This window comes from Sus scrofa, chromosome 13 (assembly GCF_054392235.1).
Source record: "Sus scrofa isolate SSC_HxYL_T2T_F1_AM1 chromosome 13, Sscrofa_HxYL_maternal_Yorkshire_Landrace_v2.0, whole genome shotgun sequence".
NCBI classification, from domain to species: domain Eukaryota; kingdom Metazoa; phylum Chordata; class Mammalia; order Artiodactyla; family Suidae; genus Sus; species Sus scrofa.
The window spans coordinates 70,327,909-70,877,001 of NC_139395.1; the positions used below are offsets into that span (position 1 = coordinate 70,327,909).

The window sequence follows — 549,093 nt, forward strand, 5'->3', positions numbered from 1 at the left end:
CAAGGAGAGAAATATTTGCTACCGTGTCTGAGACACTGTATTATTGAGCTTAGGGCACCCCGTACTATATCTCAGGGCACATGCGCAGTAGTTAAAACAAACTAATACACATATCATACTCATTTTTGTGCCACATAGACGCTACCTAAGTATGTGTTGAGTTGAATGTTTAATAGAAACTTTTCCATAAAGTTTGATGGTGAGAATATTATAGACGTGACAGCAGCATAATAGGCTAGGCAACGATCATGAATGTGTCTTTTATTCATAAGTAAGGGAAATTTTAGAAAGAATTTCAGAAAGAATTCTAACTACATGCTCCTTGGAATGTGCAAATATTAAATGCAAACTGGAGTCAGGAAAAGATGGATTCAAATCCAAACTCTGTCCTTACTAGCTATGTGTTTTGCATAATCATATAGATCATCATTATCAATATTTATGGATTATTGTGGGGATAAATGAGATAAAGTACCTAGCAAAAAGTAGGAGCTTCTTCAGAAATCATTAGAAATAACATTGTGTTTGGATTAAAGTTTGGCTGCTCTATCCAAAACAACTTGATAGTGAATTAATCAAATACCATATCAGAGGTAATCTGGGGTGGCAGGGGTGGTCCTCCAATGTTAGGGATCCAATCAGCTTCTTTGTGTGCTGTCAGCTTCAATGGATGGTTTCTAGTTCAGGGTCTGAAACAGCTGCCCAGATCCTACTGCCATATTCCCTTTTCCTGTACGTAGAGAAGCAGCCATGTTCCTATGCTTTAAGGCCACGAAATTGCACATATGGCTTTCTTTTGTAGAAGCCATTTGGGCGGCTATAATAAAATTCCATAGAATGGGATCTTATAAACAACAGAAATTTATCTCACAGTTCTAGAGGCTGGGAAGTCCAAGATCAAGGTGATCAAGGTGATCAATTTCTGGTAAGGTCAAGTTCTGGTGAGGGCCTTCTTCCTGGCTCATGGTTGGCATCTTCTCACTGTGCCCTCCCACTGTGGCCCCCATGAGGCCTCTCTTTTATAAGAACACTAATTCTAATTATGAAGTTTTCATCCTCATGATCTAAGCACCTCTCAAAGGCCCCACCTCCAATAATACCATTATCCTTGGGTGTTAGGATTTCAACATATAAATTTCAGGACACAAACATTCTGACTACTGCCTTTGCAAGCCAGTACCAGCATTTCTTTGTATGGCCATGGATGTTTGAAAGAGCAGCTGATCAGGGAGTTCCTGTCCTGGCTCAGAAGTAACGAACCCGACTAGTATCCATGAGGATGTGAGTTAGATCCCTGGCCCCTCTCAGTAGGTTAAGGATCCAGTGTTGCCATTAGCTGTGGTATAGTTTGCAGATATGCCTCAGATCTTGCATTGCTGCGACCATGGCGTAGGCTGGCAGCCGTAGCTCTGATTTGACCCCTAGCCTGGAAACTATAGGTTCAGAACTAAAAAAAAAAAAAAAAAAAAAAATCGTTCTTGTGCTCAAGAACGATTTGGGAGCCCTCTTGCTCAAGAAGGATAGAATGGATATGTGAGGGACCAGCATTTTCTGCCACAAACATTAATGTGGGTGAACATGTGAATTTTGTATCAATTGACTGTTTGATATTTCTCCATTATCTTCCTTTCTGGATCACTGAGCCATAAAATTACATGCATATGCTGAGAACTGCATCGCATATGAGATAGTTAAGATGTAAAATCCCTATGAGCACAGCCAAAGGCAGATGAACTCACTTCCAGCGTAGATGGCAAGGATGTGATCAAAAATTAACTATTGAATTGCCCCAACAGAAACTCATCAGGAAACAGCTAAGCACACAATTGTTGACTCAAGGAAGAGGGGCAGAAGGAAAGAAACCTGGTAAGAGGATATAGGATAGTGAATGCGGACTCTTACAATTAGGCTTGAGTGTGGGGCTCTAAACAGTAAACTGGTTGGGGGAGGGCAGAGGAGGGAGGGTCCACAAAGAATGCCTTGAGCTGTGGGAACACAGTGTGACCCAGGAAAACAGAAAATACTATTAGGAATTTGGTAGACGTCTCAGAAACAGTGAAGAACCATAAGTTGTCTGTGCTTTAAAAAACATATATTCTCACTGGGGTTCACAGAGTGAACACAGGTAAAAGAATTACACACCACTGTGAGGGTGTGGGGAGTCATGATTATGCACTAAAATCAACAGTTTGTAAAATATAGGATATTTCTGAAGAAATTCTCTAGCTGATCGATTTGTCAAAAAGTGAGTCAGATCAGTCATCAAATATACGGTGTCCCATGCACTTGTTTTAGTGCTGCTATTTTAAAAATTCATCCTCCAAATCACAGAGCCTGGGTATCCGGCACAAAACTTTTTATTATAAAATTTTCATGAAAATCGATTGATGAAACATGGATTGAATACCAAGTAATACACTCTGAAGTGTAGAGTGACCAAGATATACTGAGGCATTTGAGATGCTTAGGCAATAGAGCAGGAGGAGGGGTGGGTTCTTCCACAGGTGGCAAGGCCACACTGTAACAACATGCTAATCCTGAGAGCCAGCAAGAAGTAGAGCATCCTGAACTGAGCTCCACCTACGAGAGGGCAGATTTCATGGGGAAGGTAGCATTTGAAGAATCTCTTCAAGGAAGCAACGATTTAAGAATCATTATTGGTGGAACAGAAAGGCAAAACCATGTGATGGTAACTACATATCAAAGAAGGAAGAGAAGGAAATGTAGAGAGAAACAGACACACTTTTTGAGTTCCACACAGTAGTCTGTCATACATTTATTCCACCAAAAATAGCTGTCTCTTTTCTGCCTCCTGTTTCATCTCCAGTGTCAGCACCTCAAGCTAAGTATCCAAGACTCTGTTATCTTTTATCCGGCAACTGTCATGGCCTACTGTTGGTGTCCACTCTGACCTCTGCAATTCCTTCTCCACAAGACAGCCAGACTGCTTTTTAAAAAGCCAACCCTAGTCAATCTCTTTCCAGCTTAAAACCTGGCAACAGGGGAATTCCTGTCGTGGTGCCAGTGAAATGAATCTGACTAGGATCCATGAGGGTGTAGGTTCGATTCCTGGCCTTGATCAGTGGATCAAGGATCTGGTGTTGCAGTGAGCTGTGGTATAGGTCGAAGATGTGGCTTGGATCCCAAGTTGCTGTGGCTGTGGTGTAGGCCAGCAGCTGTAGCTCTGATTCCACCCCTAGCCTGGGAACATCCACATGCCGAGGGTGCGGCCCTAAAAAGCGAAAAACAAACAATCAATCAAACAAAACTTGGCAACAGCTTCCTCATGTGAATAGAGGAAAATCTTGTGTTTTTAACTCAACTATGAAGGCTCCAAACTTGGCCTTGCTTAGGCTCCCAACAAATCCATCCTAAACTCACCTCGGCTCATAATGCTCTACTCACTTTGCTCCATGTTGATTTCCTGCCTCACACCTTCTGAGCCTCCCACCTCTAGAAACAATTTTATTGGGCAAATTCACACTCATTCTTTAGATTTCACTTGGATATCACTTCCACAGAAAAATGTCCCCTCCAATCTCAGTTGTGTTTCTTTGTTACAACCTCTCACTAGTCCTTCAGGCTTCTGTAGAATGTTGCCCATTTTGCAACATGTGTGATCCTTGTCTAATGTTTGTCTCCATTATGGCTATTAAAACTCCACAAGTAGAAACTATTCTGATCTTAACAAATGCCTTGTCCTCAGTGACTGCCATTCCAAAGGTACTCATTGAATCAATGAATGAATGCATGTATGAATGAGCAAACAATTAAGGACTTTCATCAAAGATGTAACCTAACATTATTTTTAAATCCTCCTGATGTTTTTTGTATTTAAATATACCAAGACACACTGAGACAGCTGCATTTCTGTTCCAGGATTTCTGGGGACAAAAGAAAATAAAATTCAGACAAGTATGATGATGGAAGTGGGATGGACAGGGATTTTGGGGTTGGTAGATGCAAACTATTGCATTTACAATGGATAAGCAATGAGGTCCTGCTGTACAGCACAGAGAATTATATCCTGTCTCTTAGGTTAGAATAGGGTGGAAAAGAATATGAGAAAAAGAATATATGTATATATATAATATATAACTATACAGCAGAAATTTACACCACACTGTAAATCAGCTATACTTTTATAAAAATAAAAATACAAATTACATAATTTATCATGAGTCCCTTTAAAAGTTTTCTTTAAGTCAAACTTCAAAAAAATAAAATAAAATTCAGACAAATGAATGAATACATGGAATTTTTTAAGATTGTACTTCTGATAAAAAAATAATAATAATTATAGGTAACAGTCATTACACACTCTCTAATTTATGCCCCATACAATGGTGCATACATTTGGTAGATAGGGAGAGTGGGGCACAGAGCTGTGAGGTGGTTGCATCTAGACTGCCCAGCTGTGAGGATGGCAAAGCCTAGAAACCACAGAAAGGAACTCTTGATAAGACACAATATAAGGTCCACCAAGTATAATTCATATGTATAAATATATCCCTTATCACATGAATTCTTTGAGATCATGAACAAGCCCATTGTTTTGGTTTTTTTTTTTTTTAACTCTGTTAGTGAATTTCTTTTTTATTTTTCATGTCTAGATTTTTTTTAAAAAAATTTAATTTTTTTTTAAAGTACAGTTGATTTATAATGTTCCTTCAGTTTCTGTTGTAGAGCAAAGTAACTGGGTCATACATATACGTATATTCTTTTTTTTTTTTTATATACTATCATTCAGCATGTTCTAACCCAAGAGACTAGACATGGTTCCCTGTGTTGTAGGGTGGGACCCCATTGCATATCCATTCCAAATGTAACAGTTTGCATCTCATAACACCAAACTCCCCATCCAGCCCACTCCCCCCTCTACCCGGGCAACCACAAGTCTACTCTCCATGTCTGTGATCTGCTTCCATTCTAAGTTTTGAAGGCATTAATGTTTCCTGTAAAATTATATCATATCTTACCCTGCATCACAAGATTGAAGACCCCAAATAATGGTATCAATTTAGAAAGAAAAATATCTGTCAGTAGTTTAGTTATTACACCAGATGGGTCTTGTTAAATAGAACTACTTGAAGAAGATTTAACTTTTTAGTAAAGAACATTATGGTAAGACACAATCTTATTTTTAATACAGTAACTTGGGATAACTTTTACATTCTAAACCATGTGGTTTTTTGCCCAATGTAAATGGACCTGTGTTATATAGACAGAATTATTCTCTACTCAATCATATTTTTACTTGGGGCAACTTCCCCAAGTTCATTTATTTATTTATTAAAGAATGAAGGCAAACATGTTTTAGATTATATTTGTGTTAAAAAATCCTAATCAGTATCATTTCAGTCTCTACATATTAATTTTTTAAAAATGCATCAATTTGTCTCTTCTGAATGACATAATTTATACACTGGTTTAGGTGACCTAAATTTTAAACCTTTCTCTTATAATTAATAATGATTCCTAATAGACTCTAAGAAACGTGTTCCTGAGTTTGTTATACAGACACACACATACAAACCCTTACATATGTAGATATGCACATGTGTATTTCAATTAACACAATGTGTATTACACTGAATACATATAGCCCAATGGTTAAGATCATGAGTTTTAAATAAAGCTTACCTTGGAGTTCCCATTGTGGCTCAGGGGAAACAAATATGACTAGCATCCATCAGGATGCAGGTTTGATCCCTGGCCTTGCTCAGTGGGTTAAGGATTCAGTGTAGCTGTGAGATGTGGTGTAGGTTGCAGACACACGGGGCTTGGATCCTGCCTTGCTGAGGCTGTGGCATAGGCTAGCAGCTACAGCTCTGATTTGACCCCTAGCCTGGGAACTTACATATGCCAGAGGTTCAGTTCTTAAAAGACAAATAAATAAATAAATAAATAAAAATAATAATAAAGCTTATCTGCAATCCAATCCTGGATCCACCCTCTATTAACTGATTCTATGGCTTAGCAAATTCACTTATAAAATGGGGGTAATGAATCTTCAGATCTTAGAGTTTTATAAAGATTACATGTGATAAGACAAATTTTTAACAGAGGGCTTACTCTAAGTGCTTGTTCAATAAATGTTAGTCATTGCAATATCATTATAAAATATTTGACTGTTATAACAGAACTTTAGAAACAATTTCATAAAAAGTGAAAAGATTTTCAATGCTGTTATTCTATAGGATTTGAAAATAACCTCTGATGTATTTATAAAAAGATTTTCTGATTTGTACCGAGAGGTTCATTTAAAGTAGCACTATTTTTCATGTTCTACTATATCTCTCATTTTGATTCATTTTTATCTTGTGATGTAGAAGGAAAACAGTGGTAAACAACATTTCAACACTCAGTGAATCTGTCTCACTATCTAATCTCAATCCATCACTCAGCACTCTTAGTTAGAAATCAAAACCATTCTAAGAAAACAATACTTACTATGAAGAGTGATACTTTAAGCCTTCAAGTAGGAAAGATTTAAGCAAAAATACAAATCAGTATGCAGTGCAAGCTCTGAGTTGGGTTTTACCAATTGGCACCCTTGCGCTGAGATTTTGGCATGTGGAATTTCATTTAAGCAACAAAATGCATCTAATTGTGTGATCTGCATTCCCTAACGAATGCATGTAGAAAGCAAGAGTAAATAAACAACGTTTTAAATTTTGAGGTGAAAAATATGATTGGCTCTTTTAAGGCAATGCCTTCCAAGAATCTTCTTGCCTTAGAGTATATTAATGAAATTATGGGGGTAACGGGAAATTAGGGTAAGCTGGTAAAAGATTGTATCAGTCAAAGAATTCAGAGATACATAAGCCTTTGATGTTTGATTCCATTATATGAGGTATACAGAACAGGCAAATTAACAGAGACATAAGAGTGGAATGGGCTGAGGGTAGAGAGAATGGTGGAATTGTTTAAAAATAAAGTTTATGTTTGGTATAATGAAAACATTCTGGAAATGGACAGTAGTGATGATGGCACACCATGGTGAATATACTTAAAGCCACTAAGTTGTACGCTTAAAATGTTTGAAATGGTGGATCCAGTTGGTTATGGATCCACCAGCGACCTGAGTGCTGAGGCACAGGTTAAGGATCCAGTGTTGCTACAGCTGTAGAGTAAGTCACAGCTGCAACTAGGATTCCATCCTTGGCCCAGAAACTTCCACAAGACATAGGTGTAGCCAAAAAAAGAAAAAATGTTTGCAATGGCAAGATATGTTATGTATATTTTATCACAATTTTTTAAATGTACTGCAAGAATTCCATATACTACTTTTCAGTGTATAATTCATTAAAATATTTAAAATAAATTTTTTATTTTTGCTTTTTTTTTTTTTTTTTTTTTTTTTAAGGGCCGCACTTGTGGCATATGGAAGTTCCCAGGCTAGGGGTTGAATCAGAGCTACAGCCGCCAACCTACACCACAGCCACAGCCACATGGGATCACAGCCACATCTGCAAACTACACCACAGCTCACTCAAAGCTGGATCCCCAACCCACTGAGCAAGGCCTGGGATCGAACCCAATACTAGTCAGATTTATTTCTACTGCACCACAACAGGAACTCTTAAAATGTAAATATATATTTATTATACTCATCTAGGAAAACAATCCAAAATATTATAAAAATAATAGCTCAATTTGTTACCTAGAATTTTTAGAAAGATTGTCATGAAAAAAATATCATTTTAATCTTATCATGGCATCTATCTTTATGCATTTTAATATTAAATAAAGAACCCAAATCCATAGAGATTCTAAAGTTAAAACTAGCTTGAGCAAATCTAACACTAGCAGATGAGGGATTTCAACCTAAAGTAAATACTTCTCCAACAACTCTTGCCATTTGCCAAAATTTAGAGCATACAAGCATAAGATGAAAATCTTAGATAATAATCCATATACCCATTATAATGTCTAGACTTGGATTGTGAGCCAAAATAAAAGTTATTTTGAAAATAAAATAACCCGTAGTGGATTCTTCCCCAATCTTAAAAGATTTGCCTGTTTTTTTCTTCTGAGTTTGACATTACAAGAGAGAAAAAGCAAAGCAGCTTTATGCTTAAAACACAAGCTTTAACCACATTATCAAGAATTCTAAAGTGTGTTCTTTTTAATTCACTTTTTCTAATATGTGTAGGAGGACTATTAGTTATAGCTTTTCCAGTATAAAGAACCAAAAATGTAGAATGTGGCCAATTCTATGATGTGCATTTAAAATAATTCTTTAAAGATCGGGAATATGGTCACTGTGTTCTGGTGCTTTTGAATGTTAAGCTTCTTTTCTTTGATGGAAATCATGCAGTTTATCTCTGAATATCAAAGTACACCTTGCTTGGGGAGAAAATGAATGGAAAATGTTTTTCACAGTAAGACAGGATGGGGCAGAAAATAAAACAAGAATCTTCAATCACAAAATTCAGGGGGGAAAGTGAATATCTTTAAAATATTACTTTCCCCAAAGTCAAAATCCTCTTTATAATCAACATCAATTCTGCCAATCTAACTCAAAGCTTCCAAATATTAAAAGAAATTCCTAGAAGATGTATACAATGTTCTTTTTCCCACACTGCCTGGTAAGAACTGTAGTAATAATCCAAGGCCATCTGTTCCTAAGCAGCTTCACTCTCAGCTCTTAGAAGACAAGTTAAAAGTGAAAGTAAAACTTTTCATTTTACAATCTTGTGAACAATAAAACATGTCTGCTTTTTGGATTAGAGCCAAACAGGTATCATTTACTTTTTGAAGAATATGAGACCAGTGGCTTTGGCTATGATCAATATTTAGCAGGAATTGTTTAGAATGTTCTGATAAAAATACATGGCATTCACTGTAGCTCTTGATTTCTACAAAAAAAGAAAAAAGAAAAAGAAAAAAAAAAACTGGCAAAAAAAATACTGCAACATTTTGGCTTGTCTTATATTCTTTCAGTGGATGGGTAGTTACAGATTATACAATAATAGATGGTAGACTCCCAAACTGTGACTGTACCCACCAAATGCCTTAAAAAGTTAAAAATGAATTCCCTGCACTAAGGCAATTATGTTAGACTCATAACTATGATAGTTCACACCAAATTTAACAGCAAAGCAATTTCTTGTTTTTTTGGGGTTTTTTTGTTTTTTGTCTTTTTAGGGCCACACCCACAGCATATGGAGGTTCCCAGGCTAGGGGTCTAATCGGAGCTGTAGCTGCTAGCCTATGCCACAGCCATAGCCACACAAGATCGGAGCCGCATCTGCGACCAATACCACAGAAATGCCCGATCCTTAACCCACTGAGTAAGGCCAGGGATCAGACCTGCATTCTCATGGATACTAGTCAGATTCATTCCATTTCCACTGAGCCACAATTGGGAACTCCAACAAAGCAATTTCTTGGATAATAACTAAGAGTCTGAAACTAAAAATTTTCCTAATTGCTCATTCATAAATGTCACCTTCAGAATCCCATCACTTAATTAAAGGTGAACCATGGCCTTACGAGTAGGGTATTAGCATATTAGATGCTATATAACTTCTTGATTAACAACAAATGTTTCATTGTTTTGGCTTGAAATATTTATCTTATTTATGTGAAAAACCAATACCAATTGGAGATCCTGGGCTGATAATTCATTTGTGGCTGCTGAATCATCTAGAGTAATGAAGCCCTAATTGTTACGGCATGAGCTTTAACTTTGCCAACCTTGGAACAGTTAGGCATTATTAGTAATACCCACTGACTCACTGAGCTATAAAGTAAGATTGAGCATTATATTCTCAACAACCTTTAAGTATCCAAGAAGAAAACATGACTTATGAGTATCGTATCTTCTAGAAAAATTAATGAGTCATTGAAAAATAAAAATTCAAATGGCTTTTCAACTAAGTAAAGCAATGCTCTAAATGTGAATTCTAAATAACATGTATTAAGATTACATATTGAAGCATAAGTTTTCATAGGAAGACAATTGCTGTCAAAATTAAGACATTTTTTTTATCCAAATTAAGTAGCAGAAATAAGATACACTGTAGACTAGTCATGTCCACTGAAAAGTAGAATGGAACCATTGTCAGGAGATCAGAGCTCCCACCCAAAACAATTAGACGCAGTGATGTAGGTGATTTGAAAACGTTTTACCTAACTTGACATTCATAGAACACGGCATCAGACAATGAAGGAAGAGACACACTTTTTGAGTCCACAGAGAATAAAGTAGGTCAAAAGCCATCAAAAAAACCTAAACAAATGGCACAACTTAATTCATTCGAATTATGTTTTTGGAACATATTGTAATTAATTAGTCCAATTTTTAAAAATAACTAGAATAGTTCCCAAATTATTGGAAATTAAGCCATTCATTTTAAAATAAAATGTAGGTCAAGAAATAAATTGCAGAGACAATCGGGAATTCTTTGGATCTAAATGCTAGTGAAGTGTAATATATCAAATCTGATCGAATCCAACAATACAGTAAAAGGATTGTACATCATGATCAAGTGGGATTTATCCCAGGGATGCAAGGGTTCTTCAATATCCGCAAATCAATCAGTGTGATACACCACATTAACAAACTGAAGAATAAAAACTATATGATCCTCTCAAGAGACACAGAAAAAGTCTTTGACCAAATTCAACACCCATTTCTGATGAAAGCCCTTCAGAAAGTGGGCAAAACGGGAACCTACCTCAACATAATAAAGGCCATATATGACAAACCCACAGCGAACATCATTCTCAATGGTGAAAAGCTGAAAGAATTCCTGCTGAGATCAGGAACAAGACAAGGATGTCTGCTCTCGCCACTATGCTTCAACATAGTTTTGGAAGCCCTCGCCACAGCAAGCAGAGAAGTAAAAGAGATAAAAGGAATCCAAATTGGAAAGGAAGAAGTAAAACTATCACTATTTGCAGATGACATGTTACTATACCTAGAGAATCCTAAAGACTCTACCAGAAAGCTGTTACAGTTCATCCATGAATTTGGCAAAGTCGCAGGATACAAAATTAATACACAGAAATCGATGGCATTTCTATACACTAACAATGAAAGATCAGAAAAAGAAATTAGGGAGGCAATCTTGTGTACCATTGCATCCAAAAGAATAAAATACCTAGGAGTAAACCTACCTAAAGAGACAAAAGACCTGTACTCTGAAAACTATAAGACACTGATGAAAGAAATCAAAGATGACACAAACAGATGGAAAGATATACCATACTCTTGGTTTGGAAGAGTCAATATTATTAAAATGACTATACTACCTAAGGCAATCTACAGATTCAATGCAATCCCTATGAAACTACCAAGGACATTTTTCACAGAACTCGAACAAAATATTTTAAAGTTTGTTTGGAAGTACAAAAGACCCAGAAGAGCCAAGGACATCCTGAAAAAGAAAAATGGAGCTGGAGGAATCAGGCTCTGGGACTTCAGACTATACTACAAAGCAACAGTCATCAAAACCATATGGTACTGGCACAAAGACAGAAATATAGATCAGTGGAACAGGATAGAAAGCCCAGAATTCAACCCACACACCTACAGCCAACTAATATACGGCAAAGGAGGCAAGAATATACAATGGAGAAAGGCCAGCTGGTTCAATAAGTGGTGCTGGGAAAACTGGACAGCCACATGGAAAAGAATGAAATTAGAACACTCCCTAACACCATACACAAAAGGAAACTCAAAATGGATTAAAGACCTAGATATAAGACCAGACACTATCAAACTCTTAGAGGAAAACATAGGCCAAACACTCTGACATAAACGACAGCAACGTCTTCTCAGATCTACCTCTTAGAGTACTGACAATAAAAACAAAAATAAACAAATGGTACCTAATCAAACTTAAAAGTTAATGCACAACAAAGGAAACCCTAAACAACACGAAAAGACAACCCACAGAAGGGGAAAGAATCTTTGCAAATGAATCAATAGACAAGGGATTAATCTCCAAAATTTATAAACACCATCTGCAGCTCCATACCAAACAAACAAACAAACAAATAAACAAACAAACAAAAAAAATCAAAAAATGGGCAGAAGATCTAAACAGACACTTCTCCAAAGAAGACATGCAGATGGCCAAAAAACACATGAAAAGACGTTCAACATCACTCATTATTAGAGAGATGCAAATCAAAACCACAATGAGGTACCACCTTACACCAGCCAGAATGGCCATCATCAAAAAGGCTACAAACAATAAGTGCTGGAGAGGGTGTGCAGAAAAAGGAACTCTAGTACACTGTTGCTGGGATTGTAAATTGGTGCAACCACTGTGGAAAACAGTATGGAGATTCCTCAGAAAACTGAAAATAGAACAACCATTTGATCCAGTAATTCCACTCCTGGGCATCTATCCAGAGAAAACCACAACTCACAAAGACACATGTACTCTGATGTTCATTGCAGCACTATTTGCAATAGCCAAGATGTGGAAACAACCTACATGTCCATTGACAGAGGAGTGGATCAAGAAGAGGTGGTACATATACACAATGGAATATTACTCAGTCATTAAAAGGAATGAAATATCAGCATTTTTAGCAACATGGATGGACCTGAAATAATCGTGCTAAGTGATGTCAGTCATACAATGAGACACCAACATCAAATGCTTTCACTGACATGTGGAATCTGAAAAAAGGACAGACTGAACTTCTTTGCAGAACAGATACTGACTCACAGACCTTGAAAAACTTATGGTTTCCAAAGGAGACAGTTTGGGGGGTGGGGGGGATGCGCTGGGGTTGTGGGATGGAAATCCTATGCAATTGGATTGTGATGATCATTTCATGACTATAAATGTAGTAAATTCATTGAGTAATAAAAAGAAAAAGAAAAAAAAATCTTAGATACATCTGACACAGTATTTAGAGTCTATTGCTTTAAAATGCATATATCAGAAAATAACAAAGATTGAAAATAAACTAAGTATCCATCTAGAGAAACTAGAAAATTCTGGTGAAAATTAATTCCAAGAAGGTAAAAAAATAATAAAGAATAAAAGATCAATTTGGTAATTTAGATGAAAAGTATATATTTCTTGAAAACTATGAAACTCAACACAAGAAACACTAAGTGTAGATGATTCCAGCAGTAAACATTTTCAAACATTTAAGGAAGAAAAGGTGAATTTCAAAAAAGAAGGGAAACTTCTCCCTTATTTAATGAGACCAGCATAACTTTGATACAAAACCTGATAAGGGCATTACAAGAAAAAAATTATAGGCAAATCTTTCTCATCAGTGTAGATGCAAAATTCTCATTAAGGTATTATGTCAATTTCATATACATATATACAAATATAAAGGATAATATACCACGATTAAGTGAGCTTTATTCTGTGAATGCAAAATTGGTTAGCATTTGGGGAAAAATGTAATTTGAGACATTAACCACAAAAAGAGAGGCAAATCATAAGTGCAAATATAGCATGTGCTAATATTGCACTCTTCACTAAAAACAAAACAAAAATACACACACTCTTAGCCAAAGTGGGATAGACAAGAATTTGCTTAATATAAACATATCTTCTTAAAAATGTAGCAAAGACCATACACAATCATGAATTATTAAGTGCTTTTTGCTTGAGATAGAAACAAAGATGACTGCTATTAACAGTTCTGGTCAACACTGTATGGCAATTCCTATCCAATGCAATGAAGAAAGGGAAAAAGATAAGTTAGCTAAGAAGAATAGATCTTTATTCACAGGCAATTGTAGAGTACATGTGAGAAATCTGAAAGAATCAAGAGTTCAAAAATAAGCAAAAATCATTATGATGAAAAAAGTCAGGTTACCAAATACTCCTGGGTAGTGGTGGAAAGTAGTTTCTGGAAAAACCATAAAATAATGTCCCATTTCTTGATCTTAGTGCTGTCTATGCTGATGTGCTCATTTTTTGAAAATTTACTGAGCTATATACAATGAGGCTTTGTATACTTTTCTTTGTTTATGTCAAACTACAAAAATGTACATTATATATCATAGGTAATACTTACTGAGGTACTGTGATAATCATATTTCAAGCATTAGGCAATTTAATTTTGAAAAAAAATTAATAGGCGATCTTGTTTTTAGCTTCGTTTTACAAAATAAAGAAGTAAGTTAAAGGTTGATGAACTTACCCAGGTATATAAGACAAGATTTAAGAATCCACAAGTTTGAACCCAGATCTCTCTGATGACAGATGCATGTTTCTTTATCACTAAATTCAATGTTTTCAATGCTTCCTAGTTCAATGTTTTCTTTTGAATTCTCTCAACAGTTCTTGATGTTCAAGACAGTGGGCAGCAAATACAAGTTAAACTCTAATTTAAAATGATTGTGAATTCACAACAGCCATGACCTCAAATGATTACACGCCTGAAAAACCGATGCTTAGGGAGATAATGTTGAGTGCACACCACATTTTACTTACATTCACGCAAGATTGACTCAACCTGTCAAATGTTTAAAAAAATCAAAGCCAGACTTACGGTCCAAACATATATTAAATCACGTGCACAAATGATTCATAACAAAAGCCAATCCACCCGCCGTGGGCTGGCAGCCATGAACAAATCATGGTTACACATAAATCTGGAGAACTACTCTTCTCATATATTGTTAATGATGAGATTACAAAGGCAGCAAGCACAGGAGATGAATGGGCGTTCATAACATATAAGACATATTCTCCAGTAAGACTGAAAGTAATTGAAAGAAATTAGGGTACTTTTTTCTATCCCATCTAGTTTTTTTCTCCTAGCAGAAGTTGATATAAGAAGAGAAAATATTTGCTGGTCGGTATACAAGGCTGTGCAACCTTCCCACTTTTGTGCAGATGGGAGCGAGCTTAATCTGGTTCATATGTTCTAAGCACATCTTAAAATAAAAACTGGAGGCTGATTTGCACCAAGAAAAGCTGTGTATAAAGCTGCAGAAGTAGGCAAGCAATTTACATTTCCAATATGTCACTGCAATTTTTTTAATTTCCAAAGGTAATAATGCTACCATTTTCACTTCATCATCTGATTCCTTTTGAAACCCACACTTAAATTTCAAATATTACATCTGACCTAATTATTTCAAGGATACTGAAGTTGCTTTTTAAAAAAATCAATTACAATACCTAGTATTTTTGTTTCCACTTACAAATTCATTATTTGAACTTGCTGTCAGAATTCATAGCAGTAGAGTTTCCAGCTATAATATATGTACAACATCTGCTATTTCCTTTTGCAAGGGAAGTCCTTGAAGTTCTTTGCAAACTCTAAGAAAATATACAGTAACCATTTTAGCATTATCCTACATAGCTCAACAATGCTTATCTAACAATCCCCTTTAAATCTTTTTTGCATTTTAAAGTCATATGCTACTCTTAACATCATAATCAATTTTTTTTCTTTTTTTTGCTATTTCTTTGGGCCGCTCCCGCAGCATATGGAAGTTCCCAGGCTAGGGGTCGAATCGGAGCTGTAGCCACTGGCCTACGCCAGAGCCACAGCAACGCGGGATCTGAGCCGCGTCTGTTACCTACACCACAGCTCATGGCAACGCCAGATCGTTAACCCACTGAGCAAGGGCAGGGACCTAACCCGCAACTTCATGGTTCCTAGTCGGATTCGTTAACCACTGCGCCACGACGGGAACTCCATAATCAATTTTTACCCAGGGAAACCAGAAAAAAAGCTAAGCACTAAATTTTAGTGAAGTGTTCTATCAAAGGATTGGGTCCTTCACTTACAGCTAGTTAGCATGTTTTCCATGTTAGAAAAAAAAAATTAAAGAATATGCTGAAAATAATTTAATCTTTGTCTTAGTCTATTATTTTAATCTCTATTGAATCCAAGCTCCATGAAGGTAGGTGTAATGTAGGTCTTATTCACAAAGTTATTCTCAGATTCTATCTAGCACATTACCTATTGTATAGTAAGTGCTCAGTAAATACCATGGAAAGGATGAGTGACTTTGCCATACAAGGTTACATTTGAAACCTAGGAACAAAGAAACACAAGACTGTACTTGGGTCAAGGGTCCCAAGACCAAGTTTCAATGTTGTGCTAAGAGGACTCACAGGACTCAGCAAACAACTGTACTCACAGCTACAGTTTATTACAGCAAAAGTATACAGAGCACAATTCATGGGGTGAAGTCCTTGGGAAAGTACACAAGCTTTTAAGAGCCCCCTCCCAATGGAATCAGACTGACATGTTTAACTACCCAGCAGCTATGACAGCATATATGAAACATTGTCTTCCAGGAAAGCTCATCAGATCCACAGTCCAGGGTTTTACTAAGGAAGGGCTTGTCCCCAAAGGCACCCACCTCCTAGCTCATACCAAAATTCCAGACTCCCTGAAGGAAATGAGATATTCAGCATCAATCATATTGTTTGCATAAAGAGTCTGGACACAGTGACACATTGTAATGGTGGGAACCCTTTCAAAACCCCAGTTCCCAGATGCTAGCCAAGGGCTAACATCACAAGCAGCCCTTGAATGGTGGGCTCTAGGCTGCTGTGTTACTTTTCCCACAAAAGGCTAATTTCAACTCATCGTGCAAAACAGTGCTGCTCAGCTTTTCTATGTGATATCTTTCTTCCATTTTAACAGAACCCTGTGGTAAATTCCATTTATCCAATATCATTGATTTTCCACTAATTAGCATAACCCATAATAGGCACCTTCTTCAGTGGAAGTTGTGATGAGACCCATATTAGCTAGCACAAAACAAATCCAAAAAGTCAACTTCCCTATTGGACTTCTGTACTGTTGTAATTTTGATGGGTTCCAGGAAGGGTCATTTTTCTAATTTTAACTCATTTGAAAAGGCAGATACATCATCTTATTAGCATTTTGTTCCTTAAAGCACTTAGGCTTTCTGCAAGTTATCAGTGCCACAAATATTTGTTGAATGAATGAATTTATGAACATACATATTTACATATGTTCTTTGAAAGATAAATGTTGCTATTGGCTGAAATTTTCATACTCAAAATTCCTTTAAAAAAGCTTGCTTTGATGCCTCCTAGGTAATTTGTTCTTTATTACCTCCTAGGTAATAAAGCCACTGTCTTCAGCAGTGTAGGTGGGGTGGAGGATTAGGGAGCAGGACGCCCCCCACCCCAGAGATCCTCCCTTCTGGCCTATTTTCAAGTACAGTTGGGCACCGAAGCTAAGTGAAGCCCAAGGATGCTCCCAGGTAGCAAACAAATTGTTGTTGTTGTTTTTCTTAATGAGTTAATACAAGTAACTCTTGGCTTCAAGTGGAAAATGAATGTATTTAAGAAGGGAGTGTGAATTGGGAATTATTGTCTACTGATGTGAAGAGAGGATAATTATGGTAAGCTGCCTTAAAGACACCCATACTTCATTTTCCACAGACATGCCTTTGCCAGGTAACTATGCAGGTGTTCCCCACAAAAGGATGAGTAGATTTTTCAACCCCTTGAATCTGGATTTGTTCATACAACTTGCTTTGATGAACACTTTGTCATCAGTCATGATGTAAGCAGAAGCTTGAAAATTATTTGTGAGACTGAGTTTATGCTCTTGTGCTTCTATCACTGCCAAGAGAAGGGTGTGCCGGGGCAGACACACTGCTCCCAGGGCAGACACACTGCTCCCAGGGCAAGGGTAAGAGGCATGGAACAGAGATGACTGTATCCATCCAAGACCAGTCTGGAGCAGGTGATCCCCTGCCATTTCCCCCATTTCTAAGTGAACCAAGCTAAGGTTAGCACTGACAGAGGAGAAATCAATGTTTATTTCTGTATGCCACCTGAGTGTTAATAAAAAGTCATGTAAATGTCATGGAGGCAAATTATAGGATATATGTTGCCAAGTCACCATGAGGAGATTTTGTAATGATACTAAGGACTTATAGGTGACCAGAGGCAGATGCCAAGCAGTTCCTGGAAATGGTATTTACAGTTTCAAAGAATTTGTTTTGGATCAATTCAAACCAAAACATCAGAAACAGATGCAATGGGCCACTTTAAGATAGGGCGTGAGTCATTCAATGTCAAGCATTAAAAGTTAATTTGATGTCATTTTATATTCATAGTCTACAAAAATCTAGGCCCCTGGTTATATACTACTCTTTAAATTTTTATTTAAACTTTGAACCATTTCCATTGTAAAATACAATCACATGGTAGAGTGAACAGAAACAGAAAGACTTGTAAACAGTTCTCAAACTATTCTTGAATTGCCCTTGAGTTTCACCAATAGGGGGGCAAACAGCAGAAAAAGAAACAAAAGTCAAACACAAGAATCCATACCTCATCTCATTTCATGTATCTACAATCAAGGGGGATATAAAGGCAGGACATAGGGAAAAGGAAGTAAGAGCTGTCCTATTCTTTCTATGGGTTTTCAAATTCCCAAAGGGCTTGACCTACCAGTTCACGTGGATATGGCAACCTGCTGCAAGAGGCATTTTCTTACAGACACTAAAGTCCTTTAGGACCAAGTCCGATCTGATTAGATGAATTAAGATTAGTACTATCTACTATAACAAATTAATCCCAAAATGCCAATGGCTTAAAACAGTGAATGTTGATTTACTGTTTTTATAATAGTCCAATGTGGGGAGTTCTTGTCCTTGTCATTATCAAAGGACCCTGTCCTTGTCCAGCTTGTGATTCTACCCTTGCCTAGGGCCTAGGGAGTCTTCTGCAGCCAGCCAACATACAGGAAAGAAACAATGGAAAAAAGCAGACTTTCTCCTTTAGAGAACAAGTCACACTTTCCCTGATTTTTCATTGACAAGAACTAGTCACGTGGACACAGAGAGGAGGGAAAAGGAGGCTAAGAAGTGTAGTTCTGGGCTACACAGTAGCCTAGCAAAAACATCATGCAATGCAAGTGGGAACACTAGTTTTAATTTTTAAGTAGTTACATAGCCATCCATGCCTTGTTGATAGAACTGTGCTTTGCCCAGACAAACAAGCAAAGGCCTTCAACTTAGCAAGTTCTTGGTACATGTTGGTAAAATAATTGAACGAATGAACTACTAGACTCATGTACACATTATCTTTGTGTTGATGTAGCTATTTTTAGTACCTTTATTAGCTTTCACTGAGTAATTGCTCCAGGCCCAGGGATAAGGTCATTAATTCACTATTTGAGGTAAGTATTAGCAGAATCTCTGTTTTGCTAGGTGTTGAAATCAGAATTCTAGTCTAAGTTTGACTCTACAACTGAAGGTTTTAAGGCATTTAATGAGTCTTAGCTCAATAACATGAAGATTTTTAATGTCACATTGTCCATGTGCAGACATCTCTTTGCTAGTTATTGCAAGATCTTGAAGGAGACAATCTTCATCTTTAATGATTTTTTTTCCTTACCATCTAATTGCTCAGAGCTAGCATAAATTTAATCTTTTAACAATCTATACTGAAACAGAAAGATAAAAAGTTGAATCATTTGTTCCATGTTGCAAATTCAGCCTATTTTAGTGTATCTGAAGTAAATAGAACAATGTATGTCTGTGTTGATTTAATAGTATTTGCTTAGTGTCTGTGTGTATATATGTGCATAGTGTTTATATACACACACACAAACACACACACACATATATACAAAACCATAAGTAAAAAGTAAATACTGATAAACCAAATCAGATTCTCAGATTCTCATTCTTTCTCCTGCCCTATACTCTGGTCTCAAATTAAGATTTTTAAAAAATGAATGGAAAATATAAATATAAGATATAAATTGAGATAAAATTCCTGTTCCTTTTTCTGTTTGTTTGTTTGTTTTGGAAGAAGCAGATTCAAGTGTTCTGGAGCTACAAGCTGAAAATGAACCATTAATACAGAGCACACTTAATTATGACCTGAACATATACCTTAAACATCAAAACCATAGGCACAGATTACATCCATCACCAATAAATTATGTGCTTACTGCTCAGCTCCAGCAGTTAGGAGAGCAAACAGTGAAAGTTTTGAGACACATAATGTCTCTATATAGTTACTTTGATAAAAATAAAAGTAGTACTAAATTATTATTTTTATTGAGTTAAAAGTATTATTTCAAGCATCTAAAGGTTTTTTTATGTTGAAATTAGTGAATAGATTTTCCCACATTTTACCAAATGCTGGATAAATTGTGGAGGCCTTAAATTGTGGCTAGAGAAATCCAGGGTAAATAATGAAACAGTCATGAAAACACACTATTAAATTCCGTGTGGTCACATTTGAGCAGATGTACTCCTTTACCTAACTTATTCCAAAGTCCTTGGGTGGGCAATTTACCAACATTCAGTTTTCCAAATATAATTACATGAATAATTTCATTTTTTAAAACAGGCAAGGGGCTCATATAAAAATTGTATACAAATAGAATCCATGATTGATGTTCTTTGTATCCACGACTAATTAATATTAGCTACACATCAGGCAAACCTACAAAACTACAATGGCTTCTAGATCCCTAGGCTTCTAGCCTAGTGAGGGTTGCGTGGCCTTCTTCCACCTTGCACCTATGCTTTCTATAGCTTCTAAAGCTACAAAGCAAGGAAGAAGAGTGGTAGGCAGGAGGAACATCCCTTTAACTGTCTTGACCCTTAATTGACAGTTTCTTCTGATCATAGTCCATTGGCAAGAACTAGTCATGTGACCTCAACCTAACTACAAAGAAGACTGGAAAATGTAGGGAAACACAGGACTATTTGTTGAGCACTGTTTCTTCATTCACAGCAAAAACAGGCATCCAACTTTCCCAAGAGCTAAGCCAGAGATTTTTCCATGGATCTTAATGCCCCAGCAAACTGTACTCATTGATCTATATTTAGCAGTCTTCATCACAGCTATGAATTAAAAGGGATTTCTGATAGAATTGTGGTGGCAGACATTATCATAACATTCTCAGTCTTGCAACTCTGAGCCTAAATTTCTTGATGTTGACTTGAAAATTTTATTTTATAAGCCACAAATGATGCACAGCAGAAACTAGGTTACTTGAAACTTGATGATTTAGTAGGCATGCATAGAAGTAGGCATATATAGCAGTAGAACAATGTAAGATTAATAGATTCTTTCTCAGAAAGAATTTTTTTTTTCTCATTGGATACAAATTCTGATTCTCAGATTCTTTAACAAAAAACAAAGTAACTTTGTACCAAAACTTTCTATATGTATACACTGCAGTGTTTCTGGTTTTTTTTTTTTTTTTTTTTTTTTTTTTTGTTAATACTAACTGAAAACTCAACACAGAGTAAAAATGATAACATAGCCAGGTATTTTTCTTTGCTTTGATAACATGGATCATGCAGAAAGAAAGCATTATAATAAAATAAGGTAGCTTTTTTTACAGCTTTAAAAGTTAAAATTAATGACATGCAGGGTAGAATGGTATTGGTATCTTGTCTTGTTCCTAAGAAAATTGTGACGGTACTATATTTCATAATAATTTGAATTTATTTATAACTGATATCCCAAGTATTTTATAAGAAAATTATTATTTTAAAGCAAACACATTTCCTCAAACTCTACTCACATTGATAACTAAAGAAATGCCTAAGTAAGTTTTGAAACTCTTCCAAATGTCCTTATATGTTAACTCCTTTTCATTTCAATGAAATACAGCCTATTACTCATATATTAGTGGACAAGAGAATTATTTTAACTTAGTCCTCAATCATGAGCTCTGTAGAAAATATTGTAACCATTCACCTATACCAGAGTATTGCAAGCATTCCTTATTGTGAAATAGTTTTATCAGTAATTTCATTAGAATGATATTACATTGTGTCTTATTTAGTGCTTTTTTTCCTGGACGTTGAAATACCAGATAATATCATTAACAGAGAATGACCTCAAAAATAATTCCATTTATACATTATTTGAAGTCTGTATTTATGCCTAAAAGGGGGTTTTATCTGGTTTGAGCAAGCTAGAAAATGAGCAGAATCCCAGTATTAAAAAAAGAGAAATGAAAAGAAAGAAAGACCATTTGAAGCAGTCCATGGCAAGTGGCATTCAGCATGGAAAATCCTCCCTTCTTTGAAGTCCTAAATATTAGTAGGTAAATTTTAGTATTCATTGGCTGCAAAAAAAATGTACAATGGTGAATTTTTCGAATATGAAAGAATTATAAAAGAAAGTTGCCAGTAAAGCTGAACTACACACAACATTTACTTGGACAAATTGAACAATTAAAAGCATGAGAAAGGAGTTCTCACTGTGGCACAATGGGATCTACAGAATTTCTGGTTCGATCCCTGGCCTGGCACAGTAGGTTGTGGATCTGGCATTGCCGCAGCTGCGTAAGTTGCAACTGTAGCTTGAATCTGAACCCTGGCCCCTGGCCTGGGAACTCCATGCTGTGGGATGGCCAAAAAAAAAAAAAAAAAAAAGCACGTAAGCAAGTAAAAGAGAAAAAACTTTTAGTTAGAATTGGCAGTCCTACTGCCACTCTTCCCACTCAGTAAACTCCACTTTAAAATTATCATAAAACTGAAGAAATAAAGATGCTTGTTCCTTAGAATCAGTTCTCAATGGCTTCTGGGACTGTAAGCATCTTCTCCCTCTAGCCATGACTCTAGCGAAGAAGGTTTAGCATTAGTGTATAATATAACACTTCTCCTAAATACCCACCAACATCATCTATTTCTCAACCAGCAAAACAGAGCTACAGGAAAAAAAATCACCCTGTTGGACCTACTGAAGAATAATATGCCTGGACACTGCACTTTATGGGCAATCTAATGGATTTTCTAATGGATTTTGAAAGGTCATTTTAACAATGCATTCTTTTCATGTTACCATCTAATTTAAGTATTTGAGCACTTGAAAAGTTTTATTTAAGAGAGCAGGTACTTATCATAACAGGATCCATATCATTATTACCTTCTGGGGGCAGAAGTTTTTGGAAACACCTTGTAGACATTCTGATGGTTTCTCCAGAAAATGATGACCAGTAGGGTGAAAAGAGGGATCTAGAGGTTAACACCAAAAAGGTCAAAATTAACTGACTGAGCATGCTTAATACCCATAGTGGCTGAGATTCAGCCACCTTCCTAGCAAAGCAAGTCAATAACCAGCTTTCAAGACAGTTCACCTCTACATGGATGGGGGTACATATACCAAAACCAACCTGAGTCTCTGATTCAATGTTTAACAAATAGCATACAAACTACTCACCACCAGTGTGGAAGCCTTGGAGTAAGTAAGGCAGGCATGGGAGTTCAAACCCCTTACCTGACACTACCTGAAAGTTAAGATTGGCAAAGCTTTTCTGAAAAGGGACAGAAATATTTGGGGTTCTGTGGGGCAGATAGTTTCGGTTGTAACTCCTCAACTCTGCTGTAGCCCAAAAGCAGCCATAAACAAGGCATAAATGGGTGTGTGTCTGGTTGTACTCCAGTAAAGCTGTATTACAAAACTAGGCAGCAGGCCAGATTTGGCCTGAGGGCTGCAGCTTTCCAACCCATGGTAAAGGCAGGGTCTGGAAGGCATCTTCCACAGCTTTGGAAGGCTATACAACATCATCCTGCCTCTGGGGAAAAGAAATAGATGTTTGAAAGACAAGAAACAGAGATTTACTTTGTATCATGTTATTTTTTATAATCTTGAGTTCTGTACAACATACCCCATTTAAACAATAAATGAATTTACCTTTGGATAGAATCATTATTCCCATGTAGCAATCAACTTTCCAAGACACCCACTTTATCTTCTTTGTAAAGAGGATGTATTATTGTCTGTTTCTTCTACAGGGCCAGTGAGGAAATTAAATCAAGCACCGGATGTAAATGTGCTTTATATGAACTTCAAGCACCACCTAAATGTAGAGTGCTATTTTCTTTCCTCTATAACTGGGGCTTTGGGGAAGGCAGTACAGTTTAGAAGCCAAGATCCCAAGTATCAGAGCCAAACTGGTGAAGACTAATCAGAGTATTTTCAGTTACTTTTCCTCTCCCCATATGTGTGTTCAAATAGAAGCCAATGCCAAAACAGTACTAGGCTCCAAATAATTTAGATAGCTAATATGGTATATTCAAACTATTACATAGAAATAAAAGCTCTGACTGGGACTCATACTTTTAATAATTCATAGTTACTGTTTTCTTAAATCTATATAATTTACTAGAAAAAAATGAAACAGAACACAACTTCCTTTTTTTTTTTTTTTTTTTTCACTTTCCCATCAATTCTGGAGTCAATCAACTGTGGACCCTGTCTTGTTGACATTTACAGTCTCTGTAAATGCTGTATGATAGGAATTTGATTGGGATCAGAAAAATGAACTTGGACACAATAAAATCCTCAAACACTAAGTAAGATTTAATTAGATCATGTAAACATAGTATGATAAAGCCAGGAAATAGAAAATTGTATTTTAAAATCACCTTCAACAATAAATCTTAAAACTAAAAAAACTTCAGGTGAAGCAAGTATAATAAACAACCTCTTTTCATTAAATATGGATTTACTTAGATTTATTTGGGGGGCAAACATAAAAGATTTTTGGATTATCTCCTCTCTAGCAATTGTTTAAAATTGCTTAAGAAATAGATGGAAACATTTTAAGAGACAAGAAGAAAGAAAATGAATCAACGTAATGAAATAAAGCACTCACTATTTATAAAAAATAATAGCTGGGTCACTATGCTGTACAACGGAAACAGACACAACACTGCAAATCAACTATACTTTAATAAAATTATATTTAAAATATAAAATTACATTAAAAATAATAGTATAACATTTTGACAATGTGAAATCTGAACAGTGATTAGTAATAGGTAAAATATAGCCTTATAATTGCATTTGAACCATTTAGAAAGTTTGAAAAATTCTTCACTTCTTAAAAGATACTATAGTTACAGAATCCACTAAGTAATGAAAGCTAGAGATGAAATGTGGAGTCTTTGGGGTATTTTTTCCAACAATGAATCCAATATTGAAGTGGAAGTTGCCATATATGTCATTGGATCTTAGACCCTGAGGTAAGGTAGCTCAGAGCAAAAATAGAGGTATGCATAATTCTGAACTCAAGAAGTAATAAACTGGATGGGAAAATGGATTTTGAGTAGCAAATTCTCTAGGCAGCCAAAGATGAAAGACTTTCCTGTTTACAAACAAAGGCACCAGAGCAAAGAACTGCTTCACCGATGAGAGAGCTAATTAAATCTTTGAGAAATTGTTCCAAGGCATGGAAGATAGAGAGAGAATATCAAAGGGACTAGTTTAAGAACAACATCCTAAGGATGAAGGAAATAAACCAAAATGAAAACTTCCTGGGGGAAAAAAGTGGAAAACAAATAGCCATCACTGTAGGCCACATCTTTACTGAGGTAGGTAGTGGTAGAAGTTGTGAATAAAACTGGACATTTCTGCTAATAATTACCAATACCAGAAACCATACATTTACGAAATTTATCTCATGAGGGGCAGAGTCAGCTGAAGTGGTCTCGCTAGTTCCATTGGAAGAAAAATTATATCTAGTGCCCAAAGGTAGAATTGCAAGGCATGAAGCATATGCAAATTAGGGTTTCTTAATAAGAGATTTTTTAAATTACTAAGAAAAACTTACTATGCTTATTTTTTAGTGACAAAACAAGCCACACCTGGACAGTTCTCCAAAGAAGACATCAAGATGCCCAAAAGGCACATGAAAAGATGCTCAACATCATTAATTATCAGAGAAATTGAAATCAAAAAAATTGTATTGGATAAATAACAATTTTTTAAAAATCCTAAAAACAAGAAAAAAAACCTACAATGAGGTATCACCTCATACCAGTCAGAATGGCCAACATCAAAAAGTCCATAAACTATAAATGCTGGAAAGGGTGTGGAAAAGAAAGAACACTTCTACACTGTTGGTGGGAATGTAAATTGGTACAGCCACTATGGACAATTGTCTGGAGGTTTCCTCAAAAAAAAACTGAAAAGAGAGTTACCATATGATCCTGCAATTCCATTCCTGGGCGTATAGCCAGAGAAAAACATAATTCAAAAAATGCATGCACTCCAGCACTATGTACAATAGCCAGGACATAGAAGCAAACTAAGCGTCCATTGACAGATGAATGGAAAAAGAAGATGTGATATGTATGTATACAAACATATGCACAGTGGAATATTACTCAGTCATTTTTTTAAAAGAATGAAATAATGTCATTTGCAGCAACATGAATGGACCTAGAAATTATCTTACTAAATTAAATCAGAGAAAGACAAATGCCATATGATATGACAATATATGGTCTCTAAAAAATGATACAAATGAACTTATTTATTAAAACAGAAATAGACTCCAAGACATACAAAGAAAACTTGGGTTACCAAAGAGGAGTGTGGGGGAAGGATAAATTAGGAATTTGGGATTAAAATTTACACACTGTGATACATGCAATAGATAACCAACAAAGACCTACGGTATAAGCCAGGAAACTGTACTCAACATCTTATGACCTATAATGGAAGAGAATATAAAAACAAATATATACATTTATATATGTGTGTATAACTGAATCACTTGGCTGGACACCTGAAACTAACAAAACACTGTAAATTAACTCTATTTCAATAAAATTTTAAAAAGAAACTACAACTAAGAATGTTAAAAAGCTAACAAAAGACAAACATCACAAAATCCAGGGGAGGGAAAAAAAACTCAATATTTAATTAAGGTTTCGATGTAAATCCAACCCTGCCTCTTTTTGTCAAGAGGTCAGGCGAATCCACAGTAGGAATACCAATACTGTAGAGCCATTCTTAAGCCAGGATGGCTAGCCATAATTTCATAACATAGATACATGGAAGTGACTTTGAGCCACATATTTAGTGTGCCCCTCCAGTGAAGTTAAGTGTGCCCCTCAACTCCACCTCCTTTAGCAGTCCTATATACAATCATTGCCAAAGCTGAGTGGCTATTTCTATTGGATGCTTTCATTTTGAATTTTATTTATTTTAATGTGGTAAAGAAAAATATGTGTATATATATATATATATATATCGACCCAGTAACTTTGCAGAAATGTTAAAATCATCACATAATAAGAAAAAGAGGATCAATTTAAAATAAATAGTATTATTTTGATTACATGATATTTGCTGTGACAAGAATAATAAAGGTGGGATGGAAATAATGAAGCCTGGAAAGTAGTCCTATATAAACCTCTTTTTTCTAAGGAGGCTAGAGAAGAGGCTATTTCACAAAAGACTAAAAGGGAAAGAACACATTTTGTATTAAGGAGGCACGTATCTCAAATTTCTAATAGTCTATCAAATAGAAATGGATATAGTTAGAAAACTCAAAATACAGCTAAGCTCTTTAAGTTTTAAATTTGAGTGGGGATCGTGCACACTTTTTCCTTATGAAAAGATTGTAAAGTGTAGAGTTAGTAAAGAGCCTAATCCCAAAGGTACCAAGAGCTGAGTTAAGGTTGAACACAGATCTGCTACCTCTAATTCCATGGTAAATCTAACTTTAGCACTAATTCAAGATGAAATTTTTTGGGAAAAAAATGATAAGTCATGGAATCAGTATGGGTAGGAAACTGATAAATCTCAGTTACAAACTAAAGTATTTACTTCATTAGCTATTCCTGGCTAAAATTTTACTGATTCCTGGAAGAAAACAGTTAACACCAAATCCACAGTCAGGATGTTAAACCATAAAAAAATTATAAGGATGATGCATGCAAAAAATTATTTATGTATAGATATGCATATGTTTGCATAAATACTATACTTCCATTGTATGCATGTGTGACATGGGAGATTATTGATAAAAATCAACATTATATCACACCATAGTGGTTAAGAATGAGAGATTTAAGGCCTGATCTTCTAGACCCAAATCCCTTACCAGCCTGGTGATCCAGGGCAAGATTTTCAACTTCTCTAAGCTTCAATTTCCTCAAAGCAGGGCTAATAATAGTAGTTGTCTCCTAGAGCTGCTGTGAAGATTAAACAAACTAATATTCAAATGTGCTGAAAACTGTCCTGGAACATCATTGATGATAAATAACTATAAAGCACTATTATCATCCACTTGATGGTGCACTTGGAAATACGTAAACACAAATATATAGAAGTTTCACTCTTACTTGACACCATCTCTAATCTTTTTCAATCGCAGATTTATATATTAGAAGACTAAAATTAGCTTCATACTAACATTTGACATAAAAATGGAAAAAATTTGAAATAATTTCAATAATATGGGAACTTACTATTTAGAGGAGATCCCTGGCCTGAAAACTTGTGATAGCTAAGGGTGAATAGGGGGTAAATGTTCTACGTGCCTAGGATCATTTCTGCTCTTTATGCATATTGATCCTCTGGTTTATTGGCTTCTTATGGTAATGTAATGGGGTGAGTGGGGGCAGTGGAAACCCATGGGAGAGGCAGCTAGCTCAGTGTAGGATGGAAGTAAGTCAGAATCCTCAAGAATGCTGAGGGGTCTGCTAGGCAAAAGGGCAGAGGGCAAGAGTTTGCAGTGGCAGGTGTCCACTGCGTGAAAATGCCCAGAGGAAAGTAAACAATGCTCGCCCAAGGAATTGCTTGTTGTCCAGTATGATCTGAGTTTTAAATATGCGACAGGGGAGCTGGAGAAAACCATGTTGCTCAGGTTATACTAGGGTGTGTGTGGCATGCTCAGGACTTCTGTGTTACACCTGAAGTTGGGAGCAAGAAGAGGGCTTCAAACAGGGGGATTACATGGTAATTTTGCTAACAGTCTGCCAGCATCTATGCGATAGGATTTCTTAATCTACAGTCTAAGGACATCTCTTGAAATTCAGTGGGTCTGTTACCAGTGATACTAAAAGTAAAAAGGAAAAAAAATGACACATATTTTCATTGAACAGTGCAATGCGTTATTAAAGAAGCCCATAATTCTATACCACAGATTTATTTATAGCTTATTGAAACTTTTAATATAAAGAGTTTTCTCTGTAGTCCTATGTATTTACCTTTATGCTTTTAGAAACTATTCTGAAGGGATTCACATGTTTCCTCAGACTATGAAAGGGGTCTATAGCACACACACACACACAAAAAAAAAATTAAGAAGCTCCAAGAAAGGGTTACATACATATATACAGAGATGCTGACAGGTAATTCCTGGCATAGGCAGGGGAGTAGCCAAGAGTTCAAGTACAAACCACAGATCCCAACAAGATAACAATTAAACTGGCTTAATTAGAAACCATAAATACTGACAGCCCTAGTGCTTTTCTTTACTGTCTTTTTTTATTCTAGCAAGAAGGTTCAAAATACTAGATTGTCTTTTTCAATTCTAGTCATCTGACAACCTTATGTGCACTAGCCCTGCATTTTTCTTCTGGATTCTTCTATACATACACAGTGTCATTGCGGATGTTTACTGGCGATTTCTCCCCAAATCCATTCCCTTCCTTCTGGCAACAGCAACCATTTAGTGGGTACCATCCTTATGCTCTCTCCCTGAGTATAGTCTTGGGGGTTTTCACCCTACTAACATATACACCAGGGCTAAGCCAATCACCTTCCACCAACCACCTGACCCACATTTGTCCAATCACAGTAACTCTCAAGATTTTGTAGGAACCATCTGATAAGATTCTAGCTGTTTTCAATGGATTTGAACCCAAGGATCTTAGAGAATGAAGTGCCTGAAACCTACTGTCCATCAAAGTAGAGAGGCTGGCATAAGACGAAAAGGCCAATAGCAGAGGAAAGAGCTAGAGAGAAACAGCTCTTGTGACACCATTTGATGTCCAAAGACAGAGGAACCCTGGACTTTTAAAATTTGTAAGCCAAGCGGTTTTATCTTTTATTAATAAAAATAAACTCACAGAGATTTAAATTAAAATTAAAATTATTAAAGGATCCTAACAGAAATACCCAGTTCCAATGGACTTTGTGAGAAAATTTTGTGGCATTCATAGAGTCTTGTAGATTCATTTCCTCTCAATTAATTTGTAACTGTATAAATTTACAGACATAGAGAACAGACTTGTGGATACCAAGGGAGAGAGCCAAGGGCAGTGAGACGGACTGGGAGTTTGGGCTTAGTAGATGAAAACTATTACATTTAGAATGCATAAACAGTAAGTCCTACTATACAGCACAGGGGACTCTATCCAATCTCCTGGGATAGACCATGATGGAAAATAATATGAAAAAGAACATATAGGAGTTCCTGCTGTGGTGCAACAGGATTGGCAGTGTCTCTGCAGCACTAGGACACAGGTTTTTTTTTTTTTTTTTTTTTTTTTTTGTCTTTTTACCATTTCTTGGGCTGCTCCCACGGCATATGGAGGTTCCCAGGCTAGGGGTCCAATTGGAGCTGCGGCTGCCAGCCTACACCAGAGCCACAGCAACGCAGGATCCGAGCCGCGTCTGCAACCTACACCACAGCTCACGGCAACACCGGATCGCTAACCCACTGAGCAAGGGCAGGGATCGAACCCGCAACCTTATGGTTCCTAGTGGGATTCGTTAACCGCTGCGCCACGACGGATTCTTAACCCTCTGAGCCATGCCAGGAATCGAACCTGTATCCTCATGGACACTACGTCAGGTTCTTAACCCTCTGAGCCACAACAGGAACTCCCCAGGACACAGGTTTGATCCCCAGCTTGGCACAGTGTTTTAAGTATTCAGCATTGATGCAGCTGCGGTGTAGGTTGCAGCTGAAGCTTGGATCTGATCCCGAGTCTGGGAAGTCCATATGCCATGGGGTGGCCAGAAAAAGAAGGGGTCACACACACACACGATTGAATCAGCAGATAATGGCTCATTATAAATCAACTATAACTTTAAAAATTACAAAATAAAGCTATAGCTACAGCAGTTAGAATCATGTCTTTGATGCCCATATTGTGTTGACAGCATTCCTTAAGGACAATTTTTAGTTGTTATCATTGTTATTTTATTTTTTTTTTGAAGTATAATTGACTTACAATGTTGTATCAGTTTAGGTGTACAGAAACGTAGACATATCTTTTTTCCCATATAGACTATTACAAACTACAGAGTAGATTTCCCTGTCCTATACAGTATGTTCTTGTTAATTATCTATTTTATACAGCAGTATGTATATTTATTCCCATCCCCCTAATTTCTCCCCTCCCCCATGGTTTCTCCTATAGTAACCATAATATTGGTTCTGAAATCTCTAAGTGAAATTTGTCAAGTGTACTCAGAGAACCACATGAAGCAGGGCCACAGGGAGTGTATGTTAACAAGGGCAAATGTATTCAATGTCTGGGGAAATGGTGAGGCCAGAGAATCCACGTTTTGCTCAGACACCTAGTAGTGGTGACACCGGAAATGTTGGAGAAACTTCTTCCCCATGGTCTCAAAGGCTGCAAAATGTACAGAGAGTTATGCCATGAGAGTTCTAATTCTTCACCAGAAGTTTTCTGGATTTTTCACTTTAAAGTTTCATGTTACTGATTTGAATGTTTTACAGTGTGATTTGTTGTTGTCAAATGGTACCATGTGCCATAATTTATGAAGACCTTGGTATAAAAGTAGATTCCCAGGACTTATTCTGGATTCAATTAAGAGTGAAAGGAGAGGAGTTCCCACTGTGGCTCAGTGGTAATGAACCTTACTAGTATCCATGAGGACACTGGTTCAATCCCTGGCCTTGCTCAGTGTATTAAGGATCCATCATTTCCATGAGCTGCAGTATAGGTCTCAGACATTGCTTGGATCTGGTGATGCTGTGGCTGTCATAGGCCAGCAGCTGCAGCTCTGATTCAACTCCTAGCCTGGGAACATACATATGCCATGGGTATGGCCTTAAAAAGACAAAAAATAAAAATAATATATAATAAAAATAAAAGAATGAGGGAGGGAACCCTGAAAAATCCATACTTTTTTAAACCACATTTCCCAGGTAGTTCTGGTCCATCCTGATGTTTAAAAACCACTGAACCAGAAAGATCAAGAAACAATTGAATTCCAAGCAGAATAAAAGAATATTAAATCTGAAATCTTTGAAATTCCCTTTTTACCTGATCAATCCAGGAGACATATTCACTTTTCTCTGTTTGCTGTAGGTTTTTCCTTTTTCAGCATACCACATCTTCACCTCTAGAGAGGTTTGAAATTCATGGTGATCTCTATATAAAATAATTCAAGCCACTTGCAGGCACCAGCCAGTTTTTAATTAGGAACATCCCTAAGGAAAAGACTCAAGCACTGCTGTGCCCACATCTTGTCACTACCCAGCAGGGCTTAATGCTTGATGAATTTTAGGATATTTTTAAAGTAGGAAATTGAGCATACAATTGAAAATGTGAAAATGCTGCAGCATTCATCAAATAAACTCACTATGAGCTCTGAGTTCTCTTTTTGTCTCTCAGTCAAAATTGAGTTTGGGTGATGCACACCTTTCAGGAATAGGAAAACCATTATTTATCTCTTTTCAGATATGGGTTTTGGCATCTTCTTCAAACTAGCTGGAGAAATTGAGCTGCATAGAGGTGAGCAGAAATGTTGTAGTTTCTTATGAAATTTTTTCACAAGGGCTTTAGGTAGAAATGAGAATGTTCCTACATTGTAAAATCCACTCTTCAGAAGAGGAGGAGGAAATGCATTTATAAAACTTTTTCATTCTACCCAGAGTTGCCTTAACTTATTAATTCAAGGGATTTCCCCTATTTTTTTTCTGTGTAGAGGTACAGATTAGTTACTGTGAAAGAGAGCAAGAGATAGAGTTTGGCTTAATCATTTGCCTCTAACTACTGGGAAGCCATAAGAAAAACACACATTATTTATTATTATAGGTCTATCTATTACTTCTTTAATGAGTAAATCTGAAGAGAAAATATCCTTCAATGTAACATTTTCATTTATTTTCATGGAAGTTTCAAAAAGTTAATGCACGCACATTTTAATTAATGTTTCTCACATGGCACAATAAGACAAAAGGATATGATCACTTTTCCCCTCAAAGAAAGGCAATTTTGAAAGAAAGGCATTTTTAACACTGTACAGGGCACATGCATTATCCTTACAATGAAATTCCCAATCAATCCTTGGAAATAAAGCCACACAGGGTATTTCATTTCCACTTAATCCAAGAAACAAGCAACTTAGAACACAAGAAGTGCAGTGTCAGTATTTCCTATTCCTAGGCATACAGCCATCACATTTGTTAAGTTTTGATCCAACATTTGACTGAACCAAGAGCCTTTGCATTGTATTAATGGCTAATTTGATACACAGAACAATTAAGTGTTAGTTCTTTTATTTTTTTTAATTAATTTATTTATTTATTTATTTATTTATTTATTTATTTATTTATTTATTGTTTTTTAGGGCTGCACCCTTGGCCCTAATAAGCAAAAATAAAAAATTAAAAATAAATAAAAGGGCATGTGGAGGTTCCCAGACTAGGGGTCAAATCAGAGCTACATCCACTAGCCTATTCCATAGCCACAGCAACGCAGAATCCAAGCTGAGTCAGCTACCTACACCACAAGGCAACACTGAATCCTTAACCCTGAGGATTAACTTAATCCTTAATCCTTAACTGAGCAAGGTCAGGGAGTGAACCAGAAACCTCATCCCATAACCTCATGGTTACTAGTTGGATTCATTTCAGCTGCACCACAATGGGAACTTCAAGTGTTTGTTCTTATTAGAGACTATCAGTCTTCAGAAAATACTGCACACTTGGTTCAACTTTCCACATCTGTTCCCATTTCGTGCATATTAATCAAGTGTATCAGGAAAGGTTTGATCAGAGTAGGACCACTGTGAGAGACTTGTAAGGATAGGACTTTATGCAAATGTGGGAGTTGGGATTGAGTTTGGGACCTCACTTGCTACAGATCAGACAGGCCAGTCTTTGGTAGGGAACGTGAGATATGAAGTGGAGCATCACGAACAAACTGAAACCAGAAAAGATGAACTGTATCAAGCCAAATGACTCTTAATTTCATGCTATTTGATTTGTACAACAAGATACAGGTTCTCTGCAAACAACGGATGATGATTATCATGATACTTTTCCCTAGTGAATAAAGATTCTGCTTTGGAATCCTTCTAAACACAGGTATCTTGGTAGTCATTTCCAATTAAGTGGAGTTGGTTGAAGAAGATATCTATTGGCCACCTTTAATATCAACACGGCATTCAAGAAAGCCCTTTTATAAGTTTCCCTTAATCTCTTGATCTCAGTCTTCATTGATTTTATGATTTAAAGAGGCTGTGGGGATAATTAATCATGATTTAAAACATTACTTTTTTAAGGGAAAAATGAATTTCAAGGTTCACCGACCACCTTATGAATGTTATGCTTGGTAGATTCCCAAGAGAAAGCATTTTATTAGCAGCAGCAATAATAAAACCTGCTCTCATGAAAATTATCTATGCCTATTTTTGTTTGTTCTAAACTTAACATTCTTTGAGTCTATGTAAATTTGCTTAAAAAAAAAATCAGCCATGTGATATTAACAAAGGTAAAGGGTCAAAAGGGGACATGCTTTCAAAGAAAAAGAAAAAAATTCTGTCCAAATTCCTTTTGTCCATGTGATCTTTCAGCTCTTTTTTCCCTTCAAATCTCTGCATCTCAGATCTGGTGTTTCCTTAAGAAGTCCTCTTTTACCATATACCACTATTCTTCACCCATTCATATACTGATTATTCTTTGCTAGAAGCATTCTGGTTTATTCATACTTCTTTCAGAGTTGTAAGAGTCATACTATATTTAGCAGAGAATTGAGCCAGGGTATTGCAGAACTTGTTCTGGAAGATACACTTTTATGACAGCCTTGGTTTTAAAAAGGAATTCTTTTTTTTCCTATCCATAACATACAACTTCCTCATATTGATCTTGTGGTCAGCTAAAATCCTTACAGCTTCCTACGTAAGGTGTTTTAAACCACAGTGCCATTCGTGTAATTGTATGGCTGGAATATTTAGACCCAAGAGCAGGTCTTTGTAGTTGTCACTTTTATAGTTTACTGGTCTCAAAAATACAATGGGAATGAATTGAGTCCCCTGTGAAACTTTTTTTATTGAATCTGCAATCACTCCTGCCTTGATGTGTGTTCACAAGTCAATCTTACACAACAGTATTTTGGATTTTATCTGGCCTAGTGGCAAGTTCATGGGTATACCTAGGACAATGTATTCATATTGGTAAGAGACTCTCTCATGGGGGTGGGGATTTTTTTAGCTGCTTTGTTCACTGATGTATCTCCAGCAGTTGGCCTTCACTCAAATCTGTAGAATGAGTGAGCATAACAGACACTTTCCATATAATTAATTATTTAATCCATTTAATAGCCCTATGGGGTACATACTATTTTTATTCCATTTTATGAATGAGGAAGTGATGCACTTACTTTAAAATTCAGAGAGGATATTGACTGGTTATTGGAATTTAGCTCTAACACATACATGGAAAATAAACTATATAGTCAAGAAAAAAAGAGCCCAATGTCCTAAAACTATGTTTTTGTTATATACAGCCTAGCTATTCATTCACTTAGGCAAATTGTGAGTACACGTTTTGCACCAAAAACTGTACTGGGTGCTAGGATGAATTAAGAGATAAAAGACAGGAGTTTCCCTCATGGCACAGTGGTTAATGAATCTGACTAGGAACCATGAGGTTGCAGGTTTGATCTCTGGCCTCACTTAGTGGGTTAAGGATCCGGTGTTGCCGTGAGCTGTGGTGTAGGTCGTAGATGCGGCTTGGATCCCGAGTTGCTGTGGTTGTGGTGTAGGCTGGCAGCTACAGTTCCGATTTGACCGCTGCCTGGGAACCTCCATCTGCCATGAGGTGTGGCTCTTAAAAAAAAAAAAAAAAGAGAGAGAGATAAAAGACAGCCCCTGGCTTCAAATTGCTGTCCATCACGGTCAAAAACGTGTACTAAGATGAGAAGAAACAGGATAAAGATGAAGGATGAATCATAAGTCCAAGTGAGTGTCTGAGTGGATATGATCCAAAATTGCAAACAGGCAATTTTTTTTAAATGAGCAAAGACCTAAATGGGAATCACAATAAGGGAATTAGATTTTCAAATGAAATGTGAGAGGAAGCCTTTCTGAACTGCATAAAAGCTGAGAAGACGAGTGCCATTATGAGACCCAGACCAGGAATTATAAAAACTTTTCATACTGATAATATAACCATTGATGCTTTATTTGCTCATAAATAAGAGTGTAGCTGATCATATGTGTACAAAGTTATTCCTCATTCATGGAGGTGGAATTAAGTCAGGCAAGGTTTTCAATTGACTTAGTTTGACTTGTTATGGTTTATTCTCCATTCTTGATTTCAGAAAAGATCTTTTGTCACAGGACTTTCAAGTTATAAGAACTTTCCTAGATTTTTTTTTTCAGGGTAGGGGAAGAGGGGATCCAGGCTATCAATTTTCTTTTGTCAAACAAATGATCAGTTTTAAAAGTTTGGATCCTGGCAGTTCTATGCATAAAACTCATAAGTTGTAGTAACATATAAAGCTTGTTCCAAATGCTTAATACACATAGATTCCAACATAGTCGGCATCTCACATTATCTACTTGTAAGCTATCTGCCTTAATTTGACTTGTTCTGGTATGAGTATGTATGGGATATTAGAGATTAGGCTTAACTTCAGTCAAAAGAGACATGGGGTGGGGGTGATTTATGAAATAATAAAAGCCAGAAATGAAATCCTTTTTTTTTTTTTTCCTTTGTAGGGACACTCCTGCAGCATATGGAGTTTCCCAGGCTAGGGGTCGAATCAGAGTTATACCTGCCAGCCTACGCCACAGCAATGCCAGATCAGAGCTGCGTCTGCAACCTACAACACAGCTCATGGCATCCTTATCCCGGATCATTAGCCCACTGAGAAGGCCAGGGATCAAACCTGCAACCTCATGGTTACCAGTCGGTTTTGTTTCCGCTGCACCAAAATGGGAATTTTGAAATACTCTTTTAGATGGTTCTTTTCTTTAGACAGCATATTAACCTCAGTCTCACCACTACATGCAATGCCAATCAGTAAGGTCATGGTCAAAACCAATCTTTCTTCTCTTAATTTCAGCCAGAAAGCTGACATTTATTCCATTTTTTATTTCTACATTTTCTAATGCTATAAGACACAAGTCTGGCTTCCACAGTTTCTGATGAGAAGCCCACTATGAAACTTACTGAGAATCCCTGTAATACATGAGTCACTCCTCCTTGCTGCTTTTATTTGTTTCATTTTGTCTTTTTTTAAAACTTTATTTTTTCAGAGCAGTTTTAGATACCCAGTAAAACTAAGAGGGATGTATAGAGATTTCCCATATATATCTACATAGTCATAGGCTCCCCCATTAAATTCTCAGATGGTACATTTTTTAAAACTGATGAAAATACACTGACACAAAAGAATTACTCAAAGCCCAAAGTTTACCTTTGCTTTCATTCATTGGTGTTGTACACACTTGGGTTTAGAAAAAGATATGATGACACAACCATTGTTAAAGTATCATATGGAATATTTTCACTGTCCTGTGCTTTTCCCATTCCATCCTCCTCCCACCCCAACCCCTGGCAACCAGTAACTTTTTACTATCTCCATACTTGTGCCTTTTTCAGAATGTCATAGAGCTGGAGCCATATAGTATGTAGCCTTTTCAGATAGGCTTCTTTCTTTTTATTTTTAAATGGTTTTTATTTTTTCCATTATGGTTGGTTTACAAGGTTCTGTCAATTTCTATTGTTCAGCAAAGTGACCCAGTCACATGTGTGTGTGTATATATTTTTTCATATTATCCTCCATCTAAGCTACTAGATATAGTTCCCAGGTCTCATATTTTTCTCATATTATCCTCCATCTAAGCTACTAGATATAGTTCCCAGTGCTATACATCAGGACTCATTGCCTATCCATTCCAAATATAACAGTTTGAATCTATTAACCCCATACTCCCAGTACATCCCACTCTATCCCACTCGCCCTTGGCAACCACAAGTCTGTTCTCCATATCCATGATTTTCTTTTCTGTGGCAAGGTTCATTTGTGCCATATATTAGATTCCAGATATGTGATATCATATGGTATTTGTCTTTCTCTTTCTGACTTAACTTCATTTAGTATGAGTCTCTAGTTCCACACATGTCGCAGCAAATGGCATCATTTTGTTCTTTTTTATGGCTGAGTAGTATTCCATTGTGTATATATACCACATCTTAATCCATTCAACTGTTGATGGACATTTAGGTTGTTTCCATGTCTTGGCTATTGTGAATAGCACTGCAATGAAAATATCTGTGCATGTATCTTTTTCAAGAAAAGTTTTATCTGGATATATGCCCAAGAGTGGGATTTCTGGATCATATAGTGAGTCCAATATTTAGATTTCTGAAGTACCTCCATGCTGTTTTCCACAGTGGTTACACAAATTTACATTCCCACCAACAGTGCAGGAGGGTTCCCTTTTCTTTACACCCTTTCCAGCATTTACTATTTGTTGACTTGTTAATGATGGCCATTTTGACTGGTGTAAGGTGGAATCTCACAGGAGTTTTCATTTTCATTTCTCTAATAATTAGTGATGTTGAGCATTTTTTCATGTGCTTGTTGGCCAACTGTATATCGTATTTGGAGAAATGTCTATTCAAGTGTTTTGCCCATTTTTCAGTTGTGTTGTTGGTTTTCTTGCTGTTTAGTTCTATTTTTTTAATATATATTTTAGAGATTAAGCCCTTGTTAGTTGCATCATTTGAAACTATTTTCTCCCATTCCATAGGTTGGCATATTTTTGTTTATGATTTCCTTTGCTATGCAAAATTTTGTCAGTTTGACTAGGTCCTATTGGTTTATTTTTGCTTTTATTTCTGTTGCCTTGGGACTCTGACTTAAGAAAACATTTCTAAGGTTGATGTCATCATGTTTTGCTTCTTTCACTTAGTTATATTCACTGATGTTTCCTCCATTTTTTTAATGGCTTGATAACTCATTTCTTTTTAGTTCTGAATAATAGAGCATTATCTGAATGCACTACTGTTCATTTATCTGATCATCCAGTGAAGTGTAATTTGGTTGCTTCCAAGTTTGGGTAATTATGAATAAAGCTGCTATATACCTCTATGTGCAAAATTTTCTTCTGTGTGTGAATTTTGTTTTTGACTTTAGACAGTTTGTATAATATATCTAGGTGTGGTTCTCTTTGAATTTATTCTACTTGGAGTTTGTTGATCTTCTTCTGTGAGTAAATAATGCTTTTCATCAAATTTAGGATTTTTGAGCAATTATTTCTTCAAATATTTTTTATGCCTCTTTCTTTCTCTCATCTACTTCTGGAGCTCCAATTATGCATATGTTAGAGCACAGGTCTCTGAGACATTGTGCAATTTTGTTTTCATTTTTATTTTCTTTGTTTTAAAACTGGATAATCTTGACCTATCTTCAAGTTTGCTTATTCAAAACTTGCCAACTCAGATCTGCTGTTGATGCTCTGTTGTAAATTTTTCACTTCAGTTATTATAATTTTCAACTCCAGGTATCCTTATTTGCTGAGGTACTTGCTTGTAATTCTTTAGACATGGATTCCTTTGGTTCTTTGAACATGTTTATAAAAGCAGATTAATGTCTCTGATTCCAATGTCTGAACTTCCCCAGGGATATTTTCTATTGACTGCTTTTCTTCTTGTTTATGGGGAAGATTTTCCTATTTGTGTGTTTTATAATCTTTTGTTAAATAATGGATAATTTAAATAATTTACTGGGATAGCTCTAAAAAATTGTAAAAACTCTCCCTACCAGGGTTTGTTGTTGTTATTGTTGCTGTAGCATACTTATGTAAAGTTTGTATTTTTTATCATATGCCACTGAAGTCTCAGCTCAATTAATTTTGTGGTCAGCTAGTCATTAGACAGAGATTTTCTTAACTGCTTTAGATAGTAAGTCTTTCATCCTTTGCCAAAGGAGTTTGTGTGTGCTGGAAAAAAATCTTTAAAAGTTTGGTAGTTTACAATTCTGTCTAGAATTAACTTCCCCCTTATACAGAGCTTCAATGTCAGATAGAGGTGAGAGATCAAGGCTTTCTCAGATGTTTCCTGGGCATGTGAAAAACCTGCATATGTGCAAGGTCTTTGAGATCACTGAGAATATGTTAGAGCCTTTCAAAGCCTCCTATGACATCTAATTTCTCACTTTTTCTTTTTAAGTTTCCTTGGCCATCTTCTTACTTGCCCTAACTGTCTCAGGAAAGTTTAAACAGTTGCTCCTAATTATTTTTAACAATCACCCTGAGTACAATGCCTTTTCTGTAGGATAAGCTCTGAGTAAATCAAATTAAGACAAATACTAAAAATGGAGCTTTTCCAGGAAGCTCTCAGATAAATCAACATTCTGTGGGTGTATGATCTGGGAGGAAGCTCCAAATCTATTCTGCCTGTTCAATTACTGCTAGGCCACTGCTTTCCATGTGTATATACATACACTTATACACATATATATAATGTTTGTAAGGTTGCTGATTTTCAAGGCTACCAAAGATCTGGGTAATTTGGGGTATAAATAAAGCAAATTTAAAAGTTTGCAGTTTTTATCAAGATTCAGCTATTTTTCTTGAATAGACATTCATCTTATTATTGGAAGCCTTTGATTAATTTCCTGAAGTCTGGAAAAGTTGGTTTTCATTATTTTTTCAAGCATTCTTATTACCATTATGGAGAAGTGAATTTTCAGAGGGCTCTACTGGGCTATTCCATAAATGCCTATTCTGGTTTGATTTTTCACTTCCTTAAGCACCTTATTCAACTAATATTTTCACCATAACTTGATGTAGAAGTTAATAAATTCAAACTGTTAAAAAAACTTGCATGTATATGAATATGAGATTTTATATAATTTCGATTGAGCTTATATTTTTAAAAAGTTTTACAATGATAATGGTAAATACTCAAAAATGAAATTTATAAGAGAATATTGATAGATAGCAGAGTTAAGATTTTGAAATGTGCCAAATAAAGGTTTGAACACGCTGATATATCTAAAATAGAAATACTCATTTTAATAGAATCATGTAGGTGCAGAGGAAAAATGACCAAAAAGTAAAATAATTACAATGATTCATCATTTTTTCTTGTGGGAATACACTCAAATGTCATTTTTGTTAAATGGAATTAACCATGCACCAAAGAGAGTGAGAGAAAAGAACTGTGTGGGCAATTCTGCTCAACATGCTTGAGTTGGGTTTGTTAATAGGGGTTGGTTCAGGTCTTATAGCTACTAATTACTTAAGTGTCCCATTATGCTACATCTGCTTCTAGTGTTTAAAGATGCAATGCTGGAAAACTCCATTCTGCAAGGTCATTTTCTTAGGGGTAGACATTATATGTGTACATATTCCGATTCTCAGGTATTGCAGGTTGAATAGGGTCCCCTCAAAAGTGATGTCTTTCAAGAGTTCCCGTCGTGGCGCAGTGGTTAATGAATCTGACAAGGAACCATGAGGTTGCGGGTTCGATCCCTGGCTTTGCTCAGTGGGTTAAGGATCCGGCATTGCTGTGAGCTCTGGTGTAGGTTGCAGGCGCGGCTCGGATCCTGCGTTAGGACAGTGGCTATGGCTCTGATTGGACCCCTGGCCTGGGAATCTCCATATGCCACGGGAGCGGCCCTAGAAAAGGCAAAAAGACAGGAAAAAAAAAAAAGTGATGTCTTTCAGAAACCTTAGACGTTTATCTTATTTGGAAATAGAGCCTTTGCCAATGTAATTAGTTAAGATGATGTCATACAGTATAAGGATGGCCTAGATCCAATGACTGGTGTCCTCTTAAGAAGAGGAGGGACTCACAGAGATACACAGAAAAGACATACACACATAAAATACAAAGAGATACAGAGAGAAAGTAGAGACTGGAATGAGGCAGCTACAAGCTAAGAAACACCACAGATGCTTTCGAACCACAAGAAACAGGGAGAAAGCAAGAAAATATTCTTCCTTAGAACATTAAGAGGGAAGGTTGGTATTGCTTCATGGTCTAGTAAAACCTTTATTTTGGACCTCTACCCTCTGGGACTGTGAAAGAATAAATTTCTGCTGTTTTAAGCCACCCAGTCTGTGACATTTAGCCTTAGAAAGCTATTATACCAAGGATCCCATATTTGGAGAAAAATGTAAGAAAATCAAAGTAAACTGAACTAGACACAATTTGACATTATTTTTACCTTCAGCACTGACTTAAAACTGTCCCTTCAGTCATATGACTCCACAATACAAAGAATTTCATAATTGTAAATACACAATTTATTTCTTTTGAAACTCTTTAAAATATAAGCACTATATTACTAGTCATATCATTCAAATGCCCAAAATCTTGAATATTTTCATTGGGAAAATAGGACCTTATATCTTAATTAATTGTAGCTATTTTTTTCTATGTGCACAGAAATTGGTGTAAACTCCTCTGGTGAAATTTAGACCATTATTGGGGACATACAATCTTTGAGTCTAGGAACTTTATGTTATTATCTTATTTCACATAGAATAATATCCTTCCTGTGTTTTCTAAGCATGCAGAAATTGCCTGTGTCATACTAGGCATCCAAAAAAATGTGTTGAAAGAATATTATCTACTTAATACTGGAGTAATACAATTTTGAAGCTGAAGAAGAACTTTAAAAGGATAGCACAATTGGCAAAATATGAATCTTTCCTTTAGGTAAATGTAGCTCAGAGAGATTATAACCACAGTCAAACTGAACCTTAGATTCTCAAACTTATCCTCCGATAAACATTGTTATTTTTATTAGGACAAGTGCCAACAAGCTTTGCAGAATTGCTATAATAGTTAAGATCATAGATTTTTAAGGCTGACTTCCCAGGTTCAAATTCTGGCTTTACCACATGCTAACTTTGTGACTTCAGCAATTAATGCAGTCTCCCTGGAACTCACTTTTCTCATTTGTGGAATGAATTTAATATTCATATCCTCACATCATAGGGTCCTGAAGCAGATTAAGTGGGTAAAGACATAGAGGCAGATAGTAGGGACTCTGAGAGTGTGAGTGGCTACTATGATTATAGCCAAATGTTCTTTGTGCCTTTGTAAATAACTGCTATGTAATGCACTGTGGGCCTAATTCTGTAGGTGTTTGCTTTACTGCTTCATGTAGTCCAGGGCTTCCTTACATAGGCACCCTTAACATTTTGGGATGGATAACTTTTGGTTGTTGGTGACTGTCCTGTACATTGTAGAATGTTTACTGGCATTCCAATTAACTATATGCCAGTAGCACACATTTTCTCCCATGGTGTGATAATCAAAAATGTCACCAAACACAGCTAAATCTCCCTGGAGGAACATTACTTCTGATTAAGAATGACTACTCTAGTCGTCAGTTCTTTGAAGACTGGGAGTAGGTCTTATGTCACTTTTTTAAACTTCCAACTATCTAGGCCTCATGTCCTTCTATAAATACTACATTTTGTAATTTTTTATATGATGTGATACAACATACTGATGTACAGCCTATTTAGAATTAAAATATTAGAATCTATAATAAAGGGGTTTTTACTATCCCATCAAGACCTATCTGATAGCTAGCTCCGTGCTTAGCATATGAGATACATTTCATGAATGTCAGTGGGAGAAATTGTTTCATCAATGAGAAGGGCGAAATGTCTCCACTATGCATCAAATTTTTATCATGCATGAGGCACTGAACTTGATGTCTTACACACATTACAAAAAGTGACGCTTAATTACCATATGGTGGCGGACTCCCATTTTATAGATAATCAAACCAAGACTGAATTCAAAGTCATACAACTAGTAAGAGACAGAAGCAAGGTTTCAGTGCACATCATCCTGAATCTTGTACACTTTTTACCCTTTTTTAAACCAGAGAATTAAAATTAATAGTCCTAGAATGAATAGAATCATCTATTTATAGTATCAACCCTTTGAATTTGTTCCCTATAATTATACAGACACAGTAGAAAGTTTTATATCCAAATAAATGCCATAGAGACTAATGAAAGCATTCAAGGACAGCTGTAAGAGACATTTTTACAGGGTGAGGTTGAGGAAAAGGGAGCAGGTAACTTCCCCAAAGCATTTATTCATCAGTCATGAGCCCAGACCAACTTATCTTATTCGACATACATGTCAACACTTCTACTCATGCTTGTAGCTCTCATTTCAGGATGGTATGTTCACAGTGGAAAGTTATTCTCCAAGATGTATTATGTCATTAATCAATACGCAGTGCCACAGAGCAAATAAACCACAAACACGCTGAATCTGCTAGTTTGATGATTGTCTTTATGTCAACCCAAAGGGACTAATATCTGAGTGTGCTGATCCTAGGGCTGAGTGTGTGTACAAATGGACATGTGCCAGCACAGTCTCATCTCAAAAAAATAAAAACATAAAAACTGCTTAATAATGACTTGACCACATTTCTTAGACATATCACACCATACCTTCATAAACTATAGCCGGTCCTATTATTTTTAAATGGAGTAAAAAAATCACATCTAACCTTCCATTTTATTTTAGGAATATGGAGACTGATAAATGCATCTCTCTCTCTCTCTCTCCTTTTTTTTTTTTTTTCTTTTTTTTTTTTTAGGGCTGCACCTGCGGCATAGGGAGGTTCCCAAGCTAGGAGTCCGATTGGAGCTACAGCTGCCAGCTTATGCTGCAGCCACAGCAACACCAGATCCAAGGTGCTGCGTCTGCAACCTACACCACAGCTCACAGCAATGCCAGATCCCTAACCCACTGAGCGAGGACAGGGATTGAACCCACAACCTCATGGTTCCTAGTCAGATTTGTTTCCACTGTGCCATGACAGGAACTCCTGATAAATTCTTCTTTATGGATAGTGTTCCCTTCAAACTTGTGACCTCTTCCACAAAAATGAAACAAACTAGGAGGCTGGCATTTCTGTGTAATGACTGATGGCCATTACATAGATTGTGTTGTTTGGGGATAGTGAGGGGGCTTTGGTGAGCTTTGGACATTACACTAAAGGAAATGGACTAATGACTGCATACACTCAAATTTGATTATTTTAAATTTGATTTGCAGCTGTCCAGTTAATAGGGAACTGCACTGTAGTCTCCACATGTGTGTATGGCATTTTCAGTAACATTTAAGAATAGCTTAACCAACACAATGCTGTAAATTAACCATACTTCCATAAAAAATAAAAATATAAGCATTTTTTTAAGAGAATTGCTGAAAATTATACAAAGTTTACAGTTACTAAAACAGCTTATTTTTCCTTCTCTTCCCTTTGAAAGGAAGGGGATTCCACTGTCCCTATAATAGCTAGAACCATAATAAAAAATGCACCAGTTATTCATAAAGTATTGCAATATGTTAGTGATAACTTTGCAGGCTTATTCTTCAAAGTTCATTTTTTTAAAAATTTTTATTGGAGTATAGCTGACTTACAATGTTGTATTAATGTCAGGAGTACAGCAAAATTAATGTCATACATATAAATATATCCATTTTTTCCCATAGAGGCTATTACAAATATTGAATAGATTTTCCAACACTCATTTTAGTTTGATCAGTTTGGTATAGTGCATTAATTGCTTTAGGTATTTTCATTATATGAAATTTACCATGTGTCAGAAATGATTTAATATATTTAATGTGTTGAACTTCTAGCAGAACTTGTACATTTACAATTATTCTAGATTTGTATTTAGGTGCTCAGGTTGAAATAAAGTGATATAAAAAGAAAAACCAACCAAAAAGCAAAAACACTAAAGTACTTAATTTTATTCCCCAAATTCTGTTCAATTTAGGATTATTTTCTGTCATATACAGTTAATCAGAACATGGTGATAAATAAATTACATCCTAGATATTAAACTTAAAGCAACTGTTTCTATTTTGGAACACATTTTTCATTTTATAAAGATTATTTCCATAATCAATTGACACAATTTTTTAACTCATAAATATGTGTGTGTATATATATAGAGAGAGATTATATAGAGAGAATATAGATTTACATAAATTATTTTTATATTATAAACAACCACTAAAAGCGTAAATTTTTTTGGCCATGCCCGCTGCATACAGAAGTTCCTGGGCCAGGGATCGAACCCATATCATAACAGTGACCCAAGCCACAGCAGTGACAATGCCGGATCTCTAACCCACGAGGCTATTAGGGAACTCCCTAAAATTATAATTTTTTTTTTAAAAAATGTAGTTAAAATTTTTGGAAAAGAGACTTCAGTTCCTTCATGGTGATGACTTGTTGGCAATAACACAGTCAAAATTCCATCAATAACATAATGTAAAGAAAGATAATTCTACTGGATATTGAAAAGTTCTGCTATCATTTAACTCATTCCAAATTCATGAAATAACGTGTTCAATTTTGAACACCCAGATCTTGCATTCTGTATGATCATAGCTTAAAACAGGAAGAAAACCTCCATAAATAACTGCACTAAAGTGAGATAAGAATTAACAGTAGATGGAATGCAAGTTAGAGATCACACAGAGGAAGTGAAGAAGGTGGTGTGGGATTGAACAGGGGCTTCACTGAGGACTGGATTTCCCAGATGCATGTATGAGGTTACATATGTAGGGCATATTTACGAGATTTAATCTAGAAACAAGAAACATGATTTTATTCCATCATATGAAATTTGATTGACTCATTTGTAACTCTAGCATTTCTTACAGAAACTGGTAATTAGATTATATCACACCATAAGTAAGAGTTATAATATTATGACTAAATTTCTTTTAGTTTTTTGTTTTGTTTGAGTCTTAAGCTCTGGGAAATAATTTTTTGGAATTCATATTTATGATAAGAATAGTGGCCAACATTTGAGCACTGACTACAAGATGAGAATTATTCTAAGCACTTTATATGCGTCACTTATTTAACCCCACAATATGCTTATGAGGTAAACTCCAAACGCTTCCGTTTGTAAATAAGAAAAATGAAGCACAAAACCATCAATAACTTTCTGGAACTCACACAGCCAAGATGTGAACCCAGTCAAATTCTTGACTTAGTTTTTACCAAAATTTTACTGTTTCCCAGTAATTAAAAGAATGTAATTAACATCTACTTCAATGGTTTCCCAGTTGCCATCTTATTTCAGTTCACACATCACATTGCCATTAAGGGATTAAGGGCTCTTAGCCCAGAGGCTCCTGTTAAAATTCTCTGCTTTTGTACCTACTATATAGCCCATGACCCAGCAACCTCACTTTTAGAATTGCACTCATTATATCCACATGTTAATATTTTTAACATAAGGATACTCAAAGGTCCACAGTAGCATCATTCATAATACTGCCATACTGAAAAATAGCAAAATGTCTTTCAATACTAAAATGGATACATAATTTGTGGTAGACACACATAAATGAATGCTATACACCAAAAATAAATAAATAAATAAATAGTCCACAAGTACACAAATGGGAATGAATTTCCCACACAATGTTCGTAAAATAAATGAGACACAAAAGAGTATGTGCCATATGAATCCAAGTATATAAAGTAGAAAAAGAGGCAAACCAATTTAAGCTGTCCAAAGGCAGGTCTTTTAAGGACACTAGCAAGGGTTTTTGTTTGTTTGTTTGTTTTTGTCTTTTTTAGGGCTGTTCCCGCGGCATATGGAGGTTCCCAGGCTAGGGGTCTAATTCAAGCTGTAGCTGCCAGCCTAAGCCAGTGCCGCAGCAACGCGGGATCTGAGCCGCGTCTGCAACCTATACAACAGCTCACGGCAACGCCAGATCCCCAACCCACTGAGCAGGGCCATGGATCGAACCCACAACCTCATGGTTCCTAGTCAGATTCGTTAACCACAGAGCCATGACGGGAACTCCGCAAGGTTCTTTTTAAAAAATTACGGGTATTGATTACATGGATGTTTTTACTTTGAGAAAACTCACTGTGTTTCTCATTTACGATATGTATACTTTTCTGCATGTATACTATACTTTGAAAAAAATTGTCAAATAATATAATGCATTGACCACTGAACAGAGAAGCTATTCAACAAACATATATTGCATGGAGAAAACACTAACAATTAAACATTGTCTTATTTCATCAAAAACATGGATTTAGATACCCAGCTTCATATATTTACCCTTCTAATTGTAAGATTACTTAAGGAGACATTGTATAACCTTTATGCAAAATGAGCTAAGAATTTCACTTTTCTGGTTTAGATCTGGAAAGAGTATAGAGAGTACACATGAGCCAAACAGTCTTATCAGTAAAACAAGGAAAATGTTTGGGGTATGGTGGCAGGGAGTTATGCAGTAAACAGGGTCAGCAAATCAAAGTCTTTAAGAAAATTTTGGACCTCACTTACTAATCAGGTTGTGGCACAGGGTGTCTCCAGAAAGAGTAGAAATAGCTAACCTGGCATGAGTCCACAAAGAAGGAAGCTTTCTTGGGCTATGACTTCAGGGTCAAATTCAAGTGTGGAGGGCAGCAATAAAAAGCAACAGTTACAGTAAACCATGGTTCCAGGCACAAATCCATGGTAACCATCTTATATTGTGTTCCATTCCCTTGTTGGTCTTTTCAACAGCACAAACTATAAGTGCCTTTAAAGCCACTGCAAAATCTCCCAATATTAAAAATTAGATATATGACTATACCTAGTGCCAAGCAGTCGTAGGGGTGTTTACTCTGTTATTTTTCCCCACTAAAGCCTAATAACTGAGCGAGAAAGCATATTAGTCCTTCTGTAGAATGGTAATATAAAATATTTAGAGAGGTCAAATATGTGTAGCTGTTAAGTATGAAAATGTGAATGGTTGTACTGTAATGCATAAAACACTGTGTGTGTTAGGAAATATTAATAAATTATCAGACACTTAAATTGTGAGCTTGTGGCTCCCCTAGATGATGAAAGTTGAATAGTTTTCAGATTGAGCTGGCCAGTCATCTACTCACTGGTAGAAAGTAAATAAACAGACTAATTTCCTTTGTGTTTGTGCTCTTATCTCCTTGTTAATCTGTAATTAATTTAGGAGCAGCATATATGATTTGGGACTATAATCAGTTTTATCTCCCACATTAGAATGGTAAATCCCTTAATTAACAGAAACAGGACAGGGAATAGTTATTAAACTTAGTCTTATTAAGTTATATTGGATATTTGTTTCAGATTGTAGCTATGCATGAATGGATATCATATGATGCTTTGATGACCTTTAGAAATTCTTCTGATTAAATGCTGTTGTACTTCATTATGACATTTCTCTCCTTGTACTACCAGATTTGATGTGTATGGCTTAATAATGCAAGTAGGCACGAATGTTAATAACTTCACAATTCATTGCTCTGCTATTTTTTAATGCACATGAAATTTAGTACAAGTTTCACTGGCTGGAGGCTTACATGAATCATATAAATTAGAGGGTAACAAAAGAACATATTAGCATTTGTTAGCCTAGATGCACGAATTTTGTACTAACCATTTTAATATGTACTACAACTTTTCTACCCTCAAGGTAAAAAGCATTTCAATTTTTCAACCAACATCATAATTGAATTGGTTCTCTTTCTGCCTAAGGATGACAATTTTACAATGATGGAATCTTTATTAGATTCTAAGGATTATACTGATGGTACTAGTTTTTCAAGTCTAACAACTCCACCCAGGAAAGGGGGTATTTTAACAATACCATGAGCAAAAAAAAAAAAAAAAAAGTTAAATTTTTCATTTAGAGAAAAAATGCTTATTTAATTATTATTTCAAAATAAGCTGAATAGGCATTTGATAATTGATTCTCAGGAGAAATGGACACACACTGAGAAGGCTATAAAACCAAAACTTCATAAAGAAAATTGGCCCCAAGCCGTGCTGTATTTCACACTAGGTGGTGTTTTGTTATTTTCTAGCAAATACATTTTTAAGTTAGTGTTTGAAACATATTTTTAGAAATCATAATATAAAGCTTTTCCCTTTATAACTGAGAATTTTAATGTATGTAACCTTAATTATTATTTTATTTGAAATAAGATGTAAATCAACAATTCATACTAAATATTAAACATCGCACTTGATTTTCAAATTCTGAACAGTGTCTAAACAGTAGCCTGAAATAAACCTTCAGATGCTCCAAAATTAAAAACTCTAAAGTTACCGAGGACATTAAAGATAAGCTAGATAGGCCCTGGGTATTTTTGAACAATGAATCTGAAATTTTTTTTTTTTTAATGTAGTAAAACCAGGTCATTTTGATGCATTCTTGTATATCTTGTCAGCTCTTTCTGCAGCTTTTGGTTTCTGACTGAAATGTAGGAAAAGAGAAAACAAACGTTGCTGATCACAAGGAAGAATTGAAGAACAAAGAGAATTACTAGAAAGAAAACAAATTCATGTGATTTTCTTGAATGCAAGGCAGAGAAAGAAACACTAGCTAACAAGTCAGGTGGAAGAAAATAGGATAATTCACATAATTGAAAGAGTATCAGGAGATCCCGTGGTGACTCAGTGGTTAATGAATCTGACTAGGAACCATGAGGTTTCGGGTTCGATCCCTGGCCTTGCTCAGTGGGTTAAAGATCCAGCGATGCCCATGAGCTGTGGTGTAGGTTGCAGACACAGCTCGGATCCCGCGTTGCTGTGGCTGTGGAGTAGGCTGGCGGCTTGGACTCCTATCTTGGGAACCTCCATATGCCGCAGGAGCGGCCCAAGAAATGGCAAAAAGACCAAAAAGAAAGAAAGAAAGAGTATCTTCTCTTCTTAAAAAAAAAAAAAAAAAGATGATTCTGGGCAATTCTGGGTTTCCCAGTAATGCTAACAAATGGGCATATGCTTTTCCATTCCAGCATCATGTCAATGTTCCTCTGGTAAAAGTATCCAGTTTTTTTATCTCAGTAACAAACTCTATTCTCATTTAGCACAAGGATGGACCATGTGAGAGCCTGGTCTGAGACAATCAGAAAATCCTATTTTCTCAACCTTGGCAATTATTTAAGCATGCATATGTAACCAATAAATAACATCTTTTTGAGACTTCTGAAAAACTGCTTTTATTCTTCTACATCAAATTTAAACCCTAGAGGTTATAACAATTTATTACCACTGATAACAAATCACTGGAAGTTAGCAAAAATTTGGGGGGGGGGAATATACACATATGGGCAACAAAACCATTATGTAATGAAGTAACTAATGTAGCAAAACCAAGCCAGACACTTGCTCATAAGCCTCATAACTAATACAATTTTAATAGAGTGAACACTCAGTAAATGATGCCTGACACTGCTCAGAGATTAAATACACAAAAGGTCTTCACTTAAGAAAATCCTCACCAGCTCACTAAAGACCTGCACTTCCACTAAGATCTTGGTGATTCTCAGGAGAGGGGCCCTATTAAGCCACTTAACACTTTATCTTTGGCAAAATTGTTCTGTTTAATTACATGTAGGGGGGATGAAATGAAAATAGAATTTACTTAATCAGTTGAGTTCTAAAACACAGGAATTATTAAATATTTACATTCCCTCATAAAATATCTATCAGTAATATATCCAAAAGTAGGTTCTTCAAAAATTCAACTTTGACAGTGGGCCCATCTCTATATACTCAGTGTACTGCATAATTTTCTCATTAAATCTCCACAGTGACTTTTTCAGGTAGGCACAATTAACCCTACTCTGAAGTCAAGAGGCAGAGGTACAACATGAACTTAATGAGCTGGGACTCAATCTGAGTCTGAAATAAACCAACATCTTTTTTTCCCACTGCTAGCCCTTGCCCTATCTATGATATCTTTTGATTATATTCATACAGCATTGTTTTCAAAAGTGTTTTTTTTTAATCTCTAAGCTCAAACTGAATCTCCTTCACATACTTTTCCACATACAGTTTATTACTGACCTCTCTCATAACAGGTGCTCTCACCAACAAAAACAGTGCTGTTGGGATTGTATAACTTTTCTAAAGCAGGTGACAGCATGTTGCAAAAGTGTAAAATTTCTTGTGCTGTTTGAAACAGCAACATTAATTTTAGGGATGTTTCCTAAATGGTTGAATGTGATCAGAGTGCCACATTTCAACATAATTTAGAACAGTAAAAAATTGTAGTGCAACTGAAGGTCTAAAAGAGAATTGGGCGGATCAATTATTACTTAATTATACAATAGAATATTCTGAACCCATTAAAATGTTTTCATAGCCTAATATATACCAATAGGAAAAAATGTCCATAATATAGAAAACAAACCAGGACACTAAATACTATGCATAAAATGACTCCATTATTCTGTTTTAATATATACATGGAGAAATTGTAGGTTATCACTGGATAAAAGGATTCTGGGAACTTCTTTGCAAAGGCTGTTGCAATTGCAAGGAGTGGAAGCCTACCGGATCTAGATTAAGTATAAAAGGTGAAATTATCATAAGGACCCAGGGGGTATCTAAATGAAGTCAAGGATAGAGTACAGTTGGACTTCAAGAGGAATCGGAATTCGTCTGGAGAGCTGTTAAGAGACAAGGCCAAAACATCTTGGAATCTTTCTTTTTCCCCAAAACTTTCTGGTCAATCTCTTCTTCCCCTTCAAACACTTGTTTTATTCTCCTCTCTAGACTGGCTTTCTTTGCTTTGTGCACATGGCAGAAGTTGAACATCCCACTTTACCCAGGTTCACATATTCTCACTTCAAGTACTAAGGGAAGGCTCACCAGTGTCTCTGAATTCAAACCTAACAGCACTGTAGGTAGACCATAATTGATCTACCATGGGTCACAGTATTGGTTTGATAAATGGTGATCAAGGGCACCAGATCACAGATTAGGAACCTGAGTGTTAGTACCGGCTCTGGGAATTGGTAATGCCAAGACAAGGTCTGAGATGTTACCCTAAATTTTTACTATAAAAGGAAAATTACATTCTTGTTTTTACATTATTAAGCTTTTCTGGGTTTTGAATATGAAAGCATGCACCTTTGCGCTAATAAAAAAAAAAAAAAGGGAAGAAAAAGGAAAGAAGGAAAAAGAAGTCTACTAGGTTGAAAGAAGCAATCAACATACCAGGTGAGTCTTCCCACATGCACAGCAGAGTCATGGGTTATTCATACCATCTTAAAATTCTCATTAAAGGTAGGGGACTCTCTGGCTAAGAACTCAATACAAATTTTCCTTTTTCAGTACACTCTCTGCACCTTCAGGTGTCATCAAAGATCCTAAAGGCAAAATATCTAATGGCAGAGGGAAAGCTCAGTGTGGAATACAAGGATCCAAGAGTATTGAAGACCCCAAATTCATTTGATAACTAGGAGAAGATGGGTAAGGAAAAGAGAAGCATCATGTTACCCTGTAAAATTCACTATTCCCCAGGAGAAAGGTGTTTAGGGGTGGGGCATCTGTCCCACCTTCAGAAAGTCACTCGCATGCAACTGATTTTTACTTTTGTAAAATGAACGGGCTTGAACCAGATCATCTACAGTTCTGAAAATATGCAACTTTAAATATTTGGTAGATAAGAGTAACTCATAAAAGTATGAGCTTCAGATATTAATTTGGTTGTTTATGACAGCTAAAGTATATCTCCAAGCTATCTTGCATACTGGAAAGAATTTTCAATTATTTGGGGTCTTGGTCATTTATTACAGAATAAGCCTTGTCATTCAGGAATAATCAGGTATGCAATGCAACGCTACTTTAATGGGTTTTTAAACCCTCTTCATGGTTCATTCACTTGGATGGACATAACTTCAGAGGTCATAAAGAACAATAGCTTCCCTACACTTAGTTGATAAATAGGTCAATCAGCTTACTTACAGAGTCAACAACATTCCAGATAAGCACAAGCTGAAACTCTCACACAACTAATTGTATATGGGATGACCAAAATGTCAACTCACAAATAATGTCCAGGCATTTGACTATTATCAACTATGGGAGAATACCTTTCCTTTTTAGTTTACTGTCCATACACCACAATAATCCCATTAAGAATGTTTTGACACTTCTGTCATTTTGAGATATAGAGAGGGTAAGAAGTCATACTTTTGCATATCCAACAAGCTAACACTTCCTCTCAAATACATTTCTTATGGTTGTTAATTCTCAAATGCCACTCTCATTATTCTTTACTGTTTTCCTACTGTCCACTGCACAGTATTATGTTAGTTTCAAGTCAATATGACCCTTTTTTTAAAAAAAAGATATGCTACACACCATAAATGTATTTGAATTCCTTCCCTGATAATCAAAATTCTGTCAAGAGGTTTGCTGGCATTCGACTCTGATATTATACTGTTTGACATCATTCAATAACATGTTGCACACTGAACAAAAAAGTGTTACTCTTTAGTGCCTAACATATGTCAAAATAAATGGCTATTTCAGTTCTAGTTTTCACTGAGTGACATTTCTATGTGGTGTCATGCTTTTACTTACCGACCTTAGCTTCCTAGCATGATGAGCCTCAAGACCAAATATTAGCTCTATTGTTCCCCAGCCTATTTTTAACAAGTCATCAAACCCAGAGATCCATTCCAAATAATTTCACAAAACAGATTGTCATGCCTCATCTACTAAATTGCTTTATTATCTTCCGCACCATTGGTACTCAGACTAGACCTTGTCTTCAGGGTTCTGATTTCAGGAACTTCAGTTTCTATCTCTATGTAATTTTTTTTTCACCATAGCTACAGGTTTCTGAACCGTTAATGCACCCTGACAAGATTATGTCTAGGAATAATCTGAAATAATTGAGATTATTTAAAAGTTATCTTTGTAAATTGCTTTATAGATAATGTGGAGGCTTGTAAATGAAAAGATTTAAAAACTGAATTAGATGGGTCTTTGCCAGGCACTCAACTACAATGCCAAAAGTCTTACAGAGGATATTTCAAAACTGCTTTACTGATTTAACCTGAATTTCTATGTTCATTTATTCTCTCTTCCAGTGCATTTTGTAAAGGTTGATATGACAGGTATTTGGCTACATCAAAATTTTCCTTCAACTTCATGTATTGTGAATAGAGACATACAATGTCATCACCCACCATGTCTCAGGCCAGGGCTCCTCCAGCACAGACTATGTACAGGATAGGTACCCCAAGACTCTTCTATTAGAATATAATACTATTCTTCTATAGACTATAACACTATTCTTAATGACATTATGGAAAACATACCAAAGTAGGGACAGAGCTACAGTAAAAATTGAAGACAATGAACTTGTGTACATCTGTGTAAGGTGGAAAAAAAAAAACCTTGAATAAAGGCAGTGATATTAGGTACAGAGAACAGTGGACAGACTTGAAAGAAATTTCCTAAAAGAAATTGGTGGCTATTTAAATGTAAAGTTTAAAGGAATGATAAGACAGAGACTGATTCCAAAATATCTATCTTAGGCAATAAAGAGGTGCAGTTGGAGAATTCAAAAGAGGAGGCACGTTTGCTGAGGTTAAAAAAAAAAGCTTACTATTTAATAATTTTGGTTTTCTGGTACATGTTGGGTATTTGTCTTTACAGCTACAATGTGAACAGCATCATTTTAGGGAGATGTTTTTAAAATTCTCCTTCAGAATTGAGTGTGTACTATTATTTGTTGGTTGAATTATACTTACTTGGTTTTCTTGAATTGAAACTGAGTTTTGCATTTTGAAAAGGTGATAAGCTTAAAGCCAGATGTTACACATCAGCAAGCTGATAGAAATTCTGGTCATTAAATGCAAATCAAAACCACTATGAAGTACCACCTTACACCAGCCAGAATGGCCATCATCAAAAAGGCTACAAACAATAAGTGCTGGAGAGGGTGTGCAGAAAAAGGAACCCTAGTACACTGTTGCTGGGATTGTAAATGGGTGCAACCACTGTGGAAAACAGTATGGAGATTCCTCAGAAAACTGAAAATAGAACTACCATTTGATCCAGCAATCCCACTCCTGGACATCTATCCAGAGAAAACCATGACTTACAAAGACACATGTACTCTGATGTTCATTGCAGCACTATTTGCAATAGCCAAGACATGGAAACAACCTACATGTCCATTGACAGAGGAGTGGATCAAGAAGAGGTGGTACATATATACAATGGAATATTACTCAGCCATTAAAAGGAACGAAATATCAGCATTTTTAGCAACATGGATGGACCTAGAAATTATCATGCTAAGTGAAGTTAGCCATACAATGAGATACAACAAACAAGAATTTAGTTTGAGTATATGAAATGAAAACTTACTGCTATCCAAGACTTGAACAGGTGATCAATGGATATATAATCTAGACAGAAAATCAACAAGAAAACACAGGCCATAAATGACACCCTAGACCAGATAGACTTGATATTTATAGAACATTTCACCTCAAAGCAGAATATAGAATGAGTAAAGAATATACATTCTTCTCTAGGGCACATGAAATGTTCTCCATGATAGATCACATCTTGGGCCACAGAACAAGCCTTGGTAAATTTTAAAAAGTTGATATTATTTCAAGCACTTTCTCTGACCACAATGCTATGATACTAGAAATCAACTACAAGAAAAAAAAATGGCAAAAAACACAAACTCCTGGAAGCTAAATGATATGCTACTAAACAACCAATGGATCATTGAAGAAATCAAAGAGGAAATCGAAAGATACTTAGAGACAAATGATAACAAAGATACAAAAATCCAAAACCTATGGGACACAGAAAAGTAGTTCTGAGAAGGAAGTTTATAGAAATACAACCTTAACTCATGAAACAAGAAAAATCTCAAATAAACAAAGAGGAATGAAGACAGGTTACCTACTTTTACAATAAGACTCAACTTCATTTGTCTTCAGGCTAATGCAAATTAAAATCACAATGAGAGGAGTTCCCATCATGGCTCACTGGTAACAACACTATTGGCATCCATAAGGACACGGGTTAGATCCCTGGCCTCACTCAATGTGTTATGGATCTGGCATTGCTGTGGTGTGGGTTGCAGATAGCACTCAAATGTTGCTGTGGCTGTGGCCAGCAGCTACAGCTGTGATTCGACCCCTAGCTGGGGACTTCCATATGCCTACGGTGCAGCAAAAAAAAAAAAAAACAATGAAGGACTAATGGCTAGAATTATAGAATCAAAAGCTTTGACAATACCAAGTGTTGATGAGGACACAGAGCCCCTGAATGTCTTACGGAAATTATTTCTATCATAAAATGGTTCAACCATTCAGGAAAACTGCTTGACAGTATCTATGAGAGATAAAGATCCACATTCCTTTCTATCCAGCAATGCATGCCTAGGGTTAGACCTAAGCAAAATGTGTCCATATGTTCCCCAAAAGATATGTACAAGAATATTCATAGCAGCACTTTTAAAAGCAGTCAAAAGACTGAAACAACCTACTACTCCCCACCATTAAATAAATAACATTTTTATATTTTAATGCACTACATTTTTTATTTTTATATTTTGTATTTAACTATACAAAAATGAGAACAAACTACGTTATGTGCAGTATGGATGAAACTCATAAACATAATATTAAACCAAAGAAGCCAGAGACCAAGGAGTGTATGATATAAAATTTTGCTTAGGCAAAAGTTCAAAACACAAATAAAGATAATCTATGGTATTAGAAGTTGCGATGGTGATTTCCACTGTGACTAATAAAGGTAACAGGGCACTAGGAGCTGATGATATTCTAGGTGCTGGCTATATGGGTGGGCTTATTGTGTAGAAAATGTATTACCCTGCAGGTGACAATCTGAATACTTTATCTTATGTATGATAATACATAAAAATTTTTAAAAAATTAAAACTTTTGGCTATCCTTGAAATGCTAACAATTTTAGAACTTCTACTATTTCCAATTTGAAAATCTAATAATTTCGGAAATTTCCCCTCACATAAAGAGGTATGTTTCTATTAAAAGACTTAGTTAAAATCAGTTGCAAGGAAGTTTAAAAATAAAATTTCAGCTCCAGAACAATAACCCCAGGTTTCCAATAAAACTTTCATTTTTTTCCCCTCCAAATGGGCCGTTTATGCTTTTGTTTGACTTGATTTTATCTTTATGTCAAAATACTATTGAAAATTTTTTTTCAAAATAAGTTAAGTAAAATTTTGGAATAAAATACTTCAAAAGAGAATAATATATCAAATTCTTAACACTATGAGTCTGAACATTTATTCAAGCACTTCCTTTCATGAATTAGGAAAAGTACAAACTGAAAAATAAGATATATAGGATTCCGGTGCTTTTTATTCTCATTACTTTACTATAAAGTTTCTTTTCTTATACGTTCCCTATGAATCATCTAAAGCATTTGGTCTTTTTATTGATCATTATTTCTTGGATGATAAATATAAACCATGTATTGCAGAATTTATTTGGTAAATTCTCAAATATTTTTCCCTCTATAACTTTTTTTATGTAAATCTGTCAATTCAACTCACTAGGTTTACAAGCACAAAGTTAAAAGCTATTAAAAACAGGGCATAACCAAGATGATTTCATTTAATTTTGGAAACTTCATTATCTTTGCTGATGAATGATGTAGAGGAAGATGCATAATCCCATTCCCAATTTAGGTAACGTGAGGGGAGAGTAATGATAGGTTTGGGGGAAATGTTTTTTCCTCCTAAGAAACAGTCACTAGGAAACAAGCAGGTTTCTTCTCTCTACTACTATATCTGGGCAGCAGCAGCCAATATGAGATCAATGAATGAAAGCCAAAAGTCACACACTTCACTTAACTATGATAAGTAAACTTGTGCCTATTCATGTTTTTAAAACTGACTTAATCTGTATTTCAGAAGGGAATTTATAGAACTGGAATAATAAGCCATAATGAAAGAAGAAAAAGATGAAACAATCTAGTATTTTTTTTGTTTTTTTATTTTTTTATGTTTTAGGGCTACACCTACAGCATATGGAAGTTCCCTGGCTAGGAGTCGATTCAGAGCTGCAGCTGAAGCCTAAGCCACAGCCACAGCAACATCAGATTCAAGCCACATCCATGACCCACACTGCAAGTTGCAGCAATGCCGGATCCTTAACCCACTGAGTGAGGCCAGGGATCGAACATGCATCCTCGTGGATAATAGGTTCTTAACACGCTGAACCACAATGGAACTTTATGACACTGCTGATCTATTGAAATTGCCTCACCTGGAGCTGACATATCACTGGACTTCTACAAGGAGATGTGACAGTAAATGTGCTTACTTTTAACCAATTTTTCATTGAAATTATATAAGGAAAATCAAAGTATCCTAAGCAATTTAGAGAGACAAGTCTATTCTCTTTAAAACTTCCCAAGTTCTCAACACAGTGCCCCAAACCTGACAGATACCTAACAAATATTTCCTGAATTTGTAATTTGAAATTTGAATGTGCAATTTTAGCTCTTTAAATCTATGTATGCTATAGCAGGGTTTCTAAATTGTTTTTTCAAGTTCCTGTTGTGGCTCAGTAGGTTAAGAACCTGACATAGTGTCTGTGAAGATGTGGGTTCTATCCCTGGCCTTGCTCAGTGGGTTGAGGATATGGCAATGCCACAAGCTGCAGTGTAGTTCACAGATGCAGCTTGAATCTAGCGTTGCTGTGGCTGAGGCGTAGGCCGGCAGCTGGAGCTCCAATTCGACCATTGGCCTGGGAACTTCCATGTGCTGCAGGTGAAGGAAGGAAGGGAGGAAAGAAGAAAATTTTTTTTCACTATCAACTCCTCCCCTCCACCTCAGGAGACAAATTATATTACCTTTAAATCTATTTAAATTAATTATTGATTAATTTAATTGATTTAAACTTAAGGAGAGATTGTCTTTTTGAGTACAATATTTCCCTCATCTTAGCTAAAAATACATGTGCTTGATAGCCCCCATGTTCACTGCAATACTATTCACAATAGTCAAGTCATGGAAGCAACATAAAATGTCCACTGATGGAAGGATAAAGAAAACAGGGTTTATATAGGCAAAAGAATATTACTGAGCCAAAAAAAGAATGAAATCTTGTTATTTGTGACAAAATATATGGAACTTGAAGGCCTTACGCTAAGTGCAATAAGTCAGCCAAACACTAATATTCTATGATCTCACTTATATGTGGAATCTGAAAAAACAAATTCATAGAATCAAAAGAATGGAACTTGCCAGGGACTGGGGATAGGATGAAATGGGGAGTGTTGGTTAGAGAATGAATTTCAAGTCATAATAGAAAGAAGCTCTAGGGATCTATGATAGAACATGATGACAGTAGTTAAAAATACAGTATTATCCACCTGAAAATTGCTAAGAGAATAAACATTCTCGCCACACACACAATCATGCAAGGTGATGGAGGTTATTCACTAAATTTATTGTGATCATTTTGCAATGAGTATCAAATCATCACACTGTAATGTGAACTTATACAATGTTGCATGTAAATGATATCTCAATTAAAAAATGAATACATGTGTTAGAGTGTATTTTTTTATGTATGATTTTTTACCCAGCACTGGTGTGGTGGTGGTGTGATACATGTGTGTATGTGTGAGTGTTTGTGTGTGTGTGGCAGGATGGGGAAAAGTGTAATGCCTCATTTAACTGCTAAAGATTTTCTGACATAAAAATGGCAGTGACTATGGCTCATTCTTCAAACTATATGAACTACTCTTCTGCAATACAGAGTAAATAGTATTGTACAAGTATAAATATTTACAAGTTCATTTTATCATATACAAATAAATATTAAGCCTACATGCAAGCCGTTTGTTTGTTTGTTTGTTCTGTGTGTGTGTGTTTAAAGGAACACACATTTGTAGCATTTCTAACTTGGGTGTATTCATTTTTTCTGAAAATTGTTTGAAACATTTTCATAAGATGCATTATACAATATATCAGCAACTAATGAAGAAGAAATAATGATGACTGTGCACTGTAAAATGTATTAGAACACTAATTAGACTATTGCAGAAATGCTTACTGATGTCTTTTAAACACCTGCTTGGTAATTTCTAAGCCTGGGTGTTACTTAATTTAACAATACACGCTTAATTAGGAGACCGAGTAAGATTAAATAATGAACCCAAGACAGCCCAGCATGCTCCTTGCTTTTCACTTTCTACCTCATCCACAAAATGTAAGGAGTGATAATTCCATTTACAGGGGAAGCAATAGAAAAGATTTATTGGTTCCCTCAAGGCAGAGTCTAAATGGCTATTATGAACTTCATCTCATAGAATGGCAGAGCAGATTTCAGGATGAAGGTGTGTACAGGGGCATTGGAAAGATGTTACATGGAGCCAGGAAGGAAAGGCTGATCATTTTCAGGTGTTATTTCTCCAGAGATCTGTTAGCCTATTTATTTCCTGGTGATCAACAAAAACCAAATACCTTTGTGTTCTCCATCTCGGCATCCTGCAGTAACTGTTGTTTTATGCACTTGCCAACTGACTTACACATATACTTTATTTCCCTCTACTTTGATACCTGAGTACAGTATGAGCTTCCATAGTAATAAGCAAGGTAACACCCCGCTGACCACACTTGGCGAGTGGTCTCTTGCTCCTGGACCAGGAGTATTGACCTCCCCTGAGAGGTATTTGGAAGTACACAGTTTCTCACCCTGTTGTAAACCTATCATATCAAAATCTGAATTTTCAAAAAATCCTCAGATGCACATTAATTTTGACACACTGCTCTAGAGTATGTTATTACTGATGGCCTTTCAGTCAAAGATTTTGATTCCCTGCAATACTTTTGGGTCATAGTAACCCATACCCTTCGTCCTTTAGCCGACTTCAGTGGGCTTTGGCGGCTAACTACTAGCAGACCCTGGAAAGCCCCACTTTACCTACTCAATCAATTTTATTTCTTAGAACACAACAAACTTTAAATTTTACCTCCAGCCAATTTCCCTCACTGAAGCCACATGGAAATAAACCTTGAGGAACATTCACATTAAGAGATCCTAAAGAATCGTTTGTTGAGGTCTAAATGGAGATTCAGCATCCTGGAACCAAGGATAACTACTTGTGTTCAATGGCTGAATTTATTCACAGGAAAAGCCTGTCACCACCTCTAAAGAAAGGTATTAAAAGTAATATTGTGCTGATAAGTTATAAGGAAAAAAAAGGATGGAGCGGGAACCCATAGATTAAGACAGACTTCAAGGATTAAAATAAAGAGGCAGGCCTAAACAGAAATGTCTAGGCTGCGCATTTGGGTAATAAAAAACCCATTAAAATGTTTACTATAAAATCAAGATAATGCCTACTTATGGGGGAGGGAAAGGGTGGTGATTGAGAAGGATACGTGGAAGGCACTGGGTAGACAGCAAAGTTCTATTTCTTAGCCTGGTGGTAGTTGCCATGAAAGAATTTATTAAGGGATACTTTGGCTCTGTGTGGTTTTTTGGGGGGGTTTGTCTTTTTTTCTTTTTCTAGGGCTGCACTGGTATCATGTGGAGGTTCCCAGGCTAGGGGTCTAATCAGAGCTATAGCCGCTGGCCTACGCCAGAGCCACAGCACCTCGGGATCCAAGCCACGTCTGCGACTTACACCACAACTCAGGGCAATGCCAGATCCTTAACCCACTGAGCAAGGCCAGAGATCGAACCCACAACCTCATGATTCCTAGTCCGATTCATTAACCACTGAGCCACAACGGGAACTCCCTGTGTGGGTTTTTTGTTGGTATATTTTATTATAAAAATATGTAAATAACAAAAACAAGGCAAAGTCTGGTAAAAGAGTTTGGTTCTACCCAAGAGCTAAAATCGCATCTTTATTACACATAAGGATCTTTGCAAATATGTCTAAGGCATCCGCTTTAGTAGAACAACATCAAAGTCAAATTAAATAGAAAAATAAATACCCTTAAAAAAAAGGTGAAATAAGTATTGGACATGTTTTAGGACTCATCATTCTGGATTCATCTGTTGTTGACTGATTTTTTTTAAAGTGATTTCATTTTCTTATTTTGCACAGCAGTAAATATCTAGTGCTTTAACACAGAAGCTCTGGATCCTAGATGCCCAGATGCTGACAGTACTTTGATGTGTTAACACTAGGCCATTTACTCATCCTCGTCTGGAAAGAAGGAGTAACCATAGTATCAACCTCAGAGCTTTCATAAGGGTGAAAGTATACATATTAAATCATTGAGCGCAGTGCCTGATCCATCTATGAGGTTAAGATCTGCTAGTTTCTAGGAAAAATTGTGAAAAGAGCAGGGCTTATGGAGTGTAATAATTTGCACTGAGTCTAAATCATTTAAGCAGAGAAACTATTTTCTGCCTCATGTCATAAATCATATAAAGGCTCTTTTAGGAAAAGCAAATGTGTAAGCCATTTTATTTCATTCTTAACATCCGAAAAATAAGTCATATTCAAATCCTAGATAATTATTTTAGAATAATATCCTATAGGTTGAAGTTTAGGTTCAAAGTTTTGTACTGTATAAGTCTTTTGATACATACCTTACGCTGGTGTCATAGCTAAGGTTAGGCCATAAAACAAAAAAAGTTTTTGATCAAAATCACCTTTGAATCTTGATAAATGCTGAATCTAGTTAATGGGTACATGGATATTTGCTATATTCTTCTCTATATTGTTTATGGTTGGAAACCTTTCCTAAAACATCTGCAAAAAAGGACCCTCCTACACTACAGATGGGTATAAAAACTGGTACAATGACTACGGAAAACAGTATGGAGATTCCTCAAAAAACTGAAAATAGAATTACTGTATGATCTAGCAACTTTACTTCTGTGCATATTCCCAGAGAAAACTATAATTCAAAAAGATTCATGTACCACAAGCTTCATAAGCAGCACTATTTACAAGAGCCAAGACATGGAAGCATCATAAATGTTCATCAATAGATAAACGGATCAAGAAGATGTGATACATATATACAATGGAATTCTGCTCAGCCATAAAAAATAATGAAATATGCTATTTGCAGCAACATGGATGGACCTAGAGATTATCATACTAAGTGAAGTAAATCAAAGACAAATGTAATACAATATCAATTACATGCAGAAACTAAAATGTGATACAAATAAACTTATTTACAAAACAAAAACAGACTTACAGAGAAAAAACAAACTTATAGTTACCAAAGGGGAAAGCAGGGAAAAGAGGGATATATTAGGCGTTTGATATCAGCAGGTTAAAACTACTGTATATAAAATAGATAAACAGCAAGGATCTTACTCCATAGCACAAGGAACTATATTCAACATCCTGTAGTAAACCATAATGGAAAAGAATATATATATATATCTGAATCACTTTGCTGTACACCAGAAACTGTAATTCAATTTAAAAAAATCTTAGCTCAACAAATATATATAGCTTTTTGTATACCAATAATATTATAATTGAGGAGTTTAAAAACAATAGGTTGAAAAAAGGAATGAAATGTAAAAAAAATATGCTTTTTATACCCTTTCTTTGGGGGGTACCACTTGGCATATGGAGTTCCCAGGCCAGGGATCAGATATGAGCAGCTGTTGTGACCTATGCTGCAGCTGCGGCAATGCCAGATCCTTAATCCATTGTGCCTGGCCAGGAATCGAACCTGCATCCCAGCACTGTGGTGATACCATCAATCCTGGTGGACCACAGTAGGAACTCCAATGTGGTTACTCTTAAAAATATCTTTAGGGGGAGATCCTGTTGTGGTCCTGCAGGTTAACGGTCCAGCGTTTCTCTGCAGGTGTTCACTCCCAGGCCAGGGAACTTCCATATATGCTGCAAGTGTGGCCAAAAAATAAACAAACAAAACAAAACAAAAACAGAAATAAATATTTTCTGGAAGGAAGAACGTCGAAGAAAGTCTAACATGTCATATTTCTAGAAGTCCAAACCCAGTTAGATTTTCATCATTTTTTTTCTTTTTTTTTTTTTTTGATTAAGCACAAGGTAATAATAGATAGGGCTTGCCAAATCACATTTCTCTCTTTTAGTTTGTACTTCTAACTTCAGTTTTATTTGTATTTCTAACTTCACACTAGTGAGGTTGGCATTGTTGCTTTTTATATTTATTAGTCCTATCTTTGGCTCATATCTCAAAAGAGTCATTCATCCTGTTATTATTACTCTCTAAGAAGTCTTTATACATTACAAATATTACCTTTTTTTTTTTTTTTTTTTTTTTTTTTTTGTCTTTTTAGGGCCGCACTCCCAGCACATGGAGGATGACAGGCCAGGGGTCGAATTGGAGCTGTAGCCTCCAGCCTACACCAGAGCCACAGCAACGCCAGATCCGAGACTCATCTGTGACCTACATCACAGCTCACAGCAACACTGGATCCTTAACCCACTGAGCGAGGCCAGGGATAGAACCCTCAACCTCATGGTTCCTAGTCAGTTTCATTTTCGCTGTGTCACATTGGGAGCTCTGCAAATATTAACTTTATTGTGTAAGACACATGCCAAAGTTTTTCTATCTTTGTCTAATATTTATTCTATATAGAAGATGTTAACCTTTATTCATATATATATATTTCATATATTTAGATATAGAATTTTTCCTTTATGTTTTATTTCCTTGCCTTTCTACTTAGGATAAACTCCTACTTTACATATATCTATTACCCATTTACATATATTTTTCTCCTTACTCATTTATTATTAAACACTATGTATATTTAATATAGTATATATTTCATGATCTAGCATTTTTCATTATTTAGAAAAAGACACGTGCACCCATATGTTCACTGCAGCTCTATTCACAATAGCCAAGACGTGGAAACAACCCAAATGTCCATCGACAGACAATTGGATTAGAAAGATGTGGTATATATACACAATGGAATACTACTCAGCCATAAAAAAGAACAAAATTTAATGCCATGTGCAGCAACATGGATGGAACTAGAGACTCTCATACTGAGTGAAGTAAGTCAGAAAGAAAAAGACAAATATCATATGATATCACTTAGATCTGGAAGCTAATATAAGGCACAAATGAACCTTTCCTCAGAAAAGAAAATCATGGACTTGGAGTACAGATTTGTGGTTGCCAAGGGGAAAGGGGAAGGAGTGGGGTGGTTGGGGAGCTTGGGGTTAATAGGTACAAACTATTGCCTTTGGAATGGATTAGCAATGAGATCCTGCTGTGCAGCACTGGGAACTATGTCTAGTCACTTATGATGCAGCATGATAATGTGCAAAAATAGAATGTGTGCGCGTATGTGTAACTGGGTCACCATGCTGTACGGTAGAAAAAAAATGTATTAGGGAAATAACTATTAAAAAATAATAGCACAAAATAATAATAAATAATAGATAAATAAAAAGAAATACATATTTGGATGTATTTTGTGAAACAGAAATCTCAACTTTTTCTTCCTTAAGTAGTCAAGTATTGTTTATTCTAAAAACAAATCCCTCTGTACTAATATATTTGAATTGCCTCCATCATAATATAGTAATTACAAAAACAAGATGCTTTGTGTACATGGAATCTCTTCATTATAGTTGGCCATTCAAAAATTGACAATAGGCAGCTTTAAATCTTTATAGCTGAAAAATATTCATTTACAGAAATAGATGGGCTTTGAGAAAATCAAAAAAGGAAACTTTAAGTTCCCCCCCCCTTTACCTTAACAGGATGGCTAGGAAGGAGAGAATTTAAGCTGTTTTATAGGCAGTTCTGTGGCCCTTCTCTGGTGCCTGAAACATAAGTTTGTGACACTATCAAGAAGCCAAAATTCGGAGTTCCTGTCTTGGCTAAGTGGTTAACAAACCCAACTAGTATCCATGAGGATGTGGTTTAGATGACAGAAACATATAGCTAAGAGGTTACCTTCAGTGCAACAAACTTAGTATTTTACTGGAAGAGATACATTAGCATATATTTATACCTAAGGAACAGAATCGCCAAGGGAAGATATTAAAGAGACAAATTGTACTTTTCAATTCAACTTTTTTTTAGGGCCGCACCAGGCTAGGGTGTGGAATATGGAAGTTCCCAGGCTAGGGGTCAAACCTGAGCTGTAGCTACCGGCCTATGCCACAGCCACAACCATGCAGGATCTGGCCACATCTGCGACCTACACCACAGTGCACAGCAACACTGATCCTTGACCCACTGAGCAAGGCCAGGGATTGAATAGGTATCCTTATGGATCCTTGTTAGTTTTGTTACCATTGAGCCACAACGGGAACTCCTTCAATTCAATTTTTGCCCTCTTAACTCAAAAAACTCTAAGCATTCCCTGATGCAAAATATACTTTTATAAGAAAGTGAAACACTGCTCTTCTGGAAAATAACTTCTTACCTTTACCCCTCTCTACCTGATTGTGTTTACTTTCAAATAAGATATGTTTTCTCACTTCTATTGTCCTTCCCTGGAAACTGACTCCTCTTTAGTGTATAATACCAAGTCAAAATTTTTACACGACTCAAAGCCAGACAGAGAATCTTATTTCTGATTTTTAAGAGTACTGCTTTTCAGGCTAAGTATTAGGTTGGAATTCTGATGAAATTGCATCTCTATGATATTCTTCATTATTATTAAATGATATATTCTTTTATATGGAGGTTAAATTAGACCATATAGATATTTCCCCCTAGCAATATTTTTTAAGTTTAAACTGTGGATAAGCAATGAGATCCTGCTATATAGCACAGGGCACTACATCTAGTCACTTGTGATGGAACATGAATGATGATAATGTGAGAAAAAGAATGTATACATATGTATATGACTGAGTCACTTTGCTGTACAGCAGAAATTGACAGAACATTGTAAATAAACTATAATTTTAAAAAAGAATAAAAAAAAAGTTCTACTGAAGTATAGTTGATTCACAAGGCCATGATAATTTCTGCTGTACAGCAAAGTGATTCAATTATACACATACACACATCCATTCTTTTTCAGAGTCTTTTCACACATAGTATTACAGAATATTAGATAGGGTTCCCTGTGCTATACAGCAGGTCCCTGTTGACCCTCCAGTGATTAAATCTGTGATATGTGTGTGTTTCCTGATTTAATGGTACTCATTATATGGATGATCATCCAAGTCAACATCTCTGAACTCTCTTCTTAATGTGAACACACCTCACACTGCCTGCTGGATACATCCACTACGTACCACTTCTACCTAAAAATCTAGCATGTGAATGACAATACCCTGATCTCTATCTCCAGTGCACAAATTCCTTCATTTGCTGGGTTCTTTTTGGGCCCCTGTTACAGCAATGATCAAGAGTAGAGTCAGAGTTCTTACAGAATCAACATCTTCTACTTAAGGTGAGATTTGAAACCCTTCATCATCTTTGCCTTTACATCCAACTATCTACTTAAGGTGGTTTTCTTTCTGTCACTTCCCTCTTCACAACAAAAGAAAGCAGGGCCAATGGAATACTACTCAGCCATATAAAAGAACAAAATAATGCCATTCGCAGCAACATGGATGCAACTAGAGATGATCATACTGAGTGAAGTAAGTCAGAGAAGAATAAATACCACACGACATCACTTATATGTGGAACCTAGAGTATGGCACAAATGAATCCATTTACAAAACAGAAACAGAGTCACAGACATAGAGAACAGACTTGTGATTGTCAAGGGGGAGGTAGGACAGAGTGGGATGAACTGGGACTTTGGGGCTAGTGGATGCAAACTATTATGTTTAGAATGGATCAACAATAAAGTCCTACTATATAGCACAGGGAATTATATCCAATTTCCAGGGATAGACTGTGATGGAAAAGAATATTTTTTTAAAAAATGTATGTATATGTATGATCAAATCACTTTGCTGTATAGCAAAAATTGGCACATTGTAAATCAACTATGCTTTAGTAAAAAAAAAAAAAGTAAGAAATAAAGCAGGGCTACTGGACAATGAAAACTAAGCAGCATCACTTCCTCACTGCCAACATTGTAAGGAGTTTCACACCCCAGGTCTTGAGGACGTTCTGGTTTCTTTTCTGGATTCCTAATTTATAGCACTTTTCTGTATAGCTTAGTATTTCATATAGCTTTCTTTTACTCCACTCTGAAGTATCAGCTCTTTTCTTTTAAAGGAATCACTTTTATTTAAGTTAACACTTACTTTTGAAGCATATAATACATGCCCACCTTGATAACAGAAAGAGGAGTTTACCTCCAACTAAGGAGATTGTACAGGCCCTATATCTTAGAAAAAACAAGGGCAGGCAGGTTTCTGTGTTCAACACTGCAACATGCCAAGTTTATGCTTAGTTTGTTCTTAAAAAAATATCAGTGGCAGAGACCAGGAGCATAACTAACCATCAAGATCAAAAAAGGAGGTGAAGTTTTGGTGGTAACTGACAAAAAGACCAGCCTCCTTCCCTTCAGTGAATGATAAATTTCCCTAAAGAACACATACAATGAGGTAAAAAGTAATTCACATGAAAATTCAAGATGCTGTACATTTTACTGAGGCCTTCAGTACATATGACTGAGTGTAAGAAGAGGTCAGGGTTAGTGAGGAGTCTGGCTAGAATCCTGAGTAGATTTTTCAGGCCAACTCTAGGAGATTGCAAGGGCTTTAGCTGGCAGGCCCAAGCAGCAAATCTAGGCCTAGCTATGCAAGGCAATCTTTCAAAGGGGGTGCAGTCAAGGACTCAAGCCACATGCCCTTCAAATGGTCAAATTTCCAGCCCCAGAGTGCTCACTGCTGGGTCTTCACTGAGGTTGCAGACAGAAGTCTCCTTCAGATACCTTGGCCAAGGCCCTTTTACAGAGAAGTTAGCTCCCTGGGAGCTGCACCCGGCACTTTTCAACTCCTAGACTTTTCCTCTCCCACTTCCCTCAACTTCAGGGTCACTAAAGCTGCCTGAGCCATTGGTCCCAGGCTCCCTCAGCATGGAGAGGACCCCACCCTCCTTGGTTCTGATCCCCAACCCTGTAAGTTGTCCAGCTCTGTGGGAAGAAATGGAAGAGGGAAATAGGCTTCTTCTCCATGCTACCGCTGTATCACAGAAAGTAACTAAAGGCGTAATGTTTTCACATTATTTTTATTTTCTCTTTTGGCTGCCCTGCAGAATATGGAGTTCCCAGACAAGGAATCAGATCCAAGCAGCAGTGGCGACCTATGCCACAGCTCAGGCAACACAGGATCCTTTAACCCACTATGCCTATGCCAGGATCGATCCTGGGTCCTGGCCCTGCAGAGAGCTGACAGTTGCACTGCACCATAGCAGGAACTCCTTAAATTTTTTTTTTTTTTCATTTCTGTCTTGGTGCTTCCCTAGGGAGGAAGGCCCTGCCAATTCCTTGCATAAATAATAACAAAAATAAAAGGTCCTCTCTATGGGACAGAGAGTACAAGGAAGCACCTTTTCTGGGCAAATACATTCAAAAGGCTGTTCATCCTCCGGGCTGTGGGACCAGGGGCTCAGGCTATATTTCACCCCTGCCTAATCTGCTCAACTACTAGGGCAGGTCAGGCCCTAGAGTCTAAGTACTAGCTAAACACAGGGAAGGAGTGTGGGGTGATTTTCTATAGAGAGTAAGCTTCCAGGCAGACAATATGGAGAGCTCACATCAAATGTCACAGGCTGAATGCAGCAATGGCTCCAGTCAGGACTGGCATCTGGCCTTTAGTTACAGGCAGTGATGGAAGCCACCCAAAAGTGGAGAAGGCAGAATCCTTTGCTCCCCTTCAGAGAGCCTTGTGTGGACACAGGTGTGGAGCTGGAAATTCACCCAACCACAATACAGTGGAGACATCCATATCTGTAATTGAAAAGAAAATCACATAAAGGAACAAAGGCTCTTTAAATAAACACACAGGAGTCTTCACACCCATTGTGTAATTGGAACTGCGATTAATACCTTGAGATGAGAATATTTATCCAGGGCTTTGTCAATGTTTGTTTTTTGTGAACCATTAAAGGCTTGGATCTCGAGCCTTGAACTTTCTATTTCTATTGCTAAACTCTAATTTCTATGCACAAACTAAAGAGCGGATGAAATATAATTAGAATATACCTTTCAAGAAGAGAAATGAATATGTAATAAGAGCATTTCAAAACAAAGTTTGAGCTATAGCAAGGATTCACTACCAAATATTCAACATTTCTCTCTTGCATGCTGTGATGTTTGAATCAGGGCCCCCTGATTGGAAAGTGAAGTGATAGAACTCTCAATGAATTCAGAAGTGACCTGAAAAACTCTATTTATCTTTTTTTTCTTTGGCAAGGATTTGGAATCTAATCTTTTCTTGCTAGTTTTTCAAGTTAGCACTTCTTGAGGACAATATCATGACCCTGGATTTGATTTTTATGGCTATGTCCTTCCCAGGTAGAACAATCGTCTGATTTCTAAAGTGCCTTTAAACAGCAGTACCATTTGATAGGCTTTAAGAGATTCACTATGAATGTAATCCCACATCTTATTAATTATTACACTTGTAAAAATTCAGTTTCACCATCCTAAATTTAACACTTTTGTAGTGAATACAGTAGAATCCTGACATTCAGAGGTTTGTATTTTATGATTTTTGACAATCAGCAAGGACTGCAAATGTCTATAACATGTAGTGATTTGTCATTGTATGGTGGCATGTATTTGAATCACTTACTTGAAGGTAGATGCTCAAGAATGAGTTCTTAGCTGGTGGCCATGCACTTGTCCAGGAGCTGAGTACCTCACAAACACCTATGTGCATCAACATAGGTCCTCCACCAAGATGCTTAAAACTGCCACAAGAAACCATATGCTGACATGTGTGGAGGTGGGTTGGTGACCTAACACAATGCCTCTCAAATCTAAGGATACTTTAGACTCATCCAGAGGACTTTGTTAAAACATGAATTGCTGGGCCCCAAACCCGGTACAGCTTAGTTGGAAACTGCAAATTTGCATTTATAATACCTTCTAGAGTTCCAAGGGGATGCTTTAAGAACCAATGAACTAAAGGATATTATCCCTGTTATTGTTAGAAAAAACTTTTTTTTACCTAAAATTTTCCAAGCAGGCATTTACCAATAACAAGCAAGTTTTATCAATATCATTTGCTATTTCAATTAATAACAAAGGATAGCCTGGGTCAGAAGTGGTATTTTTCTGGTAACACTACCATACTTGTTGTCAAAATATAAAAGCACTTTTGTACAGAGAGTCACTCCATTGAAACAAGCAAGTCCTCCTCTTCTCTATCCACACTATGCCTTTCAACCCATTCAGGAACTCAGCAATCAGACGTTAACACCTGGCTTAGGAGGGGACCTCCCAAACCTTTCCAGTTGTTATCACCCTTGGTTTCAGAAGGCAAAACATAAAAGGAAGCAGGACTTCTCCTTTGTCCAAGACTAATGAGACCCCACCATATCAAGAGATAGGTGGGGAAACAGGAGACATAGTCAGGATTCATTTTGATTAAAGAAAATTGTTGGCAAGTTTTTTATGGTCATTCCAGTAATGGCGGCTTTTAATCATGGGATAATTTCAAGTTTCTGTGAATTCTTGAGGCTCTAAAATCACCCAGACTTACAAAACTGTGTAAGAGATCAGAGAGGAATCTAAGTGGGAAGCTCCACTGTTATAGGAGTGCACTTAATTCCAGGGTGCTCTCTGCACCTTTAAGAGAGTTGGAGCGTTGACAGCCAGGTTAGGATTCTTATCGGTGAGGTGCATCCATCTCAACAATTCAACTACATGAAAATGTCAAGCATAATTTGAAAGTTCTCTCATACATAAGCATATGACATAATAATGAATGCATAAAGATTTATCATCACCATATGTTTTCACATAATCATTGGATTTCAAGATGTTCTTAAGCAGCCCTAATACAGATATCTGGGGGAATGTCTTAGTCAAATCTTTGACAGATTTTCCTCCTGTCCCTGTTGGCTAAGTTCTTCATGGGTAAATTACTCTAGTTTAAATTTAATTACTTTTCTCCATTAGATCCTTAGAGAAACAATTGGTGTGCCTCATAAAATGTTCCCTAAACTTGAAGCAAATGGGCTAAAATTCACTATCATCTTATCTTTTCTTTATCATTTGGTCACATGGTTAAGCACCCGCACCAGGTGCTAGGCTATACACTAGGGCTAGAGATGAAAAGAATATAATTCCTGTCCTCATGATTCATGTAATACATGGAAAATTCCAGTCTTCCAGGAGAGGGCATATGAGTGGGTCAGATTTGAACTGCAGAATGATATGGAAAGAAGAAAAGCACAAGAAGACCTTAACTTGGGAAACTACTTAGTGAAGCAAAGAAAGGGACTACATGACTGGAGGAGAGTGAACAAGGTGGGGGAAGGGCAAAGAGGGGACTCCATTCATGACGTTGTTGAAGATTTAAGAGCAATAGAAAAGATCTGAAAACTTACGGATTAGATGTGTCATGAGCAGATCCCATTTTTCAAAAGATCTCTTTGGCCACAATGTGGAGATTGCTTTGGAGGAGACTAACATGAGGAAACAACCAACTCTAGTAGTTACTTCATGCCAGACATAAAATGATGATAGTAAACATGAAAAATGTGTGGGCGGATTTGATATATATTCAGAACATAAAATAATCAAGATAATTTGGTGGTGAAGCGAATATGAAGGATTGAGCTAGAGGGAATTATAATGATATGAGTGGGGGTGTCATTTCCTCCATTCTCAAGGACAGGAAAGATCAAGGGTTCATTTTCAAAGGCCTATCAATATTCACAAGGAGCACTCACATGTATGCAGGTCTTGCTATATAAGTCTGGAGTTTGAAAAAATTAAACAATTATATTGGTCGTAAGTCGGTAGAAACAGTACTGCATAGAGGAGAGTATAGGTTTGGGATTCAAAGGTTTGGGAAGCCGAACCAGAGATCATGAATTCCCAGAGAATGACTTTGAGTTAGCCTAGGAACTGCTTTATTATTTTTTTTATTTTATAATTAGTTTTCCAGTTCCAATGCATGAGTATCCACACAATAGTAAACTTGATCTTACGGTTGATTCTCTAAACCAAAATAAATAAACATAATGGATTTCCATTTGGCTGCACTGGGATGATGAACTAACCTAAGGCTAGATAAGGAAGCTAAACTCAAAGGGATCAATAATCAAAACAAAGAGTAACTCTCTCTTGCTCTGGAGACTCCTTTATATATTTTGCCTTTTTACTCTAATTGCTTGGCACCTTAGCTAATGATTTCTATGGAATTAAACCCTATGACAAATAGTACTGATTCTACCAAGAGTCAGCTCTTTAATAATTCCCACACCAACCAGTTTGATCAGATGGCATCAACAGAGCCAGTCAGTCCTATCTGTGAAATCTATCTTTCATTTCAGTTTGAAGCAATATGCAAAAGTCCCAGAATATTAACTCAGCTCTAGAAAGTCTGTTTCATGCAAAGAAAATCATTACATTTCTCATTTTGTATATACACCTTGCTTTTCCCTCTACCAGCCTGAAAGATATTCTCTCCCTCCACTAAAGCAGAGTATAGTGTCATAGCAAAACTGCAGTTGCGAAAAAGTGTCTTAATATAAACTGTTGAATTGGCCATGATTTCTCTAACACCGAGAATCATTTTCCTTCTACTTTAATCCCCGATGGAACAAACTCACTGACTTCTGCTTCATCACTTATAAAACCTCCACTTTATTGAGAAATTGCTTTATATGTATTACCCATTATGGTTAAGTTTTTGTAGTGCATTGCAACTTAATCCTCAATCACTTTAAGAGGGAAGATATATCTGTATTTATAAATACATATCTATGTCTAGGCTATATTTATCTACCTATATATCTACAACTGTCTATAAATAGATATATATATTACTTTTAGATCATATACATTACAAATACTTATTATATTCATTTATATTTATTTTTATATTATTTCTATATTTTTATTATTTCTATATCATTTATATTATTTATATTATATATTTATATTTATTTATTATATTATATTTTTATTATAGTCAAACAAGTTGAAGAGTAGTTTATGCTCAAGTGAAATGCCTAAGGGTCATCCAGCTGGTAAGTGATATTTCAAAGACTTGAACCTCAGAGTGTGTGATCCACAACCTGAGTTCTTGATCACTAAAAAGGTGATACTTTCACCTTCATTCTTATCTGTGTAATGGCCTGTAAACTTTGCATATCTATGTAGTTCGATATGCATTGTCACATCTGAAAATCTTGTGTAAAATCTTGTGAAAACCTAGTTTTATACAAAATGTTGAATAGTGGAAATTGTATAATTATAATCATGTCATTAAAAATATTAACCAAGAGAGTTCCTGTCATGGCTCAGTTGTAACGAACATGACCAGGATCCATAAGGATGCGGGTTCATCCCTGACCTCACTCAGTGGGTTAAGGATCCAGCATTGCTGTGAGCTGTGGTGTAGGTCACAGATGTGGCTCAGATCCTGTGTTGCTGTGGCGGTAGTGTAGGCCAGCAGTTGGAGCTCCGATTCAACCTCTAGCCTGGGAAATTCCATATGTCACAGGCCTGGCCCCAAAAAGCAAAACAAACAAAGATTTCACAATACTCATGGCATCCTAGATCTGAGAGAAATTAAAGGTTTGAATTAAATACCAAAATCTGAAAGAGCCTTCAAAAAGAGCTTTCATGTATGATCTTTGGACAATTATCAATGAGTGGTCAAAGAGAGAACCGTTTTCTTAGACTAAATGGAATGATGGTGAATTACAGCCACTTGTGCTGCAACAGCATCTACCTGCAGGGAAAGGTCCCTAAAAATGAGAAGTGCTCCAAGATACTCAGTTCATTTTCCAACTGTAAATTATTTAGAAAAGGCATTACCTATGCAGTTCAAATAAATCCAATGGACTGTTTCTCATGGTATGATATTTATACGAGAATGTGAAAAATTTCCATCTTCTCCTTTTGAGCCAAAATAAAATACAGCAAAGCTGCTGAAAACTTACACTAAAGCACTGGAAATGTGTTTCCAAAAATAGTCAGGAAATATTCAAATAGAATTTTTTCCTGTGAGTGAAACTGATTAGGAACCCAACTTATATTGCGAGCCAATGAGGATGTCAAACTGATAGTGTAAAAAATTTCAAGTAGGCCTCTACTTATTTTAACATGAAAATCCTAGCACTCAGTCTACTCATGGTGTTTTAATGCACGTGTCCTCCTTAATGAGCTCTGAGTAATAAAAAGAGAATTACACTAGAAATTTCATGTGGAATTATGTAATGTAATGAACAGGGTTTGCATTAGGTTTCTCTTCTATCCAGGAGATGTAGTGTGTAATTCACTAAAACCCTGGATATTAACAGCTCCTATATCTGGCTGGAGCAGCCTTAGCCACAAATGAAAATTTCAAAGAAATACAGTCTAGTTTAAAATGCTATTCTCAGAAGAAGTTGGGAGAGGGAGTAGATAATATTTTCACTTAGATTTGTTTCTTATCATGTGAGGACATGTTTAGGATGGTTTGACTTTCTCTTTTTTTATGCAAAATAACAGAAATATGCCTAAAGGGCATCATTTATTTTACCTGCTACACAGTGATGTCAGCTTCTTCTTGGAAGTTAGCTTCCTTCACTTAATCAGGATTCTTCTGTCCCAAAGAAAGCATGTTAAAATGACTTAAAAGCTCTTCCTTACACCATTCAGGTGAATATTGCCCTGTGAAATTCTAAAGAACATTATCATTAAAAGCTTATTCTAGGGACATAGTTTGGCAAGGTCTTTATTATTTACATAATCTTTAGGTCTTAGGGTGTTTGACAAAGTGAAAAGTGTTATGAGGTAAACCATCTCCTGGGTAAATCAGCCAGCAAATTTCAAATTATCAGCTCCTGTTAAGTGAACCCTGTAATTCTATCCTGCAGTTCTTTCTAATAAGAAATTGCATACATCATTGAAATGGAAATTAACTTTGAAAAATCTGGCATTCTTTGAGAGTGGTATATACATGCTTTTGTGGAAATGAACTGTGTTTTATACTGTACTCACTTTTGTAAGTTCTGTCTTATACTAATATCCTCAGAGACAAAGGAGGCTTCAATACTTGGACAAAACTCAAAGATTCAAACAAGCGGATGATGGTATACTCTAGGCAAGACACAAAGGCCCTTTTGTCTCCAAGATAAGCCAATTGGCCTCACTGTTCTCATGAACTTAGCACAGTATTCCTTCCACAAACGATTCAGGCCTACAGTCATTAGGTGCCAGGGAACAAAGTTAAGTGTCCAGGTAGGGTTCATGGGACAGGAAATACAAGGGTGACCAGAGATCAGAGGATTAGCGATGAAGAGGGCTCATCATGAGTGAGATCAGGATGGGATGGAGAAGGCAGCCTGGCAGGAGTCTAACCAGGGGATGAAAGGCTACCTAGTGTTGTGAGGGTTAGAGCCCAGGAGGAGGGCAGAGGACATCCATGTGGAAGGCGGTCTAGCCCGGGAGTAACTGAACCCAAGCAGAATGAAGTTGTTATCCACCTGGGAAAGCAGCTTGGCTCAGGGTGTCAGGGCCTTTTCCAGGTGACAGAGGCATCTGTGCAGACAAAGATGATGTATGGAATTGCAGTGCTCAGTACAAGGAACAGGGACAGAGACAGGGGAAGGAGATGTGGTGGGGGCTTTAGCAGGTGATAGTAGTAACCCTACCATGTTTATACCCAAGGAGAGTGATCAAATAAGTCAATAATTTAAAGGATATGGAAATGGAAGCTGGGGTTCTCATTCAGAGAATACAGAAAACAAAATGCCACGTAGACTCAGTGGGTGTCCACTGAACTCTTTTTATGAGAGGGCAATGAGGAAGCACTTGAAAAGTTCTAACATCTGATTACTTCATCAGTGAAACTACACCGTTAGCTGACAGATGAGTCTCAGATGGGTCCTTAGGAGGAGTGCATGATTATGCATCATAGACTTAAAGGCATGAATTAAGCACCCAATTCACCCACTTGGAGACTGAGGAGCCTTAAACCTGATAATGGTGTGGACTGGTGATCCTTCTCCTCAGTAAGACATAGAAAAGTTATTCTGTCTCGTGGAACTAGCCCAGGAAAAGAAATAATGGGTAACAGAGATAAGATGAACAAAGAGCTTGTTATAACCCGAACTACAATACCTGCTTCATGTGTTTTGTCTCAATTCTCACAATATCTCATTATGGGTAATGGGAAAATGGATATTCTAAGACTATTTTGCAAATGAAGAGTGCAAAGATTCAAATTTAAATACACTGCTAGTTTGGACCTGGCACAATTTATTACAGGGTAGAAGATCTTAGTATGATTTTGAGCCCATAATTTTAGCTTTTTTCTTCCTCCCTAAAAGAAAAAGTAATTTTCCCGGATATGATAGCCTCTTTGACGTTGCACCCTACCCAAACTTCAGTAAGTATATTACAATAAATACCCATTAGCATTGTATATTCTGAGGGAAAAAATAGTGATGAAAGGTTTATAGCTCAAAGATAATCAAGTGTTTTTTGAGTTATTACTTTTATCCCAATGATGACAATTTATACATTTTATATGAAAGTGAGCTTCGTTGTTGTTTCTCCTGTCTACAGGCTCACTGTTGTTTCTCCTGTCTACAGGCTTTCATTCACGGTGTCTTATTTTCTTAGGTGTTTGTTGGTTTTTAATCTCTTTGCTGCACATTTTGTTTGTAAAGTTACATATGAAACTACCTTCAGCCATGGGATGTAGGTGAGTATCGCCTGGGAGCATCTGCATTCTGGACCCAGCACAGGTCTTAAGGGTACTATTCATGGGAAATGCTTATAACCAAATTTGTGGCTTGAAGTGTTTTTGGACTGACTCACATAGGATAAATTCATGTTGCAGACCTGTTCAGATATAAGCTTCTGGTTATGTATTTTCAGGGAAGATACTTTATTTCTTCAGTGAGTACCGAGTCTGCAAATATGTAATTTTCCTATTTTTATGTAGGTACACAGTTACTTCTAATTCACCTTTAAATGGAGGGTATAGCACTTTTTGATCCTAGCTATCAGAAAAGAATATCCCTGCTTTGACTTTCCCATTCTGGCTCAGCTCCAGGATTTTTTCCTTCTGCACCAGCACCTCTGCCAGTCCTGAGAAATACCAAAAAATTATACTCAGTAAAACTACGATTTGCATATGCCCTCAAGGTGAAAGCTGGCTGCAATATTCCAATTATTCCCAGGTACTTGCCTTCATTTAGCTTTGTCTCTAATTTTACTTTCTTGCTAGACCACATATGCATTTCTTTTCCTTTCCATTTTCTTTCTTGTTTTCAGAAGAACGATTGGTCCTAGGTCCTGCTACATTGCTAAGAATTGAATCTGGAGGGGAAGTTTATTTTATTATTTATTCAGTTATTTAAACTTCAGATTTCTATGATATGCATTACTAAAATGCATTTGGGGGAAAATGCATTCATAACTTTAAATTCAAGAAGAAATTTAATGTATTTTGATCTTTCCCTGTTAATGGATTTCCTTTCTTTTTATTGAAGATAAATAATTTTGTCTCAGTGCTTTAAGTGATAATGAATTTTTGACAGGACCACCTAAGACTTGCATTCTCTACTAGGTTCAGTACCAAAAAAGATATATCACTAGGTAAGGAACATAATCTCTCTGGATGAAAATTGCAAGAAGCAATATCCTCAAAAGGAAAGTTTTGTCTTTCCTATACTACTTAATCATGGATAAGAATAATAGATGGATATAAATAGTAAGTTGCAAAGAGACTATTCTGAGACTGAAATCTCATTTGTAACCATAAGGTCCTTGAGTGTGTTGATTTTAAATCAATGCGTAATTTTAAACAGACACTCTCTACTTATAATTCTGGTGTCATTTGGTCTCACAAGATATGATTTAAAGTTACTAATGCTTATTTCATTAAAATTTATCAATGCCACTTGGAAAAATTAAACTATGTTGGTTAATTAAAATATGCAGTATTTAATATGGTGCTTCAAATTATTACAGATTCTTGACAGGTATACAAGGGTTTCAGTGACTTGTCTTACTTGTCTTTTGGAATTCAGTGAGTGAAGCTACTATTTTTCATGTTATGTATAATCTTGCACTTCTATGTCTTCTTTTTTTTTTCACTTTTTAAGGCTGTACCCACAGCATATGAAAGTTCCCAGGCTAGGGATCAAATTGGAGCTGCAGCTGCTGGCCTATACCACGGCCACAGCCACAGCAACATGGGATCCAAGCCATATCTGCAACCTACACCACAGCTTATGGCAATGCCAGATCCTTAACTCACTGACCAAGCCAGGGCTTGAACCCACATCCTCATGGATACTGGTCAGTTTCATTACTGCTAAGCCATGATAGGAACTCCATTTACTTCTACTTATTTTATATGAAATATAAGTTTTTAATAATTACAAAGTCAAATCTTGTTTCATTGTTGATTAAAAGAAACAAATTCTCTCTTGTTTAGTTTAGTCCTGATAAAAACTAGGAGTGATGCTTACTAAAGACAAAAATGTTTGCTTATGAATTTTACATAAGAGTTGGTTCAGTCAAGCTATTCCATTGACTAGTATTACCACAAAACCTACATGTTAAGTAATTATATTTAAGAAAAAAAAACTTTTTTTGTCTTCTATCTTTTTAGGGCTGAACCCATGGCATATGCAGGTTCCCAGGCCAGGGGTCAAATCAGAGCTGTTGCTGCCGGCCTACAACAGAGCCACAGCAATGCCAGATCCGAGCCACATCTTTGACCTACACCACAGTTCATGGCAACACTGGATCCTTAACCCACTGAGCGAGGCCAGGAATCGAACTCAGAACCTCATGGTTCCTAGTCAGATTTGTTTCTGCTACGTCAAGATGGGAACTCCAAGAAAATGTTTTTATAATAGTTTTGCTTGGCATTAGTATTTAGAAAAAATATGTATGGAATAAGTCAATCACTGAATGAACAAACTAGTAGATTTATACATTTAAGATAGCTCAATAAATATGTAAAAGTACATTATCCTTAATCCTATTAAATCATCAAATAGCTGGTATAGGTCAGAGCTTTTAGCTCTGTGGATGGACACAAGAGGGTCCTCACGCTCTAGGAAATTATATGCACAATTATGAGTTAAAAGCCTAAATGTACTGTTTCCTCCTGGGGAAAATATCGCTGCTTCCAGAAGACCCTTAAAGTGTCTAAGAAGAATAAAGGTTAATATCATTATCTTCAAAAAAAGTGGATTCACTACTTTGCATTAAGATATTTTTCTAATCAGCATGGTGTTCTTTTTCTAGAACAACAAGAAAAAAATGCTTTGACATAGTCAAGTCTCCGTTAAAGAACAAAAGCAGGAATTCCCATCGTGGTGGAGTGGTTAACGAATCCGACTAGGAACCATGAGGTTGTGGGTTCGATCCCTGGCCTTGCTCATTGGGTTAAGGATCTGGCGTTGCCGTGAGCTAGGGTGTAGATTGCAGACACAGCTCAGATCCTTTGTTGCTATGGCTTTGGCATAGGCCGGCGGCTATAGCTCCGATTAGATCCCTAGCCTGGGAACCTCCATATGCCGCAGGAAGTGACCCCAGAAAAGGCAAAACAACAACGACAACAACAAAAAACAACAACAAAAAAGTCATTATTAGGTTCAACCTTTGCACTTCCTGACATAACAAAACACAACAAATGTAAACTCCACTAGGGCAGGAATTTTTTTTGCTTTGTTCATCGATGCGTTTCCTACGACCAAAAATGGTACCTAGATTATAAAAAAAGTTAAATTTTGTTGCATAAATGCTTTAAAATTTAAATGATGGTATTCCCACTGTGACAACAAGGACCCAGCTTTGTTGCAGCTGAGGCATAGGCCACAGCTATGGCGTGGATTCAGTCCCTGGCCTGGGAACTTCTATATGCCATAGGTGTGACCAAAAAAAGATAAATCAAAATCAAATGAAAACTCAAATGCTTTCTTTAAAAGAAATAATTAGAGACAGATGTATGGGTTATATTTCAACCATTCACTGATCTGTCGTTATAATACTAATAAACTCAAAGTAGAGATTATATCCACAAAAATACAAAGTTACATAAATTTTAAATTTTAGGTAAGAGTTATTTTATGGGCTTGGATTTTTGGAAAACTTTTAGAAATTAATTTCAGAAATATGAGAAGCAGGAGTCCTCATCGTGGCTCAGTGGTTAATGAATCCGACTAGGAACCATGAGGTTGCCAGTTTGATCCCTGGCCTTGCTCATTGGGTTAAGGATCTGGTGTTGCCGTGAGTTGTGGTGTAGGTTGCAGACACAGTTCGGATCCTGCATTGCTGTGGCTCTGGCGTAGGCCAGCAGCTATAGCTCCGATTAGACCCCTGGCCTGGGAACCTCCATATGCCGCAGGAGCAGCCCAAGAAATGGCAAAAAGCCAAAAAAAAAAAAAAAAAAAAAAAGAAAGAAAAAGAAATATGAGAAGCTATTTTTTTAAGTGATCCACAATATTTTTGAAAACCTTCCTGGTGTATAGTTAAAAAAAAAAAAAAAAAAAAAAAAAAGAAAAAAAAAGAAGAAGAAGAATGTAGCCAAGTGCATCCCTACTTACAATGTCTGCGATGATATATTCAGGTTCGAAATCATAACTGAAATTATCTTCTGAGAATTCTCACTGTGGCTCAGTGGGTTAAGGACCTAACATTGTCTCTGTGAGGATTCAGGTTCAATCCCTGGCCTTGCTTAATGGGTAAAGGATCCAGCACTGTCACGAGTTGTGGTGTAGGTAGCAGCTGCAGTTCTGATTCAAGCCCTGGCCCAGGAACTTTCAAATGCCACAGGTGTGGCTATAAAAACAAACAAACAAACAAACAAAAACTGAAATAATCTTCTGGTTCCTACATGAATGGTTTCTCATGTGTGAGCTAAGCTAAAAGAGACATAATTCATTTCACTCATTCATCAAAACCCCAGTGTACACCATGAGCCCAACCTGTTAAGGAACCAGCTAGATGCTGACAGAGCTTTCCCACAGGCAGGGGAAAATTGAGAGAGGCAAGCCCTTGATTTGTGTTTCTTTCTAACACGATTACATCACAAATTTTTACATGATTAAACAAAATAAAACAAAGCAAAGAAATATCAAGAACTACCAGTGATTAATACATTATTCATTATATCCACATTTATATGTTAATGAAAATTTAAACCTAGAAGAGCACTTAGGGATGATCTAATCCAACATTCATTGGACAGATAGGACATCTAAGACCAAAGAGGTGAAGTAGCTTGTCTAGAATTAAGAGAGATTAGGCAAGAAGTCGGAAATCAGTGTAGATACCCAGGTTTTCTGACCACCTGGGTCAGATACTTCATATACAGGAAGTGACTTGTCTTCTGCTAGTTACTAAATGAGTGTTAGTTGAATTTATCCATTAACTCCACTTTTTTTACATATAAAAAGACATACTATACTATGGTAAAAAACTCAGCATAGTTAAGAACAAAGATACAGGACTTGTACATATTGATGGATGAATATTTATTACCTGGCATGCTAGTGGGTCCAGATTAGGGGCTCCCTTGATAAAAAGTAAACTGTAGGTAAATGGCTACCCTGGCAAAATGTCGATGGCACATTTTGATACACCATTTGGGGGTTCATTTGGCAATTATCTAGTAATGTTACATATGTCTATTTTTTGACCTTACAATCTTAGGTCTACAAGATAAACCAACAGACGTGCATACACATTGGTGAGGATAGTCATAAAAGTAATACTTGGAAAAGGAAGAGAAAAACACAAATGGCTAGCTTTGCTTAATTTCTAAAATGACAGTGAAGTAACAATTTTAAAACTCTCCATGAAGAACTTAGTCCCAGCATCTAGAATGGGTGTGATATACAATTGACCCTTGTACAACATGAGGGTTAGGGCACCCACCCTCTGCACAGTCAAATATCCATGTATAGTCAGCCATGCATATCCTGAAGGTGCTTCTGTTTCCTGTGTATCCTCTGATTTAGCCAACTGTAGTATTTACTACTGAAAAATATCTGTGTGTAAGTGGATCCCCACTGTTCTAACTTACTTGTTTGAGGGTCTGCTATATAGTAGGAGCACAATAAAATTTAACTAACTCTTCAAAAGCACAGAACCTGACACAACCCCTTGTACAGAGAAATTCAGTAAATGTTCTTGATCAATTCATTCTATCCTAAATGTACTTTGTCAGCCTACTGGGAGGGACCATAAAGTAATGGTTGAGGGCAAGCACTGGTAATTGGTATCAAATACCTAGATACTCACCTGGGTTCTTTTTTTTTTTTTTTTTTTTTTTTGGTAAAGCAGAGGTAATAGTACTAATTTCATTAAGCTGTTTTGAGCAATTATTCTAACATTGGAGGCATGGTGAGTAGCCATCACCAACATCATCTGCATAAACACACAGGTATTAAGTACCCTAAGTGTCATTTTTATTGTCTAAGAAGTGATTAAAATACTGGCCCATTTTATTAAGTTGAAATTGAGCTCAAGAGAAATGTTGACTACAATATCCTTTGCATTTCACATAATTTTAAAGATTATTACTTAATAGTTGTATTTTAACAGAAATCCTGAAATTTTGTTTGTTTGCCTTTTGTCTTTTTAGGACCGCACCTGCGGCATATGGATGTTCCCAGGCTAGGGGTCTAATCAGAGCTGTTGCTGTGGGCCTATGCCAGAGCCACAGCAACGCCAGATCTGAGCGGTGTCTGCAACCTACACCACAGCTCACGGCAACACCGGATCATTAACACACTGAGTTAAGCCAGGGATCGAACCTGCAACCTCATCGTTCCTAGCCGGATTCATTTCCACTGCACCACAATGGGAACTCCAGATTCCCGAAAATTTTCATTGGAAATATACGTCTAATACAATAATGACAGTAGATTGTGACAAGGCTATGGAACGATACAGTCTCTAGTAATAATAAATCTATTTTAAATAAAAATATACTAATATATCACTGTGCCTACTATAGAGAAATTCTGAAATTATAATAGCATATAGGGTAAAAAAAGTCAAAATTCCTTCCTTTCCTCCCCAAGTATACCATTTTTTAAGTTTGGTGTATTTTTAAAACAATGTATAATCACTGACAAATATTGGGCTTCATATTTTAAAAAGGGCCAATAGTCAATGTTTTGCTTCACAAGTTATATTTTCTATAGCCCCTCAAATGTGACAAACATCTCAAATTTGACAATCTATATAATGTCAACTAATGTATATTCTTGTGATTGCATAGCTTTGAGAAGAAACAGGCTTAATTTTATTTAGATCAGGAATCAGTAATCATTTTTCTGTAAAGGGCCAGATGATATTTTCAACTTTGAGGGCGATATGGTCTTTGCTGCAATGACTCAACTCTGCTGTTGGAACATGAGAGCAGCTGGAGGGAATATGTAAACAAATAGAAATGAATATATTCTAATAAAACTTTATTGACAAAAAGAGCCTGTGGGCAAGACTTCACCTAAGGTTCTTGTTTGCTGAGGCTGGTTTTAGATCCTTTTTTAGTATCCAGTGCTAGTTCCTAGTCTGCTAAAAGCCAGACAGCATTTACATGAATGTTATAGCCTTGCTCAAACCCATGCAACTTGGAGATTTCACACAGACTTCTAATTTTTAAAGGCATGCAGTTGTCAAATGATGAGTTAAACACTCAAAGGGCAAGTGAAAGGCATCTTCTCTATAACTGGTCCCCATGGATAGAATCCCATCAGACAGAGTGTTACTTTATAAAGAGGAAAAAAAAGCACATTAGTTACTGTTCATTAAATAAAAAAACAAAAGCTACTCAGGAAATATTAAAAGCATGTGGAGATTGAGTGGAAAGAGAAATAGATGAGGTACAGCAGCAAAAAGAAACATTCCAGTGCATTTTATTGATCATTAACCTTTTGCTTGAGGAGGCATTTGAAAACAACAGAGAAGTGTGTTATTGGTTTGGCATGAGACCTCTAATGATGCATGAGAATATATGCTCAAAAATGTCAAAGGTCACTGGAATCAAATATTGGCAGATAAAATGTCTTAGATCTTGTGTTATACAGAAGTAAAAGGGCAGCAAGCCAACTTCTATTGTAATGACGACTTGGGAAACTTTTGGTGGAATTTAGTAAAGTTATAACTGAATGTGGTGCTTGTAATATTGGCCTTCTTTCTAGACACCATCAGATAAAACAGATAGCTAAAATATCACGGAGATATTTCTTATCAAGTATGCATTAAAAATGTCAAAGGTTGACCAAAACGGTTATGTTAAAGGTAATTCAACAATTCATCAGTGTAGGTTTTTTGTCAAGACTTAAAGAATTGATTCCTCTATAGACAGATAGACTCTTAAATATATAACGCTTTTTCCTTCATTTTACTCTGTGATTGCAAATGTCTAAGATATTTCCATGAGAAGTATCTTATCTCAACAATTAAGGTATTAGTATAAATTCAATTGAATTTTTTACTCTATAAGCTATTATAATTTGAGAATTTCTCTATAGTAGGCACATGATATATTACTATATTTTTATTTAAAATAGATTTATTATTACTAGAGACTGTATCTTTCCATAGCCTTGTCACAATCTATATATTTTTCTAGAATAAATAATAGTTAAAAGAGAACAGGAATTTGAAAAATCTACAAGGTTTTATAGGATTACTTTTTTTGCACATCGCTAAATAAATATTGGTATGCAAAAAAAAAAATCCTATCATACTCAGAGCATTATGCATGTAGGACCTCATGTATTTTTTAAGCTGCTTTATTTGGAAAATAATTCAACAATATCATTTAAAAATTAAAATGAATTTGCAAAATTAATCTTTGCAGATGTATTAACTTGATAAAGATAATGAACTTTAGACGAAAAATATTAACTTGGCATAAAGGGCGGGATGGATTTCTTGATGTTAACAATGATCTACAATCTACTGAAGAGAAGACAACAAGACCGAGTACACATTAAAATAAAAATATCTTCAAGTATTCTCCTACACAGATTGTTTTAAACAATTTAACAATCCAACTATGAATTTTAGTTTAGGTGATCAAGCAAAAACAAAAGTAAAAATCAAAGGAAGAAATCGTCTTTTATTTCTCATATCCTGTGTCCTGCCATATTGAATTCACCAACACTAATATTGATGTTGCCACCAGAATCTCACAAGTGTTCCCATTGCCCTTCATCCATCACCCTTTCTTCCTCTGTTCCAGCCACACCCCACCAAAGATTCTCTTTGTCCCAATAACACTAACTTCCTAAGTGGTTGCCCCACTTCAACCCATTCAACAAACAGTGGCCAGGTTGTTTTTGTTTTTTTTAAAAAAAAACTCTTTAGATCATACTACTCTTCTGCTTAAACATTACATTGATTCCTATTTTACTACCTATAAAATCCAAGTTTCTTATAATGACCTAAGTCAAAAAGATGTTGTCTACTTCAACTGAAACCAATTTCTCTTGTCCAGACTGTCTTCTTGCCTTGAAGTCTTTGACTTAATGATTAGTTTGGAAAGATAATCGCCTTGAAACCAAGTCCCCTAAAATTGAGTTTCTCTGCCCAGTTTATGACTAACCTTTCTATCCAAAATATTACTGCCTTTCTTGCCCAACACCCATTCCCCTCGAGATGCAGGAGAATCAAGGAAAAGGAGGAGACTGAAACTGAGCAGCATCCTGTGGGGTTCTCCTGGATACAAATGCTTTTCCGTGGCCCCAGTTTCTTCTTCTTTGTAGAAAAAAGGTTTCAGCCTCCTCCTCAACCATCCCTAAGTTTCAAATGGCAGATTGAAACAGTTAAAAATTAGGTAGAGAGGGAATGCAGAAACAAAGGAGCTATAGTCAAGAAATAATAGTGCAGTGATAAAGCAGGATCCTGGTTCCTCCTCAAGGGTTTTACATAACCACCTGACACATGTCTTTGAATTTTTCCACAGAAAATAGGGCCCCGCCCAGGTGGAGAATTGTAACCTCAGGCTGAGCCCAAGCACTGGACCCCAGACTGGTACCAGAAGACTGATGACTGAGATTCCTGGACCATCACCCTATGATCTTACCACCAACCAGTGAGAAGAAAGTCACACATTCTGCAGCCCCTACCCCGCCCTTCTTTTTTTTTTTTTTTTTTTTTTTTTTTTTTGTCTATAAAAACTCCTCCCGCTAAACCATAGGGGAGTTTGGACTTCTTGAGCATGAACTGTACTCCTAGCTTGGCCCTTATATAAACCTTTCTTCACTCCAAACATTGACTTTTCAGTTTGTTTGGCCTCACTGTAATTTGGGCACATGAACTGGGTTCCACAATAGTCTTAACTTCTCTTATGCTTAGAAATATCCTTCTGCTTTTGGCTGAAATCTAACTTCTTACCCTAACTTCTCACTCTGTAAGTCCTCCTTTCATCCCACTGTCATTATTAGGCCACTCACTCTATTTCCCTCACAGTGTGTAGTTGTTCGGTTAATTTTTGATTACTTGCCTAATGCCTATTACTTCTGATGGACTGGAAGCTTCATGAGAACAGAGGTGTTGTTTTTCTTACTAACTACTATATTCCAGTGCCCAGAATAGCACTCTAAGCCCACTCAAAATAAAAAAAATCAGACATTAATTAATGAATGAGATGTATATGAAGGACAAAAATTCTGCAGATCCAATAATAAAATAATGACAGTAAGAGTTCCTGTTGTGGCACAGCAGAAATGAACCTGACTAGGAACCATGAGGATTCGGGTTCAATCCCTGGTCTCACTCAGTGGGTTAAGGATGCGGCATTGCTGTGAGCTGTGGTGTAGGTTGCAAACACGGCTGGGATCTGGTGTTGTTGTGGCTGTGGTATAGGTTGGCAGCTGTAGCTCCAATTCAACCCCTGGCCTGGAAACCTCCATTTGCTATGGGTACAGCCCTAAAATGAAAAAAAAAAAAAAGGCAATATAAGGAAAGCACATAGACACTACTAGATGTTTTATAATTAAAGCCTCAAGTTCTTATTAGGCATTTCTTGAAAAATGTCAGAATCATAATTACAGATTAAATGTAGATAGACAAGGTAAGAACATATTATAGTAATAAAATTTCAAAAGCCCTTTTGTTTATGCCGAAAAAATACAAAGAAATCTTAAAAACAGTGGGTTTTTTTTGTTTATGTAGCTGATTTTATGTTCCCAAATTAGACATGACACTGATCTGAAGTATTCCTTTATCCAAATTTCAAATCTCAGTAAATGATAACTATGCATTGCACTCTAACTATACCAGGCATTATGCTTTACACATTTTCTATGTTAATCCTTGCAACATTTTTTTTGAGATTATATGACCATTGTCCTTACTTTGCAGATTAGGGAATCTTGACTCTCTTATCTCAAAAGGCCAAAGAAATAAGAGTATTTCACCAAGTCATCTGCTAGGCTTGTAGGAAAAAAGACACTGCAAATTTTACTGCTGTGCTTAATCATTTATGAGTCTTAGTTTAACTTCTGCCTCTAGCTGGAGAGTGGAGAGCCCGTGGAATTTTCAGTTAATTAAGAGAAAAGACATTTCATGTGTTTCCCCATGATTCATGCAAAAATGTCAGTTATTAGAGATTGGCATAGGAAGCACCAGGAATGAGAAGATTTCATCAGACTTCAAGATGGGGGAGAATGTTCCAAAACTCTCATTTATTAATTCATGATTAATTATTAATTGCCCACCAATTACCAAGCAGAGTGCTATATGCCAGAGATACGAAGATGAATAAAATGCATTCCCTGCCCTAGACTCAGTTACTGTCATTTTAGTAAAGAACCAAGCAAACCATAATAAAAATATCCTGTGTTAACTTCTATAATAGATGGTATTCATTGAACATTTTCAAAAGTTAAATATATACCTAACTTCTGAGTAAATGAAACAGTGCAAAACAAATCAGCACTGGATAATTTTATGAGACAGTAAAGAAAAATGAAAGCAAAATTCATTAAATAAATAACTGACTATATATATCTTAGAATATAGATACATAACAGAAAAAATTTCAGAAGTAAATAGCAAAACCCATAAGATTGTAAAACAAGAAAACATACTATATTAACATTTGACTGTTTACAAACCTATCCCACTCCCCCAAATCATATCATGTTGTTATTTTAGACAGAAAGCTGTCACATTAATGCATGCTCTCATGCAAAACTTCATCCTTGATTGCCTGCAGTTAATTCCTAAGTGCCACTGCTTGGCAGATGGTTTCAACTTATCCATTCTCATAATAGGCAAGTTTATTCTTTTCAGGAAAACTATCTAAATATGGTTTCCAATAATTCTTAGGGATAAAATTAGTGTCTAGATGAGATGGCTATAAAATGTTCAGCATGTCTATGCAATATGTTTGACAGTCAATTGTCTTGCAAACCAAGTGACAGTTTTAAACTGCCCAGTCAAATTTAAAGCATCTTTTCAAATTAACATTGCTGGAAGTATAAATACATTATTGCAACCGCAAATACTTCACAAAGCCACAACCATTCCTGAAATATTTATTTTTATTTAAGATTTTTTAGTTTATTTCCTTTCTTACTCATTATTCAAATATATTTATCTTCTTTGATATTTGTATAACCCTAATTATTACACACTCCTGTACTTTAATACTTTACTTAAAATGGCTCAGGATTAAGATGGCAGAGTAGAAGGACTGGAGCTCACCTTCTTTCATAAAAGTAACAAAATTACAACAAGCTGCTGAACAACTTTCAACCAAATAGACTGCAAACTATCAAAAAAGATATCCTACTCCAGAAGACAAAGAGGAGGCGACATCAAATTGAGGTGGCCATTTTGAAAAAATCTGGCCCCACCCATCAGTGCTCAGAAGATACAGGCCAAACAATAATCCAGGTGGGGTCACAGCCCCACCCATCAGCAAACAAGCTGCCTAAAGATCCCCCAGGCACACAGCAACCTCTAATGTCATCCAGAGACAAAGCCCCACCTGCCAGACAGATAAGAATCAGCTCCACCCACTAGTGGGCAGGTACCAGTCCCTCATATCAGGAAGCCCACAGCAAGACCCCCCCATACCAACTTCAGTCACAAGCAGGTGGACATCAGAAGCAAGAGAGGATACAAATCTATTTTCTGAAAAAAGGAGACCACACCAAAAATCTATACAAAATGAAAAGGCAGAAAATTATGACTCAGAGAAGGGAGCAAGAAAAAACCCCAGAAAAACAGATAAGTGATCTGGAGATTATCAATCTCAATGAAAAAGACTTTACACTGATGATAATGAAGATGATTCAAGACACTGAAAATAAATTGGAGGCAAAGATTGATAAATTAAAAGAAATACTAAATTTAAGGATTAAGCAAGCAGAGATGCAAAATACAATAACTGAAATTTAAAAAATCATTAGAAACCACCACCAGCAGAATACAGGAGGAAGAAGAACAAATAAGCAAGGTGGAGGACAGACTAGTGGAAATTAATGATGTGGAACAGAAAAGAGAAAACAGATTTAAAATAAATGAAGACAGTCTAAGAGAAATCTGGGACAATGTTAAACACGCCAACATCTATATTATAGGGGTGCAAGAAGGAGAAGAGAGAAAGGGCCAGAAAAAAATATTCAAATATACAATAGCTGAAAGCTTTCCTAACATGGGAAAGGAATCACTCACTCAAATCCAGGAAGCAAAATGAGTGCCATATAAAATTAACCCAAGGGGGAACACCCTGAGATACCTATTAATTGAACTGACCAAAATTAAAGACAAAGAGAAAATACTGAAAGCATTTAGGGAAAAGAAACAAATAACATACAAGGGAACCCCGATAAGGTTACTGGCAGATTTTTCAGCAGAAACTTTGCAGGCCAGAAGGTAGTGGCACAATATACTTAAAGTGATGAAAGAAAAAAAACCTTCAACCAAGATTACTCTCTCAGTAAGGCTCTCATTCAGATTTGAAGGAGAAATCAAAAGTTTTACAGACAAGCAAAATCTAAGAGAATTCAGCACCACTAAACCAGCTTTACAACAAATACTAAAGCAACTTCTCTAAGAGGAAAAGAAAAGGCCACAACTAGAAACAAAAATGTTACAAATGACTCTCCAGTAAAGCCATACACACAGTAAAGACAGGAGATGACTCACATGCGGATATGCTACCAAAATCAGAAATCATGAGAAGAGGAGGGTACAAATTCAGGACACTGGAGCATCTTTTACAATTAAGAGACCAACAACTTAAAACAATCTTGTATGTATATATAGACTCCTATATCAAAACTTCAATGTAACTGCAAACCAAAAATCTACAATAGATACATACGCAAATAAGAAAAAGCAACTCTAATATAACACTAAAGATAGCCATCAAACCACAAAAGAAGAGAACTAGAGAAGAAGGGAAGAAAAAACACTAACAAAAACAATCCAGGAGTTCCCATCATGGTACATTAGAAATGAATCGAACTAGGAACCATGAGGGTGGGGGTCCTTTCCCTGGGCCTGCTCAGTGGGTTAAGGATTTGGCATTGCCATGAGCTGTGGTATAGGTTGCAGATGCGGCTCAGACCTGAAGTTGCTGTGGTGCAGTCTGACAGCTGTAGCTCCAATTCAACCCCTAGCCTGGGAACCTCCATATGATATGGGTATGGCCCTAAAAAGCAAAAGAAAAAAGAAAAAAATCCAAAACAGTTTATAAAATGGCAATGAGAACATACATATCAATAACTATCTTAAATGTTCATGGACTAAATGCCCCAACCAAAAGACATAGCCTGGCTGAATGGATACAAAAAAAAAACCCATATATATGCTGTCTTCAAGAGACCCACTTCACTTCTAGGGACACATACAAATTGAGAGTGAGAAGATGGAAGAAAATATACCATGCAAATGAGAATCAAAAGTAAGCTGGAGTAGCAATATTCATATCAGACAAAACAGACCTTAAAGAATATTGTAAGCAACAAAGAAGGACATTATATAATGATCAAAGGATCAATCCAAGAAGAAGATATAACACTTGTAAATATATACGCACCCAACACAGGATCACCTCAGTATATAAGGCAACTGCTAACAACCTTAAAAGGAGAAATTGACAATAACACAATAATAGTAGGGGACTTTAACACCCCTCTTACAGCAATGGACAGATCATCCATACAGAAAATCAACAAGGAAACACAGGTCCTAAATGAAGCGTTAGATCAGAAGGACTTAAAAGATATTTATAGGATATTCCATCCAAAAGCAGCAAAAAACACATTTTTCTCATGTGCACGTGGATCATTCTCTAGGATTGATCACATTCTGTGCTACATATCAAGTCTCAGTAACTTTAAGAAAATTGAAATCACATCAAGCATCTTTTCTGACCACAACAATATATGACTGGAAATCAACAACAAGAAAAATACTGCAAAAAACACAAACATGTGGAGACTAAACGACATGCTATTAAACAACCAATAGATCATTGAAGAAATCAAAGAGGAGATTAAAAAAATTTCTAAGAAGGAAATGACAACAAAGACACAACACTGCAAAACCTATAGGATGTGGCAAAAGCAGTTCTAAGAGGGAAGTTTATAAAAATACAAGCCTACCTCAGGAAATGATAAAAATCCCAAATAAACAACCTAACTTTACATCTAAAGCAACTAGAGAGAGAACAATGGACAAGACCTAAAGTTAGCAGAATGAAAGAAATCATAAAGATCAGAGCAGAAATGAAACAAATGGAGAAAACCATAGAAAAGATCAATGAAACTAAAAGCTTGTTCTTTGAAAAGATCAACAAAATTGAGAAAACTCTTAGCCAGACTTATCAAGAAAAAAAGATAAATCATTACAAATAGAAATGAAAAAAGAACAATGGATATCACAGAAATACAAAGGATCATAAGAGACTACTGCATGCAACTATATGCCAAAAAAATGGACAACTTAGAAGAAATGGACAAATTCTTAGAAAAGAGCAATCTTCCAAGACTAAACCAAGATGAAATAGAAGAGATGAACAGACTAGTCACAAGTCCTGAAATTGAAAGTGTGATTAAAAAACTGCCAATAAACAAAAGTCCAGGATCAGATGGCTTCACAGGCAAATTCTATCAAACATTTAGAGAAGAACTACATCTATCAGTCTGCAACTATTCAAAAAAATAGCAGAAGAAGGAACACTCCAAAACTCATTCTATGAGGCCGCCATCACCTGATACCAAAACCAGACAATGCCACAAAAAAGAAAATTACAGGCCAATATCACTGATGAACATAGATGCAAAAATCCTCAACAAAATACTAGCAAACCAAATCCATTAAAAGGCTTGTACGTCATGATGAAGTGGGATTTATCCCAGGGATACAATTCTTCAACATCTGTAAATCACAAGTTCCCATCATGGCTCAGTGGTAGACAAACCTGACTAATATCCATGAGGATATGGGTTTGACCCCTGGCCTTTCTCGGTGAGTTAAGGATCCAGCATTGCTGTGAGCTGTGGTGTAGGTCACAGATACAGCTTGGATCCTGTGGTTGCTGTAGCTGTGGGAAGGGCTGGCAGCTACAGCTCCGATTAGACCCCTAGCCTGGGAACCTTCATATGCCGCGGGAGCAGCCCTAGAAAAGGCAAAAAGACAATAAGTAAGTAAGTAAGTAAATAAATAAATAAATAAAGGGACACATTGAGCTTCTTTGCAGAACAGATACTGACTCATAGAATTGAAAAAATTATGGTTTCTAAAGGAGACAGTTTGGGGGGTGGGGAGATGGACTGTGGGTTTGGGATGGAAATGTTATACAATTGGGTTGTGATGATTGTTGTACAACTATAACTGTAATAAAATTCATTGAGTTACTTGAATTTCATTATCATCTCTGTTCAGTTTTCAATATTCTCTTCTCTTTTTCAGTTATGCTGGTTTTATGTTATTCCAGATTTTTGGAGCTTAAACTTCTAAAAGTTAAAGTATAAATATAAAGACTATCTATTATATAATGTGCACTTGATATAGTTATACATTATATTAAATTACTATTATATAATATGTAATATACAATTTATATAATACAGTGTATATTATATAATATATAATGTTTTAAAGTTAAATATAAAATATATTATGTAATGTACACATGGTATACATATACCATATATACATAATGATATAAGATATATATATATTCTTTAGAAAAAAGAAAAGTAAAACAGAAAGATATATATACGACACTGAGATTTTGCATTATACAGCTTTTCCTTAGGCTCTATCTAGTAACATTAGTTTGATTTCAGGGCCTCCTCCCAAGCAGGCATTTCAGAAAACCCTTTGACCACTTCTGATTAGTCACCTAATCTCTCCTTAAGGAACTCTGCCATTCACCCCCACCTTCTTTGCCTACATATGCAAATTTGGCCTGTGCTTTATGGTATTAACTGGATTCTGAGCCATCATTTGTACCTCCCAGGTACAACCACTTTCAGTACCCCTCTTTCTTATTTGTAAGAAAAAGGCTTCGGTCTCCTAGACCTTCCCTGAGCTCCAAAGGTCAGGGTCCAGCAGTTGCTAACCAGGGAAGGAAGAGGATGCAGAGACAAATGAGGAGCAATTAAGAAAGAATACTGTGTGGAGTTCCCCCGTGGCACAGTGGGTTAAGAAGCAGAAGCTTGGGTTCAATCTCTGGCCCAGGAACTTCCATAGGTTGTAGGTGCAGCCATTAAAAGAAAAAAGAAAAAAAAAATAGTGTAGCTTGGGGCAGAATCCTGGTTCCTCTTCAAGGAATAGAGAGAATAGCATTTTCCAGTTCTTCTGAGCTACTAAGGCCCCCACCCAGGTGGAGCATGGCAACTTCAGGCTGAGCAAGAGATTCCTGGAGCACCGCCTCATTACCTCACCACCAACCAATCAGAAGCTCTGCACCCCTCACAGCAAATTTTTCCTATAAAAACTTCTTTCCCCAAATTATTGAGGAGCTAGGGCTGTCTTAGCACAAGCTACCTGTTGCGTTCACTTTGCTTGGCAGTAAACCTTTCTCTGTTCAGAACTCTGATGGTTAGTTTGTTCGACCTCACTGTGTGTCAGGCATAGCAACATTTGTTCTGTAACACTGTTTCATTTGACTCCAAGAGTGATTTAAGATTAGAAAAGGAAAACTTTCTGTTTATATTTTCAGGCATTTGTCTGTCTAAACCAATGAGGAAAACCTGTATTTTCAATCTTAGCTGAGCCCACCTTGCTGGCTCTAAGGACTGGGAAGGACAAAGTATTTTCTCTCCTAAAGTTCTTGTATAGATTAACATCCTTGCACCCACTGTGATGCCTGTGCGCCCATAATAGAAAATGTGATCTAGCCACCCCTGAAAAGACTGTGCTATGGTAACCAAATCTGAAACAAATCTGAGATGAGACCTGAGGACAACACAATCCACGTTTTAAGAGTGTGGAGCTCAACCACCACATGAAATTTGCAAAGCAGAATGGGGCAAAACAAGACTTTATAATTAAAACTTCTGACTCCTGCTAAAGAAGCATAAGAAGTTTAAGGGTCAGAAAAAAGAGAAAGATTTTTAAAAAAATAACTAGTTTTATTGAAGCACAGTTGACCTACAGCCTGATCTAAGTTTGGGGTGTACAATATAGTAATTCAATATTTTTATAGAGTATACGATATACAAATGTATAAGATTTTTGAAGAGGATTTGGGTTTTACCATCACAGTGTTTTATTCCACTGAACTGGGAAGAAAATGGTTTCTTCCTCTTTATCTAAGTTTAAAAGAGGGGCTTCAAGGAGACCACTTTATGTATCACCCATATTTTGAGGACAAGCTAGATTGGTATGTTTGTAACCATGCAGGACCCCCCACAGACTCCTCCCCCTAAATCATCTGCCTGCTTTCTGTTTGTAGAAAAGCTGTAGTTTCCCAGGCTTATCCTGAGTCAGAAAAACCTGGCTCAAGAAATAATGATTGAAAGGCTATGACTACATGTAGAGGCAAAAATAGCCAATGAGCCAGGAAAAGCAGTAAGAATTTAAATAGCATATCAGCCATATGGTAGTCACAGAATCTTTAGTTCCTCCCTGAAGTACAGAGATAACAGTATCTGATGCACATTACCGATTTATTTTACAGATACTAAAACTGCCACCAAACAAAACTACTTGATGACCATGGAAACATAGCCGCCAGACGCGGTGGAGCCTGAGGATTGATAGTGTTAACCCCTGTGACACCACCCTTTTACCTCACCATCAACTAATCATAGAATTGTGGACCAGTTGATCACACACCCTGTGACTCCTCTCCCTCAACTTGCCTTTAAAAATGCTTCCCTGAAACCCATTGAGGAGCACCAGTTTTCAGGGCATGAGCTGCCTGGGCTCCTTGTAGGGTGCCTACAGTAAACGGTGTACTTGCCTTCACCACAACCAGATATTTGTTTTGCTGCGTGTTGGTGAGCGGATCAAGTTTGATTCAGTAACATGTTTCCCTCACAGAACTATGTCAAGGACAAATTGTCTAGCCATTCTGAGTTGGAGTTGCATAAAAGATTTTGCCGCTACCTTGGCATAGTTCATAAATTTGAAGTTTGTGGGGACAATGAGTGCCTAAGTGTTCACATTTACTTGAATAATACATACACCATGTGAGAGGGAACTTTTTTCGCCACTGCCACCTGAGGAGCCAACTAAGCTTAGCAAAAATTAGCTTTGAACAGATCCACAAGGTTTAACATGAGGACAAGTGTGGGCCAGTAAATTTCCTTAGTCAAAGTAGTTAGTAAGAATTCCTGAGGATGGGGAGGTGGACGGGCATAATGCCTCCAAAGAACCCAGGAAAGGGACCTCAGTAAACTCTCCTTGGACTTTGGGATTCTCCTGAGCGTGGTGCTTCTGAGGACAGTCATTTCTTACATGGCAATTTAAAGGTCCAAGAAGTCATGTGGAAGGTGCCAGTCCTTTTATAGGACAGGCCCAGAGCTGGCCTAGTATCATGTCCATCACATTCCACTGGTTAAAGCAGCTGTTGGCCCATTCAGATGCGAGAGAAAGGGAAACAGACTCCATCTCATGATTGGGTGTGTCAGAAGTTTGCGGCCATCCTGGAGTTCCCCTTGTGCCTCAGTGGTAACAAATCTGACTACTATCCATGAGGAAGTGGTTCCATTCCTGGCCTCACTTAGTGGGTTAAAGGATCTGGCAGTGCCGTAAGTTGTGCTGTAGGTCGCACGCGCAGCTCGGATCCTGCGTTGCTATGGCTGTTGCTGTGGCATTGGCCAGCAGCTGCAGCTTCAATTCAACCCCTAGCCTGGGAACTGCCAAATGCCACGGGTGCGGCCCTAAAGAAAAGAAGGAAGGAAGGAAGGAAGGAGGGAGGAAAGAAAGAGAAATTTGCAACCAGCTTTAGTCCGCTCCCTTTCGAAAACCAAGGAAATAGATACACCAAGTCTCTTCCCACTTCCTTAGGTTTTTCTCTTATCAAAGGCCATGGTTAATGAGAAGGCAAAGAAACGGAAGTTTCAGATGAAGAAAACAGAGGCACTATGTCCAGTTCTCCCACTGAGACTGCTAAACCACAGCAGATGTGATTTTGTATTGTTTTATTTGTATTAATTTTAGCAGAAGAGGTTAATTATCAAACATTAAGAACATATACACACACAAACATGAAAATGATCTGACATGTTATTAGACTTACCCTAAATTATATCCAAGAGTAGAGAAATAGTGGCATCATAAGATACATTCAACAGGGTAATGCACTTGTCAGAATGGCTGTAGTCAAAAGTTAAAGAGATAATAAATGCTGGTGAGGATCTGCAGAAAAGTGAACCTCTGTGCACTGTTGATGGGTTTGTAAACTGGTACAGCTGCTATGAAAAATAGTAGAGAGCTTCCTCAAGAAATTAGAATTAGACATAACATACGATGTGGCAATTTAAATTCTGGGAATTATCTTCAGGAAACCAAAGCACTATGTTGAAGAGATGTTCACAGCAGCATTATTTACAATAGGCAAGGTATGGAAACAACCTAAGGGTCCATCAAGAGATGACTGAATAAAGATGATATATATATAACATTACTGAGTCATAACAAATGAGGAAATCTTGCCATCTGCAACAACAGGGATGGATTTTGAGGGCATTATCCTATATGAAATAAGTCCGAGAAAGACACGTGCTTTATGATCTCACTTATGTATAGAACCGAAGGGGAAAAAAATAAACAAAGAGACCAGATTTTTGGTTACCAGAGGCAAAAGAGGAGGGAAGAGAAATTGGATGAAGGTGGTAAAAAGGTACAAACTTCAGTTAGGATAATGAGCATTAGGGATGTAACGTACATCGTAATGTCTACAGTTAACACTGCCATATGATATGTATGCAAGGTGTAAAGAGAAAATCCTAGGAGTTCTCATCATAGGAAAAAATTGTCTTTTTGGTTTTGTATATCTATATGAGATAATGAAGGTTAACTTGTGGTAATCATTTCATATTTGTAAGTCAAATTGGTTTGCTGTACACCTTAAATTGACACAGTGCTATATGTCAATTACAGCTCACTAAAACTGTGAAAAAGATAATTAAAAAGTGGTAAGACAAAAACAGAATGCTTTATAATTATATCCCATGAGACTGCTTATTTTCCATAACTTTACTACAGAAATTTTACTACTTTGTTTTTTATATATACCTGAGCAATTAATAAAGTATGCAGTACATTATTTTAATTGAGATGAATTTTTTTAACAGAAATAGCACTGGATAAGGCTAAATATACACCTAATTCCGGAAAGGCCATGTCATTCCAGAAGTAACTGCTATTACTGATTTCATCCATTTTCTTCCAGACCTATGCTTTTATAAATAAATGTATACCCATGCTTTTGTAAATAAATGTTCAGCTCTATATAAACATTTAACATTTGACTGATGAGTATGGAGATCTATTGGTCTTGCAGCTGCCCAAGAGAAGATTCCTTCTAAATAAGTTCTCTTGCTTATTAAACTGCTATCTAGCAATCTGGATTAGTCTGCCTTTTCCTCAGTTGCTCCTGTCTTCCACCTGTTTCTGATTACACACAGGAAGCTCCTGAGGATGTTTGGAAGCAACAGCTTGTCTTGCCTATATCTTTACTTGCAGATTTCTTTTTAAGCACCACATGCTAATCCACAGCATCTATTTATCATATCGTATTTAATCACTTTCCTTCTGGGGGATATTTAAATTTTTCTTAATTTTTTTTCTTCCCCAGACAACAATGAATATCCTTCTTACACTACTAAGGAAGTATTCTGATGTAAATCTCAGTTTATAAATTCCTAAGTCTAACAGGCAGTGTTTTAATTAGATTCATTCTTTCAAAGACCTTAATCATGATGTCTGATTTGACTTTACGCATTATTTGTCTTATTAAGAAATGTTTTTGTCCTGTCTTGGATATTTTTCACTAGTTTGTACTTTAGAACATGGGATGGCAAATCAGCTTGTTCGTTTTAATCAGCTCATTAGACAATGATCTATAGATTCCTTGCCTTATCCCGAGAGAGAGATTTTTTGGGGGCTTTTTGTTTGTTTTTCAGCATATGGAGTTCCAGGGCCAGGGATCAGATCTGAGCTACCCCACAGCTGTAGGCTTTTCGGATCCTTTAACCCACTGTGCCCCGCCAGGGATCTAACCTGTGTCTTGGTGCTGCAGAGAAGCTGCCAATCCTGTTGCACCACAGCAGGAACTCCATAGCCTAAGGGACTTTGATTCAAGACAGCTGAGAAGAAGCCTGATTCTGATGCTGAAGCTCTCTAATACAGAAAAAAGACCTGAAAACAAACTCCTCCTTTTTAAAATTTTCTTAGAGATCATTCTGAGAATAGTTACTTCCATGTATACTCCATGCTCTGCCATGGCACCAGTATCTAGGTAATAACTTCTGATGTCTTAATACAGAAAATTGTGGGACAGGCGGGTACTTTTAAATACTCTGTGACATCAAGATGATCCAGACATCAAAAACAGCTGGGCACAGGGTCTAACTCGGCTGAGGAAACAGGAAATTTTCAAGAGCCAAGAATCAGGAGTAGATGCTGGTGGGGAGGCCCTCAAAGACGTTCAATCCCAAGTTTAGTGGCTGAAAAGCTTCCTGGGATTTTCCAGCAGTGGGGAAAGTGACCTGAAGTTTGTCCATGAAAAAAAAAAATTATCCCGATCACTACATTTAATTAGGACGCCTAAAAATCCACGATGTCATGATTAAACTCCGTTTTCACTTTAGAGCCTTATTCACATTCTCTAAAACATCTCATAAATAAGAATGAGGCTGAAGACATTCCAGGATGTCATGCATGTTTTACTCAGAAAACTGTGAAGGTATCTAAGAGTCAAGTTTATGTTTTATCTGTATGGAAAGGTTTTAAAATAACTAAAACACTGAGATCAGAATGTTCTCTTAGAAATGAGGGAGAAAATTGTCAATATTTTTGATGCAATTTTTTCCCCTTAAAATACCATTTACTTTCAAGGAAAATTAATTGGAATCGAACAACAATGGATGCAGGGCCTTAATGTTATTTATGCATGGCCATTTGGGGAAATTGTTCTGAGCCAGTCAAAGAAAGAAGACTTTCCCCTTTTCATCTCCATTTTGTCTTTTTGCCTTTTCTAGGGCCGCTCCTGTGGCATATGGAGGTTCCCAGGCTAGGGATTGAATCGGAGCTGTACCCGCCAGCCTACGCCAGAGCCACAGCAATGCCAGATCCGAGCCGTGTCTGTGACCTACACCACAGCTCACAGCAACACCGGATCCTTAACCCACTGAGCAAGGCCAGGGATCGAACCTACAACCTCATGGTTCCTAGTCGGATTCGTTAACCACTGAGCCACGATGGGAACTCATCTCCATTTTGAATCTGAGAAAAAGCTGTATGAAAGGAGTAATAGGGTGTTTTTTCTATCAGTTTTTACTTTGAGTAGCCAGCCACTCTATAAGTGGGACCAATGAAAATGATACACTCTGGAAGACAAATTCATGTACTAAGAAATTAGCACTAACCTTCTCACTCCTGCAATATTTGGGACTGGAGAGAAGCAGAAATCGGCTCTCAGTTCAGAATGTTGAGGGCTTTCTTCCTCAGGAAGAGCTAGAAGCACATTCTGCGTGTTATTCCATGTAATTATCACAAGAGGCACCTCCCACCTCCTTTTTACAGGTGAGGAAAGGAGTTTAGAGATGTAACCACTTTGTTTGAAAGCCCCAAGCAAGCGAAAAGCAGATTCAGGCATTAACAATCTTTCCGATTGCAAAGCACATCATCACCTTTCACAATTGCCAAACCCTCCTCTCCCATCCCTTCTAAGACACGCCTACTGAAGCGGCTGGCTCAGCTCACAACTCTGCATCTTTTTTTTTTCCCACCAGTGTGTAGCTCAGATTTGGAAGCTCGTCCCACAGACACTCTGCAGCCAGTGCTTTCCAGTGGCCCAGCAGCCTTCTAAGTCTCCTCTTCTCTCCTGAGCAGCTGGGGCTCATCAACCTTCACAAACACCCATAGCCACTAGCTGCCTTTTGAACAGGGACAGGGCTGTTAGCAGAATGCCCTCCTCAGGGCTTCACAAGTCTCTGGGTAGAAGCATGGGTTCATGTCACTTTAAAGAAAATTCTCTTTGAAGGTATTGAATGACCTTTCAGGAAAAGGTGAATGTCCATGAAACTAAGTGAAAAGTTTGCAATTCCTCTTAGATTGGAAAATATGCCTAGCACTTACTTTCCCCTTTGCCTTTTCTTTAGACTCAAGTTTTGACCTACATCTATTGTGATATCTATTGTTTTCTCTCTTCAAGGTCATTTCATTAACTCCCCTGAGCTAAGACAGGAGGCAGCTAGAACTTTTTCCTCTCATTCTGCATTTCTTAGCATCTTCTTTTACTGAAGAGGGGAAACCCAAGGAGAGAGTGGCTTTCCTTCCTACAAAAAGGGCCTAGTCAGGTGCTGCAAATTAGGACACAGGTGATTAATTTCTGAGGTGAGAAGGCTCTTCTTCACATGGTAGCACTAACCAAAGAACTCTGGCACTTCTGGTTGTGGCAGGACTTGGTCTGTCACTTGCGGGAAGTGGTCCTGGCAGTGAGGGGTGACCTGCTCTAGGTAAGAACACTAAACTAAGCACTGTTCTCAACATGGGGCAGTTCTTGGACACTGAACATGATTTCCTTTTACTCAACACATTCCTCTGTGCCAAGGCTCTCTAGAATTTCTCAGCCCTTCGTGTTCTTCAGACTAACATCTAGAACCTTCTCTGTAGCTTAGATCAGCTTTACCAGGTCAAGGAACTTGGTTTCAGTTAAATTACTGTAATTTGTAAAGGACAAGTATGAAGTCAAAAATGAGCCTCATTTAGAAGCAGTGAAGATTTTAGTCCAAGATGTAAGATCTTTCTGCATAACATCCTCTGAGTAGTATTACTAGCTTTCATTGTGGCAACGTCTGAGCTATTTTCCATTTGGATCTTGCTTTGAGAGAATAAGGACTGCCACCAGCAGAGGCTGAATACCTTATGAGTGCCCCGTGTTGTGCTATAAGATCTATAAACATTACCTTAGTTCTTGCTACTTGAGCATATATTCTAAAATATCTTTCTCATCCTCAAATTACTCTCTAGTCTCTTCCTCTGCTTTATTACTTGCATGTAGGCTTCTTGAGAGGGTACATTTTTCTTCTATCTCTTGTCCCAAGACCAGTGTCTGAAATTCTGGATGAATTGATGAACTAACCCCTCCCCCCTTTTTTTGCCATGCTCATGGCATGTGGAATTTCCTGGGTCAGGGATCGAAGTCACACCACATGGCATGTAGAATTTCCTGGGTCAGGGACCTAAGCTGTCACAGTGACAGTGCTGGATCCTTAACCCACTGAGCCACAGGAGAACTCCTGAACTACCCTTTGAGGTAAATACTGTTATGGGTATTTGACAAGTAACCCTTGAAGAATAACTCAGCAGTAAAAACCCAATAATTATATTATTAAATTATTAGACTTTTGTTGTTGAGTACTCATTAACCAACTATGATAAAAGATTTCTGTGATTAGATTATGCCCTCCATCCTCCACTGGTGCCTTTTTAGAGATAAGCATTGCGTCTTACAAAGATTAACCCGCTTGTCCGAGGTAGCACTGTTACTTAGGAACATGGCTAGGATTCCAACCCAGGTGTATGCCTGGAAACAAATGCTCTTAACCACGATGCGTTACAGCCTTCTTCCCAATTTGGCCAACTTTCCTGGTTCAGATGATCTACTGCTTATCATCATTTTAAACACAGTTTTAAATACCTCTTATTCTCCTAATCATCATATCTTAACATCTCCTGGGGCAGCAGAGGAGGAAAAATTAAGCAAGCAAAATAGCAGAAGATAAGACAAAATAGTGACTAATTCACTGAGTTCATTCAATAAGTAGGTACTGCACGGATAAATGAGACACAAATGAGTGTAGTCACTGTGCCACAGTTTATATCCCAATGAGCATTTCTATATGTGATCTTGCACTTTTGCTTTGGAAGGGCAGCCATTTTTGCCTGGATGATTTAGAAAGGCCAGTTCACCAGTCATAGTGAATGGACCCTTCCTTCCTCATTAGCCAGTCTAGATACATACTTTACATTAGCGTTGTCATTCACATTCATCTGCCCCATTCTACTGTCTAATGACAAAATAATTCTGCTAATTTGCCATTCTTATTATTTGCCTCTTTTTTTTTTTTTTTTTTCCTGAGTTTTCTCAGGTAACATCCAATTATACAGGATCTAATTCTTTCTCTTCTCCACAGTATTAATGATCAAGGCAGAATCATCAGGCTCTAAGATAATTTCAGCAGGCAGAGTAAGAATAAAGAACAGGAATGAACGTTGACCAGTAATAGAAGCACCCTTTCTTATCAATTTAATTCTGTATCAGTGCATTTATTACATGTGTGGGGTCAAGAGGTAATTATCGCCTACATGTAAAGCAAGACATGGTAAATTAAGGCACGGGGTTCAAATAAAAACATCAGAAAAATGTAACCATTTAAACGAATCATATTCCTGTCTGTTTACATAGTTTCTTTCAAAGGAATGGTACAATTTACTACTTGCTAAATTTGTAATTGCTGCTGGGGTGATTTTCCCTCCAATATTTACTGAAGTGTATCCAAATGATAATGAATATTGGCACACTTTTCATTTTTTAAAAGGGTAAAATACTTCAGAAAAAAGTGAACCCAATTAAGATTAATTTTAAATTTAAAAAGAGATGGCATTATAAGAACATGAAACGGCAGGGGTGATTTTAATTGCAACTAAGAACTTGTAACATTCTAATCATTTTTTTTAATTAAATTATATTTTTAGGTTTTCATTGAAAATGGTAACATTACTGAAAATCAGAAACTGTCAATTTTTTTAATATACAGTGAAAATTAAACATACCCCCAAATGTTTTTAAAACAGACAAATATTTTTATAATTTTTACTTAAAAAATTCTGAAGTGGGGTTAGTTTTAGCTTTGAAAGCTTTCCATGTTAGGATTAGAGAATATCAAAATTTATAGTAAGCAAAAGAAGTCTTCCCAGGTGTTTGGTTCTCAGGTTTGAATTATGATCAATAATAAAGGCAGAACAAATTATATTACAGATTTTCATCAGAGATGCTTATTCAGAATCTATGAATCTAGTAGATCTGATTTTGAGAGATACTAAAAAACCTAATCACACCTCAGATTCAGGGGTTGTAGCCAGATTGCCTAGGTTAGAGTTCCTTTTAACTATGCCCTTGCTAGGATGACCTTTACAGTGTCTTCGTTTTTCTGAGCTTTGGTTGCCTCATGTATAGAATGGGTTTGATAACAGTACCTAACTAGGAGGATTGCTGTAAAAATTGATTTAGCAAAAGGAAAGTACTTAACTCAGAAGCTGGCACATGTAGGGTGAAGATGTGTTTAACAGGATCAAGGTTACATTCCCATGGAAAAATAATCTGATACCAGAATCAAATATTCTCTCTTCTAGGAACTCCTGGAATCACATAGCTTTCTTCTCAGTAGAAGAGGGAACTATATCCAATTTCTTGGGATAGAACATGACGGAAGATAGTATGAGAAAAAGAATGTGTGTGTGTGTGTACATATACATATGACTGGGTCACTATGCTGTACAGCAGAAATTGATACAATAGTGTAAATCAACTATACTCTAATAAAAATAAAATAAAATAATAAATAAAATTTTAAAATTATGAATGACATTTTAAAAAGAAAGAGCTCAAAAAAAAAAAAAAAAACGCTAAACATACTAAAACAAAGTCACCTTCAAAGGTTGTTTTTTTCTTTCAGTGTCACCTGCTGATGGGACGAATAATGCTAAGACATGGTTCTAAGCACTCACACACATCATCTTATTTAGTAACTCCCAGACCCTTTAAGAAGGTAGCACCACCAACCTCAATTTTCATAAAAGAAGAAACTTCAGCACAAAGGAGTTTAGTAGTCACTGAAGATCTGACAATGCTATGAGGATAATGACACCATGGTCCCATTCTGCAGACAGGGAGATGGCAGCTTATAGAAATCATGGAACTTGAGCAAGATCACATGGCTACTAATTGGTGATGGCCACCTTCAGATCAAGGTACTATGACTTTTTAGGGCCCCACTTGTATCATATAGAAGTTCCCAGGCTAGGAGTCAAATTGGAGCTGCAGGAGTTCCCTGAGCAGCGGAAACAAATCTGACTAGGAACCATGAGGTTGCAGGTTTGATCCCTGGCCTTGCTCCTTGGGTTAAGGATGCAGCGTTGCCATGAGCTGTGGTGTAGGTCGAAGACGAGGCTCGGATCCTGCATTGCTGTGGCTGTGGCATAGGCTGGCAGCTGTCGCTCTGATTCACAACCATAATATTTAACACTCTTTGCTAATTAAAAACTAATATTTTCCTAGCCTGGGACCCTCCATATGCCGTGGGTGCAGCCCTAAAATGACAAAAGACAAAAAAAAAAAAAAAAAAAAAAAAAATTGGAGCTGCAGTCCCAGGCCTACACCACAGGCACAGCAACTCACGGTCCAAGCTGCATCTGCAACCCACACCACAGCTCAGGGTAATGCCAGATATTTAACCCACTGAGTGGGGCCAGGGAATGAACTTGCATCCTTTGGATAACAGTTGGGTTCTTAACCTGCTGAGCCACAATGGGAATTCCAACACTGGCCTCTGATTCTCCCTGTCAAATGCCCCTGGGAGAGGACATTGTGGCCCCCCCATTTTGGTGGTATAATCTGCGTCTGCATATTCCCCAGGTCTCTGCCTCTCATTAGGGTGCACTAATGCACGAAGCATAACTAGACTTACATGTAAAGTCACAAACACACACACATGCACACACACACTCATGCATGCTCTCACACCCTGCCACAACCCCTACACATACTCTCCCCATTTAATTCTCCTGCTTCTAAATATATCTTTGAATTTTCATGTAGAGAAAATGACTGAATTATTATTTTAGCTCTGATTTTCCTTTCACAACCATAACATTTAGCACTCTTTGCTAATTAAAAACTAATATTTTCCTAGTATGTGTTTGCAAACATTTAGAATCTATTATACCACAAAGATTGTTCAGAACCAAGTCTCTAATACTGACACCAAGGAGAAAGTCAAAAAAAGAGATGATAGGGTGATACTAATCTTAAGAAAAAGTGGGATTAGCAGCCATGACAAAGAACAAAATACTGCCATTGTTAGCAACATGGATGGCCCTAGAAATTACCATACTAAGTGAAGTAAGTCAGAGAGAGAAAGACAAATATTGCATGAAATCACTAATATGTATAATCTAATAAAAAATAGTACATAGTAACTTATAAAACAGAAACAGACAAAGATTTTGAAACCAAACTTATGGGTTACCAAAGGGGTAATAGGAAAGGGGAGGGATAAATTAGGGGGTTGGGATTAACATACACACACTACTATATAAATAGATAGGTAACAAGGACCTACTCCATACTACAGGGAAATCTACTCAAAACCATGTAATAACCTATATGGGAAGAGAATCTAAAAAGGAATGGATATATGTATATGCATAACTAATTTACTTTGCTGTACGCCTGAAACTAACACAACATTGTAAGTCAACTATACTCCAATAAATTTTTTTTTTTAAGTGGGAGTAGCCACATCAACCAAATAAAGTCAGAAGAAACCAGATACCATAATTCTCTAAAGTGAATTTTCTGCTTTCCTTTACTCCCCCATCCCCAGAGCTAAAATACCTTGAATAGATGGGCATTGTCTCAAAGTGCTGATTCTACTCAGTCAATAGGGTCTAAAAAAAAAAAGGTTAAAAGATGGAAACATTAAAAGTAGGCTGAAAAACACAAAAAATGGTAACATTACTATTACGGTGAATATAAAACAACTAATAATGCATAGGCATTTGATTTTATAAATTTTATTAGAATAATAAAAAATAATACATACAGATAACCATAGGATACACACACAGGAATTGAAAGATAAACTTTATACTTTTCAGTATGAAAAAAGTGCTTATCTCATAGAGATATATTTTTAGAAATGCCATGAAACAATAAAGCAATCATCTTGAAAGTGAAAAGTATAGGAACATATTATAGGAATTACCAAATAATAAAAAGGTACAACTCCATTACATGTAGCATAAAATACAGGTATTGGAGAAAGTGTTTCCTCAATTTTTGACCCAAAATAACAATGGTCATATGAAATCTACCTGTCATTCAGATTTGTTCTAGATATATACAATATTTACAGACCTTGCAGAGAAAGTTATAAATATTTTTTTCCTTCGTGTATAATGATGTTATCTTAATGTAATATTTAAATGTAAAGTAACACTTCATCGTAATATCAGAATTTTGCTAATGTGTATTCTCTGTTGATATCTGTTGGTTTCAAATTTAGGTATCTTTGCAAAGAAGAACAAGTTCCTGCAAAATGTGAAATTGTTAGGAAAGAGGTAAAAAATTTGATTTTGCAATGTCTAACCCTCAATCTGCTGATTTTCATATATTCTTTACATATTGCTATGAAGTCATGTCTTCGACAATCCTTTGAACACCAAAGACTGAGAGAGACTGAGTCATACATATCAAAGTCAGCAGTGCTGCCATGATCCTATTACGAATATAACTCAGGAACTAAAAAGCCTGCCAGACTCACTCTGATAAGAAGGCTGGATTTCATTAAAAAACCATCTCCACCATCCCCAAAAAGAGAGGGTCCCTTAATGGAATCAGAAATTGGAAATGAAGGACCATGTGAGTTTTGTTTAATATTTGGGTTAAGATTCAGGTCATTCCTTATTTTCTCCATCATGTTTTAATAAAACCTGAAAGCTTATTCACAGGTGTGAAGGAAAACGATTGCTTTTTATTTTATTTCACTTTTTAAAACTTTGGAGAAAGGATAAAATGTGATCATTTCAATTGTATAGTATCACTAAATAAAAAAGAAAGCATTACCTAGAATGGGAGGCAAACTTTAAAAAATGTGGCTGATTCTCATGACTTTAACATGATTAAATAAATTCATACTAATATTTTGCACAGGCCTAGTGTATTAGGGGTAAAAAAAAAACACTATCACATTTCCTTCTTTATCTTTCAGCAAGTAATTCATGGGACAGAGGGAGATAAGAAGAATATTATTGTCTCCATATTTTATGGATGAGTAACTGAGAAGCAGAGTGAGCCAAGTGATTTGTAGAGTCTTCCAACCATTCAGCAAGATACCTGAACAAAAACAATGCTCTCCCAAAGCCTAGGGTACATCTCCCAATAACATTCTTTTGAATTACATGCACCTTCTTCTAAATTTTATTTTTTTGGTCTTTTTAGGATTGCACCCATGGCATACGAAGTTCTCAGGCTAGGGGTTGAATTGGAGCTGCAGCTGTGGCCTACACAACAGCCACAGCAATGAGGGATCTGAGCCATGTCTGTGACCTACACCACAGCTTATGGCAATGCCAGATCTTTAACCCACAGAGTGAGGCCAGGGATTGAACCTACATCCTCATGGATACATACTAGTCAGGTCTGTTACTGCTGAACCATGATGGGAACTCCCAAACAGGGTAATTTTTAATGAACTTTTCACCTTTGCATATTTCAAACGAGCATTTTAAAATAATACAAATTATGTCTTCCAAACAATGCTGTTAAAATGGGAACAGATCATCTGAATTAAATGAGTTTTTCTACATGAAAAAAACACAACAAAAGTATGTCTGGGTGTGTCCACATTGGAGCACTTGAGTGAATCTTTTTCCGCAGGCAGTGCTTAAACTCATAGCTTAAGGATGCCTCCATCAAAAATCTTAAGTATGTAATATGTAAATTCCTTTGGTTTATCAAGTAAATATTAAGGCATTTCAGATTTCCCTCAAAGGATTTACTGGTTTTTTTTATTATATTCATATTTTACTTATGTATAAAGTTAAAAATACAGACTTGGAAAAAAACATGCATAACCATTGCATTTCATGAAAGCACTTTTTTTTTTTTTGTAACCAATTAACTTTCTCGTCAAGAAAAAGAAAAAAAAAAGGAATATCACCACAGAGCGTTCACAATAAAGAAGAGTACTAAGGAGATAGAGCTTGATACAGGGTGGACAATGCAGATGGCTGAAGTGCAACCTCTTGCATCCATATCTGTCAAAGATGATAAATAACTCGTTAATAAGAATTGTACCAATTTAAATAACCAAGACAAAACCAAGGTCTCTCCTATCATAATCAAACCTAACCTACTACCAAAAGTTATCATTAGCCCTCATTGTCTCTATCAATGTAGCAAGCATTATTTGCCAAGCGGATATGTAAACACCCTGATGTACTTAAATTTTCTTAAACAATTCTGGGCTTTGTTCATCGAGTATTATTTCACTTTAATTGAAATTGGAAAAACAACTTCATCATTTTGAAAACAATTAGACGCCATTACAGACAATTTTGAGATAATTCAATGATTTAATTAAAGAAAGCGTTGTTGGAGAAGGGTTGAGAAAATCTGTGTTGGTTTCTCTTTTGTGCATTTCTCAGAATTATTATGAAGAATATAAAACATCATTTTAAAAAAGCAATCAATAAAAGCTCTCTTTTCTTAGAGATGGCCTTGTCTGCACCAATCTATGCAAGCTCCGCAAAACAGCAGATGTCAGAGGAAAAGGCTATTCATGACTCAGCAGCCCTCAAATGCTAAAATCCTGTCTGTTCCTGTAAAAGCATAGAACCTATTTCTTTTAACAGTTCCACTTTGGCCATATTGTAATGTTAGCTCAGTACCTTGAGCTATCCTAGGAACAAGATGGAACATCTTAATTAAAAAACCTAAATAATAATAATAACGTTTAAATGAATCCCTGGTTTTGCTTTATTGAAATGCACAGTTTTTAAAACTGTCCATAGTCTGAAACGGTTTTCACAGATTTTTATGTTGTAGAAGTGGGTTCTGAGATAAATATTTCCCATTTTATCCACCTACTTACTTGTTTGTTTGGGTAGATGTTGCAGTCTATAATTCCAAAAAAAGAAAAAATTCTTTCAAGTTTCCACATCTCCCTTTCTCTTTGTTTACTAATGACATCCCTCATTTTGTTTTCCAAGATTACGGATAAAGGTGTTAATCTTGAACATCCAAGATTATAGGTTAGGGAGGGATGGACTGGGGCTTTGGGACTGGTATATGCACACTGAGGTATGTGGAGTGATTGGCTAACAGGGACTTGCTGTATACAACAGGGAACTCTACCAAATATTCTGTGATCATTTATGTGGAATAAGAATCTGAAAGAGAATGAATGTGTATACGTATAACTATATCACTTTGTTGTACAGCAGAAATGATCACAACCTTGTGAATCAACTTTACCTCATAAAACTTAAAAAAAAAAAAGATTATAGATTAGGTCAAACTCAATGATAGGACATAGAACAAAGTAATTTAGGTTACTAAGAACCAGATACCAGAGTATGAAGGGAAGATGGTTTCCACGGTACTTACATTGAGGTCCCAAAACTCCAGACTTCATATTTAAAAGAAAATATAAAATTCTTCTACCACTGTCACTGTTAAAATAGGTATGAAAGTGGGGTTCCCTGGTGGTGGAGTGAGTTAAAGATCTGGCATTGTCACTGCTGTGGCTCAGGTCACTGCTGTGGTGCAGATTTGATCCCTGGCCTGGGAACTTGCACATGCCACAAGTGCGGCCAAAATGATTTTAAAAATAAAATAACAAAATAAATATCCTTCTTTAAAAAAAGTACGAAAATCTGTTTCCCTTAATTCTAAAAGTGTAATTTCTATATCAAAAGAAGCTTCATTTGGATTTTGAAAGGAAAAGAAAATATAAACCTCCTTTGAAATCAAAAACTAAGGTTTTTTTTTTTTTTTAAGTGTCCTTTGGTTTGGCCAAGTAGGTTATGACCTTAACAATACTAAATTTTCTCCTTGGTAAAGACTTGGTAAGATTCACCTATGATTTCTAGAAGGCAAACAACTGGAATATTAAAGATCTTAAAAGTAGTTGGTGGGTCCAACAGTACCTTTCAGGAATGTGTAAGGAATTCTGTTTTTACGGCAATCCAAAGGCATATTTATGTGCAGCTCAGAATGAGGGGAAAAAATAAAATGAATAAAGTCTGCTAATTATTTCTCAACGTCTTTTCTGTCATTATGCTCTTATCATTCTCTTTATTTTGCACATCTTGTGAGGAATTTCTTCTGCCCTCATCCCCAAATTCTAAAAGCTTCTCAGGATTCAGATGAAAGATACAGTGGGGCAAAGAGTGGAGAGGGAGGGCAGTGAATGGCTCCCTCTTGGAGGCTCATAACATTGATGCTGGGAATTAAGATATTGATTTTGACCAACTTACTGGTTATTCTTGGAATCCTGATCTGTTCGCTACTGGTTCCATCCCCACCATCCGTTGTGGCCTTAACTTCAATAATGTAGTCCTCTTTAATGGGCAGCAAAAGTTCAGCTGAAGTTTTGTTTGTGTTCAGCACTTGCACGTTATTTTGACTGCTAGTCCTATAGAAAACCTAAAATCCATGAACAAAGATGTTATTTTTTTTATATTGCCTGCTTTGATTTTTTTCATCAAATTTATTACTCTGATGTTACTTGATTTAGATTGTTTGTTTTTCTATACCTACTGGAGTTTAGGCTGCCTTCATAGCTCTGACATAGCTCTTGAACTAGCGATCAGTGAATAGTGTAATCATCAGGTTCTCAAAATCGAGGAGGTGGGGAAGAGTGAATTTCTTCCATGAAGAGTTCGGCTGGCTGGGTATTTGTAAGGCTACAGAAATGGGGCAAGGTCGTACTGTATTGATTTTGAACACCAGACCACGGAATCAGAGCCACTACTATTAGCTGTTTTTAAGTAGTACATGGGTGAGCATCAGAAATGGGAAAATAACACAGTGAACAATCTACAATGGAGTTCCCATCGTGGCACAGCAGAAACGAATCCAACTAGGAACCATGAGGTTTCAGGTTCGATCCCTGGCCTCGCTCAGTGGGTAAAGAATCCAGCATTGCCATGAGCTGTGGTGTAGGCTGCAGACACGGTTCGAATCTGATGTTGCTGCACCTGTGGCGTAGGCTGGGAGCTACAGGTCCGACTGGACCCTTAGACCAGGAATCTCCATATGCCATGGGTGTGGCCCTAAACAGCGAAAAAAAAAAAAAAAAAAAAGAAAAAAAATCTACAAACATTTGGGTCTAGAATCCCAACGTGATCAGAATTTCACCTAAACATACTTAAAAAATCATGGAGTTCTCATTGTGGCTCAGTGGTAACGAACCCAACTAGTAACCACGAGGATGCGGGTTTGATCTCTAGCCTCTCTCAGTGGGTTAAGGATCCGGAGTTGCCGTGCGGTCACAGATACGGCTTGGATTTGGCTTTGCTGTGGCTGTGATGCAGGCTGGCAGGTGGGAACTTCCATACACCATGGGTGAGGCCTTAAAAATACATTGGAAAAAAAAAAGAAATCAGACATTTTCACAAAAAGTAAGTTTCTATAAACAGCCTGATATTTCTATGTCAAAAGGAGTTTATAGAAATCACACCATCAACATTTAGAAAAATTGTTCACATCTAGCTTCCCTTGAAAAACACTGCCAGAAGTGGGAAAAGCACTGCAGTTGATACAACTTACTTTATATCCTGTTACTTCTGATTCATTCTCCATGGCTCTCACTTGCTCCCAGTTAAGTAACACTTTTGTGTCTGTAGCATTCCAGACAACATTTCCTGGTGGCTGACTGGGAGCTTGAAATGCAAAATGAGAAATAAAAATAGATTTTAATGTGGGGTGATATTTTACATAGAACAGATAAATGAGGATTGAGGAAGCAGCAGAAATTCAGAAGAATCTCTTTCCTAAAACATGGTGTACAGTGAGAATGAGAAAAAAATAACATATCTAAATTCCCTTTTAAAAAGGCTTTTCTATTACAACGTGAGACAGTTCATTTGATCATAGGCATCATCTACCTTAGGGCGTTTCTCAGTTGTTACAAAGGTCTCCTGGAAAACAGGTTGAAAGTGGAGATGAAGACTTTCTCCACCACTAGAGGGATACTTGCTGATGGGCTAGGAAAGACAGGCAGTGTGCCCTGTTTGACACATAACAGAGGCTGAGAGAAATTGCCAACGGAGCAGATTAAAGTTGCAGGAAATGAAGTGTGGATGATTTTTAAGCCGGCCATGTATGATGAGATGAGCAAAATGGGAGGCAATCAAAAATAAGGATTACTTAGATTTATTCCCATGAAGTAATAGCGACACACATGAAAAACTGCAGAGCATGTCCATATTTCAGTCTTCGTTTTCCAAGTTTAAATCAATTTTTGAGAAAAATAAGGCAAGGCACTAAAACGTTAATGAGAATTCCATTAGATAATTAATGAAACTCTCTGAGGTTTAAAAACTTGGATTCATAATTTAGTTCCCTCTCGTGAACACTCTGTTAATGTTGGGGGAAGGGGATTCCATACCGTTTGTCAAGAGCAACACAGGATGTCAAAAATTCAGTTTGTTGTCAATCACAAAACCACAATCACAGTATCATTCATTTGTCAACAGCATCACAATGGTGCAAAACCATGCTGAAATATGTCATACTTGTGGATCTAGCCACAGAATGTGACTTGGTTAACCGAATTTGTAATGGGAGAATGATATAAAAGATTGGTTATGCTGAGAAATTTCTAAACATCATTGACTGATGTCTTGAGGGAGAGATGGCTGGAGTACAGATGGGAAAGAGCTCTCTGATACATTTATGTGACTAATGACACCAAACAAGAATGTATTCCCTGCAGATTCTTTTGCTTATTGTCTGCTCTTTAACACGATTCTACATTGCCTTGGAAATCTGGTATTAACAATGAGTTTAGGTCAGCTCAGAGCATTTAAACTGCAATGCTCTGATAACAAAAAGTACACAATGGCAGTTGCTTAGGATTGAAATACTAATGACTGGTGGCTCAATCCAAATGCTATGAATGCACAATTGTTAGGACATTTTCCCCAAAGTCTATGATTTCCTGTGGCCTGGCAGCATCGCAAAAGGACATGTTCCATTGGATACAGTGCAGATAAGATACCTCAGCATGGTCTGTCCTGCCAAAAGATGTTTGCTTGTGAATTATAGAAAACTTGAGTGATTTCAATTGAATCATTCAGTCCAACCCTCGTCTTGTAGAATAAGTAACTGCAGGTTTGCACTGGGGTTTATTTTGTATGAATCCCCAAATAGATGGGTTGAACAAGTTCAGCCTGAATTGAATGCTTTTTTGAGTGGACAAAAAGCAAAAAAAAAAAAAAAAAAAAAAAAAGGGAAAAGGGAAAGGAGGGAAAAATAAAAGCTTTGTTCTGGGTTGGACTACTCATTTTACACATTGCGTCTGCAAGCATGAAGCAATCACATCCTATTTTGCATCATTTTTGCCATTTTTGTTTTGTTTTGTCTTTTTTTTTTGCCTTTTCTAGGGCCACTTCCCATGGCATATGGAGGTTCCCAGGCTAGGGGTCTAATCTGAGCTGTAGCCGCCGGCCTATGCCAGAGCCACAGCAACGCGGGATCCCAGCCACGTCTGCGACCTACACCAGAGCTCACTGCAACACCGCATCCTTAACCCACTGAGCAAGGCCAGGGATCGAACCCGCAACCTCATGGTTCTTAGTCGGAGTCTTTAACCACTGAGCCATGACAGGAACTCCCATTTTTGCTGTTTTTTAAAAAATGGACTTAATTCCAAAAAATACATATATAAACATGGAACGTAGGCTTATGCTAAATAGTAATATTCACACAACCATGAGCTTGGTATGCTAGTTATATTCCTATGGTACTCGCTATAATAAATGAAGCATTATTAAATGTTTTAAAATCTTTGTGGACTATTCTAAAATCATCTCTTACTGCTGGTAAGACTAACATCTGGAAAACCCTAGTTCAGATAAACTTTCCTTATACAATTTAAAAACCCTATTACTGGAGTTCTTGCTATGGCATAGCAGATGAAGAATTCTAATGCAGCGGTTTGGGGTGCTGTGGAGGTGGGTGTTTGATCGCTGGCCTGGAGTAGTAGGTTAAAGAATCCAGCATTGCTGCAGCTGTGGCATTAGGTTGTGACTGTGGCTCAGATTCATTCCCTGGCCTAAGAACCATTTAAAAAAAAAAAAGAAAAAAAAATCCTACTATTGTAAGCAACTAATGCTTATTAAAATCTATAATATTCGAGGAGTAGAATGAGTTTTATATAATATTATTTACTTGATCTTTGTTATACTGCATTATAATAACACTCATTTTGCTACATGGCTAATCTGTACCCAGAGAATTTTTTTAAAAAGATTGTACTTTCATGTTCATAGCAGCATCATTCAGGTCTCCATCAACAGATGAAGAGGTGATCAAGATGTGGTCTATCCATACAACGAAATACTATTCAGCCTTATAAATGAAGGAAATTTTGACACATGGTATGACTTGGATGAGTCTTGAGGAAATTATGCAAAGTGAAATAAGTCAGTTACAAAGGACAAATTCTATAAGATGCCACATATATGAGGTAGCCAGAGCAGTCAATCCATAGAGAAAGAGTGTAGAACGGTAGTTGCCAGGAGTGGAGCAAAGGAGAATGGGAGATGATGTTTAATGGGTACAGAGGTTCCATTTTGTAAGGCAAATAGAGTTCTGGAGACTGGCTGCACAATAACCAAATTCAATGATACTGAACTTCATATTTAAAAATGGGTAAGATGGAAATTTTATGTCACATGGATTTTTATCACAACTGAAAATTAAATTCAAAGAACTTGCTAAGATGTACAACTGGTAAGTGGTATCATGTGGATTTAAACCAGCTCTGGTTCTTTCCAAAGTCTATGCTTCTCCTATTACATTGTGCTAACTACCTGTGACTTTAACTCTTGAATACTTGACAAATAATTTATAAATGACATAAGAAATGAATATTAAACATATTCATCTAAAAATACACTCAACTTTCAGTTTCTTAGGAATGTTTTTCTGATGAAAGTACATTAAAGCCTTTTTTCATATGCCAGGTTCCCTTTCTTCATAATCTTCATCAAATGTACATTTTATATTTAATTGTGATTTTATGTTTATAATCATCCAGTTTTCCTACTAATCCATAAGTTTCTTGAAGAGACAATGTCTAGGACAGTCTCTAAAATTATAGGCCCATGAGCTAGTTTTCATTCCCTAGCCCAATGCCTAGCTAAATGAAGATATCAAATTAGATTTTGTAATTTAAATTATAATAATTAGATTATGTAACTGACCACTATTTTAATGCCAGAAGCCCAAGGATTAAGAAAACACTTTTGCAGTGTTCTCAAAAAATAAGTATGATCTGTTTCCTTTGTGTCCCTAAGGAATGACCCAAACAACGACCAAGTAAGATGCTGAATGGGAAAAGATTCATAACAACTATCAGTGACAGTTCACCATGGTGTCAGCAGGAGAACATCTGGCTGGTCACATTTCTCAAATGCGGCAAATCAGAACTGGGAATGCATTTTTTTTTTTTTTTTGTCTTTTTGCTATTTCTTTGGGTGGCTTCTGCGGCATATGGAGGTTCCCAGGCTAGGGGTCCAATCGGAGCTGCAGCCGCCGACCTACGCCAGAGCCACAGCAAGGAGGGATCCGAGCCGCGTCTGCAACCTACACCACAGCTCAGGGCAACACCGGATCGTTAACCCACTGAGCAAGGGCAGGGACCAAACCCGCAACCTCATGGTTCTCAGTCGGATTCGTTAACCACTGCGCCACGACGGGAACTCCGAGAATGCATTTCTTAGATCCTTGGTTTTTCAAGTCCTCCAAGACATATCCCAAGAGATGCTATAAATTCCACAAAGACAAAACCAGAACATTAACACTGACCATCAGCTTTAGAGCTTGAATATGACTGATTATATTAAGGGTAAGATGATAAGGAACATTATACAAAGAAAGAACGGAAAAAGAAAAAGAGAAAAACAAGCAGCATATTAATTAAATACTTGAATGGTTTCTTCAATAAATAGCTATGATTTAAGTGTTAAAGGAACAAATAAGTAGGTGACATCTTGATGAGTGGATTTGGAAAGATGAATGTAAGTTTCACCCTTCAAAGTAGAGGTATGAGAAGAGGGGTATCTTGCCAGAGGGATGACACACACCAAGGCACAGAGGTAGGAACTAATGTGGTGCAGTGGGGAGCTCAGACATCTGACTGCTTACAGGTAGGGAAGGGATCAGAGCAAAGGCAGCCAGAAAAGTAGGAAGGAGCCATATGTTAAAGGTCTAGATGCCCAAAGGAAATAGAAAAGGAATGATTTTGGTAGGCAACTGGCAGGTCCCTGAAGAAAGGTCAGCTCTGTGAAGCCATCAGGTCTATGCTTTCATAGATCTTTGTGGGGATGGAGGGAGGAGAATCCTCCTATAAGGAGTGCATGGTAGTCCTTTGTGTAAAAGATAACAAAGTTCCATGTGCAAGTGATGGCAGTGGAGTCAGAGGAGGGATGGAACAGACTTGCAATCTGAGTAAAGATTAAAAGGTCATGATGACTGAGGTCCTATGGTTGGTGGTAATGACAAGGAAGGCTATTTCCAGCTTGGCAGACCAGGCAAATGACACAGACCTTGGGGAACAATGTCTCTCTCTTGAATTTTCTTTAAAGTCACTGCATACTTAGTAAGAATTTCATATGTTTGAGGGATTCTCCAGAATGCAGTGAGCACAGAGAAAAAGATGCTTTTTGGCCCACATTAGTGGTTCCCAAAGATTATATACTAGGATGATTTCAGGTAGATAACATTTTTTTTCTTTTTTAAAAAATTTGTGTTTCTAGGTGAGTAACATTTTTTATTGTAAATATTTACACATATGCATGTCAGGAAAAGACAAAATATCACATCCAATTCTTAATTCACAGACAATTCTTTCAGATGAGGCTAATATTTCCATATCAGCTGTGATCTAATTTACATAAAACACATAGATCATTAAAACTAGGTTCTAAATAATGACTCAACACAAAGGGCATTACACAAATGTCAATAACTCATATGTCAGAGTTGCCCACAGATGTCTGTAAACACTCCAAAATATACAGTCATCATTAAAATTAACTTAGAACTATGGGTATATTTATGACAAATAATTCATCTTAAACTAAGTGATCAAGAACAGAGTATCACTCTACTAATAACAATCATTAACATTGATTAGCTCATCGCAAAACATTTTCAGGTATGCATTTTTTTGGTGAATTGATTACTTTTTTTTGCTATTCATTGTGTTTTTAAGTTTTAAAATTTTTCCTATTTAAGAAATTGTGTTGCTTTCACTTTTATAGAAAAAAATGGGCTACTTTCTCATAATAGATAAAGTATTAATCATATTCTGTTTATAACAATGCTATAAAGCCTTTGGATTAGATTGAGCCAGGAATATAAGATATGTCTATCAATAGGAAAATGGCTAAATTTGGTGCATCACAGTGGAATGTTACACATACACTAACATATTTAAGAAAGTTATTGATGACCTGGGGGAATTTTGATGTTAGGTAACTCATTATATGGCATAACCTCCACTTCCCATGAGATATATTTTAGAGAACATGAATCTGGAAAGAAGGACCAACAATTTGAATGATGTCATTTCTGAATGACAGGATTATGGGTACTTTTTATTTTCTTCTATTTTTTTTTACCCAAATTCTCAACAATAAATATTTTTTTCTTTATATATAAAAAGTAGACATTATTAAAAGAAATTTACTGTCCAGAATTTTCAGTGGTGATATCTTTGTTAGTGAAGCTAGCCTTTACTTCCAAAATACAGAATTTTAAGAACATATGCTTGCTCTGAGTAATTACACAAAACTCACTAGATTTCTTGACTACTGGAGGGTAATGAGATGCCTTACACGATAAGTGGTAGCTTGAAGGTATGTATACTTTCCACTTGGACTTCGCTTGAGTTAAATATTAGCCTTTTGTAGTTAAAGTGCTTAAACATGTGACACTGCAGAAAGCAAGTCACCAAAAACCACTTTCTCCCAAATAATGATATACTTGTCTTAGAATCACTGAAATTATTGTAAATAACTTATCATAGGACACTGGCTCAATTTTTAAATGTACAACAAAATCATCTACCTTTAATTCATCTGAAACTCAGAAAAAACTTTACTTGGGGTATAATCTAAGATATCAGGGAAGAAAATCTTTCCTCATTTAAATCACTGCAAATTTCCTTGGCCCAAATCCCTCCTACATTAGATAATACAAATGTGAAAAATTGTCAACTATAATCAGAACATTTACAAGTTTCTAGACAACTTATGTGCAAGAGGACAGATTTTCAAAAAAATACCAAAGCTCCTACAAAGTAAAGTTCATAAGATTTATACATTTGGCCAGAGGAATTACTTGATTCTAGATTAGCTGAAACTTCCTGATTATATTCTGGTCCAGTTTCATATTATAATATTGCTGTCTTGCTTCAGCACTTACAGAATCAGGAATTACTTTGTTGAAGCCCACAGGCAGAACAAAGAATACCCGAAATCTAAGGGATGCACATTACTAATAAACAGAGTACTCTAGTGTTGAATGTGTGATTTGTAGCCTATCATACACTAACAGGAGCAGGTGACATCCATATGTGGTATGTGATACACAGAATAGTCAACAAATAACATGCAGTAACCTAGGGAGGAAGCACTTTTAGTCTTCCCATTAATTTGAAAGGAAAGCTGGATTTGGGAGCTACTATGTCTTTAATACTACTTCAATGCTAACATCACGTAGAGGGAGCAGAGGTTCCTCTGGAGCAGGAGAAATGAATCCGACTAGGAACCACAAAGTTACGGGTTCGATTCCTGGCCTCGCTCAGTGAGTTAAGGATCTGGTGTTGCCGTGAGCTATGGTGTAGGCTGCAGATGCGGGTCAGATCTGGTGTTCCTGTGGCTCTGGCATAGGCCAGCAGCTACAGCTCTGATTAGACCCTTAGTCTGGGAACCTCCACATGCCATGGGACAAACGACAAAACGACAAAAAAAAAAAAAAAAAAAAAAAGCACACATAGAGGGAGCAGGTTCAGACGTTTGAACGGGCAAGACTATGTTGCTAGTATTTAAAAACAGAGAATGGGAATACCCACTGTGGCACAGTGGGTTAAGAATCTGACTGCAGTGGCTTGGGTCACTGCAAAGGGGCAGGTTTGATCCCTGGCCTTATGTAGCGGTTTAAAGGATCTGGTGTTGCTGCAGCTGTGGCAGAGGTCACAATTGTGGCTCAGATTCAAGCCCTGGCCAGGAATTTCCATATGGTGTGAGTGCAGCCATTTAAAAAAAAAATAATAAACAATATAAAACAGAAAATGGTTTATTTTTCATTGTATTTATTATTGATGTCATTGTCAATCATTTTTTGTATAATATAGAGAAGGCCCACAGAAAAAGCAAAAATTGAGAAGATGTAAAATTTGGGAAATCTTACATTGATACGTATCATGAATCTTAGAGTAGATGATTATAAAATTAAATTGCATATGTGAACACTCTAGAACTTCCAAATTATGTGTTTGAGGCAGGAATACTCATTTTATCGAAAACCTCTGAAATATTATGATTCCTATTCTTTCAGTGCTTGTCTTGTTCACATTTCCTTAGGACACACTAAATTGGTGTCCTTAAATTCAGGCAATTAATTTTGGTTCAACTTCCAAGGATGAGCATTCCATTGGGGAAAGCAAACACTCCAGTGAAAAACTGATTTTTGTCATTTAATGTTACTGTTTTCTCAATAGAAACACTTAGAATCACTGGCGAAGGCATACAGGTAACAGAATCCCTTGTTCTAGGTAAGAGTCTAGTCATGTGATTCAGGCCAAGCCAATCAAGATTTTCCACCTACTGGTCACCACGACTGGTTCCAGAAAAGCCAAGAACTCTGAGTAGAGGAATCAGGGAGGAGATGCCCAATTTTTCCAGCATGTTTAGTTGACAAAAATAGGCTCTGAGGCGCTGTGTGGGAATACTGTTTCTCTGAAGAGGGGACCTGGTGAGAAACATGCCACCATGGAACAGAGCCCAGAAGAAATCACTTATAGGGCACTAATTATGATGACTTAGACACTGGAGATAGAGCTCTGGGAATAGAGTAGTGATCAAAAGAGGCAGAATCTCTGCCCTGAAGGAGTCTGCACTCCAGTCAAGGCAGGCTGGTGAGAAAACAATCAAATAAATAAGACCTTGCTATAGCATGAGTGGTGGCTCTTTGTGCAAAGGGGACAGGGGGTGCCCGGAGATGAGGTGTTGTACTCTTAAATATGGCGGCCAGCTGGCACTGAGGTTTTATTTGAGCATGTGGGAGTGTGCCACATAGACATCTGGAGGAAGAGCCTTCTGGACAGAGGGAACAGCAAGTGCAAAGGCCCTAAAAGGAAAGTGGAATGAGCTAGGTGGAAAACGGTAGAAAATGAATCAAAGCAGGATGTGGAAAATGGATTGGATGCGCCATGTCAGGCATTTTCAGGACTTAGCATTTATCTGGAGTGGGCTGGAAGTGACTGGAAGGTCCTGAGCGGAGAAGTGACATCATCCATACCACTGTCGCTTAGGGGAGGCAAAGGCAGATAGATGGGATGAATGGTACAGGGCAAAGGCCCTGATCCATCAGAGGGTTGTACCTGGGTGTACCAGAGCACCTGCAGTGCTCGCCTTAAGAAGTGGTAGACTCTTGCAGAAGTCATATCCTCCTGGATTAGGTGTAGGGTGTAGGAGAAACAGAAGAGTTGAGGGTGACCCCAAAAGTTTTGGCCCCAAACGACTGAAATAATGGAATTTAATTTTCCAAGATGGGGAATATTGCAGAAGGGACAGGTTTTCTATGGGGTGGAGGAGGCAATCAAGAACTTAGTTTTATTTATTTATTTATTTATTGTCTTTTTCCATTTCTTGGGCCACTCCTGCAGCACATGGAGGTTCCCAGGCCTAGGGGTCTAATCAGAGCTATAGCTGCTGGCCTACGCCAGAGCCACAGCAATGAGGGATCTGAGCCGTGTCTGCAACCTACACCACAGCTCACAGCAATGCCGGATCCTTAATCCACTGAGCAAGGTCAGGGATCGAACCCACAACCTCATGGTTCCTAGTTGGATTCGCTAACCACTGAGCCAGGACAGGAACTCCAAGAACTTAGTTTTAGAAATAGTTAATTTGAGATTTTAGAGGATTCCTGAGGTATTGAGTGCTTAATGTAACTGTGCTGAAAGGGAGAATTACCACTTGACTTTTCAGTTATACAAAGCATAATATTTGCCCTCCACATTCTTTCTTGCACTCTCTGAACATAAACTTCTCACTGTATCCTTTTAGAATCCATCACGTTTCATCATCTACAGGCCATCTGCAATTTTTCCTCATCAGTGCCTTTAGATAAAAGATATTCTTAAGCATTAGTTCTCTTTGGTTTGCAAGTAACAAAATTCATCTTAGATTATTTAAAGAGGTTAATTACTGTTTAACTTATAAATGCTTTTAGAAAATACAAGTATTTGGATATCAAAAATTAAGTGTTTAATGGAAGCCACAGTACTTAACTTGAGAGTCCTTGTAATATTTATATTAATGTAAAATAATCACCCAAGATCTGTATGGATGTAAAGCCTTCCTTACAGAATTCCATGATTACAAGTACATGAAACTTGCACATTTTAAGCAAGATAGTGAAGGCCTACAGTAAGTGTTTTGAATTCACCAAGTTCAGTCAAGAGAAGTACATCTGATTAGCAACAGTACTTCAGGCTGGCTTCTTTAGATTTCATTCATCCATTTAGCTGCCCACTCAAGATTTAATAAGTGGCTCCCAGTGCCTTGCTTTAGCACTGGGGCTGGGTGAACAAGAGATAGGCCTCTTTCTCCCCCAAAGTTTACAATCCAGAGGGGAAGACAAATAGCGAGCAAGGGCTCAAAGATGTTACTTTGGTTCTTGATCCTCGAGGCATGACAACAGACAACAATTCTTTTCACAGCAATAATTGTAAAAGCCTTATCAAAATTTGCAACCAGGATTTGAAGTTAATGCCATGTCAAAGGTGAGGATGACTATTAAGAGTGACCAGTAACAATATCAGAAGTAGTTTTAAAAGACTGTCTTACTTGTACTTTGGTACATTTGACAAATTTTTTAAATAAAATTTTAAAATTCACAGCATTCTTTATAAACCACCTGAGGAATATCAGGGATTTTAATTATCTCTAGCAATTGCCCACTCAATGCAGGAAAGCTTTTTTTTTTAATAACACCCATAGCCTCACATGCAGACTCCAGTTAAATTGTGGCAAGAGGAATGTATCATTTTCAGGGGGATTTTATTCATGAGCTCAGAAGTCCTGCCCATCTTAGATCACCTTACCTGGTTCCTAAGCACAGAGCAAAATCCCAACAAATACTGGTGTTAAATAAGACATGAATATTCTAATTACATGGTTGAAAGAAAGGCTAGCATAGTGGTTAAGACTAGATTTGTACAGCTCTCCTGCTATTTATTCTACGATCTCAGGAAAGTTCTATAACCTTTATATGCCTCAGCATCCTCATCTCTAAAGTTGGAACACTAATAGCTTCCAAGTCATGGTGCTGCTGTGAGACTTAAGAATCAATACATGAAACATACTTAGAACAGTGACTGGAAATTGCTCCATAAGTGTTAACCACTGAAATCATAATCATCATCATTATTGTAACCTGCAAATTTCTACTTTCGATTGGGTATTTATATTCTGTCTCTAAATTATGAAGGGCTTTTGCTTCTTTTTAAAATTTTATTTCACTCACAATACATTACCACGATAATCCTATCGATTTAAAATCAATCTTCTCCTCTGTCTAACCAATTCACTAAGTTCACTCCTTCCATGATGATATCACACTGTCTTTTACAATCAATCTCCTAGTGAGTAATCACATCAATTATGAAGTCAGAGGAAAGATCCAAATAAACTTGTCTGCATGTATTTTTGCAATCAGAATTTATGATTTATGGTGTGATTTGAATATATAAATAATTATGTATATTAAAATACTTCTAATTCAGAAATGTTACTGGGAATATCAAACATATTGAATGAGAAATTCTATATGCAGAATATTTTCAGTTTATTGCCAAACCTACATGCTCCTTTGTCTAATTCTAACTATGTGTTATAAATAGGAGGCTGCGTCAGGCTTCCCCTAATAATTAAAGATGATATTTAATTACCACATGAGTTGGCTGCTTGTAAATGTATGCTACCTAAAGGGATTGAAATGGTTTGTTGCTAAACTTTTGCTTTGCCACCTTATACCAGCAAGCTGATAATCAAACTCTCTTTTCTATAGATGATACAAAAATTAACATATGGACTTTCCTGATCAAATTAACACTGGTTAATTAAAACCCAAAGTAATATAATTATATTCTATATATATTTTAACTTACCCACAACTTTAGTTAATGATATTAGATTTGATATTATTGTTGTTTTTAGAAATTTTAACTAGACAATATGTTCTCATGAAAATTAGGGGATTAAACATGGAAGTAGAAATTCATTAATAAAATTGGCAATTAAGCAAATAAATGTCTCATTCCCATAAACAGCCAGTTAAGAAAACACTTTTATGTAGTTAATTCTGAAAATGAAGAAAATTTGTTTTTTGCAAGTCAAGGTGATGTATCATTACGTTAATTTTAAATTTTTTTTTTTTTTTTTTTTTTTTTTTAGGGCTGCTCCTATGGCATGTGGAAGTCCCCAGGCCAGGGGTCAAATCAGAGTGGCAGCTATGGCCTACACCACAGCCACAGCAATCCCAGATCCAAGTCATGTCTGCGACCTACAGCACAGCTCACGGGGCAACGCCAGATCCTTAACGTTCTGAGTGAGGCAAGGGATTGAACCCGTATCCTCATGGATGCCAGTCAGAGGTTTCATTACCTGCTGAGCCACAATGGGAACTCCAAAGTTAATGTTAATCCCTTTATGCCCACCCCCATTCCTCACCTTTAAAAAAGAAATAAAAATGGTACCTACCTCATAAACAAGTTATTAAGTTTAAATGTGAGAATATATGCAAAGCATGTGGACAGAGAAAGTTCTCAGTTGCTATTAGTTATGACAACGATGACAACGGCAATTCAAATGGTTGCATGTGAGAAATTAGCAGTATAATACAATGACTAAATATATACCGCTGCTATCAGTTTCGTGGAAATATATGTGAAAGACTACAAGACTGCAAGTCATTAATTTTCTTTTAGCCTAATTTAAAGCCAGGTTAATGTACAGCTCATAAATGGAGCTTGTGAATTTACCTGTGAATATAAAGACTAAGTTTTGAAGGCAACAATGATTGATATCTCTGTCAGATTTTTTAAAGTATCCATATATTTGAGTGGACCAACCATTTTGGATGATAAGCTTTTATTGTATATTACCCTCTTTTGAGTAAGTAGGAAAGAAAAGAAGTAAAAAAAAAAATCACTTGATTGTTTGAACTTGAACTTACTCATGCTTATCAAAAATTCTCAAGATTTGAGGAACTAAAAATACATGAAATAAACCAATTACGTTGACTGCATTTTAAAAAAGTGGATAGACTTGACTAAACACCTCATACTAAGATTTTTCAAGAGGTGCATAGTCATTTTCACAAGGGGTTTCTACCGAACAGTTTAGGGATGTCAGGAAGGCACACATGTGGGGCTCTGAGCTAACAAGTGTTTGGAGCTGAATTGACATCATTCAGTGACTTGGGATGTCCTTTCAAAGTGATAAAGAAGGCACTCATGGAGTTCCCATTGTGGTACAGCGGAAATGAATCTGAACTCATGAAGATACGGGTTTGGCCCCTGCCTTGCTCAAAAGGTTGGGGAATTTGCCGTTGCAGTGAGCTATGGTACATAGGTTGCAGACAAGGCTTAGATCACGTATGGCTGTGGCTGTGGTGTAGGACGGCAGGTACAGCTCCAATTCAACCCCTAGCCTGGGAACTTCCATATGCCAAGGGTGTGGCCCTAAAAAGAAAAATAAATAAATAAAAATAAAATGGTAAAGATGGCACTCACTTCAGCAGCATATATGGTAAAATTGGACCTATACAGAGCAGATTAGCATGGCCCCTATGCAAGGATGACATGCAAATTCTTTAACTGTTCCATATTTTTGTGTCTGGTCTCCTGGGATAGAACAGGATGGACAGAAATATTAAAAAAAAAATAATGTGTATATGTATATGACTGAGTCCTTTTGCTGTATAGCAAAAATTGGTACAACATTGTGAATCAATTATACTTTAATTAAAACAAGGAAAAAAGAAAAAAATAGATGAAATTATAAAGAAGGCTACCATTTTAAATGTAAAGTATTTTTTGCCATTCAACCAATCAGAGTATACATACGGGTTTTCTTGGTGGTTGCATTCACCGTGGCACTAAAGGGACCAGTACCAGCACTGTTGAAAGCCCGGACAGCAGTGTAATAGGCCAAGTTGCTTTTCAAACCACGGAGTCTGGCTGATGTCACATTTCCTGCCACTTTCAGTTTGCTTGATGATTCCTCTTCTCCTCCATTATTCCAGTACCGAAGCTGGCAGACCAAAAACATTATAAACAATACAAAGGATTGACAAAACAGCATCTTTTACATTAAGGGATCTTCATTTAAATTGACACTGTAAATTACTGATCTTATCATTTATTCGACAAGCTCTTATTATTAACCCTACTATGTGTTAGGTGCTGCATTATAGGCTCTGTGCAACAGAGGTGAACGAAAAGGGATTCTAGGAGAGAGGTCATAAGAGAGTATGCAAAAAAAACAGATAAATTCCAAGAATAATTGCTACATGCTACTAGACCTCAGTCTCATAAATGGGAAAATAAAGGAGAAATCTGTGTATCTAACACAGTAAGCTGTTCCCCCTTCTCAGACTCTAATCAACCAGGCCCAAGCTCAATCTAGAAGGCTGGCACTGATGGATGGAGAAGCTTCCTTCTGTGAAGAAAGTGACCTCTCAGAGCCAAGACCACTGAAAAGCCAGCTGGTCAATGGATTGTCCTACAGTGACGGCCAAATGTCACCAAGAACCCCTGGGTACGCAGAGCAGCTGCAGAGAACAGGAAGTTAGGTAATAAAGGTAAATATCTGGATATGTTGGAATGTTGGAAATTTTTTTTTTTTTTTGGCTGCACCAGAGACATGTGCAAGTCCTTGGTCTGTGGATCAAATGTGCAGCCTGTGCCTGAGCTGCAGCAATGCCAGATCTTAACCCATGGGAACTTCTGAAATGTTTTATTTGAATCTCATTTGTCTGAATTGTGCTAAATGATAATTAGCATAATGAGCCTAATGTGTTTCTTATAAAGATGTATACATTTACAGTATAAGAATATAAAAATAAGTTATGAGAATTTAATAAAATAAAGAAATAAGGGTAGAAAAAAACAGTAATAAGACATGTTCCTCAATGAACAATCTCATGTTATCAGATTCTGCTATGCTCTGCTAGGAAGTTTAGAACCTTCAGAGAGTAAAAACAGAAATAAAATAACCACCACCAGCATAATAACAAAACAAATGGCTCATGAAAAGTTCAAACATTCTTTGTGTTGAGACCAGATATCACCATGTGACCATCTAAAGCAGGAGCTCTGAGTTCCCGTTGTGCCTCAGCAGTTAACAAGTCTGACCAGTATCCATGAGGATGAAGGTTCAACCTATGGCCTGGCTCAGTGGGTTAAGGATCCAGCGTTTCCGTGAGCTGTGGTGTAGGTCGAAGATGCGGCTTGGATCCCGCGTTGCTATGGCTGTGCTGCAGGTTGGCAGCTACAGCTCCAATTCGACCCTTAGCCTGGGAATCTCCATACGCTGTGAGTGTGGCCCTAAAAAGACAATAAATAAATAAGTAAAGCAGGGGCTGGATATTTAACACAAATATGTAAATCAGACAGTTCATATTTTCCACTTGCATGCATTCTTCTATTTTTCTTGCAACTATGTGCCCTTTTGATTTGACTTCCATTTTTCTACTTCGATGGCAAAACATGAAATCAGGAAAATACTTCTATAATAACCATGAGAGTCATGAAGGTAATAGAGACTTGTGGGGATTGTGGCAACGTTGACAGCCAAGGTCCATCATAGTAACAGCCCCTCTTCAGCTATGGTTGATAGGGGGAAGGTGGGCCCAATGTCTAAAGGTCTTTGTTTAGGAGAAAGTAGAAACTTTAATTTTAATGTGAAATGCCCCAAATTTAGAGCTGGCTCCATTTTTTAAAGACATTGTGTGGGCCAACAAAATGAGCTCATGGGCTGCATACGGTAAATCTGTTTCAGTTCTCTGAGAAAAATACACTGGAAGTTACTGTTGTCTTTTTTTTTTAAATGAGCAGGTATAAAATTATTTAAAAAAAATTAGTTGCAAAATATAAAATCGCATATTTTCCAATAATGATCCCAAAGTAGCATACTCATATTACACGAGATCAATATTTTCCCTATGTGAATATATGTGTATGTATTATGTATGCATGTATATACATATATATTTATATTTATAAATAGGCTTCCTTAAATTCATGCAAAATACTGGGTTCATGCATGCATATATATGCATTTTCCTTGGAAGGGTTATTAGTTTACATAAGAACCCTGAAAGGAGGATATAAACCAAAATGATGAGGACTAAATTGAATATGTAGGTCCTACACCTTTAAAGCATCAAATATACTAAAAATTGATGATAATATTTTAGCCAAAAAAATCCACAAATATGTCAGATCCCATTTACCACTATCAAAGAAAACCCATAGAGGAGTTCCCGTTGTGGCTCTGTGGTTAATGAATCCGACTAGAAACCATGAGGTTGCGGATTGGATCCCTGGCCTTGCTCAGTGGGTTAACGATCCGGCGTTGCCGTGAGCTGTGGTGTAGGTCGCAGACACGGCTTGGATCCTGTGTTGCTGTGGCCCTGGTGTAGGCCAGCAGCTACAGCTCCGATTTGACCCCTAGCCTGCGAACCTCCATATGCCACGGGAGCAGCCCAAGAAATGGCAAAAAGACAAAAAAAAAAAAAAAGAAAACCCATAGATGTCATTCATTAATTAAAGATAACATAGCAAACTATCCTGTATAAATCCACAGGCAAGCAAATTATTAATGGATACTGAAAACTCTTATAAATTCTAGATTCATCAATTTTAAACATTGGAATATTGCTAGGTTTAGATGAATCCACGATGATAAGACACTCTCTGTGCCCTTGAAAACACTGTCTAGTTATTAACTCAGAATGGCACATAATCAATAATTATAATAAAATGTTACAGACAGCCTAGAAACTTGTGGCCTGGGATATATCATAGATTGAGAAAAAGATTCCAAAATTATAGCTGTAATAATTGTCACTCAACAAATGGAACGGCAGAAGCAAGGAATAGCAACTCAACTGGGATCATCCTGGGATACATGTGGGTCTCTCAATTAGGTTCTAATCCACGCACTGTTGTTCTTGTATTCAAATTTCCTGACCATATGTTACCTAAGAAATCATTCCTCAGGAGATGATTTAAAGAAAAAATAAAAATAACTGTCAACTGGCATATGGATTATCTTTTATAAATCAATTCATAGAAGGTGCTTGAAGGTTCTTGATAGCAGTTTGTTTTTGAAGTTCCTTAACCATCCTTCATGTATCAGAGTGACAGATTTCTTTTTAGTTGTTGTCAGTTGCTGACAGTTATTAGACATATTTAATCATAGATAAAATTTGTGCCAAAATTGAGCATGATATTGATTTGAATTGATTATAGAATCTTCTTAAACAGCTTTACTTAAAAATTTGAATAAATATGCATATAACTAAAACATGAAGAAACAAAGTAGTGACATAAATATTTCCAATTTTTATTAAGTAATATATCAGTTCTACTCTAACATTTCACTCAAAAATATTTTTATGAGAATAGATTTATTTTTTTTTAAGGAAAAGAGGGAAAAGCCAAGAATGAAAAGACACATTTTTTTTTTTCCCCCTCTCAGTTGTGTTCTGGGTCTAAATGGTAAAAGTTCTACACATGAAAGAAAAGAATATTACTCCACACTAATTTGGATTTTATAGGTACAACCACAGTGCAGAGATAAAGAATGGAAACATGTCCAGGCTGAAGAAATATACTCTGAAAATATAATTGTGCAGAAAGAGTTAGTATAACATTGGCAGAGCATGAAGGCAGCAGCTATAAAAGATGAGCAGAGAAAGAAATATTACAAAGCACATGAAGAACCCTGCTAACAAGAAAGAAAGTCCAAAGACCAGACCACAGGAGACCAGCTCTAATACACTCATTTGAAATGTATCTTAAAATAAGTATATTTAAAACAGCCACATTTACTAAAGAAGGGACTAAATTTACAATTCAAGAATAGGAGACAAAGAAAAAAAGATGAGGTGAATCTGAAAAATATCACATAGAATTCCAATACCTGAAAAGAACAATAATTAAAAAAAATCAGGACATTCTTATTGGGGCTCAGCAGGTTAAGGACCCGACATTGTCTCTGTGAGGATGTGGGTTTTACCCCTGGCCTGGCTCAGTGGGTTAAGGATCTGGTGTTCCCACAAGCTGCCACATAGGTTACAAATGCAGGTCAGATCTGGTGTTGCTGTGGCTATGGCATTGCTGTAGCTGCAGCTCTGATTTGACCCTGCCCTGGGAACTCTGGGAACTTCCATATGTCTCAGGAGCGGGTGTTAATTAAAAAAAAAAAAAAAAATCAGTGATAGGAATGAAGACGAAGACTGGAAGGTAGAAGAGAGAATAAACAAATACAGAACATGAAGAAAGAAATAAAAATTATGAAAACCACATTAAGAAACACTGAGGATGAAGTGAAATGTTCCAACCAGAGTTCCAGAAGGAGAAAGAAAAGGCAACAATAAGATAAAATGTCTGAGAAGAGACAGAGATTATCATGTTGGAGATTTATTCTGAATTGAGTGGGAGGAAAAATAAAAGGCAAATCCACTTCAAAGGTGAGTGTGATCAAGCCTGAATTGTGGCCAATTTCTCTTGTGGGTACAGTGGGTTAAGGATCTGATGTTGTAGCTTCTGTGGCTTGGGTGTGATCCCTGATCTGGGAACTTCCACATGCATGGGTGTGGCAAAAAAAAAAAAAAAAAAAAAAAAAAAAAGACAATTACGGCTCTCAACAATTTGTCATCACCTGAGAGATACAGGCCACTCTCTCCATCAGTAGTGGGTCACTGGACCCTCGTTTGCTGGCTCAAGTGTGTACTAGTAAAATCAACTGCATTTTAGCAGGAGGGCAGAGCCTGAAGTGGAATCATGTACTGGAGGCAGGTCTGTTTTGGTCATCATCATCATCCTAACTCTGCCACTCAGGACAAAGCTTGTACACACTAAGCACTGAATATTGGTGAATTCTTTTTTTTCTTTTTTGGCTGTGCCTGAGGCGTGCAGATATTCTTGGGCCAGGGATCAAACCCGAGCCATAGTGGTGACAACCCTGAGTCCTTAACTGCTAGGGAACTCCTGGTGAATTTTCCTGTGACTTAAATACATGCAGTTTTTTTTTTTTTTTTTTTTTTTGAAGTGGGGTGTGCATATAGAGGTTCCCAGGCTAGGGGTCAAATTAGAGCTGCAGCTGCTGGCCTAGGCCACAACCACAGCAATGCCAGATCCAAATCGAGTCTCCCACCTATACCACAGCTCATCGCAATGCTGGATCCTTAGCCCACTGAGCAAGGCCAGGAATTGAGGGCGTCCTCATGGATAGTAGTTAGGTTCTTAATCCCCTGAGCCATGACGGAAACTCCCGAAAACATGCAGTTTAAAAATACCCACTTCCTTCCCACCACAGAGATTCACTGTGACATAATAAGAAATATGTATTTGGTCTCTGCCAGGGTTGCTCACCACACAGCTCCCCCCAAACCCTTGGAATCTCAGAAGTGACAAGTATCTTTTATGTGCTAACGAGATATCTCATAGTCAAGGGTTCCTGGTTACCTTCAGGAGGGGGACGGGAGCTGGTTTCCAGGGTGACCAACCATACAAGTAGAGTAAAATTGGAACTTTTAAGTCCATCTCTTGACATAAAGCTTGAGAATGACTTAATTTGGTTAGGAAATGGACAATGATGTAATCAATCCTAACTGAAGAGGTTCCAAGGGCTTCCAAGCAGACGAACATATTGAAGCTCTGGGAGAGTGGAGGGCATGGAGAAGGCATGAAAACTCTGTGCTCCTTCCCAGGTACCTTGTCCTATGTGTCTCTTCCATTTAGCTGTTCCTGAGTTGCATCCTTTACAATAAATAGATAATGGTAAGTGAAGCACTTTCCTGAGTTTTATGAGCCATTCTTGCAAGTTATCAAACACAAGGAGGAGGTTGTGGGAGCCCCCCCAGAGGATGCCTGGACTTGTGATTGGCATCTGATGGTTGTGTGCAGTGAGAACACTCTTGTGGGACTGAAACCTTAATGTGTGGGATCTGAAGCTAAGAGAACAGAATGGCAGCAATGAATTGAATTTAAGGACACCCAGCTGGTATCAGAGAATTGGTTGGTATAGAGAAAACTCCCACATATTTGGTTTCAAAAGTATTTTGTGAATAGAGAAGAGAGGAAGAGTTTTTTTCCCTTTAATTCCTCAAGCTAGTTACTCAAGTCCTAATATTCTAAGCATCTATAAAACACTGAAAAACTAATTTCTTGATTAGAAAGAATAACTTTTTCTTCAGAACCATTACACATTTCACAAGCCAATATATTGTTACCTGTGTAAGTAAACAGAAACAAACTTGAGGAATGTTAGGACTTAAAATATGATCTCTTTTTCTGCAAGTAATTTGGTTATTCACAAAATGAATGTCCCTGCCTGTGAGGAGTCCTTAATATCACGGTATCACAGATTTCACTTAACCTTAAAATGAAACACAGTCTATAAAAATAATGTATTAAAAGTGGCACCTTTTGTAGCCATTAGAGTACAGGTATTAAGTCAGAAATGCTATTTTAATAGACTAAAATAATTTTATTTATACTTACAGATTTTCAGAGAGACAAATATTTCATCTTAGCGGCAAGATGAAACATATCTCAATAAACAGCAGGCAGGTAAATGCATTTGACAGTGTTTTAAATGACAAGTCCAGATTTATATTCTACTCTTCTTTACTTGGCTCTCAATTCTGGGAAGGTCTCATTTCTGGGAAGGCTGACCTGTGTGAACTAAGCACCAGGCTCCCTGAGCCTCTGGACTCTCACTGGATGGAGATGAAACAGAGCAGGATAAAAATCCTTTTCATGTCCACCCTGCCTTCTTTAAAAAATTTTTTTATTGAAGTACAGTTGACTTACAATATTGTATTAGTTTCAGGTGTATAGCAAAGTGAATCAATCATACACATAAACAGAGCCATTCTCCCCCCCCACACACACACATAGGTTATTACAAACTATTGAGTAGATTTTCCTGTGCTATACAGTAGGGTTCCCCTTTCTTCTTTGTAGGAGAAGAGGCTTCATTCAGCCTCCTTGACCCTTCCTGAGCCCAAAAGGACATATTCAAATAGTTGCTTATCAAGGAAGGCAGGGGATGCAGAGATAAGAGAGGAACAGTTAAGAAATAATGGTGAAATGGTAAATGTTTCCCTGATCTTAATTTCTCTTTCTAATCTTCAATTGTTACCATCATATAAAGAAGAATAAAATAACTGGGAATAAACCTAGCTGGAGAGAAAAAACAAATGTACTCAGAAAACCATAAGATGCCAATGGAAGAAATCAAAGACAACAAACAGATGAAAAGATATACCATGCTCGTGGATTGGAAGAATTAATATTGTCAAAATGACTATACTACCCAAGGCAATCTACAGATTCAAAGCAATCCCTATCAAATTGCCAATGACATTCTGCACAGAACTAGAACAAAATATTTTAAAATTTGTATGGAAACGCAAAAGACCTCATATAGCCAAAGTAATATTGAAAAGGAAAAATGGAACTGGAGGAATTCAGAGAAGTCAGTCTCCCTGGTTTCAGTCTATTCTACAAAGCTACAATCATCAAAACAGTATGGTACTAGCACAAAAACAAAAATATTAGTGGAAGAAGATATAAAGTCCAGAAATAAACTCAAGCACATATGGTCAACTGATCTATTGACAAAGGCAACAAGAACACACAGTGGAGAAAAGACAATCTCTCCAATAAGTGGTGCTGGGAAAACTGGACAGCTACATGTAAAATAATGAAATTAGAATATTCTCTAACACCATAAACAAAAGTAGACTACAGATAGATAACAGACCTAAATGTAAGGCCAGATGCTATAAAACTCCTAGAGGGAAACTTAGGCAGAACACTCTTTGACATGAATTGCAGAAATATCTTGCTTGATCCACCTCCTAGAATAATGATAATTAAAACAAAAATAAACCAATGGGACCTAATTAAACTTAAAAACTATTGCAAAGCAAAAGAAATCATAAAAAATGAAAAATAAAAAAAAATCCACAGAATGGTATAAAAATCTTTGCAAATGAAGCAATAGACAAGTGATTAATTTCCAAAAGATACAAAGATCTCATGGAGCATTATATTAAAAAATAATAAATAAATAAATAAATAAATAAATGGGCTGAAGATCTAAGTAGATACTGCTTCAAAGAAGATAGCCAAAAAAACACATGAAAAAATGTGCAATATCACTAATTATTAGAGAAATGCAAGTCAAAGTTGCAATGAAGTATCACCCCACACCAGCCTAAATGGCCATCATTAAAAACTGTGCAAATAATAAGTGCTGGAAAAGGAGTGGAGCAAAGGGATGTATTGGTAGGAATGTAGGTTGGTGCAACCACTGTGGAGGTTGTAAGGAACCTCCTTACAAAACTACATAGAATTACCATATGATCCAGCAATCCTACTCCTGGGTATATATTCAGAAAAAAACTAATTCAATAAGATACATGCACCCCCATCTTCACTGCAGCATTGTTTACAATAGCCAAGACACAGAAGCAACCTAAATGTCCATCAAAAGAGGAATAGATAAAGAAGATGTGGTACATATATACAATGGAACATTATCTAGCCATAACAAAGAATGAAATAATGCCATTTACAGCAACACGGATGGACCTAGAGATTATTATACTGAGTGAGGTAAATAAGACAGAGAAAGACAAGTAACATAGGATAGCACTTACATGTGGAATCTAATAAAAATGATACAAAAGAACTTATTCATAAAACAGAAACGAACTTACAGATTTCAATACCAATCTTACAGTTATCAGAGGTGAAACTTTTGCGGGAAGGATGAATTAGGAAGGTAGAATAACATATATACACTACTGTATAAAATAGATGATTAACAAGAACCTACTGTGTGGCACAGGAAAATCTATTCAATAGTTTGTAATAACCTATGAGGGGAAAAAGAATGGATATATTTATGTGTATAACTAATTCACTTTGCTATATATCTGAAACTAATACAACATTGTAAGTCAACTCTACACCAATATAGTTAAAAACAAAAAACAAAACAAAACAAACAAACAAATAAAAACAGTAAAGCCCTGTGGCAGGGTCCTGTTTCCTTCTCAAGGAATATACCTTTGAGCTCTTCTGCAGCAACTAAAGCCCCCATCCAGGTGGAGGATGGTAACTTTAGGCTGAGCACAAGATTCCTGGAGCACAGCTCTGCTTCCTCTCCACCAGCCAATTAGAAGAAAGTGTACACATAGCAGAAGATAAAGAAGACTCTGACCACCACTTCCTGCCCAAACCCCCACAATGATTCCCCCTTTAAACACTTTTATGATCTAGCAGAATCTTTGGAGTTGGTTTTGGATAAGTCCATCATCTCCCCAGGTTGCTGGCCTCCTGAATAAAGCAATCTTTCTGTTCCTAGCAGCACTTGTGTCCTGAGTATTGTCTTTCTAGAGGCGAGCAGCTGAACCTGAGTCCAGTACCAGAGAAGCCTGGAGATGGGCCAGGAGGAAGAGAGGCTGGGACATTCATTCCTTTGGATCTCTCTTTGCTGAGCCCCAGTTTGGTAGGGACTATTTGCCTGATAACAAACATAGCTTTGCTTGGGCAACTCTCACTCACACACATACTTATTTTTCCCTCCAGCATAACAAAGCCCTCTACCAGCTTCAAAAGTCTACATTTTATTCACTCAATTCATTTTTTCCTGATTTCTACTTATTTTGAAAGGCTTGAATTTGTAACCAAGCAGGGCCTTGTGAGGCCCCTGGGCACACAAGCCTTTCTGTGTCCTCCATTTCTTGTTTTTAGGGAAGAAACTTCAGCCTCCATTACCTTCCCTGAGTTCCAAAGAGCAACTATTAATCAGGGAAGGGAGAGGATTTAGAGAACAGGGAGGAGCAGTCAAGAGAGCATAGCGCAGCTTTGGGGCAGGTCCTGGTTTCTCCATGGGAATATATCTAGCAATACCTTTGAGCCTTTCTGCAGAACTAAAATGCCCAACAAATAGAAGAAGTACTTGATGAAGCATTTTTCATTCCAGTTAGAAGGAGGACCACCAGAACAAATCCTGGGGCCACTAAACACCATCTTTGAAAGAAAATGCAAGCTTGCCTCTACCCTGATCCTTATCTGTAGCCCTATTTTTCATCCCCCTAAGGATAAAACCACCTCTTAATCTCTCTAAAGGGAGCACAGTCTTTAAGGCATTAGCCTGCTGTGGCCCCCTTTACTTGGCAAAGCAATAAAACTATCTTTTTTGACACCCAAAACTACGTCTCTGCATTGCTCTTCAGCAAAGGACAGAAGCTGAATTTCAGTAACAAATGGTCTCTATCCAATTTTCCTATGGGCATGTGATTTGATCTAGTTTGAAGTTAATTCTCTACTTGATAGTAAGGAATTATACTCTTTCTTTGTTTTTGCCAGTAGGATTTTCATATTCTCAAGAAAGTATTAACATATTTGACATCTTTTCCCACTCTAATTAAAATATTAGGTATTAAACCTGTTCTGTATAGCTGTTTAAAATAGGAGGCTGGATGAAGGTTATCAGTGAAGTTTTAGTTTGGCCTTCTGTACACATTTTCAGTTATGTTCCCCTGTCAAACCTTAAAAACAAATCTACTAGGTCCCCTTCCTACCCACCCCCCAATATGCATATCTGTAATATTTCACAAGTATAAAGTTTTGTTTCCATCACATATCAAGGTTATTCTTGAAACTGAGCAAGATCCTGGGCACACAAGCCTTTTTGTGTTCCTTATTTCTTGTTTTTAGGGAATAAGCTGCAGCCTCCATGACTGACCTTCCCTAAGTTCCAAAGGGCAGATTCAAACTGTTGCTAACCAAGGAAGAGAGGGGATGCAGAGACAGGGGAGGAGCAGTCAAACACCAGAGCAGCCTCCAGCAGGGTCCTGGTTCCTTTTTGAGGATTATACATAATGATATCTTGAGTTCTTCAGCAGAAGGAAACCCCCCAACAAATGAAAACCAAAGAGGAGGACCCCTAGAACCAGTCCTGGAGCCACTAAACACCAACTTTGAAGGAGAATGAAAGCTTGCACCTATCCTGATCCTTATCTGTGGCCCTATTCTCCACTCCCACACTAGAAAACCACATCCTATTCTCTCCCAAAGGAGGGCACAGTCTTTAAGGCATTAGCCTGCTGTGGCCTCCTTTACCTGGCAAAACAATAAAGCTATTTTTTTCTCCTAGACGCGGAACTCTTGTCTCCGTGTTTCCACTCGGCACCAATGGACAGAGGCCAAGTTTTGGCCACATTCTCCCAAGATTTAGTTTTATTTTCTCAAAAGACAAAAGTAACTAAAGAAACGGACTGTATATACCGTGCTAGAACTTTGTAGATTTTGTTCCTCTGGCAGCCAACTACCCATGAACTTAAATCATCTGCATCCTCTTTATCTTGTCTGTATCTTTTGTTCCTGTGCAAAGGGCACAAGAAAAGATCTAAGCCTGAGTGTTACGGCTTAGAAGATGAAATAAATTGGAGCCCAGGGAAATGAGCTCCTCAACGACTACTTGGTCAAATCAGAAGGAAAATTAGTCTCGATGCTAATGATGATGTGCGCCCAGCACGCCCCATGGCACATGACCAACCCTCACTGAGATGAGAGAAAAGCAGGAGCTATTAACAATTTTAAAGCCATATTTGGGATGCTACAACCCAGAAAGTTAGCCACATAACTATTAATTAAATACTCTGCTAAGTCATTTATTCTTCCAGGTTACTGTTGAAATCATTACTGAGACTAGGAAAAATACATATTTTTATCTGAGCATATTTATATAAATTATTTCTTAAGTTCCCCAATTAATACCTCTTTCTCTTAGCTTATTTCTTGCTTTTCGTACATAGCAAGCACTCAGGAAGGACACTTTGAGGAGCTGTTTCCTTTTCATATAGTATTCAGCCTCCATTAGGATGTGCAGTTTTGCTACTCTTTACACAGATAGGCAAGACGCCATAATTAATTTTAAGGCAAGTCCCATCTGCTCATCGCCTCCCTCATCTTTGCCTCCCACTTGATGGCAACACCAGCAACAACACAAACAACAGTGTTGAGTCTCATACTCAGATTATGCTCAGCATTTCTTTCTTACTTCACTGATTTTCAAATTTTTCCTTCCCATGAAATCTTATCCCAATGCCCAATATTCAAAACAGAGAAAAGCAGAAGCTCCCCAAGTCTCCCTGGGCCATTTTCAGCATGGCTGCTTCATCTCATTTAAATCTCCAACAATACTGTGAGTAATTTACTATTATCATCTTTATTTTAAGTGGGCCTTGGAGAGCATTTATAATGTGCTCAAGGCCACACTGCAGTAAGACATTGGAACCAGAAGTGCATTTATTCAAGCAACACAGATTTTTTTGCATGGCTCCTGTGTGTCTGATACAACTCTCAGCACTTGGGACATGTCAATGAACAGAGTTTCCTGTCCCTTGTGGAGCTTATATTTTATCCTGGTGCATTTGAAGGCAAGACTGTCTAATTTGAAAACGGTGTGGATTTAACCAGACATTACGTTGGCACTACTTGGATTCTTTTGTTTTATCTCCTGTGCAATCTTTCCTGACATGACCCACAGGGGTCCACTTCCACTTTTGTAGAGTGTGCTTATCCTCTTGATTCCTGATCAGCTTAAATCGAGACATTCTAAAATCAACATCAATATGCCCCCGTGCTATTAAAGAAATCACCAGTGACTAGGAACATTCCTATGGTGCTTGTAAGCCCACAAAGTCCATTTATCTATAGTCTCCAGTTTACTTCTCTTAACTATTTTGTAACCTACAACCAGGTCAGGAATTGTAATCCTGTCCTATGGTTTTTTTTAAAGGACAAAGTTTTGAGTGGGGTTGTGTGCCTCAGTTGGCTGTTTGAGGAATGCAAAATGTGCCCATTTATTTTAAGCAAACTTGATTTCCAAATACTGCTTAACTAATGGAAAATTCAACTTCAGTCACTCCCATGGCTCCCTTCCCAGAGTCCTGCCAAGATAACTCAATATTACACTGATCTGACTCTTTTAATTCCAGCAGTTTGGCCATGCTTGCAAATCAAAAAGTCATAGCTAAATGTAGGAAGCATAGCTTTTCCCTTCTGCGGTCTGGGCACCAACCTGGGCACAGCTAGGGAGAAAACTAGGGGACCTATGAGATTTAGGTAAGTCTTAGATCTTTGTTTCCTCTAAAGTCACCTGAAATTTCTCTTATATCTTTTCCTTAATGGCATTTTCTCTTTCTTCACCCTCTTGGAATATATGGAATAATCTCCTTAAAGACTTGAGCTTTGGAAACAAAGTAAGGAAGGAAGGAATCTCACAGGTGAGCCCATCTTTACAGCTGTCACCAACTCTTCTGACACAAAAAAGCCTGTAGTCAAAGAACTGGTTGAGAATATTTACAGGGGAGAAAGCTATACCTTAACATCAAAACAATTCTTCGGAGACATAGCTCACACTTATTCGCTGCTTATTATTTTGAGCCAGAAACTGTGAGAAATACGTTAAGTGTTTGATCTCATTCAATCTTCTCAAAATCTGAATTCAGTTAGGCCCACTGTTTCCATTCAGCAGAGGAGGAAAATGAAGCTCAAAAACTTTACCTAACTTTTCCAGCACCCTGAGTGGCAGAGTTGGGATCCAGCATGAGTCTGACCTCAGAACTATGATCCTTTATATTTGAGTTCCTTCCAACCCACTTACCTTTCCCATCAATGCCATTTATCCGATCACTGGGGAACCACTACTGGTTGCCCACCATCTTTCACTGCTTCCATTCACTGCCATGGAATCAAAGGAATTTTCCATCCAAATATTCTTGGCTTCCTTTAGGATGCTGATTAGGTGGCTCTTCTAAATTTATGTGGTGTTTTTCTTCTTCAATACTCCTCAGCTTTCCTTAGATCTGGACAGCTGTCTCTGATCAAGTGTCTCTGTGTCAAGGCCAGTGCTTCTTGTACATAAGACGTTTCCTTATGAGTACGTACTAAAAATGCACATTCCCAACACCCATCCCTCGATGTTTGGGCACAGTGGATCCAGGGAGGATTGTGGGTGCTCATCTTTAGCAAAATTCAGGTAACTGTGGTGAAAGTGGCTCATGGTGTATTCTTTGAACATCACTGCTGTCATCTATACTTTTTCTATCATTAACATTCATTCAAGTCACTGCTTGTTTGGTTACAATGACCAGAAGCTCTTTCAAATTCAAATGTAAGGGGAGCTGACTGAAAAGGAGGACCAGATGACATTATGAGAAAGAATACAGCCAGGCCACTTGAGAAGTGGACAGTGGTCCAAGAGCTATTCTACTTTGCTCTTTAAGGCACTGTGGGTCCTTGTCGCCTCCATTCTTTAGGGTTGCCTATAAGTATGTTTGCTCCATCTTATCTCTACAGGCCAGCTGCGTCCTATATGCCCATGGCCTTTGCTTGGGAAGTCTGCAATTGGGTCCCAAATAAGACCTATCACTGCATTACTCAACACTAAACTCCTTAAACACAACCTCTATACCGCTTGCTCCAACACAAGAATAGGAGGAGTTCCTGTCATGGCTCAGCAGTTAACGAACCTGACTAGTATCCATGAGGATGTGGGTTTGATCCCTGGCCTTGCTCAGTGGGTTATGGATTTGGCATTGCCATGAGCTGTGGTGTGTGCATTGTAGATGTGGCTTGGATCCTGAGTTGCTGTGGCTGTGGCCAGCAGCTATAACTCTGATTCAACCCCTAGAGTGGGAACCTCCATGTGCCTCAGGTGCAGCCCTAAAAAGACCAAAAAAAAAAAAAAAAAAAGAATCTGACCTGACTAGCTCAGCTCAACTGTCCATGAGTCAGCTGCTTTTAATTGAGTGGCCACTCTGGTACAATCATTTCAGGTTATGTTGGCAAGTGCCAGGGTATATGGTCCTGTATTGCAAACATGTGCATGTAAAGTAAACCTGTCATTGAATCAGGAGTTAGAAGCATGAGGGACATTTCCTAAGAAGATGGTTGTGAGTAGTGGTAGTGGTGTGGGGAGGCGGATATCACAACTCTGGTTACTGCAATATCACTGTCAGAGAAAATGTCCTTTTTTTTTTAAAATTACATTTACATTTTTATTAATTTCATTCACTAAAGCCAATAAATAGATTTTGCTTTGAATAACATTTGTGAAATATGTTTCAATGATTATACCTACTCAAATATTTATCAGATTAGAAATCTATCTATCTATAAACATGTATAAGAAAATATCTCAAGACTTCAATTTTTATCTTGTCAGCTCTCAGCTCAACTGTTCCCAGTTTTCTCTAACTGTTCCCCACCAAACATGGGGCCTAGTCAGAATGGTTCTTCTTAACATCCATCCAAAACTGGCTGTGACCACTGTCCCCTTATGCAGCCACCCCTCCTACAGGAACCACCTTCTGCACGTGGACCTCCACTCCATCTACTCCTCCAGTGGGCTCTGCTCAGGATGGAATATTTTCTATTTTCTCTACATTTCCTTACTTTTTGGTTTCTTTAGGCACACCAGAGGCATGCAGAAGTTCCTGGGCCAGGGATTGAACCCAAGCCACAACAGCAACCAGAACTAGAGTGGTGATAATGCAAATCCTTAACCTGCTAGACCACCAGGGAATTCCAACTTACTTTTTCTTTAAAGTCCTGGTAAGCCTTGCTATCCTTAAACTTTCAAAAATCACTCGGCCCACTTAATCATCTTCTGTGTGAACTTTTCTGACCTTCATTACATTTAGTCTTGTGTTATTCTGTTTCAGATCTTTCATGTTATTGCTATGAAGGTAAGAATTTGAAGGCTTAGAAGTAACAAGGCCACCAAGAAAATAAGACAAAGAGCTGGAGGAAAGTGATTTACTACTGGCAGAAATATCTTATGAACTTAAATACTATAATTTGATCTCTTATTTTTTAGTCAATCCTGCTACAAGATTAGGCCCACAGGGTACATGATTTCCTTTCATTTTATTTTTTTTTTTCTTTTCTACTCCAACTCAAATTATTTTCATTCAACTGGCTGAGTTAAATCAATATCTACTGATGGTCACACAGAGTAATATGCTGGTAAAATTTAACAAAAGTCAGACTTGAGTGAGCTAAGATGTCATTTGCCCCCTTCTTTTCCAGTCCTGTGAGCCAAAGATTGAATTTGAGCTGCAACTGTAACCTACACCACCGCTGCGGCAATGCCAAATCCTTAATCTATGGTGCCACGGCAAGAACGCTAAGATGTCACTGTTAAAAAGGCTTTTAAGTGGAAGCAGACAAGGCTGCATGGAAACATACACACACGAGCTAATTCGCCATAAAAGAAATTACCTCATAGCCAAGTAAGTGTCCATTGCTCAATTTCCAAGGAACGGCGTTCCATGAAACTTCAATTTCTGAGGAAGATAGGCTATTTGCTGAGACTTGAGATGGAGCTATTGTAGGCTCTGTTTGGGAATGGAATGTGAAATACAATTATCATTTTGATGGTTAATTAAAACATCTATTGAAGTTCTTAATTTTAAAAAACCATGTTAACATATTTCAAAATATCATAAAATATTCTGTGAAAATATTTACAGACATGAACCATGTCTTGGTCCCTTGTCCACTTCCTAGGAAGAGATGGTACCACAGCTATGGGCTTTTCCTTGCACAACAGCCAGAGCAACTGCACCCTACCTCTTGCACTAGCTTCTTGGTTTCCTACTTTCCTTCCCTCTTTCCCTTTGTTCTTTCTACCCTATCATTATTAATCTCCTCTTTCAGCCCCCAAGGGAACTCCTACGCCCACAAATGCTACTTATTTTATTTCTGTCTTGCCAAATAAAGGTCACGGTCCAGAGAGTTCATTTACTCAAGAAACATTTAGTAAGTGTCTTGCCCAGCCGGGCCCACAAGAGAGGCAAAGTTAAATGAGATCTTGTGCTCTTCTGAAGGAGGAGATAAAACATGCATATTGCTTATTACACAGTAAAAAGACCTCCTTTGTAAGGGAGGACTTTTGGGGTTTGATGGCCTCCCAGTGATTCTCTCCTCTCAGGGCCCAGAAATCTCTCTGACCAGAGATTTCTTTTCAACTAACACCCATTTTTATGTTACAGGATCCTGCTCCCTGGCCATGGCTGATGGATAATGAGATAGACTCATGGTCTAATGATGGGCCCATGAGATTTTTAATTTCTCTTGAGAATCTGAAATGTGGTTTGGAGAGGAAAACCTGGGGCCAATCATTCCAGCCTAGTACTCTAGAGGGGCCCTAGGTTTCTGACAGCCCAGAGCTACTGAGATTCAGGCTCTTCATGGGGTGTGCTATTTACCATTCCCTTGGATTCAATGGAAGTTCTGAGTCTATGTCCAAGAAATCTTTGCTTTTTTTCAAAGGCAAGTCGAAACAGTTTCTGATAATTGGAACAAAAGGCCTTTAACCGACCTGTCAGTGGTGGCAAAAATGCTAACTGGAGAAGGAAGGTGCAGGGGGCAAGAAGGGTAAAGGCTCTGCCTGTCCCTCCCTCCAACTGCCAGCCCTCCTGGGCCAGGACACACAGGGTGGGCAGTGCCCCAAACTCCCTGGTCAATAGCCATCACTCCTCAGACCCCCCATCTACCTTTGTAATGAAAACCCTCCTGGGCATCTCTTGGAAATGGGGTCTGGCCATGAATAGAAAAGCTCTTTCATTTGCAAAAATTTTATAATGGCTTTTCCTTTTTCTTTGGGATCTCAGCGATAAAAGAGAGAACAAAAATAGAGGTGACAGTACTACAAAAACATTGAGTCGCATTGTTTTTAGGGGTGACAACTGTGAACCAACTTTTACAATTTACTGTAAGCCTTGGAGGGTAGAGGAGATACTGTGAAATCATATTTCATGAGCTCAGAATGGTCAAGGGCAAAGAGCATGGGTTAAAATACCAGCAACAATATATCTGTATGGATTTTGGTATGTTTATTAATTTCTTTGATCAAGCTTCCATTTTCTTATGTGTATATGAGAAGTAATAACAGTACTTCCTTAGAAAATTCAAATTAGGTAATGTCTGGCAGATAGCAAGCATTCAATATGTGTTAACTCTGCCCTTCTAACTCTGTAGAACCCCACAAGATAGATGATATTCAGCTGCCTTTAACCTATAAAATGGCAATTTCATAGGATTTGATTAACATTACTATTATTTTATTCTTATTTCTGTTCTTTCTTTTTCTTTTCTTTTCTTTTTTTTTTTTTTTTTAAATTTTGGCTGTGCCTGATGCATGCCTAAGTTCCCAGGCCAGGGCCTGAACCTGTGTCACAGCAGTGACTGAGTCAAGGCAGTGACAAAGCTGGATCCTTAATTGTTAGGCCACCAGGGAAGTCTACTTTACTATTATTTTTTTCTAGAGGTGCAATAACTTGGGCAGATGTAAAACAAAGGCAGAGAAATGGAGTGAGTCCAGTGGAGTATGCATAAATCTCCATCAATTGGAACAGGTGAAACACATGCTCAAACCTGTACATTTCACATCTCTTTAATGTCATACTTCTGGTTCTCCCTTCTCCATCCTGCTAAAACCCTTTCCTCAGGTTTAGGAAGCATGATAAAACTTGAGACAAGGGCACTTCAAAGAGAATATCTTAATTTTACCCTCCAAAGAAGAAAGCTGTGGAAAGCTGTGCTGTCCCCTGCTTCACAGGCTGGAACTCAATGTATTCCTCATAAACAGATTTATAATCAATTGCTACCCCCTTGAACTGTCCACTGAGTCTCACACTTCAAGTATGCATAGTTGACCTTTACTACCTGGATGAGGAATCTATGACTTCACTCATTCTTCTTTTGAAGACATATAACTGAAGTTACCAAGAATTTTCACACAGCTTTTTGCAGTACAATTGGATTATTAATTTGGAACTCATATACAGTTCTTCCTTGACCTATGATGGGGCTGTACCTTTTTTTTTTCTTTTCCTTTTTTGTTTGCACTGGAGGCATATGGAAGTTCCTGGGTCAGGGACTGAATCCGAGCCAGAGTTGTGACCTATATCACAGCTGCAGCAACACTGGTTCCTTAACCCGCTGTGCTGAGCCAGGGATTGAACTGGTGCCACCACAGAGGCAAGCCAGATCATTAACCCACTGCACTTCTGAGGGAAGTGTTACATCTTGATAAACACATCGTAAGTCGAAAACATTAAGTCAAAACTGCATTTAATATATCTAATATACCAAACAGTACAGCCTAGCCTTACCTTAAATTTACATGCTCTGAATATGTATACTGACTTATCGTTGGGCAAAATCATCTGGCATAGAGCCTACGTGATGATAAAAGTGTTGACTATCTATCATTATCCATCTATCTATTTATTAATTTATTTATTTATGGCCACGGCCACAGCATGAAGATGTTCCGGGGCCAGGGATCAAACCTCTGCCACAGCAGTGACCCCAGCCATAGCGGTGACAAGACTGGATCCTTAACCACCAGGGAATTCTCCTGTAACATACTGAAAACTCTATTGAAAGTGAAAAGCAGTATGGTTGTAGGTACAGAATGGTCCTAAGTGTATCTGTCATTTTCCCTTGTGGTTGCTTGGTTGACCAGGAGCTGTGGCTGGTGCCACCCAGCAACCAAAGAGATTATTTCACTCCCTATCACTAGCTAAAGAAAAGACTACAATTTGAAACTCTAAGTAAGAGTTTCTGACTACGTGTATCACTGTAAAGTCGAAAAATCGTTAAGTTGAAGACCATTTGTATAAACATAAGCTTTCCATACCTTCTTCCGCAGAAAACACTGCTGTCACTGGGCTAAAGGGTCCTTCACCTTTGTTATTATAAACACCCACTTTAACTTCATACAGTGAAAATGGCAGGATGCTGTCATTCCTAAAGACATATCTTGGGGTATCAGGAGATGTGACCACTGTCTGGATCCAGTTGGTAACTCCAAGAGGGCGAAAAGCAACAACATACCCAAAACCCTCACCATTCTGTAGTTCTTCGGGGACTGGCTATAAGGGAAAGACAAATTAAATCACGCTTTCACATGAACGCAAGGCAAAAATAAATGTAGCTATAATTTGGAGTCTTTTTTGTAATAGCCATATCAAATAATAATTTACATTGTAATAAATGGCTGGATAAAAAAAGGGGAAAAAGTTCAAGGGGATAGTCAGTGGCTTTTATAATGGCATATGGCATTCTTTCACAGCCATCAGATAACTAGCTGGAATTTTTCAAAATTATTCAGATTTTTGAGCATCTTGTTCTTGCAGCCCCAATTTGAGTTTTGAATGCTAAAAATATACTTTCAACTGAAATATTACATCTCTCTATCAAATAAAAATCATCTTATCTCTGATGTTGACTTCACGGGAGAAATTATATACTGATATAAGGATTAAGTGAAAGAGAGTAAAACTTTAATAAAGGAAATAAAAACAATGTATTAAAAACAAAGCTGTATTTGCATCGTGTCAAAAATTCCTATTGATACCCCACGACCTCTTTCTTGGCTTTTCATTTTTTCATCAACATCTTCAAATAATATAGGTAATTCTAGTGCCTTCTGACTTTGTTAATGAACATTTTTCCTAATTATGACATCAAGCAAGGGTGGGAGAGAATGGCCAGGAAGCGGTAGCTCCTGGAAAAACAGGGTGGGCATCAACAGTGGGCGAGTAGCTGCAGGGAAAACAGTGAGGGCGGCCCCAGAGTAAATAGCCAGGACTTGACTCTCACCCCTAGAAGCCCGAAGACCTTGAACACATTATTTAATATCTTTATGCCTTAGTGCTTTTATCTAAAAAATGTTGTGAGGATAAAATGAAAAAAGTATGCAAAATGTTAGGCACAGTGTCTAAATGCAGGAGCTACTGGTTCTACCGCCACCAGCACCATCACCACCCACGAGGCCATGACTGTGGGAAGAGCACCACCCTGAAGGGGAAGATGCTGTCCAGACACTTACATCCCAGGTGATCACCAGTTCAGAGCGGCTCCCACCTCCTCCACTGACTTCTGAAGGAGGCACTTCTGGAACTGTAGTGATGAGAGAAAAGAGAAGAAACCCTGTGTGCATTTGATAATATTTATCTGAAAAGACAGTCAATGTTGTTTACTTTTAATAAACTAATTTGATCATTGGCACATTACACACATATGTGTGTGTGCACATGTGGGTGTATATATGCAATATATGTGTGTGTGTTTGTGTGTGTATATGTATCATTGGGAGAGATCACATGACTTAACATTTGCATAAAATTATTAAAGATGCAAATTATCTTAAACAGTAGGAGAAAAATGACTTAGTATGAAGGTTAATAAAATAAGAAAAAGTGACTCTCCAGGGATGATGGTAAATCAATCTAACATGAACATTTTTTCCAGTTTCAAAAGCTATTATTTTTTTTGAAGTATAGTTGATTTATAATGTTTCAGGTATAAATCAAAGGAATTCAGTTATACATATATATGTGTGTATATATGTGTGTGTGTGTGTGTGTGTGTGTGTGTGTGTGTGTGTATATACTTTTTCAGATTCTTTTACAGTGCAGGTTATTACAAGACACTGACTTCCCTGTGCTATATAGTAGGTCTTTACTGGTTATCTCTTTTACATATAGTAATCTATATATGTTAATCCCAAATTCCTAATTTATCCCTCCCTTGCCCTTTCCCCTTTGGTGATCATAAGTTTGTTTTCTCTGTGAGTCTATTTCTGTTTCATAAATAAGTTCATTTGTATTTCTTTAGAGTCCACATATAAGTGATATCATATGATATTTGTCTTTATCTGTCATATTTACATCATTTAATATGATCCTCTCTATGTCCATCCATGTCAGCATGAACATTCAATTTGTGACCATACCAAATAGAGATATAATTCTCAGTAAAACACAAGCTATATATAAAAATGACCTTGACTTGAATTCTGTTATGAGATATCCTTTAGGAACCTCATACAGGAATCAGACTTCTCACACTGCGAAGTATATGCTTAGTAAATCCCATGACACAACCAGAATATGTTCCCTGAAGGCAGGTCTTTGTTGGGTTCTCAGCTGTACCACTGTACCCAGAAAGTGCTCAGTGCACAGCAGATACTCCCTAAATGTGTTGTGTGAAGAGATGAACAGAGCATGGGACAGACATGGTTCCCTGACTTATTGTAATACCTGGTATAAATGTTACATGCATTGTCCTGAGTCAAGCACCATTAAAATTATTGAAATGTATTCCATGACTTCTATCTTGGCTTCATTCCAATGTGTAATATTGGCTGTATTTCAAACATAATTTTAGTTAATATTAATTAATACTCCAGATTCTGAAAGGTCTTCAACCCTTTCCGATGCCTTGATAATATAATACCATGTATACTTTCTACTTTTCAGTTTTAATGTTTGGATATTTTTAGCATTATAAAAAGAGTCTTATGGTTAATATTAATAGTTGCCCCACATGGAAAATTTTAATGATTCTCTCTTAATTTAATACTCAAGGGGCCAAAATATACCTATTCATCAATTCCTTAGGCTCATTCACTGAGCTTGCTGGCAGAATGAGACTTCCTAGCAGCAGAACTCCCAAATGTCATTTTCCTACCAATTTGTCAATGCTTGTTATAAATGAAAACAGCACTTCCCCTGTTAACAGGGTGACTATGTCAGATAGTAATTATAACCTTAAGTGACAAAAACATATTCACTCTACACACACTAATGAATGCTGATGAGGGACTGAACTCTTGCAAATGTCACACTACATCAGAATCACTTACATATGTGTCTTTTGACAAACGCCATATGGTCAGTCTGCCATCCAACAGGTCAGATAATTGTGACAACGGATTATTGAGGCCGAACCCCTGCCGGCCTGGAGACCGAGGCCAAGGGAAGTGGAAATACACACCCAGGAAAACCTATTAAACCATTACTCAGAAAACAAAAACACTAACCTGCCTCTTCAGTTCTTACTTTTTCTGAGGGTAAACTGGGTTCTCCACCTCCGATTTTGTTACTGGCTACAACCCGAAATTCGTATTCCACCCATGGATTTAACTCCACTACTGTAGCTGTGTGTGTTTTCCCATCAATGACCTCAGGCACTACAAAGGAATATTTCAGAGAGGTGAAAGTCTGCACGTCTTGGCGCTGACCTGAAATCCATTTATACTGCCAGCGGCGTTTGCCTCTCTCCATTTACCTGTTGTGGCTGTTTGCCATCCCACGGAGAAAGGTGTCCGTGCCTGGACAGAATAGGAAATAACTGGGCTATGGTTGTCTGTACCTTCCTTCCAAGAGAGTTGAGCTGTTGTATCTGTAATTTCATCTACCTTTACATTTTCTGGTGGTCCAGGTGAACCTAAGGGAGATAAAAATGCAAAAAATAGGTAGCAATTCCATAAATGTCAGCTATTTCCACCAAAGTGAAAAAAAAGTCACATGACACTTTTAAACCTCCAATGGACCCCAATTGCAAAAGCACTGAGGGAAAAAGGATATTTACCTGCCAATAAAATTACTATTTTTTCTTTCACATTCCTGTTGTTAGATACTAAATATGGATTTTGAGTCATGAATTCAAAAGTCATAATACTCCACAACTACAAATGACATTTGCTTTTTGAGGCCTCTGTTTAGCACCTTTCTAGATTCAGTGTCCTTTACTTTGGCAGGAAGCCTTTTCCTTTAATCTCCTGATGTATTTCTGCAGTTCTCAGTCTGTTATTGAGAGCTGTTTTATTCTACGATGCACTCTGGTCATTTTTTAGCCCAGAAGCAAATCGGTGCTTTGGACAGTAGCTCACGCTGGCAAATTTTCTCAGGCATTCTGTACGATCCTGGTTTTTTCAGAAGTACAGAGACACATACTTGCACTGCACACTATCACTATTCTCTTTCATATTTTTTTTTCTTTTTTGTCTTTTTAGGGCTCTACCCACAGCATATGGAAGTTCCCAGGCTAGGGTAGAATCAGATCGAAGTTGTAGCTGCTGGCCTAACCGCAGCCACAGCAAGGCAGGATCCAAGTCTCGTCTGTGACCTACACCACAGCTCAAGGCAAGGCTGGATCCTTATCCCTCTGAGCAGGGCCAGGGATCGAACCTGAGTCCGCATGGATACTAGTCGGGTTCATTACTGCTGAGCTACAATGGAAACTCCTATTCTCTTCATATTAAACACTACTGCTGAATTAATAAGATGCACAAAACTACATCAGCTTGGCAGCAGTTGTGGAATACTTATTACAGTGAGAGCTACTGGAATGACAGTGTTGAGATTTTTATTTCTTTGAATTAGCACCCATTATTACTACTACATCTTCTGGTCTATTTGAAGAGGGGGGGCGAATCCAGTAAACATTATAATTTGCATGCTCATATGCTATCTCAGCATGGTTTTTCCTTTAGTAATAAATGCTCAGTTAAGATGAGACATTAAAAAACACATGAAGCCATTAATGTTTACCTCTTACTATGAGATCAGCGGCAGATGAAACACTATCCACTTCTGTCTGCACCATACAAACATATCTTCCACTGTGTTTTAATTGAATGTTTCTGATCATTAAATCACCTGAGGAACTCTGGTGGAAAAGACAGTTAATGAACATATTATTATTTTGAAAACACAAAGAATCTTGAAGGCTATGGCCAGCAACACCGCTGGGAGAAAATTCATACTTAGGGAGAAGACCAAGGTGGTGACAGGATGGAAGATGGCTACTATGGAAAGTATGGAAATAAAAATAAGTTCAAAACCATCCATCACTGCAGACAGAGATTTCTAGAGCTAAATAAACAACAAACTTTCCCCTGGGCATTTATGGTTTCAAAAATAAATAAGAGCAGAGATTACAGTCTCAGAGTCTATTTACTTTCACGAGGGTGACACTTCTTTTTATATCTACTGCTCAGCACCAGCTCAACACTTTTCTCTGGTTCCAACCTCTCTGCAATTATCTGCCTGAGAAGAAGAGGGAAGCATTTAGGTATCTGGTGGGAGATAAATGCAGCACGACAAGGGGATTACCACAGTTGAAACAATTTTCTGAACACACTGGCGCTTAACAAGCCTAATGCCATTTAATTCCTTTGCTATAGAATTTAGGGACAGTCAGTATGAATCCCTCAGTAGAAGAAATTAAAACATCTGAAACCCCAAAATAACAGTCGCCCATAAAGACACTGACTGGTGTTCCCCAGTGCCAATTAATGAAGCAAATGTGCTTTTGACAGCTCAAACTTCAAATAGTCCTCTTTTTAAAATAATGCAAAATCATGTTTTTAAAATGACTAACTGCAGTTAGTAAAAATGTGGGTTGACATAAAATGATTTGGAAAGCAAAACCCTTTGAAAAGGATCACTTACTGGAAAATCTCTAAACTGGTACAGAAGAGGAAACAGTAAGTGGTTTGTGTCATTAATTAAAAGGATAGTATTACCCTTGGGTTTTGACAGGATTTGTTGAAAGATGGATTCTACCATCCTGCTTTTACATAATTTCCTAAGATCTCCTATAGGGTAATTTCTTAAATATTACTTTCCATCGTTAAGATCCTTAATGGGCTATCTACTCTCTGTTGGTTGGATTGAATGGTTTTAGCCTGAATTTCCTGCATACTGGGAAAAGGCAGATGTGAGGTGATTGATAGCTGTAATTAAATGATAATCCAAAAACTGTTCAGTTTGCACATTTTGCTTTCATCAAGTTAAACTTTTTCCTTGTCTTCCCTCTCTGTCTTTCTCCTCAGGGTTATTTAGGAATTTATCCCCTGGGCAAAACCTTCAATGCTTGCTGACCTTTAGAAACTTCAGATTTTATGAATTCCATGTATTCATAGGAGGTTGATTATAATTTCTATAGAAATCTCTTATTTTCAGCGAAGTAAGAGCTGTTACTATTAAACTCAATCAAGGCATGGGGTGAATTATTATTCTTCCCTGCATTTATTTGCTTATTTTGAAAGCAGGTGGGTAAAAAAAAAACAGAATTGGAACCAGGACTTTCTTTATGTCATTAGGCACATGAATACAGCTTTTAGGGACATAAGCTGGTTTTGTTTCTTGAAGGAATAAAGAAGAGATTGCTGTTGGGCTTGTAGCTTCTCTTCACTCTGGTATTAAGAGGTGAAAAGAGACATAATTTAACTTGCTTGTATAATAACCAAACCATCTTCCTGAAGAATTGTACTTAGGCCCACCATCAAGGGAAATTGAATTATTTTTAATTATTTTTTTACAGTATAGAGTGGCAAATGGAAGCAATGAACATTTAGACAATATAAGCCACTGATTCCTTTTCTAATACTGACATGAAGTTGGGTGGATGGATGAATAAATGAAAAATAGAATTCAACAAAAATTGAGAAGAATCTTGTCCTTAAATTTTATCTTTCTCAATAGAATATATCTGTACTTGTCCTCTTGGAGCACTTTTTCTCTCTCACCCTATCTATTGTCTTTTAGTGGAGCAATATATAGTCAAGATTCATCTTAACGAAAGGTCACTGAACACTTGCCATATGAGATTTACTCGAGGGTAGATAAGTATCTTATACATGGCCTCTGTTCTCTAGGATGTAAACCCAAGTCCGGGTAATAGATATGTACATGAGAAACAATTTATTTTCATACATTCATAAACATTTATTTAATACAGATTCAATGAAATCACATGGCACATACCATGTGTACACAATCTCAGAATGAAAGAGGCAGGAAACTTCCAATCCTGCTGGAGGATGTGGAGCAGCTGGAACTCTTATTCTTGCTAACAGAAGTGTAGACTGAGGTAATCACATTAGAGACCTGTTTGGAAATCTCTACTAAGGCAGGATGTATGCAGGGTCTATGACCCAGCAACTCCACTCGTAAGGACAGACCTTAACAGGGAGGTGTGCTTGTGTTCACCAGACATTTACAAGAGCGTTCGTGGCAGTATCATCCATAAGAGCTCAAAATGTAAACAATCTAATGTCCATCACAATAAAACAGCTTGGTATGTAGTAAAACACTCATTTAGGGAAATACTACTAGGCTATGAAAGTCAATGAACTATATCTACATAGATCAACATGGCTAAGTCTCAATGTAAAAGCTGTAAATCAGACAGAAGAGAGTACAATGATACTAACCTATTCAATCACAAATCTAGAGCATGACTATCTTGGGAGGGATGTTTAACATAGTCATGAGGCACCATGGGAACTTCTGGAATACGGGTCAGGCTGTTTCCTGATTTCACTGTTGGCTACTTGAGTCTTGAGTATGTTCATTTTTTTTTTTTTTGACGGAAATTCATTGGGCTACATGACTCTCAAGATGTGGTTATTATAATGTACGATTATAGGTCTAATTGTTCCACTTTAAATAGGACCATAAGTTGAAGTGGTTAAACAACATAGCTGTAAATCTAAACTCCAGTCTCCTTTCTAAGAATTGAGCATTTAATAATAACAAAAGTGTGACTAATTAGAACATTCTATAATTTCTTACTAAGATACAATTGATTATTCCAAGACATTAAAAAAAAAGATAAAAAAAGAAAAGGAAATTCCAGAGGGAGGTTTCACTTACAGCAAACCAATTCTTGTCTCTATCAATTTTTCAAGGTAATGTTTAGAGTTAATTACCGATTAACTATGAGAAAGGAGATAAGAGTGGAATACCCAAAAAAACTAAGTAAAATTAGTCCAAATGTGGTAAAATCATTCTTGATAGATTATTTTTCAATATATTTATCAGCAAGATTGCATCTAGTATTTAGATACATTTAGAAACACACTTGTTATTCTTCAGAGTATTAGCATAATTCATATAAAACAACTTACAAACATAATAAACATTAATAACCTTTGAATAAAGGCTTAGGATTACTAACGACCATTTGAAAAAAAAATAGCTTCTAGTTCATTAAAATAATTTTTAGTCTCGGGAACCTTCACATGCTGCAGATGTGGCCCTTAAAAAGACAAAAAAATAAAAATAAATAAAATATTTTTTTATTCTTTCTTTTTACTGTTTTACTAAAATTTCCTTTTGCTCCCTTCCCTCACATAGAATGGGCTGGAAATGGGACAATGAAAAATCAGAGCTCCATTTTCTTCACTGCCTATCCCTAGTTACCTAAAAATGTCCCCATCAAGTGCAGTAGTGTAATTCCCAGTCTTTCCAGAAAGCAAGTCTTTTTCTATGCTCCTGATCAAAGAATGATTTGAAAATGGAGCGTGGGAGAGACCCATTTCTAAGGCTTAAACAGGGGTTTAAGAAGAAAGAGAAGATAATGCTCTTTATTAAAAGCACTATTTTTTTTAAAAAAAAGTTATAGTTGATTTACAATGTTCTATCAATTTCTGCTGTACACAAAATGACCCAGTTATACATACATACATATATGTGTGTGTGTGTGTGTATGTGTATATACATATTCTTTGTCTCACATTATCCTCCATCATGTTCCATCACACTGATAGGACATAGCTCCCCGCACTATACAGCAGGATCTTATTGCTTATCCACTCCAAATGCAATAGTGTGCATCTGCTAACCCCAAACTCCTAGTCCATCTCACTCCCTTCCTCTCCCTTGGCAATCACATCTGTTCTCTATGTCCATGAGTATGTTTCTTTTCTGCAGATAGGTTCATTTGTGCCATAATTAAATTCCACATATAAGTGATAACAAAGTATTTATTTGTCTTTCTCTTTCTCACTTACTTCACTTAGTATGAGAGTCTCTAGTTCCATCCATGTTGCTGTAAATGGTATTATTTTGTTCTTTTTATGGCTGAGTAGTATTCCATTGTGTATATGCACCACATCTTAATTCTTACATCTTTTTAAATAGGGCCATTCATTCAAAAACTATTCATTAAGAAATGACTATACTCATTGAGGATGCAATGGTGAAGGAAAAAAAAAAAACAGTTCTTATGTTCATGGAGCATACAGTTGAAAGACAACCATTAATCAAATGGCTACAACAAATCAATGTAAAATTACAGTGTAAGGCAAGTTCAAAGTACACAGATGAACCTATGAATTTCTGGAATCTCAATATACTGACAGTTAAGCTAAGATTTGCAATATGAGTGCAAGCTATCTATCATATGAAGGTAAGGGGAAAAAAATGGTCTACACTGGAGCACTTAGGCATATGACTCTAAGGCAGGTGACAACACAGTCTTTTTTGGGAGTGGAAGGGCTAGGGAAGGTCAGGGGTATAGCTAATCCACAAATCCATAGACACAGGCCTCTCCTGCTTCAAAAAGCTCCATTTTTGTCTCCAGAAAACTAAAAGTTCATTGTAGCTGATTTCAGATTCATGTTCATGTCTTACTTACAGTAAACTCTTTTCATATTTGAAAATACCTTTTTTTTTGCCCTCACTGACCACAGCAAGCAGAAGTTCCTAGGCTAGAAAATGAACCCATGCCACAACAGTAACCAGAGGTACAGCAGTGATAACACCAGATCCTTAATCCACTGAACCACAGGGGAACTCCAATTTGAAAATACTTTTAAGCTTTGCTAGAATCACTTATCAAATTATTTGTTCACCTATTTATATATATTTTTCCTAGAAAAGATGCTATTTCCAGAACATGTTAAAGGTGTAAACAGTATATAGATTTCTAAGCCAAATCTCCCTGTCAATAAATGCTAAGAAAAAAAATCCAGTGTGCATGAAATCACACAGAAGAGGAGCTTATTAACTTCTCCCCTATATTTTCTTAGGTGATGATGCTAACGGAATTTTTTTTTTTTGTTTTTTTGTCTTTGGTTGTTGTTGTTGCTATTTCTTGGGCCACTCCCGCGGCATATGGAGGTTCCCAGGCTAGGGGTTGAATCGGAGCTGTAGCCACCGGCCTACGCCAGAGCCACAGCAACGCGGAATCCGAGCTGCGTCTGCAACCTACACCACAGCTCACGGCAACGCCAGATCATTAACCCACTGAGCAAGGGCAGGGATTGAACCCGCAACCTCATGGTTCCTAGTCGGATTCGTTAACCACTGCGCCACGACGGGAACTCCCGGAATTTTTGATGTACTTTAAAAACCACTCTGCACTGAAAGAAAAAAACGCTATGTGAGGTGATAATTCAGGTGAAGTGTAAATAAGAAGACAGATTATTACTATAATTACAGGTAAGGAGAAAGTACATTGGGATATCTTCCCTATGCTAAAAATCAAGGTATAAACTAAACCCTGCAACTCAGGAAACTTCTTGAAACCTACAAATGTAGCATGAACTTTCAGTAAAACCAATTATCAGCAAAAACTGATTTCCCAGTAAGCACTCCTGATGTAAATGCTGCTGCTGGGCTGCCAAGAAGCATAATTTTCCTGTTGAAGGAAAAAAAATTGACAACTATTTGGAAGGCAAGGTAGAATAAAAGGTCCTCCTTTTAAAAAAATAACTTTACATAGCCTGTTATTGCACACATTCCAATACTGATCATTCATCCCATCACTGGGTTGCCTTTCAAGCTCTGATACCGCATGTAAATCAGACATGGGTGTCTTGCCAGCTGTCAAACATACAGGTTACTTCTGGAACCTCGGTGATGTTTTTTCGCTGTGAAGGTCCCTGAGGGAATTGGTGAGGGACATGACTCATCTCTGTACTTCTGACCAGCCAAGTTAAATCTTGCCCCTCACCCACCTCAAACGGCTGAATCAAGGCCACCTTTGTTACAGATGTAAACTGTTCACCCAAGGATCAGAAATAAGTGGCAACCACTGAAACATGAAAATGGGCTCTAACACTGTAAGCAGGTTTAATTTTTCTGATTCATAAATTCATCTGAAACTGATGCCCGGCTCTCTGAACAGGTTCATGCTAAAAATTTTGACTTTTTTGGGGGTACCAATGAACTGGAAACATTGTTCCACTACAGGATATAGAGCCCCAGGTTGGCCCATCATAACTGTTTCATTTCAAAAAGAATGACACATGAACGATAAAAACTTGGTCAAAGACTCTGCATGCACATTTTAAGTTGTATCAAATGCCCAAGTTACCTTAAGGGTATCAGCTTTTCTTTTTCAACATCAAATTCATATTAATAGCTCAGGATTTTTTTCCCTCCTGGCCAGTGCAGTGTTTATGTATGGAGTATCTTACTGGAAGCTAGTAATACTTAGTGCCTGTACCCACAGTGACTGTACCTCAGTGTTTTCTAAACTTCATTTGATTAAGTCATACCCCCCCATTTTTTTCTGCCACATTCCTATACTAAATGCTCTATTATTTACTTATTTTTTTCTGAAGCTGATTAAATTTATCAAACTGAAGTTCTATGTAAGTCTATACTGAAAACATCTATTTTTATTTTACGTGGAAAAGTGCTGACCAAAATAATAGTTAACTGCCCAAATGCACACAGGGGATAGAAAATAATGTGAATGGACACTAGCTCAACATTCTCAAAGTCTCTAAGACTGCAACTTTTGCTCACTTAATTAAAAAAGGAGATTAATAAGAATTAAAGAATCATTAGTAACAAACTTAATACCATGTTGCATTATTCTCTGTGATTTAACCTAAATGACTGAAACAAAATTGAAAGGAGCTCTCATTTTGCCTTATTTAATATTACCTATCGGGTACATAGTCTGTGCTTGGAGAAACACTGTGCTGCACAGGTCAATAAGCCCAGCATTCTCAGTGTTGGCTTAGGGATGGGATGAATGAATAATTCAGCTGGAGAGTCGTTTTTTTTTAAAAATTAAAAATGCAGAGGCTACATCCCAGAACAATTAAATCAGAATAGACCGGAAAGAGGAGATACTTTACTTGATTCAAATGATCAGTTAGGATAAAAAATGGTTAACCCCCCTGGATTTATACTCTTCATCTTCACTCCTCTTGGAAATAAAAGGTTCAAGATAATCACTCAGATCATCCCTAACTCTAAACTCTGCAATTAAAAGCACATAAAATAATCATTAAGTTATGCTGTTTAGTGTTTGATTTATATCCTGAGAACAATACTCTTGTAAATATTTTCATTCTGGAAGTTGGGTTTGTGAAACAGGTACTATATGTCAGTCATGAGGCTCACTTCCTTGACATGACATTGCCTTGGCATACTTGCTATTTTAAAAACAATTCTGGGAGTTCCCATCTTGGCGCAGTGGTTAACGAATCCGACTAGGAACCATGAGGTTGCGGGTTCAATCCCTGCCCTTGCTCAGTGGGTTAATGATCTGGCGTTGCCGTGAGCTGTGGTGTAGGTTGCAGACGCGGCTTGGATCCCGCGTTGCTGTGGCTCTGGCGTAGGCTGGCGGCTACAGCTCCGATTAGACCCCTAGCCTTGGAACCTCCATATGCTGCCGCAGCGGCCCAAGAAATGGCAAAAAGACAAACAAAAACAAAAACAAAACAAAACAAAAAACCAATTCTCATTGAAATAATTCAACGCAGTGATAGATTTCTATAGATTAACACAGAAAATTACTGTTAGTCAATGTGAATCACCCTCGGATTACTCTTAATTGAAGTGTCATTTCTGACTATAGTGAAAGTATGTCAAGTCACAAGAGCCCACACTGAGTTACAACTGAACTCAAGGGTCAAATATCTTTTTCAGTTTTCAGTGTTGTTTTTACCCTCATATTACAGACTAACATATATACTGAGAGTAGATTTGTCCCTTGTAGAATGATAAGTCTAGTATATCAAAAAGGTGATCTGTTGATACAAAGGAATATTGTTTCATGGACGCGATCAAGTTGTGTTAAATGTCTTATGTTCATTTCTAGTTTTAATTACTCTTGATAATAAATCCCCCCACCCCCAAACACACACTCCAACTAATGGGTTAGAAAAATGATAGTCGTGTATTCTGCTCAGGGATGTGTAATGTGAGCAGAATTCAGTGGGGAGATAGGTAATTTCTGCTGTAAACCTCATCAGCTGAGGCAGCTTGAATGCAGAAAGGCAAGCCAATTTACATGACTCGCAAGTGGTGCTAGCTGTTGGCTGGGAGTTCTGCCATTCTCTTGAGGTAGACCTCTCCACTGTGCCTGGGCTTCTGCATATTGTGGTGACTGGATTCCAACAGAAATTGCTCCAGTTGAACAAGGTGGAAGGGCATGCATTTTTATGAGTTAGCCCTAGCACCCACAGAGCATAACTCCTGTTTTTCTTTATTGGTCAAGGTAGTCATAAAGGTCTGCCTGCGTTCAAGAGGGGAAGCATGCATTTTACCACTTGATGGAGAATGTCACAGTCATACTGAAACAAGAGCATGTTAAGTAGAGAGTGCAACATAGACATCTCTAGAAAACACCATCAACCACAACCCTCCAGATCCATGTTGTACCTGCCATACAGCCTCTTTTGGGGGAAGCTGACAGAAACTGACTGTATAAAATGGTTCCCTTATTTTCTGTCTTTTCTTTGGGTTATTCCTATTAGGCGATCTGAGATAGGGAGAAGAGTGAATTTGTGGTATATGTTATCAAGATTCATTCCTGCAAGGTTGCTTTAAGCTGACTGTGCCAAGAATCCAAAATAGAGTTAAGAAAACCCCAATAATCCTGGTTTAGACACCCTTCATATCAGTAGCCTTTCTGTGAGCCAGAGAAAGGATATCCAAGTAGTCAGAGAGAAACAAAATTATACTCTCCCCCAAAGAGATCACACTAATTTTAATACAACTTCAGACCAATGTATTCCATCAGTTTTCCTCATATTCCAGAAGTGCAGACTTTTACTCTAAAAGTCTTTTTTTTTTTTTTTTTGGTCTTTTTGCCTTTTCTTGAGCCACTCCCATGGCATATGGAGGTTCCCACACTAGGAGTCAAATTGGAGCTGTAGCCATCGGCCTACACCACAGCCACAGCAATGTGGGATCCAAGCAGCATCTGCGACCCACACCACAGCTCATGGCAATGCCAGATCCTTAACCCATCAAGCAAGGCCAGGGATCGAACCTGCAACCTCATGGTTCCTAGTTGGATTCATTAACCACTGCGCCATGACAGGAAATCCTAAAAGTCTTATTTTAAAAGATTAAAAAAAAATTTGGTTGGATATGAAATATCATTATCATTAGACATTTTCCTGGTAAAGAGTGTGATCTAAAAATCCTAAAGTCAGTATTAAAAAATAGTTTCCAAATTCAGAGTGTTTATCATAATAAAAAACAGCTAAACTTTCTGGGTTTTGTGGCTAAAATTTTAAATTGTCCCAAATGAGCCATTTATTCTTCACTTTCTTATTCATGTCCAGGTCAATTAAATGGTATAATTAAATGTTATATCTTGTAAAGTAGAATAATTTTCTTTCTGAAATTGCAGCATAAAAATCTAAGCCACCATGGACAATTAGAATTTAATAATAAAAAGGCCAATACCCCAATTATAAAATGGGCCAGTCACCCTGGCTTCTGATTTTTGGTTGACATATAAGCAGTTTAGCAGCCATCACACTCTTCTGACAGCAAATAAAAAGTCAAACAACTCCTCTTAGATCTGACAGAGAAGTGAAGTCACAGGGAAAACCCGTGCCTTCAAAAGTAGAGAGACAAACAGCAAATACAGAGAATCGCAACTCACTAGAGCAGAAACCCATGAACAGAAATTTCTCTGGGAGCCAGCACTAGGATAGAGAAGCCTGAACTGTGATGGATAAACTGCTGGAGCATCAATGTGGACAAACCTGAGAGCTAACACTCCAAGGAACCCAGACATAGATGGTTCCCCACACTATTCTGAGTTTTACCTCCAGGATCTCTACTGGATCCTCACACTGAATAGTGAAGACATAACCTCTCATGTTTCTGGCAGAGGGAGGGAAAAGGAACAATTCTGAAATAAGCCAGAGCAATCTGTTCTTCTTAACAAAGGTTGCCTTCAGGAGAAATTATTTTACCAGAGCCTAACCTTCTGGGGTTTCATAAGAGCCTAATACCTCTTCCTAAGAAAATACTCAAATAATCAAATCAAGATCCTTCTAGCATCCTAGATGGGGGAAGGGATATCTACAGCTCCAGGACCTCTAGCCATCCTGTTTCACCAAATGGGTAAGGGGGAAACTATGAGGCACTGGTACAGCTCACCGTCCAGGGGTACAGGCTCAATCATCAAAAAAAAAAAAAAAAAAAAAAAAAAAAAAAAAAAGGCACCTAGTCTCAGAAAAAGAGACGTCTTCCTTTCCCCATACCTTATCATTATATTTATAAAGGCTTATCTACTTAGTTCCTTCAGCCAGTACATCATGAATGCCCTTCAACAGAAAAATTATAGGGCATATGAAAAGGAAAAAACACAATGTTAAGAGGCTAAATGCATATCAGGACAGGCATCAGAGAAGGCATGAATTACCAGACCAGAAATTTGAGACAAGTATGATTAATATGCTCAGGGATTTAATGGGAAAAGTAGACAATGTGCAAAAATCAATGGATAATGTAAGCAGATGGATGAAAGTCCTAACAAAATAATAAAAAAGAAATGCTATAGATCAGAAACACCTTAAAGATATAAATAATAGCTTTGATGGGCTTATTAGTAGACTAGATAATGGCTGAGAACAAAATCTTCAAGTGTGAGGGTATGACAATCAAATATTCCAAAATTTAAAATAAAATATGAAGACTGAAAATAAAGAACATAATCCTAAAGAACTGTGTAATGATGATATCAGCTGGAGAAGAAAGAGAAAAAGGAAACAGAAATAATATGTGAAACAGTAGTGACCAAGAATTTTCCCAAATTTATATCAGAAATGAAACCACAGGTTTAATGAGCTCACAAAATCCAAGTAGGATAAATGCCATAAAAACCACACTCAATCATATTATACTCAAACTTCAAAAATTCAAATGTTAAGAAAACTTCTTGAAAAAAGCCAGAGGTGGAAGAAAAAACATCTTTATGATAAAGGAACAAAGATGTGAATTACATCCAAACTCTCCTCAGAAACCATTCAAGCAAGAAGAGAGTATTTAAGATACAGTATTTAAGTGATGAGAGGGAAAGAAAAAAAAAACAAAAAAACCAAAAAAAAAAACCTCTAATCTAGAATCCTGTCCCCTGAGAAACTGTCCTTCAAAAATGAAGGAGAAATATACACATTCTCAGACAAAAAATATTATTAAAGGAATTTGGTTACAGTAGACATGCCTTGCAACACATTAGAAGTTCTCCAGAGAGAATGAAAATGACATAGGTCAGAAACATTGCCCTACATAAAGAAAGGAAGAACATTAGAAAATAAGTGAGTGAAAGTAAAGAAAAAAGTGTAATTTTTATTTTATTGACCTAATAGAAGTTTTTTCAACATAATATATAAAATATTTTATTATGTATATGTGTATGTATATGCATACATACAAGTGGAATGAAAGCAGTGATAGAAAAACATTAGCAATATTTTGTTATTATGATGTATTGACACTACCTGTGAAACAGTAGATATATTTGAAAGTGGACTTAAATGTATAATGTGAACTTTAGGGTAACTACTAAAAAAATTCTTAAAAAATTGACATGCCAAGAAAGGAAAAAATGAAATAATAAAAACACCCAATTAAAACCACAACAGTCAGGGAGTTCCTATTGTGCCTCCATGGGTTAAGGACTTGTCATTGACTCTGTGAGGACTGGGGTTCAATTCCTGGCCTTGCTCAGTAGGTTAAGGATCTGTAAGCTGTGGCATAAGTCACAAATGAAGCTCCAATTCAACCCCTGGCCCAGGAACTACCATATGCTACAGATGGGGTTGTAAAAAAACAAAACAAAACAAAACAAAACAACCTCCAAACCCCCACAAAGGGAAAAAAAAAGTGTTGAAGACAAAATAGAAACAAAGAAGAAAAGCAACAAACAAAAAGAGAAGAAATAATGCTAGATGTTAATCTAACTATACCAGTAATTACCTTAAATTTCAATGGTCTAAATACACCAATTAAAAACAGATGATAATTGTGGATCAAAAAATGAAAATCAAATATGGATAATTTACAAGCAAACCACATAAATATAAAGACGTATCCTATACTCCAAGAAGACATAAATCCTTAATGTATACATGCACCTGACACAAAGTGTCAAAATACACAAAAAGAAACAAAATCAATAATAAACAAGTAAAACCAAACCAAAGTAAAAAGCTTCTACACAGTGAAGGAAATCATCAGCAAAATGAAAATGTAATCTAAAAATGGGAAAAAATATCTGCAAATCAGATATCTGACAAGGAGTTGATATCCAAAATAAAACTCAATAGCAAAAAAACAAGACATCCGTTTAAAAATTGGGCAGAAAATCTGAAAAGATGACACAAAAATGGGAAACAGGTACATGAAAAGATGCTCAAAATCAACAGTTACCAGGAAAATACAAATAAAAACCACGATGAGATACTACTTCACACCTGTTTGAATGGCTATTATCAAGAGAGTCTAAAAAACAAGTGATGGTGAGGATGTGGAAAGAAGAGAAGCTTCTATACACTGTTGTAGGAATTTAAATTGCTGCAGCTACTATGTGAAAATTAAAAAAGGAATTATCATATGATCCAGCAATTCCACTTCCAGGTGTTTTTCCAAAGAAAAGAATAAAACAAATTAAAAAAGATATTGGCACCCCTATGTTTACTGCAGCATTATTTACAATGGTCAAGATATGAAAAAGACTTAAGAGTTCCCTGATGGGTAAATGGATAAAAAGATGTCCATTTATCCTCCCAATAAAACACACACACACACACACACACACACTCAAAGACAATGGAATATTACTCATCCATAAAAAAGAATGAATTCTTGCTGTTTGTGACAACAGATAGGGACCTAAAAGTTATTACGCTAAGTGAAGGAACTAAGAAAAAGATAAATGCTGTGTGACTTCATGAGATCTAAAAAACAATACAAATAAACATATGTAACAGCAACACTTATAAATACAGAGAACAAATAAGTGATCGACAGAGGAGAGGAGGGGAGTGAAGTGAGTAAAACAGGTGAGAGAGATTAAGAGGTACAAACTTTTGGTTATTAAATAAATGAGTCATATCAATGAAATATACAGCATGAGGAATATATTCAATAAAATTAGAATAAGTTTATATGTCAGCAGATGGTAATAAGCTTACAGTGATTGTATTGTAACATACAGGAATTATCAAATGACAATGTTGTATATCTGAAACTAACATAGTGTTGTAGGTCAACTATAGTTCAATGAAAAAAAAGAACAAAAATAAATATAAAACTAAAATAGAACTACCATATGATCCAGAAATCCCAATCCTGGATGTATATCCAGGAAAAAACTGTAATTCAAAATACCTCAGGACAAATGATTATGAAGACACAACCTCTCAAAATCTATGGGACGCCACAAAAGCAGTGCTCAGATGGAAGTTCATAGCAATACAGGCCTTCCTCAAAAAAGAAGAAATATCTCAAACTGACAACTTAACACACCACCTAAATGAATTAGAAAAAAGAAGAAAAAAAAAAAACCCTAAAGTCAGCAGAAGGAAGGAAATCATAAAGATCAAAGAGGAAATCAATAAAATAGAGATTCAAAAAACAGTAGAAAAAAAATCAATAAAACCAAGAGCTGGTTCTTTGAAAAGGTAAACAAAATTGGCAAATCTCTGGCTAAGCTCACTAAGAAGAGGAGAGAAAGAACCCAAATAAACAAAGTAAGAAATGAAAAAGGAGCAGTCATAATGGATAGTGCAGAAATAATAATAATGATAAAGCCAGAATACTATGAACAATTATATGCCAACAATTTGACAATCTGGAAGAAATGGACAGCTTTCTAGAGTCTTACAGCCTGCCAAAACTGAATCAAGAAGAAACAGACCAACTGAACAGACCGATCACTAGAAATGAAATTGAAGAGGTCATAAAAACACTCCCTACAAATAAAAGTCCAGGACCAGATGGCTTCACAGATGAATTCTACCAAACATACAAAGAGGAACTGCTGCCCATCCTCCTTAAACTTTTTAAAAAGGTTTAAGAAGAAGAAATACTCCCAAAGACATTCTATGATGCCACCATCACCCTAATTCCAAAACCAGACAAAGATACGACCAAAAAAGAAAACTATTGGCCAATATCTTTGATGAATATAGATGCAAAAATTCTCAACAAAATTTTAGCTAACTGAATCCAATAACATATCAAAAAGATTGTACACCATGACCAGGTAGGGTTCATCCCAGGTTCACAAGGATGGTTCAACATATGCAAATCAATTAATGTCATACACCACGTTAACAAAAAAAAGGTCAAAAATCATATGATCATCTCAATAGATGCAGAAAAAGCATTTGACAAAGTTCAACATCCATTTATGATAAAAACTCTCACCAAAGTGGGTACAGAAGGAGCATTCCTTAATATAATCAAGGCAATTTATGACAAACCCACAGCAAATATAATACTTAATGGAAAAAACTGAAAGCCTTCCCACTAAAATCTGGAACAAGATAAGGATGCCCACTCTCACCTCTGTTATTCAAGATAGTACTGGAGTACTAAGTCCTAGCCTCAGCAATTAGACAAATGAAAGAAATAAAAGGCATCCAAATAGGAAGAGAAGAGATAAAACTGTCACTGTATGCAGATGACATGATACTATACATAGCAAACCCTAAGGACTCAACCAAAAAACTACTTCAACTGATCAACAAATTCAGCAAAGTAGCAGGATATAAGATTAACATTCAGAAATCAGTCACATTTCTGTGTACTAACAATGAAACCTTAGAAAAGGACTACAAAAACACAGTATCTTTTAAAATGTACCCCAAAAAGTCAAATACCTGGGAATACACCTGACCTATATGCTGAGAACTATAAAACTTTAATCAAAGAAATTAAAGAAGATGTAAAGAAATGGAAAGATATTCCATGTTCATGGATTGGAAAAATTAATATTGTAAAAATGGCCATACTACCCAAAGAAATCTAGAGATTCAATGCAATCCCTGTCAAATTACCCAGGACATTTTTCACAGAACTAGAACAAACAATCCAAAAATTTATATGGAACAACAAAAAACCCAGAATTGCCAAAGGAATTCTGAGAAACAAAAACCAAGCAGGAGGCATAACTCTTCCAGACCTCAAGCAATATTACAAAGCCACAGTCACTAAGACAGTGTGGTACTGGTACCAAAACAGACCAAGTGAGAAGAATAGAGAACCTGGAAATAAACCCTGACACCTATGGTCAATTAATCTTTGACAAAGGAGGCAAGAACATAAAATGGGAAAAAGATAGTCTTTTCAGCAAGTATTGCTGGGAAACCTGGACAGCTGCATGCAAAGCAATGAAATTAGAACACACCCTCACACTAGGCACAAAAATAAACTCAAAATGGCTTAAAGACTTAAATATAAGACAAGACACCATCAAACTCCCAGAAGAGAACACAGGCAAAACATTCTCTGAACATCAACCTTACAAATGTTTTTTTTGGGTCAGTCTCCCAAAGCAACAGAAATAAAAGCAAAAATAAACTAATGGGACCTAATCAAACTGACAAGCTTTTGCACAGCAAAGGAAACCAAAAAGACAACTTACAGAATGGGAGAAAATAGTTTCAAACGATGCAACGGACAAGGGCTTAATCTCTAGAATATACAAGCAACATATACAACTCAACAGCAAAAGAGCCAACAACCCAATAGAAAAATGGGCAAAAGACCTGAATAGACTGTTCTCCAAGGAAGATATACAGATGGCCAACAAGCACATGAAACAGTGCTCAACATCCCTGATTATAAGAGAAATGCAAATCAAAACTACCATGAGATACCACCTCACACCAGTCAGAATGGCCATCATTAATAAGTCCACAAATAACAAATGCTGGAGGGGTTTGTGGAGGAAAGGGAACCCTCCTGCACTGCTGGTGGGAATGTAAACTGGTACAGCCACTATGGAGAACAGTTTGGAGATACCTTAGAAATCTATACATTGAACTACAATATGACCCAGCAATCCCACTCTTGGGCATATATCTGGAGAAACTTTCCTTAAAAAAGACACATACAGCCACATGTTCATTGCAGCTCTATTCACAATGGCCAAGACATGGAAATACCACAAATGTCTATTAACAGACAATTGGATTAGGAAGATGTGGTATATATACACAGTGGAATACTACTCAGCCATAAAAAAGAAGGAAATAATGCCATTTGCAGCAACACGTATGAAACTACAGACTCTTATCCTGAGATAAGTAAGTCAGAAAGAGAAAGACAAATACCATATGATATCACTTATATCTGGAATCTACTATACGGCACAAAGGAACCTTTCCACAGAAAAGAAAATCATGGACTTGGAGAATAGACTTGTGGTTGCCCATGGGAAGGGGGAGGGAATAGGAGGGATTGGGAGTTTGGGGTTAACGGATGCAAACTATTGCTTTCGGAATGGATTAACAATGAGATCCTGCTGTGTAGCACTGAGAACTATGTCTAGATACTTACAATGTAGCACAACAATGGGAGAAAAAATTTATGTATACATATATGTGTAACTAGGTTCCCATGCTGTACAGTGGAAGAAAAAAAAAGTGTGTTGGGGGAAATAACAATAATAAATAAATAAATAGAAAGGAAAAAAAACCCTAAAACAAAAAGATGCATGCACCCCTATGTTCACAGCAGTAGTATTCATAATAATCAAGAAATGGAAACAACCTAAATGTCCATTGACAGAAGAAAGGATTAAGAAAATATGGTGCATATAGACAATGGATACTACTCAATCATGAAAAGAATGAAATAATGCTATTCGTAGCAACATGGATGCAACTAGAGATTCTCATACTAAATGTAGTTAGAAAGAGAATGACAAATACTATAGCGTATCATTTATACGTCGAATCTAAAATATGGCACAAACGAACCTATCTGCAAAACAGAAAAAGACTCAGAGACGTAGAAAACAGATTTTTGCTTGCCAAGGGGGAAGGTGCTTAGTAGATATAAACTATTACATTTAGAATGGATAAACAATAAGGTCCAATTTTTAGCACAGGGACCTATATCCAAACTCCCAGGATAGTCTACGATGGAAAATAATATAAAAAAGAATGTGTGTGTATAATATTTTTTGTATATATTATAGAAATAATACTCCCCTTTTCCCCTCAGAAATGATCTATTTAGAAAATCTGAAATATTTAACAAAATAATTCTAATAAGTGATGAGAACAAAGTTGTAGAATACAGGTTTATACATAAAAGTCAATGGCTTTCCTATTTCCTATTTGTTTCCTATATCCATAAACAAATGGAATTTGAAATTCAAACCACAATGCTACTTACATTAACATTCATCCAAAATGAAATACTTAGGAATAAATCTTACAAAATACATATAAGAATTATATGAGGAACACTATAAAATTCTGATGTAAGTTAATAAAGAAGTACAAAATAAATGGACTGATAGTCCATGTTCATGAATAGGAAGATTCAATATTGTCAAGATATCAGTTTTGCACAACCTGATCTATAGAGTGAATGCACTTTCAATCAAAATCTCAGTAATATGGACAAATTAAATGTAAAATTTACATAGAGAGGCATCAGACCCAGAATATCTACCTCAGTATTGAAGTAGAGGATCCTATTGTACAGCACAAGGAACTATTTCCAATCTCTTGTGATAGAACATGATGGAAGATAGCACAAGAAAAAGAATATATATATATGTGTATATATATATATATATATGTAATACTGGGTCACTTTGCTGTATAGCAGAAGTTGACATAACGTTATAAAATCAACTATATTTAATACAAAATTCTTAAAATAAATACTGAAGAAGAACAAAGTTGGATTGACATTGTCTGACTCAAGATTTGCTCTTGGAGTTCCCATCGTGGCTCAGTAGCTAACGAATCCGACTAGGAACCATGAGGTTGCAGGTTCAATCCCTGGCCTTGGTCAGTGGGTTAAGGATCTGGCATTGCCATGAGCTGTGGTGTATGTTGCAGACGTAGCTTGGACCCTGCGTTGCTGTGGCTGTGGCGTAGGCTTGTGGCTACAGCTCCGATTAGACCCCCAGCCTGGGAACCTCCATATTGCCGCAGGAGCAGCCCTAGAAAAGGTTAAAAAAAAAAAAAAAGATTTACTCTAGAGGTACAGTAATCAAAACAGTGTGCTATTGGTGAAAGAACAGGCAAAGAGGTCCGAACAGAGAACCCAGAAACAGACCCAAATAAATATAGTCAACTGACAATGGAATAAAAATGATACAATGGAACAAAGACGGTTTTTTCTACAAATTGTTCTGAAACAAGTAGACATTAACATGCAAAAAAGAATCTAGACGCAAACTTATACCCTTCACAAATGTCACCTCACAATGGATCACAAACCAAAACATAAACTGCAAAATATAAAACTCCTAGAAGATAACATAAGAGAAAATCTAAATGATCTTGGCTTTTTAGATTACAACATCAAAGGCACAATCCATGGAAGAAACAATTGATGTGTTGGACTTCACTAAAATTAAAAACTTCTGCTCTGTGAAAGATAAAATCAAGAGAATGAGAAGTCAAGCCATGGGGTAGGAGAAAATATCTGCAAAAGATGTATCTGCTATAGGATTATTATTATTCAAATTATACAAAGAACACTTTAAAATTCAAAAACAAGAATATTAATAACGTTTAAAAAGACAGGTAAAAGATCTGAACAGATACATCATGGAAGATATGCATATCATAAGATAAGTATATGAAAGCATGTTTAACACTGTACGTCATTAGAACATTGCAAATTCATATGATACTGAAATAACATCATGTCTGTTAAATTGGCCAAAATCCAAAATATTGACACCGTTTCTCATAAGGATGTGGAGCCCTAGGTTCACTGCTATTACAAAAGTAACATGGTACAGTCACATTGTAAGTCACTTTGGTGGCTTCTTACAAGACTAAACATATTCTTACTATATGTCCCAGAAATCTCACTCCTTAATATTTACCCAAATTAATTAAAAACTTAAATCCACTCAAACCTGGTCACAGATGTTTATAATAGCTTTATTTATAACTGCAAAGACTTGGAAGTGACCAAGGTGGCCTTCAGTAGGTAAGTGGATAAACAACTCAATGGGATAATATCCTGGTTAAAATAAAATAAAATAAAGCCTATCAAGCCATTAAGAGATGGAGGAAATGTAAATATACAGCACTAAGTGAAAGAAGCCAGTCTGAAAAGGGTATAGACTACACAATTCTAACTACAAGACATTTTGGAAAAAGGCAAAGCTATAGAGATAGTAAAGTTTATTGGTTTCCCAGGGTTGGGGGTAAGGAAGAAGGAACAGAAGGAGTACAGAATAATTTTAGGGCAGTGAAATTATTATATAAGATATTCTAATGATGGATATATGTCATGATACATTTGAACAATGAGTGTACATTGTGCAATGAATTGTACAATGAATGCACAGCACCTAGAAGGAATGCTGATGTAAACTATGGAAAGTGGGTGATAATGATGTGTCAACATAGGTTCATGAATTGTAACAAATGGACCACTGTGATGCAGAATGTTGATAGTGAGGTAGATTGTGCATGCATGAGGACAGGAGTTGTATGGGAACAAATCTTTGTTTTTTCCATTTAGTTTTGCTGTGAGCTTAAAACTGCTCTAAAACTAAATTTATTAATAAAATAAGTTAATATGATACTGATCATTAATAATTAATAATAAAAATAAATTAATAAAAATTCAAAAGTCACAAAGGACCACATATTGCATGATTCTATTATATGAAATGTCCAGAATAGGTAAATACATAGAGATAGAAAGTGGATTAGTGGTTGTCTAGGGCTGGGAGTGGGGAAAGTGGAGGAATGGGAGATATTAGTGAGTGAGTGTGAGATCTCTTTTTGAAGTCATTCAAATATTCTAAAGTTGATGATGGTGATGGGTGTATATCTCTTTGAATTTACTAAAAACTATTTAATTGTACAGTTTAAATAGGTAAATAATGTGAACTGTTTCTCAACAAGGCTGTTAAAAATAAGCCATCACGAGTCAAAGATAAATCTATAGTTAGCAGATACCATTTATCTCCTCATTTAGCTTGAATGATTTGTTCATTTATTGGATTTATTAGATTTAAGCCTATTTTTGACAAGTCTTCTTTTGCAAAATGTATTCACGAAACTTAGCCCTACCCCCCTTTGCCAAATCAAACAAAATCAAAATTATAAACTGCTAGTTCCTTCCTCCTACTCCAGAAATAAGATATTTCACATTTGAGAATCATAGATGCAAGTAAATGTCTGTCATTTACAATTTGGAGCATCTGAAGGAATTATAAACAATACTGAATAAATTATCACTGACTCTTTCAGAACTTGCTTTAGATATTTTTAAAGCATCTGTACATAACTGGGTTTGGATTTTCATCTGCTGGTACATACACAAACATATTTACAGGTATACAAACATACACATTAATATCTCTTTGGTGGTAGGTTACAGTTTTCAGCAGCTACCAGGATTGGAATCCACTATTGGGGATTCCAGTGGTGGAATCCTAGTATGTCCTGAGATAAACACTGAACAACTAACATCCTTACCCTGGAAAAAAGAGCCAACTTCTTTCATCTGAAGCATATGGAAGTTCCCAAGCCAGGGACTGAATCTGAGCCACGACTGTGACCTACCCTGCAGCTGTGGCAACAATGGATAACCCACTGTGCCCAGGAGGGGATTGAACCTGTCCCTCTGCAGTGATGTGAGTTGCTACAGTTGGATTAACTCACTGTGCCATGGTGGGAACTCCAAAAAGCCAAGAATTGGAGTGACATAAATGCATGGAATGTTTTAGGCAAAGAAAATAAAATTCACAGCAAAATCTCCCCAAAATATTTAAGTATCTCCATCTCTCCCAAAGTTTCTCTCCCAGTAGCACTAATCTAACTTGCCCCAATTTTCTCAGGTAACCCTCCTTGAACACTGGTTCTAAGATTTTTTTCATATCCCTTTTCAAGTTACTACAGTTTGAATATACCATATCATACAAGAAAAGTTATGAAAACTTGTAGGAAAAGAAGAATACAGATTTTCTTTTGACTACATGAAAATGAAAACTTTTATTCTATGAATGATATCACAGACAAAGGTAACATGAAGTGACATATATTAAAAGAACATATTTCCAATGAATCAAACTGAGATGTAATTAATAGCTTGACTATGCATAAGGACCTAAAATAAATCTGTGAAACAAAAGTCCTAACTTCTAATGGAAGAAATGAGCAGAGGAAACAAATCTTTATGGTATGGAGGAGGAACAAGAAATGGCACAGTACACACTGTAACTTTGTGTGTAAGTGAAGGATTTCCTGCTGTGACGTAAGGAAAACACTGTCCAGGGGACACAAAAAATAGATGAGATGAAATTCTTATTTTACGCAAGTATGTTTCATTATTTTGTTTCTAACAAAAATAAAATAGGTCTTTTCTGGCTGATATTTGTCTTGAAGCAGTGTACATTTTGCTTTTACAACTTTTGAAAGTCATTTTCTATTGCCAGATTTAAAATGATTTTTTGAACATTCTTCTATATAATTATCCAGGCAGGTGGGCTTTTGTGAATTTCTCTAGGTACATATTAGGTAATTGTTTTCTTCTTTTTTTTAAACAGAAGTAATCTTGCATTTCATAAGACAGTATTAAGCTCTCAATTTTCTTTCTTTCTTTCTTTCTTTTTTTTAGACCAACAGCTGTATTGAAAAGTCAGAACAGAGCCCCTCTCCCCTCACAGTCCTGGAGGTGTTGGCTTCAGGCTCAGCATCCAGGTATCCTGTAGGCCAAGAGGGCCTAAGCTCCCAATTTTCTTGATTTGGAGTCAGTTGTAATTCTAAAACTTTCTTAAGTATTCAAATTACTAACAAGCCAAATGGAGAGATTCTCAAGCTTACTATTAAATTAGAAATGAGGAACTGGTGATAATGAGATATCATTTCTCAACCATCTGTTTAGAAAAATTTTTATTTGAAAAATCAGAGGAAGAGTTATTTTGTGGCACAGTGGGTTAAGGTACTGGTATTGTCACTGCAGTGGCTTGGGTCACTGCTGTGGTGCAGGTCCAATTCCTGGAACTTCCATATGCCATGGGTGCAGGAAAAAAAAAATAAGGAAGAAAATCATGTGTGGAAAAGAATTTGGAAAAACAGGTACCCTTCTGCTCTGATGATGGGGACGTAAAATGTTGTGGCTTTTCTGAAGAACACTTTAGAAACAACCCTATCATCCTTTCACTTGGGCAAGGAGTAATCACAGTAACAACAACAGCTAGAGCTAACATACGTTGTTCTAAGTATTTCACACATACCTCAGAATAAAATACTAGTATCATATCAGTTTTACAGATGAGGAAACCGAGGCAAAGAAATGTCAAAAAGAGTTCACACAAAAAATGAAATGTTACAAAAGTTGGAATTCTGAGTTCAGAAGTTTTAATGACGCAACTCTATGTATAATTTCATTCCCATCCAGCAATTACATACCTGGAACAAATATCTCCAGAAAACTCCCTGGAAATCATTGACAAGGGGTCATTACTCTTCTTTCAAAATACTTTTAACTATCATTAATAAGTCAACAGATAACAAATGTTGGAAAGGGTGTTGAGAAAAGGGTACCCACCCTCCTTCAGTGTTGGTAGGAATGTAAATTGTACCTCAGAAAACTGAATGTAGGACTACCATATGACCCAGCAATCCCACTCCTGGGCATATATCCAGACAAAGCTTTCATTGAAAAAGATACATGCACCTGTATGCTCACTGAAGCACTATTCACAATAGCCAAGACATGGAAACAACTTAAATGTCCATGGACAGACGAATGGATTCAGAAAATGTGGTATATATACACAATGGAGTACCATTCAACCATAAAAAGAGTTAAATAATACCATTTGCAGCAACATGGATGGAACTAGAAACTCTCATACTAAGTGAAGAAAGTCAGAAAGAGAAAGACAAATACCATATGATATGACTTATATTTGGAATCTAATAATGGCACAAATGAACCTATCTACAGAAAAGAAACGAACTCTTGGACTTGGAGAACAGATTTGTGATTGTCAAGGGGGAGGGGGGGGCATGGTATGGACTGGGAGTTTGGGGTTAGTAGATGCACACTATTGCATTTACAGTGGATAAGCAATGAGATCCTGCGGTATAGCACAGGCAACTGTATCTAGTCACTTGGAATGGAACATGATGGAGGGTAATGTGAGAAAAAGAATGTATACAATTTCTGTACAGCAGAAATGGACAGAACACTGTTAATCAATTATAATAGAAAAAAATGAAAATCTTAAAAGACAGAAAAAGAAAAAAAACCCTATCCTTTTCCTTACCTGGTTTCTTACATTAAGTACTCTCAGAATTGTCTAAAGATGAATCTGATTGTCAGTTATTTTAAAACTACAGAAAAAATCTAAGAAAAATTAAAAGCCTGAAAATATATTATTGTTTTATTTCATTTAGGAGCACTGATTTTTTTTTAATGATTCTTTCCCTGGCTCTCTCTACATCCATTCATCCATCCTAAGAGAGTACTGTAGTTGTCTTTTATTTAGGCCTTGTGTACTTGTGCAAATAATCAATATATTTTGTCTCTCTTTTGGGGACCATTCTCTCCCATTATACCTTTTTATCGGTTACTGTTGGATACATAAACTATTACTTTTTGTGAATTTATCTTGTATCCAAGTAATTGACTGAACTCTGATTATTTTTAAAACAAATTGGAGTTGATACTATTTGATTTTGAATACCCCCTACTATCATTTTGTCATCAAATAATGGTAATTTTGTTTCCTTATTTTCTAAAATTAGACTTTTTGTTCTTCTTGATACCTTACTGAATTGGCCCAAATACCTCCAAATGGTTATAAGGTAATGGTACTTGTATGTATTCTGTATTATTGATGACTTAAATAAATGTATTCCTGATATTCCCTTAAAAACTTTTTTTTAGACATGGAAGAAGTATTTTTCTGTTCCTACAATTGGTCATTAATTTTACTGAATGTCTTATAAAATGCCCATTGAGAACACAGTGGTCTGTTTTATAATATTTAATTGATATGAGGCAGGCATATTTCCCAGAACATCACCTAGTGCTTACAAAGGTTTATCCTTTTTTAAAAAATTATTTTATAGCTGCACCCAGTTCCTGTGCCACGGATTGAATCTGAGCCATAGCTGTGACCTATGCCACAGCTATTACAATGCTGAATCTTTTAACCCACTGCTCTGGGTGGGGGATTGAACCTGCACCTCCAAAGTGACTCAAGAAGCTGCAGGTGGATTCTAAACCCAATGTGCCACAGCAGGAAACCTGAAAGTTTATTCTTTTAGTATGATGTTCAGTCATTTTTTGCTAAAATTTTATTAGGTTTTCATGCTATATTCATGAAATTGAGTTATATTTGCTAATTATTTATCTTGCCAGGTTTTGTTCTCAGGACTATGCTGGCCTTACAAAATAAAAAGATTTTAAACTTCTTTTACATTGTCAAATAGTTTATATAACAATTTATCTATTTCCTAAAAACTTAAGAAAAAATGACCAGCAACATTCTAATCCTAGATTACCTTTCTTTGTGGGGGGAGGGGTAGTGATTTACAGTTTTTTGTAATTATGGATCTACTTCGCCTTTCTTTCTTTTTTTTTTTTTTTTTTTGCCATTTCTTGGGCCGCTCCCATGGCATATGGAGGTTCCCAGACTAGGGGTCGAATCAGAGCCACATTTGCGACCTATACCACAGCTCATGGCAATGATGGATCCTTAACCCACTGAGCAAAGCCAGGGATCGAACCTGTAACCTCATGGTTCCTAGTCAGATTCATTAACCACTGAGCCACGATGGGAACTCCTACTTAGTTTCTATAATTGTTGTTAACTGTGATCATTTATATTACCCCCAGTTTTCTGTTTAATTGGGTTTTTCATATATATGACTTGAACAAGGAATGCTCTATTTTTAATTCTTTATTACCTGGTATGTTACAAGCTCTTTCTTATTTCTAATTTTAGTTGTTTTAACCTTTATTCTTCATTAATATTTTCCAGAGCTTGTCTATTGCTTTTGGACATTCCTCCATCCATCCATTTCTCCTTCCTTCACTTTTCTATATAATTGCTTTATTTTTCCCCCCCCTGAAATTTACAAGTATGTGGAAGGATGAAAAGGAATACATATTTCTATTTTTAGAGTGATTTTATCCATATCTGTTACTTCCATTATTACATATATATATATACACACACACACACAGACACACACACACACACACACATATACATGTACATATATGTATTTTAAATGTCCACACCTGCACCATAAGGAAGTTTCTGGACCAGGTACTGAATTCGAGCCACAACTGCGACCTACGCCACAGTTGCAGCAATGCTGGATCCTTTAACTCATTGCACTGGGCTGGGTATTGAAGGCACACCTCCACAGCAACCTGAGCCACTGCAGCTGGATTCTTAACCCACTGCACCAAAGTTGGAACTACTGACTCTGTATTTTTTTTGTTGTTGTTGTTGTCTTTTGAGGGCCGCACATGCGGCATATGGAAGTTCCCAGGCTAGGGGTCTAATCAGAGCTGTAGCTTCTGGCCTACACCACAGCCACAGCAACATAGGATCCAAGCCGCGTCTGCGACCTATACCACAGCTCACAGCAACGCTGTATCCTTAACCCACTGAGTGAGGCCAGGGATCGAACCCACAACCTCATGGTTCCTAGTTGGATTTGTTAACCACTGCGCCACGACGGGAACTCCTGACTCGGTATTTTTTAATGGTACAGTAAATGGAGTATTATGCTTTATAATTATTATACCTTCATGGTAGAGCAAACTTTTTCTAAAATAAATTTACCTTTTTTACTCTTAAGGTTTGCCTTGAATTATTATTATATTTTTCAAATGAACACTTGTTATCCTCTTTCCTTTCACTGAATTTGACTGACAAATACTTGTACATATTTTCATTACAGCCTTGGTTTGTATTGTAACTGCTGTTTTTAGAGGTTTTAGTTCAAGTAACATGTTACTTGGTCTGACTTCTGCGAGTCTTCTTATAAATTTAAATCTCACAGCGTTTCTATGAGGGGTATATTTGGACCATTCATCTTAATAAACATTGTGCTTGATAAACACAGGCCTGGTACACAAATCACATTTTAAGTAGGAACTGAGCCTCTATATGCCTGGCTGAGCAAATAATGAGTTAGTGAAATAAACTCAACTTCAACTATTTTGTGCATTTCCCTTCTTCCAACAGGCATTTGAGAATCCATTTTTTTTTTTTGTCTTTTGTCTTTTTAGGGCTGCACCTGCGGTATATGGAGGTTCCCGGGTAGGGGTCAAATCAAAGCTGTTGCTGCCAGAGTATACCAGAGCCACAGCAACACAGAATCAGAGCTGTGTCTGCAACCTACACCACAGCTCCCGGCAACGCTGGATCCTTAACCCACTGAGCAAGGCCAGGGATTGAACCTGCAACCTCATCGTTCCTAGTCGGATTCTTTTCCGTTATGCCACAATGGGAACTCCAGAATCCATGTTTTTTTTTTTTTTTTTTTTTTTTTTTTTTTTTTTTTTTTTTCATCTCCAAATAGCCTTGTAGGAATAGCTGTGCTTCAGGGATGTATGCTCAAGATGAATAATAATAATTCCTCTGGTCTAATCCCCAACTTTTATGAGCTCGTTATTGGATATATGCTCTTAATGATCCTTCCAAATTAGTTGATATTTTGAATTTGGACAAAATATAAAATCTATCAGACACTCTCAGTGGGAGATGGTTAAAAAAGCAGTATATCACCACAGGTAGTGTTTGGAATGAGTGTTTTTACCTCAGATCTGTGTTTAAAGCACACATAAAACCTTTTACAGAATTGTGTATTATAAAATAACTTACTTTCAAACATTTAGGCCTCCTCCCCAAATAACTCTATGAAATAAATCAGGTCAAAGTGACCATATTGTATTATTCCACCCAAAGGATTTCTTTCAAAGATACTCTTTCCTACCACTGAGCACTGGGAAATACATCAAGTCTCAAGCTCACAAGGAGCTGCTGTAACCAGAGTGAGCATGTAGCCTGTGGGAAATAAATCACACAGAAGCCAGCCAGCTCAATGAATGCAGATTGGTTGTCACTGCTAAACCTCTTATAGCTTCCAGGGACTTTTATCCACACACATTCTAATTCATCACAGATCCAATTCCATAAAAGGCATGCAAAGCTGTGGAGCTTGGTTCTACACATTCTTCATTTCTAAAGTATCTGCCCCACATCAGGTTTATCAAAGCACATCCATTGAAACATCCTTACAAGTTGAAGGGAACTACTGGGTTGTTTAGGGTCAAAAGTTTCTATCTACAGTGATACTCCATAATATAATAGGTCTAAGTCCAAAAGTTAGTTTATCCAGGCAAGTCAAATTATTCTAGAATGTTCTTAAATTTTATTTATATTGTCAGGTCCTTAAATTTTTAGGTGTCAATAATATTCTTTCATGTCTCCTGAATTGGGGGCTATTATCTCCTTTTTCCTGTCAGTGGAAGCTTGGATATTTTAAAAGTAGAGAAAGAAAGCTGTTGTACAGGGCACTGTGTGAATGATGCAAGCAGTCTTTTCTCTCTCTCTCTTTTTGGGTGAAATACATGGAGTGGAATTCTATTTGATTAAAAATTGCTATGACAAAATACTGCTGCATACATATTGTTAGTACTGTCCCTCCCCATTACTGTGCATTTATGAAATAAAAATGTGTACAGGAAACTACATGCATTGTTACCAAAACACGCACAACTACAGATGAAGCTATCTAGATACAGGTCTAAAGGAGAGAGAACAATGTTCCTGAAAAGGGGGACCAATGTGTGCAAAAGGAACATAGCAAACACTAAAAGCTGATGCAAAAAGAAAACAGAAAATGGGGAACAAAAAGTTAAGTTACTCATGTGGTAAGCAGCAGAATCTAGATTTCAAGTGTGTCTGAACATAAAACCCCCTGCTTCTCTAGTTACACCTCATCAAGATTTGCTTGGCAAATAGTGGGCATAAGTGAAAGCCCTTTACTGCTGCCTTATTTATCCAACTTTGACTTGTCTCATGGAATAAAGCCTGGAGTTGACCCATATTTCTCCTTGGTGATGTGTCAATTTGCTTCAGTCAGTTCGTCTAACAAGCTTTTCTGAATGTTCTAATTCTGACTGTGCAGAAACCTATCACTGCTGTTGAGATAGGAGGGAAAGGGGCAGGACACAACCGCTGGATAAATAAAGGGGCACAGCCATTAGGAATTGGCTGAGACCAAGGTGGCATTAAGAACAGTCTGGTCATTGAACTTTAGCACATTATACCTTCATTATAATATTAAAAATCACTCCCACTTATGCCATGAGAGTTCCAAGGTAGACTACCAAAGTCCCATAAGTGGGCAAATGGCTCATTTCCTGGAGATCTCCATCTTTTCCTGGAATAGCAAGAAGATTTCTCCCATTCCTTAGCATAGAACGTTATTCAGTCCATCAAAACCTACAGCCTCCGCTCTGGGGCCTCTCTCACTATCTGAGCAGGTTGTATTCTGCCTATGAATCGCATATCTCTCCATAAACTTGCTTTCACTTTATTTTGGCTGCTCTTGAATTCTTTCCTGCAAGAAGCCAAGGAACCTCACTTGGTGGTCTGTCCCCAGGACTCCGGTGGGTCCCAGAAGTGACAATTTCTCCTCCTGCAACACTGTCATCACACTCCTTTGGCAGAGTGTGCAAAGCTGTACAATTGATCAGATCTAAATTGCTGGAGCTTTTTGAGTTTTGGATTTCCCCCCAAAGGTGGGTGTTATTTTACAACAAATGAATGAATACTGAATACTGAGAGAGTAGTTTCAATGACCAGTGGCTGAAACAATTGAAAGCTGTTAAGTCAGATTTTTCATTTTCTAAACTACCCCTTCCAGTTTTAAAATGTAGCTCTTAAGCTATCCAGCTTTCTAGGAAACTTTCCCCCTTACCAGCTCCTCCCTAACATTTTGCTGCTGTTGAAAACAGGAGCTGTATCTCTGAATGCAGGGGGATAAAAGGCAAGTGGACTTTGTAGGTATTAATGTGAACTCTGCAATGAATATACAATCAGAGGATAAGAGCTATCATATGATTCCCTTCTCATACAACAGAAAACCAATTTGCTTAATTGCCTGTGCTTAAGGGTAATGTCATCTTGCAGGGCTTACTATTTTATAGTGATGAGAGAATATTAAGTTAGTAATGTCATAAGTCAATAAAAAAATTCATAGGCCACGAATAAGCATGTTAGAAAAAGAACAGAAATGGCAAGTGATAGGGTTAATTCATGAAATTTTCTGTTTTAGATACCTGACTCCTGAGGAGAGATGACTGACAATAACTTATGGAGAACCTATTAGTAGCATAGGAGCAGTTAAGTTACCTTATAATTTCAAATATTCTTAATCCTAAGATCCCCTTACAGAAAGGAGCCATCTAGCTCAGTCTTATTGAATGTTTCTTTGAGAATATTTGAGGTATATTAAAATCAAACTATATTTTTTTTAGTCTTTCAACATATATTTCTTTAGCATTAGCTCAGACAGAGGGCATATCTTGGTCTTTTTTTTTTTTTTTTTTGGAGGGCCCTACCTGTGGTATATGGAGGTTCCCAGGCTAGGGGTCTAATCAGAGCTGTAGCTGCCAGCCTACACCAGAGCCATAGCAAAACAGGATCCAAGCAGTGTCTGCGACCTACACCACAGCTCACAGCAAAGCCGGATCCTTAGCCCACTGAGCGAGGCCAGGGATCGAACTCACATCCTCCTGAATGCTAGTCTGGTCCACTAGTGCTGAGCCAAGACAGGAACTCCTCATTTTGGATAAAATATTATCAGTGGTTTACAATCCAGGAGATAGATCACAAAAACTGTTATCTACATTGTACAGCAAAGGTACTTATGATTCAAATAAAATTCTTTATGAATTAAAGTTAGGACAAGGTTAGAGTAGAAGCATTTTCCAAACTGGACAAAGATTATTTTTGGTTTGCTTTTTGTTTTTTTCTGCTTTTTAGGGCTGCACCCGCAGCATATGGAGGTTCCCAGGCTAGGGGTCAAACTGGAGCTCCAGCTGCCAACCTATGCCGCAGCTACAGCCACAGCAAATCCAAGCTGTGTCTGCGACCTACACCACTGCTCATGGAAACGCTTGATCTTTAACCCACTGAGTAGGGCCAGGGATCAAACCTGTGCCCTCATGGACACTAGTTGAGTTCATTACTGCTGAGCCATTACAGGAACTCCTGGACAAGGAGTCCTTATGAAGATAACATTCTAGCCTTTTCTATTTTCCCTTGACTCTTCTCCAAGGAAGGGAAATTATAAACCCTGAGTACGGAGTAAAGATTTGGCAGAAAATACTGGCATATGTCTTTTCCTGTCATACTAGAAGAAATTAGTGACTTTAAAAAGAGCACTTAAAGTAATAATGAAAAAAATTGTTAATGGCTTGTAGCAATTGGTGAAGTACTTGAGAGCCTTGAATCAGTCAGAAAAATTTGGAAAACTAGAGCTTACAAAACTGAATAAGCCAGATGATAAAAAATAGCAATGGCACTGAAACTGTACTTAATTGTGGCTAGCTATCTAACCATCTCCATGTTTTTTTTTTTTTTTTTTTGATGTATCAAATGAATGGAGCTGATCTGACCATCATGTTACTTTGTCTGAAAATCTAGACACTACTATGATGCATGGCTGATATCTTAGCCTAAATGAATGGAGCTAAACCTGTGTCAATGCAAAGAGGCCTGCTAGGGAAACTGGCCTTGTGATTCTGGATTCACAGACACGTGGCCAGTTGTGGGGCCTATCAGTCTGTGTGGTTCATGACATTGAGTCACTTCTTAACAGTTCTGCTCAAGGTTCCCATTTTTCCTTGAAATCTGTAGTTCTTCCTCATGTAACATGATCATGAAGAATTTGTGTTTTGGGAACTTACAGATCTAAGTTTGAATCTAGGTTCCATCACTAACAGTGACCTTGGGCAAGTTAATAACTTTAGAAATCCTTAGTTTATGCACTTGTACAATTATAATTCACACCACTAACATGCAGTGCCAATGCAAGGATTAACTGGGATGAAGCGCCTCGCCTGGCACATGAGAGGCACTTACCAAATGGGACTTTTCATGATATATCATGTGGCAAATAAACATGAGAAAGTAACAACACTTACCTTTCTATGGAATACTAATGATAAAAGTATTGTGCAAAATAATATTTAATATAAACACAACAAACATCACCATTAATAAAAATTATAACTTAAAGGTTGAAGTAAATGTGCTCACTTTCTGGTAATTATAATTATAAAATTAGATCACTCTAGAAGTGAAAACCCTAATTTACTCATAGAACAAACATTACTAGAGCATCACATATGTGCCAGAGGTTTCTTTAAGGACAATATGTCGGAGACACGTGTAAAAAGCACGAGGAAAGTGTCACAACTTACCCCACCGACTTTCTCAAAGTGAGATCCATCTTTCTTAAAATCTGTGAGGGCCCCATTGAAATACCAGGTAAATGTGATGTCTAATAGCGGGTCGTGTTGCACCTGGCAAGGCAAAATGATGCTTTCACCCACGGAGACATCCATGTTGGATGGTGCCAAAATTATTCTTGTTGGCTCTATGGGGGAAATAATAAAGTCTTAAGTGAAACTTCAGCATCTTTTATTTTGATGAAAGTAATTTTCATAGGCAGCTTAGTAGTCTAACTTATAGTGTGCATATTTGTATAGACACATGTGTATGTATATATACCTCTATATAATTAGAGGTCTTTAAGATTAAAACAGACATTTTGATGCAGATCCAGAACATATTTCATTGGATCCACTGATTCTTATTAAAATAATTAGAATATCTAAATTTATCAGGTATAGAAATTTAAAAATTGAAGTAACCAGTAAATAAGAGTTATACTACTACTACAAAATCAATTTCATTTCCGTTTTATTGCTTAATGAAATACAGAGGTAGAAATAGAAACAGAAAACAAAGTATTTTCAATGACTGCAAAGTGCATTACCACCAAAATTTACTTAGACTTGAACTTCAGAAAGACTACAAAAAGATGTTTAGAATAGGTAAAATACTAAGTTAAAATGTTAATTAATTACTGTTTCTTTCCCAAATGCAAATGTCCACATGTGCACTGCTTTTTGGTGTCACCACACCCCTTCCATCTGCTGTGAATTAAATGTCTTGACTCCACTCTTCCATTGCTCCTCTCCATTTCTTTGCTCCATGTTGCAGCAAAAGTCTTCAAAAGAGTCATTTAGTATATCATCTACAATTTCTCTGCAAAATTCCCTCTTTTACCCATTCTAGGCAGGCTTTAGTAAACCTCAATCCGTTTGCTTTCATCAAGGTCCTCAGAAATCACTCCATTGCAAAATCCAGTGGTACTTGTTTCAATCTCACTTTACTTAATTGACCTTTTGCTGTGTCTGCTACACTAGATCACTGCCTTCTCCTTGGTACACTATCTTTGCTTGGTCTCTGGGACACTACGCTATCTTAGTTTTCTCCTATTGTGCTTGTCATTCCTTTTTTGTCCCCTTTTACAGTTCCTCATCTTTTTCTAAATCTCTCAACAGAGGATTATCTCAAGCTCAGTCCTTGGTTTTTCTTACTCTCTATCTTCATGCACTTAGTGATTTTATGGAGTCTCTTCAAATACCTAACGACACACTAACAACTCCAGAGTGCATTTCTCCATCCTCCATCTTTTTCCCTAAATTCAGACTCATTCATCCAAATGCCTGCTTGGCATCTCCACTTAGGTGTTATGACAGACTGTTCATTACTCCTTTCAGAGCACATAGTAGGATTCGATGGTGAATGCTTCTGATTTCAGGCATAGCCAAATGCTTTGCTTTGGCAAATGAAATGTAAGTAGTTATGTGTGGCACTGACAGGGAGAAGCTTGGAAGAACTAATGGGCAATGTGACTTGTCTTTTTTCTTCTTCCATGATGATGGGAAATGTAACAGATTGTGGAGGCACTGGGATACTTTTTTTTTCCTGAATAAAGACAGCAGAGCTGAGCTACTACCATAGACTTTCGGCATGAACAAAAAGTAAGTCTTTGCTATGTTAATGCACAGAGATCTTGATTTTATTTGCCATTGCAGAATACTGTGGTCTGATTTACAGATAGAATCTAATAAACACCTCAGACTCAACACATGCAAACTAAGGTCCTGATCCTCCTCCTCAAACCTGGGCAAACTCAGCCTTTCCACTTAAGTTGTTCTGACTGTTATTCTTCTTGTAGTTCACCAAACACCCTGCAGGCATCCTTCTCTTTTTTCTCTCAGACCCCATGTCCAATTTGTCAACAATGCCTAGTGATTTCACATGCAGAACACATGCGGAATTGGATCCCCTCACATTACCTCCTCTGTTGCAACCCTTATCTGGGTCATATCACTCCGTCTAGATTACAGTGGTCTTCTGAGACTGCATCTACTTCTACCATTAACTCCTCAGAGTCTTTTCTCAACATAGCAGGTAGAGCAGTCTTTTAAACATGTCTTTCCCATCATTTCATTCCTCTGCTTAATAATCTGCACCAGTCTCTCCTTTTCACTCCAAGTAAAAGCTGAAGTCCTAACAAAGTCTATGAAACTTTCACACAATTGTCCCCATGGAATCCATTGAACTCTTTCTCCAAGAAATCTTCACTCACATCTCTCCTTTCAGTGAGGCCTACACTGAATCATTCAGTTTCACGTTCTAACTTACGTCTCCCATTCCTCTGTTTTCTAATTGGTTTCTATTTTTTTTTCCCTTCTAAGAATTTCCTTGCTTTTTATTTGTACTCCTTTTTTCTTTCTACATGTAGTAGAATGTAAGCTTCACGAGGGCAGCATTTCTGTTAGTTTATTTACTGAGCAACCCAAGTACCTGGCACATGGTAAGTACCGAATGTTGTTGCATGATTAAATGAACAAAATATATCCAGAACACTAAATAACTTGTGTTGATAGGAAGGATTATGGACTGAAACATCTCCAGAGAATATCAAAAATACTGATAAAGGAAAAAGTCTGCCCAAAAGATTTGACATGATAAAATAGCATAAAATAATTTTTTTTTCTTTTTATGGCTGTACCTGCAGCATATGGAAGTTCCCTGTTTAGGGATTAAATTAGAGCTGCAGCTGAGGCCTATGCCATGGTCACAACAGTGCAAGATCCGAGCTGCACTGCTTGGGGCAATGTTGGATCCTTAACCCACTGAGTGAGGCCAGGATCGAACCTGTATCATCATGGATACTAGTTAGGTTCTTAATTCTCTGAGCTACAATGGGAACTCATAAAAGTTAATAGCACATGCTTTTTGTAATTCTACTGCTCATTATGCCAGCATAGTAACTAGTGTGTGCCCCAGTGGGCATGGTGATATACAAAGAAATATTAAGAACTGTTCTCTTGACTTTTTGACCTGTTAAAGTTAACAGAAGTACAAACACAACATCTACCTGAATATTGCACTGCATACTATGAGAAGCATTTTTTTTCCCTTTTATCATAATAAAATACCAAATATTGTACTCCTACATAAAGTTATCTTTAAGAAAGGCACCTACCTGTAACAACCAAGTGTGTTGAGCCATTGGCTTTCCCAAACTGGTTTTCTGCTATACAGGTATAAATCCCAACATCAGCTTTAGTCACATTGGCAACTTTGAGTCCTCCATCTTTTAAAAAAGAAATTCTACAGCAAATACAAATGAGAGAAAATTTTTTTTTCAAAATAAATAGAATTTTTAACATAGAAGTATTTCCTTAAGCTACTATTTTTAAGGCAAGATAAACCAGTCCTTAGCTTTCTTGGGTATAAAGAAAATTAAAAGAAAATGTACTCGCACATGCACACAGCTGACTAAAAAAGTTGCTTTGCCAATTCAAATGTTCCTTGATATTTTTATACAGTTTTACTTAACAGCAAGAGTTAACATTACATCTGATTTGGGGGACACCTTTATCAAATAAGTGTGAAATGTTTTCCAAAAATATATGATGAATTAGATACTCGTGGGTTAGCCTTATCAATTTGGAGAAAACAAAATATAGACATGACACCATTTCCCCTAAATCTGAAACAGTATGTGAGAAATAAGAAATTCCCTGGCCTTCATTCTAAATTTGGGAGAGTCACATTTCACCCAGTATAAATCCAAACTCTGCAAAGAACATTTGCATGGTCACCCACGAACTACTGTAAAAATCTGGGCAGTAAATGAATATCACATTAGAGTTTCTGAGCATATGTTTAAAGTCCTTGGGGACAGTGGAAAACAAACCTGACTAGTAACCAGGAGAACCGCAGATTAGATCCCTGGACTCCCTCAACGGGTTAAGGATCCAGCGTTGCTGTGAGCTGTGGTGTAGGTGGCAGACTCAGCTTGAATCTGGCTTGCTGTGGCTGTAGCATAGGCCAGAGGCTACAGCTCTGATTCAACCCCTGGCCTGGGAACCTACATATGCTGTGGGTGTGGCCCTAAAAAGAAAAAATAAATTAATTAATTAATGACAAAAATTAAGCACTTGGAATTTTGCATTTAACTAATTAACTACAGAAATATAAATGAGTATCTTACATGTGCCAGATGCTATGAGAATCTCTGAGATTACATTGTGATCAAGATAGAAAGTCCTTACATTCATGGAGAGTATAATCTAGTGAGTGGCACAGATAGTAAATTCTTAAATAAGTAAATGGGGTAAGTTCCAATATTTGAGAAGTAATCAGAAACAATCAGGGTGATAAAATAAAAGCAATGGCTATAGGGGATGTTTCCATGAGAGGTACTTCAGAAAATCCTCTTAGAAAAAGGTATGTTTGAAACTGAAAAAGAGGAATGAGAAAGAGCTGACCTGTCATTAGTCTGATCCATGAATCTTTATTGCCCATTTTGTCTACCCAGAATTATTTTCCTTTTCTTTGAATCTCTACAATCTTTACTATCCATACCATGCCTTTAATGCTTAGAATGCTTTTTATCTTCTATGATTCATATCTTTGATATGTGAGTTGGTATCTATCTAAACAGACAGTCAACTTTTGTTCTTTGTTTTGTTTTGAATGGCTGTACCTGAGGCACATGGAAGTTCTGGGGCCAGATACTGAATCCAAGCCACAGCAATGACCTACACCACAGCTGTGCTAATCCCTGATCTTTTAACCCACTGCACTGGGCTCTGGATTGAACTCAGTATCTCCACAGTGACCTGAGCCCCTGCAGTCAGATTCTTAACCCACTACACCAGAGCATAAACTTCAATGGTAAACTTCTTAAAAGGATCACAACTCCAGCCTCAGCATGGCCATGGTATGCGTAAACATGGTCAATAAATGCCTCTAAGCTTGGGGTGATATAGTAGGCAGAAAGATGCTCAGGGTGTTAAGACTAGTGTTGCAGGATCTCAGCTCAGTTTCTCAATTTTATTCTATCTGTTGTAAGACTTTAGGTACGTGTCAAAAATGTGATTTATTAGTACAAGTTTAGGTATCACAAAATACACAAGACACAGATTTTAAGTTGCAGGTATATACGTGTGGGTGTGTATTTTCCCTAGCTTGTGATTCACTTTCACTTGTACCCTGGCTTATTTCTCTTGAGTGAGAAAGTTACAGTGGAACCAGAGCTATCAAACAGGGTCCTGTCCATGATCCCAGGTAGAGCCATCTATGAAGGTTAATTGCTCATGTGATTTTTTTTTTTTTAACATATCAAGCTATATTTAAAACACGGTGGTTTGAGAATAATAGCTGAGACAGCTAATTAGGGAACACATAGCACTGTATTTCAATTTGAACAATGACAATGAAGGATTAAAAATTCCAAGAACTTTCCTAGGAAGCTGTAAAAAAAGGTGCTATGTCTGATTTCCCTTGTGGACTCCTGACCACGCTGTTGGGTGTGAATGCAATCTGATGAGGTTTTGTAATGATATAATTTAAAAAAATCTCTTTATATCTTATTAGAGAACAGAGTTGCTTTTTGTCATTGTTGTTGTTGTTTTTTAGCATATTGTGAACAGCCAAAAAAGGAAAGCTTGCAGGGAGGTGCACATGAATGAAAACTTAGGATTCAAAGACTCTTTTGTTGAGTTCCCGTCTTGGCGCAGCAGAAGCAAATCCGACTAGGAACCATGAGGCTGTGGGTTTGATCCATGGCCTCACTCAGTGGGTTAAGGATCCAGGGTCATCGCAGACATGGCTCAGATCTGGCATTGCTGTGGCTCTGGCATAGGCCAGCAGCAACAGCTCTGATTAGACCTCCAGCCTGGGGACCTCCATATACCGTGGTTACGGCCCTAAAAAAAGAAAAGAAAAAAACACAAAAAACACAAAACAAAACAAAACAAACAAACAAAAAAAGACTTTTTCGAGAAATGGGAGTAAGCTTAAAGAAGCAGAAAAATGATCCTAATCTTGCTTTTCTATGGCAAAGAACACATCCTAAGTCTTAGCCATATTCTCCCATTAGGACCTCACCTCACTAACTAGATAAGGGTGAGGGCCTTTACAAAATGTATTCTCCTATGTCTGATGGATGTCTACTCCACTTGCAGATTTTGGTCAACTCCCCAAACGCATAGGTTGGATTACATCTTTCTTTACTGCATATAAGTCATCTGTGCTTTTGTCCTAGCATTTGGCAAATGGCCTATTATATACCAGTGAGCTTTTGTGAGTAATATTTTTCAAGTAGTATTTCTCAATATTGAGTAATATTTTTCTCAAGAACACAGCAGTTGACCCATAGCATTGCTCAGTAAATTTTACCTGCCACTGCTTTAAAAAGGAAGTGTAGATTTGCTGGGGATTTTCATATGTAAAGAAAGTAAGCCGATATCATAAAGATGGTATCAGAAGGTCTTGAAGACATTGAAATGGTGAGGCAAGCTTATCTGTTCTGAATGAGAGGGTGGAAATAGAAGTGAAGCTCCAGGAGGCTGCATGATCAACCAGGTCTGAGATTAGAAAGCAATAAAACAAAGGAAAGATGTCTCTGGTTGACTGAACAAGTATTCAACTTAAGCTTAGAGCTTCTGATTTGGGTGCCACAGAAGAGATAGGCAATTTCAGATATCTCCCCAAGCTATGGATGAGTGTTAACATCCAACCTTTCACTACAAATACAGAACTATTAGGAATGATGGAAGAACTAGAAATCCTTTAGTGCATGAGGTTTAATATCTCTAAATGAGCATGCCTAGCCTCATGACTACGATGAGATAAAGAACAGTTTAGAAGGCAAGGCTAACACCTCAGGAATTGCACAAAGACTCCAAAACAAATATATTGACTCTCAAAGAATGTAAACTCTGTACATTGTAAAATTTTGAGCTAATTGGATATTTTCTTCCTAAATTGGTTCTTCCAGGAAGTTCTAAGAGGCCCACAGGGCATTTCACATAACATAAAAATAAACAATATTCAGTAAATGGATGGAGTAATTGTTTCTCAACAGAAAACCTTCAATAACCGATGCTTCCCCACAGAGATCCGAAGTGAAAATTTTATGCCACTTCACTCTAAATGAAATTGCTTTCTGTGCTTTCTGGGAACACGCGTTTCTGCAAATGGGTAGAGCTGAAAATGCAGATAACAATGAGTGACTATAGTCTTGGTGTAAAAAAATTAGATGAAGATTTATGAGATTAACTCAGAAATGTGGAGCTCCAGTTCACACTGGGAAATGTGCAATTTTAATCATCATGGCATTTTAACTCCTGGATAAGTTTTATAATATACCTCTGTATGTACCCTATATGTATGTTGGTTTCCTTTTGAAGTAAAAGAGGTTAATTATTTCACTTAACTTGGTTCAGTCTATGGTTAGTTTGGGATAAGTAAACTTAATTGCTCTAAGCTGCTCTAATGGTCCATGCTATTATTTAGTGATGGCATTGAATTTAACAACTGTTAAGAAACCCTTTTTGCTCTGAAAGTAGACTGCTGTCTAGGCAACACTGACCAGTAAGGTATGATGACATTTAAGCATCCATAACAACACACTATGTTTTAGAATGAGAAAGGTGTGGAGTATTATGCATGCAAGGTAAGGTTTCTGAAAACATTGTTTTTCCCCTGCCTATGTTCTGAATATTACGGTAATTTATTCAACTTGAATTTTAGCAATCGCACGGCAACTCTACATTTTCTCAGGAAGCTCATCTCAGTGGAGATGAGATCACATGAGATTGTAATGATTAAACTGCTCTATAGAAAATAACAAGGCTATTTTGGACTTCACTTTCTGAGAACATATTGGAAGAGATGGATGCTTACAATTAGCTAAAAGGGAAAAGTACTCACAATGCATATATTACAGGATAAATAGTGACAGTTAAGAAAAGCAAATATAAATTGATGAAAATGCATGAGAAAATAAATGTCAGAGACAAAGAGCATATAATGTATGTTTTCATTTACAGCCAATCTCACTCCCATACGCTTGGTGAAATAACTTCTCCCCCTTGAGTTCAACGATAACCTACAAATGGTATTTTGGAAAATAATATTAGAATTTTCATTCTTTTAGCTATACCATTTTGAGCTTTCATCTTATAAATTGAACAGTGTTAGCTTAGTGATTTATTGGTTAGAAAATCTCCAAGGAAAAGAGAGGCAGAGTAGAGAAGATTTAACAGTTAATTATCCCATCTTTGAGTAAGCACCAGCCTAACAATTCATGCCTCTGTTGTTTTGTTGGACATATATGTTACATGGAGCCAGCACCTGAGGTCCTAGAGAAACAGGGTGTGGCTCCACTCAATAGCCAAGACAATATTTCCTCATAGTCACAAGAAGAGAAGCAATGATAAAGGAACATTTTCATTATGTTTATAAAAGCTTTCCAAATACATATCCATTACAGCAAGTATATCTGGAGCTAAATTTACTGTTATGACAGAGACTCAACACTTTTTCTTTCCAAAGTGCGCTCAAATCTATAGAACAAAAGAAGATTTCCCATTTGAATCCATTTAAATGATTATATAAAACTATTTATCTAAGTAATTCATGAGGCCCAGGCAATAATCCATTTGAACATCTAAATCCTCATACAAATAGAACATTGGCAAAAATTATAAATGCCTGGATGAATGAGTTGGTAAAATAAACAAACAAACATGACAAATCAAAAATTCTCCAGTGGCTCATGAATTCAAAGGAATCCTTGGAAGGAATACATAATAAGATTCAAAGGGGCTTAGTACTTGACTCTATTCTTTTCTGCCTGAGAGACAGATTCATGAGTGAAATCAATGAAAATCAAGATGTCAGCTGTATTACTTATATTACAGAGAGAGGGGATACAAAATTGCTTCATCAAGTAATGATTGTTGCCTGACACTTAATCCCAGAATTAAGCAAGCCCAACCTTCATGGCACAGGTAGACAAGCTCAGGCCCTCCTTCCAAGGGCAAGCCCTCTTACTGTAGAATAAGGAGAACAGCCAAATATATTCAGTCTCTACAGCAGGCAGACACTGAAGAGAAAGAAAGGGGTGGAGCGTTAGCTACAATGTCAAGGTCTTCTACTCCGGGGAAGGGCTGAAGAGAGACACAGTGTTACCCAAATGGCTGTCCTCCTTCCTAGAGACTAGCAGTCCTGGAATGGAGCTCCCCTCCAACAAGAAAGCTAAAGAGCAAGGTACTTATCCTGAAATGGAAATGGAAATTTCATTGGCTCAAGTGATACCGAGAAGCTGGATAGTTCTTGGCTGCCCAGCATTTACTCCCCTTTCTTTGGTAACCAACATTGATCCTCTTTTGGAGAATTCTCTTCTACTATTGTATGGAGTCGTGGTAAGCATATGAGTAAGGTCCCCATCCTGTCCTAGCCGAAGGGGAAATATGGGACACTGGGCAGCGTTTCTCAAACTTGACTGGGCACCAGTCACCTGGAGGACTCAGTCCTTCAAATACTCATTGCTGGGCCACCATCAGATTAGGTGTGGGGCAGAGCCCAAGGACTTACATTTCTAACAAATGCCCAGATGATTCTGGTGCTGCTCAGATGGGGACCACACTTGGAAAAACAGTAATCTTATCTATGTCCTTTAGATTCTGCCTTTTCAGATTTTGATTTGTGGCATGAGGGCAAAAATAATGGTTGGTTTGTTCATTCTCCCTCTTGCTCCAACAAGATGGTACAATATAGGATTCCTGGAGCCATCCAGTTTCTGTTCAATCTTAAGACAGTTACTACAGTTTATCTAACAATTTTGTTCGATATCCTTGAATTACTTCTCAGCTCGAGTGTCCAAATCCCTAAAGAATAAGAATTATTAAAATATGGTATCATGTACACAGTATTTGTTCAATAAAAATTTGGTGTCTTGGGAGTTCCTGTCGTGACTCAGTGGTTAGTGAATCTGACTAGGAACCATGAGGCTTCGGGTTCGATCCCTAGACTTGCTCAGTGGGTTAAGGATCCAGCATTGCCGTGAGCTGTGGTGTAGGTCGCAGATGTGGCTCAGATCCCGCGGTTGCTGTGGCTCTGGCGTAGGCCAGCGGCTACAGCTCCGATTAGACCCCTAGCCTGGGAACCTCCATATGCCGTGGGAGCGGCCCTGGAAAAGGCAAAAAAGAAAATAATAATAATAATAATAATAATAATAATAATAATAATACGAAGGATTCAGAGACAACTTTCTTTTTTTTTCTTTTTATGGTTGCACCAGCAGCATATGGAACTTCTCAGGCCAGGGGATGAATTGGAGCTGCAGCTGCAGGCCTATGCCACAGGCACAACAACACCGGATCCTAAACCCACCCAGCAAGGCCAGGGATCAAATCCGCATCCTCATAGAGACAAAGTTGGGTCCTTAACCTGTTGTGCCACAACTGCAACTCCTAGAGACAATTTTCTATATGGAGAGGACAAGGTTTCATCTCAAGAGTGGCCCCTAAATGCCTGCAAATGGTTTTGGCCCTACCATTCTAACTCCAAGGTCATCTTCTTTTATAGATGCCTATTAATATTTAAGTGGCTCATTTATAATCTTATGCAGTGTTTCTAACTTTTGTGGGACTCAAAGTTATTTGAATATTTGAGAAGTTTGAAGACTCTCTCTGCAGGACAAATACATACATATACAACCATAACAATTACCAAAGATCTAAGAGGATTCAGGACAAATTGTCTAAGTTTCTGTGGACAGCAGGTTAGGTGCTCCTGATAGCAATTCAACTCATCCAGTGACACAGTAGTGCGTTTGGAATATCTTTGTCTTGGATGCTTCAGTGTCAACATTTTCAAGATGCACCTGATTGAGATTTTCTTCTTATGATGACTGTGTACATTTGATGACTGACTCTTTAAAAATTATCTGGCACAAAAAGTGAGTGGTAATACTGCACAGCTTAATATTGTACAGCCTTTTTTTAATGAGTGAATTTAATTTCATTTGTGATGATTTGTTACAACAATATTGATAAAAAGTAACAAAGGTAGATTGTAAATATTGAACACTTCTGATCATACAGTTTTGAATGCTTTTTTTTGTGTGTTTGGCCACAGTTGCAGCATGCAGAAGTTTCTGGGCCAGGGATCGAACCTGAGCCACAGAAGTCACCAGAGCCATAGCAGTGACAACAGTGGATCCTTAACCCACGAACCACCAGGGAAATCCTTGAATACCTTTTTAAACAAGTAAAATATGTCACAATTTCTTTGTGGTTAACGCATCTGCCCTGTTTCTGCTCCTTGATCTTCTCACTGCCCCTGCTTTCATTAGTTCTCACTGGATCTACCAAAAATAACCTCAGGAATGTAGGGTCTCTGTTCACACATTTATCCACACACTGGAGTGAGTGGCAAGGTTTTCTAAGAAGAACCTCAGCCCCGAGAACCTGAACTTTCTTGTCCCTCCTCCCTGCAGAGGTGTGGACCATCATCTATTTCAGACACAGGGTTGGTGATCCATCACATCTGTCCTAAGATGAAATACTCTTTAATGCTCATTCAATGGACTCTTTAAGCATCTGACTGCATTTTCACAGCAGCACCTTCTCTTTACCCCAGACTCTTGATACTGAACAAAACCTTGAAATAATTTCTATTTCCAAGATTATTAAAAAATACAAGTCAGAAGTAATATTCATGGAAGATTAGCTAAAAACAATATCTATTCCTCAAAATCTTAAGTCTTACAATTCAAAGTTACCTTTGGATTACAGGAATGAAAAAAAAAAGTTAAACTCATTTTATTTTAAGGACATTGACTGTTAGCACTATATTATGCAATGTTCTCTCCATCATCATCCATTGAATTTGGACATATCCACTTGCATATTTTTGCCTAGGAAAAGCTGTATATCTTCTTACCAAATGGTTTCATTTAATCTTATAGACAGTGTGGATTGTGTAAAGAGCAGTATTTTTCCCTGCTCATATGTTAAAAGTTTTGAGTCAAAATTGAACTAAGTGAATGGATCTATTGGTGTATGTTTTCTAAACTAAGCTCAGATATTCATTCTACAAGTATTTATTGAACATGTACTGTGGACTGTGCTCTATAATAAGCAAAAAAGGATGTATTGGTAAGAATTTACTCTGTCCTAAGGAGACTTACATTCTAGGCAATTGCAACTCTGGCATATTTTGTTTCTCCTCAATGAGTGTTTAGTTTGATAAACTATCCTCAATTTCCTTTTGGAATGAGGCATGATGTAAGTAAATGAGATAAACAAGATGACATAAAGTTATTAAAGTAAGGTTAGAATAATAAGAAAATAATAAATAATAAACCTGGTGAGGTATAAGGTGTTTTCAAGAACCTAAACTAGAAAAATATAGTTTATGTCAAGCTTTAAAAACTATGATTTTTCCCAATTACATAAATTAATAAATACTACAGAAAATTATGTGACTAATGCAATCTTTAAGGTGCTTCTTTCTTTAGCATTTGAATGTAAAAGGTCAGAAAGTCATTTTTCTTTCCCCAAACAAGATAGTTTTTATATACATTCAACCTCAGTGACAGATTTTTTTTTTTTCAGAATTCCAAGAGTCAAACACTCTCATCCCCCAACAGAAACTGCCCTACCACGAAATCTACATGAAGATAGACTATAAAATATTACAAGTAAGATCAGGAAGTGGAAAAGAGGTGAAAGTAGAAAACAATATTTTTGAAATTTGTTAGGCAGTAAGAAATTTACCTCAGCATGCCAACTTATTAGAACTTATATAACAGATCATAAATAGTGAATAACTCCTTTCCAGCTTCAGCATGGGGGTAGCGGCCATCCCCAAAGATCCCAGTGTTTATTCCTTTTTCACACAAATGCACTGGCACCTCACCTAATCATTCATTCAACCATTCCCCACCACCCCCCACCCCATCTTTGTGATGGGCTTCAGGGATGGGGAAGAACAAACTAAAATACGGCACTCTTCATATTTTAATAGGAAGCCTCAAGTAGAAATCTATAAAAAAATCAATTTTATGCATTTCTAAGAAATTGTTGCAATAAATCAGATAAGAAAATTATAGGCACTTTTAAGACACGGGAAGCTAATCAAAAAACAATGAAATTCACTTTAACAAATACTTGCGGAGTACTTACAATACACTAAGTGTTTTGAAAACTACAAGTATGATTAAGAAGTAGCCCTCTCCTTTAGAGACTTACAATCTCATGGCCAATGAGGATGCACAGAGTTCATGCAGGGCTACCAAAATGTGATGGCTCCGGATGAAAAATTGGACCTGAAGGACAAATTCATCCAGCTCTCCCTCAAAAATACACAGTACCCTTTTCTCCATTTCCTAACCACTGTTACCCTAAATCAAGCCTCCAGTGAATCTAACCCTGACACATCCAAGTTGCTTCCTGACCAGATGCATTGCTTTCCTCCTTTCTCTCAACCCACTTTCCACACTACAGCCAGAGTTACTCTTTAACCAAATCATGTCACAACCTTGCGTTAAAATCTTCATGGACTTTCTTATTCTATTTAAAATTAAAACCTAACAATTTTATCACTGCCCTCAAGAACCCCATTTCTGGGTTCTGCCCATCTCTGGGACCTCATATATCATCACTCTCCCTTTTAACATACTGACAACTTCAGTCACACTGGCTTTGCTCCTGATTCTCAAGTAAGTCCATTTCATCCTCATTGCTAAGCTTTTGATCTTGTTGGGGCCCTTGCCTGGAAGGCACATCTTCCACTTCCTGGCATGACCCACTGCTTCTTATTGAGTTCTCTGTCTAAAAGTTATTTCCTTAATGAGCCTCTCCTAAAATACCCTATATAACTATATACATGTCCCCTTTATGACGGAAGAAATTATCCTTTTAACCTATTTGTATTCTTCTCTCCCTTCTACAAGTTCCACCAAGAAGGGACTCTTTCTGTCTCATTCACTATAGTTTCCTCTAAGCCCTATGCAATTCCTGGCACATGGTGGATGTGTTGGACTGCATTTCCCCAAGGTGGCCACATCCATTTCCCATCCCAAATGTTCTCCAAAAATCTTGCCACTCTCTCACTAAGAGGCAGAGTCAAATCCTCTCCTCCTGAGTCTGGTTAGCTCCATGATTCATTGGTAACCAATGGAATTCGAGGGAAGGAAGGTTTTGTGTCTTCCATGCCGAGGCGATTCAACTTCCACATTGCTTGTGTAAACAGTCATTCTGGAAGCCTTTAGCTGCCATATAAGAATTTTAACTCTCCCTGAGGCTACCATGTTTTGAGGGAACCCAAATTAGCCCAGGTGGAGAGACATGGAGAGGCTATGGGATTGCCAGATGAGACAGTGGTGCATAGGCAGCCCCCAGCTTTTCAGCTCCAGCACAAGTCTGACTGTAATCATGTGAGATGCTCTGAGCAAACACTGCCAAGCCAGCCTTTCCCCAGCTCCTGACTCATGGAAACAATGAGAGATAATAAAGTGATTGCTATTTTACACCATTAAGTTTTAGGGTGATTTGTTATGCAGCAACAGTGCATGGGAACAGTAGGTGCTGCATATACACTGGATGAGTAAATGAAGGTGGAAGTGGACAAACATATATGGAAGAAAGTTCAGGCTACAAAGGTAGAGGAGGAGAGGATCCAGATGAGATGACTTTCTGCACAAAGAGCCATAATGCACTCTGTTAAAGGATACACTTGGACCAGAAGAAACCACAAGGGTAAAAGGAGAAGAAAGAGCAGAAAAAGCAGAAGACCTGCCTATTGGGCTTGGGGAAAGCTTCCCATCGTGACTAACAATAAGCTGGGCTTGAGTGATAAGTAGGGGTTTGCTAGGTTGAGAAGAAAAGACATTCCAGCCAGAGGAAATCACAATAGAATAAATGCGGAGCACAAAAGAATTCTGTCCTGTTCTCCTTTCTTTTAAGGGTTATTCAGAAGGCAATGGTATGCACTCTTGATAATGTTAAAGGAGCCAAAATTCCTACTTTCAGAGCAAGCTCCTATCTTTTCCTATCTTACACATTACTACCAGAAAAAGTGCAAAGGTAGCATGTAATGATTTTGTAGGATTCCACAATAGAATATTTTTTTCTTTGAATTTTCAGTGAGAGAGGGTACATAGAATATTGATTGGGCTGCAGGAAAACGCACATGGGATTAGGGGGATTGAGTGAGAAATTTCTATATGACCAAATGAACGTGATGTGGGGATACACACCTAGAAAAAACAAAACAACAACACAAAAAAATCTATGCTAAGCATGGTTATGAATATAATGGATCCAATTCTAACACAATACTGGCTAGAAGTGGATGCCACTGTCCAGTAAATTCAAATTCATGAACCCTCTTTCCCCTACCAAAATCCTAACACCAAAAAAAAATATATTTTTAAAGGGGTCTTAACTTTTATAATCCATAAAAATCAAATTTAAAATATGGATTTATGAACATGGTCATCTGCAAAATGTAGTTGACACAATTTTTGAAACCATTTGAAAGCTGTAATTTCTCTAATGATATTCAGATGGAATTGAAGAAAGGTTTAAATAACATAAAATTCAATTGGCTGTCATAAAAAAGAAATATCTAATGGGGGAGGGAGTGGGATGGATGGGAAGTCTGTGGTTAGTAGACGCAAACTATTACATTTAGAATGGATAAGCAATGAGGTCCTACTGTACAACAAAGGGAACTATATACAGACTCTTGGGACAGACCATGATGGAAGATAAGAAAGGGAATATATATAAATATATATGTGGGTGGGTGTGTGGGGGGAACTGGGTCACTTTGCTGTACAGCAGAACTTGGCACAACATTGTAAATTAATTATACTTTAATAAAAAATTTTTAAAAAGAAAGGTCTTGACTCATCTTTTTCACCCAGTCTTGTTGCTCAAGTATGTTGATTACATTGAGCAACATGATGAAAAAAATTAATATTACAAACAGTATGGACAGCAGCAGGTCCTCTGTTCTGAGAGTCTATGTGAAGCCACCATAGTAGAGGCTTCACACCTTATTACTTTTATCTTTGCCACTAGAGTCTACTGAGATAAAGAAGGAATCATTCCAGAATGTGTGAGAAATTGGGCAGGACAGGGTTGGAAATAATTTGTTCAAAAAAAGCTCTGTCCTTTCTCTATCACTCAAGGAAGACTAGATTTTTTTGCCCACCTTTTGCTAAGAGTTGGCTATGTCAGCAAGTGGATGACTCCTAATCCTGCAAGCTAAGATTTTCTCGTTCTGTTGCCCAAAAAAAGAAACCAAGACTCAGGGGTTAAGTAACTTGCCTGACATCAGAACCAGGTGTTATGTGGCAAGCCAGGATTTGATCTAACTCACATCTTTCTGAATTTGATGCTCTGCTCTTTCTGCATACTAAAATTAAATCAGGAAGCAAATAAAACTTGCATTCAACTTTATCTGACACAGTGAATAATGTGCATAGTAACTAGTATACTACACGTCAATCAGGCATAAATACTGCATGCCAATAATGATACAAATAGGCAGAAACTTAAGCTGTCTGTGGTTAAGAGGGAAAGATCTGCAGGTCTGTGCTGGTGGCTGGAGAATGAGGTTTCAAACAGAGGAAGTGATTCTGATGCCTTCCTCCGGGTGTCATTTCAAATCCAAAGTCTTAGGTTGCATTGACTTCTATCTTGATTACCCTCACTCTTCTCTTAAATAATGGCTTCACCTCTTCAGAGGGGGTGGGAGTCATGGAGAAAATGCACTCTTCCCTCCCCCTTTTCCAGCTGGAAGCATGGGAGCGATGCAGGTGCAGCTTGGGGAATGCAGATGGAGAAGGCAACTGTTCTCTCTTCTCTGAGACTCTGGAATATTTATCAAGGATCTCAATCTCTCCCCTTAAGAAAAAGGATATTTTGATGTTCGCCTCCTCTAAAGGGGAGAGACAGTTCTCTATCTGTGAAAGACTCAGCTTAGTCTTATTTTCCTCATCTATGTGAACTTTACCATGGACACAACTGGAACACATACCCAGTTTAATTTCCTGTTTCTGTAATCATTTTGTTCAGATAGTGCTTTCCTTACTTTTCTGCTTTGCTTGGTTTCACAGATGCTTTAAATTGTGGCTCCAGCATCACTACCTTTAAGATACCTGTCTGTATGGAGCAGCTCTTCCCCTCCCCAAGGCTGAGATGGCATCTCTTCTTTGTGTTTCTTACTGGCTTATAAACACTTCTGTGACAGACAGGGTGGCAAGACCTCTGGCCAGTCTTGGCTCATACATGTCATCTTGGTGGGAATTATAACCCTGTTCGCCTCCTCTTTCAAAACATCCCAGACTGGAGAATAAATTAGATGGTCACTTTAATCTTACAGTCTATCCCAGAATAACAGATAGCTAAGTTTTCTACACTCATTACAGAATGTAAGCAGTCTCTTTGAGGGCTTTCACTGTTGCATATTTATGTGTATATATTTTCAGTACTGAGCTCAGTCCCCAGTGCTAAATAAAGACAAAACAAACGAGCGGAGAGTTTGAGTACCTTCTCTGCAGACTGGAAGGAAGGACATTTGTCTGGATACAACTAATATCCCGGTCCTGGACATTGGCAACATCACATGTATTAAATAAAATTCTCCTTTGTTCGTGTGAATTTACCAATGAGACATGAATTTGGAGCAAAGGGTGTAGGAGTAAAGCATTAGCTTAGATCTTGGCTGTGTGTCCAAGGAGAGATTAACTGAAACACTTGGAGCTTCCATCCCTATCTAGTCATTGTGAGGCACAGCTGTTGAGATGAGGAGACCAAGGATGATGGGAAAGATAATCTAGTCTGGCTTTTTTTGGTGAAAGGAGCAATAGCAAAGCAGAAGGAGAGCAGCATTTCGAACAGTATGAAGAAAAATCAACTCCACTGTTATAAGAGAGAGAGAGGCGCCAAGAAATGTGAGGAAATGGGCAAGATATGGAAGCAGAGACTATTTGGCGAAGAATTCTCCTTCTTCCTCTAAGAGCTTGAGCCAAGGGAAATACCACGTAACAGATTTGCTGGATGATAGCAGAGTTCCCAGCTGCATCTTTGCAAAGCAAGCCTGTGGTGACTGGTAGTAGCAGTGGCAGAAATGCCAAGTGGTTCTTGCTTTGATGAAATTATTCTGTTTACTGGTAAAAAGTTTTGATCTGCTTCTAAGTAACGTCATCCAACTACATAGTGTTCCGCGCAAGGCAAAAGTAACCTGTTGGGGGCATTTCTTGAACTTTTAAAACTCCTATATGAAGCCACTCATGAAACCCAGAGGAGATGAAGAATATGAATGTAAAATTTCATGTGAACTTTTGTTGAAAAAATTAAGGTATAATTTAGAGACAGAATAATTCACCTTTTCCAGTGTACTGTTCTAGTAGTTTTTTTTTTTTTAGGGCCACACCCACAGCATATGGAAGTTCCCAGGTTAGGGATCAAATCAGAGCTGCAGCTGCTGGCCTACACCACAGCAAAATGGGATCCGAACCGCGTCTGCAACCTACACCACAGCTCTTGACAATGCTGGATCCTTAACCGACTGATCGAGGCCACGTATGGAACCTGCATCCCCATGGATACCAGTCAGACTCGTTTCTGCTGCGCCACAACAGGAACTCCTGTTCTGTGAGTTTTAATAAAGGAATGCAGTCATGTAATCACTGTCATAATGATTTAGAACAATCCCTTACCACCACCATTCTCCCACGCCTGTAAAGAGTCAGTATCTGCACTCATTCCCAACCCCGGACAAGCACTCTTTATGTTTATAAAGAGTGACTTTTCCAGGAATGTTGTATAAATGGAATCATACAGTAGATAATGCTTACCGCATTTTAAAGCCAGCTTCAAAGTATACACACAAAATACTTTTAAAAATGGGTTAACACATCTTAAAAACATTCTCTGGATTATGGCTCTTCATATTTGGGAAAAATCTTAATCTTTCTTTAAAAAGCATTTAAATTTTGATAGTATTAAATGCTGCATGGCACCTTTGAAACAATTTTAATGTATTTAATTAGAAGTAATGGGCCATTCTTTGACTTTTCTGAACTGAGGTTATTGTAATAAAATATTTACTGTTATAAGCAATAGCATTCAAGGGAAAGCCCCATTTTTAAACATAATTGGCTAATGTGTTTTAAGTACCATTAAGTGATACAGAAAAGCTAAACATTCTTTAAAATATGCCAAATGGCTATTTCTTCTTGCACGTCATGCTTGTTCATATTTGCTTGGATCCTTTTGAATTTTCCTTGGCTTCAAGGGGACAAAACACCCTATTTTACTTCAGGTCTTCTGAAAACATGTGATTTAAGTGAATGCATACAACAGCACTAAAATGTTGACACTTAGGGAAACACCGTCGGATGCTTGAAAGTGTTGAACATTTCTGTTCATAAAGAAAACCTCCTTTTTACACGGGTAAAAGCACAATAGCTTTCCTTGAAACAAATACAAAACAAATATAAATATACAAATATAAAAAGAAACAAAAACATTATTCAGTGTTAAGGCTAGCAATTTAAAAGTTGAGAATATCTGGGAGTTCCCGTCGTGGCACAGTGGAAACGAATCCGACTAGGGACCATGAGGTTGACGGTTTGATCCTTGGCCTCACTCAGTGTGTTAAGGATTCAGTGTTTCCGTGAGCCGTGGTGTAGGTCACAAATGTGGCTCAGATATGGCATTGCTGTGGTGTAGGCTGGCAGCTATAGCTCTGATTCAACCCCTAGCCTGGGAACCTCCATGTGCTGTGGGTGCAGCCCTGAAAAGACCAAAAAAAAAAAAAAAAAAAGTAAATGAAAAATAAATAAATAAAAAAGTCGAGAATATGTTCATTCCAGGTGACTTAAGTTGATTGTGACTTAATCATGTAAGCCACTTACATGATACTATAAAAACAGGCATCCTCTACTTATGTTCAAGTGTCTGTGAGCTTCAGTGGTAAGATACAGATCATTTTTCAATTTAATAATTTACCATTTAAAGATGTGTACCTTCCTAGAGACTTTTATCCACTGCCATGGTTTCAGCCACCTTGTTTATGTGCATAACACCTCAATTTCTATATGTAGCTCAGGCCTTTCTCCCGAGTTTCAGATTCATACACTCTACCTTTACATGCACACATCCAGTTGGTTTGTCAACAGGCACTACAAGTTGAAACAATTCCAGGTTGAACCTACCATATTGGCTCTCATCTCTGCTCCTTTTGTAATGTTCCCTGTGTCACTAAACATTCTACTATGCTCCTGATGCCTGAACTGGAAATTTAGGATGTATACTTGACTTGCATCTTCTCTTCAATAATAATTTAATAATTTTATTAAATCTTGCATCTTCTCTTCAATAATAATTTAATAATTTTATTAAATCTTCTGTCCTTCTGATTTAAATTTTTCACAAACCCTATCCATTCTCATTGCATTTCTATCGTTCGGGCTAAGACTCCTGAATTGCTGCTAATTTGGATCTTTGCCTCAAGTCCTGACCACTTCAATTTATGCTGTCTACTGCCACCACTGTGATTTTTCTTCCTAAATATAAATTTGATTTTTTAACTCTGCCCTCTTATTTTGTGGCTATCCAGTGCCTGTGGAATTAAGCCTACATTCTTTACATTGGCTTACCGTGGTATTCACAATAAGATACTTGTTTACCTCTATGGCTGGATTCTCTTTGAAGCCCTCTCTCCTAAGGCACTTTACACTCCAGATACACTGAATATCAAATGCCTATGCTGTCCTTGTCTTCGTGCCTTTGCACATGCTGTTCCTCCTGCCCAAAGCGCTGTTCTCCAGTGAAACCTAGTCATTGTTCAAGGCTTTTTTTTTTTTTTTCCTGGCTGCACCCTTGGCATATGAAGTTCCTGTGGCCAGGGATCAAATCCAAGCTGCATCTGCAACTTACACCACAGCTGCAGCAATGCCAGATCCTTAACCCACTGCGCTGGGCTAGCGCCTGAACCAGCAACGCCACAGAAACAAGCTGGATCATTAACCCACTGTGCCACATTGTTCAAGTTTTGCTCTAGATATTACAACTACAGAAAGCTTACCCTGTACTCTAACTTGGAGGTAGGGCTTGAACATGTTATACTTTGCCAATTGAGTTTTATTATAACTGTCCTGTTACCCTTCTGCACACCCTGAAAAACTACATTTGGGGGATGGGCTTCTCTGATGAAAATTAAATACCTATTGCCAAGTACACAGTAGGCATTCAAAATATTTTCAAATGAATGAATGACCACTTAATTTTAATAGTTCAGAAATCACCATTTGCATTTATAAGCCTTGTGAGCTCTCCAGAGAAGTTTTACTAAGACCTCTGTTGGGAAGTAATTCCTTTATTCTCTTAACTTGAAATGGTCCTCTCAATTTGAAAACAGTAACAGTGTTCAAAACTCACTGACTTAGCTCCACATTACTATGATTGAAGCAAGATTACAAAGGCATTATTATGTTGACATAAAAGCCTACAAATCAGGTAGATTATAACCATTCAAATGTATTGGTAGCTCCCATTGTGGCTCAGTAGGTAAAGCACCTAACGTTGTCTCTGAGGATGCAGGTTCGATTCCTGGCCTTGCTCAGTGGGTGAAGGATCTGGCATTGCCTCATGCTGCAGTTCAGGTCGCAAATGCGGCTCAGATCTGGTGTTGCTATGGCTGTGGCATAGCCCTCAGCAGCAGCTCTGGTTTGAGCCCTAGCCCAGGAATTCCCATATGCCTCAGGTGCAGCTGTGAAAAAAAATAATGTATGGTTTACAAAAGTAGATAAATTTATCTATTTAAATAATTTTTATTTTTATTTTATCTTTTGCTTTTTAGGGCTGCACCTGAGGCATATGGAGGTTCCCAGGCTAGGGATTGAATCAAAGCTATAGATGCCAGCCTACACCACAGCCACAGCAACGTAGGATCCTTAACCACTGAATGAGGCCAGGGATTGAACCTGCAACCTCATGATTCCTAGTCAGATTCGTTTCCGTTGCACCACGATGGAAACTCCAATTTAAGTACTTTTTAAAAGACATATTTAATCCTTGTTTGTTTTTTGATTTAGGCTTTGTATGCTACTATATATCTATATAAATATAGACACCTATGTTTATATCTCTATCATTATATGTATATAGGCTTAACATATATGTATTGGCTTAATCAAAAGTCTATTTGTCAACAGGTCCAATACTAAGCTAGAGAAAGCTTTCCTATTTATCTTAAGTTTCTTATTCACCTAAAAGTCCATGTTGATCAACCAAAAATAAACAAACAAAACACAAAACAAAAAAATAAACAAGTAAAAAATGTGGATTTTAAAACTGGCCATAAATACCCCATCAAAATTTTTCCTTCTTTTATATTTTCAAATGAATCAATGGATTCATTTGTCCCAAAATGAGATTTGAATCTGCATGTTTTAAGCTAGAACAGTCCATGATTGAACAACAACAATAAATCTATCATTGAAAGTGCTTCCCCAATTTGGTTTAAGGCTACAGACCAAGAGGGACAGACACAGGGCTTTTGTTGCCAAGTGATGGCTGAGGCCTACTCTCATTCCACATGAACTTGGAGAAGATTCAGCTCTGTAACTTGTTCCATAATTGCTTCTAGCAGCTTTTCCCCTAAGCATCAAGGCCCTGGCTCATCTCTGCTTTTGTCATCCAAAGAGATAAAAGCAAAATCCAAACCACCAGACCTGATGCTGTATTCTGAATATAGAGTCCTCCCCAGATTTATATATTAAATCCTAATCTCCAGTATGATGGTATTTGGAGTCAGGGCCTGTAGGAGGTGATTAGGTTACGAGAGTAGAACCTTCATGAATGGAATCAGGTGGTATAGATGAGACCCTGGAGAGCTGTCTGGCTCTCTTTTCCGCCATGTTCAGGATGTAACAAGAAGGCAGCTATCTGCAAGCCAGAGGAGAGTCCTTAGCAGAATTCAACCATGCCTGCACCCTGATTCTGGGCTTCCAGCCTACAGAACAGTGAGAAATAAATTTTTGTTGTTTAATCATCTGGTTTATGTTATTAAGTTATAAAAGACTGAGCTAAGATAGTTGAGAAAGACAGCAGCACTATGGACCTTCTCCTTAAACATGTTTCCTCTTTTTAACCCTATTTTTATACCTGAAAGTTTTCTTGCTCAAAGGGGAGATACTAGAAATAGTTAATACAAAGGTAAAGGGTTATTAGGCTTGAAAGGATCAGAGAAATAACAATTATGAACAAGAGACATAGCTGGAGTAACCACCATTCTTTCTCTTTTCTTCTTAAATCCCAATTTCTCACTGGGTGTTGTCCAACCCAGGAAAAAAAAAAAAGTTTATGTTTCCCACCATCCCTTGTAGCTAAGTCTGGCCAGAGAATGAATTTCTGATCATTAAGACATAAGGGAAATTACTGGATGGAACTTCTGGGAAGTTTCTTAAAAGGGAAGAAATGTACCCTGATTTCTCCCTTTCTCCTTCCTGTTATTGGGGGATGACAATGGGGTGACATTGGGAAGGATGTTTTTGGGGGGCTAATGCCCTAGCAGCCATCCAGGATCATGATGTGAGGATGGCGGAGCAGCAGGATAAGAGGGGTCTGTATCCCTGGGCACCATGGACTCCAAGTAGACTTAACTACCTACCTTCAGAGACCAACCAGCCAAGGACCCACTCAACCAACAAACAAAAAGCTTCTACCTTTTTCAGCCACTGCTACTTCCAGCATTTTATTTGTAACATACCCTCATTCTTACTGAATAGTGTATCTATAAATATCAGACATCATGGTAAATGCTTACCTTATAGAAAGAGTATAAAGAAGGAATTATTATATCTATTATTATATCTCTTTTATAGATGAGGAACTTACAGTTTAGAGTTGCCACACCACTGACCTAATGAGACCAAGGTAGCAAAATGGTCAAGTCAGAAATTCCAGAACTTAAACTTTTTTCCACTGCTCTCTAATGTGGGAGTAAATCTCTCCCTATGCCTTTAGCTAAATCGCTTAATCTTTTAGCCCCTTTTAAAATTAAGATTAAAAACCTCTGCCTACTATAGGCACTACTGTGAAGACAAGAGGGTTTGTTATTGTGTCAAGCACTGAAAGTCCTTGGAACTTAATCACTATTTAATTTACACATCCAGTTAGAACTATTTAAAATGTTATTGACAACAAAAAAGTCAGCAGTTATATACGAAGACGTAACTTCCAACAGAGCTAAAATTAACTAGTTTGTGCCTATACTTGTTTAAACTGGCTTCCACAATTAAACTCCAAATCACTAAATAATTTCTTGTTCCAAAAACCTGTTCTATACGGCCTAGCATTTGACTAGACTGTGTTTTGTAACCACTTGGTTCACGACTTTGCCTTGTCATCCTGCTGTGGCTGCCTTTCAATGGCGGTGTCACCCATAAAATACCAGAAAAATAGCAGATTGTCTTAAAACTTTGGTACCACAATCTAAAGGCATTTTAATGTGATTGTCTGCAATAAGACCATGGCAATTTTGAAAAAGCAGATCCACATTTCTTGGTCTAAGGTTTTACTCTTTCTTTTCCCCTCATCTCCAAAAAGAGGAATCTGGATTCCATGACTTCAAAGGCTGAGCCCACCAGAGTTCCCATTGTGGCTCAGGGGAAATGAACCTGACTAGGACCCATGAGGATGCAGATTCGATCCTTGTTCTTGCAGTGGGTTAAGGATCCAGTGTTGCCATGAGCTGTGGGATAGGATGCAGATGTGGCTTGGTTCCCGTGTTGCTGTGGCTGTGGTGTAGGCTGGCAGCTGAAGCTCTGATTCAACCTCTAGCCTGGGAACTTCCATATGCTGCAGGTGTGGCTCTTAAAAAAACAAAAAACAAACAAACAAACAAAAAGGCTGAGACCACCCACAGATTCTGAGCTTCCTATACAAAACAGGGCTTTGAAAAAGCTTACTGGTTGGGCCCTAGAGTCAAACAGACATAGATTCAAATCCTGGCTATGTGACATTAGGTAAGTTACATTATTCCTCTAAGCTTTAGTTTTCTCATTAGTAACTTAGACATAATAACAGAACAGAGCTGTGGAGATATTTAAAGAAGATTCCATGTACAGAGCTCTGTATTTGTTTTCCTTTTCTCTTGATTACAAATTATTATACACTTAGTGGCCTAAAAGAACACAAATATATTATCTCACAGTTCTGGAGTTCAGAAGTCCAAGATGGGTCTCAGTGGGCTCAAATCAGGTGTTGTCAGGGTTGGGTTACTTTGGAAGGTTCTAGAATCATTTCCTACTCCTTCAGGTAGCTGGAAAAATTCAGGTCACTGAAGGGATGGGACTGAGATCCCTATTTCCTGGCTGACTGACAGCTGAGGATTTTCGAATTTTCTAGAGTCGTCTGGAAATTCCTTTGCTCACTGAGCAGTTACACCATCTTCAAAGCCAGCAATCCTAGTCAGGGTCATTCTCATGCTTGAAATTTCTCCTGCCTCTTCTTTTATTATCATCCATCTCTTTCAAACACTTCTGCTTTCCTCTTCCAAGTAGTCAGGTGAAGATAACCCACTAAGATAATCCAGGATCATCTCCCTTTCTGAAGGTCAACTGGTTAGCAATCTTAATTCCATCTTTAACTTTCATTATCTTACATCATGTAATATAACACATTCATACAGCTTCAGAATAAAGACATGAACATCTTTGGGGCCATTTTTCTGCTTATGAAGAGCTCTCAGCATAATGTCTGAACAGGTAGTAAGTACTCAATAAATAATAATGATAGCCAATACTTATGTATACTCTCTGCCAGGTACTGACCTAAGTGCTATATGGATACCAACCCTCTAATGTGAAGGATGTGCTAACATTATCACTCCCATTAACAAACAAGGATATGAAACATACGAAGAGTTAGACACTTCTTGAGCTGATAAAAGAATCAAGATTTGAATCCAGGCAGTTTGGCTCCAGAATCTGCTTTTAACTGGGTCCCATTCTGCCTTTTCATTTTAAATATTATTATAATACAAAGAAATCAAGAAAGCCTTTGCTTAAAACTAATATCAGTGATGATAAGTTATTTCAATCCAGGGCAATAGCAGTATTGTTATTCATCTGATCTAAGCTGCCATCATATCTTCTCTTTGCCCTGTGATGCTGGGTCACCAGAAGCTGAGAGAGGGCTTGGATCCAGGGCTGACTTGCCTCTATCATTCCAGTTTGAGTTTTACCACACAACCTGGGAAGAAACTCTTTTCTAAAATAAAGTACTCTATGTTGGAAGAGGTGAGATCTATCTCTATTTAGATTTCAAAAATTAATTAGTTATCATCTCTAGAGTATTACAGAACAAAACTACTGTGATTCTGGAATACCTTACTCACAATGCATTGAACTGCTACCACTGCATTTTATTTCACAATGAAAATCTAGCTTCGGTGCCACTATGGAAAGTGAGAAATGAGTAAATCACCACCTTTCTGGACAACAGAATACCTGTCAGTCTCCTGTACCAGCACATCTCCTTTCTTCCAGGAAGAGAGTGCCCTGGGGGAGGCTCTGGGTTTACAGTCCAAGCTGACCTCACTGCCCACCTGCACCTGAATCAACTTTTTCATTGGAGTCTTTGAAAAATCTGGAGCAGAAGCTGAAAAGGAGGAAAGAAGAAAGGATGAAAACTCGATGTTCGATTTCACCTCTTTAAATTCCCATAAACTTCAAAAGCTGACTTTATCATGATTTTTTCAAGTTTTTTGACAAATACACGATATCAATGCTTAATTTACTTGACTGACCGGTCATCACAATAGGAGATTTCAATGCCTGACAAGTAATTTGTATGACTGTGTTTTCTGGCAAGTTCTAATTCTTGACAATCACTTTATATGGGGAGTTAAAAAGTTTATTGTGAAGCTCAATCATGAGTTCATGAAAACTAAAAACATCTGTCATAGAATGTTCTTGAAAGGTGGATCCATGAAGATAACAACAGGGTCAGTTTCTCTTGCAACTTCTAGGACAAAGTATGTGGCACACTGCTTGGCACTCGGTAGCTGCTCAGTAATATTTTTACTTTATTTTATTTTGGCGGCACTCCCAGCATGTGGAAATTCCCAGGCCAGGGACTGAACCCATGCTGCAGCAGCAACGCAAGGTACTGCAGTGAAAATGCTAGATCCTTAATCCACTGTGCTACACAGGAACTCCTCAGTAATGTTTTTAGAATGAAGGCTGAGTATTGAATTGTTATTCTCCCGTATAAAAATTATCAGATCTATTATAAAATTTTCAGATGATTAGGTTTAACTTCCAAGTTGGAGAAACGTAGTATGCATTATTATATTAACTTATAATATTCCATTAAATACCATCACATGTAGAAAACATTATCTTTGTTTATAATGCATGGAATGTTGATCCTGAACCAACACTTGAACATTCAAGAGAACTAATAATGAATAATTTGAATGAAAATATATGTTAATCAGAAAATCATCCTTCTTTTTACTGCAACGTGAAAAAAAGTTAAGAACACAGTGCAGGGAGTTCCTGTGGTGGCTCAGCAGTAACGAACCCAACTAGGATTCATGGGGATGTGGGTTTGATCCCTGGCTTTGCTCAGGGGGTTAAGGTTAAGGATCTGGCATTGCCATGAGCTGTGATGTAGGTCACAGATGTGGCTGGGATTCCCCGTTGCTGTGGCTATGGTGTAGGCTGGCAGCTGTAGCTTCGACTGGACCCCTAGCCTGCGAACTTCCATATGGTGCACCTTCGGCCCCAAAAAGCAAAAAAAAGAACCTGGTGCATTTCCCCAAATATCTAATCCTCTGTCTTCTGGCATGTCCCATGGAAAATAATTTATTTTTTATAAGTGGAGATCATTCAATGTATTATACTATAATTAACTATATATGTGTGTGTATATATATATATATACATATACATATGGCATATAAAACAGATATAGTATATACAGTATATATGCATATATAGTGTGTGTGTGTGTATATATATATATATATATATATATATATATATATATGAGATTGCAAATAAAGAAGACATGTTATCCAGAGGTTACTGGATTTAAGTATTAAGATCGTGAGAGAATAATTTTAAGAGAAACAAGACAAAAATACCTTCATATTTCAATAAAGTCTTTTTTAAAAAATATAGCTTCATATTTTCACCATACAAAACCCCCATGCAACACTGAGTAGGGAACTATCTATTTTAAAGATGAATGAACTATGGCTCACAGGTTAATTTAATACAAGAGTATGTTAGTTCTTCAATTTAAGATGTGCAAATTCCGCTTTCTTTTTGTAATAATAACTTCCTTCTCTGTCATGGATAGCACTAGCCAGATTTTCATTTGATGATCTACCCCTCCAAACCTTTAGTTGTCCTGGTACAGATGATGTATTTCTAACTTCCAGGCATCAAGAGAGACCTGTTTTCTTTAACCAGTGTTTTTGAATGAGACACTTAACAAGATGCCTAACAAGAACACTGGGTTAGATCAATCACAACTTTCCAACCTTCTAGTCATTAGGTTGGACCAGCCATGGGTATGTGACCCAAATCAGGTACATGGGGACAATGACATGTAGGGCTCTGACTTCTATTTGAGCAATTAGGAAAGCCGTCCTTCTTCCATTAGATTGACTGTGGTAATGAAAATGGAACCATCATATGGAGCCTGATAATGGTGATGAAGTTTGAACTCTGGGTCAGGTCAAGCTGAAATCCAAATTCTCCATTTTAATTACATTGAACAATAAATCCCTTCCTCCCTCTTTTCCTCTCCTCCCCTTCCTTCTTTCCTTTCTCTCTCTCTCTTTCTTATTTATATATACTATGCTATGCTCTGTCAGTTTTGGTTGGATTTTCAGTCATTTGCACCTCTAAATGTTATTTTGGACAACTGCCCTAAGCATGATATAATATTTCCTTTCTTCTCTATACCTAAAGTACAAGAAGAAGAAAATAATCCATAATTTCAAGTAGTTGAGCCTCAGTTACTTAAAGGTTCAGTGTGCCTGATGCTTGATGCTTCCATCAAGGTTATTAAAGACAAAGATAATTCATTTTGGATCAATACACTATTGATATGAATTCTGATATTTACTTTTATAGATCAGCAACAGAGAACACCAGAGTCACTTATCGTCTTAAAAAGTATCACTTAGTTTGTACTAGTGGATAAGGATGTTTCAGATCAACGCATTGTCCCTATGATTTCTCTACTTCAACCTTTGGGCCTTAATTCTGGCCATAACTGCTGCTCTTCCTTAGAAATCATTGCTATGTATGCCTTGATTAGAAACCTTGCATGATTCTGCTGTTAATACAGAAGGTGTTATTAGATTTAGAAATCTAATGTGAAAAGTAATTATTTCTCCTTCGGCCAAAAATGGAGGATTTACAAAAAAAAAAAAAAAAAATTAAGATGAAAAAATTAGTCTTACCCACAACCTTGAGCTCAGCACTGGAATAGATGAGACCATGCTTGTTTTCTGCTATGCACTGGAACATGCCAGAATCGGTCACATTTAGGTTTGATATTGTAAGTGCACCATTTTCTATCTGTATTCTCTCCTAGATGAAAACAAAAATGTTTTGCGTATAAACATATATACCATTTAAGAAGAAATATAATAACCATGGAATATATTTCAATCATATATAAATCTCCTTCATTTTCCTCACAGTATTAGCAATCTGACATGAAATTTAAACCTTTCCTTTATTTGAAATGGTGAGACTGATTTTAGCATAACAGGAAGGCCTTGGAAATACTCATAAACATCACTCAGTCAAAAAGCATAACAGTAAAATAAATAAAACAAGATATAAAATACTGCAACCATTTCATTTTTTCCTGTGGATAAGTCTGCAGACTTTAAAAAATGTACCAAGTTTTCAACACCATCAACTAGAAAGGTTATTTTTTCATCGTTTTTAAAATCATGCAAATTAAAGACATTATAAATTCTGTGTATCAGAAAGAGTTCTGGGAAACACATTTATTAAGGGTTTTTAGGTAGTAGTAAAGGTTTTGGGTAGAAATTTGAAGGGACATAAATTGAATTAGTAGACAATTTTTTAAAGATCAAAAATTATATAGCTTGGGAAGAGAAGTGACTGAGAAAATAAGTACTCATGGAGCACGGTAAACAAGTAATCGATACATTTATTCTCCAGAGGCCATCCACATTAGCAAACAGGAAAAAGGAAATTACATTCTACATTTCATTTAAGTGAAGCCTTCTCTAGTTTTGAAACCAAAACAATAGTGCAGTGGATCCTTGAACAACATGGTTTGAACTTCAGGGGTCCAATTATTTGCATATATATTCTCAATAGCAACAGGCTCTGGCTGGTTGCATCCATGGATGTCGAAAAACCAAGGACATGGAGGATAAAATGTAAATTATATGAGGATAACCCATTGCTCATGGGTTGACTGTATCTCATTTTATGGACTAAAGTCACAAAATCTCCTTTTCCTAATGAAATTCAATATTGAAAATGTTTCCTCCTTGAAAGACTGAGTATTTGATTTTATCTTTTTTTTCCTTCGTACCACTTCTGAGATGAACGTGGTATGAACTGTTCAGATGAATGTGTGCAAACTCAACAGTCTACTTGGGCACTGGGTACCAGGGAAAACATTTATTTACCAAAAAGTGGGGAGTGGGAGGATTAACCAGGTAAGCTACCTTACCTCAAGGACAAGGGCTTCTCCATTTTTCAACCACCGGTACGAGGGTTTGGGCTTACCACTTGCCCGGCATTCCCAGTAAAGACTGTCCTCCACTGCTATTTCCACATCTCTTATGAGTTGAACCCAGTGAGGCTTTGCTGCAATGGAAAAAAAAAAAAATTCAAACCACTCCACAAATAAAAATACTTTATATATAGTAGTTCCCATTGTGACTCAATAGGTTAAGAACCAAACTAGTATCCGTGAAGATGTGGTTTGATCCCTGGCCTCACTCAGTGGGTCAAGGATCCAGCATTGCCACAAGCTGTGACACAGGTCACAGCTGTGGTTCAGATCCTGCATAGCTGTGGCTGTGGTGTAGGCTGGCAGCTGCAGCTCCAATATGACCCTTAGCCTGGGAACTTCCATATGCCACAAGTGTGGGCCTAATTTAAAAAAAACAAAACAAAAAACTTTATCCACATGAATATAAATGGATATGACTAATAAGCAATAGATTAATGCAAGCATAGTAGCTAAAATTATACTTGATTCCCAAAATTTTTATTAAGGGGATATATGCAACATTTTGAGATTTGAGGATAGATGTTACAATCTGCCCTTTCCTAAGCCAAACTCATTATGCTTTCTCTGCAAAATTTGGGGCACTGTAATACACTCTTCAGATGTCTGTTAGTAGAAAGTAGTGCAGGTACACAAAATAGATCTGTTTTTCCAAGTGCATTTTTGAATTATGAGATCACAATTGATGACAGTATGTGAATGGGAGCAGATACTAGTCTTAATTATGCACTAAAGACAAACATCCATTGAAGAGAAACTTCTATAGCGGAGGAATAACATATTTCTTTCAAGGAAGAAACGGCTCTTAATTAAATACAAACCAGCAGCATCTTATGGACCTCCATGTGAATTAAAATGAAAGCAGGGAATGATGGATAAATTGGTTCAGTTTGAATCACATGCTTGTTTTATGAAAAAGAAGGAACTCGTTCAACCTTAAATTATGTATGCAAATTAGTGATCTCAAGTGGATTTATCATTTTTCCTTACATTTTCAAAGATACATAGAAAACCATTTTATAGATGAAAGCAACATACCACTTACAAGGAAAGTCACTCAGTACTCACAGTATATTTAATCACGTCTCAGCCTGGGTCTTACATCCAGGTTTAGGAGGTGGGATGTCTTCCTGAATTCACAGTGCATTATGCATGTGCTGTGTACTGCAGGACTCACATCTGCATCCCCAATACGGAGAAACAGCTCATCTATTTCTATTTAATTTCAACCATGGGAAGATCTGCCTTTCCAATTCTATCTTATAAAATTATTCTTTTTTAATAAATGAAATGGAAATGAAAATATAGCTATTTAGCTTTGAAAGAAAATGTACCTAGGTTTTACTTTATTTTGTTTATTTAAAAATATAAATGACTTGCCTAGTTGGAAGAGGAGTTTGGTTCAAAATCATTCCTCTCTACACTATATAAAAACACATTTTATTTTTTCAGGAATTATTAGCCTAGGTGGAATGAGACGGCAAATAGGCAAATAAATTAACGCATGATCCCTTGACTGAGTTTGTAGCAAAAATTTCCAGCAGCTTCTCATGCTACTCTTCTTTTGCACATGGGAAGATAATTTACTGGATTAAGCCAATCCTGAGATTACAACTGCCACGTTAATTGTAATTCCTTCTTTATTCTATCATGTGGTATGGAGTTAGTATATTCCACTTATTGAATGTTCTAGTCTTAAGTCAGAATTGTAGAGTAACTTTCATGAAACTATCTCATTAATATCTAATTTATTTCTTAGGTACATATCATATTATCTACATAATGGACTGGAGCAACAGTCTACCTCTTTTACTAAGACCTCCTTTACTAAGTATAGTAGACGATGGTTGTGTACTGTGCATCCATTTCCTTTCTCGCTCCCTCTTTTTAATTTGCCACATCAGTGCCATGTGGAAGCTCCTGGGCCAGGGACTGAACCTGCACCACAGCAAGGACCTGAGCCACTGCAGGGACAATGCCAGATTCTTAATCCACTGACCCACCAGGGAACTCTATTACCTCTCTTCTTTATTCCTAAGATACCCTAATTTTTCATTGAATTATCCTCTCTTCCATCACCTCATATTGTCCACAAAATCTAGGGAAATCTGACATTTCCTCTTCCAAAAAGAGGCTCTTAAGTTATTTAAACCAATTCTCCCTGCTAGTGATTGGTTTAGGAATGAATGTGCATCCAATGGATTTGAGAATTCAACTCCAAGATGTTTAAAGAAAAGAGGAATGGATAAGAAATAATGTGTTGGACACTGCTGGTAGCCATGCTGTGACCTTAAGGAAAGCCAATATATAGAGAAAGGGAAAACACAGATGAGGGTAGAAAAAGAAAACATCACTGAGAAACTCAGCCAGGGCCTGATGATAAGGCACTTGAACACCAATTTAGCTTTGGATTTCCTGCCATAAAAGTGTTTATTATTTGTGCAGGTCTGTTGTTCTGCACAGCTAAAAGATAGTTATCCTATGTTTTCCTGCTATGGTCACTTCCTACCCTGGTGAGGTACTGGTTGCCCAGAAAGGAGAAAATAAGGTAGGACTTGTTTGGAGTGGACTTAGAGCCATACAAAGACATGAAATAAGTGCCCTCGACTCAGTTTCATGCTATCCCACCAATATGTAGAACTTGACATCTGGGAAACTTCAACTCGGGGCTTCCCGTTCTAACCTAATCATGTAAGAGATGGGAAAGGTACAACACAGGATGACTCATGCTATTAAACCACGTCTCCATTTTGTTCTGGACAGATCTTATAATCTTCCAATAAAATAAGTGCCAATTTAATCAGACATAATGTGCTTGCAAACTTCACATTCTTTTGTGGGGGGTCATAATAACATCTATAATTTTAATATTTGTTTCTTGGCAAACATTTTCCTCCCAGCAACATTTGTGTATGCTATACAAGTTTGCATTAAAACGATATCAATTTCCAGTTTCTAAAATCAATAGAAGACATTGCAATTTGCCTTTCACAAAAGTGGTCAACTTGCATTAGTTTTACAATGTCTCAAATGATTGAACTGAAAATACATATTCACTGAGCTTAACCTCTTCACATATTTCATTGTACATTTTGTAAAATCACTTATACTTTCTAAATCATGCTTTCATCAAACAACCTAGTATGTTTTTTTAATAAAATGGTTTGAAAAAAGATTTTTGAAAAAAGATAATCAAATTTTCCTACAAATAGACTCTAAATATAGGTAACATTATGAAGCTTTCCTTACCCAAACTGAGCAGTAGATCAAATAAATGTGATTACAAATTAAAGGCAGTGAACATAGTACACTTACGTTATTGGAAAGGACAGAATAACACTGAAGCAGAAGGTAAACCTGAGTTTATGTGCTTTGTCGAATGCAGTAATTGCAATTTTTCCCAGCACAGTTTCTTTCTGCCTAGTAAAGATCTTAAAGAAAGATACAAAATCCCATTTTCTAGAGGTGAGTGGAGACAGTAAGGAGATCTCTTCTTGATATGGTTAAGTTAGTAAAAGGTTATTCTTAGAAGAAAAAAAGTGGAATATTTCATTATCAATGAATCAGTTAAAAGTACAGAAAGAATATATTATGTTTCCAAATTCACTGCAAAACTTTAATTCCTTCTGTGATAAATATTTATACCCATTTAACAAAATGTATAAGAGAACAAGTTGGACATTGGGATTCTGCTAAAATCACCTACACACCCCCTCCAACCCCTATAACAATCTATAGAAAGAGCAAAAGCTAAAAATCCAATACACTCAAGTGAAGGCTCACCATAATAAGTGAGACGCCCCCGGGCAACATTTTTTCCTCGTGAATTCTCAGCAATGCATTCATAGGAACCTGCATCTTCCTGTTGGAAGTTGGGGATTTCGAGCACACCACTGAACTTCCTCAATTTAATTTTATTGGAGAAAGGCAGCCCATCACTTCTTCTCCAATTAATCTGAGGTACAGGGCTAAGAAAAAAAAATTATCTAGTTATTTGCTGTGTTAAACAGATGTCTGGAAGCCTTTTAGGCTTGATAAAATAAAACTTTTGTTAAGACAGAGCAAAAAAGGAATAGGTTTTCAAAAGCAGAGTGAGGCATCAGGCTGTCAATTACATAAAACTGATGCAAAGGTTTATCTCTTTAAGTTGATATTTTAATAAAATCAACTGTGCATTTACTCAAGTTAATTCACAGTCTAGAGAAAAAGGTCTAATGCATACCCACTGTATTATGGCACAACAAATGAACAAACAAAAAGAAAAATAACACCAATTTAGTTTATGAAATTAGGCAGGCATAGTCATTTTCTGCAAATTGCCTTTAAAGTTTCAAACTAAATTATATATGTGCATTTCCTTTGTACTTTATTTTTCCTTTGCTTCTAAATGAAGGAAAATTTTAGAAAACAAGGAAACGAAGAGTCTGTCAAAAACTATCTTGATCTCTTACAAAAACCTAATTTTCAGCATATTGGAGTAAATGTTATAAAACTTACTTTCCAAGGGCAAAACATTCCAATTTCACAGTTGAACCTTTAGCTGCTGGAAGAGTTTCTGGAAACTGAACTTCTATTTTTGGTTCATATTCACCCATCACACCTGTAAATCCAGAATACAAAGTTAATAGTTTCTATGTTTTCTTTGGAATTGTTCCATTTTTCTTAAATAAATCTTTTTTAACTTTTTTTTTTTTTGGCTCCATTTTGAACTAATTCCTCCTAATAATTTAAATTTCTCACTAGCCATCTGGTAGGTACTTCTAGAAGCAGCACAGCCTTGGGCCAAACATGTAACATTAACAAACATCTGGGAACTTTGGATTCTGGTAATTCATAAGTTACCACTTAAAGAGTAGTTCTGAGAAAACCACTAGGCTTTTTACGTTATATAAACAGGAGGCTTTTTTATTCTGTATTCAATTTGGATATTTCTGGTCAAAGTGAAATATACAACGTATTATGATTTCTTAAAATATTCTGAAGATCAAAAATTATGGGAGGCAATTTACTTAATGGTACCTTGGTAGCATAGACACCAATCTTAAACTTATTAAATGGATCTCTGGAGACAAGAATGGTAACTAAATAAATGGGAAAGGTCAAATTCAATTACAACTGCCTGGAAAGAAGTGTTTCAATACTTTGTGTTCATTGCACTGTGCTGTATGAGATGGAGATTTGTGTACCTGGGACAGTTACCTATGCTTACAAATCTGCTTCCTCTGCTACTGACAGGCTCCCTAGAAACAGTCAAGGGGCTGAAGAAACACATATTTTTCCTTTTCTTCACCTCCAGCTTTATTGAGGTATAACTGACAAATAAAAATTATATATATTTAGGTTGTACCATATGATTTTTTAGGGTGTACAGTGTGATGACTTCATATACATTGTAAAATTATTACATCAGTCAGCTAACATATTTAACACCTCACATAGTTATCATTTTCAATTTTAAAAATTTAAAACAATTTTTGTAGAAAGAACACTTAATATTTACTCTCTAAGCAAATTTCAAGTATGTGATACAGCATCACTGTAATCACTATGCTGGAGGGGGTAGAGGAAAAGGGGAGCTGTTGGTCAAAGTATAAACTTTAGTAAGATGAATAAATTTCTGGGATCTAATGTACACATTTTTCCTTTAATTTTATTTACAGGAAATATTTTTCCTCTAGTTTTATTTAGAGGAATATTTTGTTTAGCCTATTACAAAACATTAAGAGCTTTAAAAACCTCAAGTTTGCAAAAGTTAGGACAGGTGACTTCATGGGAATACAATGTGAGACCTAGGCTACCATCTTGAAATTCTTTATAATTTTTGAACAAGTGGCTTCTTATTTTCATTCTGCACTGTTTCCTGGAAATTATGAAGATGGTCTTGAATAAGAATTATGTACAGGGACCCATGGTTGGTGGAATCATTTTAGCCATTTGCTTATAAATATATTTTGTTCTGGAAAAAACAAAATGATTAATTCATCAGGATATACTTTTCACTTTTCCCAATTTATTTCTTCTTGTATTCATAACAATATTTCCACTTAGAATTGCCCACTGAAATATTTCCTACCATCAGACCGTAGCACCAAAGGAGTTGGGGAGCCCAGCACTCTGGCATTTGTCACTGTACTAGTCACAACACACGTGTAATTTCCCACATCAGATGTCTCCACTTTGGCTATGTAGAGGTGGCCTGTCTCTTGCGAGACAAATCTCCGACTATCTTCTTCCACAAATGATGGATATTCATTGAAGATCCAAGCATATGATAGTTCTAATAAAATATTTGGAGAAAAGAAACTCCATCAAGAAAGAAAGTTGTCCACTGTATATCAGAAATATCCAAAATCATCTCTACTGCAAAGCAATGCTGAGTGTTTTTACTGCAGGTCACGAAAAGAGACAGTTATACAAAATGAGGTGGTGTTCCTTCCGCATTATTATGGAGGTCACTGCTGATTAGCATTCTTGTGGGAGCAATATTATTGCTGTCATCATTAACACTACTCCAGATCCTCCTAACAAGTCCCTCTGGCTTCAGTCTTACTCCCTTTTAATTTGTATCTCCACACTACATGTTTTATGATCTTTCAAAATTACCAAAATCATTACGTCAACTCCTGACATAACACTTTCAGATACAAAATGATAATTCTGTCTCTGGAATAATGTGAACCTGCTTAATTTGAAAGTGGGACTCTGCATGGCTAGGTCCTACTTTGAGTCTTAGCATCTGAGAAGCCCAAAGCCCTCTCCTTGCATCTGGGTCTTTGCATATGCTGCAGCATCCTTCTTCTCTGTCTACTCTTTGGCTTCCTCCCTTTCAACACCAGCCCCATTATATAACAACTTTCAAATATTTTTCAAAGCTTGATTCCAACCTTAGGAATAATTTCCTCAGAGAAGTCTTTCTTAACCCTTGTCCTCTGAGTGAGTGTTTCCATATAGAGCACTGTCAGGCTTAAATTACTTAAAGTACGTATCACTTTGCATGTACTTATATATTATCTGTTCTCCATCATCGAGTACACAAGTAATGTCGATTTTTATCCTGTCAACCTGCCTCTTCCTAAGTTAGTAAATTAAAACATCCCCAACATTTAGCAGTCATCAATAAATATTTATTGAGTTAATGAAGGTAAAATCATGCTACTATCTCCTTTGTAAAGTTCAAAATTAGATTTTCTTGAACCTTGAGATCAAGGTAAAACAACTTTTTCCAAAGAAACTCTGGTTCTTCTCTGCATTAATGACTAAAGAAAATTATTTAGATACCTATACTTTTCAGAAGCAAGTTTTTATTGAAGAAGAGCTATCATAGTTGGCTTGAATCCTTTCTGTGGCTCTATTTTCTTTTACAAATTCATTAATCTTATTGCACGGGTTCATACTGTAAAGCTTTTCCAAAAGAAGTTTTAGAAAATATATGAATAAAATCAACTTAATGAATAACAAGTTCAAAATGGATTTAAAGCATAATTCCAATGGTGAAGGGTCTTTCCACTTGGTAGAGGGGGACAACAAGTCAGCTTACAAATAAGAATGAGACAGCGTGTCACGTCTGGGTGAGAATTACTCTTGGGTTTCAGAGGAAGGAGTGGTAACATTCTGAGAACTGATGGACCATTCAGAGGAAGGCGAGGTTACATTCTTAAAGGACAGGAGGATATTCTGACATGAAGGGATGCAAGTTTTCCCGGTGGAGTGAAGAGTATGTGAAAGGCAAACAAGGTAAAGAGAGTTAAGTACCTGGTGGAAAGGAAACCTGACTGTCCCCTTCCACCTTTAAAGCAAATGACAACGTTTGATGATTCCAAAGGTTAGCAATTCAATGGCATATCATATGGTGCAGATGTTCAGAAACACGCATTTGTAATATGGAACTGATCTTTACATTGTGCTATCATATCAGTAGAGGGTTTCATGAAATTCCAATCAGTCACATGATAGGTTGTGAAATCTTAAGTTGCTTGTTGGGATTGTACGAAAAAACTGTATCTCAAATGTCCACTCTGCAGTTGGTCTCATGCCTGCTCTCATGGTGCTTTCTCTTGCAGTTACTACACCACAGGGTTAAAGAATGCTGGTAAAGTAGGCTTAATTGAACTACAATTATTAAAACTGACAGCTGTCAAAGCAATGGTCCTTTAGGCTCTTCTGGTGGCTGCAAGCACCCATCCAGTCCTCCCCAAACATCCCTCAGGCCCCATAACCTCATCTTGCTTTAAAGAAAGCAGAGCAATCTTATTCTGCTTTTCAAATTGTTCTAGTCATGAAATTAATATAACCATACCTCTACCTTTTATCCAGGGAGAGTAAAACTTCTACTATTTTCTAACATAACAGATCTTAGCTGGGTATTAAGAATAAGTCAGGGAGTTCCCACTGTGGCTCAGCAGGTTAAGAACCTGACTAGTATCCATGAGGATGTGGTTTCGATCCCTTGCCTCACTCAGTGGATCCAGTGTTGCTGTGGCTGTGATGTAGGCTGGCAGCTGCAGCTTGGATTTGACCCTAGCCTGGGAGCATCCATATGCTGCAGGTGCAGCCCTAAAAAGAAAAAAAAAGATTAAGTTCATCTTATTAAACTAATTTATACTAAATGAGAATGGCTGATGGCAGTAAGCGATTCAGATTCAGAAAACCTAAAAATCTAATAAATTCATATAAGAAAATATTATGTAGCAAGGAGAATGTATTAACATAAACTACATGCAATAGCATGGAATAAATATTACATACATAATTTTGATTGAAAATGTTTCAATAAAGGAAGGCTTCATTTGTCATATTTCTTTCAATTCCAAATTGATACTGATACTACCTAAATATTCTACTATTATTATATTGTTATAGAGCTATTGTGATGGCTTTGCCTCTGTGACCTAGTAATGACTGATTAAGAGAAGTTGATTTTTAAAAGAGAAGTTGACTTTTAAGAGAAGGGACGGAAGTCAAAATTAGAATCATTTTAAGGCCGCTCTGAAAATAAGCATGAAGAAGTGAGTGTGTAAGAATCAAAGAGGGGACTGTGGCAGACAAAGAGGTATCCACTCAGGTCTCATTTCAGAAGGACCTACTGAACACAACGTGGTACCTGATGGCCTCAAATCGGCTAGCGCATGCGTGCTGTGTCTATGCTGCCTCAGACTGCTACCAGCTAACGGAGCTCCCCTGGGATGTTCATGTGGCCCCTTCTGCAGGATTCCCTTAAAACTCAAGGAACTCGGTGGAGAAAACTAGGAGTTGAATCTGCATAACCACTTTACCTTTATGTTTCTTGACCACCTTCCATATTGGCTTTGCCCCCCACCCCCACACCACATCTTAAGTCTTTTATCTGAAGATGTTATTTAAAGTGGTGGCTTGGACCATTTCAAGGAGTTCCTCAGTTTCATGGGTATCTCATATGTATTATGTATGTGTGTATATGTGTATTAAAATTCTGTTTGTTTTTCTCCTGCTAATCTTTTATTACAGGAAGGTCTTGCCCAAGTGCCCAGAAGGATAGAGAGAAAATTATTTTTCCTCTTCCTCAGACTCCTGACCTGCAGAACTGTAAGATAGTAAATTTGTGATGTCGTGAGCCCAAAAATCTGTGGTAATCTGTCACAGCAGCAACAGGAAACTAATAGAAACAAGGATGACAGCGAACAACGAAGTGTTCATTCTGTGTTGGGTACAATACTAAATGCTAGAGATACAATTTGCAAAGGAAAGCAAACAACCAGAGCCTAAAAAAAAAAAAAAGAAAAAAGAAAAAAAAAAAAAAAGGAGAAAGCCTGCACTGAGAATACCCAAGGAGGAATTAGATTTGATATAATCTGCTTATGAGATCAATACAGTTGGGGAGGGGTAATTCCAAAAGAGATACCAAACTACAAGGGTAAACCCCAAAGCAAACGAATTAGTGATCGATCATTCCTTCCAAAGATTTGGACCCTTGAAGACTTACAGAAAGAAATCAAACCTGTATTTCATACGGGATCCACTGTTTTAAAAGGTACACAGAATTCTGTAGCACCGACCTAACTTTCTTTACAGTCTTTCTCATTGAGATGGAACAAACTATAACTTTTATGTCAGAGTGAAGAGAGAGAAAATCTGCAATGTTACATTTATTGCCTGCATGTCTGTGTTAAAATATATATGGCATCACTCTGATTGAAAACATTAGAGGATTAAGTGATTTGCTGCATTCTGAAAAAAATTAAGAAATACCTGCTGTAATACTATCAGAATTTTATTCATCATAAAAATCTGCATTTGCAATAAATGTTAATTGTGTAGGGCAAGGTAAAATATATATCAAATCAGCATTCTTTGGAGATTTTTCAACATCATTTATGCATGATGATAAATACAAAGCTATAATAAAAATGATAATTTTATATACTCAAACAAGCAAGGCTTTACAAAACCTTTCCTAACCTCTCATGTAAATCACAAGTATATTATGCCAAAACATCTTGGCTGCTGGGTTTTCTATTAATAAAGCTACATGAATTAGGAATGTGAAATATTTTTTATTAGAGAACAAAGAGGTTTTACCAATCAAAGCCATAAACTAACAAAATGCAGTAGTGAAACACTTTCTCAAAATTAGTATTTGATGGATGACATCACTCCTCCAGTCACATGGCTTCCCGGGTCACTTAAGTATAAGGCCAGTCAATTTAACATGCAATATGTCATTTTAGTGTTTACCTAGAGATACATTAATACACATACTACTGGCATTTAAGGCTTTATTTCTAGTTCCATTATAAAATTCTATTATGAGGGACATTTAATCTTTTGTACAGGCATTTTCTAGAAGAAATTCTGTCAAACAAAATTGCAGTTGGGCAAACATGTGCAAGTAACTTTGGTGATATTCTGTGATGCCAATAGAAAGTGTGACCTACTTTAAAAAAAAACACTTAAGAGGGCGTGAAATCTTGCTTGATGTCACTCAAGATTTTTGTCACTGATTCCTACATTTGGGAAGGAAACGTCCCTGTGGAGCTTACACATGGCACTGCATGGATGGAGGGTCTGGGACATAGTATATAGTTAAATATCTAAAGTGATGTAGAAAGTCGAAGATAATTTGTTTCAAACAACAATAGTTCAGTGTCTTGTCTTTCAAAAGCCGGTTTTTGTTTGGCCACGCCCAAGGCATGCAGGGATCAGACCTGAGCCACAGCAGTGACAATGCCTACTCTTTAACAACTAAGCCCTCCAGGGAACTCCTCAAAAGCTGTTTTGTAAGTCCTTTTTTTTTGGTGACAGTATTATTTACATCGCTCTTCTTGTTTAGCTCATAAATGTCTGCCTAAGCCATTTCGCTTTAGAGTAGTAATGAGCCTGGCCTGTGATGGTCCCAAGATTAGGAGAACAAGAAACGGGGAGGGAAAACAATAAAGATGACTCTTCTTTCCTCCTTTCATACTTGAGAGGCCAGGGGTCAGCAAGGAATGGCGAGGGGTCAAGCCCAGTCTGCTGTTTGCTTTGTAAGATACAGTTTTGGAACCTGCTCACACCAACTAGACTGGTATGGGCTCTGGCTGCCTTCATGCTGTAAGAGCAGAGTGAGTAGCTGGCACCAAGACTATATGGCCCTTGAAGCCTAAAATATTTATCTGACCTTTTAAGAAAAAATTGTTGACTCTTATTCTATGTTACTATTATCACTAGACCAAATGATGGGTTTGGCAATCCCTTAGCTATCTGATTTGCTTTTACTCCTCTCTTCTTTCTAGGGCTGTCATGTCATCCCACCTTTGGAAAAAAAGATTTTCCAAAGCCTATGTGATCTGTTAGCCTCTTGCACTCTCTGTTTATTTGTTTTTCTCTCTTACTGCAGTCGTTACCATCAGAGAACATGCAAGAGCCATTTCCATTGCGTTATTGAAGCTTCCAAGGAATAATGCAGTTCTGTGACCTTTGGTCCTATTCTTTTAGGAACGGGAGTATGTTCAGTGGGTACTCGCAACTTTTTCCACATTCTGACTTGACGGCACTGCCATCCTTGTCCACATTTTTAACGATTCTGCCAGGGAAGCTCCTCTCCTAACAAGTGCCTTCATCTCTTTCCTGGTGCTGAGGCTGCTAAAATTAAGGTGCCCAAGTCTTTCCTCCATGTCTGCTGATGTTGAAATGGGCACTGCCCTCTAGAGGCTATTTCATATTTTGTTTGTATATATGCATTCTTCCTTTTCTTTATGAAGAAATTTTATTTATTTTCCCCATGAATCTCCCCCCCCATCCTTACTGCAAGTTATTTTGGTGGGATTGCCTCCTTGCTACAAAGAAATCTCAAGGTGAGGGAATATAAGTGGAGGTCAATTTCAGTGGCACTCAATACCTGATGCCCAACAATGACTTCGGGTAACTGAAGAGATGGAATAGCAAAGGCATTTACCAACATTTCTCCTGTGCAAGGAAGCGAAAAAAGCAGGACACTGCCACATAAAATGCTTCAGACTTTCACTAGAGAAGATGATATCTAATGAGAACAGGAGGGAGTTATTGTGATGCTTTATGAAGAAGACATGACCTTCATGCTACAGACCCAAAATGCAGTTACTCATCCTCCAGTCTGTATGTGGACTTGCTGATATACTGATGAAACTCAGGAAGTGAGCTCCAAAATGGTATTGTTGGAACTTAAGATAAAAGAGCCTTTGAGAATATAATGCATTTCTTCTTGGATTCCTCATTTTTATTATAAAAATATACTTTTTCAAGAGTTCCTATTGTGGCTTAGCGGGTTAAGAACACAGCATAGTCTCCATGAGGATACGGTTAGAGCCCTGGCCTTGCTCAGTGGGTTAAGGATCTGGTGTTGCTGCCAGCTGCGGTGTAGGTTGTAGATCCAGCTTGGATCCTCTGTTGCCCTGGCTGTGGCATAGGCATGCATGCAGCACAGCTCTGATATGACCCCTAGACCGGGAGCTTTCATATACCTCAGGTGCGGCCATATATATATATATATATATATATATCTTTTCAAAGGAGCTCATGGATTCATAGACCCTGGAAATGTTAGAAAGCAATTTTAAGATAAGCTCAAACCCCTAATGCTGCAGACACGGAAGCTTTATTGCCAAGACCTGCCTGTGCAGCTCAAAGAAAATGCTTTGGGGAGTTCCCGTCATGGCGCAGTGGTTAACAAATCTGACTAGGAACCATGAGGTTGCAGGTTCGATCCCTGGCCTTGCTCAGTGGGTTAAGGATCCGGTATTGCCGTGAGCTGTGGTGTAGATCACAGACACGGCTGGGACCTAGTGTTGCTGTGGCTGTGGTGTAGGCTGGCAGCTACAGCTCTGATTAGACCCCTAGCCTGAGAACTTTATATGCCGAGGGAGTGGCCCTAGAAAAGGCAAAAAGACAAAAAAAAAAAAAAAAAGAAAATGCTTTGAATGCTTTGTAATAAACACGTTTTGCATACCTCTACGCTTGATACAATCTGCATTTTGGTGCACAGATCTTAAATATATGCCAAAGCCCTCTGGCCAGGTTTGCATTTGCTTCATCATTTGTACTGAATAATGGACATTTTTTTTATGACTTCAGTGACAGTAAATAACATTTTCTTTTTAAGTGCTGTCCAGGAGAAGGTAAAGAATCCTACAGCTCATGGGAGTGCTAATTGGAGCCAATTATAATTTGATTGACCTGCCCTGCTTATTAAAATGATATGCAAAATTTCCACTGCCCTTGCAAAATGGAAATTTTCTTTAGTACAAGCTAACTACAGGAAGCCCACCCTTTAATGAATCCAAAGGTGATGCTTTTGGGTTATAATTTCCACATCAACTCTCAGAAGCTAATTCCAGAGAGGGACTTCATTGGGTTGCAATGATACAAAAGAAGTCTATGACTGGGGAAAATGTGCACTAAAATAAATGAAATAATTAAGGACTAGTGAATAAAGGAGCAGCATCACAATACCTCTGTCCATTCCTCATTGTCTCATTTTCTTGTGTGAAAATTAAACTATTTCCTTAAAAGATGTCATGGGGACCTGATATTTCTCTTCTTGCCATATAGATGATTTTTTTTAAAGCAGAATGAATGTTCATTTTTACCAGTATATAGAAATAAAGTTATTACCAGAAGCTGAAGTCATCTTGCCAAATCACAAGTGTCTTCTTACTGGGGACAATAAATGAATTCTCAGGAAGCTGGAGAAATTAAAGTTTCTCTCTTTCTCACACAAACACAAATATACACACACAAGTACAAATACAAACCCACACTCTATCACATACACCTACACAAAAAGGATTACTATTTACCATTATTAAAATAGCAAACTGGTCATCATCACAACAGAGTTTTAAATATCTTTTAAAAAATACTAAGATACCTTTGAAAAATATTTAAAATTGGGTCTTCAGGAGTTTCCATCCTGGCTCAGTGGAAAGGAATCTGACTAATATCTATGAGGACACAGATTCAATCCCTGGCCTCACTCAGTGGGTTAAGGATCCGGCATTTCCATGAGCTGTGGTGTAGGTCACATTTGCAGCCTGAATCCTTCATTGCTGTGGCAGTGGGATAAGCCGGTAGCTGTAGCTCTGATTCAACCCCTAGCCTGGGAACCTCCATGTGCCTTGGGTGTGGCCATAAAAAAAACAAAAACAAACAAAAAAAGGATATGATCCAGCTTTCCTGAATTACAGATTTTAAAAAGTGGTGGTTTTGTTATAAATTATACTACTAAAATAGTCCTAAATCACTTGATTAATAAAATGAATCAAATAAATCAGACCACAATAAAATGACGCCAAGTCAAATAAATATTTGATTATGGCAGGATGTACAAAGCTGATAACAAAAACAATACCCTAAGAAATCAATCATTAAAGGCGATTTCCTTCCTTCAAATCTGTAGGGCTTTATAAATGCCAATTTCTTTTGGCACTAAAGGATATGCTCTGGAGATTTCATATCAGCCTTAGGTTCAAGTCAAATATAGATAGTAGTTTGCAGGTTTTTAGAAGAGCAATACATCACAGAATCAAAAAAAAAAAGGTTTTAGACTACCTCACAATTCCCTGCTTGCTATGTCAAAAAAGACATGTGTAAAGGCATACATCATTTAATTGAGTCTCTCTCTTTTTTTGTTTTGCAGATACTCCATTTTTTTTTCCAGATGAAAAGTCTGTGGCAAATCTTTTTTAAGTGAATTTTAGGGGCCCATTTTTCTAATAGCATTTCCTTACTTCATGCCTCTGTGTTACATGTTGGTAATTCCTGCTCTATTTCAAACTCTTCATTATTTATTTATTTTTAAAAATTTTAATTAATTTCTTTTTCCGCTGTACAGCATGGGGACCAAGTTACACTTACATGTATACATTTTTTCCTCCCACCATTTGTTCTGTTGCAATATAAGTACCTAGATATAGTTCTCAATGCTACTCAGCAGGATATCCTTATAAATTCATTCCAAGTTGTATCTGATAACCCCAAGCTCCTGATCCCTCCCACTCCTTCCCTCTCTCCCCAGGCAGCCACAAGTCTATTCTCCAAGTCCATGATTTTCTTTTCTGTGGAAAGGTTCCTTTGTGCCGTATAGTAGATTCCAGATATATGTGATATCATATGGTATTTGTCTTTGTCTTTCCAACTTACTTTACTCAGGATGACAGTCTCTAGTTCCATCCATGTTGCTGTAAATGGTATTATGTCATTATTTTTTATGGCTGAATAGTATTCCATTGTGTATATATACCACCTCTTCCGAATCCAATCATCTGTCGATGGACATTTGGGTTGTTTCCATGTCTTGGCTATTGTGAATAGTGCTGCAATAAACATGCGGATGCATGTGTCTTTTTCAAGGAAACTTTTGTCCAGATATATGCCCAAGAGTGGGATTGCGGGGTCATATGGAAGTTCTATGTATAGATTTCTAAGGTACCTCCATACTCTTCTCCATAGTGGCTGTACCAGTTTACATTCCCACCAGCAGTGCAGGAGGGTTCCCTTTTCTCCACAACCCTCCAGCACTTGTTATTTGTGGACTTTATTAATGATGGCCCTTCTGACTGGTGTGAGGTGGTATCTCATGGTAGTTTTGATTTGCATTTCTCTTATAATCAGGGATGTTGAGCATTGTTTCATGTGCTTGTTGGCCATCTGTATATCTTCCTTGGAGAAATGTCTATTCAGGTCTTTTGCCCATTTTTCCATTGGGTGATTGACTTTTTTGCTGTTGAGTTGTATAAGTTGCTTGTATATTCTAGAGATTAAGCCCTTGTCAGCTGCATCATTTGAAACCATTTTCCACCATTCTATAAGTTGTCTATTTGTTTTCTTTTTGGTTTCCCTTGCTGTGCAAAAGCTTGTCAGTTTGATTAGGTCCCACTGGTTTATTTTTGCTCTTATTTCTGTTGCTTTGGGAGACTGACCTGAGAAAATATTCATGAGGTTGATGTCAGAGAGTGTTTGCCTATGTTCTCTTCTAGGAGTTTGATGGTGTCCTGTAGTATATTTAAGTCTTTCAGCCATTTTGAGTTTATTTTTGTGCATGGTGTGAGGGTGTGTTCTAATTTCATTGATTTGCATGCAGCTGTCCAGGTTTCCTACAAGGCTTGCTGAAAAGCCTGTCTTTTTCCCATTTTATGTTCTTGCCTTCCTTGTCAAAGATTAATTGACCATAGGTGTCTGGGTTTATTTCTGGGTTCTCTATTCTGTTCCATTGGTCTATATGTCTGTTTTGGTACCAGTACTACACTGTTTGATGGCTGCGGCTTTGTAATATTGCTTGAAGTCTGGGAGAGTTATGCCCCCTGCTTGGTTTTTGTTTCTCAGGATTGCTTTGGCAATTCTGGGTCTTTTGTGGTTTCATATAAATGTTTGGATTGTTTGTTCTAGTTCTGTGAAAAATGTCATGGGTAATTTGATAGGGCTTGCATTGAATCTGTAGATTGCTTTGAGTAGTATGGCCATTTTTACAAAATTGATTTTTCCAATCCAGGAACATGGAATATCTTTCCATTTCTTTACATCTTCTTTGATTTCTTTGATCAAATTTTATAGTTCTCAGCATATAAGTCCTTTACCTCCTTGGTCAGGCGTATTCCGAGGTATTTGATTTTTTGAGGTGCAATTTTAAAAGGTATTGTATTTTTGTATTCCTTTTCCAATATTTCATTGCTGCTATACAGAAATACGACTGACTTCTGAATGTTAATCTTATATCCTGCTACTTTGCTGAATTTATTAATCAGTTCAATAGTTTTTGGGTTGAGTCCTTAGGGTTTTCTATGCATAGTATCATGTCGTCTGCATGCAGTGACAGTTTTATCTCTTCCTATTTTGATACTTTTTATTTCTTTTGTTTGTCTAACTGCTGTGGCTAGGACTTCTAAAACTATGTTGAATAGCAGTGATGAGAGTGGGCATCCCTGTCTTGTTCCAGATTTGAGTGAGAAGGCTTTCAGTTTCCTCCATTGAGTATTATATTTGCTGTGGGTTTGCCATAAATGGCTTTGATTATATTCAGGAATGTTCCCTCTATACCCACTTTGGCAAGAGTTTTGATCATGAATGGATGTTGGACTTCGTCAAATGCTTTTTCTGCATCTATTGAGATGATCATATGATTTTTGACTTTTTTTTGTTAATGTGGTGTATGATGTTGATTGATTTGTGTATGTTGAACCATCCTTGTGAACCTGGGATGAACCCTACCTGGTCATGGTGTACGATCTTTTTGATATGTTGTTGGATTCAGTTGGCTAAGATTTTGTTGAGAATTTTTGCATCTATATTCATCAAAGATATTGGCTGATAGTTTTCTTTTATGGTGGTGTCTTTGTCTGGTTTTGGAAATAGGGTGATGGTGGCATCATAGAATGTCTTTGGGAGTATTTCTTCTTCTTCAACCTTTTGAAAAAGTTAAGGAGGATGGGCACCAATTCCTCTTTATATGTTTGTTAAAATTCACCTGTGAAGCCATCTGGTCCTGGACTTTTATTTGTAGGGAGTGATTTTATGACCTCTTCAATTTCATTTCTAGTGATCGGTCTGTTCAGTTGGTCTGTTTCTGCTTGATTCAGTTTTGGCAGGCTGTAAGATTCTAGAAAATTGTCCATTTCTTCCAGATTGTCAAACTTGTTGCCGTATAGTTTTTGTATTTCTGCAGTCTCCGTTGTGATTTCTCCTTTTTCATTTATGATTTTGTTTATTTGAGTTCTTTCTTGCCTCTTCTTAGTGAGCTTAGCCAGGGGTTTGTCAATTTTGTTTACCTTTTCAAAGAACGAGCTCTTAGTTTTACTAATTTTTTATATTGTTTTTTGATCTCTATTTTATTGATTTCCTCTTTGATCTTTATAATTTCCTTCCTTCTGCTGACTTTAGGACTTTTTTGTTGTTTTTCTAATTCGTTTAGGTGGAGGGTTAAGTTGTCAATTTGGGATCTTTCTTCTTTTTTGAGAAAGGCTTGTATCTCTATGAATTTCTCTCTGAGCACTGCTTTTGCATCCTCCCATAGATTTTGAGAGGTTGTGTCTTCATTATCGTTTGTTTCAAGGTATTTTTTAATTTCCTTCTTGATTTCCTCATTGACCCATTGGTTTTTTAGTAGCATGTTGTTTAGTCTCCATGTAGTAGGTTTTTTCTCATTTCTTTTCCTATGGTTGATTTCTAGTTTCATGACATTGTGGTCAGAGAAGATACTTGAGATAATTTCTATGCTCCTAAATTTGTTGAGGTTAGCTTTGTGTCCCAATATGTGGTCGATTCTTGAGAATGTTCCATATGCGCTTGAGAAGAATGTGTACTCTGATTTTTTTGGATGTAGTGTCCTGAAGATGTCAATTAATTCTACTTTATTGTTTCCTTAGGATCTCTGTTGCTTTACTGGTTTTCTGTCTAGAGGAACTGTCCATTGGTGTGAGTGGGGTATTAAATTCTCCTACTATGATTGTATTCCCATCAATTTCTCCCTTTATGTCTATTAATTATTGTTGTATGTATCTAGGTGCTCCTGTTTTGGGGCCATATATGTTGACGATAGTAACATCCTCTTCTTGGATGGATCCCTTAATCATTAAATAGTGTCCTTCTTTGTCTTTCTTTGTCTTTTGTTTTAAAGTCTATTTTGTCTGATATGAGTATTGCAACTCCTGCTTTCCTGTCATGTCTATTGGCATGAAATATTTTTTCCCACCTCTTCACTTTCAATCTATATGTATCCTTTGTCCTAAGATGAGTTTCTTGTAGGCAGCATATTGAAGGTTTTTGCCTTTTTATCCACTCAGCCACTCTGTGTCTTTTGATTGGGGCATTCAGTCCATTGACATTTAAGGTGATAACTGATAGATGATTATTTATTGCCATTTTAAACCTCGTGTTTCAGTTGATTCTATGGTTCTCCATTCTTCCTTTCTTTTTTTGGTGGGAATGGTCTCCAGTTATTTTATGCTTGAGTGGGTTTTTTTTTTTTTTTTTCATTTTTTGTGAATGCAATGTTTGGCTTTGGCTTGCGGCTGCCGTATTTTTTAAGTATGCTAACCCCTTCCTATAACTGTGTGTTTTAGCCTGATGGTCCTGTAGGTTCAAACACTTCATTACTATACTAAAATTAAGAAGAAAAACAAAAAAAGTGATAGAAAAAAAAAGATAAAAATTTCTTTAAAAGAGTCTATTTATTTCCTTACTTCCCTTGCCCACATTTTATGATTTCAATGACTCTTTTTTTCTTTTTAATTTTATTTTGTTTTAAACATGTTAATGATTAAATCTTATGCTGGCTTATTTGAGTGACTGCTCTCTGATTATGGTTTCCTCAATCCTAGTTCTTCCTCTTTTTCCCCCTTTCTTTCCTTCCTTTACTTTTGGTTTAGAGAAGCCCTTTCAACATTTCTTTTAGCCTGGGTTTTGTGCTGCTGTATTCTTTCAGCTTTCGTTTGTTGGAAAAATATTTATTTCCCCTTCTATTTTAAATGATATTCTTGCTGGATAGAGTATTCTAGGTTGCATATTTTTTTCCTTTCAGCACTTTAAATATCTCTTGCCATTCCCTCCTAGCCTGTAGTGTTTCTGTAGAGAAATCAGCTGATAACCTTATAGGGGTTCCCTTATAGGTAACATTTTGCTTTTCTCTTGCTGCCTTTTGGATTCTCTCTTTATCATTAATTTTGCCATTTTTATTACAATGTGCCTTGGTGTGGGCCTATGTGGGTTCAAGTTGTATGGGGGGCCTCTGTGCTTCCTGTATCTTGAAATCAGTATCCTTTATATTTGGGAAGTTTCCAGTGATAATTTCTTCAAATATATTTTCCATCCCCTTATCTTTTTCTAGTCCTTCTGGAATTCCTATTATGCATAGATTGGCCCACTTTATATTATCCCATAGGTCTCCTATATTGCTTTCATGTTTTTTCATTTGGTTTTCTGTCTGCTGTCCTGTTTGGGTGATTTCCATTATTCTATCTTCCACATCACTAATTCATTCTTCTGCATTATTCATTCTGGTTTGTACTGCCCTTAGCTCAGTTTGTATCTCTGCAAATGAATGTTCTAGTTTTTCTTGGCTCCTCCTTATATTTTCTAGTTCCTTTCTGAGGGTGTCTGCATTACTGTTCATATCTTCTCTTAATTCCTTCAGTATTTTCACTATTTCCCTTTTGAACTCAAATTTTGTCAAACTGCAGAGGTCTGTTTCATTGTTGATTGCTTTAGGTGAGTTTTCCTGTTGGTTTGACTGGGGGTGGTTTCTCAGCTTTTTCATCTTGCTTGTTGTTTTCTTTTTCTTGGTGGAGTTGTTCTCCCTGTGGCCGGGAAGGGTTTGCCTTGGCACTGCTAAGGAGTGGTTCCTGAGGGCTGGTGTTGTTGGTCGGTCTTCTTTGAGGTAGCATGGCTTTTCTTGGGGGTGGGCGGGGCTGAAAGGGTCTCTCTGAAGCAAAGAAGGACTTCCTGAGGGGAGACAGGACTGGGAGGTCTGCACTGCGATGGAAGCAGATTTCACATGGCCGTGCAGAGCTTGCTCTGGTGTTTCTCGGCTGCCGGGCTCTTCCAGTGGGCTGCCGGTGCTGGACAGCTGTTCCACGGGAGTGCTGTGCCCCCTGAAGGTAGGAGTGGTTAGCTGGGCCACTGAGAACACAAGGGTCTCTTCCCCAGGGCAGCTGGAATTGGCAGGACCACCCTGCAACAGAGGCAGATTTTGCATGACTGGGCCGAGCTTCCTCTAGCTTTTGTGGGCTGCAGGCCTTTTCCAGGGGACTGGCAGTGCTGGGTGCTGTTCCGCGGGGGTGTAGCCCCTCCAGAAGGCAGGCAGGCCCGGGTAGGGAAAGCCCCTGCTGTGGTTGGCTTCCTGCAAATGGTGAGGCTAGCCCTCCCGATGGCAGGTAGCCTCAGGTCCAGCACCTGTGTGTGGGGTAGGGGGAGGGGGATGCACTGGGAAGCACAGCTTTCTGAGAGCTAGCGGGCAATTGAGCTCACTGTGGTGTGGGGAGTATTCTATGGTGTCCCACCCCACCTCCTCTCCCCTCCCCAACACTGGCACCTTGTCTCTCCTGCAGATCCAGCTCTTCTCCCAGGTTCCCTCTGATTTGGCTTTCCACTCCCCAGCCCTTAGTGTATTGCTCCTTCCACCCTCGATGCTTGCCTTTCTAGTCTCCCAAGCAGTCTCTGCACTGCCAATCCAACAGACCACTTCCTAGTCCCCAGGGACAGTCTCTGTCTTGCCAATCCAAGTGACTGGTTCCTAGTCCCCAGAGCAGTCTCCGCACCACCCACCCCAGCCGGTTCCAGGGGACTAACACCCGGAGCTGAGGTCTTGGTGCCCAGCCCCCACCCAAGTGCCTCCATTTTTGGTGACTGTGCCAGTAGTTTAGATGATCTGTTCAGTTTTCACTCTGCTCTTCAGATCTCAGACTTACTGTTGTGCTCTTCTCGGCATCTGGAGATCCTTCCGATGCGGGTGACCTTTCCATCGAGTAGGTGACTTTCCAGGGTGTGGGATCCCTTTCTCCTCCACAGTTCCCTTCCGGGAGCGTCCATCCAGCCCCGATTTCCCTTCTCTCTCTCCTTTCTCTTGTTTTACCCAGTTATGTCACGAGATTCTTGCCATTATTGGAGTTTAGGTTCTTCTGCCAGCAATTAACTGCTATTCTGTGTGAGTCATTTAACCTGTAGATGTGTTTCTTTTTGTTGTGTTTGTGGGAGAGGGCGCAAACTCTTCATTATTATCATATTTATTATGGTGAACTCTGATCAGTGATCTTTGATGTTACAAGAGTAACTGGGGCATCCAGCAAACAATTATATAGCAAACTATTGGGGCCCAGGTAATGCCACCTCAAAATATGTCTCAATGGGATACTGAATATTTTGAGTTACTCCCTTAAATGGCCAGCGCAAGACATACACTCTGAACCTCCTTTCTCTCTCCCTGAAAGAAAGAAGTAAATTTCTCACGTATATGCCCACCATCTACCCTTATCATCAGAGATAAGGAATTTAAGTCAAGAAGCCTATATAATCAATTTTGTTACATTTTACTTTACTTGAGCTTTACCCCAAGCCCAAACTTTGTTTAGATTCTTCACTAATTAAGAATCCAAAGCCTAAGTGTCTTTGTCCTGTCAGATCCTCACAAATTTATTGGTTTTCTTAACAGTATTATTAAATGTATTTATGGTAATTTATACCAGCTGCTGTGTTATATATTAATGAAAGCAAAATAGAAATATAATATTGTTTACAATGTCCAACATTTCCTTTAGTTTTAGTTTTTTAAATTGAAGTACAGTGATTTACAATGTTATGTTAATTTCTGCTGTACAGCACAGTGACTTAGTTATATATACATATGTGTGTATACATATATACACATATATATTTTATTTTTCACATGCTTTTCCTTTTATGGTTTAATCACAGGAGAGTGAATACAGTTCCCTGTTCTATACAGTAGGACTTTGATGTTTATCCTTTTTTTTTTTTTTCTAAAAAATGTAACAGCTGCCTGTTATGGCCACTTTTTAGGTCCCACTTCTATGGGACCTCTGTGCAAGTGAATTAAAATTTGTTTCTTTTCCACTTGTTAATGTATCTGATATCAATTTTATCATTAGTTCAGGCACAAGAACTCAAGAGTGGTAGAGGGGGAAATTTCATCTCTCTGCCAAGATTTCTTCAATAAATGTATATGTTCTTACTGCCCCACACATTTGCCATTCCCCTGTCTCTCTCCCTTTCCTCAGGCCTCCCTATTTCCTGAGACACAACAGTATTGAAATTAGATTAATTAATACCCCCACAATGGCCTCTAAGTGTTTCAAAGAAAGGAAGAGTCACCCATCTTTCACTCTAAATCAAAAGCTGGAAATGATTTAACTTAGTGAGGAAGGTATAGGGAAAGCTGAGACAGGCAGAATGCTAGGTCTCTTGTGCCAGTTAGGAAGCTGTGAAGGCAAAGAAGTTCTTGAAGAAAATTAAAAGTGCTACTCCAATGAACACATAAATGATAAAAAAGTCACAGAGCCTTATTGCTGATACGGATAAAGTTTTAGTGGTCCAAGTAGTGGACGAAGATTTCCTTTAGCTAAAGACTAATCAAGAGCAATGCCCTAACTTCTCTTGTCTTCTATGAAGGCTGAGAACAGTGAGGAAGCTGAAGAAGAAAAGTTTGAAGCTAGCAGAGATTGTTTCACAAAGTTTAAGGAAAGATGCCATTTCCATAACATCAAAGTTCAAGGAGAAGCAAAAAGAGCTGATGTGGAATCTACAGCAAGTAGATCTAACCAGGATAATTAATGAAAGTGATTACACTAAACAAGTTTTCAATGTAGATGAAACAGTCTTATATTAGAAGAAGATATCATCTAGGACTTTCATAGTTAGAGAAGTTAATGCCTGGCTTCAAGTTTCAAACAACAGGCTGACATTCTTATTAGGGGCCAAAGCAACTGGTGACTTTAGATGGAAGCCAGTGCTCATTTACCATTTTGAAAATCCTAAAGCCCTTAGAAATTATGCTCAGTCTACTCTGCCTGTGCTATGTAAGTGGAACAACAAAGCCTAGAGGGCAACACATATCTTACAACATGATGGACTGAATATTTTAAGTCCACTGCTGAGACCTAGTGCTCAGAAGCAAAGATCCCTTTCAGAACAGAACTGCTCATAGACAACACACCCAAGAGCTCTGATGGAGATGTGACAATGAGATTCATGTTGTTTTGATGTCTGCTAACACAATGTCCATTCTGCAGCCCAAGGATCAATGAGCCATTTCAACTTTCAAGTCTTGTTATTTCAGAAACACCTTTCATAAGACTACAGATGCCATAAATGATTACTCTGATGGATCTGAGCAAAATCAATTGAAAATCTTCTGGAAAGAATTCACCATTCTAGATGTCATAAAGAACATTCATTATTCGTGGGAAGAGGTCCATATATCAACATAAACAGGAGTCTGGAAGAGTGGATTCCAAATCTCATGGATGCCTGAGGGATTCAGGACTTCACTGAAGGAGGCAACTGCAGATATGGTAGAAAGAGCAGGGGAAATAAAATTGTAAGTGAAGCCTGAGGATGTTAACTGAATTGCTGCAATCTCAGGATAAAACTTGAACAGATGAGGAATTGTTTCTTATGGATGGGCAAAGACAGTCACTTCTTGAGATGAAATATACTCCTGGTGAAGATACTGTAAAGGCACTAAAACAACAAAATATTTAGAATATTTTTGTAAACTTAGTTGACAAAGGAGCTGCAGGGTTTGGGAGGATGACACCAATTTTCAAAAAAGTTCTACTTTTATTAAAATGTTATCAAACAGTATTGAGTGTTACAGAGAAACTGTCTTTGAAAGGAAGAGCCAGTTGATGCTGCTAAATCACTGTTGTCTTATTTTAGGAAATTGTTCCAGCCATCCCAGCCTTCAACGACCACCACACAGATCAGTCTGCAGCTATTAACATTAAGGCAAGGCCCTTCACCAGAAAAAAGATTATGACTCTCTGAAGGCTCAGATCAGATGATGGTTGGCATATTTTCAGCAATAAAGATTTTATTTTATTTTAGTTTATTTGCTTTTGAAGGCCATACCTGCAGCATATGGAGGTTCCCAGACTAGGGGTTGAATCAGAGCTACAACTGCTGGTATAAACCACATCCAGGGCAAGGCAGAATCCAAGCTGCATCTGCAACCTACACCACAGCTTATGGCAATGCTGGATCCCTGACCCACTGAGCAAGGCCAGGAATTGAACCTGAATCCTCATGGATACTAGTCAGATTTGTTTCTGTTGTGTCACAACAGGAACTCCCCAATAAAGTGTTATTTAGTTAAGGTTATAACATTGTTTTCTTAGAAATAAATCAATTGCACCCTTAATAATGTATAGTCTAGTGTAAACATAACTTTTATATGGACTGGGAAACCAAAAAAAAAATTGTGTTATTCACTTTATTGCAATATTCTCTTATTGTGGTGTTCTGGACCAAACCTGCATTATCTTAGAGGTTTGCCTCTATGAGTTTCTACTGCCAGTTGTCTCTAAAATGTAGCAAATTTTATGTTTACGATTTTAATTTTTTCTTTTCACCTTCTCCATAAGAGAAAAAATTATAATAGAATTTTAAGAGCACTAGCTTTTTCTTCTTCTTCTTCTTTTTTTTTTTTTTTTGGATCCAAATGTATTTACCCAAAACAATACAAAGAAATGCAAAACAAAACCGCCACCTGCTCACTCTTTCATTTTTCTAAAAAGCGCTTTTAATAAAGGAGATAGGTTTCCTTTTGAAAAGGAACAGTAGTATTCATGTGAATATCCTTCAGCCAACATGGTGAAAAGCTTTTCTTCCCAAGAAGCAAATACTTAAATTTGCAGTGTAAGAGTATTAGATCTGGCCTTGATCAAAGTCAAGAATAAACTTATCCAGAAATTTTAATCTGCTTGACATAAATGTTCATTGATTCTCCTTCAACAAGAGGCACACTGAACTTCATTCCTTCAACTAATAATTCAATATTACATCTTCTGTTTATTGTCCCTAACAAAACTGTATTTTTATTTTCAGAATAAACTCATATTAAATAAGTTGTCTTGCTGATTTACCCCGCTTACCTTGATTCTTTTCCCTTCATATTACCTGAGGTGATATAAAGATCTCTTCTGTCAATTACATTTCACAGTTAATATTCTGCTGTATGCGAGAGTAATGCATCTATTTTGGTTATCCTGTGGGACACTAGACTTCTGCTTCTAGATAGTTTTCCTGTCTTTTTTGAGACCATATGTTGCATAAGGCTCTGGGAATTGCTTAAACTGCTCATATTTGTTTTAGACCACATTTTATTTCAACAACATATCTTCTGGGAAATTTATGAGCATGTTTATTTCTTTCATCCCTTTATTTCATTAATTCAATTAGTTGACCTTCAGCTGGCATGCAGTGAAGGACTTTATTAGCTTTCAATTTGAATGTGTTAAATCAAAGAATATTTAGCTTGCCATGTTTTAGATCAAGCAACCCTACAGCTGTATTTTATTTCTGTCCCTCACTGACACAGTGCTTGGGCTCTGATAAAAGCAATACATTTTACTGCTTCTATTTAGAAAAAAAGATTTTCAGATTTCAGTTAGAGAATCTGTTTTTGTACCCCTTGTTTGTCAGAGGACATGTAAAGAGGCAATGAGATCAGTCTTAGTGCTAAGGACTTGGTCACCAACCTCTGGGTGCCAGGTGACTTGTAACAGTGGCAGTTACACAGGACTCAGAACCCGTTCTGTCCTTTTTCCAAATTTCCTTTCAGGCTCTGAAATATGAAGATATGAAGAGAAGCTTCTCTATTGCTTATCAAAGAGAAACAGCAAAGGTAATGTGGATAATAGAAACTAAGGGAGCCTGAAGTACTGTTTAAGAACATAATGGTGTTTGACCAAACTATCTCTCTGACTGTAACAGCACTCTGAAATAAGCTTTGGGGGGCATCTTTGGAAGAAAGAAGATTTTCTGCATTGGAGTCATGGGATTTGAGGTTGAAACGAAATTTGCCTTGGGGAAATTCACTTAAAATCCCTGGTCTCAACTTCTCTTACATGAAAAATGAGAGGGTTGCATTGGATTGCTCTGGATGCCAACTTGTGAGTTGTAATGAGATTGTCCTGGTTGCTAATCTATAGCATATGGTTCTTTGGGGATTGTGGAACTGCCATAACACTGGAGAAGCCATATGCATTCTGTACTTGAGATACTAAACAAATTATATGTTACAAAATATATAAACAGGTCCTGCTATTTAAAATGTGGGAGCTGAAATTTCCATGTGGCTCAGTGCATTAAGGATCCAGCATTGTTATTGCAGTGGGTTGAGTTGCTACTGTGGCATGGATCTGATCCCTGGCCAGAGAAGTTCTATACGCCACAGGCATGGCCAAATAAAATAAAATGTGGGAGCTACACTGCCATAAACAAAAACATATATTCAATTAAAAAAGTGTTACAGGAGTTTCCATTGTGGCTCAGCTGGTTAACCCGACTAGTGTTGATAAGGGTATACAGGTTTGATCCCCGGCCTCAATCAGGGGGTTATGGATCTGGCATTGCTGCAAACTGCTGCATGGGTTGCAGATGTGGCTCTGATCTGGTGTTGCTGTGGCTGTAGTGTAGGCCAGCAGCTGCAGCTCTGATTCAACCCCTAGCCTGGGAACTTCCATATGCAGCGCTAAAAAAAAGCAAAAAAAAAAAAAAAAAAGTCACTGAATTCATTGTGATTTTTGGATATCACGTGTTTTCTCTCCCTTAAATACAAAAAGCAGTAAAAACATCTAAGTACTTACTATGAGCCAGATATTGATCTTAGCAACTTAAACATACTATCTTATTTAATTTTCACAAGTCTATGAGTCAAGTATTATTATCATACTGTTTGCACAGATGAGGCAGCTCAGGCAATTAAAGAAGTCCCAAGTAACCAAGAGTGTTAAAAATGTTGAATCCAGGCAATGGGGAACTGAGCCTCACCAGCTACACAGGGCTGTCTGCTCTGTGCAGCTTCTAAAGCATGTGATGACAGTAAAATTTTGACAGTTAAAATGAATTCATAAATTCAAAAGGGTTGAAGACTACTGCTGTTTCAGATTCCTTTTATCACTTAAATATCATCCTTAACAAGTTTCACTTAACAAAGGACAATCTAAGGTAGAGGTTAAAAACAAAATTATTTGCAAAAACAAACAAACAATCGACAACAACAAACTATGACTCTACCCCTGGCTCTGGTACCTAGAGCTATGAAACCACGTGCAAGGTTCTTTCCTTCTCTCTGCCTCAGTTTCCTTGTTCAGAAAATAAAGATAATAATAGTATCTACCCCATAGGTTTGTTGTGTGAATTAAATAAGAAAATACATACGAAGTATTAAAAGGAATGCATGACATCAATAAATGCCTCTGGTCACTGTTTCTGTTGTTTTGCTCTTGTTTCATTGTCCACTGCAGGGACAATGAAGTTAAAGATGAAAAATACAAGTTTTGTGGCAGAAGCTGAGAGCTATGGATGCATAACACAGACACTGCAGTGAACTTGACCCAACTGTGAAGACTGAATTTTCACTGGCAGATCTAAGGAGCTAAGCAAACCAACCAGAGGAGCTTAAGATGCTGGCCGAGGAGGGCAAGACAAACAGGTGTCAAACAAGTTTTTATGCTTTGTTGACAGTAAAAAGTGCTAAAACGATGATGCATTTGAAGACATCTGACTCCTATAACCAGCTGGGTTGAGTGGTGGGAGTTGCTTTTGGACAGTGTTTTAGTGTACTTTTAGGAGACACTGATATATGCACCTGGGCAAAGCAGAATAAAATGATATAGCAAAATCATGATTAAAGTTTGACTCTTAAGAGAAAAAGTAAGCCAGTGGGAGTGTTCTGAAAAATGCATCTCGTCTCACTTGAGCAGAAAGGACCGAACCTTGTTTCTGAGAAATATTTCAAATACAGGCATGACAAAATGCAGCATTCTTTCCACCAAATCAGTCAGATGAGCTAAGTTTGTCACAAAAGCAGGGGTTCACAGTACAGGTGGTGCCAAGGGAGCTGGGGAGTTGAGTACACTGAAAGCTAGCAATTATTTGGAATTCTATTTCTAACTTGCTCTTGGAAATACTTCCAAATAGGAATAATTATTTCCAAGTGTCAGCTGACTTTCTGTAGTCTTAAGTCACAGAAATACCTCCTCAGACCTCTGAAGATATTGAGAAGAGGCTTTGCCTTCAAAATCAGAAGGGCTATTAATTGAATACTTATCTCCATGCCATTGTTTTGGGAGGTAAACAGATATTGAAAATGAAAATGAAAATGGGTCTCCATCCCACTTAACATCTGAACAATGATGATATAATGATATGAGTAGGAAAAAAAATTATATTTAACATTCTAATATCATAATATAAAATGGGTCCCCAGTAAATAAGACTGTTCTTTTTTTTTTTTTTCAGTTGATGCACTGTCATCCAGGTGTTAAAGGGAGTATGTTTAAAGGCAGATAAAATAGCATCCTGGTTGATGGCTGAGTCAGGATAGTTTACTCCAGGCTATCTGAATAACCAGGCAATAGCCTATCCCAAATGCCAGGATAGTTTCCAATAAAAACTATTTCACTGAATTAAAATTACCCTAGTGTTTCCCAAATGGTGAGCATTCAACAGACAGTAAAAACAAGTTAATACTGACAAATTACAAAAGGATTATGAATTTAAATCAAAGTCTACACTGCCAATATTTGTGAAAACTTAACATGTTAGAAGGGTACCAAGTATACAAAATTGAGTTGGCTATCAAATCATTGATTTTAGTATTTCAAGAACTTTAAATATGACTCAATCAGTGCCAGCAAAATGATAGCATATGAATACTCAGAGATGTTTTGTAATTGTTTTTAAAAAGAGAGGAAACGAAGATTTATAGGAAATAGCCTTTATAACCCAGTAATATATTTATCTTCCTTAAACACTCTATCTCCTCCAAAAGCTATCAAATAAACCCTAATTATTATATTTATTTTAAAAAACATTTCCTGATGAGTCATATTCTAAGGGGAAGCTAAATCTGTCTTGGGAAATACAATATAGTTTACCCATTTTTCTTCACAGGACATCTCACAAAATTGCCTACAGGCACACAGGCAAGAGAAAATTGAACAGCATCTATAGCCTCAACAAAGCAAATACTCTTGTAGGTCACATGCAGAAATTCCTGGATAAAATCAGGGAAATCAGCTTTACTAAGGATTTATTCTTTACTTTCACTTACTTCAGGGAAAAGGGTGGCCAGACCTTCTTTTTTTTCATCTCTTAGATTAGTTGCCAAGTTTTAATTTAATTACTGAAGCTAATTCCCATTGTTTCCCATAATGGAGATCAACATATATATTCTTAGTATTTGCTCCAAAATTGATTTAAATTTTCAGTTTGGACTGACTCTATCAACATGCAGCTTCACCCAACTTTATATAAAAGTTAGTGATGGAAGAAAGTAAGGCATTTAAAATATAATTTCAGTTATTAAAACTATTGACTTTTGCCTCTCAAATATTACATGATAATTTATAGAAAACCTTTGGAGTTACATTGGCTTTTATATGTGCGGAAAGACTAAATTAATTTAATCCTGATAATGTCACTGAATTAACAGGTTGTCTTGATTTTGGAAGTTAAAACACTGCTCGACAAAGAGTTTACTATTTACATGAGAGAAAACAGGTATGTCCTTTTCTCATGGGAAATATACTTCTGAATTCTGTAGTCTATTTAAAAACCACTTCTTACAAACATGATAAATAACACAACTCACCAAAGGGTCATGACATTGTTTTTGTGCTTTATACTATGCTTTGAGAAGTATTACATATACGATGACGGGAGAACCAAAGCCCACAAGGATGAAATGACATCTCATACACAGTAAGTGAGGGGAAAAGAGCTGAACCACCCTAATTCTTAAGTTCTCTTACTAAGCAGCTTCACACCTACTAACTCAGACTTGCCATCATTATCCCTTCTCCCTCTTTAATCCAGGGTCTGTTCCACACGCCAAAGATAAAAGAAAGAAACTGAAGGCCTAAAATTTAGATCCTAAGCCTAACGACTTGGAAGGAAACCTTATTAGTCTCTCTGAAATAAATAATGAGCTCCTGAAAGATATAATTAAGGTTCTGGGGAACGAGCATTATAACAATTGTAGAAGTCAACATACACCCCCCCTACTTTCCTCAGATCTCTTCTTTAAAGTGATCCCCTATTCACATGTCTCCCACACCTCGCACTGTAGCTAAGTGGTACCGGGAATTACATGCAACAATCTTCAAAACGTACTCTGTGAAGTACTGAGAACAAAATTGGCATTTCTTAGCCAAGCCATCTCATTAAGAAGCATTACTCCAACCGTCAACTCAGTGCTCTAATAGAGCTGGATTCCCAGATCCCGCAGTATTTGACCTGGGCTCGACTGAGGCCCAGAAAACCCACTTTTGTTAAAGAGTCTGACTAAATAGAAAAAAAAAAATGTTAAACAGCCTCAACAGCGTGCCCTTTTATACTTTCTCTCTCTGCTACAAGTCTGCTCATTTTGGAGAAAAGGCTATTTCATGACAGAATAATTGGTTCTGATTCCACAGTTTTTCTATGTCAATGTTCTTTCTCCCATGAAGCCCCAGAAAGCTTGGAGCTGCACTGGAGGGGGAAAAAAAAAAAAATCAAGACATAGACTCAACCCAACTGGAAGCTCCACAGCACAGTCTGAAAGTTAGGCACTCAAAACAAAGCAGAAGTTGAAGAAGGAGAGGGCTCCTTCTTTCGAGAACTGCACAAAGTGACGGTCATTACAGTCATGACCAAAGCTGCCTCAGCATGCCAGGCAACCCGGGTCAGCCTGATGCCTGCCTCCCCTCGTCCACAGTATCCACCTGTTCTGAGATCAGAACCCTGCTAAATACTTACAGATGCCTTCCCATCACAAGTTATACCATTATCAAGGTGGAAATGGAAGAACAATAAAAGTCAGACTTAGCAGTGTTCAGACAAATGGATAAACATAACTGAGCCATCAGAGTTATGATGCAAAGGTTAATTTAGGCGAAAAGGTAGAATTATAAAGGTGTTGTGGGCTCCAAAAGCATTTTCTTTCACATTTATTAGTTTCTCTGTCACGACTCTATTTATCAAAGCATAATAAGAATCCATTCATGGTCATGAATTATTGGAGATGGGTCTTACCAGAGAAATTAAACACGTAACAGCCTGTGATATGAATGAAGGTGCTTTAATAACTTTGAGCTTTGCAGCCCAATAACCTATTATGATCATCCTGGGATTTACACTGAAATTAGCAGTCTTGCTTAATGGAAACAGGCTCCGTGTGAACAATCTATGCTTGCCGAACTACATGCTTCCTCCTTACCATGATACAGGTTCAGACTGAAGTACGTGTGAAGGCATGTCATATTCTAGACATGAAATTGCTAAGAAGTAGCCATTCTGTACACAGTTAATATTTGTTTCCTGGGTTGGGAGGCAATATTAAGCAGTGCTCCAGAGTATCAACTGTGGTCTGACTCTAACATCTAACAACTACATGACCTTAGCCAAGGTCACCTTCTTACTCTGAGTTTCCATTTCCACATCTGTGAAATGGAGAAAATAATACCCTTGACCTGTATGAAGTTGTTGTGAAAATTAAATAATTTAATACGTTTCCATTGCTCAAATTATGCTCAATACATGTTAGGTATTAGTGTAGTTTATTATTTGTATTATTAGTTTGCCCTCCTATATTTAGATTCATGAGAAAAACAGTGCCCTCTAATTTCAATGAGAATTGTTACATGACTACTCATGTAAGGCAAGATCAGCAGTGGAAAGACAAAAGGGCATCAGAAGGAGTGGGAAAAGGGATGAAAAGCAAGTAAGAGGGAGGGGGAAGTGAGGGAAGGAAAGAGGGGAAAAGAAAGGACAGAGTCTACAGCAGGGTCTAGGAAGATAGAGTATTTAACTCAGGGGGAAAAATTAAGGAGCATTATTACAACAGAGAGGGCCATACTTAGGCGTGGAAGAATTAGAGGTGACAGGGCAAGGGAAGAATGCCCACGGCTCTACTTAGTCTACTGACACTTTCTTCCTCCTCATCCTTTCCCTCCTTCCTTATTGTTTCCTTCCTTTTTTTCTCTTTTCTGCTTCCCTCCTACCCTCCACTCCACCCACACTCCTCTCTTTCCTTCTTCCCTTTCATTCACCCAACAAACATTCATTTAGGGATCACTAAACCCTTAGAACATCATAAAAGTACTTTCTACTACATAAACCTTAATAACAAAACCCAAAAGACTAGATACCAGGCAGAAAAGATATCGCATAGCCGAGCAAGATAGAGAGAATTCAGTGCCCCTACCTGTGTGAGTGTATAGTAACCAACAAGTTAGAGGAATTCTCTGTTCTCAGGGAACCTACATTTTAGTAGTGGGAGAGAGTCTATTGATGAACAAGCACAAATATTTTTATCAGAATAATATCATTTGCCCAGCTGCTAGGAAGTGAGTGTCAGAAGTTTGATGAGATTAAAAAACGGGTTTGGGAGAACTCCTTTGGGTGGGGTAGTCAGGAACAAGGTTTACTTCTCTAATTTTTAAAAACATTAAAAAAAATAAAGTATATTTGGCTTACAATGTTGTGTCAATTTCTGCTGTAGAGCAAAGTGACCCAGTCACACATATACACATTCTTGTTCTCATATTATCTTCCACCATGATAACTGCTCTAATTTTTGAATTGAGGTTTAACTTTTATACACAGAGCACACCATTTTAAGTGCACAGTTTGGTGAGTTTTTGCATGTGTATAAACCTGTGCAATGATCACCCAGATCAAAGTCCAGAACAATTCCAGGGATTTGGTTCATGCACTTTAATTTTTCATAAATGACACTACCTTATATACCTAAATTCTCTTAATTTTTGTCACCAAAAATTAAGACCTATTTTAAAAATTTTTGTCACCAAAAATTAAGACCTATTTTAAGAACTATCCCTATTGGACATTTTACCAGTGGCTTTTAACCTCTGTACATACTCCATGAAGCACCTCAACTATATTTCTTACTTATCCTCTGTCTCAGTCATGGCTCTCAGGTTGCTTCCAACCTCTCGGCAGTCTAAAGAATACTGAAAGGGACACCCTCAAACATGAATGCTGAGTGAACCAAGTGATCTTTTTGAAATTCAGGAGTAGAAGCAGAAAGTCACTATCTGAGTCTACAAGAAGAAGAATCTGACCAATGCCAGACGGCTTTCCAGAACATGCACCCCTCGGCACTCCCCCTCAGCAGTGCACATCTGACTGCTGTTGTTTAAATTTCCATGTTCTCTCATCTCAGAATTTAGAAAATCTTTTCATACAAATCTCCAACTTTTGAAATTCCTCTTCTGAAACTCACTATTTCTTCCCTTGGTGCATTTTTCAAAGTGTGTGGCTGTCCCTTTCCTGATGATTTGCAAGGAGAGTTATTAAGGAGGTGACACTTAAACTGAGATGTGATTAGCAGGGAGGAGCAGACCGTGAAAAGATCTGGGAGTACAAGGCAGAAGGAACACTCAGGACAGTGGTCCTCAGGCAGGACTGAGACTGCCCTGTAAAGGGAACACACAAGGTCACCAGTGTGGCTGGAACACACTGGGAAAGGGGGGAAGGAGGAGAGATGAAGTCAGAGAGGGAAGAAGGCTGGAAATAGCCTCATGATTCAAAATCTGCCAGACAAGGCAGAGTTTTCCTGTTTCATTTGCAGAATTTTTAATGTTGAACCTGACCTTTTACCAGCCATCAATGAAAGAAGAATGACAAGCACCACTGTAGCTGATATGCCTCTGAGAGTTTAATAGTAATAAAAGTAGATCAAGAATTGTGATTCAATGCACTTAGAACATCCTAAAAGTACATTCTATAAAAATCTCAATAACAAAGAGGTAAAAGATTACATATTAGGTTGAGGAGAATTTGTGTAGCAGAATACGACACATCACCAAGAGAGCTCAGAAAATTGCTTACTCCTCTCGGGGAAAGCCAAAAAGAATAATAATAATACACTTATTTCATTAGACCAGTCTGTGGAGATGTTCATATTAAATTACTATTGAAGTAAGTCTACACAAGGTAAGGGATTTTGAGATTTTAAATTTAAGGACAAACTGTTCTCGTTTAATAAGTAAAAAACTCAAATAGCTATAAAGCGAAAAGAAACAAGACTGCAACTGAATAGTGAGAACATTATAGAGTTTTAATAAAATATGTAAACTTTTCAGATGTTAATTAAGCATATAGCATAAGAAAAATAATGTTATTCTGAAGCAATACATTTTAAGGCTCTTGGAGAACTGAAATAGAAGACATTTTATTCTGGTATGGAGCAAAGTGAAAAAGAATCTGTCCTTTGAGAAACATCATGGTGTACATTTTATTGGGACACGTGATACCCAATCTCAATTTGTCTGTTTGGCCAACAGTAAAAAATCATTATGAAAATGATGATGAGATGGTAAAGAAAAAGAATCGAAGAACAGAGAACATGGAGGGACATATACTTATGTTTATCTAGAGATAAATAAAATTTTTCAAAAGTTAAAAATGAAGTTAATCTCTCTTTTTAGTCATCTGATTTAGAAAGATGGTACTTTTTAAAGGTTTACAATAAATGCTAAAATAACCACCACCATGAAGAAAATCTTTGATTCCTCTCTATTTGTTATCAGTGGCTTCTAAAGTAGAAGATGTGATTTTAATCACTCCTTTTTTTCTCTGCTGTGACGATAAATAAGTAATTTGATATGCATGAAAGTGCTTTGAACTCATAGAAAGAATCTATAAATATAGAACTCTCATTCTTTCAAATAAATAAATATATGGAAAATGCTTGTTAACAGAGTAATAAGAAAAAATGCAAATAATATAAATTGATATGATGATCAAAACAACTGTAATTAACTGAGTAGCTGGAGAAATCTAGATTAGATACTTGCTTACATATACCTATAATGCTTACTCTGTTTTCCTACAAATTATTTATATCCTTTTCTGTTTCTCCTATTGGAGAAACATCTAAGCATCTCACAGCAGGAACACTGTTCTCGCCTTTGTGGCCCCAGAGTGTGGATGGTGAAGAGGTCAGGAAATGAACAAATTCATGTGCTTGAACCACTGTACCCAATCAGCAAATGAGGGAAATGCACATGCCTTGGAGAACAAAACCAAGATTGGCTTAACTCAGCTCTTCTGTAATCGTCAGTATGGTAAGCATCCATCATTCACACACACACACACACACACACACACACAAACACACACACACACACATGGAAATTAGAAAGACTCTGAAATCAGAGCAAGATTGACTTGAGTCTAACTCCCAGTAAGAATATATTTATTAAATAATTATGACAATGCCTGGCATTTAATAAATGTTATCTAAGTGCTTGATTTATTCAAACAAACAAACAAAACAACAACTCAAAAACCAATCCAGACTGTACTCATGCTGGCTATTACCTTGTCAATCCTGGACAAACTGTTTTTTGCTCTGAGTCTGGGTTTCTTTTATCTGAAAAATGGAGTACTTCTTACTTCACAGGGTATTTGTCAGGAGAAAAATGTGAAAATGAACAGAAAAGTATTTAGCATGCAGGTGTTCAAAAAAAACATTACTTTGTTTTCCCCACTGCTTCTGTCTACACTTAAAAAAAACACTGATTTAGGAGTTTCCTGATAGCTCAGCAGGTTAAAGATTCAGGTTTGATCCCTGGCCTAGGAACTAAGGCATGCCACAGGTGCAGCCAACAAACAAACAAACAAACAAACAAACTGATTTACCTGAACTGTCTGAAACTTCATTTTTAAAATAATCATTTTTGTAATGGTGAGTTTTGATGATGAAGTCATCAATAAGAAAGGAATTACAGATTGTTAGGTTAAGGTGAAACATTAGTCCCTTGTTAGCTTGTAGTTCCCACTTGTTTGCCCCCAGAGCAATTTGCAAAAACCTCTAATTACTGCTTATCATATTTACTGCTTATGAGACTCTCTATTGTATGCTTCTACCTCCCTCGACTATAAGCAACATCAATGCAACAGTGATGTCTTCTTCACTTTTAGATCCTTTGAGCCCAGCACAGAGTAAAATATATGCTTGCTAAATTAAACAAAGGAACAAGTCATGCTGGAGGAATCTCAAAAACTCCTGACTAGTCTGCTTCTGCCTGGCTGTATCACATAAATGAAAAAGTTAAACTGCTCTGGCAAGAGACTTATAAATGGGTCTTCAGTGGTTAAAAATCAATTTCTGCACGATGTGTCTAATTAAAATTTGTCAGTAAATTTTACACACAGATTCTCCAAATTAACATAAGGCTCTTCTTTTCGCCTTCAAAGATCCCATTACTTTTTCTTTTAACTCTCCCATTTGTTTATCTTCAAACAGGAGGTGTTCATAATCATCTCCATTTAACAGATGGGAACACTGAAGTTCAGAGCTGCTTGAAATTGCTTTCTCAAATAAGAGCACCATCCCAGTTGGGGTCATGATAGAAGTCCTCTATCTACCATTACTCTTTCAATTAGAATCTGCTTCCTAGTAATTAACACATTTTCTTTAGCCTGCAAAATAATCATCTTTGTGGAGTTCCAGTGAGGAAAATTTCTATTGGAGAAAGACTTATTTTGGAAAGTTTTATATGAACTTGCAATTGCAGGCCATTTTGAAAATCACCATGCCATTTTTGGTTTAAAAGTGTAATCATGATCAACAATTCTCTGCAACCATGGCAACCCAATGTGCCCCTTTCTAGAGGATCACTCTTAAGGAATTAGAGGACTATTTAAGGATTAAGATTACTATGCATGCAGTACCAGGTGACCTTTACAAAGGGTAAGAAGAAAGTTCTGGATACTCAGCTTTGCAAATGAGTACTAGTAATGACTCTGTGTTACATATGCATAAATAAAAATTTAATTTCTTGGGAAATATTTGTAGGACTCGAGCAATAACTATGACATTTTTAAGGACTGATTTGCACACCAAAGGGAACTTTAATATAATATTTGTTTAATGTAAATTTGAGAATCAGTGTTTAACACCAGTTATCCAGTTATGATATCAAAGCAAAGGACTCTCTCTACCTTGAATTTCCAAACAAGATGACATTCAGGATTTTGACTACTTCTAGTAAAGATATATTAATGCTCATGTAAGAAGAGGAGGGAAGAAAAACTCAAGAGGGATAAACTTGTGACCTTGTAATAGAAAAATGTATCTTTTTTTTTTTTTTTTTGTCTTTTTTTGTCTGTTGTTGTTGTTGCTATTTCTTGGGCCGCTCCCGCGGCATATGGAGGTTCCCAGGCTAGGGGTTGAGTCGGAGCTGCAGCCACCGGCCTACGCCATAGCCACAGCAACGCGGGATCCGAGCCGCGTCTGCAACCTACACCACAGCTCAGGGCAACGCCGGATCGTTAACCCACTGAGCAAGGGCAGGGACCGAACCCGCAACCTCATGGTTCCTATTCGGATTCGTTAACCACTGCGCCACGACGGGAACTCCAGAAAAATGTATCTTAACTGACAGGTTATATATATCTGGCTACTCAAAGACCAACTCACTTATTAATGAAAATATATATAAAAAAAGGATTTAATGCATAATGCATTTTGGTTCTACTACTTTAAATAATTCCATTTAATTTACTCTTGATGCTCAATCACTACACAAAATGAGTCTTTCTCTAACCACAACTTTTTAACTGTTTATCCAAAAAAAAAGAGATTCAAACTGTCCTGACAGCAACCACATTAGTTTTTAATAAAATCCTGTAGTCAAAATAAAAAAAAAAAAAAGAGAAAAGGAAACCAGTATTTACAGAAACATTTTTTTTTCTAAGCCACATGTTTTTAATCCCTCTAGTTGAATTTGGATGTTTCACTCATATTCTCATTTATTCTCTCCCCCACTGACCCAACACAATTATCTGAAACAAGTCGATAAAGGGGTCTAATTAAACACTAAAAAATAGTATTTGTAGGTACCATTCTAAAATGTATGACACACTTCCTTCTCTTAGTAGATGACTAAGGAACATAATTTAACTCTTAGAGGCTGAGCATTAGTCAACATAATAGAATACACTGATGCCAGGAGATGCTGCAGGGAGCCACAGGGACGGAGTGGAAGGTGCTGTGTTGACTGCTCCCCCATCCTCTCAGCTCCCTCATTCTGTCACCTCCACATACCCTACACTTCTGCTACCCAGTGAGTCATATTCCCAGAATAGGCTATTCTCCTAACCACTCTCTTCTTTCTTCAATAGCTAAGCTTTTATATCAGTAAGTGTTTTACATTTAGTTTTAAGCAACAGGGTTTGGTTGAAAAGCTCTTATGAACGAAGCCTATCTTCTCCTAAGAATAAACTCTGCAAAAGACACAGGCTCTTTCATGTTTCTTGGACCAGAGGGTATGCTCCCCAGGAGCAGAGGCCTGGGTACTGGGGATATGTGGGGCCCTGGGGCACACACCACACATCTTCCAAGGGCATCCGTTTTACCACGTGGATATATTATGGGGAAGAAGGCAAAAACTTCAAGCATCTTCAAAGTAAGATAGGAGACTTCAAAGGTTTCTTGGGCTTATGGTTGCTCTCCTATGGCTATGTCCCAGAACCCCTAAGGTCTGTGTTTTTTCTCTCCTCTCCCCAGAAAAAGAAAAAAGGAAAAAAAAAAAAAAAAGAAAGGAGAAGCACTACTTAAGGCATGAATATGGAATTATGTCAAGACTAGATCAGGTCTTTAAAAATCTAGCTAGGCAGGGTCTTTAATGATGGCTTAAAAAAAAAAAAATGCCAGCCCACCAAATGAAGCCTCATCTAAGCTCATAAAATTTTAAATCTTTGGAACTCACCACTTTGTACCTTGTCTTATTTAGAGCCATATTTTTCTCTCCGTTTTCTATCTCACAGACTATACCTGATTAAACTTCCAGCACATTACCTTGAATTCATAGGCAGTAAATAACATCTTCATGCTTCAGCAGGTACCAAGAATCTGTTTATTGAGTATATGCTATATACTAAGCATTATCCTTGGCTCTGAGGATACAGAGCTAAAACTTTTAGCCAAGTCCTAACTCATCTGGAGTTAGATTCTGATTGTATTGGCAAAGGGTCAGCAATTTTTTTTATATATGCAAACTAACAGAGTAATACAATGGGAGAAAATGATACATACTACAAAGAAGATAAATCTAGGTTACAGGCTAGTGCCTGGGAGGGGAGGTTGCTTCAGATGCAATGGTCAGGAAACAGCCATTTCAGCTGAGGTCTCAATGGAAAGAATAAGTCAGCCATGGAAGGATTTGGAGGATGAATATTTGAGGTGGAAGGAACAGCCATGCAGCTGCCCTAAATTCTGGGGATTCTGGGGATTCTGGGAGGAGCATGGGGATAGCAGGTCTGGGCAAAATGAGATAAAGGAGAAGGGGCTGAGAGGGTGTCCTGACCTGGGCTGAGACCAGGTGTTCTGGATGTTTGGGCAGTTCAGGAATTTAGACTTGATTTTATTTGCAATAAGCAGCTGCCAAACTGCTTTAAGAAAGGATGTGAAGGGACTGAATAAACTTTTATTTTTTTCTTTTTTGGCCATGGCCATGGCATGAGGAAGTTCACCAGGCCAGGGATCAAACTCATACCATAGCTGTAACCTGAGCCACAGCAGTGAAGCACTAGATCCTTAACGTGCTGAGCCAACAGGATAGCCCTGATTTACCTTTTGCATCAACCCCCTCCCCCAGCACAACAGGCACAAAATAAATATATACAACATGAACAATTACCTCAAGTTTTAGGATAAATTTATCTCTATAAGGACACTGTTTTATTTTAGCAAGGATGTCAAAGGGTCAAGAATTTTCTTTTTTCTTTTGTGGTCACTCTGTGGTGTATGTAGATCCCAAGCCAGGGATCAGATCTGAGCCATGATGCAGCTATGGCAATGACTGATCCTTTACCCCATTGTGCCGGGCCCGGAATCAGACCTGAGTCTTGGTACTGAAGAGATGCCGCTAATCATGTGCCATAGCAGGAACTCCAGGAATTTTCTTTTTCTTTCTTTCCTTCCCTTCTTTCCTTCCTTCCTTCCTTCCTTCCTTCCTTTCTTTCTTTCTTTCTTTCTCTTTCTTTTTTTGTCTTTTTAGGGCCACACCCGAAGCATATGAAGGTTCCAAGGCCAGGGGATGAGTCAGAGCTGTAGCCACTGGCCTTCACCATAGCCACAGCAACATGGGATTGGAGCCACATCTGCGACCTACACCACAGCTGATGGCAAAGCTGTGGAATTTTCTTTAATTCAATATGTGAAAGTGAACTTGCAAATATCTGTGAATTCAATAATTATTCACTAATCCTTTCCCATAAGCTAGGGATATTGTGCATATTGCACAAATAAAAGGAGGACACTAAATGTTCATTACTCTGGTTCCCCTAATTGGAGCACCATGAATATGATAAATCCTTTCTATGCCTGTCTCTAACTACAAGTTCACTTTTTCTGCCCAATGGAAAGTCTGCTTCCTTTAAAGAAATGCTTAAAAAAGAATTTTCATTTTAGAACTCCAGATGTACTTACAAGAATCCAGGAGACAGCATGCTCTAGTGAAAAGAAAGATTAGAGTTGTCTGGAAACTTGAGTTTGAGTATGGCCCTGCCATATACCATGTGCTTTTGCTCAAATCAATTAACCTACAGAAGTCTCAGTTTCCTCATCTGTAAAATAAATAAATTCAACCAAATTTTTCTACATCGTGTCTAATGACCACTACACTATCAGCACACTGATACAGCTATAAAACAATGCAGTTTGCTTCAGATACTGATTTTTTTTTTGGGGGGGGGTCTGTTAGGGACATTTTTAAAGTAGGAGGAAGAAGTGAAAAGATATATTAGACAAGAACGGTTCATATTCCAACAACAGAAATTTTATAATCGGTCCTCATCACTGGTGCCCTTGAAAGAGAATTCAAACAGAAAAAGCTTTCACAATAACTCCAAATGTGAACTGAATTTTATACTCGAATATACTCATCTTAGCAATAACTGCAAAACCTCAATCTAAATGGCCAAACAGAACAATAAGGAGGAATGAAGGGCTATTTCCTTCAACATGATAATGATTGTCTATCAGGACAATAGAAAGCAGTTCGCCGAATTACACAAAAGCAGTAGAATTGTCCTCAGTGTTTTTCAAAATGGTTCTTGTCACTGTATCTTTTGAGAACACATGAGTGTCACTCAAGAATCCACTGACACTAATAGAGTGACCACTGTCTAGTCACTTATGATGGAGCATGATAATGTGAGAAAAATGAATGTACACATGTATGTATAACTGGGTCACCATGCTATATGAAAATTGACAGAACACCGTAAACCAGCTATAATGGAAAAAAATAAAAATAATTATATAAAATAAAAAAAAATAGAGTGACCAGAAACTCATCGAAAACTAGGGGGTCTTCTTGTATCTAACACAATATTTTAAAAATATGTAAAGGACTAGATATCAACATAATCTTAAAAGATGTATGTTTAACAGAAAGAAACAAATTTACTGAAATTCATTGTGATTTTAATGATGAAGATCTATACCACATTCACGAATGTGAAATCTCAATCTTGTAAAGATATCAATTTTCCCAAGATACTATGCAAATGTCAAATAATTCCAATCAAAACCTTAAAAGAGTTTTTTAGGACACCCATCGCATGTGGATGTTTTATGGGCTAGAGCTGCAACCTGCACCAGAGCAGTGACCAAGCCATAGCAGTGACAATGCCAGATCCTTAACACAGTGCACTGCCAGAAACTCCCTTAAATGTTTTTTAAATGTAATGATTCTGCCGTGCATTTAGAAGAATGTATTTTAAAAACAATAATTATTTTTTTCTTTCTTGGTAAAGTAACATGTATAATAGGAGGACTTGTCACACAAATTATTAAACCATTATGGAATTAAAATAGGAATAGCAGAGTGTCTGTTGTGACACAGTGGTTAACCAATCTGACTAGCATCCATGATGATGAGGGTTTGATCCCTGGCCTCACTCAGTGGGTTGAAGATGTGGCGTTTCAGTGAGTTGTGGTGTAGGTCGAAGATGTGGCTCGGATCCTGAGTTGCTGTGGCTGTGGCGTAGGCTGGTGGCTACAGCTCCGTTTGGACCCCTAGCCTGGGAACCTTCATATGCCTCAGGTGCAGCCCTAAAAAGGCCAAAAAAAAAAATATTAGGTAAAGCAGTTAAAATATCGTAATGATGCTACAGGAAAAGAAGGATAACAGAAAAAGGAGTTCAAAAATTGATCCATGCATCTATATATGTATATATGTATGTATCAATCCTAGTGATATTTCTCTATGATTGTTGTGGCAATTCAAAGAAACAGGTGAAAGAGTAGATTATCATCGATGTCTGTTGGGGTAACTAGCTATCATGTAACAAAATGATGCCAAATCCTCACCTCACATATTACATCAAACAAATTTTACATAAATTAAAATGAAAAAAAAAATAAAGATCCTAAGTATGTATGTATATACATACACAGGTATATATGTACATATTTGATTGTATTTGTAAGGTGGAGACTTTACTTTCTACCAAGTAGAAAACCATTTATAAATCAGAGATTTTACTATTAAAATTTTAGTAGTTTAATAAGGCAAAATAAGGAAATAAAAATGAAATCTACCAAATATTTAAATAACAAGAAGTGACATATTAGACAAAAAATAGAAAAAATGTGCCATATATGGTAAACAACATGTTAATTACCTAAAAATATAAGGAATGGCTGAAAGGCATTATTTTTATATCCTAAGGTTTATTTATTTTTTTATGAAAAAAATTGTTTCTAAGCTGTTTATACTCACAAGGAAATGCTTAAACTATAAAATTAATAGAAAAAAATACAATTGTGTCTGTTTAGCTCTCAATTATGGAAAAAATATGTGTAAGAAAAAATAAGATACAGTAAATAGACCAAAATGATAGCTATTTTGGCATTGTGGTAATATGGATTATTTTTACCTTTGTGATTTAAACATGCTAGGTATTCGAAATGTTCAACAATAAGCATCATCTACCAACAACAACAACAACAACAAAATTTTAAACCATCTTTAAGGGAAAAGCTTGGATTCATTTTGAAATCTTACCCATACATATTCCTTATTTTAATTATGTTTAGCAGAGACTGTCAATAAATACCTCCTTAGTCAATATGTGCAATTTTTTTTCTTTTGCTTTGTAGGGCTGCACTCTCAGCATATGGAATTTCCCAGCCTTGGAGTCCAATTGGAGGTACAGCTGCTGGCCTAGCTACAGTCACAAAAATGCAGGAACTGAGCCATGTCTGCAACTACACCACAGCTCACAGTAACGCCAGATCTTTAACCCACTGAGTGAGGCCAGGGATCGAACCTGCATCCTCATGGATCCTAGTAGGGTTTTTTAACTGCTGAGCCACAGAGGGAACTCCCTATGTGTGCAATTTAACATCCAGAAAGTTTCCTTCCTTAACAAATCTCTAATTTTGCCAAAAGGAAAAGAAGCTGCAGGTGCATGGATGTGCACAGTACAAAGAAATAAATAGCTAAAATACAAGAGCTACATTATTCCTCATTGCTAGTAATTATTTGTTTCTGCCAGAAGAAGAAAGCAATAAAGAAAAGATATATAGAAGAATTTCAGCAGTGAACATGTACTTATTAATTCTTTTCAGGGCTAAAATGACAGTTCCACTTTGTTAACACCGTATCTTGAAAACTATACAAAAGGATAAAAGAAAAATGAAACTTTTTATGTTTGGCATCCTGTTCTCAGACCTGAGGTCCACAGAAGGATGCAAAAGAATTGAAGGAGTCCTGCCTCCTCCCTTACAACTGAACACTGAGGTATCCTGCCAATTTTAGCAATCAACTGGAATTTGCCATATTTTTCTATGTAATGCCCAAGATGAAGCAATGTGGAACTTGAGAGGAACAATAAACTGAAGAAAACATAACGGCTGTGGGTAGTGGGAGAATCATAACTGAGAAAACAAGGACGGTGTGAATAAAATATAGGCATGCCAAATTTTCTTTGCAGGACTCAGAAATTTTTGCCCCCACAGAAAAGTTTCTTAGATAGCAAGTTTGGAATGTACTGGTAAATAAATACTTGATGGTAAAATGTAACACCTCACTGTATCCATTCAAAGATATCCCATTTGACAAAATGTAATCTTGCTGACATTTAAAGGAACCCTATTCTCCCTCCTATTTGGACAGAATGCACATCAGAGAGGCCATACAGATACGTGATATGTTCTCCAGTTGGGGGACAGTGGTTGTGAGCAACCTGATGAAGCTCTAGTTAACCTTTCTTCGACCTGATATTTTCCAACTTAGCCAGAATGGCCCAGGCAATCATTGGCTTCCTGCAGTCAGCTTATAACTTTGGGTAGGAAGGCCCTTAAGAGGTCATCAACAGTGCTTGAATAAATTCTGCTCCGCGGTGGGAGGCTGCAAACTTCAAGTTCATGTGCTTCAAAGGAAATTAATTTCCCACTGGTCTTGCAACTTTGTGTTACATAAATCCCTGGATTTAAGACTAGGAATATTTCTGATGTGCTTTTGAAAATCTGATCTAACTCTGGTCTTGCAACTTTGTGTTACATAAATCCCTGGATTTAAGACTAGGAATATTTCTGATGTGCTTTTGAAAATCTGATCTAACTCGTGTTTTTAAAAAAGGAAAACAAGATTCTCCAGAACATAGCACTGTAGGCCTTTAATAAAAGGTTTGCACTGAGTAAGTCTTATCCCTGGATTATCTCCCTAGTACAGTAACTGGCTGGTTTTTAGAAGGCATCAAAGAAATAAGACAGACAAGAAAAGGGTATCCTCAGGGGGCAATGCCTATTGTAATCCTTTCAACTGCACTTGAATTTGGAAGTTGTCCTGTCCTTGGAGGGGACATGACTGAGGCCTGAAACTAACTTGCAATTTGAATGTCTCTTGATGCATTTCCAAATCCGGCCAGACTGCTGGAGCCACTCTCAAACATATGCATTCACAATCAACGCCCCAATCTTAACAGAGATCATGCTGAACCTTTGTAAACTGACTTGGAATTCTCTGGAAAATGTCCCCTATTTTCCAGGTGGAATTCTGGATGCAACTTTGTTAAAGAAATGCTTTCCAAAGCTTCTTCAGGGCAACTACCCTGCATGGAAGCTCTTGCATCCTGTGATTACAGAAGAATTTTCATAGAATTCACCTGTCCACTTGTCTTCTGCTGGAGCCTCCAGAGACGATTTGAAGGTTGTTTCCCTGTGTCTCACTAGTATTCTACTAAGATAGGGGATGACTGTTTTTACATTTATTAACTATATGACATTTTTTCAATTTCAGGTGTAAATGTTCTCAAGTTCTTTAGCCAACACAATATACACAGCTTAGAAGAATGAGTTTTCCATGACACAAATTGTTCAAGAATGATGAATATATTATAAGGGTTCTAAGTTGTGTCCCCTATCAGGATGTCTTATCATAGTCCTAATAACTCAATTGCTAGTTGTCTCAATTTCTATTAAAAGGATTCAAGGAATCTGTCTCTAATGATGTGCACAAGACCTGGAGGTTCACAAATGTAACAAAAAATACACACAGATGCTCTTCTTTCAGCAGAACCTTCTCACATTTTTGGTTTTAAATTTTCTCTACATAGTACTTCCAAGTGAAATTTCTAGGCTGCTTTACAGATACTTCTTTTGACCAGGAAGCCAAGTTCTCCCAACTAGGAGGTATCTGGATATCCAGAGAGTTTTGCATTTCAACTTACCCCTTTTACTTCCTAGAGATTTCCTTCATGGTATCATCACGGTCTGATCATAAGGATTTGGTTTTGGCAAACCGGCATTTCTTTCAATTTAGTTGAGGATTCTTAATGGCTTTGTAGCTTAGAATACATACCTCCAATATACTTTACAAAGCATAGGAAAGAAGCCATGAATGCTCTGATACCTTCCAATGCCTTGTGGATATAGGAATTCCGCTTCCGCTCTATTCCAATAATAGAAAGATTAACAATGCTTTAATTTCACCCTGTGGATGTTACAATTCTCCTCATATGTCTGTATCTCGTCCTAATAGTCCTTTAACCTTCCTTATTCTCTATGCTGGTACTGTAGAGGAGATAGTCGAGTCATTGCCTGGCAAGGAACACTTGAACCTCTGCCTTTTACCACATCTATGGCAAGGAATGCAAGACTCAGAACCACAGCTATGGAAAACCAAGGAACACCTTTTACTGCTTCCCAGCAATGTATTAAGAAAACTAATACAGATTCAGTGTTATAGCCATGGGAAAAACAAACTATGTCACGAGGGTATCTGCAAGCAGTTGGCAATATTAACTATGTGCCAAGAATTAACATTTCATGTTTATACCAGATGTCAGGTATACCACTTCTCTCTCCAAGCTGTCAAAAAGCATAATACAGACAGAAAAGGTCAAAGAATCCTGAGGGATGCTAGTGGTGCTTAAAGGTTATAATGACTGAAAAAGATTGAGTTAAGTCTACATACATCACCACTTCAGATGTCATTTCACATCTCAAGTGGAAACAGAATAGGCCTTCTTAAGAGATTTGTGGAATACAATATGTTTTGGCAGTAGTGATGAAAACATACTATAGTTACTGTAAACCAGCCAGCATGGGTCCCCTTCTCTGAAGATCAATGATTATAGATGATTGATGGACTAGTTTCCTCACCAGAAAACACCAGCCTGTTTTATTATTATAACAGATGTAATGGGACCCACACATAATTAATTGAATTTACAATATGCCGGAAGTATATTAACTAGTCAAAGCATCCCTTAATTTTCTCCTCCAGTTTTCATAAGGATATAATGAAGAATCTACCCTCTAACATATCAAGAATTTTACAGGCAAGATGAATCAGAACAAATTCAGGGAACTGACTATACTTGCTTATTGCTAAGATATATTTTCCCTCTATTCCTGCCTTCTCTTCCCTCTTCTTTCCTCTTTCTCTTCCTCCCTCTCCCTCCTCCCTTCCTTTTTCTTTATAATTTGTCAGTACAGAATCCTGTCTTTAAAGAATATGTGAATGGAACTACAACGCTTAAAATAGGTAAAATAAAAAAAATTAAAATAGGTAAAATAAAGAAAATCACTTTATTCGAACAGGAGGTTGAGAAAATCTAAGGTTTGTACACTAAGCTGACACCTTTGGCAGAAGATGATGTGTATGATCTTCAAGCTAGGTGAGCAATTTCCTGAAGTATATTTCTTGGAACATATGGTCCTGCAAGAAGTTACACAAACAAAGGGTTCTCTTATCAAACAGTTTGGGAGAAGCTACATGCTAGACTCCTCTCTAAGAGACTTGAAATTAATGCTGTTACTGTTAAAAATCCTCAATAAGGAATGTTGCTTTCTTTTGCTTCCCCCCCCCCATTTTCTGAAAAAAAAAAAAAATGTTTTTTGTTTTTTGTTTTTCAAACTGACTCACTCTTTTGTAGGATGTCTATTCCTGTTCCCTAAGAACACATGGTGAAAAAATGTTGCTCAGTGTCACACGAATGGTCTGTGAGTAAAAGCCTAAAACCACAAGAGAAAATAAGGAGTCTGTGGTACATACGGACTTGACTTTATCAACTGTATTTAATTTATCAAACCATGAGTCCAATGGTCCTGGCAGGGAGGCAGTGCACAGTTCCATATCTGTGCAGGGTGATCAATACTAGGCAGTGCAGAGCGTATGTGTCAAGTTGCATAAAATTCCAAGGGGGAGTTAAAGGAAGTAACAGGAGTGGGTTGCAAAATGCTTAATACTTCCAAGTATAATAATGTCACTGGAAACATTATGTTAGAAAAATGAGCAAAAAATCCTTAAATTTCTAGATTTACATTAGGAACAATAAGTTTTTTAGGTATAGCTACAAGAGAAGAATTAGTTATGACTCTGCTTAGTTATTGAGTTTCCTTTTGGGAGTATGACGCTTCCTCACGGGAACCAGGCTTTCGTGACATCTCTCACAGATCTTCTAAGTTCTTCTCTTTACAGATAAAATCAAATGTAGTTTCAAAAATTACCAAGTGTGTACTTACATATAATAAAAGCTCACATATTAAAGCCCCACAGCTTCAACGTGTTTAGTTGACTGGTTTATCTCTACTTTGGGGGCATAAAACATTTGCTAAGAAAAGTAATGATATACACAAGACCAGAAGGGGAGAATGCTTAATTACTTCAGAAAATGGATGCAAAATAAATTTGGAAAACTTTCTAGAAAGATTGAGATGTTACTTCCAAATATTGCAGGCCTCCAGGAGCCCAAAATTAGCTGTTTTAATTAGCCTTGTTTGGAATTGTTTTATGTACTCCCGAATCTAATAAAAGTGAATTTTCAAAGGCTATAAACAATACTCTTAACTGTCTCTCAGACTTGTATTCCTTCACACTATTAAGTCAATGAGACTTTTTTAAAAAATTAGCATTGGTTGGGGAGCTTGGGGTTAATAGGTACAAACTATTACCTTTGGAATGGATTATCAATGAGATCCTGCTATGTAGCACTAGGAACTATGTCTAGACACCTATGATGGAGCATGATAATGTGTGAAAATAGAATGTGTACATGTATGTGTAACTGGATCACCATACTGTATAGTAGAGAAAAAAGTGTATTGGGGAAATAACTGTTAAAATTATAATAATAATAAAAATTTAAAAAAAAAATAGCATTGGAGTTCTTGTTGTGGTGTAATGGGACTGGCAATAGTTCTGCAACCAGGACACGGGTTCCATTCCAGCCTGACACAGTGGGTTAAAGGATCTGGTGCTATTGCAGTACGGCATAGGCTGCAATTGCAGCTTGGATCTGATCCCTGGCACAGGAACTCCATGTGGCGTGGGGAAAATAAAATAAGTAAATAAACATTAATTAAATGTCCTTGAGGAAAAGAATTCTCAATGTAGCCCACAGGCTAAAGGTACTCTGAAATCATGTATTGTTTGATCCACCGTCCTAACATTTTGAAGAAATTTGCCAACATACAATTTCTAGCTTTTCTTGCTTTCTCCACAATAATAATCAGCCAGAGCTGAGCAGCATTTGAACCTCTTGAGTGGCTGGAAGATTGTGGGTGTCATTTTTCAACATGATATGTTGCTGTTCTTACGTTTTCTTGATGGAAGAGTTGGGATAACTTAAACTAGTTATCATATCTAGATCTCATCATATGTGGGGGAATTAAAAGACCACAAAGTCCAAAGAGCTAAAGAAAAAAAATGTAGGAAAAAAATAGATGCTTGACTATGTTGTTATTAAAATTATTTGTTGCTCTTCTTTGTGACAAAAGGGTTCCTGGTCCATTTGATCAGTATTGGCCCTAACATGTACTTTTCAAAAGAGAATGGGAGCAGAAAGGAGGTATATACTGCTTGTGAATAGACTGAACGGTTCTGAAATTTTCTTTTCTTCCTGCCATGAGAATGGCATATTTCAGATAGGGGCTGCTTTTTCCCAAAATAAATAAGTCACATGGAATACATTTGTAGCCAATCCACTGCCTAGAGCCTACAAAACTGGAACCAAGGCTTCTTTATTATAATCCATTAAGACTTGGATTCATTCGTTACTGCGGCAGAATCTAGTAAAATCTGACTGATATGGAACAAATTTCATATACATGGTGGAAAATGCTCTCTGTGTTTAATATGCAAGGTGTGTCTGGGTCTAATGATTTTAACTTAAGAGGACATCAGAAAAAGAGCTACAGTAAGACCTGTAACCAGTAAATGGAAAATATGTGACAAAACTCTTAATAAACTCAGAAAAGAACTGTATTTTCTATGTTTTAAAAATGAATATAAAGTAAATTATGCTGTTAAGTGATTTAAATATGCTACTGGGAAAAAAAAAAAACCCACAAAACTGCTCAAGTTTCAAACCTGGCCCTGCTCATTCATCTGAATCACTTTGTTGGCCCCTGTGGTGTTTCCGTGGATGCCTTTAGAAAATGATTCTTGAAATCTTATTGAAAACTCTGCAGATGATTTACTTCACTATTTCTTGGTTTTAAATCCTGGTATAACTTTAAAGTCCAAATTCCTAAAGTTATTGGTGGAAAACAGCTTTTAAATAAGAGCCAGGCCTAAGGAAAAAAGTGATTGATTTTGAAATTCCTCTCCTACAAATTCAATCTGGGTCTTACTCTAGACAGGCACACCTCTTAGAGATGGACACTTAGTCACAAATGCAGAAACATATGTACAGAAGAAATCATCACAATCTTATAAATAAACTATACTTCAATAAGACTTAAAAGAATAAAAATAACAACAACAACAACAAAACAAAAACAAAAACAAATGCAGACACATATAGACATAATACCAAGAATAAATAAACCATAACTACTCAGGGGTGAGATGCCAATCAGTGCCTCGAAGATGAAAAGCTATGCAAATGTAAGCAAGACTCAGTTTCTGTGATTCTCAACAAGCACAGCTGACTGCCCAGCATCTACCAACCACCTCACACCTGGGGAGGTGAATGAACACCAAGGGAATGTTCAGTTATGCACCTTGGCACACTAGCAACCACGCCATCTAAAGCAGCTCACGTTAATGAAGGAAAAACTCGGTTGAGATCAGAACTGCCTTGCTTATAAACAAATGAACATCAGTGTCCTATATAAGCCAAGAATCCCACTTCCCTTTTAAAGTCCAAAATGTCCTATTTATAGTAAAATGCAACCACTGAAATACCTCAGTGCTTTCCTTTGCTCCCTTATAAATAAATTTCTCTATTCTTTGAAATATTTCCTTAAGGCACTTAAATTTGTATGACTTGATGACAGTGTGTCTCAAAGTGTGCCTCAAGGCCCTGCTGAGTAAAAAATCCCCCAGGTCATTTATAAAGAGTACAGATTCCCAGGAAGAGCCCCAAACTATATAGAGTCAGAATCTCTGAGAGTGGGATCATAGAATATACATTTTTAACAAGTCCTCCGAATGATCTTATACAGCTGCTAGAGTTCACGACATACAGCCTCTTAAAACACTCTACACCTTGTACATCCCAACACCCTGCATCTTATACATCTTTTTGGATGTTTAAGAGGCTGTACTTGTGTTTATTTTCAAAAGTACAGGTCTGCCTAAGTGTGGAAGAAAGAGGCCAGCTATACTTCCAGGCCGGTCCCCCTTCCCTCGTGGCACACGGTGGACCTCTTTGTTCTCTGTATGCCCACGTGACTGGGGACCAGTCAGCAGACCATGCACACACGTGACATGTTCCATCCAGGCACAGGTCCATAAAAGCCCTCAATGGTACCTCTCTCTCCCTTTTGTCTCTGCCAGCTTGACCAAGGTGGAGGCAGTGACCATGGAATTTAGATGGTGAAATGGAGAGGCATAAAGGGATGGAATCGGAAACCTATGATCAAAAACACGTGATGTGGACTTTCAGCAAGAAGTACAGATTGGTTTGAGCTAATATATTGTCAGGTTTCTTTGTTACAGTAGCTCGTGTAAACTTAATTAAACACAAAATACATATAAATGCATTTTTATGGCAAAGAAAGTTTAACTCTTCTTCTTGCTAACTCACAGATTAACTCTTAGGTTTCACCTAGCACTACTATGTTTTATAGTTTTTCTTTCCTGACAGAAAGCACCAACAAACAATCATTCTTAATTTCTACTTAAGATGTCAAGAATCAAAGCCTTTACCATCCCTGATTTGTATTAAATTAACAATGTAGTTTTTACTTAAAGCAGAAAACATCAGTCAGAGCTCTGTGATCATTAAGTAAGTTCCTGCCGAAGCATCATCACTGTAACAATGGATTTAAACTTCGAGCTTATGCATGCAGATTTTTTTTTGATGAGCTTACAGCTCCTCTGACTTCTGTCTGTGGATGGATGAAATCACAGTGAGGAAAACTAGCTGGACTTTAGAGTGGTGGAAAATGATTTTTCTCACCGTACTATAGCAGATCATTTACAGGAGTTGAGAAAGAAATGAGAGGGGCCAGCGTAAATCCATGCTGCTGTGAGGAAATATATGCGGAGTGGTCAGCAGCAGCCTTGAAATTTTGGAGAAACTCACAGACTGAACATGTAAAGGACAATGAATGCACAGTTTCTTTAAATTATCTTCAGGTGACCCTGCCTCCTTCCAGGGCTCTTTGTGGTGTGTTCAGCACTGACTTTAATCATAAAAGGATGCTGGAATAGCCCAAGGACATTTGTTGAGACATGAAGTTTCTGTTCCTTTATTTTTATTAAAATTCGTATTCTTGCATCAGGTATATTACCCCTCCACCCCCACACTGGTGTAGCCCTAATGATAATGCCCTTTGCATTAGCTATGAGGCTTTGGCTGTAAGAAACAGAAACCCACCAGCTCAGCCTACACTAATAAGGGAACACAATCTATGTCCATATACTGGGGCTGCTGCATAGCATCCAAGGGCAAGAAAGTAGCTGCCAAGAGAGAAAGGATGGAGAGACTGAGGCCAGGCTGTCAGGCTGTCCTTAGTCTTTCTTTCCTCTTTGTTCCTGCAGGGCTGCATCTCTGCTCCATGTGCATCACCTTACCTGGCATGATAGCAAGGGCCTGCCTCCAACATCCAAAGTCAAAAATTATAGCCTCTCAGGTCAAATTTCAATTTTCTAAGAGAGGGAAGCTGACTGGCCCAGCTTATGTCAGGTAACCTCCTCTGGACCAATCAGCTGAGGCCACCTGGGTCATGCTAGGTATGGGTCCAGCCTACAGAGGCCATGGAGGGAATTTCCAGGAAAAGAGGCCCCTGCTATTGATTCTTATATGGGAAGGACACCTGAAAGACATCCCCACTTCCCTAAATATAACTGTGTTGTTAAACAAAAACCAGTCAAATCTTCAACCAAAGAAAATCCAACCATTATGGCTGGAGGAAAACCCAAACATTTTCTAGAACTATATTTTTCTTTTTTTGGTCTTTTTTATTTTAGGGCCACACCCATGACATACGGAGGTTCCCAGGCTTGGGGTTGAATCAGAGCTACAGCTGCTGCCCTATACCACAACCACTGCAATGCCAGATCCAAGCCCATCTGCAACCTACACCACAGTTCACAGCAACGCCAGATCCTTTACCCACTGAGCAAGGCCAGGGATTAAACCTGCATCCTCATGGATGCTAGTCAGATTCGTTTCTACTGAGCCACGATGGGAACTCCTAGAACCATACTTTCAAAAACAGGTTATAAATATTCCAGACAAATGTACAAATGTGCCCTGGGTTACATGAAGAAAATGCAGTAACCCTCTTTATAGATTTATTTAGATATTTTAATTTTATATTTTTCTACCTAATAAACATGTTAGGAGTACAGTATATTTTTAATCGATATAAATAACTCAGACATTCCAAACAAGTCATGTATATTACCTTCTTAAATCCTCACAACTACCCTACAAAGATAAGTTCTGTGATTATTCCCCATGCACACAAAGGAAATAGAGACTAGGAGCTTAGTTCTTAGATGCCTGACTTGTACTTGCTATGCCTCCTAGGTAGATCCTAGTGTGTCTATATGTGTGTGTCTATAGGGGTTTGGTGCTTGAAAATGCTTGAATTATATCAGTGCATCTATCAAAAGGGTTTGCAGAAGGGTATCCTAGGATGCATAAAATATACAAATTGAAAAACTGAAGGCTGTAATTTTTGTAAGCATAAGAAAAATTTCCATCAAAAGCAACAGATGCAAGTCTAAAGCTCAAATTTTAGGTTGTATGTCTTTGGACAAATCACCTAATAGGCCTGAGCCTGAGCTTGTCAATGTAGATTTAGTGATACTTACTTCCTTGATGTTATAAGCAATAAACCCAGTGTCCAGTTGAATAATGACACCTGTATGGTTATTACAGGGTTAACCATTCATCTGCAAACCCACCTTTCTCACTTTCTGTGGAGCCATAAGCCCCTGAGGACAGGGGGATTCTTAATTACCTTCTATTTCCTGCACCCTGAGCCCAGTGCATTTCACTTGGGGAGCAGTTTGGATGGGGCTCAAAAACATTGATTTGAATACATTTCTACCAAGTTTATCGGTAATACTTTCAGTTTTTTTCTCTATTTAACCTAAGATCATTCAAGTAAAGGGCCATATATATTATAGTAAAATGGGATCATAAGTCAGAAACATTTTCTACACATCAACAGATATTTGATGGATATATAAGTAAATCAAAATAAGAATAAAATCAGAGTTCCCACTGTGGCACTGGTTAAGGATCTGGCATTGTCTCTGGAGCAGCTAGGGTCACTGCTGAGGCATGGGTTTGAACTCCAGCCTGGTGCAGTGGGTTAAGAATCTGGCATTGCCACAGCTCTGGCACAGGTTGCAGCTGTGGCTTGGATTGGATCCCTGGCCTGAGAACTTCCATATGCCATGAGAAAAAAATATGAATAAAATAGATGGATGGGGGGATGGATGGATGGAAGAAGGAAGGAAGGAAGGAAGGGGGCAGACTCAATGAATATTTTAAATTCAGTTTCTACTTTTGAGCCCTCTGGAAAAACTTAGGATTTTTCATCTCCATTTCCAACTACAAAATGGCTGCTCAGCAATTAAGACTATTTCCTACAAGAGATATTCCATTTAGAGATCAAAATATTTAGCTGTTACCCACATAGTAGCAGCTGAGGTTTATGTGTCAATTGATTCAGAACATTCTTATCTGAACACTACTATAAATTTCTTAATATTTTGGACTCCTATAAATGTCAACAGCCACATCAGCATTGGCACATATTCAAAAAATATCTTCACAACTGTGAGATATTATTCTTTCAGCTAGATTCTCTAACTCTCTGCCAGTATGTGTTAATATACCCCCAACTCCCAGGCTGAAGGGTAATAAATTAAGAGTGATATTCTATGGTGCAGACAGATGTTTATTACTTAATAATAACCCACCAATCATCTGTTTTATCTTGATTTCACCATTTGTGATGGTATAAATTTCAGCTATGATGCATCTTTCAGATACATGGTTTTAAGGAAAGGGGGAAACCCCTGGGTTCTCAGAGAAGCATGTTACACAGTGACCAGTCATAAATATGTCACGGGAGCCAGAAAGCACATTCTGACCATGAACATATTATGTTTTCTTTCCTTCAAAGTTTTGTAAAAAAGTTATTGTTTTATGTTCAGTTACATCACAAACATAAATAGTAGAGGAGTGTAGTTCAAGGAAAAATAAGTGCATAAGACGAGACGGTACAAAGATTGCACATTAAGATATTTAGGAAAATTATTGTTTTGTGTCAAGATGTCATTCAAAAACTCTCAGTCATGTCTCATTGCCTTGGAGCAAGGTCTAGCAGCTGGATAAGTCTTTCCAGAATGTTCCTACTTGGAAAATTTTCATCGCCTTGGGGCAAGGTCTAGCAGCTGGATAAGTCTTTCCAGAAAATTCCTACTTGGAAAATTTTCCCCCATTTAAGCTACCTGAGATGACGTTTGTTTCTCGGTCTTAGGGAAAGAAAAAAAAAAGATGTTGATAGAGAGGGTGTAAATCCCATGCCATCTGGTTATGTTGCTAACAGTTCTCACCTCCATCACACCGAGATTTACAAAGCAATTTTTAGCATGAAGTCTCCTCATCCTCTACTCCCTGCTGTTTGACATCTTACATTCTCTTTTTCACATCCCAAAGGCTGTGTTGTTGCACTCGGATGGCAGTCCAGGGCTGTCATTGCAAGAAGAATATGCACAGGGCACCAATATGGGAATCTGAATCAAAGACCAAAGCTGTTTGCTTCTGAAACACTGGGAAACACTCAGGCCTATTCTTTACTCAAAATAAATCTCATTAGCCATCCTTGGACAAAATCCGATTTTTCTTTTTCTTTTTCTTTTTTAGGGCCCCACCAGTGGCATATGGATGTTCCCAGGCTGGGAGTCGAATAGGAGCTACAGCTGCCAGTCTATCCACAGCCACAGCAACGTGAGATCCAAGCAGGATCTCTGACTTACACCACAGCTCACAGCAATGCTGGATCCCCGACCCACTGAGTGAGGCCAGGAATCGAACCTGCATCCTCATGAATACTAGTCAGATTTGTTTCTGCTGTGCCACAAAGAGAACTCCAAAATATGATTCTTTTTAACATATTTATATGCAATAACTTGATTAACCTATGAATTCCTATCTAATTAGTATTTGTCATGAAGGGCCCATGAACTAGTCTTGTATCATTATTTATATCACTGTAATTTTTCTTGTGCCTTTGGATTTCTAAAGATCTGATAATGATATCAGCAATGGAATGGTGGTTACACTAAAGCTCAGCTTTTCACACTACAGGTCGCTGGATTAATAATTAAACTATATAAATCCATGCCTGGTACCTGATTTTTGGTTTGCCAATTCCTGGTTTTCCAGCTAATTTTCAGGAGAGTTCTAACTCCTTTTGCCATAGAGAGGTGCTGAATTATTCTGCAGAGAAGATGATGAATAGAAAGTGGTATGAAACATCGTAAAATGAGTAGGAGATAAGACCTCTCTCAAATGACAGCAACCTGTGTTGCCTAGGAGTAATAGGGACTCCTAGGAAACATTTCTAATTGTCGCCCATCTCATAGCAGTTTTTTTTATCTTATGGCATCAAATAAATGGCAACTGCTCTTTAAGCAAAGCAGGCTCAGGTTGCTGCTACTTTCTTATATATTAGCTGCATAGATAAATTAATTAACGGAATATGAATAATATGCAGCTTCCATACTTTCGGACTCCTATTTAGGCTCTTTCCTTGCTTATCCCTCTGGTCACTTACCCAGCTCCTCTCCATACTTTTAATCAAAAGAATCTCCTAGCAGATGGTTTATTTTCATAAGGACCCAGCACATTGCTTAGCATATAAGCAGCACTCAATAAAGAGAGGGCACTATTATTATTATTATTATTATTATTATTATTATTATTATTATTATTATTTTGCCTCTGGTGTCTACTCTGTTAGGCTGTGACTCTGTTAGGGTGTATGATGGATGTGTAAAGCATGAGGATGTCTTCAGTAATCAGAAAATAAAAATATTAAACATTTCTGACTACTGAGAAGTGACCAAGTAGAACTGAAGAAACATGATGAAGTGAATAAAAATAACGCATTGGTGAAGATAGAGAAGGGCAAGTCATGTCCTGCAGGGACCGTGGGACTTTACGGGCACTGGGCAAAATGGATCAGAGTGTGGGCTGTGAGGCCACATCACATATACTGATAAATCCCGGAGTCATGGCTTCAGCTGCTCTGTGACCTGCCCTGCACCCTCCACTGAATTAAAAGGTCCTTAGTCCACAAGGGGATGAAGTCGGCTGATACCAGCTTCTGTGGTCAGAGTTCACTGTGATCTGTCAGTGTCTACACCTGTCTGCTTGGTACCCAAGGCATATGGTTGTTAAATACTTCTATCTCTAGAAACAAAGTTTGCAGTGCATTCTCAAGAAGCATTTATAACTGGCTAAACCTAAAAGGGATTCCTTTATTCATTCCAGGAATGTTTTCATTTGTTCAAGCATTATTCCCTGACTGCATATTATATACCAGCCTTGTGCAGAGTGAACATGAACATAGGCTCTGTCCTCAAGAAGCTCCCAAACCAAGGAGTCAGGGCAGGGGATATAAATTGGAACTTGGTTGACTCAATATCAGGTAGACTTGGACCAATGAGAATCCTGTTTTCAGTGTCTAAATCTGATGTTCTGGCCACAGTCATTTTCCTGAACAGTATAGCATGAAGGAAAGCATGCTTTTGTTCAGTTATTTGCTATCTCCTGCATGCACTAGGTTCTAAAGAGCACTGGGCTCTATCTGGCCAGATTGCTTTCCTTCTTCACCTGCAATCCTGCTTGACTTCCAAAGTCACCTCAACCTATGAGCTTTAGCAATGAAAAGGCAATAAGAAGTCACCAAATGAATAGCAATATGAAGTCACCAAAGGCAGACATATATCAGGATATCATTACTCAAGAGAGCTATGACTGGCCAACAGTTTTCCAATTCCACGACAACAGAAGAGAGCCATCTTTTGGAACACGTTTTATTCAATAGCTTATTAAGACATTTTCACTGTGTACATGGCCAGCCAACTAAAAGATCCTTCCTTTGTTAACAGGAATATGTCTTTTCATAAAAATGCTTAAAGGAGATCCCTTAGTCACTCAGACTCTTAAATGGGATCAACATTTTCAAAACTCACCATAGACAAGACTACCTAGTTATTATTATATGTTGATTTATAAAATAAATTTTAGTTATTTTGATACCTCCTTACCAAATGTAATTCTAAGAATTATTAGTTTCTATCTAATACATGGCCTCCTAATACCCCCCCCTTTTTTTTCCATAATAAAGTCCTTCTTTCCCTTTGGAAGCTATACTTTTCTCATTCTAGTGCTTGTTAGCAGATGGAAGTCTCTGGTTCTCAGCTGCAGGGAAAACCTCATAAGCATGGCTCATCCAATTAAAATCAGAAGCCACTGAACAACAGCCTGTCTGGTTCATTAGGATGTTTAGCTCTAAGTACCACAAGATCCCAGAGTTGTCAGGGGACATGTGCCAACACAGGAGTCTACATGACAGTGGAATCAACACAGAGGGAAGGTGAGCCAAGAAGTACCTAGAAAGACCAACTACTTACGAAAGTAGATGACTCTCTGGGTCTTGTAGACTGGGTTCTCAGGGAGCAAATTATTAGAGTTTGGGATAAAAGATTTTTATCAATGATCAAAACCTACGCAAATAAGGAGGCAGAAGCAGGACTTGAGACAAACTAGAAGTCAAACTGTGATGTGATCCAACAGAGCCTTGATCATAGAGACAGGAAGCTCTGGATTGAGTACTGACCACCAGGACTGCCCAGTGTTGGGGAGAAATGGCTGGCCCCTTATGGTCTCTCCTTGTTCAGTCACCAGACGTGGGCAGCTCCTGGAAGGGTGAGACCAGGGGCAAGTGGCTCTCTGCGGCCCAGGAAGATCAGGAAGGTGCTAAGAACTGGAGACCATCTGTTAACCCTACTGCCCACAACAAGGTAGTGAGGCCTTCTGGGTGACAAACCTCCATGTCAGCCACACAGCTCTACTAGACTCCACGTGATCATCCCAGTTATGTGAGCCAGTAAACACCCTATTTTCCTCAGGTCAATCTGAGCTCAGGTTCTTTTATTGATAATCAAGAGAGTCTATGCTTCCCTTCAAAGTTGAAGTTCCTTGAATGTACATTTTTGTTGAAATTCTGAAGTTGCAGAGGAACTTCAACTTTGAAGGGGTAACTTCATGACTTCAGCAAAATATACATTCCCCAAGTATGACTGGGGAGCCCAATTTAAACCCAAACTCACCAACATGAGGGCAATCGTGGCGGCTAATCAAGTCCCAAATCTGCAGTCTGCAGCTGGCTCAGACATTTTAAGTGATCAGATACTGAAGATGGGAAATGTTTGTTTTATTGGGCTGACGGGCTTGTGATTAAAACTGCTAAGTCACTGGGGGAAAAAGGACTTCGATTTGTATGGCACAAAATAAATAAAGTCCAACATATTTTCATTTGAATAAGCTTTACTATGAGGGGAAGAAGACTTCTCAGTCTCCCCTCTGGTCATAAGGATGCTCTCTAACCTCTTTATCTCTTAGTAATTCACATCCTCTCAATAACAGAATGTGTTTATTTCTCTGAGAACAGTGATTCGCACATTAATAATGGCCTCTTTGTTCTGCTGCGAGTGACCAAGTCTGCAATAGTGAGCATAGGAGGAAAATCAAACTAGCACTTCAGGCTCTTCCTGGGGAGTGGTGCTTATTAAATTATTTTCGTATTGCAGAAGTTCATTTTCACTCTTTGTAGCTATTTTGTTAAGCTTCTGAATTTCCAACAATATTTCAATTTATACCAATGTAGCACAAAATTTGCAATTCCAACACCCTAATAAAAATGATGTGAACATACCTACCTGTATCATTTTAGAAATCTATTATATATATATATCAAGAGGTCCAACAGCTTATATCAAGAAGTATGTGTAAGTGTGTGTGTGTGGTGGGGGAGGGGAGAGAAAGAGAAAGCACAAAGACACTAACGTATGTCACAGTCTAAAACTAAATAATAAATGCTAACAGTATAGGGATGAAGCATTATACAGCACCATTAGGTAATTGAAAAGAACTTGATCTTGTTTGCCTTTAGACTCTTCCTGGTTGGAATGATTAAATTATGATTATAAACTTCTCTGGATAGACCATTTTCTGTAGTTTCTCATATTCCGACTCAGCTGACAGAATCCGATGCTTGGATTATCAAGTTTCTCAGGGTAATTTATGGAAGCAATAACAGTACATATGCTGTGGGTCATGCCCTGAAACTTATTTAATAAATATAAAAAACCAAAACAGAGCATTTTTTTTACCTCCGGAGTGTGGCGGGGGGCCGCAGAGCAGGACGACTCCTTGGCCTTCACGTACTGACACTGTACTTCTCATTTTGGTTTTAAAATTTTCAAGATCTGATTTGAAAACAAAACAACACAGAATTTCAGAAAGAACCATAAATTTAAAATGTTAAACAGAGACATTCCTTACTATGGGAGGATAATTAAAAAAAAAAAAAAAATTCCTTCTCAGAAACCTTAGAATGAGAAGATTCAATATTTGTTTAGAGAAGGAAAAGTAGGGTTTTGATTTCTTTATTAAGCCTTCCAGAAATTCAGCAATAGGATAAGAATACATACTAACTAATCCTGTAAATTAAATCAACATATTCCTTTTTATTTGAAGCTGTGAAAAAATACAAACTGTTTTTATCATTGCCCCAATGCTTTTTTTCAAGTATTTAATAAAGCAATCAAGGCAAATGCCATTTTGATCACCAGCGGTTATTTTTATAAACCACTTAATTTCTTCCAATAACAAACCAGGACAGCAAATTCTAATTTATACTCTCCAGCTTAAATTATAGCATGGATACAATTCTATTGGCTTCATTTTGAACAAAAGCTTAAGCCTATGGGGAAAAAGAGAAGAAAAATCTACTATTTCCCTAAACTCTAATTTAAAAAAAAATACTGTGAATTCCACAGTTAAGATACTCAGTGGTGTCACTTTCTGTATCAGAACAATTTCATTATCAATCCGCAAGAGAATATATCCATCTTATAGCTTTTAAAGGTTGATATAAATTGCCTATTTGGTGACTACATAAGTAAGGTAGTATATGTATTTTAGAATATAACTTGAAAAATTTTCAACTTTGCCTTGAAAAATGTAAAAAAACAAAACAGTTATCTCTCAATTGATAAAACTACAAACTGTAGACACTTACTCATATTCTAAGCACCATAAATCACTACATCAGAGGAAAATAAGATGGCCTATGTGCATTTTATTGTTACTAAAAAATAATATAAAATTGCTAAGTTTGAAGTTGAACCATGAAATAAAAGCAATTCAACAAACCTCACATATGTCTGACTATAAAAGAAGAAAAGAATGGTGTTTATGGACTTATTTTATGCAGAGGTTACCTTACAAAAACGATATAATATATCATTATGTCATCTTAAATCTACTACTAAAATGCAACGTTATCAAAACATTAAGGCTCTTGAAGTGCAACTGAGTAGAAATGAAAAACTGTACCATCCAATTGTTTCCCAAAGACTAAATGGGGATGTATATCATATCAGAATGTTGCACATCCATGGGAAAAATAATTTCAAATAATTTTTTGACAAACAAGTATATATTATTATTGCTGATTTCCTATCCATTCCTTGTTTTCTTCTGTTACATAATCTCACACCATAGAACATAGTCATCACTGATTTTACCTCTAATATGCAAAAAAGGATTTCAAAGTTCGACAGAACCTAACAATGTTTCCTCTCCCCCAAAGGCAAAATTTTCATTTGCCTGAATAGTACATACTATCTGTCACAGATATATCTACTGCTCCAAAAACTTGCATTTATATGATCTCTACAGTATATAAGGGAAAGGGACAATATTTTTGAATACCTGATGTAGCCAGTTCATGGAACATATGTGTCAGGAATGGCAAAGATAAATAACTGTAGGGGCCTTGAGTGTTTTCCGGGGTATTCATTTATTTATTTACTTATTTACAGAACACTAGAGACTATAGAGATGAAAGTAGTAGTATAAATATCTAAAAAGTATCAGATTACTGAAATATCCTGGAGGATCATTTACGTAACCCAAATCCAAGTCAAGGCTGCATATGATACAGTCTTGGCAAGAACTGTTACTAGAATTAGCCCTTTCAAGGAGTCAAAATACATCAGGGGACTTCCCGTTGTCGCAGTGGTTAACGAATCCGACTAGGAACCATGAGGTCGCGGGTTCGGTCCCTGCCCTTGCTCAGTGGGTTAACAATCCAGCATTGCCGTGAGCTGTGGTGTAGGTTGCAGACGCGGCTCGGATCCTGCTTTGCTGTGGCTCTGGCGTAGGCCGGTGGCTGCAGCTCCGATTCGACCCCTAGCCTGGGAACCTCCATATGCCGCGGGAGAGGCCCAAGAAATAGCAAAAAGACAAAAAAAAAAAAAAAAAAAAGACAAAAAAAAAATCAGGAATCATTCCAGAAATTATTTGGTAGAAACTCCTTAGATTTTTCTTTCCATGCCCTCTTTAATTCTTGCGAACACTTGACTTAGTTCTGGAGCCTCTAAGACAATCAGACTTTAAGAGGAAATAAGCATGATACAACTAACATCATAGTTGATGAAGAAAGACTGAATGATTTCCTTCAGCATCAGGAATACAAGCATGTTCATTCTTGTCACTTGTAGTCAACATCACATTAGAAGTTCTAACCAAAGCCATAATGAAAGAAAAAAAAATAAGCATACAGTTTTGACAGGAAGAAATAAAAGTACCTGTATTTGCAGATGATATAACTGTCTAAACAGAAAAACCAGAAGGCATCTACAAAAAACAAAGCAAACAAACTCACACTACAAAGCAAGTAACCTAGGTCACAGGATACAATTTCTAGATAGTAACGACATATATGCAGAATTCAAAATTAAAAACACAAAGTTGCTTATGATCATTTCAGATAAAATACTTAGGTATACAGATAATAAAATACGCAAAGGACACATATACTGAAAATTATAAGATACAGATAAAAAAGAATCAAAATCTAAATGAAATGAAAACACACCCATACTGTGTTCATGGCCTGGAAGACTCAGCACAGTATCAACTCACCCCAAATTGATATAGAGGTTTAATGTGATTACTATCAAAATTCCAGCAAGGCTTTGGTTTGTTTTATTTTTTTTATAGATACAAAAAGACTTAATTCTTAAATTTATATGTAAAAGCACAGGTGTTTGAGAAGCTAAGATAATCTCAATTAAGAAGAATGCAGGAGTTCCCGTCGTGGCGCAGTGGTTAACGAATCCGACTAGGAACCATGAGATTGCGGGTTCGGTCCCTGCCCTTGCTCAGTGGGTTAAGGATCTGGTGTTGCCGTGAGCTGTGGTGTAGGTTGCAGACGTGGCTCGGATCCCGTGTTGCTGTGGCTCTGGCGTAGGCTGGTGGCTACAGCTCCGATTCAACCCCTGGCCTGGGAACCTCCATATGCCGCGGGAGCAGCCCAAGAAATAGCAACAACAAAAGACAAAAGACAAAAAGACAAAAAAAAAAAAAAAAAGAAGAATGCAGCCTAAAAAAGTCAGTCTACCTAATATTAAGGCTTAGTATGTGGCTACAATGAGTGAGAGGGTGTGGTATTGGCAGAGGGATAGATACCTAGATCAATGGAACAAAACAGAAAAGCCAGAAACAGACCCACACAAGTAAGCTCAATTGATTTCTGACAGATGTGCAAAAGCACTTCAGTGGAAGAAAGATAGCTCTTCCATAAATGATGCAGAAGCAAATGGACAAACATAGGTAAAAAAAGAGATGAACCTTGTCCTCAACCTCACTCATATAAGCAAATTAAGTTTAAAAATGAGTTGTGAATTTGAATGTAAAACATAAAAATATAGAAATAATAGAGAACTTTTAGCGAAAAAAGATAGAAGCACATCTTTGGGATCTAGAGTGAAAGTCCACAGGAAGAGGATGACAAGACAGGCAACAGACCAGGAGAAAATATTTTCAAACCACTTATCCAGTAAAGGAATAGTATCTAGAATAACCCCTCTCAAAATTCAAATAGTAAAAAAATAAAACTCTTCAGTTAGAAAGTAGGTAAAATAGTGGAGAGGCAGTTCACTGAAGGAGAGATAGAGATGGCCAAGAAGGACATGAAAAGATTTCAACATTATTAGCCATCAGGGAAACAGAAATTAAAACTGCAATGAAATATCACTGTGCACCTATCAAATAGATAAAATAAAAAGACAGCATCAATATCAAATCATGGAAAGGATTTGGAGAAACAGGATCAAACACTGTTGCTTTCTGAGTGTACAACATTTTACAGTCACTCTAGAAAAGTTTGGCAGTTTCTAAAAAAAACTAAACACACAACTACCATGTGATCCAGAAATTGTACTCCTGGGCACTTATCCCAGGGAAATGAAAACATATGTGCACAAGAAACCCTGTACAAAAAGTTTATACAGCTTTATTTGTAATAGCCCTGAACTAGGAAAATCCAGATGTCCTTAAATGGTTCAATGGTTAAACCAACAGGGTACATACATATCCTGAAATACCGCTTAGCAATCAAAAGCAAGAACTACTGGTACCTTAAACAACTTGGATGAATGCACAAGAAATCACGCTAAGTTAAAAAAAAAAAAATCCTGAAAGGGTACATGCTGTATGACCCCATCTGTATAATATTTTTAGGATGACAGATTTTCAGAAATAGAGGATGAGTAGTTGCCAGTGTTTTGGGAAGTTGGGGGCAGGGATATGGGCGTGGTCAGGAAAAAGCGCACTGTCAGGGATCTTGACCACAAGGTAGATACACAAACTACATGTGACACAACTGTATAGAACTAAACACACAAACAAATAAGTACATATATAGCTGGTGAGATCTAACTTAAAAACAAAATTACAGCCTTCCATACATTTTTACATTCTTTCCTCTTCCTCCACACCCCCTACAGGCTGGAAGTAGCTCACCTTGACTGCCCTCCAGGCCACCAGCTGTGTTCTAAGATATCCCAAAACTCTAGTCACACCTTGGGGACAGTATCTCCTAAACTAACATCAAGGGGAAGTACGTAAAGTCAGGAGAGAAATAACCCTCCTTATTCTGAGTGAAAACACATGGATACTTCCTGGCATATAAAACATTCTACTTTGACACCTGTCTTAATTTTCTATATTAGGACAGGTTTTCTAAGGGCTGTGCCAAGGACTCCACTTTCAGGTTGTTCTCCCCACCCTGGGGAGAGGAAGACAGGATCACAGGAAAGTTGCAATGCATCCAAAGAAAAGAGACTCTAATTTCCTCTGACACTTCTCTGATTTCAATGGCTTCGTATTGCTAGTGCTGGTTTCTCCAGGTGGATTAATCCAGGTAGGCTATCAAGCAGGGTATGTGAAATGTCACTCAGTACAACTGCGGGGCTTGAGGGCACAAGTCTAACTCCGTATAACCTAAAATTAGCCAAGCATGGGCCATCATTTCCCAAGTCAGTTTGAGAAACACTGTATTAAGCTACGTGAAATGACTGTCTCTATGTAGAATATGGCAGAGACCAAAAATGAGAAATGGTAGGATATCCTGTGGCGGTGCAGTGGGTTAAGAATCCGACTGCAGCATCTTGGGTCACTGTGAAGGTGTGGGTTTCATCCATGGCCTGGAACAATGGATTAAAGGATCCAGTGCTGCTGCGGTTTCAGTGTAGTTTAAAGCTTTGGCTCAGGTTCAGTCCCTGGCCTGGGAACTTCCATGTGATGTGGGTGCAGCCATAAAAAACAAACAAACAAACAAACAAATAAATAAATAAATAAATTTGGTGGATGGATGTTATAGAATGGCCTAAAGATTATGACCAAAGAATTCTGTGTAGCACATTTTATGAGATATGCTGGCAATGCCAATACATTGAATTGGGTACACGAACATGCAGCTGAGTGTATCATAAATACAAAGACGATGACAATAAGAGGTTGCAAGGTAAGAAAAAAAAAAAAAATCTCCCCAAGAGGATTAAAAGGGAATGTAAAAAATGGCAATAAATCTGAAATTGTGACCAGCTGACTAGAAGGTCCTAAGGCTTAAAAATTTAGAGCTCAGCCTCAAAACACCTTGAGATAACTAGCATTTGGAGCCTGAGGACCTAATAAAATCATTATCAATGAAAACTGCATGTGAGCTTTAATACTTGTGTAACAATACCCAATTTTATGCTATGAGGTGAAGTGTTACCTTTTCAATTAAAATGCAAAGTACTGCCCAGTAGTGATACTTAAATAAATTGTAAATGGAATACAGATATAAGCAATATAATAGCCTTCTGTGCATAATACCTTAAATGCCTTTAATGTTTAATGCTGAAATGCTTAGCGTTTGTAGTTACCAAATTAAATCATTACCCAAACTGTGTAAATGACAAGGATGCTTTTGAAAGAATCAGAGAGTTGCCAGTAAAAGAAAGTTGTGCACATCTATAAAAAGCTGAAAAAAAGGCAATGAACACATCCAAAAAGACAATAAAAAAAATCAAGGCAGCAGTTCCATTAGGGTTTTCACCTTAATCTCCGTGTTACCAGATGTCATCAGGAAGAGTCCCATGAAATGATCAAGCTTCCATGATCACGGGGTAAAATTTCAGTTAGTTGAAAAATCTCATTAAAACATGCCCTACTACAAAGCAAACAAACAAACCAAAAACATATGGTTCAGTGGATGACTGACTTTTCTTTTCCTTTTTCCTGTTGAAGCCTCTGGAAGATATCCCAAATTTGAATATAACACACTGTCAGTTGACTCTTAATCATCTTTAGTACCAGCAAGAACTACACTTAACCATTATTTCCTGATCTATATTCCAGCCCCCAAATTCAAAGTGTCTCCTATTTTGTTCCCTTTTCTACTTAATATGTCAGGCCAAGTCTCAAAACATTTCATCATAAATGGAGTTTCTAAGAGAAAATTCTACCATGGCAAGCAATAGGTGAGTCTTAGAAAAATAAAGATGTTCCCTTATGTAAAAACAATGGCTTTCTCAGCGAAGTTAAATAGTACCTTCTATTTAATTCTCTCAGAGTAGAACCTCTGAAAGGGCTTGGGTGACCTAGTGTATATGGGAGGTGATCTCAGGAGGGAGGAGGGTGGGGGTGAAGACAGTAAAAGAGGGATGGAAGAAAAGCCATCATTTAGGTGTGCTATTAAGGCTGTTATTGTAGTCAATGACGGCTTGATCCTGTATGAACCAACCTCTGATAAGTGGACAGAATGCCTTCTAGAACCATCAATTTGAAAAATGGGAGTCTGGGGCATTTAAATTCAGGCTCCCACCCTTAATAGCAGAGGGTTTTCCCTGGGGGCAATAATTCCCACGTAGCCATCAGAGCTACTAATGTGAGCTTCCATAGGACTGTCTACAAGCACTGCACATTAATCAGAGGTGGGCAGAGGGGATGTAAAAACATTTTGGTGGTACCAAAAATGTCTATGGCAAACAGATTTCTCACTTAAGTTCTTAAAACAGGTTTGTACTGTAAGTTTCCAAGCAGACTTAAGTATTCAGTATTTTCTAAGCCTACTTAGGAAAGTGGGAAGCAATTAACAAGACCTTAACATCTTCAGGAACTAATTTTGTTTTCCTTTTTTTTTCCTTTTCAGTCACACCCACCACATATGGAAGCTCCCTGGCCAGGAATGGAATCTGAGCTGCAGCTATGACCTACACCACAGCTGCGGCAATACTTAACACATTGTGCCCCAGTGGGAAGCCCTATTGCTGTTTTTAGTTTTTTAAACTCATTTGAAATATTGGCACAACAGTTGAATTCTAAGCACTTAGGGATACTTTACACGACCCTTCACACAGCTATTTCCTCCCTGTTTCCTAACACCCCACTGCTTCAGCACCCCTAACTCTCAGTCACATACACTGAAACAGTAACAAACTATTTGGATTTCCTCAAGCACAGAATACTGGTCTAGTGATACAGTGGTGCTCCTACTCCTTCACTGGCATTGTGCACCTTTATTCATCTTCAAAACCAGGTTTACCCACATGCCCTTTATAAAACTCTTAGAATTACCTCCATCTGTTCCCTTGTATATTTCCTGAGTTTTTATATTATTCCATTTTGTTCTTCTACCCTAGGGGCTCCATCAAGATTAGAGCATCAGCAGTTTCATCTTAGGTATCTACACAATGGTATATTCATTGGGATGGTATGGGTCATCAATAGATGCTTGAAATGAGTTCAATTATCTTTGCATCCATCATATCCTTTTTCTTGAAATTTCCATGGTGGGCCCCCCTATCAACATTAAATCCTCTGTTCCTGGGTTGCAGATTTCTCAACTTTCTACTAGTGAGGTTTAGGAAAAGAAAATGGGAATGGACACACCAGGGATCCTATTCTTTGCTCCACCATAATCCAGATCTGCAAGCCTGGAGGAATTACCACTTGATGGTCTGTGCCTTCCAGCTTTTAATTTATAAACTGAGGACAACACCTGTCCTCTGAACATCACAGGGGTTTCTGAGGGAGGATTTCTGGCATCACAGACCCGTAAGCCCTTTGAATAATAAAAAGAATTAGAAAAGTGTAATGTTCCATTTTTCCTTTTGAATCTCTGGTTTTACAGCTATCCTTACTTCATTCTCTCTGATCTCTCATTGACGACTTCAAACATGCAAAGATCATCTCATCTAAAAAGCAAAATATATCTTCCAATAACCTTCATGCTCCACTTTCCTAAAACAAGCCTCCCCTCCCCCATAACCATCTCTTTGTTTCCTTCCACTTTTTAACTTGAAATGAGCTCAAGTCTCTGTTCTCTGCAGTCACATGAACCCCACTACAAATTTTCTTTCCTAAAACTAACTGCTAGACCCCAGGGCAAATTAATTTGCTTGTTGATCCACAGTTTCATCATCTGTAAATTGAGGATAATAATAGCAATTACCTCTGCTATTATTTTGAGGAAGAAATAAGTTAACCCTATGCCAATTGCTTAAAACAGCATCTAATTTATGATAGTTATGTCCAATAAATGATAGCTATCATTTTTCTTTATATTCTCTTAGAAACCTTGTCAAGTCTAATGTGCCTACCACTGTGTCTATATAAATGATATGTCCATTAAAATTTTGATTCAAAGCATGCATTTTCTACATGCCTTCCAGACATATTTTGGACGTCCAATTGCCAATCTCATAATCAACATTTCATTTTTCTTTGCTTATAGTGGCCCCTACAAAACCACTTCCTCTTCTAACTTCCATCATTGTATTCTTACTCTCTAAAACTCCCAGTTCCAACTTGTCACTTCTCATTTCCACATTGTTTAATCCATTCAACTTTATCATGTTAATTGTTTTGCCAAATTTAGCCTCGCTCTTCCCAATTCTGATTTCTCACTACCAGCATTTCAATTTTATTAGAACAATTTTATGATGCAAATTCATCCGGCATGTATTCAGCATAAGGTCCCTGTATGCTTGTCTGCCTTTTAGAGCTCAGCATTCCCATTGTCATAAGAATATACTTTATCAAAACTAAATTGATATATGAAGGAATTAATGGATGAATGGATGTGCTAGGTTCTGTGACAGAATTTCCTGCAATTGACCCCATTTAATACCCACAAAAGCTGTATTATAAAGGTCTTGTTTTTCTATTTTTCCAAAATTTCTGTGGTTTAAAAGCAATTATTGGAGTTCCCGTCGTGGTGCAATGGTTAATGAATCCGACTAGGAACCATGAGGTTGCGGGTTCGGTCCCTGCCCTTGCTCAGTGGGTTAACAATCCGGCGTTGCCGTGAGCTGTGGTGTAGGTTGCAGATGCGGCTCGGATCCTGCTTTGCTGTGGCTCTGGTGTAGGCCGGAGGCTACAGCTCCGATTCGACCCCTAGCCTGGGAACCTTCATATGCCGCGGGAGCGGCCCAAGAAATAGCAAAAAAAAAAAAAAAGATAAAAGCAATTATTATGGATTTTGACAAAGGTAACACAGTAAGTAGTGGATCCAGTTCCAATGATTTCAAATCCAGCTCTTTTAATCTTTATACTATGTGATAAAGTCTATTCAACCTTCAAGCTGGTCTCTCCACCTGTGGTCTCTTGGGTCCCATCCAAACCATCTATCTTGTGCCCATGGACCTGAGGTCAGGATTCTTCATAAAACACACCTCTAGTTTCCAAAGCCTGCTCAAAAATGCACATGAATTAATTATAGCCTAGATGACTGAGTCCACTTTCTTGTTCCAACATTCAGTCATTCCATCCAACAAACATGTATGCATTTGCACATGCACATGTGTATATACGTACATATGTGTGAAATATGTGCATATGTCACAGGCGTTGGGGCAAGAGAACATGGTTTGTCATTCTGAGTATTTCTGCTTCTAACTTTACTTGTGTTCCATCCTTCTCCTTCCAACTTATGCTAAATTGGTATATCTCAAGGTCTAGTTTGAAATGTTAATCATTGGTGAAGGAAGAATTCTTCCATAATTCTGAACTACATGGTAACTGTGTTTTAGATTAGTTTGTCTCATGAGACTAAGGATGAGGTGTGGGCCTTCCACCATCTCTTCCTTTTGCCATTCGAAGACCTCAAGAAGGACCTATCCAGTACAAATGACTTTAACTCAAGCAGTATGATCCATTTCCTCTAGAAAAGATACTGTCCTCTGTCCAGGGCTCACAGAATTCTTACGCCTAGAAGCTACTCTCCAGCATGCCCTTCTGCTTCCATCAGTTGAACTGCCTATATTTGTTAACAGAACTGATCATCCTTGTTACATTTTGTTGTTGTTGTTGAAATCAAATTACTAGAGAAATACTAAAAACGTTGATGAAATATGTACATGAAAATAAAGGGAGCTGTTGTTTAGGAAAAATAAATTTAAAGACTTTGCAATTATTTCAATAAAGAAAATTCACCCTTTTCTCCAAACTGATGCTAAATTAGGTGACATACATGATGTGAAATACCATAAAAAATTATGAGTATGAAATAAAAATCCTTATATAATTTCTGTACCCAGGATGCTTAAGAAATAGTTTTTAAATTGTCACACAAATTCAAAGAAAAATAGTAACTGGAAGTAAAAGAAGATTCATAATGGGTGTGTGCGGGGAGCCGAGAAGATACAAGGAGCCAAGGAAGGGAGCTTGCCTGAACGGTGCAAAACCGAGGGCAGGCTCCTAATCAGAAAAAAGAACCTTGCCAGAAGGCAAAAAAAAAAACCTGAAGGCAGGTTCCTAACCAAGGAAGGGAGCTCACGTGAACGGTACATGCCCAAGGTGGGCCTCTGGACAGGATAAAAGCTTGCCTGAACGGTACATGCTGAAGGTGGGCTTCTGGTCAGAATAAAAGCCTGCCTGTACAGTACAAGCCGAGGGCAGACCTCAGGTTACACGGCTCTCATGTTGATGGTGATGGAGAAGAACTGGGGCTTTCCTGGGAAAACAATTTCCATGTTTGCGCAGGAGAACATGGATTGTTTCTCGGGTGACCTAGTCTTTCCTGTTGTTTTATTTGTTATTCCGTTCTCCTCAGTCTTTCCTGATTATTTACTTATTATTCTTATTTTCCATTCTTATTTTCCTGTGGTGATTTGTGATTTAACAAAATTGCAATAATAATATAATAAGAATTTCATCCTGAAGGACTTTCCCCTATTTAAATCAAACTCAATTAAAACATAGTGTTTATGTACTAACTAGTTATACAGTAAACTTTAGAGTTAGGATTTTAATGAGGTTCATAGAAGTTAGACATATATTATTCTTGATCAAAAGAAACCCAGCTATGAGTCTTGTCCTTGATTTTAGAAACTTTTAGCGGTAGCTGGCTAAGTTGATTTGTATTTTCTCACACTGTCTCCCTTCCAAGGACACTTTAAAGATAGACACTAGTCTGAAGACAGGATTTTTTGTGTTTGTAACTTCTTCAGCTTGTGGGAACTGGCTGGCCATGAGATGGTTTGTGCTGGGTCTCCTCTTTCCCACATGATATGCTGTGCCTGTTTGTCCTTGAATTGTACTCACTAAATTAACTTAAGCTAAAGATTTTAAAACATGACGTATTGCTACTGTACCATGTGATCAAAAAACAAAGCCTAATAGTTAACCAATGTACTTTTAACACTATGATGTAATCTGTAGTAAAAAACTGCCTATATAATTAACCACTTACACCAATAAAGTTTGAGCAGTCCAGTGCCCTGAAAGAAGGGACAAAGAGGCTGTCTCCGTTGCAAAAGCCGATGCCGTTCATCTCCTATCAGGAAAAAGTGTACACTCCCTGGCAGCCGGAGCCGGCCTCTGGCAGGTGTGGTTTATAGAAATAATACAACGAATTCCTACCCTCTATGGAAAAAGAGTGTTTGGCACTATATTAAAAAACAAAAATAAAAAGCAGAAGATGTATACAATGTCATATGTGAAGTGAAACCTAAAAATTTTAGAACACACTTGTACCTTTCATTTAAATGATAATGTATTTTAAAGGAATTTTTCCATCAATAATCCAGCTGCTGGTTCTGACTATATCAAATTAAAAAGTCCCTATGTATTTGGAAAAAAAGTAAATGTCAGATTGTTACATTGAACAAGAATTATTAAGAATATGTTTCTGATATTGATAGTTTTGTTCTTCCAGTATGTGAAATTTAGGGAAAAGAAACAAACAAAAAACTCTTCCTATTTGAGTGTGGCTATTAATTTCACCCACCATACTAAAATTTAAAACATGAATAGTTTGATGTAATCTGAAGACTAACATAAACCTTTACTTTCTGAAAATTTTTCCTTCTTATACTTCATGTATAGTCAAAAAGCTAGCTTTGCCATTAAAACTGAATTTAAAAAATTTAATGTGGCAATACTACAAATCATTTTCATTTTCTTGGAAGATAAGATCTCCAGGTAGATCAGAGGTTTGAGATAATTCAGAAAATCTGCACAAAAACCATATTTTAAATGTCAATTTGATTTTTTTTTTTTTTTTTTTTTGTCTTTTGTCTTTTTAGGACCGCACCAGCGGCATTTGGAGGTTCCCCGGCTAGGGGTTTAATTGGAGCTGTTGCTGCTGGCCTACACCACAGCCACAGCAACGCGGGATCTGAGCCGTGTCAGCGACCTACACCACAGCTCACCACAACACCGGATCCTTAACCCACTGAGAAAGGCCAGGGATCAAACCCACAACCTCACCTAGTCGGATTTGTTTCCACTGCACCATGATAGGAACTCTGCCAGTTTGATTTTAATACGGCCATAGAAAAGGCCAGTGTTCTTAAATAAAACAATAGAAAACTCTTTTCAGGATAGTTGCTAAGAACATTATAGTTCCAAAAACTAACCAGTATTGGGTGTGCCAGAAGGGTTCTAATGATTAGCTATACAAATATGTACTTGGTCTTTTCTTTTGGAAACATCTACTTGCCGATTTGGAAATAAAGAGATCACACACAAAAAAAATGACCATATTCTGAATATGTGAAACAAATCACACCACTTCAATTCAGTTACTTAATAATGTTCTCAAACATTTTTTAAAAAGCTTTTAGCAGGCTGGATTAATGTCTCCTGCATTTCTTCAGCAAAGAATTTAAAGTTAGATTTCCTTTAGAATGTCTGCTACTAAAACTAACTCTGTAGTTTCAAACAGATTTCTCAGACTCCTGTGATAGGCAGATTCTTCTAAAAAATGCAGATAAAATGACCTGCATTAGAAACCTGCTGAGAGGATTAGGTAAGAAAGTAAATGTAAAATTCTTGGTATGAATCATATGCTCAGTAAGCATTAGCAAGTCTGCTTCCCCTCCACAGGCAAGGATAAGCTCTTCAGGTCCTTCTATCCCCAGCTATCTAGCCCTATGTCATTCAAGCCCAGCTCAAAGCTTATTTTCTCCTTTGAAGCCTTCAACAACCACTCCAGTTTATCTCTATTTAGCCTCCTGCTTTTTATAAGCATGTCTCTCTCCTCAGGAAGATCATAATTTCTATTGTTTTCCCCTTTGCAACTGGTAGGGTAGCTGCTAAGTAATATCTGTTGAAATTCAACACATGAAGTGATTTTTAAAAGCTCCTGATATTTGTTACCTTGGCTGAGTATATCGGTCACTCAGATAGTTTACAAATTTCTTGGAACAGTTGCCATAAAGTGCTTTTAATAACTACTGTATGGCGTTTCACAATATGGTTACTTGTAACCATCACAGGAATAATGAAAAATAAAAATAAATTAGCATAATGCAAGAACCCTCCGACGCTACAAGAAAAAATATCAAATACTAAATCCTCATCCTTATTTACAAATAGATAATGTATTTTTTAATGATTCACTCAGGTTCACTTTTCCAGACTAATAGCATGGCTCACAGGTGATGAGAACTCCTATAGTCTGGCATTCAAAGATCACTCTTGTTACATAGAGAGAAGCTAATGAGGTTTATTTTTCTTTAATTATGTGACCACTTCATACTGAAAATTTTCATCAAAATGAGAGAGAGACATAAAAGATTAGTTATGGACTGCCTAAAAAAACTGCTTACCTAATTCAAGTTAAATGGAGATTAATTTCTAAAGGATCAAAATGACTTACGTGTGCATGAACCTCTTGAGACTGACCTAATTTATCTCATATGATTCTCAAAAACAATCTGGGAGAAAGGCAATATATATGCAATTTTTACAAGAGGGAACCAAACCCTGGAGAGGTTAGGTTTTGTCCAAAGTCACACTGCTAATTAAGTGTCAGAGCCAGGCTGATGACATACCCTCTGGTTTCTACTTGGAGAAAAAAATGGAAGAACATCACATCCAAAGTAAAGTTTAAGCTTCTGACTCCTTTTCAGTTTTTTGAAATTCCACCTTAGAAAATGGAAATGGAAAATTCACAAATCATATTTTCATATTTAAAGTATGTTCATTTTTTCAATCATTCATTCAATTGTTCAACAAATGTTACTAAGTGCCAACAATACTGAGTGAAAGGGAATATGTCTATCTTTCTGAAACTTTCCAACTCATCTCCTAACCATGCAGTGCCTTGATTTCCTCTTTGTCAATAAGCAGGGTAACACCTGTCCAGGAATCCTTTGAGGTTTGATATGCCAATCAAAGGCAATGATCAATGAAACAGAGTTTTCAAAGTGTAAATGATAACACCATATTTAGGTGTAAAGGCTCCTATTTGTCATCATTTGCTATAATCTTATTTAGCATTATGTTTCTTTAAAGTCATTTGTCAATACCAAAGAGTGTATTTACTATTTCTTTATTTAGTACCCACCCACCCGCATCCCAGCTAGAAAGAAAGCTTCACAAGTTTATAGTCTTTCTTCCTCTTCATTCTTACATCCTGGGCACACAGAATAGCTTTTTGCGTGTATTACATGTTAAGTATATAAACAGATGTTATCATATGAGTTCAATAAAAGATCTCACTCTCTTATGCCCATATGTTAGCAACACAAAACAACTCATTTCTGCCTGTTAGGAGAAGATTGATAATTATATCTTAGATCACTACTTTGTGCACAGTTAATTTCTGTTGTTCTGCTATAGATCTCTTTGGTTATTAACTTAAAGCTTACAAAGCAAAATAGCCAGAAAAAAAAAAAAAAAAAAAACTCTCACAAAATATGGTTGTGAAATTTTTAAAAAAGTCTGTATTTCTCCCTAACCTTCACACTGGGTCCAACTTACTGTGTCACGTAAGTCAATTTCAAGACTATTATAAACAAACAAGTATATATAACTTAAAAATAATGAGGAATAATTTAAAAAACCAATTTGTAATAAAGGCTTGTTAATTTTTACGAGGTTTTTAAAAATATTTAACCCAGAAAAAAATCAAACCTAATACAAAGTTATTTAAGAAAATAAAGGCATACATTATTTTGTCATTTTAACACCCGACCCTAAAATAAACTAAAGCGTAATAGATGGATATAAATATTATGATATCTTGCTTGTTGCCATGGAAACACAGCTATCAGTAGACTTCTGAATATGCATTTGCCTGTTTCCCTGGCTAAGAAAACAAGCATGAATTCATACTACTTGTTTTCTTTATAAGTTATATCTGAGTTCCAGAATAAGCAAAGAACAAGAGTGCAATTTTGTGCTACAGAAATGCATTACACATACTAGGTGACACACAGATTCATTAGTCTAGTAGACACCTCCCAACTCCCACCACACTTCAGTGCTTAAAGAGTCCTCAGAAAAGTTGTCTCAGTCTAAAATTTTAAAGCACAAACATGTACACAAGTTAGAAAACAATTAGGGCAAATGCATTGATGCAGAGGTAAAATAAAGTGAAAATGGGGCACATGTAAATACATTACTGTTAGAATAAATATGCCAACTTATTAAATGGGATAGTTATCATTTGGACCTGTTTATTGAAAGTGACAATAAACATGACAATAAAATCATGAAGCTGGCAGGATAAACACACTCCCTCAATTTTCTGTGTGATGTTTCTTTTAATAATTCTCTTTTGCATTTAACCAACATGATAAACTAGGCTGATGGTCTCACAGAAAATATTTCCCCACAAGTATATGCTCTATAAACTTGACTTTTTTTCCTTTTTTCCTCTTTTTGGTTTTTTTAGGGCCACACCCATGGCATATGGAAGTTCCCAGGCTAGGGGTCGAATGGGAGCTGCAGTTGCCAGCCTACACCACAGCCACTGCAATGTGGGATCTGAGTTGCGTCTGTGACCTACACCACAGCTCACAGTAATGCCGGATCCTTAACCCGCTGGGCAAGGCCAGGGATCGAACCCACATCCTCATGGATGCTGGTCAGGTTTGTTACTGCTGAGCCATGATGGGAACTCCTAAACTTGACTTTTTAAACACTGGATTCATACATTCCTGTACTATTTAATTCCACTGCTTGCTTAATGAATACATAATGAGTTATGAGGCTGTAATCGTAGAATAGATAAGATGGGAAATGGGTCTATATTAAGATGGTAGACATGAGCCAGAGAGGAAGAGAGGGATTTTAGGAATACCTGTACCAGATAAACAAGATAATCAATATTGTGTGGAAATATTGATTAAAAAGAAAAATGCCAGAGGAAAACACCAATTCCCTTGCATGGCTGCTGTGGGACAGGGGAGCTGAACTCTGTATATCTCTTTTTCACCCTCCCTCCTCGGCCTGTGGCCCACTCCACACTTTGGTCAGATGGAATTACTTTCTCTAAGTTGCATACACACAATTCTTTCCATCTCCTCAGGTCTTTCTTCTGCTCCTTCTAGGTGGCTAATACCATTAACCCCATCCCTAAGTACTGGGCCCCTCCTAGAGGTCTTTCTTCATGGTTCCTTATCATAGCTTTCAGGTTTTATGTACTAGGTACCATGTGAGCCTCAAGAGGGCAGGGAACCCTTGGTCAAGACTTGGCACTTAGTAGGTGATATATTCATTTTCGAGGACTGTTGTAACAAAGTACCACAAACTGGGTGGCACAAAGCAACAGAAATTTACTGTCTCACAGCTGCAGAAGCTTGAGGTCTAAAATCAGGATGTCAGTAAAACCACGCTCCCTTTGAAACCTGTAGGGGAATCCTGCCTTGCCTCTTCCTCGTTCTGGTGGCTTGATGGAAATTTAGCATTTCTTGGGTTACAGACAGATCACTCCAGACTCTGCCTCTGTAGTCACATGGCCTCTCCCGTGTGTCTGTATACAGATGTCATTTTTTTTTTTTTTTTTTTTTTGGCTGAACCCGTGGCGTGCAAAAGTTCCCAGGCCTGGGACTGAACCTGAACAACCGCAGCTACCCGAGCCAGAGCAGTGACAACAGCAGATCCTTAACCCACCACCACGAACTCCAGGATGGATGTCTTCTTAGAAGGATGTCGGTCTCATTAGATTAGGAGCTCACTCTACACTAGCATGACTTCATCTTAACTGTTTACACCTAGTGTCCCTGTTCCCAAGCAAAAGCACATTCTGAAGTACTGGGTTAAGACTTGCACAGATCTTTTTCAGGAGAACACAATTTAACCTGCTACAGGTAGTGAACAATATAATGAATAAATCAAGCAAGGTAAAAATGTTATGTCTGTGGGAGAAGGGACGTTGAAGAATAGAGACTTAAGCATTTCTCATTCCTCTCATGTATGTTTCAGAACCGTGAGCAGTGGCTATTCACCTGAAAGCCACAATTCCTATGTCACATCCCAGAAATGTTCACCTATTTTTACCTGTCAGACACTGGAATGTGTTTAATCAAAAGCTTCAAGTTTGTGACTTAATTCTTTAGAGTCTGGTGTCCAACTTCCCAGTTTTTAGCAAGTATTCCTTTTCTTTGTGTTGCCTACTCCCAACCCCACATGTACTTTAAATGCAGCATGCCGTCATGTAAGCTTTTTTAAATTACCACTTTAACTCAATTTTGATATTTGAATTTTAATTCGGGTACTTTTAGAAAAATTTACATTTTCTCAATTTACAAACCTGTCAGGAACTAGCTGAATGTGGCCTGCTCCTTTCCTGTTCTATTAGGGGCCACTCCATAAACATTAATCTTAATTGAAATCCACAAGTGATTAAAAACTAGGTAATGTCAAACATAAAGGATTCTGAGTGTTTTTATATACCAGCAAGATATCTGACTCATGGTGTCCCATATGCTAATACAGAAAGATGACAAAAAACTATACATAGAAATTAAATACAGCTATCTTTCCTGAAGTCAGCCAAAAGAATAACTTCAATAAAGTATGCAACGTCTAGACGGCTACTGTACTATTACCCCATGATGAATACTGCCTTTCAGTGTGCTTGATGCTACCAACGGCATTCATAATATTTAATGCACTAATGATATATTTCAGTTAGGAGGTTAACTGATGTTTTCAATGCTACACTTTCTAGAATGTCATAGTCTTCTGACAGTAACATATGGAAACATTAAAAACTACTCTTGTTTTATGAATGCCTTCTACTGGAATCAAGGAAATTAAAGAGAAATGCTTTAATAACATATGTATTTAACTATGACAGTAAGCAAAAGGAGCACGACTAAGACATAGATTTGGAAAGCAAATACATTTTATACAGCTTCTTTAGGTGTACTGCCAAAGCATGGGTAACAAAATGAGGAATGCTACAGTCATGCTAGTGGAGAAAGATGGGCTCCCCAACATTAGGAATCACAGGACAAGACAGGGCCTCTGCAATGGCATCAGCATATATTCTATACCAGTGTTTGAAAATTATAGAGGGGAAAGTTTACTAAGGGGCCCATACTTCCTAGTCTGGGGCACATATGAACCTGAAGTCAGGTCTGCCACATGTGGTTGCACAGGTTGTGCACCGCATAACTCAAGTGAGCATCTTTCCTATGCACTGTGATATGAACAGCGCCTTGTGGATTTGTGCTGTGCTCAACTGTCAATCAGAGAAGTCCTGCTTACCTGTCAAGTCTCCATGGTGCTGATCTTTATACCACGCATCATACAACTTGGCTTAGGGCAAAGGCACAGCAATGCCAGATCTGAATTTCTCTTTGCCGTTGTCAACACTTACCAGTCAAACCTACTCCCATCTACTCAGATCAGTAGGACTGAAACCACTGACTTTTATGCACTGATTTTAAAGCCAGAAAGGATATGTATGAGTCCATGATCTATTACATAAAATCTCTGTAACTCTGGGTTTGCTCTTCATTCTCTGTGTGACTCAGTTTCCTCGTCTGTAAAATAAGAACACTATTCACTGAGACTACCTCAGGAAGCTTTTAATGACAACAAATAACAAAATAACATGGGTGAAGTTGTACTATGTACCAGGAATTACTCTAAGAGTTTTGCCAGCATTAACTGTTGAAATCCAGCACAGCAGCATGTGACGAGTCTGGATCAGAACGTGCTGTAACTGGACTTCAAAAACTTGGTATAAAAATATGTAAATAAAATTAATTGGTATAAAAATAATATATTTCATTAGTAATTTTTATATCGAATCTATGTTAAAACAATTTCGGATATGGTGTGTTAAACAAAATACAATATTAAAATTAATTTCACCTGTTTGTTTTTCTAAGTGTGGCTACTGGAACATTTTAAACTATATGTACATGACTTGCATTATATTTTCATTGAACAGGGCTGCCTTGAAAGACTTTGCTTCTGCAAGCCAAAATATTCACACATGCATTTCTAGAGACTAGGCTTAGAAGCTATGGACTTGACTTTTCGATGGACGGACTTGACTTTTCGATTGTCAGACATGTGTTACAAGGCATGCCAATAAATTTCACCCTAATATCTTCCAGACAAATATTGCATAGCAGGTCTTATTATATGTGATTATAATCCAAGTAGTTAGAAAGTTTCAAAGGCATTTTCCTCCATTTGTTCCACTTACAATTATTTCATAAATGTGTATTCACAAGGCTTCTGGCAGTGTACAGATGGCACACTTCAACGGGGTAACTGGAGGAGAGTCTGACAAAGAGCAAGGTACAAGGAAGCCAACAAAGGATGAAGCAGGGCTGGTGACAGTGAGGAACCAGTACATACTTAAGTCTTAAAGGTGAGGAGACAGAGGTTTCCAGGACCCAGAGAAGGCAGTTGTATGGAGAAAGGTCCCGTTAGGAGCTGTGGCCTCTTGCAGGATGTCTCCTAGACAACATACAGTGATGTAGCAGGCAGAGAGCTGGATTCATAAATACCCTGACCTTTCCTCTTCCCACTCTCTGACTTCCTACCATTGCCTGCCATTAGCCAAAACCACCCAAAAGCCAGATGGCAAGAGAACTGTCTGATGTAGTCCATATGGGTCTCTTGGGGCAAGAACAGGGTGGAAGGTGGATCTGGAAGGACAGATGGAAGACAACCAGCACTGCTTGTCTTTTTCATTGCTCTCTGTTAATTATGTGAATAACAGGAACAGCAATAACATGGAACATAAGACGTACTAAGGTGTTCCCCCAAATACGTTTAACTGAATTTAGGTGAAGGATCTGGCATTTTTATCTTCGGTAATGTCAGGAGAAGACTATCACTACCTGTCCTATATTTAAGTTCAGGATTTACCATCAACTTTATCTTGTAGAAGAAATTATTTGGTTTTCAGATGTTATTATCCCATAGATGAAGAGTTCATAAGGACTTCCACTGTTCCTAGTTACTAGGAGTAGGAGAATGAATCTTTTGGACCCTAAGTTAAATTGCTCTATTTGAAAAACATGAATAATTTTATAATGAAGAGATGAAAACAACCTGAACAGATCATTTTTTTTTTTTCTTTTTTGGCTACTTGGAGAATAACTCATTCTGGCAGATCCATCAGGATGAAGCCCATCTTAAAACTGGATGATCAGAGTTCCCGTCGTGGCGCAGTGGTTAACGAATCCGACTAGGAACCATGAGGTTGAGGGTTCGGTCCCTAGCCTTGCTCAGTGGGTTAACTATCCAGCGTTGCCATGAGCTGTGGTGTAGGTTGCAGACGCGGCTCGGATCCTGCGTTGCTGTGGCTCTGACGTAGGCCGGTGGCTACAGCTCCGATTCGACCCCTAGCCTGGGAACCTCCATATGCCGCAGGAGTGGCCCAACGAAATAGCAAAAAGACCAAAAAAAAAAAAAAAAAAAAAAAAAAAAAAAAACGCAGATGATCCACTGAAGCCCACCACCTGATGCCATTTATGGATGAGGCACTCAGCTGGGAACATCTGCCTTGAGATTTTCCAGGTTAAAGGTTTGTCCTCTCCATGGAGCAGAACCCTAGGGTTTTAACATACACACTCATGGATTCTTTATAGACAGAGACCATTTCATGCCACCTTCAGGAATTCCCTGACACACATCTACACTGAAGAAAGGAAGCCCAGTGTCTAGGTGAGAACAAGAGGGCAACTCCATCTTCCAAACACATTATTTCATGCCATGTACATTGCCACAGAAGACACACTAGTAGATGGGCTCCTTTTCACCAACAACATAAAAGAAAAACAGAGGCCCTAGACATTAGTTTCATCTCAGGACACTAGATAAAGGGATTAGACATTTGTCTTGGTCTAGAAAACGGAAGACTATGATAATGTAAAAATTAACTCTCTAGTCATCCTTATTCCCCAATATGTATAATTTATCATTTTAGTTTATGGCATTAGAAAGCAATCCCATTGGATGAATCTGATAAGTATGTTAAGTATAAGATGAAAAACTGGCTCTGAAGCCAGCGTGCTACTTACTAAGCTAAGCAACTCGAATTACTTAGCCTCCCTACATACCTGAGGATCTCAGCTGTAAAATAAAGAGGGTATTACATACATTTCTCTGTTTTTTGTTGAGATCAAATGAGATACCATATACAGAGGTAGGATAAACACTAAATATTAGCTACCATTATAAAGTATAATAATAGATCAGAAGCCAAATTAGAACTCTCTCACAGCTATATTTAATGAAAGGCCCCGAGCATCTACCAGAATGATATGATACATGTCACAAAGTTTTTTTCTATCTTTTGCAAAACATCCTTTGTTTCCTCAGTTATGCAAGAGCCATCATTATATACGCCACATTCACCCTTGCTTATTTAGTTCAAGGGGAAATGTTAGCCTCTTCTGACAATCATATATGCTTTCTATATCCAAGATGAAAAATTTATAAGCCAACATTTGGTTACAGCTCTCAGGATACCTTCCAGCTATCAGAATCATTATCTCCCAGAATCTCTAATTCTTTTAAATGGTTCCCTTCTATCTTTACCTGTGATTTTCCTATTTTATATCAATTTCCTTCTATAAGCCAACTCAAGTCTTTTTAGAAGCCACTAAATATAAATCATAAAGAAATATCTATGTACTATATAATAAAAATTAATGGAGATTTGTTGAGGCTTCTTTCTGTGCCTGCTCTGGAGTCATTTCACTGCCAACTGACATCCTACCACTAGAAAAACAAAGAGAAGAGGACTGAAAATTAAATTAATCATTATTAGATGAGGTTCTGGGTCTTCAGTAAATCATACAATTACAGGAAAGAGTTTAGATCTGAATTGTTTATATACTCTTTTAGAACACTAATCTCTTTAGTCGTCTTTGCTCAATTAAAAGGAAAACCAGCCATCATTTTAAGTAGAAGAATAAAATTCACTTTGGTTTAAAATAATCAGTAGGGAAATGTGTTTGAAGTGAAGACTCCCAGGCCCTGACTCTAAAGATTCTCATTCTGCAGATAGGGGAAGAATTTTGAATTTATTAAACATAAAACACCTATAAATATACATATAAAATAGATAAGTTCAGCTAGTGAGCTGAAGGCCACACACTTCAGTATTCTGCATAAAGGGCTAGTCTACACGAGAGGCAGAAAATCTCTCTGATACACTTTATCCTTCATTAGAATGTAAGCCTGGGTTGACTGAAGCCATTTCAACTCTGACATTTACCAAAAGCCATGTGGCATTAATTGGTCTTTTTCCAAATATTCAAGAGACTAGCTGACTATTCTATTCTAGAGTAAATCAAAAATATTTCCCAAGGACCCTAAGATCCAAAGGAATAGCCATGGTATATTGTCATTAAAAACAGATGTGTTGGAAAATTCTTGATACATATGCAATTTAATTATATGTTTCTCAAAATAGCTTGTGAAGGTACATCTCTCATTTAAATTTTTATTTTGTGATCATATGTAGTTACATAATAATTTAGAGAATTTAGCAAGAGAATGAAATACACTGTATTTAGTGCTCTCATCCCTTATCCATAAGATGAAAACAGTTCTTCACCTGCAGGTTTATGAAAATTAAGTGACCTAAGTTTCTAAAACACAGTAGGCTTTCAGTAAATGGTAGCTGTAATCATCTTGTACTTTGGTAGGGAATGTTTTACATTCTGCTTTGTAACTATTTGATACATATTTTACATACATATACTTTTCTGATATACAGTAACAAAAAAGTCTTCTGAATCTTTCAGTTATAAGAATATAGACATACATGAAGTATTCAATTTCCTGAGCACACCAGGTACTCAGTATTTTAGACTAATTGCACATATGTGCAGTCTATAAATAACCCTGAATTTAAGGACTTGCTTATTCCAAAAGCTCAGTTCCAAGCTGGTTTAACTGGAGAACTCAGAACACAAAATACTTAACTTTCAACCTATTACTTTTTTTTTTTTTTTTTTTTTTTTTTTTTTTGGCTGTTCCCATGGCATATAGAAGTTCTCAGGGTTAAGGATCAAATCTGTGCCACAGAAATGACACAAACCACAGCAATGGCAATGCCAGATCCTTAACCCAGTGTAAGGGAACTCCTAAACCTATTATTCTTAAGCACGTGCCTCTACCTCCACCACTCTTAAGACTGCTAGAGGCCTATTAGATTTTGATTAACTTTGTTCCAGTTGTCTACTACTGTGCAACAACCACCTGCAATACATTAGTGGTTTAAAATTAACAGCAAATTTTTCTTCTTCACTATCTGCAATGTGGGCAGGGCTTAGCAGGAAAATCTAATCTTACTCCATCTGACATCAAGTGGGGCAGCTACATGGGACTAGAAGGTTTTCTTTCAAGAGAGCCAAGTTGACATTGACCGTAGGCAGGGAGGTCAACCAGAGTGGAGGACCAAGAGCTTTGGTTCTCTCAATGGGTGGCTTGGGCTTTCTCTTGCCATAGTTGCAGGGTTCCAAGAGAGAGAATCAAAGGAGGACCAGGGGTATTACCTTTTATGACCTCATTTTTGTAAATCACATAGGATCATTTTCACCATAGTTATTACAGGCATGCACAGACTCAAGAAGGTTGCACAGACTCAAGAAGGTTGCACAGACACTACCTCTCTATGGGAGTGTCAGTGTCAGATTATAGGATGGCCATCTTGAAAAATATAACTATCCACAGCCCCCTCTTAATTCTCTCCTACTGCACCTACCTACTACATCTAGAAACATTTGTTCTTAGTCTTTTTTGTCAGCTTTGTCCAGTGAAAGAACCTCAATCTAGGGCTCTTCTTCATTCCTTTATTACCAATACTAATTTTAAAAAGCTACCCAAAAATAGAAAACCTCAAGAAAGATTGCTCCAGAAATACTAAGAAAAACTTCATAGATTATTGGTGGAAATGCAAATTGGTATAACAAGCAGTTCGACAAATTTCCATTAATCTCCTTGAAAGGTCTACAGACAAAGATCTTCAATGCAGCACTATTTATAAAATAAAAAGGCTAGGGAAAAAACCTAACTGATTCTTAATAGACACCATTATAAAGAAGAAGGTTCATCTGAGGTCCTAGTTTTCAAGCTTTACTGGGTGTCAGAATCACCTGAGATCTTACTAAAACACTGGGTTTTAGGTCCCACCAAAAGTGTCTAATGCCATAGGTCTGAGGTAAGGCCCAAGATTTTGGGATTTGTAATAAGTTTCCAGGTGAAGCTTATCCTGCTTGTCTCAAGAAACCAACTTTCAATCTACTGGTCTATAGTACGGACTATTACACAGTTGTGGGTAAAAAAAAAAGAGCCATATATTCTGATCGGAACCATTTCCAAAATATGTTGAATGGGAATTGTAAGGTGCTGAATAATCTGTTTGGTGTTACTACTTTAAAGACTCTATACCCATATATGCTTGAAGAGTCATATAGGAACTGCTGCCTGGCAACCAAGGGGATAGGGATGGGAATTATATATCTTGAACTTTTTACATGTGCACATATTATTTTTTTAAAAAAGATTCACCTACTGAAAAAAGCAACTTAGGAATATTCTATTTTAATTACTTTTCAGCTGATTTTAAAAATCCCTATCCTCTACTCTGCCTTCCTTCAAAAGTACTGCAGCAGCATAAAATGTGAAACGTGGAGAATTCTAAAGCCAGCTCCACTTAAAAATTTTCTTGGCAACATATTAGAATGATGTTTCATTAATGGACTCAGAATGAGGGGTATATACATGAAAAATGATGTGTTTCCTTTAGAGCAGTAAAGTGCATGCTAAAATAGTAACATAATGTCAGTACGTAGGAACAGATGAAAACACAGAAAGAGATAATCTGCTCATTTACCATTAGGTGGTATGTGTTGGTAAAAGCACCTGATACTCATACAGGTTTCAGAGGTAGAAAGCAAATTGTTCAAAACAGTTGGGTTGTTGAACATTTCTCTAAACAGGAAGCCACGAACGTTGGGAAGTTTCATTGTAGGTAATTTTGCATTTGCAATTAAAAAAAAAAAAACACAAAACTTTTTTGAATTTTCCTTTCAAAAGGTTAAAACTTTCTTGGCAGATGAATATGTGGTGTTCGTTTCATTTAGCTGAGAGTTTGAAATATTCCTTTCATGTTGAAACAGCAAATTACTCAGTATATGCTCAGAGGAAAAGTGAAATCTATTTACCAAGAAATTTATATATATATATATATATATATTTCTCATACTATAAAAATAAAGCAAATAAAATAATTCTTAAGGCCAATAAACACAAAGGTTGTAAAACTCCTTCCACAGATGTGCTATGTTAATGGTAGAGTTTATTTTAATATTATTAAATGTTTCATAAATTTCTATGATAAAATCAATATTCCAGCAGATAAGTCTATTTTATTTTAATACTATTAAAATTTGACTTTTGTAGATTTCTAAGATACACAAGATTATATAACTGACTTTGGTGGAAAAAAAGTCACCATTTAATGTAAGAAGTATTTAAAAAGTACTCTGTGTAAGTTTAATGTACTCTAAAGGGGTAACAGTAGTTAGAAAATAACTTTGCATTAAGACAAAATTTTACAAGTCAGATATGCATAGATGTTTACAGCCTTTCATGTACAGTAAGTAGCCAAAATTTATACTTTATCATCAACTATGTGCCTATGGTAGATTACCTAAACTCTTTGAGACAGCATTCTCATCAGTGAAACAGGAATAAGAGAGCAACATCACTTATCTCAACCAAATTAAGACGCCCCTCCCAGAAACCCCCCCAACAAAAAAAACTTCATTATTCAATTTTAAATATTATTTGTAGCATAGTGGATAGAAGATGCTATGGAGCCATTCCTACTGCCCTTTTATTTATTTATTTATTTGGTCTTTTTGCTATTTCTTTGGGCTGCTCCCGCGGCATATGGAGGTTCCCAGGCTAGGGGTTGAATCGGAGCTGTAGCCACTGGCCTACGCCAGAGCCACAGCAACGCAGGATCCGAGCCGTGTCTGCAACCTACACCACAGCTCACGGCAACGCTGGATCCTTAACCCACTGAGCAAGGGCAGGGACCGAACCCTCAACCTCATGGTTCCTAGTCGGATTCGTTAACCACTGCGCCACGACGGGAACTCCCCTACTGCCCTTTTAAAATAACTAGGCCAATGAAAAAATGTTTACTTTGACTCCACATACTATTTTTACATTTCTATGCATAAAGAAAGTATTATTGAAAATAAATTTAGGAGTTCCCATCGTGGCGCAGTGGTTAACAAACCCAACTAAGATACATGAGGACACGGGTTCGATCCCAGGCCTCACTCAGTGGGTTAAGGATCTGGCACTGCTGTGAGCTGTGCTGCAAGTCACAGACGTGGCTCGGATCCCAAGTTGCTGTTGCTCTGGCATAGGCTGGAGGCTATAGTTCCAACTGGACCCCTAGCCTGGGAGCCTCGATATGCCACAGATGTGGCCCAAAAAAAACAAGAAAAAAAAAGAAAAGAAAAGAAAAGAGAATTAATTCAATTTTCAATGTCTTGCCTTGTTTAAGAAAACATTTTGCACGGCTCAGAAGAACAAATAATATATGACAACAAACAAATAATGATCTAAGAAATGGAAAAGGTAAAATCAATGATATGATACATAGAAAATAGAGTCAGGAACTGCTGTAAAAATTGCACCTCCTTACATTCAGGTCATAAATTTCATTCTGAGCTTTCTAACAATTATCAAGAAAATAAACATTTGGTTGGTTTAATAATTCACAATGTCCAGAAAGTGTTACTGTTTCTGTTTTGTTTTAATTCTATAGGTGAAACACAATCACACCTGATACTATAGATTCCTATAAAGAGGATTTTGTCTGGATAAAGAACAGCACCCTCAACTACCATTGCTTAGGGCACACAGTGGCATTTTTAGGGCTGCTCTTCAAAGCATGTTTCATGTTGGTTGATGTTGTTGGGTCATATAACATCACTTCAACAAGACAATTTTGAAGTGAACACAGGTTAATACTAGACATGAAGCAGAGAAAATAAAGGTAAACTGAAAATGTCCCAGGCAAATTGAGTTCAATAGTCATCCTTGTTGACTCTATAAGTAAAAGTTAATTCTATAGAGATTGAGGGAGGGAGTGGCTTGATAATTTAATGAGGTCCAGGTACACAGCTCTGTGCTGGAGTTAACATATAGTTTCTCTATTTCTAATTAGCAATGGAGATTCTTAAGACTTACACAGTCACCAATAATAAAAGTAGCTTACACTTCCCAGGATTTATTGTTGCCCTGGGGCTACTGATTTCAGGAGTTGGCAAACTATGGCCTGAGGGCCAAATTCAGCCTGCCATCTAGTTTTATTCAGCCTGGGAGCTTTTATATTTAGTCTAAAACACTGAAAAAGTGTTTCGTGACATGTGAAAATTGTATGAAGCGAAAATTTCAGTGCCCATAAGTAGTTTTATTGAAATACATTCATTTACACATTTCCTATGGCTGTCCATTTATTTCAAAGAGAGAACTGAGTAGCTATGACAGAGACCAATATGGACCTCAGAAGAGCCAGACTCAAATAGTTATGTACTGTGTGATCCCATTTATATGAGCTCCTGGAAAAGGCACAGCTACAGACACAGAGGAGAGATCAGAGGTACAGAAAATTGGACTACAAAGGGGCAGATGGAGAAATGTGCCATTGGTGTAATTGTCAACACCTGTAGATCTATACAGCAAACGGTGTGAACTATATAATTAAGGGAAAGGAAAAAAAAAAAAAAAAAGGTCTTTTTGGTTCCAAATCTCATAGCTATGCAGACTCAACAGACCACAGTCTTGTTTCTTTCCAGTTGTTTTCTTCCAGCTGGAAGCTACAGACCAGCTATCAATTTTTAGTCTCCTTTCAGCTGTCTTTCAATGGGCTATATCTTATTCCACTCAAGATTGCTAACCTCATCTGCCTTGTGTGAAGATCAGCCAAAGCCTTTTCCCACCTGAGTGACCTGGTGTTCCACAGCCACCCTGCACTGACTGAACTCCTCGGGGATCCTCAAATCCTCAGCTTGTATCAGGGTGTTTGTGCAAAGTTTCCCCCATGGAGTTTGCACTCTTTACTCTGTTTCAAGTTTTTTTGCTCTCTTTACTCGTTACATGTTGACTCTGCCTACCCCTTGTTCTCTCAGACCCAGAGGGATCTGCCCATTGCTCTTCATTCTTCTTCCCTAACACTCGATCTGTCATCACCAAGTTCTGACATTTCTCTAACTAAATACCTCCTGAGCCTTTCCTCTTCATTTCTTCATGCAGGCCATCATTGTCAATCCATTCTACCAAACAGTGCCTCCCCCCCATCATGCCAATGTAAAATTCACTCCCTTACTGCCCTGCTTAAGCTACCCCAACGTCCTCCCACTGACCTGACTTCTGAACAAGGCTTCCAAGATTTCAGCATGAATATTTTCTTTCTTCTTTTACTTTTTGCTTTTTAGGGCTGTACCTGTGGCATGTGGAAGTTTCCAGGCTAGGGGGCAAATTGGAGATGCAGCTGCTAGCCTATGCCACAGCCACAGCAACACCAGATCTGAGCTGTATCTGCCACCTATGCCACAGCTTGAGGCAATGCCAGATCCTTAACCCACTGATATGCATCTCTTTCCACGAATCCCTACAAATTCTAGGGTCCAGCCATCAAATTTCCCTCAAGCCCTTGAGAGTCCTCTGCTTGGTGCTTTTCCAACCACCAAACCTTGACACATGTTCCCTCTATTGAAACTCTTCTTCGACCCTATTACTTTCTTCTTCCACGCCCTACCCATCCATTAGTTCTCCATTAAAAGCTGTCTTTAACCTTGAAGGAAGCCTGCCTCAACACTCCCAAACATGATTATGTGTCTTTCATTATTTCCAATCACACTGTTAGTTAGATTTTATAAATTCTCCTTTTATATTTTTCCTGGAGTACTTTAAAACAAATCCAAACGCTCATATTTTACTTTAAATACAGTCAGCCCTCTGTATCCATGGGCTCTGCATCCTGGGATCCAATCAACCACAGATGGAAAATATTCAAAACAAAGTTCTACAAAGTTCCAAAAAGCAAAAATTCGAATTTGCCTCAAGCTGGCAACTATTTACATTGCATTTACATTGTATTTACAACTATTTACATAGCATTTACACTGTATTAGGTATTATAAGTAATCTAGAGGTGATTGAAAGTAAACAGGAGGATACGTATAGGTTATGGGCAAATACTATATCATTTTACATAAGAGACTTGCACATGGGCTGGGGGGACTTTGGGTATGTGGAATGGTGTCCTGGAACCAATCCCTGCCCCTTGCCCCTGATACAAAAGGACAACTGTACTGCAGTATTATTTCTAATATCTAAGACCATTTTTTATTCAGTTAAACACAACAGCTTTACCATTAGCATACATAGCGTTTGAAATATTTTATTCCGGTCTATAGAAAGTCATTTCATCCTTTTCCCTTGGTCTTTAGTAGAGCAAAAAAAAAAGGGGGGGGGGTTTCTCTTGATTTTGATGAAGTCCAATTTATAAATTTTTCCTTTTATGAATCATGCTCTGGGGGCCAAGTCTAAAAGTTAGTCCTAGATCTCCAGAAAATGTTTTGCTATTTTTTAGAAGTTTTATAGTTAATATTTTACACTTGAGTTCATGATTAATTTTGAGTCTTTTTTCTTTTTAGGGCCACACCTGCGGCACATGGAGGTTCCCAAGCTAGGGGTCGAATCGGACAGAGCTACAGCTACAGGCCTACGCCAGAGCCACAGCAACGCAGGATCTGAGCTGCTTCTGCAACCTATACCACAGCTCATGGCAACGCCAGATCCTTAACCCACTGAGCAAGGCCAGGGATCGAACCTGAATCCTCAGGGATACTAGTCAGATTCATTAACCACTGAGCCATGATGGGTACTCCAATTTTGAGTCAATATTTGTATAAAGTATGAGATTTAGGTCAAAATTCATTGTTTTGCTTATGCATATCCAATTGCTCCAACACTATTTGTTGAAAAGGCAGTACTGTAACTGAGCAGGACCCTGTGGGGTTCCTGGGCACAAAAGCCCCCCATTTCTTGTTTTCAGGAAAAGGGCTCATTCAGCCTCCATGGACTTCCCTCTGTTCCAAGGGGTAGGTTCAGACAGTCAGTTACTTATCAGGGAAAGAAAGGGATGCAAAGACAAGGGAGGAACAGTCAAGCAACAATAGTATAGCCTTGGGGCAGGATCCTGGTTCCTGCTCCAAGGATACACACAATGGCATAGGCATCTTATACACCTAAGAGAAAAGTTATATTCCTTATGCTTCTCTTAGCAATGAATACTTTAAAACTGAACAGCTTGAGGCCCTTCCTTGCACTTCTTGGTTTGACTGTACCCTAAACACAATCACCTATAAGCTAAAGATTAGGCACCCTGAGCACAAATGCTTGTGGGTTAAAAATTATAAGCACATGATGTTTTTCAGGAACTTTCCTGGTTTGTTCTAATCTCTTATCAATATGCCCTTTTTGCAAGTACTGTTATTCTAAGCAATAACCTAGAAGACTGTCACCAGGACCATGCCGACATCTCCTGATGCCAGCTTCGATGACTAAGATTCCCTCCCAAAGAGAAGAATACATGTCTGCCCCAATCTTGATTCTTATCTGAAACCCTGCTTTTCTCCTTCTAGATAATAAAACTCCCTGCAGTTCTTCTCCAGATGGGTGGCACAGTCTTTAAGGCATTAATTAGCCTCCTATCACCTCATTTGCCTAGCAAAGCAATAAAAGCTATTTTTTTCTCCTTCACCCAAACTCTGTTTCTGAGTTTCTATTCAGCAAGGGTGGACAGAGGCTGAGTTTCCACAACACCTCCTCCCTTTGAACTGCCTCGGCAATCTTTGTCAAAAATCAGCTTAGAATATACATGTGGGTCTATGTCTAGATCCTCTGTTCTATTCCTTGGTCTATGTGTATACCCATCGGGCAATACAACAATCTTCACTAATGTAGCTACATAATTCTTAATACCAGGTACAATGATTCCCACACTTAATTCTTCTATTTCAAGACTGCTTTAGGTATTTTAGAGTGTGTGCTTAGTGAAAGTTTTAGAGTAAGTTTTTCTATATCTAAATACAAAACAAAAAAATCAACATAAACTTCACTGGGACTTTGGTGTTTGGAACTGCATTAAAGCTACAGATCAATTTGGGGAGAACTGACATCTTTATTATGTTGGTATTCCAGTTTATGAACATGGTATTTCACTCCATTTGTTTACGTATTGATTCCTTTAACCAACATTACACAATTTTCAGTATAAAGATGCTGAGTGTATTTTGCAAAGTATATACCTTAGTATTTCATTTTCTTTGGAGCACCTGCAATTGATATTGTCTTTGTAATTTTGGTTTCAGTGAGTTCACTTGTCATCATACAAAAACTTGTGTGACCACATTTTCTTTGACCTTGCCAATCTCACTTAGTTCTAAGAGATTTTCTTATATTCCTTTAGATTTTAGATATATCTGAAAAAACAGATTTTTTTTTCTCTTTTCTTTCCAATATGTAAGGCTTTTATTTTTTTTCTCACACCTTATTGCAGTGGCTACAATTTCCACTACTGCGTTGAGTAAGAAAAGTGAGAATGAACATCTCTGCCTTACATCTGATCTTAAGGAGAAACCACTTAATCCTTTACCATTAAATACACTATTATCTACAGTAGAGCTAATCCCCTTGTATTCTTATCTTGGTAAGAGATTTTAACATGTATGTGAGCTGGAATTGTTAAGTGCTTTTTCTGTGTCAACTGACATGATCATATGATTTTCCTTCTGTAGTACGTTGATATATTATATTGATTGATTTTTGCACCTTCCATCACATAAAGATACAAGAAGTCTGAACCCAGACAAGGATCCTCATCTGACCACGCTAGAGCCTTGATCTTCAACTTAACAGCCTCCAGAACTGTCAGAAATAAATGTCTGTTGTCTATAAGCTCCCAGTCTATGACATGTGCTACAGAGCCCAAAGGGACAAAGACAACAACTTATTTGTTTCAGTGATATTTTTTCCTCCTCCTCTTTCTGTTCCTTTCTTCTCTTTTTTCGTGCTATTTATTTACTGAAGAAAGTCATTTGTGTAGTGAACTGATTATAATACGGACTAACTGCTTCTCTGTGGTTTCTTTTAATTTGAACTTCTATCTCCTACACTGGTAGTCTGACTTAGAAGTTTAATTAAAGTCAAATTACTTATTACTTTTCTATTTATTTAAGTTAACCATCATCCATAGGTATTGTTGTATACTTTCTATGGCCTCAAATCAAGAGGCACCTATTTCTGGATGCCCCTTTTTCGGTGAGGTTAAAATTAACCAGTGGGTTCAGGTATTATCTGTTTCCCTCCCTAGATCCATTACTTTCTATTAACCTTGAATTTTGGTATAATTGTGATTTCATTTTATAACCAATTTGCATCCTCTTATTGGATATTTAAATTATCAAATAATCACTGAGATGGCTTGACAAAGAAAAATTTAGGAGAGGGCAGGGTTGACATTAGGAATATTATTAAGGAGGGATATTTCAATGTGCAATGCTTTTATAAGTGGCCAATTCATTAATGAATATTTTCCTGTAAAAATCACTTTGCTACTCAATTGTACTTCATAACTATAAGGAATCAGATAATGACAACCTGTATACTAAGAAGGCATCCTAGCCCTTGAAGGACCTATCTCCCATGCCCTCCCATTATAATTTATCCTCCAAAATTAGAATATACCCGGTAGGGCAACAACCACATGGCCTTTCCTTATATGGCATGTGAACTTTTCTCTTCTGTAGTGCATAACAACCAAAATGCTGACTGCTGAATAATATAGTAAACTTCTCAAAGAACAACTCCCCCACCTCTTTTTTTTTTTCTTTTGTCTTTTTATGGCTGCACCAGCAGCATATGGAGGTTCCCAGGCTAGGGGTCTAATGGGAACTATAGCCGTCGGCCTACGTACGTAAGAGCAATGCCAGATCTGAGCCGCGTCTGCAACCTACACCACAGCTCACGGCAATGCCAGATCCTTAACCTACTGAGGAAGGCCAGGGATCGAACCTGCAACCTCATGGTTCCTGATGGGATTTGTTTCCGCTACACCATGACGGGAACTCCCCCCCACCTATTTTTTACCCAGGCTTCTCCGGCTATCACAATACTCTCCAATCTTCCCTTTATAAGAACCCAAAAGCTAAGAATCATCCTCAGAGTCATCTGGCTTCAGCACTCATTACCTGAGTCCAGTCTAGGCTATCGTGAATGTGTTTATCTACTCTTTTTATACTGCCTCTATGTACACACCCTCTAATTAGCCTTCCTGTTCTAACCTCTCACCTCCAAATCATCATATGAATCCTGCCGGATTAAACATCCTAAAGCACAAATCTGGTCACCTTGTCAACCTGACATTTAATATTTCTCCATTGCCTAGAAATTAAATTTCAAATTTCATGCAATGACATATAAGACCTAGGCCATCTAATATTTTCACCACTCTCCTTTGTGTATAATTTACTTGACAAAAAGCTACTCCTTGGTATACACATGTCTATACTTTGCTTAAAAAGGACTTATGCCCAGAATATTATCTCTAAAAATTTAAAGCGGTCTCAATATTCATAGTTTTTGATGAGCTGTATGTCACAGGCACCAACACATAGATTGACGTCAGCCAATAAATCCCACTGGTTGGTACAAATTTTGCAGTGGTCCTATTACAAAGCCTCAGCATTCTTAGTTAACTATGTACTGGGCTACTTTCACTATGATATTTCTATTGATTCCTCCAGATTTCCATAGTCCTGCATAGATATTAAAGTAAGGATTGCATCATTTCATTTTCAATAGTTATAGCATATGTCATTTTCCCTTTTAGTCTTTAAATGTCCTGAGATTACGAGCCCTCAGATTCATCCTCAAAGCCCTTACTTTCCCTAGAATAAAGCCTATATTTATCTAAGGTAGACTTAGAAGTTTTTGAAGTCCAAGAACAACTGGCATCTCCAACACGCAACATTTCATATCCTTCCTGAACTTGTTAATCTCTCCCTAATCTGTACTTCAATCATTTCTTCAAATTGTTACCTGTAGATCAGTCTGTCTTTCCTGGTAAGGTACGGGTCAGTTAAGGGTATGGACTCATGTCATATATCCCTTGTACTTAGCATAAAGACTGGCATGTAGAACTTGTTCATAAAGGATTATTAATTTAAACATCAAATGTGCTCTGTAATCATTGGTTTAATGAAGATCTGTAGCAGCTCTGATCCATTTTAAGTGTTTGATTCTACAATGTCTAGAGTTAGCTAATTTGCATTTTCTATACAGCCCTTTTCTGTAAAACACCAGAAATCTCATGGGTTTGTGCCATGTCTTTTTGTCTCTCAAGTAATGCCTAATATCTATGAATATCTGAAAATGATTGCTAGATAACATCAAGATGAATAGACATGAATTTCAGTTAGTAGGTAAAAGGAGATGATTAAAAGCTTGCTGTGTGGGATTCTGGGCAGCTTGGAGAGGGAGAGAAGCATATCTACCCTAGTCTCCTGCTGTTAGAATCCACGTTCTTTCTCTCATTATAAAGCCAACTCTCTTCGTGAATGCCACTATAAGGAAATAATTGGTTTTCTGAATTCCAGATTTCCTACATAAGATGTCAAATGAGTTTGCACCTCATGCAGACATATCTCACAGCAGGGACCAGTCTAGCTTAGAAACGTTACATGGTTCCAGTTTAACACGGCTCAGGCTGGTTTCCTGGTCAGTCATTTAGGAAAACCTGAAAAACATGTCTTATGTTGTTGTTTTGTTCTCAGGTCAACAACTCCTGGAGAGCCAGTGTCTTATTCATACCCTTCACTTTCTCTATAATGAGATGATGCTGTTGTCTAAATAAATCTTTTCTCTTGTCCCCCAGCATCTTTAAATCAATCCATATTATACAACTGTTGAATGTGAAAACAAAAACCCACAGGGACATGAAATTGTGGTTTCCAGCCAGGGATATATATGTCTGGTTTTACTGTTTTTATTACATTCGATCTAGTTGAAATTTCTAAACAAACATTCCCTAAGAGTCCCTTGACAATGTCAGTTTCTCATTAAATCTAGCTGGGCCTTAAATTTTTTCCATAGTTCTTTCTGTCTGGAGTCAACATCTAAGTATTACTTAAAGCATGGACTTTGGATGAAAAACATTAGGCTTCAGGATATGGCTCTCTTCTTCCTAGCTCTGTGACCTCATAGAGTTGTCATGAGGATTAAATGAGATGACCATGAAAATGACTTTATTAGCACTGTGCACGTCCATAACAAATGCTTAATAGATAGTATTGACCATTACTATATCTCAAATATACAGATGAAAAAAAAAAAATCAAATCTATGTTTTTATGAAGCAGCACTTAAATTTATCCAGTAAATGTATTGTCTACTGGCCCCTGAATAAACCTGATAATGGAACTCAAGTTAATGCATTCTGATTTCTTCTTTGCCAAAATACTTGATGGTCTATGCAGATAGAAGAGCAAAAGGGTAGAAAAACCCTGCCAAGGCATGACATAAGAAAAGGGAATTATAGGAGAGAATGACAGTAGGAGTCATGGTGACAGCTTAAAAATCAGCTGTCAGAGCCCACAGTATTTACACCCCAGTCCAGAGGAGGCCTATCAAAAACATTTACTGAAGAGCTACTGAACCCAGGGGACAGTGTGTGAAAAGTGCCAACTCAGGAGAAACATCTATTTTTTTTATGGTAAATCCATATTACACAACTGGTGAATTATAAAACAAAACCCACAGAGAAAAGAAATGGCAGTTTCCAGCCAAGAATACATGTACCATGTTTTACTGTTTCTAGTACATGTGATTCTGTTGAAATTAGTAAATAGATATTCTCTAAGAATCCTCTGACATTCTCAGTTTCCTATTAAACCCAGCTGATCCTTAAATGCTTCCAAAACTACTTAAGAAAGCCACTGGTATACAGTAAGCACTTAGTAACTGTTAGCTGGCTAACAAAATTATTTTCCCTCAGCCCCGTGTACCATTCTGGGGACACAAAATATATAAAATGATCCCACATAGACTACTAAGTGTTATGCATATAGATAAAAAGCACAAAAAATAAAAGGTCCTTAACATTTGCTATTAAGCTCATGAGTCAGTTAAGGATATTGGAGATTGGTACATCATTTAAGAAAGAAAAAAACAACTGGATAGTAAAAATTTATAATAGGAAAAAAAAGAAAAAGCAAACAATTGGACCACTGCCTCAATTAACCAACTACCTCTGAAATGTTTTACGCCTGCTGCTTCCCTAAAAGAAAGAATCTGGAAAGCACTATTAAGTGGTAATTGTTTCCAAGGGCATTAAATACCTTCTTATCCTTGTCCTGAAGCCGTCTTTGCATATACAAAATACATTTATTTGTCCAAGAAAATGATTACAATGGGATACTCATTTGCCTGTGTAACATCAATCCCTTTTTTTTGGTAATAGAACCTTTAATTTCCTTTCAGGTCACTCTCTCACCCCCACCCCACCTCTAGCCCCAATATTCCTTGGTGTAAAAAGACTTAATGTGGCTTTCCAATTGGTATATTCCAGCTACCTGATCAGTGTTGGTCCAGAAAAGGCAAGTCTCTTATTCCACGTGGGTAAGGCTTATACGTGGGATCTATGTCTGAGCCCTGAGAGAGAGGCAGATTCCTTTCTCCTAATATTTCTAAGCCTGGGATTTTGGCAGCAATCCTGACATAAGTAGACAGAGGATGACCTAGAGTGAGGCTGACAATGAGGAAAGCACAGATCAGAGAAACCAAGGTTTGTGGCATCATCTGAAGCCTTGGATCCAGTCTTAACTATGGCAAATTTACCTAGAACTCCATTTGGAGTTCAACCCAGTTTTTATTTGAGTTTCTAACACTCTTCACTGAAATAATCCACACTAAAAGAAGTGAACAACACAAAAAGATGCTGCCAGCAGGAGAGAAAGATGGAGAACACAAATGAGCTTCGTGGGAGGGCAGGAGCAGAGCCCAGTTAGGTAGCTGTAACAGATGGTGGGAGAAGATAAACATGTTAAGTGGCATAATATTAGTCTTACTGGACACAGAATTCCTTGCAGAACAATTCAGGACCTAGTCGGGCAGCTGACACCAATAAAACATAGTGTTAGAAAAAAATCCATGATGAGCACATTAATAAAGATATTCAAAGTCAAGAAAAAAAATAAAAAACATAACAAAATTGAGCTCAATTCCTGAAATTTGTGCTGTGAAGCTATTATTATTCATTAGAAGACATAACTATTTTGATGGTGAGAAAAACTAGAATATGTGTGATTCTATGCCTTATCATTAATACCTATTCTAATGGGAGCTTCAAGACTACATGAGTTTTCATGGAGGAAAATTTATCTAAAAATCCTGGTTTGAGTGAGATATTTTATTAATAAGTTGTCTACTAGACAATCTGGAGGTAAATATAGATTTTTAGGAAACATTTTCAGTGTACACATGAAAACAAACCATAATTTGAGAAGACAGTTACCATTTTAAAAGGTGACCTTGATAATCAAGGTCATAATCAAGATATTAGGAATAAAAAAGAAATGTGAAAGAAATGAATATTATCCATTGACTTAAAATCATTACACATTAGTGTTTTGAGAGGAAAGAAATACAAATTTATTGGGGAAGTGACAGCATTGTTAATCATAGTTTGCACATATAAAGAAGAAAAATTGATGGATGTTTATGGTAGGAAATTTTTATCAATAACTTTACCAAATCAAATAACTGAAGTGATGAAACAGTCTATTTTGTAAAGCACTGTCTTTTGAGATTTCTAAATTAAAGTTCTGAAGTATAATTTATAGCAAACAGAATTTGTAAAAAAGATATACTGTACTCTTGAGTAGCACAGTCTTGGCTTTACCACAGAAGGATTAGGGCAGACAATTCACAAAAGAAATAAAAAGGTAATATTCCTATGTCTTTTGTAAATCAAATCATTCTAAAACTGACAAGAGATACCTTATCCAGTGTAGAACAATGAAAAGATGTACAGTGAAGTACGATAAACTTATAAAAGCTATTTTGATTTCTCAAGCCCTAACCCCAAACTGGACAAAAATAAGGGAAAGAGGGAAGAAAAGAGAAGGAAAAATTCTCCAAAAGAGATCATTACTCTAAAAATTATGGGATTTCAGGTATGATTTTAAAGACATTTTCCAACATTTGCAAAAGAGAATCACAGCAGTATAATGGATGAACATTAAACCAGGACTCAATTAAAGAGATCCTCTGATGGAGTAAAAATTATAGAATATTTTTAGCATGATACAGCAGGAGAACACAACAACCTAAGAATTATGGTACACGATATACTATAAAATACCATACACATATAATAGTGCCTTATCCAAAATGAAAGGGTTGAATTCAATTCTAGCCTTTTCACAAGCCATTTGATTTTAACTTTAAATGTACCACCCAAGCAGCTGCTTCCTTCGCTAGGCAACACTTTCACAGACAAGCCATAACAGTTCTGCTAATAGACAAGAAATTGCTTTTAGAGTTCTTAAGAAGTGATAAAAAAAAAAAAAACCCAAAAACCCAACAACGCAGCAATAAAGGAACACTCCTACAGTGACCAAAGAGGGAAAGTAAAACAAAACAACAGGCAGATGATTCCTAAGCCAGAAATTTCCTGAAGTTCAAGGAAATAAAACTGATCTATCCTGAGAAGGGCCAATCTACGTCTACTGTGTAATGGCATTATTTTGCAACAGAACAAAATTCATATGGAAGAACACCAGTTAATCAAAGGGCCAAATGGGCTGATGATGTTGTTGGCTTTGGGAAATATCCAAGTCTCTGTACCCTGGACTCTGATAAGACAGGATTTCATGTATATGTAATTATATTAATTAGATATCTAGTATATGTAATTGTATATAATTCCATTCAATTTGAAAGCAATCGGAATCGGCTTCATAAAAAGCTAAGCAGCATTTTTCCTTTGATCTCTACAATGATGTATACATGTTTTATATTCAAAAATACTTATAGGAAGTTAGAAAGTTATTGTTACTCAAGCAAAATCTTGAGTCTAGAAGTTTTCCATGATGGTAATGCAAAAAGGAAGGGATAATGGAAAAGGGAAGGGAGCTAAAACTCAGCCAAAGCTTAAATCAAAGGTTATCTAATTTTTTTAAAAAATGTAATAAAAACAGAGTTCCCGTCGTGGCTCAGCAGTTAACGAACCCAACTAGCATCCATGAGGACATAGTTTCAATCCCTGGCCTTGCTCAGTGGGTTAAGGATCTGGCATTGCCATGAGCTGTGGTGCAGTTCACAGAAACAGCTTACATCCCAAGTTGCTGGCTCTGGCGTAGGCTGGCAACTACAGCTCCAATTCGACCCCTAGCTTGGGAACCTCCATATGCTTCAGGTGTAGCAGCCCTAAAAGACAAAAAGACAAAAAAAAAAAAAAGTAACAAAAACTAAAATGCATATATAATTGAGAGATCATAAATCTTTTAGATGTTCAGACCCAAGACATATTTTCATCATCACAAAAGAGTCTAACTTAATTAATTTTATATAACGCCCAGCAATTGGCCCATAGTGATGGAGATGGCTCCATTCTAATACTAACATGTCTGAAGGAAATGCTTTAGTTGAATTCTTAGAATTAACTGATCAAATTCTTAATGATGGTATTAGTCAAAACCAATTGGATAAGACAAAACCACAGCGGGTGAAAAAGCCAAAAAAAACAAAAAGAAAAGAAAAAAAATTAACAATCAACTGAATTTCCATGAATGCTATCACATTTCAACACAGGGAATAAGGAGGTTTCTAGACTCTCCAGAGTAATAACCCTGTGTTTAGAGCAAACAAGGGTTGCTTCTAATGATGAACATCCTCGTGAAAGATGAGTCTCTTTCAGATAACAGGTTTTGGAGGAGTTAAACAATATTCTCCAAACTGAATTACATCATTTTATAGAAACAGAGTTTATAAACCTGTCCTTTTGTTTCAACAAATATTCAAGTATTCAACAAGTTTCAACAAGTATTCACTGGAGTGGAAAAAGGCAGGGGGTTTCTAAGGACCCTTGTCGTACTCTGATATTGGAGAATCCTTAATAAAAAACCGAGAGAAAAAAAAAAAAGATGTTTCATCCAAAGCTCTTAGTTGTTTTAAATCTTAAGTTAGGATCTTTGCCTTGAAAGGAAAAGTAGGTTCATTTTGCTCAGCTTAATTTCTAAACTTAGTATCATATGATGGCAAAAAGGAGATTATTTTAGGTGTTAAATTCTTCCTAACAAATAAAGCAATTGATGCCTATGGAGGTCAAGTGGCTGAGCCAGAACTAGAACCAAGATCTTCAACATCTTAGCTTGGATTACTCTACTGTATCATATTGGCATGATTAGTACAGTATCTATTGCATTTCATTTTAACATTGCGGGATAACTCTCAGCCTTTTTAGCCCACTAACCACAGAACTGCTGACTCCAGAGACTTAAGGAGGTGATGTAAACCTCAACTGACCAACAGAATGTTTGGAAACACTTCATGTATTTGACAAAGAACTTGTATCTAGCATATATGAAGAATTCTTACAACTTAATAATAAAAGACAAATAATCCTATGAGAACATGAGCAAAGGCTATAAAAAGACCTTTCTCCAAAACAGATAAATGGCCAATAAGACATGAAAGAATGTTCAAATTCATTAGTCATCAGGAAGATACAAATCAAAACCACAAAGAGCTATCCCTTTATACCCACCAGGATTATTGTTATCAAAAGGACAAATAATAATAAATGTTGCCTAGCATGGGGAAGACTGGAACCTTCATATACTGGTGGTGGGACTGTTAGGTGCTGCAGTGACTTTGTGAAACAGTATGGCACCCCCTCAAAAGATGAAATATAGAATTATCATATCACCCAGAAATTTCAGTCTTAGGCATAAATCCAACAGAAATGAAAAACTATGCCTACTTGTACACAAATGTTTATAGCAGCATTATTCGTTATAGTCAAGAAGTGCAAGCAATCCTAATAAATAACAAATGCTAATGAAATGGTAAACAGCATGTGGAAATTCCTGTCATGGCTCAGTGGTAATGAGCCCGACTAGTATCCGTGAGGATGTGGCTTCGATCCCTGTCCTCACTCAGTGGGTTAAGGATCTGGCATTGCTGTGAACTGTGGTGTAGGTCGTGGATGAGGCTCAGATCCTGTATTTCTGTGGCTATGTTGTAGGCAGGCAGCCACAGCTTCGATTCGATCCCTAGGCTGGGAACTTCCATATGCCGCAGGTACGAGCCTAAAAAAGACAAAAAAAATTAAAATAAATAAATAAACAGTATGTGGTATACTATATATGGAATATTATTTAGCACTTATAATAAAGTGCTGCTAATGTTACAATATAAATAAAGCTCTAAAACATTATCCTAAAGAAGCCAATCAAAAATGACCACATATTATATTATTTCATTTATATAAAAAGCCCCACAATAGGCAAATCCATGGAGATATAAAGTAGATTAATGATTTCCAGGAACAATGGTTGGGGGACACTTAGGGGAAAATGGAAAGTGACTGTAAATGGGGGACTGGGATGGTGAAACTGTTCTAAAATTGACTCTGCTAGTGGCAAACTTACATTAAATACAACATACAAGTGAATGTATATATTTACAATTCTGTGAATACTATAACTCACTGAATTATATTTTTGAATGGGGAATTATACAGTAATGGGAATTATATCTCAATCAAGCTGCTATAAAATAAGATCATCTGAACTTTTCTTTGTCTTGATTCACCCCGCCCCTAGCTATTGGCAGAACCATTGTTAACACATACTGCCTGTGTAAGAATTATAAAAAGCTACATTCTCTGGGCAAGACAAAGTCTCCTCTTCCTCCAAGCTGACCCAGCCAGAATCAGGGCAGGCCGCCTCACTGGAAAAAGGAGCCTTGACTGGACTTCACAAGAAGCCCTTGAGCAGAGGATGGCATGAATAAATATGCATGATAGTGCAGGCTGATAAATCATGTTATTGTCACACCAGATGGAAGAGAGAGTTTTCGGGTTACTTTCAGATGATGTCATCAAATTAGTATGCTTAATACTAAACACATGTTTTCCATGGAGACGTCACCTCCCGCTACCCCCCCCAAATCCTGTCCTTCTAAAGTTGCTCATCTCAGTGAACTGTACCCAAAATCCATTCAAGACTATGAGAAAAATATTCCACAGCCCCCACATCCAATCCCTTACCAAATTAGCTCCTTTGTATCTCAAGCTTCTAAATGCCCGTTCACCTTTAATACTTGTCAGCTGTGTAAACAAAGGTAATTGTTTCCCTTTTTTTCCCGTGAAAACAAGGTATTATTTATTTGTTATTTTTTGGATATAAATTCTTTTTTTTTTCCAGTTTTTTAAATTTTTACCGAAGTATAGTTGATTTACAATTTTGTGATAATTTCTGCTGTACAACAATGTGATTCAGTTATACATATATACACATCTATTCACTTTCAGATTCTTTTCCCACATAGATTGTAACAGAATACTGGGTAGAGTTCTCTGTGCTATACAGCAGGTCACTGTTGGCCAATCATTTCATATACCTCAGTGTGTATACACCATTCCCAAAGCCCAAATCTATCCCTCGCCCCCACCACCTGTACCCTTTGGTAAACTATAAGTTTGCTTTCAAAGTCTGTGAATCTGTTTCTGTTCTGCAAATAAGTTCATTTGTATCCTTTTTTAAGATTCCACATATAAGTCATATCATATGATGTTTGTTTTCCACTGTCTAACTTCACTTAATATGATAATCTCTAGGCCCATGCATGTAGCTGCAAATGGCATTATTTCATTCTTTCTTATGGCTGAGTCATGAGAAGACATCCTTGTCTTCTTTCCAGATCTTAGCAGGGATTCTTTCAGATTTTCACCATGCAGAATGATGTTAGCTATAGGCTTGTCATATACGGCCATTACTATGTTAACGTAGGCTCTCTCTATGCCCAGTTTCTGGAAGATTTTTATCAGAAATGGATTTTCAATTTTGTCAAAAGATTTTCCTGCATCTATTGATATGAGCCTATGGTTTTTATTCTTCAGTTTGTTAATGTGGTGTATCACACTGATGGCTTTGTGGATACTGAAAAATCCTTGCATTCCTAGGATAAATCCCACTTGATAATGGTGCATGATTCTTTTAATGTATTGCTGGATTCAGTTTGCGAGCATTTTGTTGAGGATTTTTTTCATCTATGTTTATCAGTGATACTGGGATGTAATTTGTGTGTGGGGGGGTATCTTTGTCTGTTTTTGGTATCCGGGTGATGGTGGCCTCATAGAATGATTCTGGGAGAGTTTCTTCCTCTAAAATTTTTAGTAAGAGTTTCAGAAGGATAGGTGTTAACACTTCTCTAAATGTTTGATAGAATTTGCCTGTGAAACCATCTGGTCCTAGACCTTGTTAGAAGTTTTTTGTTGTTGTTGAATTGGAGCTGCAGCTGCTGGCCACAGCCACGACAGATCCAAGCTGCATCTACAACCTACTGCTTAACCCACTGAGTGAGGCCAGGGATCGAAGCTACATCCTCATGGACACTGTTTCAGGTTCTTAACCCAGAGAGCCACAACAGGAACTCTTGGTAGAAGTTTTTTAATCACAATTTCAATTTCAGTACTTCAGATCAGTCCATTTATCTTTTCTAATTCTTCCTGGTTTAGTCTTAGAAGATTGTACCTTTCTAAGAATTTGTCTATTTCTTCTGGATTGTCCATTTTATTGACATACAGTTGCTTGTAGCAGTCTCTTAAGATCCCTGCTAGCCTTCAACACCAAACGCTCTCGGGGCTCCTCCTCCCAATGCCAGACTGCCAGACTGGAGAAGCTGACATGGGGTTTAGAACTACCACTCTTGTGGGAGTGCCTCTGCTATATAGTTATTTTCTAGTCTATGGGTCACCCGATGGGTATGAGATTGCTTATACTGCAAAAGCACCCCTCCCACCATCTCAATGTGGCTTCATCTTTGCCTCTAGGTGTACGATTTCTTTTTTTGGTAGTTTCCATCTATTTTGTTGATGGTTCTTCAGCAGTTAGTTGTAATTTTGGTGTTTTCAGAGACAAAGGTGAGCTTAAGTCCTTCTACTCTGCCATCTTGTCCCAATGTCTGGCAAGGTATTCACCAGGTACTCATTTCCTATGGGTCTCCTTGTTTGCATCCTTGATACCATTTCATCTAATTGCTATAGAATAGCCAGATATTTGATCGTTATACTTCAAAACATGCTATCCTGTTTACTGGCTTCTAAAGTCCTTGAAAAAGGACAGCTTATGTGAACTTGAATGATCTAGCCTATGAGTACTTCTGCCAAATCATTTCATGCCATTCTTCCTTCACTGGCTATACTGAACTGACCCTCATTTAAGTTTAGATCATACTGAGCTCTTATGGACCTCACATCTTTAAGGCTAAAGAATGAAGACTGAAATGCAGAAGTTCGGGTACCAAAGACAGATTAAGGGGAAAGGTGAGACTGTTGTCTTCTTGTATATTATCATAGCTATTACATATTTCTGTATTTGATAAAATTCCATTCTGCACGTCTTAGACCCTCAGTTCGATGAAAATAAGATCTTTCTCAGAATGTCCAGCCCCTGTTAAACATCCAATAATAGCAAATACTCAGTAAATGCTAAGTAAGTAAATGGATGAACTGCAGCTGCTGAGTCTCAATAACCACCCCCCCCCCACCCTTACTGTTATAAACTTTAGAGTGAAAATGCTTTCTCTACACCTGGAAGCTATGCTATCATGATTAAGCCAATTTATTGAATCATGAACCATATATAGTAATGCGACAAAGATTTCAGTGATGAAGATTCTAAGTCCACCTCAACCTCAATGGTCCAGATAATGCTATACTATACAATATTTCAACACAAAAAAGCATCCTAGAATGGAAATTCACAACAACTTGCTTTTAGGAAAAAATGGATTGGGAAACATGCCGATTAAATCAGGCGTGTTGGTCATATGTTTATCACCTGCTCCATCCAATTCCTTCACATTAAGCCCATCAAAAATAGGAGAATTTCTGGGTAAACATAGCAAGCCCAAAAGTACTTATCAATGGAACCTTCTCAACCAAATTTTCCCCCAAAATATAGAACTGAGATAATACTGTCATAAAATAAATGTCCTAGTATATCTCCAGTTATTTTAACAAACTAAAACATTTTTACAATTCAAAGGCAAACAACAAATATATTCCATTTATATGGAAAAGCATAAAATAGACTGAGAAGTTACTGAAAAAATGCTGAGTTCTATAGAATCTTAGTTTTAAAAATCACAACCTTCTTATGTGACTGGGATGAAAAGTATTGTGTTTGATAAAAAAATTGTTTTTCAAATTCATACAGAATAAATACTGTACTGATAAAGCTATATCCTTTTGTTTGTAATTTAACTTGTTGTTAGACCATCAGAGCAAAGCAGCTTTGAACTTCATCAAAGTCATTATGTTCAAAGATGAAATTTATGTTTGTAGCTGCACTATTTAGTTATGAGAAATAGCACTGCCTATAACTCACAGCAAACCGAGCTTCTACTAATTATAACAGAACCATTTTAGATAATTAGCCTTTAGTAATTTTTCTTTTCAGATTCAGCCAGCCACTCTGGGATTCATCCTTAAAAATTTCTGCATTTCTTTAATCTTCCCTCAAACTTATTTTACTAAGTCACCATGTGCTTTTAAAGATTATAATATAAGAAAAGTAAAAAATGTCCCAACCGCTCTGCTAGTAAAAGAGTTACACTTTTGAGGGACAATATAATCAATTTCTGTTTTATACAAGGATTGCATAATGAACAGCAGCAAAAAGAGAAAAAAAAGAAAAAAGAAATCTGGACTTATCCCACCCCCCCACAATCAAGCAGATATTACTTTACTATACAGTCAACATCATTTAGTTTACTTATAAATTAAATGATGTTCACTCTATAAAAAATTAATAAGGTCGGCTTGATTTTAAATATATAAAAAATAAAAATACACAATGTCAATGACATAAAAGATGGGTAAATGAAATTAAAGTGTCCTAAAACCAAAATGGTAGAGAAAGACCAAAGACAATAGTTTTCGCATTGCCTAGAAAGGGAGAATGGAACCAATTAATATCAGACTTTGAAAAACCGAGAATGTATACTACAATCTCTAAGGTAAAATGAGAGATGAAGAGGGCCTACAGATAAAAGGATCTTAAGAGAATATCAATCAACTGCAGTGCATAGACCTTATGTGAATCTCAATTAAATAAAACATAAAAAATTTATGAGAGGATTAGTGAAATGGATATTTTAAGATATTAATGACTATTTATTAACTTTTAGTTAAGATGATGACATTATGGTAATAACTTTTTAAAGGAGTCTTACCTTTTAGAAAAATGAATGCATTGGAATAGTTACAAATGAAATGATAATGATTTGTGATATTTGCTTCAAAATAAGCTAAGAAAGTGGGGAGGGGGTGATGGGGAGCCTGGGGTTGTAGATGAAACAATTATTGAAGATAAATAACAGGCACATTGAGTGTTACTATAATATTCTTCCTAAGTTTGTATATATTTGAAATTTTTCATTAAAAAACTTAAAAAAAAAGAAATCTGGGCTTAATAAAGGCACTGTACTACATTTTTTTTTTTTTTTTTTTTTTTGTCTTTTGTCTTTTTGTCTTTTGTTGTTGTTGCTATTTCTTGGGCCGCTCCCGGGGCATATGGAGGTTCCCAGGCTAGGGGTTGAATCGGAGCTGTAGGCACCGGCCTACGCCAGAGCCACAGCAACGCAGGATCCGAGCCGCGTCTGCAACCTACACCACAGCTCACGGCAACGCCGGATCGTTAACCCACTGAGCAAGGGCAGGGATGGAACCCGCAACCTCATGGTTCCTAGTTGTATTCGTTAACCACTGCGCCACGACGGGAACTCCTATTTTTTTTTTTTTTTTAGCCGCTGGCCTACATCAGTCACAGCAATGCAGGATCCTAGCCGAGTCCATGACCTATACCACAGCTCATGGCAACACCGGATCCTTAACCCACTGAATGAGGCCACGGATCAAACCTGCGTTCCCATGGATAGAAGTCGGATTTGTTTCCCCTGAGCTATGATGGGCACTCCACATATCTTCTCTTAATAGAAGGAAGTGGGATCATTTATAATCCAGTGTAATTATTTTAAGTTTATAGTGTATCTCCTCTCAACTTCTAGGTCCAAGGTCACAAATGGTAACCCCTGAGCCATATCTGGCCTTCAGACTTGTTTGCTACAGATAGGGTTGACCCATGCAGTATTTTCATAAAAATTAAATTTAGTGGCCAGTTTGTTTGTGTTTCTGTTTTTTAATGGAGCTTAGACACTTCTGAGCTTCATAACCTGGAGCAAGTTACTTAACATCTTTGTGCCTCTTCTTCCTCATGTGGATTTTTATTTATTTTCTGGCCACACCCATGGCATGCAGAAGTTCCCTAGAGATTGAACCCATGCCACAGCAGTGACAATGCTGGATCCTTAACCCTTTGTGCCACCACAGAACTCCTGGATTTTTGAGAGTGCCTACCTTATGGCTTAAATAAATTTATAAACTCTTAGGGTAATACCTGCCTGGTACATAAGTATTTGTTAAATAAAATGAAGGATATATATATTAAAAAAATTAAATTTAGTCTCTAACATGCAAAAAGTCAAAACATGGCATGTAAATAATGGATTCTGGGTTATCGAGAAAAGCAATTAGTTTTGGTAATACTGTTCTTGCATTCCCCATTCATTACTTCATTCACTATTTATTAATACTGAATGAGTATCTACCAAATTCCAGGCACTCTACCAAGCTCTAGATATGGCAGTGAACAACACAGTCTTTCAGTTGAGTAAAAGAGACAAAAATAAAAAAAGAAAAAGACGCAAAATGTCAAGTAGGGACTAAGGCTGTGATAAAAATCCAGAGGCTAGAAAGTGATTTGCTTCTCATTTATCTTCTTAGGAATTTACATCAAAACAGTGACCCTGAGTAGTGAGCACCCCCTGTAGGAAGTGCATGCCATCGCCTCTGCTCCATTCTCCATCCATGCCTCACTACTCCTTACTGCTTACACAAAGCTGACTTCACTCATTAACGTTATCTTTCCAAGTAATCAAATTGAACAGAAAAACAAAGCACAAGTTACAGTAGGAGATTTCTAGTTCCACAAACTGCCTGGAAATATTGGTTAAAATACAACCCAAATTAACTTGGATGCACAGCTGAGCCAACAAAACAAGCTGCAAAGCAGAGCAATTAATCTAGAGCAGGGGCAGTGGTTGCTAGGGCAGTGGGATGAGGGTATGGGGAGTGGGGACATCAATCTCCACAATCTGGTTGTTTAGATTGAACTGTCCACATGGAAACAGGAGATGATGAAGTCTTGGGCTTAGGAACTGGCCATCTGGAAATGAGGCCTTTTGCACACAGCTGCATGCTTGGAAGGCTGCACTCATGGCTAAACCCACCTGTGAACCAGGAAGGGAACAAGGCAGTTAGTCTGTCCATCTCTTTCTCCTTGTAGTGAGGTTGTGGCAAGGTGGTGGGGGTGGGGGAGTAGAAGGAACAGGTATTTCAATGAAGAATTCACTATGTGAGCCTATACCTCACATGGTTTAGGGTTACAGATGTATTTAACATAAAATTGAGGCTCATTATTTGTGGATTTCACGACTGTGAATTTGCCCACTACCTAAAATTTATCTGCAAAACCCAAAATCCTTATTTGTGGTACTTTGGGGGTTGTTTCCAGATATGCTTGAAGTGTAAAAATTGAGTCACTCCCTGTGCACTGTTTCCAGCTGAGGCTGAATAAAGCTAGGCACTGCCTTTTCTTTTCTTTTTTTTTTTTTTTGGTCTTTTTAGGGCCACACCTGAGGCATATGGAAGTTCCCAGGCTAGGAGTTGAATCAGAGCCGCAACTGCTGGCCTATGACACAGCCACAGCAATGCAGGATCAAAGCCCACTGAGTAAGGCCAGGGATCAAATTCATGTTCTCATGGATACTAGTTGGGCTCATTACCACTGAGCCATGATGGGGACTCCAAGCAATGCTCTGCCTTCTTTCAGTTCTCGGAGTATCAACAAGTATCTTTTTCTCTTCATACTCAGTACCACCGTTTCGGGTTTTTTTTTTTTTTTTTTGGCATTTTTGTGCTTTTTTGTTGACTTTACTGTTTACCTTGGATCTCAGGCCTAGTGCTGCAATGCTACCTAATGTTCTCAAAGCACAAGAAAGCTGTGCTGTGCCTCATGGAGAAAACACCTTAGATAAGCTTTGCTCAGGCATGAGTTGCAGAGCTCTTGACCATGAGCTTTAATGTTAGTGAGTCAACAATGTAAGGTTCCTTTGAACTGAAATGTCCCTAAAAGTGATATTGCAGTATTTGCTAATTCAGTTTTATCAGTGACTTTATGGATCACAATGACCACAAAGAATAAAAATTGACTCTACATGGTGGGCTACACTGAGCCAATATAGTAATGCGAAACAGCTCCCTGGCTGGTTATCCCTAAAGTTTCTGTAAAAAGCAATAAAAGCTGCTGGGTAGGGAGACTTCTTAAAACAAGGCTAAGAAGAATCCCATGTTGACATGACAGGGGGAAATACTCCTAAAGGTCAAATTCACCTCAAAAATTATAAAAAAAGCAATATTTACTATAAATGAGAGTTAACTGATCAAGAAATCACAGGTTAGCATCAACAGTAATATGAGATACTACAACAACATTATGAAAAATATCTATCTAAATAATTAAGACTTTAAAGAAGGAAAATAATTTTTAAAAAATGGGGTTGGGTGTCAAACCATCAGAAAAAGAGAGGGTGCTCTGAAAAGAAAAGAGGGACAGAGTTCCCACTGTGGCACAGTGGGTTAAGGACCTGGCACTGTTTCTGAGGAGGCCCGGGTTCAACCCCTGGCCTGATGCGGTGGGTTAAGGATCCAGTGTTGTGGCAGCTGTACTGTATGTCACAGCTGCAACTAGGATTCAGTCCCTGACCCAGGAACTTCCATATGCCACAAGCGTGGCTCTAAAAATAAATAAATAAATAAATAAATAAAAGCTATAAGAAAGAAGAGGAAAATATCAAAAAGAACTGGATAGAATTTCTATACAAGAAAAATGTAATCACTGGAATGAACAACTCAAAGGCTATTTTAACAGTAAATTAAGTGGAGATGAAGGAAGATTAGTAAGCCATAGGCTAGAATGAAGTGAGACAAAACATCAAAGACAGGTTATAGAGAGGGTGAGAAATGGACATTTCAAAATATATTCAAAAGGACAATGAGAAGGAATAAAGAGCAGGCATGGGGATAAACAGAACTGGAAGAGATAATGGCTATGAGATGTTCTGGATTTCCATAAAATGTGTTATTTTGAGATTCAGAGATTGTGCCGTAACATTGTTTAAATACACATGAGTTCCCATCATGGCACAGTGGAAATGAATCCGACTAGGAACCATGAGGTTGCAGGTTCCATCCCTGGCCTCGCTCAGTGGCTTAAGGATCCAGCGTTGTCATTAGCTGTGGTGTAGGTCGCAGATGCGGCTTGGATCCTGCGTTGCGGTGGCTGCAGCATAGGCCAGCAGCTGTAGCTCTGATTCAACCCCTAGTCTGGGAATCTCCATATGCCACGGTTGCAGCCCTAAAAAGAAAAAAAAAAAAAAATGAAAACAGCTTATCTGTGTATAGCATGTACTGTGTGCCAGGTACTGGTCCAGACACTTGACTCATTTTTAGCTCATTTAATCTCCACACCGGATGAAGTAAATCCTACTGTTATCTTTGATTTACAGATGAAAAGTCAGAAACAAGAGAGGTTCAATATTTGTCCAAAGTCACATAGCTGCTAAGTGGTAGAGTGGGATTCAACCTCAGGCAGGCAGTCTGGCTCCAGTCTGTGTGTCTTTAATACCACATTTTTTGAAGAATAAGGGCAAGTGACACACTCCTGGACCAATGGTAAAAATAGGAGAAAAATTAAACAGAATTGACCATCAACAAAAACTTACTACATGACTTTCTAAAAGATGCAGATCTGAAAAAAAAAAAAAAATGAACCCAGATGCAAGGAGAGTGTACAAAGGAAACAGTAAATATGCAGGTAAATCTAAAAAAAAATAACACTGATTTTGTGAAATAACAAGTCTTCTAGGGAAAACAAACTTTCTCTTTCTCTATTCCTCTGAGATGGTCCCCAAACTAATAAGTACTTATAGTAAAGAGATACTTATGTTTATATGTTTTCAGCCATACCTGCGGCACGTGGAAGCTCCCAGTTCAGGGAGGGAACCCTGTGGCAGTTGTGGCCTGCACCACAGCTGTAGCAACACCTGACCCTTAACCCACAGTGCCACAAGAGAATTTCCAAGAGTTTGTTTTTATTTTTTATTTTTGACTTTTTGGCAGCATATGGAAGTTCCCAGGCTAAGAGTCGAACTGGAGCTAGAGCTGCTAGCCTACACCACAGCCACAGCAATGCCAGATCTGAGCCACCTCTGCGACCTACATCACAGCTCATGGCAACATCAGATCCTTAACCCACTGAGCGAAGCCAGGGATCAAACCCTCATCCTCATGGATACTAGTCAGGTTCATTACCACTGAGCCACAATGGGAACTCCTCCAAGAGTTATTTTTTAAAGGTATAAAAACAGGAAAATAGAAGAGCAAAGTGTAATCAAATTTTGGAAGCTAGAAAACAGAAGTGGTGGGGTTGACTGGTTTGGCATAATGGAGAAAGCTGTCTTTTAAAACTAACAGTGAGGAAATGAAGGGGAGGAGGTGCTAATGTCAGATTTTTAAGTGACAGTTGGGTACCCAGATCCCCTGACCCACCTATATAACAAGGGAGTGCCACTCCACACCAGGAGAAAAGAGGCTTATTCTCTGAAGACAGTAAAGCACAGGGTGTCTTGACTAGAGGTGACTAGGCAGATTATGTAACGGGTCTTGTGAGGAAAACAGATGGATTCAATAAATATATGCACATTGGATTCTGCAGTTTCTCAGGCCTCTTCCCCCACCAGGCTCCCAGAATACTAGTGATAGCTTTTGCCCTCTGGGGAATATGAGCAGACCCAAAGGGAAGAACTAAAAATACTGACATTAAAGGGCCCCCCAATTAGATGAGCCACAGTACATCTCTATACAGTGACAAGCTCCACCAATAAATGGAGATTTCTATTAGATTATTAATAGGTTATTAATTCCCCACTCCAGAGTCTGTGTAAACAACTAAGGATTAACAGAAATCTACAAAAAAATTTTTTTTAATTTGAAATACAGAAAAGATCCAGCATAAAACAGAAATGAAACTACTCGGAAAAAAGTTTGTATGAGGGAAGAATATATAAAGGAAGAAAAGCATCCTTCATATTTTCCTTTGGATATGAAAGGGTATGACAACAATTAAACTAGAATAAGATACAATGAGGAAATTTAGAGTACAAATGGTCTCTTAGGTTGTAAACACTTGATAGCAGGTATGAAAAACTCAACAGATGTGTTCAAAGACAGGGTTGAAGTAAAATACCAAGAGATAGAGATTAAAAGTCAAAAGAAAAAAATTTGGATGGAATGTGACAGGGGTGAGGTAGGAACAGCGAGGACAGAAGCAATCTAATCTAGGTGGTCCAAAATGCAAATAATGATGTAGGTGAAACAGAAATCAGAGAAAACCAGGGAAAAGAAATCATAAAATCTCTCAAAACTAAAGGCCTCATGTTCTCAAATTATGAGGACTCAAAGAAAATCTAGGATATTAGATAAAATTTGACCCATACCAAATCAAATCACTAAAATTTCAGAACACTAGAGACAAAGAGAAAATCCTACAAGCTTCCTCTGAGGAACAAATAGGTCCCTCTACAGAGGAATCAAAATGACATTAAACTTCTCAATGGCAACACAGGATGCAGATAATGAGAGATGATATCAAATTTCTGAGGGAAAAATGACTTCTAACATCATATTCCTACAAGGCTGAGACTCTCAATCAAGTGTGCCAGCGGGATAATTTTTATAACACACGGTCCAGAACAATCATGGCTATCCTTCATCCTCTCTTAGGATACCTGAGGATCTTGTGCTTTGAGATGAAGAACAAGGACAACGTGAATGTGGAATACAGCAGAAGGAACATCTTAGGAACAGTTCTACCCCTAATGTGAAGGAAAACAGTCTAAACTGAAGCATCCAAAAGCCTCCAAGACAGTTTTCTTCAAGAAGGGAAAACGGATGTAGTATAGGATGCCTCTCAAAATTTGAGAGGACATCCAGAAAATGGGCCAAAATTTTGGTTGACATAGAATGTGACCATAGATACACCTGAAACCAATATAACATTGTAAGTCACCTATATTCCAAAAAAAATCTCTAAAAAAAGTGAATTAAAGAAAAAAAAAGATGACCAAGATTACTAATTTGAAAGAAAAGTAAAATTACGCCAGAAGGATAGTCATAATTATTGTTTGCTACAAAACTCAGCTCTGAATATCATTTACAAAATCATAATAAGCACTGAATATTGACCTAATTCAAATTTTGACCCAATAATATCTTATAATAACATGCCCTGAATGAATGCATATTCAAACATTAATCACCTGGAAACTGGCTTCTTTCCAGCCTCCCCAGTTTCAAACAGAGGCAGGTGAAATGTTTATTCTCTGTGGGAGTTTGGATGAGGGTTGAGTTAGAAAAATGACTGGCTTGTGATCATTGGGGACTCTATCCAGTTAAAGTATAGTAGGTAGAATATAGTGTGGATTTCCCTATTTTTCATTTAGTGCTTTTTAAAGAACAATGACATTAAAAATGTTATTTTTCTCTAATTATTAGAGAAATGAAAATCAAAACTACCATGAGATACCACCTCACACCGGTGAGAATAGCCATCATTAAGAAGTCCACAGATAACAAATGCTGGAAGGGGTGTGGAGAAAAGGGAACCCTCCTGTACTGTTGGTGGGAATGTAAGCTGATACAGCTACTATGGAGAACAGTATGGAGATACCTTAGAAATCTATACATAGAATTACCATATGACACAGCAATCCCACTCTTGGGCATATATCCGGACAAAATTTCTTGACAAAGACACATGCACCCGCATGTTCATTGCAGCTCTATTCACACTAGCCAAGACATGGAAACAACCCAAATGTCCATCGACAGATGATTGGATTAGGAAGATGTGGTATATATGCACAATGGAATACTACTCAGCCATAAAAAGAACAAAATAATGCCATTTGCAGCAACATGGATGGAACTAGAGACTCTCATGCTGAGAGAAGTAAGTCAGAAAGAGAAAGACAAATACCATATATATCACTTATATCTGGAAGCTAATATATGGCACAAATGAACCTTTTCATAGAAAAGAAAATCATGGACTTGCAGAATAGACTTGTGGTTGTCAAGTGGGAAGGGGAGGGAGTGGGTGGTTGGGGAGCTTGGGGTTAATAGATACAAACTATTGCCTTTGGAATGGATTAGCAATGAGATCCTGCTGTGTAGCATTGGGAACTATATCTGGTCACTTACGATGGAGCATGATAATGTGCAAAAATAGAATGTATACATGTATGTGTAATTGGGTCACCATGCGGTACAATAGAGAAAAAATCTTATTGGGGAAATAACTATTAAAATATTAATAATAAAAATGTTATTTTTCATAAACTTCATAAAAAGGCAACCTCACATTTCTATGGCGGCAAAACTGGTGGAGTGAGAGTTGTTATAGCATCAGTTGCCAGGTTCGATGATCAACAGTAACACTTAAAACTGAAAAATCAAGAAGTAGCAATATATGCAAGTTATTATTTTTTTTTAATGAGGTCAGTATCAAGAACCAGTTAAAAACTTCAAAGTAGAAGTTTCCTCTAGGAAAGCAGAAATAAAAAGTATATGGGCAAAAGTCTGATATGTTTCTGAAAAAACAACCAACAAAACCCCAAAAACTATCAAGTGTGCACATGCTAACCTTTCAGACAGAAAAGAAAAACTAGGAATAGTAACAATACTATCTAGTTTGTAGCGTTAACAAAATTCAACAAAATTACTGGACAACAATAATACAGTATTCTGGAGAAGGGATATACAGTTTAAAATATTGCAAAGTTCTCTATTGCTGAAGATACTGACTAATTATAGACTTTATAAATGTGTACAGTAAACTTTCTAGGGCAATTACTATAAGAAAATATATAACTTTTGAGGTTATGGAGGGGTAAATAAATTCTCAGCCAGTACAAATATTAACATCTTTATGTTAATATATTAATATTTATATTTAAGGCAAAATGCTTTATTAGAGATAGTGTGTCACCTCCTATTGACTAAAAATATACTCATTATGAACTTTTATATATCAATGATTTATTAACTACAAAAAGCAAAATAGTGAGAAATAACAGGATATACTGAGTATTCTGCCATCACTGTCAGAAAAATTGATAGATTAATTAGATAAAGCATCACTAATGACATATGATTTGAGCAACACAATTTCCAACTTTAACCCAAAGAACATAAAGAGGATACTTCTCTGGTCCATAAGCCACCAGGTTAGAACTCAGTAACCAAAGATGATTAGAAAAACTCCACAGGATTAGAAATTTACAAACACTTGTCTGATAACTCATGATCCAAGAGAAAATCACAATGAAATCATAATAGTTATAGACCAGAATCTTAATAACTATGTTGTATATCAAAACCCTTGTTTAGAGCTAAAATTGTGCTCTTCAGGAAATTTAAAGCCATGCATGTTTAAATTGGAACAGAAGAAACATAGGGAGGTAATGAGTTAACTATATAAGGGATCGAAAAAAATAAGTTGGAAAGAACAATAAATGTAACAGTAAAATGAATGAAATACAATATAAAGAATATATCGTGGAGTTCCCATCGTGGCACAGTGGTTGACGGATCCTCCTAGGAACCATTAGGTTGTGGGTTCGATCCCTGGCCTCACTCAGTGGGTTAAGGATCTGGCATTGCTGTGGCTGCGGCATAGGCCGGTGGCCACAGCTCCAGTTAGACCCCTAGCCTGGGAACCTCCATATGCCATGAGAAACAGCCCTAGAAAAGGCAAAAAGCCAAAAACAAAACAAAACAAAATATTATATTGTAAGGAATAACAGCATCATGTTCTACAGATTTGATACCAAAATAACACTTAACAATGACATAGGTGATACAGGTATAGATAAAGCACAGAGACGAAAGATGATAAAAAAAAATGTTTTGAAACAACTTTTTGCCGATACATCAGAAAACATAAATGGATATAATACCTAGGAAAAAAAAAATTTTATTACAAAGAAGGAGACAATATGGTTAGTGCTATAACTATTCAAATGGTTCAATCAATAGTTAAAATATCTCCTGAAGGAAAACTCCCAGGCCTAGATAGTTTTAAGTTTCACTTCTTATTCAAGGAGTAGATAATTCTAATACTTCTCAAAATTTTTATAGTGAAACAAAAATAAGGAGTTGCGGGGAGCCGAGGAGATGCAGGAGGCCGAGGAGGGGAACTAGCCTGATGGCACAGTTCTGAAGGCAGGGTTCCTAACCGAGGAAACAAAACCTACCCGGTGGCACAGTTCCCAGGGCAGGTTTAGAAATAGGGAAAAGGGCTTACCCGGTGGCACAGTTCCGAGGGCAAGTTCTAAAAACAATGAGGCTCACCTGCTAACCTGACAACAATGGTAACAATAAAAAAATGAAGGCTTTGCACAATAGCGCAAGAATAAAAATCGCTTCTTGGAAAAATCAGTCTTTCCTGTTGTTTACTTATTATTCAGTCTTTCCTGTTATTTGTTTGTTATTCCTTATTTTCCTATGTTGTTTTGTGACTCAATAAAATTGGAACAACAAAAATTTGGAACAGTAATAAAATAATAAGAGCTTCACCTTGGCGGAATTCCCCCTATTCAGATCTAATGTAAGTAAAAACAAAGTATTCATTAGTTTGTTACAAGTAAGAATAGATTTTAGAGTTAGGTAATTGTGGAATGTACAATAGGTTAGAATAGGTTAGACATACATTATCCTTGATGGAAAAACATAATATAATTTTGCTTTTAATGAATTTTGTAGGAGGCTTTTAAGTTTTAGGAAATTAAGTTGCTTTGATATAAAAAATATTTTCTCATACTGGTTCCCTGACCATAACTTTTTGAAGTTAATACCCAAAGCTTTAATCTAAAAAATGAATTTTTGTAGATTGCAAATTCTTGTGCTTGTGACCTTTCTAGTTGTTAAAGATTAGCTTAGAACAATAATGGGTGGTGCTTGCTAAAAGTAACCACAAAACGTTTTGTATCAAATTGCCTTATTATCATATAATGTTTTTTCCACATGAGGTTTGTACCCATTATAGTTTTCCATGATGTATTGTATCCGTTAGTTTTAATTAAAATCCTTAGAACACAATGCATATCTACTGTACCATGTAATCTAAAAGTTTAACCTTTAAAAATATGATCTAAGCACTGTAATGTAAGTTACAATTAAGCTGTCTACATAAACTGCTACTTATGCTAATAAAATTTGAGCAGTCCAGAATACTGAAAGAAGGAACAAAGAGGCTGTCTCCGTGTGCATCCACCAACACTGTCCATCCCCACAGGAACACCCTGGCTGCTGGAGCTAGACTCCGGCAAGGAGTACTCTCCAGCACATCTATAGAAATGAATATAACTTTAATAGTAAAGCCAAAAAAGGGCAGTATGAGAAATAAAATAAATAATAAATTTCCTTCCTTCTTTCTTTCTTTTTTCTTTTTTACAGCAGCACCTGTGTCATATGGAAGTTGGGGTTGAATTGGAGCTTCAGAGTTCCAAAATGGGGACTCCAGAAAATAAATTCTCTTACATTGATATATATGCAAAAGGCTAAACAAAACACTAACAAACAGATAACATCCAAGTATTAAAAGATAATCTGGAGTTCCCATTGTGGCTCAGTGGTAACAAATCCTACTAGTATCCATGAGGATACGAGTTCGATTCCTAGCCTCGTTCAGTGGGTTAACGATTTGGGGGTGCAGTAAGCTGTGGTATAGGTTGCAGATGTAGCTCGGATCTGGCATTGCTGTGGCTGTGGCTGGCAGCTGTAGCTCTCATTTGACCCTTAGCTTGGGAACTTCCATATGCTGTGGGTGCAGCCCTAAAAAGGAAAGAAAAAAAAAAGGCCCCCCAAAAAATCTTACATAAAAGCCAGGTTGAAAGCAACCCATAACTAGAAGGCTGGTTAATACAAAAAACTGTTCACTGCATTAATAGGTTAAAGAGCATGAATATCCCCGTAAAAGTAGGAAAAACATTTTTAAAAATAAAACATTCATGATAAAAACTAACTTGGAGAAGATTTACCTTAACTTCATAGAAATTATCTATATAATCTATAGTAGACATCATATCAAATGGTGAAATGTTAGTCTTATTCACTCTTTAAAGTCAGAACAAGACAGAGATAGGAATATCCACCCTCAAAAGATCTGTTCAACCCTATATTGGGCTAGAGAAAGTACACTCATATAGAAGATATAAAAGGAGAAAGGGTTTCTAAGAAAACAAAAACTCTCATTGTTTGCAGATAATATGATTCCCCAAACTTAAAATCCCAAAGAAACCAGAGACAATGACCATACACTGCATTTTGGTTGGTTAATGAGAATACCTCATCCATCTACTGGGCTGGTGAGGTTGACTTCCCAACCTGGAATAAAATAAATTCGTACCTTTACATTCCATGATATACAAAATCAATGTCAGGTAATTAAAGACTTAAATGTAAAGAGAATATTAAACTTTCATAAGTACACTTAGGACAATGTCTTTATCATTTCAGGATAAGGAAGAAAATAATTTAAACAACTCATGAGAGAGCATAAACTATAAAAAAATCAATACATTAATGTAAAATTGAAAACATCTGTTCATCATTTGACAGCATCAAAGAAAAAAAAATGGCCACTAAAAAGAAGTAAGTATATAAATAACAAGGGATTAATCCAGAGTACACAAAGAATAAGTGGGGAAAAAAAAAAAGACTACAATACAGCAAAAAAGTGTCTCGATAGCAGAAACATAAATGGTTGACAAATACATGAAAAGGAATTTACCTTCATTGTAACCATAGAAATGCAAATTAAAACCATAATTACACTTTAATTAAAAATAAAAGGGCATATTAAAAAGTGAAGTATAATTTTATATTCACCAAATTTACACAAATTAAAATCTAGAACAAGTGTTGGCAAGGATGTAGATCAACTGAAACTCACAAATAGAATGTTGGGCGGGTGAAGCTGTAGATGCAGGTATACTAAATGATGCCTAAATCTAAGAAATGTAAAAGGTAAGACAATTTTACATGTTGTTCAGAGGCACATACATGTATATTCAAAGGATAAAGAACACATTTAATTTAGAATAGTGAATGACTATTCAGAGGGGGCTTAGAGAGAGAAGGAAAAGTCATCAGTAGGTTTTCTGTTTGTTTTTGTTTGTTTGTTTTTGGTCTTTTTGCCTTTTCTAGGGCCGCTCCTGAGGCATATGGAGGGTCCCAGGCTAGGGGTCGAATTGGAGCTGTAACCACCAGCCTATGCCAGAGCCACAGCAACACAGGATCCGAGCCACATCTGCGACCTACATCACAGCTCACGGCAATGCTGGATCCTTAACCCACTGAGCGAGGCCAGGGATCAAACCCCAAACCTCATGGTTCCTAGTCGGATTCGTTAACCACTGCGCCACGACGGGAACTCCTGGGTAGGTTTAATTGTACCTCAAATCTTTAAATCTTAAGATAAATGTTGACTACACATTCTTTATACTTTTCTCCATACCTTTTGTATGTCTAATACAATTCATGATTAAAAATATACAGCACCTCAAATGGATAAAATAAAAACATTTTAATAAAGTATGACTAAAATTCAAGAATAAGAGAAGTGAAACTATCACTCAAAGCAAAGATATTTGGGGTTTTGGAGGTACTGCCTTATCCTTTTGTGGTTTGAATTAAAAATCTGACAAAAACATTTTCTAATATATTAGACGAGCTTCAAAAACTACACATATGAAACATAATGGTGAGTAATTGAGAAAATGTCTACAATTCAATTGCACCATTTTACGTATTTTCCCTTTCCCTAAATTTTGTGACTATTCCACAAAGAAACTATTAAAAGGGCTACAGCTAAGGAAAGCAGGCTTATTAAATTATCGGTGGACTTTTCACTTTCATTTTACTAAAAATACTATTTTTAAGCAACTTGAAAAATAAAGATAAAATTTCAGTGCATTTTCACCAATGTTAAAAGTGGTGTACTGAGGATACTCTCATTACTCCTTTCTCCATGAAGCACATTTGAAGCACTTTTTCCAGGGCTGACAGCAACAAAGAGGTATTGTTAAGCATGCAAACATAGTATAGTCAAGAGGAGACAAAGCTACAGTGAACAATTAGAACATTTTTCAATGACTGCACTTTACTATCCATTTACCTGTGGCAAAGACAGTCATGATTCCCCCAACTGAAGTCAAGAGCATTTAGAAGGATGTACATGGAGTAGTACAAGAGTCTCCTTATTAACCCCTTCTTTCAATTAATGTATGATATCCCTTCAAGGTTGCCAAGTTAAAGCAATGCTCTCATACTTAGTAATTTGTCATTTGTGATTGCTGATGTATTAAATATCCTCCACTTCTGCCCACCTTCTTTGGTTTCTTTATCAGACACCTGCATCCTGCAGTTTCCCTTGTGGCTCAGTGGCAACAAACCTGACTGGTATCCATGAGGATGCAGGTTTGATCCCTGGCCTCATTCAGTGGGTTAAGGAATCGATGTTGCCATGAGATGCAGTGTAGGTCACAGATGTGGCTCAGATCTGGTATTGTTGCTGTGGCTGTGGCATAGGCCGGCAGATGCAGCTCTGATTCAACCCCTATCCTGGGAAGTTTCATATGCCATACAGAAATCTGTATCCCGTCATATGCCATACAGAAATCTGTATCCCGACTACATGAATTTAAAAATTCATTTTGGATTCTTCTAGTTCAATGTAGCATCAAGCTAAGAATAGCCAACATCATTTTTCATAACTTTTGAAAACCACTTAGGAAAACATGAAAAAAAAAAAAAACTGGCAAAAGAAAGGAAAGAAACTCACTGTATGTTAAAACTGCAAAAGCAATCTAATGCCTTTAAAGCATTGGATGAGGACAGACTATGGACAAACCCAGGGGACTAAGTGGTACATCCTACGTTTTCTTTACAAAACCAAGAGAGGAGGAACATATTCTGTACCTCACGCATCACATGTATCCTGATAGAGTCTACCCAATGGAGAAACTCAGGTGCCAAACCAAATAACAACAACAACAACAACAACATAAAAACAACTTTTGATGGGAGAGGCAATCCACTCATTATGAACTATCAGGTTTCTTATAAGTCTTGCTGGATGTGCCAAGAATGAAAGGCCCAAGCCCTCTTTACAGGGCCCATTTCTCAGGGATGTGTTTTCAGAGAGCAACCAAGAGGGATACAATAAGTTTGCCCTCTAGGACAAAGAACAAGCTTGTTTAGTGCTTGCTACATAAAAAAGGTGGATTCTCTCATCTCAAGGTTCTAAGCTGTGGATACAGCATCTATCTAGTCATATCCCATCATTTCATGGGATTTGGGGGCAAGGGGAACTGAAGCATGATGTTTGCTATGCTGTGAGTAATAAAGCTCCTTGTTACAGACCCATAATACCATGTGTTCTGCTAGCATACATGGAACAGTAGCATGTTAGTTTATTAACTTTAAGTGGGGTAAAATAAAACTCCAGACTCATCAACTTTATTCCACTTTGCCTATAAAGTACCAATGAGAAGTAGGGGCAAACTGCAAGACATGTGATATAATTGTGTAAGCGTTTCCAAACAAATCATATTCTCCAAGAAGGACAGATCGAGGAAAAACCCCTAAGTTAAGTTAATGATACGTCTTCAGGGAGTATACGCTACCAAGAACCTGCAGTAGAAAAATATCACTGCTCAAGAGGAATTATGAATTCTGTGAAGGACTCTGGGAACTGCACATCCCCCTGTGGATGAGAGAAATGAATCTCCTCCCTCATGTGGCTAGGAAAGCAAGGTCAGGTTGATCAATGAACATCTGCTGACAAAAGCTGGAGTTTGGACAAAATCTGCTTTAGAAACTACTTAAAGTATTAAGCATAATAATGGAAACACCAAATGAAAGAAGAAGGAAAGAATGGTTCTAAGATTCAAAGCAATATTTTGAAAATGGACTCTATCTCCAAAATAATACAAATAGATGCGGCTTCAATGAATCAACACCAGAAATTCATAGGAAAGAATAGCCTGAAATAAAAAGAATTTTAAGAAATGGGGCAAAAAATAAATCCTTTTAAAATTGTAAATAAAGCAAACACAGAACTAAAACATATAGGAAAATGTCCTGAAGTGTGTATGAGTTTCCTGAAGTGCAATACAACTTTTTAGAAAGAAATCCGCCTTTATCTGAGGATCACAAGATTGTCTATGTAGAACCCCACCAAATATAAAAAAGAAAAAAACCTCTTAGAATTAATAAATGAGTCAATTAATAAAAGATTGTAGGATACAACTTCAACACACAAAAACTAATCACTTTCTATATACTAACAACATGCAGAAACAAATGAAAAACATAATGGCATCTATACTCACTCCAAAGAAAGTGAAATACTTATGTACAAAATTAAAACATATTCAGGATATGAATGCTAAAATTTTAAAGTGCTGATGAAAAAAAATAAATGAAAACCTGGATAAATGGGATGCACATTGTCTTTATAGATTTGAAAACTTACAGTAAAAATAGTTCTTTTCAAAGTAATCTATAAGTTTAACGCAATTGTTGCCAAAACTCAACCTCTGTCCACCAGTGCCGAAGAGAAACAGAGAGACAGAATTTTGGGTGAAAGAGAACAAAATATCTTTTATTGCTTTGCTAGGCAAAGGAGGCCACAGCAGGCTAATGTTTAAAGACTGTGTCCCCCTTTAGGGAAGAATTGCAGGGAGTTTTATAGTCTAAAAGGAGAAAAACAGGGTTTCACATAAGAACCAGGACTGGGGCAAACATGTACTCTTTCTTTGGGGAAATCTTAGTCATTGAGGCTGGCTAGAAGTTCTGGGCATGATCTTGGTGGTGGTCTTCTGGGTTACTGTCTAGAATAACAGTACTTGAGAAAAGGGCATGTTGATCAGAGATAAGAACAAAGTAGTAGAGTTTCTGAAAAATATTATCATCTTCAACCCACAGGCAATTACGCCCAGGGTACCTAATCATCACTTAAAGGTGATTGTGTTTAGGGTGCAATGAAATGAGGAGAAGCACAAGCAAGGGCTCTGAGCTATTCAATATTAAAGGATTCATTTCTAAAAGAAACCTAAGGAATAAAACTTTTCTTTTAGATGTATAAGATGCGTACATCATTATGTGTATTCCTTGGGGGTGGGGGTGGGGGGTTGGAACCAGGATCAGATCCTGCCCCAAGGATGTACAATTTTTTTTTTTATTTTATCCAGAAGAATATTTCCAAATTAAAAACAGGTGTTTATGTGTGTACCTGTACATGTGTTTGGTGAAAAAATATATATTTATATTATTCCAAACATATATATATTTCTTTATATAAAATATTAAGAAAAGATCCTTTGTGACAACATCCAGATATTTATCTCTCTAGTTGTGACTTGTCTCAGTTCATCTGTTCAGGCTGCTATACAAAAATACCACAGACTGGATGGCTTATAAACAACAAAAATGTATTTCTCACAGTTCTGGAGGCAGGAAGTTCAAGATCAAAGAGCTGGTAGATTCATTGTCTGGCAGGGGCCCACCTCCTCATAGATGTCTGCCTTCTCACAGTCACCAAATTTATAAACACCTTCTGCATTTCAATACCAAAAAAACAAACAACCCCATCAAAAAATGGGCAGAAGATCTAAACAAACAATTCTCCAAAGAGGACATATAGCCAAAAAACACATGAAAAGATATTCAACATCACGAATTATTAGAGAAATGCAAATCAAAACCATTATGAGATACCACCTTACACCGGCCAGAATGGCCATCATCAAAAAGTCTATAAACAATAAATGCTAGAGAGAGTTTGGAGAAAAGGGAACCCTATTATACTGTTGGTGGGAATGTAAATTGGTGCAACCACTGTGGAGATTCCTCAAAAAACTAAAAATAAAACTACCATTTGATCCAGCAATCCTACTCCTGGGCATCTGGCCAGACAAAAGCATTACTCAAAAAGGTACATACATTCCATTGTTCATTCTAAGACCTAGAAACAATCTAAATGTCCATCAACAGAGGGGTGGATAAAGATGTGGTACATATACACAATGGAATACTACTCAGCCATTAAAAGGAAAGAAAAACGGCATTTGCAGCAACATGGATGGACCTAGAAATTATCAAGCTAAGTGAAGTCAGTCAGACAGTGAGAAACCAACATCAAATGCTATCACTCACATGTGGAATCTAACAACAGGATGCAATGAACTTCTTTGCAGAACAGATACTGTCTCAAAGACTTTGAAAAAACTTATGGTTTCCAAATGAAACAGGGTGGGGGGATTTCCTGGGGTTTGGGATAGAAATGCTATAAAATTGGGTTGTGATGATTGTTGTAGAACTATAAATGTAATAAAATTTTTAAAAAAAGAGGACCCTAGAGAGCTAGCTCTCACTTCTGCAATAAAATATTTTTTCAAGTTCTAAGGAAAGTAAATTAAAAGAGGTCTACATGAGATACCACCTCACACCAGTCAGAATGGCCATCATTAATAAATCCACAAATAACAAGTGCTGGAGGGGCTGTGGAGAAAAGGGAACCCTCCTGCACTGCTGGTGGGAATGTAAACTGGTACAGCCACTATGGAGAACAGTTTGGAGATACCTTAGAAATCTATACATAGAACTTCCATATGACCCTGCAATCCCACTCTTGGGCATCTATCCGGACAAAGCTCTACTTAAAAGAGACACATGCACCCGCATGTTCATTGCAGCACTATTCACAATAGCCAGGACATGGAAACAATCCAAATGTCCATCGACAGATGATTGGATTCGGAAGATGTGGTATATATACACAATGGAATACTACTCAGCCATAAAAAAGGATGACACAATGCCATTTGCAGCAACATGGATGGAACTAGAGAATCTCATACTGAGTGAAATGAGCCAGAAAGACAAAGATAAATACCATATGATATCACTTATAACTGGAATCTAATATCCAGCACAAATGAACATCTCCTCAGAAAAGAAAATCATGGACTTGGAGAAGAGACTTGTGGTTGCCTGATGGGAGGGGGAGGGAGTGGGAGGGACGGGAGCTTGGGCTTATCAGACACAACCTAGAATAGATTTATAAGGAGATCCTGCTGAATAGCATTGAGAACTATGTCTAGATACTCATGTTGCAACAGAAGAAAGGGTGGGGGAAAAAACTGTAACTGCAATGTATACATCTAAGGATGACCTGACCCCCTTGCTGTACAGTGGGAAAATAATAATAAAAAAAAAAGAGGTCTAAAACTAGCTGTATATATATGTATATATAAATACATATATATATATATGCTTTTAGCTAAAAGAATGAAGAAAACTTATCCCATATACAGCCAAATGAAACAAAAATTAATTATAACCAAAAAGGAGGTAAGCTCCCAAGAAACAGAAATTAGTCTGACCTCAGACTCCTGTTCAGCAACATTAATTCCAAAAGACAACAGAAAAACAAACAATGAATTTTTGATGAACAGTTTGAAGATCCGCATTTGTACCAATCAGAAGGTGTCTTCATACTGGAGGCAATACACTGAAATCCTTTAAAAACTCAGGAGGATGAAATACAGTTACATTTTTAAATGTAACTTATTATATATTCCAAACATCTAAAAATTGAGAAATTAAAAAAAGTAAGAAGGCAAGAATGGGAAAAGTGTGGGCTGGCATTATAGCCAGGTAAAACAGATCTACATTTTGGCAAAATTTTAAAGATAATATATGCATATAAAATTATTCATGAGGAGAATATTATTCATTTTTACTATATACAAACATATATACCTGCATATATATATACACATACACACACATATAATATATATATGTATATCATATACATAGTAAAATAACATAACAATTTAAATTAATGGAAGTCACTATGACTGTGAGTTATACAGTAAGAATAAAAAAAAGGAACTAAAGTAATTGTTTAAAATGGGGGGACTCTGAAAAAAATGATTTAAATTTAAAGCTCTGACTACTAGAGAAGTAAACTTCTATAAACTAAAAAGGTACTTTTATAAACTAAAATTAAACTTAAAATTATATTATGTAAATTTGACATATAGTTATCAATATACCCAGTGAGGATACAGGTTAAAACAAAACAAAACAAAACAAAACAACTGTCCATAGAGGTAAAGAAAATAGAGAAAACAAAAGAAAGAGCAAGGAAGCATGGAAGACAAAACACAAAGAATGTAATGGCAGGAAAGAAACCAACCACTGAGATTACGAAAACATAAAGGTATAGAATAAGCCACACATTAAATGACACATCACCTATTTATTAATGGTTTGTGGCAATGGAGGAAGACTACTACCACGTTATAAGAATATATGCATTCTAATTTCAGAATTCCTGCAGTGTAAACAACCAAAAGAAGCTAAGAACCAAGGTAGTGCTAATATGCATTACATATGAAATACACAACAAAAACAAAGGAAAAACTAGTAAAAAGAAACAAAAAGTAGACAACAGTCAAAAGATGTACTGGGAAGATAAACACTAAATTAGGTCTCTAGCCCCAATTCTAAATCCCTTGCTAAAAAGGATGTGATTTCCTCAGGTCAAGACATGGGTTCACTCTGGCCCAATTACCATGATATAAACTTGGCTTCCAGAGCCAGTTCTCAATGGGGGGTGTGCTGAAGGCCACTGTGAGCTGGGCAGAACTGCAGTGGAGGTCAAAGATATGGCACATTCTTTTCTCACTGTCTTTGTTCCTTAATATTTTCAGATTTGTTAGATGTAATTCACTAATTTCATTGTTCTGCCAGAGCAAAGGTCATCTCTGACAATTTGTTCATATTCTTTTAACTTCAAACACAGTACAAAGCTCAGAGTAACTAATGAATAAGTGCATCCTTAACTAGATTAGTCTCCCTTTCCTGAACAGAATTCTTACAAAATAGTAAAACAGAAAACACACACTCATACACCCACATTCACATACACATTTTAAGTTCTGATACGTAGAGATCCAAAAAAAAATCATATTGAACTGTTTTCTCAACCTATTTACTTAATAAAATCCACGCACTGTTTCTGAAATTCAGAATGACCCCACGAGCTCAGGTACATTTTTCAATGTTGCACTTGCTAGGTGCGTGAATAAACACTTACAGGCAAACTGGAGTTTAGCTTCTCTGCTGACAATTGTTCCAAGTGAGTTTGTTGCAAAACACTGATAACTTCCTGTATCCCTATTTCTGTCAGGGTTAATAAGCACAAGGTTTCCTCCATGCAACTTGTAACGATACTCCATACTCAGATTAACATCACTTCCATTCAGCTGCCACCTGTAAAACAAATATCCAGGATTTTTCCCTTCTTAGTATTTTTGAATTTTTTAAAAAATCTATATTACATAATTTACTTTAAACATCAGCTCTCTTATAAATGACAGGCAACAAATATATCTTTCAATTGTTGCATAACTGAAGGTCAAATATGCCCGTTTTGTTGTTGTTGTTGTTTTTAATCAGAAACAATAGGTTAAATTTCGAAAGCACAACAGAGTAGCATCAAAAATTAAAGATTTTTCAAGATTTTCTGAAGAGGTGAGAATACATTAGTTTGTCCACTTGGAGAAAAACAAGGCTGGGTCTGTACAGATAAAGACGAAGGAGAAAGCTGAGGTAATTATCTCATTCACTTCAGGCCAATCTCATGCTGCCGATGATGGGGGAAAAGAGCACATTTCTTTGATTTATCCAGACCGACTGAGCACATTTAATAAATTAATTGGATAAGTGCTCAACTATCCATTTCAATTTGTCTGGGTAAATACCTGTCCCGGAGGCACTCTCGACTCTTCGAAGCCATCACGGTGCTATTTACTAAATGGTACAGTGTGGTAAAAGATCCTAAATGCCACCAAGGGGTCTAAAACAGTAAAGGCACTAATCCCAGGGCCATATTTATCAACAGGAAGCCAAAAGAAAAAAAGCAAGCTGTATTTTAAACCAGACTTTTTAAACAGAAAAAACAGAATTTAGTAAACAGGAAGCACATCTGACCCACCGAAGTAGATATTATCCTTCAAAGTTCATTAAGTATCCCACAATCTCAACAACATTGCATAAATTAAGCCATCTGCCTCCTAGAAGACTTGATTTTTATAATAAAATTACACTATCAGTTTTATAAATTTTAGGGTATTATGGCAACAATCATCTTGATTGCTTTGTATAGTAACTGAGAAAATGGGTAATAAAATGCCTATTTCATAGATGAGGATTTCTATAAAACAGCTGAGTGAGTTGTCAACTCTCCTAACACTATTCATTGCTGTATCAGAACTAGTAGCTATTTGAATTCCAGCCCAGAGGTCTTTAACCATGTCATGGGCCCTAGGAGGAAAAAAAAAAAAAAAATGTCATATTAACATATCAAGTATTTAAATTGGAAATAGTCCCACAAAGGTCCATAAAGAGGTGAAATGGGAGTTCCCATCGTGGCATAGTGGTTAACAAATCCGACTAGGAACCATGAGGTTTCGGGTTTGATCCCTGGCCTTGCTCAGTCGGTTAAGGATCCAGCGTTGCCGTGAGCTGTGGTGTAAGTCACAGACATGGCTCGGATCCTGTGTTGCTGTGGCTGTGGCATAGGCTGGTGGTTACAGCTCCAATTCGACCCCTAGCCTGGGAACCTCCATATGCCATGGGAAGCAGCCCCAGAAAAGGCAAAAAAAGACAAAAAAAAAAAATGCATTGAGTTAGATGAAATATTATTTGGCTGTAAAAATGTATGTGCTTTCATAAAAATAGAGGAGTCTTACAAACAAAGTTGAAAACACTTTTTTTTTTTTTAAACAAAGATTTTTTTTTTTTTTTTTTTTTTTTTTTTTTTTTGTCTTTTTGCTCTTTCTTTGGGCTGCTCCTGCAGCATATGGAGGTTCCCAGGCTAGGGGTCGAATCGGAGTTGTAGCTGCCAGCCTACGCCAGAGCCACAGCAACTCAGGATCCGAGCCGCGTCTGTGACCTACACCACAGCTCACGGCAACGCCGGATCGTTAACCCACTGAGCAAGGGCAGGGACCGAACCCGCAACCTCATGGTTCCTAGTCGGATTCGTTAACCACTGCGCCACGATGGGAACTCCTGAAAACACTTTTTAAAATGAAGTTTGAGGAAATCTCTTGTGGTACATTAGGTTAAGAAACCAGCTACAGCAGTAGCTTGAGTTGCCGTTGTGGAGTGTGTTCAGTCTTTGGCAGTGGAAGTTCCACATGCTGTGGGTGTGGCTAAAAAAAAAACAAAAATGCAGTTTGATTATATATATGTGTGTGTGTGTATACAGTTTTAAAACATAAAATAATATTAAGAATGTATAAATGTATTTTAAGATGTATGAAAATGAAACACTTCATGTTTAAGGCATTTTAAAGCTCTCATGGGAAGAAAAGTGGGTAATAATTAGGGGATAAACATGGGAAATTTAGCTTTTTTGGTTTCACTTCCTAAACTGAATAATGGCTATATGGATGTTCATCATTATACTTGACTATGTTTATATCATTTTCTATATCTGAAATAATGCCTAATAAAATTTTAATAATGGAAAAGCTATAGAAAACAGATAAACTTAGAAGCTTAGATCCTACTGATCAAAGCAGTATTTTATCATTTGCTCATTTTAAAAATCAAGACTTTCTTGATGTTTCTTTCTTTATTCACATACAAGCCTCCCAGGCCTAAAGCAACATTTCTTAGGAGAAACCAAAATGAAATTATGAGGAAAAACTGGAGACCCCATGTCTTTCCTTTTGAACTTAAAAGAGTAACATTACAAGGAAGCTGAAAAAGCTGTAACTGCTTTCTCATTTGTGGCAGATTTATGCTATTGGTTTGATTTTGGTTTGTTTGTAGAGTAACTCCCTTATGTTCCCTCCCCAGGCAAGTCCATATTTGCATGTGCATTTTAGGTCACTTAATTTCTTTTATTCTGACTTTAATTCTGCCCTTATATTTTTGAAGTTGAACCATGAACACTTATTAACCCCTCTTTATCTCATTTCTGCCCAAATCCTAGAACTACAGAAACTAATACAAGGAAATGAAATAAAGGAAAACGTATCCATCCACATTCTGTATGAATACACTGCACTCCAGATACACCAGGTGGTCTACCAACCAAGATCATCATCATCCTTATCATCATCTGAGAGTTTCCTGGAAATGAAGAATCTTGGGATCTATCCTAGATCCACTGAACCAGAATCTCCATCTTAATAAGATCTGTAAGTATTTAACAAGTGTACCCAAGTTTGTGAAGAAATGGTAGATTCTAGCCCCAAGAAGCAGACCATAGGCTGCCTATGGGGAACATAGCAGATAATTCCCCACTCTTGATTTAACCTATTTCACATTCGACAACTATGATCAGAAAAATCTTCCTTCCTTCTTTCTTTCTTTCCTCCCTGCCCTGTGAAAAAACATTTATTGAGTGCCTGTATGTCGGGCAACTTTCTATGTTCTAAGGATGTGGGAAAAAAGGGTCCCTGACTTCATGGAGCTTACATATTGGGGAGACTTTTTTGTTTCCTAGTCCCTGCCCCCTTGTCTAGTCCCCAGGCCCTAGCCAATCCTATCATGTCATAGGAGAATGAACAGAAAATGCAATGCAGAACCATGTTTTCCTTGGGTTATGGGCTGGACTTATCCCATACCAGTTGTGTGACCATGAGGAATTACCTAACTCCTTTAAACTTACATTTTTAACATGTAAAATGAGTTTTTCCCATAGGGTTATTCTATTCATTTAGCCAGACAATGTACATAAAGCCCTTGGCTCATGGAGCTATCTAATAAATGGGGGGACACCATGTTAGTGTAGGAGGAGGCTCCCTGAAAGGCTGCAAACCTGTCTGTCTGCTCCTTTTTTCATTTCTTGCATCCTTGTTGAATAGAAACTGGTTATATGTAACCCCCCTTGATTCAAAGTTTTTGGTCATCTCCTCTCATGTGGAACAGACTGTGTCTTCCACATATGGTTTGCCTGCACTCGTACCTGCCTGAGAAGTCAGTGAAACGTGGGACAAGACACATGCTGGGCTTGACCTTCAAAGAATAAATGTGATAATAAATCACAAGTGGGTGGGGTGAATTTTTAAGCTGTAAATGGTTTGTCAGTTACTAAGCGACTTAAGGCTTTCGGGGGCGGGGTGTGTGTGCAGGGAAAGGCCTCTAAATGCAAAACAAGATAGATCTCCATAATTTCACAAACTTTTTGAATAGAAGACTCCCATAATAAAGGGTACTTATGGCTTTTTTACCTTCAAAGAACAGTCTGAGGGCAGCAGAGGGGGTGGGAGATTTCAGCTCTGGAGTCTAGAATGTTTATGGACTAATGAAGCATATCTAATGGCTTCATTTGAAAATTGTGTTTTTGTGTTTAGCTGATGAATAATCAAAGTACAATGGCTATGTGGAAAATTGTAAAGATAAAAAAAAATACAAAGAAGCACTTCTAGCCTATTTAATAGCTGAAAAGATTTAAGAGATCATAAAGTATGTAGGACAATATCTTATTTCAGTAAGCATATAAGATCTAAAAGCCATCATCTCAGGTTTTGATTGAAGATTCAAAATGGAAAAGCTTTCTTCTATTATACATAAATGTTTCTTTTTTTTTAGCTCAGTTTTTGTCATGTAGGCACAATCTCTACATTATTTCACTATGTGAAGAGGCAAAAACTCTTCTCTTTTACAGATGTCTCTAGGATATCAAAAGTATGACTGTATTTGTTTTAGCAAATTCTTCAAGGCAAAGGTATACTAGGGAGACTGAAGATTGTTAATTTTCTTTTAACAGAGCAATACAATTATTTCTCTCCTTCTTAACACTATTCATCATTTAATGGAACTTATCCTCAGGTGATTTAAAATTTCTCAGTATCTCATTAAACACTGATTGCTTTTCCTCTTGCTAAAAATACATGAATTCAAAAGGTTTTCCTTGGCTTAAACATTGCCATGTATAAGTAATCTCTGGGTCTGGGCATCCAAATGCTATTTTATCTTGAGAAAATAATATATTTACGTTTCTAGTGGACAGTATTCACATTTGGACATGATTTTGGAATATTTCCCAACATTTCTTCTGTATAAGAAATATTCAGGAAAACCGAAGGGACATAATATACCCCTTCCACAAAGTATGTGTCCAATAAATCTAGAAATGAGACTCCATTTCTTTGCAGTAAATTGTAATCCACCTGTTCAGTTTATGAACATAATACATAGTATTAAGACTGTGAAAGTTAATGGCACATTCAGGTCATAAATTTAGGAAGCTTTTAGAAGTAGACACTGTCTTTTAGTTTTGCACATTCACAGTCTTTTGTAAAAGTTAAAGATGTCTACTTTTATGAAGGAAGTTTGAAGTTCCTGGGGAACTCTAAAGGCTCAGAATGAAATCTTTCTGAAATATGGAAATTGTTTAAAACTTCATAAAAGTGATATTTGCATACTCAAATTCCATTCCAAAAGACTTAATGCAGTGATCTGGAGCAAAATAAGACAGCCCTGGGCTCTTGCTGCTGCATAGACCAGCATTTCAATCATATAGCATTTACACTATGTTTTAGAAACAGACTAACCTTGTAGCTTTAGCTCTGTGGTAAATGTCACCAGATTAAGCACCTCTGCGTAATCATCATCTTGTAATACTCGAATGATCTTGTAAGTTCACTGTCAGCCTTCGGTGTTCAAATGCTCATTCTACATGAATTAGGATTTGCTCTTAGAATCCACAAGTGAGAAACGGTTTATTATTCATATTTCTCAACTCTAATTCTCAGGCAATGTGCTCTCATCCTGCTTAGTTGCTTGGTGTGGAGATTATATATAAATTTGTTTCTAGGCCAAAACCTTGGCGTTGGGCTTCTGGAAGAAATCCTGGGCTGTTTACTCTTGCTGGAAGGCCTGAGATCTGATCAGTTCGCTTATAAATCCCAATTACATCCTCTACACAACAGGAAACTGATGTCAACCTCATTGGAGAGAGGCTAGGCAGGGAAAGTGAATGAGAAAAACAGGGCCAAGTCTGCGGGATAGAATGGTGAAGTCTATGGCCATTTCCCCCCTAAAAAATTTGAAAACAATTTCTTTCAAACATTGTACAGGCCCTCAGGTTAACAGTTTTTGAATCTGATCCAAAAACCATTAAGTTAGGAATATAATCCATAAGGTACCTGACATGAGAGAGATTTTATCTGGCCATGATTACTTTCAAGTGATGAAACCTATAATTGCAACTTCCAGGAAACAACTAAAATATCAATATTGAAAGCATAGGAATCACTGCCTCCCAATTCAAAGAACTATGTGTAAGACTGTGTGTGCGTGTTTGTGTGAAAACACAAATTTATATGATAATCAGTTAAATTAGTATAAAACACCTATATTCTCAGTGTTGAAAGGTGCTTCTGAAAACTCCGCTGGATGATGACTGTTTTGATCAGGGCTGAATTCCTACCATCAGCTGTATGAGCAGGTGCATGGTAGGTGCTCAAAGAAATTTCCTGAATTGAGGACACTTTTTAACCCTCTAACCTAGGCACCGCTAACCTCCATATAATTGTCCCTAACTGCGGTCATGCACATTATCAATAAATATCTCAAAGACAGGGAATGAAAACATAATTATTTTCACTTCCTGTACTAGTTATTATTTATTTACCATACTAGCTTACTGGATATGGCAATCTCTTACACAAAACTGCACCAGTATGGGATGAGAATAAGGAAGATAAATACAGATCTATCTTGTGGTCAGTAAAATTTAAGGCACCAAGTCCTAAACTAGATCTTCCACTAGGACTCTGTAACAAAGTTAGAGAATATCACCCATTGAAATTGAAACTAACAAAACTGAGTGACAATAAATTGAGTGACAACAGGAAGTTTCAAAATAATCCCAGGATGTCATTCATCTCAGAGGTGACTGTAGAAAGTTATTGTCCTTCAAGATATCTACACCATATTATACAGACTGGTCAAGAAAACAGAAACATAAACAATATTGCAGAGAAAAACAAATACATGTGTTATACTTTGATACAAAACCAAGTAAAAAAGGACAGAATAATTTGTGAAAATCTTTAGGGGGCTGGGGAAAATCCGCCCACCCAAAACACTTGTTAAATCAATAGGCAACACTTTGTTTGGGGTTTGACAGGAAAATTAGGAATTTAATCACAGAAGCAATTTGTGGTTTTAGATGCAGCTTTCAAGTTAATAAGCAAATGCATTTGTGTTCAAATGCAATGTTTGTTAATATATTTACTGAAGTGATGAGAATAATTGCAGCCCTTGAAAGAATGAATGTCTGAATTTGCATACTCAATACTTTATCCAAAAATAGCTAGTTCGGCTTCAGCAGTAATTGCTGAAGATAAAAATGAGTTAAATTGTGATTCTGCGTTTTTAAAGATGAAGTTTTTAAAATGTTTTATGACGCAGATTCCCATTTCTCACTCATTGATAAACTTTAAACATATATTTTATAAAAAAGAAACAGATTAGAGCTACACTGGGATTAAAAACAACTGTTCAGTTTACATTGGAAAAGCCTTGTTCAAATTGATCAGTGATTATCTTAAAATTATTCTGAGAATCACAAAAGATGGATGCTATTTCTGCCTTCCTTGCATCCACTTTAGCTTTTTTTCTGGTAGCATCTTTCCCACTCTCCCTTGGAGAGGCCATTCTTCCCAGGACCCAGACTTAGTCACTGAGAACATTCCAGGTCTCTGGCCTCAGTGATTGTTTAAGATCACAACTGTGACCCAACTTATTTAACTTGTGTTTGATCAGGATACATTCTCCCTCCTTGCCCCATTACAAAAACATAAGAACAACAACTTATGTTTGGGCATAAGAACAAAAAGAAATTAACGTTCTAAATGCCATCTTTAATATCTAAAATCTAACCTCCATATTTCTCCTGGGCTTTGACCACTACCAGTATTAGCTATATGTTTTTCTGACACCATTCTGAACTTTGATGACACGAATAGGAAAGATGACCTCTTTTTCTGGTCAGTATTCTGGGGCAGGGAGCGGAGGGATTTAAGTCAATCTGGTATTCTAGGCAGTCATCTTTGTCACCTCCAGGACAATCTGTATTAAAATAGAGCCAAAAAGAATACCTTATAGTATAAACTATGAATCACTTTTGATTCTGTGATACTTGACTCTTGAAACATGATCTAACTCCAAATTGCCTCTGCTTGTTCTCCCTTGTTAACTTTATTCCTTTTTTTAATGCCACCAATTTAGTGTTCACTATTTGCTAAGCATTTCTTTTTGCTACATTTTTTTATTTTTGAAAGTTTTTATTGAAGTGTAGCTGATTTGCTATGTTGTGATCATTTCCACTGTACAGCAAAGTGACTCAGTTATAAGCATTTTGAAAGTAAAGATGAGGAAAGCACTGCCTTCATCTCTAGGGGAGTTACATCTGACCAGGAAAGCACATTCAATTTTGTTAAGTTTTCTACTCCAGAAAGGCATGAGGGCAATGGGCATTGCATGGCTGGAGCATGGAACACAGCACTGAGATTATCAAGAAGGCTTCACGAGAAAGACAGGAACACAGACAAGTTTAAAAGGCCCTGGAAGAGATGCTGTCTACTCTACCTGCCTCAGAAACCACAGGAATTTTTTCTACTTTATGGTTGCAATCATTCCAACACTATAAGCATTTCATTGCTCTTGCATCCGACTGTGGATGTGGGGACCAGAGATCATCAGCTGGAGAAGTCGGGATGCTAAAAGGAGCTGAGCTTGAAGATAAACACAGAGAACTGGGCCGAGTCATCAGCGGAACAGATTACATTTCCTTAGGGCCAAGGGAATATAGAGGAATAGTAACTCTTATTTGCCTTGGTGTATAAAAGTAAAGTAGCAGTGACACCAGATTTTACATGGCAACAAGATACATAAGAGACAAAGTACACAGAAACAAAAATATATTTAAAATATGTAATAATTTATTAAGTAGAATATATCATATATTATATAACACATTTACTATATATGCTGTAACCTATACATTCTACATGCAGAAGATATATATATATATGTATGTGTATATATATATATAGCAGATACAAAATTTATAGATATATATAGTATATATATATATACAGCCAAATATAGCACTATACATGGTCCTGTATTCAGTATCATGTGATATGTGATAAACTCAGACTTCCCTTCTTTGCACTTTCTCCTTGAATAAGTGGTAAGCAGAAATTCATCCATCATTTTCCTTTTCTTTCTTACACTGAATGACTTTAGTAGCCTTTTAGTAAATTAAACATGTACGACATTAGGCCACTGGATACTATCTATACTGGATAGCACAACTCGGAAGTTTCGTGCGAGACGCAATGTTGAAAATGCAAAGCCCACACGGGCTGCATTCACCTTTATGTCTTATCTTCCTTGCCTACATTTCATTTAAAAAGAAAAACAGAGTCAACATTAGAGTCAACAGAGATTCTAAAAAGAAAATTTCCCAATTTTAAATAGCTCTTAAAGAGCTTTGGACCAGGGTTCCTGGATGGTAACAACTGACCAGTGCTGAGAAGCAGTCATGACCACTGGGTGAACTTGTGGCTGAATGCGGGACAGTTTCCACTCATTATTCAATATGTTTCCATGTTTGGAGGGCAGGGCCACCTCTTTTCCTTTTGTAACGTGCCTGGTCTCTATTAGCATATGCGTATTACATTGTCCCTTGTAATGCTGAAATGGCATCTGTGGACATGACAAAGGAGACACCTCTTTGGGGTTTTTTTCAACTTAGCAAATAATGGGCATATTTCACCCTATGCAAAATGGGTGAAAATCCTTCTCATTTAAAAAAGTTATTAATACTTCCTTAGGGTAAACTCTTTCAGCATCTTTGGCAATTACGATGAGACTGAATACTAATTAACCTTTAAATATAGGCTTTGGGGCTCAGGCAGAGAGACGCAAAAGAAAGAATAAAATTCTCAATTAAACCCTAAGATGAGTAATTTCTCTTGAGGATTTCTGAACTTTTCAATTTCTAATATGGCCAATTAAGAGTTCTTTTTACCCAGTGGGATAATAACAAAGACAAAATCTCTCATCAGAGAAGTTTGCCTTAGTCTAAGAGCCAAGCCCTGGGCTTTCAAAGGATACTCTTTTTATATGACTCTTAAACTTTATTCTCACTCTGGGGAAATGCGTCTGGCTTGCTTTTAACTTATAGTTTTTACACAAACTCCTACTAATTTTCCTCCTTGATATCGTCCTTCTTCCCTCCTTCCTTCATTCCTTCTCTCTCTCTCTCCCTTCCTCTTTCTCCCTTCCTTCCTTTTTCTTTCTCCCTTCCTTTCTTCCTCTCTCTCTTTCTTATCTACATACATGCTTATATTTATAAATATTTACAAAAACATATCCTCTCTCTGAGTCCATGTAAAAAAAAAAAAACCCATTGTTATTTTGAGGTCAAAGTCATCACACTTTTACACCTGTATCTGTAATTTTTAAAAGATAACAAAAAAATTAAGAACCAGCAAGCATATTTTCTTCCAGAACATTTAAAGAATAATGTGGAATACTACCCAGTTGACTATTAAAGTCACAAGCTAGGGAAACAATTTTACAATGTAGGTGTTGTCTAAGTAGATAATGATTACAACTCACATTAGTCTATACCCCCTTTTACACCAACAGCACCATCTATTACTTCTACAGGAAATACGGATAACAGGGAGTCTTTGCCCATTATAGAAAGGCCTAATATCTTCACAACGAAAGGAAGTTCCCTAGTGCTTTTTCAAAGTCTCAATTTCTAATGACTACACAATGAAATTTCAACTAGTTAGAAGTCTTAACTAGAACATCTTTAGAGCTATATTGAAAGTGTCTGCCTATTTGCCTATAAACCAAATCTTTTAAAACAATACCTAGCATGTAAAATTTCTTCATTTATCAATCTTAAAACTGACAAATCAATTTCAGCTACACATTTCCTATTCTTGGGTAAATATTCTTTTTAAAATAGTGACATATAATATCTCAGGACATATAATAAATCATAAGAAGTATAGTGCAAATGGCAGAACTTTACATTTTATACATGTTTCCTGTATGTTTAAACACATACACTATGTTAATGCATTGGCATTGTGTAAATACCTGACGTTATTTAAATGTATTACTCTGGCATTAAAATAAGTATCTGATAGAAAAAGAAATAATTACAACAAAAAGCTATTTCTGGATTTCTGAGTTCAAGACTTCTTGTTGTTTGATTAAACTTTATAAATATAATTAATCTGTTCACTTAGTAATATACCTCTGTATGACGATATCTTGTATCTTGATAGTTTTTCAGCTGAACACATTTATCACCAAATTATTCACAAGAAAATGCCAGAATATAACTTTACTGGCAAGAGCAAAAAACCAAACCAAACCAAAACAAAACAAAACAAAAAAACAAAAAAATCCACATATGAGTCACTCACGTGGATTCCTTATAATATTTACAGTCATATCTAAAAAGATAATCTTCCATTTCAGGGACAAATATAGATGCATTTAGAAAGTGTTAAAATGTTCTATGAAAATGTCGAGAAAAAATGTTGCCAGTATAATGGCTTATAATTTGATCTGTTCATCTCCCCCCCAAAGAAGATAGTATTTTCAACTGTTGCATATGCTATATCTGATTAACTGAACTAACTCTTAAAATACAGTTTCTTGTTTTTTAATTATGTTATACTTTCCTTATTTCTATAGGTTAAGGAAGAGGGAGAGAGAAAACGTTCTATCACTTTTGCCAATTCAGACCAGTAACCTGGAATCATGATATTTATTTTGTTGAAAACACACAGCAGGTGCTCAATAAATACATTTTTTTTTTTTTTGTCTTTTGTTGTTGTTGTTGTTGTTGCTATTTCTTGGGCCGCTCCCGCGGCATATGGAGGTGCCCAGGCTAGGGGTTGAATCGGAGCTGTAGCCACCGGCCTACGCCAGAGCCACAGCAACGCAGGATCCGAGCCGCATCTGCAACCTACACCACAGCTCACGGCAACGCCGGATCGTTAACCCACTGAGCAAGGGCAGGGACGGAACCCGCAACCTCATGGTTCCTAGTCGGATTCGTTAACCACTGCGCCACGACGGGAACTCCTCAATAAATACATTTTTGAATACTGTTGAAAGAAACTGACCTTGAATACTTCCAGAAGCAAAAATGTAAAGGTCTACCTTCTAACCTAATGCTGACTCAATTTAACATGACTGTTGGCTTCTATTATCTACTTGGGTAAAGAGAACAATAGAAGTTCAATAAGATCTACTTTACTACTTCAAAACATTTAGAATTTCATTAACATAGGCTGAAGTCAGCTTGTTCTGCAGGTTGTAGAAAAGGTTTTGCCAAGTGAACTAATATTGCAAAGAGAGTTTTTAAGACAAATGCTCACAGTACTCAAAAGAACATGTTTTCAAGGTGCCTCAAGCACTTTCTCATAACCATTTATATGAAAGAAGCATATGCTATTTATAAATAATTCATCTCTTCATTAAAGTGGGTCCCCTAAGCACCCCTAAGAGTAAAAATCGTTAATCGTGTATTATTTAATAAAGTAAATATCCATCTCATCCAAATAATCCACCATCATCCCCAAAATGTTAATAGTTTTGCCTTAAGGTGGTGGGAGTTGTTTTTCTTTCTTTTTTCCTTATATCTTCCTGTGTTGTTTGAAGGTTTCAGTGAACAAGTTTTTATTTATATAATCTGAAAAATACATACTTTTAAATGAGAAAGTCTCATAAATGTATTTTTTCTTCAAGAATAATTTGGGTTAGTAGATGCACACTATTGCATTTGGAGTGGATAAGCAATGAGATCCTGCTGTATATAGCACAGGGAACTATATCTAGCCACTTGTGATGGAACATGATGGAGGATAATGTGAGAAAAAGAATGTATATGGGTCACTTTGCTGCTGTACAACAGAAGTCGACAGAACATTGTAAATCAACTATAATAAAAATTTTTTTAAACAACGACTTCAGTAGGAATGTATTTTATTTTTTTAGACTTAAGGAACTTTCTAAAATGTGCCCAGTAGAATAGTAAAGGAAGAAAGGCAGACACTAAAGTATTTTTTTCTAAACCTATGATTGCTACATAACTTTAAAGCACATTTTTATCCTCACAATAGATGTGTTCCAAGGACTACATGTAAATTCAAGTTTGTACACTAAATTTTACCACAAATCAGTGAAAAAACATTGCTTATTTAAGAGATTCTACTATATTTTTCTTTACTCAAGAATCCTTACAATAAAGTGAATTAAACATATATAATATGGATCCAAATGTTTATATACCAGCTCTGTTGCATACAGCAGACAACTAGAGCTTCATGTATGATTTCTTGTAGCATAAATATATTGAAGCGAAAAAAATTCACAATTGCCGCATCTTTTTTTTTCTTCATTTGGATTTTCAAACTTTCCACTGTACCTGTAATGAGGTGTAGGGTTGCCTCGTGCTTCACAACTTAAAGTTATTTTTTTATCCTCTGTACCAACAGGAAAAATGCTGTTGCTGGGCTCTTTGATAAACACTGGGCCTTGTAAGAGCAGCTCACCTATATGGGTGGGAAACATCCAAAAAAATAATTGTAGTTAAGTAAAAGGTACTGTAAAAGCTGCACTCTTGAACTGAAGAAAAACAAGCAACTAGTGTCTGCTCTTTCAAAAGGAAACAAAGAAGAAAAAAAAAAAAAAAAAAAAGCAGGCATTGCTCCTTCCCTAGTCCACAAAGATGCTCTTGAGGCACCTCTTTGTTTATGAACATCAGGTAAGCCATCCTTAAGAGCCTAGTAACAGGTCTAACAGAATGAAAATTACTTTCAAAGCCACTGCATATTAATAACATTATTTAAAAAAATAAATAAGATGGTACAAGTTACTTTTTATAACATAAACCTAAATTATCATTGGTGAAATTACCTATTCTAGGAAGACTTTGTCATAAGCCTCTTTAGAAAACTAAGCTGTATTCAAAATCAGTTGAATCCCGGAGTATTGTCTTTCTCATAAAATCCACCATGAGTGCAAAGCTGACTGTTGACATTCTATTGCCTTTTGAACTCAAAACGCTCAACATCTGGGGGGGGATTTCCATTTTATTACTAGCAAATTGAAGAGATGGATACAGTGCTGAACAAGTGTCCTTTAAAAAGCGTTTCTACTTTGGTTAAGAGAACTTGAACATCATGAGCATTTCCACACACACACACACACACACACACACACACACACACACACACACAAACCCCTAAAACCCTGTGTCTTTGTATTATGAATTTTATTTTATTTTAATTTATTTTTATTTTTACTGTCTTTTTGCCTTCTCTAGGGACGCTCCTGTGGCATATGGAGGTTCACAGGCTAGGGGTCTAATCGGAGCTGTAGCCGCCGGCCTATGCCACAGCCACAGCAGTGCAGGATCCAAGCTGCGTCTGCGACCTACACCACAGCTCACGGCAATGCCAGATCCTTAACCCACTAAGCAAGGCCAGGGATAGAACCCACAGCCTCATCATTCCTAGTTGGATTTGTTAACCACTTAGACACGACGGGAACTCCTGTATTATGAATTTTAAAAGGAATGAGATAATGCCATCACCAAATTCTTAAGGTAGTGAAGTTGTATACTCAGTATCACAGCATTTCTGAAAATAAACATTCACAGAGGAAAGCAGAAAAAAAAAAAAAAAAAGAGGGTGACATATCCTGAAGATAACAAAAGCTTTGCTTAGCGTTTTGGACTTTTCTGGATTCTTCCCTATGCTTTTCTTCCTGTGGCTGATTTTAATATGTATCTTTTCCTGTAATAAACCACAATTATGAGCATAATAGCTTTCAGTGAATCTTACATTTCTTCTAGTGAATTATCAGACCCAGAACTTGCAACTGGTGCTACAAATGAGAGTAGTCTGGGGCTGTGCACTCAAATTTCAAAGTCTGGCTAACTCTGGGTACATTTCCACTGCAAAACATCCACACAATTAATCCTTACTACTGCCTACCATGACTTATGAAAGCAACGTACTATCGTCCATAGTCCCTTGTTTTTGTATAAGGAGAAATGTCACAAGGGAAAAAAGTCTCACTTTATTTACTTATTTATTTATGCAGAAGAAAGAATAACCTGTAAAAGAAAGAGATCTTAAAGTAGCTACTAATCAAATAGCCCCTAATCAAAAAGAACAAGTCAAATAGCTCCTAACCAAAAAGAAGCAATAGTATCATTTTCTTTAATTGTTCCCCTCAGTTTACTGCACAAAACAAATACAGAATGACAGTATTTCATTAATTAAATTTATTGTCTTAGAAATCTGAATATATTTCAGTCTGTTACTGAACCTATTTGAAAATATTTACAAAGAGGGTGGATTTTTCATAGCATTTTCTTCTAGTACAATGGCTTCTGATTTATTTTGAGTGACATATTTTATTCATTTATGAGATGGTACCGCATCACTGTCCTGACAAAAAGATGTATGTAGGGCTTGAAATCTATAATGTACTAACAGCATGGTATAGACTTGAAACTAACAGGTAAGGTGGGGAAGGAAAACAAAAGAAGGAAAATTGGGTCTAGATAAGAAGGGGGTGATTTCAATGAATAGGACAATGAGAGGTGTTTTTAAAAACTACCTACAAGTGGGAGTCCCCATCATGGCTCAGCAAAAACAAATGTGAAGAGCATTCATGAGGATGCAGGTCTGATCCCTGGCCTTGATCGGTGGATTAAGGATCTGGCGTTGCCATGAGCTATGGCTTAGGTTGCAGATGCAGCTTGGATCCTGCGTTGCTGAGCCTGTGGCGTAGGCCAGCAGCTACAGCTCTAATTTAACCCCTAGCCTGGGAACCTCCATGTGCCATAGGTGCCGCCCTAAAAAACAAAAACTAAAACAAAACCTACCTACAAGTGACCACAATGAAAATCCAAACATTCATCTTTATCTAATAAAAGTTAAATTCCCAAATTATGTTTTAATTCTTCCCTATACATCACCATCAATTTGAGATGACAATTTTAAATAACAAGAAGCATTTTGTTTTTCTGAGACCCTTTTGAAAGAGGAAGAATAAAGGCTGGTTTGCTAACATTTAGGTGCCAGGCACTATATACTAAACCATTTACAAGGCTTGCTTTCCTTATTCCCAGGCTGCCTTTGATCATCCCCTGCTTTCTGAGGTCCAGCTGCACCACCATCCTTGTCTTTGCCTCTCAGACACACTGAACTTTGAGTTGACCTTCCTTGTCATTCTTGTGCTTTGGTTTCCTTATGTCATCTAGAACCCAGCATAAATGTCATCTTCTCAGCTTAAATGTGACCGCCCCTCCCACAATCTAAGTCATGACTCACCCTTCAATTCTGCCAGTCGCAGATATATCAGCACATCTCACTGTATCTCACTCTCTATAAACAATATACATGTTTAAATACATGTTTGCTATGTAACTGTATCTAATTCATTGCTGCCTCCCCAACTTCTAGAACATGGCAGATATTCAATACCTGTCTGCTAAATGGATGATTAAGATAAATGAAGAAATTCTCGCAATAACTCAACATAAGGCAGATACTATTTTACAGATGGTGACTGATAAAGCTAAGATTTTCTTTCCAGAGCTTATAGTCTCACCATGTAGTTGCTTGGTCTCCCCAGAAGAAATGAGACTGAACTAGGTTGAAGAACCAACCACGCTAACAGTCTTTTTTGGTGAGAGATCTGGGATCTGACCCCCGTGCTTAGACTTTTGTTTTGTTTCCCTTTCCATTAAACCACACAGTTCTAAACATGGTTAAAGGTGAACATTAACCACCGGGTTGCTTCTTAAACTTCATCATTTCCTGAGGACACTGGAGTTAACAGTCTGTGAGGCACATACCTGCCGTTTCTGAAATTTAAGGCTCCTAAAGGCTTTTCAGACCATCAGCAGCCATTGGAGACCCTCTAACAACTCCTAAAATCTAAGTACAAATTAATAATCAAACATGACAGGGTGGTCCATGCTTCATATTCAGAAAAGAGACAAAGGCCACTCAATCTTGTTTCCCTGAAATGAAAAGGTGATAAGAGACGCTGGGGTAGAACATTCTAGCCTCGTGCTAGAGATATAAGCTTAAATGCAAAAGATTCTTAAGTCTTTGCTCTCTAAAGGAAATTATCCAACAGTTTCTTCAAAATGAATTCTGATCCTCCAAAGGACAAAGATATCCTATTCATGCAGATATCTATAACCAGCAAAAAGCAGCTTGCGGAAAACAGAAGGGGGCCCTATGCTTATAGATGGATTCGATGTAATATTCAGATTGATGCTAAACTTTATTTCTGTGACAGGGGCATTTTTTTTTTTTTAATATTCTGGCTTGGCTCCCAAACTCCATTTTAAGTTTATAATTTAAAATAAAGGACATATAACATTTCCGAACAGAACTAGTAAATTCAAAAATCCAATCCTAAGGTATTCCCTCCACCCCTAAAACACCCAGAGGCTACTAGGAATAACTGCCTTTGAATGTGAGTACAAGCTTTATGAGCTCCTAAGGTAATATCACTAAAAGATCAAACTGTGACCAATCAATTCTAGTGGTCACGAATGACAAAGACGAATAAACAAAGGATTCCAGGCAGTTGCATTACTTTTAGCACAAGAAGAGAAATTCCTAAAAGACTACAGCTACAGCATTATCTCTGAAATTCCTACAAAAAGGAAAACATGTCCCATTTCCCTTGCTGATTTACATCATATCTACATGAGAACACACAGGAGGAGGTTTTGAAATAAAGAGGGTAAACCCAAAGGAGAGCTAGGGTGGGCAGGGCTAGTTAAAGCAGAATTTAAGAGAAGGTGGATATAAAAAGGAATATTCAATGTACCCAAGAGATAACTGATGCAAACAGAATGATCTCTAGTGTAGGCCAGAGAAAGTATAATAATATGTCACCAATGAGATGAAATCTATATTCTAGATCCCATTAGAATCTAATAGAAAGGGAAGAAAATTTAAGATGGAAACATTTGTCGCAGTGGGTATTTTTTTGGTTGTTTGTTTTTTGTTTTTTTGTGGCAGTGGTGGTTTAAAGCTAAAAAATGCTAAATAAGTAAATAAATAAATAAATGGAATAGCTAAAATAAAATTCCATTTACATTCTTCCAAAGTCAAAGAAGGCTGAAGAATTCAATCTTAAGACAATTCATTTCTTTAGGAAACATGTGAATGTCAGGCACCTGCAGCATGTGAAAGACTAGCTGTGGCCAAAAGGATTGGTTGTCTACTCAACAATTGTTTCCTCATTGTTTGTCTTGCCTTCAAAATATGCTTTTCCCCAGAGATAATGAAAACATCAGATATATTACTTTTCCAGAACTCTTGTAATTCTTGGCTGGGGAGTGGAGGAAACTGGGTTATGAGACCAGTAACAGCCAAAGATGGGTGTATAATTTGCTAGGTCTGCCATCAGAGAGGACCACCAACTGGGTTGTTTAAGCAACAGGACTTAATTGGAGGCTAGAATTCTCAAAGCAAGGTGTGCACAGTTGATTTCTTCTGAGCACTTTGAGGTAAGGATCTACTCCCAGCCTGTCACCTTGGCTTATAGGTGGCCATCTTCTCCCTGGGCCTCTTCAGTTCATCTTCCCTCTAACTGTGTCTCTGGGTCCAAATTACCCCTTTTACTAAGGATACAGCCATAATGGATTAGGGCTCATGCTAATGACCTCATCTTCCCTAATTATACCTGCAATGACCCTGTGTCCACATGAAGCCACCCTGTGAGGTCCCAAGATGAGGACTTCAACTCAAAAATATTGAAGGGACACAATTCAACCCATAACAATGATTCAGACACCTCACACACCGAAGAGGGAAGTTATATTCCTTATGCTTCTTTTAGAAATGACTGGTTTAAAACTGAATGGCTTAGAGCCCTTCCTTGTGCTTCTCCCTGGTTTGATTCCACCCTAACCACAATCACCCATGAGTTACAGATAGGCCTCCTGAGCACAACTGCCTGTGGGTCAAAGATTACAAGCATATGATGTTTTTTAGGGACTTTTTTGGATTGTTCTCATCTCTGATCAATATGCCCTGTTCGTAAGTATTTTTATTTTAGGAAAAAACAAGATATGATAGCCCAGAAGACCACCCTGGGATCATGCTGAGATCTTCTGATACCAATTTCAATCACGAAAGATTCCCCCAAAAAAAGAAGAATGCGTATTTGCCCTGCACCCTGATTCTTACCCAGAACTCTGTTTTTTTTCTCCTTTTGATTATAAAACTCCCCACAGTTCTTCCCCAGTGGAGGGCACAGTCTTTAAGGCATTGGCCTGCTGTGGCCTCCTTTGCCTGGCAAAGCAATAAAAGCTGGTTTTTTTCTCCTTTATCCAAAACTCTGTCTCCACGTTTCTATTCAGCACAGGTGGACAGAGGCCACATTTTGGCAACAAGAGAGAAGGGAAAATCTGCTAAGAGCTTCTACCCTGATTTGAGGGGTGGAAAATGAAGGAAATGTTGACTTTGCTTTCATTCCTGTTCGATTTGGAAACTGATAGGTGAGGAAGGAATGCTAGAAATGACCGTGGTCATCATGAGAGGGAATATACGGACATGTGACAGCAAAGCTAAACCTCATCCCTCACATCCTTGAGTTCCTGAACCAAAATGAACTAACTCTAAACATCATGTTTTAGAAAAACAAATCTCTAAGGCACTTTTGGCACCTGCACCTGAATCTATGGCAACTCACGCGTTCAAAAGAGGGAAAAGACAATATAGCATACTTTAGATGAAAAAGTAAAATAAAATCTTTCCTACGAATGACTAATTTATCCATTTTCACATCTGAAAATGTTATCAAGCAATCAGGTTAAAAGAAAAAAACACTGGAATATGACATATCTGGAGTATGACAGCATGGCAGAGGGTAATGGAAAGTGATAAAAATCTTTAAATTCCTAAATTAATAGTTCCCCACATGATTTGCTCCATCTTTACCTCATGATTTGCCCATAAACAGAAAGAGAGAAACTGCATCAGAAGCAGTATTCAATAGTTAGGGAATGAGAACTGAAAGGGGCTGTTTAAGCTTTACAGGTGCTAGAAATAAATGTTCTCATAAATGAATGATCCTCCCCGGAGTGGTAGAGCCTCTTCAAAGAATGACATTTTTTTTAAACAAAGAATTGTATTTTTCCTCTCACTACAACCTACCTAAAAAACAAAAAAGACTGCTCATACCCATATACATTTATGTATGTAATGGTCATGTTTAAGGTTAAATATTGAGATTTTGACACTTTAGCAAACCAATCACAGACTTTAATGAAAGTTGCCATCTATTTCAATGGATGGATTAATAATCAATATGTAATACTACTGAGTAAAATAAAACAACTTGGGAGTACTTCTGAGAGTTCTTCATATTTTATCTTGAGGCTTTTATTATTTATTTATTTATTTATTTATTTATTTTTTGTCTTTTTGCTATTTCTTTGGGCCACTTCCGCGGCATACGGAAGTCCCCAGGCTAGGGGTCTAATCGGAGATGTAGCCGCTGGCCTACACCAGAGCCACAGCAACGCGGGATCCGAGCCGCGTCTGCAACCTACACCACAGCTCACGGCAACACCGGATCCTTAACCCACTGAGCAAGGTCAGGGACCCAACCCACAACCTCATGGTTCCTAGTCGGATTCGTTAACCACTGAGCCACGACAGGAACTCCCTGTCTTGAGGCTTTTAATCTGATGGCTATATTTCTGATTTGTGAAATATTCTTTACAATTGAATGATATGTGTAACCAATTTATAGTCCTATTACAGGAAATAATGTGTTTGAAAATAGGCTTAGAGGAGATGGGCTGAAGTCTTTGTCGCTTTACTTAAATCCATGTTATTGTCTTTTTATGAATGTGACTTCTAGTGCTTTTGAACCTCCCTGACATCTCTCCCTAATTCCTAGCCCATCATTACACCTTTCTTGCTAGATGATTTAATACCAACTTTACATGATAAAAATGCTATTGTTAGATGTCATGCGCAATGTGTACAATACGAGCAGGAGTACACAATCCATGAGTCATTTATTTGGAAAGAAAAAACACTTATATCTCCACGTCCTATTATATCAACACTCACTGAACATCTCTGAAGTGTGCAAATTCACAAGGTTCTCACCAAACATACTGAATTGAAAAGACTTTATTAATGAACTCTTTTAAAAACATTTCTTTAGCATACATCTATCAAAGATTTAATAGAGTTGATTACATTTGTGGTTTCTATTCTTTACCAAAGAGATCGGGTCAGGGCTTTCCGGGGCTCAGACATGACTCCCTTCATGTATTTTAGTGAGAATGTTTCATATCACACTCTAGTGGAAGGCTATTGTTTCTATGAAAAACAACAACAACAAAAAAAAAAAACCAAAGACAAAACAGTTATACAATAAAAAATTCCTATTATAAAATGATTATAGTGGAGAAGCTATTAAGAAGTAATATGAACTGGTGACTGCACTTTGTAGTATTTTTACAACTGTAATTTCATAAAGTAGAAAAGAGCATAATCTCTTCCTGCCTGTACCTCAGTAAGCAGAAGCAACATGGGGCTTATAAATGTATGAGTGGATGACATATCATCTAGTTGCCTTGTCCCACTTCTTTTCCCAAATAAAGATCCTGTTTTTATGTTGCTGCAAATGGCATAGAAAACAGACTTGTGGTTGCCAAAAGGGAGGGTGCAAGAAGTGGGCTAGATGGGGAGTCTGGAGTTGGTAGGTGCAAACTATTACATTTAGAATGGATAAGCAATGAGGTTCTACTGTACATCACAGGGAACTGTATATAATCTCTCGTGATAGATCATGATAGAAGATCATATGAGAAAAAGAATGCATGTGTGTGTGTGTATACATATATATATGTATGTATGTATGACGGGGTCGCTATGCTGTACCACACTGTAAAGCAACTATACCCTCGTAAAAAATAAATTAACAAAAAGAGCCCATTTTTCTATTTCTAGACCACTGAGGGGAATCAGGCTAGGTGGCAGGGTAGGTATGGAAATCAAAGGAAGCAGGACAAAGGACAAGCAACCACTCCTAAAACTGTATCTGGAACTACAGGGTGGGGATTGGAGAGTCTCTGAGTTAGAGAAACTTGAACAATTAAATGATTTTTCAAATTATTTTTCATTTGATTCACAATTAAGATTTATTTTTCAGAGTTCCTGTCATGGTGCAGCAGAAATGAATCCGACTAGGAACCATGAGGTTGCAGGTTCGATCCCTGGCCTCGCTCATTGGGTTCAGGATCTGGTGTTGCTGTGAGCTGTGGCGTAGGCTGCAGATGGGCTCAGATGTGGCGTTGCTCTGGCTGTGGCATAGGCCGGCAGCTGTATTTCTGATTAGACCCCTAGCCTGGGAACCTCCATATGCCTCTGGTGTGGCCCTAAAAGGACAAAAGACAAAAAAAAATGGATTTATTTTTCATCACAATTTACTGTAGACACAATGTGCATGTGTATACACTGACAAATACTACTGATTATAAAGTTTCTTGAAATAATACTAATTCTTACTGCATGGTGAATCATAACTTTTTGTTTCTACTCTTCTCTATTTTACTTTATTCCATTCCATTCAATCTGTTTTACATTATTCTGTTCCTTCGAATGCCAGACATAAACTAGCTAGACATAAGCTACTTTATTAATATAACCACCTATCGATGATTTTCTATCCCCAATTTGATAACCCATGGTCTGAAGGATCCTTCCTCTCTTTCTTTCCCTCCCGTCCTTCCTCCTTCCCTTCCTTTCTTCCTTTCTTTTTTTGTTTTCTTTTCATGGCTGGCTACACCTGTGGTATATGAAAGATCCCAGACTGGGTCAAATAGGAGCCACAGCCACCAGCCTACACCACAGTCATATAAACACCAGATCCAAGTTGTATCTGTGATCTACACCACAGCTTGTGGCAATGCCAGATCCTTAATTCACTGAGGGGGGCCAGGGGTTGAACCCACATCCTCATGGATACTATGTCGGGTTCTTAACATGCTGAGCCTCAATGGGACGTTGTAGAAGCACACCTTCTTGTTCATAGTGCCTTAGGTTGTTATTTTTTTTGGGGGGTGGTATGGGATTTTAACAATTACAAGATATTTCTCTCATTTCCTTCACTTAGGAATGCTATCAACCTTGGCAATGAAGGAAAAGAACCAATCTCATTCAAAATAGTCTATGTGGTCCCAAGATATAGTGATGACAAGAGAGCCTTTCCCAAACCTACTGGATCACTACTTCCTTGGTAGGCTTAAGGAGAGCAAATGATATTGTGCACTACTTGTAACCCTGGCAGTGAAGGGGAAACATCTTTTATTCTGAAAAGCACTGTTCATCAGTTCTGTAAAATATGGAACAAAATCCCTCATCATATATACTTCATAAATACATGCCCAGTCCCAAATATCAACAAAGAAAAAACGACATTGACTATACCAGCCACTGAGCATCCATCAAGTCACCTAAGTGAATACTAGACACTGAACAAAAATGGTGCTCATTAAAATGCTACTGCTTTCATTAATAGTGGTACAGATTATAAATAATAATCAGGGCTGGTGAGGATGACTTATATTGGATATTCGCTCTCTGTTTTTGGTTCCAACATTCTAGACAAGCTTTTGGTGGTAAATATGAGAAGCTCCAGTCATGTAGGAAGTCTAAAATCTCTGCTAAATCATTTCATTAATCCTTCCTCCATATAACCATTTAGTACAATTTATAGCAATTAGTATTTAGAACAATTTTTGTGTATTTTATTTATCATGATACCCCATCCTACTATATATTATCTTTACTTATCTTTCATTTATATCTCCCTCATCCCCAGTCTTTAACCCATTTTTATTCCCTAAGCATCCCTATTATATTGTATATATTTGAAAATTTGGTAAATTAACATCTGAATGGAAATATGTGTTTATGCTTCATTGTAAATGCTTTTAATTTACAAAGTGGTATAGCTGATCAAAAAAAGAATATGGTCATTCACAGGACAACTCTATAAGCAAATATTCTATTTCCAAATGGAATGCATATGTCCAACTACAAAATAATTCATTTAACTCTACTACCAAACCAGACAAAGATACCGCCAAAGTAGAAAATTACAGGCCAATATCTGTGATGAACATAGACGCAAAAATTATCAACAAAAAAGCGTGCTAACTGCTGCTTTAGGAAGGAACATGTCTACTAGCAGAACAGTGATTTTATCTTGTGATGAACAAGATTTTTTCCTAATACTTCCACTGGCTTTAGGCAAGTCATTCAAGCTCTCAGAGCCCATGTTCCTTATTGTTAATGTGGGAATGATACCAATAGTATAGGGTTTGTGATGAAAGGATAAGCAAAAATTTTTAATACAGAAGCAGTGCCCTAACTTGTATTATTACTGCATAGTTTTGTTTCACCCATCAAACTTTCAGTTACATCTGACTAGGGACAAGTAATTTATGAGAAGGTAGTCTAATAAATGACTTCATTCATTAAGAGGCTTGTATTTACATGGCTTGAAAAATAGGATGGGATTGTCCTTATCTTCCACAGTGGTTGTGAACACTGACACTTGCGTTCACTTATCTGGTTTGAGCAAATAATTCCGAGCATTGTGTCTAAGACAAAAAGGTGCCTATTAATCTATGAAGGGTGATGACTTCAAAATATTTTAAAAAGGAACCTTCACAATGCCCATGGCATCAGTTCTCCCTGAAAGACCATTCTCCAACAAGTGTTTACTTTCCACTTTAACTTCACTAAGACCGTTATCAATGCAAAACTCCACAAAATAACAGCAAAGAGCTTTCATAAACACCATGAAGCAGGAAGAAAAACATGATATTCTATTAAACTGTTGTTAGCTATTTATTTTCTCTACTCTCCTGAAAAAGGAGTAACTGCCAAGGCACTGAGGATTCTCAGTTTACTTTGCTATGTAACCAAGCATGCAAAAAAGGCATCTGGGACATTGTATACGCTGCAGTAAATATTATTTCTTAAATAAAAGATGGAAGGTCACCCAAACCTATGCAGTGAAATGTTCAACAATCAATAATTCATAGTTATCTACATAATTATGCTTTGCATATGACCACTTCTCTATATTTCTTAGACATATATTTGAACTTAAATATCACATGCAAGTGTTACAAACACACACACATTCACGGGATCAGAATGAAAAGCTCTGTTTTCCTCTACATTCAAAAAGTCAAAGTATTTTAAAATCCTATTAAAAAAAAAGACATTGTAATAAAAATCTTCTATGGAGACCAAAACTTCAGAAACCCTTCTACAAAAACTCAAGGTTGATATAAAAACAAACAACACACACACAGTGCCATCTGTATTTAAAACTCCCTGGTTGGCACATCAGATTGTCAGTTTTGTTATATAAGTTCTCAAAACAAGAGAGTTTGTGATGCCACTACGAACAATGTCAAACAGGGCAATGCTCTTCCCAGTATCCAGGTGTTCTTTGAACGACAGTTCAAACATACTAGTGCCCCATGTCCACAGGCAACACCAATCAGTGTCGTAATGGCAGCAACTAATCCCAGAGTTGCCTGGATGCATTAAGTCCAGATAATAGCAGCCTTTACCACTCCTCCTTGTTTATGGGATTAGAGGAGCAAATAATATTCACACTTTGGGATAAACGAGTAGGTCACCAGAGCTACTCAAAATGGCAACCTACTAATTCTACTCTCATAGGTCAACAGACACCAGAAAGCTGTCCAGGTTTAAAAAAAAAAATAAAATAAAATGAAAGGAATCACAGGTTCAGAGAATGTGGATTCATGAGTCACCAGACCATCATACACCATCCACCATCCCTTGAGTCTTCTCTTTTGAAAACAGAGGATGGTGGGTCTTCAGTAACTATGCAGTAAGTCCAGGAAAAGAGCTACTTCTTCCTTGAAATAGTCTTCCAAGGTCATTTGTCACAAGCTAGGGCTCAGGTCTGCCTTTTTTTTTTAAAACTATCTTTTTAGTTAAAAGGAACAAACTGTCTCCTGCTTAAGTGACAAGTGGGAATATTATCTTTGTCTCCAACAATCTCACAAATAAGAAAAGTAAACCCAGGTGGTATAAATAGAAAGTAATGAGTCAAATACCAAGATAAGAGCTTAATTCCTCAGCTGCCAAGCAGAAGTTAGAAAAGGAAGCACATTGGTAAACAGAGTGGCCAGGGATGGGTACATGAGGGGTTTTTTTGTTTTTTGGTTTTTTTTTTTGGTCTTTTTTTTTCTGCTGAGATCAAGTTGTTGTTTTCCTTCTTTTTAAGCAATAAAGGCCAACAATGCAGTATGGCTAAAAAGCAGTGTTTCACAGTCAATAAATGCCTATCACAATGAATAGGATGTTGAGCAAACATTTTATTATCAGCAATATTTCAATCTCAAGCATTAAACATGGAATTTTGTAAGTAGTAGTATCTCAGTGATGCAAAATGGCACAACTCAATTTGTCATGCAGTGGCTATTATTTCAGGCTCCAATTATTCTGTCCTTGATTTGAAACATAAAAGAAATAGTAAATAAAAAGGAAGCTGAATAAATAATTTCCATTTATATATTTATTTACTGAAGGCAAAATGAATTCTAACATTTCATCCATTTACAGAAGATATTTGCCTTCTCATTCTCACTGACATTCTTCAAATAAATAAATGTGGTGTTCCTTGTGGGTATTATTAGTTAGCCTCCTTTAAGAACACAAGAAAACTAGCAATCACTGGACAATTACCACCCACAGTAAAATAGCTAAACCTCTCTCTCTGTGCCACACTTGGCAAATAATACCTCCAAAAATTGTTCAATAATGTGTTACTGCTTCAAGATTATGGGAAGCAGTATCACAACAGATAAAATGACAGTCTTCTTCTAGAGTTTCTTCAAATTATACACACAGATCATTATGTCAAGATGCTTACCTAATTTGATTGTTCCCTACCACATATTTTTCTCATAAAATAATTTTAAATTTAAAATATCTTCATCTAAAACAGCATCCAGTGTTGGATATTTATTTATTTATTTATTTATTTATTTATTTTTTTTTTTTGGTCTTTTTGCTATTTCTAGGGCCGCTCCTGCGGCATATGGAGGTTCCCAGGCTAGGGGTCGAATTGGAGCTGTAGCCTCCGGCCTACGCCAGAGCCACAGCAATGCGGGATCCGAGCCGCGTCTGCAACCTACACCACAGCTCACGGCAACGCAGGATCGTTAACCCACTGAGCAAGGGCAGGGATTGAACCCGCAACCTCATGTTTCCTAGTCGGATTTGTTAACCACTGCGCCACGACGGGAACTCCAGTGTTGGATATTTAATCACAGAGTTCTGTCACTTGACACTGTCTCAAACATTAAGTGTAGACTGGTGTTCAAAGAAAGCAACATGCAGAAGTGAATATAAATTGTACCCGTATGTCTTATTGGTAGTGACAAAAAAGGGACACTGAGTCTTAGCATTCCAAACAAAACAAGGACAAGGCGCCTTGCCACTTCTCAAACTAAAATATGCAGCAGTTTCTAAGTATGAATTTTCCTTTGAAAGTAATATGGATGCAAAAATAGTCCCTGTGAATGGACATTTTATGTCTAACCTATGAATTTATGGAAATGGGGAAGGGATTGGGATGTAAAAAAGGATGAATGGCCCCAAAAAGTGGCAGGTGATCCTTAAAAAAAGGGAAAAGGATCAGTTAAGGAATGCACTTTAGGTTCTTCATGATGACAGGATCCAATGATATACTAAGTAAAACAAAAGCAAAATTTTTTAAAACTCAGAAAACAACAACAAAAAAATATGTGGGAATTGGACACCACACAGTTGATGTGAGAATGATAGAAAAACTTAGGTAAAACACCTTGCACAGTGCTTACCACTGAGTTCAGCCAAGGAACAATGGGAATTATTTTCATGAAAGCTCAGAGACACTGATTAACAAATGATATTGGCAGGGAAACGGCCAATGTTCATACTGGTGGGTATTTCTACACAATCATACTCATCGTACAATCGTACTGATTAACAAGATGGCACAGACACAATACAAAGGAAATGTCTGAGATGTTCAAGGGCCCATTCTCCCAACATTCAGCAGAGGGCGAGATGGATCCACAGAGTCACCTGAAGCAATACATATTAGTGTGGGTCCACAATTCATCCCATGAAAGCATTCTGGAAGCCAGCACTAGAATTTACTAAATATGACCCCAGTGTGTTACGAATGGCAATATTATCTCTAAACCACTTGCCCACCAAGGCAATTCCCCCCAGTTAACACCAACCAAGCCTCACGTTTTCTGACTTAGGAGCAGCTCTATCTCATAGGAACCCTTTTCCTTTTGGCAGCCCATTCTCCTTGGGACAATGCTTTCTCTCCATTCCCTTGAGGTTATTCACCTGAAGAGCAAGTAGAAAAAACTGAAAATACACAAAAGTGTTTTCAAAACACAATGCTTTCCACGGCACATCGAGGCTGTTATGCAGATACACCTGTCTTCCGAACACTGGAAAGGATCAACACTCTCCCTTCCCCAGCATCCAGGAGGAACCATGTGGTTCTTTTCTGTAGGAGGATCTGCAACATGCCACACTCAGAAAAGGCTCCATGCCACTGAAAGCTCCACAGGGAGAAATGCAGGCAATCTAGAACCAGAAACCACTGGGCCAATAACTCAACAACTGGCTGTGGGACTGTGAGCGAGCGCCTGAAATGCTCTAAACCACACTGCTCTCATTCACAATGTGAGTGAGGCCTGGAATCCAGAAGCCTATGGGCAAGGGCACAATTCAGTTTTAACAAAGATAATGTTATCAATGTATTTTCCTCCTTCCTTCCCAAATAATTCTTCCTTAACAGTCTATCAATAATTCAGAGTTTTCTCTTCAGCTTTTTCTCAGATTCCATCATCTCCCACCTCTCCTCTTTTCTGAAATGCTTCAGGAATGGCCACCTTCTCCTGCAGATTTAGAGAAACCTTTCACATCGCTGCTCTGTCTTTACCTCTCACCCCCCACCTTGGGTTAGGTCTACTTCCTTTCATTTAACTCTCCATCCATCATCCTTCCACAGTTCCACTGGTTAGTATCACTATGGAGACAAATTACCTTGATCTTGGTCTCCTACTCTGATACTCATCCCAACATACACGCTGGGTTCTAATGTTTTGGCTTCAACAGACTTTCAGCTCCTATCATCCACTTTTCAAGCACCTCAAAATTCAATATGTCGCAAACACATCTAAACCCCTGCCTCCTGTGTTTCTCATTTCTGTTAATTCCCTCATTATCTTTCCATTCAATGTTAAAATCCTAAAAATCCCTTTTCACAATCTCTCCTCCTTCACCAGGCATAGCCATCCAAAGGTTTGTCATATTCTTTCGCTTCTGGCTCTGTAATTTTTCTCATCTCCAGCCTTATCTTTTTGATTACAACCACACTAGGTGAGCACAAGTTAGCCCTCATTTGCTGTATTATAATAACTTCCATGCATGTCTCCTTTCTTCTAATTTTTCTTCCTTCCAATCTCACCTCCACATATCCTACTGGGGCAAAGGTCTTATGGCAAAGCTAAGATGCCAACATTCCACAACCTTACAATCTCTAGGCCTTTTATTCCCCTCTAGCCTGCTCTTTACAACTTCTCTTCAAGTATGCAATGGGCTCAGAGTTTAGACCTGTAATTTCCAATGGGAATATAACTATAGTTTATAACACTGTACTGTGTAAGGGAAATTTGCAAAGAGAGTAGAACTTATAAGTTCTTACCGAAAAAAAAAAAAAAGAAGATACATAGAACATATATAACTTTACATTTTCTAGTAATAAAAAAGGAAAATGAAACAGGTAAAATTAATTTATTCATTTGCTATAAATACCTCAATATATGAAAATATTACCATTCCAATATCCAATCAATAAAATGGTTAGTGGAATATTTTCTACCCTTTTAAAAATGTCTTTGAAACATTTTAAGCTTATGACGACTCTCAATTTCGATGAGCCATGCTTCAAATGATCAATGGGCACATGTGATGAGTACATCACACTGGACAGTGCAGATACAGAGAAACACAATTTGGATTTGAAATCTGCCTCCACTTAAAAACTGCATGTGACTTTAAGCAAGGTGGTAATATCTCTATATCTCAGTTTCCTTGTGTAAAGTAATAATAATAACAACACCTAAAGTTATGGGGAGAATTAAATTAATACAAACAGATTTCTTCAGGAGTTCCCACCGTGGCACAGTGGTTAACGAATCTAAGAACCATGAGGTTGGGGGTTCGATCCCTGGCCTTGCTCAGTGGGTTAAGGATCTAGCGATACCTGTGAGCTGTGGTGTAGGTTGCAGACGCGGCTCGGATCCCGTGTTGCTGTGGCTGTGGCATAGGCCAGTGGCTACAGCTCTGATTGCCTAGCCTGGGAACCTCCATGTGCCACGGGAGAGGCCCAAGAAATGGCAAAAAGACAAAAAAAAAAAACCAAAAAAAACATATTTCTTCAGCTGGAGGTGACATGCAATAGAGTTTCAATATCCATCCATCATCATCATTATCAAAACTACTCCAAGCTTGACACATATACGCATACCTAGGAGCCAACTCTGTTACACTTTTCTCTAGCCTTGAATGATTTTTTCTACCTGAATGAAAGTGTCTCCTACATATTCATATGTTAAAGCCTCATCCCCACTGTGGTGATATTAGGAGAAAGGACCTTGGGGAGGAAATTAGGATTAAAGACATCATGAGAAAAGATACATACACCCCTATGTTCATAGCAGCACTATTCACAATAGCCAAGACATGAAACAATCTAAACATCCATTGACAGATGAACGCATTAAGAAGTTGTGGTATATATACACAATGGAATACTGTCAGCCATAGAAAAGAACAAAATAATGCCATTTGCAGCAACATGGATAAAACTAGAGACTCTCATACTAAGTGAAGAAAGTCAGAAAGAGAAAGACAAATACCATATAATATCACTTATATCTGGAATCTAATATAAAGCACAAACGAACCTATCTACAGAAAAGAAACAAACTCATGGACATGAAGAACAAACTTGTGGTTGCCAAGGAGGAGAGGGAGGGAGTGGGATGGACTGGGAGTTTGGGGTTAGTAGATGCAAACTATTGCATTTGGAGTGAATAAGCAATGAGACCCTGCTGTATAGTACAGGGAAATATTATATAGTCACTTTTGATGGAAGATAATGGAGGCTAATGTGAGAAAAAAAAAAGTGTGTGCATATATATATATATATATGTCATATATATGTATGACTGGATCACTTTGCTGTACGGCGGAAATTTATAGAACATTGTAAATCAACTATGATAAAAAAAAGCTTAAATAAAAAAGAAGTCATGAGGATGGGGTCTTCATGATGAACACTTCCCTTCAAAGAGAGACCAGAGAGCTTGGCTCTTTCTCTCTCCCTGCAATGTGAGGACACAGCAAGGAGACAGGCATTTGCAAACCATGAAGAGTATCCTTGCTAGAAATATTCAGTTGGCACCTTGATTTTGGACCTCTCAGCATCCAGAATTATGAGAAATAAATTTCTGTTGTTTACAATACCCAATCTCTAGTATTTTATTACAGCAATCTGAGGAGTCTAAGAAAGCACTCTTAGATTACATCCAATTTTAACATAATGGTCATGTCTATGGGCTCTGCCATGAGACTATCTTTCAGACCACTTTCTTTTTTTGTCTTTTTGCTATTTCTTTGGGCCGCTCCCACGGCATATGGAGGTTCCCAGGCTAGGGGTTGAATCGGAGCTGTAGCCGCCAGCCTACACCAGAGCCACAGCAACGCGGGATCCGAGCCGCGTCTGCGACCTACACCACAGCTCATGGCAACGCAGGATCGTTAACCCACTGAGCAAGGGCAGGGACCGAACCCGCAACCTCATGGTTCCTAGTCGGATTCGCTAACCACTGCGCCACGACGGGAACTCCCAGACCACTTTCTGAATTCCAGTTCAAACCCTTATTAATTAACTGCGTGAAGTTTAGGAAATACCTTAAAGTCTCAGAACCTCAAGCCCTTGTTTATAAAATAGGGCTAACAATACCACAAAGCTCAGAGAATATAATTCAGGCAAGGCCCTTAGCTTGGTGCTAGGTATAAAACAAGTAGTCACTACATGTTTAATTAGTATAACACTAAGACCTTGCTCAAATGCTGTTCTCATCAAAAATATTTTTCTTTCTTTCTATAAGATCTCTCTTCTAAGAGCTTCCATGCCAGTCTTTCAATATTTTTCTTAAATAGCATCATAAATTTCAGCATTTTTTTCTCCTTTCACTGTGTGTGTGCCTTCATTCCTTCCTAGACAGACAGCAACCCAATTTATCCACCTTGGACTCCTCCACAGCACTTATCACGATGCTTTACACAAAGCAGACATTCAGTAAACCCCTACTCAATGGCTGTTCAAAAAATAAGTCTGGTTGTAATGTATGAGATACACTGCAGAAAGGAGAGAAAACAGGCAGAGAGCCGAGGAACAAGGCCAAAGCAATAGTTGAGGTGAGAGATAATAAAGACATGGGCTGCCGATGGAAAGGTGTACTGGAGATTGGAAGAGGGATGGGGTGAGAATAGATAATGAGGAGGAAGTGTAATTTAGCGTAACAGCCTTCTCTTTGCTTGTAGGTGTAGCTGCAAAATATGTGCTACTCACTAATAGTCAAGGTCCCTTTTGTTGTGGCTTATATAAAGCCATGCAAAGATCTGGCATTATCACTGCAGTGGCACAGACTAGATCCCTAGAACCTGGAATTTCTTCCTGTATGCTGTGGGTGTGGTCAAAAATAAAAGCTTACTATTATTCATGAGTTAATACTTAAGAATGCACACTTATATACCAGTTACCTAATCCATTTAGCTCTGCTAATATAATCCATGGAAAGGCATAATTTGCACAGGGGTACTTAAAAACACTTTCATATGATAAATACTGTATTTGCAGGAGTCAGTGAACTAATCAACAGATACTTTTGAGAGAAGAGCTATTTTAAGAGCTAAATAACACCGTGGCTTTTATTTAACCTTATGTATTGGTTGAACTCTGATAGCATCGCCAACACACATTACTTTTTAAGTCCCCCCAAAGCCTTCTTTGTCACCAAAGAGCTTACAACAATCCAATATGCAGAGATCAAGGTTACGGGAACAAAACATGCCTACAATGTCTGCATTCTTCCCCCCCACCCCTGATTTCCACATGCATACGCTGATAAACTGCAAGATTTTAATAGGATAAATGAAAAGCAATTCAATATTTAGGGTGTTGCAACTGAGGGTATGATTTGAAATAAGTTTACTTGGTAAAAACATGGAGGATGTCAAGATTTATAAGCAGAGATCAGTGACATCTCCATTTTACCAGTATCAGTGCTTTCAAGTCATATTACACTGCACACAAATACCACAGAAAAAATGACAGTCATTTGAGTTTATGGCAACAGTTTACTTGAAGTGCCATATCCAACGCCACAAACTCATTTTCTCAGTGATTACAAGGGTAGCGGTATTAAAACCAACTGAAAAATATTCCTCAATTATCTCAGGGAGAACTTGGGAAGTTTATTTTGCTTCCAAAGCTTCCCTTAATCATTATCTGGATGAAAGACTAGCACAGAAAGTGATTCATATATTAAGATGACAAAGAACAGAGTGGAATCTATGATGGAGGATGCTCAAAGATGTGTGGTAGGAGGATGGGTCTGGATTTGCACACAAACAACTTGCACACAAGCAGAGTTTATGGCTTGCAAATGAGGCCCGACATGTATTTTGTTTGTACATGTTGTCCTTCACTGTTCTAGAGTGTTAAAGGAAGTCAGGGCTCACATTTGGTGATCACATATTTTATCCTTAATTAAAACACCAAGAAGTTTTGAAATGATTCAATCAAGGTGATCCATATCATCTCAAAGCTGACCTGTGCTTTTTCCTGCACTTAGGAAAACCTATGAGTGGACACAGGCCTTTATTGCCTCAGTAGCTCTTGAAAGAGGCTAACATACATTTCACTAGTCAATGCAGGTCTGTGGGAGAAAGGATTATGCCAGGTCATGGGGGCTGGAGGTGGGGCGTTTACTGCTTTTGATGATGTAACTCTGGGCCAGGGATCAGACCTGAGCTGCAGCTGCAACCCACACCAAAGCTGCAATAATGCCAGGTCCTTTAACCCACTGCGATAGGCTAGGGATTGAATCTGCATCCTGGCACTAAAGAGACACTGCCAATCCTACTGTGCCACAGCAGGAACTCCTCGATGACGGTGAAGCCAGAAGGGGGGCCATGTCAATAAGTCCTCAAGGAGCCGGTATCCTCTGATTTCTCTGGTCTGAAGGCACAGAAGCAGTTTTTCCCTCAGGCTAGCTTCCCTAGTGATTACAGGCTGGCCACCTGGCAGCAGATAGAGCTTTGGGATTCCTCATTCAGATACAATAGGAGAAAGGGCACTTTCCACAAAGTTCGAACAAAAAAGTCCTTGAATCAAGCAAACCTTATGAGGAAAAAAAAAGGGAGGGAGTTCCCTCTGTGGCTCAGTGGTTAATGAACCCATTGTTAATGAAACCCACTGAAGATATGGGTTTGCTCTTTGGCCTTGCTCAGTGGGTTGGGGATCTGGCATTGCCATGAGCTGTGGTGTAGGTTGCAGATGTGGCTCAGATCTGGCGTTGCTGTGCCTGTGGTGGAGGCGAGCAGTTGTAGCTCCAATTCAACCCCTAGCCTGGGAACTTCCATATGCTGCAGTGTGGGTTCCCCACCCCCCAAAAAAGAAAGCAAAAAAAATAATAATAATGCCATGAGCTCATTGGCTTAGGCCATCACTGGGGCAAATCAGATGGGTCCAGCCATGGAGCTCTACATGGTTCTTCCAGGCCTCACACGGCTGCTTCATGACTGTAGAAAACATTGGACATGCCAACACAATATCTACTAAAAAGAAGTTAAGGACAACTAAGAATCATTTTCTCTTCTAGGACTAATTCCTTTTAGGGTTCGTGGCTACTTGCTTTCGCAAATAATTTTTAGGTATTACAAAATAATAACAAATTTCAACATCTTGATTATTCACTATGATTTTAAGAGAAAAAATTGATGAAATAAGAACACCTTAAAACTTTTACAGAAAGATGACATTTTCCGTGATGGTATTTTTAACTATACATCAAAAATGATTTTAGTTACCCAAGGGAGCTTCTCTTTCCAAAAGACTTACATTTATCTTGCTAGTCCCACAGAAGATTAAAAACCAACCAGAATGTTCTCTGCAAAGTTTCAGATTTTCGCAGGCATTGATTAAGAGTTTGACTATATTCATCAAGCAATGATGCCTGAAATCAGAACTTGTCTGACAAAGGATTCAGTATTTGCTGCTAATACACACTCAGGAAATATTTACAACTTTTCAAGTGAAATCAGAAAGACCCCATTAGCTTCTCCAATGTGGGCTCCCTCTGGAATATTAGATATTAGAAAAACTTTGCAAAATGGTCAGGTTTCTATTTTATGAGTGTTGAGAGCAGTGCTGTTAAATAGAAATACATGTCACACATATTTTAAAATTTCTAGTAACTCTATTAAAAAAGGTTAAAAGAAGCAAATGAAATTAGTTTTAATAATATTTTTACTCAACTCAATATAACTAAATTATTATCAATGCAGCATTTAATCAACACAAAATTACTGAGACATTTAAGTAATTCATTCAAAAAGTATTTTTGGTAATGTCTCAAATTCTGTGTGTAGTTTACAGTCTCAACTGGGACAAATCTCAATTTGGGACGTGCTCTATTTTACATGCTCAGCAGCCACATGTGGCTAGTGGTTGCCACATAGGACAGTGAACTTCTAAAATATCTAACACATTGAACAATGAACTAGTAGGTAATTAAGAAGCAAGACAACACTCTCCCTGTGTCCTCAAAGATTTTTAGCCCACAGCCTATACCTCTGACTTAACTCCAGAAGAGAAACTACTGAAGTGGTAAAGTCTAGTGATTAGGAGCTGTTTTAGATTTCAGAGATATATAGAAATCTTGATTCAACCAGATAGACTGGGCAAATGACTTAAACTCTTAAAAGGCTGTTTCCTTATCTCCCAAACAGAAACAATAATATCTCATTGTATGTTAATTAGATGACTGAAGTAAAGCTTTTTCCACAGTGCCTGGTACACAGTAAATGAATCTCCATTAATGTTCTTAGTATTGTTCATTTTGCTGGCATAATATTTTTTTTCTCATCTGAGTGTTTTTTTTCCTTTTCTGGTTCCTTCTCAGAATTCTGGAGGGTTCTCATCTCTCTCTCTGTTCTCAACCTAGGTCTTTGGCTCTTAAACTTTTTTTTTTTATAGCAACTCTCTAAGAAATATATGTAGGATCAAGTCTGAACAAACATATATTAAAAGGGCAGCTCCGTGGGGACTGAGATATTATTTTGTTCACTGCTATATGTTAAATGCCCAGAACTGCTCAGAAGACAATATTTACTAACTGGGCCATATAAGCTGATCTATTATACTCTATTGCTATTTTAATTTTAATGTATTTATTTTAATAAAAAATGCTGGACATGATCCACAGGGCTGATTTTTTATATATATATAATGATTTTTATTTTTTTCCCAGAACTGATTTTTTTAATTCACTATTTGGTAGTGAACTTCAGGGCAGAAAACTCTCATCCCTGTTTTGTGCCAAGTCTTCATTTCATCCACAAGGGACACCTCTGGATGTGGACACAAGGTGACACAGAGCCTTGAGATCATCCTCAACCTTTTCTCTTATACCCCACAAAAATATATTCCACCTACAAATCTTCATGAGTCTACCTTTGAAATACGTCCAAAATGTCACCACCACCCCTTCCACTGCCCTGGAGTCAGCTACCATTCTTTGCCTGATACTTCACTGACTTCTCACTAGTGCCTCTGCTGGTTCATCTGCCCCACTACAGTCATCAACACAGCATTCATCCAGGTCCTCAAAAAAAAAAAAAAAAAAAAAAAAAGCCAGATTACATCACTTCTGCGACAACCACACTATGGCCCCTGAGGCCCTTCAGAGTAAAAGCTGTAAGTATTTTCAGCAATTCACAAGATCTTCATTTTCTTCTGCATCCATCTCCAAGTTACCTCTTGGCTCTTATCTACTACTTCTCTCCTATAACTCTTTATTCTCTAACTGCTAGCTTTCCTGCTCTTTCTAGAAGTACCTAGCAAGTCATATATTAAACACTTGCATGGACTGCTGACTCTGTCTGGAACTCTCTTCCCTAAATACCCAAAAGGTCAACTCATTTACCGCTAAATCTTTGCCCAAATGTCTCCTTTTCTATGAGGACAAACCGGATGACCTCATTTAAGACGGTAACCCACAACGCAGCCCCCAACACCCTCATCTTATTCTGCTTTTTTTTCCTTCATAGCATCATCTACTAACTCAATGTCAATTTCTACACCAACATGATGGAGTATAAAACCCACAGGGACACAGATCTCTCTATGGCACATAATAGATGCTTAACAAATATTTTTTAAAGAATGAATGCAGCCTGGTGTTTTTCAGGAAAAATGCAATCAAGTTTGTTTTAGGACAAATTGCTGGCCAAAAATTACATTTGCCTCTCTGCTACAGAGAGAAACACTCAGAGACAAAACAATAGAAGAAAACAGGAAAAAATGCACAAAATAATGGATAACAAAAAGCTTAAATTTGAGAAAATAGACAATGCAAATTATTAAGCACTTGCTGCATCTATTGAGTTTGTCTTTCAATAAACTCTAAGTAAGTGAATTCATAAAATATGTATTTACTTGGCATTTATTTAGAGATCTTCCCTATATCACGACAGATTCTTAACTTTAAAGTCTAAAAAGAAGACCTAATACTGGTTAACAGAACATCACATTCACAAACTGGCCTTTTAATCCACATTTTACATAAATCTAAAAGGAGTACCAACATTCTACATATAAAGAATTGCATGTAATCAATTCTCTTTAGACAACTGGTCATATACCATTTTTTTCTATACTATACTTATGAAGATACCAATTCTCTAAGAAATATGACAAATTTTATATGTCAATTAATTATCTATTTATCCTTTATAAACTCTTATAGCTTTTTTACCAACAGATCCAGGAAATCAAGTTGACCTTTAAATTGTTTAATGTCTTAATATTTTAGTAAAATACATACTGCTTTCTCCATAAACTTGTTCATAAATACATAAAACATTTCTAAAAAAATACTAAAAAACAAGCAATAAAATTTGTACACAGTGTAAAACTACAACTTAAAATTTTAAGCCTTAGAAAAATTGATCTCATTTTCTTTAGCTACACTTCCATTTTCTGAATATATCTACCTGTTTCCAATTAATTCTAAAATTTCAAGGTTGTTTCCATAAAGGTTGAAATTGTGAATAATAATATTGCTGTAGTATATTCCGTTTCATTTTGCTCCTTGTACAATAACAGAATTCAAATTTAAAACTTTGTAAATGAAGTTAATAATCTAAGAAAAAATTTTACTTAGATATTTCTGTTGGTCTTTCTCCAAAAGCTATTTAAAAGGTATAAATTTATAAATAATTATTCCTTTTTCTCTCAGTGTTAGATGAGTAGAAGAGAAAATGTTTTAGGAAACAAAATTGAGGCATCACAGGACAAAACCTGTTATTATTTTATTTTATTTTTTGTCTTTTTTTTTTTAGGGCCACAACTGAGAAATATAGAAGTTCCCAGGCTAGGGGTCAAATCGGAGCTGTAGCTGCCAGCTTATGCCACGGCCGTAGCAACCCCAGATATGAGCCACATCTGAGACCTACACCATAGCTCAGGCAACGCTGGATCCTTAACCACTGAGTGAGGCCAGGGATCAAACCTGCATCCTCAGGGGTACTAGTTGGGTTCATTACTGCTGAGCCACAATGGGAACTCTTAAAAAAAGCTTATTTTAAAAGTTGGAGATTTTAAAATGGTTTAAATATGTTAAGAACATTTGAAGTTTGACATATGGGCTCAGAAGTCTATTCTGATATAAACATGACTTCAAATAACATGTATTTTACCTGACAATGCATTTGGCCTCATTCCACATCAATTTTCACCTCTTAGAAAAGAAAAATGACAGGCTACTTTTTTGTTATTTTCCTTATAAAATATATCTTCATCTCAGGAGATGGATGCTGAAATATTTAAGGGTGAGAGGTGATCACCCAGTTACTTTCAAATGGTGCAGTCAGTCAATCCATCAATAGATAATACACAAACATATGTATAAAATAGAACAAGCACAGTTAAAGGATGAGTATAGGAGTTTCCACTGTGGCACAGTGGGTTAAGAATAGACTGAAGTAGCTCAGGTCACTGCAGAGGCACTTGATCCCCAGCAGTGGGTTAAAGGATCCAACATTGGTGCAGACGAAGTGTAGGTCATAGCTACAGGTAGGATTCGATATCTAGCCTGGGAAGTTCCATATGTCACACATATGGCCATAAAAAAACAAAACAAAACAAGTACAGATTTACAACAGTTAAATCTAAATGGTGCATATTGTTTGTTGTACTATTCTTTCAACAATTTAGGTGCTGGGAAATTTTATAATAAAAGGAAACAAAACAATAAGATAAAATAAACCCAAAAACCCACAATTATTGTACATTTGTCACTTCATCTAAAAGAATCCTTGTCTCATTCCCCCACTGTTCCACAAAAATGAAACAAAATAAACAGAAAGGAAATAAATTAGATGATTTTTAAGAGTTGCTTTGGATGGTGGATATTTAAGAGTTAGTCCTTTTTCTGTTTTGTTCTAAACTTCAAATTTTCAAAATTGAAAATTCTATCCTTATTTTCAGTCCCTTAAAGTTAGTGGTTGAAAGAAAAACTGTATTGTTTTTAAGATTAGATATGAAAATACTGACATTCTCTAAAATCTATATTCTCCCTTTACACTAAATATTATAAGATTGAGCTATTTTGGTATAAGCCATGAATTAACATTCTCAAATTTTGATTGTTATATTCATAACACCATAGTAGATCCATAATATTAAGTGCCATTATATTTGTGATGAAAACAAAATGGCCTGCAGAAATTAGAAAGGGAAATAAGAATCCAGTTATCAGAGAGAAAATTAGAATTTTCTTTCTTGGAAAAAAAATTTGTTTTTCTTTGCTGCTGGAGAATCATTAATTCAACATTTAAAAATTAGTTAACATATGACTCAAGAATATTTCTAACTTCAACTTAGAAAATACAGCTTATCATTACCTCCTAAGCAGCCAATGAATGAAAGCAAGATCAACTGTTTCCATGACAACATCATCTTTAATTGCCCAAAGCAAGAGTAACTCTTGTCCAGTCTCTGATGAATAGAATGCTTTGTCTTCAGGTAAATCCTTTAATCTGTAAAATATATATACAAAGAAGTTAGATTTGAAAAAAACGAATTGCTTTAAAAAGATTTTCTTCTTTTCATAAAACTGTACCATTCACAGTCACTCAAATTCCTTAAATGAAATGAATCTCTTTTGATGCAAAAAAGATGTATGAAATGTAGATACTTAAAATGTGCTTTATGTAACTGACAGGCAGATGGACGTGGCTTCACCAAATTAGAAATGTTCAACAATACTAAAATATTAAATACTAGTACATTAAATATTGAAACTTCTGTTAGATAGTAATTACAACAAATAAAATATCATTGTGAAATTCTAACTTTTCTCATTTTCTCTCAAAATAACATTTTGGTCAAAGTAAGAGAGTCAAAGCAGCACATATCTTGAAGAACTGCTTTTCATAGCCTCTATATCTCTCATAAAGCATGTAAATTATAAATAGCATTATCAGTGTTCATCTTAAGCCTGTTTTTTTCTTTTTTTTTTTCTTTCTGGAGACAACTGCAGAAAGCCCCCAATTACATATGCTGCACAAAACAGATTTAAAAAGTGCTAATGATGGAAATGGTTCTGTGTTAGAATCTTGTGCAGGAAATTGTTTTATCTTTTGCCTTCTTGAATTTTCATCAACTTGAATGTGCTGGCAAAGAAAACAATTGCGTGAAGAACCAGTGTCATTTTCAGTGGCCATTTGATTGGTTAAACTGCATGGTTAATGATCAAGTAGGCTAGATGCACACACCTGAAATCAGAGAATCTTTTTTTGATTGTTGCAACTCAGCTGATTCCACAAAGAGGAATTAATGACCTTAATGTCAGCCATTTTAGCCAAGAAGGTGTAAAACTCTGTCAGTAGCTGCTATGCACTGTGCTGTATTGGTAGTCACCGAGCAAAGGAGAGAAATCTCAATGGTTCTTAAGTATGAGACCATTTGATGTGATATGATGTGTTCAATTAGAATTCAGTGTTTCCCAAATAATAACATTTTCAAGAGTGAAAATAACATCTTGAAAGTTATGTACTTAAAATACTATATTGAATCAGTTATTCCTATAGTAACGTTGTCTTTGTTCACCTGCCATACACTATACATTCTTGAAGGAGGGGAGGAGTAAGAGGTAAAGTTGTAGCTAGAATTCCAGGATTTAGGCATAACTCTGACTTGGTCCATGAGAATCCAGAACAGGAGGCAATGCATTTGAAAACTATACCTCTAAGAACTGCAGGTTGGCAACTCACACCATCACAGGATCTGTGACTGTTTCTCACTGTCCCCAATACTACAAATCATGTATGTGAGTTTGAGTTCCCTTTAATGCAAACACTGCAAAATGAATTCAAGTGCAAGCAAGTTATTTAAGAGGTCAATAACAACAAAAACGAGATACGAAAATGTGAGAAAGGGAAAGGAAGGCAGCCAGTAAAGGGTAAGATATAAACACATCAACCCCTCTGTGTAAAGTGAGCATATTTCTGCTGGGGAAACTCTACAAGTCCAGCCCCTGTAGAACATAAGCCTCAGAATAATCCCAGTGTCATGTCTTCATGTCCAGTTATCCAAAGGGCAAGGGAGCTGAAGTATTTATATACCAGCTCCCAGGAGTCATTGTCTGGAGGCTATTTTCAGGGAGGATTAATGACTCAGCACTTCAAGCCTCCAACAGGGGCAGCAAAATGGCTCCAGAAGCCAAAACCTAACTTTAAGGCCATTCAAAAAATGCATATGGTAGCAACTGGAAATGACTTGTGCACTGAAGTCATAAAGGCAAGATGAGATGAATGAGGCACATGAAATATGCCTGTGAAACTGAGACTTTTCAAAGATATTTTCACTAGGATCAGGTCCCAGGAGGCTTATGGCCAAAATTATGAAATAATTGAAATACACAAGGAGTGACACACATTCATTCTACCTTATTCAATAATTATACTTCTCAAGCCTTTCCAGTGGTGGATTTCCATCTATTTGCATCAAAGGCTTTCAGGTACTTAGCCTTCCTTCCATTGTTTTATTGCTCTATAAATGAGATATTTTGTGTACATAGTATTATCCACCGTCAGTAACTGAAAATAATAATGAAATCATTCTAGATTACACTTATATCTGATAGCCATAACAATCATAACTTCCTTCTAATCATTCATGTGAGGAAAAACTGTGGTCCAGAAATCCTAAGAATGACATACATATACACACACAGTAAAAAACAAAAATTAAAAAAAAAATTTTTTTTCAACTAAAATAGAATGACAATGATTTATAAAAGTTGTTGGAAACTTAAAATGCAATAATGCTATGCGGAGTGTCAAATATTCACAAAGAGTTAGGGAGCAGTTGCAAGGTGTATTAAAGCCTGGGGACAATGGATTGTTTTCAAAGACAGGAAAGCCTTAAGGAATACACCTTTGATGGAACAATATTCCCTTCTCTGAGGAGTTAAAGCTATCCAGTTTATACATTAAATATACTTAGAAAAATTTGGTAGTAATAAAATAATAGACTTAGAACACGTTATTGAAATTTTCATGAAAAAGAACATTCTATAGAACCATAGAAAATCTTGTAGCAAAAGATCCTGTACTAATATAACAATCATTAAAATGCACCCAAATAAATATGTGAGGCTTTGATCGATGTCATACAGAAACAAACTATAAGGTCTATGCTCTAATACCACAATGGGAAAACAAAATATTATAAACACTTATAAATAGGATAAGGAGAAAATTACTAGATTGATACATCTCTGGAGGTAGGACCACAGCTAATCCATCAATGTTTGCTCCAGTGTTCCCAACACCCTGTACACAACTTTAGGCTTTCAAGTCATTTTTCTTGCTGAGTTTTAAGAATGATGAATAAGTCAGTTTGGAAGATTAAATCATTTCACTGGACATCAAGTAAGTGAGAAAGTATTTCCAGTGGAAAGTCACAGAACGGGATCCAGCCACCACTTGAAAATGATTTTTGGAAAATGTATACGAAGGCATTAAGAAGGTGGTAACTAAAAATATATATACATATCATCTTCCCAACAGTGAATCCCCAAAGTAACATGTATATCAGTTCCATTTATAAAGTATAAATGTGTTCAAAGAAGTTCTAAAGTCTTTTTGAAAATTCTTTCATTCACTAGGTAATTATTGAGCACCTACTAGGTGCTGGGATTACGATTATGGATGAAGTGGGAGTGGGGTTGTCAGCTAATTGATGATCCCTGCCCTCATGAGATATACAAACAAGTGAGAGTGACATGATTCAATTAATTACAAAGTATTTGTAAACTGACCATTGCAAAGGGTACAAAGAAGGGGTAAGAGTTTCCCTGAAAACTCAATGAGAACATCCTTCATTGTAAAGGTCAAGTAAAATTCCTCTGATGCAGTAAAATAACAGATGGAAGAAAAGAAAGAAAAGATATAATCAGATGTCTGCATTGCTGCAGAGTGAGAAAAGAAATTTCCCAGGTATAGACAAAAACCTGTTACAGCCTTGAGTTGGTCAGTGGGCTGTTAAGTAGCCACTGTCTGGATCCTCTCCCATCAACTATCATCTCATCTCCCACATTGGCCCCAAACCCCACCCCACCAATCTGGACGTACCACTTAAAAATTCAATGATTGGCTCAACAAAGGTTTCCAGAATCCATTTCACTTCTACTTAATCAGTGTTCATGCCCTAGTGTTGGTTAAATATTTTGGTAATCACATCTGGGCATAAAGAAAAGAACAGGCAAAGGGCCTGTGGCTTCAGTGTTCATGGCTTGTTGCAGGAACAGAGAGGAGACTGATGAAATGGAATGCAGATGGCCAAGTTCAGTGTGGTGTGAAATGAGACTGCAGATATATAATGGGGGTCAAGCTTACATGCCGGGCTAAGAATATTGGTATCAGGATAAAGCCCTTTGAAAACTCAGTACAATTTTAACCAGGAGTTGACATGATCAGATAAAACGATGAAAAGACAACGTATTTTGCAACACACCAATTTTATTCTTGCCTTAAGATTCAAAGAAATCAGAGATAAGACAATATTAACCAAGCTATCTTTTTTGAGAAGAAATACGTATAGCCTAATTTTCTTATATATGCACACACACATGCACACATGCAAAGAGGCATATACTGTATAAAGTTTGAAGATAAAAAGAGATCTCATTCAGGAATAATGTTTTTTTAAATTATGTTGGTCATTTTTAATCAATGCTAGAGTAGGACACCAACTTTATAAATAATGAAGATAATTAATACAACCATGACCAAACTTCTCAGCATTGCTAAGTATTGTCACAGAGAGAAAGGACGTATAAAAAGCTTGTCCCACTTCTGAAATCACCAAGCTAAAATAAATACAAAGGAAGCTACTGAAGCAAGACAAATACAAATCAAAATGTCATCTGCTACAATAAAAATATTCAACTATTCACAGGAATGTTTTAAATCAAAGGAAAAACAGATAACCATTAGAATTTTCTCTGCTAATTCGCATTTGCATCTTAGGGCTAAGGGTGAATATATTCACAACACGTTTCTCATGGTGGTCTTTAAATAGCCCCCAAATTTAGTACGTATTGACAACTGGACTATTTATTCTTAATTCTGAAAAAAATGCTAGACCTTGGATTCAAAACCAAAAAATGTTCTAAATAGCTGTTCTTGGTTGCTCTACAAGGAGAAAAAGTTTGTGGCTTTTGTCATACACATTATAAAGTTGCTACTAAGATTGTGGGTCACGAAATACTGAAACATAGTTACAATATTAAATGTTTATACACAATTCTGAATGTAGTCTATGCCAATATTCAGAGTTAAGCTTCTTTACACAGTGGAAGTTGAGGTGTGAGAATGATTCGGCTTCATTTCTATCAGAGTAACAGGTACCTAACAAGCATCTCCTTTTTCAGAAACAAACCCTGGAGCAATTTTGTTGAGAAGGATTGCTTAACATATCTCTCACATCCAATAAAAAAGTCACCACCAACTTGGATATTTAAGAAATAAAATCTATTCATGAATATACATTATTCACAACCTGCACCAAAAACCCCACACACAAAAATCTCGAAGAATTTTGATGCCTATGGGTACTGTATCCTGAGTCTTGTAGAGAAATTAATTCGCTATTGTGGTATGCAACAAAATACCATAGTAGTTAACTAATAAATGAGTTTAATGGCTTGATGAAACTGTATCCTGCTAGATCAGAAATCAGGCATCATCCACCCACTTTGTTTTCATGCATAACCATAATCATAATCATTCACTCATTCGCTATCTGCACATCTTCCAGAAATGGAGTTGACCCACTCCGCATATCAAACCTGTTTCTTTCCTGCAGAGACTGAACTGACAGGGGGTGAAATTTACATGAACACTGGGCTCCACTTCCAAGTGCCTGACAGCTCCACCCATATCCTCCCCACGATTCACAAGTGTTCAGCCAGTGGAAAAAGAAGGGAGAATATAATGTTTCCTGTTTGATGTTATCTTCACACCAACAGTTCTGTGTTTACAGCAGCACAATCAGCAAAATAAGGCAAATGACAGCTGGAAGTCATCTCATGCTCCTGCAGAAATCTATAGCCCTTTACTGTCTTTCCTCCGCTCCTCAACACTTTTAACACCTTCCATTACAGTTATACAAACTCTGGATTTTTCTCTCCAACAAGACTACAATCTGCAAAAAAAAACAGTGATTCAGAACCTTTTGTAGGTGAAGGTCTCTTTTGAGAAATCAGCCAAATCTATGGACCCACCTACCTCTCTATTCCAAATACACTTAGACTGACATAAGCTAACTTCTGTTTTGTACACAGTTGATTACATGGGAAAACAATTTCTTTTACACAGATACTACATATGTGTGTGTACAAAGATGTGTGTATATTATATATATGTGTGTGTATTACGTGTGTATACATTTGGAGCTTTATTTCTTTTTTCATGCAGACATTAATGAAAATTTCATCAAAACGGAATTAAATATAAATTATTCAGAATGGAAAGAAAAAAAATTATTATGTTAAAAACAAACAAACAAACAAATGTTCCTGTGAAGGCCAGTGTTGAAAGGCTTGACAAAGAAATCGAAGTTATAAAATTGTGTTTGCTATAGGGAAGCATGTCTTCTCTGACATTCAGTTAATTTTTGTCTTTTGATCTTTCAGCAATTAGTTTACACTGGCAGTTGTAAAGAGAATCAGTGCTCTGTGCATACATTGCAGTCGATGAATCAGCTATATAAAAATATTGCCAGAACACTATGAAACACCTTCCATTGATTTCAGAGCCTCGTTTACTTGATGCTAAATTCAAAAAGGTCTTCTCTGGCAACTCAGGAGATCCCTCTGTCTTCAACTCACAGACAGTTTCCCTGATCCTACCTTAGAACAATGCCATCTTTCAGTTGGTTGCACTAATTTCATCCAAATGAAAGCTGAAAAGAAAACACACAGCTACCACATCATGCCAACCTTTTTCCTGCTTCAAAATATTAGACAAAATGTCAAGTATTCTTGACAGAGGGTTTACTTCAATTCTCTTGCTTTAAGCCTCAACCTAAATGTGGCCATTTCCAGGGCACAGTGTTTTACAAACATCTCTCCCATCATGGGTGACTACTCCTTGGCATGCAATAATGACCCTGGAAGCATGTTGTGTTTTGGAGCAAGTCCAAGTTTCAATAAAGGTACAGGATTTTCTAATGGAATCTTCATCCTGAAAAAGACTGGCGTTGTCTCATGTTTTTCCAAGGTAGTCAGCAATGGTGCTCTTTGGGGAATTTTTTAAATTTAATTCTTCCAGTGAAAAGAACCTTTCCCTAAGAAAGGGACTTAGATCACATTTAATGATAATAGGAAAACTAAAAGATAAGCAAATTCAGTGTTCTATACTTATCATAGACATTTTCCAAATTAAATAAGGAACAGAATGAACAAAGACAAACTTCCATAATTATAAATGCTACACAGGTTTTCTTTCCTTTTACCAAAGAGGAAATTATTGAAGACTTCATGACACGGTGATGAGGGGCAATGTTCCAACATCTACATCATAACAGTCCTTGCCATTATATATTTATTTAGAATTTATAGTTGACTTAGTAAGCATATGATGCAAATGTTTTCCTACAAAGACACTTTTCCAAATATCAAGATGGAAAATGAATCAGGATACAATAATCACTACAGAGGGATTTGTTGTACTGAATGTTGTTATTTGCCAGATATTGCTTCATACCTTAACCCACTTCACTCTTACAACAATCCATGATGCTCATACTATTGTCACCCTCATTTTTCAGATAAAGAAACAGAGACACACGTGGGTTAAGACTTTTATCCAAGAGAAATGAAGAAAGAAGCCCTGTATTTTCAATATTTTTTCTCATGATATATACCAAGTGGAATGCTAAAGCAGACTGATTGTTAGGGAACCATAAAATAAAACTTCATTTTTTATATATTTTTAAAGGTTGGTGTTAAATATAGTTGGCAATTGAAACTAGCTATATAAGTGATAAGGCATTAAATGTCACTAAATTTCACTACATTTTCAGCAAATTAAATTTCTTTTATAAAGGGAGAGTACTGGACTATTTAAGTAACTAACTCTCCTGCTTGATTTTAAGCATATACACTGTGATAATGGACCCACCCTATTGTAGACAGGAATTAAGAGGAATACAACAACTCTATTTGCAATTAGATCAAGATATTTCAAAGACACACTCAGCCACAAACATAAGGTACAACACAATATGTGAAACTTAGGTTGCCTTTTTTATGGAGACAAAAATACACACCTATGTCCATTTACAAGTGCAAAGAATAGTTTGAAAGAATATACAGGAACTAGAAAAAGCAGTTGTCTCTGAGGAAGAAAACCATGCATTTAGAAACAGAAAACAGAGATAAAATACTTTCTTTATAGATTTGAAACTCTACATTCTTTTATATATTCCAAATTTTCTGCAGTTTCTCAAAACATTATCAAACATTTGAAAAAGGGGAAAAAAATCTCACTTCATTTCCAACATGACAATAAGATTCAAAAATATGTAAAAAATTTTGTGAGAATAGAGGAGAAAAGGGTCAAGAGGTTGAAAAGTGCTAAAAAGTGCTCTTCTACTGGGATTAAGCAGTACTCAGTAGGGTGTCTGAGTACTTAGCATTGCAGGCTCAGCAAGGCCATTCTATTTTTCACCTTGTAATTCTGGCTGAAAGAGAAAGCTCTTGGTGAGAAAACTCATATTCACTGAGCACCTACAGCATGTCGGGTACAGGCACAGAGAGAATACTTTAAAATAAATCATCATCTTTGACCTCCAGGTACTCTCAGGAAGCACACTGGCCCAGAATCATTTTGATACAAGATTCTAGACCAGAGAAGTCTGTAATAGGATGTTAATGAGAAGTTCCTTCTTCAGTCACTAAGACGCAGCCGGTGTTACACCCCAAAGGTGAGGGAGGTACCAGAACAGAACAAGGAACTCATTTTCAAAGGAGATACCACAAAACCATGTGTCTGGCTCTGAGACCCTTGCTCACATCAGAGGCTATGGAACTTGAGTAGAGGATATGAGAAAGGCTTCTTTGGAGAGAATTTGGGTGAGTTCCATCCACCCAAAGGGAAGAAGGAGGATATTCCTTTAAATCCACAGTTGGGGTGGGCGGAGCACTTTAAGGAGACCACAGAAAACTGTATTTTGAGGGAGGCAGTGCTCTAGGACCACACTAAAGAGAAAGAATAGGCTGGGCAGAATAGAAGACAGTAATTTCTAAAGGATACAGCTCCTCAGAGATGTGAGGGGCACAGAATGCATGGCATTTTCTGTGAGCCAGACACTCACCAGAGAGTGCTTGGGGGAACGTAAGTGTCAAACATCCAGAGCAGAACCATCACAGGCTGGGCTGGTGGAAGACCTTCCAGAAGGAAGGGAGGGTATCTAATGAAGCCATGAAAGAACCACTGAAAGACAACATCAGTTCTACATTCCTGCTAAGTCCAAAAATGCTATGATCCTATCGCTGCAATGGAATCAGTCACGTAAAACTTGCTGGCCCCTCTTCTCTTCCTTTGAACACAGTAGGCAGAAATGGAAATTGGGAGTTGGGGGAGGAGGTGTGGGCCTACTAGGTGAGAAAAGAAGCCAAACATTATTTCTCTGATTGCAGACTTGCCCTCTGCAACAGTGAAGCACTGGGGAGGGAGATGAATTTTATATTTTTGTTGTTATTTTAAGCACACACCTGTGGAACATGGACGTTTCTGGGCTAAGTGTCTAATTGGAGCCGCAGCTGCTGGCCTACAGCACAGCACAGCAACAATGGATCTGAGCTGCATCTGTGACCTACGCTGCAGCTTGTGGCAACACTAGATCCTTAACTCACTGAGCTAGGCCAGGGATCAAATCTGCATCCTCATGGACACTGTGTTGGGTTCTTAAATTGTTGAGCCACAACGGCAACTCTGAGTTTTATGTTTAAACCAGATTCTAAGTTTTAACTATTATAAAAGACAGAATATTTTAATTTTTTATTGAAATTATGTTTGATACATAATCATCATCGAATATTGAGTAGACTGGGCTACCTGGGTTTTCTTCCAGGGGCAGGGGAGGAACTAAGAAAAGAAATTCACAGAAAGAATATAAGTGGACAAGGAGAGATAGCAAAGTTGCTTTAAAGTCACAGCTCACAAGCTGTGTCTCTTTACGGTAGAGGTGTAGGTAAGAGCATGAATGAACAGTTGTTAGAAACTAGGGAGACTCCATAGTTCAGGCAGCAGCATTTGAGGTAATTATTTAAGAAAAGGGAGGTCTTACCCAGAAGAAAAAGGAGGAGACAGATATGGGGAAACATAATACCACTGACAAAATCTAGAACCATAGGTGAATTCATGGGAGTGAGTGAAATGACTCACAGAAAATCCACAGAGCACTGGGCTGAGACAGAAGGATGAAGGAGCCCAGTATTTAGGGGGTGACAGAGGAGAATCAAATCCTTGAGGATGACAGAAAAGAAACACGCCTAGAGGTCCAGTGCAACTCTTGTGTGACTGGGCTTTGAAAGCTAAGGGTGCAGGCAGACTATTTAATTTTGCGAGGGGGTGATGAAGATCACAGAAAGGAAGAAAGGGAGTCAGAGTAGGGGGTGCCTGAAAATAGGCCAGAGAGTTCTTTCTATGGTGACAGAAGTATTCTAAAAGTGGGTTGTAGGAATGGCTGCACAATTCTGTAAGTCTACTAAAATCACTGAGTAGCACACTAGTAGGAGTGTACCTCAATAAAGTTACTTTTTTTTTTTTAAAGACAGAAATACAGACAGAGAGCAAGAAAGAAAAAGGAGAGGGGAAAAAAAGAAGAGAGAGAGAGAGAGAAGAGAAGAGAAGAGAAGAGAAGAGAAGGAGAAACTGTAAATTGAGGTCTGCAAATGCCTTTGGTGATGTCACGATGCCCAGTTTCCCTGGGGTCTTGGGAAGCATCAGCCTCGCTGGGGTGGAGAGGTGTGAACAGACGGTGAGGAAGTGGCAACAGCTAGAATCAGCTATGCTTTCAATAATTCAGAATGAGAGAGATGGGATTGTGGTTAGAGATGGGTGGAGAGTCGATAGCGAGTCAATGAAGGATATTTTTAGTTGGAAAATTCTTGAGCATATTTATAGACTGAGGGGAAGAATTTAAACTATAGGAAACAAAAGGAGTCTTCCTGGAGTGACTCGGCATCGTTAATGACTCTGCTTCAGCCAAAAATCATATGAGCAAGAGTTCCCGTTGTGACGCAATGGTTAACGAATCCTACTAGGAACCATGAGGTTGCAGGTTCGATCCCTGCCTTGCTCAGTGGGTTAAGGATCTGGTGTTGCCATGAGCTGTGGTGTAGGATCCTGCGATGCTGTGGCTCTGGCATAGGTTGGCGGCTACAGCTCCGATTTGACCCCTAGCCTGGGAACCTCCATATGCTGCAGGAGCGGCCCACGAAATGGCAAAAGACAAAAAAAAAAAAAAAAAAAAAAAAAAAAAAAATCATATGAGCAAAATTCAAAGTATATACATTAAAAAGGGAAGAGAGGTGATTCATGACTATTCAATGACTGAAATGGAAAAGGTGGACTCTGGAGTGGTATTTTCTGGAGTTTTCAGGCTGGCATCCGACTGTGGCTCCTTATGAGTTTCTCCAGAGGGTCACAGAGGATGACATGCTCAGCATGTCCTGACTGCTCATTTTACTTTTATTTCCACTGGTAAATTAATTTAGAAAGCAAGATTTAAAAACCTACCACCTTTCCTACCCAGGAAGCATAGTTAGACTAAATATTCTAGTAAACATACTCAAAGCACTCAGATATACTGAGGAACAGGAGTAACTAAATGTGATACTAATACAGTTCTTTAGAGAATTCCTCTGATTCCTGCTCCCTGCCCGCAACTGCCCAAACCACAACTCTGGCATAATGGGTTCTAAATAGGGAATAATGGCCAACCCTAAGCATTTGATGTGTGCTAGGCAAGAACCTAGATGCTTTAGGAATAAAAGTACATGTAATGTCACCAAGAAGGGACTGTGACCATCCCCATTTTACAGATGAGGTAACTAAGGTAGTGAAAAGTTAACCAACAGGCCCAATTTCACCTAGGAGACCTTATCTGAGTCTGGCATTTCTAAGTCAATTCCCTAGTTGTGTAATCACAACCTAATCTATTCTTCCTTTACACTAAGACAGAGGCAGGGTGTGGTTCTCTGAAGCTTCATGTCTCTGTTCAAAGCTTAGCTAGACATATACACAAGGTGAGGTGACAGGTTCAGACACTAGGGCAGCAACCCAGAGTGATTCTGCCCCTCAGGGGACATTTGGCCATGTCAGAGGATGTTTTTGGTTGTCACAGATGGGAAGGGGAGGGTATGGCTGTACTTACTACCAGCATGTAGAGAATGAAGGCTGGAGAGAGGAGCTGTGATAATTCTGTAATGCACAGAACAGTTGCCCCCCGCCCCAAATTACCCACCCCTGAATGTCAATCATGTTGAAGTTAAGAAATCTGACTTAGGAGCAATTTGGCACCAGAATACCCTAAAACCAGCTTCTGTCCAGCCTGGCTACAGAAGAAAGGCCATACTTAAACCCCCACAATCGTTTTCTCATATAAACATAAGCTTTGTTGGAATACAGAATAAATGACCATGGTGATCCTCCTACTTTTTAAAAATAACTTTTTGTTATGAAAATTTCCAGTCACTTATTAAGTAAATAGACTAGGATAACGAATTCCCATATATTCACCATCAACTTTAACAAATATCAATAATCTGTCATTCTCGTTTTTTTCTATAGTTCCACTCACCCCATCCCATTTATTATAATTTTTTTAGTTATTGCAGCATATGGAGGTTCCCAGGCTAGGGATCTAACTGGAGCTGTTGCTGCCAGCCATGCCAGAGCCACAGCAATGCCAGATCCAAGCCACGTCTGCAACCTACACCACAGTTCACAGCAACACCAGATCCTTAACCCACTGAGCAAGGCCAGGGATCGAACCTGCAACCTCATGGTTCCTAGTCAGATTTGTTTCCACTGCACCACAACGGGAACTCCAAATTTCTATTTTTTAATACAGAATTCTGAAGAATTATTTTCATTATAAAATAAAGACCTTTCTATGGTAAAATGTGAATACAGAGACAAAGGTGAATCTTCATAAATTACTGGACAGCAAATCCCTGTATTGTGGCCTCATTTTATGTATCTGCCCTCCTCAGTTTCTCTTACACATTCCACCAGAAATGGCTTCCCTGACATCTAGCTTCTAAGTCAGTGTTTTTCAAATTTCAGGTTGTGTCTCATTTAGAGGGCTATGCATGTGTGTGTGTGTGTGTGTGTGTGTGTGTGTGTGTGTTTATATTGGGGGGCAAATGAAATAACAGACTGTATTAGAATAGAATAGAAATAATCAAAATATACTGAATTTAAATAAGAGGGCTGGTTTGTACAATGATACTACAGAAGTACAACATACTAAGTAATAAGCCCTAAGATAACTAGTATTTCTTATTATGAATGGTGGTCAAACATAGTTTAAAAGCAGAGGCAAAATGAACTGTGGTTAAACATGGTACATATGCACATGTGTGTCTATACATATATAGAATATAAATATACAGGTGTTTATATGCACACACAGAGCTGTATAACCTTGGGCAAGTTATCTGCTATTTAAACCTCTTTTGCCTTTGAATTTTGCATCTGTAAAATGGGGATGATAAATGTGTGCGTAATTGGTTTATTGAAAGAATTAAATATGATTGTGATTGTACAATGAGCTAAAGCCCTGGTATCTAAGATGTGATCTTTACTGCTGTTATTTCAAAGACATTAAATATAATTGGTACCTTCAATGGCTATAAATCAAAGACTTAAAGTACTAATCTCAAATATTGGTCTCTAATTCATTTTAAAGAGACACTAACAGCTCATGGACTGCTTACATCTTTTTTTTTTTTTTTTTAAACACTTGTTATACTTAACTGTGTTTTTTAAAGTTGCTTTATCACAATGAATGGAGTGATTTTGACACCTTTTGGAAATGCTAATCGTGGCTATGAATAGTTATCTGCTTAGCATTCACACCTATTAGAGGCTGTATCTAGGTGTATAAAACATCCACTCTATCAACACAGAAGTGTAAATCTAAATTGAGGCAAACTGTGATAGCAGCTTGAATTTATACCCACAGTATCAATTTCAGCTGAGGAGACAGAGACTAATAAGTACCCCAGGCCCCCTCCCCCACCCACAACAAACCTCTGTTTTTAAATAAATAATGGTTCAGATGAAGCCCAGAAACCCAGTGGTGGGGGTGGGCAGGCCTCAAACTGACTGCCTATATGGAATAATCGGAAATGTACAGACACAAGAACGCAGGGGCGGGGGAGGGCTGAAAACAGGAGCCTGTGTACACATCTAACTTAGCCTCGGGTGCTGTCCAGAGGTACAGTGAGAGCCCTGGACCTAACAGTGTTTTAGATGAGATCACCGAGTGTTCAAACATTCACAAGTGACTATTTAAAATTACCTCAAAACATTTGTGTTGACCAAACAAAACATGTCTGCAAGTGAAATACAATCCATCCTGAAACCTCTGACCAAAATGCATGCCCCTGCTTAAAATTCTGAAAAGTATAATTGATCACTCTGTAGCTCCCAGAGAAATATACAACACTGCATACTAAAATACTTCAACAATTTTTTTTCTAATCAGGAGTACAATTTTTAAAGATTTTGTTTTATCTTTCCTTTGGAGGAAGTGTGACAATGGAGGAGAGAACACTCCTGCTCCCACTTTTCAGAGAAGATCTCTGTTAAGCAGAAAGTACTCCATTTTATTGAATGAGATGCTTGAATCTCACTCATCCACTAATGACCTCATGCGTAAGAAACTTTGCAAGCAAAGTTCAGAGGGTCCCAAAGACTGTGTACTGATTGGAGACTTCCTAAGCTCTGTGTATACAGGCTGCCTCTGGCCACAAGGACCCTCCCTTCTCTACCCAAATGTGCCATTTCTTTTCTTTCTTTTTTTTCACTTTTTAGGGCCGCACCCCCCGCATATGGAGGTTCCCAGGCTAGGGGTTGAATCAGAGCTGTTGCTGCTGGCCTTTGCCACAGCCACAGCAATGCAGGATCTGAGCCGCATCTGCAACCTACACCACAGCTCACCACAACGCCAGATCCTTAATCCACTGAGCAAGGCCAGGGATTGAACTTTTAGTTCTCTTGGATGCTAGTCAGATTCGTTAACCACTGAGCCATGACAGGAACTCCCAAATGTGCCATTTCTATGCAAGCCATATGGGAAATACTAGGAAAGCATTCCTAAGTACTGGCAGGAAAAGTTTGAAGACTTGAAAAGTTAATGAAGGCTTTGAGGTGCGGCTAATTGTTGATACACTTTGTTTCATACAATAGTGATCAATGTGGTTTCATTTCCCCACATAGTTTGATTTAAGAGATGGAAGTAGATTTACTGAAAAGCTACATGCAGATTTGTAGGTCAAGGTCCACCTCTGAATACCAGTGCTGTTTCTTTAGCACCTAGAATTCTGGCTACATGAATACCTCTGTAAAACACAAGCTTCTGGGAACGGACTTCTGAGATTTCTGATTTGTTCAGAGCACAGATTCTGCGTACTTCCCACTTCTCCATATGAAGTAGAAAAAGAACCACTATGTGGACATTTGAAGACATAGTTCATTCTGTAGACCCAGAAAACATTCTGTTCACTGGACTGTCACATTTCACAATAACAAAAACAAGTGATAGCTTTCATGAACACCTGACACAATTTTCAAAATATACTCAGAACACAAGGACATTAAAGAAGCAGACAGACATTATAAGTTAGTGAAGAGCGCCAGGTGGGGAGCTGGCCAATGGCTCCCCAGTTAAAAGGGACAGCTGCTTCTCATCTCTAGAAAATAGCTGCTAATCTGTCTTTTTATTTTCATGTTTGCAATTCTTTTTTTTTTTTCTTTTTAACACAGGGCTGGCCTAACAAAACTTGCCTGTAGACGTGATCAGCCTTTAGGCCAGGAATTAGAGGTCTCAGAATATACAGTCACAGGGAAGAAATAAGAGAACAATATCACAAAGATCCTCTTAAGAGAGACACTCTCCTGCAAATTGAGAGATGCCCTGCTGTGCCGTCTGCCTGCCTGGCCATTTCCATGCACATCCCCACTATACACCCAAAAGCCTACTGTGGTGCTTGGCCCACAGTAGACACTCAAAACAATATGTGTGGAATTAATGAACATCAGATTCAGGGCTGTAGTTGCCACACTTGGCTACATATCTGACCATCTGGGGGAGCTATGCAGAAACCGCTGATCCCTTGGTCCCATTACATCATAACTTCCAGGCACCAGGCCCAGAAATGTGGCTTTTATTTTTTTAACTTCCCCAAGTCTTTCTGCTGCAGGGTCATCGATGCATACAGGAACCACTGGCTGGGACACAGTAAGCCCCTATATTCTAATCCTAGCTGGAAGTAACAAGACTGACTGAAAGGCATCTTCACCTCAGGGACTGCTGTTAACATTTTTAACTTGGTTTGTTCTCCCTGAATCTTGCTCTTTCACAAGCTCTGTGATTCTTGGTCACAGGGAAGGAAGAGGCTAAACGGAGGGTTAAAGTTGTTCCCCCAATGAATTGCTTCCACAAGCACACATTGTTTCCAAAAAAACACTGAGAAGACTCAACAAAGGCTGGAAACAAGTGAACAGAGAAGTAAGATATTTCCCAGCTCCTGAGGTCCAGGAAGATTAGAGAGGCATGAATAGACTCAAGAGAGGAATGGTCACCCAGGGCTCTCAGGGAGATGGACGTGGAGAAGATTCCAAGAAACGGGAGCTGGGACAGGAAGCCTGACCTGAAGAGACACAAGGAGAGAGACAATCTTGATGGATGAATGACCTATGATGCACGCTTCCAAGCCTTGCTCATTACAGTTCATTCCACAAGTCACAGGCTCTTCCAAGACTGGGAAATACAACAGGACACGTGGGGAGGCAGAATGAGGGTTTGCCATTAAAACAAAACAAAAAACAAAAGAAAACAAAACAAACAAACACTGAGGTTGAGTCACAGAACCATAGAGGTCGAAGTCCTTGTGCTATCTGATCCATGGGGCGGGGGGCGGCACGTCAAGATTTCAATTCCTTAACACCAATCTATAATAATTCTTTTTATATAAATTTGGGGGTGATACTTAGTTGAAAGGATGTGGTGCAGATTCATTAATAACTGTTGGTGAAATACTTTGGCGGGTGCAATAAGAATGTGCCTTATTTTGGGGAGTTCCCGTCGTGGCGCAGTGGTTAACGAATCCGACTAGGAACCATGAGCTTGCGGGTTCGGTCCCTGCCCTTGCTCAGTGGGTTAACGATCCGGCGTTGCCGTGAGCTGTGGTGTAGGTTGCAGACCCGGCTCGGATCCCGCGTTGCTGTGGCTCTGGCATAGGCCGGTGGCTACAGCTCCGATTCAACCCCTAGCCTGGGAACCTCCATATGCCGCAGGAGCGGCCCAAGAAATAGCAACAACAACAACAACAAGACAAAAAGACAAAAGACAAAAAAAAAAAGAATGTGCCTTATTTTGGTTACATAATCTATTAATTTTGCAGTTTAAAAGCAGAGTGATCAAGGTTTTACCAAAAGTTATGAAAGCCGAGAACGCCAGAACTTCAGTGAAAATTCTCTCCCCATATATTTCTCCTGAGCCCAATTATCTGTAGGGTCAGACATCCATTATTTTATTTGGCAAAACTGGTGCTTTGAAACATATTTTCAAGGAACAACAAAAAAGACAGATTCTGGTATATCGCAATAAAAATCTTCCTGTTTAATGTTCATTTTGGAGATGCTATATTTCATTGGAGCATGTATATTTGAGGAGATAATACTGTCATCTGAGCATTTTGAAAACTTACATACTTTATGGTTATAAAGGATACAAAATATGTGTGGATATTCAGGTCCTTGGTGGGTAGTGTGTTTTCTGTGAGATGCACTTCCCTGGGGCAGGAATTGAGGAAAGAAAGCAAAAGCAAAGGTGAGGACTGTAGAGGATTAGTTACCAAAAGGCAGGAAATGGCTGAAGATGTGCAGCCACAACTTAACTCTCTTAGCCAAATTCAAAGTCACTATCTAGTTCACGTGTACACAGTACAGCCATGGCAATTATGCATAGCCACCACCCATTCTGACCAGGCAATAACATACTCTTCCTAATATATTTATTGACTATCCCGCTTGCCACATCAAAGCAATGGTTTAGCAAATTTTTTGCCCTTATTCAGGAGTTTATAAATCACCTTTCTCTATTTTTCTTTTCTTTCTTTTTTTTTTTTTTTTTTTTTTTTGGCTTTTTAGGCCCACAACCACAGCATATGGAGGGTCCCAAGCTAGGGGTTGAATTGGAGCTACAGCTGCTGACCTATGCCAAAGCCACTGCAATGCAGGATCCGAGCCACATCTGCGACCTACACCACAGCTCACAACGCCAGATTCCTGACCCACTAAGTAAGGCCAGGGATCAAATCTGTGTCCTCATGGATACTAGTCAGATTCCTTTCTACTGCACCAAAATTGGAACTCCTTTTAAGATTTTAAAAATAAAGTTGCACATTAATTTCAATGTGCAGTAAGATATTTTTCTCTCACAATACAGTCTCCCGTGGACATGGGAGAACACATATTTATCACAGGTTGATGATGATGAGATCCAGCTATTTAATGCATCCTTTGGGATGGAATTGTCAACTTTGATATTTCAGGAAGTAAACTTTGAAATTTATTGCAAGTATTGAGTGCCAAAGTGTGGTATTAAGAAATGTTTCTTTCTCTAAATATTAATTGGTAAATACTGATAATAATTCTTGCCATTCAGTGAGTACCTTGTGCCTAGCACTGAGACTATTTAATCCTCCCAATGGCCCTCCAAAGTGCTTTGACTATTTTCATTCATACAAAAGAAAACTAGGGCTTCAGGGAGCGAAGTAACATGTCCATCATCACCCAGCTCCAGTGGACTCTTAGGACTGAGCTGCTATACATTCACTTCCTGAAACATCCATGTGTTTCCTTCATCTGTTTACATCATCTGTTCCTTCTAGGACAGAACAACAACAAAATAATAATTTAACACATTGTCATCCAAGCAGTCCCTGCATAGATATTTTCACCATGGAATTCTGTTGCTGTTTTTGTTGTTTTTGTTGTTAGGAACTGGTTATCACTTCTTATTTTTACAGTTGTCTTCACCGACATGCTTGTGCTTTCTGTGTTCCTATGAGACACTGACGAGGAGACAGAGTGGGTGGATGAAGAATTTAGGAAAGGGGTAGGAAAAAAGAACAAAAATAATTCCATTTGCAGCAACACAGATGCACTAAGAGATTCTCATACTAAGTAAGTCAGAAAGAGAAAGACAAACACCACATGATATCACTTGTATGTGGAATCTATAATATAGTACAAATGAACCTATCTACAATACAGAAACAGACTCACAGACATAAAGAACAGTCTTGTGCTTGCCAGAGGGGAGGGGGAGGAAGTGGGATGGATGGGGAGTTTGGGGTTGGTAGATAGAAAGTATTACATTTAGAATGTATAAATAATGAGGTCCTACTATACAGCACAGGGAACTATATCCAAGCTCTTGGGATAGAACATGAAAGAAGAAAATGTGAGAAAAGGAATGAATATATATGTATGACTGGGTCACTATACTGTACAGCGGAAATTAGCAGAACAATGTTAAGTCAACTATACTTTAAATAAATAAATAAATAAAAAAGAGTGTGTAGGTACAATGCAAAGTCCCTCTCTGCAGTCTAAATATCAAGGCTTTATTCCCCACTTCCACACTGTATTTGTTCAGAAAGTAGGGCTCCATTGGTTTTAAGAGTTGACAGAAGGATCTGTCAGAGAGCACACATAAAATCCAGATGGGCATGACCTGTCATGCAAGCACATTCTATTAGGGAAGCTCATCTTCTTCAAGGTTACCACTCCAGGGGATGAAGTTTCTAAGAACTAAGGAAGTACATGGCTAGCAAATCACTCTCTCTTTCGAGGGCTGGCAGCCATCCATGCTTGAAGAAATATATACTTGAAATAGAAAGCCAGCTCTCTGAACACCGTAATTCCTCTCTGGTTTCTACTTCTGTTTATGCTTTTTTCCTGAGATTCTTTTCGTAGATTCTCATCATGGTTTCTTCAATAAAAGGACTAAGGGCATGTGTGAAAGTATGGATAGGCAAATAATAAGGACTTTGTTTTAGTTGTAGATCACCAAGTCTGGGGAATTTCCTTCACGTACTTCTTAACAGTGAAGTTAAGAAGTTAAGTACCTTCTATCTTTAAAACAATAAGAGTTTAGGAGTTCCCACAGGGGCCCTGTGGTAAGGAATCCAACTAGTATACATGATAACTTGAGTTCGATTCCTGGACTGGCTCAGTGGGTTAAGGATCCCGCAAGTTGTGGTGTAGGTTGCAGACGTGGCTTGCATCCCACATTGCTGTGGCTGTGGTGTAGGCTGGTAGCTACAGCTCCGTTTCAACCCCTAGCCTGGGAACTTCCATATGCTGCAGGTGTGGCCCTAAAAGGACAAACAAAACAAAACAATAAGAGTTTATATGGCTATTGATTTGATTCTAAACGATGAATTGGTCTGGCTTTGGCAGTAAGGTATCTTTCCTTTACTGCTTCTTTCTTTATGTACATCCTATTTCTCCAAGCAGATGGCCACTCAAGTTCGCTGCGTACTTACTACACACCACGTTCTAAATACTGTGTTTCCCATGGATTATATCAATAAAACAAACATCACACAAACAGATAAGGTAGACACTGCTCTTATATTATGGAATCTAAATTTGAGATTGAGCAAATTGCACTTGGCTAATTAGTGACAGAGATAGTAGCAGATCCCCAAAAGTCCTACCTCCCTCTACTACTCCTCTACACTGCCTTTCTTGTTGAAGACTTTCTTCTGGCTTTCTCTATCCAAACTGCACAATTAACCCCTAAGCCAACAAGTATACAAAGAATAAACTGTAGTAGGGAAGAACAAACCAGACTCATATCAGATGTTTCTTTAACTTTTGTATTTTAAAGCTTTTGCTTTGAGTTAAGAATGTTGCCAATAACGTGAAACACACAGGGCAGCCTAGTCTCAAGGCTCTAACCTTTAAGGGTATAATGCATTCCATTCATAGAGAGATAAAAAGTTGCAGAACAGAGAATAATAATTATCTTGTTGAAGGTTTACAGGAACATTGAGATCTGACCTACATGGACAGCTGCAAGAACAAAGTATTCCTACACCAAGAAGTCTGCAACAACCATCCATGTGTCCCCACCTCACCCTGTCTTTAAATATGCTTTGCTGTGGAGTTACCACTGTGGCACAGTGGGTTAAGGATTTAGCACTGTCTCTGCAGCTGCTCAGGTTCAATATCCGGCCCAGTGGGTTAAGGATCTGACATTGCCGCAGCTGTGGTATAGATTAAGTCCCTGGCCTGGGACCTTCCATATGCTGCAGGTGTCGGGGAGCGGGGTGGGGTGGGGAGGGAAGCTTTGCTGAAAGCCTTCTGGGAATTCGGGGTATTTTGGCATAAGCCAGCTGTCTCCTTGCATGGCCCTGCAATAAACCTTTCTCTGCTCTAAAATCTTAAGTTATGGTTTGTTTGCCCCCCCCTGTATGTTGGACATATGAACTTGTGCTCCATATCAAAATGCACTGCCAAGTGGTCTCACTGAATCAAGTAATATTAAGCAATCATTCATCTATTTTCTATGTGTATATACATACACATGTGGGTAGTATATTTTTATTTATATGTTTGCCATCATAACATAAAGATTGTTATGTAGCCTATTTTTCCATTTAAAAGATCCTAAACTTTGAGTTTTAATTTAACATGCAATATACATTCATTATATAAAATACGAAAATTCAAAACGAAGACTTTCAAGCATTACGGAAAATGGCAAAACCTGGATAAAACCATAGGTAAAAATGAAAAAGTTAGAGAATATGAAGTGTTGGTGAGGTGAAACAAAAATAACTCTATACCTTGATTGCTGCAGTGCAGGTTCATATAAACCACTCTGGACAAAAACAGGCCATTATTTGGTAAAACTGAAGGTAAAGAAGTTCCTTTCCTGAGTATACACGCTAAAGACACTCTTGCATGTGGACATGATTCATGGTGTACAAAAATGATCCTTGTAGCATTAAGGGTAATAGCAAAACATAAAACAAACAGAGTCCTTCAATAAGTACTAGATAAATGAACTGTGGCAGATACAGTCAATGAAATACTACAAAACAGAGAGAATTAATGAAGTATACTTTAATACAGCTACATAAGCAAATCTCAACAATATACTGAATGAAAAAAAAAGCATACTGCAGAAGAATAGAGTAGATCCCATTTATGTGAAATCCAAAAAAATCCCAAATCTAACAGCTGTACAGAGTATAAGAATACATAGCAAAACTGAAATAAAAAGCAAAAAAATGGGAGTTCCCGTCGTGGCGCAGCGGAAATGAATCCGACTAAGAACCATGAGGTTGCAGGTTCGATCTCTGGCCCCACTCAGTGGGTTAAGGATCTGGCTTTTCTGTGAGCTGTGGTGTAGGTCGCAGACGCAGGTCAGATCCCAAGTTGTTGTGGCTGTGGTATAGGCCAGCAGCTGTAGCTCCAATTCGACCCCTAGCCTGGGAACCTCCAAATGCCGCGAGTGTGGCCCTAAAAAAGAAGAAAAAAAAAAAAAGCAGAAAATGATAAATGTATAGTTCAAAATATGCCAACCTCCAGAGTACAGAGAACTCTACTACTGGGATAGAAAGGAAATAAAATAGCCTTCAAAGGTATGATAATGTTCTATTATTTAGGTTGTGTAGTGGGCTTATAAGAGTTTATTGTTCTTTATAAATTATGTACATGCAACATACACGCTTGTGTATGGATGAAATGTTTCACTATAAAAGCAAATACTACAATTTCTAAATACTATAAAAATGGAGACTATAACAGTTCAGATAGAATACAATGACAAACTGGTTTAACTTTACATGTCAGCTAACTGGCTGTAGCTTTATGTAAAACTATGTTAAGTTGGGTTCTCAGACAAAACTGACTTCACCTGGAAGGAATGCCACTCCTGCCAATGTCTATCATGGATTCCAGAGGAAACCACAAAAAATCTAGTGCAGTGACCATGGATTTCTGGTGAATGATAAATTAGAATGAAGGCTGTGTTTGTAGCACATTCCAGCCTTCTCTACGGTGAGGAGGGGCTTAATGACACACTCAAAGTATGAATTTCATTCTATAAAAATGATGAGCCACTGAGGCTTTGGGATAAAGATGCCTTTAAAGAAGTGACTTAGAAAAATTAACCTGGTAGCACTTGCAAAATTATAGTAAGATAAATTAGACCATTAAAACAGTGGATTACTACCAAGGAGAGTTTGAGAAATCCATATGTCTTTGCTCTAACCAAGGAAAATCTGAGGTTTGAGGATGTACATATCTGTAAAAGTTATTTTATTATTATTATTAAAATATAGTTGATTTACAATCTTTCATCAAGTTCTGCTGTACAACAAAGTGACCTGATCACACACATTTCCCTGTGCTATACAGAAGTATACCATTACCCATCCATTCAAAATATAACAGTTTGCATCCAAAAAAACCCAAATGTCCATCCACCCCACCCATTCCACTCCCTCCCCTTCCCACCTTGGAAACCCCAAGTCTGCTCTTCCTGGCCATGATCTGCTTCTGTTTTTTGTTTTTTGTCATTTTTTAGATAGGATAATCTGTTTCAAATTTTAGATTCCACAAATTAGTGATATCATATGGTATTTGTCTTTTTCTTTCTGGCTTACTACACTTAGTATGAGAGTCTCTGGATCCATCCATGTTGCTGCAAATGGCATTAGTTTGTCTTTGCAATTTTGATCCACACAGCTGTGTGAGAATCAATAAATAAGTTATCATCAATTATTCCAAGTAGGATCTGATAACATGATGAATCAGAAATAATGACTGTTTCAATTTGACATGACTCAATCATACAACCTTGATTGTAGCTAGCAGTATAAATGTATCCATTATATGTACGGTTTAAATGGTGTTCAAAAGATTCACTGATTTTGAGTATATTTCTATTTCTACAACTGTAAAAGTTACCTTATGGCTTTATATTTTCTTTACAACAAAAAAAAAGTGCTGATTATAAGAAAACAGTTTCGACACTACCGAAATTGACCTAATAGTTAAAAACAGTGCGTTAAAAAAAAAAAAAAAAAAAAAAAAAAAAAAAAAAAAACAGTGTGTTAAGTTTCAGAGTATTCAACAGGTAGAAAATACATGGAACCTGTGGAAAACTTCGACTTGGTCTCCAAGATAAAAGAGAACACATAGGCCTTTAAGAAAATAATGTTACCAGCATAAAGGTTTTAAACTAGCATATAATTTATTGCTTAGAAATTGGGAGGGATCGGGAGCTTGGGCTTATCAGACACAACTTAGAATAGATTTACAAGGAGATCCTGCTGAATAGCATTGAGAACTTTGTCTAGATACTCATGTTGCAACAGAAGAAAGGGTGGGGGGAAAAATGTAATTGTAATGTATACATGTAAGGATAACCTGACCCCCTTGCTGTACAGTGGGAAAAAAAAAAATTTAAAAAATAAAATAAAATTAAAAAAAAGAAATAAAAAAAAAAAGAAATAATAATCTATGGTGCTAGCAGAGCTTCTGAGAACATTTCAAAGATGATGTAGCCAAGCTAAGGCTTTCTGGATTGAATGCTCCTGGCAAAGTGTTGGTTATGACACTTATCATTTTTCTACAAAAAGGGTATTTAAGTTAAAATACTCTGGGATCCAAAATGGAGAAAGATAAAAATATTTGTTCAGGAGTTCCCACTGTGGCTCAGCAGAAACAAATCTGACTAGTATCCATGCAGACACAGGTTCAATCCCCAGGCTTGATCAGCGGGTTAAGGATCCAGTGTTGCCACGAGCTGTGGTGTAGGTTGCAGAACTACTCAGATCTGGCTTTGCTATGGCTGTGGCACAGGCTTGTGGCTCCTGGGAGCCTCCATATGCCACAGGCACAGCCCTAAAAAGACAAAAAAAAAAAGTACTCCTTCACAGGAAATATGAGTTAATATGAAAAAACTAAAATATTCTCCATGTCTACTGATACAAATTGATTTAGTAGAAATCACAAGTTCCACACTTTAGACCTTCAATATTGTCATCTAATTTTACCTAGATGTTCTTAACATTCATAACTTATGTACAGATACTAAATTTTATCTCAACCTTCCCCCCAAAAAAAGAGAAAAAAAAAAAAAGCATGACACATAGGCAATATATAATCAAGCCTATGAGTGGATCCTGGTTAACATAACAAAGACTTCAAAGTACCACTTTCCCAATCAGAAGATCACAGAAATGCCAAGGTTGGGCAGAACAACTGAGACAATACGGGAAATGTAACTGCACAGGGCAGTGATGTGGTGATTATCCAACCAAGTCCTCAAATGAAGAGTTTTTCCAGTGTAAAGGAAGGTCAAGCACAAAGACAGCTCAAAGAACACAAAAGAACATTATTACTGTGCAAACGGCTTTTCATCATATTTGACTGACAAGTTCAAGTTAAACTTTCAATTTGGCAATGGTGGATTTTGTAGAGTCACTGAGGATATATTAATCAGCAACTTCAGGAATACAAGAGTCAGAGAGAACATAAACTGATTTTTCTATATTGATCATAGACTACAAGGTAGGAAATAAATTGGAAGAACTGACATGGGAGGTCAGGCTGGCACTGAAAGGGGAAAGGCATTATTAGAATTTCTTCTCAATATGTTATGATATGAACTGTTATGATATGAACCTTATGCTATAACAGTATACAATGACCAGTTCTTCAAGAGTATAACTTGCCTGACTTGGAGAAACTTTACAGTTTAAAGGAGACTTTATCCATTTTCAGATCCTCTTGCTGAACCCTTCACTGAACATATGTCTGAAAGTTTTGCTTTTAATATAGTATTTGCAATATCATTTTATAAGTATTAAGTCATTTATTGTTGGATTGATAGCTTAATTTCATATAAGAATAGCTATTTATAGATACATAACAGATTCTCAAAAGTTTAGAGTGTGACTATTGACTATCTTCTACTCTAAAAGGAAGACTGTATGAGCGCTTCTAGAAAGATAAGGCTTGAATCATCCCCTTCAGAATTCTTTAAAGTGGTTTTTTTTTTTAATTTTTATTGTTTTGTGCTTTTAGGGCTGCATTCATGGTATATGGAAGTTCCCAGGCTAGGGGTTGAATCAGAGCTGTAGCTGCCAGCCTCCAGCACAGCCAGAGCAACATGGGATCCAAGCCACGTCTGTGACCTACACCACGGCTCAGAGTAACACCGGATCCTTAACCTACTGAGCGAGGTCAAGGATCAAACCCATGTCCTCATGGATGCTACTTGGGTTTGTTACCACTGAGCCATAACAGTAACTCTCCTAAAGTGCTTATTTTAAAAAGCAGTTATATAGAAGCTACTTAATCTTGGATTAACTGAAGGAAGACACCAATGTGACATCAGGGAATGTCCACTGTACACATCTAGCTTCAGTGATTCTCTGGTACAATGAGGTTGAGAAGTAATGGAAAAATCTTTCAAAACAATTTCAAGGTATAGAACAAACCATCTTAAAAAGCCTAACATAATTCCAAAACACCATATAGACAATACAACAAAAGTTCCAGAAGACAATGTTGCGGTGTTTGCCTTGCAGGGCTACTGTTCCAAATACCACCTAGTTAACACAGCAATCAGTGGCTACTACCCCAAACTAAAATTCAAATGTCCATTATTTGCTTTTGAATTTTCTAAACATAAATCTATCCAAAACATTCCTCTAATATCTGACGGGCTGTCAATTTAGATGCTTCGGTCTCATCAAAATATCTTTCTGAAGGTATGTATTATGCTATTTGACCAGCCCCATCTTCAGGGCTTTGGTAAACTATCTTTTTTTTTGGAATCCCCTCTACCCTCCATGATATTTTAATAACTTGAAATCTATTTGGTATCAGTTTTACCAGACTCAAATGTCACCACCACATCTGAAGGGAGCATAAACTCCACCTGTCTGGTCACAGGCATCAATCTAAGTATTGTATTTATTCACAAACATGGAAGCTGCATTAATTAATATAAACTAAATATGGTTAAGGGAAAGATCTTTCATGTGTATCTGTATAACTGAAATAATTTTGCTGTAGTGCAGCATCCAACACATTGCAAATCAACTATAATAACTTTTCAATTGAATAATAGTAAAAAATTGCATTTCAAGGTCAAGTTCTTTTTTTTTTTTTTTTTTTTTTGTCTTTTTGCCTTTTCTAGGCCACTCCTGCAGCACATGGAGATTCCCAGGCTAGAGGTCTAATCAGAGCTGTAGCTGTCAGCCTATGTCAGAGACACAGCAAAGCAGGATCCAAGCCGCGTCTGCAACCTATACCACAGCTCACGGCAATGCTGGATCCTTAACCCACTGAGCAAAGCCAGGGATCGAACCCGCAACCTCATGATTCCTAGTCGGATTCGTTAACCACTGAGCCATGATGGGACCTCCCAAAGTCAAGTCCTTGATTTTTCTTTTTTTTCTAACAAAACATACAGAATCTTTGAATATGAAACTCAGTTTTCATGGATACCCAAATATTCAGTGATACCCAAATATTCAGTGATGTAAAGCAAATAATTAAAATGGCATCAAGGAGTTCCCGTCGCGGCGCAGTGGTTAACGAATCCAACTAGGAACCATGAGGTTGTGGGTTCAGTCCCTGGCCTTGCTCAATGGGTTAAAGGATCCAGCGTTCCTGTGAGTTGTGGTGTAGGTTGCAGACGCGGCTCGGATCCCACGTTGCTGTGGCTGTGTAGGCCGGTGACTATAGCTCCGATTAGACCCCTAGCCTGGGAACCTCCATATCCCTTGGGAGCGGCCCTAGAAAAGGCAAAGAAAAGACCAAAAAAAAAAGCAGAATATAAAATTATGGAGTTCCCCTCGTGGCGCAGTGGTTAACGAATCCGACTAGGAACCATGAGGTTGTGGGTTCGATCCCTGCCCTTGCTCAGTGGGTTAAGGATCCGGCGTTGCTGTGAGCTGTGGTGTAGGTTGCAGACGCGGCTCGGATCCCGCGTTGCTGTGGCTCTCGCATAGGCTGGTGGCTACAGCTCCGATTCAACCCCTAGCCTGGGAACCTCCATATGCCGCAGGAGCAGCCCAAGAAATGGCAAAAAGACAAAAACAAACAAACAAAAAAAATGGCATCAATAAAGCTGTCTTGCTTATGGTAGCCTGTATTCTACATACCATCGTCAGGAGATGAAGGACAGAGTTGAGAACCAGGTCCAATATCTGCTCTTAACCACTCAACTGAATTATTCTTTAGTAACTTTTAAAACTTCTTCTTGATTTGGTTTCATTTCTTGATACTTTAAGCGATCACTCAACAAATACCTACATTCACAAGCAACCAAAGTAATTTCTAATTTCCACTTGGTCTGTTTTTTTAACCTTTTTTTTTTTTTTTAATTTTGCCAATTTACTAAAGTTTTTTTTCTTTTATTACTTCTTCTCTCCACTTCACTCTTTTTTCTATCAACACACATTACTGTCATTCCCATCACACTTCTTCCAGGTTAACAAGCCATATTCAGGTATTTGTCCATAGTTTCCCTGATATTTATTGATAATTTTATTAAAACATTCACATATACATTCATACATACATACTCATGCATACATGTATACTTATATGAAGTGTTTGTCATTGATTTGTAAAAGGTATATGGGTACACACACACACACACACACACACACACATAATTTTTTTATGGCAGCACCCAGGGCAAACAGAAGTTCCTGAGCCAGAGACTGAATCCAAGCCATAGCTGTGACCTGTGTGGCAGCTGCGGCAATGCTGGATCCTTTAACCCACTGCAACTGGACAAGGGAGCAAACCTGCATCTCCCCAGTGACCCAAGCTTCTGCAGCTGGATTCTTAACCCATGGTGCCACAGCGGGAACTCCAATTTTTTTCTGCAACTTGCTATTCTTAGTAACATCCAATGAAAATTTCTCCAAGTCAATGGCATAAAACTAATACATCATTTTTATAGTTATATAATATACAGTGAATAGATGTATCAAAACAAATGCAACCGTTTCCAACACTTTGATAGTCCTCATATAACACACACACACATACTTTCATTTATATAAAACAGATTTCCAGAAATGAAAATATATGTAAAATATAAACACCAAATTGTTTTACTAAAAGAGTAAACAATTTGCATTTCTACCAAGCAATCAAATGTCACTTTTTCACTTTTCCCTTGTCATGAATTTGAGCATCTTTTTATGTATTTGTTAGCTCTTTGACTTTACTTTTCCATGAACTGCCTGTTGGTTTCTTTCTTCATTTTTTTTTATTGAACTGTACATAAAGACATGTAATTACAGATATCTATTTTTAAGAACCCTTTGTATATTGTGGGTATTAACCCTTTGCACCTGTCATCCATGTTAGAAATTTTCAACATTTTATTTTATTTATTTCATTTTTGCTTTTTAGGACTGCACCTACACCATATGGAAATTCTCAGGCTAGGGGTCGAATCGGAGGTACAGCTGGCAGCCTATGCCACAGCCACAGCAACTTGGGATCCGAGTCACGCCTGAGACCTACACCACAGCTCACAGCAATGCCTGATCCTTAACCCACTGAGCAAGGCCAGGGATCAAACCTGCATCCACATGGATACTAGTCCCAGGTTTGTTTCTGCTGCACCACAATGGGAACTTCCTCCTCAACATATTTGACAATGAAAATGATTTTCTTCATGCTAATATTTTATATAGTTATTTTCATTAAGTTTTACATAGAAAATATGTCTATAGTTTTTAAAATATTTTGTGTTGCTATCTTGATTAAGCATTGTTTTCTCACCACTAAATTAAACAAATAGCCTCTTAAATATCCTTCAAAAATTTTATTTTGTTAAAATCTAACTCCTTAATGCATACAGAATTCATATCTATCTATCCACACACACACACATATATATACTATATATACTATATAAAGATATTAGGTAAGGGGTCCACATTAATTTTACTCCAGATGGATAGTGATTGTTGCAGTACTATTTCTTAAATTAATCATCCATTTACCATTACATTGAAATGACATTTTTGGTATATACACAATTACTATACATATAATTATCTACTTCTGATTCTGTATTCTATTTGCTAATCTACATGTCTGTTCTTATGTCAAATCATGTAGATTTGATAAGAAAATGTTTTTGGAAGTAATGATGATCAAAGGCATCTTTGTCTACTTCTTAATATTAGCAGTTGATCATTTAGACCAATATATGTGGCTTTGATAGTTTTGACTACATGGCCTTTATCATATGTAAATAATTTATATTTTATCTATGTATTAAATGAGGAATGGCAGCTGAACCTTATCAGATGGTTTTTCAGTACATATTTACTATGCTCACATGGGTCTTCAAAATTACTTCCTGACTCTGATGACATAGTAAAATATTCCTACCTTCAGGGAATAAACAGTTCCTGGTCAGAATTATTAACCTAACATACTGATGAATTCCAATGGTTAATATTTTAGTTAGAATTTTTACAATTTAGTTAGAATTTTTTTTCTCAAAATCACATGTATATTGGTCATGTCCTTTTTATATACCATATCAGCTTTTGAAATAAAATTATGTAGGACTCATAATACAAATCACTGAGCTTTCTATACTATTCTAGGGCACTGGCTTGAGACAGACAACAGTATGCATTTATGGTCTCATCTCAAGGCTACAGTAAGTCTTCCACTCCTTGACATGCTATAGATTCAAGGGACTCAGACAACGTGGATACTCTGCAGAACATGATATTATACCAATAACATCATAATAATCAGACCAATTGAGCAAGATAACTCCAAAGATATTAGAAGGCAGGATATAATACAAATGTTCCAGAAGGTGGGAGGAAAACCCAACCAACATCCAGTGGTTTGACTCATGGCTGCACTTTTGAAATTTTTTAATTGTTACAGTCCCATGACCTGGGACATTTTCCCCAAAGTGAAGGACAGAAACTTCATGTCAAACCTTCTAGCACTAGTTAAGTTTCTTTCTCTTCTGAATACCTCTCTGACCTGTTCAACATGTGATGCAAAGGCTGCCAATGCTGAAGGACTGGAGCAGGAAAAGACTCTGCAGCAGACCAAGGCAGTAGCATAAGCGGCCCTTCTCCTGGGGCCGAATGACCCGGCAGATGCTATGGGTTTAGAGGTATCAGCGGTGGGTAAATGCATTGTTTATAGCCAGCCCCAATAAGAGAATCACAGCATACCCCCTCAGGGTTCTGAAGCAAGTACATGCCATCTGCAGTGAAGAATTATATACCACTTGAAAAACAGTCTATAGAACACCACTGAGCCCTGGCAAAGAGAGATGTCTGATATTACATGGGATATCATATGACCATTCTGACAGAAATGGCCATCACAACCTGGATTCAATGAGGCCCATCAAAACATCTGGTCAGGCAGGCACATCAGAAATCCATCATAACATGAAAATGGTATTTCTGGGATCAGGCACAAGCAGGATCAGACCAGCCAGCTATGTATGTGGGTGCAAATCAGAAATAAACCATTATACCACATATTCGATCAGAGGTGATCCTGAAAGATAGCAGTGGAGGAAAACCTTCACAATGGGAAGAGCATCCATTTGCTGTTAAAACAGGAGTATCCCAAGGTAAGAATAAAATGAACTGCAAGACAGTGGTAAATAGTTGGTCAGGAGCCTAAAAATAAATTTGTAGATCAGAGCTAGGGCAACCTGGGGGGACAGTCATGTAAGCAAAAATAGGAGTGGGAACAAAATGTGAAGACCTGAGTATTACAAGATAACACACACCATAGAGAGACCAAATACCCAGTTTGGGCAGAAGAGCTCACCAGATGGTATCAGCCACATTCATCAACAACCACCACGGAGGTGGCACAACAGGTATATGAATGGAGTGGCAGCACAGATGGAAGGCTATGGATGGGCCCCAAAGCATGGTTTCCCTACTCGACAAAGCAAGGCCAAGCTGCCATTAAGCGAGCAATGCTGAGTCCCCCCACATGGCAATACCCCACAAACAGGTGAAACTGGGCAATGAGGAGACTTAGATCAAAGCCCTTCCATGTTGGAAGGTACAGTTATTCATCTTGATGGAAATTAATTTATATTCCAGGTATAAAACTGCCTTTTCTGCCCATGCATCTTAGCTAGAACTACAATATAAAGGCTTATAAGGTATCTAAATCATCCAAAGTAAGATCACTATAGCACATCAGATAAACAAACAAAGAAACAAAAACACTACTTTACCGCAATGGTGATGCAGAAGGGGGCCCAAGGGCACAGGGGCCAATCGTCTTAACACACTCCACAATACCAAGAGGCTGTCAGCCTGATAAAGTGAAATAATGGTCACTTTTAAAAATAGACTTTAGAGAGTTCCCATGATGGCAAATCCGACTATGAACCATGAGGTTGCAGGTTCAATCCCTGACCTTGCTCAGTGGGTCAAGGATCCAGCATTGCCATGCTGTGGTGTAAGTCGCAGACACAGCTTGGATCTGATGTTGCTGTGGCTCTGGTGTAGGCTGGCAGCTGCAGCTCTGATTAGACCCCTAGCCTGGGAAACTCCATGTGCCACGGGAATGGCCCTAAAAAAAAAAAAAAAAAAAAAAAAAGCCAAACAAACAAAAAAACCTCTAGAGCAGTTTTAGGTTTACAGCAAAACTGACTGGAAAATATACATTTTGCCCATCTATCCCCCCCACCACCCGGCCCCACATACAAACATAGCCTGCCAGGTTATCGACATCCCACACCAGAGGGGTACATTTGTTACAAATTATGAACTTAACACTGACAACTCATTATCACCCAAGTCCATAGTTTACCTTGGGGTTCACTCTTGGTGCTATACCTTCTATGGATTTTGGTAAAATGTCTACATATATGCATCATTACAGTATCATAAAGAGTAGTTTTACTGCCCTAAAAAATCATCTGTGCTCCGCCTATCCACCCTTCTCTTCCCTTAACCCTCAGCAAATACTGATCTTTCTACTGTTTCCACGGTGTTGACTTTTCCAGAATGTCAAAGAGTTGGAATCATGCAATATGTAACCTTTTCAGATTGGTGCATTTGACTTAGAAATAGGCATTTAAGGTTCTGCCATATCTTTTCAAAACTTGATAGAACATTTCTTTTTAGCACTAAATAATACTCCACTTTTCAGAAGTTTTATAGTTAATTTATCCATTTACCTACTGAAGGATATCTAAGTTACCTCCATGCTCTGGTAATTATTAATACAGCTGCCTTAAAACATCCAGGTGCAGATTTCTGTATGGACACAGCTTTCAGCTTCTCTGGTAAAGATCAAGGAACATGGTGGCTACATCATATGGTAAGAGGATGTTTCCTTTCGTGATAAACTGTCAAACTGTCTTTCAAGTGACTCTAACATTCTGCATTCCCACCAGGAATAAATGAGAGTTATTGCTGTTCCATATCCTCAGTGTATGGTGTTGTCAGAGTTCTGGATTTTGGCCATTCTAATACTTAGGTAGTGGTATCTCATTTTCACTTGCATTTCCCTGATGACATATAATGTGGAACATCTTTTCATACATTTATTTGCTATCTGTATATCTTCCTTGGTGAGGTCTCCATTAAGATTTCTTGTTTATTTTTTAACCAGGTTGTTTGTTTTCTTATTGTTGAATTTTAAGAGTTCTTTGTACATTTTGAATCACAGTCCTTTAACAGAAATGTGCTTGATAAATACTTTCTCCAAGTATGTGGCTTATCTTTTAATTGTCTTGAGTATATTTTTATGTGCTTATTGGACATTTGTATATCTTCATTAGAGAAATGTCTACTCAAAGCCTTTGACCATTTTAAAAATTGGGTTACTTGTCTTTTTAGTCTTGCCTTGAAAAGTTATTTATGAATTCTGGATACAAGTCTCTTATCAGATATATGACTTTAAAAATATTTTACCCCTTTCTATTGGTTACCTATTCATTTTCTTAATGTGTCCTTTAAAACACAAATGTTTATAATTTTGAAAAAGTCCAATTTTTGTCTTTTTTGACACTTCAATGACATAGCTAAGGAATCGCTGCCGAATCCAAAGTCACAGAAATTTACACTTTTCTTCTAAGATTTTATAGTTTTAGCTCTTATAGGTAGGCCCATCACCTATTTTGAAATGACTTGGCCTGTAGTGCTAAGCAGTGGTCTAACTTGTTTTACATATGGGTACCCAGTTGTCCAGGCATTCCGAAGGTACAGTGAGGCATCAGTATGCAGAGGATTTCTTGTTAGAATGAGGTATCTTTCTCTAGTACACAGAATAAACCCTAAATCAATGATCATTTTATGGTTCTGTGTCTTTTTTTTTTTTTTTTTTTTTTTGTCTTTTTTGCCATTTCTTGGGCCGCCTCCTGCGGCATATGGAGATTCCCAGGCTAGGGGTCTAATCAGAGCTGTAGCTGCCAGCCTACGCCAGCCACAGCAACGCAGGATCCAAGCCACGTCTGCGACCTACACCACAGCTCAAGGCAACGCCGGATCGTTAACCCACTGAAGAAGGCAGGGATCGAACCTGCAACCTCATGGTTCCTAGTCGGATTCGTTAACCACTGCGCCACGATGGGAACTCCAGTTCTGTGTCTTTAATAAGCAGAATACATACATCTAGGAACTGAGGAATAGAAGCTGAAGTGGCCTCACTTATGAATTTCATTGACACACATAGGAAATTTCTTTTTTACATTCATTGAAATTCTGATTATTTAAAAACCTTTGTTCTCAGGGAGGGAATACTTCCAGCAGGGGGGCACAGCCAGAGCCCCAGTGAACTTTAAGTTGTAGTCTGTACCTAGTCACTTCAGGGTCTACATGCTAGAGGATCAGTAAACACAGAAAGAGGGAAAGGAAGTGGCAGCTACGGAGAATCTAGAACAGAGAGCAAAGTAGAAAGCCAATAACTGTCTCTACAAGTAATTATTTATACAATATTTTTAATATATTATCTGTATAATGATATACAGGTTTTGCACATGGAGAACAAAGGCAGGGGGATATAATGGATTTTGTTCTATTGGCGGTCCTCTAACAGGACTAAATATTTGTTAAGTTTTTCCAAAACATAAGACCAACAAGAATCGTGAAGAAGCTGTTTCCAAAAACCTATTATATGAAGCAATTGGATGTGTTCAGCACAAGAGGTGGACTGCAGAGGTCCCTTCAGAATGAGGCATTCATGACTCTAGCCACTGCAAGTGCAGGTGGCAGAGTCCTTCTACAGGAAGTGCCTTGGGCTAAAGAGAATCACCTTACTCAGTGGTTCCTTCCTCGGTGACAGCCTGTAGGCAACTGCTGCCTTTTGAAGGGGGTATAAAGGGCCAGTGTCATGACCCAGGGCAAGGCAATCCTTAAGAGCCATCTCAGCTCAGATCTCCCCATGAGAGGGGCTGAGCCTCTGATGTAACTACCACGTCACAGTTCACCTCCTTCCTTGGTTCAATCCTCTTTCCTTTACTCTTTCACAGGAGCTGACCCTGAAAGCACTCCCAAACAAACTTCCTACATGCAGATCGCTGTCTCAAAGTTGATCTTGCCAGGAACACCATACCATCTAAGACATCTTCCAGTTTTAGAAGTAAACCTTTGCAACATTCCTCAGCAACTGTTAATGACATCTCCATGTATCCCTATGCCATATATTAAAAATGATGATCTGTGGCATACAGAGCCCTGTTTTTCTTTTTTTAAATCAGATATATATCATCTCAAGAGTCAAATGGAAAAAGAACAGCATAAAAAAGATCCGCATAGTCTTTGGTAAGATGCACTTGGTTTGAGTCTTTAATCTGCTATTTACTACCTCTTTGACTTTCAATAAATTACTTACATATGTCAATATATATATTATAATTTTCTCCACCTGTTACATGGGATTAAATACAAGGAACTCTGCTCCAGGAGTTATTCTAAGAACCAATAATCTAAGGCACAAGAAGTAATAAGCTACATAAACATTAACAACTATTTTCATTATTAAAATTACTAGGAAAAAACTCACACAAGTGGGTTTAAGTCCCAGTTCTGACACTGTGAAAGCTTTACCAAGTTCTCATGTCTAGCCTATAGCTCAGCTTCCTTGCCAGCAAAGTGAAGTAAGTAGATGAAGAATTGCTAAGCTACTTTTCTGCTCCAAAAAACCTTATTTTTTAGATATAGGGACTTAAACAATTTGCATCAATGGGCTTTTCAGTATTAACAACCCCCAGGATGTTGCTGACTCCTCGGTAGCGATGTGACAGAGAGGCACTGGCCACCCCCGCTCCTCTGGGGCCTCATTAGAGCCCTGCTTCCCAGCAGCTCAGAGGGTTCCACGTTCGGGGACTTTGGCATGTGGCAGTCACTGTGTGTACCTTGTGACTTACACGGCTACCTCAACCAGCAGGGAGCTCTGTGGCTGGCCGTTAGTCCTGACAGAACTGGAGGGGAAACATAGAAGATGAAAATAAACAAAGACACACATAACCAACCTGGACCCAAAACCTAAAGAAACACATCGACACGAAGCAATATTTTAGCCACAAAGGAGAAAAAGAGAAAGGGAAGGGGGAAAAAAAGTCTGCTTCCTCAGAGGAAATGAAGACCCAGTCATCCTATTTTACTTGGACTTTTTTCTTCTCTTTAGATGGCTTTCTGATCACACTATGCAATTGCTTAATATAATAAGACACAGATTTTGTAGCTCCCCAAAGTGTATTTCAGGGACTCATTACCAGAATCACGGAGACAACTGTCTCAGTTAACATGCAATCTGGAAGTCCAAACTAATTCTCGTAGTTCAGAGCATGCCTCTCCCAGGAAAGTAAGATCCTGTATCCCTTATTCCAAGAGCATCAACTCAAGAGACTTGTGATTTTTCCATTCACCACGTGAACTGGATGACTAAAGGATGCCGCTACACAGTGTCAGTACCACCCAAGTGTGGAAGCCAGACAACCCTGGATGCAAATCCCAGCAGTGACCTCACTGACCAGTTCACCATCAATTCCTCCTCTGGAAGAGGAATAATAATGCCACCTGCCTCGTGAGGATCAGAAGAGCTACTAGCTACAGGGCACTGAATATAGTGCCAGGTAAAGAGTGACTGCCTGATAAGGGTTATTGCTTATCATGGATAAAGTTATTATTGATAACTTTCAAAAGGAAGTCAGGTATTTTTATACATGCCTCACTTGCCTTATTTTCCTTTAAATGCCTTATAATATTTAATTTTACATACAAAATAAAATTAATAGTGAATTATAATTTCAAGTATACACATTTATGTGTATACATGCATGCAAACATGTATTTATAGCAATTCAGAAAAAATCTATCAGGGTCTCTCATCTCCAGGCCACCACCCGAATCCAAACTATCCTAATCTCTCAACAGGATTACTGAAACAGAAATTTAAGTAGTCTGCTTCTATTCTTGCCTTCCTCCTTTCCACTCTCCTCCCAGAAGCCAAGGTCTAAAAACACAGATCAGCACAGTCCCCTGCTTAAACTTCTTCAATGGCTTCCCCTTGTCTGTGGAATAAATAAAATCTAGACTCCTGATCATGGGCCACAAGGGCCTCCATGCCTGGTCCCTGTTTCTCCCTGTAACCTCCTCTTCCTTCACTCTCAGGCTCCTGCTCTGCCCTCTGATCAAGGCGGCCCTCTTCCTGTTCTTCCAGTAAGTCAGGGGTGTTCTTCTCAGGGCATTTGCACTTGCTGAAGTCTAAGAATCTTCCTTCTGCCACAGCCTCCACAGCTGCCTTTTCTTCTCACGTTTCTGGTCTCTACTCAGGAGAAACCTTCTTCCAGAAAGGTCCTCCTTCCCTCACCTCCCCGGTTCCAAAACCTTGTTGTACTGTCCTCATATCCATTATGACTCCCTGCGTTGATGATGTGCCTTTATTTTCACATTTAGTGCCCATCTCCTCTCCTCCAGCAAGGAAGCTCCATAAGAAAGGGACTGGGAAAAACCATCATATTCTCAGCACTTTCTACTTCAGGCACAGATACAACTCGCCAGTTCTTGGTAAATAAATGATTTCTCCAAATCATTTTTTAAAGAGGACATGCCTTCTTCACCAAGAGATCACAGAATCATGTTTTTTACAGAAACACATTTTATTTTTATTTCTACTGACCATATATTTCACAAGTAAGAAAGACTGAATCGGATTTAGCATTCAAAATGCAGCTCCACATGATGCTTAAAAAAAAAATAAAAAAATAAAAAAATAAACCACCACATTTCCAGAAGATCTGAAGTAAGCTCTTTTCACAAACCTGACTCATCTAGGACAGTAATTCACCTAAACCCTTGGGACTGAGATCTTATAAGCCTCTTGGCATTTTCACAGCATTTCCACCAGCCACATCATTTTCTATTCTCATCCCCAGCATAAACCACTGACAACACAACACAAAACAAAACAAAACAAAATGTTAACATAGTTGCAGGTAATGGATTCTAGCATATATGACTAGCTGTGAAAATAAACACGATCAGAATTTTACACAGTCAGATACAAATACAAGTAAATCAAGACCTGCTTTTGTTGCATCTGGTGTTATTTTCATAATTTCCTCCATTAATACTGTTTTCCTCTCTTTAAAAAATTTTATTTCTTGAGTTTTCTTCCCTTTTTAAATCTTTCCTTTGGTCTCTAAAGGGAAGGTACACACGTCATTGTTATTTCTTCTCTGTTTGCCTAAGAATTAGATGCTATGGCAACAGCATCCAGAAAATGGTTATTGAAAATAATTAGGACTTAGGCAATGACACAAATTATATCCAGGTAATAAACTCAAAGAAAAAAAAAAGGGGGGGCTAATGATGGGCCTGTGAAGGTAAATCACTTTGCTCAAAAATGAGTTCAAGGTAAGCTGGTGGAGGCTTTGGAAACCTTGGCTGCGCATTCTTTTTTCTCTCTGCCTCTCCCTTCGCATCCCTGGCTCAGTTCTGAATTCTGCCTGGCTGCTTTCTATTAACACAGTTCCAGAGCGCTTTCAGTCAAGTCATTGAAGTACCCTTCCCCCTGGGCCCTTCAACTTTTCCAACCTTTCCTTCGAAGCAGTTCTGACAAAGGAAAGAAAAAAAAAATTTACTGTATTTGACCTTATACTTAATCACTTGAATTTCAGTGCAATTCAAAGCAGTTGAAATGTAAACCCCAATGTAAGCTTTCATGAGGAAGGCTGAGAGACACTGAGGCAGCCCTGGCATGCAGAGAGAATGCCCATCTGAGAATAATGATCACGCAGCTGCAGATGTTCAGTCAATTAGATTGCCTGATTAGCTCAATGTTCCAATGCATCATGCAACTCAATAACGGTTTGCCCCCCTGTTCCTTTTCTGGGGGAGTGGCTTTGAGCAGCATCCCCACCACAGCTGCTGGGTTCTATCTATTTGCTTCTACACATTCCACTGCTCAACCCACCTCTTCTTCATGCTTCTTTTGGTTGCCAGATTGCAGATGTTTCTGCCTTCTCATTTCCCCTCTTCAGAATACCTTTTTCATTTGAAACCAAATAAGCTCAATGGAAAAAAAAAAAAAAATACACATTAGCTCTTCAAATAGTGGGAGCTAAAAACAGACACATCACTGCCTACTGAAAAGGTTACATATGCAAGTGTCAAGTTCCAAGATGTTACTGCTAAGTAAATAATGGAACCCACTTTACAATTACCCTCATGTTCCTATCCCAGGTGGAGTGGACTTCTGCCACTCTGTCTGGGTAGCCACCATCCTCATTACCTACATATGAGAACTGTCCCCATTTGGGCTAAATTGCCCAGAACAGAACCCCAGTTGCCAGAAACTTGTTTTACCCCAGGCTTCCTTGCTATCATGCAGTTCATGACTTAGGCTCTGGCAAGTAAATGCACCCTCCCCAGACTTTGAATGGGAAGCTGATGGCACAGAGTCACAAGGACTGTCAACATTCATCTCAGTGGAGAGTGATGGCAAAGGTGGTGGTGCCATTCATTTTCTGGAGAACACACAACAGCAATTCTGGCACCTGGATCTTACACTGGTCATAGTATTCATGATACAAGGTAGGTAAGAGGTCCATGGTGTTTTCCACATTCTTGGCTTGGCTCTGTGGCCCACATAGATGTTTTCTCCTTGATTTATTAAACACCCTTTAAATAAATACCCCTTCTGCTTAAACAGGTAGTCAGTTGATATTACTTACAAATTAAGAATCCTGACAAATGTGGCCAGAGGAGATTATAGGCTGGTACAAAGAAATTCATCATACAGCGGCCCCAATAAGACAGAAGCTTATTTTTCTCTAACTTTGCAATGCAGACATCAATAGCTCTGTGCCATGAGGTCACTCAGGTATCTAGGATAGCTTCCTCCACCATCCTCCTCTGCAAGGTCCAGTTTAGGTTCTACCATTTTCATGGTCCAACCCAGAGGAAAAGGAAAATACCTGAGTGGAATACAAGTGGTTTTCTTTTTTTCATTTTTTTCCTACTGCTGCTATAAAAAAATGCCAAAAAAACATTCTGTGGCTTAAAACATCATAAACTTATTATCTGTCAGTTCAAGAGGTTGAAAGTCTAAAATGGATCTGATGAGCTAAAATCAAGGTGTTAAAAGAGTTCCAGTCTCTAGGGGCTGCAAGAATTCCTTGACTTATGGCCCTTCCTCCACCTTCAAAGCCAACATTCAAACCTCTGCTTCCATGACACACTGCCATGACCCTAACTCTCTGCAGCCCTCTTATAGGGACTTTTGTCATTACACTGGGCTCACCCAGATAATCCAGGATGCCATCTCAAGATCTTTAAATTAACTGCACATTGAAAGTTTCTTTTGCTACAGAAAGGAACACACACATTCCACAGGTTCCAGTGATTAGGACATGGATATACTTGAGGGACCATCATTCAATCAACCACAGAACAGAACCTAGAAATAGAACCTATCATTTTCACTCATATCCACCAAACTGAAATTAGCCACAAAGCCATCCCTAGCTGCAAAGGAGATGGAAAATTTCAGAAAAACCTTGTGAACATGGGCCAAGCCAAAACATAACGATAATAGTAAAGGGAAAGTGTTTCTGTAACTTAAAGGAAAAAGAGAAGAATGGAAACTGGGTGTGCCAGTCAGAGTTGTTCCAGCAGGAGAGAGATGGCACATTCAATTGGTTGAATGAAAGCCAGTTTAATCAAGAGACAAGGACAAGTCACAAACATATGAACAAGGTTAAAGGAAATGATCATGGGATGTTGTCTTAAAATTAGCAACAGATGAGGTCTCTTACCACTCCTAACAGAGCAAAAGGAGGTATATATTTGTCCTCTGCGGCTGCCACAATAAATTACCACATAACAGGTGACTTAAAACAACACTTATTCTCCCAATGTTTTGAAGGAGAGAAGCCTAAAGTGATGATGTTTGCAGGTCCAGGCTCTTTCCAAGGCTCCAGTGAAGAATTCTCCCTTGCCTTGTCAAGCTTCTGGCTGTTGCTGGCAATTCTTGGTCTTCTTGGTTTGTGGCAGCCTAACTCCAATCCCTGCCTCCATCATCATGTGGTCCTCTTCCCTGTGTCTCCAATTGTCTTTCAGTCTCTTGCTCTGTCCTGATAAGGACACTGGACACAACCACTAGGTTTATTTAGGGCCAACCTAAATCTAGTCTGACCTTATTTTAACTTGACTACACCTGTAGAGATCCATTTCCAAATAAGGTTGGAAAGAGTGTGGAGAAAAGGGTACGCTCCTTCACTGTTGGTAGGAATGTAAATTGGTACAACCACTATGGAAAACAGTATGGAGGTACCTCAGAAAACTAAATATAGAACTACCATATGACCCAGCAATCCCATTCCTGGGCATACATGGGGACAAAACTTTCACTGAAAAAGATACATGCAGCCCTATGTTCACTGCAGCACTATTCACAATAGCCAAGACATGAAAACAACCTAAAAGTCCATGGACAGATGAATGGATTAAGAATATGTGATACATATATACAACAGAATACTCAGCCATAAAAAAGAACAAAATAATGCCATTTGCAGCAACATGGATAAAACTAGAGACTCTCATACTAAGTGAAGTAAGTCAGAAAGAGAAAGATAAATACCATATGATAGCTCTCATATCTAATATTTGCCACAAATGAACCTATTTACAGAAAAGAATCAAACTCATGGACTTGGAGAACAGACTTGTGGTTGCCAAGGGGGAGGGGGAGGGAGAGGGAAGAACTGGAAGTTTGGGGTTAGTAGATGCTAAACTCCTGTATCTGGGGTGGATAAGCAATGAAATCCTGCTGTATAGCACAAGGAACTATGTCTAATCACTTTTGATGGAAAATGATGGAGGATAATATGAGAAAAAGAATACACACACACACACACACACACACACGCACACATATGACTGGGTCACTTTGCTGTAGAGCAGAAATTGACAGAACATTGAAATCAACTATATTAAAATAAAATAAAAAATTAAAAATAGAAAAAAACCAAATAAGGTCACATTCACAGGTACAGAGGGTGAGGACTTAAACGTTTTTGTGGGCAGGCATAATCTAACTCACAATAGAAGAAGAGAGAGACTGGATTAAGATGGTGGAATAGAAGGACTGGAACTCAACTTCTCTCCTAAAAACAACAAAATTCACAACTAAAGACTGAGCACTCTTCACCCAAATGGACCAGAAACCTTAAAAAAGATACCCTACTCCAGAAGAAAAAGAGGAGGCCACATCAAGAGGTAGGAGGGGCGATTTCATGATATAAAAATCCCCATACCTCCTGGGTGGGAAGCTCTGGTTCACAGAGACTCACCTACAGGAGTGAGAGTTCTGAGCCACACATCAAACTCTCACTTGTGGGGATCTGGCACAGGGAGAAGGAGCCCCAGAGCATCTGGCATTGAAGGCTAGTGGGGCTTGTGCACAGGAGCTCCATGGGACTGGGGTAAACGGAGACCCCATTCTTAAAAAGGCGCACACAGACTTTCACCTGCACTGAGTCCCAGGGCAAAGCAAAGTCTCCATGGGAATCTGGGTCAAACCTGATTGTAGTTCGTGGAGAATATCCTGGGAAAACAGGGGTGAACATGGCTTGTTGTGAGGGAAGGACATTGAAAGCAAAGCTCTCGGGAATATTCAGCAGCAGTGCCTTTCTCTGGAGGTGGCCATTTTGGGAAAATCTGGACCCCACCCATCAGCCAGCTGCTGAGAAGCCCCAGGGCAAACAACAATCCAGGTGGGATCACAGCCCCGCCCCTCAGTAAACAGGCTACCTAAAGACCCCTCAGGCACACAGCTGCCTCTAATCCCATCCAGAGACTAAGGCCCACCCACCAGAGGGATTAGAATCGGCTCCACCTACCAGGGGGCAGGCATCAGCCCCTCCCATCAGGAAGCCTACACCAAGCCCCATACTGACTTCAGCCACAGGGGGGCAGACATCAGAAGTAAGAGAGGCTACAACTCTATTATCTGTAAGAAGGTCACCACACCAAAACCCTATAAAAATGTAAAGAGAACTATAACTCAGATGAGGGAGAAAGGAAAAACCCCAGAAAAACAGCTAAGTGAGGAGGAGATTCTTAGCCTCCAGGAAAAAGATTTTAGACTGTTGATGCTGAATATGATGCAACACATTGGAAATAAACTGGACGCAAAGATGGATAATTTATAGGAAACACTGAGCAAAGAGATACAAGATATACAACTTAAACAAGAAGAGATGCAAAATACAATAACTGAAATAAAAAATTCACTAGAAGCAACCAACAGCAGAATACAGGAGGCAGAAGAACAAATAAGCGAGGTGGAGGACAGATTAGAATAAATTATGAATGCAGAACAGAAAAAAGAAAAAAGATTGAAAACAAATGAAGAGAGTCTCAGAGAACTCTGGGACAACATGAAATGCACCAACATCCGTATTATAGGGGTACCAGAAGGAGAAGGGAGAGAGAAGGAGACAGAAAAAATATTCCAAGAGATAATAGCCAAAAACTTCCCTAACATGGGGAAGGAATCACTCACTCAGATCCAGGAAGCACAACGAGTACCATACAAAATAAACCCAAGGAGAAACACCCCAAGACACATACTAATCAAACTGACGAAAATTAAAGACAAAGAGAAAATCTTGAAAGCAGCTAGGGAAAATAAACTAATAACATACAAGGGAACCAAATAAGGTTATTTGCAGATTTTTCAACAGAAGCTCTGCAGGCCAGAAGGGAGTGGCATGATATACTTAATGTGATGAAAGTAAAAAACCTCCAACCAAGATTACTCTACCCAGCAAGGCTCTCACTCAGATTCGAAGGAGAAATCAAAACCTTCACAGATAAGCAAAAGCTGAGAGAATTCAGCAACACTAAACCAGCCTTACAACAAATACTAAGGGAACTTCTCTAGGCAGAAAAGAACAAGAGAAGAAGGAAAGAAAAAAGAGCAGCAAAAACAAATCCAAAGCAATTAATAAAATGGCAAGAAGAACATACATATCAATAATTACTTTCAATGTGAATGGACTAAACGCCCCAACCAAAAGACATAGACTGGGTGAATGGATACAAAAACAAGACCCATATATATGCTGTCTTCAAGAAACCCACTTCACTTCTAGGGACACATACAAATTGAAAGTGAGAGGATGGAAGAAAATATTTCATGCAAACGGGGATCAAAAGAAAGCTGGAGTAGTAATACTCTTATCAGACAAAATAGACTTTAAAATGAAGAATATTTTAAGGGACAAAGAAAGACATTACATAACTATCAAAGGATCAATCCAAGAAGATGAATAACAATTTTAAATATCTACGCACCCAAAACAGGTTCACCACAATATGTAAGGCAACTGCTAACAACCTTAAAAGGAGAAATCAACAATAACACAATCATAGTGGGGGACTTTAACACCCCACTTACAGCAATGGACAGATCAACGAGACAAAAAATCAATAAGGAAACACAGGCCCTGAATGAAGCATTAAACCAGATAGGACATGTCATCCAAAAGCAATAGAATACACATTCTTCTCAAGTGCACATGGAACATTCTCTAAGATTGATCATATCCTGGGCTACAAATCCAACCTCGGTAACTTTAAGAAAATTGAAACCATATCAAGCATATTTTCGACCACAACGCTATATGACTGGAAATCAACAAGAAAGAAAAACTGCAAAAAACACAAACACGTGGAGACTCAACAACATTCTACTAAACAACCAATGGATCACTGAAGAAATCAAAGAAGAAATTAAAAAATACCTAGAAGCAAATGACAACAAACATATGACACTCCAAAACCTATGGGATGCAGCAAAAGCCGTTCTAAGAGGAAAGTTTATAGCAACACAAGCCCACCTCAGGAAACAAGAGAAAGCTCAAATAAACAAGCTAACTTTACACCTAAAGCAGCTTGAGAGAGAACAGACAAGACCTAAAGGTAGTGGAAGGAAAGAAATCATAAAGACCAGAGCAGAAATCAACGAAATAGAAACAAAGGAAACCCATAGAAAAGATCAATGAAACAAAAAGCTGGTTCTTTGAAAAGATCAACAAAATTGACAAACCCCTAGCCAGACTTATCAAGAAAAAAAGAGAGAAGACTCCAATCAATAAAATTAGACATGAAAATGGAGAAGGAACAACAGACATCACAGAAATACAAAGGCTCATAAGAGACTACTACATGTAACTATATGCCAATAAGACAGAAAACCTAGAAGAAATGGACAAATTCTTAGAAAAGTACAATCTTCCAAGACTAAACCAAGACAAAATAGAAAAGATGAATGGACCCATCACAAGAACTGAAATTGAAACTGTGATTAAAAAACTTCCAACAAACAAAAATCCAGGACCAGACAGCTTCACAGGCGAATTCTATCAAACATTTAGAGAAGAGCTAACACCTCTCCTTCTGAAACTATTCCCAAAAATTGCAGAGGAAGATATACTCCCAAACTCATTCTATGAGGCCACCATCACCCTGGTACCAAAACCAGAAAAAGATACCACAAAAAAAGAAAACTACAGGCCAATTTCACTGATGAACATCGATGCAAAAATCCTCAACAAAATACTAGAAAACCACATCCAACAATACATTAAAAGGATTGTACATCATGATCAAGTGGGATTTATCCCAGGGATGCAAGGGTTCTTCAATATCCACAAATCCGTCAGTGTGATACACCACATTAACAAACTGTAGAATTAAAACCATATGATCCTCTCAAGAGATGTGGAAAAAGCCTTTGACAAAATCCAACACCCATTTCTGATAAAAACCCTTCAGAAAGTGGGCATAACAGGAACCTACCTCAACATGATAAAGGCCATATATGACAAACCCACAGTGAACACATTCTCAATGGTGAAAAACTGAAAGAATTCCCACTGAGATCAGGAACAAGACAAGGATGTCTGCTCTCACCACTACTCTTCAACATAGTTCTGGAAGTCCTAGCCATAGCAATCAGAGAAGTAAAAGAGATAAAAGGAATCCAAATTGGAAAGGAAGAAGTAAAACTATCGCTATTTGCAGATGACATGATACTATACCTAGAGAATCCTAAAGTTGCTACCAGAAAACTGTCAGAGCTCATCCACGAATTTGGCAAAGTCTCAGGATATAAAATCAATACACAGAAATCTATGGCATTTCTATACACTAAGAGCAGAAAAGGAAATTAGGGAAGCAATCCCATTTACCATCGCATCCAAGAGAATAAAATACCTAGGAGTAAACCTACCTAAAGAAACAAAAGGCCTGTACTCTGCAAACCACAAGCCACTGACGAAAGAAATCAAATGGTCGTGGTTTGGAAGAGTCAATATTATTAAAATAACTATACTACCCAAGGCAATCTACAGATTCAATGCAATCCCTATCAAACTACCAAGGACATTTTTCACAGAACTCGAACAAAATATTTTAAAGTTTGTTTAGAAGTACAAAAGATGCAGAGTAGCCAAAGACATCCTGAAAACGAAAAATGGAGCTGGAGGTATCAGGCTCCAGGACTTCAGACTATACTACAAAGCAACAGTCGTCAAAACTGCATGGTACTGGCACAAAGACAGACATATAGATCAGTGGAATAGGATAGAAAGCCCAGAATTAAACCCATGCACCTACAGCCAACTAATCTATGGCAAAGGAGGCAAGAATATACAATGGAGAAAGGACAGCTTGTTCACTAAGTGGTGCTAGGAAAACTGGACAGCCACATGGAAAAGAATGAAATTAGAACACTCCCTAACACCATACACAAAAGGAAACGCAAAATGGATTAAAGACCTAGATATAAGACCAGACACTATCAAACTCCTAGAGGAAAACATAGGCCAAACACTCTCTGACATAAACCACAGCAACATCTTCTCAGATCCACCTATCCGAGTATTGACAATAAAAACAAAAATAAACAAATAGGACCTACTCAAACTTCAAAGTTTCTGCACAGCAAAGGAAACCCTAAACAAAACGAAAAGCCAACCCACAGAATGGGAGAAAATCTTTGCAAGTGAATCAACTGACAAGGGATTAATCTCCAAAATTTATAAACACCATCTGCAGCTCCATACCAAAAAAACAAACAACCCCATCCAAAAATGGGCAGAAGATCTAAACAGACAGTTCTCCAAAGAAGACATACAGATGGTCAAGAAACACATGAAAAGATGTTCAGCATCACTCATTATTAGAGAAATGCAAATCAAAACCACTCTGAGGTACCACCTTACACCAGCCAGAATGGCCATCATCCAAAAGTCTACAAACAATAAGTGCTGGAGAGGGTGTGGAGAAAAAGGAACCCTAGTACACTGTTGGTGGGATTGTCAATTGGTGCAACCACTGTGCAAAGCAGTATGGAGATTCCTCAGAAAACTAAACATAGAACTTCTATTTGATCCGGCAATCCCACTCCTGGGCATCTATCCAGAGAAAACCACGACTCGCAAAGACACATGTACTCCAACGTTCATTGCAGCCCTATTTACAATAGCCAAGACATGGAAACAACCTAAATGTCCATCGACAGAGGAGTGGATCAAGATGATGTGGTACATATACACAATGGAATATTACTCAGCCATTAAAAATAATGAAATACCAGCATTTTTTTGCAATATGGATGGACCTAGAAACTATCATGCTAAGTGAAGTCAGACGTACAATGAGACACCAACATCCAATGCTTTCACTGACATGTGGAATCTGAAAAAAGGACAGATTGAACTTCTTTGCAGAACAGATGCTGACTCACAGACATTGGAAAACTTATGGTCTCTGGAGGAGACAGTTTGGGGGTAAGGGGATGTGCCTGGGCTATGGGATGGAAACCCTGTGAAATCAGATTGTTATGATCATTATACAACTACAGATGTGATAAATTCATTTGAGTAATAAAAAATTGAAAAAAAACAAAAACAAAATAAATGAGAAGGACAATAAAAAGATAAATTACAGAAGGAAAAAAAAAAAAATAGGAGAGTTTACCAGGTATTGGAGAGAGGTTCTAACTTAAGAGAAAACTGCATATTAGAAGCTATGGCCTCCAGAACAGGAACACAGTCAACTTATGCCAACCAAACATGGACAAAGCTGATGGAATAACTACTCTGACTGCACTCTCCTCACCCTGTGGTGTCCTGCATTCCACTGGCTGATCTCAATGAGAAGTGGGGCTGGGCAGCAAGGAGGGCCATTATAGCAATCCATAGAAGTCAGCCTCTTGAGGCATGGAGCAGTTTGGAGAGGTTTGTAAAATTGTCGTGGCAATGCAGTTTCCACAAAGGGACACCTAAAGTCTCTGCCGCAGGGATCCTCATGTACACAATACCTCAAGTGGCTTCTGAATCTTTGATAGATGACTATCAGACAGTAGAAATCACTGCAACATGTTTGAGTTCCTGCTGTGTGGCACATACCAGGATAAGCCCTAGAGCAACTACAAAATCTGAAATATGGCACCTGTGGTGAAGCTGGTATGGAGCAGACGGCACCTGCTTATCTTCAAGAGGGAGGCCCTTTTGTGTCTTGAGAATATAAAGGAGGCAGGCTTTTTTTTTTTTTTTTTTTTTTTTTTTTGCCATGATAATTTCCTCAGCTGACAACCTGACGACTGCTTCTGGGTATTTGTTTTCAAGATTCTCAGAGTTGCATGGAAGAGACACATAACTAAACAAAAACAATTTGATGGGAGTTTTAAGAGTATTGTAAAAGAGCCAAGAGAATACAAATGAGGGAGCAATTAGCTGGGTTCAGTACACTGTTGGTTATAATTTACTGGATTCCCTCTCCTTGGAAAAATAACTAAAGGAAGTTAGGAAGATGGGAAAAGTCCTTGAATGTTCTCTGTGAAGTGAGAGTTACTAATTGAGGTCCACTTGATGACTGTTCTCAAAAGCATTCCTGATAGCTGACCCTAAACCCTCTAAATCAAGACATTCTTAAGCATTTTAGAAGATATGAATGAGTTACCTGCTACTAAAAGACAATACTCTTGTCAGTGCTGTCCATATAGAAACTCATGAGTTTAATTACTTTTTAAAATTTTTGACATTTGAGTAGGGATTCTTCAATGATTTAACAAAGGCAAATGGAAATGTTCTCATCTGTATTTAAAGAAGGCTTAATGCAGACTCTAAATAAATGTGTTTCCACTTGAACGTGAGCATATGCATATGTGTTTGGGGAAAACAATTTCCTTCCTTGGTTCGATGTGGACAACATCTCAGAAACTTACTATTGTACCTTCTCATTCCCCTGCTCCAGGGAATGTGGAGTGACTTAACGGCCTGGTCCAGTTGGAAACAATAAACTGAATACACTCAGTTCATGCCAAGCTTCTCTCCTTTGATTCCAAGCTTTCTCTATTGCTTTTCTGGAATATGGCCTGGGCAGTGAGGCCTACCCTGTCCATCTTTGCTTATAAGAAGGCAAATGCATGTTGTAATTCTAGGGTTCAGCCCTCCACATAGCCACAACACTAACACTCTGCTCTGGAACTTGGCTTCTACCAGTAACAAAGTTAATAATTTGGCTTCCACAGCCCCTTCTTTGCTTTGTTGTCCACTGTTTCAGAACAGAAGTGGTCAAAAGGATCCTATTTATTGGGGGCCCTTTCAAAGGCTTCAGCCTTTAGTGAGTCATCTCCAGGTGCTATGAAATATACATCAAAGTGTCAAAGTTGGTGAGGTAAATGGTCCTCTCATGTCACTAAGACCTGTGGCTTCTAGTCTTGGATTTGAGTGTGTGGGCAAAGAAAATACATGTTGATGGTCGAGTCTTGGACTTTAGTGTGTGGGCAAAACAAATAAATGTTAATGGTTGGATGAACCTTATATGAGGCCAAGAGGGTTAAAGAGCCATGCCCTTCTGAGAAAGAGGATTCAAGCTTGGGACATATGGTATCTTGAACTTGGAGGATTTAGCAATTATTGTTGGTATTACAGCAAGATCCATCTGAATCTATTTGATAGGTCCTGCGTGCCTACTTCCCAGTTTCTGCAGGCTCTGTGTCTAAAATCCATGCCTGTTGCCTGTAACCTCCACTGAAGGCCCAACCTCACATTATAGCAGATATATCACCTTTAAAAGCATACGACAGAAAATGCCTTGGAGTTAGGTCCCTCAACGTGACCCAAGGCCAATGGCTGAAGGTACAGGAGGATGAAAACACTTAAAGTGGGACAGATTTGGGACGTTAATTTACACTCCAGGTGCAGGATGTGGATCAGCAAGGACTTGGCTTGAATCTGCCCACTGCACAGCCTCTTCCCCTTTTCCACCCTGCTCCTTACTTCCCTATCAGTCTCTGCTAAGAGCATTTCCTCAAAAACTCAGTAGCACAGATGTCCTCACCTGGGGGATCAGGGTAGGGGACTCTAACCCAGAGTTCTGCACCAAGGGAAGAGCTGTTGTCACAGAGGCAGGGCAGCCCAAGCCACACAGCCCTGAGTGGGTAGGCAGGACTGGGTCAGGTGGATAATTTCAAGCTTCAAGTGCCTACTCTTGCAGTTGACTAAGGAGACACCACTATTTCTAGGCAGGCAAGACTGGGGCAAGGATTTTACTGCAGAGGAAAATAAGCATTTGTAAGCTTTGGGAGGTACTGAGAGGCATGACAGTTCTTGCTTTTTTTGTTTGTTTGTTTCTTTGTTGTTGTGGTGGTGGTTTTTTTTGTTTGTTTGTTTGTTTTGCTTTTTAGGGCCAAACCCTTGGCACATGAAATCTCACAGGCTAGGTTCTAATAGGAGATGCAGCTGCTGGCCCATGCCACAGTCACAGCAATGCGGGATCCAAGCCATGTCTGTGACCTACAACCATAGCTCATGGGAACGCCAGATCCCTGACCCACTGAGTGAGGCCAGGGATAGAAGCCACATCCTCATGGATACTAGTCAGATTCGCTTCCACTGTGCCACAATGGGAACTCTAATTTTTGCTATTTTTGACATCATTTCTACACTTGCCATTCAGAACCAGAGCTCCAGGCCCAGGTCAACAGTGAGAAGTCAAGAACCCTAGAAGCCATTCTGTGTTCTACACCAAAAGCAGGAAACCATGATAAGACTTATACAGAAGCCCTTCTGCTTGTCCACAGATTCTAAGGAAAGCTCATGAGTCACTGAGGGAATTAAACGTATGAGCTTAGACACAGATGAATAGGGAAGGAAGATCTGGTCCCTGAGGGAAGAGAATAGAAAAATTAATTTAATTCAAGTGAGTCTTGAAACAGAAGCACTGGTTTTAAGTATCTAGAAGCCTGAGGAAGCTTTAGCAGCAGCAACAGCAGCCTCCAGGCCAAGGATCAGGTAGGGGTGAGTCTGTAGCTAAAAGACACAAGAAGACATGGGAGAAACCTTCCCCAAGAGACACTGGGTCTGCAGGAGGGCTACAGAGGCATGGAAGTGAAAAACGCCAGGATCAAGAGAGATGCTGAACCATGAAATAAAGCCCATGCTCAACTCAGGGCTGGACAGTCAAAATGAAGATGCATCCACTGCATAAGATAAAGAGACCTTCTAATGACAGCTACCATCACTGAAATTTCTTTAACTCTGCATATTCATTTTTTGTGGCTGCGCAACCAAGTACCACACATTTTCTGGTTAAGACCACACAAATTTGTGCTCTCACAACTTCTTTGGGTCAGGAGTTTGAACGTGTTTCAGCTGCATCTGCTCAGGGTCTCATCAGGTTGACATCAAGCTGGGGGTGAGACCTCACCTGAGATTCAGGGGCTTCTTCCACGTGATTCGCACTGCTGGCAGGATCAGTTTTGAAGTTTGAGGAACAGGTCCATGTGATCTCGTGAGCTGTCGACCAGGGACCATGCTCAGCTCCTAGAGTTCAAATTCAGGTCCTTGCCACAGAGGAACCCAAAACAGCCCACAGCATGGATGCTGGCTTCCCTCTAAGCCAAAGGAAGCTCATGTGTCCAACCTCCCCCTCTGAAACCAACTGGAGAAAATGTTCTGCTTTAGGGGGCTGACCTGATTAGGTGAGGCCCACCTGCATAATCTCTCTTTTGTCAGATGAGGTACCTGTATCAGCATATCTCATTATACTTACAGAGTTCCACATATATTCCATTACATTATACAGGACAGGTACACCAGAGGCTTAGGAGTCTTGGGGGCCACCTTACAACTCTGCTTACTCCACTTTGCAAAGGAAAGTAACATCTAAAATAACTCTCTCAGAAAAAACAGTGAGCAAAGGGGGACTTTTCTACAGTGTCAACTTAAACTTCTTATGAAAAGAAAGAGTTTCTGTTCATGAGGAGGATTCAGCAAGTGAAGGTGAAATCAAGATACTCTCCATCAGCTCTTCTTGTCCGCGGAGCACTGGGTCTCTGACAACATTAAATGCCAGGTTCTGCAAACATAATGCTGCCTGGGATAATTCTCTGGAGACTAGAGTCAGGCTTTTTTTTTTTTTTTAACTCAGATTATGTCGTAGTGGAGGCAATGTTGTGTGATAATCTTGTGTGTCACATTAACTCTTTGACTCTTTAAAAGCAAAAGGCATCAGAGTCTTGGCCTCAATTTCTGAAGTCTTCCTTCCTCAGACTGCAGGGGCTTAAAGATCACCAATTTTCTGAGGCATCTCTCAGAATAAATTGAAAGGACTAGATATGGGGCTTTGCTGTTACTTAAGATTTTGAAATTGTAACTGAAAGACAAGGAATTTGATGGGAGACTTTAATTTACGTGAACTTGAATGAGTTTGCTATTTAACTTCTGAAATGGATTTAACTTTTAGACAGAATATTTTCCTTCAGTTTATGATAATGGATCATTTATTCATATTTGAATTTCAGGCATTTCTAAGATAATAGAGAACAAAATAGAATAGAAACATCACAGTGTGTCACATCTGCATGGATAAGTGCCTTTACTTGAAACTATAATTTCTGAATTACATACATCTGTATATTTGTCTTGGTTATGATATAAAATATATTTCACATTGTGGATTGCAGCAAAAGCAACTTCAAAGCTATTTAATACATCTAAAGTGTTTAATTTGGTCTCTGGCATAAAATAAGCCTCACTGTATTTTAGACGGTGTTCCTATCATCAAAAATACTTGTTACCAGTGGCTCTCACCCTGGGTTGAACATTAGATCTGGGGAGATTTAAATCACCTGGGGGTGCTTGCTTTCTCCCCCCACCCCATTACAACACCAGATTCAAATGTAATTGGCCTAGGCACTTATGAAGATGGTGATTAGCTTAGTGGTTCAGACCTACAACTGACCTTTCATTATTATGTCACCCTGGACAAGCCCCTTAATTTCTCAGGACTTCAGCTCCCTAATCTATAACATGGTAACTATTTTATTGCCTGAATTCATAGCGTTATTATGAGGCTCAAATGCCTTAATATATGAAAAGCACTTAGCAAAGTGCTTGTCCTATATGTTCACAAACCAGTAGCTATTATTCAGACATATTAAAAACTTAAAACAGGGAGCATAGGACTGATATATTTACTGATGGTTTTTGTCAAAAATAATCCTGTCATTTCTTTAGATAACATACATTGGAAACCATCACTTTACAATTGGAAACTAGGAAACAAAACTTATAGAACTTGAGGTCTCTCTTTGACAAATGCCAATTATGAATCACATGTTACCACATTTTGTCAATTTCTTCCTATTCGCAGTCACCTCCCATTGCCCAAGTTCACCTTTTTGCTTTCTGGCTTTGCAGTTTTTCACAGCTGTCACTTAAGGTGTCATGTTAAATGTCTTACAAGCAGCTGTGAGTCATATACTGACCTCTGTCTTAACTACCCCACCATGTGCCTTCCACCTGCCATGGGCTCCAAGCCTTTGCAAATAAATCTTCTTGTCAATTTCCTCAGTGTTTCTGAGTTACTTCTAAATAAAGAAGCCTGCCTTGCTTTTATGCTTTCCTCACTAAGAAATGCTGTACCCAAAGGTCACCTTCTTATGTATATAATACATTTCAGTTTCCTGGGTCTCTAAGGATGGGGGAAGTTAAAAGAAAATGCCACTTTTCATACATCAAGTCAACATTTTAAAACCTGATAATATCAAACATTGGTAGAAAGTAAACAAATGAGAACTCTCCAGGACTGCTGGAGGGAATGAAAGAAGAGTACTACCAATTTGGAAGGCTGCTGGAGATTACCAAAATTTAAAATGGACTTAGCTTTGCACGATATGCTTTCTGAGAAACCAACGATGAATTCTGTCTAATGTAAAAGAAACCTTCCCACATTTGAGAAAGAGGCATATAGCCCATGATATTCACCACAGCTCTGTTTGTAGTAACAAAAATCTGGGACCAATATAAATGTTTATCAGAAGTGGAATAGCTAATTAAACTATAATATGTTGCACTGTGGGATAAAAGGATGAGTTTGATCTACTTACAACAAAATATAATGTTAAGTGATAAAATGATGATGCAGAATGATGTATCATGCTATTCTTTTTATAAAACAACATATGACACTTTCTGTATGTGTGTGGGGGGGGTGCATGTAAAAAGGGCCAAAACACACAAATGAAACTCTTAAATTTGGCTCTCTCTAGAATGGTGGGGAATCTTAGCTATACTATTTGGATTTCATTAAAGGATATATCAATCACTTGTGTAATTAAGTATTTGTTTATAAAATCCCATCTTCTCAGATAATAATAACTGACCACTCTTTTGCTCCCACCTTGTGGTAGACAACCTGGTGGAAAGTGAAAACTTTTACAAGAAGCCAGGGGAAACCCAGGGCACGAGGTGCCTGTCTGCAGACATGTAAGGACACCTGTAATCAGAAAATGGGGAAGGTCTGAATTCATCTACCTTTCATGTAGTTCTATGCGAGCACCTAGAGGGCCTTCAAGCTTCATCTTTAAATCACCATCTTGGATACAGTTAGTGGTTGGATGGGCTGAAGAGAATATAAGTCCCTTTGTTATCTTCATGGCCAGTTCAGTTCATGCAAGTGGGAATGGTGGTTTCCACAGGGCACATGAATGCCTGAAGCCCAGTGCTGCACGCCTTATACCCAAACCAATGGAAGGGATCAATAGGACTCAGTGAATAATGAAGGACCTACTCACCCCAAGTCCCATAAGAGTGAAATAAAGAGGTTGGCACAGCAGACTACATCTGAGAGTGGCATGAGATAGGTCAGGTTAAGCTACGGAAAGACACTTTAACTGTGCAAGCCTTCATAAGCACCAGCTCCAAAACACTGGCTGCCACTGAGTAAGCTCAATGCATATCATCTGTATTTATATTTCAGAATGTACATGATAAGGTGCAATCACCATTGGTATTCTGATCATGGAGGATAAGTTTCTGTAGGAATTAAAGATCAGAGCAGTCAATACCTAAGTCAAATCATATGAAAGTCAAGGAGTCGTGGTCTACGTATACATAAAACTATTTTCAAAGGTTCGGGACACATTACAATTACACCCAACCTACATATCCAACAATGAGAGAATGATTAATACATGATGGTATGCTCATCTCTGGAATATTATGCTCCTCTTAAAGGCAGTGGTGTGGAAATACCTTGTTCAACATAGAAAATTGCTCAGCAGAAGCAAGAAGTGATAAAGTTCAACAGAGGCATCCTGGAACATACATACCATTTGGGACAGAATCTAGGACATGTCAGTTGTTTTCTGTGGAAACTTTAGCCAGTCTCCTACTAAGACTGTTAGCTAAGACTCTTCAGCAAGACTCTTAAGCTGTGTCTCAGTATTATAAAGCATGACTCATAGGGGCAGTTGTGGAAACTACATTTATATACATAAATACATACGTATTTCAAGGAAGCCTGGGACTTAATAAATGATCAATACATAGCAGGTATTATTAATATTATCATTATTCAAGATTTGCCGTTAAATAGCACAAAAAGCCCATAAGCCTAGAGAAGGATTTTCCCATTTTGAAAAAGTATGGATTTACACACAATCTATGTTGATACAGAAATAGCTCTAATATACACACAAGCACATATGTATATATCAACATTTGATGATACAAAGACAACTGAAAAGATGAACCAACTATTACTTTTGAGTTCTCTAGGAAATACTTTGTTTCCTCCTTTTGCCTATTTGAATAGCACAGTTAGGAGCCTGGACTCTGAAGCCAAAAGATCATTAATGTTCAATCTTTGGTGTGGCTACTTATTAGATATGTGACCTTGGAAAAGTTACTTAACTTCTCTGAGCCTCGATTTTCCTCATCTGTCAAATAGTAATATTCCTATCTACATTAAATGGGAAGGAAATATTTATCTTATTTAAAAAGTATGTTATTTGCTACACCAAATGGTTTACATATACATGACATATATAAAAGCATTAGGTCAATTTTTACTATTCTAAAATATGGTTAGAATTTTCAGAAGTCAACAAATTAAATACAGAAAATCCTAAACAATCAGAAAAATTTCTATTAGAACTCCATTCATAAAATGGAATGTTATTCAACCATAAAAAATAAAGCATTGATACATGCTAAAACAAGGACAGACCTTGAAAACATTATGCTAAGTACAGAAGTCAGACACAAAAGGCCACTTATTATATGATTCCATTTATATGGACCTTCTAGAATAGGGAAATCCATAAAGACAGAAAGTAGCTTAGTCATTGGTAGAGACTGGAAGGAGGAGAGAATGGGAGATGACTGCTGCTAATGGGTACAGAGTTCTTTCAAAGTTACTAAATTTTTCTGGAATTAGTAGTAACAGTTGCACAACCTTTTGAACATACTAAAACCCAGTGAACTGTACATTTTTAAATAGTGAATTAAATGGTGTGTTATTTATATTTCAAGGAAAAATACTGCTAAAACATTTTTAAAGATTTAAATTGAACTTTTTTAACTTCTGGCTATGATTCACTGTGACTAAACCAAAGCCATTTCGGTTTGCTTTCAAACTTAAAGATTTGCCCATAGAATTCTTGTTATTTTCCTCTAACAACCTTTTTTTTCTCCCAGTGTCATACTTATGTTTTCAATCATTTCAATGGCACCAATCACCTTTAAAGTCAGATGTTACCAAACTGAATTACACTAGTTTTGTAGGATTCTTGGGAAAATCAGCTTATACCAGACATTTCCTGAAGGATCTACATTACCTCCTTGTACTTAAAAATTAAAAAGGTTGGTAGAAATTGTGCATCAGATAGCAAAGAGAATAATGCTCATTGTGATGTAAAAACACATCTTCCTCAGAAGAATTTTCTACATAGTAAAAGAGGAGTCTCCGTTGTGGCTCAGTGGGTTAAGAACCTGACTAGTATCCATGAGAGTGCATGTTCGATGACTGGCCTTGCTCATTGGGTTAATCCAGCAAGCTGCATCACAGCTTGCAGATGCAGCTCAGATCTGGTGTTGCTGTGTCCGTGGCATAAGCCGGCAGCTGCAGCTCTAATTTGACTCCTAACCTAGGAACTTCCCTATACCACAGGTGCAGCTCTAAAAAGAAAGAGAAAAAAAAGGGATTAATTTTTAAGTTATGTAATTGCGACTCAGTGCTCCCTCAGTCTCTACCACAACACACATGCACAAACACACACACACACACACACACACACACACACCCGTTTCAATCTGCACAGCCAAATCTTTAGTAGTTCCTTGATTTGGGGGGAGGGGTAATCTCAATGTCTGGCTATTCTTCCCTCAATCTCTTTCATTTTCAGTGTCCCAGTCTTAATCCATATGAAATCTTTCTGAGAGGCTTCTCAGCCCACTATAGAGACACCCACTATCCCAGTCCACAGGGTTCTTGGGAACCCAGCACCTTTACTTTTCTCAGAACCATGCCTGGGTGGGTAAACTGTTCCTAGGTTGGCCATCCTAGTACCCAGTGCTTGACAACCCTAGGTCTGCTATTCATACTTCTGCACCAACAAACCACCGACCCCCTACCCAGGAAGATTCTACCCCCTGTGGAGAGATGGCCACAGGCACCACTCCTTCTAACACCCCAAACCCTACCTCCTTCTAATGTCAAGCTTCCTTCTTCTGACTGTTTTCAATGCATGGCCCTCTATCCTCATCTCTCTCCTCTTCTTTTTTCATTCACCCATATCCAGAGCCAGTATTTTTTCCTGGGAGACAGGGCAGAGGAATACAGTAGCAACATCAAACAGATTTATATCTTCAGAAATGATCCTGCCATGCAGTTATGTGAAAACAAATACAGGTCTCAGACCTGAGCATATCAGATAAATTTCCAATATTTTCATCAATGAAATGAAAGAAGTTGGAGAGCTAATTTCCCTAGCCTCTTTGTCCCCACTTAAAAAAGAAAAAAAAATCCAATATCATATATAATATGTCTAGTTAAAATGGAACAAGAGCGACTCATTCCCAAAACCTGATGAGACCACACACAATTTCTTGAGTGTAGGAAAAAAGTAATCCTTAACTCAACCATAAGCAAGAAGGAAACAATTTCATAAATCGATGAAAAGTGAAATTACATTAATCATTTATATGTAAACCAGAAAAGAAGTTCTTTTTATGGCTGAGATAAAAATCAGAGTGATTGTACATTATTCTGTTAAATAGTATCTATACCTTAGAAAAGTTTCTGTGTTTCTGACATCATTTTAAATTTATACTAAATAAAAAATTAAGGTGGGGGAACACACCATGATGCTTAAATTTTTTTCTTATTTAGAAAAAAAACAAAAAGTATTCCTACATCTTTTTTTTAAAAACAAGCAAATGTTTTTAAAAAGACATTGAAAGGCCTGAAATCTTACTTCCCTACAGGAAACACACAGTGTTTATTTTCTCCTCAAACTCCCACTTTCCAGCTGATTTTACTTACTTCTCAGATTAACCACGGATTTCTGTAGGATCTTAGTAACCTAACATCCTTGGCCTTCTAAGGAGAAGCAGCCATGAATTTGTAAGCAGAGTTTTCCTACTGTACCTGAAAAGTAATGTAAATAAACATCTCCCCTGGTCTTTATTGTGTCCACACTTCATTCAAGAAGCAAAACAAAACACACACCTCTCTTCCTGGAGAAGGACCCAGTTGCTATACCCAGAAGACAAAGTCAAGTCCTCTGACCTAAAGTGAGGAGAGATACTATTCGGGGAACCGTGCCAAAGATGTTTTAGATGAATGGATAAACTAATATCAAATGAGCATCAAATGCTTCCATGCACTATAAAAATGAAGAGATACTTCACTAAAACAGATCGTTAATCCAAGTGATATCAGCAGTTTCTTTCTTGGAAGTTGTGATTTCTAACTGCTCAAACTTCCCAAGTGATTGCGTTAAAATGCATCTGGCTTCATTCCTCGATTGGCTTCACAGCATTACTTATTCTATTATACGTTTTCAAGAGTGGAAGAACAAAAAAAAAAAGAATTATAGTACGTGTATGATACTGAAATGACCTCAAATCCAAATAGCATAGTTCTCTCTCATTTAACCAATGCATATTTCATTTTTACTACCACACAAGATCTCAAGTTATTCTAAATTATTCATGATCGCTCCTTCCCAGTAACATCCATATGTTCTCACTCACCCAAAAAAGAAAAGCATTTCCATTCCTGATTAGTAGAATTTGCAACCAATCACCTTTCTTTAAAATGAAAGAAGGTTGAGTATTTCAAAGGACAATCATTTTAACACTGGCAAAAGCTAAAGACTTAGGTCACATACTAGCATTTATTTTAGCCAAAAGTTTTCTCCTGAACCAGTAATGGACAGATACCTATAATTAGAAATTTTAATATTAATTATGTTACTGATACATATGCAGTTTGCAGAATTGTGAAATGTTCCTGGTGCAAGGCAAGCGTTCTACACATATCTGTTGAATGAACTAATGAATGTCTAACTGATGGAAGTTTCATTTTAAATTTTAAAGAAAATATATTTGTTTTAAATGTTTCACATTTCCATTACAATAAATTTCTGATGAATCATTACCAATTTGCAAATTAAACACTGAAAATACCAACTTACTTACTTAAAATTAATGCTATTTATTAACTCCCTATTGAAGAAAGGCTAAGTGACTGTAAACTTAAGGAAAGCTAAATCATTGTAAACTTAAAATTCCCATTTTTGTTAAACAAGTTATCAACAGAAGTGGAATATTAAACAACTTGTAACCAGACTCTCATTATAAAATGTAAAAGAAAAAGTTGAAACTAGGAGTTCCCCTCATGGCTCAGCAGTAATGAACCTAACTAGTATCCATGAGGATGCAGGATCTATCCCTGGCTTTGGGTCATGGATCCAGCGTTGCTGTGAGCTATGATGTAGGTTGCAGATTCGGCTTGGATCTGGTGTTGCTGTGGCTGCTGCATAGGCTGGTAGCTGCATCTCTGACTAGACCCTTAGCCTGGGAACTTTCATATGCCGTGGGTGTGGCCCTAAAAAGACAAAAAAAAAAAAAATAAAGTTGAAACTATAAAAATAGTACATAAATAAAATAAAATCCAGTAACATATTACTAGATGCCACAGTCAAAGGTTTCTTGATTCGTTGGAAATTCATGTTAAAAAAAAAATCCAAATAACACACAACTTAAGGAGATCCTCATGCAATGCACTGCTTCCATTTGTGTAGTGAGTTAATGAAATCACATTCTGTGGAATACTGCCAGCTCATCTAGGGTTAAATGTAAGGACTGTTCTTCCATACAATGGAATATGGACATCTGTTCTCTACAAGTCCATGTGCAAATTCATTTATAAGTATATTCATTAACCCTCAGAGTATTCCATCAAGAAATCAGAAATCACTAACAATTCACAGCTGGCTAAAGTGGCATGTTCCAGAAAGGTTAAAGTGACATAAAGGGCCTCATTACTTACTGCATTTACCATATATTCTGGAAAGGACTTAATGGAGGGCACAAAAATTAGTTTTAATCATTAGTTACAAAAATTTTACATGGTTTTAAAAGTTTTACCAAGCTTTAATTTAAAAATCCTATGTTTGCTGATTTGATGCCAATAAAGTTAAAAAATTAAATAAGTAAATAAATTAAAAAATGGTGAATCTGTCCCCTTCCTCAACAGGAGTCAAGAGTGAACTCATGTTTAGCAATATGTGACACCTGTACCCAAACACATCAACAACTACATTAAACGTAAACAAATTACTCTCCTCACCATTAAGAGGCAAGTTTACAGAACTGCATAAAAAAGAAGTGACTATATGCTCTTTACAAGAAATATACTTTAAATACAACAGATTGAAAGTAAGTAGGTAAAAAGGAAAAATATTACCATGCAAACTCAAAATACAAAAAGCACAAACTGACAAATCAAAGAGAGAAATAGAAAAATCTATGATAATAGTTGAAAAATTTAAATACACTTTCTCAATTATGGATAGAATATAGACCCCAGGAGGAGTTCACTCCCCTCAAAAAAAATTGAATAAAGACACAGAAAATCTGAAAAACAGGATCAGCTCATTTTACCTAACCACATGTACATACCAATACAATATAACTACAAGAGAAAACGCATTATTTTCAAGACCATTTCGAACATTTATGGTAGACAGACCAGATGCTAAGTTTTGAAAACATCAAATAATTGAAATAATAAGTAGTATCTTCTCTGACAGTAAAAGTATTAAATTATAAATTAACAGGACAAATTGATAAGTCCACAAACATAAGAAAAAACAATATACTTTTAAATAAATCACAAATTAAAGAAATTAAATATAAACAGAAAATATTTTGAAATAAAAAATGAAAACCAATTTATCAAAGTTTTTCATTGTAGAGAATACAGTTCTTACAGGTTTAAAATTTTAAGTTTTAATAGAAAAGAAGAAAAGTTTAAATTAATGATCTGAAATTCTACTGTAAGCAGCAAAAAGAGGAGCGATTACAGTTTGAAATTAATGTAACAAAGAAAATATTTTTAAAAGAGCATAAATAAATGAAATTTTAAAGGACAAACAATAGGGAAAATCAACAAATAAAATATTGTTTCTTTGAAACAGAAAATTCAACATCCAGACATGAAAAGAATAGCATCACAACAGATCCTGCAAACATTAAACTAATAAGGGAAGATAATAAAAATAATTTCTTGCCATAAATTCATGAAATTTGATGAAAAGGATACAACACATCAAAAACAAAAATTACCACAACTACCACAAGGTGAAGCAGGAACTCAAAGTTACCCCACATCTACAAAAAAAACTGAACTTGAAATCAAAACCCTCCCCATAAAATAAGCTTCAGGCCAGATAACTTTACTGATAATTATTTTACATAAAATGTTTCAGAATATAGGAGAAGAAGGAGTACTTTCTAACTCATTTAATGAGGCAGCATTATCATGATCTTAAAAGTATCTGACAAATATTATGAGAAATTACAAACCAGAGAAATTTTCTCATGAAAAAAATCCCTTAAAAATCCTAAAAAATGTAAAAATCCTTAAAAATATTAGCAAGTCAAGGGATTTCCCACTGTGGCTCAGCAGAAACGAATCTGACTAGCATTCATGAGGATGCAGGTTTGATCCCTGGCCTTGCTCAGTGGGTTAAGGATCTGGCATTGCCATGAACTGTGGTGTAGGTCACAGACATGGCTCAGGTCTGGCATTGCTGTGGCTGTGGCACAGGCCTGGAGCTACAGCTCCAATTCGACTCCTAGCCTGGGAACCTCCATATGCCATGGGTATAGCCATTAAAAAAAAAAGAAAAAAAAACCAAGTCAAACACATTAAAATATTTTAAAAATAATAAATAATAAAAGGAAATTGTGCTTTATCCCAGACTATAAGATTGGTTTAACATTCAAAATACCAATCATGTAACATGCCATGGAAATCAAATAAAAGAGAAAGAAATATAATCATTCTTAATAGATGAAGAAAACGCAGTAACAAAAGTCAAGACCTTCATGACAAAACTCTCAAAAAAGTAGGAATACAAAGGGAAATGCCTCAATATGCTAAGGAATATCAACACCCCCCCCAAAAAAAAAAAACCCACAAAAAAACAAAAATTACAGCTTGCATCTTTCTTAATGGTAAAAATTAAACTATTCCTAGTACTATCAGGGAGAAGGCAAGGGCACCACTGGCATTCACTATTGTACTGGAGGTCCTAGACAGTGTAATAGGACAAGCAAAGAAAATAGAAAATAAAAGAACTTGAGATGGGAAAAAAGCTCATTATTCACAGAAGGTATGCTCATGTACTAGAAAAACGCCCAAAATATACAACAACAATAACAAAAAAAAAACAAACCCATACACAACTGCTTGGATTATAATATGATTTAGCAATGTTGCGGAATATAAGGCCAATACACTCAAATCAGCTGTACTTCCAAATATTAAAATGACAAAATGGAAAATGAAAGCTTAAAATTTGACTTAAATAGTAAGTAAAAACATCAAATGGCCAGGAAAAAAATCTAACAAGTACATGCAATATTTCTAGTTTGGAGAACAGAAATATTGCTGAGGATATTGCTGAGTTAAATTAAAGATGACCTAAATAAAAGAATACTCAATGCTCATTGATTTAAATACTCAATATTGTTAAGAGGTCCATTCATTCTAAATTGCATTATAGATTCAAAGTAATTCTTTTGAAAATTCCAACAGGTCCTTTTGAAGAAATAGATAAGATGACTAAAATTTGCATGGAATGCCAAAGGATCTAGAAAAGCCACAACATTTTTGAAAGAAGAACAAATTTAGAAGACACTAATTTCAACGTACAACAATTAAGACTGCCTAGACAAATAGATCAATGGAAGAGAAGACAGAGTTCAGAAAGAAGACCTCAAATATTAGGTCAATGCTTTTGTTTATTGTTTTTAAACCAAGACACCTAGACAGCTCATGGGGGGGATACTGTTTGTAATAAATGTTACTGAAAAAATGGATAACTACATATTAAAGAATCCTCAGTATCTATGTCACTCTACCAGTAAATACTTAATTGATATGGCTTATAGATCTAAATGTGAAACAGCAAATCAGAAAGCTTCCTCAAGATAATATAGAAGAATACATTTGTGACCATGGGCAGAAACACAAAACACTGACAACTTTAAAATATTGTAAACTAGATTACCTCAAAATTGAAAATTTCTCATCAAAAGTAGTATCATTTTAAAAATTAGGGAGTTCCTGTTGTGGGTCAGTGGTAACAAACCTAACTAATATCCATGAGGAAGAAGATTCAATCCCTGGTCTCGCTCAGTGGGTTAAGGATCCGGTGTTGCCATGAGCTGTGGTGCAGATCACAGATGGGGCTCACACCTGGCATGGCTGTGGCTGTGGCATAGGCTGGCAGCTGCAGCCTCCAATCTGACCCCTAGCCTGGGAACTTCCATATGACGTGAGTGCTGCCCTAAAAAAAATAATAAAAATAAAATTAAAAAAAATTAAAAATTAACAGACAAGTCAGTCTAGGAAAAATATTAGCATGGCCCTTGTATGCTGAGTATGTAGGTAAATGATGGAAAGATAAAAAGCCCTATAAAAATGGGCAGTAAACTTGAACACTCCCCAGAAGATGGAGAAAATGATAAATTAGCATATCAAAAGATGCTTAACGCATTAGTCATGCAAATTAAAAACCACAGTATTATGCACTTTCTCATTTACTAGAATGGTTAAAATTTTTAAAAAGACTGACAAATGTTGGCAGAGATATCCTCAAATAAGAACTGTAGTGGGAACTTTCAAATATTGCCTGGTGGGAATGAAAAATGGTACTATCACTTTAGATAACTACTGAGTGTATGAATGTGTGTGTGGGTATGTGTGTGAGAGAGAGAAAGACAGAGACCCTGTGTCTCTCAAATATTTAACTCAGAGAAATAAAAGCATGTCCATAAAATGAATGGTACATGAATGTTTATATCATCCATATTTGTAAATATCTCATTTCATTTGTGGGATTTAAATTACAGAGGTAACCAAGTGACAACACAGAGAGGGTAATGCCACTGAAAGAAGATTTACTGCTTACATTTCTCCAAAGAAAGGGGCGTGTCACACCACACAGTGCCACGTGGAAAAGCGCCGGTTTTGGAGAGGAAACAGAAGCCGGAGGGAATGGAAGGCATAAGCTACAGCCTTTAGTGAGGAACAGGCCAGGCTGTGCTGCATGTATACCTTAGGACTGGCTGGTGTGAATAATCAGAGAGGGCTCTGGGGCCAGTAGACTGTCCCTAGTTGTCTGGTCCCTGGTTCTGGACTGATCTAGGGCAGAGGAAATAATGGCTTGGTATGTAAGAGGTAGGTAAAGAAGGAGGTTCAGAGTACAGACTCTGGGTCACAGGGAAGACGTAAACAACTTTGGCCCACAGTTTGCTCCTCTAAGTAACTGGTGTCCAAAAGATAGACAATCTAAGAAAACAGAACAATAATAGCCCAAGAGTGGAAAATAAACCAAATGTCTATCAGGAGACAAATGAATTAATGGTTCACGGTATTCCTCTAGTAAAAGAAGACTTCTGAGCAATTAAAAAAAAAAAAAAAAAAAAAAACCCAAAAACTGGAAAATGCAATGCCACCTACAAAAATTTTGAAAAACATGATGTTGAGGAAAGAGCCAGACTACAGAGAACATATACATTATGTTACCAGATATATGAAGTCTAAGAACAGGTAAAACTCATTTCTGGTAGGGACTAGAAGTGGCCGCTTTGAGGGCAAGAAGGTTGGGATTGACTGGAAAAGGCCATGAGGTAAACTCCTGGGTAGTGCACATATTCTATATCTTGTTGTGGGTGCCCATTTGTGACTAGCTCATTTAATCAATTGTCAAAATGCATTAAACTGAACATATAAGACCTGTGCACTTAGTTATATATTGTTTTTGCTTTATATGGCCATACCTGAAGCATATGGAAGTTCCCAGTCTTGAGGCTGAATCAGAGCAACACCAGATCTGAGCCGGTGACCTACATCTGTGACCTACAGGGCACGCAGCTTGAGGCTATGCTGGATCCTCAACCCACTGAGCAAGGCCAAGTATCTAGCCTGGATCCTCAGAGAGATAATACTGAGTCCTTAGCCCACTGAGGCACAATGGGAACTCCAGTTGTATATTAATTATACTTCAACTTTTTAAAATGAAAGAAAAATCTGTTAAGGAAGATTATACATTTGAAGCAAAAAAAAAAATGCTTTGTCTATTGTGACTGCTTACTTTTCATGTTTATCCTTTGTTTAGAGTGCAATAAGAGATAATTAATGACAGTCAATTTAATTAATTAAGTTTTTGCAGAATAATTATAACTTCTAGTCCTGGCTCTTGACCCTGGTTCATAGTCCAAAATCTTTGTAACTTTTTTACCAAGATACTTACCCTTTAAAAGCCTCAGATTTTCACCTGAAACATGGGGCTAACAGTACCTATTTATTACCTACATAAATATCCTGGCACAATATAGGAGAGCCACATACTGATAACAGTAATCACGGCAAGTTAATATGACTGATTCTATTGATAAAACCTACCTCAAACATTTCTCTAGGATGGGCAACTATATGTAATATAATTGTAATATATGATTATTATATATAATATGTAAATGTATTTTATTTTATATAATAAAATGCAGCACCTCATACAGCTGTTGACATCTAAATGAGACAATATTTCAGAAGATAATAGGTCATTATTATAATCTTGTTTCTCAAAAGATATGAACTGTAGCACTGTTATTTACAATGTGCTCTGCATGTATTATTGTATATGCTCCCTACAATATTCCTATTAAATAGATACTACTATCACCCCCATTTGACACTTATGGAAACTAAGGCATAGACAAGGACCAGGCTCAAGACAGCATATGGATAAGGAGTAGTGCCAGAATTTCAACCTTATCATTAAGCACTCTGGTTCTGGAGTTCCCATTGTGGCTCTGTGGATTATGAACCCAAGAGGGTGTCTGTGAGGATGCGGGTTCAGTCCCTGGTTCTGCTCAGTGGGTTAAGGATCCCATGTTGCCACAAGCTGTGATATACGTTGCAGATGTGGCTTGGATCTGGCACTGCTGTGGCAGTGGTGTAGGCCTGCAGCTGCACCTCTCATTCAACCCCTGGTCCTAGGAACTCCCATATGCTGATGGTGCAGCTGTAAAAAGAATAAAAAATGAAAGAAAGAACACTGGTTCTTTTCATCCTTTCCCTCCCAACAGCCTCAGTTAAGTGGGCTAAGCCCCTTTTGACTGCAAGATGATTGTACTTGATCAGCCATCACATCTTTATACAGAATCCAAAGTATAAAATGAAGAAAAAGGGCCCTTCTGCTTTGTCCCTTTTTAATCCAACAAGTTGCATAACTAATACAAGGAGTATTTTTCCCTTTCAAAATTCCTTTGAAAGGAAGAAAATAGCAAGTGGCATACCATGCTTTAAAAAAATATTATAGTTGAGATTTTCACATGCATGGAGAGGTATTAGATTGAAGCATTCTGGTAACTATTCACAAGTCACAGGTAAGGATCTGTGCAAATGAATTCAAGCTAGAGCATCTCGGAGAATCAAATCAAATGTTGTAAATCCCGGACTGCTTTTATATGTGATTGAGACAGAATTTGGAGTATCTAATTCACATAGCTTTCAATGTTAAAGAATAATGGTACATAAGTCTAAACTCTAGGGATTTTCTACAAAAGAACTGTGGGACTCGAGTCCTTGCAAACTACAGAATTAATCATTTACTGATATCTGTGGGCTTAAATTGCATTAGATTTCTTACTTTGAAATCAGGTTTTGGACAAGCAGAACACTTCAAATAACTGACCATCCTTTACAGTATAATAAACTGAATTAACTGTTGTATTTGCAATTGACCCCAAATCTCTTATGGAATAATATTGGCTTTTTGTAGGACACACCAAAAAATTATATGCTAACTTGATCATTAAATATTAAGTATATGTACATTTTAAAGCACAATGTCAAATTAAAAACTCTTGACTTTAAAAAACCTTTATATCTATCATCTTGAAAGACTAAATGGCTGTCTTAACAAAAATCTAATGATTGTACTGTTTGGAATAAACAGAACTAAAAATGAAATTTTAATGTTGGGTAAATAGAGATAAAAAGGGGATCTATTTGTGCCCATTTAAGAGTTTTCTTAGCTGTCAAATGAGCTACAGGAGAACAAATGGGAATTGCACTCTATTTTATTTCACCTTTCTACAGAGGCGCAGTATGAAATTCTTTTCTTGTAGCTTCCTTGTTAAAATTACAATGTATCAAGTAGAATACCTACCCACTGGGATAATGGTAAAATTACTGTCTTGGTATTCAGACTTCATTTCCTCAAAGATTGTGGAAGTTGTGACAAGCTGCTAGATGTCTCCAAACTACAAAGAAAAGCAAAATATCCTTATCTCGGCTGGCACAGGACAAGACAGCAAACAAAGCAGGGCGTGTAGCCTCAGGCAAAGATTTCTCTATAGAGATTCCAGATCTGAGAAAACCACTTATCAAAATATTTGTTCCTCTCTAGTGATAGAGAGGTTTCCAACAGAAGGTATAATAGATATTTCATCGAGACAACACATAAAGGTCATTAATACAGTGGGAGATTGGAGGGAGAAGACTAAAATATATAGACCCCATTAACTTCCTTACCTGGAATGACCGCCAGAAACACTCCCCTTGATCTTATGGAATGACAGCCCTTCTCTGTCCTTCAACCTGCATTAACGATGAGGGGTATACCACACTGTGCAGTCTGAGGCAAAATATACTAAGAAAATACATCAAATAACTTCCCAGTGAGTAATTACAGTGGTGGAGCACAGAGCTGAACTGTCTGGGGTCAAACCCCTGTTACTGAACTATGTACCTGAGAAGTTATTACTTCACTTCTCTGAGCCTCTTTTTTCCCATCGGTTAAATAGGTCCACAACAGTGCCTACTTCACAGGGTGTTCATTAGATTTAATGAATTCGTATATATGTAGGCACTGAAAAGGTGTATGATACATGCTGTAATAAATATTATAATATAGGTCATCTAGGAACAATAATATAAATGAATGAATGAATGAATAAAGCAACAACTCAAGCAAGATACTGTCTTAAACACTGCCTACGACATATCAAAAAATAGTACTGGGTATCTTTTCTCAAGTAATGTCTAATCTAACAGGGAACGTAAGAATATCCATGGTGTTTGCTTGCCTCTGCCTTGAATCTGTTCTGCTTCAAGTTTACTGTGATGAACTGCCCCTCCCAGCTACTCTCCACCACCCCCTTATAACTTCCACCTTTCCCACCTTTCTTCTTTCTCTTTAGCCCAAAAGAATCAGTTTCATAACTTGGTCTCTATTAATAAGAAAATGATATCCTTTTCCATGGAGGAATAAAAAAGCATTAAAAACATAAAAGTGGAGTCAGGTTAAGCATGCAGGAAGGGTGTGGGTGCACAGACAGTGCAGGCAGGTCATGAGAACACAAAGGAAACTCAAGTGTGTTCAACATCAAGGCTTATTCGTTCACACACATCATGTTTTTCCTTTCAGATCAGGAACAGGATAGGACTGCAGTCTCCCTTCAAATATGGGGTATGATCAACATTTTTGGTCAATGAGATGTAAGCAGAAGTGACTTGGATCTCCTGTAGGCAGAAGCCTGAGACAACCACACATTTTGCCATGTTCCATTTTCCACATGGTTGCAAGAGTGGAGGCAGACATCAGAACTGTGTTTCTGTCAACCTGCATCTCTGAGCAACTGCCATGAGCAGCTTCCACTTGCCACTTAGGTTAGATATGTAGCATGAGCGAGAAAAAAGCTTGAATTGTATTCAGCTACAGTGATTTCTGAGGACTTAGCCTGTTCAAATGATAACATGAACAGAAAGAAAAGAAGGAGATATAGGCAGAGCAGGCCAGTAACCATTGTTAAACTACCGCCCCCACCCTGCCCAGTGACTCTGTCTTGGACTTTTAAATAAGGAGCATCAAGGCACACAGAGGAGTGGAGGATGGAGGCTGGAACCAGTTTGAGCTGCATATCTGATGTTCAAAGCAAGAAAATATACCTTCTATTACAAAAGAGGCAATATTCATGTGCAAAAGAAATAAACATACTTGGCTATAATACGGATCCTAAATTACCAAAGGGTGTTTTTAAGTGAATGTGGGATCAGAGTGTGAGCTTTAGGCATAGATTCAATTTTGAGAAACAGCCAGATTAAGCGTAGGCCTGCCCTGGAGAAGGGCAGACACAGGTAAAGGTAAGAACAAAGCATGTATGCAGGTATGCTTGTGTGGTGCTCAGAGAGTGGTTCAAGTCCCCTACCCTACTATGTGGATGCTGTGGAAAACATCTGGGGACATTTTAGTTTGCCCAGTGGGGAATATCAGGGTCTTTAGAAAGCAGAGGGCATGGCGGCTAAATGTCATGCAGTGCAATTTCCACAGAGTTTTCAAATGGGAAGGTTATGTGAAAAAAACCTATTTATCCTCATCTGGCTTATAAAGAATTATTTGCATGGTCTTCAAATGTAAGGATGCAACAACTATGCAAATCAAAGGAAGACTGAATTTGCAATAAATGTTCAAGATGATACCAAGAGTTGTCTATAGTGTCAGAAAAATCACATTATCAGTGGCAACACCCCTAATGTTGACCACTGAGTGGTCAATAACATGACTGACAGGTAACTGGTCTGCAGCTGTAGCCACCACATTCACAGTGATTTTGCTAATATATTTACATATGCATTCTTAGCTATCAGGTCCAATGTCGAATACAAAGAAAATTCACTATAATGTTTAGTTGACTACTGTGTAATTTCTCCTCAATTAAAGCTTAATTATTATAAGTATTTGCAAGCCCAGACAACCTCATCTTATCTTCTGGGGTGGTTATAACCAAGCATTAAAGATTAAAACAAATCAAAACTACCACGAGATACCACCTCGCACCAGTCAGAACGGCCATCATTAATAAGTTCACAAATAACAAATGCTGGAGAGGGTGTGGAGAAAAGAGAACCCTCCTACACTGTTGGTGGGAATGTAAGCTGGTACAACCACTATGGAGATCAGTATGGAGATACCTTAGAAAACTATACATAGAACTACCATAAGACCCAGCAATTCCACTCTTGGGCATATATCCAGAGAAAACTTTCCTTGAAAAAGACACATGTTCATTGCAGCTCTATTCACAATAGCCAAGACATGGAAACAACCTAAACGTCCATCAACAGATGATTGGATTAGGAAGATGTGGTATATATATACTACTCAGCCATAAAAAACAACAAAATAATGCCATTTGCAGCAACATCAATGGAACTAGAGACTCTCATAATGAGTGAAGTAAGTCAGAAAGAGAAAGACAAATACCATATGATATCACATATCTGGAATCTAATATAAGGCACAGATGAACCTTTCCACATAAAAGAAAATCATGGACTTGCAGAATAGACTTGTGGTTGCCAAGGGGGAGGGGGAAGGAGTGGGGTTGTTGGGAAGCTTGGGGTTAACAGATACAAACTATTGCCTTTGGGAGTTCCTGTCGTGGCTCAGTGGTTAACGAATCTGACTAGGAACCATGAGGTTGTGGGTTTGATCCCTGGCCTTGCTCAGTGGGTTAAGGATTCAGCATTGCCATGAGCTGTGGTGTAGGTTGCAGACCCAGCTCGGATCCTGCGTTGTTGTGGCTCTGGTGTAGACCAGCGGCTACAGCTCTGATTCGACCCCTAGCCTGGGAACCTCCATGTGCCGCGAGAGGAGCCCAAGAAAATGGCAAAAAGAAAAAAAAAAAAAGAAAACCCAAAAAAACAAACAAACTATTGCCTTTGGAATGGATTAGCAATGAGATCCTACTGTGTAGCACTGGGAACTATGTCTAGTCACTTATGATGGAGCATGATAACGTAAGAAAATAGAATGTGTACATGTATGTGTAACTGGATCACCATGCTGTACAGTAGAAAAAAAATTATATTGGGGAAATAACTAATAAAAAATAATAATAATAATATTTTTTTAAAAAGAAAGTAAAGTGATAATAAAAAAAAGATTAAAACAACAGGAATTCCCATTGTGGGTAAGCCGGTTAAGAACCCAACATAGTGTCCTTCAGGTTGAGGGTGCGATCCCCGGCCTTGCTCAGTGGATTAAGGATCCTGTGTTGCCACAAGCTCACTGATGTGGCACAGATTCCATGTTGCTGTGGTCGTGGTATAGGCCGGCAGCTGCAGGCCTGATTCAACCCCTAGCCTGGGAACCTCCATGTGCCAGAGGTACAGCCACAAAAAGAAATAAAAAAAATAAAATAATTATTTAGCTTATAAATCAATTTCCTTGTATTTCCCCTTTTATTATACTTTAGGTCTTATGTTGGCCTTTTTAAAATCATGTCAGTAATACTGGTATATTAACTATAAACGTCATGTCAGTATGTTAAGGGGATGTTGAAAAATCTTAGTTTACATGCATGATGTGTGAAACCTACTAACTTAGACAAGAAAGGCTGCAAGAATAATATTGGTGTCAAAATGTTGGAAGCCTTGAATGCTAGGTTAACAACTTTTCCCACAATTTTCCTACAAGCAGCAGGAAGGTATTACCATTATAAAGTGAGAAGGTAGTATGAAGAAAGCTGTGTTTGAAGGCAGTGGTACCATGAAGGGCAATAAGGGAAGAGGAGAAGCCAAGAGGGTTCAGCCGTGTAATGGGAAGTGTAAATTGGAGCAGTAGCCTGAATTGGGGGAATGGCTTGGGAGAGGGATCTGAGGAACAACACAAAGAAGCCTCCAGCATAAGTGCCTGGTCCAGGAGATGAGGAAACAATCAGTGGGAACTCCAACGGGGTTGTGGTTCCCCTGGCAGGGAAGACTGATGGTCCAGAGGCAGAGAACAGGGACGAGTGAGTTTAGAAGCCATATCTGGGGAGGAAGATGAGTTCAAGTTCAGGCATACTAGAGTTTAAATCAACAGTAAGACATTCAGATGAAAACGGAGGACAGCAGTTTGAAAAGTGGGACTTAGCATGGGAAGAACCAGCATGATCAGGACACAGGCGGTAAGAGTTATAGAGAGGATGTAAAGGCTCTCTAATGGAAGAAAGAGGTAAAAAATGAAAGGACAGCCAAGGGCTCAGGCTCAGAAAACTTCTACAATTGAGCAAGGGAAGATGGGTTAAAAAAGCAGCCAGACAGACCAAACACATAAAAGGACTCCAAAAGTTCAGTGGTAGGAAAGTCCAAAGAGGTAAACTGATGGTGGAGAGCAGGAACAAACAGAAGTGAACAAAGACTGAGACCCAGATACTGAATTTGACCTGAAGAAGCTGTTTGTGATCTCAGAGTGAGGTCAGAAGGCATCCAGGAAGGCCATCCAAACCAAGAGAGGACAAGAAATCCAGGGTGCAGGTTAGATCACCTGTTCTAGAAGCTCAGCGGTGTAAGGGAGGGCAACAGGAAGAAACCGCATGTCACTGACGACTGTTTCCCAATGGAACATGAAAAGATGTATTAATTAGTACAGATAGAGATTTAATTAGAATTGAGAATTGGGGAAAAAAGACATCTACTCCAAAATGCATCACTTGGCAAAAAAGAAAAACAAAGTGAAACATATACAAACCGTACCCAGTTGTTCTTTAAGGAATTAAAGAAAATAACAGGGGAGTTCCCGTTGTGGCACAGTGGTTAACGAATCCGACTAGGAACCATGAGGTTGCGGGTTCGGTCCCTGCCCTTGCTCAGTGGGTTAACGATCCGGCGTTGCCGTGAGCTGTGGTGTAGGTTGCAGACGCGGCTCGGATCCCGTGTTGCTATGGCTCTGGCGTAGGCCGGTGCCTACAGCTCCGATTCAACCCCTAGCCTGGGAACCTCCATATGCTGCGGGAGCGGCCCAAGAAATAGCAACAACAACAACAACAATAATAACAAAAAAAAAAAAAAAGAAAAGAAAATAACACACATACTTTCTCCAAATCCTCAGACTTCAGGATATGAACATCCCAGGTGGCCTGGCTATGATGCTGATGTTCTGGGTCAGTTTTCCTAAATGAAAATAAGGGTAAAGCTCAGATTCTTAATAGGAATTTCCTTCACAGCAAATGATTGTAGGTCACATCTAACTGAAGATTCACCTCTAGTGTTCTCAATAAACTTATTTTTTAAAGAGCTCAAGCAAAATTCTGCACCTATATGCCTCACTAATAATAAGTTCTATATAGGAAGTCTCTTTTTCTGAAAGGTTACAGAGTAAAATATGTATTATTTACTAAATCTACTTTTAGTTTATTCATAAAACTAGTAGCCACTGCATGGCTATTAGGTTTTTGGCACAAACAGGGCTTTAAAATAAACCTAGCTTCCTAAAATGTAAATAGATAGGAAAATTGACTCAATATGCTATCATTTATTTTTAGATGCTGAGTGTTTGTTTTTGTATTTTTTAGAAGATGTCGCACAGATTCTGACTAGCAAATTAACTGAGAGTTTTATAGCTTGGCAAATTTGTTTTCACTTTAGAACGATTTATGACAAGCAGTCTGAAACACATTGTGGCTAATTAATGACTTTTTGGTGGTTTGACATACATAATACATTAGCTTTGTGATAGCTTCACCTCAGAACCTACTGAGTCATCTCGCTTTTTCTCTCTCTCCCCCTCTTTCTCTCTCTCTCAGATTGCAATGCATGGAAGTGGTTAAAAGAATAGAAACTCCATTTTCTCTTCTTTTTTATAACAGCTTCTGGCAGAAAGGTGATTTGCTATTGAACATCAAAGAACAATGGAGAGACATGGAAGGTTGAAAGAAGATTACTCCATGCGATTTTACATTTCCAAAAATATAACGTACTCATCTAGAATTCCTAATGGCGTGATAAAGTCCATGTGCGCCCAGGAAGAGAAAATATTTTCACTAATGCTAAGAAACTACTATTGATTATTTGAGTAGAGTAATTACAGCTACCAACGACTTAGTATCTCTGTGCTGGAAACCATATTATTTTTACTTCTGATAAGATGACTTTACGGATGAGAAAAATGAAGCTCAGATGAACTTTCAAGGCCATAAATAGGTAGGTAGGCAGGTGGATAGAAAGACAGCTAGAGAGGTTTTTCCATTTGTTTTGCATATGTATATATGTTATACACACACAAATATTTAGAGAGCGAGAGAGTGAAACAAAGTGTTGGGAGAGGTGTGTGAAGCCATGTAAAAAGCTTGCTTTGGCCCTGTTCACTGTTTGGTATTGTTTTAAGAATGGAATCAATATTAGCTATTGCTTCTGTTATTTTAGTATCTGCTAAGAGGAAGCTCTTGAGAGTAAGAGATGTGTCACTGACTTAAAAATTATTATAGAACAGAATTATCCAATATATAACTCTTCTGTCAACCCCCTCCCAACACCAAAGCCACAGTATAGCTGAGTAACTAGGAAGAGAGTGACAGGCAATTCACTCTCTGTAGAAGAAGGAGAGATGGCACTTTGATTGGAAGACAGAGAGGGGAGAAAAAGACCTAGGGAACATAGAAGAGAAGAGATAAAAACTCCAAGGGGAGCATTTTATTCTCCTAGCTACATGGCTAGTGAGAGCTGGGGGGCTGAGAAGCATAGGCAGCCTCTCAATAGACTGTAAGCATCTGGTTTGTTGGAATTTCTCAGTGTCTCCATGTGAGTATACTAGGATACAGGGCTGTTTGCAGTGGGCGATTCCATCAGTCCCTAAACTTACATTCAACACAGGTACTGTGGTTATGTATTGCAAACCACATTTCCTGTTTCAAAAAAGCATCAAACAACATACACAGAAAAACAAAAAATCCCACAATATATTACCAACAATGAAATCAATGGACAACCCCCCCCCCGCCCCAGAGCAAATCAATGAATTTGTAAATTGAAAAAGTGCAATGGACTTGAGCATCAAGGGTCCTTTCAGTTGGAAAGGGCAGAATTCTTTCATTAGAGGGTGTGATTGTTTATGACACAGCATTCCAATGTCTTCAACAGGCATCAACACCTGCCTTAGGGACTTGGGTTTAATCCTTTGAGGGAAGCATGACCAATGTTGCCCTGGAACTGAGGTCCCTCCCATCCTCCTAAGCACAATGGCAGGAGAAGTAAGCAATTTAAATATACCATCCATTCCATTTACATAGAATTCTAAGGCAGCAAATAATGACAAGGGTGAAAGGGCTCCACGCTCACCATCTCATCCATTCAAAGGTTTGACATAGGAATCTGTCAATGCAGACTGATCGTACACAAGCTTCTATAAATCAGACTTATACTAGGTTTGGTCCTCAACCAGAAAAACCACCCTTTAGAACAATTTCAGAAAGACTTAATCACTACTATCGGAAAAATGATTTCATTAGATATATAAACCTCTTCACATGATTTAATACCATACGTGAAAAATCTCTATATTCTAAGCAAAGATCTTTCCTAAGCACAAATCTTTCTAGAACTACATGTTATCAGGGAATTTTTTGTTTTTGTTTTTTTAAATGAATAAGGAGGAACCCAGACTTTGTTCCTCCAAGCTACTGAGCTGTGGCTTTGTGAAATGGAATTTACAATTACTAAAAAGAAAACAGCCCCAAATCCCACAACTCCTTTCAGTTAATTATTCATGACATTGATCAGCACATTTATTTTTAAAAACAGACAAAGTTGGAGCAGCACTCAAAGAGGAAGAAAACTTCTTGCAAACTTGCATTACTGTGGACTTGGGAGTTTCTTTTTTTTCCCCCTGGGATTTGTACTTTGCATATGTAAATTTGAAAACCAATCAAATATCATCACAACATATTTAAAACAAGTTTACAATGTTAAAAGCTACCTTCGCAGGTGATGCTTTTCATTCTAATTCGCTCATCAGGATTAATTTTTGTTTATTGTTCTTAATCATAAAAATTAGACACCTCTAGCAATACTAAAAATAAATGTGGTAATAATGAGGAAAATAGGATGGATAAGTCATTTCAGAGTTTTAGAAATTACTTCAGGGTTTACAAAAAATATTAACTTTCAGGAAATCACAAGACATTAGATTTAACAGAATAGACTTTCTACTTTCCATACCCATTAAGGGTATCTTGGAAACTTCTAGAAGAAAATTTCAAAGTTACAGAGTTCCCTTAGCATGGCAGATTGTCTGTCAATGTGGCAGTCAACAATTCCTTTTTTTTTTTTTTTTTGTCTTTTTGCCATTTCTTGGGCTGCTCCTGCGGCATATGGAGGTTCCCAGGCTAGGGGTCTAATCGGAGCTGTAGCCGCCAGCCTACACCAGAGCCACAGCAACACAGGATCTGAGCCATGTCTGCAACCTACACCACAGCTCATGGCAATGCCGGATCCCCAACCCACTGAGCAAGGCCAGGGATCAAACCCACAACCTCTTGGTTCCTAGTCAGATTCGTTAACCACTGAGCCACAATGGGAACTCCAACAATTCCTCTTAAGGATACTTCTTCCCACTAAGTCTGTTTCCCCTCCTCCGGATTCTGGACTGGCTCACACAATGCATCAGAGCGGACACTCCACAAGTCCCAGGCTTAGACCTTAAGAGGCTTCCATTTTCACTCTCATGGAAGGTAAAGGAAATAAAGGAAAGCAAGCCTAGATTACTGAATGATGACATGTGAGAGTGAGCCATCCATCCAGGTCCCAATCACTCCAGTTCCAACTGAGGCAACAAACTTGTGAGTTAAAGGAATTTCAGACTTGCCAGGCCCAGTCAGGTCACCCCAGCCAACACCACATGGATTACAGATGTGCTGTCCCTAAAGAGCCCTATTTTAATTCCTAACTCACACATAATTGTAAATGATAAAATGAATATTTTAAGCCACTAAATTTGGGCATGGTTTGGTATCCTGCAAAAAGTAACCAATACACTTATAGTTGAATTCAATACCAGGTGATTTTCATTGTTATAATACCTTTCTTAATAAGGAGCTGAAATTAATTCTATGAAAGAATCAATGAAAAAGTATTTCCTTCCAGTAATGCATCTACTAGTTGCAAGGCACAGAGATAAAATGAATAGTGATAGTAATATCAACAACTGAATGTGAGTTTAAGCATAATTATTAATTCATCAAATGAATATGGAATGCCTACTAAGATAAAGGTAGTCAGGCACAGGTGACCAGCAGTCAGAAAAATTTAAGAGTGTGAAGGGGTATTAAAGCAAGTAAAAGGCAATTATAATACAGTCCTAATAACTGCTGTCAAGAACAAAGATTTAAAATACAGATGTGGATTTTTTTTTTCTAAATCTAGAAATAACTATGTTGATGCAATCGGATAAGCATCATCAGAAAGGTAGCTACACTGCTCACTTGTTGCAAGGATTAAATGAAGTGGTTAGCATAGCACTTAGCACATAATTAGCCCACATTAAATGGTGCTGAAAAATCTCAACTATACAAAGAGTTACAAGAATTCAAACAGGGAAAGCTCATGAGTGGTTTGCAGGTTATTTGTGGGTTTTATCTAATTGGCTCGGTATTTTTGACAGCCTCCTCTCTGCCAGGCATTGGGGCCACAAGAAAAAGAGCAAGAAAGGCACATTTCCTTCCCTCAAACAACTCAACAGGGAAACCAGACATCCAATAAGAATAATGAGAGATAGTGAAAGGCAAAGCAAACGGTTGTCACCTGCTCAGAAGTGTTGTTTAACCTGAAACTCCTAAAAGGAGTTGGAGTGACCCAGGCAACAGTTGCTGGGTGTGTGTATGAATGTATTTGGGAGTGAGGCAGATGCAATGGGGGATGGAGCAGGGGAAGAGTCATCCCAGACAGCGGTCACAGCATGTTAAAAATCCTGCTCAAGAAATGGAAGCTGTCCATCATTGCTAGAACAGAAAACTCAAGGAGGAGCACCTCATAGTAAGGCCAGTGAGGGCGGCAGAAATGAGATCACATGGAGCCCTTAGGAACCAGATCAAGTAACCTGGACTTGTCCCTAAGATCAACTAAAATTTACTAAAGTTTTGTAACGGTCTCCTGCAGATCAACAGAGGATTCTGCTCATGGAGACTCCATTTTATTATGGGCTTCTTTGGCTGCAGCAACAGATGAGGACACATGGAACCAGATACTGGCTCCCGGAGGCACTGCAGGAAGTGACTAAATGCAAAGGGTTCACTCACATTCCAGTGGCCTAAGTAAGTCAAGTGACCAAGCCTGTCATCACCAGTGGGACAGGAAAGAATCGACCTCTCCTGGGGAGGGGGTAACCGATTATCAATAATTTCTGAATAGCAATAAAGCAAACAATTAAGATAAATAGATGCAGAACTTTGACTAAAGCTAATTAGAGCTAGAGAGAGAGACAAAAGACATTCAGGTAAAATTTTTAAAAGTATGATTTTGACAGAAGTAAAAAATACCATTAAGAGGATTCCTGTCTAGTCAGGGATGATAGAGCATGATAATTTGAGAAAAAAAAGAATGTATACATGTATGTGTAACTGGGTCACCATGCTGTACAGTAGAAAATTGACAGAACACTGTAAACCAGCTACAATGGAAAAAATAAAAATCATTATATTAAAAAAAAAGGATTCTAGATATTAATGCAGGACAACAGAAAGGCTAGTGTCAGTGTAGATGAAAGTTTTCATTAGATTCTTTTCTTCCTTTTAAAATGAAGAGGAAAAGAGGAGAAAAACAAGTGATTCATATGAGGAAGAAGGAAAATGAGCCAAAGACTCCATGACCAGAAGAGTGGAGGGCAGAAAGCTTTGGAAAGAAGGGAAGTGAAAGGGTTAAGCCAGGACGGGAAGCTGAAAGAGGTCCAAAGAGTAAACTCAATTTTAGTCCTAGAGATGAAATCCTATAGAGAGAGAAAAGTGGATCCACTTGGCGTCTCAGATGAGTAGAAAAGTTCACTTACAATCACTATGGAAGACAAGGCAATAGCTCCCATTTATAGTTATCTAAATTTTTTCTTATAAGTGGAGGCTATTCTGGAGAGAGAACTGCATTGCTTCTGGACATGGGAAATATGGACTCCACTTCTGGTTAGGTCATTAACCAGAAGGAAATCTATGAATCATTGACCTAAGGAAATCTATGAATCTTTTAGGCCTCACTGGGAAAATATACTCAGCTCTATAAAGATTTGTGAGCCTCTCCCCCAAAAAAGAAAGCTATTATTTATAGCCAAAATTTCATCTAGATCCATTCCATCCTCAGTTGCCTATTACCTGAGACCTGAGATTAAGAACAGGACATGGCCTTCAATCCACCTCTACCCTCTAACATCCCACACTCCATCCAAAGTAAGGTCTTCCTACTATCACAACTTACAATCTGTCAGGTATCCCCTTAATAGGCCCTCAACTACAAGAAGCATGGACATGACTCACTGGATCACAGACTTTCCAAAGGCAGCTCTAACCAAGCAGACAGACAGCCTGTGCTTTGACATGCTGCCCCTCCCCCCCCATGATAGGTGGGTTCAACTCAATCCTAGATCCACATGAAGCCTTCCCTAATTATTCTATTCGATAATCACCTCAGTTTTGTTCTCAACTCTCGTCTTCCAGTATATACCCAATGCCTCCATTATGCTAATGAATAGATATAAAATGTAAACGGTGAATAATAAGGACACCAACACTCATACAAACACAAACATCAATAGGTAGCAAAACTGCTGAGTTTTCGTAGGGGACTGGCCTTACCTCATGTATTTATTACAAGAAAAATCTACAAAGCAGGCACCAATATTCCAACTTTACAGATAAGAAAACTAGGCTGAAGAGAGTCAATTAATGTACCCAAGGTCACAAACTATTAAGTGGTAAACATAGCTGACCTGGATGAAGAAGCATAGACATTACCACTAGGCACAATTTACTAATGCTATTCACTAGGTTTCTAAATACATGTCAGTTCCTCCATTGGACTGTGTGCTCCCTAAGAGCTTTCATTGTGTTTTCTCTCTCTCTGTATAACTGGGCCTCATACAGGATTCCACTACTTAGGCAGCAATTAGAGTTATAATTCATTTATAGGCAATAAAGTGACATTCACATTTCCTGTTTCTTATTTGAAAGGCAACTAAAATCTAGAGGGCGATTACAATGCTTAATGGATGTGGGGTTTGGTGGTATGGCAGATTGCATTACTGGCCCAAATTCTTCACCTCTTTCTGCATCTATGTCCTTGGCCATGTTCCCTTACAGTCCCCCCCCCCTCGCCCCATGAAAGGGGCAGAGGATAATTCCACTCCCTTGAATTTGAGTTTGTCCATGTTTCTTATAATGACTCACAGAACGCTACAGAACTGATAACAAGCTAGTTGCCAGCAAAGATCATAGACCTTGTATGTTTTCATTTATCCTTCTGCACCCACAGAATTGTCATGAGACTAGGTGCCACCAGACAGTTTCTCCTTCAGTCTGCACCACGAAATAAAATGTGGAAATATCTCAGCCATATAGACCTGCAGCTTGAGCAATGCACCCCAGCCAAGCCCGGTCAAGATCTGCTAATCCTCAGCTCACTCATAAAAATATGAGCTACCCCAGCCAATATGTAACAGTGAGAACTAGATAAATTCCTTTCATGTCTGAAATTTTGTGGTTGCTATCTATGTAGAATCACTGTGGCAAGAGCTAAATCATACAGGTAAACAGTATTTTTCTTCATAAATATTCCCTCTTTTCCCCTAGATCTATATGTGCAGTGCATTTCTGCCCACCATCTTGGGCATGCAACTTGTCAATCACATATCAAGGCATAAGACCTATGTTGGGACCTAGCAGAAGCTATAATGTGCCAGTAATGGTTTGGTTCAGTCTCAACATAAGCTGTTGAGACTTCAATAAAATTTTGGACTTCTAGCCTAATGACTTGATTAGATAAGATTTTTGAGGTACAGTTCTTGTGGAAAATAATTTGTGTACATGTGACTGAAAGTATATTTTGTGTGTATGAGAGAGGTAGATTTGTAAATATTTGTAAATATCATTTGTAAATATTCACTTATCTTTACCTTCCTTTATTGGTCTTACTTTGACTTCTGGCCATGGAAACCTCAGACAACCTGATAAATGACCAGCTCTAGCAAAGTTATGAAAGCAAGTACACAGTTTAGCTAAGCCTCCTGGGTTTCTCTACCCTCTGCCACGACATCGTGTCCTATATAAGACATGTTCTTAACTTGGATTCCCTAGAAACAAAATCTGAGATGAAGAAGATTGATGGAGAAATGCTCTCGAAAAAAACAGGCATAAGGAAGTGAAAAAAAAGGAGGGGAGCATGAACAGGCATAGGAGGACCCTGAAACTTAGAGCAGTTGCAAGTGAGGCATTAGTTAGTCCAAAAGGGTTCTGGGGGCTAGGATGACCTTCCAGAGTTGTCCTAAATTAGGGCCAGAGGACCAGGGGTTATTTTTGCCTCTGTATCAGCCGGTCACTAGCATAAGCCACCACACAAGAAAAGGCAAAACCTGGGCTGAGACAGTTTATAGCACTAAAAGAAATTCCCATGTGAGGGATGAATATTTGGGCCATTGGCAGCTGATATTCAAAGCAGACATGGGTAGATGTGGGGCGTGTCGGCCCTAAATCAGATGGCGCACCGCAGTACCCACTACGTGGTGGGGCCTTCAACCTGGATGCCAGATGAAAAGCCACACAGGGCAGGTGCACAGACAGTCCACAGCACAGAAAGTATCCAGGCTGTCCCAGAGCCAAACCTCAGCTGGCAGGTAACACACGTGAGGAGTATCTTGTGGTTAGAAGTCCCTGAGATTTTCAGATAGTTTGTTAGCAAAAGCCTCACCTTTGAAAAGTATTTATATTTTAAAATATATGCTTTTTACATGAAAACGTGTGTGTATGCGTTATTGCTGCCGAAACTACCCCCACATTGAACCACTTAACCACATTTATTTGCTGATGGATCTGCAGCTGACCTGAGCTCAACTAGGCAGTTTGTCAGTGAATCTTCTGACAGCTTAACTGATCACTCACATGACTGACTACCAATTCTGGCTATTGACTAGCTATCGGCTATTGGTTCTGCCTTTCCCTGGTCTCTCATTGTCAAAAGCCTTCTTTGGGCTTCTTTACACAATGGTTTCAGCACAGGAAGAGGACAAGAATGGAAACACACACACATATCCCCGCCCCATGCCCAGGGTCTTAAGGCTGAGGCTCAGCATTCACAGTGGCACCACTTCACTTTGTCCACATTTTACTGCCCAAATTCTGTAGATGAGCCCAGATTCAGAGGGAAGGAAACAGAGTCAATGCTTAAAGGGGAGAAAGAGTAAGACACTGTGCAAAGTACCAAGGACAGTATTACTGCAGCAACGTTGGCAAAAAGTCTGCCACAGGGCTGATGTATGCTTTATCTTTTTCTAAAGTTATCTTTCTCTGAAGATCAAACTTGATACATTTCCCCACCCCTGGGAAGGTCAGGAGTAACCTGCAAACAAATACATGTAATCTTTTCAATTAGAGACAATTGAAAACATTTACCCACTAGGGGTCAGTACAGAAGAGTCAATCCAAAATATGACCTTAAAGCAGGAAAGAAATCTGAGAGACAAAAAAGAGGAGAAAGAAGAAAATAACATTAAATAATATGAGCATTTAATCCTATACACAACTTCAAATGCCTCCCCATCATTTGATTTGATTTTCTTGTGCTTGAATGCTTCCAAAATGGATGTATTTTTCACCCTATGAATTTTATGATTTGTTATTATATTAATTCTATTCCCTATTCTAACCTATGTCTTGGGTAAGGTGTAGGGGGGAGGGTGGATTAAAGCAGGTGGGAAGAATGACAAAGAAATGATCAGATTATGGGTAATCAGATGGAAGAATAGAAAAATCAAGATTCAGAGGAAAACACCATAAGAGATTGTAGAAAAATGACAAAAGATATTTCCAAGCAAGTCATAATGCCAAAACATCATAGCAACAGACAATTATGACCCTATTACATTAAAAGCGATAATGCCTATATTGTAGAATGTCCCATTATATGGAAATATGCCCTCCACTGATAAGCATCTTCACGGAATATGTTGTTTCATGATATAACAAAACCCATCTATTGAGATACTTTCATTCTTTTTAAAAACTAGTATTTCTACTAAGCATTACAGAACCAACTTCACAAGGGCAATTACTGCTTAATATTAGTGAAATAACAATCCTGCATATTAATACTAAATACAAACATATATATCTTTCCATTGCAAATGAGAAATATTTTATTTAATGGTATGACCCCGCAAGACTCAAGTTTCCAAACTGCATGCCAGATGCTCATAGGTCTTTGTTTTTCTTCACAAAATTAAAACAAGTCCTAGTAAAGAGTTACCAGGAATAATTGAGAAAAGTGACAAATCATCTAATGTGTACAAAGGTAAATGCCTTTGCAGGTGTAGGGAATCAGTAGGGGTGAGGGAGGTATTGTCTACTGTTATAGGCACCCGACTTTGGTATGCGTCTTATCTGTATTCCAGAGCCTTCAGAATATTCATCGGAATTAGTAACAAGGAATGGTAATCAGCAACTTTCTGCTGCTTTACATTCACAGAGGCGGCCAGCCTGAGTGAGTAGCAGCCATCAGATTAGATCACTAGCTATACTGCTCGGGTTGATTTTAATTGCTTGAAAAGGGTCATTACCATCTTCTGGAATGTGTTAAGTTATTTTAAAGAGTGACTATTTCTATGTAAGAAATAAAAATGGACTGTGAGTCAGTTAGAAAATACAAGGAGAAATTCATCTGGGTCTTTGTCCTGGTACCATAACAATCCTGTCCAAGTCTGATTACACTGATAAACATGTTTACCTGAAAAATTTGTAAAAGTAATATGGAAAGTCAACACAGATTCCCAAACCAGAGACCACAGAGATCCATCCAAATGTCACATACTGGTTTATAAAATGCCTAGATTTCCATTTCCATAGCAACTTTTACATACAGGCAACTCTAAGGCAAAGAATTGCATGATATTTAAGAACAAGACAAATACTTGAATGGAAAAAGGTCTATGGAAGTGCAACTTTTGAAACCTTAAAGATACTTGCAAAATATTACATCAGTGTATGCTTACATGGGAACTGCACTTCTCAGGATAGTCATTCTTTAAATTAAAATTCTAGATACATGAATCTACATATGGGATAAAATGGCATAGAGCTATATACATATTCTTGCAATCAGGTTAAAACAAAACAGTGACACCTGAATAAAGTCTGTTGTATAGTTAACTGTAATGCATCAGTGTCAATTTCCTGGTTCTGGTATTACACTTTAGCCATAAGCAATGTCACCATCAGGGGAAGTTGGGTGAAGGCTATTCAGAACTCCTGGTACTATTTTTGCAATATCCTGTAAGTGTAATTATTTTAAAACAAATATTTTAATGTTAAGTTAAAAAGTCTCCCTCCTTCAAATAATTCAGGAAGTCCTGAAAGGGCTAAGGAATCTCTATCATTTCAACAGAGTAATTTATGTTTCTAGAAAGGTCATAAATTGGGAAGCTGTGAAACAAAAAGAGTATTTTTAGCACTGCAAGAGGAGCTCTCAGGGCAAAGGTTGATTGGTGATATTGTTTAATAACCCAAAACTTTCCCTCATTTATATGTAATTATTGATAGTTTAGGAAGATGTGCTTTTGATTTATTGAGAGCAGTCATTTACTTCTTTTTATGCCAATGTTTTATTCTAATTAATAATGAATTTTGAGAATTCCAAATTACCCCTCTTTCATTAAAATAAAACAATTACACCAAGGACTGATCCTTGGTACTGACAACCTTTAGCTTATGCTTCCTTTCAGGCATAGATCTGTCACAGAATTTTTAAAAATCAAATCATATCAAGATGTGCATCTGTTGTCAATGAATGACTTATCACCTAGAAGCTGTCCAAAATAAAGTAAAACCTTTAAATATACACTGAAAAAAATTTAAGGGCAAAAAAAAAAAAAAAGCCCTAATAGAACTACAGTAGAATCAGGCTATCTTTCTTTCATTCCACAAATATTTACCAAAATCCTAATATGTGTGTTCCATTCCACCCACAGATTCTAAGGAAAGGCAGATATTAAACAAGCGTACAATGTTAATTAAATTCTAATCCATTCTCCCTCTAAGAAAGAACATTTTAAAACACAGGTGAGAACAGACAGCATGGGCCTCAGCCCTAGTCTGGAAGACAATAAAAGCTTCTCAGAGGAAGATTTGGGTGGGTATCACTGCACAAAATAAAGAGCTTTCCTGGCAGAAGTAATAATGAATTGAGGGTGGAAATAAGGTGAGACAGGAAGGAAGGATCTAGGGCAGAAACCATGGGTGCAAAGACACTGAAGCCATAAGGGTTATAGTAAGTTGTCAAGAAAGTTAAAGATGGCACCTGTACTTGGGACACCCAGTGTGGAGGGGAACTAGAGGAAGAAGTCTCATGCAGATAGGCTGCATCAGTGGCACTTTTTCTTCAAGCAGTGGGTGTCCAATGACACAAGATGTCTAGTTCATGGATTAAGAGAGCACCATATGTTGGAAAGACTGGAACAAGAAAGGGAATGTGGGAAGGAAGATCACTTCTTAAATGGCCACATTTAGGTAAGAAGTATAAAAGGTGTGGATCACTTGAACCCAAAGCTGATGCATAATAACCCCAATAAATGTTCTTGTACGTTAAATCAGCTAACTGGCTACAGGGACAAAGGGAGAGGGTGATGCCAAAGACCACTGTTGCCACGTGCCTTGAGGACCAGGTAAGAGTCAGAGAAAGAAGAGATCACCTAAACTGGAACTAGCTTGAGAAGAAAAATGATGGATCTTGTATTGACAAAATGGGTTTGAAGCAACACATATTCAAGAGATCTAAGAGACTGTGGGTGATGCCACAGAAACAACACTCAGAAAGTCAGCGACATAATTCTGCTGGACAGGGACAGTCTTGACAGGATCTTTGGTCAATGGGGGGTTTAGTTGCATGTTGCAAACGCAGTACCCTCAAAAGCACAGTTCTCAGGGCTGTGTCAAACTCCACTGTGAGCCAGAGACCATGACAGGAGCTGCTTGTGCAGGAGTGAATAAAACAGATGTGGTAACTGCCTAAAGGAGGGCTCACAGAACAGTCAACAAGGAATCAAATAAGGAAAAAGTTCCAAATTACAGTGTTTTTGGAGGGTACGAACAGAAGGAGCCTCAAGAGGTTCCCAATTTGGAGGAGTAAGAAAATGAGAGATCCCTCTCTTAGTAAAGGATATCTAAATTGTGACCCAAGTGATGTACAGCAGTCAAAATTTATAATTTGTGTGTGTGTTGAGGGGGGAGGTAAAGGCCGAAGGGAGCTACCATGCAAAGGACAGAATAAGCCCTAAGGCAGGAAAGAGGTCAACAAAACTACAGGCATGGGGGGAAAAAAAAGGAAGTTAAGTTTTTGTTCCCAAAAGCATGGCATAAGATGATGTTGGAGGGATAAGTAGTGTTTAAATCCTATGTGGCTTTCTAGGTATTATTTAATAGTTCTGAATATAATAGAAAGCCATTTAAGTGCTCCAAGGAGAAAAGTACTAAATTAACTTACATTAAGAAAAAGAAAAATAATAAATAAACTATCCTGACTGCTTTACAGAGAATGGTATGGGGAAAGAAGAAAGAAGGAGTCAGGGAACAGGAGGGAGTGGGATGGACTGGGAGTTTTGGGTTGGTAGATGCAAATTAAAATTAGGATGGATTAAACAAGGAAGTCCTGCTGTAGAGCACAGGGAACTATATCTGGTCTCTTACGGTAGAACATGATGGAAGATAGTATGAGAAAAAGAATGTATATATATATGTATGACTGGGTCACATTGCTATACAGCAGAAATTGGCACAACACTGTAAATCAACTATACTTTAATTTAAAAAAAAAAGAAAAGAAAGAAAGAAAGAAAGGAGGCAGGGAAGCCAGTGCAGTTGTCCCAGGAGAGACGATGGTGACATGGAGCAGGATGATGTGAGGGGATTTGGACGGATGTAGGCAAATTTGAGAAATATTTTAGAGTGAGAATCAAAAGGATACATGAGATCTGCATTGCACTAGGTCCCAAAATAAGGGTTTCTGAAGTACTATAATGATCCTAAGAATTCTTTATTCTATTAAAAATAGTATATTGCCAGGCTTATTCATCAGCAATACACTCAAAGTGGTATTTGAGTTACAGGGCTCATCTCTTACCATCTGAAAGGCACTCGAAGTCAAGAGATTTAGAAAAACAAATGGGAGAAATCTGTTCTGTTTTAGAACTTAGAAAATTTATAGTATGAATTCTAAAGGCACCTAAGAGAGTACTATGGAATTGCTGTAACATATATAATCTATTTCTTAAAATGCCAATACGTCTGCAATAAGGAATACATACATCTTCTGAATTATTTTATCCTACTTAATAAAATAGTCATTTTTTCCCACTTTTTTGCAAGACAGCTTCTTGCACAGTAAAGATTCTACAAATATTTACATTCCAAGTAGCAGAGCTGTTTGAGATGCTGTAAAGTTCTGCCAGCACTTCTATTACAAAGCCTTATTTCTTGTTTATAACAAGTACATAAAAAGGGGGGAATAAAACCTTAATATGGATTGAAACTTGGCATAGAAAGTTTCAATGAGAAAATGCATAACTGCATTTCTCCTGCAGCAAATTTTCAAAAAGGAGTGTTCCACAGTATTTAGGAGTTAGACTGGGTGATAGAGGGGGAAGGGGAGTGGGGTGGGGGTTTGGGGGAAGGACACTTGGTGGGAATGGACACAAAAACCATTTAGCACACAAAATCTATGTCTGAGTTTTTTGTTGTTGTTGTTGTCTTTTACGGCAGCACCCTTGGCATATGGAAGTTCCCAGGCTAGGAGCTGAATCAGAGCTATAGCCACTGGCCTACACCAGAGCCATAGCAATGCAGGATCTGAGCCACATCTGTGACCTACACCACGGCTCAGGGCAATGCCAGATCCTTAACCCACTGGGTGAGGCCCAGGATTGAACTCACATCCTCATGGATGCTAATCCAGTTTGTTAACTGCTGAGCCATGATGGGAACTCCCCAATTCTGAATTTTTTTATACAAATTAGGTATGAGACAGAATCTGTAAGCCATCAATCTCAAAGATGTGTTCTATCCTAAAATATTCTGAGGCCCCCACGCATTAATTATTGACAATTATCTCTGCAAAAAAAAAAAAAAAAGGTATTATCTAATGCACTATTATCCAGCATGAGAAAGGAAATAATCCAGCAATATTAAGTGTCTAATAAGTGGTTATTAAAACTCTGGAGCTTCTAAGAGATGCTCACCTTCAGAGAGACAAAGTTAACTCCCTAGGATCAGAAGGGTTATTGAAAGTAGATGGTTGGTGATGACTACATCAGTGATGGCAAGCAAACCACAGCATCAATAAACCCTCCTGCCATCTGAATACCTCCTAATGCATAAAATAAACATTACTATACTGTTCACAACTTACTAAATGGTAACTGGGAAACATAAAACATTGAACCCGTCATATGCTTCTCTGGTGGCACTGCAGCAATATAGTGAAATATATATATATATATATATATATACATAAATATAGATCTGGCAGTTTGAAAGGGGCAATTGTATCTATATCCTATTTCAGCACAAAACATTAAGAGTTAATGAGAACTTCAAGTTGGACACTTAAATTACACAGTAAAAACAAAGCTGGGAGATGTGTACGGAATGTATGAGAAGGAGTCAGGAACTTATAGAAGAGAAAGACATATTTTGCCCGCAGAACGAAGAGGCTATTAGTTTATAATAACTAGGCATATATGAAATGTGACAGTGATAAAATTGAACATAAATCAGCAATGGAAAGGCTGCAGCTTGTTGTCCGCAGCTAATCTTTGCTCCAGTTGAAATTGCTCAGCACTTTGGTCCTATTAAATGTTTTGTTGCCATTTTAAGGAATACTTGGGCTATCTGATATGCTGTAAAGGATATTTAAAAGTTGGAGTTCTTCTGGAGAAAAGAACACACTGTCTTCATGTCTTCAGGCTGACATTAATGACATCCAGACAGCTAGTAGGATATGGGGCTACATGTTATTGTCTGAGGCAGCCACTGCCTGAATCTATTCTTTTGCAAATCAGTTAACCACACTGTGCCTCTTACATCCCATCTTAGACAGGAGAGCAACATGTATGTATTCAACTTCACCACTCATCTAAAAAAAAAAAAAATGTGCAGCAATTTTCTGTATTTTCCTGGTGCACATGTATCCTTTCCAGGGTCTTCAAACCACATGGGTTGACTCTCAACTGATTTTAAACAAGCATTCAAACAACAGTAATTCCTGAAACCACTGTTCTCATCTTTTGCATAGTCTTTCCATTAAGGAGGCCCAACCCTATCAAACATCTTGTGTAAGTAACACAAGAACCTGTCTTATTGCCCCCAGTGACTGGCACATATCAGGCATTTGCTACTGTTGCTCAAACGCGTATGAACATTAACCTGCAGACACCTTCCTTCCTAGTATGACCCACAAAGGCTAAAAACCACAAATTCAGATGACGGGTCATGTAGCCAAAGTCCTGTTAGTAAACACAGCTAACAAGGCAAAAGTAACACATTTGACTTCAATAGTGAGACGGAATAGCTCTTTCAAAGGCAATTACCCCCTCCTTTCAAATCTCTGAAGGGCTCTGAGTCATTGTTCTGATTAATTCCTGTTTTTAATCTATTTACAGATCAGGATTCTTTTTCAGCTGGTGTGATATTCATCTTTGTGGGGGTAGATAGAAACCACAGCACATACAGTCTTCCTACTTTTTGTCCCCCAGTTATTCTTGCTTAATCATTTTTAAATTATTTCTGGATTTACCTACTTACCATATGAGCTGGAGTTTCTGACCTCCTTCCAGCGCCTGACACATCTCCTGTCTGTTGCTTTCTCTAGCTCTGTTTCCCCACATCTTGGTTTAAGATGCACAGACTAGCCACCCCTTTCACAGAGCTCTGCCTGTTCCCCTCCCTGCAGCTCAGAACTGAGATTTGCTCTCCTCCCCAGAGCGGGCACAGTTTCTTATTAAATCATTCCTGTGGGCGCATCTCCGTGTTGTAAATCAATAAACAAATGCAATACAGGGAAGGACAGAGGGACTGGGGAGCCGTGCGGAGCTCTGCACAGCCAGAGCCCAAAAACTGTTCGTTCATTTCCAACAAACAGAAAAAATTCCCCAAGGTTCTGTGACTTGGAGTGTGCACGACCGGCACTTCCTGGTTTTCTGACCTCGACGTTCTGGTACCTGCTTGGTTAGCTGTACAAGGTTCCTTAGTGAGCAGAGAAACAGTCAAGACCACGGCCGATCTCAATTAAACTAGTCCATCAGAGAAAACCCGGCAAATAAACGCAACGGAGGATTCCGTCCAAGACTGCAGATTTGAAAGTGGGAAGAAAATGCAGCTCGGAAAACTTGATCGCTAATCGAAGCATCCTCCTGGAGGCCAGGGAGGAAGTTTCTAGCAAAAAAAAAAAAAAAAAAAAAAAAAAAAACAAAACCTATCCCATTTCAACCCGCTGCACCGTGGACTGGGTTTCTTCCTCTGCACCTTTATGGTTCTCAACTTTTTTTTTTTTTTTTTTCCGCCAACTTTCACTGGCCAAATCCGCTGCGCTAAGCACAAGCCAGGGGAACCCATCTCGCATTTCCCCACGCTAGTGCCGGGTATGCAGTCTTCCCATCCGGAAACCAATCCTCACCCAAGTACGGGAGAGGCAGCTTTTATTCTCCACCCATCGGGTGCATTTCCCCACAAACAAACTTTGGGGCTGAGGAGCCGTGAAGCCAGTGCGGAAAGTTTGCCTGTACAGATTGCTCATTTCAGTACCCGGGCCGGCGGGAGGAGCCAGGCATGCTCAACCTACCTGCTCCCTGAAGCTAGCTCACCAGGCGCCCGCCCCACCGGCCGATGAGCGGCCGATCGCGGGGGCTAGCCGGGCAGCCCAGCGCGCCCGCGCGAGCCGTCGCCGCAGCGCCCCGGTCACGCCGTTCCAGGCCGAGCCCTCGGCGCCCGCCCGCCAGCCGCCGCCGCGCGCCAGGCTTCTGTGGCAGCTGCAGGCGCCGAAAGAGCACTGCCTGCGCCTCCGCCGCTCTGGCGCGAGCACTGGAGGGAGGGGAAACGGACGAGAGGGAGGGGCGGGGAACGGGGCGGAGCAGCCAACAGGGTCCCGCGCCTCACGCCGCCAGCGCTCCCCGCTTCTCCGAGCCTGGTCGGACCCCTCGTCGCCCTGCGCTCAGGCTGCGTGCGCCCACGTGAGTCCGACCTCAGCGGGCTCCTGGGCGCGGCGCCGGAGGGGCGGTGGTCAGCTTGTCACCGCTGGGTGGCCTCGTGAGCGCACAGTTGAGTCCCAGGGAGCACGGGGTTAAAGGTAGGAATTCCACTTCTAGGAAGGCTTCCCGCATCTGTGCTTCCACAAGTGAGCAGATGGACAATTTTAATATTAAAGCCGATATTTAAGAGTTCGCTATGTACCAGGTAGTGGACTGCGCGATTTAAGTGAATTCTTGTCCCCAGACAACCTCTGAATCTATTATTATTCCCTGAGTTAGTGATGATGAAATTAATTTGCCTAACGTTTCAGTGAGTCAGTTATGAGAATAATAGCAATTTTTTTTTTCTTTCTGCAAAGATCCTATGAGCTAGGTCTTAGTACCTTTATTTTCTTAAATACATACAGGCAGTGGTTGATTGGTGAACCTGGTCTTGAATGAAAGCCTAAAAGTCTTAAGCCCATGCTTTGAAGAGCTTGGCTAGACTTACTTCCCATACCTGTGCAAAGGCTGTTCAGTGTAGCTTTACTTCTAATTGAAAAACTATTGGAAACAGACTACCTGCCCATCATTGGGAGAATAGCTAATTAAAATAGAGTGGAGACATGGGTTGGAATATAAGGCAGCAGCTACAAAGAGGGAAGTATTTTGCTAGTATTGGCATGAAATGACCTTCAAGAGGCCTTACTAGCAGAAAAAAAGATTCAGGATAAGTATTTACAGTGTTTTGTTTACATACATGTGTGTGCATTTTTATGCAATCACCTTTTCTAGAAAGATGTCCCAGGATATTGTTAACAGTGGTCCTTGTGAGTAAAACTGAAATTGGGGCTGACTTTTATAATTCTTTGACATTGGTTTTTTGTTTTTTGTTTTTTTTGGTTGCTTGTCTTTTTAGGGCTGCACCCACAGCATATGGAGGTTCCCAGATTAGGAGTCTAATCGGAGCCATAGCTGCCGGCCTACGCCACAGCAACCCGAGATCCGAGCTTGTCTGCAACCCATACCACCCCTCACAGCAACGCAGGATCCTTAACCCACTGAGCAAGGCCAGGGATGGAACTGGAAACCTCATGATTCCTAGTTGGATTAGTTTCCACTGCACCACGAGAGGAACTCCAACATTGTTTTTCCTAGTTGAAAAACAAACAAACAAACAACAACAACAACAAAAAAAACCAACATTACTCACGTTTAGTTAGTTAAACAAGTGTTTCCAGCCTTGTCTCCTCTTCTCTCTTTTACTCTCTCTGATTCCTACTGTCAGAAGGATACAATCCCTCATTAAGGACAGGAAGTGTGGATCAAAAAGACCTGAGAAGGGGTTTAAGGAATGCTTTCTCATTTTTGCTCTTTTCTTCCAGAAATAAGTAGTCCTACTTAGACCCCTGCAACTCAGAGTTTTTGGAAGACTCTTCTTCAGGGGGTTTAAAAGACAGCAGGTAGAACCCAGGTCAGAAAGATGTCTGCACTGCTTCCTAAAGTGAAGCCCACATGCAGGGCCCCTGGTCCTTCCTGCCAGGCTGCCAGGGGAAGAAACAGCTTCAGAAGCTTGAATGAGGCGGGTTCCCCCAGAACTATTTCAGCAGTAATGCCTTCTCTCCCCCACCACCCCAGCACATAGCTGTATCCTGGGATACATGCTTAAGCTTTGTCTGATCTTGGCCACTTGTGTCCTCTCTCTCTCTCTTTATCTGGAAAGCTGTTCTTTCCTGTTAAAGTAACAGCTGGATTTAAACAAAACAAAAAAGCTGAGATTATTTATGTTTTGAAAGAGGGGAAGCAAGGATAGGTAGCACTCACTACTATAAATAAAAATAATATGCTTTTTCCCATCAGAATTAAATTGCAGTAAATTTTGGCTCCTTAAGGTCTCTCCTTAGCAAAAGAAAAAAACAGAACAGGTATGGAAAAGTGGTTTATGGTCGTTTCAGTTGTTATTGGTTACTGTAAATAATCTTTTTTGCTTGCAATCTGGGAACATGTTGGCAAACCCTCTGAGTGTGACAAAATGTTTTATTGGGTAGACCTGGTGTGTTCTGGAAGGAACTGAGGAGACTTGCCATGCAAATTATGCTCATGCCTTGCACCTAGCAGGTGCAATTACTGCCATGCCCACATCCATCACAGGACTGCCTCTTCTTTTAATTTTTTCAAGTTGATGTCTCATAATGCATTTTCTTTCTAATACATACATATCCATACACCCTGTCTAATGGGATGGGAAAAGCATTTTCATCAAGGAGGGGGAGCTGGCTCCAGGCAGCAGAATGACAGGGAAAAGACAGGAGAGAACTTCCTTAAATCAGAGGGAGAGAAATCTAAACCTGAGCCCTCCACCCCCATCTCCATATAATTAGACATTTCCAAACCCAGACTACTTTGCCTTAGCTGGCAAAAGCTGATTAGCGCTGGAAAGGGATTTAATGGAGTTTTGAATCTGTAGTTGCAGCAGGGGAGGTGGGCTCCTAAATTTGTAGGGGCATTTAGGGTGAGACAGCTTCCTATTCAGAACAGGTAAGAGGTGTATAAATATATGTATAGAGGGAGATATGCATCATTTTATTTCCTCCCTTTGCTTAAAATGTAAAGCATAATGTGAGTCAACTGAAAACCTGATATTTACTAAAAGTTGATACACAAGAGCAGGTTTAAATAAAATTTCCATCCAATTTCTGGGCCGGAAGCCCAGGAAATTAAAAAAAAAAATTAAAGGCACATGTGGGTCTTCTCAGTGTGAATGCCGGATGGAGTTTTTATTGAATTTGGCCTCAACTGATTGTAGCATTATAAGCAATTCTGCAGTTAACTTTCAGCAGCCATTTAGATGGCAAATCCTCTTTTTTTAGGATATTATAACTAAGAATAATAACTTCCTTTTTATATGGCACCTTTTATATCAAAGCACTTTAAAGTGTGAGATCATCCTCCCATTATTAAGATACCTCATCTGTGTTGGAATATGGAAGCTATTTCATGCCACTGTCACCACATAACAGTTATTTGTTTGCCTGTTTATTGTGTAGCAGAGGGAAATGAAGAAAAGTATCTTCTAAACCCACAGACTGACACCTTAGGTAAAAGTATAAATTGGACTGTCACTAAGTTACTAAGTTAAACATGTCCATTTCTATAAAAAGAGTGAGGAGTCTTTTAGTTTCCGTGGGTGGAAAGACAACTCCTGTGGACTTGGCCATGTTACCTTCCCCAACCACATGTCTAGATATAAAGATTGTGTTGTTAAGTGTACAGAATTGTCACTTTAGTGGTGGGGTGAGTGGTTCTCAGAGGTTCTTTGAGTCAGACTAAAGAGCAGTGGTAAGTTTTCAGTATTCAAATTGGACTAAAAATTAAGATCATTAACAATAACTGGATAATAGAGGCAACAATTCTTCTATGAATTTTCACCTTAAATGTCTTCCAGTGAATACCCTTATTGAATCAAGTTTTCCACTTTTCTACTAAGAGAGTCAAACTGGAGGATTCTGGAAATATGAATGCATTATCAAATGTTCCATTGTGCTTGGAACCTAGCCCTGGGTACTAATCAAATATAACTAAGATGTCTACACACTTGTTTTCTCCTCTAAAGATGATTGCCAAACTTTCTGTCTATAAGGGCTATGCTGTCATTCTCTTTACTTCACAGAATGTGTCCCTGTGTGACACTTTTTTTGCTGTTACCAGAATCCCTTACTAAAATGTAAGCTTCAGGAAAGTAGGGACTGTTTATTGCATCATTCACAGCCACCAGCACATATATGACCCACACATGATATGTGTGCCATTAATGTCTGTTTAATGATTGAGTTTCCAGTGTGCCAGGCACTGTTCATTGCTTATACTCAATACTTTGCAACCCTTAAAACAACCCCATGAAGAAACTATTATTTTACTATCTTTTTACATATGAAGAAACTAAGACGAGGGAACATGAACTCATATATTTGGAAGCTCTCTCTCTGATGATTACACCATCTGTAAGTAGCAATGCTTGGCGCTGAATTGAGGGATCTAATGCCACTCTGATCTCTGTACATCCCTGTGAGTTTAAGTGGATTTTGCTACCCATCTCGTCTAGCACTTGTAAAACTTTAATGTGCCTGCAACTGGGAATCTGGTTCAAATGCAGATTCTGATTTAGCAGGTCTGGGGTGAGACCAGAAATTCCGTGTTTTTACCAAGCTCTCAATGATGCTGGCGCTGCTGGTCCAGAGATCAGAGTTTGAAGAGCTATGTTTTCATGCTAATGTATAATCCAGCTGGCATATCCCAAACTTGAGAGATGGAAATTAATGGACCTTAAAACAATATTGGAATTACTTAAATAGTTATGAAATCATAGAATATGACTTACAATTATTTCTTCTAGGTTTACAGTGACTAGTTCAGATTCAAATCTCAATGAGTAATAATTTTTTTACACAGAATAAAAAAAACTGAGGCACAGAAAGATGATGTAGCATTTCCCAGTTCACTGGTGACAGCTGAGATAGTGACCACCTGATCCCTGTCCTTTTTTGACCAAAAGCTCTAATTTCTCTTGAACAGCATTTTAAAAGTAAATTTCATGGACATTTGAAATGGCAACAGATGGACAAGTTTAAAAGAGTTGCTAAAGAGGGTGTGCACCAATGTAGTTATCAGTTGCCCTGTGGTAGGGATGAGGTTATTGCAAACTGAAGAAGAAATGAGGCCACCTGAAGTTCAGAGCTCTTTAACTAAAAACCTACTACATAGCACACTAAAGACTACCACATATAGAAGCCCTTCCCCCTAATGTACATCACTATACACAAGTAATATATTTCCCACTTAGTGACTCTATGGAGTTTTTGCCACAGTATCAGTGGGATTAGCTCTGACTTTCCTGCTTAAGTGTGATCATGTTATTTTTTAAAAGAGGTTATGTACATATGTCACGTCATTGAAAATATGGGCTTTTGCACAAATATGGGCTTTTGCACAAATATGGGCTTTTGCCTTTAATTTACCTCATCATTTATTTTTTCAATTTGGGTTTTCAAAAAGTATTTTATTGGTCTATCTATCTAAAGTGTTTTCCCCAAGACTGCCAATATTTCTTGGATAAAAACAGAGATTTTTTTTCACATGCTGAAATGTAGAAAAGCATCCTTTATATATTTATATTTTAATTTTGCTTGTATTGTTATTGAGATGCAGGTTTTTAACAGTAAATTTACCGATGTTAAAACTTGGCTTCTGCTCTGTGTATAGCTTTGAAATGCTTTATAAATCTAAAAGAAATTCAAGGATATGTTGCTACAAAGGGCTTTTTTCTAAATTTAAGGCAAAATACATTTTTCCACAGAGGAGTTTGAGAAAGAAAACACAAAAACTGTTTATGAATAGAGGATGACTAGTATTAGCTGAAAAGGTATCTTGGATGAAGAATAAAGAATGAAAACAAAGATGATTTTAGTCTGCTCTAGTTGGTAAAACAAATTACCATAGATGGGCTGTGCCTGAGCCACAAATATTTATTTCTTACATTTCTGGAAATCTGAGATGGGAATGCTAGCATGTTTGGGTTCTGGTGCAAACCTTCTGATTTGTAGATAGCATCTTCTTGTGGTATCTTCATGTTACACAGAGAAAGGGAGGAGTAGGGGAAGGAGGAGGCAGAGGGAGAGGGAGAACAAGTTCTCTGGTTTCTTTTAGGGACACAAATCCCATTTATGATGGTTCCACCCTCATGACCTAAGTAACTTCCCCAAAGCTTTACTTCTTATGTTGTCAAATATAATAGCCAGTTACTTTACTAGCAAAAGTGATTTTATTTGGGAATAGAGGAATTGTAATTTGGGACACCCACACTATGGTGGACCATAGGCAAATCCAGGGAATATGAACAAAGAATGTGCTTTTACAGGGAATTGTTGCTGGTGGGGAGATAAACTGGAAGGGGCCGTCATAACCAAAGAGTGCACTGAGGAAGCTGGGAGTGCAAAGTATGGAGGCTTCTCATTGATTGAGCAGCAACATTCTTATTGGCTGGACTGTTGTAGCAAAGAGTTGTGTTCTCCCTGCTAGATAATATGTAGGCAACCCCCTCCTGTCTGAAATATAGGTTGGTGTCTCTTCCTAGTTGTAGTAAATGACTGTACATGGCAGGCATAAGAGCTCTCCCCACAGGCCTGCCACTTCCATTTTAGTTGTGGTTTCTTTAATTAATTCCATACTACCACCATGTGGAGGGTTAGGATTTCAACATGAATTTGGGGAGGACACAAACCTTCAGTTCCATAACAATGACACAAGTAAATTGACGTAAATACTATGCTATAGAAAACACTGTATAGAAGACCAAGAGACAGGAGATGAGAACAAGCTGGTGTTTATTTAGTTGGTATCATCAGATCCTAATGAGCCTACAAGATAGTGTGATGAATAATATTTTGATGCATTTATAGGCAATCTGTATCATATAGATCTTTTAAGCTCTGAAGAAGGAAACATACAAAATAGTTTTACATTTCAGACAGTTTACCACCATTGAAATGCTTTTTTCTTTAATAACTTCGTGTTGCATTAATATCAGTAGCAATGGGTAAAAAACAGCCTTAAGTAATCAGTTCTGTCATAATTGTGGACCATCTCACCATAGCCACTTGATCAATAAAATTTATTAAAAAAAATCTGTTTCTATGTTTGCTAATAATAACTGAGCAGTGTCTTGGGAATGAGTAATTTCCATACTTAGTCACAACTGGCCAAAACACAACAAACCCTTTGCTTGCTTCCTCCAGATGATGGAGGAAAAGCAGCTGATTTCTAAGATTTTTTTTGTGTGTGTGGTTTTTTTTTTTTTTTTTTTTTTTGTCTTTTTGGGGCCACACCCGAGGCATATGGAGGTTCCCAGGCTAGGGGTCGAATCAGAGCTACAGCTGCCGGCCTATGCCACAGCCACAGCAATGCCAGATCCGAGCCATGTCTGCGACCTACACCACAGCTCACGGCAATGCTGGATCCTTAATCTACTGAGCAAGGCCAGCGATTGAACCTGCAACCTCAGGGTTCCTAGTCGGATTCGTTTCCACTGCACCACAATGAGAACTCCCTCTAAGGTTCTAATGACAACTCTTGGACCTCTCACGTGGCCCAACACACAGCATACATTAAAATCTTCATGGAATGAGTATGCGTCAAGTGATCAATCTCTCAAATTCTTTTTGATTTCATACCGTTTATTTTGATCACCTGCTTTTGACTTTTTTTCATTTCCATCAATATGATTAAAGGGAAAGAGACTTTTCTTATTCAAACACATACGCTTCATTATGATAAAGTATCCTTTTGAGAAACTAGTAGCTAGAATCCTTTAGTTGTCCTGAGACTTTTTTGTTTTTTGTTTTTGTCTTTTTGCCTTTTCTAGGGCCACACCTGAGGCATATGGAGGTTCCCAAACTAGGGGTCTAATTGGAGCTGTAGTCGCCAGCCTACACCAGAGCCTCAGCAACTTGGGATCCGAGCTGCGTCTGCGACCTACACCACAGCTCATGGCAACGCTGGATCCTTGACCCACTAAGCAAGGCCAGGGATCGAACCTGAAACCTCATGGTTCCTGGTTGGATTCGTTAACCACTGAGCCACGACGGGAACTCCGTCCTGAGACTTTTGATGCACATTAGAATCATTTGGGGAACTTAAAAAATCTCGGTGCCCTGGTTTCACCTCTCACTAGTTAGTTTGACATCACTGCAGTTCAATTCCCAGGTGTCAGTGTTTTTTTTAACTGCCTTTGTAATCCAATTGAGCAGCTAAGTTTGAGAAGCACTGTGGATTGAAACGTGTCCCCTTAAAAGAGATGTTGAAGTCCTAACCCTAGGTACCTGTGAATGTGAGTTTATTTGGAAATAGGGTCTTTGCAGATGGAATTTATTAAATTAAGAGGCGGTATTACAGGATCAGGGAGGGTCCTAATCCAATGACTGGCATCCTTTTATGAGGAGGGGAATTTGGGCTTACAGAGAGGAGGATTCCCTGAAAAGACACAGAGACATACAGGCAGAGAAAACAGCTGTGCAAAGGTGGAGCCCCTCCCAGCCAGGAAGCACCATGGATTTCCAGAAACCACAAGGAATGAGAAGAGAGGTGTGAACAGTTGCACCATCTGTGGCCCCAAGAAGGAACCCACCATGCTGATACCTTGGTTTTAGACAGCTGGCCTCCTGAATGGAAGGCGTACCCTTATTTTGTTTCAAGCTACTGACGGTGTAATCATTTGTTAGGGCAGCCAGGGCTAACATGAGTGCAGCATTGCTCGGTGGATCCAGGGATGAGGCAGGCTTGCAGGTTTGTGCCTCCTCCTTTTCATCTCTTTTAGTCATCGACCTGAACTGGTAGGCGGGTTCTAAATTAATAGGCATTTTCACTGACTCTGCCAGAGCAAATATTCTGCCTCCTCCCATTCCTCCCTCCTGCCCCACCTTAGTCATTAAGCTGGGCAGAGCAATTCAAAGCACTTATTTAGAAGAAACATTTCTTTGGTTTATTATACTTTTAGGGGTTAGACTTTGCCACTTGTTAGTCCAAGCATTTGTTTGGTTACATTCTTTCTATCATGGTCCATAAAATATTGTGTAGAGTCGTATTACTCCAGTATTTTCTCTTAGCCAAGTCCATTTGTTGCAGGATTCAACCAGAGTAATCAAAACATTTAAAAATTTAGTAACAGTGAAAAAGAGGTGGCTTTTTCTTGAATCTTTTGATCAAAGTGATAGGTTCCCCAAATATATTTTTCCCATAAAACAGTCTCTTCCAATTGTTTCTTCAGTATGTATGAAATGATCCTACACTACAAACTGTTTTAAAGATGGGATTCAAAGTGACTTTAGGTGAATCTTAGTCATTTTAAAGCTATTATCACAATTATGACAGTTGCTGGGAGGACAAATATAAGCCTGATTTGGACATGGCTGCAAACAACCTAGTAATCAAAAGTTGATAGAGCAGCCCTCTTCCCATTCAGCCATTTCCTTTTTTATTTTACTTTAAAAAAATTTTTTTTTCTATTAGTTGATTTACAATGTTCTATTAATTCCTGCTGTACAGCAAAGTGACCCAGTCATACCCAGTCAGCCAATTTTTTTTTTTTTTTTTTTTTTTGTCTTTCTAGAGTCGCACCTGTGACACATGGAATTTCCCAGGCTAGGGGTCGAATCAGAGTTGCAGCCACTGGCCTACGCCACAGCCATACCAGATCTGAGCTGCATCTGTGACCTACACCACAGCTCACGGCAGTGCCAGATCCTTAACCCACTGAGCGAGGCCAGGGATTGAACCTGTGTTCTCATGGATACCAGTCAGATTTGCTTCTGCTAAGCCACAATGGTAACTCCCAGTCAGCCATTTTTGATGACAGAATAAGTAACTGCAAGTGTGACTTTGTAGTTAATGAGGTGATAATTTGGTTATAGCATGAAAAGTGTGTAGAACTTCAGAGTGGGTCTCGAAGTTTATAATCCCCAAAATGATCGTTGTGTATTACACCCCAGCTGACACAAATTAGAACTACGAATTACAAAAGCATCAAGAGAGTTCTCAAATGAGATGGTTTTTGATGGGTAAAAACACAAAGGGTAACCTAAAAGGGGTTAGTGAGTCACAGGTATAGAAATACCGCTGATGGAGAGAGAAGGCTTCCAAATTCTGTTATCAAAGATTGCTGATTTCTAGAAAGAAGAATTCCTGTTATTTTGGCTAGTCCTATTTTGACCACTAGGCAAATTTCTTTGGAGCTACTTCTGGCTTTTCCATCCTCAGGATCCTTAGCAGGAAAAACACAAATAACAAAAAGGAGGGAGAAGATTAAGATAATACTCTTCAGGTGATTGGAGGGAAAGCTCTCTCCCCCGTGACAGCCAGTGTATTTTATACACAGCTAAAAGTTGACAGCATAATTTGTGGAGCCCAGTGTGCAGTGAAAATTTGGAACTCCTTGTTCAAAACACAGGAAAAAAAATGTTGTCTATAAATGAAGCTTTTTCCTTTTTCCACGGTCGATCTATCTGGAATTGTTATGATGTTCTTTATTTGCTGTTGAATGTCGTTCTAAGTAAAGGAGAATTAAAAATGTTAATTTTTCACATGAATTTTACCATGCATATTGATGTGCAATGCCAGTTTTAAATGCAAGTAGAAGAGCATTTGACTCATATGTGATATCACCAGAATTATGCAATTTGTATTTTGTAGCTTCTACATGCATATGTATTTTGCTCCTCCCAGAACAATGGAGCTGCTGGACAAAGCTAATAACTCAGCTGTTGTTATTTTATCTGATATGCGTACATTCTACCAATACATTCTATTTTGGTGTTATTGATGAATGAGGAAGGATTGAAAGGGAAAGGGAGTGGGGGTTGCTTTATATTTCACTTTTCTCCTATACCATAATTTTCACCTTTGTGAAATTGGCTAATAGAGGGAACAATGGAAAATAAGAAAGGATATAATAGGGTTCTTTGGTTGTTAGGATTTCTCTGAATGTCATTGCTCTCTTTCTGCATTGGAAGCAAAATTCTGATTCCAATGGAAAATGTGGTTCCTCAAGGCTATCAGCACCTTGCTTACTTAGTTGCTGATGTAACTAGCCTACTTTTCACTGAGTTTGAATCTTGCTGAATTCCCAGGCATAGTGAGGGCACCGGAAGTCTGTGATTTTGGGCCTTTATGAATACTACACTGTCAGAAAAGAGGATTGCAAGCATCTCCTCCACTCGAGCCTATACTCTATCATCTGGTGGGATTTCATTTGCAAAACACAAGTCCAGAGATAAAATTCTTAAGAATTTCAAGGCAGCCTCAACATAGCATTAAACCCAGAGCAGGGCAGCTCCTTAGGTTGGGAGCTTGAAGCTCTCTGGGCAAAGCCAACATAAGCTTATGGCTATAATTCTCAAATTTAACCCTGCCCTTCCACTAGCATACAGTGTTCTGGATTTGCATGTAGCTTATGGGATGACAGGTGAACACACTCAATTTAATAGGTTACTTGAGCTAAGAAATAGTGCTTTCACTTTTTAGCTCTTTTATTCAATTTTTGACTCACTAAAAATTGATTATTTTCTTGTATAAATTAGGTAAGCATTATGTCCCTGAGTGTATTTTCCCCTCCATCCTTTCTTTCCTTCCTTCCATTTTCTTTCCTTCCTTATTTCCTTCCTTCCTTTCTTTTTCTTTTTTTCCCCTCTCCTCTCCTCCCCTCTTTTTCTCACCTCATCTTCTTTTTCTTTTTTTTTTTTTTTTTTTTTTTGTCTTTTGTCTTTTTGTTGTTGTTGTTGTTGCTATTTCTTGGGCCGCTCCCGCGGCATACGGAGGTTCCCAGGCTAGGGGTTGAATCAGAGCTGTAGCCACCGGCCTACGCCAGAGCCACAGCAACGCAGGATCCGAGCCGCGTCTGCAACCTACACCACAGCTCACGGCAACGCCGGATCGTTAACCCACTGAGCAAGGGCAGGGACCGACCCCGCAACCTCATGGTTCCTAGTCGGATTCGTTAACCACTGCGCCACGACGGGAACTCCATCTTCTTTTTCTTTATTTTTCCTGTGTCCTTTTGATTCATGTTGGAAATTTGCTCCTGGGAACTACCCACAATCTGTATTGTAGCTCTCCAAAGTTATCTAACAAGCCATAGACAATTAATATTTATTAGAGAACAATATAATTCCATAAGCAGTCACACCTTCACTCTTCTGCACACATGTATGTGCATTTCATTATTTTATTAAACCACTGTAATCATTGATTTTCGTATCTTTTTCTTAGGGAACAACTTTTATACCCCGTGATTCATTGATAGAGCCTTTGAGGGTAAATCTACCTCTTCCGCATTGTTCATCTTTTTTTTTTTTTTTTTTGCCACCACTCTTTTTTAGAGAGCTCTTGCATTTAAAATTTAGATCATTAACTTTAAGCAAGAAATGGCAGACTCTCAAAACTGGCATACGTTACACGAAAGCAGCCTGGGGGCTACACGTACTCTTCCAAGTTTTAATACTCCCAGGTGCTGCTTTTGTTGAAAACACTCCAACTCTACCCTGTATTTGGTATGCTGCCTCGCTTACCAAGAGTGCAAATCTCCTGTAAACCTTATTCTTAATAAGGCTACCAGGATCAGAGCCAATCAAAAAAGGAACAGCCTTCATAAATATTCACATCTCACCAGAGACTGAGCTGTAACAAGTAATGAATAGTCATAGGGAATCTTATCACTGACTGAGACTCATCAATGCAAAAACAAAACCCCATTTCCAAAAACAAAATAAAGGAAGCATGTCTGTAAAACACAACCTAAGAGGAACATTATGAGAACAATTATTTCAATTTGGAGATATCTCTGTTTTGGTCCATGTATCATTTATTTTCTCCCTCCCCATTAAATAAGATTTTTTTAAATATAAATATCTGTTTTAAAGACCTGTTTTCCCTATATACCATTTTACCCCTTCTACTTGAATAACTGTGTGTTCATATGCTACAGACGGCAATCAGATACATGCATTTTCTCTATATAGCACATCTGTTTGCTTGTAGGACTCATGGGAGGGTAGTAGGTGATTTTTTAAATGGTTTCTGGCTCATGGAAAACATTTCATCCCCAAAACTGCAAAAGCACTTGGTTCGACTACCCTCAATTTGAGAATAAAATATTTGGGCGTAAAATATAAAAGTGGGTAGAGGCATATGGGCTACAATGAGTCAGGAAGTGTTCTGGACATTAAATCCGGGAGAGTGGGATAGGGGTGGGAAATGTATCTCTCCTTCCTTGTTTCTCACTTTACTGCTTGTTAAATAGAATTGTCAAAGCCTCCAAGCTCCTGCATCTGTTGCAATGTTTTGTAGATTAGATATCTGGAAAGCACTGTTGTCTGTCTGAATCGGTCTTAATTGCGTTCAGCTCTGTGTTCTGAAACCCATGCGGTCATAAATGCGCTGTAGGTTTGTACGTGGAACAGGCCACCTCTGGCTGTCTGATGAACTTACCCTCTCCATACCCTCCGTGCGTTTGCATGAATGCACTCTAAGAGAGACTTAGGGGGACTCTAGTATTTTAATGTATACATGAGGTAAGTCCATAAAGAATTTCATTTTCCCTTTTAACACTCTTATTATCTACCTATCTCTGTCTTTTTCCTTGTTTTTTGAAGTAAATTATAGTTGCCTTAGAGCAGCAGTCTGTCACCTCTTCCTCAACCACCCCTATACCTTCAATTCTAAACTTGCAACTACCTACTAAATTAATTATAAATTCCTCAACTTTACATTCTCCTGCTTCTCATTAGTACTCTGTCAGCATTAGGGTGCTATGGGTACCAAAGAACAGATTCCCAAACAGAAAGGAAAGTGTGTTTGTTCATAGAACTAAAAAAATCCAGAGCCAGCATTAGCTTTAGACAAAGGTAGATCCAGACCCTTCAGTGATCACATCAGCACTCAGCCTCTCTCTTCCCTTTCGCCTCTACTATTCTTTTGATTAAATTCAGTGTCAAACAGGTTATTTGGTGACTCCTGGAAGCTTGAAGCCTACATCCTTACAGTTCACGTCTATCTGAATGAGACTGCTTTTAATCTCAACAGTTCCCGAAAAAGTTCTGGAATGAATTTTCATTGCCCTCATTGACCTTGCTTAGGTTACTTTCTCATCCTTGATCCAGCCTCTGGAAGCAGAGGAAATGATGCTATGATTAATGGACTTGATTCATCCCACCCTTGGAACTAGGCATGGAGTCAGCTCTCCTCAACTACGTGGACTGTGATACTGGCAGGAAAAGTAAACTCCTATAGACAAATGAATAGAGAGTTGAGGCTGGACAGGGAATAACAACAGATATCCATCAGAAGCCAAAGGCTACATTTCTTATCTTTTCCTATTTCCCTAAAAGAACCTGTTGTGGAGACACAGTGGGATGGCAGTAGAGTGTCTGTGCCTAATTGGAGTTCCTAAGTATCATGCAGGGTGTAGGGAGCTGTATGTAGTCCTCGTCCCAAGAAACTGCAGTCAGCCATATAAGATTTTCAGGAAATCTTTTTACCAGTTCTTAGTCCAAAATCTACTCTTGAAGTCAAGTCTCGTTTGCAAACACACTTGTCTCTGGGGAGTCTGGGTCTCTCCTAAGGTAAAGGCTAAAAAATTTGGCCTAGAGTTTTGTGCCTGTGACCTCTCTGAGATGTTAAAATATGTATCAACATAAGTTTAATCATATAATGAACATCACATTACAAAGATGGTAAGTAATTGTCCTGAGACCTGGGACCTCCCAATGAATTAAGCCCCTCAGAACCTTACTGCAGTGTAGCCATCAAGATGGCCTCTCAGTACAGTCCTCTGGTTGCCCTACCCCACTGAAGTATCCAAAGGCCATTTCTGAAAGGTGTAGTTCTGCTAAACAATGGCTCTTTCAATGGAAAATAGGTTGCAAAGAAAACCAAACATTAAAAATATACTACAACTTTTATAACCTACTTTTGGCATTATATTTTTTTTAATACCCAAAAAGCCTCAAAAAAAAGGAAGCAGGTCTGGCCTTCTGTTTCAAACACCTTTAAAATTGTGTCTCTCTTTCTTGAAGCTTTCCAGATGCCACTTTCCTGTAACCCCTCATAGCAAGTTCTGAACTTCTCACTGATTTTCAGTATTTTCTACCTTGAATTAGAGCCACTGTTTTCAAGCTTTAGATAATAACTTTCTGAATTCAAGGTTTGTTTATACTTTGCCTATGTGATATTTGTATTTTTTAATGATATACTCGTTTGAGCCTTTCAACAGTGTCACAGTCACTTGGAAGACAGGACCTTTGTTCCATTTATTTATATACCTAATACAAGCCAGCACATATTCTGTGTACAAACTAGGAACTAGGTACAAAATTCATATTTGTTGAAATGGCATGAATCTTTTAGTCTACATTTGCCTTAAAAATGTCTGTCTTGTGTGTATCTTGATGGTCTATATTGTGGTTGTTAGTGAAATCCATATTTTGACATGCTCCTGTGAGTTTATAAAGGGTTACCCCCCTGATAAATAGTTTTTATCAACTCTCCTAAACCTCAATCCATCAAACTAAGTAGCTTTGGCTCATTCCACATTATCTTTCACTCTTTCATTCATGATACTTCTATCATGTTTCATTTATTAGTTTTTTTGTCTATCATATTTTCTTATTCTGTGAGCCCTTCAAGAGACAAAATCTATAGTTTTTTTTTTCATTTTTGTCTCCCCAATGTCTAGATCATAAATTTTGGTCAGTAATTATTTTTCATGTTATATAAATGGAATGGCATAGTGAACACAGATAATTAATTCCTCTAGAGGAATTATGGATTCTGGTGTAACAGTTAACCTTCAAGCATGATAATGCTTCATAACAAACTGCCCCAGGATTTCATAGCTTAAAATAATAATCATTTACTCCTGCTCAAGTGTCTGTGGTTTGGCTGTGCTTCCAGGTGTGGGTCTGGCAGGTCTAGACTCCTCACCACAGAATAGGCTGTCTGTATCACATGGGTTGACTCTGGGGGTTTGTCTGAAGATTCAGAAATTACCCAGGGATAGCAGGAGTGCAAGATAACAAGCCCTACCACATAAACACTTCAAGCCTTTGCTTGATCATGATATTCATATTAAGTTGGTAATAATAAGCAACAAGGATTTAATGTACAGCACAGGAAAATAGAGGCATTATTTTGTCATAACTGTAAATGGAGTAAAATCTATAAAAATACTGAATCACTGTTACACACCTGGAACTGTTATATTATGCATCTATACTTCAATTAAAAATAGTATCAAGTTGATAAAAAAATTCAAATGGCTAAGACTAAAGTCATTTGGTAGATAAGTATAGTTTGAGTCTATCAGAAGAACTAAAGAATCTTGGAGCAAAGGGCACAGATACAGGCAGGGGTGAGGAATTGTGGCCAACATTTCCATCTGGCATATCGGGTTATAAAGAAGATTCGTGAAAGAAATAGCAGTCCTAGAGGTGGATAGTTTAACTTAGCTATTGCTGTCTTGGGATTTATTTGTGATCTGTGTTCAAGATACCTAAGCATGATTTTACTTTAAATCATATTTGAGGATCTCCTGAGCTGATGCTTACAGAGTTATCTCTTACTGCATTTACAATATACACTGTATATATTTACTGTTATCAAAATGTTGCTGTGCTATGCTTACTAAATCTAAGGTTAGTTTCTCCCTGGTGAAGTCTCCTCCTTAATAATTAGTAGCAATCATAACCCTCTCTTCAGAGAGGCAATGTTATTTAATTGCCTTCTTCCTCATAATCAAGTTGGATTCCATGAACAGTTAAGGATTTTTTGAATTTGTAAATGAGTATGATTTTAATACAAGTTTATGCAGTAGTTCCAAGGATTAATATTTTGCACCCTCTGCTGGGGGAAAAAACGAAGAAAATTACAGCAGATGTGGAGAAGTAAATGATTTAGGACATGAAGTGGAAGACTTAGATTAGAAGAGCACTTGGCCCATAAAAGTAATTTCACAATTAGTTTGAGAATATGTTTTCTGTAACTCCCCTTGCATAAACAATATATTATGAAATTTAAATTTATGAACATTAACCTAAAATATTCAAGCTTACAATTTATGGGATGCAGAGATCTGAAAAATCCCTTTCAAGCCTTCCCTAATGGGTGGACTTTTGGAATATATTTAGGGTGAATCCCATTGGTAAGAACTGAAAATATGAAGAAAAGGAAATACTAAACATGTGATAACCTGAGACTTAAAAGGTATTTTCCATTAAGAATGCCACAAGCTAGTAATTTTCTATTCTGCATTCCACAAAAGAGGTTGTCAGTTTATGCAGTACTTGAATTATAACGAAACAAATATCTTCTTGTTTCAAAAGTAAATTTAAATGCTGTAACCTCTTATAGTGGGTTACCTTGAATGCTAATGGCAATATCCACTGGCATACACTTTCATTTAAAGGTCTTCACATAATGGCAAAGATAGCTTAAAATTTTTTCAGGTTAGGTTTGAATATTACATAAATATGAATTTCATAATGCCTTTCATATGGAGGAAAGTAGCTATCTCTAAAACATTCTCCAGCTCTTATTCAAAACAGGTGACCGTTTTCATCAGAATAAAATGATCACCTAGAATGACAAATGTTTTCAATGAAAGCATATTAGACTCAGATAAATCTTCTTTCTAAAGCCCTATACCTGTAAACCCATCTGCGTGACTGTCCTAGTCTGTTCTGAATGCTGTAATCTATTGTTGAAAGTGGTTAGACTTATCCATTTCCCACACTTTTATAATCCACTGTTGAAAGAATATTTCAGTTTACACGGCTGTCTTAGTAGTCTCTGGAGCAACACAAACCTGATATTTTCTAATCTGAGGTTATTTTTCAGGTCATCAGTTCTATTTCCAAACATCTGACAAACCCTGGTGTTCTTAATTAGAAGAGTGGCACACCTATCGATCATTATCTTTATGACTTCAATTTTCTCCTCAACTTGTAACAAGTTCAGAAGCAGGTTTTCACAGACATTATCGTTGCTCTCTGAATCATATCTACTGGCACTTACTAAGCCTATCTGACATCATTTGATAAGTAAAACACATGCCTCAGATGATAAATCAAAAATAGAATGGTTTACCTCTAGGTAAGGGAACTTGAGGGCAAAATGATAAATTCTTATCTTTCTTTCTCTTTGCTCTTCTCTCCATCTCTGTTTCTCTCTATATTTTTCATAAAGCCACACACTTACAAAAATATCAAAATCATATGTCAAAATATTAAATAAGAATATGAATAAAATTACTTGTACACATTTTGTTGCTAGTCTTTAAATGGTACAGGAAACATATATGCTTTCCCTGAATGCTTCCAGTTCTTGTTTCACTTGCAAGAAACAGAAAACACAATCACTCTAGCTCAAAATAAAAAGGAGTTTATTTATTCATGATGTAGCAGGAAATGATACAGGTTGGTTCTGAGAATGAAAGGAAGAGATCTAAGGCCTTTGCTACTGAAAATGAAGATTCAGTGTTTCCCAGATGCCATGTGTATGTCTTCCATCTCTGCATCTCTTTATCCTTCAGCTCACCAACACTCTTTCCATGTAATGAGGATCACAGCTGCCAGAAATACCAATTTAAAAACCAGCAAAAAAGCCAGACTCCCATCGTCTGGCCATCTGGAGAAGGCATCTAATTGGCCCTGATTTAACTGACATATTTACCACTTGGACCACTCATAGTTGTCTGGGCTTGAGAAGCTGTTCACTTGAGTCATATGTAATTTCTGGTTCAAAATGGTCAAGCAGTTTCTTATAATTTAAAGGAATGAGGATAAGGCCTGGGTCATGTGCTACCCTTAGGACAAAATCATCTTTTAATGTGACCTTAAGAAAAATGAGGAAATGGTCAGAGAGCAGAAAGATTAGCTATGTATATGTGTGATGTGTGTTTGTGTGTGTGTATACATATAATTGCTACATACATATATTTTACTAAATTTTACTGTTATTTTATATGCTAAATTTCTCAACATTTATAGCATTTCAAGCCCAATTCTCAAGTAATTGAGAACCACATTCTGAAATGCTTTATATCTTCTTATACAAAGCCACTATTCTGTATTAGAAGATGAGAGTTTATTTATTCATGATCCTATAAAGGGAGATATCTTAAAACTCTTTTAAATAGCCCATAGATAGGAGACTGATATTTTTTTCTGGGCTTTGTAAGTGTAGCAAGTACAGGTCAGGGGTTCCCATCGTGGCTCAGTGGAAACGAATCTGACTAGCATCCATGAGGACGCAGGTTCGATCCCTGACCTCGCTCAGTGGGTTAAGGATCCAGTATTGCTGTGGGCTGTGGTGTAGGTCACAGATACAGCTCAGATCTGGCGTTGCTGTGGCTGTGGCATAGGCCAGTGGCTGCAGCTCCAATTTGGCCTAGGAACCTCCATATACCTCAGGTGTGGCCCTAAAAAGACAAAAGACAAAAATAAAAAAAATTTTTAAAATAACAAGTACAGGTCATTAACAAATTTATTTCACTTGAATACAATTGTTTATGTGTACCAATAATGAGCCATTTTTGACTGACCAAAGTCAGCTTCATGTGGTTCAAACTATTAAACCATGAAAGAAATTATTCTAAACCTGCAAACTGACTTTGTACAATCTGAAATTCAGTGTTGTTCTTGATCTAGGTCTAAATCGGTATAGGGGAATCCCACTCAAATGTGGCTTAAGTCATTTCTTTTCATGAATGTTAAAAACAGTGCTTTGTTGCAATGGTACCATGCATCCAAGCATAAATATAAGTGGACAAAGGATACCTTTCCAGGGCAGTCCCAGTGTGGTTAGAGATCACATCAGATCCCTCTAAGTGAGTAGAGGCCATGCCAGTCCTTTTTTTTTTCCTTCCCCAATGGCCTCATGTGCAACATATGGACGTTCCCAGGCTAGGGGTCAAATTGGAGCTGCAACTGCCGGCATACACCTCAGCCACGGCAACACCGGATCTGAGCTCCATCTGCGACCTGTACTGCAGCTTACAGAAATGCCAGATCCTTAACCCACTGAGCAAAGCCAGGGATTGATCATGGACACTGTGTCAGGTTCTTAACCCACTGAGATTCAACGGGAACTCCATCCATGCCAGTTTTTCACTGTTGTCCTCAACACCTAAGACATAACCTGGGACAAAGTAGGCAATTAATAAGTAATATTAAGTGAATGAAAATAAATATATGTAAATATGTATGAATGTAAATATATGAAAATAAATATATGTAAATATTTGAACATACTTTGAAGCTTTGGATGAAAAACAACATCTCCTAAATATATAAAAGATCCAATTTGTTGAGTACCTGCCATTTTACTGATAGCTTTGGTGAACCAACTGTGAGCTAATACACTGGCAATGAAATGCTATTATGTGAGGACAATGTCAGAACTTATTAATGAAGTTATTGAAGGACCAGGAATATCTATTCCTCCATTTTAAAACTGAGATTTAAAAGGGTTACATTACTTAACCAAGATTACACAAGTAGCTAGTTAGGAAGACAGGACTTAGGAATCCTACTCCAGTCATCTTCCTTGAAAAGGCTGTATCATGTTTCATAACCTTCATTTTGGAAAGAACCTAAGACTTCTCATTACTTTGCCTCAGCAAATAACATTGACAAAGGCAGAAAGTGTTTTTACCTTGATTCATTTTTATGAGTTTAATTTGTTAAACTTTTGTTTCTAGATATGCATATGGATTAAAACTGCACTAATGGTTTCATTTATTCAGTTAGTATTTGTTGACGAACTACTGTGTTACCAGACAACGCTAGTGATAGAGATACAAATATGAATAAGACATCATTTTGCTTATAGTGCTTTCCAACTTGAAGCTTACAAAGTGTAAAGGAGACGGACCAAAAAAACCAAAGACCAATGAACATACTTATAGCATATTACAAAACGTCCTCTTCAGAAAATTAAGTGGTTGCTAAGGCAGAGTCATGAGGGATATGGAAAAAATATGAGACAACCAATTGAAATAGAGAGGTCAAGACTGTATTGTCTGAGGATGTTTTACATATAGGGTGAGACCTGATTGATGTGAAGGAGACATTCAGAGGTTGCTGAGAAAAACTTTCCATTAAAAAGAAAGGAAGGGAGGGAAGGGAAGGGAAGGAAGGAAAAAAGGAAGGGAGGAAAGGAGGCAGTAAGGAAGGATGAAGGCCCTGATATGGAAAAGAAGCTTAAAAAATCAAGATACAATAAACAGAGGTCAGACTGGCTGGAATGGGGTGCAGTGAGCAGGGAGGTTGGGGAGAACAATTTACATGTTAAGGATAAAGATGAGGCTTGTTTTTACCAGGAAGATCTTTCTTTCCCTTCCTTGACTCTTCCTTATCATCTGATCTGTGTTTGAAGAGGCAGTTGGTAGGCACAGCCTCCTCTTGCTCGCCTTTGTGTCTGGCTGGCTGTGCTAAAGCCACAAGCTTTTACAGCCCTTCGCAGGTATTTCTCAGGTTATTTATTCAGCTGCTAACCTTGAGAGATGAAGTTACATCTTGTCTGGACAAAGAGCAGGCTTGCTTACAGTTGTCTATAAAAACGATGGATTTCCCGAAGCTCAGAGCTCTCAGCTGCAACATAGACCCATGGTGTAGCATCAAACACGTTGCCCCCTAGCAGGACTTGGCAGCAAGGATAAGGGAGGCAGATCTGTTGCTGTTCATGCTGCTGGCAGTGCTGTGAGTAATAAAGTCACTTGTCTCTGACCCAGGGATCTTATAATATCTATGAACAGTAACAGGGTCACATTAGTTGGTAAGTAGCATAAAAATCAGTTCCCAGACCTGACACTATGTTTGCTAACTCCTCAACAATTTGGAGGAAATAATAGAAAAGAGAATACTTTGCCTTTTAAAGAATTTAAGCTAGAGATGTGACTGAATACAGTCGCATTAACTTTTAGTGTGATTTTTAATGAGGAAGAACATATGAGAATATTATTAATGTTTGGTTTCCATCTGTGACTAGGTGCAAAAATATCATTTCATTACTTTCATAGGGATAATGATATATCATTTTGTAAAAAAAGAATTTCCCTTCTATGCGAATAGATTTTCATCTTGAATTTATAATGTCGGCATACCAATAAACACTTTAGTTTTGTATAGCCTACTGAGGAAATTGTTTTTTGTTTTTTGTTTTTGTTTTTTTTTCTGTCTCTTTTTTAGGGCTATACCTGTGGCATGTGGAAGTTCTCAGGCTAGGGGTCGAATGAGAGCTGTACTTTCTGGCCTATACCACAGCTGATGGCAACACCAGATCCTTAACCCACTGAGCAAGGCCAGGGATCAAATCTGCCTCCTCGTGGGTACAAGTTGGGTTTGTTACCAGTGAGCCACAATGAGAACTCCATTAAGTTGGTTTTTTTTGAGGGTTTTTTTTTGGTTATTGTTGTTAAGTATTTGTACCATAAATACATTTTTCTAAGATAGTCCAGTTTCAATAGTTTCTACTTAGTTTTCATAATAATGATTATTAAAATACATAGATATCTAAGGACTCTATTTAAATAACATGGAATATTTGAGATTATAGCATTGTATTTCTCTTTAAAGTTTTCATTTTAAAAGAAAATTTTATTTTTTTATGGCCGCACCTGTGGTAATATGAGAGTTCCTGGGCCAGGGATTGAATCTGAGCTGCAACTGTGACCTATGTCACAGCTGAAGCAATGCTGGATCCTTTACCCCACTTTGTCAGGCCAGGGATCAAACCCATACCTCTGCAATGACCCAAGTCACTGCAGCTGAATTCTTAACCCACTGAGCCATAGCAAGAACTCCTAAATTTGTCATTTTTAATAACTTGTATTGAACTCTCAAAAATTCTGTGAGGCTTAAGCTATAAGGGAATGAGCATTTTATTCAGGTCACTGCAATAGGAAAAACTCTCAAATGAAGTGTCTCCTCAAACTTAGGGAATAAGAGACTTTTCAGGGGATGAACAAAAGCAGCAGCACACTTGTTGCAAATTTAGTGGGTTTTAGTGAGGCAAGTGCTTCAGTGGTGCTTGAAAAGTGTGTGATTTGGACCAAATCAGTCCTTCACATCATGTCCTTAAAATTTTTGACTCAAAGAAGGAATCAAGAAAGAGGCAGTTTGTTTATTAACACCAAATCATAATAATTGAGCTAATTTTTTCCAAAATATTCACTTCAGTTTAAGCTTCTTTTAAAGATCGACCAAAAGACAATATCATTTGTCTTAAATTTACCCCTTCCTATTATAGATGCCGTAGCCATATTGCCAATAAACTTATCTTAAGAATAAATGATACTTCTAGATAAATGTAGTTATTTAATATTCTGCAAGATATGTTTTGAACCTCCCCTTGTGAAATCTTGCATGAATGAACATTTCACTGATTAACTGTGGAACAGTGATTTATTCTACCACAAACTTAGAGTCTAAATATGATCATTTCATTACTGGTAACAAATCACCTTAAGAGCAGTTACAGCTAGAATATTTCCTCACATCTGGAATGAAATGTTGAATGCAACTTTTACTTCTATCTCCCTTTATCATGCTGCAGTGAACCTGAAGGTTAATTTACTCCCATCTGCCTTTAATTCTTATTCTGTTGATTTTATGCTTCTTCTTTTTTCTTTCCTATGAATATAGTCCCTCTTCCAAAGTCCCCCTTTTTTTCATCTAACAGAATTAGCAACTGATTTTCAGTAAGACATCACACTAAAGGATCATGCTCGGAGTTCCCTTGGTGGCATAGTGGTTAACGAACCCGACTAGGAACCATGAGGTTGCAGGTTCCATCCCTGCCCTTGCTCAGTGGGTTAAGGATCTGGCGTTGCCGTGAGCTGTGGTGTAGGTTGCAGACACTGCTCGGATCCTGCGTTGCTATGGCTCTGGCGTAGGCCAGTGGCTGCATCTCCAATTTGACCCCTAGCCTGGGAACCTCCATGTGCTGTGGGAGCGGTCATAGAAAAGGCAAAAAGACAAAAAAAAAAAAAAAAAAAAAAAAAATCATGCTTTCATTAGTATAATGTAAATCCTCTTTCTTCCAATTAATCAGCAGATCTTATAATTTGAAATTTTTGGTGCAACTTTTTTTTCCTCCTATAGATTAATAGCAGTTTGAAAGTTATAAAAAATAAAAAATGCAAGACCTATCTAAATGGTCATAATTCTAAATGATACTCACATATCCTAGGCAAATTTTTTCAATAATGAAGCTATTATTACTTTTTTCTCCCTTTAGACATTGTCAGTACTAACTAGTATATGATGCAATAATATCTGCATCTAAATCTGTTCAAGGAGAGATGCAATTTAATAACATCGCTTTTATTTTTGTTTTGTTTTGTTTGTCTTTTTGCCATTTCTTGGGCCGCTCCCGCGGCATATGGAGGTTCCCAGGCTAGGGGTCTTATCGGAGCTATAGCCTCCGGCCTACGCCAGCCACAGCAACGCAAGATCCGAGCCGCGTCTGTAACCTACACCACAGCTCACGGCAATGCCGGATCGTTAACCCACTGAGCAAGGCCAGGGATGGAACCCGCAACCTCATGGTTCCCAGTCGGATTCGTTAACCACTGTGCCATGACGGGAACTCCAATAACATCACTTTTAGATTTAAACTGGAGATATGATCAATGAAGAAAAACTTGTTCTGATGGGATATGTGCTGGGTTTGTATGGCAGTTTGGTCATCTTCCATCAAACTGTAAGTGGTATATAGTGTAGTGATTAAGAGCATAGTTGTGGGGTCAGTCTCCCCTTGGTGATCTAATCTTAACTGTTTAATTCCTGGATTTGTGAGCTTGGGTAAATATCTAAGCCTCATCGTCTCATCTTTAAAATATAGACCATAACCTTAATCAGAGAGTTGCTATAATGATAAAAATTAGTAGCTTAATAAATTTCTCTATTATTCCCATTACTGATACTAATGCAGAACACTCTATGTGAATATTCATTGGCCAGTCTCCAATAACTGTTTTGAAAGACCAGGACAGTTATTTAGTACCTACATTTTACATACACAATGCTTTACCCTATTTACACCCTAAAAGTAAGTCTAAATAGGTATGTTATCTTGGGCTCAGTTTAGATTATGGGGGCATAAGGATTATGAACTTTGACATTTTTAAGTTAGTCATATTAATCCATCAAATAGTTTTAGCCTTTAAAAATTTTTTATTGTGTAGGTTTGTTGTTGTTCTTTAACTTTTCTTCAAACCTGATATCAATGCCTTACAACATATGTAAGTTTTTGATATTTTGTCATCACATTTATGAGAGAAAGTGTTCATAATTTTACCTTTCACATTTAATATTTTTGCCTAGTTTGAAGTATTGCATTGTTATAAAATGTTTTCTTTATGTTTAAAGTCCAAATACATGATGAAGGTGGCAACATAGAATCATGAGAAAAGACTATAAATTGCAGTTGGAATCTTGGAATCACAGCCTAGTTTCTCTGCTCATTGGTGGTGAGGTTTGGATTAGTTATTTATACTGGAAGAATATCAGGTCCCTTGTTTATAACCTGAGGATGGCAATATACTCATATGTTTATAGTGAAGATATAAGGAAGAAAAAAATAATATTGGAGTTCCCGTTGTGGCGCAGTGGTTAACGAATCCGACTAGGAACCATGAGGTTGCGGGTTGGGTCCCTGCCCTTACTCAGTGGGTTAACGATCTGGCATTGCCGTGAGCTGTGGTGTAGGTTGCAGACGCGGCTCGGATCCCGCGTTGCTGTGGCTCTGGCATAGGCTGGTGGCTACAGCTCCGATTCAACTCCTAGCCTGGGAACCTCCATATGCCGTGGGAGCGGCTCAAAGAAATAGCAAAAAGACCAAAAAAAAAAAAATATTGAAAATAGTAGAACATATATAGATGTAAATTGTCTCCATGAAAGTGACTGAGACCCAAGCAGTTTAAGATTACTGGTTAAAAACAGAAAATAGCAAGTATTGGTGAGGACGAAGAGAAATTAGAACCCAGTGCACTACTGGCAGGAATGGCAAATGGTCCAACTGCTATAGAAAACAGTATGATGGCTCCTCAAAAAACAAACAAAAAAACCCCATAATTACCATATCATTCAGCAATTCCACTTTCGGGTGTATATTTAATAGAACTTAAAGTAGGGTCTCAGAGGTATTTGTACATCTGTGTTCATAGGAACATTATTCACAGTAGCCAAAAGGTGGAGGCAACCCAAGGGTCCACTGACGAATGGATAAACAACACTTAGTATTACTACAGTGGAATTTTATTCAGCCTTTAAAAGGAAGGAAATTCCGACACTGATTCCACTTATGTGAGGTACCTAAAGTAGTCAAATTTATAAGGACATAAAGTAGAATAGAGGCTTCTAGGACTTGGGGGAGGGGGCACTGGGGAGATGTTCTTTAGCGGGTGCAGTTTTTCAGTTTTTCAATATGAAATGCATTCAATAGATTGATGGCATAAAAATGTAAATGTACTTAACACCGCTAAATTGTACACTTATAAATGGTTCAGATGGTGAATCTTTCATTACTTGTATTTTACCACAGTTTTCTTCAGAAAGCCAAATTGTTTTTGTCTGACCATCCTAAAGCTATACAAAGTTGAATAGCATAGCATGGCTTTTAATAGCACCGATGGGGTGTCAGACAAACCTTGCTTGATTACTTAGCTGGAGCTTCCCAACTCTGGAGTAAGTAACTCTAAACTTGAGTTACTGCACCTACAGATGGGTTGGGATCAATGCATCTACTTCAATAGTGCTGTTTTGATGTTTAGAAGAGAGATATTGTTCTTAAAACACAGCAGGGTATCTGTATTCATTTGCTAGGGCTGTCATAACAAAATGACATAAGCTTAAAAAAACATAAATTTATTTTCCCAGAGTTCTAAAAGGCTAGAAGTCCAAGATCAAGGTGTTGGCATGTTTGATTTTTTTCTCAGTCTGCTCTCCAGTCTTGTTGATGCTGACTTCTCACTGTGTTGTCACATGGTGCTTCTTCTGTGCATATGTCTGTGTCCACATTCCCTCTTCTTTTAAAGGTTTGCGTCACATTGAATTAGACCCCACCTTAAATGCTTCAGTTAATTACCTCTTGAAAGACCTTATCTCCAAATACAGTTACATTCTGAGGTAATAGGAATTAGGGCTTCAACACCTGAATGTGAGGGGACCACAATTCAGCCCAACATCTTAAATGTAGAATAAATGTCAACTGGAGTGTATTTGCTATTTTCATAGGTAGGTGCTTTTAGTGTGTATATAAAATATGATATTCTCATAATTTGTATGTTTGAAAATGAAGCGTGATATGGACAAGGTTATTCATTCAGCGAAATGTGACATCAATCAACTGACTAGACAAGGGCTTATGGGAATTAAAACATGGTTCACGTTTTCTGGAAACTGAAAATGAATGCCATTATTTTAATCATAATATTTACATAGCGCTCTACATTTTTTACTGTTGTTTTATACATTTCCTATTCAATGCTAGTAAGAACCATGTGAGGAAGATTTGGGCCTATGCTTTATATGTTTAATATTATGTATTTCTTTCTATTGCATCTGTTTCTAGTAATGAATTATAATTGTTTTAAAATAATACTTATTGTATCATTTAAAAATGGAAGTAAATGGGGGCATTTTGGCAATAATCCAAGGGTGAAAACACACAAAATACTGATAAATCTGGATTCAGAAGACAAAATGAACATGTGTCTCTAACAGTCCCTTCAGTTTCAAATTTCTTGAAATAAGAGAAGGAATATGCCATATATATGTGTACACACACACACACACACAACATGTTCTCTTTAAATTGCCAAGGGTAGACTCTTGTGATCATCATTAGCTTCCCAATTTCAATGTGATAGAAAATTGCTTTTATGTATCTGAGTAAAATTCACACAAAGTAAGAGAAGCATTAGAGCTTGGGTAGGGAGTTAGGGGGGCTGGAGACATTAGCAGAGGATTGAGAAAGTACTTTAAGTGGTCTCCAAGCCATTTGGGAGGATTAGTATCCTAATCTCAACACCAGGCTGGTCATAAACCTATTCAAGCTTCTTTTTAAAAAGTAATTCTTGTGAAATAATAATAATAAAAGATTTGCTGAATATCAGAATGGGCACAACTACAGAAAAAATTAAGGAGCAAGAAAAGGAAGCCTAGGGATTTTCCAAAAATGTATTACAAAAGACAGAAGGGATGGAAAACAAGGACTAAAAGGTAATAGGAAAGAGAGGGTGCATCTAGAAGTTTCAGTGAGATGAAGAGAGGATGAGAAAAAATGAGGGAAAATTTCTCAATGGGTAGTTAATATGATGAATTAAAAAAAAATTAGTCATTTTTTAGCCACTCTAGTGAAAGTCTGGGATTTCGAGGATTAAAAAAAAAAAAAAAGTTAAAAGGCAAATGCAGAGGAATAAAAACAGTTAAGGAGTAAAACAAATTATCCTTAAGAAAATGAAAATCTAGGTGACATGATGGTTATTCTCAGTAACAAGAATATAAGAGAACAATGAAAAAATAATTTAAAATCTGTAACTTCCTCTAGATTCAAGTGTATAATAATTTTTATCATGGAAGGCCTTTGAATTTTATTGTTATGTCTTTGGAAGAATTACTCAAGGATATGTAGCAGCAATCAGTCAATCAATAGAAAAAAAGAAAGAGAAACCAGAAGCTTGATTACAAAAAATTGTGGTAGGAAAATAACCTAGTAAAAACTTCCTTATTAACTTCCTTATTAGATTTAGTTAAATCTAAACATATTGATGCAGAGGAAATTACATTATGTACATATGAACATGAAAGTCAGGTCTGAGTTAGAAAAAGAAGAAAAGATAGGAATAGGCAGAAATAGGAAGGATGGGAGGGGTACATAAATGTATGGAAGAGATTTAAAATAAGTGCTGCTATCTTACCAAAATGCATGAGTTTCCAGACAATATTTTGGTGAAAAAGATCAAGACCTCAGACATGAAATTGTTATGTTGTCTTAAAGAGATGCCACCCCAAAATATATGACCCCTGAGCAAACTGAATATTTTAAGCTGAAGGAGTTTGAGAAAATGGCCAAAGTAGGAAGGTTACTCTGACCTTTCCCCCACCCTTCTCCTTTGAAACAGGTCAGAAAACTCTCCTATGACAAGTGTCCTCCCTTTCCCTAGAAGAAAGGAGCATCCTTATCTTTGAAGACAAAGAGACAGCGAGAATAATCTTAACAGGTCTTTGCGGTTTTTCCCAGTTTACTAACCTTAACCTCATACTCTACCCTCTCATCTTCCTCCACACTGTCTACTCTTCATCAAACCTATACTCAGGTCTAACTGTTTCTTTCAGTCTTCATTTCCTAATGAAGTCTCTCTCCTGTGTCACATTAAACTTACATTAAATACATGTGTGCTTCCCCCTCCTCCTCGCCAAATCTGTATTTGTCGGTTTAATGTTCAGACCCAGCCAGGGACCCAAATGGTCAAGGGAAACATTGTCCTTCCCCACACATTTAGGACCATAACCTGGCGACCCCCACCTTCACCTTCCAAAAAGCTTCTCCCAATTTGTTTTGTGATCTGTGATGGAGAAAGGACCTTTTACTCATAAAATGAATGCATTTTAAAGAAGACTCTTAGAAAAGGAAAGCACTAATAATATGCACACAAAAGGAGGTCAAATGCATTTGAAAACTCAGAGAACCAGAGAATTTATTCAAAAGTCATGAGGGAATTTTACAATGGAGTCCTGATATTTTTCAAGGGAGTAAATTACTGAGATCTGGTTTTGTTCCTTAAGTTTTTAACTCATAGGACATGAAGTCTTCTTACATGTGAAGTTCCTTTCAGTATAAGAAGGAAAGTTCTCATCCAAATGTTTTCTTAATTGACTCATGAAGTGGCAAGCCTGTACAAATGTTTATCCGAGGAATAAATGGGGAAGTCGTTCACAAATTCGCTGAAGTAAGTTAATTACTATAAATGACTTAAAGAAACAGATGTTTATTATATTATGTAAATTACAGTATATAAGTGATTCCAGAGCGCAGAAGCAACTAAATGTCCAGTAGTGGGGTGACTTGATAAATGTCAGTGCATCCATACCTTAGGATAATATGCAGGCATTTTACGATAAGATGGTCCTCTATGTATGGACATAGACGAATGTCTAAGACTTGATATTTAGATTAAAATCACTGAAAAAATTAAGGAGCATTCTCCATTTATATTTTAGAAAATATACACATATTTAAATATACAGATAAAGTTAAACTCATATGTGTTAATAGTATTGACTATCTCAGAAGAGGAAAGGGGTGTTGTATTAAGGGGGGGTGGGTAGAAGATTGAGTAGAGTTGAGACATTCACATTAGAATTTTTACGTTTCTGTGTTTTTTTATATTTTAAAATCAAAAATGCTTTTATATCTTACTTTGCAATGAAAATACACTTAAATTAATGAGGTAAAATAGAAATCATGCCAAAGTATTTCATTTTAAAAGAAAGATGAAGATGTTTTTCAAATTCTTTGCTAAGTCGGGAAGCTGGACTAGCATCTGAACTCAAGGCCAGGTTTTTGAAACTAACTGTCCCCATACTTTAAAATGATTTTTTTAACTTCTTCATTTCTATGTTATTATGTGCACTTTATAAATTACATGTGGAGAAAATTTGACTGTAAATCTAACAAGCGCACATACTTTCTATATTAATTGCAAGAAACAAATCCACATAGAAGGGCACAAATAAAGACCGTTCAGTATTGCATCATTTAAAGGATGCTAATGTTAAAAATATTAGGTCTACACTTCTAGACATATTTTTAAAATTAAGATTATTTATTTACATATTTATTTCAAGTTTTTACATATGGATATATATGTACATGTTTACAAAATTTTAAGCATATGGCATAAACATTTTCCCATGCCATTAAATAGTCTTGTAAATGCTAACTAAATATCTGTGTATTATTTTTACCTGTTGCATGGATGCAAGCAGGACTTGGTTAACCAATTCATTATTATAGGAATTTGTGCAATATATCTCTCTGAGCATTTTCTTACATCAAATCCTTAGAAATGAAATTTCTTGGTGAGAACTCATACTTTTAAGGATTTTAATAGATCTCATGGAATTTCCATCCAGAGAATTTTTACCAGGCCAGTTTATCAGTGGGCTATTTTATCTTACTCCAGATAAAACTAGGTCATTAAAATAAATTTTATTATCATTAAAGTTTTCCAATATGATGGTTGCCTCTCAGATTCCACCATTTAGTGCCAGTGGAAGTGCCTGACAGAATACATTCTGGGCAAATGTACTCTGGGCACATTTTTACTGTAGAAAGCAAATAGGTTTTCAAACTTTCAGAATATCCAGGTAGAAGTAGGTCATTTGGGAAGAATTCCTGAGTGCCAGTTACGTTCTAGGTATAACCCAGATAACAACTAAAGTAAGTCACTTTGTCTTTGAGATGCAAATAAAAATTAGTTCAAACCTACATGCCTGTCCCCAGGAAGTATAATACTCCCTCTGAGATGTCTGAAGCTCAGGGAGCATATGCTTTCATGGTTACCCTGTACTCTGATTTCTTGCTCCATCCACACTTCCTCTCTAGCCTTGCTCTTGTGGAATGGTACTCTCATCTCTGCAATATTGACAGAACAGGGGCTACATTCCTAACACTATTCTCACAGTTCAGTGCTGTGTGTAGCGGCGACATCGTGGGTGGGAATTACAGAGTTTGCAAGTGACATTTATAAATTATGAATTTACAAAGTGAATAGAAATAAAATATTAGCCATCCTTACTCTTAAAAGTCATTCAGCTAGCACGCCTGGCACATCTCATTGCTCTGCTTTCTCCTAAGGCCAGTGCCTGCTGATCTGCTTCTCAGTCCCTCAATCCTTTGCTCTCTGTCCTGCAGTCTCATTTCTTCTTTCTCCTCACTCACCTCCCCCACCAACCCAAATCCTCTTAATTTCTTGTGTAGAACAGTAGAATGATCATGTTTTCTACCTCAAAGCCATCCAGCCAGAACCGAGGAGACTTCAGCTTTATAACTAGTTGTGCCTATTCAGAAATGTTCCTGGAAAAAGACAATTTTCTTCCATATGGTTGTGTATACACACACACACACACACACACACACACACACACACACACACACACACATATTTTTCTTTTTATGGCCACACCTGCAGCATATGGAAATTCCCAAGCTAGGGGTAGAATCAGAATTGCAGCTGGAGCCTATGCCATAGTCACAACAACCCTGGATCCGAGCCATATTTGCAACCTTCACCTCAGCTTGCGGCAATGCCAGATCCTTAACCCATTGAGCCAGGCCAGGGATCGCACCTGACACTAGTCAGATTCTTAACCCACTGAGCCACATTGGCAACTCCCTATATAGGCATATTATCATAAGCACTCAAAAGTACATATTCAACCCCCTCACTGTTTCAAAGATATAGTTCTGGGAAGGCTTGGTCATACCAAGTGGAATAAAATCTGATTCTTCCTCAACATACTCTCCTAATATAGGCTCTCTTTTCTAGCCTTATTCTGGACCCAGATATTCTCCCAAGGCCTCTGGCCATGTGCTGACTGAACTCCTACATTTTACTGTTCCATATGCAGGGTCATGGTCAGTACTATCTCCTCTTGTCATTCTTGACTCATTACGGTGCTGGAGAACTTCTAAGCCAAGACAGTATATATTGAGTTCATCCAACTTGAGTTCTGTCTTTATCCTATTTGGCACTCAGAATGAGTATCTAGTATTTAGGATATTTTCTTTAGTAAAAGACACAACTCAAATTACCTTAGGGGAAAAAAAGAATTATGAGTAATGTCTTGGTAAGCCCAGTGGCAGGACTGACTTCTTTTCTCTCTCTATCCTTGGAAAATGGGTGCTGTAGAAGAGGTAAGAGCAGCTGGCTGTAAGAAACACTGCTACACTTGGGGTTCCTGTTGTGGTACAGCAGAAGCAAATCTGAGCAGTGACCACGAGGTTGTGGGTTTGATCCCTGGCCTCGATCAGTGGGTTAAGGATCAGGCATTGCCGTGAGCTGTGGTATAGGCCTCAGACATGGCTCAGATCCTGTGTTGCCTTGGCTGTGGTGTAGGCCGGCAGGTATAGCTCTCATTTGACCCCTAGCCTGTAAACCTCCATATGCTGTGAGTGCTGCCCTAAAAAAAGGCAAAAAAAAAAAAAAAAAAAAAAAAAAGCAAAAAAGAAATACTGCTACACAGATTCGGGCAGTATGCTATCATAGGAAGCGTACTGATTTTGGCAATTAAAACTATGGCTTCTAATTCTAGCTTTGGCTCAGGCTGGCAGTAGGGCCTTAAGGAACTTTTTTAATTCTTAGATTTTTCCAGGATTTGCATTTCTCATCATCCAGTAGTTCACAATATAGTTTATTGGAATTAGCTGTGGGGTTTATGAAAAGCAGGTGCTTGAGCTGTAGGGAAAATCCCATTGAATCAAAATCTGAATAAAAAGTTCCAGACACTGGGAACCCTGTGCTGATGCTAATGTGCTACTAAATTTGTGAAACATAGAAACCGTCCATATTTTCTGGAACTTTCTTCCCAGATATAAAATTTATGAAACTAGGAAGTTGCAGGAGGACCAGATCCAGCTATATAATATTTTTAAGTTCATCATAAAAAGACATCGTCATTATAAACAGTTCAAAAGAGTCATATATTCCCATTAGATTTTATATTTCTGTGTGATTAAATATAATGGACCTAAAAGATCATAGCTTGAAAAGCTTTCAAGCATGCAGGGAACATGGCAGGCATGCACCTTTCATAGATAACAGACTAACAAAAAGATGAATCTGGAACTTGTAGGTAAAAACAGGTAGTGATGACTAAGTTAATTACATGTACATCTCATGGTAAACACCATGGAAATTTGGATGAAAAAACAAGGTAAAGGCAGAAATAATAATGTGACTCAAGGAGATAAACAAGAAGAGACAAGATAGGTCTCAGAACAGTGGTCATGTCACTTCCCAATGCAGCAGAATTCCTGCTGCTCTTTATACCCAGCTTAATAACAATAATTTAAAGATAACTACATTGTGTTCTCTTGGTTCTAGATGATTCCATTAAAGGAGCTGTCTTTTCCTATATTTATTTAAAGGAATGTCGGAAGAACCTTACATCCTAACTGTCTGTTTAGGCAGAAAATACTACAGTACCTTTTATCCTGAATTAGATAATTCATTTTAGGAGGGACAAAACAAACCTCTTATCCTGTGTGAAAATTTACACTTTGTATTAGCTCAAGGCCCTTTCATTTATAAACAAGAAACATGCAGTTCCAGTAAGCTTATGAAGAAAAAAAAAGGAAAAGACAGAAGAAAAAAAAAAAAGAAAGAGGAAGGTGTCTCTTCATAGGTCACATGATTGGAAGTCTATGGACCTGCTTAATTAAAGACAGCACTTTCTAGAGTTCAAATGCTGTCGTTAAAACTTTGTTTCCCTATACGGGCTTTACTTGCCTAAACTTGGCTTCATGATCATATAGGCATTCTCCAGTTGACAGCCAGATGATGGCTGACAGCTTAAGCCATTATTACTATCAAAGTAATCATAATTTAATATTTTATTGTGTCTGCTGTGTTTAAGTACATTTGTGAACTCCTGAATTTTCACAGTAGCTCTGTGAGATAGGTCCTGTTATTCACCCATTTTAGAGATTTGAAGACTAAGACACAGAGAGGTTAAATTAATTACCCAACCTAGTGAGTAGTGGAACTGGAGTTGTAATCTACGCTATCCGACCCCAGAGTCCTGGTCAAACTTGGCTCACTTGCTTTTGGTTTAGGGACAGAAGATTGGATTCAAGATGATGTTATGGCTGACAGTGACTGACATAAAACTGGGAGTGAGAATATGGTTTCCCCAAAGGAAGGGATAATAGATAAAATCAAAAGGCTAAAATATATATTTTCTTCCCATAATTGAGGAGCACAAGTAATAGAAAAAATTGCACTTGTTTGAAGGACTAATATGAGTTAATTAGAAATAATCCAAAAGCTGGAAAGGTTTGTGAGACAAATTAATTTTGTGGAAGGAAATGTGATAGTCAATGAAATTTTTAGAATAAAGGAAGCAGCAAAAATGGGAAATTAAATGAAAGGGAGGTCATTTTTTTTTTTTTCTCTACCGCCTAGTTTTCAGATATGTTGTTAAAAAACACTTAGTCAAAAGCATAGAACAAATATAGAGATGTTCAGGTCTTTAGGAAGATAGGATATTGCTGAAAGATAAAAGTGAGAAATAAGTTGAACATATTAGTTTGAAATGTTCAGTTTACTTGCTTTATTGCATAACCACATACACATACAATTTACACACACACTTTTTTGGTGGAAACATAAAAAGTGAATCAAGACTGATGACATCTTTTGTATGAGCAATTCCTTTTCCTCCAAAATGCCCATCTTTATTCTCTGCGTTTTAAAAGATAGTTTCCAAATCACAACAAAACTCACCTGAAAACAATGAGAGGATAAAAAGCAAAAGAAAACAAACAAAATGAAAGTCAAGCTATACAACTAAGCATCAGAAAAAGGTAGGAATGGACATCCTTCCTCCATATCTGGGTGTTACCACTCTTAGCTGGTTTCATAGCAAAGGCCAACCTCTTACTGTTGTGGTAGTAAACTTTTTATGTAGAATATATATGACACGAGCAATCATTTTTACTTTAACTGCTAAGCAGTATTTTACAATAAAATTTAATGCAAATCAAAACTACCATGAGATACCACCTCACACCAGTCAGAATGGCCATCATTAATAAATCCACAAATAACATGTGCTGGAGGGGCTGTGGAGAAAAGGGAACCCTCCTGCACTGCTGGTGGGAATGTAAACTGGTACAGCCACTATGGAGAAGAGTTTGGAGATAACTTAGAAATCTACACATAGAACTTCCATATGACCTCATAATCCCACTCTTGGGCATATATCCGACAAAACTCTACTTAAAAGAGACACATGCACCCACATGTTCATTGCAGCACTATTCACAATAGCCAGGACATGGAAACAACCCAAATGTCCATCGACAGATGATTGGATTCGGAAGAGGTGGTATATATACACAATGGAATACTACTCAGCCATAGAAAAGAATGACATAATGCCATTTGCAGCAACATGGATGGAACTAGAGAATCTCATACTGAGTGAAGTAAGTCAGAAAGACAAAGACAAATACCATATGATATCACTTATAACTGGAACCTAATATCCAGCGCAAATGAACATCTCCTCAGAAAAGAAAATCATGGACTTGGAGAAGAGACTTGTGGCTGCCTGATGGGAGGGGGAGGGAGTGGGAGGGATCGGGAGCTTGGGCTTATCAGACACAGCTTAGAATAGATTTACAAGGAGATCCTGCTGAGTAGCATTGAGAACTTTGTCTAGATACTCATGTTGCAACAGAACAAAGGGTGGGGGAAAAGAATGTAATTGTAATGTATACATGTAAGGATAACTTGATCCCCTTGCTGTACAGTGGGAAAATAAAATAAAAAATAAATAAATAAATAAAATAAGATTTAAAAAATGGCCATAAAGAAAAATGTAAACCTTTCACTCCCCAACAACAGTATTGCAACCTATTGGTGCAAAACACTAGATGGAGGACATTTTTTTCTGGAAATATTTCCATACATTTTCCATCACTTTTTGGGGTGGCTCCCACTTGAATATTTTGGTTGCGATTTAATGAGGGTACAGTGACAGTGATTAGGGTGACTTAAAACAGAGGATTTTGGCAGGTGCGTTTGAGGATTGTCCTCAGAAATCCATCATCCATTTGAACCCCACTAGTCTACCGAACAGTGAATATGTGTTTTAAAAACAATGTTTTCATCTAATAAAGCATATTTTATTCCATATGAAGACATTATCAAGTGTGATAGGTCCCATCATGACTGATATTTTCTAAATGTGGCCTAAATGAGACTGATCACATTTTAACCAGGCTTCTACTCCATTACTCTGGGAGGTATTTCTTCATCACTGCAATGTTGCTCTGATAAGAGATGGAAAACTTAAAAGAGATTAAAGACAGTGTTTATGATTAGCCTGAATCTTCTTAAAACAAAATAAAATATGATTAGAGTAATGTAAAAGCAGTTTTGAGGTGTGTTTAAAACTAGATATAAAGAGTATTTAGGGAGTTCCCATTATTGCTCAATAGAAACAAATCTGTCTAGCATTCATGAGATTTCAGGTTCCATCCCTGGCCTTACTCAGTGGCTTAAGGATCTGGCATTGCCATGAGCTGTGGTGTAGGCCAGCAGCTATAGCTCCAGTTCAACCCCTAGCCTGGGAACCTCCATATGCTGTGGTTGCAGCTCTAAAAATACCAAAAAAAAAAAAAAAAAAAAAAGGAATAATTTAAAATAAATTTGTGAATTTGATAGAAGTATATGAATTTATTGTGTGTATTTATATACATTTAGATACAGATTTTAACAATGAAAATTTGTTAAAATACAGTGTCTCATGGTTTTATTTTTTTATTTTATTTTTGCCTCTTATGGTTTTAAAATTAACTTGTCTAATTCACTTATTTCCCAGTTAGTAATACTGAATTCTTATACTGTTTATAAACAACTGTCCAAATTTACACCTGTTTCCATATGTACCTACAAACAGATAATCATAGAATGATATGGAAATTAATTTTATTTCTTCATCTACTCATAAAATTGTAATTTTCTTCAAGCCAAAAGAACTTATTGATTCTAGATTCATCTTTGAGAAGATGGAGTCATGTACTATTAGTGGTATTATACCTCACTGAAATTTGTAAGTTTTTTTTTTCAAGTAGAATATTCTTTGTTTTGTCTAATTAGCAAGATCTCTCAAGTTTTGATTAGCTGTTGGTAATGTGGGCAAATTAATTTCTTTCATGTTATAATTTTCTACATTGTAATATTCACAATTGTATAGCTATTATTTTCTAAGGAATGATTTTTATACTAAGTCTTCAGAAAGATTAATTATTTTTACTAATGTTTAATATAACACTGAGCTTATCATTTATAAAAGGCAAAGATTGACATCATCTAAGTCATTTGGTGGAATTCGTATGTGTTTCTTTTTGTATGTTACATTCTCTAGTATTTACCATCTGGAATTTTATTTTTAACTATTTAAAGTTAACTTTCTGAGCTGAAACTGGTAACATATCAGAAGCTGAATGTCACAGGCTTTGAGTATGCTTTAATTAGACAAAAACAAGCATATACTTTGGAGACTATAGTGGTTGATTATTTCCCATTCTTCCCAAAACTTTTCACTGTGAGTATAACCACTGAAGTAATTTGGTTTTCAAATATTGATTCTAGATCAATCCCAGTCTTCAGTGAAAACACCACAAAAGAAGACTGATTATAGTAAAACTTTTGTGTTTAGTGAACTTAAAAATATATCAGTATGTTAAAGTATATAATCACATGAAGAAATGGAAAAATTTTATTTCAAAAAGTTTAAAGCATCCCACATAGAAGTTAGAGGTATCTTTGGTTGTTGAGCCATTCTTTGATTTGGGAGGGAGGCAGTTATTACAAACAGACACTTTGATGTCAGATGTACTTAAATTTGGGTCCTTGGTCCCCATCTTTCTAGTCTTACATCAATTTCCTGATTTATAGAATGGAGACAATACTAGCTACTTCATAGAGTCATTGTAAGGATCATATGACAAATATAACCAAGGCCTTCGTATACTGCCTGGCTAAAAGTCACAGAACGGTTCTTGGTACTGCTGTTACTGTGTTGTCATTATTATTGTTATCTGGTAAAATGGTTTGTTAATCTGGAAATCACACCATTTGATCTCTTAAAATATCAATTAGTTACCTGTGAATGCCTAGAGAAAGCTAGTAAGGATAAAGTATGTTAGTAGGCTTTCATCTTTATAACCAAATTCTAAATCCTAACCTCCAGCTGAACTTGCTGGGATTTTCTTAAGCACATAAAATGGGCTGGCAGGGAGCATTTGCTGTTATCTTAGCCACCCGGACTATGACAGAGTAGTTCCTAACCCATCAGGGGGGCTCCATGCACAAACACTAGAAATGAAAGACACTTGACTCCATCGAAACACTTAAACCTATTTGTATTCTGTACATGCCATGGAGACTGGGATTGATCTAGAATCAATATTTGATTTGTTCAGAACATTGTGTTCTATTTTCCAATGAATCTCAGTATCTGGCATAGAGTCCAGAATATATATACATATATATATATACACACATATATATATTCACTATATATATACACACACACATATATCACTAAATATATATTATGTATATGTATGTCACTAAATATATATTTGCTGAATAAATCTGTCAGGAAGGACATTAAATCACAATACCATTGCCAAACTTTTGACCTACCTCTTCTTTCTTAGCATTCTGGAAAACATTAGGTAATGTATTTTCTTGTCAATTTTTGAGTAATTGTTTACCTCAATACAGACATGTAAATCTGTGTTCCTTGGTAGTAATTACTATTGTTAAGGTAGAAAAAGGAGAACATCTAATAGATCCTGGCTCATCCCTGAATCCAAAGGAAAAAGAAAATCGACAGTAAAGGGTAAGAATAAGAGCAAATGCAACAGCTTTTGCCTAATGATTTAGCTGCCCATAGCGCTCCGCCTCTCTGCCTTTAAGTTTTCATGAAAGAGACTCTAATTAGCCCTGCTCTGATGTGTTGTCTACCTTTGGACCAGTCGGCTAGAGCCAGAGGTAGCATCACTCATTAGTAACATGTTTGCTAAAAGTCAACCCCCTGTGGGTAGCTTAGCTAGTTTACAGCAGCTGAAAGAGCTGAATGACTACCCACAGTTATCAGAAAAAGCTGAGCTATCTCTGGTAACAAATAGGCCCAAAGTCCCAGTGACTTAAACAAGTTTATTTCTTACTTTCAGCACATTTCCATTGCTGATTGCCTGAGGCCTCTGCTCTGCATTGTCCTCCCTCTAGGACCCAGGCTGAGAGAGCAGTCAGTACCTAGTAATTTGCTATCCAGTATAGCAGCCTCTAGCCATATGTAGCTGTTTAACTTTAAATTGGCTAAAATAAAAATAAAATATATAGCTCCTCAGTCACACTATGCATGTTTCAAGTACTCAGTAGCCCAGTGTACTGTGGCTAATGGCCAATATATTAGACAATACAGGGAACATTTCCATCTTCACAGAAAATTCTACTGGACAATGCACATCTATTGTTGATCACTGTGGGAGAAGGAAAAAGAGCTCTGTGGGGCTTGAGCTGGCAATTAAATGCTTTAACTGAGAAGCAACATACATCACTTGTGCTCACAATAATGACCCCACCAAATTTCATGGTCTCACCCATCATCAAGAGAGTCAGGAAATGTAAGCCTATTCTGATGGTGAGTTTTATATGTCAGTTTGACTGGGTCAAAGCCCGCCCAGATATCTAGTTAAACATTTCTTCTGGGAGTTCCCATTGTGGCACAGTGGTTAACGGATCCGACTAGGAACAATGAGGTTGCAGGTTCGATCCCTGGCCTTGCTCAGTGGGTTAAGGATCTGGCGTTGCCGTGAGCTGTGGTGTAGTTTGCAGACGCGGCTCGGATCCAGCGTTGCTGTGGCTCTGGCATAGGCTGGTGGTTACAGCTCAGATTAGACCCCTAGCCTGGGAACCTCCATATGCCGCGGGAAGCGGCCCTAGAAAAGGCAAAAAGACAAATAAATAAATAAATAAATAAACAAACAACAACAACAAAAACATTCCTTCCGGGTGGGTCTGTGAGGGTATTTCTGGAAGAGATGAACGTTTTAATTGATGGACTGAGTAAACACTATGGCTCTCCCCACTTGGGCCTGAATAAAACAAGAAGGCAGAGGCAAGTTGAATTTGTCCTCTGCTTGACTGCTCCAGCCTGGGGTACCTTGATTTTCTGTGGCCCTTGGTGTTTCTGGCTCTCAATCCTTCCGTTTTGGACTGGAGTCTTCACCACCTGCTCTCTGGCCCTCAGGCTTTAGACTGTACCACTGGCTTTCCTGGGGCTCTAGTTTGCTGGGGGCAGATTGTGGACCTTTCACAGTCACATGAGTCAATACCTTATAATGAATCATTTTATGTATATGTATATTTATATATCTCTATACCTTTTTATTTTTTTTAATTTATTTTTATTTTTTAATTTTTTATTACTGAGATGAATTTATCACATCTGTAGTTGTATAATAATCATAACAATCTGATTTCACAGGATTCTGTTTCTCTGGAGAAACCTAACAAACATACTATATGACTGGAAGTAGAAACCAAGAAGTATTTGGTGAATCAGCACTAAAACAACCATACAAACCAACATGCCTTTACTCTAACAGCTAAATTAAACAAACAAACATGTAATATTTAAAAAGCATGTTTGTACTCAGTAAAATATGTGTGACTTCAACTTTTTTTTTGTTTTTCTCCTTTTGGAGAATAGCGTTGGACATTAAAGTCTTCATTTTAGATCTGGAATAGTCACACCATTTAAGAAGGTACTAAACCATGTGTGTGTGGGTGGGGAGAGGGAGAAAGAGAGAGAGATGGGGTGGGGGTTGACAAGAATCTGGTGGATTCTATTTCTTTTGTATAATTCTACTTGAGGACAATATCCAAATGATTTGTTTCTGCTCTCAGAACATTGATTTTGTATGACTATGAAAGTTAGATAAGCAAAAAGGGAAATTGTATCTGGCTCTAGGAAAACCAGGAGGACAGTGATGCTGCTGAAAAACACCAGTTACGCTCTCAAACTCAGAGCAGCCATAGTAACAATATGTGCCTAGTATTATGCTTAGTTTCATACTTAAATTATTTAATCTATATCACATCAGAATTTTACAAATAAAGAATTGTTAAAGTCTCAGCTCTAGATCCTAAGGCTGGAAGATGGTAGACATAAATTAGGCTGAAATCATATGTGTCGCATCATCTGAGTTCCAAGTCCGTGTACTTGGTGACTTCACAATACTATTCTTCATTGCTTCCTTATGTTTTCCTGTTCAGGCACTAAGAATAATAACTATAATTAAAGAGCAAATTTTTGGAAAGTGAGACTTACTGAAGACCTTTAATCTCTTTTTGAATAATATATCTTACAGATGGAATAAGAGGGCTTCATAGGGTTGAGGTTGTTGATTAAGGTCACAACAGGCAGCTATTAGCAGGGGCTGGATGGAGATCCTGGCCTGCTGAGTACTTGTTGTTTACATGTACAGGGGCAGAAGAAAAGATGATAATTCTATAGCTACCTGATATATCTGCATTCATTTATTCACATATTAATTCACTCTGCTGATAGTGGAGAATATTCTACATTTCTAGTCCTAGGTAGGTCATAAGGATATAGCTATAATCAGATATGGTCTCCACACTTATGGGGAATGTTATTAACTGTGGCATAAATTATGCTACTTATTTAGAACTGTGAGATATTTTCTGTCCTTTAAGCTTTTGAGACTTTAAATGCTAGTTGGTGCTAGCAACTTACTACTCTAGAATGAGGTTTTCTTCTCTGTGCTCAGAGAAGGATGCTTCTTTAGGATGGACAGTGTCACCCTGGTTTTGTGAGGCTGCTTAACATTTTATTCTCAGAAAGACTTTTGAGACCCTTCTACCCATTTGTGTGTTGTAGGGTTTCCTGGATTTGAACCACTAATGCAGAAGTGATAGAATTTATATTCTGCATCTGGCCTAGTTACCGTCTCTGACAGCTCCTGTTTTCTCCAAAGGGTTGATTTATGATTGCACAACAGATCTTTATACATTTCTTCAGTCACAAGATATGCACTGGTGGCTTGTTCATGCACTTGTTGTTTGAAGACCTTGCTTTCTGAATTCTTTTAATGCTGAGCCATCTATCTTGAATGCTCAGTTTAAGCAAACTTGACTCCCTTTCGCTCTCAGATACCCTATTTATAAGGGTAATTTCATGCCATTTACACAGGAAAAGCATGGCATTTGCTTTTCACATAAAGAATTATGTATTGTTCTTGGTGCTCTGGAGATTGTGAAAATGTACCTTACTGCTTTGGAGGACTTTCCCCTGGAAATCATTAAATCTTAATCTACTTCCTAAAAATGCTCTTATTATTTTGACCATATCTATTCAAAGTATTTATCTCCGTGGTTTCTGCAAGGGGAAAAAAAAAACAAACCTTCCTCCGAACTAAAATTTATATTTCATGACAAAACACAATGGAAAGGAAGGTTGTTACTAATGTGTAAAATATCATGCATGTCTCTTCTGGAATTTTGAAACCATGTATCAATTACATAAAAGCACATGCATTATAACTAGTATGATAACTTGTATATGGACTATAATTTTTTCTCCATAAATATTTGGTCATTTGGATTGAAGGGTACAACGTGATAGACACTGTTGGTTTTCTATCTAGATGCTGCTTTTCCAACCCAGTGTGCCCATTCATCAGCTGCTGTGAATGACGGTAGCTAATGGTTTGCTCCTCCAAGGGAACTGTCCTCCCTTCTCCATAGAGTCAGCATTGGTTGAAAGGAGCCATGTAACTCAGAAAGTTACACAGTGAATCACTGATCTGGAGCTCCTAAAGGCCACACCTTACATCAAGGTGATTTACCTGTGTGATGCAGTTTATGTCCTAAAGTCCCCGCTAGGTAAAGCAAAATTACATTTAAATAAAACCATATCCCACATCCATGCTTATCTCTTTTCTCTGCCCTATTCTTGCTTGCTTCCTTTAGGCATTTACTTATATTAGAAATGCAAGGCTTTTAAGAAGGTTTTTCTGTATGATTGATCTTAGAAGGCAATAAATAATCTGGTGGACAGTGAGATGATAGATTTTTTTTTTTTCCAGATTTTTGAGGACAGAGAGCTGAGTGGAAAAAATCTCCTCAATGGCTAAATAATGGAAAGGGACACTCCAATAACAAGGTCAAATATAAAAGTTGACTCTTGTGATGGATCAGATTTATATATTCATAACTAATAATGATTTCCTCTTCTGTCTTCTTGATTTCCCTCATTCTCTCTCAAATGTAAATAATGCCTTTTTAAAAAAGGACAAATTTTCCTTGCAAAAGAATTTATACCTATAGATACTCTTCCTTTCAGGAAGGGAAAATCTCTTCCACTTGAGCGTGGACCAGACTTAGTATCTCACTTCCAAAGAACAGGGTGTGGAAAGGGGAAAAAAAATAACTTTATAGTGTAGAAACCTGGCAACCACAACCTTGACCTAGGTTAATATCTTTCACGATAACTTATGTTGATACCAGGTACCCCTTGATTTGATGTCTTGAGTAGGACATCTCACCTCTCTAATATTCTTCCCTCAAACACATAACCCTAGTCAAATCCTGAGAAAACCTCAGATAGATCAAACTGAGGGACATTCTGAGACATACCTGATCAATATCCTTAAAAAATGTCAAAGCCATGGGAAACAGAAAAGGATGATAAACTGTCACAGATCAGAGAAGGCTAAGGTGATGCAGGATCCTGGATTGGATCCTTGATTGGATGTTAGTAAAAACAAAATGCAATCCAAATAATGAATATAATTAATTTAATAGTGTTAAATTAGCCAATGTTAATTTCTCTGTTTTGACAGGCACACCATTCTTAGGTGAGATAACATTAGGGGAGACAGCGGATAGGGTATATGAAAACTATCTGTACTATCTTTGCAACTTTCCTGTAAATTTAAAATTATTCCAACATAAAAAAGTTTATTTAATTAAAGAGAAAGAAAACCGTTGCTTCAGTGCTGACACTTTTATATCCAAGAGTCAATGATTAACTGAAAGCAACAGAACCAATATAATGGAATAATCCTAGATATGATTGGCTGATTTTAATCTAGATGGCCCAAAATGAGGAATAACAGATTGATTTGGAAATTTATAAAAATATTAAAAAATCTTTTAATTGTACAAAATAGTTTTTGAGATCTCATTATATGTCAGGCACTAGAAGTAAATAGCCATATGACTATATTATATGGTATGTGCTCTAGAGATTGGATATCAGAGCTCAAATCCTTCATCTCCTTTAAATAATTGAACTGTTTTGTGCCTCAGGTTATTTAATTGCAAAATGGGTGTGACACGAATGGTCCTTAACTTTATAGAACTGTGAAAAGTAACAGAGACTGTGTACATCCAGCAGTTGGTACATAGCCATGAGCCATAGATGAACCGCATGTTAGGTAGTATGGTATTAATATAAGAATCAGATGCATCAATTTGGTATTATTACCACTACCATATCAACAACCCTTGCATCAATTCTATCAGTTGTGCATTTTAACATATCCCATATATATAATTTTATATATTATATATATATAATTTTTCTTGAGCCTCACAACCTTTATGTTTTAAAATAAGTACATTTCAATTTATCTTCAATTTGAAGAAAAAATGTTGCTGATACGACCAGTTTAACATCATTTAATAGTGTGAACATCATTTATTAGGATTTAAATCCTTAAGAAGAGTAATAGATCACCACATGATAAAATTTAAAGTTCCATCGTAGTCTTTTATAATACCAGTTTGGGGATGTTTATTATGACCATTTAAAGAAAAAATTGAGGGCATATGTGAAAACTACATTTAAATACATTAAAATAGATGGATACTTTTAGTTATGAGATTATATAAACAGATAACATTTAAGCTAAGGAGCTGAGGGCACACTACCCTGCAAAGAATTAAGGCAGTTTTCTCTTGCTGGCTGCAAGACAGAAAAGACTATTTTCCCAATCTTGTCTCCTACATGTCACCCTTAACCAATGGAACCAGATAAAACTACTTTGGGCCATTTGTTTACCGACATTAAAGTGGATTTACTGAGACTGAAAGCTTTTCTATTGTCCCTTCTGGGCTGAATCAACTTTATTTAAATGGTAATTCACTCACATATTACTAATCCCCTTCAAATGCTTTCTTTGTTTATAACAACCAAAGATATTGAGGATTTAGAAAAACAGTTTGCAAAAATTATTGAATAGAAGGCTAAGTGCTGATACTTAGTAAATTAGACAGTCCTAAAGAAAATGTTATATTTTCATTTTTGAACTAAAGATTTAACATATTAGACAAAGGATTTAAACATAATCCTATATGTATAATTAATCACTAATTCTGATAAATAGTTAATAACTACTCTAGGAAATAGTCTGTTATCATAACTTCCCAAAAGTAATATCTACTTTATTACCTTTTCCTCTTAATTAAAAATTTTCCACTGGCAATAACTTCATTTTTTTTCTTTTCTTCCATCATTTGGATCTTTTACCTTATACAATATTATTTCATTAAAATTTATCTCTCTTAAAAGATACTTTTAAATGAAATCCTTGAAATTCAGTTTGATAACTGTATCTGTTGATTTGACCTACACATTTTGTAGTTTGGTGAGTGTTTTCTCTTTTTTTTTAAAAAAATGTGTGCTTTGAAGGTTTTATGTACTTGCACTTCATAGAGAAACCTATGAAACCACAGGGTAAAATCACCCCAAATTTGCATATATGTATTGGTGTTGTCTTTTTAACCAGGTGATGAGTGCTGTCTTTTAAACCACCAGATGTGGTTTTGTCATGTTTTTATACATATACCAAAATTTGATTACAGGGACTTCATTTTAAAATTTTGTTTGGTTCAAAAATGTTATTATCTGACACTCCTATTAAAAATCTTAGGAATTCGCACTGTGGTACAGTAGGTTAAGAATGTGATTGCAGTGACTCAGGTCGCTGTGGAGGCATGAGTTCCATTTCTGGCTTGGCACAGTGGGTTAAAGGATCTGGTGTTGCCACAGCTGTGGCTCAGATTCAGTCCCTGGCTCAGGAACTTCCAGATGCAACAAGTGTGGCCATAAAAAAAAAAAAAAAAAGAAAGAAAATCTGATATTCTCTACTGGATGAAAAAGGAAGATTGATAAGAAACAGACTTTAAATGTAATGAAACAGGATTTGAACAAAAATAACTACCAATAAAATACCATGAGCCAATATTAAAAGCATTGTGTTGAATGCAAGAAGTTAGATTACCCTCCCCAAATTATATATGAATGATTCCTTTTATAAGAAACCAATGAAGACAATTATAAATTTATAAATTAATTTAACACTAACAACAACAAAACACACACCCATTGTAATCCCTGTATTAGAATTACCTGAAGTGCTTGTTATTTCCCAGGCTACACCAAGTATTTTGAGTTAGAATATTCTGGGTGTAAGTTCCCCAAATCCGTGTTTTGAACACATTTCCAGGTGACTCTTAAGTAGTCTAAAGTTTAAGAAAGGAATACTAAATAATATATAGAAAGAGATAAGTACAGGGAAGCTAGGTGACTTATCCAAGGTCACATACTGAAGGGATTGCAGCTTGACTCTCAATCTGTAGTCAGTATCATATATATGATTCTTAGTTTACATATGGGGTCAATTCGGTGGATCTATGAAATACATTGTGATGGTCATATCACAAATGACCTTAAATCATGGCTACTTCTACTTTTAGTCCCAGGAGTAATCTCACTATCATGTACTTCCAGAGTTGTAGAACATATCATTTTCAGTATCACATGGAGAAGTTGATATGGGATTAGAGGACAGGGCTTATCAGAGGGAAGCAGGCTACTGTTTAGAAGAGAAGAAGAGAAAGATGGTAGATACAAGCAGTAGAGAAGGAACAAAAATATACCCAAGTCTCTAGTTTATGGCAAAAATCAGAAATAATATTTTAATTTGATTAAAAGATGATTCTTTTTTTATTTCAGAAATAACCTTTTAATTTCTCAACAGATTTGTATCAGGTATGTATAAGCATAAGTCTATTGCCGCATTTACTACATGGAAATTTAAATTAAATATAGTTCCGTCAAGAAAGACAGAATTACAATTAATTTTTTTTGCAAATATTCCATAGAGTCATCATTATGATAGGTGATATACTCAGAAAAAATTAATATCACATTCCTTTTAGCTTTATAGAAAAGAAATACTGTTTTTTTTTTTTTAAGTTGAGGGCAGTAAAAACAAGTCTATAGAATTATGAGATGATCATAAATTTTGATTCTTGATTCTGATAGAAAAATATTACTTGCCATGTTTCTCTAGCTATTTGACATTAATAAATTTAAATTTGGGTTTTTTCCTGCTAATTTCCACAAGGAATATTCATACACACACACACAATAACTATAATATATATAAATGATAGTTTTATTAACATATATACCTGTAATTTAGACATAAATTAAAAATAAACCCTTGGCTATTTCTCAGAAGCAAACTGAAGTCTATGAAGAGGAACAAGTTATAATTCATTGAATTTAATCAGTTCAATTTTTTGAATCCACTCAATTCATTAAAAAAACATGAACTCCTTTTCATCAATGCCTTTGAAATCACCATTGCTCAAATCCACAATTCAAATATAACGCTTGGAATACCTTAAAAGATGAGTGTGTTAGAATAGGTGATTTAGGAATAACCAGTCCGTTTATTTTTTTTTTCAAGTGAGAGTGGAAATTGGCAACATGTGCATGAACAAAAGTGCAGATTTGAAGATTATTCAGATTTTAATATCAACAGCCAAATAAGCTCCCTAAATTCTGAAAATAGGTAATAGAGTGATCTGCAATTTCCAAATAGCTTCACAGTCATTATGACAAATCATCTGAACATAAAATGAGATAAAAGGAGGAGGAATGATAAACACATGTGATTGCTGAAGGTATTGAGGTTTGCATTGTCATGATGGGAAAACAATGTAGGCTTTTCAAATATTTAGTGATTATTATTTTCCTCATTTAATAGGTGCAGAAATTAAGGGGTTCAAAGTAGAAGTAGCCATGGTTTTAGGCTATTTGTGATGTAAGCATCACAATGTATTCCATAGATCCACTTAACTGGCCCCACATCTAAACTTAGAATCCTGTGTTACATAATGGCAGTGGCCATAGATTGGGAGTCATGATATATGTTATTGCAACTCATTTAGTGTGTGACTTTAGGTTAGAAGAGAAATGATTTGTAGAAGGACACAAAGTGTGGAGGTCCTGGAGACTGGATTGGAACTTAGGTATTACTATCCGGTCAAGGTCACCTCCACAGAGGGCTTTGAGTTTGGCTGACCATCATGATCACATTGAGAGAATCAATGTATTATCATTTTACTTTGTGGCTTGTGGATACAGCCATAGGGTTCAACTCCTAGTTTCTTTTTTATTCTAATTGTACACAGTTTTCATTCCTTATGTCTTCATCCTTTGTCATTGTGTCAGAGAGATGTGACTGATATCATAAAGCTGCTGATAGTAGCATAGGTAAGAATGACAACATATTCTGAAAGAAGACTATGAAAATTATATTTAGGATATGTGGAGTTTTCTCTCATGTCCACCATTAATCACCTATATGAATAGGAAAGAGGCTGTACATGGAGGGATTCTTGTAATACCTGCATTATTTCTTTCATAGGGTAAAAATAAAAGGAAATCATATGTTAATAGAGTTTATAAAAATAAAATGCCCTACACATGAAATCTGTCTCTGTCAGATTCCATTCTTATTAGACTATGAATAACTAGATTGAGAGTCAGCTCACCACTCCTAGGTACATGCTGATTTATAAATATCATCCCATTAGCAACACAGAAAACCAGGTTCAGAAAGAGCCTGAAATTATTTTAGTCCAACCACCCTACTGTTGCTAGATACATTCAGAATAAATTGAAATTATATAAATAATGAAGGTATTTGATCTTATATCCAGACATAGCATCTAAGGGAGTCTAATTTTTATACATGGTATGATATATTATAATGGAAGTTTTGGAATCATGGGAAAATAGGAATATATGTATAATGGAATTGTGTTTACTTGGGATTAAGTTAGAAAGTTAGCACTAAATTACTCATGATGACTTGGACCAGGACTATCAAGGTTTAAGAACTATAAACTAACTTGTTTTGTTGCTCTGCATTTATGCTGTGGGTTATTGGAGGCTTAGGTTTACCTTGAGGAAGAGGTTGAAAGTGTTGGGAATAGATGGCAAATAAAGGAATGATTCCCTGATTTGCTGATTTCTTCAGGTTTATTTTGCTTATGTTAAATGTGTGTATTCTTGGACTCAATTGGACCTAGGATTTCTTTCTAATGTTGTTAAAAAGCACTAACAATAATTTTTCGCTTGTGGCCTCAGTAAGCACAGTGTCCATGTTCATATACCCTCTATGCTTCTCTAAGTTTTCTATAATTTGGATCATTTTTGTAAAACTTCAGCAACTTCATTTTAATAAGGCAGGAGTGGTCATGTTAATATCCTAAACTTGGACCTGAAACTCTTTTAACTTGGGATTGGCTCCCTTTCTTTCTTTTTTGGTTGACATTGACCTTTAATTCTCAAGACGTGGTAGAGATCATAGCACTGCTGGTGCATATTTGAGGTCAGAGTGCAGTTTGAACAAAAGAAAACCAGGCCTTTTTCTTACAGAGTCACAGTGTGTGGAAATCTGAACAGCAATTAGATATTTGTAGGAGGATTAAGTAGTCTGAGCTGTGTTTCATGTGTTTTCTAACTCATTTCCTATTTACCTGCCAGAAAATACAAACTTAGATTTTGGCAACCAAAAGTCATTGATTTTTTTGACATCTCTCCAGGAGTTTGGGATAGATAAGAAGAAGTCAATATTTGAGGTTATTTTTACACATATGTAAATATTATTATACATGTTTGTGCATCTGTAGGAAAAACTATTTTTTCCTTTATTTCCATACTTAAACACTTCTGGCACCGGATAGCTGGGTTTTCTACTCCAAGCAATTCTGACACTAAGTGCCTGACATGTAGGCAGACCACTCAGATTAAGGCTTAGTCCCACAAGACTTCCCCCTACTTCCTAAGTCTTGGGTCCCCAGTCACCCAAAATTTCTGTCTGACGTGGCTATGAATGGGAGGTTTCCTAACCCTCTCCTCAGGTTTAATAATTTGTGAGAGCAGCTCACATAAGCCAAGAGATATAGAGTACTTATTTATTGGTGATTTATTACAAAGGGTAGTTTAAAGGACACAAATGAGCAGCCAGATAAAGAGGTACACGCAGCAAAGTCTGGAAGGGCCCTAAGTTTAGGAACCTCTATCATTGTGGACTTGGGGTGCAATACCCTCCCAGACGTGGATGTGTTCCCCAGCCTGGAAGCTCTCTGGATTCCTTAGTTCAGGGATTATTTGGAGGCTTTACCACATAAGCATAATAGATAATTAACTCCATCTCCATTTCCTCCCCAGAGGATGGAGGATGACGCTTTAAGTTCCAAGCCTCTAATCATGACCCAGAACTTCTGGAGACCAGTCCCCATCCTAAAGCAATCCAAGAGACGAGCAAGGTTTGCCTCGTTAGAACAAAAGATGTTCCTACCACCAAAGAAGTTCCAAGGGATTTAGGAGCTGTGTTGGGAGTTGGGGTCAAAGATCAAATATTAGAACAAAAGTTGCTTTCAGTGCCTTTATCACTTAGGAAATTATGGAAGTTTTAAAGAGCTCAGGCCAGGAGCTGGGGATGAACACCGAAATATATTTCTTATTACATTGCAGTATCACAATGAATATGTCTTTATATATTTTTTAATCATAAATATTTTTATGTCCCTACCTCCCTAATTGGACATTCATTAACTCACTCTCTCTGTTCACCACTGACTTTTATGCTACTCTTCTTACTTAGCAAGATGTCCCTGGAGTCTTTGTGTCTGGGGTTTTCCTCAAAACTGTTATCCCTAGATGTATGATTTAGAACAAATTACGTAACCTCTGTGAAATTTCAGTCTTCCCATCTGTAAAAGGGGATGGCAGTTACATTGATTTCATATGATTGTTTGGAGGTGTCGAGTGCCTATATAAGACAGGCATCATATAAAAAGTCACTGAATATTAGCTCTTAAAGAAAAAGGTGAGATATATAAATATATAATTTAGCCGATAAAAGAAGGAAGTTCTGCCATTTGCAACAGGGTTGCACTTTGAGGACATTATTGTAAGTAGAATAAGTCACACAGAGAAATATACATTACCGTATGACCTCATATTTGTATAGAATCTAAAAACATTTAACTCATAGAAATGGAGTAGAATGGTGGTTGTTAGGGGCTAAGGAGTGATGCTGGTTAAAGGGTACACATTTCCAGTTACAAAATGAGTAAGGTCTGGGAATCTAATGGCTAGCATGGGGACTGTAGGCAACAATAATATATTATTCACTTGAAAGTTGCCATTGCCATCGAGAGCTTTAATGTTCTCACCATAATACAGAACAAAACCAAAAAATACTAATTATGTAAATTAAAGGATGTGTTCACTAACTTCATTGTGGTATACATTTCACAGTAGATAACATGATCAAATCATCACAGTATTCACCTTCAATTTGCGTAATATATGTTAATTATAATCCAATAAAGCTGGAAAAAATAACTGTTAGCTCCTACTACTCTTTTTTAATCTTGTTTTTTGTTTTATCATTTGTTTACTCATTTAATTTTCTCACCTATATTATAAAATTCTAAGGAACAAAGGTTTTTATCTTGTCTAACTTTGTTTTCTAATGACTGTTATATTAAACAATGAATATGCACTTAGAAATGAATGTGGGCTCTGTGGTCAAAAGATATGATTTCACATATAAATTCAAATCTAAGACTGATACACTAGAACAAGCTTCAATTTTTTTATGTATACATTTGAATAATAAATATACCAAGATCACAGGTACTATTGGGTTTAAGAACTTAGCTCTGACCTGGCACATAGTAGAATATCTGTTAGAGTAGTGATTCTCTTGTTGTTATCACTTAGAAAACACAATAAACCAAACAAAAACTTATGTGAATTTTGAAAATTATCAGTATTACTAGAGAAGAAATTTACAAGAATGTGAACTAACTACATATGATCTGCTAAAATCCTTTCTTATGCATACAGTGAAATTAGTTGCATTTTTTAATGGGGCAGAATCTTATTCTAGACTATATAGCATTTTAGAAGTAGCAAAATTTCCCCCTTGATCAAAAAGGTCAGAAAATGGAGATGCAGGAAGCAGAATTAGTTTGTAAAAGAGAACACAAATTTTAATGATCTCTTGGTGATCTCTTCTAATATTTTTAACTTTCATCTCCACCAATGGTATTCTATAGCCAACTTAAATTTAGTAATTTGGGAAATATTTCTAATGTATCTTATCTGCTCTCTCATACTTTTTGTTCTTCTCTTTTTTTCCCCCCTCATATCTGGGACAGGAGATCGAGCTCATCATTTAATTTGAACTTACAAATATCCCTGTGTCCTATATAGGGCAGGTATAATTATAGCCAATTTTAAAATGAGAAATAGCCTCAGATAAGTTAGGTTAACTGTCCAAGGTCATACAGCTGGAGTCACTGGTAGACAGGATACGAACCTTGTCCTCAGGCTCTAGATTCAGGGTTCTTCCTATCATAGCTGTTTTGAATTTTAAGACTGAGCCAGGCACTGTGTAATGGGTGTTTTTTCTTTTAATAATTTTTATTTTTTCCATTATAGTTGGTTTACAGTGTTGCATCAATTTGTACTATACATCAAAATGACCCAGTCACACACACATATATGTGTGTATATATATATATATTTTTCATTTTCTCACCTTATCCTCCATCATGCTCCATCACAAGTGACTAGATACAGTTCCCACTGCTATACCACAGGATCTCATTGCTTATACATTCCAAAAGCAATAGTTTGCATCTATTAATCCCAGATTCCCAGTTCATCCCACTCCCTTCCCCTTCCCCTCGCAACCACAATCCTGCTCTCCAAGTCCATGAGTTTCTTTTTTGTGTAAAGGTTCATTTGTGCTGTATATTAGATTCCAGATATAAGTGGTATCATATGGTATTTGTCTTCCTCTTTCTGACTTCACTCAGTATGAGAGTCTCTAGTGCCATCCATGTTGCTACAAATGGTATTATTTTGTTCTTTTTGATGGCTGAGTAGGATTCCATTATATATAAATACCACATCTTTTTTTATATAATAATTTTAATTTTTTTCCATTATATAGCTGGTTTACAGTGTTCTGTTAATTTTCTATTGTACAGCTTGGTGACCCAGTTACATGAACATTTATACATTCTTTTTTCTCACATTATCATGCTCCATCATAAATGACTAGACATAGTTCCTTGCACTGTTGGTGGGAATGTAAGCTGGTACAACCACTATGGAGAAAAGTATGGAGCTACCTTAGAAAACTATACATAGAACTACCATATGACCCAGCAACCCCACTCTGGGCATATATCCAGACAAAACTTTCTTTGAAAAAGACACAAGCAGCCACATGTTCATTGCAGCACACTTCACAATAGCCAAGACATGGAAATGAACTAAATGTCCATTGACAGATGATTGGATTAGTAAGAAGTGGTATATATACACAATGGAATATTACTCAGCCATAAAAATAATGAAAAAATGCCATTTGCAGCAACATGGCTGGAACTTGAGACTCATACTGAGTGAAGTAAGTCAGAAAGAGAAAGACAAATACCATATGATATTACGTATATCTGGAATCTAATATATGGCACAATGAATCTTTCCACACTTGGAGAATAGACTTATGGTTGCCAAGGAGGTGGGGGAGGGAGTAGGATGGATTAGGAGCTTGGGGTTAATGGCTGTTTTTTTTTGTTGTTTATTTTATTTTTTAAATTATTTCCCCAATAATTTTTTTTTCTCCTGTACAGCATGGTGAACCAGTTACACATACATGTATACATTCTATTTTCTCACATTATCATGCTCCATCATAAGTGACTAGACATAGGTCCCAGTGCTACACAACAGGATCTCATTGCTAATCCATTCCAAAGGCAATAGTTTGCATCCATTAACCCCAAGCTCCCCATTCACCCCACTCCTTCCTCCTCCCCCTTGGCAACCACAAGTCTGTTCTCCAAGTCCATGATTTATTTTTCTGTGGAAAGGTTCATTTGTGCCATATATTAGATTCCAGATATAAGTGATATCATGTGGTAATTGTCTTTCTCTTTCTAACTCACTTCATTCAGAATGAGCATCTCTGGTTCCATCCATGTTGCTACAAATGGCATTATTTTGTTCTTTTTGATGGCTGAGTAGTATTCCATTGTGCATATATATACCACATCTTCCTAATCCAATTGTTGGCCAATGGACATTTGGGTCATTTCCATGTTCTGGCTATTGTGAACAGTGCTGCAGTGAACATGCAGGTGCATATGTCTTTTTCAAGAAAAGTTTTGTCTGGATATAGGCCCAAGAGTGGGGTTGCTGGGTCATATGGTAGTTCTATGTATAGTTTCCTAAGGTACCTCCATTCTGTTCTCCATAGTGGTTGTACCAGTTTATATTCCCACCAACAGTGCAGGAGGGTTCCCTTTTCGCCACACCCCCTCCAGCATTTGTTCTTTGTGGACTTATTAATGATGGCCATTCTGACTGGTATGAGGTGCTATCACATGGTAGTTTTGATTTGCATTTCTCTAATAATCAGGGATGCTGAGAATTGTTTCATGTGCTTGTTGGCCATCTGTATATCTTCCTTGGAGAAATGTCTATTCAGGTCTTTTGCCCATTTTCCATTGGGTTGTTGGCTTTTTTGCTGTTGAGTTGTAGAAGTTGCTTGTATATTCTAGAGATTCAGCCCTTGGCAGTTGCATCATTTGACACTATTTTCTCCCATTCTGAAAGTTGTCTTTTTGGTTTCTTTTTGGTTTCCTTTGCTGTGCAAAAGCTTGTCAGTTTGATGAGGTCCCATTGGTTTATTTTTGCTTTTATTTCTGTTGCCTTGGGAGACTGACCTGAGAGAACATTTATACAGTTGATGGCAGAGAATGTCTTGCCTATGTTCTCTTCCCAGAGTTTGATGGTGTCTTGTCTCATATTTAAGTCTTTAAGCCATTTTGAGTTTATTTTCGTGCACGGTGTGAGGGTGTGTTCTGGATTTCATTGATTTTCATGCAGCTGTCCAGGTTTCCAGCAAGGCTTGCTGAAAAGCCTGTCTTTTTCCCATGTTACGTTCTTGCCTCCTTTGTCAAAGATTAATTGACCGTAGGTGTCTGGGTTTATTTCTGGGGTCTCTATTCTGTTCCATTGGTCTGTCTGTCTGTTTTGGTACCAGAACCACACACTGTCTTGATGACTGTGGCTTTGTATTATTGCCTGAGGTCTGGGAGAGTTATGCCCCCTGCTTGTTTTTTGTTCCTCAGAATTGCTTTGGCAATTCTGGGTCTTTTGTGGTTCCATATAAATTTTGGATTGTTTGTTCTAGTTCTGTGAAAAATGTCATGGGTAATTTGATAGGGATTGCATTGAATCTGTAGGTTGCTTTGGGTAGTATGGCCATTTTTACAATATTAGTTTTTCCAACCCAGGAGCATGGAATATCTTTCCATTTCTTTATATCTTCTTTAATTTCGTTGATTAATATTTTGTAGTTCTTAGCATATAATTCCTTTACCTCCTTGGCCAGGTGTATTCCTGTGTATTTGATTTTTTCGGGTGCAATTTTAAAACGTATTTTTGTATTCCTTTTGTAATATTTCATTGTTAGTATACATAAATGTGACTGATTTCTGCATGTCAATCTTATATCCTGCTACTTTGCTGAATTTGTTGATCAGTTCGTGTAATTTTTGGGTTGAGTCCTTAGGGTTTTCTATATAGAGTATCATGTCATCTGTATACAGTGACAGTTTTACCTCTTCTCTTCCTATTTGGATGCCTTTAATTTCTTTTGTTTGTCTGATTGCTGTGGCTAGGACTTCCAATGCTATGTTGAATAACAGTGGTGAGAGTGGGCATCCTGTCTTGTTCCAGATTTTAGTGGGAAGGCTTTCAGCTTTTCTCCATTGAGTATTATATTTGCTGTGGGTTTGTCATAAATGGCTTTGATTATGTTAAGGATTGTTCCCTCTATACCCACTAAGGTAAGAGTTTTTATCATGAAGGTATATTGTATTTTGTCAAATGCTTTTTTTGCATGTGTTGAGATGATCATGTGGTATTTGACTTATCTTTTTTTATTGTGGTGTATGACGTTGATTGATGTGTGTATGTTGAACCAGCCTTGTGAACATGGGATGAATTCTACCTGGTCGTGGTGTATGATCTTTTTGATATGTTGTTGGATTCAGTTACCTAAAATTTTGTTGAGAATTTTTGCATCTGTATTCATCAAAGATATTGGCCTATAGTTTTCTTTTTGGTGGTATCTTTGTCTGGTTTTGGCATTAGGGTGATGGTGGTGTCACAGAATGTCTTTGGGAGTGTTCCTTCTTCAAACTTTTGAAAAAGTTTAAGGAGGATGGGTATAAGTTCCTCTTCGAATGTTTGGTAGAATTCGCTTGTGGAGCCATCTGGTCCTGGACTTCTATTAGTAGGGAGTGTTTTTATGACATATTCAATTTCATTTCTAGTGATGGGTCTGTTCAGTTGATGTATTTCTTCTTGATTCAGTTTTGGCAGGCTGTACATCTCTAGAAAGTTGTCCATTTCTTCTAGGTTGTCAAATTTGTTGGCATATAATTGTTTATAGTATTCTCTTATGTATTTTGTATTTCTGTAGTATCCACTGTGATTTCTCCTGTTTCATTTCTGATTTTGTCTATTTTGGTTTTTTTCTCTCCTCTTCTTGGTGAGTCAGTCTAGCCAGAGGTTTGTCAATTTTGTTTATCTTTTCAAAGAACCAGCTCTTGTTTTTTTTTTTATTTTGTCTATTGTTTTTTAAATCTATATTTTATTAATTTCCTCTTTGATATTTATGATTTACTTCTTTCTGCTGACTTTAGGTTTTGCTTGTTCTTTTTCTAATTCTTTTAGGTGGTGGGTTAAATTGTTGATTTGACATTTTTCTTCTTTTTTGTGGAAAGCATGTATTGCTATAAACTTCCCTCAGAGCACTGCTTTTGCAGCATCCCATAGATTTTGATTGGTTCTGTCTTCATTATCATTTGTCTTGAGGTATTTTTTAATTTCCTTCTTGATTTCCTCATTGACCCATTGTTTTTTTTTTAGTAGCATGTTGTTTAGTCTCTATGTAATAGGTTTTTTATCATTTCTTTCCCTGTGGTTGATTTCTAGCTTCATGCCATTGTGGTCACAGAAGATACTTGAAATAGGTTCTATACTCAAATTTGTTGAGGTTAGCTTTGTGCCCCAATATGTAATCAATTCTTGAGAATGTTCCATGTGCATTTGAGAAGAATGTGTATTCTGATTTTTTTGATGTAATGCCCTGTAAATGTCGATTAAGTCTAACTTTTCTGCTGTTTCCTTTAGGATCTCTGTTGCTTTATTGGTTTTCCGTCTAGAGGATGTGTCCATTGATGTGAGCGGGGTGTTGAACTCTCCTACTATGATTGTATTCCCATCAATTTGTCCTTTTATGTCTGTTAGTATTTGATGTATGTATGTATCTGGGTGCTCCTATATGAGGGGCATATATATATTGATGATTGTAATACCATCTTCTTGAATGGATCCTTTAATAATGGTTGGTTTTTAACTTAGGATGAAAGTGTGATTCTTGCCATCAACTCTCGAGTTAGGTGACAGGTATTAACTTTGTTGTGACATTAACAGTGCTTTACAGCAGTAGGAGACTAGACCAATTCAAACCCTAAAACAAATATAACAAGAGAAGAAAAATGTCCATATATAGGATAATATTAGCGAAATCATATGCTCTTCTGATCACATGAAAATAAAAGTCTGTCTATGGTTACTTTCATGTCCATTTGTTTCCTCCTTGGAATTCCTAGTAAAGTACTGAATATTTGCTTAGGAAATGCATGTTTTTAATGATAAACCCAATTTAAAGAGTTAAGTCTTCCATTAGAAATCAGTATAAACACACTATTCACTTGTCTGAGATATAGGGGTTTTCAATATCCAGTTATACTTTGAACCCATTCCTGAGAAAATAAACATCTCAGTGTTCTTATTTCTGACTTCACCCCATAATGCTGAATATAAGCATTAAGTTCTCATACGTGGGAAAAAAAGCACTGAGAAAATATTATTCACTGACTTACTGAAGGGTAAACCTTATAGAGCAATAACACCTCCCAGTTTCTTGGAAGGGCTGGAGTCAATAATTCATCTCTTTGAAGACACAGTGGAAAGCAACTCTCAGCACAGCTGCCTACTCCTGCTCTGAGTGGTGATTGATAGGGTAAGAAGTAGGCAGAGAATGCTCTTAAGGATTTCTTGCAGGCAGGGTTCTTAACCTCAAGTTCATAACTTGAGGTTATAACTTGAGGCTTCAGGGATAAACTTTACAAGGTCTGCAAACCAGCAGTAATAGTGTATAAATATACCTATACACCCTTCTATATACACCCTAAATAAAAAATAGATAAACTTAGTCTCTCCTTAATAATCTCTGGTGTAAACCACCAGTGTAGCTACCTTAGGAAGTAGAAATCACAAGTCACAAGAGAATTGCGTAGCCCACTGCTTCTTTTATAGAGTAAGAAGGAAGAGCCAAAATGTTTGATCACTGCTATTTAACTTCACTTCCCCAATTTCTGTGGATTATGGGTAGGATGGAGTATTGTGATAATGCATTTTGGACATAAATTTCAAATGGAAGTTGCAAAGGTAGATAAGATTTTGTTGTCTACTTAACACTTCTGTTAAGGGTCCAAAAATATCCCATTACCTTCACCATAAGTGATACCCATGAAAACTGTGGAATGAACAGCTATGTAATGAATGATAAAGTGCTGGAAGAGCTGAGAATTTTAGGGTAAAATCAACTACATATGACAGGAACAAAATATGTCTCCACAGAAGGAAATAGGATAGATAATTATATTGCACACACTAGGGTAGTTATTTATTAAATGTTAGGCTTCTTAATGTTCCAGAAGATATGGTTTTATTTCTAAAAGGTGAGTCTGGTGTATTTTATTCTTTAGTAAACTCAAGGTTTAATACCTGCTTCCATCACACTTTGTTCTTTTCTTACCATTGGAGTATTTTTTCATTTTCTTGACTTCTCTTACTTTGCAAATTCTGCAAAACACATTAATTTTGTCATCTTATATATATGTATGTGTGTGTGTGTGTGTGTGTGTGTGTGTGTGGAATTTTTCTGTATACACACATCTCTGTCAAAAAGAAAATTATAAGTATCAGCTTCTATAGTGAATGTCACTAGATATCTCTTTTCTGCAAATTTTTAAACCTACAAATCTCTTGAATTTTTTCATTGTCACTATTAAATGCATGTTATTTATAGTGAAATTTGCAGAGGTAAGTCAGTATCACAGAATAAAGTGTACTGTAAATGCCACAGTTCTGTGATAAATAAGGTAAGTCATATTTGCTCTTTTGGAAAAATTTCTTCATTTCTTTTATGGAAAGATAATGGTAGACAGTTACATGGAATACCTTTTTGTGTTAGCAGATTCTATCTATTATTTATATTGAGTTTCTGCAAAGGAAAAATGCAGATTCACTTAGTTGAGACAAAGAGTGTAGTGAAATTACAGAAATGCTAACTGTGGATAATTTTTAAGTCTGGGAAGCTAACTCTACTGATTATGTTTTTTCTAGATTCGACACCAGCTTTTCCTAATGATGAAACTTTATAGGCCATAGGGTTTTCTGTAAAAGAAGTTCACTGCTTTATTGTAGAAGCTAAAAGGAAGAGAATTATCCAAGTTATCAAGTAGAGGATAGTCTGTAGAACAGCTGTATTAATTTATACACACACTTGCCATTGCTGTAATTAGAGGTGAGAATCATTTTCTTAGCAATGAGATTCTTCAACCCCTTAATTATCAGTGTCTTTGAAGGTTAGTATTTATTGCAATTATTTTTTTAGAAATTGTAATAATGAATGATCATAGTTACGAATTTTTTGAACTTTTGTTTTGGGGTTACCTTCATGAGAATTCATCTTTATGTAGGTGGCCAAAGCAAAGTTTAACATTAATTAATACATAAACATTTTTCTTTTGGCAGATTTAAACATAAGTAAGCAAATTATGTTGATATACTAAAAATACCTTGTTTATACAATAGAGAACCTAAGCTATCATGGATAATCTCTTATGGATAATAATGATAAGCTTTGTGGTTTTACTACACTCAACAAAAATAGTCAACTGTAAAAAAAATTAAAAGCTGTGGGTTGAATTTATTCACTGTCTTACTGAGGACTCTGGCCAGGGATATAGCCTTTCAGATAGTGCTGAGGAACTGTTTGAAGAGTTGTGCATCAGGAGCAGTATGTATGTGGTTTTGGCAAAGGGATATGTGCAATAAAGTATAGATCTTAGTGGAAGGTTACTGCTAGTCATGAGAACCACATAACTCATGATTTTAGTGCTTTTCAAAGTGTGAGAAGATGCAAGAATTTGGCTTCATCAAGATTTCTCCTGAAAATATATTTCACTATCTGATGGCCTATTCTCTTCGTTTTCTCCAAGCACAGAGTGCCTCTTTACTGATCTTTACCATTGAATTATTTTTAGGGTGTTCTGCAGGTTAGTGACTGCAGTAACTTGTAGAACCAGATGGTGAGTGACATTTTTTAGTTTATAACAGTTAATTTTAATTTGATGTATGTTTCTAAAGAATTTAATTAGGGTAAGGGTTTCAACTATTCGACTTCAAACTTCAGATTGTTAAAAGTTTCAACTCTATCCAAGTCTGTTGATACTTTTCCAGTAATAGAACCCTTAGTTAAAACCTGAAGGGTTGTAAAAATCTTTATAGCAAATAAACTGACTTCTTCATAGGCCCAATGAAGGAGAGGTCACAATTACTAAACTTTCAAATGACCCTAGACTGGGTAAGTGCAGATCTTTATAAAGATTATTGACGTTATGGTAGGACAGGAATGGCTGACTGGGTCATATTTGCATTGAAAAAATAAAATGTTTTCATTTGAATCATCTAGGCTCAGTGTGCTGTGCTTTTTAAATATATCACCAATTAAAATACCTTCTATTGCTTGAAAACCACCAAGGGCATTTCTTAATGTCCTCATAGTTTCTAATACACTGTGACCATCTAGTCACACTGTGGGAGAAACAAATGTGGTTTTCCAGTAGCTTATTTCATGTTATTTTCCTGATCTAATTTCCATATTGAAATGGTACACAGGACTTGTCAAGATTTTAAACCATATTTTGCTTGGCACCTGGCTTGTTCAACCATTGTGTACATTTCCCACTATGCCTCTTCCCTTCCCTCTCCCTCTTTCCCAATTTCCTTTTTTTCTTTTCAATAGAAATCAGAGGAAAACGTCTGATGTGTTCTTTGTTTCTGTGACTTTGTGTAGTGCAAGTGCTGAAGTTTAGCTTTTAAATCCAACTTTGAGTAACATTTCTTCAATTATAAAACTCTTAAGACATTGATTTACTCTTATAGCCCTCTTCACCAAGGCAGTCATCTATCACAATAAGGTGTTGGCATCTAAATGGGATGACTGTTGCAGATGTCTTCCCCCCCCCCAAACATATCTGAATGAAAAGCATCTGATTCATTACTTTCTAATGATGCAATATTACCCAATTTTATTTTGTTAAAAGAGTCAATAATGATTCAAGGTAATCTAAATATTCATTTCTGATACTTATTTACAAAAGATCTATATAAATTTTTTTTAAAGCTGAGATTTGGAAAGTCATGTAAACTTAATAAACCTTATGAAATGAGGGGAGTTTGCATTTTACGCTCAGTGGTCAAGCCACATTCTTTGGAACTTTAACTTTCTGGAAGACATGCCATTTTCCCCTCCTCTCCTGCTTTTTTCCCTTAAATCATATGACTTCTTTTCGTTTCCTCAACAATGCCTTAGGATCCTCCTCAGCCATCCCCTGCCTGCAGTGCTCTTACCTAGGATCTACATGGCTAACTCCCTCATGACCTTGAGCTTCCGGTATGTTGTCAAAGACCTATCTGGACCATTTATTGAATCCTGAAAACATATGCTTCTATCCTAGCTCCTGGTTTCTCTCCCTGTAGTTGACTTTTCCTTTTATCCATAGTATTCATCATCCTGTTCCCTAGATAATTTACTTATTTATTATATTTTTCACATATTTTTAACTCACATCCTAGAATATAACCTCTATTAGGACAGGATTTTTTTTTTTTCTTTTTATGGCTACACCTGTGGTCCACAGCCAGGGTTCTAATTGGAGCTACAGCTGCATGCTTACACTATAGCTATGGCAGCACCAGATTTGAGCTGCATCTTTGACCTATACAGCATCTTGCAGCAATGCTGGATCCTTAACCCCCACTGAGAAAGGTCAGAGATCAAACCCACATCCTCATGGACACTATACTGGGTTAAGAATATATTGGGTTAAGACATATTGGGTTAAGAACCCAATATAGTGAGCAGCAGTGGGAAATGAGTTATAATGGAAACTCAAGGACAGGAATATGTGCCTGAATAGCTCATGGGTAGATTTTAATTACCTCACACAGTGCTTGGATAAAGTAGGAGTTGTATAAATATATGTCGAATGAATGGATAATTTTACATGACCTATTTGATCTCCTAGATTTGTCTCCATTGCAAAGCAGTACCATGAAAGATACCCAGAGTATTCTTAATTATACTTAAAAATTAGGGTGTAAAGGATATACTCTGGCAAAGTGGATAAAATAGTTACCAGGAACTATAGGATAGTTAACACAAATATGATGTGATAATTCAGTTTCTTTGTTAGCCTCAAAACATTAGAAAATTTGAAGAACCTGCTTTACTCTTTCTTTAGAAAGAATAAAACTAGAGAGTTGTAGTTATTGAAGTAAAAATATTACAACATATTAACATCAGTAAACTTGTAGATCACCAAAACATTTTCTGAGCAGAATGAAGCAGATATGTTGTGAAAGTTTTATAATGATACACATCTGAAATAAATGACAGATTTTGATTCCTTAAAAATAATGAGGATCTTTCAACTAGAGTAGCAAATAACCTTTTTCCCCTATATTGGAATATTTTGTCCAAATTACAGATGCTATTAAAAATGAATTTTTCACACTTGGTCATGGTGTCTGATCTTTTTTTATGTTGCTGGATTCGGTTGGCTAAAATTTTGTTGAGAATTTTTGTATCTGTGTTCATCAAAGGTGTTGGCCTATAGTTTTCTTTTTTGGTAGTATCTTCATCTAGTTTTGGTATTAGGGTGATAGTAGCTTCATAGAATATCTTTGAGAGTGTTTCTCCTTTGTTTCTTTTGGAAGAGTTTAAAGAGGATGGGTATAAGTTCTTTTTTTATATTTTGTAGAATTCACCTCTGAAACCATCTGGTCCTGGACTTTTGCTTGTAGGGAGTGTTTTTATTACATATTCAATTTCATTTCTAGTGATCAGTCTATCCAGTTGATCTATTTCTTCTTGATTCAGTTTTGGTAGGATAGATGTCTCTAGAAAGCTGTCCATTTCTTCTAGATTGTCCAATTTGTTGGCATAGACATATAATTGTTCATATTATTCCTTTGTGGGTTTTTTTTTGTATTTCTGCAGTATCCATTGAGATTTCTCCTTTTTCATTTCTTATTTTGTTATTTGATTTCTTTCTCTCCTCTTTTTGGGAGTCTGGCCAGAAGTTTGTCAATTTTGTTTACCCTTTCAAAGATCCAGCTCTTGGTTTTATTGATTTTTTTCTATTGCTTTTTGATTCTCTATTTTATTGATTTACTCTCTGATCTTTATAATTTCCTTCCTTCTGCTGACTTTAGGTTTTGTTTGTGCTTCTTTTTACAATTCTTTTAGGTGGTGGGTTAGGTTGTCAATTTGATATTTTTATTCTTTTTTGAGGAAGGCCTGTATTGCTATGAACTTCCCTCTAAGTGCTGCTTTTATGACCTTCCCATAGATTTTGACTGTTTTTTTGTTATCATTTGTCTCGAGGTATTTTTATTTCCCTTTTGATTTCCTTGTTGACCCATTGGTTTTTTAGTAGCATGTTGTTTAGTCTCCATGTAGCCAGTTTTTTTTCTCATTTCTTTTCCTGTGGTTGACTTCTGGCTTCATGCCATTGTGGTCATAGAAGATACTTGAAATAATTTCTATATTCTTAAATATGCTGAAGATAGTTTTGTGTCCCAGTAGTTGGTCAATCCTTGGAGAATGTTCCATGTGCACTTGAAAAGAATGTATATTCTGATTTTTTGGATGTAATGTCCTAAAAATGTCAGTTAAGTCTAACTTTTTTTTCTGTCATTTAAAGTCTCTGTTGCCTTATTGATTTTCTCTCTAGAGGATCTGTCTATTGATATGAGTCGGGTGTGGAAGAAAGAACTCAGAAATAAACCCAGACACCTATGGTCAATTAATCTTCAACAAAGAGGCAAGAATATAAAATGGGAAAAAGACAATTTCTTCAACAAGTGGTGCTGGGGAAACTGGAGAGCTGCATATAAGTCAATGAAACTAGAACAAACCCTCACACAATGTACACAAATAAACTCTAAATGGCTTAAAGACTTAAACATAAGACAAAACACCATAAAACTTCTAGAAGAGAACATAGGCAAAACATTCTCTGATATCAACCATACAAATGTTTTCTTAGGTCAGTTTCACAAAGCAATTGAAATAAAAACAAAAATAAACCAATGGGACATAATCAAACTTATAAGCTTTTGCACAGAAAAGAAAACCATAAAAAAATAAAAACAAAAAGACAACCTACAGAATAGGAGAAAATAGTTTCAAATGATGCAAATGACAAGGGTTTAATCTCCAAAATATGCAAACAACTTATACACCTCAACAGCAAAAAAGCCAAACAACCCAATTGAAAAATGGGCAGAAGATCTAAATAGACATTTCTTCAAAGGAGACACAAAGATGTCCTCAGGCACATGAAAAATGCTCAACATCACTAATTATTAGAGAAATGCAAGTCACAATGACACTGAGGTACCACTTCACACCAGTGTGAATTGCCATCATTAGTAAGTCTACAAATAACAAATGCCAGAGAGGGTGTGGAGAAAAGGGAACCCTTCTGTAGTGTTGGTGGGAATGTAAAATGGTATAACTACACTGGAAAACAGTATGGAGGTACCTCAGAAAACTAAACATAAAACTACCACTTGATCCAGCAATTCCACTCTTGGGCATTGAAAAAGATACATGTACCCCTATTTTTACTGCAGCACTATTCACAATAGCGAAGACATGGAAACAACCTAAATGTCCATCAGCAGATGAAAGGATTAAGAAGATGTGGTATATATACAGAGGAATTCTACTCAGCCATAAAAAAGAATAAAATAATGCCTTTTTTAGCAACATGGATAGAACCAGAGACTCTCATACTAAGTAAAGTAAGAAGGAGAAAGACAAATACCATATGATATCACATATCTGGAATCTAATATATGGCAAAAATGAACCTATCTACAGAAAAGAAACAAATTCATGGACATGGAGAATATACTTGTGATTGCCAAGAGGGAGGGGGAGGGAATGGGATGGACTGGGAGTGTGTTGTTAATAGATGCAAACTATTGCATTTAGAATGATAAGCAATGAGATTCTGCTATAGCCCAGGGAACTATATCTGATCACTCATGATGGAACATGATGGAGGATAATGTGAAAAAAAGAATGTGTATATATATACACACTCACATATATACATATATATAACTGGGTTTATATATATATATATATATATATATATAAAACAGGGTTACTTTGCTGTACAGCACAGATTGACAGAACATTGTAAATCAAGTATAATAAATTTTTAAAAAAAATTTTAAAAGGTTATAAAAATGAATTTAAATTTTTAACTTAAAATTGTGAAACTATTTTTATCTTTTAAATAAAACCTAAACATGTTTAATCTGAAAATAAAAGTTCATAGAATATCTTTTTTTTTTTTTTTTTTTTTTTTTGCTTTTTAGGGCATACAGAAGGCTAAGGTTAAAGGCTAGGGATCAAATTAGAGCTGTCTTTGTTGGCCTATGCCCACCCATAGCAATGGGGGATCTGAACCACATCTGTGACCTACCACAGCTCATGGCAATGCTGGATCCTTAACCTACTGAGCAAGGCCAGGGATCAAACCTACATCCTCATAGATACTAGTTGAGCTCATTACTGCTGAGCCACAATGGGAACTTCCCATAGAGTATTTTTTAAGACACAGATATTTTTCACTGTAAATACACAATAAACATTTATTCAGTAAATACAACTTTGTCAGGCACTATATTTACTGACTGAGAAAAGAATATTAGAGAGTTATTGACTGAGAAGAAAGGTTCAATAGCAACCTCAAGTTTACCTTATGGAGAGAAAAAATGGTTTTCATTGAACAGTGGTGGAGATTTAATTAAACATAAAATAAGGAAAAGGTTACTTTCTGTTAAAACTTAAAAGGTTAAGAAAGTAAGTACAAAGAAGTCCATGACACCATTTTCTCACTTCATTTGCATTATATAAAGCAGATAAATTATGCTTCCCCCCAAAGAGGGTAACACAGATATGTGTATAACATAAAAGAACATCTGTTAGTAGGTCTCTCCTGAAAAAAATGGGAAGGGCAAAAGCTTATTTCTTTCAGAATTAATTTGATAATGAGAGCTCTCTTTGAAACTTCAGATGGCTCAACACAGAATAGCACAGAATGTCAAAGCGTAGAGGGAATTTCCAATATAAATTAATAGGTTGATGGTAATAAGTAGGTGCAGCACTAATTCCTCTTTTACTAATTGCTAATATAATCATAATATGGTAAGACAATATGGGAACACATGAAAGGAAAAAAAGAAAAAGGACACGTCTATTTATTATTAATTATGTCAGTATGAGATATAGCAGTAAATTTGAGCATGAGGGAAAACTCAGTTATTGTTTTTATCATCCTTCCTCTGAGGGAATTGCTCTATTTCCAAAAATGACTTTTTAAAAAAAAGAAAATACTGCCTGTACTTTGAAATCAGGTATAATTATCCTATTAGCAATTGAAACCATCCCCAAATTAGAAGAGGCTTAATTTAAACTTCTTAGGTCTAAGGTAGATTGACTACTTGTTAGTAACTAGAATGCATTTACTGGGATGGTCAGTCAGTTTTCCATTCCTAGGTATGTATTCTCCAATTAAAATCATCAGGGAACATCTTTGGAAAATTTCTGGCTTGAGATTTTGTGCAAATTTAAATAAAGCCTAAAGAGAATCTAAAAGTTGCTTTGAGTTCCTTCAGCATGGTGGTGGGGATGAAGGGATTCTCTGGATAGAAATATCCTTTTCATAAAGATTTTTATTATCATATATAATTATCTCAAATAAAATAGACAATTAATACAATGTTAATTGAGGATAATGGGAGGCAATAAATAGAGGGAGTGGAAACATTATGTTTTTGTATATTGAGTTGTTACTTATTCATAAGTTGCTCAGTGCCCCACTTTTCGACTAATTATAAAGAAAAACAAACCTATAAACTAAATAGTATTAAAAAATCAATGACTAACATTGTGCAAAAAATATTGTATTACTCTTTCTAAGGTTGTTTGCATCTTCAAACACAATGTCTAAAGGTGGAGATATTTTTATTTTAAGCAAAGCATCTCTAGATAATAGTAAGAGCGGTATTTGGATGGATGCTATCCTTAAAGTATCATAGGACAATTCCTATTACGTTTTAATGACTGTCCTGGTTGCACATTAAAATAAAGTGGTTCCTGGCTGTGGTAATATAGAGTAAGGACACTTCACATTGTGTCTTCCACCAAAAGCAACTATAAAATCTGGATGGGGTACACAAATCAGCTATTTGAGGTCTCTTGAAAGTAAGAGATTCACAATAACCAAAAGGCTGAAACAATCCAAATTTCTATCCATGGATGAATGGGTAAACATACATGCAAATGGAGTATTATTCAGACATAAAAAGGAAGAGAATTCTGACACATGCTATGGTAGAACATGGATGAACTTGAAGACATCATGCTAAGTGAAACTGTTAAAGTCACAAAATGGCAAATACTAAATGATTCCACTTAAATAAATTATCTAGAATAATCAAATCCATGGAGACAAACAGTAGGGGAGGGGAGAATGGGAAGTTATTAAATGTATACAAAATTAGAGTTTGGCAAGATGGAAAGTGTTCTGAAGATAGATGGCTGTGATTTTACAATTCAAATGCACTTAATACTATGGAATTGTACACTTAAATTTGGTTATTATGCCATTATAGACTGAGTTTTGCCTCCTTCCCCCTCACATTCATATGCTGAAGCCCTGATCACCACCAGTACCTTGCAATACAACTGTATTTCATGATAGGGTCTTTTTAAAAAGTTTAGTTTAAAGTTAAATGATGTCATAAGAGTGGATCCCTAATCCAGTTGGACTGGTGTCCTTATATGAAGAGGAAGGAACCCCAGAGATGTGCATATGTAAAGAAAAGCAACACAAGGACACAGACAGGGAAGTTGTGTCGGGAGACACCAAATCAGCTGATACCTGGATATTGGATCTATAGTTTACAAAACTGTAAGAAGGTAAATTCCTGTTGTTTAAGCTGTGCACTATGCAGTATTTTGTTATGGTAGCCCCAGCAGACTAATGCAGATGGTAAATTATATTTTGAATATTTTACTATATTTTCTTTTACAGAGATAAATAGTATTGGGCATGTTGGAGTAAACCAGGAATGTATGGTGGGGTTACTATTTTTCCCATCTCTGGTATCTGTCCTGCCTGAATTCCATGAAGCTCAACCCAAAATGAACATCAGTAGAGCCAGAGAGAGTTCCAGGTGTAGTTTTGTGGTTCTGGCTCAAGGTAGCAGAAAGGGGAATTCTTAACTCTAAGAGAGAGGTGGTAAAATCTCCATGTTTTTTCTTTGTCTCTGTCATGTATGCTTAGCGCCCAAACAATTCTGCGAGCCTACAGTAGCCAGAAGCAGCAGGAGCCTACGGAAGTCGAAATTCTGAAGGATGGTAATATTCCTCTCTGATAGGAGGAAACGGTGCCTCAAGAGGTGTGGAGACCTCTCTTGCTGCTTCTTTTTTGTGTCACTTCCTTCCCATTGCTTGCCCTGATGCAGGTATAGTCAATGTGGAACAAAGCAGGAAAACTGAAAGCCCCAAGTTTTTGAGGAAAAGACCAAAAAGGAGCCATGGAACCTGGAAGTACTAAAGAGAGTATAAAGAAAGAAGTGGGGAAAGCAACATCTTAAACTTGTTCATGGACTCTTGCATTCCTCCCCGAGCTGTGCAGGCCTGTATTGACCCTGAAGAGCATATATAGAATTTGAGATCTTGTCTATGTGATAAATCACCATTTAGATCCCAGACTAAATACTTGTTAAATGCATACATGGGTAGATCCAAATAGCATAACAAAGCTTTGAAAACAGAATTGATGCTGTAATCACATCATAAAGAAGGCTCACTGGAGATCATAAACTGATCCCAACCAGAAAAAAAAACTAGAAACATTCCC

At 37.4% G+C, this 549,093-nt stretch overlaps 2 protein-coding genes, 1 long non-coding RNA gene and 1 other non-coding gene across 38 annotated transcripts; 2 read left to right on the forward strand and 2 right to left on the reverse strand.

The window, feature by feature from the left end:
- Window positions 1-13,747: 13,747 nt before the first annotated feature.
- On the reverse strand, window positions 13,748-102,207 carry LOC146397396 (uncharacterized). The gene is made up of 3 exons (XM_084989067.1): window positions 101,860-102,207; window positions 22,854-22,942; window positions 13,748-15,266 (listed from the first exon to the last, which is right to left on the reverse strand). The coding sequence occupies exons 1-3, from the start codon at window positions 102,087-102,089 to the stop codon at window positions 15,223-15,225; spliced, it is 363 nt and encodes a 120-aa protein (XP_084845193.1). The 5' UTR covers window positions 102,090-102,207; the 3' UTR covers window positions 13,748-15,222.
- A 6,069-nt stretch (window positions 102,208-108,276) lies between these two features.
- On the reverse strand, window positions 108,277-478,721 carry CNTN3 (contactin 3). Of its 35 annotated transcripts, XM_084989044.1 has the most exons (27): window positions 478,493-478,721; window positions 460,519-460,597; window positions 454,830-454,923; window positions 425,460-425,555; window positions 418,267-418,348; window positions 386,043-386,177; window positions 359,075-359,201; window positions 345,671-345,846; window positions 276,992-277,087; window positions 221,494-221,697; window positions 219,918-220,020; window positions 219,204-219,388; window positions 215,358-215,494; window positions 214,099-214,228; window positions 211,124-211,274; window positions 187,769-187,896; window positions 184,623-184,798; window positions 152,481-152,598; window positions 151,216-151,374; window positions 150,968-151,117; window positions 148,973-149,043; window positions 147,779-148,013; window positions 144,352-144,467; window positions 127,873-128,059; window positions 114,054-114,166; window positions 112,760-112,928; window positions 108,277-110,536 (listed from the first exon to the last, which is right to left on the reverse strand). In XM_084989044.1, the coding sequence occupies exons 6-27, from the start codon at window positions 386,095-386,097 to the stop codon at window positions 110,436-110,438; spliced, it is 3,087 nt and encodes a 1,028-aa protein (XP_084845170.1). In that variant the 5' UTR covers window positions 386,098-386,177; window positions 418,267-418,348; window positions 425,460-425,555; window positions 454,830-454,923; window positions 460,519-460,597; window positions 478,493-478,721; the 3' UTR covers window positions 108,277-110,435. The 35 variants fall into 35 exon arrangements, with proteins under 35 accessions (XP_084845170.1, XP_084845172.1, XP_084845183.1 ...); XM_084989046.1 differs by lacking the exon at window positions 425,460-425,555; XM_084989057.1 differs by lacking the exon at window positions 359,075-359,201.
- On the forward strand, window positions 127,532-127,638 carry LOC146397397 (U6 spliceosomal RNA). The gene has a single exon (XR_014825447.1). It is a non-coding gene; the product is annotated as a U6 spliceosomal RNA (small nuclear RNA).
- Window positions 401,687-408,091, forward strand: LOC146397398 (uncharacterized). Its single transcript, XR_014823553.1, has 3 exons — window positions 401,687-403,008; window positions 403,311-404,137; window positions 406,326-408,091. It is a non-coding gene; the product is annotated as an uncharacterized LOC146397398 (long non-coding RNA).
- Window positions 478,722-549,093: the final 70,372 nt, after the last annotated feature.

Bases quoted from the DNA above. Each gene is read 5' to 3' on its own strand.
- LOC146397396 (XM_084989067.1), bottom strand. From the start codon at position 102,089: ATGCCTGAATCTGCTTTTCGCTTGCTTGGGGCTTTCAAACAAAGTGGT. The intron at 22,943-101,859 runs GTTAGTGCTAAT...GTTAACCTCTAG, and splicing joins AATATTGCAGGAGTGAGAAG to ATCCCTCTTTTCACCCTACT. The intron at 15,267-22,853 runs GTAATAATGATA...ATATTTTCTTAG, and splicing joins AAAACTTCTGCCCCCAGAAG to AGTTTGCAAAGAACTTCAAG.
- CNTN3 (XM_084989040.1), bottom strand. From the start codon at position 444,617: ATGAGGATAGAGGGCCATGCATTGAAAACAGTCAGAAGAAGGAAGCTT. The intron at 184,799-187,768 runs GTAGGTGCCTTT...TTTCCCCCATAG, and splicing joins AACACACTTGGTTGTTACAG to AGCCAACAAGAATAATTTTG. The intron at 148,014-148,972 runs GTAAGTGTCTGG...TTTCCCTTATAG, and splicing joins AACTGGTGATCACCTGGGAT to CCAGTCCCCGAAGAACTACA.